General features: G+C 49.1%; 2 protein-coding genes across 2 annotated transcripts; one reads left to right on the forward strand and one right to left on the reverse strand.

The window, feature by feature from the left end:
- Positions 1-6,132: 6,132 nt before the first annotated feature.
- INSM1 (INSM transcriptional repressor 1) lies at positions 6,133-7,329 on the forward strand (the record flags this gene model as incomplete). Its single annotated transcript, XM_080716620.1, has 1 exon — positions 6,133-7,329. One exon carries the CDS (start codon positions 6,133-6,135, stop codon positions 7,327-7,329), a length of 1,197 nt encoding a protein of 398 aa, XP_080572746.1.
- A 39,535-nt stretch (positions 7,330-46,864) lies between these two features.
- On the reverse strand, positions 46,865-289,948 carry RALGAPA2 (Ral GTPase activating protein catalytic subunit alpha 2; the record flags this gene model as incomplete). The annotated part of the gene is made up of 42 exons (XM_080716443.1): positions 46,865-47,000; positions 50,592-50,816; positions 99,846-99,973; positions 110,515-110,673; positions 118,694-118,849; positions 120,146-120,269; positions 126,890-126,961; positions 127,575-128,301; positions 134,113-134,296; positions 135,887-136,021; positions 136,325-136,393; positions 137,540-137,650; positions 140,911-141,019; positions 143,814-143,872; positions 144,644-144,772; positions 147,366-147,494; positions 173,897-174,052; positions 174,290-174,388; positions 175,277-175,470; positions 185,587-185,757; positions 186,977-187,067; positions 187,659-187,901; positions 188,685-188,706; positions 189,377-189,470; positions 193,344-193,475; positions 200,389-200,526; positions 204,321-204,485; positions 207,505-207,742; positions 210,884-210,995; positions 214,293-214,441; positions 218,345-218,482; positions 219,654-219,821; positions 222,743-222,973; positions 226,294-226,493; positions 228,532-228,670; positions 231,012-231,127; positions 232,305-232,482; positions 233,658-233,701; positions 242,494-242,551; positions 263,617-263,669; positions 268,551-268,661; positions 289,843-289,948. 42 exons carry the CDS (start codon positions 289,946-289,948, stop codon positions 46,865-46,867), a joined length of 6,198 nt encoding a protein of 2,065 aa, XP_080572569.1.
- Positions 289,949-549,924: the final 259,976 nt, after the last annotated feature.

Here is a 549,924-nt window from a genome sequence, read left to right on the forward strand (position 1 = left end):
AGGTTATCCAGATGTGATTAGGAAAAGTCGGAGTTGGCACGACAGAATTAGACACACATATGTCATCCAACCCCGTGCTGCAACGCACTTACTCTGAACTACCAAGTTGTTTAATACAACTCAAGAACAAAATTGTCCCAAAACACGGGACTCTGATTTTCCTAAGGCAGGGCAAAGCAAGCAATGAATGCCACTAATTCCGTTGCATGTAAATTGTACACAAATGCATGGGTCATTTGGGGGAGGGCTGACCACTGGCCGTATGGTACAAGCTGTGTAACTTGAATGGGAAACAGTGGCTCCCGGCCCAGTCCTCAGAACTCACACCCAGCACACGTGGATTTGAGGGGCTGGGGAAGGAGGTGGTTACATACAGCAACTGCCCTTTCTCCCCTGAGAGAGTCAAACTGTGGGTCAAACTCATCAGCAAATAGAGCCAGCTTCTGTGACAGGCCCTGGGATTCTGGAATGGAGATTAACAGAACTACTTCAGAGGACCAACAGTTATGACTTCTGTGACCATGTATTACCATGATAAAGCCCTTGTCACTTAGAGTGACCCCAGATGACAACAGTCAGCCCGAATACCAAACCATGCGTAAACCTGACAAGTTTTCCTCTGCTGGTTTTAGAAGTCCTCGTGTGCTTCCAGAACAGCCTGGCCCGTTTAAAAATATCCAACACAGGTTCAGCTTATGGACACTTTGTATTTTAGTCCTGTCCCTTTCTTAGAAAGTGGCTTCCTGAATCTAAGGAATTTAGAATATATGGGAAATAATTTCTCAGACCTAAAGATTTTCGCATACATGTACAGATGTGAGAATTTTGCTACCAAAGAACAAGTCTTCTAAGAATAAGAGAAGGATCCAAGAACCTCTGGCCATCGCTTGAAAGCGGCTATTTTAAGGGCTCAATAGACCCGGTGGTAAAGATTGGTGAACCAAAGAGCTTCAAAAAGTCCAATATTTGGGCTTCTCTGGCTGTGCAGAAGACACAAATCCTGTGGAGCCTGGTGAACATTTGAAGTCTGATGTGTTCTAGCATTTGCTAGTGAGCTGGGGATATCTGGGGTGGGGGTCTCTGCCTGATCTTGGGATTCTGTATTTTCAGAAAAAAAAAAAAAGTCTCAGGAACATTCTGAAGTTTATTCTCCAAAGTCCCCGCCCGCACATGCAATAACCCTGCCTCACTGAGGCGGCTAAGGACCTCCTGACAGATGTCAGTTTTTAATAAAAAGTAAAACCACGTCCCTTCCCAAAAAGATGACTCCTTGCGGTTTTATTACACTCAAATATCACAGGAAAGCAAAGGAAAAATAAGAGATGAAGGACGGGAGGGAAGAAATACTGGATGGGAGATAAAAACCAGGCGATCAATATTTACCCTTAGATGAGGGAGGGAGGGAGGGAGAAGGGGAGACAGAGCGGGGGGGGGGGGGGGGGGGGGAGAAGGCAGCGCGCACTGGGGTGAGTGCCTTCGCCAAGAAACGAGGGGCGCGGAGTGTGTGAGGAGCTGTTGATTGTTTTCTGGTTGAGAGAAGTGATAAGGCCCGGATAAAGTGGCCCCGGCGCTCAGAGCTGGCAGCTGTATGCTAATGCTCACAGAAACCAAGCCTCCACGTCCCCATTAAAGCAGACGACCAGGAGGCCACACATCAGTGAACAAATAGCCTCTCTCTAGACAAATAAAACAGCACACGTTGGCCTGTGGGGAGGGGGAGAAGGGCTGGAGAGGCGAGAGGGGGGAGAGGGAGAAAGGAGAAGATGGGGGGCGAGAAGAGAGGACCCCAGAGAAGAGAGCTGCAGAGGAAGGGAGACGGGGAGGGAGCGAGGCAGAGAGAGACTGGAGGGGAGGAAGGCCTAGGAGGAGGGTGGGACGGAGGGAAACGGCGGGGAAGACCGGGATGGAGGGACCCGGGATGGAACGGGTGGTGCTGAGGCAGAAACACACACCCTGCCCACGGGCAGGCACCGGCCTGAAGTGCCCTGCGGGGCAGGGATTGCGTCCCCAGGGTGGGGATGGGGTGCCGCGGCCTGCCGGGTCATCTTGGTGCCCGGGAGCACCGCGGCCGCCTTGCAGGTGGACGCAGACCTCCTTAGAGGCCCACTCTCAAGCCTTCTCCTTCGGCCAAGGCCTTCCTGGGCTCTCGCTGGCCGAATTCTCCGACTGTGCCCAGCTTTTCCCAAATTGGCCGCCTCTTCAGGGCCAGCTCCGGCCCCAGGCCCGGCTGTCCCACCGAGGCAAAACAAACAGCCCTAAGGGCCCTTCGCACGCTCAGAAAAGAGGCGAGGCCGCCCGGCGCCCGGCCCAATAATGGGCGCGCAGCAGATTGCCGGGGGCACTTGAGACTCGAGGGAGGGGCACCCTTGAGGGTCCCTCTGGAGCCGCCGGGTGGACGGCAGCCCCCCGCGGCCCCCAGTCTGTCCCCTTTCATGCACGCTCCTTTTGTGTGGAATTATTTGCTCGGGAGGTTCGCTGGCAGCTTTATGCTAATGTTTAGAACAAAGGCGGCCGGGGGCGGCCGGAGGTGCCCCCGGCCGGGCCGGGCGCGCGTGTCTCTCGCGTGCCCCCGGGACCTGCACACCAGCCCTCATTCCTGCAAACACCAGGGCTCTCCGGGCCGGCGACGCGGCTCCTGCAGGTCTGGGTTCTTGGAGGCCCAGGGTGGTGTAGGATGCGCCTTCTGCGAGCCAGGAGCCAGCGGCCAGCAGCAGAGGGGGAGGCACATTAACAACTCCAGCGCCCCCGGGCCACACTGCCCACCCACCCCTCTTCTGCTCCCGAAGGCTCAGGGCTGTCTCTACTCCTCGGAGCGGATTCCTGGGGCTCGGTAGCTCTGCTTCCTAAGATTCGCACTTTCTAGAAACAGCTGTGAGTCACGGTGACCCCGGCGTGCCCCGCCCCCGCCCCCCGACGGCAGCCTGGGGGCCTCCAGATCCGCGGCTGCTGGAGCAAGAATCCGCGCCGGGGTCTGCAAAGACAAGAAGCAGAGAGGCCCTGAGTTTCCCCCCAGCCCTGGCAAGGACTCCCGCAAGGGGACAGGGTCGCCCTGGAAGCGTGGAGGGGCCCTTTGGTGCCCCGCTCTGGGTCCTTCGGTTCACCCACGAGCTACCCCAGAGGGGAAACGTCAACGTTCAGGGGTGCCCCCAACTCAACCTGGCGCCGTCCCTATTCGAAATCACCGTGATTGTAAAGGCCGGCCGGGAAGGAGAGGATGCCAGGCTGACCGGCCGTCCCCATGCCCAGACGCGAAGACCCACGCGCGCCGGGCCCGCGGCACCTGCCTGGAAGTTGCTGCGAGTGTGCGCGCGCAGCCGCATTCTTCCTCGGCTCTGGGTTAGGAAATTAGTTTCCTGCACTTAGACCTTTCAAGTTTCCATTTATTTTGACCGCCCCCGTCTGAAAGCAGTTTTCATTTCCGCCGGCGAGACTGGAAGCCACAAAAAAAAAAAAAAAAAAGAAAGAAAGAAAGAAAGAAAAAAGAAAAAAAAAGAAAAGAAAAGAAAAAGAAAAAGAAAAGAAACAGAATCGGATCTGTTGAATCTCAGCATAATAGATTTCCTTGACTACATTCACTGCCCGGTCTTAATCCCCCAGGCAGGGGGTTTGTTTTTATTTTTGTTGTTGTTAGCGGTGGTGGTAGTGATTGCCCCCCATACACACTTTCTTTACAATTACGGACGGGTGTTGTTATCTGTTAAGGATTCACTAGGTGACTAACTCTCCCGGTCATCTGCGGAAAGAAAAAAAGACCAAATGTCCCGCAGTTCGTTGGGGATGGCCGGCGAGCCCTGCCCAATTATCCCACAATCCAGATGGGATTCGTGATTAGAAAATAAAATTGGCCAAAGCTGTCTCGGAATCCCTTCCCACTTCTAATTTCATCAGCATTATTAATCAGCGCTCAAAAGAGCAAGAAAATAACATCACTCACTTGTCGTTGGAAACAATTAAAATTTTTCCATGAATTTCATTTTAGGATTTCTAACTTTTTTTTAGGATTGACATCCATCGCCGAATTTGTAAAACGAGGGCGAGACCTTTCGAAGTAATATTCTATTCTGTGTATTCTCTTTTCAACGCGAGGGTTTCAAAGATGGCAAACATTAAAACCCTCGAAAATCTTTCCCCGTGGAGAGCCCCTTGGTCAACTAATCCTAACAACCGTCCCCATCGCAACTTACTAGCCGGGCGGATTTTACTGGAAAAGAAAATAAGTTTAATTTCCATGCCAGGGTATTTTCAGAGGGAAAATCTAAAACAATTAAATACCTTCGGTGGAATTAAGCACAAGCAGAACCCATCTGGGTGCACAGAGCTTTGCAGGAAAATGTCCGTTTCCTTTTCTTTCAATAGAGTGGCATCTCCCCCACGACACCGGACATTTTCTGCGGCTTCGCCGTGTGCTCCGAGCGCTGGACGGCCGGGGCCCCTCCGCCCTGGCGGGGCTGGCCGGGCCGGGCCCGCTCTTCCGCGAGTGACCTCGGCGCGGGGCTGGGCGGGGAGGGGCCGGCGGCCCGGGCGGGGTCCGCAGGCGGCCGCGCGGGGGAGGGGTCCTTCGCCGGCCCTTTCCTGGTGGCCGGGGAAGCGCCGGTCCCCGGAGGCCGCCGCCTGCTCGGGGACAGATTGCCCCCTCCCCCCGCGGCAGCACGCGTCCCTTCGGCGTCCAGATTGGCCGCGCCCGGCGCCGCCGAGCGGGAGGTTAATTTCCTCCGCTAAGGTGAAGGGGGCACGGCTCCGGGGGGCCCGCGCCCAGACGGGCGGCCCCTTTATTCCGCAGGCAGCGCCTGGACGAGGGCTCTTGATTTAGCATCTGATGCCAACCGGCAGACAAAATGCCCGCTCCGTATGAAAATGCATGAGGGCGCGCGGGGAGGGGGGAGCCGGAGGCCCAGAGCGGTGCGTCCCGCCGGCCCCCGCGAGGCTGCGGCCCCGAGCCGCCGGAGCTCAAACCTCGGACCCGCAAAAAAGTTCAGCAACTCCGCGGGCTCGGCCCCGCCCGGCGACCCCGGTGTGCCCAGGCGGGGTCACCGGCGTGCCCAGGCGGGGTCCCCGGCGTGCCCAGCCCGGGGTCACCGGCGTGCCCAGCCCGGGGTCACCGGCGTGCCCAGCCCGGGGTCACCGGCGTGCCCAGGCGGGGTCCCCGGCGTGCCCAGGCGGGGTCCCCGGCGTGCCCAGGCGGGGTCACCGGCGTGCCCAGCCCGGGGTCACCGGCGTGCCCAGGCGGGGTCCCCGGCGTGCCCAGCCCGGCGCCCCCCGGTGTGCCCAGCCCAGGCCCCCGGTGTGCCCAGGCGGGGTCCCCGGTGTGCCCAGCCCGACGCCCCCGGTGTGCCCAGCCCGGCGCCCCCGGCGTGCCCAGCCCGGGCCCCCGGTGTGCCCAGCCCGGCGCCCCCGGCGTGCCCAGCCCGGCGCCCCCGGCGTGCCCAGGCGGGGTCCCCGGCGTGCCCAGGCGGGGTCCCCGGTGTGCCCAGGCGGGGTCCCCGGCGTGCCCAGGCGGGGTCCCCGGTGTGCCCAGCCCGGCGCCCCCGGTGTGCCCAGCCCGACGCCCCCGGCGTGCCCAGCCCGGCGCCCCCGGCGTGCCCAGCCCGGCGCCCCCGGCGTGCCCAGCCCGGGCCCCCGCCGCCCCGCGGGCTGCCCGCGCCTCCCCGGCCCGCCGCGCCCCTCCCCATGGGCGCGCGCAGCTCCCCCCGCGCGGCTCCCGGCCGGCCCCCTGACATATTTGGGCCCTTCTTCTCCTTTGTTGCTATTTTGCTCGCGACCCGCGGGTAATCCGCGCGGGGGGGGGGGGCCGGGTCGCGCTGACGGCCGGGCGCCCCCCGCCGGAGACACAAAGCCGGGCACGTGCGCCGCGCTCGGAGGCGCCGCGGAGCGTGAGCGGGGCGGGCCGGGCGCGTGCCGGCGCGGGCGGGGCCGCCCCAGGTGCATCTGCCGCGCCCCCCGCCCCCCGCCCCTCTGCCGCGCGGCGCCCCCCGCCCCTCTGCCGCGCGGAGCCGCGGCCGCGCCGATTGGCTGCGGGGGACGCGGGAGGCGAGAACAATGGCCCCCTCCCCCCGTTAAAAGGGGGCGGCGGGGCCGGGCCGGCGCGTGCGGGCGCACAGCCGGCGCTGGGCCGCGGGCGCTGACGCCGCCACCATGCCCCGCGGCTTCCTGGTCAAGCGCAGCCGGAGGCCCACGCCCGTGTCCTACCGCGTCCGCGGCGGCGAGGACGGCGCGCCCGCGCCCCCCGGCCCGCCCTGCGGGGACCCCGCGGCCGCGCACCCCGCGCCGCTCCGCAGCCCCACGCGGCCCGTGAGCCGCGAGCACGAGCGGCTCCGCTGCTTCGAGCGCGGCGGCGGCCTGGGCTCGCCCGCGTCGGCCGAGTCCTTCCCCGCGCCCGCCGCGCTGCTCTGCGCGCCCGCCGAGCTCAAGATGGGCGCCGCGGCGTTCCCGGCCGCCGCCCCGCCGCCGCCGCCCCCCGCCGCGCCGCGCCCCCCCGGCCGGCGGCCCGCGCCCCCCGCGCCCCCCGCCGCCGCCGAGCCGCCCGCCAAGGCGCCCCGGGCCGCGGGCGCCAAGAGGCCCAAGGCCATCCGCAGGCTGCACTTCGAGGACGAGGTGACCACGTCGCCCGTGCTGGGGCTGCGCATCAAGGAGGGCCCGGTGGGGGCGCCGCGGGGGCGCGGGGGCGCGCGGCCGCTGGGCGAGTTCATCTGCCAGCTCTGCCGGGAGGAGTACGCCGACCCGTTCGCGCTGGCGCAGCACCGCTGCTCGCGCATCGTGCGCGTGGAGTACCGCTGCCCCGAGTGCGCCAAGGTCTTCAGCTGCCCGGCCAACCTGGCCTCGCACCGCCGCTGGCACAAGCCGCGGCCCGCGCCCGCGCCCCCCGAGCCCCCCGCCGCCGCCGGCGACCGGGACACGCCGAGCCCGGGCGGCGCGTCCGAGTCGGGCTCCGAGGACGGGCTGCCCGAGTGCCGCCGCGGCGCCAAGAAGTGCCGCCGCCAGGCCCAGCTGCGCCAGCACCTGCCGGCGCCCCCGCCCGCGCCGCCCGGGGACCTGCTGGCCCGCTACCCGCGGCCCGACGGCCCGGCGCCCGCCCCCGACGCGCCCGGCCCGGACGCCGCCGCCGCCGCCGCCGAGTGCCACCTGTGCCCGGCGTGCGGGGAGACGTTCCCCAGCCAGGGCGCGCAGGAGCGCCACCTGCGCCTGCTGCACGCCGCGCAGGTGTTCCCCTGCAAGTACTGCCCGGCCACCTTCTACAGCTCCCCGGGCCTCACGCGGCACATCAACAAGTGCCACCCCTCGGAGAACCGACAGGTGATCCTCCTGCAGGTGCCCGTGCGCCCCGCCTGCTAGGGGCCTCGCGCGCGCCAGGACTGTGCCTTCGCCGACACCCACGGAGACCCCGCGCCGCGGCCGCCGCCAGCGCCGCCGCCGCCGCCTCCCCCTCCTCTTCCTCCTTCCCTCCTCTTCCTCCTCCTCCCCTCCTCTTCCCCCTCTTCCCCTCCTCTTCCCCCTCTTCCCCTTCTTCCTCTCCTCTTCCTCATCCTCTCCCTCCTCCTCCTCCCCCTCCTCCCCCTCCTCTTCCTCCTCCTCTCCCTCCTCTTCCTCCTCCCCTCCTCTTCCTCCTCCCCTCCTCTTCCTCCTCCTCCCCTCCCCCTCCTCTTCCTCCTCCTCCCCTCCCCCTCCTCTCCCTCCTCCCCTCCTCTCCCTCCTCCCCTCCTCTCCCTCCTCCCCTCCCCCTCCTCTTCCTCCTCCTCCTCTTCCTCCTCCCCTCCCCCTCCTCTTCCTCCTCCTCTTCCTCCTCCTCCCCTCTTCCTCATCCTCCCCCCCCCCCCGCTGACGGTAACTCGGGCCCGCTGGCTCGCTCGCTGTGACTCCTTGGGACCCCCCCTTGCGTCCTGCCCCCCACCCCATCCCCACGGCGCAGCAGGAGTCCATCTTTCCGTGCCAGGGAGGAAGGCTGTTCGTCTGGAGCTCGGAAGCCTCCCGCCGAGGGGGCGACGCTGTTTTCTTGCTAGTGTTGCTGTGTTCTTGGTCTAGACAAGGGTTTGCTCGCTCTCTCCGTCCCCCCCGCCGAATCTCTGCTCTCTGTGTGTGTAGCGTACGGGTTGTCTGGGGTCAATCTTGAGGAATAAATGCCTTTATATTCACAGGCTGTGAACTGAACTTCCCACACGATTAGCTTTATTATGGCTTGTGAACTGCTGGAGTTTGGCTTTACCTTTTTGTATGTGAACAAATCACATTGCTTAAAAAAAGAGTTTTCTTTAGCATAGCCACAAATGCCTTGAACTGTTGTCTGTTGGGGGATTGTTTTGCGGGGAGGGAAGGGCGTATAGTCACGGCCTCCATAGTTCACGTGAAGCTCCTCGGTTTGATCATCTTCGTTGGGGTAGGGCTATATGAGTTCCCTCTAAATGTATATGTTGATTTATGGGTAATTGTTATTTATTCCTTATTTATTTATATTAATTATGAAGATTATGATATTATTTGCCGATTTTTTGGTGCGCTTTCCCCTGCCAATCTTGACATTTCACTGTGCATTTTAGAAGAGAACCTTTTTTTCTAAAGGGATCTGCTCAAAGTTTTAACTTTTATACCTATCGGAGGGAATTACAGACAAGCTACCACTTTATCTGCTTGGAGCCCCCCCCTCCCCGGGGCTCCCGTACAACCGACAGCTCTTACTTTTAAATGCAATCTCTTTTCTACATACATTATTTTCTTAATTGTTAGCTATTTATAGAAAGCTTCAATAGAACTGTTTCGACTGTATAAATATTTACTATCCAAATAAAATATTTTCAAAGTCAGAGTCCGGTGGACTTATTTCTGCGTCCTACGTTTTCAAGAAACATTTAAAACAGGATTTCTGATGACTTCTTAAAAGCCATTATTACTTATTGTTATTCAGAAAAAGAAAGCCACCGCCACCATTACCGGAGTTGTGGATTTTTAGAGCCAAGCCTAGACGTTTGGATTCTGCCCTTCTGGCAACTGGAAGGTGGGGCCTCTAAAGCAGCGGAGGTCCTTAGAGTGCGGGTTAGAACCATGGCCGTGGCCACCCTTCCAAAGGAATTTAGTTAATACACTGTGAGAATCCATTCACCAGAGGGACATAGAAACACCACTTTTATTAGCAGATCCTTCAGTTCCCTGCATGCGGGGATTCAAGGGAACACCAGTTCCTCAAAGTGGGTAGTTTTTGACCCTTAAAAATCAATTAGAAGCCAGGCGTGGTGGCACACGCTTGTCATCCTGCTACTTGGGAGGCTGAGATAGGAGGGTGGCAGGTTTGTGGCCAGCCTCGGCTACTCAGTGAGGCTCTCTGCAACTTAGTGAGACCCTGTTTTTTAAAATATAAAATAAAAATAGGGCTGAGGGCATGTAGCTCAGAGGTAGAATGTCCTTGGGTTTAATCCCCAGTACTGGAAAAAAAAAATAGAAGAAAGAAGAAATTATTTTGCAGGCAGATTTCCCGAATAAGGGAAGCACACCAGTCCGTACATATATACACGGACGCAAGAGAGGGCAAGCAGGTGGGTTTGGGGCAAGGGCTCTGAAATCACTTTCCAGTCAGGTGAGCAATCTGCTGTGGGGGGAACGGAGTGCCATCTGTTTGGGGTATTAAATTTAATAACAGGTAATTACAGTGTTGTCCGTTATGTGTCAGTCTCCTCTGCAGCACAGTTCTGACCCTCACCGGTGAATATTTTTAGTTTTCCCCTCTCTGAAACGTCCCATTAAGGATCCGTGCTCAACACCGCAATTGTGATCCTTTTGCACGTTCTTGCCGATTTCTCCCAAGCCCTACTAAATCTTCTAATACTTGTCTGCTGACGATTTTGGAGATCCATACCCCCCAGAGAGTAGCTGGAAAGAGTGGGAAGGACAGGCTGGGAGGAACTTGGAAGAAAAAATTGGGAAAAGAGGTTATTTTCATATGCGGAGCCTCAAGTCCCGTGTGGGAGAGGGTTTAACAAGAGGCTCAGCTGGCGGGAAACTCGGGCTGTTCTTCCCTTTATGAAGGAGCGGTGATGGAGACGGCCCCACAGGTAAGGTGCCTTCAGAACAAATCGCCAGCTGCCTTTATTACCGATGACTGCCCGCGTTACCAGGTCTGGAACTGGGGAAGACAAAAGCCCAGCAACAAAGCAACAGCAACAATATCCCGAAAACATGGAAACAGAAAAACTCAAATTTGTAGGCTGATGGCTGTTCCCCTAGTAACAACAACACACGAGCTTTTAGATTAAGTCCACACATCAAACGATCCCCTGGACTTCAGTGTATACATGGTTTATGGCAATTAAAAGTTTTCTTAAAAACACACTAGTTTGGTCACATCAACAAGCCCAGACCTGACTACAAGTATAGTATCTAGTCATCTTGTCACCTTGGACTTGTTTCTTCTCCATAATCAAAAAGCATGAATTCATGCCAGGCATGAGTGGTGGTGCATGCTTGTAATCTCAGCCTTTGGGAGGCTGAGACAGGAGGATCAAGGTTCGAGGCCAGGCTCAGCTACTTAGGCCCTTTGCAACTCAATGAGACCCTGTTTCAAAATAAAGAATAAAAAATAGGGCTGGGCGTGTAGCTTGGAGATAGAATGCTCCTGAGTTCCATCCTGTGCAAACAAAAAAACAAAAACAAACCATGAATTCACCTAAGATCCACTTTTAGGAAATTAAATGTAATTCAGATGTTCACAAATGAGCTTCTTCCGCGTTGGAAGTTGCTTCCAGTTGCCCCAATCTACCTTTTCTCAAATACAAATTTTCATTCATGTGAGGTCTCAAGTATATATTAAAGTCTATCAAGTTGACTGAAATAGATGGACTTGTTTTTCTGTGCTCCGTGAGGTAATTCAGTGTGAGTCAGCAGAATGTCCACGGGAAGTCAGAGTCTCTTTTTTGAAGCTTCCGTGGATAATGTCTTTGCAGGGCTCCTGTTAGGGAGCAGCAGGTTGCGAGGCCTGCGCCTTCGCAGGTCCGCAAGGGCGCCGCAGCTCCCTCGGCCCAGCTCACTCCAGCCGGCTCCATGGGCGGAAGGCAGCCCAAGGGCTTGGAGCAGCAGGGCTGGGGTCAGCGAAGGAAGGAAGACGAAAGCGGGATGCCTACGGGACGGGGTTGATTTCTGCCCGGGCCACCACACTTCCCTATTTCCTCAAAAATTAAAGGATAAAAAGCAAAGGAGGAGTCCACACTCCGTTGGTTTCAAAGTGAGCCTAGGCAGCAGCAGCAGCAGCAGCAGCAGCAGCAGCAGCAGCAGCAGCAGCAGCAGCAGCAGCAGCAAGACATGCCAGTTCAGCCTTTCTCCAGGGTTGGCGTGGCCAAGACCTGTGCCCGCCACCAGCTGGCTCTGCTTCCCTGCGGCCTGGAGAAGCTGGAGCCCAGCAGCAGGGATGTGGGACCAGGTCTGGGCCAGCATACCCGGAGACCCACGCTGTGGCGGCCCCGGCCGTGAGCAGCACCCTGGACAGGGCAAGCGGCCTTCAAATGAGGTCCATCCTGGGCTGCGCCCTGAGGAGGCTGGTTGGACCCCTGCGGCGCCTGTGCGACCGCACACTTGGGCCTGTGACTTGCAGAGACCTGGGTACACACTGCGGACAGGGCCATGCAGCCGCAGGTGGGCACTGCCTGGCCTGCCTGTGTTTGCTGCTGCAGAGGAGGCTGCAGACTTGGCCTCTGGTCTCCGTTTGCTGCAGCCAGCAATGGAGCTCAGTGGCCTCTTCCTGCCTCTGGCTGACCCTTCCATCTCCCTGGACTTCATTCCACAGCCATCCTAGGAGTCTTCAAACAAAGCAGAAAAATCTCCTTGTGGACCTTAGTGAATTGTAGGAATTCTTCCCTGACCAACTGTGTTGCAAAAGAGAGAAGGGCATAAGGGCCAGCCAGGCTCCCGGCTCTTCTGAGTTACTTGGTTTCCTGTGGGTGTCTGTCTTTTCATATGTAAACCAGAGCTGGGCTCCCAGTAGATACCCAGCGGGGGGGGGGGGGTTTAGCTGTTGAGAGACATCCGAGGGGGATTCTGGAGGCTGTGACATGAAGAAAGGACCCCAGAAGGACCAGTCCTTCTAGACACAGACAGAATCTCTTTGTCAGAAGTTGCTGTCCAGCTGGGCATGTTGGTGCACACTTAAAATCCCAGTACTTGTGAAACGGGGTTTCTTGAGAAGAAACATGGCATTTCCTTAAGATGAAAAGGGGTTTCTTGAGAAGAAACTTGGCGTTTCCTTACTGGATTCTCGTCTGTGGCGAGTGAAGAATGACGCCCACAGACAGCAGGGAGTAAAAGGTTTATTGGAAGCAGTCGGTTTTCAATGGCCAGGCTCAAACAACCTGCAGTGTTGAGTTGTTAAACTTGCAAGCTGTAGGATCTAGAGACAAACAGGAGGGAAACTGAGCTGTAAAGAACAGCTCACAAGGTGGCCAGCACAGCAGTGTCAGGAACCCTGATGAACCAGTCACACAAGAGGCCTTGGCTCCGTGGATGCCAACATGGCGCCACAGCAGGATCAGAGCCTGGAGGCCTAAAGACCCCGAGGAGTCTGGTCTTCAGCGGTGGAAGTGCCTGCTAGGAGTTGGCAGCAGGGCCCAAAAGGAGCAGTCTGAAAATCTCACGTGGGTAAGGGACAGAGAGTAGCTGGAGACATCAAGTTATAGCCCATCTTGTATTTTGGCCAAAGTTGTCTTCTTCTCCTTCTCCTTCTCGTCCTCCTTCTCCTTCTCCTTCTTCCTCTTCTCCTCCTCCCTCTTTTTCTCCTCCTCCTTCATCTTTTTCTTCTGCTCTTCCTCCTCCTCCTTCCCTTCTCCCGCTCCCTCTCCTTCTTCTCCATCTCCTCCTTCTTCTTCTCCTCTGTCTCCTCTTCTCCTTCTTCATCTTTTTCTTTTCCTCTTCCTCTTCCTCCTCCTCTTTCCCTTCTATCTCTCCCTCTTCCTCTCCTCTTCCTCCTTCTCCTTCTCCTCCTTCTCCTTCCTCTTGGTGTTGAACCCAAGGGCACCCTACCTCCAAGCTATACCCACAGCCATATTTTAAATTTTTGCTTTGTGGCTTTTATTGAACCCATAAGCATGCTGCCTCTGAGCTGAGGCTAACCTGGAACCTGTAATCCTCCTGTCTCAGCCTCCCAAGTACTGAGGTTACAGGCATGCGCCACCATGCCCAGCTTTACTTTTACTTTGAGATGGCTCTTGCTAAGTTGTTGAGGCTGGCCTCAAGCCAGAAATTCTCCTGTCTCAGCCTCCCAAGTGTTGGGATTGTAGACGTGAGCCACTGCATCTGGTTTGTTGTTTCTTTATTAGCCAACTGCAGCCTGAATGCTCAGCCCTTGCAGGGGAGTCTGGGCACTCATTATCCCTGGGTTGTGATGTAGCAATAATTGTGCTATCAGAGGCACAACAGCAACACCGACCAAAGTTCAAAACGGAGCAGGTTCTGTAACTTGAGGAGACCTGGCTGCCAGGCTTACAGAGGGCCCCACCCAGTGACCCTGGGATAAAGGACCATTCGTGATCACTCTTGGGCTCCCGCATCCTGAGAATTCATGCTGCCCCTCTGGCCCTGCATTGGAAGTGTTCCCCAGCGAAGCCAGGTGCACTGAATCCACCAGAAGAGGAGGCTGGAAAAGACTCACCGCCCATGGTTTTGCTGGGCAGGAAACCTTTGCCTTTCGCCCTCTGGAGCCGCTGCCTCGCTCTGGGGTTGCTAAGAAAACTTCTCAATAGTTTTCAAGACCCCTCATCTTGGGCAAACAGGCGGCGCTCGGTCTTGCTATAATGAAGGTGATTTCCCGGACGAGGGGGTTTCCTGGAGACAAATGAGCCCCATTTTTCTAGACAACATCCCCTATGAGGAGCTGCAGGGGAGAATGTCTACAGAGCACATTAGACCTTCATGTAGAGACCTAGAGCGTAACGGAGCCCAGTGGAAGGTGTCACCATCAAGGGGCTTTCCATGAGCTTTTGGGGTGATGGAAATTTATTTCTCATAACTGGGCAATGGGAAAAATTAGCCTACAAATGTGCCATTCACAATTTTTCTTTTGTCTTTATGCATCTCAGAATCATAGAGCCTATGTGAGCATGTGATATGAAGTCAGTTAACGTATTTTCACTAACCCAACATGCACCCCTTCGTCTCTTTGGCCTTGGCCGTCATCGCTGGGCCACGGACTTCTTTTCCTGCAGCTGGAAGAGTGAAGGCTCCGGACCGCACACTTCCTCCTGTGTGCCAAGCAGCTGCGTCATAGGCCCAACACATTTGTGTTTAGTCTTGTTTGAAGATTTCTGCACTGTGCGGTCTTCCTGGTGGTATTTCCACACAAAGCTACGGGACCGATGTTTTCCTCTTGAATTCCTTACGGTGAGCCCACACTACTGGGTCAAACCATTTCGAGACCGTTCACCAAATTGAAAGGCCAGCTAGGGCGCGCTCACCGTGAGCACGCCGAGAGGCGTGTGCTGGAGAGCCAGGGCGGGAGCACGCCATGTTCACACCCGGCGGCATCACGGACCCGGTGTCTCGATGGACTCGTGGATGCACTCCACACCCGGCTCGGCGGAGCGCCTCTCCTCCGGCAGCGCCCAGGCATCCTTGCCCCTTCATTCGGTTGGAGCCAGTGCAGTAAGCATAGCCCAACAGGGAAACAATAACGCCGGAAACTTGGCCTGTAACTCATCATTCTCCTGTTTCACTCATCAAAGAAGCCCTTTGTCTGAAAGCAACATCTGCTCCATCTCTGTTGAACAGGGCCAGCGCCCGTGCGATGTCCCCTTCTCAAAGAGCCAGGTGACAGTCACACCTTATAGTGACAGCAGGGACAGAGACAGCCAGGAGGCCATTGTGCGCTGCATCTGATAGACACAGAGAAAGTGTTAGCCACGGAGGAGTGGATTTCAGAGAAGGGCTCTTTCCACCAGTGGGGAAACGTTAGGCTACAATTTCCTCCCGGCACAATCAACAGAGCAGGATGGGAGACCTGGGCTGAAAGGCACGTGCCTAGTGATGCCACTTAAAAGCTTGTGACACCAGCTGATTGCAGCCTTTTCGATCGCCCTCCTGCCAATCTATGTAAAATGAGCCGTCACCACTCCGAAATACAGCGACAAACACGTTGTTATTCGGAGATGGGCAGAGACGGATAGGGATCGCGTCCATGGAAGGGACAAGACCGAGACATGTCAGGGAGGAAGGGAGACGGGCCAGGTCACAGTAGCCGGATGCCCACATTTTTACAGAATCGTGTTAGACCTCAAACACAGATTTTACACCATAAAGGAACACATCCTTTTTTTTTTCCCCGTTGTGTCTTTGAAGATTTTTATTGCTTCTTTCGAAACAGTATTATTAACCTTGATATCTTCCAAAGGGTTTTGCATAACTATCCTGGTAAATCACCAAATACAATTTATATTTTTTATTTTTCTTTTTGTGATACTGGGGCCCAAACCCAGGGATACTCTACTGCTGAGCTATACTCTAGCCCTCGTATATTTATTTATTTTTAAATTTATTTATTCATTTATATTTGGTACTGGGGATTGAACCCAGGGGCGTTCTACCTCTGAGCTACACTCTCAGACCTCTTATTTCTTTGTTTTGAAAGAGGGTCCACTATGTTGCTGAGAATTTCCCTAAGTTGCCGAGTCTGGCTTTAAACCTGAGATTCTTCTGCCTTGGCTTTTCAGGAACTAAGAGTACAGGCGTATACCATCATGCCCAACCCTCTTTTATTTTTATTTAGAGAGAGGATCTTGCTAAGTTGCCTAGACTGGCCTCAAACTTGCAATCCTCCTGCCTGATTCCAAAGTCATTGGGCTTACAGGCATCGGCCACTATACCCAGCTACCAAATACAATTTATAAACCTAAGTCATTTTCACTACTGTAAAGTAATGAAGATTTCAGATTTGTACCATATTTTTTTGTTGTTGTTGTTAACCGCACCAGAAACCATGTTTACCCTTCTCTCTATTTTTGAAATTTGGTAATTCATAATAAAGAGGACTCAAAAAGATTAGATGCGTATGATACCTATCTGGACATATTTGTAGTGTTAAGTATGAGTGTATACATTTTAACATTATACTAGGATTCCACAAGTATTGCTATTATTGCAATATAATACTTCACCATTTCTATCATTATAACAAAAAAAAAAAAAGGCTAAACCAGAGGTTGGCCAACTGAAGAAAATTGGGCCATGAGTCTGCTTTTTATAAATAAAGTATTATTGGAACGTAGCCTTAGCATTTATGGTCACTTTTTTTTTTTGGTGGTACTGGGGTTCCTGGAAGCACTTCTACCTCCGGGCTACACTCCCAGACCTATTTTATTTTTGGAAACAGGGTCTCTTAAGCCAGCGCGGCTGGCTTCGAATCCGCGCGAGCCTCGCGATCCTCCTGTCTCAGCCTCCCAAGTGCGGGGATTACAAGCGTGCGCCACCACGCCCGGCTCAATGGTCACATTTTTAATATAACTGTAGAGGTCGGTAGTTGTGACAGAAACTATATAGCCCATAAGCCTAAAATATTTACTATTTGGCCCTTTATAGAATTTTTTTATGGTAGTGGGGATTGAACCCAGGGGCATTCTACCTCCCAGCTATTCCCCCAGCCCTATTTTATTTTTCATTTTGAAACAGGGTCTCACTAAGTTGCGGTAGGCTTCAACCAACTTGTTGAGGCTGGCTGTGAACCTGCAATTCTCCTGTCTCAGCCTCCCAGGAACTGGGATTACGAGTGTGCACCACTACGTCCGGCTAAGAAAATATTTGCTGACAGTAATATCACGCAGTAGGAAGTGAAATCGTTCAGTGATTTTTGTAGACCTCCTACCTTTCTTCTCTTGCTTAGATGAAAACTTGGTCCTTATGGAAACTGCCCAGCAGACTTAATTCTTGAAAACTGCAAGACTAAGTACCGCTATGATTACAGTGGTGGTACCATAAAGCTATATGTTTATAGATTTGTAGTATTCCTGGGGCCATATTTTTAACCTTACCATTTAAATAAGAAAGCTGAGTAGTGTTTTGAGTTGTAAACTGGCCCTGAAGCAGCCTTTTAAATACTACTCCTCTTGTCTTGCCCATCATAGTGACTCTCCTGCAAACACCCCCTAACCTGTAAGTCATCTACAGAAATCTAAGCAGATGGAAAGGTTGTCTCCTGACTGGAAGGGTTTCTTACTGGAATAATGGTTTACTTTACCCACGGAAATCAACTTTCAGGTGGAACCCCAAGAAATTGCTGCTTTTAATGAGTCAAAGTGAAGTTCCCTATCAATAATTTTGCGTGGTTCAACCTAACATTTCAAAGGACTTGGGTAACCATTAGCTTAAAAACTGAATTAGGCAGGCAACAACTGTAATTCAGGATTGATTTTTTTCAAAATGGTGTTAATTCAATAGCAACAAACACTTTCCTGACAACAGCTGGCCTCTTTTAATTGTGCAAATATTCGAGCCTTTGGGGTTTAGATCAATGTCCAGCAGTGGGGAGTCGGCTCTGATTCCAGGCTCCCAATCGTTACTTGAAACTTTCTTCTACAACATTTTCTGCTCCAGAATCACAAAGATGCCAGTCATGGCGAAGCTACTTTGTGAACATCCCCAAAGCTCATGTGTTGGAAGCACAGCACCCAATGCCTAGGGGAGGTGCTTAGGTCGCAGGGACCCTGCCTCGGCAGGACGAACACGTGTCACCGCTGGGTTTGTCTTCAACGTGAATTCGGCCTCTTGTAGCTTTCCCGCTTCCTCTTTTACCCTCTTGGTTTCTGCAGTGGGACCAGCGGGCCTGGGGATGGAACCCAGCCTCTCGGACTTGGACTTCTCAGCTTTTAGATTCATGAGCCAATACATTTCTGTTCACTATAAACCACCCAGTCTGTGGTATCCTGTTACAGCTGCACAAAACTGACTAAGATATAGCCGGGCGTGGCGGTGCACGCTCGTCATCCCGGCATTCGGGAGACTGAGACCAGAGGATCGCGGTTCACGGCCAGCCTCAGCTACTTAGTGAGGCCCTCTGCAACTCAGTGAGACCCTGTTTTGAAATAAAGAATAAAAAATAGGGCTGGGGTATAGCTAAGAGGTAGAATGCCCCTGGGTTCCATCTCCAGTACCATAAAAAAACCAAAACAACAACAACAACAAACAGACTAAGATAGGCAACACAGTGGAGAGTGTGTTGTACTTTTTTAGAGCCCTGGTATGTAAAGTTTGGACCACGGACCTGAAGAATTGGCATCACGTGGGATGATTAGAAAAGCAGAGATGAGGCGGAGACAGAAGGAATGCAAGTTCAAGGCCAGCCCCAGCAACTTAGTGAAACCCTGTTTCAAAACAAAAAATAAGCCAGGCGTGGTGGTGTGTGCCTGTAATTCCAGTTCTTAGGAGGCTGACGCAGGAGGATCACAGGTTTAAGACTAGTCTCAGCAATGTAGGGAGGCCCTCAGTAACTTAGCGAGAACTTTTTTCAAAATAAAAAAATAAAAAGGGCTGGGGATCGAAGTAGCTCGAAGGTAGAATGACCCTGGGTTCGATCCCCAGTATCAAAAATAAAATAAAATAAAATAAAATAATAATAATAATAATAATAATAATAAAGGTTAAGCCAAGCGTGGTAGCACATGGTTTTAATCCCAGCATTTGGGAGGCTGAGACAGACCCACAATAAATAAATAAATAAATAAATAAATAAATAAATAAATAAAGCTGGATGTATAGCTCAGAGATAGAATGTACCTGGACTCAGTGCTATATATATATGGGGGGGAGGGGAGAGAGCAGAATTGAAGTCAGAATCTGTATTTTTTGTGTGTGTGCGGGTCTGGGGATGGAACCCAGAGGCATTCGACCTCTGAGCTACATCCCCTGCCCTAGTTTTTATTCTTTACTTTGAAACCGGGTCTCACTGAGTTGCAGAGGGCCTCACTAAGTAGCTGAGGCTGTCCGTGAACCGCAATCCTCCGGGTCAGCCTCCCAAATACTGGGATTACAAGCGTGCGCCACCGTCACACCCCCCCCCCCCCCCCCCCCGCCAGAATCTGTATTTTTAAGATACTTTTATTAGTACATTGTAATTATGTGTCAGGTTCCACCAGCTCCTTCCAGGGCGCACCCCATGGCCCAGTCCTCACTTCAGGCCCCAGCTCAGGCTCTCACTGTCGCCATTGGCGCTGCGCTGAGGAGGCACCACGCCTGCGACACCGGCCTCGGGCAACGTTCCAGTCAAAACTGGCGCTCAGTGGTTTCCCTGGTGGGAATCTGTCTTCCAGAGACCCAAGCAGCAGTACGTTAGATATTATTGTGGCGTGTGTATGACAGGCACATTGGCTGGAAACCAATTCAGTGCCCAGGGATGAGCCAGCCGGGTAACGGAAGCACATCTGGAGTAGGAAATAATACGCAGCCACTACAGGTGAGAAATTAGAGGGCTAGGTGCCCATGGCATGCTGCAAAGCTCAAAAAGAACAGTGTAGAATAATGTGTATTCTATGGAATTACTTCTTTCTTTCTTTCTTTTCTTTTTTTTTTTTTTTTTTTTTTGTTTTGGTGGTACTGGGGTTCCTGGAAGCTCTTCTACCTCCGGGATACACTCCCACGGGCTACACTCCCAGACCTATTTTTTAACTTTTTTATTTGGAAACAGGGCCTCTTAAGCCAGCGAGGCTGGCTTCGAACCAGCGCGATCCTCCTGTCTCAGCCTCCCAAGGGTGGCTATGGAACTATTTCTGTACAAAAGAAAAGCCTGCCTCTTATATTTATTTATGCACGTATCTTTTTATTCATCCGTCACGCAGGCAGTCCTTCGTCCCTCCATTCCTCCACTCGTTTACCTAATGGCGCTGAGGACTGAGCCCAGGGGCACTCCACCTCTGAGCCGCACTCCCAGCCCTTTTTAATTTTTATTTTGCACAGGGTTTCATTAAGTTGCTGTACACTGGCTTGGAATCTGTGATCCACAGGCGTGTGCCACTGAGCCCACCATCTATGTGTGCGCGTGCGCGCACGTGCGTGTGTGCTCTCGTGAGTACTTGGCTATTCCATTACACCCTTGACAATTAGTAAATAAATCTTCCTTGATTAAGAAAAACTCTCCTGAGTTCCTTACTGGCACACTGTTTTCTTCGGGGGGGTGGTGTCAAACAGTTCCAGGGGTTCCCTCTTCCTTGCGCCCAAAAGGAAGGTCACAGCAACGCTGCTCCCTCTGGCCCATCCGCAGCCAGCCACATAGAGGAAAAACCCAACAAAACGGGTGACATTTTAAAAGGAAGGGCTTCGCTGGTGTGCTGCCCCCGCCGCCGGCTCAGTCCATTGAGATTTGCTCAGCTCCCCGGGTTCCGAGGGAGGGAGAGGCACTCTCGAGGCCCGCACTTAGCCCAGCGGCCATTTCTTGGAGGGTATTGATCAAAAGTGCTCACCTCTGTCATCCCAGGAGCGTAATGCAGTCTGTGAGTATTCATGGAAAAAAGCTTTTCTTGGCTGGGCTATTTTCTGAAGTCAAAAAGATCCTTTCAGGACCTATAATGGCGAGCCCTTCCCACTTTACACCCTCGGTGAAAGCACACTCCAGTTTCCAGACCCCTGGCCCCCACCCTAGGGAGGACGCCGGGGAGGTCTAGTCACACGCAGCCGTCCATGGCAAGCTCAACAAGCATCTGATGGGGGCGGCGCACAAACGGAAGACTCGAAATTTCACCTGGACACACAGAGGAGGACGTTGTTTCCCAGACAATTGATGCCCTTATTCTTTCTTAAAACAATGCTTTAAATAGAATTTTCAGCCGCATGCACAATGTAGTCTGATGTCGATGGCAGCGTATCTTGGTGTGAGTGGCAAAAAAAAAAAAAGCCCTGAGCAGTGTTTTTCTTGTCTGATATGGTACAAAACAGAGGGTGCTAGCCGGGGCGGTGGTGCGCACCTGAAATCCCTGTACTGGGGAGGCTGGCCCAGGAGGATCACAGGTTCAAGGCCATCATGGCCATCTAAGCAAGACCCTCGGCAAATAAGCAAGACCCTGTGTCAAAACAAAACAAAACAAAAATGGCCGGGGGTGTAGCTTGGAGGTAGAATGCCCCTGGGTTCAATTTCCAGTATCCCTCTTCTCCTACACACATACACACACCAAAAAAAAAAAAAAAAGAAAGAAAGAAAGAAAAAGAAGAAAGAAGGGAGGGGAAAAAGGAAGGGAAGGGGAGAGGGAGAAGGCTGAGACTTCCTAATTTTCCAAATTTCATTGACTTTGGTTCTACAAAAGGTAGAATATTCCAGACAAATCTACACATCTCTGTATCTGATTTTTGTGCTTTTGTGTGCAGGGCTGGGGACCGCACTCAGGGGCAGGCACTTGCTGAGCACTGAAACAAATAGCTCTTGACACAGCTTACTCAAGGTCCCTCGCCCCCTCCTCCATCCAACTGTTTACCTTAGGTTAGTGAGAGCTTTGGTATTCAAGATTTTTTTAAATTTAAACTTCTAAAATAACAACCACCACCACCCAGCAATGTCCAACGCCAGCAAGTTCTCGCTCAATACTCTCTGGGAGGAACAAGCATTCCAGAAGGCTCTACCGGCTCTGTTCTTTTCTGTACTGGAGATGAAACCCAGGGGTATTCTGCATCCCCAGCCCTTCTTATTTTATTTAGAAACAGAATCTTGCTAAGTTACTGCAGGCTGGCCTCCAGCCTGTGAACCTCCTATCTCAGCCTCCCAAGTGCCGGGGTCCCAGGTGCGTGCCACCATGCCCGGCTGCCCTGCTGGTTTGGGTACTGCTCATTCCCATCTACCTTTGGGGAGGAGAACATGCCTACTGCGAAACGCCCCCCGCCTCTCTGGGAAGTCACGGAGTCTGCTGGTCTCCGTGTTCTCTGAGGGCGACCTACGTTAGCGTGGGGAGCCTCTGACCTCGGGATTAGAAGCAAGTCTCTTTCTCTGCCGCTCAAGAGTGGGTCTTAGCCGGGCGTGGTGGCACACGCTTGTAATCCCAGCACTCGGGAGGCTGAGACCAGAGGATGGCAGTTCATGGACAGCCTCGGCTACTTAGTTAGGCCCTTTGCAACTCAGTGAGACCCTGGTTCAAAATAAAAAATTTTTTTTAAAAAGCTGGGGGTGTAGCTTGAAGGTAGAATAGCCCTGGGTTCCATCCCCAGTACTGAAAAAAAAAAAAAAAAAAAAAAGAGTGGGTCTTGTGGCATTTGAGGGTACTAATGTGTCTTTGACTTTTATCTCTGAAACTCCCGACACAAAAAACTTTTTTCAGGAGACAATACACAATTATTTTTTGGAGGGGGTGCTGTGGACTGAATTCAGGTGTGTTTTATCTCTGAGCTACATTGCTAGCCCCATCTTGTTTATTTTGTTTTTAAACAGGCCATTGCTAAGATGCTGAGGCTGGCCTGGAACCCGTGGTCCTCCTGTCTCACCTCCCAAGCACTAGGATTACAGGCCTGCACCACCGACCCTGACTACAATACTCAATTGTGATCAACTGGTAACAAGTGCTTAAACAGTGTGTCGCCTTTTGAATGGAGAGAAAATGTGTGAGCTTCCTTTCAGAGCCGCCTGGGCAGCCAAGCATCATGGGAATCTGGATTCCTGGCAGCTGAACATCATTCATGGGAATCTGGCCTGGGCTCAGGTGCCTCACCTGGAAGTCTATTTCTCAGTAAACACACGAGCAATTTATTTTGAGAAGCATTCCATCCCGTGGATGGGAGTGTGTGCGAGTGTCCTCAGAACGCCAGTCCCCCACGCTGTGCGCTCCGGGCCTGTGCCGCCCTGCTCCACGAGACAGCAGGCTCCAAGTGGCCTCAGCCTGGCTTTGGGGTCAGTGTCAAGTGGCCACAGGTACGTGAAAACTGCATTTTGCACACACAGTCCAAGCACTGGTTAATCACGGCGGCTGCTGCTAAATACGCGCCAAGCAGAAGCAGACACTAGAAACCCAGCTCCTGCCTCAGCCCTCTTTCCCAGCTGTGTGACCCTGAGCGGTGCTGCAGGCCTCAGCCTTGGAGCTGAGGGGCGCGGCTGGGATGGGAGGCCCTCCCCGCCGTGGGCCTGGGCCTTCAGCGTCCAACCGGGAAGGGATGCAGTCTCCTCTGTGGTCCGTTTCCACGACCTCCGTTTTTTTGGTTTGAAAAATGAAATGCAATTAGAAGCGGGCCCATTTGTGGGAGGAAGCACAAATGGTAATAGCTGCTTGACATAAATGGTTTAATAAATCCAAGTGGCCTCGATTTGGCCGAGACCATCCGCAGCGCCGTGGAGGACCTGCACAACTGCGCAGAGCGGTGCCGTGCGAACCCGCCTTCTCGCGGGGAGGCGCTCTGCTGCAGCAGCCATAATCACTCACGTCTTCCCGGGAATACCTAGAGTATAATACGGTCAAGGCGTACCTGGAGAATGCTCTTCCTCGAGCTGGGCTCAGTGGAGCACACCTGTCACCCCAGGTACTGCGAGGCCGAGGCAGGAGGGTGGCGAGTGCGAGGCCGCCCGGGCAAGACCCTGTCTCAAATAAAAAAGGGCTGGGGCAGCTCAGTGCCAGAGCACCCTGCGTTCAACCCCAGAGAAGACCAAGGAGAAGCAGGCGAGGAGAAAAGAGGAAGAAATAAGAACTGATGATGAAGGAAAGAGAAGAGAGGAGGGAAGGAGGAGGAGGAGGGAGAGAGGAGGAGGGAGAGAGGAAGGGAGAGGAGGAGGAGGGAGAGAGGAGGAGGGAGAGAGGAGGAGGGGCAGAGGAGGAAGAGGAGGGGAGGAGGAGGGAGAAAGGAGGGAGAGAGAAGAAGGGAGAGGAGGAGGGAGAGAGGAGGAGGGAGAGGAGAGAAGGGAGAGAGGAGGAGAGAGGAGGGGAGGAGGAAGAAAGGAGAAGGGAGAGAGGAGAAGGGGGAGAGAGGAGGAGGAAGAAAGGGAGGAGGAGGGAGGAGGAGGAGGGAGGAGGAGGAGGCTCTTTAAGTCCCGGCACCTAGCAAAACCCAAGAGCTGTGATAGCACCGCTTGACGCGGTGGTTCTTTTGGGGCCGCTGGAAGTTGGATCCTGTTGGGAATTCCTCCAAAGTTCTGACCCGATCTAGCCTGAAGTTTGAGCAGCGTTCTTGAAGGAGACCTGGTCACGTGCAGGAAGCGTGATGGACCAGACCGCCCCTCCTCATCTTTTTGCTATTCTAAGAAGTAATCCCAGTGAGACCTTCATATATTATCCTTTGCATTTTGCATGGCCCTTTTCAGATCTGACAACCCCAAGACTATCCCGAGGAAGCTCGTTAGGAATCCTGCAGAGCCGTCTGCCAGGCTGGACTGTGAGCCGGGCGGATGTACAGCAGGAGCCGGGGTGCAGGGAGCGGCCGCTGAGCCCCTCTCCACCCCGGGCACCTGTGGGGGACATGCGACCTGAGCATGGGGCGAGGGGCTCCAGCTCCCAGCCCAGCTCTACCTGCGGTCAGCAGCCCCTGGCCAGCTCTCAGGAGAGCAGGTGCCGCACAGACCCAGACCAGGCAGGGAGGGACGGGGCAGGAATCCGAATCCTGTTTAGGAAACTTCCTAAATGGAGCTGATGCCCAAGGCCACTGCTCTAAGGCCTGGATGCCAGAAAGTTCCACACAAGCTTCATTCCATGAGGAGCTGAGTAGGAAAAGCAGGCGTCCCCGTAGGCAGCCAACAGCGAAAGAGAAGCCGACTGACCCGGCCCCCCTGGCCCTACATCGGAGTGAAGGGCATTCCGGTGACCCTTCTTGAGGCCACTGGTGTGCTTGGCCAGTAACTGGGACTTAACAGTATTGCTAAATGGACAAGAGAACGGGGGACGGGGACACTCGCCTGTAATCCCAGTACTTGGGAGACTGAGGCGGGAAGTTGGCAGGTTCAAGGCCAGCCTCTGCGTCTTAGCGAGACCTTGTCTCAAAATAAAAATTAAAACAGATCGGGGGTGTAGCTCAGAGGTAGAATAACCCAGGTTCAATAAGACAGAGGACTAATTTTTACAAAGTTGCTTGTTTAATGTCCTGAGGGCGCACAGCTGCCCAGAGCAGGGAGAGGCCCGAGCCCTGGCAAAGGCCACCTGCCAGGCTCTGGCAGGATGGCTGGAGGCCTGAGGCGGGGCCCTGTGTCAGCCACACCAGCAGGGGCCATGTTCCATCTGTCTGTCACTCAATCATGGGCTCATGGGGACCAGCCCTCAGATGCCTTTCCCATCAGGACAGGACTCTACACCATCTGAAGGGGATGTCCAGGAGAGTCAGAACCACGCTGAGGCTCCCCGTGGCCCCGACACCAACCGCAGCACCTGAAGAGAGGGATGGGCTGAAGTAGTTGCCGTGGCGACGCTGGATGCAGATCCTAGCATTTGTGTGATGGACCAGGAGGACCGCTTTACACACACACGTATACGCTTCCCTGGGCTGCTTAAACAGTGCTTTGGGTTAGAGAAAAAAAATCCACTTTCAACCAGCCGAGTCCAATAACAATGCAAACCGCCTTTTTATTAGATGCCAGGATAAACTTTATTTTCCTACAAACTATGAGAATGACCCAAACATACAGCACCTAAGGGCTGTGCATCCACATCATTAAATCATCACAGTACATCAGAGCCCAAGGAGCCAGAAGGGACAGGGAGTGGGGGAGTGGAGTGGTGCTGATGGGGCGCTGGGCTTGCCCAGAGCAGCGCCTCGGTGGGCGTGGCCGCTCGGTGGGCGTGGCCTGCCACAGGTGTAAACGCCTGCAGAGGCGGCTCAACTGGAGTCTCCATCGCCCAAGAACAAACCTAGATGTGAAGCATCAGGGAAATTAAATAAGAGACAGCAAGATGCCAATCGAATGACACATTGTAACTTAATTTACCCTCGTTAGCAATTTCCCCTATGTACAAGTTCTAGACATCGCAGCCCTGAAAACCTAAGAACACACCCACTGAGTGTGCAATTGCACAGACACAGCGTGGCGGCTCCGTGTCGAGCTTCCCTTCTCATGGGACACAAAAATGCAGCTACAGATGAACACAGAGCGGGCTCAGGAGGGTCCCGCAAACTCCCATCTGAGGCGCACAGGGCAGCGGTGCCCAGGGCTGACACCTGCACTGCAGGGTGCCTTGCTTGTAAGGCAAAGTCAGTCAACCAACCCACGACGAGTCACCACCCTCGTGAAGCTGTAGAGACAGTGCTGAAGACTCTTGGATAGTAACTCACCCAGGCTATACTTAAAAAGTTCTCATCTGCCGGCATGGTGGCGCACGCTTGTAATCCCCGTGCTTGGGAGGCAGAGACAGGAGGATCCCGCAGGTTCGAAGCCAGCCTCGCTGGCTTAAGAGATCCCGTTTCCAAATAAAAATATTAAAAATAGGCCTGGGAGTGTAGCCCGGAGGTAGAAGGTTTCCAGGAACCCCAGTACCACAACAAAATAATAATAATAAATAAAAATAATAAAAAGTTCTCATCTTGTGGAAGTTATTGTGTGTGTGTGTGTGTGTGGGGGGGGAGGTTCTACCATTAAGCTACATCCCCAGCCCTATTTTATTTCCAACAGGGTCCTGCTGAGTTGCTGAAACTGGCCTTGAAGCTGTGATCCTCCTGTCCCAGACTCCTTAGTATTGGGATTATAGGCATGTGCCACCATATTACAAGTACAAGGACCTAATCGACGACAAGATACACATTACCCTCAGTCTGGATGGAAATGTGGAATTCAGCTCTCCGAGAAGTGAGGGAACTGGCCGGGCCCTTTCTGCTGCTGGCCAATCTCATCGCCTTCTGAGCCAATCACGGCCACTCGTGTTTACAGATGGCTGACCTATGAACGCTAACGTGATGAGTCAGCACGGTCACCCAGGAGGGTCCCTGCAGGATGAGTGGCCCTCAGCGCCTCTGCTAGAAAGCATTTATTACAAGAACACAATATTTACTTCTCTAACTGGACAAAAAAAAAAAAAAACCAAAAAAACACCTGATCGTTTCAATTTTCCACCCCAAATAACAAGAGCGACAGTCCACGCGCTTGCAAGCAAACATGGTTGTCAGGGTCCCTGCTCACCCGTCTACATCTTCAAACCCAAGCTGGTGCTGAGAACGGTGGACTGAAAAAAAAAAAAAAAATCCACTCTCAAAACTGCTGGCTGCCCTCTGGGGTCATGGGGTTGTTAAAATTATGGGGGATCACAGGAAGGTCGAGTTAGTTGCCCCCAACCATCCATCTCCTGCTCCGAGGTGTGGCGGGCTGGCTCTGGAGGCACAAGGAAATTGTGCAGCAGAAGTCCAGGGGAGTTCAGCATGACTTCCAGGGGCGGCAGTGCAGCTCAGTGGTCAGCGCTTGCCTAGTATGATGAGGGCCGGGGCTCTATACCCAGCACCCTTCCCTCAAAGAAAAATCCCCTGTGCTCAGAAGTCCAGCCCCTTCTGCCCTGGACTGTCCCTCCTGCCTTCCCTGCTGTGCCTGAGAAAGCAAGCATCCCTCCTTATTTTGTGTGTGGTTCTGGGATTTGTCCCAGGGGCATTCTACTTCTGAGCTACACCCCGAGGCCTAATTTTTATTCTTTACTTTGAAACAGGGTCTCACTGAGTTGCAGAGGGCCTCACTAAGTAGCTGAAGCTGTCCATGAAACACGATCCTCCTGTCTCAGCCTCTCAAGTGCTGGGATGACAAGCGTGTGCCACCACGCCCAGCTTCCCAAACTGTTTTATTTTTATTTTGAAACGAGGCCTGCTAGGTTGGTGAGAGTCTTACAACTTGCTGAGGCTGTCTTTGAACCTGAGGCCTCCTGTTTCAATCCCCTCCTGGGACCACAGGGGCGTGCCACATGCCTGCCATTCTCCTATTCGGATGATGACAGTCTTGGTCCTTCCTAGCTCGTCCCCAGGAGCGAGTATGCCCCCTGGCTCTGCCCACACTCCCAAAGAAGGAAGGTGGGTGTCAGCCCAGAGCAACTGCAGCCTCGGGGAGAACTCTGGCTCTGGGGACGTGGCGGCTCAGGGTGCTTTCCTAGGCTGTCTGTGATCAGGCTGGTAACATCCAAGTATGTGGGCAGGCCAAGCCTGAGGCCGAGGGAGGCCGGCAGGTATCCTCCAAGTGCGTGCAGAGGCAGAGGCAGAGGCAGAGGGAGGGTCAGGCATCCTCCAGCGTGCGCACGGGCGGAGGCCCAGGAAGGCGGCAGCCTCTGGTCTGCTCTGCCTGCTCTGCGCACAAGCAGAGACACACCGGGAGACGGTCACACAAGAGCAAGGGGTGGACAGCGGGCGATGCTTCCAAGGAGCTTCTAGGTCCGCCTCCAAGGTAGAGCGGGGAGCAGGGCCCTGGCTCTGAGACAGCTCCGGGTGGTCAGAGGCAAAGGCCTGCAAGTCCCAGATCTTCCCTGAGGACTGGTTTCTCTGGTGCTGGGTGGTAGAGTCCACCCAGAGGTAGCCAGCAAGGAAGCCGGGCAAACCCGGAGAGAAAGCAGGACTTCCGGCTCTCCTTCCTCCCATCCCTTCCCTTGTCATCCTCTCTTTCCTTCTCTTTCTTACTAGAGACAAAGCCAGGAGGATTCCACCACGGAACTACATCCCCAGCCATATTTTATTTTACTTTTTTATTTTGAAACAGGGTCTTGCTAAGTTACTGCGCTGGCCTTGAGCCTGTGACCCTCCTGACTCAGCCTCCCGAGTGCTGGGTCCAGGCGAGTGCCACCGTGCCCTCGCCCTCCCTTTCTTTTTTCTTACCAGTTGCAACATACTTTCTTTGGAGGCAAATTGGTAAGCAATGCCACCCAGAGCGCCTGCTCGGAATCTGTTCCCTAAAGCTCTGTGTGACAAGGAGCATCCATGGCCTGGCTTGGCACGTCCCGAGCGCGAGGCGGGAGAAGCCTGTGGGGAGATTCTGGGGCCGCAGACCCTCCTGGGCGCCCACCCGTCCTGTTCGGCGCTGCAGGGGCGCTGGCCCTCGCTGGGCGGAGCCGGGTGTGTGGACACTGCTCACCAGGCAGGGCCCTGCGTGTCAAGGCTTTTGTGTGTTCTGAGGCAGGAGCATCACTGTGGTGACCTGGGGCCTCTGGGTGGCCAGGGGGAGCTCCTCGGTCAGGGGGTCTCAGGCACCAGAAGAACAAAAAGAGGTTTAAGAGCCCTGGTGACTCCTCCCGGGCTGACGTCCCCGGGGAAAGCCAATCTCTATGATGATGAAATTTTTGAGTAAACCGTGCACCCTAACATCAGAAGAACCAGCATATCAATGTAGGAAAATCCCTCACACAACGAGACGACTGTTTTGCCAGCCCCTCCGGACTACGCCCGCATTCATAAATGAGGGGAACAAACCCGGGTACTGGCGCCATGCCCTCTGCCCCCGCCCAGGAGCAGCCAGGCCAGCACCCAGCGACACCAGGCTTGGCCCTGCTTCTTGGCAGCTCTCTCTCTTCTCCTTTGGAACCTGAGGTTGCTGAGGTTTGGGGACAAGACCACATGGTCTGGCTCAACAGCTCCCTGTGCAATGGCTTGGCGAGCTTCGTCTCTGCCTTGTGAGGTATCGTGAGGAGGCTTGTGGAGCGTGCTGCTGTGGCCACCCAGCTTGCTGGAGTCTCTGGGTCTGGGGCTCAGGGGAGGGTGGGAGTCTGGTCCATCTCCTCCACACCACGGGGCGTCTTGAGGTCCCATTCGGGCTGGGCCAAGGCCCCTGTGGAGAAAGCAGAGAATGGCGAGTCAGGGTGCTGACCCAGGCTCCAGGACCACCCACTTTTTTCTTTTTGATACTGTGGATTGAACCCAGGAGTGTTTTACCTCCAAGCTACACTTCCAGGCCTTTTCATTTTAGAACAGGGTCTTGCGCCGGGCGTGGTGGCGCACGCTTGTAATCACCGCCCCTGGGAGGCCGAGACAGGAGGATCGCACAGGTTTGAAGCCGCCTCAGCTACTTAGTGAGGCTCTCAGCAACTTAGTGAGACCCTGTTTCCAAATAAAGTATAAAATAGGTCTGGGAGTATAGCCCGGAGGTAGAAAGCCTCTGGGTTCCACCCCAAGTACCACCACCACCAAAAATAAATAAATAAAAATAAAAATAAAATAAAATAAATAAAATAAAACAGAGTCGTGCTAAGTTGCTGAGTTGGGCTTCTCTGCCACAGATTTACGGGAGGATTTGTAGTATTGAGAAGAAAGGGAAGCCAAGTGTGATGGGGCGCACCGCAATCCTAGTACTTGGGAGGCTGATAGGGGAGGATCAAAGCTTTGAGGCCAGCCTCAAAAATTAGCAAGACCTTACTTCAAAATAAAACAATAAAAGGGGCTGCAGATATAACTCAGGGGTAGAATGCCCTGGCTTCAATCCTCAGTACCCAAAAAAATACCGCCACACCACCACTGTATCCGCACTGCCACTCCACCTGCCACAGCAGCGCTCGATCCTTCACCCCAGCGCTCGAAGCGTTGGCGCTTGGTGACCTCTCACTCCCCTGGCCAGCTGGCGAGGAGATTTGCTGACCTGAATGTCTATCCTGCTAGTCTTTGCCCTGAGCTTCTAGGCAGCATAAAAGAAGCTGTGAGTCTTTCTGAAATAAACCCAGCCTCTGTAGCCAGTCTAGAAATAAAGCATGAGGAGAAGAGGTATCCGGCTGCAGCGAACGGGAGAAAGCAGGAAGAAACATCGACCAGAGGCGATGAGAAGCAAGCTGGCTTCACGGGAGGCCCGGCGGAGCCCTGCAGGTGACCCTGGAGTCTCCACGCCCTACTACGCATTGATATTTTACACAATGAGTTACTACGCAATTAGTCCCCAAAGGGCCCAAGACGAGATAGAGGTCAGGACCAAACTGCTTGTCTGAATGAGTCCAGATGAGCGCTCAGCAATGTGGCACTGGAGGAATAAAACGAAAACCTGTGGATCTGCGCCCTTCCCCTCCCCGGGGGCTTCCTGAAAAAACTCAGAGGGATACAGGAATGTCTGCTGCAATACCCCGCCACTGTTGCCCGCGGGCGGCTCCCTGGGGCCGGTCTGCGAGGGAGCGAGAGGCCCATTTCGTCACCCTTCCCCGTGGAACGTATTTTTAAACCTGTTGTATTATACCCCCAGTTTCCCCGTGTGACCTCCGCCTAGAACAAGCCTCAGAAAGCAGGGCTTCCACAGCCTCCCGACATGCCTACTTCTCTCCCAGGCTTTGGCCTTTGAGATTATTATTATTATTATTGTTATTGGCATCTGAAATCAATGCAGGCAGGCCATTTTATTCACAGACCGCACCCTTTTTCATCCTCTGACCTTGCCTTATCGTTGCTAGGGAAGGGCCCCTGAAATCCATACTTGCGTACAGCTTGGCCCCTGAGGCCACCTGCCCCCGTACATGCACGCCAAGGCTGGGGCTTACTGCCCTCCTCGCTTTCTGGGGTCAGTGGGGTCCTGGGCCCTTGCCTGCTCTTTTCCTCTTTAAAATCAGGCTGCTAGGGCTGCGGGGGAACGGATGGTACATCGCTTGCCTCAGACAAATGAGGTCTTGGGTTCCATCCCAGCTCCACAGGAACCAGAAACCAGGTTGTTCTGGACAGAGAAGGCACAGCTCGACCGCAGCCACCATAGGAACAGGATTGGTAGGGGCATCGCGCCACCTTCTTGCTGCTGGTGGTGGGCAGGAGCATGGACCGTGAGGACTTGGAGAAGTAACGGAAAGAGCTGATTCAGCTGGAAATGCCACCCAGTGCCGCCAATCAGACCACTGAATGCCACCCAGCGCCACCAATCAGACCGCTGAATGCCACCCAGCGCCACCAATCAGACCGCTGAATGCCACCCAGCGCCATCAATCAGACTGCTGAATGCCACCCAGCGCCGCCAATCAGACCGCTGAATGCCACCCAGCGCCGCCAATCAGACCGCTGAATGCCAGCCAGCGCCTCCAATCAGACCGCTGAATGCCACCCAGCGCCGCCAATCAGACCGCTGAATGCCACCCAGTGCCGCCAATCAGACCGCTGTATGCCACCCAGCGCCTCCAATCAGACCGCTGAATGCCACCCAGCGCCGCCAATCAGACCGCTGAATGCCACCCAGCGCCGCCAATCAGACCGCTGAATGCCACCCAGCGCCGCCAATCAGACCGCTGAATGCCACCCAGCGCCGCCAATCAGACCGCTGAATGCCACCCAGCGCCGCCAATCAGACCGCTGAATGTCACCCAGCGCCTCCAATCAGACCGCTGAATGCCACCCGGCGCCGCCAACCAGACCGCCGAATGCCACCCAGCGCCACTGTCATCACACCAGGCAGAACAAGGAAGCAAAGCAGAGAAGGAAGCAGCGAAAAGGCACACGAGAAATACAAAGTGGTGTTCAAAGGCCTCCCTGAAAGAGCTCATCTTTGCTAATTCTGGATGGAAGACAAAACACGTAACCCCCTCCCTCCATCCAGAGAGGCTGAGGAGGAAGGAGGGATGTCTCCTGGGCTGTGCAGAGAGCACCACCACCCCACTGAGCGCAGGGCAGCATGAAGCTCTGTAGCAAAGGCCCCGAGCATCTGGAAGCAGGGACCCCGTTGGCGGGGCAGAGGCCTGAGCGGCACCTGGAGCCAGGCCGACACAGCGCCACGGAGCCCCAAGTGTGGCTCCAGTCCCCATCTTCCCGGGCACAAGCTCCACCTACGATGGGGCCGCTGTGCATCGTGTTGGATGAGTGGGCGGGCCAAGAGGGAGCGGGGCCATCGCCTGGCCAGGAGAATTCCAGGAAAGCTGGGGACCTGGCTTTCACGGGCACCGGGACCCATGGCCTCCGTTAAGGCAGGCACAGGGGGCCCCGGGGAAACGAGGGGCCTGGGCATAGAAGCCTTTCCAGCAATTCCCCTGCTCAGAGTGCATACAGGACCCGCTCTGCCCCTTGCCCCAGCACCGCTCAGAGCTCCTGCTGCCTCTGGGGCGGAAGGAGGTGGGCACAGTTGGGGACAAGAAGAGCCAGGGCGGCTACTGGAGCTGAGCTCAGAGGGCACCAGCCTGCAGGTGGAACCGGCCTGCCTGGTCGACAAGGATGGAATTGTGGATAAACGGAGAAGCCGAGACGCTAACCTCCCACTTCCCTGTGTACAGAGATAGAAAGGAGCTCGGGTACCCCACCGTGAGCGCCACGCTGACGATGACAGTGCGGAAGTGCTTCCTCCTCTGCCTCACACTGGGGACCAAACACAGGAGCATTCTACCTCCACGCGACACCCCAGCCTAGCCTCGAAGCTGTGATCCTCCTTTCTCAGCCTCCTATCAGCGAGTGCCACCATGCCCGGCCCTCTAGATTCTCCTTGTGTGGCATCACCACAGACATCGCCGGCCCCTCTTCTCCGCGAGCCATGGCAGCCCGGGCCACACCAGAGGGTCTAGGAGGCTGTCGTCCAGTCCTTCCAAGTGCCTGGGTCGGGTGGGGCCCCAGACCTGGGGCAGAAAGGCCAGGCGTGGGGTCACACCTGCCATGGCCAGCTTCTCCTCTGGTCCTAGACTGGATCCCAGTTCCCGCCCTCTGGGCTCACCCAGCTTTTGTCTGCTCCTCCTCCTCCAGCTGTGCCTTTCAGCAGTCCCTCCACACCCTGCCCTCCCACAGGGAAGCCTCAGACTCCCATAAGGCAGCGGTCAAAGGCCAGCCCAGCATGCGCCTGGTCTTATCTGCCTATCTCAGGATCCTGCCCCTCAGGGCTTGGGCCACAAAAAGGGGGCAGCCCCTGCACCCACGGGCTTTCTGCAGAATCACACAAAGGGCAGACAGAGACATCGTCCAGTCCAGGACGGCAGGTGCTGGTGTCAGGCAGAGAGAGCAGGGACAGGACGGGGGAGGAGAGTGGCCCGAGGGCAGGGCAGGGCGCAGGAGGCAGCCAGCCCATGCAGCAGTGCCAGCCCGGAGGGAGGGGCCCTTAGTCCATTCATACCACCCTCCAGAGCAGGTGATGGGCAAACCCGGGCCAGTGCGGGTCTTACCTTGCTCAGATATGGTAACGAGATCTTTACGTGTTTTAATCTGAAGGGAAAGAACAAAACAAAACAAAAAAATCAAATACTTGATAATTAACACAGCGCCACTAATACATGGATTCCTGGGCTGCTGGAGTATTCTGGCAATCCTGTAGATAGATCATTAGGACCTGGAAATCCTACTGGCTGGGACAACACACTAGCTGACATCACGTTTACAGTGGCAAGTGGAGGAGACGCCCAGCTCCTCTGATGCCCTGGGAGGAGCCGCAGACCCGCACTTGGGCCAGCCACTTCCCGCTCCTAGTGCCCCGTCTTCCTGAGGGATTTGGCGTAAAATATGGTCAAAGATGGAGGAGTTTTTAAGAACCCCCCCTCACCAGATGTGCAAGTTTGCGTGTCACCAAGTTTCACTGTACAGGCCTCTGCGGCGTGACGGTCCCCCGAGAGGGAGCATGGGAGCATGCAGCTTGTGTGAAGAGAAGGCACGGGAGGGGCCGGCAGCCATGTACCTGGACCACAGACTTGCTGGCCGGGAAGCAGGTGCTCAGCAGCCGTGCTGAGCCGGGGAGGGTCTTCGCTCTCCCGGGTCTCCCCGGGTCTGGCCTGCCCATCACCCACCCCTCCTGACTATCTACTTCCTATGTGGGATTTCCCAGGAAACGCTCCCCCTTTCTGCGTCAGACAGTAGCCTCTCCCCAACCCCCACGGCTCTCCTGAATTCCATGTCCCCTGACCTCCATCGAATCTGGACAAAGGACATTTATCAGCGACACGGACCATTGTCTGCCCGGCCACCGTCGGGAACTGGGCCTCTCTCTGCTGACCCCATCTGCCTAGGTTGGCACGGTGACCAGGACCAGCTCCTGAGATGCGGTGCGGGATGCCAGGGGAAGGAGGGATGCCAGGGGAAGGAGGACCACGGGCCGATTCGCCTCCCCCGAAAGGCAAGTCGCTTGCGCTTATGAAGCTCAAGGCCAGGCACTGGTCCTGGGTGCTCTGTCCCGCAGCTCTGACTCCAAGCACCTTCAGGCTGGCCTCTCTACACGAGAGCGTGGAGAGTTCTGGGCTGTGTTGGCAGCGGGTACCAGACGGGCCGCCTCTGGGTAGCGCCACCTCTCCCACTTGCCCGGCTCGCTGTGCTCTGGGCCCCGCTTCCGCTGGGGAAGGTAACAGACACCGAGAGCCTGTGCTGGGTCCTCCTGGCGCGGAGCACCATGCTACCGATTCTCACCCCTTCTCTGTGAAGGCCCCTTGATCTCACTCCGCTGCGGCCCCCTCGGCCGGTTATGCGGGGCCTACGGGTCCCTGATTGGTAGGAACCAAGAAAGCAGATGGCGCGCAAACAATGGAGAGCTTGTTTGTAATTGCTGATGAGGACTGGTCCGCTCCTCTCCTGTGCGTCCCCAGACGCACTGTGCCGGGCGGGCCACAAAGAACGCCTCAGTAATGCCCACCCATGGCTGAGCTCAGGAGGTGCGAGGGGACGCAGCCGGGGCTGCCTGGGTTATCCGGGGGCTCAACGCTCACGTGGCTTTGCAGCCGGCAGCGCTCCCAGGGGCTGTCGGCTTCCTGACCCCTCCCTGGGGGTCAGCACCCACAGCCCCTGCCCTGTGCGCATGCCGACGGCACCAGAGAGCCGTGCTTGGAGGAGAGAGGCGGGGCACGTGACGCCCGCCCGAGGAGGTGAAGCAGAGACCCAGCAGCATCCTTTTTTTTTTTTTTTTGCGATACTGGGGAGGGAACCCAGGGGCATTCTACCTCCAAGCTCCACTCCTACCCCTATTTTTTTTATTCTTTATTTTGAAACAGGGTCTCACTGAGTTGCACAGGGCCTAAGTAGCTGAGGCTGGCTGCGAACCGCGATCCTCCTGTCTCAGCCTCCCAAATGCTGGGATTACAAGCGTGCCCACCACGCCCGGCTCAGCATCGTCCTTTCTTCCTGTCATTAACGGGGCACCGGACGTGTGTCCGGCACCACTCAAGCTTCTGGGCTGTAGCAGGGAGCAAAGAAGCCGAGACCCGCTCTCCTGCCTGTGAGGGCACAGCACGCGGTCCACGGGGCGACAGCACCCGCGGGCAGAACACTTTCCCTTAGATACCTAACGCACAGACCTAAGTACCATAAACAAGTGGACACACAGTGCAATTTTATTATTATTTGGCCCTGGGGATTGAACTCAGGGGCGTTCTACCTCCGAGTCAGATCCCTTTCATTGTGAAACAAGGTCTTGCTAAGTTGATGCTGGCCTTAAACTTGCGATCCTCCCGATCCAGCCTCCCAAGCACCGAGTCCAGGTCCGCGTCACTATACCTGGCGTATTTATGTCGCGTTCCGGGGCAGAGGACGAATTGGGAAATGAAAATGCCTTAGAAGACTCTGTGGGTGGGCGTCAGTGGACGGACAAGTCGGGAGGCTTTGGATTATGAGGTTAATACGTGTCCTGAAGGTGCGGTGATTCTTACACAGTAGTGGTGCTAGGAAGGCGAGTCAGCTCCACTCACATCTGGGGCAGTTGGTGAGACTCAGAGGAGAGCCCCGAGTAGTTGAACTCAGATATCAAAGGCCCTGTCCTGACCAATCTGTGGCTGGACATGAGTTTTAAACCCAGAAAATCCAGAAGTCACTTTTAAAGAGAGATGTCTTCAGTCAGGTACGATGACACATGCCTGTAATCCCAGACTCGGGAGGCTGAGACAGGAGGATTGCAGATTTGAGATCCGCTTCGGCAAATTAGGGAGGCCCTCAACTACTTAGCAAGACCCTGTTTTTCACGAAAGAAAAAAGGCCGGGGAGTAGCTCAGAAGTAGAATACCTCTGGGTTCAATCCTCAGTACAAACAAACAAGGGATGGGAAGACAGTTCTTTGGCCCGGTGTAACTTCTCTGATACGCTGGTATCAGCGACCCTCTTGTTTCAGATTCCCAAATACTGCAATTACAGGTGTGCGCCACCACACCTGGCCACAGATTTGTTAAAAACACAGGGAACAACGGCCCTGGCTGGATTTGCTGGTTCTCTCTGGCTCGGCCTAGGGAGGGTTTGCGCGAGTCGGCGGGTGTTTTCTCCAGCTGTCCTCACCGGGAGAGCAAAAGGGCGAGGGTCAGACGCGAGCTCCTTATCTCCGAGGAAAGCCTGCCATCCAAGACGGCCACCCGGGACCACGCTGAGCAGGGTCAGACAAGGAAAGTGGCTGCCTCTCCCTGGGTCCTTGTTACTGAGCAGTCAGTGTGGAAAATGATTAACTGGTTCAGGATAATTAGGAAAGAGAAGGATTTGGAATTTGGAGAACTGGCAGGCACGGGGGAGAGAAATAGAGGACCGGGCTCTCAGCTTGAGCCAGTGCTACACACTGGACCAGCAGGACGGCGCAGAGCTGGAGATCAGAGAGCCGCCCGGGCTATTCAGCCCCTGGAATGGTCTGCAGAAGAAACAGGTGCGGCCAGCGGACGGCCGGGGAAGCCTCCACATACAGCGCCGCACTGGCAGCCCGAGGCCAGTGGGACCCGGCCAGCCCAATTAGCATCTCCAAATGGCCCCAGGACGCCTTCCAGTGTCTCCAGTCCAACAGCAGAGGCTGCGTCCTGGCCCCAGCCCGGCTCTGGGCTTGGCGTCCACTGTTTGATCGTTGGTGCTACCCATCAGCTTTGATTCTGCGGCAGAGAGCTGGGACAGCTGGACCCACAGGGAGGACGGAGGAGGAGAGTGTGGACTGAGGGCACACACACCTGTGCGGGGCTCAGAGCGCAGGTGGCATTCATGAAAAACCTTTGCCTTTTTCTTTTTCCTTCCCGACTATGATGTACTTTTAGAAGCTACGCCTAGAGTAGAATGTACATTGAAAAATCAGCAGCTCAGCGTCAACTTTCTCGCTAGGTCATTACAGGGAGGTTTTCCATGAGCCTCGGGACGCCCGCAGAACTCGGATTTCACGCACATCTTTCAGCCACGGAAAGGCTGTTCACCTTCCCAGACTGAATCCAGGCGCGAGCGGCAGAGCGGCGCACACGTGCTTGAAGACGTGCCAGTCCTGACCGCCACTAGCCGCGCGGAAACAGCTCCGTGCCCAGCAACTGGTGGGGCCCGGGACATGCTTTCGGATCCCACTGATAGGACACGCCCGGAAGAGGCGGCCCAAAGGGACAGGCCGACTCTGGGGCGGCACGGGGCGGGGCGGGCAAAACGGGCACAGATGGGTTTTATTTGTGTTCAGGGAGATTTAAAACAAGGCTCAGAATTAGATTGTGATGGTAGTTGTGAGATACTAAAAATATACCTTGTGAACATGCTAAAAATATCTGATTGTATAGTCTAATAGGGTAAGTACACAGTGTGTACATTACATCTCAATTCAACTCTTTCCTTCCCTCCCTCCCTTCCTTGCAGGGTGCGGGGATCAAACCCAGGCCCCGCAGGGACGCCCCCAGCCCCTACGCCAACTCTTTTTTTTTTTTGAAACAGACCCTCACTAAGTTGCTGAGACTGGCCTCAACACACGATCCTCCTGTCTCAGCCTCCCAAAACTAGGATTACAGGAGTGCCACCAAGCTCGGCTCCAACGCCGCTCTTTAAAAGGCAGAAGGAAGCCGGGCGCGGTGGCGCACGCTCGTCATCCCCTCGCTCGGGAGGCTGAGACAGGAGGATCGCGCGGGTTCGAAGCCAGCCTCAGCTACTGAGTGAGGCTCTCAGCAACTTAGTGAGACCCTGTTTCCAAATAAAATAGAAAATAGGGCTGGGAGTATAGTCCGGAGGTAGAAAGCCTCTGGGTTCCACTCCCAGTGCCACCAAAAATAAATAAATAAATACAAAATAAATAAAAGGCAGTGGGACAGAAGGACTTCTGAGCAGCTGCTCCTCTCCTTCCAGAGGCGACAGATCCAAAATGGCGGTAAGATTCGTGGTGGGGAGGTCCCTGTGGGGTGCGGGGGGCTGGGAAGGTGGCAGCCATAAAGCCTCCTATTCGCAGTGGTGCCTCTCTGCCTGGGTCACCCTACACGACCGCCCCCAGCAGAGGTTGTCCTGCAGGCCACTGGTCGCTCTCTGGGGACTTAGTGGCCCCATCAGGGCCATGTCTGGAGGGTCCTCTAACTTGGAGTCGGCTGTCTTACAAGAACTCAGGGCTGGCCGGGGCTGTGGGGTAGGGACGATGTGATAGCCTGCAGGCACTGCTTGCTCAGGGCTATTTTAAATTTGCTAATAATCAGCAGCTGGAAGACGAAGCAGGTCTGGGAGACCTGTGGAGGATTCCATGCGGAGACACAGGAACTGTGCGGAGATGTACCTGAGGAACACGGCGTGTGCTCAGCACGCAGCGAGTCCTGGGTTCTTCTCCAGTGTCAACAAGCCTGTTATCTTTAGACATTAAGAAAGCAGTTTGGGTGCACAAGTCCTTTTTTTTTTTTTTTTTTTTTTTGATACTGGGGATTGAACCCAGGGATGTTCTATCTCTATTTTTTATTTTGAAATAGGATCTTGTTGAGGCTGTCCTTGAACCTGGGATCCTCCTGTCTCGGCCTCCCAAGCACTGGGATTATAGGCGTGTGCATCACACCAGCTTGGAGATGATTATTTTTTTTTTTGGTGGTACTGGGGTGGAACCCAGAGGCCTTCTACCTCTGGGCTATACTCCCAGACCCATTTTATATTTTTATTTGGAAACAGGGTCTCACTAAGTTGCCGAGAGCCTCACTAAGTAGCTGAGGCTGGCTTGGAACCTGCGCGATCCTCCTGTCTCAGCCTCCCAAGCGCAGGGATTACGAGCGTGCGCCTCCACGCCCGGCATTGGGGACAGTTTTTAAAGTGAAACGATGCTGAGGAACCTTGTCCTTCCATTCTGGCTCTTCTGGGCCACAAACTCATTTTGAGTCTCCTGGATAATTTTTGGTGTGCCGGGCACACACAGCTGCCCACCGGTTCTTCGTGTCAGTGCGTGTATCCGGCGGGAGCAGGGGGCCCTGGGCGAGCCTGTGAGTCTGAAGGACAGGGCAGGACTGGCAGCTCAAAGCTCTGCCAGTCGCCTGGCCTTCCCCTCCGGAGGAGGGGTCCCCACCTCCCTCCCACCCGGGCAGGCCAGGTGAGGAGCTGCAGTTGTGGGATGAGGGCTGTCACCCAGGGCCTCCGGGCCCCAGGGAATGCCCAGGGAGGACCCTCTCACACTGCCACGGGATTCACTCAGTGGTCAGAGCTCGCTCCGTGGCTGGTGTGCCGGGCGGTGAAGACAAGGTGGAGGAGGTATCAGCTAGCTTGTCCTGTCTCCACAGGTGTTCTCTGGTTGTCCATAAAAGAGTGATCCCAGCCATGCGTGGTTGCACGCCAATGTCCCAGCCCTTGGAAAGCTGTGTCAGGAGGATGCAGGTTCAAGGCCAGCCTCACCAACTTAGTGAGACCAACTTTTCTTATTTCCAAGAAAAATAAAAAGGGTTCTAGCTTAGAGGTGGAACGCCCTGGGCTCTATTTCTAGTACCCCTCCTCCGGTCTGTGCACACCCACACACAATCAGATTGTTTTTGCGGTACTGGGGAGGAACCCAGGAGTCTTCTATCTATCTCTGGTCTACAGTCTCAGACTTATTTTATATTTTGTTTGGAAACAGGGTCTTACTGAGTGGCTGAGGCTGGCTTTTGAACCTGCGCGGTCCTCCTGTCTCAGCCTCCCAGGTACTGGGATCACAAGCGTGCGCCACCCCGGCCGGCGAGCTCTGTGAATTTTGTCCTCCCATCTCTCTGCCATCTCCATGGAGAAGCAGTGGGAATCTTCCCTGCACCTGGGGCGGCTCTGAGCTGCACCCCTCACGGCTGCCAAACCACGCACCAGGAGAGCGCCTGCCGCCCACCCCTCCTCAGTGCAGTGGTCTCCCTTGCCCCACTCACAAGCGCACCCCACTCCTGGGTGGCTTTTCTCAGCACCCGAGCTTCACCCCCTCGTCTTTTCCTTCCTGGCATTCCTCAGCTCCCAACAGCCACCTCTATCATTTTCTCCCCTTGCAAGGGGCCTGGGGGGGGGGGGGGAGAGCTGCCGCCTTCTCTGCCCACCGAGTGCCTGCAGGACGGAAGGGCCCGGGGAGTGTGGCTGTAGCTCCATCCACTTTCACAGTGACAGAGGACACGCATGTCTCCAGACTTGGGCTGGCCATGGCGGCGCAGGTCACCAGCGTTGGATACATGGGACAGAAACCAGTGGGCTACTTGGGAGGCTGAGGCAGGAGGACTGAAGTCTGAGGTCAGCCTTAGTAATTTAGAGAGACCCTGTTTCAAAATCAAAATTAAAAGTGTTGGGGTGGGCTTGAAGGATGAATGCTCTGGGTCCAATTCCCAGCACTCCCTCCTCACACACATGGAGGAGGAGGAGGAGGAGGAGGAGGAGGAGGAGGAGGAGGAGAGGGTGATGACGGGGTGGGGAGGAGTAGTCATCCCATGGCCTGCAGGTTTTCTGACTTCCTTTTTTCTCTGTGGCAGGCCCTTTCTGGAGGATGCTCCCCTGACGTTCTGCTTGGTGCCACCCTGGCCAAGAGCGCCTGGCCCTGGCAGCTGCCAGCCCACATCCTAACTTTAGGGCTCTGGAGTCCAGCGTCCCTTGCCGTTTCTCCGTGCCCTGGGGATGCAGCCGGGGAGTGCGTGTGTGTTGGGTTGCGAGCGCGCTGCGGTGGCAACGCCAGGCGCGATCCTTGCTGCACTAAGTCAGGAGTGTGGGGGAGCAGAGCCCCTGGGAGAGCCCTGAGGACCCTCAGGCATCGCAGCGGTCACACTGTCCTGCTCCGGAGACATCGGATGCCGGGGGAGCGAGGTCCACAGGCAAGAGCGGAGCACTGGCGACCTTGGTGTGAAGACGCAGGTAGGCACAAGTGTCCTCTCTGCATCTGGGATTTTATCATCTCCCCTCTGGAAGCAGTCGAACACAGGGTGTTGCTTCTTTCTTGGCACTCTCTACAGTAAGGCCACGAAGCTTCTTAGGCACCCAGACATAAAATGTGGCCGTGCCGAACATAAACTCTCTCTTCCCTCTCTCGCTTCTTCCTTCCTTCTTTTCTGTCTTGCAAACTCAACCGGCGTGCTTCTCCCTTGGAAGAGACGCTTCCCTTGTCCTCTGGATGCACCGAAGGCCCTGGGTGAGGAGCGCCAGCTGTCCTTATGTCGCTCACAGGTTCCCTGGCTCCAGTCCGCTCCCGCCATGGGAAGGCTGGTAGCGGCTCCTCTCCCTCCGCCTGCCAGCAGACGGATGTAAACGCCACCGAGAGCTTCCATTTGGCCCCTGCTTCGGTGTGCTCCTTGCTAAGAAGGGATCTGAGCAAAATCACAGGGGCTCCAGGCATCCCCGGTGCGGAGGCCCGTGTACCCCGCGCCACAGGGTGGTTCGCAAGGAGCCAAGGAGCGTGACCCGGGGTGATGGCGGCCGTAGGTTCTTACCAGACCCTCAAGTTTGTTTCAAATAAGCTTTAGTTGAGACTCATTTCCAAAAACTGCCTCTAGGAAAAATCCTTTGAACCTGCTGGCCATCTCCTGGCAACTACCACAGCGTCCCCAGGGCCCTGATTAGCCGTGAGGCAGGAGGAGCCGAGTGTGAGAAGTCCTAAGGGCTGGGACACCGGGACCAGCCGGAGGGCCTCTCAGAGAAGTGGCTCTCCCAAGGAAGCGGGTGGAGAGCGGCCTGGCTCCTCCAGGGTGATCGCCATCTCCTTCCTCTGGAGCGCTGAGCGGCCCAGGGCCGGGGCTCCTGTGCCTCTGCGGGCAGACCCTCCCCCTGTGCTTCTGACCTCCGCTTCTCCCATCCTATTCTTTCGCCCAGGCGCCTGCCGTTTCTTAGGAGCTTTGGCTCATACCCAACGCTGCTTCAAAGACCAGCGTCTGTGCTGGAGCCATGCGTGGTCTCTCCCAGAGTCAGGCCCAGGGAGTCTCACCCCAAGTGACCAAGCCACTGGGTGGTGGCGTCTTTCCCACTTGTAGTTATAGTTTGCAGCTAACTAAGTAGCCATCTCGGCTGGATGCACACCTGTGATCCCAGGGTTTGGGAGGCTGTGACAGAAGGATCACAGGTTCGAGGCCAGAGTGCAGTAACTTAACAAGACCTTGCTTCAAAAATGAAAAACATTTGTCATTATATATATATATATATAATATATATATTAAATGAATATATATATTCATTTAATATATATATTAGGATTAGGGGTATACCTCAGAGGGAGACTACCCCTAGGTTCGATCTCTGATACCGCAAAAACAAATCAATAGCCATCTGCTATTGATAAATAGCATCTGCCTTTCCCCAGTAAGACTTTACTGTCTACAAGGGAAGGGAAGAGGCAGGCCTGCACGGGTCCCCAGGACCATCCGCACCCCCCTGGTGCCCACAAAGGAAAGGAAGGCAGGTTCAGAGACGGCGACATTTGACAGGTGGCAACATATAAATGCAAAATTGCTCGTCTCTGTCTTACACTGTCTGAGGACAGTAAAAAAGTTTTGAAAGGGCGAAGGGATACATAGCCGTGAAGCAAAATGGGGTGCTAACCAGGGCCACTGAGGGTTTTCTTTAAAACCTTCAGTACTGGTCACAGAACCATCTTGAATCAAGTTTTAGTCATTCAACACTGCATTATCCAGCATGGGTGAACAGCTCCTGGCTCCGGCCTCTCCCCGTCCCTGCCTGCTTTCTCCAGGAGACTGGGCAGGGAGGGGCGAGGAGAGGCGGTCACAGCTGTTTGTTCTGCCCAACACATCTGTGGGCTGGAGGCACACCTGTGCCACTTAAAGCAGCAGTCTGGATCTTACTCCCGCAGCCTGAGCCACCTGCCTGAGATGAGAGGCCTCCCTTGCTAAAGGATTGCCAGTTCATCATGGACAGAAGACGCACACGACGCAAAGACGTACAGATGCTAAGAGGACTCAAGCCGGAGGTACAGCTCCTTCTTCACTCACGGTGAAGGCCGAGACCTGTCGCAGGCCGCAAGTCTCCTTCAATGGGACGCAGTGATCTCAATTGCAGCTGGAGCTGAGCCCGGCTGGCTTTGGGCCACAGGATAATGGGAGATTACAAACTTCCTATTGGTGCTTTTTTTACCTGTTTAAAAATTTCATTTTCAAGGCGGGCGTGGTGGCGCACGCTTGTAATCCCCACACTTCGGAGGCTGAGACAGGAGGATCGCATGGGTTCGAAGCCAGCCTCAGGTACTTAGTGAGGCTCTCAGCAACTTAGTGAGACCCCGTTTCCAAATAAAATATAAAATAGGTCTGGGAGTACAGCCCGGAGGTAGAAAGCCTCTGGGTTCCACCCCCAGTACCACCACCAAAAAAAAAAAAATTAATTATCATACTTTTATTGGTGTATTCATACCTCAGGGTGATGCAGCCGGCCCCCTGTGAGTCTGTCCCCACCTCCTTCTGTCCCTCTTCCCTCTCCGTGCATGTTAGTGAGGTTAGCAGTGAGGTCTCCTATGGCCATAACCTTATCTGAACTGTTCCCTTCCGCACCCCGCCCTCCACTCTTTACTGGTCTCTCTCCATTTGGTGAAGCCCCTTCATCTCCGATTTTCTCTCTAGCTTCCATATATGGGAGAAAACTTAAGGCCCTTGGCTTTCTGAGCTGGGCTTTGTTATCTTTCTAACATACATATATGGGGATAAAGCACGAGGAGTAGGAACTGAGTGCGCTGGCCGGGAGGGGAGGCGGGCGGGGCCTGAGGGATTATGGGGGACAAATGTCTGTGGGGTGCAGTTAGCCGTGTGCGGACGCGTGGCCGCCAGCGTGCCGAGGCTGAGGGTGGCCGCGCGTTCTTGAATAGACCATGATGTACGGGAGTATGTGCTGAAGACAGGTCTGGGTACCTGAAAGCAGCGTTCTCGAATTCACTCCTGACCTTTAGTATTTGTTATTTTCTAATACTGGGGATTGAACCCAGGGGCATTCTCCCTCGAGCCTATACTCCTCCTGCCTCTGCCTCCCAAGTTCTGGAATTCCAGAACCACTGCACCCGGCCTGGTTGTGACCACGGGACGTCCGCACAGGGGGCGCAGGATGGCGCCCATGTGCAGGTCGGGGATGAGGCTGTGGGTCCCTGCTCCCATCACGCCCAAGCTCTCGGCTTGCTCATCACGGCTTGGTCTTCAGCTTAGTCCCATACTAATGTGAAAGAGTTAGACGCGCCCTTTCCCCAATCCCTCCTAGCGCCACATTCTACAGCGTTCTTTGTGGGGCTCCGCAAAGCCAGGATGAGGATAAACACCTAAGAAGCAGAAAACAGGCTGCCAGTGAAAACCTCAGCCAGACCATTATATTAGGAGGAGGCCAAGAAGGAGGAAGACCAGGGAACGACCTCTGACAGGATCACCCTTCCAATGGACGGGGAACACTGTTTGGGGACTAAGGTTAGGGTTTGTCTTGCCTGTTTCTGGGAGTTAACTTGAGTATTAACTACCCAGTGAAAGAGGGAACAAAATGTCCCTACCAGGATCTACACGCAGAGTGGCGAGCCTGCTAGGTCCAGTGTCACCAGTGTGAGGTGTGGGGGACCGAGCCAGCGGGATCCAGCACAGCCTCGCTCCTCTGGGCAGATGCTGGGCAGTCACACAGCTAGTTGGCTCAGCATTCCATCCCAGATTCACCTTTGGACCAAAGGGCGACGAGAGCTTCTGCCTGCAGCTTTATGAGGGGTGGCTATAAGCCACCAAAATGACCCAACAGAACCACGGTCGGCTGGTAAAGTGTCTGCAAACTTCCTTTAATGACTGTTGTTGAAAAGAATGACAGAAGTCTCTTCTATGAGAGGAGGAACACAGTCGATGGACATAGCAATCCTTCCCAAGACAGCGTCCTTGCAATCGTGAGAGAGATGGAAGTGTGAGGTTTGGGCGGATGGTGGCGTGGCAGCAGCAGCCTAAGACCCACCTGGACTTTTCTGGTTTGAGCCTCACAGATAAGTCACATGACAGGGGCTAAATCTGGTAGAGCAGGGTGAGGCACGGCCCTCTGTTTGTTCTCAGCCCCACAGCCTTTACAATCCCGCTGACCATGGAGGAGGAAGTACTGCTGACCACGGTGTGGAGAAATCAGTGCTGTTTATGAGGCCCACAATTAAACAGAGATCTGTGCTCCCTCTGCTGGCCCTTGACAGCAGCACTGAAGTGGGAAGGACCCTGTGCAGCGTTGGCATCTTAAACAAACCTAAGCCAATCAGGCCATACTGAAGATAGCCCTCATTTAACCTGGCTTGAGACATCCTTTGGGAAAAATCCATCTCTGCCAACCTCTGATCGAGGTACTTAAATATCTAATCAGGTTCCACATTTAAATTAGACATACCCGGAGTCCTTGACTAACCAGATTGCCAGGTAGGACTATGATAGAGATGTTGGGATTATCAAAAGACACAAGTGGATTCTTCTCAGATTTCTAGGTGCAGACACACTCTCTACAGAAGCTTTTGGGGAAAAAGAAAACTTAAGTCCTAGTAAACATTTATTTTTCTCCCTCTTATAAGAGCAGCTTCCAGAAGGTAAAGATTTATATTGTTTATATCTCTTTCGATAATGTCAAACATTAGACTGGATTCCCCGGCTCATTAGCATGCAGAAGAATGACCTCATGGTGAACAGATGCACTTGGCTGTGAGCGGGTGATTACATCAGTCCTCCCCTAGCACTCGAGGGTGCCCGTTCCAGTTAACCCTTCACAGCCTGCTCTGCGGCTCCCCCACCCGTTCTTGGTAGCATACTTGAAAACACGAACTTAGCCCCTCACCCCTTAGGTCTGTGGGTTAAAGGCATATACATTCATATGTACAAAACATACATGTTAATTGCAACCAATGTTTTAACACTGGCTGCCTTCTAGAGTCTTTATTGCTAGGGGCTAGGTAAAAAAAGCTATTCTATGATCAGTGTTATCAATACAAGTAATTGGTGGAACAGATGCACACGGTAGTGTTTAAAACTGCATTCTCTGATGTAAAAATGAGCATTTTTTAAAGCTCTCTGGCAAAAGCTGAGTATTTACCCCCCACCCCCTTAGCTTAGTTGACAGGGAGCTGCTGTGTGTAGTTAGCAGGCAACGTGGCCGGAAGCGCGTTCTTTGCCCTCCTGGCGTGGGGGGTCCACTGACGGATGAGTGACAGCCCGTGGCAGGCAGCGTAGGAGACGGGGGCATCTCTGGGCATGGGACAGCCCCACGCAGAGCACATAAAGGCCTTTCCTCTAGCAGTGATGCCAATGCCACATTCTAGACGCCGCTTCCGGTGGGGAATGAATCCAGTGTTCAGCAACTCTGCCTCCTCCTTAAGGAAAAGGCCCACCATTGCAAGGAAGTAAAGCAAACCAAGGAGCCTGACTCCGAGTGTGTGCGGAGGCCCGCGGCCCAGCTCTGAGGACACTGATGGCCATGGAGGCTCTGGTCAGGTTCGAGATGTCCTGAGAGCTTGAGTCGCTTGGGCGAGTTTCCTGGCTGGCTCACCTGAGTTCTTACTTTAAGGTGGCTGGCTCATCTGGGCTTGACTGTATTCGTCTCAAGAAAATAAAAAAAAATAAGCTGGACGTGGTGGCGTATGCTTGTGACCCAGTACTTGGGAGGCTGAGATAGGAGGATCTGGGTTCACAGTCAGCTTCAGCTATTAGTAAGGCCCTCTGCAATTTAGTGAGACCCTATTTCAAAGTAAAAAAAAAAAAAAAAAAAAAAAAAAAAGCCGGGCATGATGGCACACGCTTGTAATCCCAGCATTTGGGAGGTTAAGACCGGAGGATCACAGTTAGCTGACAGCCTCAGCTACTTAGTGAGGCCCTGTGCAAGTCAGTGAGACACTGTTTCAAAATAAAGAATGAAAGCCGGGCGTGGTGGCGCACGCTCGTAATCCCCGCGCTTGGGAGGCGGAGACAGGAGGATCGCGCAGGTTCGAGGCCAGCTGTGCTGGCTTAAGAGACCCTGTTTCAAAAATATAAAATAGGTCTGGGAGTGTAGCCTGAAGATAGAAGGGCTTCCAGGAACCCCAGTACCACCACCAAAAAAAAAAAAAAAAAAAAAAAGAATGAAAAATAGGGCTGGGGTGTAGCTCAAAAGTAGAATGCCCCTGGGTTCCATCCCCAGTACTGCAAAAAACAAAACAAAAAAACCCACTGTGAATAAATGATCAAGGTTGTCATCTCTCAAAGCATTAAGTGACGGGGATTCCTCAAAAGACACCTGTGTGTAGGTGAGGCCAGGGTGTGTTCCCTGTGCCCGCACGTGGTGCTGCACGGCCCCACCTGAGGGCCCAGCCTGCACCGCAGCTGAAGTCCAGCTCACTTCTTCCTTGCTAAGGGTAGGCATGCAAAGTGTTCAAGAGAACAGCACACTCTGACTTGACAGATACCCAAGATGTATTCAACACTGAACTCCCTAGACCTCGAGCATTATGGAGTATAAGTGATGTCAATATGAAAAGACAAAGAATCAGTATTTGTTTGATATCTCTATTTGACTTTATGTGCCTTTTTATAAAAGTTCTAATGCTCCATGTCATATGCTGTTCAAATCTTTATTCCGTTAGGTAAATTAAAAAAATATGACATTCTCAGCCGGGCGTGGTGGCGCACGCGTGTAATGCCAGCATTTGGGAGGTTGAGACCAGAGGATAGCAGTTGGGGAACAGCCTCAGCTACTTAGTGAGGCCCTTTGCAACTCAGTGAGACCCTGTTTCAAAATTAAAAAAAAAAAAAAAACGAGGGCTGGGGGTGTAGCTCGGAGGTTGAATGCCCTTGGGTTCCATCCCCAGTACCACACACACAAAAAGACATTCTCAAAGAAGCCTATTAATAATTCTCTCCAAGTAGAGGTCATAAAGACTCAAGTTATTTCTAGTCCCACTGAAAGGGTCAACTATACACCCACTTGTTTGAATTGGCTCACATAATTATGAACTTTTGAAAAAGATAAAATTAATTCATATGAAGGCAAAAACATACACAGAAAATAAAATCCACTATCTGTTTTGATAACATCTTAACCCTAAGAATATTATAGTAAAGAAATGTATTTAAATTATTATTTAAAATATTTTTAGCCGGGCGTGGTGGCGCACGCTTGTAATCCCGGCGCTTGGGAGGCGGAGACAGGAGGATCGCGCAGGTTCGAAGCCAGCCGCGCTGGCTTATGAGACCCTGTTTCCAAATAAAAATATGAAAATAGGTCTGGGAGTGTAGCCCGGAGGTAGAAGGGTTCCATCCCAAGTACCAATGAAAAAAAATTTTTTTAATAAATTAAAATTTTAAATTATTTAAAAATCTTCCCTTTAATTTTAAGAAATTAAATGCTCTATTAAGAAAGTAAAACAAGAAAACAAACAAAAATACACTAAAACTCAAATCCCAACATCTCATAGGGATGGGGGGAAAAAGGCTGAATGTAGCTTGCTACAAATCCCTTATGTTCTTTCAGAAAAAGAAAGAAGGAAAGAGACAGACAGACAGACAGACAGAAAGAAAGAAAGAAAGATAGAAAGAATTTTAAACCTCTAGGCAGCCTGGGTATGAAATCTTCATTTCCCTTGAAACCCATTTTTTTCTTGTTGTCATAGATAGAACATTGGCAGAGTGTATAAAAGAATTCAATTCACAGCTGCTGGACTTTTTTAATGTAAGAGACATTAATCAAAGCTTTAAGTTATAAGCTTTTCTCCTGTTGCTTAGTATTCCAGCTCAACAAAGATCAGTAGAGGCCAGCCCCGCTGCCCACGGCCTCCCCAGGAAGCCGAGGCGTGATTATGTAAATGGCCGCTCCCACTCCCGCCAGCTTATCTCCCCAGCCTTCTGCCCGCTCGGCTCGCTCGCTCCCAGCCAGCGCGTGTCTCTCCCTCTTATCGCCCACAAAGCTCCTAGAGGCCAGGATTGCAGCCAGCAAATGTTAAACAGTGATGCATGGCTGGTTTTATTTGTAAGTGATTTATTTCACCGAATTTAATTCTTTTTCACTTTGTGTGTAAGATATTTGTTAACAAGTCGGAAGAGGAGAAGTAAGGCGGCGTTCAGAGACAATTGCCACAGGTTAGGACTCTCTTAGGCACTCTCATGGCGTGTCAGGGCGCGAAGACTCACTACCAGCTCGAATCCCTGGCTATGCGCAGAAACTTACAAGCAGCAACGCTATTCTTTGGGGGGAGAGAACCCACAGTAACCATATCGTCAGGTTAAGTAGGAGAGCACAGAAATGGTTTTTTTTTTTTTCAAGTTGGAAAGATAAAAAGAGCAAGTGCCTAAAAACAGAGGAATCCATGGAAATGTTTGCAATTTGCCAGCGGCCTAATCCATGGGAATGGTTGTGAACCGATTTCTAAATGGTCTCCAGGCCGGCCAGGTGCTGCTCGGGCAGGCGCGCGTCCGCACGACACCCAGGACTCCAGAGAGCAGCGTGCTCTGTGCTGGGCCTGGGGACGCCTCCTTCCTGTCGCCGGCTAATCCCTGACCCTAGTATCTGGGCAGCATAATCCCCATTTAGCATTAGCGGCAACGGCTTCCACTGTGAAGAACTCTTTTTTGATAAGTAAGCACCGATTCCCCATCGCTTTTAAACAACATATTCCCGGCTCAGCAAGCATCCCGCACTCCTGAATGAATCGGAGCATATTACTAAGAAAAAGTTCATTAACCTCACTAGATTTGGGGGTTAACAGGGTAGCTGAAGAAAAGGGGCAGAGGGAACAGCTCAGACACCAAACAAATGAAAATCAATGTCACCATTCCTTTTGATATTCATTAGTTGGTTCAGAGGGAGACCGGCTCTTCTTAAATTTGCAACATTTATCTGTGCAAAACAGGTGTACATCTGCTCCTCGAATGTGTCTCAAGTGTGTGTGAGGAGAATAATGTGGCCACTCACCGGTTCCGCTGAGGGAGGAGGTGGGCGAGGGAGAAAAGACTTGCGCTGCGAAATCCTCAAATGTCATGACTTCCCGGTGGTTCTGAATTATTGCTTCCAGATACACAGCCCGCTCTTCGTAGCTGCAGAAAGCCGTTAAGGAGGCAAACACCTGTGCAGAACGCCCCGCAGCGCCGCCACCGTCCCTGCGCCCGAGAGGCCGCTGCATGACTTTTCCATTGTTAAAAAAAAAAAAAAAGGAAAAGTGTCTTTTGAGTTCTTTAGCATTTTGCCAGGAAATTAAATATTCGTCATAATTAATAAGATTCTTATTTTAAGACCTAAGTTTGTCTTAGACTCGATACTAGCATTACCAAAAGCAGGTGCACCAATAGTAACAGAATGCATCAAGGCCTCAGGAACGTCTATTATAAGACACAAGAACAAGAGACTTCGGTCTCAACGGTGTCTCTTCCACTGACAACTCGTGTGACCACCCTGGGACTTCGTTCCTTCGTGTGTGTGTGTGTGTGTGTGTGTGTGTGTGTGTGTATAGTGCGGGGGATGGAACCCAGGGGCATCTGACCCCTGAGCTACACCTTCAGCCTGCTTTCATCTTTATTTTGAAATGTGGTCTCACTAAGTGGCCAAAGCTGGCCTTGAACCTGAGACCCTCCCGTCTCAGTCTCCCACGTCTTGGGATAACAGCCCAGGTCTGGAACGTCATTTCTGTTTGGGTGGATTAAAACGTTCTCGTCCTCCTTCAGACCCACCGAGCTGACGCTTGAAGCCAGAACTGGCAATACGATGGTGCACACACTTTTGAAAAAATACAAAAATGCCAAGTTACTGAGAAGAAAGAACGATGGCCAGAGGGGTGCTCCGAAGGGACGTCAGAGCCTGCAGCCAAGGAGAGCTCTGGACCTTAGAAAATAATATGTGGAAGAATCTAGCAGAACGCACGACGCGGCAAAAAAAAAAAAATGACGACGACTACGGCCTTTTAATTAAAACTGCAGTCTGGAGCACACAGCATCCAAATGTGTAATCAAAACCCAGTCGCCAATAAAACTTACGAGCGGAGCAGGCGGAAGCAACTTTCCAGCTGTCTCAACAGGACCCCTGCGCGGCAGCCCTCCACGGGGCGGGAGCAGGTCTCCCCCTCTGTGAGCGGCTCCGAAGGTGAATCTGTTCTTCCCATAACAGGAGGAGGGCGGAGCGATCGGCCAGGGATGGAGTCGCAGCACATAACTTTATGAATTAACCCTCGGGGAAGCCGGGGGCTTCATTATCCGTACAAAGTTAAAAGCCATGTTTTGGCCATTTCAAACATGGCGCTCATTCTCCGGGAACACGGGGAACGGGGAGCTCCGTCATTTGTGGCTCTAGGAGGGGAAAGTAATTTTCGCCTTTCTCATATATGTTAAACCTACCTTTTCAAAATGGCCTCTTGGAAAATCTAAGCTGGTGACAATTATGCCCTTCCGATTAGCTTTTGATAGAGCCCATATTTTAAAAACAGTCGAACACCTATTTTCTTTTGGTAAAGTTTACGCAGATTTCTAATGTGGACTCGTCCTCTCTTACACCTTTATTTATTTTATTTATTTGTGTGTAGAACTGGGGACTGAACCCAGTGGGCTTCTACCTCTGACCTCACACTCAGCCCAGCTCTTTTTATTTTTATTTTGAAACATCTCACTATATTGCTCAAGCCTGGAACTTGTGGTTCTCCTGTCTCTGCCTCCCAGGTACTGGGATTATAGGTGTGTGCCACCATGCCCGGCTTTCCTACTCCTTGATTTTATTTTAGTGGTACTCGGGATTGAACCCAGGGGCAGTCTACCACTGAGCTACACCCCCAGACCTATTTTTTATTCTTTATTTTGAAACAGGGTCTCACTGAGTAGCAAACAGCTTCACTAAGTAGCTGAGGCTGTCCATGAACCACGATCCTCCTGTCTCAGCCTCCCAAATGCTGGGATTACAAGCATGCACCACCACACCCGGTTTATTCTTTATTTTGATTCAGGGTCTCACTAAGTTGTGGAGGGCCTAAAAAGTTGCTGAGGCTGGCTGTGAACCTGCGGTCCTCTAGTCTCAACCTTCCAAGTACTGGGATTACAAGCGTGCGCCACCACGCCCAGCTCAGGGGATCATTTCATACCTTGAAGCGACCATTGGCATTTTAGGGCTATGATGCCAAAACAGTAAGCACCAGTCCTACACGGCTATCTGAAGTTGTTTTAATTAAGTACAGTAGAAAAGTAACAATCTCCTTCCTCTGCGCATGAACTGTGTTTCAAGCTCTCAATAGCCACAGAGACCCAGGATTACAATCTGGGTTGCATGAATCAGGACGTGCCCATCACGTAAAGTGATGACGGGCAGTGACTCGTGTTAGAATTTCTCTTCAACTTGAAAGGAGAGACTATACTGGCAGTAGAGCACACACCTATAATCCCCGTGCTTGAGAGGCTGAGACAGGAGGGTTGCAGGTTCAAGGCTAGCCTAGTAGCTTAGGAAGGTCCTTAGCAACTTAGTGAGACTGTTTCAAAATAAAATAAAATAAGGTAAATAAAACAAAGGGCTGGTGGGTATAACTCAGAGATAGGACACCCCTGGGTTCAATCTCCAGTAACACACACACACACACACACACACACACACACACTCACACACGATAAAAGGAAAAAGAAGAAAATGGGTTTGAAGATTTGAGGTTTCAGGATGGCCCCTCTGATGATTTCCAGTCTTCCGTGCGGACGGTCCGGCAGCCAGGGCCTGGGCAGCCTGAGCAGTAACTGGCTCTGGGCCGCCGCTGAGCTGGCGGTGACTCCCTTAATGAACAGCCTGCCACGCTTTCTCGGGAGAGGCGCCTGCTCAGGCCCAATTCTAGAGGGACCACTAATGCCATGCACGTCTCATTATGAACACGCTTATTCCACACAGCACTTGGCTGTCACGGCGGGCCTCCGCGCACGGCCCCAGCGAGCTGTCGGTCCGGGGAACAGCAGGACGTCAGGCCTGAGTGGCCGTCTGGCGAGCAGGCACTCTGACACTGAGCTGGCACGTGCTGGCCCAGCAGGGGCCGAGCGAGGCGTGACAAATTACTCAAAGGGCTGAGCTAAACTTGGGGCTGACAACCACCTGAGCCTCTGACCGCGGCCACTGTCAGCTCCTTCACGGCTCCCCTTCAGTCAGCGGCAGTCTGCTTGCAGCCCGGGTTAGGGCAGGCTCGGCCCTCTGAGGACCTGTCACGCTCTGCCTGGGATGGGCCTGCTGTTTCCTGCAAAGCCCCACTGAGCCCAACACGCACCTGCGGCGCTCTGGACGGCGGCGAGCCAACAGACGCGTGCGTTTTCCTCCTTGGTGGAGGGCGGACGTGGACAGTGGCTCGCGATGGCAATGGAGCTCACCATCAAACCTGCGGGAGGGATGCCGGGCGGAGGCTCCGGGGACCCCGGACAGCAGCCCAGATGGGGTGACACTACCCGAGTGTCAGGAGCTCATCCTCGTCAAGGCTGAGCGACCCGGGTCCTAAGAGAAAGCCTGGCACTGTGCTCACCAGGGGCAATGATAAGTTTTGAGACCCTCTGGCTTCATGAATATTTATGATCTGGTTTTTAATCGAAGGCACTTCACAAGACAGAGAGAACCCAAAGGTCCTTGCAGAGCTGGATGTCAAAGGAGGAGGTGTTTGCCTGACAGAGGCTCCCGGCTTGGCGCTGGGGCTGGGCGTCGCGGACACGTGCTCCCCGCCGCCCAGCACAGTGTGAACAGTGCTAAACTGGGTGTTGTCATCTAGCCAAACATCCATTAGGGATTGGGGTGAGACCAAGACACATCAAGTGCCTTTCACTCAGGGCCCAAGCCAAGGAACGTAAACACGCGACAAAGAGAAAACAAATACCATCCTGCTCCGGCAGCGCCCAGAGACAGCAGCCCTGGGTCCTCACAGGGCTGGTGAGGGGAGGCACCAGCCAGAGCGATGTGGGGCTTTGTCACCGGACGCTTTCTTGTCTAATATCCTCAGGACTTCAGCTGCTTTCTACTAATGAAATGCATTTCTAACTTAAACATCATGTTACAAGTAGAAACTGACTACTGGAGAAATGACCCCTGGCGGACGGCCAGAGACCGTTGGCTGGAAGTAGGGGCCGCGGAGGCGCCTGCGTACAAACCTGATAACGGTTTCCTTGCTGATCACCACCCTTTTCTTCTCTTAGAGAGCCCGCTAATGTGTTGCTGGGCGCAGTGGCACACACTTGTAATCCCAGCACTCAGGAGGCGGGGACAGGAGAAACACAGTTGCAAGGCCAGCCTCAGGAACTCAGTGAAATACTCGGCAACTTAGCAAGACCCTGTTTCAAAATAAGAGAAATAAAAAGGGCTGGGGGCATAGCTGGCAGGTAGACCGTCCCTAGGCTCAATCCCAGTAACATACACACACACACACACACACACACACACACACACACACACGCCTATCAAATGTGAAACATTTCATTCTGTTCTCAATGATTACCTCATTAAGCCACACAGGGTCAAATACTTTTTCAAGGAGCAATTTTTCTCCTCGATTACTCAAGTCAGAGAACATTCAAATTGCTAAGCAGAAATCCGCACGCGGTGTCTGGGTACTTCTGACCTGCTCTGGTGAGTCACTGACCATTTTCACCTAAGCATTTTATTAATTATCAGTATCCCCAACGTGACTCAGGAGGTTGTCTTCACTGGATCACAAATACCCACGGCAGCCTCCGAGTCCAGCCTCCAGGACACGTCTGCTGAATCTGCGGGTGCAAGATACCGAGAGTCTAAACCTGCCCCCCCCCCAGGTTTTTCTTTTGTTTAAGCGATAGCTGTAATAGTGCGCTAGCTATAATAGTGTGCGATGAGGAAGAAGCTTGTATCCTGGTGGAAGGAGACCGAGGTTTGAATTCGGCCCTTTCTCCCAGCACTTGGAGGACCTGGGGTAATCAATCCGCTTCAACTCCCAGCCTCGGCCGGGAGTTAACTAACTGACTGCTTTCAACAAGAATCATGGCGTCAAGTCCAAGGTCTTGTGGAAGGCTGGGACTTGAACTCTGGAAGAGCACAAACCAAGACACTCGGATGTGCAGGGCTCTAAAACCTGCAGCCGGCACCAGAGGTGCGCGTGTAAGCGGCAGTGTACCCACAGGCCACGCGGACTCTGTAAAGCGCAGGGAACTTGACAAGGACTTTCAGTTTTCTTACTCAGGCTCTGTGTTGTCTGACTGTTGGTTAGCATTTATATATAAGAATAACTCTGTCTTTTACCAAAGAAAAGAAGAGTCTGGAAGCGGCTACGCTGCAGATGGCAGTGAGCTGGAAGGACTGTTTCAGAGGTGGAGCCGCGGGGTGGGCAGAGGGCGCGGGAGGTGCAGGGAGCGTGGGCTGGGCTATTCCAGTGGCTTCAGGCAAGGAGGCCACGTGCTAGGTGGACTCACACTGATGTTCTGATGGCACTGGAGGTGTGCACTGCAGAGTCTAGCGTGGCTGTGAAGGAGCCCAGGGCCCCTGGCATCTCTGGGTTCAACCAACGGGCTCGCTCCAGGGTGTCCACACCTCACCCTTAGTCTCTGCGTATTTTAGTGAGCAGATGGCACGTATATTTTGGACGCATCACACACACGTACTGGGCTGGTAGGAATGCAAAGGTTACTTGCAGATTTGAAATGGTCAGGTCATCTGAGCCTGGCCTGGAGCGTCGTTAAGAAGAGCAATGGCGTGGCGAGGCAGGGTCACGTGGGGCGATGTGTCCTGAGGCCCAGGGAGGCGGGGTGGGAGCAGATGGGCCGGGAAGCAGCCCCCTCGGGGAGCAGAGCGTACAGTGTTAGCGACTAGAGGGTGGCTGCGTCCTGACTCACGGAAACCTCGTAAGCTGAGATTCCTGGCTGCCGTGGACGCTTAGAACAGAGGAAGCAAAAGGAACTTTAGTCAAATGAAGGGAGAAAACAGGGAAAGGGGGTGGAGAGGGACACGGGGGGCGAGGACTGAGGAAGGGACGGGCACCAAGGTTAAGCATATGCCAGAAGGTTCGCCACCGATCACTACAGGCACGGGGAGGAGAGCGGCCAGATGGATGGAAGCGCACGTGTGCTCGGTCCACGCTGACTCTACCACGGCGCGTCACCACAGCGCACGACGCAAGCATGAGGACAGGAACGGCTCAAGACAACTGTGGGTCGGGGCTGCAGCGAGCGTGTAGAAGAGACCCCGGTGTATATTTAAGCCAGTGAATAGATGAGCCAGTCAGGGAGAGAACCGGAGCTCGGAGAACAAACGGCTTTAGGGACGGAGTTTTGCACAGTGATTAAAGGATAGTCTTAGAATGTCTATTGCTCTTAGGCATGACATCAAAACCACAAGTAACCAATGATAAACTAGAAATTAAACTTTATAAAATTTAAAAAAATGGGACTCAAAAAAGGGAAGCTAGCTGGGCGTGGTGGCACACACTTTGTCATCCCAGCATTTGGGAGGCTGAAACAGGGGGATCGCCATTTGTGGCCAGCCTCTGCTACTTAGGGAGGCCTTTTGCAACTCAGTGAGACCCTGTTTCTAAATAAAGAATAAAAAATAGGGCGGGGCATGTCGCTCAGAGGTAGAATGCACCTGGGTTCCACTCCCAACAGTAGAAAAAAAAAAGTGAAGTTACCCAAGGAATAGAAAAAATATTTGCAGATAACTTATCTGATAAGGATCTTATATCCCAGATATATAAATACATTTGTATTTATATCACAACACAAAAATATATTTATATCACAACTCAACAATAAAAGACAACGTAATTAAAGTGGGAGAAGGATTCAAACAGACATTTATCCAAAGAAGGTATAAAAATGGCCAATAAATCCATGGAAAGATGCTCAACACCATTAGTCATCAGGGGATGGGGATGAAGCCAAGGACCCGTGCCCAGGATGGACATAATCAGAGGATGAGGACAACTGGGGACGGGCACTGGTAATGACGGTGGAAACCCAGAATCCTCACGACTCGCTGGTGGGAATGTAAAAGGGTACTGCTGCTGTGGAAAACGTCGGGCACTGTCTCAAAAGTTACTCTACGGTCTAGCAATTTTGCCTCTAAGTAAATAACCAAGAGTATGGAAAATATAAGCTCATACAGGAACTTGTAGACAACATACGCAGCAGCGCTATTCACGATATCCAAATAGTAGAAACAACCTGAATGTCCCCAAACTGAGAGATGGGTAAACAGCATACAGGCATACAGTGGAATATTATTCAGTCATAAAAAGGAACGAAGCATTGACACCCACCAGGTCATAAAGGAACTTAGAAAACACTACGGATGGGGCATCAAATATACTTGGCCAAATAGTGGTTGCCCAGAGCTGGAAGGAGGGGAGAAGGCAGTGACGGCTAATGGGCTGGCATTTCATCTGGAGACCTGCGGCCTTCTGCGTGGCCCTGGGAGGCCTACAAGGGAGGAGGTCAGCTAGGGAAGAGCTTAAGGGAAAGGAGAGGTGCGTGCCTGGGGAAGGCGATGGCGGAGGAAGGCGCGCAACCCTAGAGTGCAGAGGGGCCGTGTGGATGCCCTGGGGCGTGGCCCTGGCCATTGGTGAGGGAGGAAAAAAAGCCAGGGCTAAAACAGAGGACCAGGCTCAGCCAATGAGGAGGGTGGGACCACGGCTCAGCCTATGAGGAGGGTGGGACCACGGCTCAGCCAATGAGGAGGATGGCGCAGATCCCAGTGTCAAGGGGCTGGGGAGGGAAGGCAGGGTCGAGCCTGGGTCAAGGGGCTGGAGAGGACTTTGGAGGAGAGAGGGGAAGAGCGTGCCCCGGGTGGTGAGGGAGCCCGGGCCTGGAGTCCAGTGCCCCTGCACCCCAGCGCCTGCCGGGCTGGAGCTCCGCGGTGGCTGGGCTGGCATTTGCATGCTCTGAGTACATGGGTGAAATTCCATAATGATCAAGACAGGAACAGAGGTAGTTCCATCCCAAAGCCATATGTTATTTCCACAAAGATTTTGTTTGTCTTACAATAAAGCGCAAATCTCAATCCCAAGACTGTTTAAGGCCCTGATAAACGCCTCGCTAGGGTAAGTGTCAGCCTGGTAACTGGATGAGGAGGACGACTTGATCACCAATGCAGCCCCATAAAGTGGACGTTTTGGAACAGGAAATTCAACACACGAAGGCGGAAGGTATAGGTCATATTTCAGCCCCTAACGATGCTCTCCTGGAGAGTAGAGTCGGGTCTTGCTTGGAAAGAGGAAAATACTCATGTAACAGGAGTTTAAGGATAATTCAAAGGAAATGATGAGAGCCGAGGGAAATGGGGACGAGCAGGTTTTCTTCAGGCGGCTACGTGACCGAGTCTTGGAGGTCTGCTCTCGCCCCCATGCCCCCCGGGCATGAGAAGGAAAGCTGGGCCTCAGGGCTGCCGCTCCGGGTGCAGGGCTCGGTCTGTCCTGCTGGAGATGCTGGAATCGGCTTCCCTGTGACTGATTGGTGACGAGCACACGCCTAATTAGAGCACTTTCCATTTCCCCTCCTCCGGTTCTCCCGGGGCGTCTCACCTGTAAATCACCAAGCGAGAAAATGCCCGGTGACCTCGTCACTCAAAGTCTCACATCGGTAAAAATATAAGTGACAAGAAAATTAGTCATTCGGCCTATTTCAAGTCTGCGGAAAGTGCCGTCAAATTGGGTGAGAAAAGATTCAACAGTCTCCTTCGCTGATGAAAACGAGAGAAAAGGAGCCGATCGATAGGCAGGACAGGCACCCGAGGGCGCCACGCTCGCCGCCGGGACTCCATTTCTGGGAGGTGGCGTCGGCGTCGCTGGATCTGTTTTACTTTTTTACACATCCTAAATATACGATATGTTAGGAGCTAAAAAATGTATCCTTGCCTTTAATTATAGAAATGACCATGCCGACACTTTGTTGGGGTCTAAGAGGCGTGACAGCTAAGCGGAAGCAGTGAGAAGCCGTCTCGAATCGTCCCAAATCTTGTCTGAGGCAGAGCATATAAAGAGTAGAGAAACGGCAATGCACACGGATTGTACACTCCGACTTTATCCTCACTGACTGTAAGAGAAATATTAAATAAAACACACTACCGGTATCATTTAGTACCACATAATTTGAATTGAAGCATCTAATATGGTCTAAATTAAAAGACTCAGAGTGATTTTCAACCATTCTGATCTTGAAGGCAAAAGGCACTCATCTGGTCTACAGATTAGTTTATGTGTAGGTTGATTTTAAGCATAAAAGAGAATCATGATGATATATAACAGACCACGAGGAAGCAAAACTGACCAGGAAGATCGTCCTCTGAATGCCAAATTACCAAATGACAAGAGGAAACGCCAAGGAAAGTTAGGGGTTTACCAAACAATGGTGACCTACAAAATGGGAAAGAGACTCCTGGGAAGGTCTCCGAGCGACCTTCCCGGCCCACTCTGACAGCCCCAGGGCTGCCCGGGAGTCGCAGCACACCTGAGTGATAAATAGCACCGCCAACCTGAGCGTGCAACTCAATACACCCCACAGGCCGGGAGCAAACCGTAATGCCACCGCACGGAAGCCCCGCTGGAAACTTGGGGGGTTCTAACAACACAAAACCCCTCCGGGACTCAAGCAGCCCAACTCTGTCGTCCCTTCATAGGGAAGCGAGAGATCTCTGGCTAGTGAAAACACGCCTCCCTTGGGCAGGAGCCGCACGGTGTGGATTGTGTGGGTCGTGGACCGTAGGGCAGAGCCCCCGCGCCGCCAGACATGGGGCGCACCCTCGGCTCTCTGCAGCACGGCCACTGGCCAGCAGACGTGGCTCCCTGGGCAGACCCCAAGGGCCTGCTGCACGTGGAGACACAGTCTCATTACTGTCCTGACTGGAAAGTGCTTTCGAGCGAAAAGTACCTCTTTGCATCTGTTCAAACGCGGGTTCGATATTAGGGGGCATAATGATGACCCAGAAGTGAGCCGGGCGTGGCGGGCACGCTTGTAATCCCAGCATTCGGGAGGCTGAGACAGGAGGATCGTGGTTCAAGGACAGCCTCAGCTACTTAGTGAGGCCCTTTGCAACTCAGTGAGACCCTGTTTCAAAATAAAGAATAAAAAATAGGGCTGGGGTGTCACATGGAGGTAGAATGCCCCTGGGTTCCATCCCCAGTACCACCCACCACACACACAGACAAATGACCCAGAAGTATGTATCAGTTACTTAAATATTGTGGCGAGTACATTTTATTTATTATTTTAATTTAGATGGAACCAAGGACTTGCACACGACAGGCAAGAAATCAAGCACTGAGCTCCATCCCCAGTCCCTGTGGTGGGAAATTCTGCAGTTCTGCTGTGGAGGTTGGAGCTGCTGGGATGATTTCTCTCCTGTGAACACGTGCTTGCAACAGGGGATGATAGAGCCCGGCAGAACACACCTGAACTCCAGTGCCTTGGAGGCCTAGACAAGATGAGTGCGGGTTTGAGGCCTCAGGAATTTAGAGAGCCCATCAGCAACATAGGAGACCCTATTTCAAAATATAAAATAAAACAGGGACGGGATTGTGGCTCAGAGGTAGAACATCCCTAGGTTCAAGCACCAGCACCAAAAAAAAAAAAAAAAAAAAAGAAAGAAAGAAAGAAAAAGAAAATGTAAGATAAAAATGATGAGTGTTCATTACTTCCTTTGTTGTTATAATCTGAGCTATTCTACTTTGCACCTTAATGGAAACTGTCTGCTTTTACATTTTATATGTAAAATTCCCTATCCAAGATCCCTTACACTTCAAAATGTTCTGTTAAAATACACAATAACAGAAATGCCCCTGAATGCTGTTAAATGTAAAATTCCCAACTCATGCAATTCTCCGGGACTTTCCACACTTAGGTCTCATACAGGCACTTGATACCATCTTCACGGCTAAAAATATAACTGTGGTATTACTTAAAATCATAATCAAATAATTCTCTTGCAAATTAAGACACTAACTCTTGGAAAAACAGCCAAATTGAATTAGGTGTGTCTTCTTGATAGATCAAAAGCAACCCCATTAAATCAGCAGTTTTTATATTAATGGCATGAGACATGGCCCAGATGAGGACAATGTCCTTTGAAGCCATTTTGTATTTTATTTTTAAAAAATGGAGATGCCCCTCAATGTTTATATGGAAAGCAGAATTATACTGCAGGTACCCAGGCCAGAAGGCCAGGAGGCCAGGCATGATCCCACTGCGATAGGCCCTACCCACCAGAGGGTCCGCCTCACCTTCCCTCCTTGGTCCTTCTCATTATTGCACCTGTCATCTACCCATCCTCCATCCTCCATCCTCCATCCATCCTCCATCCTCCATCCATCCATCCATCCATCCATCCATCCATCCATCCATCCTATATTTATTGAGTACTTCCTACATGCTCACCTTTCTTCCCTCAGATGTCAGAAAAGCATTTCTTTGTTATTCAACCCTCTTCTAAGCCTTGGATCTGACAATACCCAACTGTCATACTGAGAGAGTATTTTGGAAGATTCTAAAACACATCATGATGAGATTTTCTCATAACTTGACTTCTGTTGGGATGATATCTCGGAGTAAAAGACATAATCTTTAGGAGATAAAAACAATTTACCCCGTGTTGGCACCAGCTTCTGCCATTTCGCAGGCTGCTTTGTAGCCACGAAGCCCCTGAACCCTGCTGGAAACCTGAGACCACAGATAAAAAAGCAGAATTGGGGCAGAAACCATCCGGAGCTCATCCAGTGAGCAAAGACAGGCTCAAACTGGAGCCCAGGCTGAGCTGCAACGGACGGGCGGGTGGACTGCCATGGGCAGAGAGCGTGTGCCTCAAACCCGGGTCCCCTCAAGTGCTGGCCACTCCTGCCCCCCTCTCGGCTGTCTCAGGTTCATCTTTTACATTTCTTGGTTAAGAAGTCTGCAGTGTTCATTGCTAAGTAAATTCACAAAAACTACTGTTTGGTGCTGACAGGACAAATAGATACATGGATCCTTCTGTCTCCCTCCAGAATCAAAGTAGCACACAATAAATTGGCAATTTTTACAGCCACTCTGGCATAAATGGTGACTTCCTCGCTGAATTATTAGCTGTATGATTGACAGAAGAAGCCAGAATTTGGAGTAATAAATGATATTAATTCAATCCCACTTTTTATGCAGCAGGGTTTGGGAAATTGAAATGAGCTCATCGAAGCGAAACCTACTGTGCTTCTTTCTGGTCACATTTTGCAGACAGTGGTCCAGAATACTAAGGTCTTATTAGCTGATGACGCGGAATGGACACTGGCCATGAGGATGATTGAGCACCCTCAGCTATGGATTACTGAGTCACAACGTGTGCCAATAACAGGGCTCTTCTTGTAAGATCCATGTGGCTTTGGCATTGTAATCACTGAGCAGCAAGAGCGGGTCGTCATCCTTTCACCACTATCTTCCAAGGCTCGTAAAGCTTCTAGTAAATCCTTATTTTTAGTTATGTGCCACTTGGTGTCATTTGAAAGCACCAAAAAGGGTAACATTATCTGTGGCGACACTGAGTGAAGAGGGTTCTAGAAACCCGGACCTGATATTCCATGTGCAGAAAGCCTGGCTGACGTCAACGCCCTGACCTTGGATGCAGGAACTCGCCTTATTCTGTAAGATTCCACTCCAGCAGAACTCAGGCTAATGGTAATGCAACCTGGCCACAGCGTGCTTTGGAATCCCCCACCCGTGTACCACGATATTTAATACATGGCTGACGACGGCAGGAACCAAGACTTAGATGAGGGCAGAGGACGGGGAAGCATTTTTCTTACATTCGAGGGAAGAATTATGGATATGGAAGAGGCACTCAGTAAATATCAGATGAGTAGATGATGGACATATGGATAAATGGGTGAGTAGATGGATAGACAGATCAGATAAGTGGACAGGTCCGTAGGTGGATGGATGGATGCCTGGATGAATGGATGGATGGGTATGTGGGAGAAATGGATAGATGGATGGATTGTAAATGGTGTACGTCTGAAATTCTCAGAGTCCCATGGTACCCTGGCATGAGTATGAGAGAGAGAGAGAGAGAGAGAGAGAGAGAGGGAGAGGAAGGAAGAGAGAAGAGAGAAAAGAGAGAGACTGAGAGGAAGGAAGAGAGAAGAGAGACAGAGAGAGGAGAGAGGAGAGAGGAGAGAAGAGAGAGAGAGAGAGAGAGAGAGAGAGAGAGAGAGAGAGAGAGGGAGGGGGAGGGAGAGAGAGAGGCTGAAAATATACCTCTAGCTGCGGCAGTGCTTTCTAGAACAGGCTGTGTCTGTGTCCTGGCACTTACATGAAGATCAAGTAAAGGGCTTATGTTTAACAAATAAGACATGCCAGCTAATAGGGCGTGCACAGACTTAATAATAGAGATGAATGGGTTTTACACTCTTTAATTTATAACTAATAAACCAATGAATTTCTATCTACGTCTAATTTTTTTTTTTTTTTTTTTGCAGTGCTGCGAATCAAATCCCCAGCCTTGTACATGCCAGGGAAATCACAAATCGTGCTTTTAAACAGCGGTTGGTGAGAGAAACCCCAGGATGGTGAGACCGGAGGCTCAGCGAGCACTTCCACGGTCAGAACCCAGCAGGAGAGGGGAGCACGTTCTCCGTGCTGATGGATCCACTCCAGAACATCACACCTGGGTCAGTTTCCTGCAGAGATGGGTCCCAGGACACGACTGTCTTATTGTATCTGTCGATGAGCGGCCGCTGGGGCTCTCCTTTGACAATTATACTTAGCTGGCTGGTGTCACGAGCCAGGCGACCGCCTCGGGTTAAGTGATTGGGGGATAGGTCAGGTCTCCGGGGCCGGCACCCCAGCTTGGTGCCAGTGCTGCTGGCCTTTCTAAGGAACACCACACTGCTACTTCAGGCTCTCCCGATGAGACTGCACTGCTGGACTCTTTGGGGGACAGGTTAAAGGCACATACCTGGATTATATTTGATCACTTAGTAAGGTATCGAATGCCCCTGGGTAGCAGAAAATGAAAAATAGGAGGCCACAGCATCTCCTTAGAAAACAAGTTACATAAAGTTGACCGTTTGAGAGAGAGCGCGAGAGAGAGACAGAGACAGAGAGAGCGAGAGAGCGAGAGAGCGAGAGAGAGAGAGAGAGAGAGAGAGAGAGAGAGAGAGGAGAGTAGCTCGACTTGGGAACATAGATTCTGCCCTGTAACACGTACGTTGGGAAGCAAAGGTTTATTTATTTAGAATGATTTATTTTGAAAGAACAAATCTGAATCTTGTCAAATAGCATGGTCTCTGAATTTTTACTCGATTTTATTTTCAACTAGCCGGCCTTCTCTTTTGGCCAGGGAGTCACGATCATTGTTACATGCCTGAGTTCCTGCACTGTCCATCCTCTAGTTGCCTGTGTGGTCTGAACGTCCCGCTGGCCCCCTGCAGGCCCGGGGCAGGGCCTCGCTCCAGCTGTGCAGAGGTACACATCAGGCTTACTGATGTGCCCTGTGCCTCCGAAGTGAATTCTGACCATTCCAAAGAGCCTCGACTTGAAGAAAGACCATGAGCACAAGCATCTGTAACGTTTCCAGCCAGCCATCTGTCCACTCACAGACACATAGAATGGCTAACCCTGTATGTGCTAATCAATTATGCACTGAGATGACCCTGTATAATTCTCAGAAAATCTTACACAGAAAGTGCTGCTATTGTTATTTTACAGCTAAAGAAATGGAGACTCTGAGAGGTTAGAGATGAGCCCAAAGCAAACCAACGCTGGCAATTTCAAATGGTTCTATCTAATGATTTATTCAGAAGGAGGGAGGGAGGTGTCTGCATTCTTCCCGCAAACTACAGCACCCTCATCTGAAATGCAAGGGATGGAAGTGTTTCGGGCTTGGAGGTTTCTGAACACTGGAATACGTGCAGGGACTTTGGCCTGTTGCTATTCCTAACCCCAGAATCCCAATCTGGGAGGCATTAGAGTATCATTCAAAAAGCTTCAGATTCCAAAGCACCTAGGACTTCGACTTTTGGGTTAGGGATGCTCAACCTGGACAATGAAATGGGTGAAAAAGCAAAGCAGGAAGGGCATCTAACTCTCGTGGGGAGAAGGGCTGCACGTAGTTGGGACCATGCGCAGGAGGCCACCTCTGAGGCTGCTGGTCTGTGGGAAACGGGGGTAAGCCTTTCAGTGTAAGCAATAAATACATGCCTGATTCAAAACAGTACTTTTCTGTATGAGCTTGTACCGAAGGTTTATCACATAGAGATGAAATACTTTTAGGCACAGACTAATAATAAGAAATATTCACGAGCGAACGTACTCAGCTCGTTTGCCGCAAGCTCTCACCAAATTTCATAATTAAATTTAGTCAGCAACATGCACCCAGAGGACCAGAGAGCTGAAGTCACCTGGTAAGTGTCCGCATTGTTTTTGAGAGGGAAGACAATGTTCATGAACACCGGGGACTTAAACTTCTGCTTTACCACTTAACAGGCAAGTGCTGAAATATTTTTTAAATGTAGTAATAGAGCCAGACATGGTGGTGCGCCCTTGTAATCCCAGTACTGGGGAGGCTGAGACGGAAAGATTACAGATTTGCGGCCAGCCTCAGCTACCTACTGAGGCCCTGTGCAACTTAGCGAGACCCTGTTTTAAAATAAAGAATAAAAACAGGGCTGGGAGTGCAGCTCAGAGGTAGAATGTGTGATGCTGTGTTTCACACAGTCCCCTACTTTGAGGCGGCAGAAGCCTGAGCTGCAGGACTGCGGAGGCAGAGGCGGAGGCCTGGGTGCTGTCGGGAGCCTTCTGGCCAGGCCGGGAGGGACAGGCGTGCCCTGCAGACCCCTCCGCGGAGGCCGGGGTGAACTCTGCATGCCCGCACCCCTAGTGAACACTGCGTGTTAGGGGGGCGGGGGGGGGGCAAGAGGTGCTCTTGCCTTCCAGGGCGCAGTCTTTGGGGAGAACAAATATTAAGCAGGCACTTAATGCAGACCTACAAAGTACAGTCAAGAGTGAACTCTATTTTTGGGTACCAGGGATTGAAACCAGGGCATTTTACCTCTGAGCCACTTTCCCCCAAACACACATACAGCCCCATTTATTTATTTGTTTATTTATTTTTGAGCTAAGTTGCTGAGGGCCTCACTATGTTGCTGAGGCTGGGCTCAAACCCGCAATCCTCCCCTCAGGCAGGAGCTACGCGGCGCCGCCTGTGCAGGGGCTGCTCGGGCTTGGACTCACATGCACGAGATTCGAGACCGATTAAGTCTGCGCGCAGGATGAGTAAGAAGAGCTCTTGGCATTTGGTGCTCCAATTTCTGCACAAATGAATAAAGCCAGAAACACTGTAGCTGAAGACTTCAAGTGAATTATGTATTCAGTTGCTTTTTTTTTTTTTTTTACCTGCAAAATCAGCCATTTCCTATGGTCTAACCTAACATCGGCGAGTCGTGGATAACTCTGCAAAGCCCACTGGGCCCTGGAATTCCCCGCCTCAGTGGCCCAGCCCTGCTGGCCGGTGGCCCTTCTCTCTCAAGCCACAGGCCACAGGTGCACCAGTAAAGGAGCCCGCCCCAGTCCCCAGCGCTCCCAGACCGCAAATAAAAGCCCACCAAGGATTTCGGAAGCTCCTGAAATCCTTAACACTTCCCACCCAGTTCCAGTTACATGCCCACAACCCTCACAGATAGGTGAGTTTTTGGGAAAAGCCCCCGTCTGTTAGTAAACACCAGCCCTGACCTTGTGTCCCCTCTCAGCGCTGTCCTTTAAATGAAGAGAAAGGACCTGCGGCCAGGGAAGTATCGCTGGGCGCTGTGGCAACAGGTGTGCACACAGCCAGCGGCGGGCAGGGACTGAAGGCCAGGACAAGGGCCGGCCTCCTGCTGCGCCGGACAGCCCTCGCTTCCCTTGGGAGGCCAGCGCGCGGCGGCTCTCAGGCCCCAGTGGGTCTGCACTCTGGATTCTGCTGCCTTGAAGTGGAAGGCAGGAGAGAGTGTAAACAGAGACAGAAGAGGCCCTCGCCTCGCCTGTGCGCTGGTGGGGCTTGTCGGGGGTGGGTCAGGCCCTGGGGGAGGCGGCGACCTCCCTGCTCACCCCGTCCTCTGGGACACCCGTGTGGACCGAGACATTCACATCCTGCTACGTTCACCTTTGCTTTACACAGCAGGCCACGTCACTGACTTACTTGACTCTTTTCTGCGTTTAAGAACCTTCGGAGAGGGGCAGGAGGCCCTGAACACAGAGTAGGCTGGGGGACCCTCCTGACACAGTGAGGTCCCAGGTGGAGCCTTCACACAGCCCCCAGGTCACGAGCAGGGCCAGGCGGGGCACTGGCCGCCGTGGAGCACGCCTCCCCGGTGCTCCGTGGTGGCTGGGCCGTCCGCCTCCCGGTGCGGCACGGATCCAGAGCAGGCCACGCAGAGGCTAGGCAGCGCCTGGGGTCACGATGGGGCTGAGATCCCGAGGCAGGGCCAAGGGAGGGTTGCTTTGAGCTTTAAGTCGGAGTTTTAAACTCAGTTTTAAGATCTGGTTGTGTGTGGTGGCATGCACCTGTAATCCCAACGACTCAGGAGGCTGAGGCAGGAGGATTGCAAACTTGAGGCCAGACTTACATAGAATGGAGTCTGAGGCATAAACTCTTTAGGAAAAAAAAATAAAGACAGAAACCTGCCACACTCAGGCTTGTCACCTCTCCTGAGCAGGCGAGGGCCACCTGTCACTGGGAAAGGCCCTATGATGAGCCACCCCCTCTGAAGGCGATGTGTTCTGTGCGCCAGTGTTCACGCCCCTTTCTGCACACCTGGAAACTGAGGCGAGGAGAAACGACCCAACCTGACACCGGCCGCTTTCCCCGTCTGTCCTACGAGGCCTGGTGCCCTTCCATAAGATGCCCGGGAACGCCCGGCCCGACATGGCCCTTCTAAGCCATGCCCGTAACCTCCCATAACTAGACACCACCTGGGAGACCAAGCGCCCGGCTGAAGCTGTGTCCGCTCTGCAGCTCCAGGCTGTGGCCCGGGCAGGGGCGGACGGGCCGCCGGCGAGGCCTCGGCAGCAGCCAAGGTCCCTCCGAATCAACAGTCACACGCACCGCTTCGAAGCAGCACGTAATTTAATTTCATAACAGGACCTTTCCAGTTTGTTTAGTCCCTCCCGGCCCACTGAAATGTACACACCGCGAGGACAAAGTACAGGGCTCTCTTCAGCTGCGATTTTCCTCCTGCACATATTTAATGTGCTGCCGAGGATGAAACATTTCATGGTGCCTGTGCTTAGCAAAGGAAATGAATCAGTGTGTTAAGAGAGAGCCCTTCGCTCTTGCTGTTTGGGGACAGCGCTTACTTTTCTATTAACAGGAACTTAACGAACCATTTCACATTCAAAACCCCTTAGAAAGGTCATAATGCCTATTTCTTAATTAAGTTTCTTCAAGTCAGATAACGCGAATTTTCTTTTCTATCTCCACACGAGCAGCGGTGCTTTAAAAAAAATTACTGAGAATAAACAACACCATAGAGCGAGTCAAATATAGATGCTTGTAGGGCTTGTTAAGGGGAGACAGGGAGGAGTGACCTGGCCCAGCATTTTAAGTATAATCAAAGAAACAGGGAATTCGGGTTGCCATGGAAGTCAGGCCTAAATAAAGTTTAGCGTGTGGGGCTGGTTTGGTGCCGGGCTTCAAAACAGGAAGCATAACAAAGCCGGCCGCTTTAGGAAACACTGGTCACTGGGCGTTCAGGTTCCTTTTCTTGAATTTCTTTTAAATTTTTATGCGTCGACTTCCCAGCCTGTATGCAAAAGGCCGGGCTTTGTAGGATCACAGAAACAGGTACTCGAAGCCCACTGCTGTTTCTTCTCGGCCCAATCTCCATCCTAATTGCGGTAGACGCATCGAAGCTTTGTCAGCCCTACCTGCTCTGAATAGAAGCACTTTTGGCCCCCCTTGTCAAAGACCAGGGAAGAAAGCGCGCTCTCTCTGGGCTTGGCAGCAGTCTTGGATTCTCGCCCCCGGCCACACTGAGCAATCACGCTGTTTATTCCTCTGCAACAATCAGACAGCCGGAGCGGAGCACCTGGTGCTCCCCGGCCCGGGCCTTCCTTGGCAGCTGACCGGCAACCTCGCTGCCAGGTGGCCGCGCTTCAATTGCATTAGCCAGCCATTCGAGGGTTAACGAGGACCCACTCTCTACAGAATGCCCCGGGAAAATCAGTTATTCATAAAAGACACTATGCCTTTTGTTGACGACTGAACAATGTTGCTGAATATCCATTAAATTAAATTCTCTTTATTGGACTGAATAATGCAATAGCGATAGCCCCGGCTACAAGTTTGCATGTTTATTTACCAAATTTCTGAATAATTTATACATGGATCTCGGCCCTTTTTTCCAGCTAGTGGCCAAATGCTTCTTGGGAGTGGAGCAGTGCAGCCCTGCCTTGACCCTCCATGGCTAACGCTCACTTGCAAATAACAAACGCAGGAGTCTGCTGCGAGTGGGGAGGAAAAGAAAGTATTTGGGTTCAGAATCTACCTCCCAGTGTTCTCTTGCAGGAGAACCCGCAAATATATTGGTATGGATTTGTCAGGATACTTTCGGGGGGCTGTTTCATCTGAGCACCTTTCTTGGGTACTGGGGGTTGAACCCTGGACGCTCCATCTCTAAGCTGCACCCCCACCCTATTTCATTTTTGAGTCAGGTTGTCCTATGTTGCTGAAAGAACGAACCTGGAGCCAGTGAGCCGTCAACCTCTAAGTCAGGGAACTGTGGCCAGGGCTTAGGTGCTCGGTGGCCCTGAACAGTGAGCGAGGGGATCTGTGGGCGGCCTCCAGGGCCCCCATCCCCGTCTCTGGTCCTGGTCCCCGCAGGGACCCCAAGTACAGTAGCTCAAGACAAGACAGCCTGGCCGAGGGGCCTCCCTGGGTGGTCCTCTGCTCTTTCCCCAGGTTAGGGGAGAGGGGTCTGGGGAGAGGCACTCCCTCACTCCTGCAGGATGTTTCCGGTTTCCTGCGTTTAGAATCGCAGGTTCTCAGCCTTCGATCCACGCCGCACACTCTGAGTGTGCCGGGAACAGTACTAAGCGCAGAGGTACAGAGCTATAACAAAGTAATCTAAATACTGCTTGTCCTAGGGTTTTAGCCCTGGCTGTTTGGGAGATAATTTTATTTATTTACTTAATTGATTTTGTTTCTGCAGTGCTGTGGATCAAACCTAGGACCTCACACAGGCTAGGCAAGCGCTCCACCACGGAGCTCTACCCCCGCCTGAGAGGTAATTTTAGAAGAGGATTAAAAAGAATAATTTAGAGCCGGGCGTGGTGGCGCACGCTTGTAATCCCCGCGCTTGGGAGGCAGAGACAGGAGGATCGCGCAGGTTCGAAGCCAGCCGCGCGCGCTGGCTTAGGAGACCCTGTTTCCAAATAAAAATGTAAAAATAGGTCTGGGAGTGTAGCCCGTAGGTAGAAGGGCTTCCAGGAACCCCAGTACCACCAAAAAAAAAAAAAAAAAAAAAAAAAAAAAGAATAATTTAGAAACTGGGAACGGTGACACATACCTATAATCCGGTACTTGAGAGGCTGAGACAGGAGGACTGCAGGTTTGAGGCACTTGGTGAGGCCTTAAGAAACTTAGTGAGACTGTTTCAAATTTTTTTTTTTTAAAAAAGGGCCAGGAGCGTAGCTCAGAGGTGGGATGCCTCTGAATTCAATCCCCAGTGCCCTCCGCACTAATATTAATGTTATTATTATTATTTAGAGGTAGCATTAACCAAACCATCATATCACCCCCAAAGTTAATGATTCCTCAGTACATACTGGTTATTACACAGCACATCAGATAAACAAAGAAAAACATTCTATTGGATGTCACTTTCATTTAAGGGGGAAAAATCTTGCCCCCCCCCCCCCCCAATTGAAGAGAAGCGTCTGAATACATTTAGGAAGAAAGGCAAAAGTAGTTGCTATGCAAATTCAAAGCAGTCTGAGAGCAGCCTTAAGGCCTCAGCAGCGAGCGAGCGGAGAGCAGGCCAGCTAGGCAGTGCTCAGCTGGCCAGAGACCTTGGGCAAGTCATCTGGACATCAAGCTCGCTTCCCGGTGGTCAGGAACTACACAGAAATCATACAGCACCTGCAGCCACAGTACCCTGGAGGCTGAGGCAGGAGGAGGCGCTCTGCAACTCAGAGACTCTGTTTCAAAATAAAATAAATAAAAAGGGCAGAGGTGCAGCTCAGAGGTAGAGTGCCCCAGGGTTCCATCCCCAGGACCAACAAAACAAGTAAACAAAAACATTCAGCACACTGCTGCGTCACCAGAGCGCACTGCGTCAGGAGTTTGAAGCTGGTTAACCGATCTTTCTTTCTTTCTTCTTTCTTTCTTTCTCTCTTTCTTTCTTTCTTTCTTTCTTTCTTTCTTTCTTTCTTTTTTTTCCATACTGGGGATGAAACCCAGGGGTATTCTACCACTGAGCTGCAGCCCCAGCCCAATTTTTAAAATTTATTCTTTATTTTGAAACAGGATCTCACTGAGTTGCAAAGTAGCTGAGGCTGTCCGCGAACTGCAATCCTCCTGTCTCGGCCTCCCGAATGCTGCGATTACAAGCGTGTGGCACCACACCGGGCTGTGAGCAGATATTTTGCAGGAACATTCTTCACTCTGCTCTGTAAGGCGTCTTCTCTACACTCTCCGTCGTCTGGGCCTGATGCGGGTCAGGAGCCCCCACACAGCTATTCTGGCTCCTTTGATGTGAGCACCTCCTTGATTCCCTGTGCGTTCAATTAGCAAAGGCAAATTAGAACCCAGGGCAAGCAGGAGCGGAGAACTTTCTGTTACATTTGCCAAGGAAACCTCTGGAGCACAGATTGCAATCAGACGCACAGAAATAAATGTGTTAGTTGTTCTTGATCATTTTCGATAAACGCTCACTTTGCCTTGGCATTTATCTTCCCAAGCAGGCTGGTGTCTGGCGACAATGGACGGGTCTAGTCACATTATCTCGGCATTATGAGCTCCACCTTGAACAAGGCTCCCGCACAAAGGTATTGGAACGTGCCGATGACAAGCGGACGCTCTTCCACGGCTCAAAAACAATGGCTGACACTTCTGTGTGAATAGACTGAAGGCACATCAAAGGCAGCCTTTTGTAGGGAAAAATTGTGTGATGCCCACTTTAATCTCTCTGAAAACCTATGCACAAACTGAACCCAATTTCATTTTTCACATAAATGCTGAGGCTCGATACAAGGACATGTCTTTCTTTGCAGTTAAAAGACGAGGAGACAAAGCTCTGCTAGCATAGCCTTTGAACTTCTTAAAGCGGTATCAATGGACCAGGACACTTAACCACTGATACGGGGGCAGAGCTTTGACAGTGGCTGCATCTGAAGCCTGCTGACTAAAACCAGTCATTATTACAGATTAAAGAAAGGCATCGTGCCCACGGTTTCCTTAGAGCTGCATAGTTTTTATGCTCTTAACCCTTTGATCAGTTAACAAGGCCTAAAAAGGAAAAGACTGGGCTACCCCGAGGGTTTGTACCGCTGCAGTGGCCCTAGGGTGGGGCTTGAGGGGGTCGAAGCCATTCCTTGGGTGAGGAAGGATGCGGAAGGGGAGCCTTTTTGGGTAGGGATGGGGGAAGAGGGTCTCTCAGAACTGAGACCAACCGCAGAAGTGACTTCTAACGTTATATGACTGGGGGTGACCATGTAGTGGGGCCCCCACCTTCCTCCTCTTCTCTCTCCGGAGCCTCAGGTGCCCATCACACCAGGACAGCTTTCCTAGTTTCAGCTACCTCAGCCTTGTAGTGCCACGGACCTCCTCCTGCCTGCCGGGCTGCTGGTCCAACCAGTGGCCTTCTCACGGGTGAGTGTGCTCCGGGGTCGGGCGGCCTATGCTCCGGGACCACCGTTACTGCGATCTACCCGTGTGCGCCGGCGGAGGCCCGGCCACCTCTCTGGATTCGGTTTCCTCGAGGCCAAATGGCGCAAGCTGAGCCCTTGAGAGAGGCAGTGACTCCTGGTCACTTCTGGCTCTGGCTGGAACCATGGGGACTGGGTTCTGGGCTCCGGTTCACAAAGCTGCAGCAATCCTTTCTTCCCAGCCCATGGGCATCTGCGACTCCTTGCCAACGGGGCTGCAGGGGCCTCTCCTGGTGATTAACCAGCACGGGTGCCCCCCGCTCCACGCAGGTGAACCAGGACCTGCGCGCTGGTCCACGTCGCAATTCCTATGAGATGCTGGCTGCGTGCAGCCGCAGGCTTACCGCGACAGCGCTATTTCCCCTAAAGTCTTTTCTCTCTGCCCAGGGGCCCGGAATGGGGGGCAGGACCTTCAAGGACCCACAAGCAACACCAGATATGTCTTTATCTTAAGAGGGATGCAAGTGTATGGCTTGGACTAATTGTGTGTGTGTGTGTGTGTGTGTGTGTGTGTGTGTGTGTGTGTGGTACCGGGGATAGAACCCAGGGGCGTTCTACCTCCAAGTCACATTCCCAGCCCTAATTTTTAGTCTTTTTATTTTTATTTTATTTTATTATTATTTTTTTGGTGGTACTGGGGTTCCTGGAAACCCTTCTACCTCCGGGCTACACTCCCAGACCTATTTTATACTTTTTTTTTTTTTTTAAATTTGGAAACAGGGTCACTTAAGCCAGCACAGCTGGCTTCGAACCTGCGCGATCCTCCTGTCTCCACCTCCCCAGTGCAGGGATTACAAGTGTGCACCACCACGCCCGGCCAATTTTTTTTTTTTTTGGTACTGGGGATGAAACCCAGGGGTTTTCTACCTTCAAGCTAAACCCCCAGCCCTATTTTTTATTCTTTTTTTTGTGTGTGTGTGGTACTGGGGTTCCTGGAAGCCCTTCTACCTCCGGGCTACACTCCCAGTCCTATTTTTACATTTTTATCTGGAAACAGGGTCTCTTACGCCAGCGCGGCCGGCTTCGAACCTGCGCGATCCTCCTGTCTCCGCCTCCCGAGCGCGGGGATGACAAGCGTGCCCACCACGCCGGCGTGTAGTCTTTTTATTTTTGAAACAGGGTCTCCCTGAGTTGCTGAGGCTGCCTTCCAACCCACCATCCTCCTGTTTTCCCAAGTACTGAAATTATGAGCACATGTCACTATGTCCGACCTGACAAAAATTTAATTAGCAGACTTCACATAGTTCATTTTCTTCGTGAGAGATAAAAGTCCTCTCTTACTAGATCACCTTTCTGTTTTATAAATCCCCTCTCAGAGGACTTACAGTCAGCAACATTTAATAGTCTTCCTAGACTACACGTTCATTATAGAAATTGGAACCAGGACACCTGGATTGCGGAGTGGACTTCCACGTCTTTAGTCAGTAGGTGAATACAGTTAAAATGTTACAGTCAGGCCGGGCGTGGTACTGAATGCTCGTCATCCCAGCATTCGGGAGGCTGAGACAGGAGGATCGCGCTTCATGGCCAGCCTCAGCTATTTAGCGAGGCCCTCTGCCACTCAGTGAGACCCTGTTCCAAAATAAAGAATAAAAAATAGGGCGAGGGTGTAGCTCAGAGGCAGAGTGCCCCTGGGTTCTATCACCAGTTGCGCACGCACACACACACACACACATACACATACAAGTTACAATCATCCAACTAAAAAATTCGATATTTTTTTTCTTTCTCCATTTCTCAATCTTGAGAGTAAACAACAACAAACCCATCTAGGGAACCAGGAAGCGACTCTAAACAAATTATCACTTTGTTAAACATATATGGGGCAGTGACCGGCCTTTTAATGGGAAAGCATCACATCTCATAGTAAGGGAGGTAAACTTGCAAATTAGGTTTTGAGATAAAGAAGAAGACAGAGGAGGAAGAGAGGAAAGAGAGAAGGAGGAGGGAGACAGAAATGAGAGGGGCTGGGAACGCTAATCCCCCCGATTTGATCAGCGCATGTCGTATACATGTTTTGAAATGTCGCACTGTGCCCTATAAACGTGCAGTTATTACGTGTTGATTAAAAAGAAAATAGAAAAAGCAAGGTGGGAAGGTGCAGCAGGCCGAAGCCCCTCACAGAGCCCCAGCCCATTCCTCGGGCAGGAAACAGAGCTGTTCCTACACACTGAGTTCTTTCACAGTCCAGAGCTCCAGGGTGGACCGTATACAGTGCCTTTATTTCTGGGTCAAAAACAGTCAAATATCAGTAATTTTGTGGACTTCTACTCAACATGACACAACCTGATGCTCTCATCTTCCAAATCTGTCTCTGATTCGTCGTCACTGTAAAACTGTTTTCCGAGCACCCTTGGAGGGGAGATGGCAGTGTCTGCCACCAGACCGGGCCGCGCCCGCAGCGCCCGCGGGTACCCAGGACGGGCCTCCTTCCCCACGCAACTCTGTTCTACAAAGGCGGCACCTCTTCTGCCTCGGCTTCCAATCGGTCCTCTAACTCTTCAGCCCTACTGCATTTCTGCTCGTTGTACATGTGTATTTAGGCCAAACAACTTTAACATTGATTTTCAAAGTTATTAGCTTTATAATGGTTGAATGAAAAGACAAATATAGTTGTTCTTCTCTACCCCCGGTTCTGATGGGGCTAGGTAAAATATTTTGTGAAGCCAGGTGCACTGGCATATGTCTGTAAGTTCTCTGTTTGGGAGGTCGAGGCAGGTTAGCCTCCCAAATCCTGGGATTACAAGCGTGCGCCACCACACCAGGCTAGATGTGTTTTTTTTTTTTTTAAATAAAAGAACAAGATTAATCACCCGCACTGTTTGTCATAGATGTTTTAAATGCACAGATAGGGTATTGGGCATGGTAGTGCATGCCTGTAATCTCAGTATTGTGAGGCTGAGATATAAAAATTGCAGGTTCGAGACTAGCCTCAACAATTTAGACTCTCAGCAACTCAGGAAAACCCTGTTTCAAAAGAAAAAATAAAAAAGGATGCGGGTATAGCTTAGAGATAGAATGCTTCCAAGTTAAATCAGCAGTACAAAAATAAGTAAATAAACAAACATGTCTACTGATATTTGTCACATAATACCAAATTTATCGGATCTTTGAATTAATATTAATGGAACAGCTTTCAATTCAGACTGAATATCACAACATACTACAAACTACAAAGATATTAAAATTAAAAAGATATTTTTCTGGAGCCTTAACATTTTCCAAAAAAGATAAAATTCAGGTGCTACTTCATTACTTTTAACAGAATTTAAGCTATAAGATTTCTCAGGGAATTCCGGAGACATTTAAAGCAAAAATAATATTTGTGACATTCCATCATTTTCTACCCTTTTAACTTTAAAAGAGAAAACCCCAAAACAACAAATATATTTGTATAGTGTTAAAAATAAATGACCTTTTAAGAAACGAATCTTAGCCTGATGTGGTGGCGTACACCTGTAATTCCACTACTTGGGAGGCCGAGACTGGAGGATCGCAGGTTTGAAGCTAGTATTGGCAATTTAGTGAGTCTCTCAAAAACTTTGTGTTACTCTGTTTCCAAGAAATAAAAAATCAGGCTGAGGGTGTAGCTCAGAGGTCTGGGTTCAATCCCCGGTAACACACACACACACACACGTGCGCGCGCACGCACACACATTGAATCTTTACCCACATGTCAGAGAAGAGACAGTATCAAAACTGATCCATCTGTGACTGACTTCCTTATTAAAAAGTGATCTGACAGCCAGACATGGTGGTGCACACTTGTAATCCCAGTACTTGGGAGGCTGAGACAACAGGATCGCAGGTCTGTGGCCAGCCTCAGCCACTTAGTGAGGACTTCCACAATTAGTGAGACCCTGTTTCAAAATTAAGAATAAAAAATAAAAAATAAGACTGGGGTGTAGCTGAGAGATAGAATGCCCTTGGGTTAAATCCCCAGAACCGCCAGAAAAACAAAACAAAACAAAACAAAACAAAAAAGGGGGTCTGGCGCTGTTTATGTATAGTGATCTGGCTTTGGGCTTATGAACAAATATTAAAAGAGAAAGTGAGACCACCTTCAGGTGAAGCCTTCAGAGAAGTGTGGTGAGCTCACACGGGCGCCTACCTGATGGGGAAGGCTTTTGAGTATCTCAACATGAGAAGCCTGGACCGCAAGTCTCGCCGCACGACGAGAGCTTGCTTGGGTGGAGAGCATCACCAAGTTCATTAGCTAACAGTGCGGGCGGAGCGATGGAGGCTACCTAAGCTTGCTTGAGTGGTGCTAGACTGGGGCAGAGGTTTGCAGTCCTTAGGGAACTCCAGAAGACGAATGATTACACAGTGATTAGCAGTAAACAAATGCAGGAGAGCTGGCTTAGAGGGCACACGCCCCACAGCCCCAACAAGACCCGCTCAGCGCCAGCGTCTGACAGCACGGCCCTTGCCTGGGTGCAGGCATTCAGTCCCACCCTGCCCAGCGCGGGCGAAGTCGGCCGTCCACAGTTAGGCGGCGGGTGAGGACCAGGGCCACCGATGTGAAGGGCCCGCCACCCAAGTGAAGGGGGCCGAAACTCCGGGCACAGACGGTGCGCTCTTAGAGCGAGACGCTCCTCCTTCATCTGCAGATTGCCCGGCGCTTGGGCTTGGCAACAGCACTACTGGAAGATGTAGGCCTCAAGATTCTGTTTATTTTTCTAATTATACATTTTCTCTATCTTTTTTTGTTTTGTTTGTTTGTTTTTTGGTGGTGCTGGGGTTCCTGGAAGCCCTTCAACCTCCGGGCTACACTCCCAGACCTATTTTATACTTTTATTTGGAAACGGGGTCTCCTAAGCCAGCACGTGCGGCTGGCTTCGAACCTGCGTGATCCTCCTGTCTCCGCCTCCCAAGTGCGGGGATGACAAGCGTGCGCCACCATGCCCGGCTCATTTTGTCTATCTTTTATTAATTCTTTACTTTTTCTGCCAAGTCAAAACCTTAATCCTTTTTCTTTTTGGCTCCTAATTAGCTTTTGTTGTGATGAACATGTGTATTAAGATATCTTTTGGACTCATGGGGGCAGAACAGAAAATTACTTTGACATTAAAAATTTCCAAGCTGGGCACAGTGGCATTGCCCGTAACCCCAGTACTTGGGAGGCTGGATGGAAGACCGCAGGTTCCAGGGCAGCCTCAGCACCTTAGTGAGGCCTTCAGCACCTTAGTGAAGCCCTGCTTTAAATAAAGAACAAAACAGGGTCAGAGATGTAGCTCAGAGGTAGAACACCACTGAGTTCAATCCCTAGTACAAAAAAAAATCCCTAAGAATATTTTTCTGTTGTCTGGAGCATGACATTTTGAAATTAAGAAAGATACTTCTTCAGAATGACCTATTACATTTTCCAGCCTAAGACATAATAGAATTACACTAATAGTAACTGAAAACTGTGGAACAAGAATAGCCAGGGGACACACGGTGGCTACTCAGTACACTATTTTGCTTTAGAAATCAACAGTAGTTAAGCAGCAATCCCCCTCCTGTTACCTCGGCCACGAGTGTGGCCCCGTTATGCTCTTATTTGGCTATTTATGTCCTTGGCTTCGATTTTATCACTACACACATGCCCTCTACTGTGAAAATCTTTGTTCTCATTACCTTTTCAAATCGATTTTATTAAAGGTAGCATATAAGCAGACTCAACATGCACAAATAAATATATATATCACTTGAAAAAAACCAAACCCAGAGACACCACTATGACGGAACTCCGTGCTCAACTGTTTATCAAGGTAACAGCGCAAGAAGCCACATCACCAGCTTATTCTGGGCTACACTCTGTAGGGAGATACGGCGCCAATAATATGTAGGCCTTGGGAAGCTAAGACAGGGCCGAGGCTAGCCTCATCATCTTAGCAGAGGCCCTGTTTCAAAACAAAAAACAGGGCTGGGATATAGCTCAGATATAGAATACTCCTGAGTTCAATTCAAAAGAAAGAAAGGAAGGAAGGAAGAAAGGGAGAAAGCAAGCAAGCAAAACAGAATATATAAACTTAGTGTTCTCACTGCTTTTAAATTTGTAAGCCAAACGTATTTAGTTTTAGTTCCTAAGGATGTACAAAAGGTATCAGAATGGAAATACTTTCCATTCCAACTTACTATAGTTTTGTTGTTATCTTTCTCCTATCGAATTAGGGCTTAAAGGTGAGGATCCTTTGGTAACAGCAGAGAGAGTATTCTAAAATCAAATGGAACTGCTTTATTTTCTCAGAGCTGTTTCATTTTGATGGCCTGTCCTTCCATCAAAACCAAGGATGGAGAGAAACAGCAGGAGACCTCAGGGCCCAGCTTGCCTGGGCTCTGGAACCGCCCCGCCCGGCAAAGGCCCCAGGCCGCCCCTGTCCTCCCTCCATCTGTGGAGCGGGATGTGACCCCTCTCTGCAGGGCTGTCTGAGCGCAGAATGATGGGCTGGCAGCCCCGTCTTCTGCGCGCCTCTGATCACCTGGGCTTTGCCCATTACCACCCACGCCCCAGGTCGCCTTCTGGAGAGGGCGTTTATCCGGCACATGGAGCCCAGCGGGCGTCTCCAGGGCCGCCCTTCGGTCATCACCCCATTATTCCACTGCATTTTGTCTCACCTCATAAAAACCAGTGGAGATGGGCTGAAACGCCAGCGAAAGCACGCAGCAGCAAGAGTGGCTCTCAAACCCGAGGCGGCGAGAGCACCGCCGAAGAGCCTCATGCATGCGGAAAGAGGCTCCTGCGTGTTTAGACTCAGCAGATGCACACCGGCTCATTTCCATTGGCAAAGGGCAAGGATGTCAGAGAACACGCTGGGAAAATGGCTTTAGTTTCTGAAAGCAGACGACGACTAAAAGAAGTAACGTGCGCATTTGAATTTGTATCTGTACATAAAAGAGCAAAGTTTTTGGACTCTAAAATGGAACCCAAAGGAAATACTCTATTATTGAGAGTATGAGTCTCTTGCCGTCCTTCCTCAAAGACATCTTTTGGGAATGCAAAGAGTAATCTATTTTTTTAATTCCATATAATAATGTAGAATAATACTTGTAGATCAGATTTCCTTTAAAAATTCATTTGCCAGATTCTGACTGCAAAAGCTTTTATGTGCCAGGCTGACTAGGAAACAGTAATTAGGACCATAATTAGAAACTGTCTAATCATTTTATGTTGGCAATTTCTGACTCTGAGATGCTTAAAGAAAATGTTCAATAAAGGGTTATTTATAGAAAAGCCAATATTTTGATCACTAATTCAAAGGAAGAACTGACTGTATAAAGATAAAAATGCCTTTATTTTAGTACATAAAAATCTCATATTAAATTTAGATATCTATTTGCATAAATAATCCCATTTGAATATGAACTTTTAGAACAGCCCGTGTATTAATTTTATAGTTTGAAAAATGACCATTTGGATGTAAATTTATAATGTGAATTTGTGTTGATAGAATTTGATTACTTAAATGGGCTACCTATTTAGTTGACTAGGAGAAATTATGTGATACCAAGTTCCACAAAACAATCTGCATTCTTTCATAACTTTAAAATATTGTAATGTAGGCCTGGGATGTTCCCTAACTGAACTGCTCCACAAGCAGGCGGTAGTTTCTCTGGAACTTTTAAAAGAAAAAGTTAACTTCTTAGAAGAAGTTGTTTTACTAATGCAGTGCCTTCTGATTGATTTTCTAGTAAGAGCTCTGAAAAACTGAAGCTGCGGTTTTCTTCCAATGAGAGAAAGGAATTAAAAGTTAAGCCTAAAAATTCCTCTTCACTGAAGGGGGAAAAAATTAAGTGGACGCTTAAAATACCTTAACCCAAAGCCACGCAAAATACTTGATGTGCTTTGGACAAGTGTAACACGTTTCACAGAGGCCCAGCAATCATCTTTGTGGAGCCTTGACTCAAGACTTTTTAGCCGGAGGGGTTAAAAGTGTGGGTGTGGAAGTCGGCTTTTGTCTGAAAAAATTAGCAATGCTATGAGTCAGCTCGCATTAGCTGCAGAAGAGTTTTGCATCTTGTACAAATCCAGACACCATATGCCATGCGAAGGCCTATTACTTTATTCGGTGCCACTGCTGATAGGCAGCCACGTGGGTATCCCCAGTGGAAGGGCTGTCTCCTCCAGGCGGCAGGGACAGGAACCCAGTGAGCTGAACACGTCCGACATTGTATGGAGCAGCAGGAACAGCTGGTAAGCTAGGAGCAGCAACGGCCAGCGCGGAGCGCGATGCTAATGAGCCCGGCGACAATGCTGGCCTTCAGAGGGCCGCTCCTGCGTGTTCCCACACAGCCCGGGAGAGGAGGACAAGCCCGTCCTCATGCCTTCAGTCCCAGGAAACACCGCACTGGTATTTGTAGTTTGACAAACTCTGCTGTAAAGCACAAGTTATAAATCTCCCCAACAGATCCCACACGCTTTAGAAAGTTGCACTGAACTATACACAGGCCGGGGCTCCTCCCTTCCCGCAGGGGAGGGATTGGATGGGCAGCGAGGCACAGCGGGTTAACAGCCCGGCAGAGCAGCTGCTGCCAGGTCCAGACCCCTGCTCCCACTGTGTGGCCTCGGGCAAGGCATTCAACCTCTCTGGGCGTCTGTTCCCTCAACTGGATTTTTCAAATAAAAAATGTAACTTAATAGATTGTATTATATGACACTGTATTGTTCTTGTTTTTTTTTTTTGGTGGTGGTACTGGGGATGGAACCCAGGGGCCTTCTACCTCCGGGCTACACTCCCAGACCTATTTTATATTTTATTTGGAAACGGGGTCTCTTAAGCCAGCACGGCTGGCTTCGAACCTGCGTGATCCTCCTGTCTCCGCCTCCCGAGTGCGGGGATTACAAGCGTGCCCACCACACCCGGCTATGACACGGTATTGAATCTGTGCAGTCTAAATGTGACACAATGCCATACAATACAGTCTATCAGGCTCCATACGTAGCGCTGTGCTGTGAGCACACCTGGCATATCATTATTTAAGAGCTATCGGCTGAGTAAACCGTGTCTCTCCGGGGCCTGGAACAAAGCGCGCAGTGCTTTAACCTCCGGCCCTTTCCCTCCCATAAGGAGGTAGCAGCGCATCACGTGGGCAAGGGGCCTAAGGCGGGGGTCCTGCAGACACTGTGAGACCACACCGAGGGTGAAGGAAGGGGAGGTGGGTCTGGGTCCCTCAGCGCCGGGGCTTCTGGACCCCTCCAGCAGAGGAGCTGGGTCTCCCGGAGGCTCTGTCCTGCGGGAGGCGTTTACTGTTCCTGGAGGCCGAGGCTGCTCCCGAGGCCGCTGCTTCTGGAGACTCGGGCGGAATGCGCCGTCCCGTCCCGTGGCTCCGGGCCTGTGCTCTGTCCTAACCAAGGCCTCTCGTCGGAGCACCGGGCCCTCCGCCTGAGCACTCTGAACTAACGCCCGGCCGACAGGACGTGGCCATGAGGGGCTTTGTAGAAAGAATGATCAGCTAAGAAAACCCTGCAGCTTCGTGGCTCATTTTCAGAACTGGTTTTGGAGTGTGAAGGGCAAGGTCACAATCTGTTGATAACTGTGTTTTCCTGGTGCTGGGGATTGAATTCAAAGGCAGAGCATCTCTGAGCTATACTCCCAGCTCTTTTCATTTCTTATTTCTTATTCTTTTTTTTTCTTTTTTTGCGGTACTGGAAATGGAACCCAGGGGCATTCTAACTCCGAGCTACACCCCATCCCTGTTTTTTATTCCTAATTTTGAAACAGGGTCTCACTGAGTTGCAGGGGGCCTAAGTAGGTGAGGCTGGCCGCGAGCTGCGATCCTCCTGTCTCAGCCTCCTAAAGGCTGAGATTACAAGCGTGCACCACCAGGCCCCGCTCATTTCTTATTATGAAACAGGGTCTTGCTGAGATGCTGAGGCTGGCCTTGAGCCTGCCACCCTCCTGTCTCAGTCTCCCAAGTATTGGGATTAGAGGTGTGGTGCGCACCGCCATGCTTGGCTGCCTGCCGTGCTTTAAGAGGACGCCACGGGCGATCCCCACGCGCATGCCAGGAAGAGGCTCCTGAGTCTCCTGTGGCTATAAGGTCTTCACCTTGAGCCTGTCATGTGGTCACAGCAGCTCAGAGACGGGGCGACAGCCAGTGTCACCGTCTTCTAATGTTCAGTGGGACGGGAGACGCTAGAGCAAGAACGTTCCTCAGTCGAGGGGACTTCCAGATTAAAAAGAACCACTAAGTCTAATGTTTGAAGCTTACTCAGAAGCCGGGCGTGGAGGAAGATGCTTGTCATCCCAGCATCCGGGAGGCTGAGACAGGAGGATCGCGGTTCGCGACCAGCCTCAGCTTCTTAGTGAGGCCCTCTGCAACTCAGTGAGACCCTGTTTCAAAATAAAGAATAAAAAACTAGGGCCGGGGGGGGGGGAGGGTAGCTCAGAGGTAGAATGTCCCTGGGTTTCATCCCCAGTATCGCCAGAAAAAGAGAGAGAGAGAAAGAGAGAGAGAGAAAGAGAGAAAAGAAAAGAAAAAAAAATCCTCTGGGAGTGTAAAAATAATTGCAGTGCAAGGCTCAGCAGTAGGTAGCTGCAGCTGCCTGGGATGCTGCGACAGGAGGAGAAAACAGAGAGCTGGTAATGCATGTGTCTGGAATACACACACACACACACACACACACACACACACACACTCACGCCCCTGCATAAATACATACATGCGTGTGCACACATGCGCCCGGCAGAGTCCGTCTCCCTGAAACTAGTCAGAGGAATGGAGAATCCACGGCAGAGATGATCCAAACTATACTTGCAAATGGAATGCGGCCCCGGGAGAGAGCTGGGAATCCGAGCCACAGGCTGCCGTCCCCACGGCCGCGTAACGCCACCTAAGTGCTCGCCTCCATGACTTGCTGCAGGCCGCGCAGATTAGAGCCATCGATCGCTCGCACGAGGGGCTCCTGTGCAGAGCGAGGTAGCGGCTGACAGCTGCGAGCTGCGGATCGATGGCGCTGGCGGGGGCGGGAGGAGGATCAGCACGCCTTCACACCACCCGCCAGGCCGGCCAGAACGTGCAGGGACGCCGCACAGTCTCACGCCACCATGTCTAGTCATGGGCCTCTCGGAGAAGCCACGGTGCCCCCCCCCCCAATCTCCAGTTTTTAAAAAGCACACGGCGACGGGCAGCCTGTGCTTTTCCAAGGCAGACCCCACCACAGAACCCCGCCTGAGGCCGCGTTTGGAAACTGTCAAGATACTGTGGATACATCCTCAAGGATGTCCTTCAAGTGTCTGATGGTTCGCCGAGGCCAGAGGCAGCTCTTGTTACTGAATGTGGAAACCCCTTCCCCACTGAAAGTGCCCCCCTCTTGAGGCCAAACAGTAAAAAACTGGTCCAGCTGGACATGGTGATGCATGCCTGTAATCTCAGTGCTTGGGAGGCTGAGACAGGAGGATTGCAGGTGTGAGGCCAGCCTCAGCAACTTAGCAAGATCTTGTTTACAAAAAAAAAAAAAAAAAAAGCCATGCTTGGTGGCACACCCTTGTAATCTCAGTACTTGGGAAGCTGAGACAAGAGGATCCTGGGTTTGAGGACAGGCTCGGCAAGTAGTGAGACAGCCATCAATCAATCTAGTGAGACCCTGTTTCAAAATAAATATAAAATAAGGAAATAGGGCTGGGGATCTAGACTGTCCCTGGGTTCAATCTCCAAAAAAAGAAAACAAAAAACCAAAACAAAGCCCGAATAACATTCTCCAGAAAATAGTTTCCGAAGATTGTGTGTGTGTGTGTGTGTGTGTGTGTGTGAAACTTTCATGGGCAGAAAAATACAAATTCATATAAACAATCAAATGGCATTATGAAGAACACATCCATATCTGTGATGCTCGAAGGCCAAATAAACTCAGTAGTTAACGAGAGCAGATGCTGAGACGCCACGGAGATCAGGGTAAGAAGGAATGGCCCCTCAATGCACGTCTGCCGGGCGGAGCCCGCCGGCCGCGCTCTTCTGTGCTTAGTTTCTAGATTCAGAGTCATTATTTCTCTTGGTATCCACGTTAAGTCCTTTCCTCCTACGCACGTCATAAAGCCCTTCTAGGGTGTAATTAAATAAATGGCACTAGGCTCTTTCCTCTAATGAGAAGTTCCTTACGATGTTTTCAAATTCCTCATCTAACGGATGCAGCCTAAGTTCTCATTCTGCTGGACCGTGAGCCCGAGAGGCGAGCCTTCCAGCTTGCCGTCGGCGGAGCGCTGCCGCTGGCTGGGGCGGCCCTACGCCTCTGCGGGCCCCAGCAGTGGCCCCGGCGGCCTCTCCTCCGGCGAGGCTGCCGCTCTGGACGCTCCTCTCTGCCATTTGCATCCAGGCCGGCTCCTTGTGACTCACCTTGACTGGTAGTTCTGGTTGCCAAGGTGAGACTGAAAAACCTCCCGCTTGGCCGGGGTCCAGCTGTGCGGGCCCAGGAGCTGGACACCTGGAGGGCCCTGCGGAGCCCAGGCAGCCCACAGAGCGGCAGGCTGCCCCTCCTCCAGCTGCCTCTCTTTAAGGATCTCGGTGTAATGCCAGTACTAGGGGGGCTGAGACAGGAGGATTGCAGGTTCCAGGACAGTCTCAGCAAGCAGTGAGACTCTAACTCAACAAGATCCTGTTTCAAAATAAAAAAGTAAAAATGAAAAAAAACCCATACAGCTGGCGTGTAGCTCAGAGGTAGCATGCTGTTATCCAATCCCTAGCAATGCACACACACACACACACACACACACACACACACACACACCCCACTTGTTGTGAGGCAGGGTATGGCCATGAACATCTCGTTTATTTTTTGTATTAGAGATTGATTATAGGGCATTCTACCTCTGAATTACACCCTAGGTATTTTTTATTTTTTAATTGAAAAAAGGGTCTCACTAAGTTACCATGTGCCGGCCTCGAATCTGCACTTCTCCCCTCTCAGCCTCCCCACACTGGCATTGCAGGCCTGAGTCACCATACCGGCCTCGTGAGAGTGATCTCCACCTCGTGAACGCTCGCCCTTTGTCCTTTTGTCCCATAAGAAAGCTTTTATAAAAGCTGGACATGAAGTTTCTCTCTCTCTCTCTCTCTCTCTTTTTTTTTTTTTTTTGTGTGTGTGTGGTACTGGGGATGGAACCCAGAGGCATTCTATTTCCGAGCTACAGCCCCAGACCTATTTTTTATTTTTTATTTTGAAACAGGGTCTCACTGAGTTGCAGAGGGCTTCACTAAGTAGCCGAGGCTGGCCGCAAACTGCGATCCTCCTGTCTCAGCCTCCGGAATGTGCACCACCACGCCTGGCTTTCATTTTTCTTTTTCTTGATGGAAAGACGAATGTCTGAATTTGGGGACTTTCCTGTGGAGGCCAGAGGCTGAGTCATCCACTCCTCCAACAAGTGTGCACTGCCAAATATTTACTGTGTGGCAGGTGCTGGGTCTGCGCAGGGCTTGGTGTTCACCTGGACACATGTGCGCGGCCAGGTCTGGAGCAGTGCGCCCGGCGCCCTCCTCCTAGTCATGGCGTCTCTCCCTCACCCCGGAGGCATCCTGCCATGGGGACACAAAGACTACCATCTCCAGCTGCGGAGCAGGTCGCCACGGGTCAAAGAGCAAGGGCACAGGAGGCTAGGGCGGCCTGGGCAGCGGGCACAGAGCAGGCGCAGGCGGGCCGGGAGGCTGGGGAGCGCCTCGGAGCGCTGAGCTCAGGGACGTCTGGGGAGCGGCGGGCCCTTGCGAAGACCCCTTCATGAAACTCTTAAGCCCCATGTGCTGATCCCAGGGCAGTCACTAAAGTACTGACCTGATCGCTGGAAGCAAAGGTTTTGTTATTAGATATAAAAATACTGCAACATGCCGGGCGTGGTGGCACACGCTTGTAATCCCCGCTCTTGGGAGGCAGAGACAGGAGGATCGCACAGGTTCGAAGCTAGCCGCGCGCGCTGGCTTAGGAGACCCTGTTTCCAAATAAAAGTGTAAAAATAGGTCTGGGAGTGTAGCCCGGAAGTAGAAGGGCTTCCAGGAACCCCAGTACCACAAAAAAATAAATAAATAAATAAAAAATACTGCAACCTGTTACTTCCTCTTTCTCACAGCCTTTCCAAAGTCGTCTGAGTACATCTTATAATGTAATGAGTTACCGTTAGTAGAACATGTACATGCTTTTTTGTGTGGTACTGAGGACTCAACCCATGAGTGTTCTACCTCTGAGCTACACCCCGGCCCTATTTTATTTTTTATTTTGAAGCGAGGTCTCTCGGAGTTTCCATGCACTGGCCCTGGGCCTGCAGTCCTCCGGTCTCAGCCTCCCAAGTCCTGAGATGACAGGTGCGGCCGTCGCGCCAGCCTGCGCGCTTCCAGTGAGTCAGCACTCGCACTCTTGGACAGCAAGAGTAGGGGCCTCGGCGCCTGCGGCCGTGTCAGGAGAAGACCCCACAGGCTTCTCAGCCAGGCAGCGGGTTCAGGAGCTGTCCTGCCCGCTACCCCGAGCACGGTGGCAGTGCCACCGGAGCGACCCCTTTCCACGATGGCACACGGTTCCCCCGGAGCCTGCCGCCTGGCAAAATCGACCAATTCCTTGGCAGTCCACAGGCATTTATGTAATCAGTGGCAGTCAGCATATGCATATCCTTTTGCAAAATAAACAAAATGAACAGAGTTGTGATATTCCCAGCAGCCTGCTGAGTCATAGACGGCGCGGACATCAGAGGAACACGGTATGTTGATGTTTAGCACTGTGTCTGGGAGTCGTCTTTCCCTGTGAGCTCCCAGCCCTCTTCTTCCCTGATTCCGCTGCGCACTGGGCACTGCCTGCAGGCCGCTCAGGAGCCCGGGTTGCTTCCTGTGCTGTGCCACAGCGATGACCCCCGCTGGCCGGCAAGCGGGGGGACGCTCACCGCAGCACCCGACAGCTGTGGCTGGCGGAGGAGGCCCACGTGGGGCGGAAGCTGCGGACACAGAGCCGGGACGTGCCGAGTCCTCCCCCAGCCTCCAAGTGACCTTCCTTCCCGTGCTCCTTCGTGGGTCCTGGGTCTGCTCTGAGTGAGCCTCCTCTGCGCCTCGAGGCTGGGACGCGGCAGGGAGCCAGTCGTCCCCTCCACAGAGCCAGGCCCAGCCCTGCCCTCATCCACACTTTCTGCACAGACGATACACATTTGGCAAAGTTATAGGGCACAGTGCTATTTCTCATTTAGATTATTTAAATGATCTCTTCTGATGTATGTCATTATTCACACAGAGAGAGTGTATCCTGCTAGAGGCCTAAATTCTGTTGATCCAAATTAATGAGCAGATAATACTTCTATATTTGAAAGAGGCTCTTCTTTTTTATTTATGTTTTGCAGTACTGGGGATGGAACCCAGGGGCATTCTGCCTCTGAGCTACACCCCCGGCTCTATTTTTTATTCTTTATTTGGAAACAGGGTCTCACTGAGTTGCAGAGGGCCTCACTAAGTGGCCGAGGCTGGCTGTGAACCTCACATCGATGTCCCCCAAATGCTGGGATTACAAGCATGCGAGCGTGCACCACTACACCTGGCTAGAGGCTCTTCTTTAAAAGGGTTGAAAAGCCTATGAAAATGATCCTGAAACTTAGCGGGGGTGGGGCAGCACCCCTTCAGTACTTTCCAGGCTGAAACAGAAGGATCCCAAGTTCAAGGCCAGCGCATAGTAACTTGGTGAGATCTTGTTTTAAAAACAAAAATTAAAAAGGGCTAGGGGATTAGCTCAGTGTTCAATCCTGGGTTCAATGCCCAGTGACACACACACACACACACACACACACACACACACACACACACCTACTCCCTACAGTCAGAACTAATTTAGCATTTCCCCCGATGACCATATCAACATAGGTTTCTGTGGAATATAAATTCAGTGTAACTGGATTCAACTCATTTAACTTTAAATGTTAAAGACAACACTCCTCTTTTCCCCCCTCAGGGCCCAGCTGAGCTCTCAGCAGGAATTCATAAAGCAGCGACAGCTTCCGTCTTCTTTGGGAGAGAGTTACGGCCCTTGGGTTTGAAAGGCAGAAGACAATGGTAAGTAGCAGCCCCCCCACCTCCTCTCCATCTTCTTTAAATTCCACTGATGATGGCGGTTTGGATGGAGACCCCCAAAATCTATTCTGTCCATCTGTCTTATTATTCTTAGAACAACTGTCAAAAGTTGCCCAGGGATCAAGTTGCAAACATACTCATTTGCCTTTGAAAAGTAAGCCCTGGGGGAATTCTGGAACTCCCTTATCAATTCCCAATCCCCTGAGCCCAGCGCCTGCCCTTTGTGGAGGTATGAGCGCCTCGCAGGCCTACATCTGCCTCCAGGCGCGTGCGGTGCATGGGGCTGGACACACAGCCGCTTCATAGGCAAATGCAGCAACCAGGAGGGCCGGAGGCGGCCCTGCTGCTCCCCTCAGGGCCGCTGCGTTTTCAGGAGGCAGCCCCTTCCTGGCTCGGGGCTGGATGAAAGGCCAGACGTGGCGCAGGAGTTTACACACACGAGCGCAGCAGAGAGACGCCCCGTTCAGTGTCTGTTACGTCCCAGGCCAAACTGGAAGATGGAGACGGGCGCATCAGAGTCGAGAGCTGAACAAGGGCACAAACCGCCAGCTCCTGGACGCAGCTGCCTGCTACTGCGATCCTGAAGAATCAGCCACACACACAAAGATGACTCGGAGATGTGGGCGCAGAGCACACTGGCTCCCTTGTCTCCACCAGGGAGGAGAAGCGAGGCAGGCGTTAGCCCTGGTCTGCCCAGCGATCTTCCCCGTACCCTCGGCTCCCCGGCTCTCTTATGGAAAGCTTCCCGGGTGCAGAGCCCCAGGAATGCACCTGCTTTAGAGTTTGGTAAAATTCAGCTGTAGCAAACCAGAAAGGACACCCCTGGGGTTACACTCACCCACATGACCAAGAGTTATTCTGCCGTGATTAAACCATTTCCTTGAGTGCATCTCAAATGACTCCCGTGCAGAAGCCTGCGGGGAGTGGCCGGGGAGGCAGACGCTGCACAGAAGGGATCGCCAGTTGGACTTGCTTTGTCCTTCTTTGGCTTTGCACATTCTCTTAGTATAATAAGACAGGCATTATCCTTTCTGGGTAGCTGAACAGCAGAACGTCTCACTTTCAAAATGCTGCCTGCAGCCCCAGAGCCCACTACATGGCCCACGGATGTGCTGTTCCTGGTGATCTGTGCTGTTCAAAATGGGACTGATAATTAGTAAACAGAGATTTGATTACCGCTGGACTAAGCGGTTCTGATGTCTCGTGGCAGTGTGTTATTTCAGTCTGCGGGCGCTGGAAGAGACGGACTTGAGGCAACTTGTTTCTTCCTGTTTCCAGAACGGGGAGAGGAGTTTAAAATCCTGACTTTTTAAAAAAGAGAACCTAGCAGTTTGTAATGTATGATTCACATTTTTGTTTTGTTTTTTTTCTCCTCATTTTTTAATGTGTTTTCTCACTCTGAAGCTGGGTGAATTAACTATTTGTGATGGAACAAAATAAAAGAGAAAGATAAGTCTTTCTCCAGAAACTGCCAAGGGGGAGCCTTCCCGGTTTTGCTTTGTACCTTGAGATGGCTCAAGGGTTCTGACAGCCTCTGCTATCCCTGGTGACCAGCACAGCATTCTGAGACTATTTAGAAGTTCCCTGAAAACAGAGGACCTGGCGGCCTAAATACCAATGTTTACAATAATAGCCACTAGATAATATTTGAAGGAAAAATGTTAAATTGCTACAACTCTGTTCTCTTTTTGTGCATGTGGTACTGGGGACCAAACCCAGAGGTGCTCTTACCACTGAGAGAAGCCCTCGGCCCTTTCTATATTTTATTTGAAAACAAGGTCTTGCTAAATTGCTGATGGTCTCACCAAGTTGCTGAGGCTTGCCTCGAACCCGTGATCCTCCTCTCTGAGCTACAAGCCTTGGGATTGCAGTGTGCGTCAGCAGGCCTAGCTGCTTGGCGCTTTTTAAGGGTGAGGCTAGACGTACCACTCTTACTTTCACTTGGGCTATAAAAGGTCAGTAATAATCATACTTTCTTCCAAGCTCAGCTCCAAGGTCAGATGGCTCCATGTCCTGCCCTCACCCACCTTTGAAAATCAGTCTCATCTGCCTATGGCTGCAGAGCGGAGAAGAATCAGAAATACTGGCTCCCTTTGAGGCCGAGTCATTCCCAAAGTAGCCATCTAAAGGTTAAAGAAATATTGTCACTTATGAAATGGCCTTTTGCTCTCTGAATACTCAACATTAATAAATGTCCACTGCCTAGAAGTCTGAGCAGCACCGTGGAGAAGGCACGGAGGGTCAGCACACGCCCTCTCGCGTGCTTCTGACACGCCGACTGTTTCCACGTTTCTGACAGCTTCCTAAGAGCAAAATGTACTGGGGACAACAGTGGAATCTGTGTCGTCACCACCAAATGACTACAGTGCAAAGTCCAGATTCTCCTGGGGCCCGGCAGGCTCCCGTCCCTATGGAAACCTCAGATATTGTCCTTCTCGCTGGGCCGGAGGGTGAGTGCTGGAGGCTCTGGTGTTCAACACTATTTCTTCCCCAACCTCCCGCAGCAGACCCCAGCGCTTCCTCCTGCTCCTTTCTAATTGAGATGCAAATTAATCTCTCTGGCTGATTACACTTCCTTTACAGTGACTGACAAATGCATCTGTAACCAGAGTTTGGACTTTCCAACAAGTGACTTCAGCTGTCAGCATTTGCATGCGGCCCCGCGGGGCTCCGGGGTCTCAGAGCTGCGAGGGCTTATCCTGGGCAGCGCAGGCATTTTATTTACGTGTATAAGTTTTACATTCAATTAAAAGTCAAAAGAAAAAAAAAATAATGTAAAAACCCAACAACTCAAAAGACTGTGGCTACCCCCAGAATTTGTTTGTTTGTTTGTTTGTTTAGTGGTGCTGGGGATTGAACCCAGGGGCATTCTATTTCCCAGCTAGGCTCCCAACCCTATTTTATTTTTTATTTGGAAACAAGGGCTTGCTAGGTTGCTTAGGCTGGCTTTGAACCCACAATCCTCCTGTCTCAGCCTCTCAAGTATGAGGATTACAGGCGTGTGCCCCCATGCCCGGCTCCCGGAATTTATGTATCATCGTGGCACACTTCTTCCTGACCCTGGGTAAAGGGTCACTCCTTCCCTGGGAGGCCTTGGCTTGGACGGTGACTTTAGGTTTCTCTTCATTCTTGTCTATAAGTTTTCTGACACTAACAATGTTTAAATTCGAACTTTCTCTCAAAAGCTAACTAAAGACACTGTAGCTCTAAGAAAGTGGGATTGGGTACCGAATGGACTTAGTGTTATTTTCACTTGGTCAAGATCCTCCCGTTAATGTCCTGCACTAACTAACGTTAGGGGGTGATGATGGAAAAATTACTTATTTATTATGTGCAGTGTTGGGGACAGAACCCAGGGCCCTGAGTCTGCTAGGTCAGTGCTCTGCCACTGAGTGACATCCCCAGCCCCAGCTCACTGAGAGCACAAGCGAAAGAAATACGCAGAGGGCCAGTGGCTCCTGCCCCCCATTCCAGTGCTCGGGAGGTGGGACAGGAGGAGCACGGGTTCGAGGTCTGCTTGCGGTAACTTTGTGAAACCCTGCTTCAAAATGAAAAATAAAGCCGGGCGTGGTGGCGCACGCTTGTAATCCCCGTGCTTGGGAGGCGGAGACAGGAGGATCGCGCAGGTTCGAAGCCAGCCGTGCTGGCGTAAGAGACCCTGTTTCAAAAATATAAAATAGGTCTGGGAGTGTAGCCTGGAGGAAGAAGGGCTTCCAGGAACCCCAGTACCACCAAAAAAAAAAAAAAATAAATAAATAAATAAAAATAAAATAAAATAGGGGCTAGCTCAGAGGTAGCATGCCCCTGGGTTCAATATCCAGTTCCCCACCCCCTAAACGCATAAAGTGCCTTTTCAATAAAAAGAAAGTTACACACAAAATCTAATATTTCAGTACATTTTCTATCCATGTATTTTTGTCAATCGAGAACTCCTTATTGAGCACCTACTATGTGTCAAGTGCTGTCCTAAGTGTTCAGGATGTGGCTGTTAACTAAGCCTTCAGAATGGAAGAAGGGGCTTGCACGGTACACACACGCACGTGCACACACACGCATGTGCACACAGAGGCACACCTATTCCATACGCAGAGCTACATGTCGCCGTGGATAATTAGGGCTTTCGCCGGGCGTGGTGGCGCACGCTTGGGAGGCGGAGACAGGAGGATCGCGCAGGTTCGAAGCCAGCCGTGCTAGCGTAAGAGACCCTGTTTCAAAAATATAAAATAGGTCTGGGAGTGTAGCCCAGAGGAAGAAGGGCTTCCAGGAACCCCAGTACCACCAAAAAAAAAAAAAAAAAAAAAAAAAATTAGGGCTTTCAATTTTGAAAAAAAAAATTTTATAAAACATGACTCGTTTTTGTTTTCTAGTTATTGAGACCCAAGTACATGACACTCCATTCTGCCCTCTTCAATCTCATCTTGCTGGCTAAAAGTTCATCTGCTAAGATAAAATATCCCGATTTATCTCCAGAGAGTCAGGTGTCTGACTTTGCCTTGGTTCAAATGAACCTTCTCGTTTTTCTTGCAAATTATAGTCTGAAAAATAAGTTGTAGACCCCTGTGCAAGTTCTGATAATACTGGTGAATGGAGGAGATGGCGGGCAAAACCCAGCACAGAGGCCGTACCAGAGACACGCCCGGCCGCGGGGCTCGTGAATCCACGCAGCTCAGCTCTGCCTGCCAGGAAATCGCACAGCTCTCTTCTATTTATCTGCAAAATGATCATGATGCTTTATCTTATATTCTATTAAAATGAAGACTTATATTGTAGGGCGTGGTGGTTCACACTCGTAATCCCAGTACTTGGGAGGCTGAAATAGGAGGATCTCACGGCCAGCCTCGGCTGCTTAGTGAGGCCCTCTGCAACTTAGTGAGACCCTGTTTCAAAATAATAAAAAATAGGGCTGAGGGTGTAGGTTGGTGGTAGAAGGCTCCTGGGTTCAATCCCTGTCCCAGGGTGTGGGGGAAGATTTATATTCATAAGCTGCCTCTGAGCTCTGAAAATAATATGGTCTTATACAGCAGGAGTATTCGAGATGGCGCCGTCTTTGTGAACACATTATTTTCTGAAGGCTCCTGAGCTATTTAATAATTTAGCCTCAACGATTTATAAAGGGTCCTCCCAACACCCCCAAGTTCTTCCTTTCATCCTACTTGAAGCAAATCACTGCCCACCCTTTGCACCACCTGTGGATTGGGGTGAACGCCTCCTAAGGGGCACTCGGCATGTGTGTGGAACCTTTTCCCTGAAACTAGTCATCTGATGAGGAGAAAGAAGCCCTGCTCGGATGGCGGTTTCATGTGGGATCTTGGGTGGGCTTGGGAACTGTAAACATGACACGTGGCAGGCTTCCCGTTCACGACACCCTGGCACAGGGACGGCCCTCCCTGCCACGCGGCGGAGGGGGACAGGCGGCAGGCGAGTGGCCCTCACCACTCACGAGCGCCAGGGCACAGGACGGAAGGCCCCACGGGGCACACGTGACTGAGCCCGCTGAGGAGGCTACAGAAGAGCCGGGAGGGACAGAGGGGCCCACGAGCCACGGAGGTGGGCACCTTCCAAACACGCCCCCGTCCCCGCGCGTGTTTTCTGATCACGTAAAACAATGGTATTTTCTAGTCTTCGCTGTGTCTTTGCCACAGAGTTCCGGCTGTTTGATCAGTTAGCCAAGAAAGCCCCAAACAAGAGCCCTTTGAGATCGGCTCTCGGCTGGGTTTACGGCTCAGAAATACCCCACAGAAGCAAGTTTGCTCCGGCAGTGCCCACAGTCCTCGGCTTCATCGGAAACGTTGCGTTTTCTTTCCGACTACGGCACAAAACGGATACGATCACATGTCTACAGTTCGAGTTAAATCTTACATGGAAATGAGTCCAAACCGGCGCTATTTTAAGTCAGTTAACAGCATCCTAGCGGAGAGCCGGGCAGGGGTACGAATGACCCCTTCTCCCGTGCGTGCCCCGTTCTTCATCTGCCACCCGCCCGCGTCTGGCTACGAGGGTCAGTGAGGATGAAGAAGAAGCAAGGCGCCCTGCCGGAGGGTTTCCAGCCGGTCTGAACCGAACGGCGCATCCCTGGCTCACAGAGCAGTCATCGACACCCGGGGCATGGGAGGCGCCGAGACGCCAGGAGCAGCTTGGAATGATCTGCTTGGACAACAGGAATCTAAACGTTCAAAATGGCCCGCGCTGGCATGACCTCATGACCTGCCCGGTACCCAGCATCTCAAGGGGCAGGGAAGGGAGGTGCGCGCGGAGGATCATGGTTCAAGGACAGCCTCAGCTACTCAGTGGGGCCCTCCGCAACTCAATGAGACCCTGTTTCAAACAATAAAAAGACTAAAAAATAAGCTGGGCGTGGGGGTGCACGCTTGTAATCCCAGCATTTGGGAGGCCGAGACAGGAGGATCGCGGTTCAAAGACAGCCTCAGCTACTACTTAGTGAGGCCCTTTGCAACTCAAAGAGACCCTGTTTCAAAACAAAGAATAAAAATGATAGAGCTGAGGGTGTAGCTCGGAGGTAGAAGGCCCGTGGGTTCCATCCCCAGACCCGCCAAAAAAAAAAAAAAAAAAAAAAAAGAGAGAAAATTGTTAATTAAAAATAATGTGGTATTAGCCGGGCGTGGTGGTGCACCCTTGTAATCCCCGCGCTTGGGAGGCTGAGGCAGGAGGATCGCACAGGTTCGAAGCCAGCCTCAGCTACTTAGTGAGGCTCACAGCAACCCAGTGAGACCCTGTTTCCAAATAAAATATAAAATAGGTCTGGGAGTATAACCTGGAGGTAGAAAGCCCCTGAGTTCCACCCTCAGTAGCCACCAAAAAAAAAAAAAAATGTGGTATTGGGGGCTGAACCCAGGGCGCTCTACCACTGAGCGTGCCCCAGCCCTTTTTATTTTTATTTTGAAACAGGGTCCTGCTCAGTCACAGCGCACTGGCCTTGAGCCTGCCATCCTCCTGCCTCAGCCTCCTGAGTCCTGGGGCTACAGGTTCGCACCTCTGGACTGACCTAAATTTTGAATATTCCTTTATTTAAAATGACATTAGACTAGCAAACATGTACACACCATGACAAGTTGGGAGACGCACAAGAAGGGAGAAGCTCTTATATTCGAGTACCTTTGAAGGCACTTCTCTCTGATTTTTGAAAAGAAGCCCCACGACCCCTTCTGTGCAGGGACCTCGGCTAGGTGGCTGGCCCTGGATCCAGGGGCATCCAGGGCTCTGCTGGCCTCCTTGGCCCTCGGGCGCTTGCAGGGGTTTGGGGTGGCCCTTCTCGGGGCGGCACCCAGAGGCTGTACTGAGATGAGAACTTCCCAGGAGCAAAGAGGCAGCTCAGGGAGGCTTCCCCGAGCCTCCAGAGCTGGCCTGTGGGCCCAGCCCGAGCACCGCTGGACTCGGAGCACGCACGGAGTCCCACGGAGCGCAAGCGCACCGCCAGAACAGAGCCCTCGTCCTCTGCCTGGGACATCTGCTTGCGGCAGCTCCTCCCCACACACTCCCTGCCCTGACGTCTGTTTGCTTCTGTCTGTCTGTCTGTCTGTCTCATGTCTGTTTGGTAAGTAAAATGGGATTAGACACCCATAATTAGGGTTTGTTAGGTTGTTTGGCGTTTTTTTCAAAATCCAAGTTAAGAGTTGTGTCAACGAAGCAGCAAATCCCAGCTCTGGGCCTGTCATCATCAAAAACACAGGAGGACCTACTGCGCGCTTTGCTGACACAGCCAAGGGCCAGTTAACGGCGGTTCACCTGGGCAGGCACAGATACAGAGCGTTAAAAAGTCAGTATCTTTTAAAGAACAAGGGTACAAAGGGTCCCCTTTCCTTTTCCTATTGACCTCATTTCCCTTATTATATCCTTCATGTCTGGCCTGAATATTGGCGCCTGCAAACAGAGTACGGGGCAGTTACCTGATGGCAAAGATTTCTCCTATGTGACTGTATCTCCATAAGAAACTGTGTATAGTAACTCATTTAATGTTTTATTAGTTCAACTTTTGTTGCTGTGATTCTGGGACTTAAATCCAGAGATGCTCTACCTCTGAGAGGCAGCCCTTCTTCCCAGCCACTTGCTGCTCATTTTGTAACGTGGCCTCACTAAGTTGCTGAGGTTGGCCTCCAACCAGAAATCCTCCTGTCTCTGTCTCCCCAAGTCCTGGGATTAGAGGTGTGCATCATGTGCCTGGCTTGATTTATTGTTTTAAATAATTAAGCACCAATAAATGTTCTCAATGTATGAGAGAAAAGAAAAATAAATTTTTTTTAAATGAGCGGTTTCCTGATTTCTGCAGGCTAGCATACAATGTCAGCATCTATGAACATCTTCATTTCAATTATTATTATTAATTTTTGTGGTACTAGGGGTGTAACCCAGGGGCTTTTCTACCTACAGGCTATACTCCCAGACCTATTTTATACTTTATTTGGAAACAGGGTGTCACTAAGTTGCCGAGAGCCTCACTCAGTAGCTGAGGCTGGCTTCGAACCTGTGTGATCCTCCTGTCCCAGCCTCCCAAGCGTGGGGATTCCAAGCGTGCACCACCGCGCCCGGCTTCATTCCAATTATTAGCAGACAGTTTTCTCATTTCATTCCTTAGTTGTACTCTAGACATCTAGCTGGCTACTTTCTGGGTTACTGTGGGGTACAGCGCTTACTGGCCACACGCAGCCTCGCTGGACTCCACGTCAGTTGCCGTGGTTGCTCACGGAGTGTTTACAGTGATACTAAACACTATTCTATGAGATCTGAAAAACAGTGCTTCTCCTAAACCTGATTGCTTCAATGGTGTGCTGCGAGTTCTGGTTTGAGAGAGCTTCTGATTGGCTAGACCAGATAGCAAAGCACCTGCTTCACGGTGAGAAGGCGGCGAGTGGAGGGACACTGGCCAGAGCCACAGTGGCCTGAGCGCCAACAGGACTTGCTTGTCTGCGAACGGCCTTTGCTGCCCTGGTCCAACGCACTGGACTCCCACTGTCCCACTCAGCCCAGCTGACTCACAGACCGACAAGCCAGCCGCTGACGACGTCTGTCCCATTCCTGCCAAGAAGCACTTCTTAACAGCATGTGAAAAAAAACTCCATGCTGAAGGCGGAACCCACGTGGCCTCGGAGCCTCGCGGGCCAGGGGAGCGGCCGCGGGGGGCCTCCGCTCCAGAGCAGTCCCAGCCGCCTGGACAGGGCGCACAGGCTGTGCCCGAGGGAGGGACCAGCTGCAACCCAGGAGCAATTCCTACTACTAATTTCTATGATAATTCCAAGTTGCCACGTGGCATATGTATTTTTTTTAATCTAAGGCAGAAAGATTATCAGTCAATGAAGTGGGCAGGTTTTAATGAAAGATATTTTTCATGAACTGTGTCTATCCACAGAGGCATTTCTCATCCGCGCCCCGTCCGCTAGCAACACATCCCTCATGACTAGGTTGGGAGGAATACGCGGAGACAGCCCACACACCGAGCGTCCTCAACCTCGTCCATGCCAATCGGGAACGCTGGGACTCGACGTGGCATGAGGAGGTCGGATGTGGACTTTTGCTGCCATTTTGAGGGTACGAGTCACTTCCCCCTCCTTTTCATAGAAAGACTGCGCCTGCATTTAAGATTATAGCATGCCAACGAATGAAAGTAAAAAGGTGAAAATTCTTCTGGTTTCAGAGATGACATCAGGAATTAGGGAGGAAATATTAATGGTCTGGGAAAACCACAAAATATCTCTTGCCATTCTTACTGAGCACGAGTCCAAAGGCGACTTCCCTCAGGACCCCGGTGCCCGCCTCCCTGCAGACGCTGCCCCTCCCGTGGCCTCCAGATTGTGTCTGCAGCTCTCTGGTGGCATGCGCCACGCTCTTTATCAGTCGTCTCGGTTGCTTTGGGGAGGCGTGGCAAGAGAGAAGGGGACGTTTTACGCGGCGCTCCTTTCCATACACAATGAACTCTGACAAGCAGGAAAGATCAAGGAAGACTGAGCTTTGGGGAGAGTATCTCCAGAGCCATGAGCACCTCGCAACAGACACGTATTCTCACTCAAAATGGATGCGAGTAAGTGACAAACATAAACTTCCCGAGTTCGACGCAACAGCAATCACGTTCAGTACCACTTAACGGACGATGCAAGTCTGCTGTATTATATTCAACCTAGACTGGGAAAAATAAAAACTCACCCTCCTCTCTCCAAGTCAGCCTTCAGCACTTACCTGTGGGGAAAGACTGCCGGGGTCTGGCTCCCTGGAGGCTCAGTCAGTGACACAGTTAAGGCCAAAGGATACAAGGTCTGGTAGAGCGGGATGAGGCACTTCACCGCCCTGCTGGCATTGATGCACGTGGCGCAGATGAGGCTGGGCAGCAGCTGCCTGCTCACTATGGCTCCGTCAAACAGAGGCCCGAAGAAGGGGACCTGTGGGCCCAAACAGAAGAATGCGTCATGTTCAGAGGCAGGCGAGGTCACCTGACAAGAGATGACGGCTGTCTAAAACCTGGAATGAAGCGCCGGGCGTGGTGGCGCACGCTTGTAATCCCCAAGTTTGGGAGGCGGAGACAGGAGGATCTCAAGTTTTCAGCCAGCCTCAGCAACTTGAGAGCCCTCCACAACTTAGTGACACCCTGTTTCAAAATAAAGAATAAAAAATAGGGCTGAGGGTATAGCTCAGAGGTAGGATGCCTTTGGGTTCAGTCCCCAGTTCCACAAAAAAACAATAAAATAAATAAATAGTTCCAAAATTGAGCTATAGATTCAACACAATCCCAAATCAAAATTCTTGTGAATATTTTAGAAACTGGCGGGCATTGTGGTGCACGCTTGTAATCCCCACGCTTGGGAGGCGGAGACAGGAGGATCGCACAGGTTCAAAGCCAGCCGCGCTGGCTTAAGAGACCCTGTTTCCAAATAAAAAATATAAAAATAGGGTCTGGACGTGTAGCCCGGAGTAGAAGGGTTTCCAGGAATCCCAGTACTACCAAAAAATAAAAATAAAATAGAAACATAATCAGGTGATTTTAAATTCCTATGAAAATAAAAAGACATGAAAAGACATTTGAGCCCTGACAATAACAAGATGACTTATATTACCTGACTCCATGGCACCTTATCAAACTGATAAGAGACAAATATGTAGATGGAACAGAGTCCAAGAACAGAGCCACAAATACCTGGTGACTGATTTGCAATAAAGACACCATGCCAATTTGATGAGAAAGGGAAAGTCTGTTTCTATAAAGGTACCGGAACAACTGGAGATCATATGGAGAAGCGAACCCTGACCTCTCCTAACACACACACACACACACACACACACACACACACGCACGCACGCACACACACGCACGCGCACACACGCACACACACTGAGAGGGATTATAGTGTGAAATGTTAATGCTCAATCCACAGACCTTCCAGAAGAAAACCGAGACTTCTTCCCGAGCCCAGCTCGGTGACAAATTTGAGAAAAGCCTGTATGTAGCAATCCTGATCACACCCCGGACTCAGCTCGCATCCCTGCTGAGCACGTGTGTCTCAAACACCTAGCTTCTCCGTGACGCCACGATGCCCCATCCCACAGGACAAGTAGGTTCCCATGACTACTGACAACTAGACCTCCTCACAGGCTGCACGCGAGGAGGTGCACACGGAGCCTATCTCGGAGAAGCATGAACTGGAAACCTCTCTACTTCAGACCCGGGTCCGCACGGGGACCCGTTCACACCCAGGTTCTCTTCGCCATTGACTGTGAATACAGAGGAAGATTTTCTGCAGAGACGACCCAGCCTGCAGCTCAGGATGTGTCCAGGGTTGGAGCCAGCGAAACAGAGGATCTTCGAGACAGGGATAATGGCCTGAAATCTCTATGTGATATCTAGGAATTGATCTTTCACGGACTCAGTTGAGTCATCTTGGTGCTCCAAAGAGAGGCAATGGAAACGGTAACTCTGTTCAAACTCCTCCCACTTCCAGAAGCAGGAAATTGCCACGCCCAGGCTCACAGACAGCCAGGCTAGGAGGAAAGCCATAAAATGCAGGGGACGGGTAGGCTGGCTGACCCAGTGTGGTCAGTAACTCATCCCATTTAAAAGACTGCAGATGTTGTGTTAATAACAAAGATACAGCCATGATTTTTATGACTGGGTTTTGGCACTCACTTTACCGCAGAAGAGGTCGGGTTTAGGATTTGAATTTCTTCTGGGCCTGATGAGTGTGTCTGTGGTCTGAGCACAAGATGGGTAATAGACCCACACAGCTATAAACAGCCCCTGGTCAATAAGCGCCTGCATCTAGGTAGGAACACCGGCATCTTCTTCTTCTACAGGGAGTCCGTCTACTGGGATTCAATTCTGGGTCTGGCATGGCCAAGCTCAGCGAGGTCAGACCTTGGGCTGAGACTCTACCATGGACAAGGCGGCTCTGGAGGCCCTGACTCTGGCCTGCTTCTCCTCTTTGCTTCTCTGTAGGGTTTATTGTTACTTTTGTTTTCTTTCTTTTTACTGTGGCTTCCTTCAAGGTTTTCTCTTGTTTTTTTTTTTGGTTTTCTGCAGTTTGTAAATGATATACCCAGGTATAGATATTTTGGTATGTATCCTGCTTGTCATTGATAGTTTTTCTTGGATATATAGTTTGGTGTCTGCTGTTCATTTCAAATAGTTCTCAGCCATAATTTCAAACATTTTGTCTATTTTTTCTTCTTTTTGTATTCCCATTCTGCATAGGCTACATTTCTTTTTCTGCACAGATCTTGGGTGTCCTGTGTACATTTTCTTCTCTCTGCATTTCAGTTTCAAGGTTTCTACAGACACATCTTCAAACTCACAGTTCCTCTCCTCAGCCCTGTCGAGGTTCTTGTTGAACTATTAAATGCATTCTTCACTATTTATGTCTTTGTTTTACAGAATTTCCTTTTAGTTCTCTTAGAGTTTCCATCTCTGCATGCATTAGCTACCTCTTCTTACATGAGTCATGGTTATTTTAAATTCCTGGTCTGGTAATTCCGAAATCTCTGCCATGTCTGAATCTGGTTCCAGTGCTTGCTCAATCTCTTCAAGGTGTGTTTCGTGTCTTTCAGTATGCCTTGTAATTTTCTTTTGGGAGCTGGAGATGATACATAAGAGAAACTGAAGTAAACTGTCTTTGGTGTGAGGGCTTATGCTTATTTGGCTAGGAGTTAGCCTATGCTTATTGTTTTCTGCAGCTTTATTTATTTTTTTAATTTATATTTTATATTTTTTTTTGTGGTACTGGGGTTCCTGGAAGCCCTTCTACCTCCGGGCTACACTCCCAGACCTATTTTTTTTTATATTTTTATTTGGAAACAGGGTCTCTTAAGCCAACGAGGCTGGCTCCGAACCTGCGTGATCCTCCTGTCTCCGCCTCCCAAGCACGGGGATGACAAGCGTGCGCCACCACGCCCGGCTTTGTGCAACTTTAGATGTAGGCGTTTGAGGTTAAAATTTCCTTAGATGTCCTTGCTTTTGTGTTCGGTTATTTCTAGGTTTCCCCACAGATATTTTTCTATAATAAGATCTAAAATGTGCAGTTCTTTCAGTTCTATCCTTCTGGTATTTATCAATGTTCTGTCGACGTAGGAGTGAGACATGGGGGGCATTTTACAGTTCTAGGATTAGGTCTCAGTCTTTGGGCGAGCCTGTGTCTCCGGGGTGGGGCAGGCCGGGGGAGGCACTAGTGTTGGGCTCCCTTTCTCTTCGTCAGGCTCTGTTAAAATAGTTTCTCTTGAGGGCAGGCTTTGCCTGTAATCTATATTGTGAGAACCTGGTAGGGATCTTGGAGGGAAAATTCACAAAATCAAGAAGACTGTCCTCTGCCTCTTTCATTCTTTATCTTTCAGGGATGTTCATACTGAACCTCTAAAAACCGGTCAATTACACTTCAAATTTCCCCGCCCTGGCTCCCCCGAGTGTTCAGCTCCCGGGCTTCTGTCCTGGCAGGCTGCGATTCGCCTCCTTTCTGCATATCCCTCCATTCTGTTTTATTTTCTTGACGACAGCTCTTCCTATTGGGAAGTTTCTGGTTCGACCACTCATTTATTGGCTAACAGCCCTACTGAAGTTGAGATGCCAAGGAAGTGAGACCCCCTCGTCCTTGGCAGTGTCTGGCGAGAGGCAGCCTCAACAGAGCCATCGTGCTTGGACGGCTAAATAAAGGCTTCTGGCTCCAAGGACCTGACGACTGGACATTAACCAAAGCTTCTGTCTCCTTCCACGTTTCTAAAACAAGTCCTCTTGTGCCCGCCTGTCTCTTGTTCACGGAGACGCCTGAAGGCTGAGGTACGAGAGCAACGGAGGTGGCCCTGGGGTGCCGAGCAGGCTTCTGCTACCAGGGCGTTTCTGTTTAGTGGGTTTGAGGAAAGGGTTCCATAGTTAAAGCACAAAGAATTTTCAACGTGCCACAACTGGGCAAGGCCATTCTGATATCAGTGCGTACAGGAGAGAGGAAGCAGTTAGACCTGGGGAAACTCGGAAACGGAACAGAGGATGAGGCTGTTCATCCCACGAGTGGCCACCAGTAACGACTGCCCCGCCCTCCCTCGAGGGGCCTGAAAGGAAAGTGGGCTTGGTTCTAAAGAGGAAAGTCGAGAAGCCAGTCATGGCCTAAGACCACTTGGTGTTGATAACAACAGCAAATAAGAAACTCAAATCACGAGAACAAAGCATCCTCTTCTCCTCCTATCTCCAGTAACACCTGCACTTGAAATAGTGTATTCAAAACATGTTCTTTAAGAGCCGGGCGTGGCGGCGCACGCTTGTAATCCCAGCATCTGGGAGGCTGAGACAGGAGGATCCGGGTTTGCGGCCAGCCTCAGCTACTTAGGCCCTTTGCAACTCAATGAGACCCTGTTTCGAGATAAGCAAGGAACTCAGCAATAACAAGCTAGGAAGTTTCTTAGGTAACAAAGAAAATACACTTTGGGGGCTAAACTCTAATCCCAGGGCAGCAGGCCCTGTGTCCTTTCCCAGTGGAGCTGTGTCCCTCGACACCCTGTCTCCCTGGCCCTGCCGGACGGCCGGCGGCCTGGAGACGCTCAGGGGTCTGGAGAGCACACCCTGGGTCCCGAGCCCCAGGCCGTCCTGCTGGGAGCTCGAGCTGCTGCTCGCCATCTGGTGCGCGCTGACACGGGCTGACAGCGACGGGCGGAAGGAGAGAGTCGGATAAACCACACCAGAGGACGGTGTGCGCGTCGAACACCCAGTAAGCAATGGGAGAACATGTCAGCTTTTGAGGGAAATCAATTGAGATGGAATTTTCACAAGCCGAATTGTTGTGAAAGATAAAGCGGGAGCTGGGAGTTAATTAGTAACAGTTCCGCTATAGATTTTCTCCCATCTGTATGGAGGTTATCACAAAAATGAATGTTCTTTATTATCTTTGGCAACTGCTTGTGGGTGACTCAGTCTTTCACAATCTGGACAAAAGGGATAATATAAATCCCCCGTATCTAGGGAATTCCTCTAATTAGAAGTGGCAATGAATTAGGGAAGAAATTTTATTTTACTATAACATCTGCAAATGACAGGTGCCTTTCCACATAGTTCTCAGAACCATTCCTTTACCAAAAATAGTGCTAATAACCATAATAATAACTCACCAATACAGAACATACCACAGGAATCCAGTTTTGTTACTTAGTGAATTCTGGCTATTTGGTAGTTTCAATCATCTTTTTTTCTTTGTCTGCTGCTGCTTCTTTTTTTACTATTTTTACTAGGGATTGAACCCCCCTGGGGTTCTACTTCTGAGCTATACCCCCAGCCCTTTTTATTTTTTGTATTGAAACAGAGTCTCACTAGGTTTCTGAGATTCTCACTACACTGCTGGGACTGACTGGCCTGACCCTACAGTCCTTCTGTCTCAGCCTCCCAAGTACTAGGATTACAGGAGGTATACCACCACACTCGGCTTCAATGGTCTTTTCTTTTTTTCTTTTTAAACCGGGGATGGAACCCAGGGGAGCACTGTACCTCTGAGCTACACCCCAGCCTTTTTTTTTTTTTTTTTTTTTAAACAGGGTCTCACTGAGTTGTAAAGGGCCTCGCTAAGTACCTGAGGTTGTCTGCAAACCGCGATCCTCCGGTCTCTGCCTCCCAAATGCTGAGATTACAAGCGTGCGCCACCACGCCTGGCCCTTTAGTGGTCTTTTCTAAATAAGCATTTCTTTCTACATTCAAAAATTTACTTCCATGATTATTTCACAGAATATTTTATTTTTGTGGTACTGGGGATGGAACCCAGGGGCATTCTACCTCCAAGCTATATCCCCAGCCCTATTATTTATTCATTATTTTGAAACAGGGTTTCACTGAGTTGCAGAGGGTCTCACTACGTAGCTGAGGCTGTCCGCGAACTGCCATCCTCCTGTCTCAGCCTCCCAAGTACTGGGATTACAAGCGTGCGCCACCACGCCCGGCTTTTTCACACAATATCTTAAGGCACCTACTTTAATATCAAAAAGGTCATTTGGTTGGGATTGGGAGAAAACTGCACATCTAGAATAAAAAGAAACTTGCATAACCGTGTTGCAAAGTCGAACATGCCCTATGTAATGAGGACGGTCTATTAAGCTCAAAACGTTTCCTTTCAAACACAGGCACCGATACTGGGCTCCTGTTGACGTCATACATGCAATACCGTGTGATTTCTGGCACATCAGTTTGCCAGGATCTCTGGGCACCTACTCCAGATAAAGGTACTGGGCTAGATGGCATCCTAAAGAGAGATGGATATGTGCCCACATAGTACGCGCACGCGCACACACACACACACACACACACACTCGTTCACACACTCACTGGTGCTGCTGAAGCCGCAAGGGAGTCAGACACCACTGGGCGGGACAGGCCCCGGGTGACAGTCAGGACGATGTGGCGAGGGGTGGGCTTCTAGGACTAGAGGGTCCAGTAGCAGCACTGAGAACCCCTGAGAGGACTGCACTTTGGATTTGACAGCTGAGGAAACCAAGACCCCAAGACACCGAGACCTTTCCGGGACACCTGCCCGCTGGCGGCAGCCTTGGAGCCAGACCTTCGATTCCAGTCTCGTCTCCTGTCCCATTATCCCTTCTTCTTAGACCCAGACAACTGAATCATCACCCATTTCCCTCTCATGCCATAACTACCAGCGAGGGGAGTCTGGAGGACTTGCAGACGTTCTTCATTCGTGAGAGTGACGCGCTGGTCGAGGTGACAAAGAGCACCCTCCCAGAACGCCTTCTTGTCTTAAGGCTCCTGGCCAAGGCTGCTTCAGAATGTCTTTGTTTTGGCCAACTGGTCGCCAGCCATTCACTATAGTACTTGCAAAAAGCATGCCCTCACTCCACAAACTCATAAAGGACACACTCTCAACACCAGGGGTGTTTGCAGCCTCCCTGGGGGCTGGGGCTTAAGAATCACCCTCCTGCCAGGCTGGTAGGGATTTCACAGCCCCCTAAAGGACTTACATTCTGCCCTACACACAACTCTGTCCTGGACAGCTGACTTGGTAATAAATGGTAGAAAAAAATATATAGTTCTAACAACATATTTCTTTTCTCTGACCAAAGGACTACTGTATCAATACTCACGGACTTATTTTGAGAGTACTTTTGTAATGAAATAATGCTGTGAAGCACCCTGATTTTTTAAAATTTAATAAATAAAAGTTCAATACAATGCTCAGGAAGTGAGCCAGGCCGTCTCCGTCGTGGGGTTCAGGCTCGCTCAGGAGCACACCCACACTTTAACACACTGTTTCACAAACGCTGTGTGTTATTAGGAGGAGGCGGATTCTGCCAGGCACATAATTTGTATATTTAAGGGAGGTGTATGGAGTGAAAAGGCGAAATACGCTGAATTTCAAAGGACTTGGAAGCAATGCTGCCTGTGCGCTTGTATTACAAATAGCCCTACATTATTACATACGCTATTAATGAGGCCGCGTGAAAGAAGCAGAAGTTGAATATGCATGACTCTGCCCAATGAGCAGGACTTTTGTGTACTGATGAGTTCCCCCTCTCCTAAAAAAGGATTAAAATCATTCTTCAAGAAGTATGGCTTCCCAGAAATCAGTCAAATAAAGGCATTTAGACCACAGAGCCATATTGTACTTAGACGAAATACACAGGTGCCTCTGACTCCATCTCCGATTCCTGAGACTCACGCGCAAGCTTACGCTGTCAGTCTCCCTAAAAGAAACAGCCTTCAACTTCAAGCAGCTGCGTCATTTCCATCTCCAGGCAAAAATCATGACTTTAGTGGAGAACCGTAAAAGCAGGCAAGGTTAAATAAACCTTTTGAGCACAGAGCCTCGCTTCCCTTGTAAGCGGCACTAGTTACAAGCCCGGGGAACGGGTAAATTACTGGCCCGAATGGCTGGGAATTAATCTCTGCTCACTAGCTATAATCTAACGAGGCGGCTGTGTCCCAGGGCGCCCGCAGCACGTCCCTGGCGGTATGCGCAGTGTGTCAGCCTGCACGGCACCCTTTGTCCTCACTCACAGGCGCCCTTTCCCCTCATTGTCCATAATATCCTCGTGCATCTGGGACGCGTGGAATGCATTCACACTAACAGACTTACCATTGTTTTCTCGCAGAAGCTTTGTTGAGCAAAGACTGCATCACGGTTACTGATAATTATATTGCTTAATTAATCAAGACAAAAAAAATTTGCAAATCATTGCCCGGTTGCCAAGCAGGGAGATAAAAAATGACAACAATACAAGCTGCAGCAATATAACAAAAGTAACAGCTATCTGATCAGAAATTCTTATATAATGAAGCTATTAATGCTAAATCGTTAATGTTAACATTGCTCCAGGTGTCTCTACTTAGATGCAAACAAAAAGGCTAACATTATGGATATAAAGGCCAAATGTTGCCATGGATTCTGTAACCTGACAGAGAGGACAGCCTTTTCATTTGATTAGGGAATGCAATTTAAATACCAGGGACCGAAGCCAATCAAACAGACTTTCCCCTCCATGAGCCTGCGGCATCCACCCCGGGTCAGCGGCTGGTGAGCAAAAGGTCAGCCGCACTTGTCCTGGAAATGTCTGGATTAATCTTATTACATTGTGATGGTCTGAACTTTAAATGTAGGGATAACACTAAATTTCCAGTCGCCCATTATTCTCTTCTTCCCTTTAGGCTTTTTGAATTAAAATATCAAGAAAGCAATTTGCTCGATTCATCTTGTGGCAGAATTTATGACCGGTTTTATAAAGCCCGCATACATTTTGTAGGGGATCTTTAGAGGTGTGTTAGCGTTGGTCCCGTTCCTTTTTATACTGCTCCGCCAAAATTCACTGCTCACACTAAAGTGGCTCGAGATGCCTTTCATGCTCATACACGACAAAAATAAAAGTGGCAGTTTTAGGACATTTCCGGAAAGCCATATTGAGAATGAACTAATAACACCAGCTAAGCCACACTTGATACTAAAGAGATACATTTTCTCACTTTCAAAGCTACAAATACTAAATTCATTGATTCTCCAAGATTGAAATTTTCGGTTTCATTCTTGAAATCATGCTCTCCACGGACAAACACACATGCCGGCACTAGGCCTCTGCTTACAGCACAAAACTGAAAACTCCACATACACAGAGGCCTGACTGAATCAGAGATAAGACAAACATTTAACATGAGGCTTGGACGTTTTCATTCCATGAATAGAAAAGAGAGTTCCCTTTCTGTCGGGCTTTGCCGCAGCTACAGCTACAGCCACAGTGGGCCTTTTCTGGACTCAGGAGTTGACCTACAAGTACCTAGTCTGAGAATTAATCAAGTGTTAACCTTTCAATTCATTATCGATTTTATTTCTATGATAGCAACCAAAAATACCAAGAGCGATGATGGTGATGATGGTGGTGGTGGTGATGATGGTGATGGCGGTGGTGATGACAATGGTGGCGATGACGATGGTGGTGGTGGTGAGGATGATGGTGACGGTGACGGTGACGGTGATGGAGATGGAGATGATAGCTACTGATGAAGTAGCTTCTACCCTGGACCAGACACCATTTGAAGCACTTTTCACCTATTAACTCATCTAACCCTCACAACTTTAAAACTCCAGAGTATGTTACAAGCTCCACTTGACAATAAATCTCGGTGATCTCTTATTTAAATCTTAAAAATAGAGGGCTTTTAGAATGGTGACTTTTGAGCTCCTCTAGGAGGTCAATTTGGAATGCAAATGAAGATTATATTTATTATTATCAAACTGGAAAAAAAGAAGTCATCTTTGCTTAAAGAGTGAGCTTATTACGTTAAACATTTAAATAAAAAACTTCAAAATAATTCTAAATAATTCCACAAGAAAAACAAGCCGTACATAAAGTGCTGCTAAGATGCCACTAAAGGCATGGCAAGAGTCGAGACTGCAGCCGAGTCCGTACCCGGGGCATGGACCGGTGGGCTGCTCCCGCCCTTCCCAGGATCAATCCCAACTGACACGGCCGAATCTTCGGCTGTTAGTCCCCGTCGCGCGCGCCGTGTGGCAGGGCTACCATCTTTGCAGACATGCCTGCCATCCTTCGGGATTAACCCCCATTAGCACCAGCCAGGGGCTTGGTGAACAGTGTCCATCCTCAGACAAGGCCGGGTCTGTACCACCAGTTAGTCCCCAAAGGGCAGGGTGGTAGTGGGGTTTCTTCAACTTCTATTATTACTCGGCAATGTACCCCCAATTTAACATTATGATGCTCTTGAAACGCTACAATTTTCAAAATACCATACATTTCTTCAATAGACTCTTCGGAGACCAAGTAATACAATATAGAATTTTATGCTCAGGATGAAACATACTTTGAAAATCTCAATTCTTTTTGGATTTCTACATGGCACACATAATGTAGACACACGCGAGACATGCACCAGTTGGAAAAGCCTCCTTTAACGCAACGATATCATGGCAGTGGATCGCACAGCAAATGCTGTACGGGTCAGGGGGAGACATACCTCGGGCTTCTTTGTTATGGCGATGAAGAACATGTGATTCTTCATTGGGTAAATAATGATGGAAACATCGCCGAAGGCGGTGGGGATGATCCCCCTGCGGTAGTCCCTGGAGTGCTCAGACCAGACGATGTGGACCTCATCATTCCCTAAGTGACGGAGCTGCAACAGCAAAGTGGCTATTACTTACTTACTTACTTACTTACTTACTTACTTACTTTATTTATTTATTTATTTATTTATTTATTTATTTATTTTGCAGTACTAGGAATGGAGCCCAGGGGCATTCTACCTCCGAGTTACACCCCCTGCCTTATTTTTTATTCTTCATTTGTAAACAGGATCTCATTGAGTTGCAAAGGGCCTCACTAGCTGAGGCTGTCCTCGAACCGTGATCCTCCGGTCTCAGCCTCTGGAATGCCGGGATGACAAGCGTGCGCCACTGCGCCCGGCTTAAAATGGCTCTTTATTAATCGAGTGGATAACAGTAATTTATGAGAGGCCATGGCTTACAGACAGAATTACAAAGTGCAGAGGCAAAAGCATTTTGCTAACAAAAAAAGGCACGATATTGGTATTTTCAAAGTGTATCTTTAAAAATACAGTTCCATAAAAACACAGCTCATGCCGGGCATGGTGGCGCATGCCCGTAATCCCCGCGCTTGGGAGGCAGAGACAGGAGGATCGCGCAGGTTCGAAGCCAGCCGCGCACGCTGGCTTAGGAGACCCTGTTTCCAAATAAAAATGTAAAAATAGGTCTGGAAGTGTAGCCCGGAGGTAGAAGGGCTTCCAGGAACCCCAGTACCACCAAAAGAAAAAAAAGAAAAAGAAAAAAAAAACACAGCTCATCTTCTGAAAAGCAGTTGGCACTGAGAATCCGGCGTCCAAGCATCGAGAAGGCATAACACTGGCCGGGCCAAGGGCTTGTCAAGGACTTTCTTAATATTTTACCTCTACATCAGAGCTGTATGCTTTATATTACTGAGCATGTGTGATACTAAAGCAATCAATGACATGAGTTTTTAAACTCAACAAGACATTAGCTTAATTCAATGGTTGCTAATTAAATAAGAATATCAATAAGAGAACATAAACCATTATAACACGATCGTTAGCAAATGTGTAAGAACGTAGTCTGGTGACAAACCTTTAAGAAAGAAATGTGCAAAATTACCTCTGCTTGGGAAACCAACACATTATTGGTTCAGGTTGCCGGGTGCACTGGTGCCTAGTGCCACCCGACAGTGGGCGTGCACATCTGCTCTGGTGATTCTTCTCGCCGTGAGGCAGGTCACCATCTTTAGATCATCGTACACAGCGCAGACGCGTGCTCAGGAGGCCGCGTCTGCGTCTACACGAGGGGCAGCCATGGCGCGTGCTGGCGTGGCCTGGGAGCCGCAGGGCCAGCCCAGCGCCATTCCTGTGTGCTGTCCCACGGCTGTCTCAGCCCACAGCAAAAGCTACTTCATTGCCATAGCTCAGCACTTTAGCTCTTGTTTCATTTTAATTCTTTTTGTGAAACTAGAGAATGACCTGAGGGGGGTCCTACTGCTGAGCAATACCCACCCCTGCGTTAGTTTTTATTCTGAAGCAGAGTCTTGCTAAGTTTCTGAGGCTGGCCTCAGACCTGCTTTCTTAGCCTTCTACCTTAGCCTCCCAAGTCCTGGGATTACAGGGACGAGCTACCACACCCGGCTTATCATTTTATACACACAAAGGCTGTAAAGCTCAAGAGGAGGCCCCGGGCCCCAGGTCTCTCTGAGGACACTGAGGCATGCAGGTCCCTAGGAAGGACCCCGGGGAGCTCTGTTGGGCGCACAAACACCCTGGACAAATCTGCACGGTTCCCGGGCAATCCCAAGCTGGAGAAAGTTGCATATAAAATGAGGTGAGAAACCCAAGTGTGGCTAAGACAGGCTAGGTTAGAAAGATTAAACTGCTGGACCAAATTGAAGTTCTAAAACTACAAGGCTGTGAAGCGGAGGCCCTCGAGGCCAACAGGCGTGTCACCCATCAACGGGAACAAGACGTCATGCTTTCCGGCTCACCTGACAGGTGAGCACCAAAAGCGGCCGCACTGAGAAGCAGTTAATAACAGAGAGATGTGGTACCCAAGCTAATGTTTTGGTTTTGTCCTTGGAGATAGTCTGGAATACTGCTTTATTTATTTACTTAGCAGTACTGGGGATGGAGCCCAGGGACCTTCCACCTCTGATCTACACCCCTAGCCCTGTTTTTTATTCTTTATTTTGAAACAGGGTCTCGCAAGTTGCAGAGGGCCTAAGTCGCTGAGGCTGGCCACGGACCGCGATCCTCCTGTCTCAGCCTCCTGAATGCTGGGATTAAAAGCGTGCACCACCACGCCCGGCTGGAAAAAGTACATATTTAGAACGTGTTAGCATGAAGACTATTTTCTTTACAGACTCCTTGGGCACAAAGGGAACGTCCGAGGTGACCTCGCAGTGGCCTCTTTCCTTTTACGAGGCTACAAAGGAAGGTGCTGGCTGCGAGGTCTTATTCTTCTCTCTCACACACTTCAGGGAACGACTGTCCAAGTCAATTACTTAGAGAGAGATGTGCACCTGTCCCTTTGTACCTGTGCCGAGGGTGCACGATTCAATTGTGTCTGAGTGTGGAGGCCAGGACAGTCACAGCTGCAGGGGAGGAGCACGAGTCACGGCGATCCAGGACAATCGGGTGGAGCTGACCCCTTGCCAAACACAAAACTACCCCCTGCATCCTTTCCTTCTCCTGGCTCACAAGCTAAAAGGCTAAAGGGTGGCAGGCAAAGGGGTGGCCAACCCATCACACAAACACTTTTTTAAACTGTTTTAAAACACTGGGTTTGCAGGATAGCAGTGAACATCTTTATCTACTCCCATCTCTCTTTGTGGTCCTGGGGATGGAACCCAGGGGCATTCTATCTCTGATCTACATCCCCAGCCCTAGTTTTTATTCTTTATTTTGAAACAGGGTCTCACTGAGTTGCAGAGGGCCTCGCTCAGTAGCTGAGGCTGGCCCTGAACCGTGACCCTCCTGCCTCAGCCTCCCAGCACCCCCATCTCTTTTGTTGGCTTCGTGTTCTGAGATGGAGATGGCACCCAGGGCCTCACGTATGCCAGGCAAGTGCCAGGCAAGCTACAGCCCACCTTATAGGTTCTGTAGCCTTCCTGTTTCCCTTTCTGCATTTCACCATAACACGCAAGGACCTTCCAACACCTCCCTGCGATTCTGTCCTTCTGGAGTAAAGACATGGTAGGCAGCCCCATCAACGGTGCAAGAGAGAGATTTTAAGGGAAACGTGGATAGAATCTGACTGGAACTCTGAGAGGGACTTGGAATAACAGAAGGTAACTGAGAAGTGGGGCGGCCGCCGAGCTCAGACCTGCAGCTCTCACCCTGCAGACAGCTCGTCCCCCACTCACCTCTCAGAGGTGCCGCTCCCACCCAGAGCCAGCACCTAACACCTGCAAAAGTACCTTTCCCCACAGTGAGGGGATGCCAAGTACCAGCTCGGGATGATACAGTGAGGCCGAAATTTTGCAGGGACTCTCTCCTTCCCAAATTAGGTTACTCGGTGACAGAGCCCAAGCCACTCCTAATTCTACCTGCAGCTGTACAGTACAACTCCTTCCCAGGAGACAGTTCCCCACCACCGGACCTTCGTCCTGGCGTGGCGAGCCTGATTCAGGAGGACTGTTGCCGGGCGGCAATCACGCAGTCTTCATCCCCAGACCTGCTCTCCACGCCAGCGCCTTGGACTTCTGGACATGTTACAGTCTAATTGGCTAAGTCACGGAGCTAGGAGCTAAGGCCGTGGGACCCCTGGCTGGAGATCTGGAGCAAATAGCAAAACGCACGCTCTTCTGCCTTATGACAAGGTCACAAGTAGGGAAAGCAAATCCAGCCGGCCCAGGCGAGCCGCCCACCACGCCAGAAGGCGACGCCAAGTCCGGAACCCACGGTGGCGCTCGGTCTAGAGGGGGCTTCCACACAGAGAGCCCGCTTGAGGAGTCTGGGGCATTTAAAATGTTTATATTGGTGCATCATAATGAGGTTCAGACTGCCAGAAACACCCACGCACGAGGCTCTTGGTGCGACCCCTCCGGCCCAGCCTCCGCCCTGCCCAGAGCTGTTACTGAGGCCGGTGTTGGCAACTTCACGTGTGCACACAGCACTGCTGAGCCGCTTCCTTCAGCCAGTCCCCCCCCTTTACCCCTCCACTCTTCCAGGCCTCTCTTATTGGTCTAAAGACTCTTGTGTCTCAGTTTCTCCTTAGCGTCCACATCTGAGAGTAAACATACAGCCCTTTACTTCCCGAGACGGGCTAATGTCACTTAGCAGAATATTCTGTAGTTCTAACCCTTTTCCTGAAAATGACGTCATGTTGTTATTTATGGCTGAGTAAAATTCCACCGTGTGAAGATACCACACTTCCATAATCGATTCATCTGTTTGTTGACAGACACCTCGGCTAATTCCCCAGTTTGGCTATCGTGACTTGCGCCGCTGTAAACATGGCTACGCGTGCACCACTATAGTATTCCGGCTTTGCTTTCTTTGGAAAGATTCCCCGGAGCGGTGTAGCTGGACCATATGGCGGGTCCTTGCCCAGTCTTCTGAGGAGTCTCCACACCAATTTGATTTCCACAGTGGCCACACCAATTTGCAATTTCACAAAAGTGTATAAGGATTTCTGTTTCCCCACGTCCTCGCCCACATTGACAGTTTGGGGTCATATTGATTAGAGCCCTCCACTCAGAAGCCCATGGCCGAGTCTGTTCAGGGACACACGCGGGTCGCTGTGATATGTGTGTAATTCGGAAACCGGCTCCAGAAGACCCCAACACCCACCAGGCTTGGACCAGTGCCTGCTTCTTACATCTCAAGAAACCAGCCCCGGCTGAGTGCGGTGGTGGCGCACGCCTGAGATCCCAGTCCTTGGGAGGCCGAGACAGGAGGACTCCAGGTTCAACAACAGCCTCAGCAACATGAGACTCCCAGCAACTTAGCAAGACCCTGTTTCCAAACAGCAAATCAAAAGGGCTGCGGGTGTAGATTGGAGGTAGACTGTTCCCGGGTCCGACCTCTGGTTCTGCCGCAAGGCGCACACAAAAGGAGTCACTCGGGCCTGTCCTGCAGAGCCCCGCCGGCCCCTGTGCCTGCTGCAGGGCTGCCGCGGCCAAGGCTGGCTCCTAATAGGCTGACCTCCTTCCCGCTAACTGCATTAATCGCCAGCTGGCTCCAGAAGGAGTCGTCTGCTTGACTGAAGAATTCCTGCTTCTCAGTGGGCCCGCCTGCTACTTTTACTAAGTAACAGTCAGGCCTGACATCTGCATTGTTCAGCCGACAGTGCGCCTGTCCTAAAATCTAAGTTTTATTTGTAAATTAACCAAGAAACTTCCTGCCAGAAGAGCGCTGCCTGGAGACTGATAATGTGGGCCTTTCATCCCTTGCCTCGTTCCGTATCACTGCCAATTTGTTTTCTATGCGGCTGGCCAGCCCGAGGCTATAAAGGCCTTGTAAGACATAAGTGCAATTATAGTCCTGGAGTCAAATGAATTGGAGAAATCCAATAGCACAGCTCTGTCCCCACTCCGCAACCCCACAGCAGTTAGATTAGCTGTGAAAAATCTAATCTAGCTGGCGCTGACAAATTTCTGTGGTGAGGAATCAAGAGTTCAGAGCGGGGCTGCCGCCGGACTGCAGAATTGAAAAAGTCCCCCACGGCAGGGGCAGGGGAGGCATGAATCACTTTAGAATTCTGCCGCTCATTTTTAAGCTGTTAGGGGCAAGTTAGTTAGAATAAGACAAGGAGCTGCGGGGCTGCCGTTCCCGCGGCTGACTTGTAGTCTAGCTGCGAGACAGCCTGATAGAGAGAATTTATTGCTGATGATGCAGCTTAGAGCTGCAAAAGGCATCAGCTGAATTTTGATTATTACAGTAGGGAATCTTTCAACCGGACCAATCCTTGGAACATTATTTATGGGCTGGCATTCTGTCAAGAAAACAGCATATCTTTTCTCACAAAAACAACAACAAAAACTCTAATACTTTAAAAATATTTTTATGTGTTAATCCATCTTTTTTTTTTTTGTGGGTCTGGGGATGGAACCCAGGGGCATTCAACCTCCAGGTTATACCCCAATCCTATGTTTTTATTCTTTATTTTGAAACAGGATCTCACTGACTTGCAGAGGGCCTCACTAAGTAGCTGAGGCTGGCTGCGAACCGCGATCCTCCTGCCTCGGCCTCTCAAATGCTGGGATGACAAGTGTGTGTCACCATGCCCGGCTTGTGTTAATCTATCTTTTAACAAAATAGTTCACTGATAGGAAAATCATAGTCTACATGAGGCACTTGCCGAGTAGCAACAGTTTATAAGATACCCCAGAAAGAAAGCGTCCGGGCGCGGCACAGGCCTCAGGAGCTGCACCGCACTGGCCGGCGGGGGTGGGGGTGTCCCTCCTCAACCAGCTCTGCAGCCATAGGCAGCCATCAGCCCCGAGAGGAGGCGCAGCCCCTGTTCCGCCCGGGCCCCAGTACGGCGTGCAGCCGGCACCTCGGCTGTGTGAGGCTGGGAGCCCCATACCCTCTGGGGCTGCAGGGCATCCAAACACACAGCATCCTTCGCACATCTGAGATGCTGGACCACTAGCAAAGCTTGTGACTGGCTGCGCCCTGCATCCCAGCATCTTGCGTGCGCGCTGTAACCGTGTGCACGCTACAGATGTCTGCGGGTGGAGCAGCACAGAGGAAAGAGATGGAGATGGTGCAGTGGGGCCCGGCAGCTTTCATGCATCGCTAACAGGGCAGGAAAAAGAACCCGCTAAGCCAAAAGCCACAACCGGGCTGATGGCAGAGCGCCAGGCGCCGCGCTCAGCAGTGGCACGGGCACGTTCCTCTTCACTTTGCCAACCACCCCGTGCCATCGCTCCGCTTGGGCTCTTACTTGACAGATGAGAAACTGAGGTCCCCGGGAGCGCGGGTCCACCTGCCCGGGAGCGCGGGTCCACCTGCCCCGGGAGCGCGGGTCCACCTGCCCGGGAGCGCGGGTCCACCTGCCTCTGGAACGTGGGTCCACCTGCCCCTGGAGCGTGGGTCCACCTGCCCCGGGAGCGCGGGTCCACCTGCCCCTGGAGCGTGGGTCCACCTGCCCCGGGAGCGCGGGTCCACCTGCCCCTGGAGCGCGGGTCCACCTGCCCCGGGAGCGCGGGTCCACCTGCCTCCGGGCCTGGCTCTGACCCCATCCTTAGCCCCCAACACAGCCTGACCGGCCCCTGGTGCTGTCTGCAGCTGCTCGCACCTGTGTCTTAGGGGAAGGTGGGTGCGCTTGGAGTCTGGGCTCTGCCACCGCGAGTGGGCGGGTGCTGCAAATCACAGCACTCCTTGCATCTGGAAGCTTCCAGGAGGGGCTTCCATACCACCCTATGTTGCTCTTCTACGAAGGAGCTCCTTGGCCCTGGCGCAGGGTCACCTGAGCTGGACATCTTGCTGGTGGGTGTGCAAGGCCCAGTTCCCCTGGGCACGAGGCTGCCTTTGAATTCCAGCAAAAACGGCACCCACGGCCAAAGCTGGAGAAGAAGGGAAGGAGCAGCCACAGAAGCTGCGCCATGTGCGCCCCGCCATTCGGTGAATGTCACCAGCCTGCCCCGGCGGGCCTGTGGGGGACAGCCTTCCCGGAGCCCCACTCCATCCCTAGGTCCCTACAGACAAAGCGCAGTGGCACCCGTCTGTAATTCCAGTATTTGGGAGGCGGAGACAAGGGGATCCTAGGCTCAAGGCCAGCCTCGGCAATTTAGTGAGACCTGGTTTCAAAAGAAAAAGGGCTAAGGTTGGAGCTCAGAGGTAGAATACCCATGGGTTCAATCCCAAGTACAAATAAAACAAGATAAAATAATGAAATAAAATATTGCAACCTCCGCCAATCTGTAAGAATAAAAAATGCTATTTCCTCTCTGGTAATGTTAGTGAGAGAAAAGACCCCCAGAGAGCCACACTTAAGATGCTTTCCCTCCAGTCCTCAACCTCGGGGCTTGAGTTTGGCCAAGCCGGTCTTCCAGGTTCCCCACGGTGGCGGCGGGAGGAGGAAGAGGGTCTGGCACGCCACATGGGCCCGAGTCGGTCCCAGGAGAACCTCCCCTGCGCTCAGGGCGCCAAGGATGGCCCAACAGGCCCTCACCTTTTTGGTAAGTGAGTCGTCTGAGCCCGACGGCATCCGAGTGGAGACGTGGAAAATCACCTCCACCGTCGAGGTAGCGTAGTAGGGCGCCGTCTGCCCGGTGCTGCCGTTGCGCTGGAGGCCGCCCATGAAGCCGCAGTGCGTGGAGAGATCTACCTGAGGAAGGCCGCCGTGGAGGGGACAGCGTCAGAGCGAGCGCCCACCGCCAGGCGGGCCTGCGCTCGAGCAGACTATTCTCACCTCGAGGTCCTTCTTTACCATCGCAAACAAGTGGAGTGCAAAGCGAGACGTGCTCATATGAAGACCCCTACCCTGCTCCACGCTCCCACGACCACAGGGAAACCGTCAGGACTTCAGTGTGGGTTTCTCCACCTTCCCCACACATATACATACACATGTGCATAGGTACATGGTGTATGCTTACTCGTGAAAAGGTATGCGTACGCACATGTACATATACAGACATACATGTGTACAGGGGTGCTCCGCAGTTAGGGGGACATCTATCCCAAGATCCCCGTAAGATATCTGAAGCCAAAAATTGTACCAAACCATGCATATACTATGATAGCGCCTCTCCCTCTCCCTCCCTCTCTCTCTCTCTCTCTCTCTCTCTCTCTCCCTCTCTCACACTCACACACACACACACACACACACACACACACACACACACCACGTTGAAAAATTAATTTATAAATTAGGCACAGTAAGAGATTAACAATAACTAATAAAACTGTCATCAAAGCCATCTACCACAATAAAGGAAATATGACCGTGGTCTTTCTCCCTCAAGACATCAGCGCTTTGCCTTTGCCTTTTCACAGAAAGGAAGCATTTGACCCCTTCTTTCTGCATATCTAAACGCCAGCATCACACCACAGTGTGCGTGTGTGTGCGTGTGTGCATGCGTGTGTGTGTGTGTGTGTGTCAGAGTATCTGTTTAGTATATAAAAACCCCAACCTCAACACCGGTCCTGCTGGCGCCTGTGTCAGGACCCGGGCCGAGAGCTGGACTATCATGAACTACGTTTTATTTCAATTCACGTGGGCTCCATCCATCTCTTATTTCGTCTCTTCACCTAGCGAGCCTCTCATTTCTTCTCCAGCATCTCCATATTGTGGCCCAAACCACCGCTTCTCTGCCCACATTTGTTCCTGCGTCTCTTAACACACGCCGCCGAGGGCTGGGAGACCCTCCTGGCCATTCAGTTCTGATACAGAGCAAGTGAGAACAGACCGAGGGGAAAGTTAGGCGGAGTCAGACTTCCTGTATAAAGTCCTGGAAAGGGACCAGTAAACGATGTCACGTTCAAGACGCTCTTCAGTGCCTGAGCCCCAGCCCTGCCGGAGCTGGACGTAAACTCACGTAAGAACACACGTGCTTAGCGTCTAGTTTACACACACCCTTAAAGACTGCTGGTCTACCGACTTTGACAGAGTGAGATTAATCACCTCCCATCCAAGACCGGCAACGAAGTCTTCATACGCTTGGCTTCCTCGTTCATTGGAGAGGATTGAACATTTGTCTTCTTGGCCTTCGGCAATGTAAAACACCGCAATTTTGTGGGTCTCGCGGCTGTAAGGTTTTAAATTGAAAGGAGTTAGAATTCTTATGCATAGATTTTATTTTGCTGCTACCACCGGCACAACGCCTACTACTCAGCTCACACTTACTAAGAACTTCCATGGGTCTGTCGCTCCCCCAAGATCATCTGACACATGATCTCGTTTACTCGTGACAAAGGCTTTGAGACAAGTATCACTGTCATCACCTGCCTCACGAGGTGGCTGAAAACAAGGAGGCTCAGGAATAGAAGCAAAAAGCACACACGACCACGGGACCCAGGGCCAGAGCAAGGCAGGCGCTCCCGGAGACCCCGCCTCGGCTCCAGCGCCCTTCCACAGCGGCACGTTAGGACGCACCCTCCGGCAGGTTCTCTGCATCGCTGGTAAAGACGATCACCTTTTAAAGCGTCTTCTCAGTTGTCAGGAGGTCTGTGTGATGGTCCACGTTTCACTCTCTCCGCCTTGGAGATTCCCTGACTAGAACTGTGGCCACGCCAAGACTTCACGGGAAATAGAAACTTTCTCCAAGGAGAGAATAGGGGCTTTCTTGACACCAACCCCGTGCTCCGACTGCTCTGAGAACCCTGGCCGATGGAAGGCTGTCGGGGAGGCTCTCTGGGCTTTATCAATCCTTCAGCAGCTTGCTCTAGGACGGACTTGGGGAGATTGATTATTAAAGCAATAAGCGCGATATGCACTTTGAAGGAAAATCGTATGCCTTTTCCTCTTTTGTACATCTAATGTGGTGTTTGGTGCAGAGTAGGGGCTCACCTAAATCTCGACTAAACTGACCAGAGAGATGATGGGATATCTGAATGCTTTACAAATTGGACCATGAAGTAGAGCAGCATAATAACTGGGCCCCGTCAAGGAATCCATTGACCTGAAAATACTGTTCCTACTCAAGCAGAGCTTTAATATAGAAATCAATTATTCCACAGGGACCCCATCTGGGATTTAACGATAGTTTCTATGGTGGGAGGGGACTGGGGACGAACCCGGGGCCATTCTGCTTCTGAGCTACACTCCCAGCTCTGTTTGAAACAGGTCTAAGTTACCGTGCCACTGGCCTCAAACCTACAGTCCTCCCGTCTCAGCCTCTCAAATACTCGGATGATAATAGGTGTGTACCACCGCGCCTGGCTTGATGGTTTCTATTTTTAAAAAACCAGCCTATCACTTTCAGAGCAGTTTCGCCCTCTCCTCGCTTCTGCATTATATCCTGAAAAATCTCACAGAAAATCCTATCAAGTGCTGAAACAATGCGAAAATGTTTCTGCTGTCTGTTTACTGCTGCGGCATCGTAATCCGATTAGACAGCCAGGTTGGTAGAACCGGGCTCCATATTGTAACAAATTCCCTAATATTTCCTTCTGCATAAGTTATTTTTCTACTTCATAAGCAGGACTAATTGAAGTTCAACTGGAAGGTAATGCATAATGGAGGCGGAGAGTGCTCTCTGTCCTTTAGATAGCTATTCACCGCACCGCAGAGTTTCCATATAATAAACATACTTGGAAGAGGAATTAGAATATATAGAAGGGAAAGAGGAATAAAGAGTGTGAAAATTCAACACATAAGTACAGAACGCAGCTGTGAGCATGTTAAGATGCCCTCTTGCACACAAATATGAAATGTAAGAAGCAACTACATTCTGTTTTGAAGCTGATTTTTTTTTTTTTTTTTTTTTGGTGGTACTGGGGTTCCTGGAAGCCCTTCGGCCTCCGGGCTACACTCCCAGACCTATTTTTACATTTTTATTTTGGAAACGGGGTCTCCTAAACCAGCGCGTGCGGCTGGCTTCGAACCTGCGCGATCCTCCTGTCTCCGCCTCCCAAGCGTGGGGATTACAAGTGTGCGCCACCATGCCCAGCTTGAAGATGATTTTTACACTTTGAATACTTGTGAACACTTTTTCCCTCAGCAAGATACACTTAAAATTCTCCATTTTAAGTATTTTGGGTGTGAGCACATATTTTTTTGTGGCCCTAGGGATAGAACCCAGGAGCATTCTACCTCTGAACTACATCACCAGCCCTATTTTATTTTTATTTTGAAACAAGGTCTTGCTGGGTTGGTAAAAGTCTCACTATTTGCTGAGGCTGTCCTCTAACCTGTGACCCTCCTGCGTCAGCTTCCCAAATACCGGGATTACAAGTATGCGCCACCATGCCCAGCATCTATGAGCAGTTTTGAATCATGTCAAAATTACCAATGACTACATAGCTCTCTATTCTATTAATTAACCATGTTCCAAATCCTCCTTTAGGCTGCTGTTATTTATAAAGACATCTTCATGTTATCTTTTTTTGTGTGTGTGGTACTGGAGATAGAACCCAAGGGCATTCTACCTCCGAGCTAAACCCCCTGTCCTATTTTTTATTCTTTCTTTTGAAACCGGGTCTCACTGAGTTGCCAAGGGCCTCACTAAGTAGCTGAGGCTGTCCGCGAACCGCGATCCTCCAGTCTCAGCCTCCCAAATGCTGGGATTACAAGCATGCGCCACCATGCCCGGCTCTCCTGTTATCTTTAATGTGTCTGTAAAGATAATCTTTAAAATCTTTCCACTAGCTCTTTAACATATCCTTAAAACAACAAACCTAGAGAACTCAAATTCCTTGGTCCCTGCTCTTTCTGTTTATTTATCTGTTGTGCTGGGGTTTGTGCCCCAGGTGCTCTACCACTGAGATCCACCCAGCTCCTTTCCTTTTTGGTCTCCCCAAGTTGCTGAGGGTGGCCTCAGACCTGCAGTTCTTCCACTCAGCCCCCAGGTACCGGTGGGACTGGCGGCTCTGGCTCGGTCCGCGCCCATGGTCTTTTGACACAAACCGTCCTGCTGCCACGAGGAAGAGGGCATCCTGAGCAGGCGACAGGCAGGGCGCCGCGCCTCCTGGGACCTCTCTTGATGGACAGTGCTGCGAGGAGGGAGGACTTTTACGGCCCCAGATCCTGGGGCCAGGTGACGTCCTGGTAGAGACCTTTAGCTCCCAGGCAGCTGGAAAGCCTGAAACTGCCACACCATTTCTCACCCTGAGCGACAGGCGGGGACATCAGCAAGGGGCGCCCGGGGTCTGACTAGCTTATCCCAAGATCTATAGTAGCTTTTTGGGGGGCTCAGATGATGATAATAGATATCCTAACCTTTGACCTAAAAGACTTTCTCCAGAAAAGGAGAAAAAGCATACTCCGTTTCTCCCTGCAGTTCTACGTATATTTACCACGCTGCGATGTTTACTTTCTTCTCTCTTCTATAGACGGTGCACAGATAGAACCACCTTGGGTTTATCTCAAATCTCCCTGCCTATTCTCCTTAAAAGTCTGGGCTCTCCACTGAAGCTGCTCCGGCGTCCTGCGTCCCATCAATTCAGTGTAGGAACGCAGAGAGCTAAGCCCCAGCGATGGACTGGCTGGTGGGGTGCAAGGAAGGAGGGCCTTTATTTGTACACCTTCATCAAATGTCACATCCTTCAAAACCTTAGCACCGCCGAGAGCCTGCTGGGACAGTGTGTCTGGCCTGGGCAGAGCCAGGCTTCTGAATGGTCACTACATGGGCAGCACTTCACAGCCACAAGCTGTCCAGCCAGCCCACGGAGGGGCAGCTGAGTCAGAACACACAGAGTCAGCAATTCCCCCTCCTTATCACAATGCATTTTCTTTTGTATTGGGAAGAGACCAGAAGAGCTCACTTTTCCCATGCCATCACGTAAAGAGACAAAGAGACAAAGAAAAACACGATCCTCGCCTCCAGCTCCCCAAGCGGTGTCAAGATCATATTTAAGAGCAGAGGTCACCCATCAGCAACGCGTTCATCAGCCTGCTGCCTCGACATCTTGGCTAACCACACAGTATACTGGTTAGAGTTGCAAGACAGCCTGGCCTTTCTAAAACACATTGCAAGGAACTATGGCCTGAAGGTAGATGCAGAGGGATTTCAGAAAGAGAAACGATCTCGCTGAATGTTGAGGAGCAAGGTGTCTGCCACCTGAACTCCAGTCCTCACGGACGAAGACTCCAGGCTTAGTTACAGTTTTCTCAAAAGAGTCTTAAAAACATCCTTTACCACAAAATAAGTTGGTAGACATTTGGATGTCAAGACGACACTAAATCCTGAGCCGGGGCTTTAAGAGAAGGTTAATCGAGGGGCACAGCACTGCCAATCAGCCAACCAAAGCCGTCTCTGCTGCAACAGCACCCCAGGGAGCTAATTCAGTTGCACCTCATGCAACCAAAGTGCATTAACACTCAGCAAATTGCCACAATTACGAGATACCAATGTATTCACTTAACACAGAAGCCGGGAGCCCTGCAGTATGCTGGGAACGCCGCGATTGGGACCCGAATGACTGTTTAACACCGGGAGGACGAGCTCAAGAGGGAGGCGAGTCCCCAAGTCCTTTAGGAGAAATCCCCCACCCCACCCGGAATTCCCACAGAGATCCTGATCCCTGCTGCTCGAGAGGAAAGGAACTCCAACGCCAAGCGGGAAACTAGACTTGCTGGCTGTGGCGGGAAGGGTGGCTTCAGGCTTTGTCTCCAGTGAGTTTTTAAAAATTCTCCAAACTCACATCTTTCACTGATGAAAGATCCATCTGATGAATCAGGAAATGAAGGTCCTTAAAAGGCCGTGGAGGATGATTCCCTTCCCCAGGCCCTGCTGCAGAGGAGTCCCTGAGGCCTGAGTAGCTCACTTCTTTGAATTCTGTACATTTCTTTTTTTTTTAATTGCAGTACTGAGGATGGAGCCCAGGGGTATTCTACCTCCAAACTACACCCAGCCCTGTTTTTTGTTCCTTTTATTTTGAAACAGGGTCTCACTGAGTTGCCGAGGGCCTTACTAGATCACTGAGGCTGGCTGTGAACCTCTGATCCTCCTGTCTCAGACTCCTGGGATCCTACTGGGGTTAGAAGCGTGCGCCACCAACGCCCGGCGTGTACATTTCTCGATACTAAAATATCTCACTGTCCGGAGAATGGTCAAGCCACCTAGAGTAAAAGGTCCCAGAATGCCTTCTGCAGAGGGAACCAGGCTCGGAACAGTCAGCCTGGCCCACCGCTAAGACTCAGAAAATATACAAGCCTCCACGCACGTGGGGCTGTGAGGAGCCATAGGAAGCTGGAGACATGCAGGAAGGTATAAAAGTGAAGAACAGAGAGAAGTAAAAAAAAAACCAGGAAAGATGCCCTCTAGCCCTAGGATTCCCCGCCCGTGGTCACCCTTCGCCCCAGATGTTTCTAAGGACAGAAAGAGCACACAGCCGCGAGGGAGCGTAGCGTGCTTGGATCTGGCTGGCCCCAGGGACCTGGAAAAAAAGGACCTTTCAACCTAAGTAATCCCCCAAGTATTTCAAAGAAAGTTACGACTGGAATTGACTAGTTGCTATGTTTGTACCCAGTTTAAGAGTTCGAGCCACCGAGGCAGAGCCGCAGCTGTGGCGCGGAAGTGCCCATCTCAGGACCAGACCCAAGGGGCAGCTTGGAAATTAAATTGTCGTAGGTGGCACCTTGAGTTTTGGTCAGAGCCCTAAGTAAACAACAAAACCCCGAGAGCCACCTACACACCGTGAGGGTGAGGGTGCTGGATCTGCTTAGCAGCAGCCGCCCAGGCGTGCCAGGAGGGGCCAGTGCCTCTGTGAGGAGACCACTGTCCAGGGCCTGAGGAGAACGGCCGCTGGCCTCCCGCGCCTCCAAGCACACAGCTCCCAGCTGAGGACTGAGACGGCGTGCGGAGTGCGGTGGGGAAGAGGGAACAGCCTCGGGTTTCTACTTAAGACCTCCCAAGGGCCTTAAGAGGGGACACAGCTGGCTTTCCTTCCAGAGGTGCTTTACAAAAGCCCCAGGTTAAGGCCTCAGGACTCTCGGGTGTCGTGTGGCATCCTGGGGACTGGTCTCTGCCCTTGACGTGGATGCTTTGGGGAGCACACATTTCTCCAAATCAAAAACTTTTCAGGGTTGCGAGCTCATCTCTAGAAATGTCTTCAGGATTGCATGAAAAACAGTAGCTCCTAGGATGTGACCAGCTTTGGAGAACGCGTCATTAGTGGAGATTTCTGCATTATGACACTCTGGCTTGACCTTTCCGACATGGTAGAGCTGAGGTGAGGAACGCCAGTGCCTACAGCGTGGTGTGGACCAGGTGGTCACTGTCTCACAGGGCTCCAAATGACACGGTGAGGGTGACTTAAGCTAGCTAAACCTGCACCCCCACCAGAAAGAGAACAAAGAATGGATGGCCACTGATGCCACAGGGAAAGGTACGCCGGGCGTGGTGGCACACCCCAGTAATCCCGGTACTCGGGAGGCTGGGAAAGCAGGGTCGCAGGTTGGAGGCCAGCCTCCATAACTCAGGAAGACCCTGTTTCAAAATAAACAATCAGAAAGGGCTGGGGTGTAGCTTGGAGGTAGAGTGCCCCTGGGTTCCATCCCCAGCGCCAACCCAAAACCCAGACCCACAAAGCACAGGTAGGCGCGTTGCTAAGAGGTGCCACGGCACAGGTCTGGCCCAGGGGGTGGCAGGCACGAGCTGGCGGCCACCCTCGACGTCTCTCTGGGTGCGCCCTGCCGGCCACTGCCCTGGCTTCCAGGCACACGCAGAGGCAAACGGGGCACATGCGGGGGAGGCGTTTCACATACCACTGCCGAGAGTCCAGGTTTTTTAGCTCTCTCAATAACTTTGAGTTTTTCTTCAGTAGATGAAAATTCTTCCTATAAGCAAGAAAGAATGGAGCAGAAGGTCATGTGATCACAGATGGACTCTGCTGCTTCCTAAAACCTGCCTCCCAGCCTCCCTGGGCTGCCTCCCTCAGTAAAGACCCGGCGAGGGGCCTCCAGGGCGCCAGGCCCCCTTAGGTGGGGCAGGCAGAAACCCCCGGCCCATCATTGCGGGAATGCGGGCTGAGCACGCTGGCCTTGTTTGCCCTTTGGCCCTGCGTGTATGGGCAGTAAAACTCCACCCGCAGGGCCGGGTCAAGCCAGCGCCTGTCAGGCGAGGGCTTGCTCCTGCCCTGGCCGCGCAGATCCTCCCTCCTCCCGGCCCTCACGTACACGGCCCACCACCACCACCGGGGCCACGCCACTGATGTGCCTCTGGAGTCCACGCACACCTCGCATTGAAGTACAAGTAGCAAGGGACGGGGAAGTGATTAAGCAAAACGCAGAGGAAACGTGAGGTGCTCTCTCCATGCCTGGCAGGCCTGGGAAGGCAGCCTGTGCCAGGAGGGCGCGTCGGCTGCACTTTGGCTGCAGCTGAGCCGAGGACAGCCATCTGGAGGGCCTCCGGGCCTGTCCCTTCTCCCGGCCACCGGGCCGGGCGCCTCACCTCCTGTCCCAGGCGTTCATGCCCAGCCCGTCCAGCAGCAGGCGGCAGAAGTAGAAGGGCCCGCGGGGCGGCTCTGGCTCGGGCGGGCGCTGGCGGGCCGGCGGGGCGTCGGGCCGGGGCCCGCGCAGGTGCTCGGCCTCCCGTGCGCTCTGGCGCAGCAGCGCCTGGGCCACGGCACGCTCCTGCTCGGGGCTCAGGGCGCGGGGCGGCGGCGCGGGCTCGCAGGGCCGGCGCTGTGAGGGCGGCAGGCACTCCGGGCTGGAGCGGCTGAGGCGCTCCAGGAGGCTGTCCAGGGCGTCGTCGGCGTCCTCGGGCTGCGCACCTGGCGGCCCCGTGGGGGACTGGCCGCCGGCCTGGGGCCAGGGCTGGGCGCAGGCTGGGCGCCCCGGCTGCGGCCCGTACAGCACGCTGCCGTCCCACGAGTACTTCCCCGAGACGTCCCGCACGATGACCCGCACGTCGGGGCCGCCCGCGCCCTCGGCTGGCGTCTGCAGGCAGGACACCAGCGTGCTGTCGTTGAAGACGAAGAGCTGCAGGCCGGGGCTGCGGAAGGCCTCCGCCGACAGCTCGGCGCCCTCGGCGTGCACGTTGTCATGGTTCTCGCTGACCAGGCTGTGCAGCACGGCCGGGCCCCCGGCCAGCGGGTAGTGGCCCAGGTGGTTGACCAGGTGCGCCATCACCATGCGCGCCGTCAGGGGGATCAGCTCCACGCTCCGCCGCCGCTTCTCTGTGGCCACGGGAGAGAGAAGAGGTGGCCGGTTAAACCCGCCATGGCCGCTGTCCTCGGTTAAACCCAACATCGCCCCTGTCCAGGGTTAAACCCACCACCGCCCTGTCCAGGGTTCAAACGCGCCACGGCCGCTGTCCTGGGTTAAACCCCCCGCCGCCGCTGTCCTTGGCGCCTAGGAGGTGTGCCTGCTCTCCTCTGCCCTGCCTTTCCCCAGGTACTGGAAATTGAACCTAGTTGCCATCTACCTCAGAGCCACATCCCCAGCCCTACTTTATTTTGAAACAGATCTAAGCTGCCGGGGGCCTCACTGAATGGCTGACCTGGCCTCGAATCTTCCACCTTCCGGTCTTACAGGTGTGCACCGCCACACCTGGCTTTTTTATGGACGCCATTTCTACTCAAATTTAAAAGCGCAACTTATATAGATTGCTAAAAGAACCAAGTTCTACAAAGAGTTCATTCTGAAAGGGATATCTAAGAATCTGGAGATATCAGAAGGTGTGCTGGCCCATGCCTGTAATCTCGGTGCTTGGGAGGCTGAGACGAGGTTTGAGGCCAGCCTCAGCAATTTAGTGAGACCTGCAGCAACTAAGATCCCGTTTCAAAATAAAAAGGGGTTGGGTGTGTGGCTAGGATGTAAAATGCCCCTGGGTTCAATCCCCAGTATGAAAGAAAGAAGGAAAGAGAGAAAGGAAGGAAGGAAGGAAGGAAAAGAAAGAAAGAAAGTAAGAAAGAAAGAAGGAAAGAAAAGAAAAAAAGGAAAGGAAGGAAGGTGGGTAGGTTGGCCCTGATCCTAAACAGGTGAGCTTTGAGGGCTGGGGTGTGGCTCAGGCCCAGGGCCACTGTCCAGCATGCCGGAAGCTCTCAGATTGATTCCCAGCTCTCCCAAACAAGGGCCATAGTTCCGGGAGCTCTGGTGAGGACACAGTCCAGAGTCTCAGGCGGCGCCGGGGCCGGAGGGCGGGCAGGGACAGCCTTGCTCCTGGGAGGGGAGGACACCGTAAGGAATGAATCAAGCTTGTGACCGCTTAAATATGCTTGAAGCAATTTACTTCCTAATCATTGTGACAATTTATGTTTGGTTGCTAGGCATTTTAAATATTTAAGAGACTCTGTCATATTAATAAATCATACAGACGCTTGGAAGGCTTTAACTGAATTTGCAGTTGCTGATTAAATGCCCAAGAGGAACCAATTTATAAAATTTTTAATACTTAAAATGTAGACAGAGACTTTGACATGCATAGGGGGCCTTGGGAAACAGAGTGTACGGGATAAGCAGATGAACTAAATCCCCAAACACGCCTGAGCTGAGAACTCTGCTTAAGAGAAGTTAGGGCAATTGCAATACACCAGATTTAGAAAAGGACGCGCATTAATCCAAGAACCAATGAAAAGGAAACCTTCATTCACGTTTCACTTATTATTTATTTATGGGCACTGGGGACTGAACCCAAGGGCGCTCTACCTCTGAGCTACATCCCTAGCCCTATTTTATTTTGAAACGGGGTTTGCTGAGTTAGCACGTGCTGGCCCAGCCTACCATCCTTCTGTCGGGATAGTGGGTGTGTACCCCTGCGCCCGGCAGTGAGATCTTTAATTTTAACAAAAAAATTTAGATATTTAAAAAGGTAAAATTTATCATTTAAGCTTAAAGTTTTAGAAAGTATTTTGATTTTAAATTCACGATATAAAAAGCCAAATGTTAATTAAAACATAAATGACTATAAGTATGCTTTCTATGTTAAATACCCTCTCCTTAGACATTGAACATCCAATCGGGGTGTGTGTGTGTGTGTGTGTGTGTGTGTGTGTGTGTGTGTGTGTGTTGCTGGGAATTGAACCCAGGGATATTCTACCTCCAAGCTACACCTCGAGTCCTATTTTACATATTTTTAAAAATTTCAAAAAAGAGCCTCACTAGGTTGCTGAGAGTCTGAGTTGCTGAGGCTGGTCTCAAACCTGCAATCCTCCTGTTTCAGCCTCCCGAGTACTAGGATTAGAGGAGTGTGTCACCAAAGCCAGCTCAGCCGACTTATTTATAACATGTTGATTTTGTGATGAATCAATTCTAAAAACAAGTCCCCGAACTCAAGAAATTCCGAGTAGTGACCGAGGAGAACACGGTTATTCTAGGCTTTCTTGGATTCCTTGTTGACTTTTTCAGTGAGCAAGAAATAAGTGTTCAATAATGGAAAACAAAATTTCATAACAAAAGACTCACTTCTCAGAAGCGGAGGTCATCCGCTCCTGTCTCTGAAATTACATCCTTCTGCCTCAGCGCTACGAGTGGACATGATTTCCACATGATGAAGAAATTTAATGCCTAGGGTTCATGCTCAAGCTAAGAAATATTGACGCCCCAAAGCACAGACAGGAGGTTCAGCCAGGAGCCCCGCGCTCGCAATGCAGACCACTTCAGAAGACTGAGACGGCCACGGCGGTATACAGTTCTTTTCACAATAAAGGTCCAATCTGATGAAGGCTCAAGGCAGAAAACAATTAGAAAACCAATGTTCGCCGGGCGTGGTGGCGCACGCTTGTAATCCCTGCGCTTGGGAGGCTGAGACAGGAGGATCGCACAGGTTCGAAGCCAGCCTCAGCTACTTAGCGAGGCTCTTAGCAACTTAGTGAGACCCTGTTTCCAAATATAATATAAAATGGGTCTGGGAGTATAGCCCGGAGGTAGAAAGCCCCTGGGTTCCACACCGAGTACCACAAAAAAAAAAAAAAAAAAAAAAAGAAAGAAAGAAAGAAAGAAAGTAAACCAGCGCCAGTGTTCACTTTTACTCACATGGGCTGTGCTTCCCGTGTGAGGTAAATATAAGTGTGGATTTTATCAACATGTTTGATTTCTATAATGGGACGTTTGCCTGGACTGCTGGAATGACACCAATTGAGTCAGAATCCATGACACATGACAGCCACTAAAGACCCCAGAGAGCTCTGGTACTGAAAAGCAGGACCAGGCACTTCTCCTGGCACACTGCACCTAAGTAAGTCCACTGCCTGTGTGTTTCCTGAAAAACAGAGACAGAATGAGAAACAAGACATCACATGCCCAAGCTTACTAAAAAATACATTCCAAAGCCGGGCATGGTGGACGTGCATGTCATCCCAGCATTCGGGAGTCTGAGACCGGAGGATCGTGGTTTGAGGACAGCCTCAGCTACGTAGGCCCTCTGCAACTCACTGAGACCCTGTTTCAAAATAAAGAATAAAAGGCCAGGCGTGGTGGTGCACGCTTGTAATCCCCGCAGTTGGGAGGCAGAGACGGGAGGATGGCGCAGGTTCGAAGCCAGCCGCGCGCGCTGGCTTAGGAGACCCTGTTTCCAAATAATAATGTAAAAATAGTTCTGGGGAGTGTAGCCCGGAGGTAGAAGGGCTTCCAGGAACCCCAGTACCACCAAAATAAATAAATAAATAAATAAATAAATAAATAAATTAATTAAATAAAAATAAATAAAGAATAAAAACTAGGGCAGGGGTATAGCTCAGAGGTCGAATGCCCCTGGGTTCCATCCCCAAACCCGCCAAAAAAAAAAAAAAAAAAAAAAAAATCCAAAAATCTTTTTTTTTTTTTTTTTTGGTACTGAGGATGGAACCCAGGGGCATTTTATCTCCAAGCTATATCTCTATCCCTTAAATTTTTTTCTTTTTTAAAGATTTTGAAATAGGGTCTAGCTAAGTTGCTGAGGTTGGCTGGACTTATGATCTTCCTGTCTCAGCCTCCCAAATGCTAGGATTCTAGATGTGCAATACCATGCCTGGCTACTCCAAGTATCTTTATTTTCCTAAATTTATAGATGAAATATGAGAGCAGCGTTTCAAGTTATTCTTTAACTTTCTTCTTCTTTCTTTCCCTTTTTGTGGTATTAGAGGTTAAACCTTATGGCGAGGGTTTATGAGCTACACCCCAGGCCTTTCAAACTTTGAAACAGGGTCTTGCTAGGCCGCTAAGACTTTTACTGAGTGTCTGAGGCTGGTCTCAGACCCGCGATCCTCCTGCCTTGGCCTCTCAGGTCCTGGGGTCACAGGCTGCGCCCTGTGCCTGGCTTAACTTTCATCTTCTAACCCCTCCCCGCCCCCTTCAAGCGGCTAGGTATTAACGAGGAGCGAGCCGAGCGCGTGCCCGCCATGGGTGGCCTGGCCATGTCTGCGTGTGACTCTACTTGAAAGGAATAAATACATCATCTATGGTCTAGAAAAGACTCGTTCAAAATAACAGATAAAGGCCTAATATTGCTTACCAGCAACATCACTGACTAGAAAGAGTTCTGTAATGATTGATTATGACACTGGATGAGAAAATTGAGTGCAACTTATTTAACCTAAGAGCTATCGCCTTTGTGATCCTCTTCGCTCCTAGCAGATGTACGCACTCAGCGCGAGGTCTGTGCATTTAAGCATCCTGCTTTTTACTTAGTTAACACGGCTGAGACAAGAGGATCCGGATTGGTGGCCAGCCTCAGCTACTTAGTGAGTCGCTTTGCAACTCAGGGAGACCCTGTTTCAAATAATAGAGAATAAAAATAGGGCTAGGGGTGTAGCTCAGAGGTAGAATGTCCTCAGGTTCCGTCCTCAGTACTGCAAAAAATAAAAATAAAAAAAAGATCCCTGTGTGTTACAAGGAAGAGCACAGCGCTCTGGAGAGGCCTCACCTCGGTGGGAAGGCCTGGCGTGCCCATAGCACCGCTCCAGGTTTCCCCATCAGGAAACGGACACCGATACACTCCGCTGGTACTCGTCAACCTTCACTGGTTAACACATGTTCATTTGTGTGTGTTTGATTCCACGCAATTTTTTTTTTTGGTAGTACTGGGGTTCCCAGAAGCCCTTCTACCTCCGGGCTACACTCCCAGACCTATTTTTCTTATATATTTTTGTTTGGAAACAGGGTCTCTTAAGCCAGCATGGCTGGCTTCGAACCTGCGCGATCCTCCTGTCTCCGCCTCCCAAGCGCGGGGATCACAAGCGTGCCCACCACGCCCGGCTTAGATTCCGTGCAATTTTATCACACGTATACATGACACGGTTACCTTGTGACTCCCACTCTAAGGCTAAGAGCTCATTTTGAGCAGAGGGACAGTTAGGAGAGAAACGCCGAGGTTCCTTAGTCTTGACGCTCCCCAGACACTCTCAAAGGGACTCTGTCGGGCCTCGTGGCATGCTCCTGTAAGCCCGGTACTTGGGGGCTGAGACGTGAGGATCTTAAGTGTAAGGCCACCTTTGGCAACTTTAGTGAGACCCTATTTTAAAATAAAAAAAAAATAAAAAGGGCTGGGGCCTAGGTTGGAGGTGGAATGCTCCTGTGTTCAATCCCCAGTACAGAAGTAGAGAGAGGGAGACAGACAGACAGACAGCCCGCCCGCCCACAGGGACAAAGCAACCCCACAGGCCGGTTCCCTCTCTCCTGGGCCTCCTTGCCCATCCTGTAGAGCTCAGCGTAAGGACATCCCCCAGGGCGCCTCCAGCCCGCGGCCGAGGTGGCTGGCCCCCATCAGGGGTAAAGCCCCTTAGGGATGGAACAGGAGGCTTTTGTGAATTCTGTGGTCATAGACATACAGGTCCTCAGTAACACAGAGCCATTTGAATTAGAGAGATGGGAAGAGAGAGACCAGGGGGAGGGAAAAAAAACCCCAGAAAATAAAAAGAAGAAACAAGGCAGGCAGGACTTGCTGTCACAGAGGACGCTAGAAACTAGGCTTGTGACTCCAACAAGCCACTGAAAACAGAAACCCAGCAAGCCTAAACAGCAGGCCGTGCCCGCCCGCCCGCCCGCGGCCCGGGGTCCGCGGAGATCCGCACCCTCTTCCACAGTGAGCAGGCTCCCCAGCTCCGCTGCCGAGGGGCACTGCACGGGCTCAGTCGTCCTCACGCTCGCCAGGGGCAGGAAGGGGTCGTAGTCCGAGGAGGACAAGTCGGCCAGGCTCAGCGTGTAGTGGCTCTGCTGGGTGTACGTGCTCGAGCCACACGCGCAGCAGTGCAGGACCTGCGGGCGAGAAACGGGCCGTCCCACTGCCTCGGCCTCGGAGCAGGACTCCCGCTCGGAGACTCCCAGGCAGCCGGTCCTCCCCTTTGCAAGCACCTTCTCCTTCCCCAGTGGACTCGGCTCCTTTCTCAGCCTGACTGTAAATACGTCCTCAAGGAAAAAGAGAGGCCAACCCGAGACTGCTCTGTAGCCTCTGCGTGATCGCAACACCTAAGTCCTCCGAACACCACGGTGGCCAAGTGGATATGATGGGACCAGAAGGAGGGCGGGGAGGGGATGGACGCAGCGAGCGAAGACCACCGGCCAAGTCACAACGGGACGCGAGCTTAAATCAGAATAACTCGCTGGACATGTCTACAGTCCCAGTACTCGGGAGGCTGAGACAGGAGGATCACGGATTTAAGGCCAGCTTCAGCAACTTGGTGAGATCCTACTTCAAAATACACGATCAAATAAGGTCATGGGTAGAGCTCAAAGGTAGAACGTCCTGGGGTTCAATATCTAGGAGCGTGTGCGCGTGCTCACGTGCGCGCGCGCTCTCTCTCTCTCTCTCTCTCTCGCTCTCTCTCTCACATACACACACACACACAAAAATTAGTGTAATTCATGAGCCTATGAATTGTGTTAATCTAATATAATGGCCTTTTTTCTTTTTGTTTGGCACTGGGCAGTGAATCTAAGAGCATTGTATCCCAGAGCTATACCCTAGCCTTTTTTATTTTTATCTTTTAAAAATTTGAAGCAGGGTATTTCTAAAGCTGCTGAAGTCCTTGCTAAGTTATTGAAGTTGGCCTCAAGCCTGTGATTCTCCTGTCTCAGCCTCCCAAGTGTTGGAATATGGGGTGTTCCACTGTGCTCAGCTTAATTTTAAAAGTACAAACCGGGCATGGTAGCACATGCTGTAATCCCAGTACTCAGGAGGCTGAGACAGGACAGCCTCAGCAAGAGTAAGGCCCTCGGCAATCTAGTGAGACCCTATTTAAAAATAAAATATATAAACAGGGTGGGGGTGTAGCTCAGAGGTAGAATGCCCAAGTTCAACCCCCAGTAAACACACACACACACACACACACACACACACACACGTCATTAAAAGTAAATTTAATATAGATTGCTGGAAAATAGTAGCCTTTTTTCCCCCTCACATAGATTCTTATCAAACTAGTGCTGTGATCATTTTAATAATATATCCAGTTCATTCTTAATTCAGTAGACGTGACCCGTGTTCCATAAAAACTGGGGAATTCTGGTCAAACAAGTAGTGTGAAGACCCTTGATAACCACTGCTCCTCTAAGCTGTCTGTTCTGCTTCGCTCTAAGTTTTTCTTTTAAAGTGTGTAACCCACGCCAAGTGCTTTTCTCCCTCCACTTTCACTGGTGCACCGTAACCACGCACCATAGTGAGGCTCAGCGTGATACACACACACACACACACACACACACACACCACACGGTCGCTGTGGTTCCTTCTGCATTCCCACAAGTCCTTGCACCAGACGCCCAGGTGACTAAGTGAACGCGAGGGGCGCTGGGTAGTTTCCCGGCGTGCAGGTCCGCAGTCGGTGCCCTCGGGCCCACGCCGATACTCACCCTGTAGATGTAATCCAGCAGGGGGGCCCGGGCTGGCTGCTGCTCCTCCAGGACCGTGGACACAGGGTGCAGGAGCGTGTTCACCGGCAGGGCCATGCACCAGTCCAGCAGGCAGAGGAGCAGAGACACGATGAGCTGAAAGAGACGGGCCCATCCCACATTGCCGTCTGTCAGACCTCACCACGCCTAACAAGACGGAGGAGAATTATCCCTGCACATGCCAACTGTTGGGCGGATATTTAATAACTGATATATATTTAATATTTATTAATACGTATAATATATGTTATATATTTAAATAAGTATATTTAATAACTGTTTTTCCCCCCAGGACAAAAATGCATAAGATGCTATAAAAGAGACCTCTTTGTCTCGTGATTTCTCATTCGGACTCACATTTTGAAAGAAGCTCTGGGGAGTCAGGTCCCGTGCGCCTACCTTCTTATCTGTGTCCACTGACGAGCACTCTGCGCTTGGTAAAAGGAAAGCGATGGTGGCCACGAGGATCTGCACAGGAGGAAGCCCAGTCAGACCCAGCAGTGGTTTAGGAGGCGGCGGCGGGAGCCCGAGGGGTCCGCACCGTAGGGGGGTGACGGAGCGCGGAGGTCCAGCTGCTGCGCGTGCGTGTGACCTGCAGGCTGGTGAGCCCTGCCCAGCTCCTACGCTGCCGCGGTGGGGGCCCGGGACCCCCAGGAGGAGTCCCGCCATCACTCTCACTTCCCACCCACCGCAGTCGGAAAAAAAGTTCCAAAATCATTACGAAAATGTTCCTGCTTAACCTTCTTAGAAATTAACCCAGTCTCCTTGCTGTCCTGAGGTGGGCAGCAACCCCTTCACTCGCTAAAGTTCTCCCGTCGGCCCGTTAGACAAAACCCAGCTCGCAGCTTACAGAATTTTCTGTTCCCATGTTTCACTCTGGGTCACCTAAGGTGACAGATATATATCGCTTGTGACTTATGATAGGCTTCTGAGAGAACAAGGCGATTTCGCCAGTGAACTTTGTCTCTGGTTGAGAAGAAATAAATCAACATCCCTTGTTTTTCTCTGCAATCCCTCATGAGGACAAATCAGATCTCCGCAGCCCTCCCTGGATACCTGAAGACAACTTGTTTCCCGAGGGCGGCCATAAAGGCTGCCAGGAGTGGTGTGCTTCAACCGGGCACCTACCCGTCAGGTGCTGAGCCGAGTACCCTTGGCTCTGGCTGGCCTGGGGTGCTATGGCTGCAATGGGTCTTCTGTTCCCGCTGCCCCCATCCCACCAACACACCGCACAGCACCGGGGGAGCTCGCTGTGGCAGGGCGCGTGGTCCAGGGCGGGCTCCTGCGTGGAAGGCGCCGTGCCCGGCTGTCTACTCCTTGCTGCACCATCCAAACTGCCCTGGATGAGTGCAGCCCCGTCCACAAAAGGGCTCTGTGTGGTGGTCACGTCTGCCTCTCAACCGCCCCGCACCGCCTCTGCCCTGGAACAAGCTGGCTGCTCAGGTAGCGCCTGGAATCAGAGCCGAGGCGAACCAGACCAACTCCATCTTGCGAGGAAACCCATACCGGCTTACAGGCTGCTGCGCTGGCAATCACGTGAGAGTCTGCAAATAGGTATCAGATGCGTCTAAAGGGCAATGCGCCTGTCTCAGCATTACCGGGAAAAGGACTCACTTCCACCATTTTCCGAGGCAGAGACGTTTCCAACATCTGCAGCTTTTCCCAGTAGGAAACCAGCAACTGAAGGATGTCACAAGCCACCTGGGCCACGACCTTGTTAGGAAGCTACCAAAGGAAACAAAATCCCAAATAAGCACACAATTCAACAGGTAAGGTGTTCCCAAAGACCGAGACTAGCCGCACACCGTAAGCCCAGCACTTGGGAGGCTCAGACAGGAGGACTGCAGGTGGAGGCCAGCCTCAGCAAGTCAGCGAGATCCCCTTTCAAACAGGGTTAGGGGTGTAGCTCAGAGGCAGAATGCCCTGGGTAACACACACACACACACACACACACACACACACACACACACACCAAAAGTTGTTTCTTCTCAGTTCCATACAGATTATGTTACAAATTGATGGCAACTCTAACCCACTGACAGAGAAGTCGTACACAGTCGCACGCCATTCACACCCGCCTTGGCCCAGCCTGCGTTAATTTACACAGCGCTGCACAGACAGAAGGAGCTGTCGTGTAATGACCTCAAAGCCCTCATTCAGCTCACAGAATCACAGATCTACAACCACAGGCAGTTAAGATGGAGCGCGCTGCGGGTGTCCCCCGCGCTGACCGCTCACAGGACCGCTCCCCTCCTTGGTAAACCCTCACTGACAGCTCCGTAGGCAGGTGTGACCTTCACTTGGCACATGGAGGAAGGGGATCGATCAAATGACTTCTACCTGATGAAGAGAAACGGCCTGCTCGCACCGCTCAGTAAGCCACGTGTGGACCAGGGGATATCGCAGCTCGGGAGTCCAGCAGGATTCCAGCGTGCGCTCCTGAGCCCGCGCCCTGGGTCCCCAGCAGGGTCTCTGGCTGCCCCCACTGTGAGCCGGGGGCCGCGTGCGCGTTAGGCGTGAGGCACCCCTGCTCCTCTCCCTGGCAGACCTGCTCGCCGTGCCTCCCGATTGAGCGCGGTGACCCTAGGTCCCTGGTCTAGAAAGGCCTCACACCAGTCACAGGCGGTGGCTACCACATGGCACGCGTGCCACGTACCCAACGCGAGGCCCGTGCAAGTGTGTCCGAGGCACAGGATGGAAGGAGCCCTGGCAAAGAGGACCAATTTTAATTCTCCAGGATAAACGGTTTCTGACTTCCCTGGCTGTTAGGTGAGGGGCACCAGGGCCTGTCTTCTGTGTGCTGTGCAGGTGGGCGCGCTGGGCACACCCCGGCGTGCCTGGCCCCTCTGCAGGCAGTACTGAGGGGACGGGAGCGGAAGGAGCAGCTTGGCTTCGCTCAGCGGCTAAAGATGGTGGCGGCCGGGCCCCAGCACACAAGTGGCGGACACACGTGGTAGGTGGCATCCTTGGGCAGCACTGGCCCCGCGCCCTGCTGTGGCTGGGTGCTACTGACACCCCCTCTCTGTCCACTGTGCCCCCACAGCCCAAGTCAAACCTCAGTCACCCCGTCGGGTGTTTCTGAGGGCAGGGCCACTCGCAGGGTGGTGTGAGCACGGGCAGCATGGGGCCAGCTCTGCACGCAGCCTCCAGCAGGAAGCCAACCCAAGGAAGCCAACACCTGCGCCTCTCTCTCCACCTGCGACGCCCTGAAGCCGGTCCCAAGCGGCCCCTGGTCCCTGGCCCCGGCTGGCAACCCTCTTCCTTCTAGTTCAGCTGCTGGAGTGACTGACGTGCTGGGTCCTTGAGTAGGAAGCAGCGGGGCTGGCCCTGGGGCCGGGACTCATGTCCGCGGCCAAGGGTCTTCCTGTTACTAGTCACGGCCAGGAGAGACTTCTTGGGGCGGCCCCAGGCTTCTGATTTCTCAGCATTTCCGGTGGGAGCCGCTTCCTGCTCCTCCCCATGCCCTTTCTCTTTTATTTCTAAAATAAAGAGAGCAGCAGCCTCTGTCCTGGCGGGCGCGGCTCAGCAGGACGGTCTCACGCTGTACTGGACGCTGACTGGCAGGGAACGGCTCAAAACGCGCAGCGGCGCTTCTCTCTGGTGCTTTTTCTCATAATTACAAAAGAACGGCAGATATTGTTGAAAATCCACAGAAAGCCAAAGGAGACGCTGCCCTGCACCTGTTGTGTTACTGGTCCCTACCTCTCGCCTATACTACATAGGAGAAAATTGTGTATGTTTGTGAGTGTGTGTATGTGTGTGTGTGTATTCTAAGACACCCAAGTTATTAACTTTTTCCATACATAACAGATAGGGAGGGACATTACATCAAGTATGTCTAGATTTAAGTAAAATTAAAATTTGAAAAATTATCTTAGAATTGAGAAAATAGAGTAGTTAAAAATGAATTGGGCGGGGCACGGCGGCACAGGACTGTAATCCCAGCACTTGGGAGGGTGAGACAGGAAGATTGCAGATTTGAGGCCAACCTCAGCAATTTAGCGAGGCCCTCAGCAACTCAGTGAGACCGTTTAAAAATAAAAACTAAAAAAGACTAGGGATCATGTCGCTCAGAGGTGGACCGTCCCTGGTTCCATCCCCGTAGGAAGCTTACTTGTCTTTACTGTTACGCAGATCTACCTCTATGCCGATTCCTTCCCTGACACGTGCACGGCCTCGCCTCGGAACTATGACCCACTTTCTGTGGGCCTTGGTTTTTCTGGTATAAAACTACAATGCCCACTTGAAAAGATGTCAAAGAGGTTTTTTCAAGTCTTTAGAGTGTTGACCATTATTCTGGTCTCATGGGAGTGCTCCCCGAATAGTAGCTCTTACCGTTAATGAAAGAAAGAAGGAAAAAAGAAAGGAACGAAGGAAGGAAAAGAAATATAGATGTGTTAAAAATCTCCAAGGGTTAGCCCAATGGCGAACACTCAGGCCCTGACTAGAAGGTGTGGGGCCTCTCCTATTCCTTGGACAGGGCCCGAAGTATCACTTTCTCGTGAGCCAGCAACAGATAGCAGGTGTCCCCGTTGCCACGGAGGAACCCGTGTGGCCACTGGGCTTGGGCTGTGGACGCCAGGCTATGGATGGCAGGCTGCAGCTGCCCGTGCGGGGCACGGCCATTGGTGGCCCCCGATGCCAGAAGAGGACATTTTTTTTTTTTTTTTTTTTTGGTGGTACTGGGGTTCCTGGAAGCCCTTCTATCTCCGGGCTACACTCCCAGACCTATTTTTACATTTTTATTTGGAAACAGGGTCTCCTAAGCCAGCGCGCGCGGCTGGCTTCGAACCTGCGCGATCCTCCTGTCTCTGCCTCCCAAGCGCGGGGATGACAAGCGTGGCCACCACGCCCGGCCAGAAGAGGACATTTGAGTCACCACCTCTCTGTAACGCAGGGGCCAACCAACATGTGGCTGATTTACGCTGCAACCAGAAAACGCCTGGGGGAGCTCACATCAACTACGCGTGGCGAGCTGCAGGTACCTTCAGAGTGACGCCTAGCACGTTGAGGGCCTCCTTCACCTGCGGGTGGCCGGTGCACCGCGCAAGCTCTTCGCAGATCCAGATCCCGAGGGAGCAAATGGCGATGCATCTGTGAACAGAGGGAGAGGGAGAAGACACACGGGCCATGCCTCTCTGAGGATTCACAAGTGACTAGAGATTTCTAGTCTGTTCATCCAAAGTACTGGGAGCTATAGATATGCTGACGGTGTTTTCACGGGAGACGAGATAAGGGACTCTCAAGAGGTCATTTTCATGACCAATAGACGCTGGCACTGCTTGGCATTTAAATATTTCATGCAGCCGGGCGTGGTGGTGCGCGCTTGTCATCCCAGCATTCGGGAGGCTGAGACCGGAGGATCGCGGTTCGCGGACAGCCGCAGCTACTTAGTGAGGCCCTCTGCAACTCAGTGAGACCTGGCTTCAAAATAAAGAATAAAAAATAGGGCAGGGGGTGCAGCTCGGAGGTAGAATGTCCCTGGGTTCTATCCCCAGACCCGCAAAATAAATAAATAAATAGATAAATAAATAAAATAAAAAATAAATATTTCATGCAATAAACGGCACATTTTCTATTAATTGTCACAGCCCACATGTTGCTTATTTTTTTGGTACTAATCTTCCCTTTGCATTTTATTGTTTCAAGATATTTTTGAGGAAAAATCAAAACCAGGGATTTTTGAAAAGTGAGTTTACAATTATTTTCCTTATATGTATAATACCTACTATATATATATAAGGAAACCTCTAAATTTTAAAGTATATTTTAATGCAACTTTCACAATTAATTTTACTGTTATTTCTTTTAAACACTGCTATTCTTCAAAAAAACTGATCATACCTTATACATTTTTATACTATTCTTAACACTGCAGAAATTTGTACACTAAAGAAAAAGGAGGAAGCCGGGCGTGGTGGCACACGCTTGTCATCCCAGCATTTGGGAGGCTGAGACAGGAGGATCACAGTTCATGAACAGCCTCAGCTACTTAGTGAGTCCCTTTGCAACTCAGTGAGACCCTGTTTCAAATTAAGAATAAAAAAATAGGGCTGTGAGTGTAGCTTGGAGGTAGAATGCCCCTGGGTTCCATCCCCAGTACTGCAACAAACAAACAACAAACAAACAAACAAACAAACAACTAGGGCTGGGGATGTAGCTTGGAGGTAGAATGTCACTGGGTTCCATCTCCAGTACTGCCAATAAAAAAAAGAGAGAGATAAAGAAAAAGAAAAAAGAAAAAGAAGGAAACCGCCAAGACATGCTGATGGTTGAGTGTGGGATGTGGGGAAATGAGAATCCCACAGGTTCTGGGTTAAAAACTTGGAGAGATACCATCATTTGCTGAGATAAGATCTGAGGGTTCTTGGGCTTGGCTGGGTAAGGAGGGCAGGAGGGCACACTCGGAGACTCGGCTGTGATTGGGTTAAGGCTGGGTGTGTGGTGACATCCAAGCCAGGTGTCAGGTAGGCAGTGTGATACAGAAGCCCGGGTATATAAAGCGTTCACTGAAGAGCCAGGTAAGCTGGGAGCCATCACCAAGAACAGCATTAAGGCTGCTTAGAAGGCACCAGGAAGACTGCGCAGCACCCAGGGGGCACGGAGAAGGACCGGGCCCTGGCCCAGAGCCTGACTCAGACTAATACGCGGAGGTCAGGAAAGAAGCCAGGAAGGAGGGAGCGGCAGAGTCCAGAGACTGAGCTAAGGAGCAGGCATGGGGCGGGCAGGGGAGGAAACCCACAGGCCACGAATGGGAACGGAGCTTTCCTGGACCAAGCATCAGCCACGCTGGACCCGGCTGAGCGCTAGCCAAGCTGGGTTCAGCCCGCACTGCTCATTCAGTATTAGCAAATCAAATGAGCACTTAGCTCCTAGTAACGGAAGCCGAGGGGACTGGACTTGCCACCCACTGCCGATAACTGAAGAAGTTACTAAAACACAAGTCAGAGAAGCTGGACCTCGTCTGCGTCAGCAGGCAGTGGCGAGCGATGGTGCGGCGAGGACAGGGGAGGAGCTGGCTCTCGAGAGGCAGCAGAGGCCGGCTAGGCTTCTGGCGACCTTGGGGAGGGAAGGAGCGTGCGGGAGACAGGGGCTCTCCACCCTTCACCTTGCGAGGCGAGCAGGGGCTGCCCTCGGGTAGCTGGCCCACGGTACCTCCACAGACGCCTGGCAGAAGCAACCAAAGTGTTTCCAGCCACGCCAGATGCCTCGCGGCAAAATCACAAGCGCCAGTTACAGTCGCTGCCCTGTACCACGCTGTTTTTATGAACCGTCCCTCTCTCTTTACATTTCCCTTCTGATTGAAAACACCAGGGAACAGGAGCGTGTATCTGTAATCTCGCTTTTTCTTACGTAAAAGCACAGTATGAATAAGGGGTATCTTACTCTTCATTTACTAATGATGATTTTTCTAAATAATGACCCTTGCTCGTAATTCTTAAGACAGCATACTATGTATAATCTGCATTTTGCTAGTTCCATTTAATAATGATGACTTTCTCTTTTTTATTTTTTTTTTTGCGGTGCTGGGGATAGAACCCAGGGACGTTCTACCTCTGAGCTCCACCCCCAGGGCTATTTTTTATTCTTTCTTTTGAAACAGGGTCTCACTGAGCTGCAAAGGGCCTCACTAAGAAGCCGAGGCTGGCCGTGAACCCGGATCCTCCTGTCTCAGTCGCTGAATGCTGGGATGGCGGGCGTGCCCACCACGCCCAGCTCTCGTGATGACTTCCTAAATAACCAAGCCAAGCGACACATTTTCTTGACACATCCTTGCCGTGTACATTTCAGCGCGTGCGGGAGTGACGTGAGAGCGGTTGTTCCCAACACTGACGCGCAGACGCGAGTCTTCAGATGCTGAAGCCTTTACCTCTGGCTCGACATTTACCTTGCGTACTCATTGGGTTCTTCAGTGGCATTCTTCAGTAAAATATTTATGAGGTAATGCTAAAAACACAAAATTAAGTAAAATAAAAACTCGGCGTCAGAGCTGGTTTCCCACCGGTGCCAGCCACGTTCTGGGCAGCCAGGAGCCACAGGCGAGCGGGCAGAGGGACGCTGGGCTCCTCCAGCGACAACGGGGGGCCTGGGGCAGTCCACGGGGCAGGCGCTGCGGGGTGTGCAGCGAAGGCCTCTCGAAGCCAGGAGCCTTCCAGATAGGAAAATCCCCACCTTCTTTTACTTTAACCGAATTACACACTGTATGTTGAATTATATATTATGATCATGTTCTAGAGACTGGTAAATGCTGGGATTTTGTTTGCCTCAAAAGTCAGTTGAGGAGAAAACAAATGTTTACTCTCATTTTCTGTGAAATAATTTGGGGTTTATGTTATTAGTAATATTTAATCAGGCCCCAAATGGGATCGAATTTTGACCTTATTTCAATTATTTCCTATAAATCCATTTGATATACTAATGTAGCTTAACTAAGCTAATAAAATGATCACAAAGGATGATTCGTTCCGTAATGATGACCTAAACAGACCTAATAAAAACACTCGAGGAATAGAGCCGTCAGGTCTAACTGCAATATGCTCTGAACGCGATATATGTATAGCCCGTAAAACAGACCTCAGAAAACAACAATGGAAACATTTAAAAGATACAGCAAAATCCCGGGGATAACGAGATCAGTGTCGTACTCACTGAAGCGGTAATCGTAGAACTAGAACTACAAAACGCTGAACCGGGGACTCGGCAAAATGCATCGCGTACCTTGACGTCTTCAGTCCCCGTCACGACCTCCTGCGCTTCCGGCAGCGACCGCAGTAGAGGGATCTCCTGGTAGGTGTTGGGAAAGCAGACGAGGGAACCGAGGATAGAGAGAGCTTCTGAGCGGGGTGCCTGTGGACAAGGAGGGAGGCGTGCACGGCGCTTCACGTAAGCAAGAAATCTCAGGGAGGCAACCGCACAGTTAAGACACATACACAGTGCTTTCCATGAGCGAGAATCTCAGAGAGCGACCACGCCTTTAGCTTCTTCAGGGTTTACAGAGGGGAAATCTTGATTTTTGTTGTTGCTGTTCTGAAAATTGAAACCAGGAGCATTCTACCTCTGCGATGCCTCCCTATCTCCCTAGACCTAGCCCTTTTTAGCTGTGGTTTTTTGTTTGTTTGTTTTTACATTGAAACAGAGTCTCACTCAGTTTCTGAGAGCTTCACTAAAGTGCTAACACTGGCCTCTAACCTGGGACCCTCCTGTCTCAGTCTCCCGAGTACTAGGATCATAGGTGCGTGCCACCATGCCTGGCTAGAGAGAAAATCTTGATCTTTATAACCAGTTTCTCCTGATCAAAAATATTATGCTATGCCTGTTTCTTTTTCTGGTGAATATTTTAACTAAGTGAAAAAGCAAATTCGCAAAGAACGAAAAATATTACTAGGAATGACAAGATTTTTGTCTTCTTAAGCCTAAGTAATATTCCATTGCTAAATGACATACATTTATGCTGTTTCCTTAATAATGCTGCAAGGAACACAAGAACGCAGCTACCATCTCAAGACACCAGCTCCAAGCCAAGTGCAGGGCACGTCACACGCCTGTACTCTCGGTACTTGGGAGGCCGAGGCAGAAGGATCACATGTTCGAGGCCAGCGTCAGCAACTTAGTGAGAAACTCAGGAACTCAGCGAGACTCTGTTTCAAGATTAAGAAAATATTGGGCTGGAGTGTAGTTTGGAGGTAGAACACCCCTGAGTTCCATCCCTAGTACCCTACACACACACACACACACACACACACACACACACACACACAGCACTATTTCATGTCTTTTGTGTGTCGCATCTTCAGAATTCCCAGATCATGTGACAGTGGAATTCTCAATCGTATAAGAGTTCTCATCCTGCCTCTGGAGGAAGCTCAGTATTCTTTCCCTCAATGGCTGCAAGAGCTCACACTCCCAGGCACCCACTGTGCACTAGGCTCCCTCCCTGCGCGGCCCAACCACGCCCGTGTGCCTGGGGTTCGACAGCCTTTCTAAGGTTGTGGAATGACAGCCTTGTGGGGTTTGAGTTGACTTCCCTGGTGCCGAGAGACGCTGAGCACTTCTCATATACCCTCTAGCTAACTGTCTTGAGGGTTCCTTCAAGTAGCTCATCTAGCTAAAAATCACATTTTTGCATAGAAAGAGCATGAACTACATGTATTATGATCTTTAGGACGAGCTCCAGCATTGCAAGATTTTTAGGAGAAAACTCTCCTCGTCAAGAATAAAAATGTCAATGATCTTCCTGCTTGTAGCCCATCATTATTATTATTATTATTATTTAATTTTTTATTTATTTTGGTAGTACTGGGGTTCCTGGGATCCCTTCTACCTCCGGGCTACATTCCCAGGCCTATTTTTTTATATATTTTATTCGGAAACAGGGTCTCCTCAGCCAGCGCGGCTGGCTTCGAACCTGCGCGATCTTCCTGTGTCCGCCTCCCAAGTGCGAGGATTACAAGCGGGCGCCACCACGCCCGGCCCATTATTTTTTATATTGCTTTGAGTCATTAAAAATAAAGTAGGCCAGGCGTCGGTGGTGCACACCTGTAATCCGTACTTGGGATAAGAGGTGTGAGGAGAGCCCAGCAGGTAGTGAGTCTCTCATTAACCTAGTGAAACCCTGTATCAAAATAAAAACAAAACAGCTCAGAAGGAGAATGCCCCTTGGCTTAACTCAATGCCACAATAAGTAAATAAACTAAAAGGTCCAGCTGGGCCTGGTGGTGCACGTGGGTACTTGGGAGGCTGAGACAGGAAGATAGAAAAGGGGGCATTAAGACATCGCCTAAACAGTGGAGATGAAATATATATCTTTGGGTTGCCCTTAATGTTCATCGAACCTACTTGATTCCAATTTTTCAGGACCAGAATTCTGCCAGAACTCCTCTGGCACATTCATAAAAAAATGCATACTCATTTCCGGTAAAAATGCTAATGACGTAATATTTGAAGAGCCATTTTTCAGGGCTGCAGGTGTAGCTCAGTGGCTGAGTGCCACTGTGGCACGTGTGAGGTCCTAGGTTTGATCCCCAGCACCACAGAATGGTTTTTTTTCCCTATGAGAATTAGAAAAACAAAGAGTTACTTTAAAACAATAACGCCCATCACTGCTAATGTACTCTGAATATCCTGTGCTTCAGACATCTGTCCCATCATTCACCGGGAAACGCTAATAAGAGTCGAAGAGACAACTTCTGACTGTAAATGTGCTGGAATATTAGCGAGGAGATGATTCCTCACACCTTGGCCTCTTGATGAAACGCCTCTCCAGTGCCGGTGTGCCATCTTAGCCTACAATTTCACACATCAGCTGCCAGGGTATCTACCCCGAGAGCCCAGTTTCACATCGCACTAATGAGCCAACACCTGTTACGAGTGGCGAAATCTGAGCCTTGTTAGCGCCTGTGAAGCTCCTGGGAGCCTGGATGCAGGCCGCGAGCATACCCACCGCCAGCATGTCCGTGCTGAGGACCCTGGCCGCGGCCGAGATGAAGTCTCCCAGCAGCATGGAGAAGCCAGGCAAACCCAGGGAGAAGAAGCGGGGTGGGCAGTGCCTGATGATGGTGTTTAAGATATCCTAAAAGGGAAGAGAAGAGAACACAGCTGTTAGTTGGAAGCACAGAATGCCAAAGGACTTTGTAGGTCAGTATGACCACTGTAGAAAAATCTAAGAGAATTTGAGTGGCAAACACTTTTCAGAGATGTGGTACTAGGGTAAATGGGCTATCTGCACCCATTTTACAGGCAAGAGAATGGGGACACCACACTGAGATGAAATCCAAAATCCACCCGGGGCCGGAGACAAGACAGAGGTGAATTCCTCCCAGAGGTGAGCTCCTTGGACAAGCGTGCAGAGCTGCACATGTAAACAAAACACTCAAACACCTGTCACTGCAGCAGAGACACTATTCTATCAGCAGCTTTCAATTTTAGAGTTACTTTTTAAACGTTTTTAAAAAAATGTGAATACTGCCGGGCGTGGTGGGCACGCTTGTAATCCCCGCGCTTGGGGGGTGGAGACAGGAGGATCGCGCAGGTTCGAAGCCAGCCGCGCTGGCTTAAGAGACCCTGTTTCCAAATAAAAATATAAGAAATAGGTCTGGGAGTGTAGCCCAGAGATAGAAGGGCTTGCAGGAACCCCCGTACCACCAAAAAAAAAAAAAGTGAATACTTTTTATTGGTGCATTATAATTATCCATGATAGCGATACCGACATACATGCACACGGCTCTGATGTACCACCCCCGTCTCCCTCCCAGGCACGCCAGGGACACTGGCAGAGCTCTGTCCGTGCGCGGACACAGCATTTCTCGAGCTGTTTCCTCCCGTATCCCCCCTTTGCCCTTTCTCCCGTGCCAACCCCTCCACTATTCCGTCAGTCTCTCTCTTCATTTATCTGAAATTCCTTCTATTTTCAATCTTTCAGCTTCCGCGTAAGAGAGACAACATTCAATGCTTGACGTTCTGGGGCTGGCTGGCCGCACCCAGCACGACATCCTCTCGTCCCGTCCATGTTCCTGCCAATGATATGCTCGCGCTCTTCCTCAGGGCCGGGCGGACTCCCGCCGGGGGTACAGACCAGTTTCTTTACTCAGTCAATGGTTGATGGACACTGTTGGTCCTATAATTTGGCTACTGTGAATTGTGTCAAAAGTTAAGGCATGCTACTACATTAAAAACAACCTTAATTAGGGAAAGAGATGGGAATTTTCACATTTCAGATAATGTTGGGCACTAAGAAATGTGGGAGTATGGAGTGCTGAGGTGACAGGTAACAGTGCTGTGCCAAGGTCTGGAGCTGGTGTGGATTGAGTTCTAGTATCATGTGCAGTGCCCGCCTTGGGTGCGCCAGCCCCGGGTACCACGCTCAGCGGCCGCCCTGGGTATGCCAGGACATTCAGCCCCCTCGCATCCCAAGTCTGAAGTGGCTCCCCGGTGGCCGGCTAGACCCTGGCCCAGGCTCCATTCTGAGGCAGCCATTTCATCCTGCCTGCGGCAGGTCAGGGACCCACCCTGGACAGCACTCGGGCCATGATGGCTGGGCCACAGCTCTGAAGCTGAGTGCGTGCGTGCGAGCGTGCATGTGCGTGCATGACTGGTAAGAGAACCACAGACTTCATTTAGGTGGCGTTTGGCCAGGCACGCTAATCAAACACATGTAAGTACTACAGTTTGGTGACTTGCAGTTATAGGACCTATAGTTAGTATAAAAAAAAAATCTGGCTTCTTAGTGTTCAATATGGCTACTCGAAAAATCCTTAAAACAGTTATGCTTTAATTGTATTAAATTAGAGCAAAGCAGTAGCAACATGCCAAATTCCAATACTGGATAACTGAAATCCTTTATAACACAACCAACCTCATCTTAAGGGCCTGTCTTCTTAAAACAAAGCTTGTATATGTTCAAAAACACTTTTTCTAGCCAGATATGGTAAAGCAGGCCTATAACCCTAGAAGTTGGGAGGCAGAGACAGGAGGATCACAGGTTTAAAGCCAGCCTCAGCAATTTAGCGAGACCCTCAACAACTTAGCAAGACCCTTATCAAAAAATAAAAATAAGATAGGGCTAGAGGTCTAGATCAGAGGTAGAATGCCTCTGAGTTCAATACCCGGTACAAAAATAATTTCCTAAGATTTAAGTTTCTCATTTAATTCCTATGAACCACATCATTTGTATCATTAAAATGACTGCAAGCTGGGCACAGTGGTAATCCCAGTACTTGGGAGGCAGAGACAGGAGGACCACAGGATGGAGGCCAGCCTCAGAAACTTAGTGAGGCCTCCAGCAACTTAGTGAGATCCTGTTTCCAAAACAAAAACAAAAACAAAAACGGGGGTGGGGGGGTCTAGTGATATAGATCAAAGGTAGAGTGTCCCAGTTCAAATCCCAGTGCCAGAGTGAAATAAAATACTGCAGGACAGTGTTCAATCTATTAGAACTCACATGCAGTCAACAGTTTAGCAACTACTAATTTAAAGCTCTGGCATTTCAGCAGACTTTGCTATATTAAACATAAACGAATTGGGAAAAAAAAAAAAGACAAAAGGAAGGAAGACAGCAAGGGAAGAAAAAAAGAAAACCCTGAAGCGCCATCTTCCCAGTTAATGTTCAACGTGTGCAATCAGCCCTATGACTCACCTCAGGGCCCCTATCGGCCAAGGCAAACACTGGAAGAGCCGAGCAGATGGACGCTGCCGTTTAGAGAGAGTGTGGTAAACTCGCGCTGCAGGGCCGGGACAAAAGATCCACCTTTTCCATAGCTAAGCCTCTGATTAATGCCCTGGGCTCCTCACCACACACCTGTGATTACTCACAGAGGTACGCATTGTGCGCGCCCTGCCTCGGAATACCAGGCATCAGGCTCCCGGCAGATGGACGCGAGTTTCTGTTGACATATGCCGCAGCGAAAGGCTACAGCGGACCTGGCTCGCAGGTAGCAGAATGCCTCGCATCTGAAGATTAACAGCGCAAACAGCCGTGATGTTAACTTTGTTATGTTTGCGTTAATTCCATCTGTTGAGAGGAGGAGGAACGAAAACCCTGGAGCCTGGGGGTCTGAAAAACCTTCAGCACATACTTAGATTAAATGAGCCATCTTCACTACTGGAATCTAGAGTTTTAATTTTAAAAAAAGCTTTCCTGGGATAGGGTTATGGGAACAAACCAAATCCCTTAAGAAACTAAAGTCAGTATCTGTATGTGGAATCCATCTTGCTTCTACGAGATTCATACATGTGGAAGTAATGGTCTGTAAAATGGGGCATTCAGGAAAGAACGAATAAATTGCCACGAAGCTAAAACCAGCAGATCCGCCGGCAGCTGAAGGAAAGTCCTATGGCCTCTGGGCCCTGGACTCCGGCTAGAAAGCGGGGTCACAGTAACAGATAACCACCCGCTGTACCCCGCTGCCCGGGTGAGACGATGCCCAGAGAAGCAGAACTGGTGCGGCGGTGGCCAAAAAGCACCAGGTCTGGTCAAAGTGGGGGCTGAAGAGGAAACCAGACAACCGCCCGGCTGAACTACAGACGCCGATCTGCTTCCGTTTGCCTGTCCCTGCTGAACGGGAACAGCCCAAAGACTCGACCGTGCCAGATGCAGTGGACAAGCCTGGATCCCAGCACTTGAGAGGCTGAGGCAGGAGGATCAAGGTTTAGCTTCAGCAGCCCAGCAAAGCCTTGCTTCAAAATAAAAAGCATGAAGGGCTGGGGATGGAGCTCATTGGAGGAATACGTCTGGGTTCAATCCCCAGCGCGCGCCTCTCCCTCCCTCCCTCCCTCCCTCTCTCTCTCGCTCACAAGAGTCTACCTTTGTGCCAATGTTTTACAATTCAGAACAACCACATGGCACCAGACAAGAGAGGAGCTGGATGCTCCTGACTGGGGGGGGGGGGCACCACAAAGCTCTCCATGCATCTCTGGCTCCCGGTGGTCTCCCCGCCCCTCACCTCTGCCCCATACCTCAAGGGCACAGTAGTGACTGAATCTTGGACATAGAAAATAAGACTCTGAAACTCCCTTCCCGGCCTCCATCCTTCAGGTGTCTCCCAAGTGAACACGATTCGCCTAGAAGCCTTTTCTCAAAGTGACTCTCTTGTTTTTTTTTTTTTTTTTTTGAACTTACATAAGATGAAAACCCTTAAATCACTATGATCACAGCAAATCCATGGTACTGAGTTTTTGCTAAGATTTATCACCATTTTGGACGGAAGTTGGAGATGCCCAGAAGTGTGTCCTGTCGAGATGGTGTGCGAGGCTCTTCTTCCGACTCCAGCTGGCGCAGGGGCAGGGGCCATGTATGGAACATGCCTCGCTGGGAAGTAGAAACGCGTGAAGCACTCTGCGTGCCTGGGAGCACGCAGCCGCCCTCTTTGGAGCACCACACGGTCATTCCCACTTTGAAAATGTTATCACCAGCCGGGCGTGGTGGCGCACGCTTGTGATCCCCGCGCTTGGGAGGCTGAGACGGGAGGATCGCACAGGTTCAGAGCCAGCCTCAGCAACTTAGTGAGACCCTGTTTCCAAATAAAATATAAAATAGGTCTGGGGGTATAGCCCGGAGGTAGAAAGCCTCTGGGTTCCACCCCTAGTACCACACAATCAACCAATCAATCAATCAATCAATAAATAAAATGTTATCACCGAGAGACTCTGTGAATTATTCTATCTCAGTGTGGATAAGTAAAAGAAGCAGACGTGTAGATTTTACTTCTAAAAATTCACTCTGCCCTGGCCAAAAAAACCCTCTAGAACTGGGGCCACAAGACTTGGGTTCAAAACACTGGCGTGCCAGGCTGCGGGCAAATCATGTCAGGTCTGGAGCTTCAAGTCTCTCCTACGTAAAAGAGGATGACCCCCACCCACCCTGCTCCAGACCAGTGGCCAGCGCTTTTGTAAACTAAAAAGGGCCATACACAAGAAAATTGAGCTGAGAGAAAGGCGAAATGTTTTTCACAAAGGAAGGACTGAAGAATCGGACTGCAGAATCTATTTTAAAAATATGTAATTCAGCCGGGCGTGGTGGCGCACGCTTGTAATCCCCGCGCTTGGGAGGCAGAGACAGGAGGATCGCGCTGGCTTAGGAGACCCTGTTTCCAAATAAAAATGCAAAAATAGGTCTGGGAGTGTAGCCCGGAGGTAGAAGGGCTTCCAGGAACCCCAGTACCACCAAAAAAAAAAAAAAAAAAAATATATATATATATATATATATGTAATTCAGTACAATGCTGCCTTTCTGATCTACTTAGCGTATTTAAAAACATTTTGAAGGCGGCACACACAAAATTCTCGGATTGTGTGTTATCCCAGAAATAAAAACAACTCTACAGATTAGTGACCATAAACAACACTCTTAATAAAGTGTTGTAGCAACTAGGCACCGTGTATAGAACTTGCCAGGAGTGAGAAGGGAAGAAAATCAGGAAGATGGTCAGCCTGTATTTTCTAATCCTCATTCTTGAGGAATTCTGGGACTATCCCGAAACGCGTGAGTCTGGGAGCAAGAACTGGCTTCTTTTTTCCACATTCTGAGCAGATAAATAATAGGCTAAATAACAGGTGCAATGTAAAGGGAGTCTAAAATGGGAACTAAGGTTCTTTAAAGTTGACATGGACGCAGCACAGACAAAACTCAAGTGTTTTTTTGTTCAAAGGAAATGCCACCGCAAAACGTTGTGCGTGGCGAATGGCCGCCACGCCGGTTCTCTTCTCTCGTCTTGGTGAAGAGTCCGTGCGCGCGCTCCATAGCGAGTGGGAAAGGCTTAGATGGTAGGATGGTAATTGTGAATTTGCAGCTTATCAAAAGATTCGGGGGTAAGAGAAAGTGACTGGTGAGAACATCTGTCCCTTATCACTGATCTTGCAAAAATCAGGTCATTCAAATAGAGGCGCACGGTTTCCTCTCTCCAAAGCACAGTTCTAGAAACACAAACCGCATTCAGCCCGGCAAATGAATCGCTTTAATTGAACGCTGTGTACACAGTCACTGGAAAAACCATCAGCGATAAGAAAGCATATGGTGGTGCGACAGAAATTGGTTTATTCATTTTGCATGGTGTTGTTTCTTTAGTTGTCGTATAATTGACCTTTAGAACGATAAATGTGTAAAATAATTTTGTTTATTGTGGCTCCAAACCTTCCCAACAATTACACAAAATGAAACTTTAAAAGGAAGGATCATTCTGAAAGCATTTCCATTGTTTACACAATCGCACGGCTATAATTTAGCGTCCGTGTTGTTATGGAAAATAAAAAAGGGCCATTATGGGCCATTTCAATTCAAAATATTGCACAGTAGTGTCAAAAAGGGGGGGGGAATGTTCACTTTCGAGCAGTTTAGAATGGATTCACTGTATAAATAAAAACATTTCAATATCACGTTCTGTGAAATACAAATGCTCCTGAAGTTACCATCCTTCAAACCACATCAGAAATGTTGCAACTGTACGTTCACACCAATTACATATATATTATTCACTTAATATTTGCTCGGGCCCAGCAGATGATGGCTGTAACACAATAGCCGGCCATCTGTCTCCCTGCCCTGCCTCGCACACTCCTGTGAGAGCACAGAGCCGGCTATTCCACCTCAAGTCACACCATCCCTCCACCAGGCCAAACAGCACCATCAAGAAATAAAATCTGCGTAGGCAAAATTCATTCGGCTCCTCGCTCAGTTTTTTTACTTTAAGAAAACTATGACGATACACAGTTTCGATGACTTCATTGCTGTTTCTCAGGGAATTTGCCTGTCTTTTAGCTAGAAAATTACTTAGGAGGCTCTTGTATTTGGTAAAGTGTGTGTGAAGGGGGATGTTGGGATCAGCTCATCTAAGTAGTCTGATTAATAAGGTTATGACACGTTTCACACAAGCATAATTAACTGCAAAAATATTTGAATACGAATGAATACTTTTCCCACTAAACCTAGACATAATTTAAATTTTTTTTTTTTTTTGGCACTAGTGATTGAACCCAGGAAAATTCTACCTCTGAGCTACACCCCCGGCCTGTTTTGATTGTTTATTTTGAAATAGGGCCTTGCTAAGTTGCTGGGAGTCTCATTAAACTGCTGAGACTGGCCTCAAATCTGCCATACTCCTCTCAGCCTACCAAGCACTGGGATTATAGGTGTGCACCGCTACACCTGACTTGAAAGGTTTTTTTTTTTTTTTAATGATTAAAGGCAGCTATTTGTAACTATCAGTTATTGCCTGATGGGCAGTGCTCAGAAATGCTGAGTAAAGAGGGAGTGTTCTTTACCAGAAGGACAGAGCTAAAGAGGCCCCCAGCCCCAAGGCTGGCCCCTTCTGCTACATGGGTTTTGCAGAAACAGCCTTTGTAGGCTACAAGCTGTAACCCGGCCTCTGGTGACCAAAAAGAAAGCCCTTGTCAAAAAAGCACAGGAGAGAACACGTATAGCACCAGTATTAATTACGCTCCTGCAAAAGTGGCTGGAAATAAAAAGACAGCAGGGCAAAGCTGCAGATTACATTTGAGATCTCTGCCAAATACTATGTGCTATGTGCTACATACATTATTCACTAAATGGCCAGGCATAGGACAATCTGTTTAGGGGGGAAAATATGGAGATTTTTTATCTTTTATAAGTGCCGGACAAAATGTAACTCTTTGGGTATAGCTATGTTACCAAGGCCCGAGAAATAGTACACATATAATCACAAGGCAGAGTGATTGGGTTGTGCAGCTGAGACTCCAAGTCACCTCCAGCTCCTGACCAGGAGAACTGCACAGAGAAGACCCCAGGCTTGCGGGGCCATGTGCAAAGGAGACGAAGGCGGGGGGGGGGGGGGGCAGGCTTCTGCTGTCCACGGGAGTGGCTCCAGGGCTCTACAGTACCAGTACCAGGGCCCCGGGGAAGACAGCACACACAGGCAACAGCCCAGAGCCCCAAAGAAAAGCTCTCAACATTTTGAGGACTGCTTTACAACGAATCCCTCATCCTCAAAGAAAAACTCTGCCGGCTCTTAAACGAGGAAGACCGTCTGGCCAGCTGGGCATGGTGCTACCTGCTGTGATCCCAGGCCTTGGGAGGTTGAGACAGGAAGGTCACAGGTTCCAGGCTGGCTTCAGTATTTAATGAGACCCTTGGCAACTTAGAGAGACCTTACTTAACACCTAAATTATAATATTTTATATTTTGTTATGGAAAATAAGGATATATAGTAATAATATCTTAAAATATAAAATATTACATAAAAGAGTTTATATTGTGTGGCTCGGATGTAGAATGCCCCTGGGTTCAATCCCTAGTACCTGCTCACCCCAAAAGACTGACTATCCTGCTTCATGAAAAGGACGTGCTAGAGAGACAGGTGAGTGTGAACACTGACTGTCACACCGGGTTGATGAGTTACTAAGCTCTCTTAACTGCTGCTTCTTTTTGTGACGTGTAACAGCTTCACTGAGATATAATGCACACATAATAAAATCTACCCTTTATAATAAAATGTGCAAAATAGCTTTTAGTATAGTCACAGAATTGTGTAGCTATCACCACTATCTCATCTGAGCACGTTTTCACTGGCCCGAAAGGAACCCTGCATCCATTAGCAGCCCCGCCCCTCCGCCCAGTACCTGGCAACCGCTCACCTGTCATCTTATCTCTAGACATTTGCCTTCCCCCGCACACTTCAGAATATGGCGTCCTATGTGGGGTCTTATACCTGCTTCAGTCACTGTGCAATGTTTCCCAGGCTCGCCCACACTGCTGCATGCGGTGATACCTAATTCCTTTCTTATAACTGGATAGATGCCACTGGATTGATAGTCCAGATTTTATCTTTTCATCGGTTGGACTTTTGAATTGTTTCCAACTCGGTGATTGTGAATCATACTGCTGAAGAGTTTTGTGTACGAGTTTTCTTTTGAATATCTGTTATCACTACTTCGGGGTATATATCAAGTAGTGGAATTGCTGACTCTACAAAGTAAACATTTAAATTTTGAGGAACTGTCAAGTTTCTCCACGGCAACTCTATTTTATACTATTAATTACCAGGAGAGTAAAAGTATTCCAATTTTCCCAATTCCTCCTCCACATGTATTATTTTCACTTTAAAAATTATGACGGTCATCCTTATGAGTGTGCAGCAGTATCTTGTGGCTATGGTTTACATTTCCCTGGCTCCAAAGATGTTGAGCACCTTTTTCATATGCTTGTTAATAATTGTTATATTTTCTTTGGAGAGATTTGTCTATTTGAATGCTTCATTTTATATCTGAACTGTTCATCTTTTTGTTGTTGAGATTTATTTATATATTCTGGGCACTAGATATTTATTAGATATATCATTTTAAAATATATTTCTACTATTTTATGGACCATTTTTTCACTTGCTTTATGGTGTGATGCAAAAAATATTAAATTTAATTTTAATTTTCTCTTCCTGCTTGTGTTTTTAGTGCCATACCTAAGACTCTACTGACAAATCTAAGATTGTAAAGATTTTCTCCTTTCTTTTCTCGGAGTGTTATTTTAGCTCTTACATTCAAATCTGCAAGTCATCTTGAGTTAAATTTTGTGTATGGTGTGAGGAAGGGGTCTATTTTCATCCCCTTGCGTGTAGAGATCCAGTTCTTCTAGTGGCATTTGAAGAGACTATTCTTTTCCCCTTGAATTAAGCTGTGCACCTTCATCAATGACCAGCGGATGAGTTTATTCCTAGACTATCAATACTTATTGATCTATGAGTCAAACTTTTTGCTAATACTCTGTTTTGAGTAGCATAGCTTTGCAGTAAGTTTTCAAACAGGAAACTATCGTCTCTATTTGTTCTTTTTCAATATTATTCGAGTTATTCAGGATTTACTGAAATCCCATTTAACTTTTAGGATCAGCTTCTCTATTTCTGCAAAAAGGCTACTGGAATTTGTCATAGGGATGGTACTGGATCCATAGATCAGCTTTGGGAGTTCTATCAATCTTAAGTCTTCTAAACTAGGAATACTTTTCCATTTGTTTAGACAGTTTTAAATTCATAAAACAACATTAATGTTTATAGTGTACACATTTTGCATCTACTTGGATGCATTTATTCCTAAGTACTTTATTCTTTTTTGTTTTTATAAATTAGAATTTATTTCATTTTCAAAGTGCCTATTGCGGGTGCTCAGAAGAACAGCTAATTGTTGTATAATAAACTTTACAGAACTAATTTATTAGTTTAATAATTCACCATGTGTGTAAATGTGTTTAACATCTGTATACTCCTAAGGTCTCCCAAATTCAAGATCAAATCCTCTGTCAATACAAACCTTTCCTTTTCTAGGAAAAGTGCCTCCCTGGCCAGAATCCATCTACGCCACTCTGCAAAAAAGTGATAAGAGCAGACATTCTGTCTTGCTCCTGATCTTAGAGAAACTGTGTCAGCTTCAAGTGGAAATGCCCGGTATTTCTCTGATGGGAAGAAAGGCGGAGACCATGGCACCCGAACCCACGGCCACCTTATTCAGAATAGAACAGTTCTGAGAGTGCGAGTTTGCTCTTTCCACAGCAGTGTTCAGAGTGTCCCGAGGTCGGCGCCTCCACCCCGTGAATCAAGTCATTACCGGAGCCCCAAGTCCTCAGCCGCACGTAAAAACATAACACCCCTTTTCTCTGCCCAACACAATGGCCCGCTTACCCCGTGGGCCACGCAGGGCTTCTGTCCTGCACATACATGTGCTTCCTGTAACGGGCATTTCACAGTCCACTGGGAGGCTAACTAGAAGACAGCAAACCTATTAAGGAAATTCCGGCCCATTTATAATTCCATAAGATGAAGAAAACTGGTGGAGGGCCACGGAAAGGAAAGGTTTACCAGCTACACCAACCGCACCTCGAAGACGCCGTGGTGTGCCTCTGCCCTGCCCGTCTTAGTCGTGACCCTGGTAAGTGTCAAAATCCGCAGCCTGACAGTTTGTGTGGCAGGCTGGCTTAATGAGGCGGGTGCAGACGCTGCGAGGCGTTATTAAGCCCTCGCAAGGAGACTTGGGCAAACGAGGCCTCCACAGGTTGCCGCCGGCAAGTGACGCCAGTCGGGGAGACTTAGCTCCAGCAGACGACAGTCACTGCAGGCTGGCGCGAGGCTGACCCGACGGCCAGAGCCGAGGGGCGAGCCTACCAGAGAGGGATCTCCACACACGGTCAAGTGTCCCTGGCTGGCTCCTGCACCCCTGCCTCACAGCTTTATAACATTCTCTAGCAGACGCAGAGACAAAGGACCACTACCACCACAGAATGGCTAACAAGCCGGGCGTGGGGGCACCGAACTTGGGAACCCGAGACAGGAGGATTGCAAGTTTGAGGCCAGCCTCAGCAACCAAACAAGACCCTCAACAACTTAGCAAGGCCCTGTTTAAAAAAAGTTTTTTTTTTAAGGGCTGGGGTGTAGCTCAGAGGCAGAATGCCCCGAGTTCCATCCTCAGTATGGGGGAGGGAAGGCATCATAGTGCACAATTGTGTAAGTAATATCATTCTGGTAGGAATGGCCCAAATTGCACACACAGTGAACACAAGTACAAACGAGAAAGGCAGCTAGGCTATTCCTAGGTTATTGCCTATCCTGTCTAGGAATGTCTCAGAAACATACCCTTAGAGTATTAAAAGAAACCTTTGAATGCAACCACAGGTGAGCAGAGCCGGCGCTAGGACTCTCTGCAAGGGCACGGTGGCGTTTCCATTAGCACTGGCAACAAGGCCAGCAAAGCATCGCCTCATCGCAAGGCCGGCGTCCGCTGGGCCCGAGCCCGCCTGCTGCCCAGGCCAGAGTGTGGTCTCGTGAGCACATCCCTACGGTGTCAACAGCGAGGTATTTAATTTGCTCCCCTGAAATCACGGAAACTTAAAAGAGCCACAAGACCATCATCCGATCCTTCCGTTTTAGAGGAGGAACTCCACCAGGGCACAAATGGCAGTCGGTAAGGTGTGGACACAAACCCAAGCGTGGGCTCCTCGGTGTTAAGCCAGGGTCCCCGAGGCACCATTTGAGGCTCCCCTTGACGGGGCGTCACACGGAGCACCATGCCACTCACTCTGCGGGCGTTCCCTAGCTCTGAAGTGTCAACCGCTTTCATCTCATCTGCTTTACCGAATAAGCCCGTAAAAATTCAAACAATTTGCAAATCAGGAGGGAAGTTCTGAAGCTTCAATTCTGCCTGCTCTCAATGAGGTATAGTCAAGAGAAAACCCGGCCTCCAACCTTAGGAAATCGCCAGAGAGGAGGGGTGGGGAGGGCGTGAGCCCACACGGCACCCTAAGAGGGAGTTCAAGAGCCTATGTCAGGGAGAAGAAAATAAGAAAATTACCAGAACTGCAGCATATGCCAATGTTCCTATTTTCTCCTCCAAATGACCCCCAGAGACAAAGGCCAGGGCTGGGCACTGCGCTCCGTAACTGTGGACTGAGCTCTGCTCAGACCTGGGGCCTCGGGTGCCATGGAGACCGGTGTTCCCCGCATCTAAGCATGCTCCCTTCTTTACACGTTGGAACCAGAGGACCCAGCCCCCAGGTTTGGCTGGAAGTGGCCTCCCGGTGGCACTGGGTTCTGCCCAAGAGAGCAGCTCAAGAGGAGAAAGGACTCTGCAGGGGCTTTCTCACACCTGCTGGAGTGTCCTCACATTGGAAGAAATAAGCTTTAGAACTACTTAGCTTTTTTTCATTCCAAGATAACACAAAATGCAGGCCCTCTAGTTTGTTTTATTACAAAAGAAATCATTCTCTCTGCATCTAGAAGCCATACTAAGGCTGTCAGCATTTGGGGGTTCTGTAAAAATTCCAATTGAGGGCAGCCCCACAGTCATTGGATTGTGGGAGTCTCCTGAGCGCCCGGCGCAGCTGCGGTCTGGGAGAGCTACGTGGAGCGGGCCGAGCGCTAACACAGTCTCTGTGTGGACAGCAGATCGTCACTACTTATTGATTTAAACATTTATTGTAATTTGCATTTGGACAAAGAGCTCTCAAGAATAAATGGCTGGAAGTTGAGAGAAAGATTTAAAAGAAGCCAGCCATATCCCTCTTCTCCAGAGCACCCTCAGGCTGGACCCACTGCCAGTTCCTGAGAGCCTGCGCCCATCCGAGGAGAAGCCGACTGCACGCGTCCCGCCACGGCAGGGAGGAGTGAGGTGGCCAGCGGGCTCCGGCCGACCATGGCTCATGACTGCAGATCCCAGGAACACCTGCTTTGCCTTCTGATAAGATTCCAGCCAGGCAGTGACTCACCTGTAATCCCAGTACTTGGGAGGCTCAGACAGGAGGACCGCAGGTTCCAGACCAGGCACAGCAACTTAGGGAGGCCCTCAGTAACTTAATGAGACCCTGTTTCAAAATAAAAAATCAAATAGGGCTGGGGTGTGGCTGGGAGGCAGAGCACCTCTGAGTTCCACTTCCAGCGTGCTCTCTCACCCAGGACGTGCACTTCTCCTGAGCTGCAACCCCTGTCTATGGAACGGGTTGGAATGCAGCCCACAGTGCTCCGGCCAAGCAAGGGAGGCCGTGTCTGCGAGCACTCTGGGAATGTCAAAGCCTCATACTTTATTCCTTTTACTAAATTATATACTTATTATCATGCTATTAGAATATTAATTTTCCAAGATCACTTTAAAATTTTCATTTAAAATCCACTCATTAAGCCAGGTGTGGTGGTGTATGCCTGTAATCTCAGTACTTGGGAAGCTGCGGCAGGAGGACCTCAGATTTGAGGCCAGCCTCAGCTCTTTGGCAGGCTCTCTGCAACTTAGTGAGACCTTGTTTCAAAATAAAAAATAAAATAGGGCTGGGGGTTAGGTTAAGAGGTAGAATGCCTCTGGGTTCAATCCCCAGTAAAACACACACACACACACACACACACACACACACACACACTCCACTCATTAAAAAAAAATCTAAGCCGGGCGTGGTGGCACATGCTTGTAATCCCAGCATTCGAGAGGCTGAGACTAGAGGATCGTGGTTCACAGACAGCTTCAGCTACTTAGAGAGGCCCTCTGCAACTTAGTGAGACCCTGTTTCAAAATAAAGAATAAAAACTAGGGCAGGGGGTATAGCTTGGAGGTAGAATGGCCCTGGGTTCCATCCCCAGACCTGCTAAATAAATAAGTAAATAAATAAATAAATAAATATCTAAAGCCGGGCATGATGGCACACGCTTATAGTCCCAACAGTTGGGAGGCTGAGACAGAAGGATCACAGTTCGAAGCCAGCCTCAGCTCCTTAGCATGGTCTTCTTCAAGTTAGTGAGGCCCTGTTTCAAAATAAAAAATAAAATAGGGCTGGGGGTAAAGTTAATAAATAGAACGCCTCTGGGCTCAATTCCCAACATTGCACACACACACACACACACACACAAAACCCACTCATTAAAAAAAAACAAAAATGGAAACCACACGAATAGGCTTTAATGAGCTGAACAAGATCTCAGGTGCTAAGTGAGTTGAAGGCAGCTCTTCAGCCGCTGGCAGGGCCGGAGGCGAGAGGAATCGAGCGCTGGCCTGCCCGCAGCGGCCTCAGACCCGCCGTGCAGGCGGGCACACCAGCGTGCCGCGGGTCAGCGAGGGACACACGGGGAGCGGCACGGCACCACGCCTTACCAACTAGACCTTGCTGCACACAGGGAGCGCAGACGCCGAGATGCTGTACAGAAAAATGGTAGGTATTTCACGGTAACGTCTCTCTCTGGCCCACAAATACCTACCCAAGAATATTTTTCCACAGGAGAACAAAAGGAAAACTGGCATTTATTGTCTCTTTAGAAAACAATGTTCTCTTTAAAATATGTTCCAGTAAGCAGCATTAATAGCTGAACAATCTGCTATTACCCCACTACCACTTATTGTCATGTATTAAAAAGAATCAACAAACAAAAAGAGATTATTCCCCACGAGGAGAGCACTTTCTCACAGAAACAAAACCTGCAATTTAAAATGCTTTTCTTGACGTTATTTGCTTGTATCCAAACCTATCCTTTATGGATTACGAACCACAGTCAAGATTTAAAATCTCTTATGCTCAAAACTCTTCTAATGCGAGTTCAAAGAATCTCCCCCTCACCAACTACAACTTCGGGGCTTGCAACACCTCCAGCAGCCCTCCCCTCTGGCTCTTGGGGCCTCTTTGCCTAGAGAAAACCGGGAATTTTCTTAAAATCTTCATGGGATTATAAGTGGGAAAAGAAGATCTTGCAGGCCAGTATGCTGTATGACAAGCATCAGGGAGAAGCCTGCCAGTGAATGTAGCAGCGTCTCCAGAAAGCTCGCTCTCCTTCCCTTCCCAGGACCCGGAGGGAGCCCCTGGGGACCATTTCTCAGCTCAGGCGGCTCGAGCCAGGAGAGGCTGCATGGGCACCCACTCGAGATGTGGCCCCTTACCTGGGGGCAAAGGCCTGAGGTCTTGCAGGGCTGGGCACCTTCTGGAGACAGTAGTGGGCTGGGCAGTGCAGAGCTGGCGTGTCTTACTACACAGAACCAATCGTCCGCCATATCTGAACTGGAAACTGGGCCAAAAAGTGCCTCCTGATGGTGAGCTGGAACCCACCCACTGGCCTCTTCTCCGCCCGCCACACTCCTTAGGCGGGAGAAGGAAGGCAGCCATCTTCCTCCTCAGGACCTGGGCTTCAGGGGACCGCAGACGCTCGTGGGAGCCAGCTTCCTGACCGAATGCCCTCTGCTGTCTAATTATTCACTTGAGTGCATCACTTTTTTAGGTTGATTTTTGGATATCCATGCAGAATCTCATAAGTTTAGTCATATGAACCGCACCTCTCCTTTTGGAAGAAGATTCAAATAGTGGCAATTTCCACATGATTCAACCTAAAACACGTGCCTCTCTTAATTTCCCTGGGAAAACCCTTGCGTTCTTCAATTTCCTTCGTTAGATTAAGAGAGCTGGCCTTTTACACTTGGGATTCCCAAGCTCTGGCCTCCGACTCACGGGGCCGCAGCTCCTCTCCCGGGCGACTGTCGCAGCCCGGCGCCCTTCCTCTGCGCTGCTGACATTCTGGGTCATAAGGTCTGCGAGGGTTTCCTGCACCACGGTATGTTAAACACCTCTGGCCTCTATGGATCAGATGCCAGTGATCCCCTTTGTGATAGCCAAAAATGTCTGCAGACATTGCCAAATGCCCAGAGGGGGCAAACCCCCTCTACTGGCATCACTGCTCTGGGTAAAGAACACCGTCTGGCTCGCCCAGTAGAAACGCCTGTCTGAACCTGAGAGCTGAGGACAAGCTCCCTGGCTCCGTGGCTCTGCTCAGCCACTCTTCCCACGATGCCACGTGGACTCTGTCTTTTGTTCCCTTCCAATTTTCATCAATCAACACATTTACTGAGCACCCCCTCTATTGAAAGACAAGCCACACTCCAGTGACCTGGGGTGCGGGCAACTAGGGCCTTAGAGGCCACGGCAGGCCTCCTTCTAGAGACACTTCTGACAAAGTGGCCAGCTTGCACCCTGGGCTAAGTCAGCACGGCGTCTTTCTCCGCTTCTCCACACACTGAGGTGCTCATCTGTTGCATGTTGTGCTTGCTGGACACATGAAGTCTGGTGGCTAAACATGTGTAACTCATATCCTTCACTGACAGCATTTACTTCACGGAAGCCTGTATACCTTTAAACCCAACAAGGGAAACCGTAGTCTGTGACCTCTCAGGTAGACCGGTCCTTTCAGATCAGCCGCCTGAGCGATCAGCTTATGTCCTCTAGGGCTGGAAAGCAAGTTCGCTGCACATGTGTGAAGCCGCATCGCCAGGACCTCTGCCATCTGTTACCTTCGACATATTTCTACTTTCCTGGCTGAGGGGTGGGTGGGCTTGGTCCAGAGCTCAATGAAAACAGTGATTGGTTTTACAGCTGGAAAAGAAAAGAAAAAAACCCACCCGCTTTACTGAAAGGGCGCAGTCCTCCATCTGACATCTCCATGACCATCAACAGCCATAGAGTTATGGTAAGACTGTCTTTGACAAAGCTTGCCTAATCCATGGCTCATACGTTCCCACGAAACCTGGCAGGGAACTCAGAAGCATCTAGACGTTATCAGATGGCATTAATAGTTATTGTTGTTGTTGTTGTTGTTGTTGTTGTTGTTATTATTATTATTATTATTATTATTAATTTGTGGTACTAGGGATGGAACGCAGGGGCATTCGGCCTCCGAGCTACACCCCCAGCCCTATATTTTATTCTTTATTTTGAAAAAGGGTCTCACTAAGTTGTGAAGGGCCTCACTAAGTCGCTGAGGATGGCCTCGAACCTGTGATCCTCCTGTCTCAGCCTTTTAAGTAATGGGATTACAAGTGTGCTCTACCACGCCCGGCTGACATCAACAATACTTAAAAGATTGCCTCTATAGTTTGTCACTGCAGAGTTGGTATAATGAGCACATAACAAGAATCATTAATAACACAGCAAGAGAGGCTTGACACATACCACCTCTATCCTTATAAGTATTATTTTTTCCCATCAAATCCAAGATAAACTTTTTCTTTTTATATTTTGGAGTAAATCTTTCTATTCAATAAAATCTCAGTGACTTGCAAAAAGAAAATTTACTTATTTATTTTATTTTGGTACGAGGGATTGAACCCAGGGCTATTCTAATTCCAAGCCACACCACCAGTCCTTTTTTATTTTTTATTCTCAAACAGGGTCTCACTAAGTTGCTAAGGGTCTCGCTAAATTGATAAAGCTGGCCTCTAATCTGTGATCCTCCTGTGTCAACTCTCTCAATACTGGGATTAGAGGGGCATGCCACCATACCCAGCTACGCATAGCCCTTTTTATCATCTGGAAACAGAGTGTCACTAAGTTACTAAGGGCCTGGCTAAGTTGCTGAGGCTGGCTTTGAACCTATGATCCTCCTACCTCTGCCTCACAAGTACTGGGATTACAGGTGTGCACCACCACATCCACCTTAGCAAGTAAATTTAAGTTAATAAAATTCTATTTTTCAAAAAATAAAACCTTGTCTCTAAGTATCAAATTCCTTTAGAAAACGGTACCAGAATGGGCTAATACAAATACCAAACGGCAGAGGCCTTTAGGAGTTCTATTTTAATAACTTTAAATAAATTTACAGGCCGGGCATGGTGGCGCATGCTTGTAATTTTAGCATTCGGGAGGCTGAGACCGGAGGATCGCGGTTCACGACAGCCTCAGCTACTTAGCGAGGCCCTCTGCAACTCAGTGAGACCCTGTTTCAAAATAAATAAAAAATAGGGCAGGGGGTGTAGCTCAGAGGTCGAATGCCTCTGGGTTCCATCCCTAGACCTGTAATAAATAAATAAATGAATAATAAAAATAAAATAAATTTATAGTTTGCACACCAACTGTCTAAATTCCAGAAGGGTTAGAAAATATATTCCCTAAGAAAAGAGAAAAGGTGTCCCTGGGAATCTTTCCTAGACATTTGTAATGCCTAGTAGGAGCACCCCAAGGAGCCTTGCCTGACCCGTGGCGGCCGCCAGGGTGGCATCTCTGCTGTGCCCACCTCCGGGACCCACCTCCGTCTGTTCTCAGCTCCTCTGCCTGCTTATGTGCCCCCACGCTGGCTTGAGAGATGGTGCTGACAGCACCTGGAGGTTCTGCCTTCCCAGGACACTGTCTACTGTGCACCAGATTCCACCTGTGCAAGATATCTTACACACACACACACACACACACGCACACGCACACGCACACACACACACGCACACACACACCACTCCACCATACACAAACTGCCCGAAACATAGGCACATGTCTATAAATATCCACATACATGTCCATATGTACACACATAGAAATACATCGACAAATCCACACAAACCCATCGGTGTCCCGGGCCTTCTTGGCCCTCACTGACCTCATTAACCCGCCCGGCGATCTCCTTCCTGTCCTTGCTGTGATGTTCCCTCACGCCTGGAACCCAGCCCACATCACTGCTATGGCTTCAGCTTCCTAAAATGCTTTCTGGTCGTGTCGAGTTGGGGCTCCGAAGCCTTTAGAAGCCGCCCCTCGTCCACGGGCCAAAGACTCTGAACTGCGGTCTCTGACTGCCGGACTCTGGCGCAGATCACTGCCACGTGCATATCTGGAGCCACATCAAAACAGCTCGGCTCACGCTCCCAGCGTGGTGCCTTTGACGCGTCAGGTGCCAGCCTGCTTCTTGTCCTACCTAAATCCTGTGCTATCGCAGGAGTCCAGCCAAGTCCCGGCTCTCCAGGAGCTGCTCTCCACCCAACGAGGTCAGAAGATGCTGCCACAGCATGCCCGCCACTCGCGCTCCCTTCCACAGCGCGATGGGGAGTGCGGATATTTATGTCTCATGCCCTCAGAACCAGATGTCTTTACCATGGCTGAGAAAAATGTTTAGCATGAAAAGATGACTGAATCCTGTACCATATTTTAGGCATAATAAAATGACTACAAGTAAATCCAAGGATCCAAGAATACTCCAGGGCCTTGGAGGTCCTCTCGGCCTCATTCCTAACCACCTGAGGTCAGGTGGGACCCAAGGTGTGCCATACAAAGTCATATTATATCCTGAAGTCTGAAAAGATATATTATCCTAATCTTTGAAACCTTCAGAACAGGTTCTGAATGAGCTCTTTTTTCTCCTCACTGTACAAGCTTACAGTTTTTAAACATTATTATTATTATTATTATTATTATTATTATTATTATTTGGTACTAGGCATGGAACCCAGGAGCATTCTACCTCCGAACTATACCCCCAGACCTATTTTTTTATTCTTTTTTTTTGTGTGTGGCACTGGGGATGGATCTCAGGGGCATTCTACCTCTGAGCTATACCCCTAGCCCTATTTTTTTATTCTTTATTTTGAAACAGGGTCTTACTGGGTTGCAAAGGGCCTCACTAAGCAGCTGAGGCTGGCCGTGAATCATGATCCTCAGGTCTCAGCCTCCCAAGTGCTGGGATTACAAGCATGCTCCACCATGCCCTGCTCTAAAATTATTTTTAAATGAAGTGTTTACATAGTTAGCATGCTAAAGTTCCTCTGTGATTCACATCAAGACCTATTATTTACCAGCTGGGTGTGGTGGGCCACATCTGTGATCCCAGTACTTAAGAGGCTGAGACAGGAGGATCACAGATTTGAGGACAGCCTCAGCAGCTTAGCGAGGCCTTGTTTCAAAAATAGAAAGTAAACAGGGCTGCGGGTATAGCTCAGAGGTAGTACACTTCTGGGTTCAGTCCCCAGTAACTACATATCCACATGCGCGCATGTGCACACACCTGCAAAAGAGATTGCTATTTACCAAATACCAGTTCAATCTTTAAGTTCATAAATATGTATTTTATCCTGCTAGCACTGAATTAAAATCCAGTACGTTAAAACCTGGGTAAAATCACCTGCTGTAGAGAAATGTACTTTGGAGACCGGCAGTAAAAGATTTCCTTGAGAAGAAATAAACAAGGACTGACATTTGCCACTTTCTTTCCTGGAACATATTACTCATTTCTGTGTAGTCTTAAATAGAGCTAAGACATTGTTATGTATCTACCACAGCGTGTTCTAGCTCTGTGCCTCCAAACTGGGCGGAGAAGGGTTCTTTGTCTGGGCAAAGGTGATGCAATCATTACACACGGCTGCGGCCCAAGCTGTCTGGGTTATTAGAGGAGGCAGGTAGAGCCAATTTGCGAGCTGCACCTTGCTCGCTCCGCTGGGCGAGGCTTACGCTCGCTGAGGGCCCCTGGGGGCTTTTTACAAACGACTGTTTATTATTATATTATTCCATCACGTCCCTCATGAGAGAGGCTGCAACATCCGTTAGGAAACCCTCACGAACCACTGACTTCTGTGAGAATACTGCTCTAGCTATGGCTCCTGCAACCCTGCCTTCTTTAACGCTTGATGTAGCAAGAGGCTCGTTAAAAGGGGAGGGCAAATAAGATACGATGCTCCCAGAAGCAGCTCCATACTGTTGGCTACAAAACAAGTGGCCAAAATTAAGAAAAAAAAAAATAACTTAAATGGATGCTACAGGTGTCCTCGCAGGCGGAGCATCCAGCAGCGCGCACACGTGGCCTGTGCCAGCCCAGCGCCTGGCCGAGCGGGAGCTGGCCACTCCGGGCCCTCGCTTGCAGGCCGCAGGGTCCGGTTTCCCACAGTGTTCGAGGCTCACAGAATGTCCTAGAACTTCCTCCTCGGACAGGAGGGCGCTGCTGTCCCTACTCCCATATCTGCCTGCCTTCCAGGGCGATGTGGGCGCCCCTGCCAGAGGGCGCCAGCTGCGAGGGGCCCGGGTCGCGGGGTCCAGCCTCCCAGCTCCCCTCGCTGGGTGGAGCAAGACGCAGGTGAAGCTTGAGCCAGTGACACTCCTGGATCACAGAATGGGAAGGCAGAGCAGACACTGCTTCTGTCTGACCCACTGCACGAGGGAGCGTGGTATTCCTCCAAATGTCCTACAAGTCCACAGTGCCTGCTTAGTGCTTACTCAAATCATTATGTTCAAAAGTAAGACCACAGGTGGGTAAGGAGAAAATAAACAGATACTTTTAGACGTCAGAAAAACGAAGCACATGTGGTTACGGGAGCTGGTCCTCAGCGTTTGTGAGAGGCCTCAGGCCCGCGGAGGGTGTCAGGTCCGCATCGCAGAGGGAGCGCGCTCAGGTGTGACCGCCAAGTCTTCAAGGGCCTCGGAGGGCAGCCCAGCTGCTGTGCTCATTTTATAGTAGAGAATGGAGGCACGGCAGAGGAAAAGGCTGGGGTGAAGAGGGGTACAGCCGAGCCCGGCGCGGGCCGACCGAGGCCCACGCCTCAAGGTAACCGGATCGCACTGTCTTACACAGTATCAGAGCGCGGTGCCGTAAGAGTTCACATCTGTAACTGGACGGTCCCCTCAGGGAAGAACATGGCTTCTCCACCTGAGAGAGGCCTCGGGCTTTTCTGATGCCTTACCAAATACAGCAATACAACATCACAGACGAAAATGACAGTGATCCACATTTCCCGAAATGTCTATATGCAAATTTGTGAGAATAATTTTGTATTAATGTAAGCTTTGCATTTAAAAGAAAACGTAACTTTGATGTATAACAGACAAATTACATTAAGACATTAAATCTGTAAGTCATTGTTAAAAAATAGTTTACTTATTTTAAGCAAACTTTCCGGTCTTTGATATATGTTCTTACAAACATGAGAATAAAATTCCTTTCCTCAACTGTCCTTTTCCATTTCACACATACTGATCTCTCCATATGTTTTAAATAATCACAAAATTAATAGGAACTGTTTTCAATAAATCCAAATCAGGGCTCTTTTCATGTCTAAATACTTTGAGGAAGACTAAGGTGGAAAAGCTGCTTAAACATTCGGAAAAGCTAAGAGCAGCCCAGAGCAGCTTTAGAAGGGAAACCGAAAGTGGGCGGAGCTGCGGAGGAGAGGGAGGACGCGCTTGCAGTGGGCGCTTGGGATCAGCGGGGCTTCCGTGGCGGGCAGAAGCCAGCAGAGCCCAGGGGAGAGGAAGAGAAGCAACCTGTGAGCCGGGAATGGACGCCAAGCTGCCCAGGGCAGAGGCTGCCTGCACGAGCCTCCAACAGCCTCCTGGTGCCACAGGACCCATGGGTGCTCTGTAGTCTTCCTTATTCATACAGAGCTCACAATACGTATCTAACTGGACTGCAGAGATGGCTCTGGGGACAGTGGCTGGCAGTCCCCGGCACAGGGCTGGCACTGCGGATGCTGGGGATGGACACCTCCACCTGCTCCCCCGGCCCCGACGCAAGGCAGCTGGACGAGGGGCCACTGGAGACCCTGTCAGGGCGAGCCAGGCAGCCCAGAAGGCACCAGAGCCTGCTCCACGCAGCTGGGTCATTTTGAAAGTGTTTATGATTCTAATTACGTTCTAAACAAGAAACAGGATCAATTTTTTTTAAAAAAAAAATCTATTGTCAAGAAAAAATAAAGCCATTGAAGGCATGTTTTCAATCACACTAATAGACCACAAACCCATACTTTATACTGTGTTCACCATGGGACGCACTGCTCGATAAGGTCACTGTGTTAGCTGTCAAACTGTGAGTTTATTAGGATAGCTAAAACCAGTTAAAACAGTATAGAGATGGCTGCTTCAGAATGTACCGCATTCTGAATTGGGCCTATTATGTGACTACATTTTTCCACATGATGAATTTGTTATTGTACTGAAGCATGGCTTTACAGGATTGTGCGACAGAACACAGGACAATTTGTGAGACATCTATGTTACAAAAAGGAACGTGTGTGTGTGTGTGTGTGTGTGTGTGTGTGTGTGCACATTCTATCTCTGAGCTACACCCCTATCCCTTTTAATTTTGAAACAGGTCTCATGAAGGTGCTGGGGCAGGCCAAAAATCTGCAATCCTCCTGCCTCAGCTTACCAAGTACTAGGATTGCAGCCCTGCTCAAATAGGTTTTTATACTTAAAAAAAGCTGAGCGTGGGGGTGCACGCTTGTAATCCTAGTACTTGGGAGGCTGAGACTGGATAATCGTAGGTTCGTGGCCAGCCTCAGCAACCTGGTGAAACCCTGTGTTCAAATAAGAAATAAAACTAGTCTGGAGAAATATAGCCGGAGGTAGAATGTCTCTGGGTTCAATTCCCAGTGCAAAACACAAAAACAAAAACAAAAAAACCCTTGGTCTCCAATTACTTAAAGCACCATTATGTTCTAAAAGATTTTTATATGACAGCGCTTATTTGTAATTTAACATCTTCCTGACATAATGCTGATACTCTAGGAAGGCATTTTGTAAAAAAAGCACACCTCGCTCAGTGCTCAGCCTCCCCGCAGTGAGCCAGCAGACAAGTGTGCCACCCAGAGGTGAGCGGAGGAAGCGCACCCGGGGTTTTATTTTAAGACAAAACTGGAGTCAAATTTTTTAAAAACTGCTATTATGTATTTAAAAACACAGGAAGTTCTTTATAAGGTTCCTCCTGCACAAACTAATGCTCTTAGTTCCAGGCTGCGTGTGTGTGTGTGTGTGTGTGTGTGTGTGTGTGAGTGCATTGTGTGTGTGTGCATGTGTGTGAGTGCGTGTGTGTATGCGTGTGAGTGTGCGTGTGTGAGTGCGTGTGTGTGCGTGAGTGTGTGTGTGTGCGTGCACGCGGCTCTATGAGCACTCCCAAAGTGGGAACAGTTCTGAGGCAGCCAGCCACAGGTGCACAATTTGCCAATTTAAAAAATTGAATTTAACTGTATTCTTTGCAGTAAATGCTTTCCTTTCTTTCTATAATGAATATAACATGTGTTTCCAGAGTACATATAAGTTCTGAAACACCACCATGATCTATTTAGACTTGTGGACCCAAAGTTAAACTAATTAACCAGAGACAGCTCTTACTTAAATGAGAAAAGTTTCTTTCATTAGAAGATCTTCTGTGTAATTTTCTTTTGGCAAAAGAATAAAGTTTATTTAGAGTTAATGCTGTTTAGCAGAAAGTCAGAGTCTAATATATATATACCAAAAATTGTTAAGGTTAAAGCAGGCGGTCAGTTCTATTAAACCCACATAACTCAGGCTTTGAGTGGGCTAGACAATGGCTGATTATTGGACAGAGGCTTATGATATCCTCATCTGTCCTAGAAACACATATATTAGGATTACTGCTAGCACTGGGTCGTCATGTAAGATTTGTGTATTTTACAATAAGCTATAAAAGATCACAGAGTCTTAACTGAAAACATGATATACGTTAAGATATAAAAATTATTTTAGGCATCACATTTGAAAGCTTTTTCTACACATAAAATATTTTTGAAAATAATTCATAAAATCATACTGTTTCAAGTTCTTAAATGCCATTTTACACCCTTATTTATCTGATTTATTATTTCATTTTTATACCAAAATACTTTAAAATAGAAAGGTCATTCTAAACTGTCCCCTATATGCTGTAACTTTCCAAGTAAAATTTTTCTTGTAAAATCTTAGCAAAATGTACGTTTACGGTAAGGCGATACCCCATGCACTCTTTCCTCTTGGTCCCTGCACCGGGATCTGCTACTGTCGTGGCGTCGGTCCTTTTCCCTGTTTAGCCCTCGTCTTCCATTTTGTAATGATGCTTCAACCTGCATGACAGCTGCAGAGTATCTAAGCAGGAAGTACAGGCAATTCAGCCGCATGTCCTTATTTCTACATTTATTTAGAAAAAAAATGGGAATATGGGTCTCAGTTCAGCCTGCTCTACAGATGTCCTCTACACACTGATAAATTCAGAGCAGATAGGACACAGGTGACTCACTGGGACTGTATGGGTATGACTCAGATAAAAGCTTACTGATTAAAGCTCAGAGATGTATCAGAGAAAATGCTGGAAAATCTTTAAATAGAGTCCTGGGGCTGGGAAAGTCCGGGCCATGCTAACGCAACAACAGCAGCAGCAACAAAAAGCTAATCGGGAGAATGGCTTCTTAATGTGCCCCACAGGTACAAAAGCGTCTGCGCGTCTGCATTATACATCAAAGAATAAAGGAAATAAGAAAGAACAGAGAATAAAGGGAATCCAGAAAGGACAGCGACCTTGGATAAATGATTCAAGTTCACTGGTAAGTGTGAGCAACTAAAGGGTAAACTCTGACATATACCAAACACCTCCTGTCGGTCAGGAAGACGCGGCCCTAAAACAGAGGCTGTCACCTCCCTTCAATCCTCGTGTTGCCTTTCCAGGCTCCAACGCTGCCATCTTGGTTCTTACCAGTTTTTAAAAGTTTCCATTTGTCTAATCCCTCCTCCTAATGACTCTCTGTCTCCAGACCCCAACGCTCGCTCTGTCCTACCTCTGCCACATTCTCAAGTCCATCCTCCCCCAAGTGGAGTCCAGAACAAGCCCCGTGAAGTGCAAGTCAACGCCATCACTCTCCGCTGGGCCCCCGCACAGTCAAAAGTCCATGCGCGCCGTGTGCGTCCCCGCTCCTCCTCTCACAGGTGCCAAGGGCTTCCCCAGGGAGGAAGGCCAGGAGCTGCCCACTCTACCTCCTGAACCCTGGGTCTACACAGAGAGTGGGAGCTAGAGGGCTTTGTTTTCCGTTCCTATTCAACCAGAACTTGAATTTCTCCGGGAGAAAATAAAAGAACTTCTCATCAAAAAATGTCAAGACCCATGACTTCTACGTAAAGTTTTTCACAAAAAGAATTGAACTACTAAAACAACAGTCCCCAAAGGTTTTGAAGTGAGCAGATCACCCCCCCCCCGCAAACAACATCTAATGCAGACCCCAACCCCAAACGCTTGTGTGGGTACTCGGAGGTTGGCGATGGCACTGGAGGCCGGAGCACGCAGGAGATTCAAATTCAGCCGGTGCAGGGTGCAGCCAGCCGGGGAAGAGGCAGGGATGCGGTGAACCTGACTTACATCTTTGAAAGACCATGGTGGTCACCGTGCATGAGAGTGCTAAAGCCACCGCGACGCCAGGCATTGGGGACGCTTTCCTAGACCCCGGCCTGTAAAGCAGGACACGCAGTTGCTTATCCTTGGGCAGCCACGACAGGCGGTCACGCAGTACCTGGTCCTGGCTGGTCAGCCCCAGGTGCATCACCAGGTAGAAGTGCAGCAGGAAGTCGGCGCTGGGCAGCACGTCCTGGCGTCTGGACATCATGGCGCAGAGAAGCCGGTAGGCTTGCAGCTTGCCTTCCTTGTACTGGTTTGGCAGCATCGTCGCCTACGGAGGAGAGGAGCCCTCCAGATTAGATCAAGCCAGCTGCAGAGCACTGTGGCATTTCATTTACGCCCCACTTTTCCAGAAGAGCTGCTTGCTCATGGGGATGTGGGATGCTGGGGCTGTGGTAAGACCCAGCCTGGCTTCAAGACATGCTGTCTTGGGCAATTACATTTTTCAAACTCAATTTCAGAAAGGAAGAGGAAATTGCAATAAATGGATAAACACATATCCACTTGCCTTAAATAGCCATGATGCAAACATTCTGAGTGGTGGGATCAGGACCGGAGGAGATGGGGAAGACTGGTTGTCCGGGCTTATGGCTAGATTATCCCGTATCTAATTCACAAAGGAGAGAGTATCAGGAGAGGTAACATCAGCTACCGCAACCATGTCTCACTGCTGTCCTCCACGGCTTCTAATTAAGTTTCTAAAAGCTGACTAAGCCTCCAATATTTACAAATTTTTCTCTTCTTGTGAGATCTCCTGTCCTTTTTAATTGCACCTGACTTACTGTATGTGGTTTTTAGGTTAAATACGAAACATGGGCAAAGCGTTCGTTGAATGTTAGTTAACACCTGGAATCATGATAAGGATATGATTCAATACATTATACTATATGAACATGAATCATGTTTTTGAAAAAAAGATTTCATGGCATAGGAAAAATGTATCTTGGGTGCCAGGACCAAAATTGTATGTTCTCTAAGAGTCTACTTCTGGGAAAATGTCTTCATCCATAGAATATTATTATTATTATTATTATTATTATTATTATTATTATTAGGTACTTCCCAATATTCCCAAGTGGTACTTCCCAATTATTGGCTATATATTATTATTGGGTACTTCCATGAGATGGTGATACTAGGTTTGTTGTACCAATTTCTTTATAGTTTCTACATTTTGCAAACCTTGCAAAATTGATATCACTCTTATAAAAAATAACTAAAACTATCTAATACCCCATTTTAATGCCCGATACTAATATTCCTATTTTAACAATATACCCCACTGTTAACATCCTATACTAAAATTCTACTCTTACTAAATAAAATAACCAGCATTTATAAAATATTCAAACTCTAAAGTATTAAGATTCACCCTTTAATAATCAAATATACTAGGTCTAAATGACTCATTTGTCCCAGAATACGATCAGTAACTAACTGCCACGCTGTTTCCATCCCATGATGGGTGAAGGCAAGCTAACGGAGCAGGACACACCTTTGCAAGTTTGTACCAGAGTTCGTACAGATAGCAGAACACTCTGGCGTGGATCCTGGGTGACTGGATGTTATTCACGTCTCCAAGGATCCCTAGGACTCTTCGCCACAACACAGCAGCAGAATCTGGGCGCCAGCCTGCGAGGGTGCCCCCGGCGATGATGCTGCAGTCATCCGCCAGGCATTCGCTGCTGTCTGTGGAGGGAGAAGCTGCGCGTTCGCCTGTGGACGCCGGCTTTCGCCAGCGCAGCTTCCACTTTGATGTAAGGTATCCACCCTTCCAGTTTATATATTCCCAGTATCGAAGAAAACGAAATGCAAAATGGGTGAGAGTTTGAAAGAACAGAAGGGCAGGATCAGGGAAGTAGAGTCAAATGATTTGAGTGCGAAGATGGACACTCTGCAGGGATAGCCATGAGGCCTGGTCACCCCGACAAGGGCTTTCTGAAGCTAGGAAGGGGGCGAGGGGCCTCGAGCAAGATGGTACTGTGGAAATACGTGGTCAGGAGCCTCCGTGTGGGAGAGACATTTGCACTGGCGTTTATGGCTGCTACATGAGGCTTACTGAGGGCTGAATCTGCATACAAGAAATTTTCCTCCCGTTTAGGTTTAAGACATGTATGCAGTCATGTAACAGACACCGTAAACCACCCTACAATCAAGATACGGAACCGCCCCATTCCCTACAAAGTGCTCCTCCGTCGTCAGTCCCTCCACCTCGGCTCCTCGTGGCCTCCATTCTTTTTTCCCGCCTATCCTTTCACGATCCCAGGATGTCCTGTAAGGGAATCCTAGTGAGCAGCCTTCACGTCTGGTTCCTTTCACTTAGGAAAATATATTTGAGTTTCGCCTGTGAGGTTGAATGTACCAGTCATCTGTTCCTTCCAACTGCTGATTCATATTCCACTTTATAGCCAGATATGGTGGCACACACTTGTAATTCCAGTACTTAAGAGGCTGAGACAGGAGGATAACAGGTTCAAGACCAGCCTCAGTACCTTAGCAAGACCCTATTTCAAGATAAAAAATAAACTGGGCTGAGGGTATAGATAGGTGATAGAATGCCCCAGAGTTCAATCCTCAGGATCACACATATACCCCCCAAAAATCCATTTTATGATATATCACGGTTTCATCCCATTCCACTGAAAGACATTTAAATTGGCTCCTGTTCTCAGCGGTCCGAACCAAGCTGCCATCAACGTTCATGCTCAGGTTTTGTGGGAACACAGATTTACATTTCTCTCTGGAGGAAATATGTAGGCACAAAGCCGGGCGTGGTGGGCACGCTTGTAATCCCAGCACTCAGGAGGCTACGACTGGAGGATCGCGGTTCACGGTCAGCCTTAGCTACTTAGTGAGGCTCTCTGGAACTTAGTGAGACCCTGTTTCAAAATAAAGAATAAAAAATAGGGCAGGGGGTGTCGCTCGGAGGTCAAATGCCTCTGGGTTCTATCCCCAGACCCGCCCCCCCCCAAAAAATATATATATGTTTAGGCACATTATTCCTGAATTGTGCCCTAAGTGCTTATTTAAAACATGCTACAGCCGGGCGTGGTGGGCACGCTTGTAATCCCAGCATTCAGGAGGCTGAGACCAGAGGAACACAGTTTGCAGACAGCCTCAGCTACTTAGTGAGGCCCTTTGCAGCTTAGTGAGACCCTGTTGCAAAATAAAGAATACAAAATAGGGCAGGGGGTGTAAGCTATGAGGACGAATGCCCCTGGGTTCCACCCCCAGACCCACAAAAATAAATAAATAAAACATGCTACACTGAGAAAACGAAATCACTGTGCAGCTGCTCCAAAGTGGCTGTTCCAGTTGGCACTTCCCTGAGTGAAGTTCCAGGCTGCCAGCTCGCCAGGACTCGGTGTGCCAGCTTTGGAACTGCCACCCTGCCAAGGTGTGCGGTGTGTCTCACGGCGGTTTCCACCCATGGCCTTCCAACGAGTAAAGACCTTAAGCATGTAGTGACGTGAGTGAGACCTAGAGACGGAGCAGGTGACCTGTGTGGCTGTTTGGGCCACAGCCAAAGAGAGCCCACCCGGGTCACAATGCTCCTTCCCTATCGCCTGTGCGAGGAATGTTGTTAACCTAAGTATTTCCAAGTTATTCTATTCCTTGTTCCAGGCAAATAAAGATGAGTTGAATCCTAGGTAATTATCAATCCCCATTGAGTGTTTCTCTCTCTCTCTCTCTCTCTCTCTCTCTCTCTCTCTCTCTCTCTCTCTCTCTCTGTCTGTGTGTGTGTTATTTTTAATACTCTATGAAGGAAACTGAAGCATGCTCTCTGGCTCTGAGGAACCTAAGTAGTGCAAAAAGAACAAGAAGAAATGATACAAAAGGCAACAAGCGCAGGCCCATCAGCGACAACCCATGCTCATTAGTGACAGAAATCCCAGAACACGGAAACAAAGGTGCCGTAAAGATGGCGCACTGTGTCCCGGAAAGGCCTTCCACAGGACACAGCTCCTTCTTAGAGAAAACGCCTCTGCAGTTCCCGCCGAAGTGTCACACACTAACTGAGGACACATGACAATGTTCAGTATACCAATCACAATTTCTACAGTCCACGCCTGAAGAAGTGAAGGTATGAAGCCAAAAAAGTCGATTGTGGGCATTCTGCAGCCTCTGAATGACTTTTATTATTATTACTTTTTTGGTGGTACTGGGGTTCCTGGAAGCCCTTCTACCTCCGGGCTACACTCCCAGACCTATTTTTACATTTTTATTTGGAAACAGGGTCTCCTAAGCCAGCGCGCGCGGCTGGCTTTGAACCTGCGCGATCCTCCTGTCTCTGCCTCCCAAGCGCGGGGATGACAAGCGTGCGCCACCACGCCCGGCTCTGAATGACTTTTAAAAAGCCTCTCAAGAAAGACTCCCCTACCAAATGCTTAGTCCATAGTCAACGCAACATTTTGTTAGCCTGAGATGGTATGCCAAAGCTCTAATAAATGCTTATGCCAGTAATCCCAGTACTCATGAGGCTAAGACAGGAGGGCTGCACCCTCAAGGCCTTCCTCAGCAGCTTCATGAGACCCTGCTTCAAAATAGGAATAAAAAGAGCTGGAGGTCTAGCTCAAAGGTACAACACCCATGAGCTCAACCCCCAGTACCAAAACCACAACAATAATAATGTTCATGAATCAACATAAGACTCCACGTAATCAAGCAACATAATTTAACATTAATTTTTTTCTTTAAAAAATGTATTGATGCCAGGCGTGGTGGCGCACGCTTGTAATCCCCGCGCTTGGGAGGCGGAGACGGGAGGATCGCGCAGGTTCGAAGCCAGCCTCGCTGGCTTAAGAGACCCTGTTTCTAAATAAAAATATAAAGTAGGTCTGGGAGTGTAGCCTGGAGGTAGAAGGGTTTCCAGGAACCCCAGTATCACCCCCCCCAAAAAAAAAGTGTTGTTGTCTTTAACCCCGAGGGGGGGAAATTAAGGAGATTAGGTGACTTACAGCTTGGCTTCATCTCCTGTCACGACCTTGAAAATGCAGCTACCCAAGAGAGAGATTCTCCCAGCATTCCAATCACACTGGACTTAGCCAGAGAAACAGCCCCATCTAAGTGGACGGCAGGTTCCTCGCCACCTGCACCTTTTAGTTACCTGCCAGTCAGGAGAGCCTTGTTACGAAGGGATTTCAGGTTGAAAATCTGTTCGATACTGCTTTTTTATTCAGAAAAATCTTGCCTCAAGCCGGGCGTGGTGGCGCACGCTTGTCATCCCCGCGCTTGGGAGGCAGAGACAGGAGGATCGCGCAGGTTCGAAGCCAGCCGCGCGCACTGGCTTAGGAGACCCTGTTTCCAAATAAAAATGTAAAAATAGGTCTGGGAGTGTAGCCCGGAGGTAGAAGAGCTTCCAGGAACCCCAGCACCACCAAAAAAAAAAAAAATTATTGCCTCAAAAATAAAAATCCTAGGTGACATCCCCCATCACATTATCAAAATACGTTGAGTTCTTTGAAAGTTTTTGAAATGACTGTACATTTCTTCAATACTACTGTGAAAAAGATTTTAATGGGTTGAAATGTTTGGGCCTAATATTATCCCTCTGGTGACTAAGTAACAGAGCAGATGCTGACATTTTACAGGTAGACGGTTCCTCAGAGACAGGGCACTTAATTAAAAATTGGGATTTGAGAGATCTCAGAGAATTTCATATTTACCCCCCAAATACCAAGTATTTAGTTTATTTTCTTTTTCATTGGCAAGTTAGAATATTAGCCTCGTATCTTTTTGTTTCATTATTACTAAATTATATGGGGGCATTTAAGATTTGCTATTAAAGTGGGAACTCTTACAAAGTTGTAACATTTCTCCAAAAAACACACATAATTTTAAAGAGAAATCTAGAGTTTAAGAATTTGCAAATATGGAAAGGATTTTAACTCTGAATTAAGTCTTGGTAACTGGCAAAACAGGCCCTTTTGGTTGAGTAGCAATTTCATATGGCCAGTTTTATGCAGGCTTGCGAGCGAGGTGAGGAAATGTAGCACGGATCCTTGAGGATGCGATTCTCAATCTGAAATCTACACAAAAGACACAAGCCTAAAGGCTCTAGGGCTAGAAAAATCAGGCCTGGACTTCAATGATGGGAGTGGGGAAGCAGTAAGTTGGCTTCTGGGGTGCGCTGCAGCAGCCTCCTCTCCTCTCCTGGCCTCCACACTTCCTGTCTCCCCACTTCCTGCCTCTCCTCTCCTGGCCTCCCCACTTCCTGCCTCCACACTTCCTGTCTCCCCACTTTCTGCCTCTCCTCTTCCGGTCTCTCCTCTCCTGGCCCCCCACTTCCTCTTCTCCTTTCTAAGGAGCCCTCTATTCCCTTTAAAGGTTTTAGAAGGTGAGCTACCAGAGCCACTGTAGCTGCTAGTGTAGTTTTCCTTTCTACTACTTCATGATTTCAGAACAGCTCCCAGTGTGGTACGGTGATGGACACCGGCGCGGGCCCCTCCTAGAGCAACCCGAGTGGCAGGTGCCGGGCAGCGCTCACCTGTGCCGCCATAACTCCAGGCAGAGCAGTGTAGGACGACTCTGGGCCAACATCTGGATGCAGGGCTGCATTAAGTGCACGAATTCAAGATCTCCAAACTGACTTGCATATATATTATTTTAAAAAGGTTAAAACTTAACTGCAGTTTATAGCTAAATAAAACAATAGCCTGAACTTAAAACATACTTGTCTCGAGTTAGCTACCACGGGCTTCTTTCTGCCAGATGACACGCCTCCCTCCTGGAGCTTAAGCTCCCTTAGGGAAACTCTCCGCCCGCCCAACTAGACAACATGGCAGGGATGGTTCTTCTAAGCTTCATCCTAAAACTTATCACTGAGTTGGTGGGAACCTTGAAAGAGTATCCGAGGTGTTTTTTTATAAGTCTCTAGAGTTCTACTAAACCGTGGAATTCGTAAGATTTCTCTAAATAAAGTAATTTCAGTTTTGCTGAGGTTGACACTGATGCTTTTCTTCTGGTTAGCTTTTGTTGTTATTGGTCTCAGTTAAGAAAACCTTGCTACCTCAAGGCCATACACACTTGTGTGTGTGTGTGTGTGTGTGTGTGTGTGTGTGTGTGTGTGTGGTACTGGGGATGGAACCCAGGGACATTCTACCTCTGACCTACACTCCCAGCCCTAGGTTTTTTTTTTGCGGGTCTGGGGATGGAACCCAGGGGCATTTGACCTCCGAGCCACACCCCCTGCCCTATTTTTATTCTTTATTTTGAAACAAGGTCTCACTGAGTTGTGAAGGGCCTCACTAAGTAGCTGAGGCTGTCCGTGAACCGCGATCCTCCGGTTTCAGCCTCTCGAATGCTGGGATTACAAGCGTGCACCTCCACGCCTGGCTTCCCAGCCCTATTTTTATTCTTTATTTTGAAATAGGATCTCACTGAGTTGCAAAGGGCCTAAGTAGTGGCTGAGGCTGTCCTCGAACCACGATCCTCCAGTCCCAGCCTCCTGAATGCTGGGATTACAAGTGTGTGCCACCATGCACGGCTCAAGACCACAGACATTTTTAAAAACAATATTTTCTTCCAAAAGTCTTTAAAATGTCCTTTCATATTTAAGAATTGTATCCCACCAGAACAGGCTCCACGCATGGTAGGAGGCAGGGTCCTACTTCTTTCTCTTTTTCAACACAGCTGAGCATTCATCTCACAGGGATCTGTGACGACTTCACATTTTTTCCTTGCCATATATGGAACACCGGCGTCCCACATCATCATCCATGCCTGTGCCAGTTCTGTACTTTATATTCCCGGGATGGTAACTTTATTTGGGTAAATCTGATCGTCTCATCTCAAAGTTATTTTGTTGTTGTTGTTTTTTAAGCGGTGCTGGCAATTGAGCCCAGGGGCATTCTACCTCCAATCTACACTCCCAACTCTTTATCATTTTTTTTTTTTAATTGGGTCTCACTAGGTTGCTGAGATTTGCTGCACTGCAGAGGCTGACCCTGCACCTGCGATCCTCCTGGCTCAGCCTCCCAGGTACCGGGGCCACAGGTGCGCACCGCGGGCCCCGCATCTCACAGCGGGCATCGCACGCTTTGTGACGGTGAGGATGAGTGTCCTGTCCGCTCTGTGAGCTCTGAAGACAGCGGGGAATGTGACCCACTCATCTTTTTACTTCTCATCCCAACTAAACCAGTAGTTCTAGATCATAAATGTGTCTGCTAAGTAGGAGATAAGAGCAACAGTATCAGTTTGTAACTGTGGAGTCATAAATATGCCTTGTCCCCAAATGACTACTTCAACATAACTAACTTTACGCATGTATTAGTTGTATTTTTTAGTTTTTTTTTTTTGTGTGTGTGTGTACACACGTGTGTATGTGTGGTACAAGAGACTGAATTCAGACATATTCTACCTCTAAGCTATGCCCCAGGCTTTTTTTAGTTTTGTTTTGAAATAGGGTCTGGCTAGGTTGCTGAGCGTCTTACTAAATTATTGAGGCTGCTCTTGAACCTGCGATCCTCCTGTCTCAGCCTCCAAAGTACTGGGATTACAGGCATATATTTTCCATATTTTTAATAATCTGGTATCTGGGGCCTGCTGATCAGGGAAGGACTATCCCTTCCAGAGTTAGCTAATTCCTAGAGATAAAAACATCTCACCAGGGAGCATGTTTTCACATGCAAATGAGCCAGTACAAAGCTCATAAGCTCCGACAGCCTCCTTTATTTGGCCTGACTGTACAGCAACTCGACGCTTCTGTCCTACCCTCCCCAGAGCCAGGTCCCAGCTAGAGCTGCCCTGTGCTCCAGAGCCCACCAAGGCTGCAGGAGACGATCCTGACCCTGTCTCCCCAGGCTTGTCGGGCTATTGCCACGTTCTTTCTCCTCTGCTCTTGACCAACGCTGGAACCTCCTCGCGTGGTCCCGGTGGGTATAAATCCCTTCCTTGATGACCGCCATTTGTGTCTGTGTGTCTTACCATATCTGATTAAAACAAAACCCAGGCACATTTCAAAACAATGCCTGATATGTTTAGCCATTACTTTCAGCAAACATGAAGTCAGTAAGTAAGTGAGCAAATATAGATGCAGGCTGTTACCTGGCCAGAGATGAAGGAATTTAAAATTTTAGGAAGTGGATCACTCTAAATATTTCGTATCTGGTAGGATTATTCAAGGAGGGACAGAGATACACTCAAATTGTTCGTCTGCTCTCTTTACATGTCCTAAAGATCAGGATAACGCGAGTTTTATTTTGTTCATTTACGAAGAAATTGTTCTCTTAAGAACGGAAAGTTAAATTCAGAACTACGATAATCCTTAAACCTTCTCATGTTACAGTTTGTCCTTTTCACAGATGACAAGATGAACTCTTGAACTGAGTGTACTTGATTCTCCATATTAGTATTTCAAAGGCGAACTAAGTCTAAGGAAGAGTTCATCAAAGCACAGAGTGCACCCCACAGAATTACCTCACACATGTTTATTAAGTTGAGCTATCCAATGCATACTCTGAAATGGGATCAAAACTAATCTTTTCCAAGGACAGACAAAAGAAATAATCATCCAATTTTCTTTCCTTTCCATAAAAATAATTAAAACAGGTTCGTGTTTAAGTACAACTAACTTGTTGAAGATTCGGTGTGGGATGAGTTTCTCTTGGATAATCTGAACATGAGACCTAAAGAAGCCACTTATCCCATGAATGTATTAATAATTCTCAGGTAGTTCAAAGGGGTTTAGAGTTGTATTAACCACAGCACAGTAGAGAAGAGCAGACACAGCCCTGCACCTGGAGTCAAAAGATGTTGGAAGCCAGCTCCAACCGTGGCTCCTGTCCTCTGGTGGGATACGTGCTTCCTCCACTGCCACTTTCTCCACCTCTAAAGGAGAAATGATCAAACTGACCTGCTTACTCCAGCACCAGAGAAGGTGCCGCAAAACACTCTGTGAATTGTTAGGTCCTTATAAACTTATAGTGCTATTAGTCAAAACCATATCTGTTCTATAAAGACTTTTATACAAGCGGGGCAGAGCGGTGCATGGTGAGACCCAAGGGTGGTCAATCAGTAGGGACCCAAGGGTGGCCCAACGTTAGCATGCACACACACACAAAGGAATCTTATCTAATGCCACTTTATATGCTATTTTTATGAATGACTTAACATTATTGCATCAAGTCCTAAAAGTATCAGAGACATTGATTACATTTTCTATCACTGTGAATACTAAAGTTTGCTTGGTTAAAAAATCCATTAAGGTAAAATGTATTTATTTATTTATGTATCTACTTATTATTGTATAAATCCAAAGCCAATTTCATACTGAACGGGGAAAAACTGAAAATACGTCCTCTAACATATCTTAGCTATTATTTTTGTTACTATTATTATTTCTATTTTATTATTTTCTTATTCATTGTTGTTGTTGTTATTATTATTATTATTATTATTTCCTATAACAAGACAAAAATGCCCGCTATCACCACTCCTGTTCAATATAGGATTTGGAATTCTAGCCAAAGCAATAGGAAAGAGAAGGAAATGAAAGGGATACAAGTGAGTCGGCGGAGTGGTACACACTTGGAATCCCAGTACTTGGGAGGCTGAGACAGGAGGATCGCAGGTTTGTGGCCAGAGGTTTGTGGCCAGCTTCAGCTACTTAGTGAGGCCCTCCGCAAATTAGTGAGACCCTGTCCAAAATAAAGAATAAAAATTAGGGCTGAGGGTGGAGCTCAGAGGTAGAATGGCCCTGGGTTCAATACCCAGTACTACAAAATAACAAAATAAAAGAATACAAGTAGAGAAGAACTGAATTGATCTCTCTTTGCACATGACATGATCCTATACTTAGAAGATTCAAAAAGCAACCAGAAGTCTTCTAGTGCTGATAAGCAAATTCAGCAACATAGCCTGATACAAAATCAACTTATAAAAATTAATAGCTTTTCTATACATGAATCAACTGAAAAAGAAATCTGGAAACCAATTCCATTCTTGGTAGCCTCAAAAAAAAGAAAAAAGACTTAGGAATAAATCAAACCATGGAGATAAAAGACCTCTGCAGTGAAAATTATAGAACAAGAAACTGAACAGGACCTTAAAAGATGGAAAGAGCTGGCACGGTGGCACACGTTTGTAATCCCAGTACTTGGGAGGCTGAGACAGGAGGATCGCAGTTGGCAGCCAGCCTCAGCTACTTAGTGAGGCCCTCTGCAACTTAGTGAGATTCTATTTCAAAATAAAGAATAAATAAAAAATAGGGCTGGGTATAACATGGAGGTAGAATGCCCCTGGGTTCAATCTCCAGTACCACACGCACAAAAAGATCGAAAGAACACCCCTGTTCTTGGATAGGCAGAATCAATATTGTCCAAATAGTCATATCACAAAAGCAATCTACAGATTCAGTGCAATCCCTATGGCTCATGACCTCCGTATGTATCAAAATTTGTGTTGTATTATCCAGCACTTTATAATAAAAATTAAAATATAATCAATGAAGTAGTCAAGCTCCTTGACTTATCCTGGAGTCATCATGCATATACATTGGAAAAAAATCCCTATTCCCTATTTCCAGAGTAGAGCAAATTTGCAGACGGATGGTGAAGCGTGGCCACTAGATCCTGCCACGGTGGACAGAGGTCAGCGGCATGGCTGGCTCCCCCATAGCTGGCCACCATCTCGGAGCCGCCTCCACGTGGGGCTCCAGGAATTCACGACTGCAGTGAACAGATGCTCGGGCTGCCCCTTCGGTCTGGCCGGAGGTGGCAGGCGTGACTCTGCGCTAAGGGACACCACAACTCTGGCAACTGGTCTCCAGCTGTGTGCACTGGCGCCTCATCTCCAACACACGGTCACCTGTTAAGTTGGAAGCATCCGCGGGACTCAGCTGTAACCAGTGGCGGGCGTCAGCGTCGGCCACGGCGTCCGTGGGGGTGCTCAGCTCTGGGTCCTCCTCGCAGGCCGGCCACGGGCCCCCGGCCAGCTCCGCTTCGCTGTTACAGCCCAGCACGGTGTCGCTGCTTTCACCTGGACAAGAGGAGAGGCAGAGTCTGAGACAACAGCTAGCTGAGCACGAGAGTGCGCAGGTCCCGGCACGTGAGTGTGCGGACGCCTAACCGCGGACAGGGCAGAACTGGAATGCACTCAGAGGTGTCCATCTGGGACTCCCGGCCTCAGAGTCAGCTTCCAAACACCGGGCCTTGGTAGGCAGTACGAGCTCCGTGCCAGCGCACTCGAGGGGCGGGGCCGTGGCCAAGGTAGTCGATATATCCCAAAGATTCTACCAGGCCCTTAAGCTTTCTCCTGAGACTTAGTCACCCTCAAAGTGAGGGTAAGTAGAGGAAGAGAACAAGGACGGATCCCACCGCCCATGCACGGTCTATCTGCAGGCGGGAAACCCCAAAGACGCCGCGTACTTCAACCTCAGGATTAGGCTTGAGGGGGGGGGCATCTGGGTGACGTGTCCCATGAGACGGTTTCTACAGTAGAAATTCCTCCTTCCAAAACAAAAACGCCCGCCTCTGTCGTCACTACTCGAGGCCCTAGCACGTACAGGGCTGCTTACTCGGGCACACGAGCACAGCGGGCCGGTTCCGCTCCCTGAGGTCCCCGCCTACTGCTTTACAGTTTACCTGTCTGCGCTTCCTGCTCTGGCTGCTCGGTCCCTCGGCCTCCCTGTTCTTATCTGCTGACCTAAACCCCGGTGCAAAGAACCGAAAGCTAGGTAACCGGGAGGCGGGCCTGTTAGCTCTCCGCCTCATCTGCACAGAACTCTAAGCCAACAGGGGAGCCGGAGCCCGAGAGGACCTCGCGCGCCCACCAGGAGCCGCCACGAACACGCAGGGGCCGCGCTGCCGCTGCGAGGAGGCGGCCGGCACCTGTTACACTTTCACCTGCACGATAATCGCGCAGGATTCCCATCGGACTTTATTTAGAGCGCCCATCCCCCTGACGTCAAAGCGCTTCTAAACCCGCGGGACGTCCTGGGGAGACCAGTTTTCCTTCTGGTCTGTGCGCTCACCCGGGCCTGCAGCGCTTCTCACCTAGAGAGAGGCGCAGACACAGAAAGACAGACAGACTGTCGGGTGCAGGCAACTGACCGGAGCTGCGTTAGTATTACACTACATTGACCCTGCTTTCAGGAAGGAAAGTGTTCCATTTCATGTCTCTCCAGCGGGTACGGTGTGGCTGCAGTGACCGCGAGGAGAAACGCGAGCCCTCAACCGGCGCGGCCAGCGGCACTCACTCTGTGGCCGCTCCCGGTGTCCGCCCTGCGTCTGCGGCACGTCCTCCTTCAGGTCCACTTCGGCGGGGCTGCTGCTCCTCCGTACTAAGATCTTTGCACACAAAGAAGCATCGTGTTTACTACAGCGAGGTTAAAAGTGGTTCAAGACCACAGCCGTCCCCAGCCCACATCTCTAGAGAGAAAGAAACGATGATTCGAACAGCAACAAAGCACTGGCTGGTGCTCTCCACTGAGGGCTGCTGCTCACGGTCACTGCAGCTCAGTTACGCGTTACTCAATACTTCAACTTTATCCCTCCACTCTGTCAACGGCCACCGCTCGATGGATCTACTAAGAAGGGCCGCCCAATTGCCTGGAAGCAATTTATTTTGAAGTTCTGTTTGCTCCTCATCTACAGCGGACACGATCCTCCTGCAGGCCGCAGCTGCCCACAAATGGTGAGGCGCAGGCCAGCAAAGCGAAGGCCCCGCCCAGGCTCCAGGCCAGCCAGGCCCCTCCCGGCCCCGGGCAGCACGGATCTGAGCTGAAACGCAGAGGACTGAAAGGACAGAGGCAAGCTCCGTCTCCTGAAAACTGATCGTTTGCTTGGACACAGAAATAAACACACATCTTTAGAGATGTGGACACAGCAATACACAAAGTACACAAAATAACTACAATGCTTAAAGGCAAACGGGCAAACCGAGTCCGAAAGGTCTAGAAAACAGAGCGTCAGCCGAGCTGGCGGGCAGTTACAGGGGAGCTGCCCAAGGCACAGACACTGGGGGCTGAGGCCGGAGGCGGCCGGCCAGCTCTCAGTGCAGGAAAGCGGCCCATCGCAGCGGGCCGTGCGGGAGCCGGGCGACAAGGAGGAGCCCAGCAGCTGCGGTTCTAACGAGGCCGCTGCCGGCCGGCTCCAGCACGCCGTGGGTTCTTCTGACCAACTCTGAACAAGAACGAGCGACTCTGTGTTCAGACAACACGTGGGACTCGGACAGAGCTTAGAAGAGCCAGTTGCAATCAGAGCCATAACTAGAAAGGCCGGTCAGGTGGTATCTGCGGAGAGATGGAGTGAGAAGGAGGCTGCCTGGGAGGGTGTGGGGAGCGGGAGTGGGGTGAGGCTTCCGACGGGGTGGAAGGGCAGGGAGAAGCGCTGCGGAGTGACCGCGTAAGCTGGGGTCCGGTGGGCAGGAAAGGAAGCCAGAAAAGGCACAGAGGCAGAGGACACGGTGACACGTGGAGGCAGGGACAGATGGAGGGACGGACCAGAGAAAGTTTCCGACACTGACTTTCATGGTGTGCTGATAATGGCCTACACGTGGGCAAGGAAAACCCGGGACTAGGGAGAAAGAGCAAAAGGCCAGGAACTAAGATGTAGGGAAGGTCCTCCACTGCAGAAAAGAAGTCACGGAGAAGGGCAAGCAACCTGGGATTCCACAAGTCAGGCGAAGGCAGGGATAAGGAAAAAGCAAAAAAGGAAAAGAAAGAGAAAAGGAGGGCCAAGATGTCAATTGAAACAGAATAATTCCTAAGCTGAAAAGACGAGTCATCATAAAATACATGACAAACGTCTCGCACAGACTCACAGAAGGACGAGGACCGTATCTCATGCGGTACACAGCAATATACCTAGGACGGTTCCTTCATTGCAAAGGAGAACGTGGGCTCTCTTTGTCCCATTGTAGAACCAGATGCTATGGAAAAGCTCGAGTTGCAATTTAAGGCTCACAGGAAGCAAGCCTCCAAGATACCTACAAAGACCCCCCAAAAGCAGACAGACACCAGGACAGCGGGATGGAGCCATACAACATCGTGACTGCCAGCCGAGGAGGAACGGACACCCCAGGCTTAAAGTCGACTCTACGATTCGCAGAAGACTAAATGAAAATGCGGCCCTGTGAGCCTGCATCGATCCAGACACCTGCGTGTTCGGAAGAGTAGGATCAGCCAGGTAGGACTCACAGTCGAAGGCCACCCAAGACCAAAGGAAGCAGCTGGCAGGGCACAAGGCCCTCCAAACAGCGCACGGCAGATTCAGGCCCTCACTGGATGAAGATGAAGAACTTAAAAATCACAATTTGGGAACACTGTACAAGAATAAAAGATGGGAGACGAAAAGAATGAGCAAAGCAGCAAGATATTATCAGAAATCGTGAGATAGACTTGAGGAGAATAAACCTGAACCGTGAAGCAGATACACCTGCCGAGCGGAACCCTCAGCAGAAGCGGAAACCCGCAGACTGCCAAGCGAGGTCCGGAGCCAGCGGAGGCAGAGCTGGGGAGAGGACCCAGCATGGACCCCGGGCAAGACCTGAGGGGGAGTGTCAGAGGCAGAGGAAGAATCTCACATGTTTCTATCCAGAATCCAAAAGAAAAGAGAAGAAACAATTCAGAGGCAGCAGGATTTGAGGAAATGATCACCACGAGTGCTTCCGACACAAGGCCAGCAGGCGCCGATGCACGGACACCGCCAATACACTCAGGCACAGACGCCAGGACACTTGTACCGCGTGGACTGTGGCACAACGGAAGGACGAGTAGCAGCAGAAACAGCCGGACAGGAGGCACAGAGACTTCCCAACAGCAGCGGGGACCAGACAGTAAAAGGCAGCTAATAGGGGAGGAGGAGCGGGCGTGGGGGCGCACGCCTGGGATCCCTGCACTTGGGAGGCTGAGCTAGGAGGACCGCAGATGGGAGGACGGCCTCAGCCAGTACTGAGACTCTCATCAACCTCGTGAGACCCAGTTTCCAAATAAGAAATGAAATTGGCATGGGGGTGTAGCTCAAAGGTAGAATACCTCTGGGTTCAATCCCCAGTACCATAGAAGAATCAAGATCATGCCAAAAAGAGGGCTAACACATCCAGGAGACAGCACATGTGACGGAAAGAGGGCGTTTCAGATCAACAACGAAAATTAATCCAATAACTGAGAGCCGAGGCCGACAGCTATTGATGGGGTAGATCACACTGGGTCCCTTCCTCCACCTCCACAACCAAGAATCAGTGCCGGCTGGAAAAAAGACCTACATGTATTGAGCACAACAGAAGCACCTCTAGAATCAATACAAGGTGGCATTTTTAGCCCTGTGTGGTTGAGATTCCTTTAAAGTGTCATAAAACCCTAACCATAAAAACAATAACAAAGAATGTCAAAATAAATGAGTCGCGCTCCTCGAAAGACACCAGAGAGTAACAATGTAAGCCAAACCTGGGAAGGAGATGGCTGCTGCAAGGAGCCAACATGAGCCTAGTACCTGGACGGCATACAACATCAGTACAAACAGAAGAGAAAGAGACACCGGAAACCACACGGGACACCGGGAGGCGCGGCACAGAGAAACTCAGGCCGGTCCACGCGGCGAGGTGCCGGGCCTGGTCACAGGCTCCGAAATGCACACACGTACTACTTGCACCCACTGGACCCCAAAACATTTTAAATACAAAAACAGAGTTTGGGCAAGATTGTAGATGAATGGGAACTCTACGAGGCTGGCAAAAATATGTGTGGTACAACCTCTTTGGAAAATAGACATTGTCCTAGAAAAAAACATTCTTACATCACGTAATTCATTAGTTCCACTGCTAGATGGCCATCACAGCGAACACCTTGCCATGCAGTAAGGTTAAGATATGAGAATGTACACGGCTGCAGTTTTCACACAAACCCAAACTGGAAACAATCAAAATGCCCATTAGCAAAATAATGTAAAGATAAATGACCGTACATTCACAGTGGAGTATTATACTGCAGAGAAAAGCTGAGGAGTATCTGCTACCTGCCGCAGTGTGGATAAATCCCAGTCATGCGTAACTGAGCGCATAAGGCACTACTAGAGAGCGCTCTATGATCTTAGTAATAGAATAGAAGGTTCAGAAATAAGGGAAACTAAAGAACATATTGTTTGGAATACACAGAAAGCAAAATCACAGGACAAAGTTAGGGACTGATAAACACCACGTCAAGGAGCGCGCCCTCTGCGGGAGGCAGAGGGAAGGGACAGAGAAGGAACAGCCGCCGCTGCCTCTGGGCCGGCGAGGGGCGGCGGGTATCGGTTCCACTGAAAGCAATGCGCACACAGGTAAACTGGTGTGTGCCCTTTTAACATGGAGAGAGGAGAAGTTTGACACTGCTTATTTTCCAAACACTGCTTATTTCTGAACCTTCTATTCTATTACTAAGATCATAGAAAGAAAAGGCAGAGGCCATCCCTTTTATATTTTATGCGTATGCCATATGAGTTTTCTGCAAATATACACTACCTAAAAAACTGCCTGAGTAGAGTTATGGGCTATGATTAATTTTCTTCTTTTGTTTGTTTTTACAAAAGAAACCATAACAGGCCTTCGTGAATATGCGTTTATGTAGTCCCGATGTTAGGTGAAGGTCACCGCCTCCAGGAGGGAGGAACGAGGCCTGCAGGTTTTACAGGCTGGTGCCTCTGCTTAAGAGCATGCAGGGCCGTGTGTGGACCAGACAAATTCCACTGCATTTTAATTTTTCCCCACTTTTATAATATGACTACAATTTTACACAGAAAACAAACAGAATCTGAAGTGATTTCAAGGTCGTTTGGGCCTATAATCCATCTAAATGTGAAAAAAGACCGAGTGTCTGCCGGCACAAACTCATCGCCCTAGTCCGCTTGCTCTAATGACAAACTGGCACGCCGCTAAGCCTTACTGTGGCGCCCTCGTGCTCTCTCTTCGCGGGCCCTCTGTCCTGCGCAGGCCTGCACTCTGAAGAACCCCAACACTGTGCGTTGTCTGCTGTCTGACCTGGAAATTAGGGGGAAATCAACAGAAGGCTGATCAGGAAATCAGAAGGTGAATGAGGAAAACCACTCTCTACAGAGGTGACTAGCAAACGCTGTGTCAGAATGGAGCGCCACACATTGCCGGCAGAAATATGAGAAGCCGTGGAGAGCAGGTATCAGCTCCCGACGCCATTCTGGCACGGTGCAGTTCACTGTCTCCGCTCTGCCGAGGCCGACGACTGGGAGGCTGTGGCGCGGCCCAGGCAAGCCAGGCCCACCCCACGGCCCGCCAGTGGGAGGCAGAGCGCTGGCCCATGACTGCGCCGGCTGGAGACGCCACATGGCGGCCTCGGCAGAGCGCCGGAGCCCACGGAAGCGCGGCCATGTGGCTCGCGTGGAAACCGACGAGAGAGAGCAGGAGTCGGCTCCCCTGATAACAAGCAAGGGCCACCACAAAGCCCACAAATGCTAAAAAGGATCAGAAGACTTTATGAAGAACCTGGGCCCAATACATTTGAAAAAATACATACGGGGGAAATTTTGGGAAAAATATAACCTAAAAATCAAAACAAGGAAAATCTGAATAGACTCTAATTCTTTAACATTTTTTATCTTTTTCATTGGCACTGGGGATTGAATACAGGAGCGCTTCACTACCAACCCTTTCTATTTCTAATTCTAAATGAGGGTTTCACTAAGCTGCTGAGAGTTTCCCTGAGTTGCTGAGGCTGGCCTCAAACCTGTGATCCTCCTGTCTCAAACTCCCAGGTACTAAGATTATAGGCATGCACAACTGCACTGGGTTTACGTTTTTTTTTTTTTTTTTTTGCAGTATAGGGGATGGAACCCAGAGGCACTGTACCTCCAAGCTACACCCCCAGCCCTATTTTTTAGTCTTTTCATTTTTGAAACAGGGTCTCACTGAGTTGCAAAGGGCCTCAGTAAATAGCTGAGGCTGTCTGCAAACCACGATTCTCCTGTCTCAGCCTCCCGAATGCTGGGATTACAGGCGTGTGCCACCACGCCCGGCTTTATCTTTAATATTTTGATTAACAAAAACTTGTATATATCTATTATTTAGAGCATATTATTAATATGCATACATTATGAGATGGCTAAATTGAGCTAATTAACATATGTATTACCTCACACTTTTTCTTTGTGTAGAGAATACTTAAAAATCTACTCTCTTAGCAATTTTCAAAAAAATACATTGTTATTAAGAATTACCATTTTATTTGATAGATCTCTTAAACTTATTTCCTCCCAAGTTTGTTAAAATGTTAAAATCTGAACAGTATTTTAAGATCTTTCCCATAAGAAAACTTTAGGCAAGTGGTACAGTCTCCCAAATATTTAAGAAAGATAACGCACATGAGTGTGTGTGTGTGTGTGTGTGTGTGTGTGTGTGTGTGTGTGTTTTACTAGGAATAAAACCTGGGGCCTTGGGCATGTTGGGCAAGCACTCTACCACTGAGTTACACCCCCACCTGGTCCAAACAATAATAATCTTACACAAAACCTTTCAAAGACTAGAAAATCTTTCAGATAATACATTTTGGCGGATTTTTGCCAGAAATCCCATCCTTGCAGTCATCTGTAAAAGCAAGTTTCCTCGAAAGCCCCAGGTACCCTGAGAAGCGTCGGATCTCGGTGGCTCGGAGACGTCGGAGGTGCTGCTGCCCCGGAGGACCTGCTGCTGCCCCGCTGCCAGGGGAGCCTCCGCTCCGGGGGCGCCTTCCGCCTGCGGGCACTCCTCCACTTCTGTGGGCACAAACACAAGACACGCAGGTTGGAGCCAAGACCTTTAAAAACACCCTCAGCGCATGAAACGGCGGCTTGACAAAGCGAAGCTTCCGGTATGTTTTTTCAATGAAATTTTGCAATAAGAGAATCTGCTTCACACCACCAACTTTCCTAGCCCCGCTGACACTAATATCCCCATCCAAGAATAAATTTTCCTTTTAAGTTCTACTAAACATTTTGTTTATCAAAGTAAAATACAGGAGGGGGGCAGGCAACAAAGCCATAAATCACTGGAAATTTCAGTGGCAGAAAATAAAGAGCCAGTCATCCAGAAATGCACAGAAAGAGCAATTTACATTTGAGAAGAGTAAAGGTGAGATACATACACACACCTGAAAGATAAATAAATGAAAACATACGAGTTTCAACTGCGTTATTCCTTTTAACAGATGAGAGCAAAAGTGTCAAAAATAAAATCCAGTGCTGTGCGTGTGCGTGTGTGTTGGTGCGTGCGTGTGTGTGTGCGCGCGTGTATGTGTTGGTGTGCTGGGGTGGAACCCGGGGGCAGTCTACGTCCCACCTACATCCCCAGCTCTTCTTGCGAGGCTGCTGGGAATCCCACTACAGTGCGAGGCTGGCCTTGAACCTGCGATCCTCCTGTCTCAGCCTCCCAAGCACTGGGAGTACAGACATGCACCACCTCACCAGCCAGTAGAATGCTATTAATGGCTTTTATCACCAAGTGCTATGTTGCACTAATCACTAAAGTACAAATTTAATCTGCACTGGTATTTTTAGCAACTCAGTAAATGTATGACAGAACAGCAAAACACAGTTGAGTACTAGACACTGGGTGACCTCGGCTGGTATTACTGACCCTCTTCCCCGGGGTAGGACCTCCCTCCTTTATAAGGTGGACAATCCATGCTGATCTCTGAGGGCCACGCAAGGCGTGGGCACAGCCGGCCGCCCCTCTCGGGGCTGCAGCTTAGGGCTTCTATCATCCTTTGTCTAGGTCGCTTGTGGGTTTTGTTTGTTTGTTTGTTTGGTACTAGGGACGGAACCCAGGGGCGTTCAACCTCCAAGCTACACCCTCAGCTCTATTTTTTATTCTTTATTTTGAAACAGGGTCTCACTGAGTTACAGAGGGCCTCACTAAGTAGCTGAGGCTGTCCACGAACCTACGATCCTCCGGTCTCAGCCTCCCGAATGCTGGGATGACAAGAGTGTCACCACGCCTGGCTGTCCAGGCTGTCATAACAGCCCTTGAACTAGTCACTGCCCCCCCTTTGGGCACCCTCTATTCATTCCTTAGGTGGCTCCCAGCAACCTGCCTCTAAGCAAAGACCTGACTGCGCTCCTCTTGTTAAAGCCCCGTGAGGCCTGTATCACCAGGGGTCCACCCTGTGCTCACAGGGAAAGCACAAGCCTCCCCCTGATCTCACCCCAGACAGCCCCAGAGGGCTGGGTCCCACCCCCAGAAGAGCTGCGCTTGCAGGACCCTGGGCGATTCCTCCCCCGCGGTCCCTGCTGCTCCCCTCCTGCCGCACTCCGTACACAACCCGGGTCCTGCCCGGCACCTGCTCCGGGAGGGCGGCCACGCAGCCTGCAGCGAGCCCCACAACTCGGTTCCTCACCAAACGCCACATTCACCCCCAAAGGCAGCAGACTTCACATCCACATAAGCATGATGCCACGGTTCCCAAACCTTTTCCTGAGCTGCAGTTTCATTCACTGCCTCTAAGGAGAAGCTGATCAAAGCAAGCCTGGCTCTGCCCCGGCTCCTCACCTGAGTGGACGCTCCCTGCCCATGGGCTACCACCCTCCGTGCAGCCATCTAACCCCGTCACCAGCCAAAGCGACGGCTGGCCCAGCCAAGAAGTCGTGCACACCAGGACTCTTTAACACCTGGATTTCCACAGAGGGTGGCTCTTTTTTTCCCTATCCCAGTGAAAATTCCATTTTATAGTATTCCGATACAGGACTTCAAAACTATGAGGTTTACATGACCCTCTCCCTCCACTTACTATTCAAAGTCCTAGGCTGCGGCCGAAATGTGGATGCTGACGGGTAGCTGAGCTTGCAGCCCAAGAAATAACAGCAGAGGGCCACGAAGAGCCAACCTATGAGTGCCTCATCCTTCCCAGGTGGCTTTGCTCCTCCTCTCAATTAGCTAAGAAACCCCGAGCAGAACGTGCGAAGTTTTCATCTACCTACGCGGCCCCTTTCCCAGGTCCCCCGGTGCCTTCGGTTTTAGATGGCCAACGGGGTTACACCAATGCCAGCCCTCCAGGCTTCCTCCCTCGCTGTTTGGCAAGATGCTGAAAGCTGCTGGGGAGAGCTATTTGTTGAGGAACCCACTTGCTACTCCAACATCACTAGAGGGAGCCCAAGAGCTTCCAAACTTTCTAAAAAAATAACTGGCCAGTGCCCCTTTTTATGGCGAGTGGGAAGCGTGGGTTTTATTCTCTTAAACTCGATGCCAAAAGCTGGTCGATGTTGCTCTCTGCGCCATGAGCAGAAGCAAACAAGAGCGGATCCAAGGCTGGCAGCCTCTCTAAAGACAAAGAACACTGCCATCTGCTGGGGCGCCACGCAGCCAGGGCCCGGAGTTCCAGATCAGTCCCCGCTGGTCCTCGACGCGCAGAGGAGGGAGCGCGGCACCACCGGCTGCTCGGTCCTCCCAACAGCTGGCCCGGTGCAGCTCTGAGGCTTTGTTTTTGCAAAACTGACAGGATGGCTTCTCACATGGAGCAAATCCAAGCCGGTAGAAAGAGCCTGTCAGAGACAGGAGTGGAGGGGACCCAGCACCACGCCTGCAGCTGCCCCTATCAAATGGGGAAAAAGAAGTCTCCACCTTACCCACAATTTAATAGCAGCTTCCTGTTTTGTAAATAACAAGTTCTGGGTCTTTTTTTTTTTTCCTTTGCACTATACGTTCAGCCCGTGTTTGGTTCACAAGGACGACTGGCTAGCATTTTCTGGACACCCTTCCCTCCCTAGGCAGCTCTCGGGCTCCCCCTGCCGGTGCTCCACCTAAGAGAGCCGCTCACACTAAAGTTGGGCCCATTCCCTGGCAGCTGCTCTCCCACACAACAAATGAAAATCATCTTAACACGGATATGAAGGTTATCAAGATACAGGGCCACCTGCAGTCAAAGAAGAAACAGGACAATCTAAACTATCGAACACATCTTCTGTCTGAACACCATAGTATCTGAACCACTTCACAGAACTGAACACCGTCTCAGACTCGCCAACGCCCCCCTCTCTCCCAAGCCTACCTCAGCCAACAACCCGAACTTCTAAAGAACAAACAGGCTCGCCTCTTTGTGGTGTAAGTTACACAACAGCACTACTAAACCACTGCTTTCTCAAGCTCCATCCAAAACATCGGAAAAATGGTCAATTAAGGATTAATTTCATTTTTCCCCACTGAGGAGTCAGCATGATTAAATTAAACTAAGTGTGTAAGCTCTCCATTAATTTCTATTTCTTCCAGACATCTGAGTATTTTTCAAAGCAATTTCGCTCACTCTTTAATGCAAGACTTCCTTAATCAATCTCATTAAACAGGAGTGAGCTCATTCTTCATAACCAAAGCTCTAGGCTGCACTGGCTTAAGCACAGGGAAGAGTATACTTTCCTAATTTTTAAACCATTGTGCACGATTCCAACTTGACCTCATTAAAACCACAGAAGTTGTATGTCTACTCGAAATGAGGATTCCCACAAGGCTAAGCTTTCCAAAAGTGAGTGGGCCCGGGCTCTGACAAGGAGTACTTCCTCAGAGCCTCCGAACAAGACTCAGAGGCATCCAGGCAAGGCGTCCTGTGAGGTCCTACGCCTTTTTAAAATGAGAAAAAATACTCCGAAAAGAAAAATAAAGTCGCCCATCTGCATGGCCGGCGAGGGTGTCAGACAGATGAATGTCTCCACATAAAAGCAGCTGAGACTCACAAAACCACTGGCAGGGATCGTCCCCACGAAGAAGAGCAGGTGTCACCCAAACTGCCGGATTTACTTCTCAGGTGTGTGTGTGTTTTAATGATAGCTATTTATATTAATAGAGACAGGTGGTTGTGACTCTCCTCAAATACAAACACATCTTTCTCTCCAAAATTCTGTTGCTGCCAAATGGTCCCCAAAGTGTTAGAATGAGACATAACAGTGGCTAAAGGCCAGTCATTCTCCTTTGCTTATGTTACTTAATCAATTTTGGTGGGTTAACTAGACACACAAATTAGAGACAAAAACAAGAAATGTTACCTTCAATGAATATGAAACTAGCGGTCTCTGATATAGTAAAGAACTCGGGGCCAAAAAATAAAACCTAAGAGCCTGAGTGTTATCTAGCAAAAGATTAGCAGGAGATGCTCACACGCCCAAATTCAAACTGCAGCACAAATTCAAGGTCATGTGGCAACCAGCAGAGAGTGTGCACTGCAGCCCTGGGGGCTGATACAAGTTACGCAGCCCAGCCTCCTCAGGACAGTCACAGAGGACTCGCCGCCATCTTAAGTAGCCCAGAACAACTGGCAGCAGACTAGTAACGCTCGATCCTGGAGCTGTCCCATGAAACAGAGAACAGCAGATGGCCCCAAAGACCCTAAGCCCTAACTGCCCAGCCCTCGTGACACAAAACCAGGAAAGAGGAGGGCAAAGCCCGTGGGCACAGGCCAGGCGGGCGGCAGCTTCCCCTGGCCCTCGGTTGGGCCTCACGATGCTTGGTGGCGAGCGGGCCTATGTGGTGCAGGGTGGTCAGCAGCCTCCCTGGTTTCTACCCTCCAGATGCCAGCAGCAACCAAAAATATCTGCAGACAGTGCTCCAGACAGTGCTCCAACTGTCCCCCACTGGGTACCACGGCTCTAAATATTCCAGTTCTGTTACAACCATGTACAGGTGTACAGGAGCACAAAACATTGAGTCCAACAAAATGTAATGCTTAATGAGAACAAATGTTTCCAAAATGAAATTACTGATAGAAACAGTGTGTGTGTGTGTGTGTGTGTGTGTGTGTGTGTGTGTGTGAACATATTTCAGAAAAAAATAGTAAGAAATTAAAGTTGAAACAATATGAAAATACAGCAGATCGCAAAATAAAGCATGAAAATTCTTTATCTTTGGTGATATATTTTAAACATTTAATAAATTACTTAAACCAGTAGGATTTTTGGAAAACCAAATATTCAAGCATTTAATACTCATCAGTAACTGAGCTGATGGCTAACCATTTCCCCATATGCCATTTTCAGTGTTTTTACCTTTGGCATTTATTAGAGTTTCCTACTAAATGTTACGGTTTTCAATCTCAGTTAAACTGACTTCTCTGAAATTCCATAAATGAAATAATATGGTATTTTATATACCCATCAGAACTTTAACTTCATTTTGACAAATTGTAATATGATATAGTATTATAAAAAACCACAATTAGGTTATCTAGAATATGTAAAATTACTCATCAGCATGCCAGTTTTCTTTTGTGTGTGTGGTGCTGGGGATTGAACCCAAGGCTATTTTTACCTCCGAGCTACAACCCCAGCTCCATTTTTTGCTATTTTAATTTGAAACCAGATCTCACTAAGTTGCAGGGGACCTCACTAAGTAGCTGAGGCTGGCCTTGAACCTCCAATCTTCCTGTCTCAGCCTCTCATGGACTGGAATTACAAGCGTGACCACCACACCTGGCTAACATGCCATTTTTCTTTTCCTTTTTCTTTCTTTCTTTCTTTTTTTTTTTTTTTTTTTTTTTTTGGTGGTACTGGGGATGGAATCCAGGGGCATTCTACCTCCAAGCTATACTCCCAACCCTAGTTTTTAGTCTTTTTTATTTTATTTTAAATCGAAACAGGGCCTGAGTGGTGAAGGGCCTCGCTAAGTAGCTGAGGCTGTTGGCAAACCGCAATCCTCTGGTATAATGTTGGGATTACAAGTGTGAGCCACCACACCTGGCCCATTTTTCTGATAATAAAAAGAGCATAAAATATTTCCCTCTTTAATAAAATGATTCATCTTAGAATCACTGAAAAATATCTAGAGATAGGTGTAATTACTCATTGTAGAAAAGTAAATACTTCTGTTGTGGGGACGAGGCCCAGATCACCTTTGGTACGGCAATCTCTTTTCCAATGGGCACACCATACCGTACCTGGTTACGAGGCACAGTATGAGTTCCTGGTTCATGGGCACAGTGGGCAATGACCAAGCCCGGGCAGTTAGCATGGCTCACTGTAAACTTTTATCTGACAACGCTGAGATACACAATGTGCTGCTGTTGGCTATGTTCACCCTACTATACCAGGCGCAGCTGCATCCTAATAAATCAAAAAGACACATGGCATGTAAGCCACACATAACTAATTCCAATTCGGGTAAGGCTGAAAAGCAAAATGGTTGCTTTGGAAATTAGCATTTTTTAGTTTTCGGTTTTTTTACTCAAATCTCAATGATCAGTATGAATGCGCACGAACTTCTCATCCCTTTACGGACGAATCGGATCTGTTATCTCTAAGGAAGGCTTGCCTCTACAATTTTCTACTTTGTTCCTTTTCTGGAAGACATAGCAAACATTCTAACACTGATATGCTCAATACTTTGTTAAACTTTTCTGAAAATCCCCTTTCTTTGGGGTAGCGCTCTGTAGAAGGCCCATAAAGACAGCCACCCCATTTCCCTGCTGTGAAGATTACCAGCTAAGAATATCCTTCTGTCTTGCTTAATTGTGAAGACCAACAGGGTTGGGGAAATTTTCCTTGACTGATTTAATTCAACATTTAGCTGCATAAAAGTAAACATCACAATTCATCGACACTGGGCCCGAGGGCAAGGTCAGGCACGGGGACGGACGTGGGCAGAGTGAGGAGGAGGCCCGGGAGCGAGCGGGAGGCGCAGGGGACAGTGGCGGACACACGAGGGGTGTTACAGTACCTGACAGCCAGGGAGAGCAAGAGTAAGAGAGACCGGGGAGGAGCGCGCTCACGGCGTGGAGCAGGAGCGGCACGCTTTTAGTGGCGGGCAGAGCCTCAGGGAGGTGGGCACAGCTGCTCATAGACTGACTTCGCTTGGCTTCCGGGAGAGATCAAGCACAGTTAGGTCAGAGGCATGTCAAGAACTGGCACCACGTCACGATCACTATTTCTCTGAGCTCGCTTCACACGTTTAAAAGGAGGTCGCTGAAGTTAAAGGAAGTCAGGACAGAGGACAACGCGGCATGGTTGTCTCTAAATACAGCCAACTCTCAGTCACTCTGACGACACGGAAGAACAGGCGACCCACAACGACCCGTTGTGTGTGGAAAGCTTTGCAGAGTGAGCCCTTCCCTTGTCTCGCTGTGCTTCCCACTCACAATCGGCTGTGTGTTCGGGCAAACAGTACAACCGCTTTGCCCTTCCTAAATCCAAGACAGAGAAATCTGGCCTAAGAGAAAATTCTTCTACAAGTAATAAATCAGAAATTGGTTTGCTGAGAGCTGACTGTATTTCAAAAGCAAGTCATTGAGTTAAATACCCTAAAATCTCAAGAACGCATATTCGTTGAACATTAAAAGATTTGACATTTGAAAAAGAGGCCAGATCTCCATGAAGCCCGTCCCACGGCAGTCGTCCATGAAGCCCGTCCCACGGCAGCCTTTCGTGCTTATCAAAGCCGTAGACTTTCAGTATTAACTCCATGATAGTTCTAAGTTTTCTATAGACTGCGGGCCAAGCGAGCATTTGAGAAAACGGACAGACACAGGAAAAGAAAATGCTTCGTGTATATATAACCACGGTTAGTAAAAGGTTTTATTTTTAAAAGGAAATTTAAAGGCTTACTTGCTGTTTTATTATCTTTATTTAACTGAACTGAACATGAATGAAATAGAACTACAAATGATAGAGGCACGCTCGTGAACAGTAACACCAGCTTCTCACTTTGGGAGGAGAACTTTCGCCTCCACCCCCTCTGCCTGTTGGGCGATGCTCATTCAGCAATGAAAGGGTGCTGGGACCTGACCACAGTACAGTCCCTCTCCGTGGAGACCGCACGCCACGGGCGACCTCCCCGTATCTGTCCAACTTCCAAAGTCCTAAAACAGCGTTCACCTCTCGGTATGTTGGAGATGCTGGAGTGCTGCTTAAAAAGCTTTCTTTTTATAAATCGAGTGGTCGTGCGTTTTTGTCTAAAACTTATCGCGAGCTTCCTTGGAAATAATAACATATGGGAAGCTCTGCGTGCAAATGAAGAGTTGCCTCCAGTTGGGAGTCTGAATCCTGCCGCCATCATCCCCAGAGACAGTCTCCTAACATCCGCGCTCTCCTCGCCGGGCCGTGACGCCCGGGCCTCGGGCACTCCTCGCCCTCTCTCAGCCACTGCCCCCGCTGCCCCGCAACCGCTCAGTCTCACCGCCCTCGGGAGGCCACCAGTGATACTGTTTCCACATGACTGGAATCAGCGGGCAGATCCTTATACAATAATCCTAATTATTCCCTTAGTGGGAATTCGGAAAAGCAAAGTTACTTTCAAATGGTTCTTACGGCAAAGTCATTATTGCTAAAATAACTGCTGCCAGTTACTACTAAAAGTAAAAACCATTTTGACAACATCCTGGACCATCTTAAAATAAGAAAGGTGAGTTCTTCTACAACATAAAAATAAGGCTTATTATAACAAAAATAGATCACATTTAATGCATGTAGATTAATTTTAGAAAATATTAAGATATAATAAAGTCTTCAAAGACCATTGATTTTACAGGTAACAAATGATTAGTAATATTTAATAATTTTAAATGCAAAATAGGAAATACATATACGTATACATACATGTGTGTATAATATTTATAAAGATAGATTTGTCCGAGTACGTATCGTATCTTTCAAAGGTTATGGTTCCAAATTTTTTTAAAAGTTTAATTAATCCTATAGGGCCAAGTTTATGGTTCTAAAGTACCTATTCTCCTAATGCTTTGACGTGATTTTGGAAAAATAACTTTTTTCAATGCCGTGCTTCTCAGATACCTGAAAGCATCTAAGCACAACCTTTCCTGCCATAACTGCACAAGTGTTTTCTAAAGCATGCTGGCACCTCTACCGTATTGGTTTTGTATTGGTACCGGGGATTGAACACAGGAGCATTCTATCACTGAGATATGCCCTCAGCCCACTTAAAATTTTTACGTTATTTATCATTTTATTTATTTTGAGGTACTGGGGATGAAACCCAGGGGCATTCTACCTACGAGCTACACCCCCACCCCTATTTTTTATTCTTTATTTAGAAACAGGGTCTCATTGAGTTGCAAAGGGCCTCACTAAGTAGCTGAGGCTGTCCATGAACCAGGATCCTCCTTTCTCAGCCTCCCAAATGCTGGGATGACAAGTGTGTGCCACCACGCCCAGCCACATTTTATTTAAAAAAAAAAAAAAAAAAAAAAAACCAGGGTCTTGCTAAGTTGCCCAGACTGGCAGGACCTGTGCTCCTGCTGGCTCAGCCTCCCAAGTACTGGGATTATGGTGTGTGCCACCACACCCAACCCAGGTTGTTGATTTTAAAAACCTGCTGAAAATTAAGATGCCATCTCTTAGTTGGCTATGTTTTGATTAAGAATTATCACATGGAACATGTGCCGTAAAGTAAATTGCTACTCAGTAACAGAATAAAATTAAAAGCATTCTAGATTCGCACTTTTATTATCACGGTGACTCGGGTAGTAAGGGACAGCAGGAAGTCTGGACAGCTCAGGCAGGAGCTGAGCTCTGTCATAAACGTCCATTTCTTTCTTTGAGAGACTAGTGGGAGAAGAGAAGAGTTTTTAGGCATGAACAAGGAAGTCAGTGAATGAGCGTCCTCAGACGCTCCCTGCTGCTGGGCAAGGCAAGCACGCATGTAATCCCAGGACCCGGGAGGCTGAGACAGGAGGATCGCAGGTTTGAGGACAGCCTCAGCAAGTCCAAATAAAATAAAATTAAGCCGGGCGTGGTGGCGCACGCTTGTAATCCCCGCGCTTGGGAGGCAGAGACAGGGGGATCGCGCAGGTTCGAAGCCAGACGCGTGCGCTGGCTTAGGAGACCCTGTTTCCAAATAAAAAAAATGTAAAAATAGGTCTGGGAGTATAGCCCAGAGGTAGAAGGGCTTCCAGGAACCCCAGTACCACCAAAAACAAAAAAATAAAAAAATAAATAAATAAATAAAATAAAATAAAACAAAAATAAAATCGGGCTGAGGGTGTGGCTCAGAGGTAGAACGTCCCCAGGCTCAATCACTAGGCGCACGCGCGCACACACACACACACACACACACACACACACACACACCTACTTGTTATCAGGAACTGGGTCTTTCTTCAGGGGAGGATTATAAGAAAGGAGGGAGGCCATACTGGGAGGTAGATACAGATAAGGTGGCGATCCCCACGGTGTCTTGGTGAATGCATGAAAACGTTAGGGTTCGTGCAGAGTTCATTAAAATGCCAAGAGGACTCTAGGCACCTACACTGAGCTTCTAGTAAGCACTGCGAATATGTCACGCAAAAAATGCAGACGCCGGTCCTGAAAACTAAGCGCGCGCCTCTTTCCCTCCCTAAGCGGACTCAGGGCGAGAGCACACCGACGGCGCCTGCTGGGTCCGCTTCCCGGCCCACGCAGAGCGCCACTTCCTCCACTCTGCACAGACGTCTCACTCGATATTCACACGTCCAGGTCTTTTCAGAGAGGAGGGTGTAGGAATAACTATCCAAAACTGGTTTGAAAAGCGACCCACAGAAAGTTAAAAAGATACGGAAACATTTCATTGAATAAAAGGCCTAATATTTTGAGTGGAATTTTATAAGACTATTCCTATCAACCTATTGTAGGTAATGACCGATTGAGGCGCACACTCACCGGTTGCTTTCTGGCGGACGATACTTCTCGCCTTCTCCACCCCCGGTGCTCCGGACGTCGTGGCGCTCCTGAATCGCATGGGCTCCGTCACGTCGGGGTGGCTCCGCCAGCTGAGAGAAAAGGATCTCCCCACGCTGGTCCCTTTCTGAGGATCTAGAACACAGCCTGGGACAGGATAAGGGCAGAAAACGCAAAGGCTGGCCGCACGGACGTCCACTTCGCAGTCCGCGACGCGCAGCCAAGCGCCCGCACACGGGGACACGCGGCTAGCAGATGTCCTGTTGCAACGTAGGTAGCGCTTCCCCACACCGCGGTGCAGGACGCCACTCACGTCGGCAACAGGAACATTCCCGTGCCAGAGTAATGGTCAATAATCCAACAGTTTCATGAAAAACGTATTTTTATCGCATTTGCTTCCATATATAAAAGAATGTAGTTAGAGACCTTTCTGAGTTCAAGAACAATGTCAAATGAAGTTGGAGCACTGTTTCCAGGACACTCCCAGCACCACTGCACAGAAACCCGGCGCTCAGGGGCCGGAGTCGGCCGCTCTGCAGGCCGTGGATGCCACCCACTCCCCAGAGCCCCGAGAGCCACGCCACAGCCCTAACGAAGGCTCGGCCAATGAGCGAGACAGGGAAAACCTACACGCTAGAAAATGCTATTTTTTTTCTTTTTCAGTACTGGGGATGGAACCCAGGGGCACTGTACCTCCGAGCTACACCTCTAGCCCTGTTTTTTATTTTTAGTTTTGAAACAGAGTCTTACTGAGTTGCAAAGGACCTCGCTAAGTAGCTGAGGCTGTTGGTGAACCCACAATCCTCCGGTGTTGGGATTACAAGCATGTGCCACCACGCCCAGCTGAAAATGCTATTTTAGAAAGCTCCCAAACACTGCTGTCTTCAACTTCTTTTCTCTCCAGTTGCTCTGGCGAAGTGTTTACGTGAAAGGTCAAAGATCACAAAGAAACACAGGAGGAAAAGGATAAGGAGCCAGAGCGCGGTGCAGCGTGGGGCGCGCCGGGCTGCTCGGCCTGGGCGCGCTTTCACACCCAAGTCCCTCTGTCCGCATCTTCCTCTCATGCGTCTAACCCTTAGGAGGGAAGTTTTCCATAATGAATATTTAAATCCTATTTTAGAATAAAGCAATATAAATTAGAAATGTCTGCCATTTAAATAATTTGTTCTGTACCATTCTGAAAACTATTTTGAAGTTGTCTGCCTTCCGAACACAAGTCTATCTTTTCGTGTGTCTACATCTGCATAGCGGGACGGGAGAGAATATTTCAGAATAGCAAGTGAATGAGAGAGAGAGAGAGAGAGAGAGAGAGAGAGAGAGAGAAACTTCAGAAGAAGGCAGGGAAGTACTTAGTTCCGGAGCTTTCCTGTCTCCACTCCACCCCACCTCTTCCCTGACGGCATCCTTAGGTGGTAAATGGTCTCTTGGGCCAAGAACCACTGTCTTAGGAAGCCAGGCCGCTGGCTGGAGCACCTCCGTCCTCTCAGGCCCTGGTTCGCACAGAGGCCCGCAGACCTATGAAAGCAGATACGAAGTAAGACAGGGGCCCAAATTCTTGGCTCTCTGTCCACTTCAATTCCAAATTTCTATTCTAATAAGTCCACCCCAAATCTCTGATCTAATATTTAATATTTTAGGAAAAGGTTCTAATCAGAAGAAAAGGCTCTGTTGCTAAAAATACATTAGGAGCCAGGCGTTGGTGGCGCACGCTTGCAATCCCCGTGCTTGGGAGGCGGAGACAGGAGGATCGTGCAGGTTTGAAGCCAACCGTGCTGGCTAAGAGACCCTGTTTCCAAATAAAAAAGTATAAAAAACAATGGGTCTGGGAGTGTACCCGGAGGTAGAAGGGCTTCCAGGAATCCCCAGTACCACACACACACACACACACAAAAAAAAAAAAAAACCCATTAGGAAATCATTTTATCACACGGACTAAATCTACACGGATGCAATGGCTTCCCTGGACCACTGCGCCCTTAGGCCACGGCGTTGCGGTCTCGGCACACCACTGGCCGACTGGAGAGTTCCGAGAGGCAGCAGCGCCCGAGCCGCACACGCTGTGGCTGGAGAGGCGCTGTGCCACGCCCACCCCGGAGCCACAGCCACTCTGACTCTGAGTAAGCGCGCGGCTTATACTTTGGTAGAAATGAACAAACAGACTTGAAATGCACTTGAAAACTTGAAGTTGCCCTCTTGCTGCTCGCGAAACCTGAAGGTAATCACGCCTGAACCAGCCTGCTGGGTAATAAAACAGGTGGCCCTGTCCCCCACAGCTCCAGCTGAGCGCCAGCTACCGCCCAGGAGAGCGGCCGGCCCGTGTGACCCTCGCACGGCCTGATGAGCTGCAGCACAGGAGCGGGTCCAGCAGGGACCGAAAAAGCCCTGCCATGCCGCACACCTCTCGCACGCTTCGGCATCTAACCCTACGGCAGCTTCTCCCCGCGCATTCTGCCTCCTTCCCATTTGCACCTGACCTACTGTATATATGCACTTCAGTGAGCTGTGTCAAACCTTAACAGAATAAGATGGAATGCGGATTAATGAATCCAAGGACCATGGCACAGTCCTCAAGAGCTATAAGAAAGGAGAGATGGATGTCACACTATTATTCTCAGTAGAAACCCCCACTGTGTTCTACTCTGGAAACAGTTTCATTTGAGACCCTAGGTTTCAAAACAATTCTTACCCAGAAACACAAAACATCCCATAGGCTCCATCCGAAGCACCAGGAACCCCCACCCCCACTTCCCAGGGCAGCAGTGAAATGCATCTTGGGTGGACCCGTCTGTCTAGGATGCTGCCCCTCCCACCACTCAGCTGCGTGCCCTTGAGTGGCTCAGCCACTGTCTGGCCTCTGCCGGCCCTTTCTTTGGTCATCGGTGCAGAGATGATAATAGTAGCAATCACCCAGGGTCAGGAGTGTCAGTGAGATGGTGGTGCAGTGCGCTGGCCACTACAGTGACCATCAGGTGTCGCCACCATCCCCGCTACTGCCTTCTCGTCCTCGTCTCCCTCTACGGCCGCTTTAAAAAGTCACCATCCCTGTCCAAGGAACACACGGGTGCCACCATTGACGAGGCTCCTGTGGCCGGCTCCGTTCTATGGAATCTGACGCATGCTAACGCCCTCCGCGCCCCGCCCCGCGTCACCGGGAAGAGGGGAGTACCTTTGCCCCGCTGCTTCTTTTCCTTCTGCTCACTTAATTTATCCAGAGGTAGATTGGTCATCTCAACTCCATAGACGGTCCTGGCGAGCACGGCTGTCAGAGAGTCCATGATGTTGGCCCACTCGCTGATTAGCTCTTCCCACTCCGTGAGAGAGGACAGCACGCCAAGGAAGTCGTCCCAGAGCTCTCGAGAAATGTGCACGTAGAGGTTTGCTCGGATCCAAGCCACGATGAGCGTCTACAAGCAACCGGTGAGAGGCTCCGATTGAGAAGTCTGGGGTGCGCGCGTGCATGCATGCGTGCGTGCGTGCGTGTTACTGGGGATTGAACCCAGGGGCATTCTACCTCTGAACTATACTCCAGCCCTTTTTATTATGAAACAGGGACTAAGATGCTGAGGCTGGCCACAAATCTGTGATCCTCCTGCCTCGGCCTCCCAAGTACTGGGATTACAGGCCTGTGCCAACACGGCAAAGAGGAACTTCTTGAAAGAATAGTCCACACTGCTCTGGCTCCACGTCCTCATCTCCCGGTTACTAGCACCCCGCTCTCTCCTGCCCCGCCTCCTGCCTGGGTTCGGCCTCCGCTCCCAAGCTCCAGGCACCCTAAGGTGCCCCTGCTGGCTTCCTGTCTACCCACCTGCCGAGCAGAGCAATGGGCGCCCGAGCTCAGAGGCAGGTGCAGAGGGAGCTGTCCTCCTGGGAGGTCCCCTGGTGCCTGGGCCTGCTCCTCCCGCTCCTGGCCTCTGCGCAGGCGCTCTCCTCCCTCTGCCCTCAGCCTCCCTCTGGCGCTCCCATTGATGCCATGGCTTGGACACCGCTTCCTCCAAGAAGGTCCCTGACAAACTATCTGGAGGGTTTAAGACAAAATTTTCTTTAACACAGACACAGGAAAACTTTGAGAGAGGGAAATCAGCCTATAAAGAAGCAGGCTTATTCTGACCACTTTAAAAATGTTATTTAAAATTACAAAAAAAAAAAAACCCTATTCCTTGTGTTTTAATTCAGGTTTTCTATATTTTTGAAAAGGCTAAAAATATCAAAGTACAATTAAGATATTTAAGTACATTGAAAATAAGATTTTAAATACTCATATTTAAAATCTGATACTAACATGAATAATTTTAAAATTAAAAACAAGTGAGGTAAAATTATTAATATTTCATTAAATATATTTTATTATGACTGAAATAGCAGCTTCTAAACAGAGAAATAATGCTAAAGGAAACATTAGAAAATAATAAAGGCTCCAACTTGAAGCCTTCTGTCCCCTTTAACAGACTCCTTTTGAAATTGTAAAAGATGAGGCAGTCACAGGACAAATGAGTCATGATTTGACAGCCCGTCCCACTAGTGTGGCAGAGACGGGCCCACTTCGTCACCCCCCCCCAATCTCGCTAAGACTCGGCAGTGAACAGATGATGGTGAGTCCCAGATGAGTCTGCTCTGGTTCCCATGACAACCTGCAGGGCTAGGGTGAGACTCAGGGAGGGGCAGGGCTGCAGGCAGAGTTCGGCCCCCACACCCCAAAGCTCCGCCTCTCACCACTGTTCTGTCACCACTTCTAAATCTAAGCACCCTTCATGATTTATGCAGCTATTCCAAAAATAACAAGGCCAACAAAATCATAATAACCATGGGTCCAAAAATTATTCACCAAATATCTGACAAGATTTCGCCATTAATGGAGGGTAACCTCCCTTCAAAAAAACCCTCAAAACATGACGTGAGCTGCCCGCACAGGGTGAGCTGTGGGGCTGGTGCCGCCCCCAGACACGGGCACGGCTGAGCGCTGCAGCAGGCCCCCGGCAGAGGGAGGGCAGTCCTGGAGGCGGCCAGCAGTGCCCATCCGTCCCACAACCCCTCGTGCGTGTTCCATCGCGCTGAGATCCTTCAATCATAGTAAATTATTAACACTGACATGAATAATTGAGTGCCCTTGTGCTACATGCAACTGTCTGGCCTTAAGGAAACCATTTCTTTTTGCCACCTGTGCCCACATGACCTACCTGCACGCACATGTGCCTGTCACACAAACCTGCTAAAGCCAGCTCTGTGCCAGGCAGGGGCGTTACCTTCTCACTCGGCTATGACCTGCCTCCCTTTCTCCATCAGATGACTGGATCCAGGCCCACCCGTGGGACTAAAACCTTTCCTGATGTAGCATGCCACAGGTCTCCAGAGCCCTGTCACCCTGTCCCCTTCTGCAATGTCCCCCAGCTCTGTGCACCCACACAGGCCTGCAGTGCAGGAGCAGGCGGCCATGCCCAGGCCTGGCCACCTGCGCCCACGGCCCATCAGAAACCAGCCTGCGCCCGTCCTGACCCTTGGCGTGAGCGTGGCCTGGGCTCTCTGCCCGCCCCAGGCCCCCCAGCCCCCGCTGTGCTTGGGACCTCCTCCTGCAGCTCCCCCCACCTGGCCATCTGCACAGGCACCTGCTGCAGCCTGCGCCCCTTTCGCCCTCAGCAAGGCCCTGGAGGCTGTGGCCAGGCTTGCTATGTCCACTGCTGGCGCTTCTTTTTCTCCTCAGTCTGCTCCACAGGGCTCTCATTTCCCTAGAACACCCTCGGCCACCTGCATCTTGTCGAAGCCAGCGGCCCGAGCTGCTGTCTCTTCTCCAGGCATCTGGGGAGCACCCTGCTCCAGGGTCCCCTGCCCTCTGGCTGACCTGCTCCCACCAGTCGCGGACAGGCCCACTTCTCTACGGTACATTTTCTCTCCCTGGGTGTATCCAGTCCTCTGGGTGCTTTTTCAGGGAGAGAATTAGGGGTTAATTAGTTAATTAATAGAATTAGGGGTTAATTAGTTAATTAATTAACAGAGTATTGGGAATTGAACCCAGTGGTGCACTACCATTGAGCTATATCCCCAACCTTTTTATTTTTTATTTTGAGACAGAGTCATGCTAAATTGCCCGGGCTGGCTTTGAACCTGAGATCCTCCTGCCTCAGTTTCTGAGTAGCTGGGATTACAAAGGTGGGGCACCCCGCCCACCGGCCCTGTGGCTTTAAAGACAATTACCCGGCACACCAAAGCTCTGGGGTTTTCATCCCGCCACTGCCTTCTGTTCACCCCAAATCTACCAAACCTCCCAAAGCAACGTGGTCCTCCTTCAGGGCTCTGGACTCTCACGCCCTCCTGGCTTCTACCAACCCTGAGCAATTCAAGAGGCAGTCCGTGCCAGCGAAGTAGGAGGCCCAGAAGCCCAGCACTAATTGCAAAGAACAGATCACAACTCTAGGACACCGCTACGAAGGAATATTTCTAAAAACCTAAAGGTAATTGGATGTTACTCTTAAAATTTCTGTGATGAAAACTTAATTTCCTGTAAAGGCTGATTCATTTCTTGCATTTGCAGTGTTTTAATAAAAGAGACTTACCCTAAACAGTAACCCTGCCAAGCTCTGGGCAAACAAGTCCTTTGTTTGTTTATCCTTTGGCTTCTGCATGACAGCTTCTGTTATCCTGAGTAGTATTTGCAGCATCTGCTCCCTGGCCGCCCAAAATAAAAGCTGATATTAATAATCACATCTCCAAAGCGCTTTAGCTTACAGGTATGAGAAGTTCTCTTAGGAATTCAGCAACATCAGTAACCACGTATTACTTGAAGGTATTAAATGCTAAATGCCAATTACATATCAAATGTTTTATCAAAATAAGCTACTTGGTTATGACAGCTGTACAGATATGCCCTCCTCATCCACACCAATAGGCAATGTAAAAAACGATAACTTCCCAGCTGGATTCTTCCTCTGCAGAAAGGGAGGCAAGATGGTTTTTCTCCAACTACGCCAGCGCCTTAACCGCATTCAGGAAGCGGTCAGTTTGGATTTACACACCTCTCTTTAATTTCTCATCTATTATCTTAGTTACCTTTGAAGTTCTCCCCATCTGTGTGATAGAAAAGAAAGCTGGCTCTCTGGCTAGCCTTCCTCTGGGGACACCTGCAGCCAGCCCCGCTGCACGGTGAGCTCCGGCCCCCGTGTGGAACAGGACAGCGAGGCTGAAGAGGAGGCCGGAAGGACTGCAGAGCATGGGAGGCGGAGGGAGCCATGCCAAGGGCTGCGTGCACGACATCTGCATCGCTTTCAACCTCCCCGGGATGTATGATTACAACACACTAGTAAGGTGTGTAAAATGAATGATACTAGTGTCTCATGGAGTCCATTCTTTATCCAGATTTTTCTTTAAAGCAGGAACCCAACTGAAGCAATGGCTGGCAAAGACAATGAGTTCAGTGTGGGAACCGCTGACAGCCTGCGGCCCGGGGAGTCCCATACAGAATCTTCTGGAAGAAAAGGAGGGTGAAACGTCGTCTGCAGCTCGGAGAAATCCTTCTGAAGATGAAAGCACATAAGTGACCATGGCTGTGGGCCACGGCCGTCCCTTCTGTGCCGGGAGACTCGGATCTCAAGATGCTCCTCACAGAAGTGCTGAGAGCGGCTCCTTTCCGGGCTGGGTCGCTGGCCTCGCGCCTTCTGCCTCGCTGGCCGAGCTCTCCCTATTGCTTCAGGAGCACAACTCAGCACTTCCCCGCCACAGCCCTGGTCCGCGCCACCCTCCACCAGGCCGTGCCCGCTGCCTGCCCTCCGCCTGTGGCCAGAGAGAGGCTGCGAAGGGGAACCGCACGGTGCCGCGCCCTTGCACACGGGGCGTCGCCTGTGGCCTGCAGGCCCTGGGCAGCCTGGCCCCGGCCTGGCCCAGCCTCCTCGCCTCCTCTCCCTCTTTCTGCCCTTCCTTGAACAGTGTCTTTTCTTTACCTTTCCCCCAGGGCTTCTTTGTTTTGTGCTTGTTTGCTTTTTGGTACTCAGAATTTACCCAGGGGGATTCTATCTCCAAGCTATACCCCCAGTCCTTCTTTTCTTTCTTCTTCTTCTTCTTCTTTTTTTTTTTTTTTTTTTTTTGGTGGTACTGGGGTTCTTGGAAGCCCTTCTACCTCTGGCCTACACTCCCAGACCTATTTTTTTATATTTTTATTTGGAAACAGGGTCTCTTAAAGCCAGCACGGCTGGCTTCGAACCTGCGCGATCCTCCTGTCTCCGCCTCCCAAGCGCGGGGATTACAAGCGTGCGCCACCACGCCCGGCATTCTTTTATTTCTTATTGTTTAATATAGGGTCTTGCTAAGTCACTGAGGATCTTGTAAGTTTCTGAGGCTGGCCCTGTACCTGAAATCCTCCCATCTCAAGATTCCGGCTGGGCTTTGGAACTCCTCCTCCGGCTCCTGAGAATGTTCTTCCTCCAACCTCCCCACTGCTCCTCCTCCCCTTCACTCCGGGCTCTGCAGGAAAAGGCCTCGCCGCACCTGAGTCACGACTCCCTGTCCCCTCCCCAGCACCCCGGCTCTCGGCACTGGACACTCTGAGGGTGCACACTCACAAGGCAGGCCTTGCCTACAGGCTGGCCACCGCATCCTCAGTGAACTGCTCCACGAATGGCTGCTGTCTCCTGGGTGGAAGAAGGCAGCTGGGGAGGGAGGGAGCAGAGGACTGAAGGGGGACGGAGGGCAGAGCTCATCTGCGCCCAGGCACACGAGCGCCCTGTAGGAAGCAGCGGTACGCCCGGCTCCGCTGACCGAGTTCATGAGTGCTCTCGCCTCTCTGCGGCTTATCTTTTATATCATCATCGCCATCACCACCACCATCATCAAGAATAAGGCCCAATTGTTTAACTTCATTTTCTGGAATTTTCAACAATATAAAATTCATCAAAAATACCAAAATGCTACTGATACCATGGTCTCCAGATTCTCTAATTTCCAAAGGAAACGTACACACACACACACACACACACACACACACACACACACACACACACACTGAGCTGTGCAATGGGGGGGGGGTGTCTCTGCGGAAAGCATACCATCACTTCTCATTACCATCAACATTGCCGAGGCAGCAGGTGTCTTCGTTTAAACCCCGCTGCGCCTCCTTGTCATAATCCCAGCACCTCGGGTCTGGGGGCTGAGGTGGAAGGGTGCCATGCAGGTTTTGGCAGGCCGGGGGAGGGGGGGCAGCAGGGATGGCGGCCAAGGGACAGGAACAGGCCAGGACAGAGCCGGGGGCCCGCCTCCTGCTACAGGAGGAGGGCAGAAGGTGCCAAGGCGGGTCTGAAGCCTTCGGGTCTGTGGCTGAGAACACTGAACACGCGTCGCACAGCGGTGACGTGGGGACACTGGCAATGGGAGGGGCGCGGGGAGACGGCCAGGACCGTTGGCCTTTAGGGTACAACTTATAGAAAAACAACAGGCAAAAGCAAAGGAAAGGAAAGGCCCTGCAGGCTGCCCACCACACTGTGGTTTTTACCCACTACTTAGGCACTTTACTGATTTATCATTTACCCACTACTTAGGCACTTTACTGATTTATCATTTAAAATAATTGTTTGCCCAAAGTAAATTTAAGATATCAAGGCAAAGCAATCAGAATCAGTTTACAGCATTTTGGGGCCATTAACACACTCTTTTGGACTTACCAAGAATGATACCATCAAACACTACACTGCTTCTCCTCAAAACTGTGTTCGATAGTTGAAAATGGAAAGATGTATTGTTAAGTAATATGACCGCTTACTCTTAGCTCAAGAGCAGTTTTATAAATAATGAAATTAAATGAACTATCAAACTACTGGGTACTTACCTTCTGCATAATTCACAGACACCATTACAAAAGACTGATTATCGTGTATTACTGACTTTGTAAAGCCATTAAAGAAATGGAAATCTTAATGTTTTAATTATGATGAAAACCAGAAACATCTGTTTTGCAATATTAATTTGAAATCAACTTACCACGTCTTTTTGTCCATTGTAAGCTCCATTATCATGCGCCTAAAAATAATCAAAACTGCTTTGCAGGCATCAACGTGTTCCTTCAGGAGTATGGGGACCTCAACACATGGCTCCAGCAGGAAGACATTTGCAGCGTTTGTCAGAAAAACCTGAAAATCAGTCATTTTGCATTAGAAAAGACAACTGAACAAACTTTGCCTACAGGTAAGACGTTAATCTCCTTCTATCACAGACTCTGCTCCAGCCTGGCAAGCCGGGAGCCAGTGGCTGCTCAACAGATCTTTACTTCACCCCTTGGAGCACTCGGAAGACCTTTTCCTAGGAAAAAATTACTCGTGCACATACGCAGTGCACCTTTAGCAATGTTGTGAGTCATAAAAGATTTGAAGGCTTCTTTCTGACATCCCAGCAACACAAAGAAGAGGAGGAGCCGGGCGTGGTGGCGCACGCTTGTCATCCCCGCGCTTGGGAGGCAGAGACAGGAGGATCGCGCAGGTTCGAAGCCAGCCGCGCGTGCTGGCTTAGGAGACCCTGTTTCCAAATAAAAATGTTAGAATAGGTCTGGGAGTGTAGCCCGGAGGTAGAAGGGCTTCCAGGAACCCCAGTACCACCAAAAAAAAAAAAAAAAAAGAGGAGGAGGAGAGGACACAGTGTGTTGAGGTCCAGGGTGGAGGGGTAGGAGAGGGCCTGTGGCCACACCAGAGCTGTGGGGAGGGCAGGGCTCTTCTGGGCTCTCCCAGCACGAGGACTCCTGCTTCCAGAGCAGGAGGAGGAAGAGATGTGCCCAGAAACAGACAGGCCACATGGTCCAGATGTACATTTCCCAGGAATATGCTTTTCAAATAGGATAAATATACTATACGGTAGGATATAAAATCCCAGTGAATTCTGTAGATCAAAACCCAAGCGTAGCCGAGCGTGGTGGCGCATGCTTGTAATCCCCGTGCTTGGGAGGCGGAGATAGGAGGATCGCGCAGGTTTGAAGCCAGCCATACTGGCTTAAGAGACCCTGTTTCCAAATTTTAAAAAGTATAAAAATAGGTCTGGGAGTGTAGCCCAGAGGTAGGTAGAAGGGTGTCCAGGAACCCCAGTACCACCAAAAAAAAAAAAAAAAAAAAGCCAAATCTAGCCAGGCTTGGTGGTAGTTGCTTGTAATCCAGCACTTGGGAGGCTAAGACAGGAGGACCCAGGTTCATAGCCAGCCTCAGCTACTACTTAGTAGGGCCCTCTGCAACTCAGTGAGACCTTGTTTCAAAGCAAAGAATAAAAAAAATAGGGCTGGGGGTGTGTAGCTCAGAGGTAGAGTGCCCCTGGGTTCAATCCCCAGCACCGCACACACCCACAAGAGGACGAGTCCATGCTCTCTGCCCTAGACCACTGGGATCCGAGTCTCCTGCCGTCTCCCAGAAGGGCTATCCAGGGGTAAGCGTGAGACACTGCAGGCTCTCTCACGGCGGCAAGTTACTACGTAGGTCACCGCGGTACGGAGCAAGTTGACCAGCAGGGAGAAGAGAGGCCCGTGAGCTTCAGATGTCTGACCTGTCAATCTGGCAGTGAGGATGGGTCAGCTCCGGCTGCCTGGACCTCTTGGTCTCTCTTGTGTGCAACAGAACAACGCAAAGAGGGCACGCAGAGCTCCTCGGGCTCATGTGTGGGTGAATCTCAAAGTCGGTGCACGGCTGACCGACAGGCTGAGATCAACAGGCCCAGGAGCGGGGCAGGCGGCTGAGGTGCTGACAGCCACAGGCTACGTGCTGCAACACTGAAAACCCTTCATGCCTAAGCTCCCAGGCACTGTAATAGTGGATACCAATAGTGAAGGATGACTAGCCTTTGAGTATAAATTAAAAAAGAAGGCCGGGCGTGGTGGCGCACGCTTGTAATCCCCGCGCTTGGGAGGCAGAGACAGGAGGATCGCGCAGGTTCGAAGCCAGCCGCGCGCGCTGGCTTAGGAGACGCTGTTTCCAAATATAAAAATGTAAAAAGAGGTCTGGGAGTGTAGCCCGGAGGTAGAAGGGCTTCCAGGAACCCCAGTACCACCAAAATAATAATAATAATAATAATAAAAAATAAAAAAATAAATTAAAAAAGAAAAGCAGTACTTCTGACTAAACAACTAGAGAAACTTTAGTGTACTTCTCGTGTCTACGATTTTAAGGGGAGTATATCACTGCTGGGTGTGGTGGTGCACACTTGTCATCCCCGTACTTGAGAGGCTGAGACAGGAAGATGGCAAGTTCGCGGCCAGCCTCAGCACCTGAGTGAGACCCTCTGCAACTTAGTGAGACCTTATTTCAAAATAAAGAATTTAAAAAAAAAATAGGCGCTAGGGGTGTACCTCGGAGGTAGGATGCTCCCGGGTCCATCCCCAGCACCACAACAAAAAGGACACACGACAAATGACCATCGCAACGCAGATCTGTTTGACGCAACGTATTTGGATCCTTGAATTTGAATTCCGGCGCCCTCAGCAACAGCGTGGCCTTGTTATAAACTGCACTACCATGTTTTACAAAACAACTAAAATGCCAACTGTTTAGAGGTTTCGCGTTGCTTTACTGGTATTGGTTAAGGGAAAAGTAAACCAAGTCAGCGCATGGAATCAAACTTATCTAGAGCCACTGGAGAAGAGTGCTCTTTCCGGACCCCCATTGGGCCCCCTTTCCAAAGAACCAGGTAAGAGCGCAGGGTTTTGACTACAGGGAGAATGAAGCAAGGTCGCAGCCCACACTGAGGGCTTTGTAAACCCCGGCGCTGCAGCATGACGAGGCCCCCTCGGAGGACAGGCCACTGCGGGGCAGAGGGCAGCGTGACGCGGCCCCCTCGGAGGACAGGCCACTGTGGGGCAGAGGGCAGCGTGACGCGGCCCCCTCGGAGGACAGGCCACTGCGGGGCAGAGGGCAGCGTGACGCGGCCCCCTCGGAGGACAGGCCACTGCGGGGCAGAGGGCAGGGACTCGCCAGCATTTCTGTGATGAGGACGCACGCCGCGCTCACGAGCTGCACTGATGTCCTCTGAGGCTGCACGAGTAAAGTCATCTTGATTTTTTTTTTTTTTTTGGTGGTACTGGGGTGGAACCCAGAGGCCTTCTACCTCCGGGCTATACTCTCAGACCTATTTTATATTTTATTTGAGGGTCTCACTAAGTGGCTGAGAGCCTCACTAAGTAGCTGAGGCTGGCTTCGAACCTGCGCGATCCTCCTGTCTCAGCCTCCCAAGCGCGGGGATTACAAGCGTGCGCCACCACGCCCGGCTCCCAGATCTATTTTTATGTTAGTTTCAAATATGTGCAGGTTTCCAATGAAAACAAAAACATTCACAAGAACGACATATTAAACTAATTAGCTTGAAAACCTAAGGACACGGTTCTTATGCACCCCATCGAGGGGCAGCTGACAGAAGGGCAGCGTTACCCGCACACCGTCCCCAGTGTCCCCCACTCCAGGCCTGACCTCCGCATGGGAGGCCTAAAGGGCACGGTACAACTGGAGGAGGGCCGGAGGGTGGGGAGCCGGGGCACAAGGAATAAGAGGCACCCTGTGTTTTCACGTGTACCACGACCAGCCGTGAGCTGGATGGGACCTGCGAGCATCCTCCAATCCCCCACTTTCAAGCTAACGCCAGGGAACGAGCCACAGCTGCTCTTCCCAGTGTCCCTTCACATCTTCACTCAGAAAAACAGCTGAAAGCCACCACGTGAGCCATCGTTCTTCATAAACGTGGGCAAACGTAGGAGGAATAATACTAATAAAATCATAATCACCAGATGTGTCTTGCAAATTAGGGTCCCAGTAACGGCCCATTGGTGTTTGGAAAGCACTTTGAAGATTTAAATCCCAAACAGTCCACATTCACTGTGGACTCAAAAACCCTGCAACCAGTTCTTATGCCCCTGTGCCTTAGAATGAGAATTCAGGAGCCATTTGCTGCCGGATGGCTAAAGACATCTCCATGTTTTGCACGACAGGTGCCCTGTTAAACATCTCCATCTTTGACACGACAGGTGCCCATCAGACCCAGTGTGGGGACCCGCCGGTGCCGGCTGGCCTGACCTGCAGCGTGGCCTGGGCCCCGGCCTTCACGTTTGTATTGTCCTCCTCCGTCACGCACCCTCTGCTCACGGCACTCGTGAAAGAATATGTACGTCCCCAGCTGGACGATCGCTTATGACCGGAACTTCCGGACGAGGCCTTTGGAAAAAGCAATCCATTAACAGCAGGAAGAAGCGAGTGCTGGCACACATAATCTGTTACACTCATCACTGAAATTTAGGTCTAGGAGGGTGGATATTTTCTCTATCTGTGCACCGCTCTCCCTCCAGCACCTAAAACAGTGCTTAGCACTTAGCACGTGCAGAAGGAAAGAGTTGGGTTTGTCCAGTGCTGGGGGACTACGGAATCCAAGCCCCCAAACACACCGATTCCGTCCAGTGCTGGGGGACTACGGAATCCAAGCCCCCAAACACACCGATTCTGTTTGCTTACGTTGACTTCATGAATTAAAGCGATTTTGTCAATGTTGACACAACAAAATCAAAGAATTAATACAGATATTTAAAAGTCATACATCTCTGATATAGAATTTTAAACATTTTAAATTACTTTCAAAACAGCATGCCAGAAATACAGATATGATTTAAGTTTCTTTTGTGTTTCAGGAAGGTGTTGCACCCTCTGGTTTTATATTTTTCCAGACTGGCTTCGTCTGACACGGACTGGACAGTGGCCACCCGAGGTTAGTATTTGGTGCCGCTTTGGGGCTTACGGAGTAGCGATGTTCGCTACTTACTTGGTTAGTCCCTTAAATGTCTGGGGGATGTTTTGTGATACTGGGGATTGGACGCTAGGGCGTTCTAGCCCTCAGCTACACACTTTGCCCCTTTTAAAGTTTTGTACTTTGAAACAGGGTCTCTCACTTAGTTGCTAAAGCTGGCCTTGAACCTGTGCTCTGCCTGTCTCAGTCTTCCAAGTACTGGGATTACAGGCATGCCCCACCACTTCCAGCTCACATGCTTACTACCCAGTTGCTTCTGGTACAGTCCTCTGCGTAAGAAAGTCTGCCGATACGGTCTCAATTTACTATCTCCAGATGTTACTTGTTTAAACAAGCTGAGCAGAAGGCAGGAGCTCTTTTCGTTTCACATATAAAGGATGGTGGATTAAGCAACTCTCTTATAATGGAGCTGAGGGTTAGGTGACTGCTGCTGGTGTCTCTGGGGCAGGTCCTTACAAACTTACAGTCCCCAGAGCACCAGGCAGGTGAGCTCTGCCCGCCTGTGTCACGCTGGGTGGGACCCTTGCCGGGGCATTAACACTGCTAGAACACATACATTCCCAACTCAAAGGAAAGTGGTAAAGTTACCTCCTTGCTATCAGTCTCTGAAAAGCCTAGTTTTTCAGAATCTTCTTGGGCCACATCTTTCTTATCTGGTTCCTCCATGAACACCGGTTTGTCCTGGAGGATCCACTTTCTGTACACTTGAACTACTTTTCTTGTTACCGCTATCTCACAGGAAGGCAACAGAAATGCCTGAAAGAAAAGAGAAAACTCCCTTTAACGCCACACAAAGGTCAGACCTACAGACCCGCACAGCAGATACTGGCCCCAGTGAGTCGCCAGTTTCAGGAGCACGTGGCTTGGAAGACCGCAGGCCACGGTTCTCTGTGCGGCCCACTCACCTGAAGAAAGAAGACAGTCTCCTGAATGGGGGGAGGTGTGAGGCGGCTTAGAAGTGACTTCTGTATCCTGAATCCTTTCTCCACAAAAATATCACAATATATAGATATTGTAACTGGGACTGTTCAGTGAGGTCCTGTTGGTGGCTTGAACTAGCCACATATTTCACAGAAGTGGCAACTGTTACCAGGCTGGGCTTTGCCTCTGTGTGTGTGTGTGTGTGTGTGTGTGTGTGTGTGTGTGTGTGTGTGTGTCTTTTTGTCTTTTTCTTGGCCCTCCCTCCTTTCCTTTCTGAGTTGGCTCTCAACATGAATCAGAACACCACTAAGCACCATCACCAATATTAACAAGAGCCCAGGCCCCTTGTAGCACAGCGCATACTCACAGGGATTTTTTTAATATTAAGGAATCCCCCTACATATTTTCATAAAAGATTTAATGTAATAAGATTTCAAAAATGTGGAGCTTAAACGGGAAATGCATTCATTTGCCCTTTCCTTTTCAGGTTTAGGGACTCTCTTTGTCATGCCAGGTGGGCAGGAGGACAGGCATTCCATAATCACATCACTGCTCTGCGGTCTCAGAGCCCTGCAGAGATTTCCCCAAGGTTACAGAGTTGGTTATCCTCAAATCTAGGTCTTGATCTGCCCTGAAGGTTCACTCCAGAGGATCCAGTCGGCAGTTTTCACTTTAACAAGGGCGCTGGCAAGAGATACATTCCCAGGGGTTAAGGTTCTATCAGATAAAATTCCACAACAGAGGAGTTTGTGTTAAGATCATGACCTATCAAGGTAGAAAGTGCTCTGATGTGCAGCCCAGAGGCTCTCCTCCCTCCCTCCCTCCCCCCCTCTGTCTCACTCACACACACACATGAGCAATGTAGGAGGGTATCCTACTTGATCCTACTTGAACTCTTCCCCTGAATTTTATCACAAGAATGCTCACACATAAATACTGTTGAACAGTTTTACAGTGAATATCCACATAAATACATCTTTGACGCCGCCACTAGCAGCTGCTCTATTAGCTTTATACACATCTACCTCTCAGCCCATCCCTCTATCTATCCCCCATCCTTATTTTTGAGGAGTCTCAAAGTCAACCACAGTTCTCATTTCTGTCTTTCTGAGGCAAAACCAGGGTAATTTCTTCATCTGGTTTATTTTCTCTTCGACTACATCTCACTATTAGACGTGCACACTGAGGCCCCTTTCAGCATTCCGGTCATTACGCGTTTTCAGTGTCTGAGGTTTTACTGCTTCCCGGCCTCTCTGCTGTGGGCGCGCTTGGTGGTGGGCGCGCGGCGTGCTTTCTGTTCAGCTGTCTCGGAGTTTAGTTTGTTATGGAAATATGAAGGTACTTCACGAGCTTCCCTTCCTTATGTGGGTATTTTTCAAACAATGAAACAACAACAACAAACTAATAAAACTAAATTAAAAAACAAATATACTGTGGACCACAAAATCCGTGTCACATTAAGTGGCTCATAGCGAGCATGGTGGTGCACACTTATAATCAGAGCGCTTGGGAGGCCGAGACTGGAGATAGTGAGGCTCTCGTCAACCTAGCGAGGCCTTGTATCAAAAAGAAAAAAAATAGGGCTGGGGTTACAGCTCGGTGGTAGAATGCCCCTGGGTTCAACCCCTAGTAACATGCACCAAAAAAGTAAAATCAATAAATCAATAAATCAAGGCTTGGTTCCCCAGACTGGCACTGTTGGGAGGTGCTGGAAAATTTAAGAGGTACAGCCAAGCACGGTGGTACATTCATAGAATCCCAGGGCTTGGGACTTGGGAGGCTGAGACAGGAGGATTGCGGGTTCACAGCCAGCCCCCAGAGCTTACTGAGGCTCTCAGCAACTTAGTGGGACCATAGTTTTTGGTTGTTTTTTTTTTTTTTTGGTGGTACTGGGGTTCCTGGAAGCCCTTCTACCTCCGGGCTACACTCCCAGACCCACTTTTACACTTTTATTTGGAAACAGGGTCTCCTAAGCCAGCGCACGTGGCTGGCTTTGAACCTGTGCGATCTTCCCGTCTCTACCTCCCAAGAGCGGGGATTGCAAGCGTGCGTCACCACGCCCGTCTGGGGGCCATAGTTTTAAATAATTAAAAAAAATTAGGCATGGTGGTGCATGCTTATAACCCCAGCATTTGGGAGGATGAGACAGGAGGATCGCAGTTCACGGACAACCTAAGCTACTATTTAGTGAGCCCCTTTGCAACTTAGTGAGACCCTGTTTCTAAATAAAGAATTAAAACTAGAGCTGGGGGCGTAGCTCGGAGGTAGAATGCCCCTGGGTTTCATCCCCAGTACCTCAAATTAATTAATTAAAAAAATAGGGCTGGGGGCATACATAGGAGATAGAATGCCCCTGGGCTCAAGGATCCAATCTTTAGGATAAGATACAGTGTGTGTGTGTGCGCACGCATGCTGAGGCCTGGTGAGAGGTTTCGGACCACTGGAGGTGCGCCTTCAAGGGTGGGGAGGGGCCGTGACTCTGGCCTCTTTCTCTCTTGTCCACACCCAGCCATGAACAGGCACCCTCTACCTCATGCTCCCGGCAGGATGGGAAGCCCAAAGGGACAGGGCGTATCGGCCATGGACTGAAACCACAACTATGAGCTAAAATAGACCTTTGGTCTTTTAAAGTTGATTTATCTCAGGTACCTGCTAGAGTAATAGAGAGCTGATGAACACAAACAGGATAAAAAAAACCTGTTTATTTTCCTGAACTTGTAACACACACACACACACACACACACACACTCACAGACCTGGCGAAACACTTCATTCACAAAATTGACGTAGCCTCGTGTGGACAAGAAGACCCGCTGCACCATCTCATACACCACCCGGTGCTCCTCCTCGACGCTACAGAGGCTGGAGTTGCTGAGTCTCCGGTCGGACAAGGTGCTGCTGCTGGAATGGCTTTTGTCCTGCTCTGCGGGCCCGCTGCCGCCGTCCAGCTCCGGCCCCCTCTCCTGCACGGCGCCGCCACCAACAGTCTGGAAGAGAGTCAGCACGCTTCTCAGCCACCTGCCCCCACTCCAGAGCACCCAGCCTGGGTTTTCGTTTCTGGTACTCAAGGCCTCACGTTGCAGTACCACTGCGCTCAGCTACCCTGGTCACATGACAACAGGAACAGGGACCCAACTGGATAAAGGAAGCCCCCTTGCGTCATCTAGACCACCAGCTCCCCGCCGAAGACTGCCACCCTGGGGCCCGGTTAACCCACCCCAAACCCACGAGCTGCCCAGCCATGTCCGGCCCAACACCAGACCCGAGCCCGGGACGTGATAACAGGCTAAGAGGTCACTGTTTTAAGCTCCCGGGCTTGGAGATTATTTGTAATATGGCAATACAACTCAAATAATGTCCATAAAGAATTATGTTTGAAGGTACCAAGTCATTTAAAAAGAAGTTCTTCCAACAGAACAGAGTGGTCGCAGAAATGGATTCCCATCGTGCCAGAATACAACAGCTACTTCTCTTAATAAAAGGATGCTTTTCTCAGTTTTAGAGGGTCCAAATCCCCATGGAAGGCTACTTTCCAAATCCAGGTATCCATTTTGACTGGCGTTATAATTACAGTAGGTGATAATGCCAGAACAAACTGACTATCCAAGCTTACACATTTTCTGTCTTTTTTTCAACAAAGATTAACATTAAGAGTGTGAATAAAAACTAGTTCCAATAAGGTGAGCTGAGGGGTGGGAGGGGAGAAGAGGGAAATTCTCTAAAGCACATGATGTACATTAATAAACATATCAATGTCAATCACTTAGCCAAAATGGGCAGGAACTGTGGGAGGGCTAGTTGGGTGATGTGTGCATGTGTGCCTCCACCATCTTGTACCCCATTAAGATGTATGACTACAATGCACCAATAAAAAAAAATTTAAGAAAAAAAAAGCTAGTTCCAGTGAGAGGTCTGTTTCATATCCTCTAAGACGGAGTCAGGATTCCCGGGTTACTCAGCACTAGCGGGTTCTGATGGTCAATGACGGCTCTCACTCCTTGAGCGTGTGAAGACGACTTACTTGGCAAAACAGACCCGCCAGTGTGGACCAGGCCGGCCCTGGTGGGACTCAGGAAGTGTGCAGGGTGGGCAAGGTAGCTGTGGGCTACACACCTTCCCTTCTCCTGAGCCTTCAGAGGCGCACAGGAGGCTGAGATGCACGGGAGGGGGCATCTGCTCCATTGAGGCCAAGGCCAACCTCAAGACGCTGAGGAGCTACAGAATAAAAATAGACGGCTTGCAACTGTGAAGAGCCGCCTGAGGGGAACTGGAAGCCCTCGAGCAGTGGCTGAACCTGCATCCTTCCTCTCCCTCGCTGTCCACAGGCTCTTCTCAAGAACGAGGTCTCTGTTTGCAATGCACACAGGTGACGGGTTTCCAATCTGGGGAAGCTGCAGAGAAAGGTCACACCCTTTGCGATGGTTTTGAACAATCACATGTTATGTAAAACTTACCAGAGAATGTGTTTGAGTTTTTATGCAAAATTTCATGCAGACTTCTATCCACTAATGAGCGAATAAAGTATGCCATTCCAGTCCAGAACGCATGGCGTTTCCCTGACTGCTGATGAGATCAGGGCAGACCTCCCTCTCTGCCGGACCCCCCCTCCGTGTCTGTTTTCAGTGGGTCGTCTGTCTCAGCCTGCAGGCTCTCTGCAGACAGTAGAGATACTAATGCAATTCACAGGGTGACAGCATTCACAGCCTGTCGCTCGGCTCTGGCTTTATGCCATCTTCTGATATATAAATCTTTATTTTTAAAAATAAAGTCAAACTTCATTTCTTCTGTGGCTTCTGAGTCTTCTATGTAAGGTAGTCCGTCGCTCCCCATCTGTTCCATCCCTCTATCTAGATTTTCTGTTAAATCCTTGGTTTAAGGGATCACCGCTTGGTTCTTCTTGTAGACCTCAAGTGTGTGCGACCCGTGGCCAGGTAGGTGGTAAGAGGCGAGGTTCTGAGTAATTCTGCCCACACCATTTTTAGTTTTCTGTGGTCCTGACTGGCGTCATCCTTTGAGTGACAGGGAAGGAACAGGACCATGCTGCTCTTCCGGCTTGGGGATGCAGATTTGACGAGCTGCTCAGCATTCCCCGGGGTAAGCTCTGCTGTCTGCCTGGAGGCTGGCATTCCCTCCAGCCCCTGGACGTCAAGTATCTGTGCAGGGCGTGCCCGCCTCACTACCTTTCTCGGGACTCAAAGCCCCCTGCAGTCTCACGCATGTCTTTTTTGTCTTTTTTCTTTTTTCCTTCAGCTGAGATAGAATTTTCTCCATATGTGTTCAGTTTCTACTCCCTCTTGGCGTGTCTGTAAGGCAGGTGTGGACCTGCCCTAGGTTCTTAAAAGCCTGGGGTCTTTACAGTGTCCTTTCGGCACGCCTGCTGTGCCCCCGTCACGCGTCCCTCAGATTCTGTGCCGACCTTCCCCGGGAGCCCTCTCTGACGAGCCAGGTGCACTAGACTCCACCGAGGCTGAAGGACCCTGGGCTCCCGCACGCTGAGCTGCCTGGGATCTGTGTGTCCTCCCAGCCGAGGCCAGGCCATGCTCTGGAAACTCCAGGAAGCAGAGTCTGCAGCACGCGCTCCACGCTTTCTGTCCCTGGTCCTGGGGACACCAAGCAACACAGCACACAAAAGCACTCTGACCCGGGAGTGCTAGCTGCCCAGGGCACAGTCCCACGGCACCACGGCCGCTAAAAAGGCCCATCTGTGGCTGAGCAAGGCCCAGAGACAGCCGGCCCTGGACCCTGCACTCACCTGCTCCCCCAGCAGCATGCGTCCCCAAGTGTGCACGGGGCCACCTGCACACTTCCCAAAGGCTCCCAGGTGCTGGTGACGCTGAAGGCAGGATGGGCCACCGAGGTCACGGATGCCCAGGAAGAGGAGAACGGGGCCTGGAGAGTGCTCCACGCCTGCTGGGCCCTGACACCGCCACGCCCCGGCAATTCCCGTGGCACGCAGCTGCGTCGCCGCCTCCCAGCCCCAGCTAGACAGTGCAGGTCTGTACACCAACCCACAGGGCACATCGCATTGCCACTGCTGTGTGGCGGGTTAAGTGTGTTATCATGGAAGCACTGAAAGGTTTTTGAAAACCGGATGTAGGTGCACAAGCCTGTAACCCCAGCACCTAGAAGATGAAACAGGAGGAGAGCAGATGTGGGACCAGCCTCAGTAACTTAGAAAGACTCTGGTTTACACTAAAAAACAAAAAGGGCTGGGAGTGTAGCTGGGAGGTAGAAATGAAAGTCCCTGGGTTTAATCCCAACACTACAAAAAATATATATATATTTTTTAAAATGATGAACGGCATACCTGGATGATTTTTGGCAGTACATCAACTCCATTCTTAGTGTTCTGTGTTGCAGTAAGATACTTTTTTTCCAAAAAGAAAGTTACAATCCACTTAATAAAAATCACGCGAGCTGCCATGTATGGAATTTTTGTACTATAAATGTTTTCATTATCTCGAGTTATAGTGATATACACTGGCTTTGGTCTCAAATGGGGGATGTCTGGTAGGGGAAAAAAAACACATAAATGATTAGGTTAGTTGTTTAAATGGCAACTAAGAATGAAGACCCAGCAATGATTAAAAGTAGCATCTTTTGGTAGACTTGTTTCTGATCCTGTCTTACAATCTGACCAAGAAGAGATGGCTGTTATTGTTATTGTTTACATATGACTATAAAAATAAACAAGCTAGTGGCTCATATTAACAATTTTGAGAAATTACAAGAGGCTACAGTAGTAACAATGTTCACATATGTTATACATATGTTTAATCTCATTTATGACTGGAACAAGTGTCAAAACATATGTGAGCTTTTTAAAAGTCATAAGTATTTTAATATCTAACATTGCACTGATTAAATTTGCTGAACTTTAATTTTATAACTTTTAATTTTCTTTTAGATGCATCCAACGAAACAGATATCTATTTTATGTCTAAAAGAATTCAAAGCTGGGGGTGCTGGCGCACGCTTGTAATCCCAGCATTCGGGAGGCTGAGACAGGAGAATCGCAGTTCTCGGACAGCCTCAGCTACTTAGTGAGGCCCTCTGCAACTCAGTGAGACCCTGTTTCAAAATAAAGAATAAAAAAATAGGAGCCGGGCGTGGTGGCACACGCTTGTAATCCCAGCATTCGGGAGGCTGAGACCAGAGGATCACGATTCGTGGATAGCCTCAGCTATCTAGTGAGGCCCTCTGCAACTCAGTGAGACCCAGTTTCAAAATAAAGAATAAAATACAGGGCAGGGGTGTAGCTCGGAGGTCGAATGCCCCTGGGTTCCACCCCCAGACCTGCAAAAAAAAAAAGAATAAAAAATAGGGCAGGAGTGTAGCTCGGAGGTTGAATGCCCCTGGGTTCCATCCCCAGACCCAAAAAAACAAAGAATTCAGAATATTTCATTTTTTGAAATGTCTGATGCCACCTCTTCCAAAGAATTAACCCAAAGGTCCATTTTCTTTCAATCCGATCATCAATGGGAAATCACATGATGCTGAACTTGATATACTACTTGCTGTAAGTCCAAATCCTGATCTTACCTGATTCCTAAACTCCTGGAGGACCTGAGCGAGGCAGAAAAATCTCAGCAGGTAAATTTTAACCCAGTAATACTACCAGCAGACCATGAATATAGGCTAAGTATAAAATCAGAAACAATTTTTCTTAAAAATACTCATATATATGTATATACTGCTAAAAAAAAATCCCAGTATGCCTGAAAGTATTTCTACTCCATTCAAAATACACCCAGCTTCAGCTTCACCCCCCTGCCCGAGTGTGTGTGCACGTGTGAATGTCCACACTGTGTGCACGGTGAAGACCACTGGACCAACAGGCTGTGTCCCCGCGGAGCCGAACCCTGCCGTCTGCCTCCAGCGCTCTTCCGGGCCATGCACCACGTGAACTTTTGTCTCTTGTAAACAACGGGGCGGGGGATTTGTCACTCACTTAACCACTCTAACGGAGGCTTCTGCCCTGTAACACTTCATTTCTTAGAGAAGGAAAGCTTTGGGAGCTAAGTTAGAAATGACCTTGTGTTTCCTAGCCCTTTGGGGGATGCTATCCCTAGATGGTCAACTCACCCCAACATCTGCCCACCATACTCAAGTGTCAGTAGCACCTGCTGGATGGGGACCCAGCAGGAAAATCACACCAGGAGCCCTGGGGCTGGCCTGCCTGTCACTGAGCGAGGTCTGGGGTCTCCATACTTCACCACCCATGGGAGCAGACTTGGGGAAATGCAATGTTTTTACATTAAGAGGTGGCTAAAAGAATTATACCAAAATACGATAGATTTTAATTATTTCTGAGTAGAGGAGCCTTGGTTCCCTTTGGCTGCTGGGAAGTCGGATACATCTTAGTGAGTACACATAATTAAAATCACTTGTCAGGAAACATTAAACCTTTTATAATAATAAGGTTGCCATTCCATACAAGATAAAGTAATGATTCCACTTTGAGTAACCCTAAGGGCCACCATGAGAAGGCCGCGCAGCCTTCCCGTGGTGCCGCCTACCCGCAGCTCAGACGGCGCTTACTTACCAAGTACTGGTTTGTAGATGTTTGTTAACTTCGTAAACGAAGGAAATAAATGAGGAAGATAATACTTTCGAAACAACGTAAAAAGAAACTTAAACCCGGTGTCTTGGTTCTCCTTGTTCTTCCACTCCAAGCTTGCGGCCTTTGGGTGATACATGGAAAAGAACATATGCATGTTTACATTTCAAATGAACATATATAAAAACGAAATGCTGTTATGATTCAAATATTCCTGTTCTAAATAAAAAATACATGACAAATAACATTGACAATTATATAAAGAAATCATCCCTCCTTTTCTTGGCACTGGGGATTGAACCCAGAGGCATTCTACCTCCACGCTACACCGCCAGCTGATTTTATTTCTTATTTGAAAAGTGTCTCACTAAGTTGCTGAGGCTGACTTTGAACCTGCAATCTTCCTGTATCTTAAGAATTGGGATGACAGGAATGTGCAACCATACCCAGCTAAAATCATATCTTAACAAAGCTCAAAAGATAGGGTTGGTTTTTAATACCATATTTTCAGATTTGCTCTGTGACCCCATGCCCACACAGTTTTCCACGTGTTCTTTGAAACGACTGGATGGACATTCATTGTGCTTTAAGAGATTTAGTCAAAAATGAACACTTTTTCCCCTAAACTCAGAAAAGGCAATTTATAATAAAAGGAAATTAAAGAAACTGATTTCATCCGATGTTGTCTAAATACAAAATCTATAATGAAGGGGAAAAACTATGGAATCTAGGAAAGTAAATGCTCTTTGTTAACAAGAAATCACAGGCCAGGTGCAGTGCTACGCACAGTCATCCTAGTGCTTGGGAGGCTGAGACAGGAGGATCAAGGTTTGAGGCCAGCCTCGGCAACTTAGACCCAATTTCAAAATAAAAATAAAAACAAAAAAGTGCTGAGGTGCCGCTCAGAGGCAGAATGTCCCTGGGTTCAATCCCCAGAACCAGAAAAGACAACTCACAAGCTAAGATAAACCCAGCCTGCCAGTCCAGCTACAGGTTAAATGTAAAGCCTTAGCGTCAAAGGAACAGTCTCTCCCCTAAAAACCCCAGCACCGTGAGATACCCCAAAACAGCTCGGGAGCTGACAGCACCCACCCCGGACGCCTCAGGACCCGCTGTGACGGGCACAGTCGCCTACACTGCTGAGGGAAAGACGACGCAGAGACAGGCTGAGAGAGGACCGGTCGGTGCTTCTTAGCACCTGTTAGACAAAGCAGCGCTTTTGGCTCCTTCGTGACGAGCTTCCTGGAGACTGCCACGCCTGTGTGGCACACGCGCTGAAGGTGAGGGCGCTGGTGCCCGGGGGCGGGGCCACGTCAGGCTCGGCCTCGGCAGAGGGAAGGCGCGGGGCGCACACGCACAGAACCCTGCCACGGTTCGGAGTCCCCAGCGTGCTAGGCTCTGCCATCACCGACGCCATCCCCCTGCGGCGGGGCCTGGGGACTACGCGACTTGTCTGAGGTGGTCTGGATACACGGTGCTGATTTCCCAGGACGACCATAATGGTCAACTACTGAACGGGGCATTGGGACGCCTGGCGCGCAGGCCAGGGCTCAGGCGGAGCTCCCGGAGGAGGCAGGGTGCCCTGCAGCCTCCCAGGACGGCAAAGTCCTGCGCTTCTGGAGCAGCTGAATGACCTGGGGCGGGAGGGGGTCAGGCTGCCCAGAAGGACAACGACCGTCAGGAAGTTAAGAGAGAACAGTGGGGCAGCAGAGAGAGTGGCTTCCTTGGAAGAGGATGCCATCCAGAAGAAACCATGCGAGAAGACCCTCCCACGGAGGAGGTCACTGACCAATCACCTCAAAGAACAAGCAGAGCAGACTGAAGTGCCCCTTCTTGGGGACCACTCGGCCCGCCATGCAGAGGCGCCAAAGGAACGTCCCGAAGGCAGTGCGCGACATGGGCGAAGACACTGAGTCCAACACGTGCGCTGTGGGCACTCAGGGACAGGAGTGTGTGCCAGCAAACAGACCTGGTGCATGTCCAGAAACACGGCCGAGAGACAGGAACCGGCTATAAACATCAACTAATGCCACAGTGGATCCAAGAACGGGCGGCACAGGTGAGCTGGGTGCGGACGAGCTCGCCGCTCCTCTCCGCAGCCCTCCTGCCTGCTCCGCCCACTCCCGGCCCACCCACGGGCAGACCTGAGCAAACCCCTCCATCCTGTCCTGTTGGCAGAGAGGACGGGTAGGCAGGATTGAGAAGGAAAGAAGTCTAAACACATTCACACAACATAATACGCATGCCTGATCTTGCTGGACTACCAGTGTAAGCATTATGCTGTGTTTAGAGAAATATCACATAAAACCACCTTGAAACAGAAAGGAGATGGGGGGGGGGGGAGAGAGAAGGGAGAGAAGAGGAAAGAGAAAATATATGGACACAGAAAAATAAAAAAAGACAACGTTTTCTCAGTGCTATTATGAATAAGCTCATTATTGAAAGAGCTCCAACTTTTCTCTGACCTGAATAACCATATACTTCAACAGTATTTGAAGAAAAAAGCAGGTTTGGTCCTCAGCGATCTTCTCCCCTGATATGGCCGGCAGGAGTGGAGTGATTTCTTCCGGATATATCTTTGCTGCAGGGTGTAAATAACGAGAGTTATTATATTTTAAAGAGGGCCCAGAGCCGGGCGTGGTGGTGCACACCTGTCATCCCAGCATTCAGGAGGCTGAGACCGGAGGATCGCGGTTTGTAGACAGCCTCAGCTACTTAGTGAGGCCCTCTACAACTCAGTGAGACCCGGTTTCAAAATAAAGAATAAAAAAATTAGGGCTGGGGGTGTAGCTCAGAGGTAGAATGCCCCTGGGTTCCATCCCCAGACACACACACACACACACACACACACACACACACACACACACACAAGAGGGCCCGGGCCTTTAAGCAGGGGTCTCTGTTAAATGCGTCTACCAGCCATCAGCACTGCAGGCCAGCGTCACGGAGGCTTGGAAGCTCAGCGCAGACGCCCTCGGAGCCAACCTTCCCACTGGTCCACTCTTTCCCTTCCTGATTCTGCTTTGGTCAGCCCAGGACCAAATGCCAGTCATCAGGAAACAGAGTGACACGCACAATAACCCCACAGCCTCACAGGTAAGTTCCTTAAGATTCGCAGGGCAAGAATGGTCTGAGGAGACCCTTACTACCTTTCTATAAACCCTGTATGGAAACACCGGGCTGGCAAAATAAGTTGAGTGTCTACTTGTGCAACAACAGCAAAGAGAATGGACGGCAGTCTTGGAAAGCAGGTTTAGTTTCCTTAGCAGGCACATACACCCTCAGGGGCGCATGCGCCTTACCTCCTGCCCTTACCAACACCTGTCCCCGCCCTTCTGTTCCTGTTTCTGCCACTCAGCTAAATCTCTCCTGCATCATTTCATTTAAATAGGCTCCAAGTCCTTTTTTTTTTGAGGGTCTGGGGGTGGAACCCAGGGGCATTCTACCTCCGAGCTACACTCTCAGCCCTATTTTTATTCTTTATTTTGAAACAGGGTCTCACTGAGTTGCAAAGGGCCTAAGCAGCTGAGGCTGGCCGTGCACCTGTGATCCTCCTGTCTCAGCCTCCCGAGTGCTGGCATCACAAGTGTGCCCACCATGCCCGGCTTGGCTCCAAGTCTTTCACATCTGTTTGTAAAAGTCTACTGTGCATTACAGGGAATGATTCCTCATCAGACATCATCGGAATCCACTCCCAAGGAAATGAGAAACCGTGGAAGCCCAAGTGGGTCAGAGCATCAGCCGCGCCCCCGGCTCACCGTCAGCTACAGGAGGGCTGGGGTTGATGAGCGTCTCCAGCGTGCAGGGCCCCCTGGATGACAAGACTGCCGGGAACCCAGGCACCAGGCAAGCAAAAATCAGCACCTGCTCCTCTGCACAGTTTGTCTGAAGTGCCTGAAGCCATAAGAGAAACAGCCGGATCCCTTCACATCTTATCTGAAACAAAACAAAAAGCAATGAAAGTAAAACTCGTGTGTTTCTAGAAATGCACGGCAATGTCAGCACGCATCAGCCTGTTCTGGGGATTGAACCCAGGAGCATTCTATCGCCGAGCTACACCCTAAACCCCCTTTTTAAAATCTGTATTTTGAACAGGGTCTTCCTAAGTTGTTGAAGGTCTCGCTAAGTTGCTAAAGCTGGCTCTGAACCCGCTATTCTCTGGGTGATTCTCTCTCAAATCCCCAACTATTTGGGTTAACTGTATTTAACTAGATCTCAATGAGACTAACAATAAACAAGATATCAACGTGCTAGTTTGTAGAAGTAAGACAGGCCTTTCAAACAAGAGGCCACATATGAAATCCACAGTGACACCAAAACAGCTGGCAGCCTCCTCCTTTTTATCAGCATGTAAGACGCACTTAACATATCAAGTTTTAAGTGGCTGCAGTTGTTTCAACTGGTATAAAACCAAAAATGCATTAGCTTAATAAAGGCATGCACACATCTTAATTAGCCACGAGTGAGTCATCGCTCATTAAATATTCATCCCGGGCTGACTCCCTTCTGTCACCCTGTTTTCGGGTCATCTTACCATGGCATCAGATGGTCCGTGTCATTAAAAAGGTATATTCATTTTAAAATAAGCCAATTTTAACCTAAATTACAAGCTCAATCTGCTGCAAACAGATAAATATTCAAAAGTGAGGCATTGCTGCTCCTTCCCCCCACGATGGCTCTCAAATTAGCAAAATTAATTCAGAGAGGGCTGTAATTCTAACAAGCAGATTGCTGAGGTGCACTGAACCGGCCTGTTAGCGCTGGAGCTGGAGGAACTGCCCTTCCTTGTCCTGATGATAAAATGGGGCAGCCGCTGCCTAGCGGGGCCCTGGGCTGTGCTGAGCGGAATCATGACCAGAACGCACAGCTCCACCGAAGCCCGACCACTGTCTCCTGAGAACCCCTACGCCCTCTCACCGTAAGCTAGGACGGAAGAACAAACACCTTTCCAGTGGCACTTGGCGGAGAATCTCTCAAATAAAAATAAAAACCAAGTCAAGTGGTTTGTAAAAATTCATTTGCCTCCAAAAGGCCTAACTTTGTTCCTTTGTGGCATTAATAAATTTAAAAATAATGAAAAATATCATTACACTTTCATGTAAAATAAATACCTTAATAGAATTTCCAGTGTGTAGAAGCTTCTTTAAAGTTGAACCTGAAAGTTTAAAACAATGAATTAGAATGAGTTTATGAATATTTAAGGCCTATTTTTAAAAAATAGTTTTAGAAAGAAAAGAAATATATTTATGATCATAAGAGGTATACTTTTTCTTGTTGTTTTGTTTTTTGTTTTTTGTATGGGGTACTAAGGATTGAACCCAGCCTACCTCCAAGCTACACCTCTTACCCTTTTTATTTCTGATTTTGAATCAAGGTCTTACTTTTAAATTGCTGAGGTCTTGCCGAATCGCTAAGGCTGGCCTCAAATCTGCAATCTTCCTATCTCAGCCTCTCAAGACTAGAACTATAGCTGTACACTCCTATACCTGGCTAAAGGTACACTTTACAAAATTGACGACAAAGGTTAACCTTCAGAAGCAAAGCAATGTCACATAGGAAAAGATTCTTTTTAAGATGAAAGTACTTTGCTGGGTGTGGTGGTGGCATTTATGATCCTGGTACTTGGCAGTCTGCGACAGGAAGATCACAGGTTCAAAATCAGCCTCAGTTACTTAGTGAAGCCCTTCACAACTTAGACTTTGTTTCAAAATAAAGATTAAAAAAATAGGGCTGGGGGTATAGCTCAGAGGTAGAATGCCTCTGGGTTCAATCCCCAGTACTGGAAAAAAAAAAGATACAAATACTTTAAGTATGTGCCTCTTCAGAAAAAACTTTTAATGTTTCATAACTACTACACAATTCATTCAGGAAACAAAACCAGTGCTGTGTATGGACAGAGACGAGATGGGTCTCCCGCTGCCAGGTCAATGACTTCAGCCAGGGAGAGGGTCCCAAAGGCGAGGCTTGAGACCTGGCGCCCACACCACTGGACTCTGCTGGGCCCTTCCTTCTGGCAAAATCTCGGGCCGCAGGGTCAAAATTCACTAAACATAGCCGAAACTGACTGCTTTTTAAGTCAAAATTAACTGATAGTAAGATAACCCAAATATCCACAGTGGATTATGTACAAATATCTCTTGTCATACATAAAATGAATGACTTTAACAAAAAATGAAGGTAAAAATAGCGTAAAACTACTGCTTACAAAACATCTTTACAAGAACACCTTAAACTATCCCGGGTGGCATGATCCTCTCCTGGTAAAGACCACCCGTTTGTGGGGTTCGCTCCCTCAGCAGACCCTCCAGCGAAGCTCTATGGCCGCTGTCAGGGAGATGGATGGAGACCCGCTCAGAACTGCGCCATCACTGCCAACGCTGGTGCCAGAGGGTGCCGGAAGGACTGTGCTCCCAGGGCTGGGCCCACACTGAGTGTGCCGGGAATGTGTCCACACCCCAGGATGGGCATGGCAATGGCGACCCAGCCTAAAAACCAGAGGCAGCCTCCACACTAGGACCTAACCTTGGAAAAGTAGATGCCTTTTAAAACAGAAATATACTGGAAGTCTTAGGCAAGAGAAATTTTCACTCAATTGAGACTGTGTCTTAAAAAAATTACTTAGATTTCCTAATGAAAAGTTTTGCACAAAGCCAGGCATGGTAGTGCACACCTATACTCCCAGTACTTGGAGGGCTGAGAAAGGAGGATCTGGGTTCGAGGCCAGCCTCAGTTACTTAGTGAGGCCCTCTGCAACTGAGTGAGACCCTGTTTCAAAATAAAAAGAATAAAAAATTGGGCTGGAGGTATAGCTTGAAGGTAGAATGCCCCTGGGTTCAATCCCCAGTACCGGAAGAAAAGAACTGTGCATATTTAAAAACTAGATATCCAATCACATTTATTCCAGTAATGTATATCAAAGAAATAATCCATCATGAAATAGATCCAAAATCTCAATAGCTATGAGCCAAATCTCTGTGTATGTTACAAATGTATACTCTTTATTTATTTTACTTTGGGTACAGGGAACTGAACCCAGGGCCATTCTACTTCCAAGCTACACTCCTAGTCGTGTGTGTGTGTGTGTGTGTGTGTGTGTGTGTGTGTGTGTTACCGGGAATGGAACCCAGGGCCCTTCTACCTCCAGGCTACACTCACAGACCTATTTTATATTTTATTTGGAAACAGGGTCTCACTAAGTTGCTGAGAGCTTAAGTAGCTGAGGCTGGCTTTGAACCTTGCGATCCTCCTGTCTCAGCCTCCCAAGCACGGGGATTACAAGCGTGCGCCACCACGCCCGGCTCTTTTTTATTTTTTATTTTGAAACAGGATCTACGTTGCTGAAGCTGATCTTAAACCTGTGATTCTCTTGGACTGCGCCATTGCACCCAACAAACACATGCTGTTTACGAACTTCAGAGCCAAAACAAAACCCCTGGCAACGCGCAGGGACCTGTCACGTTTGTTGCATGCCGCTGTAACACCCGGCACTGGGGCCTCGTCTCCTGTATGGGCCTCACTAGCCCTGGTGAAGAAACGAAAGAATAAGTGAAGGAGTAAATAAAGTCTAGTTAACTAGACCAATCCTATGAAGTTTTAAATTCTACTGGCAACTCCTTTTGGTACTGGAGATTAAACCCAGGAATACTCTACCTCTGCGTCACGCCTCAGCCTTTTCTGAAACGAGGTCTCACTAAGTCACTGAGGCTGGCCCTGAACCTGCAATCCTCCTGTCTCAGCCTCCCAAGTACTGGGATTACTCTACTGGATAACTTTTACTTTATCTGAAACAAAAATATCCTTTGACTGTCTTAGTATTTTTTAAGAGGTAGCATGAATATCAAGACAGTAATGAGAAAGAGGGTTATGTACAAAATTTAAGGAGCACCAAAAAGTCAATAATCAAGAAAAAATGTCTTAATGCAATAGTTTTTATTATTTTTAGTGCACTGTAGTCATATATCTTAATGGGGTACAAGTTGGTAGAGGCACTGTGATAATTTTAAAAAATCAACATCAAAATTTCATAATAAAAATTAAATTTCTGAATAAATATTAGTAACGTACAGAGCCATATTGAAGGTCTGAAGTAAATGGGAAAATGTGTCTCCTATATACATGCTTTTATATATTTTAGTACTTAATTTTCCAGAATATTAAATTGGTTGAAGAACAGTAAAATTAAAATTAAAAATCAGATGTATTAAAACTCACAGAATCAATTTAAATATCATATTTATAGTGGACGCATTATAATTTTATTTTTCTCGCATTAATAAAAGCACACTCAATATTTTCAAAACCTCTCTCTTTGCCTCTATTAGCAATTGTGAGAACTGCCATTTCTGTCAATGTCTCCTTGACCAAATCACAAACCTTTAAAGATCTTTTAAAGATCCCGAAAGGCCGGATGTTCATGAAGACATTTCAATTTAATTTTAAATGCCATCTTCAGTTTTAATTTTGTAAAGCTCCTTCCTTTACCATGCCTAAAACTAAATACCAAGGCAGTACGCTGTCAGTGAGGGCCGAGAGCCTGGAGAGCCCTCTCTGGCTGCTGCGTGCACGGCCAGTTGGAAGCAGCAGCGGAGCGAGAACGCAGGACCTTCTGGAACCGCAAGATGCACACACGCAGCAGTCCACCGAACACGTGTACCACTGACCAACAACCAGCGCAAAATGGCCAAGGCCCTGAAAGGAGCGCTCACTACAGACGGCCAGCAGAAACACCGGAGACCTCTGTGGCTGATGGTCAAACAAGGGTTCTCTAAATAGGATACCAAAGGCATGATGCAGAAAAGTAATGAAGAATAATCTGGATTTCTTCAAAATTAAAAACTTTAAAGACACTATGATAAAATTTAAATGGCCTATGTATATTTCACACTGCAAAAAAAAAAAAATGGAGTTCAAATACATTTCCTCATTCAGTGATTCACAGCTAAGATCCAGCCATTAAACACCAAAACCAAGCCGGGAATAGTGGCGCACGCTTGTAATCCCCGCGCTTGGGAGGCGGAGATAGGAGGATCGCGCAGGTTCGAAGCCAGCCGAGTTGGCGTAAGAGACCCTGTTTCCAAATAAAAATATAAAATAGGTCTGGGAGTGTAGCCCGGAGGTAGAAAGGTTTCCAGGAACCCCAGTACTACCAAAACAAAAAAAAAAAAAAAAAAAAAAAAAAAACCAGGAGAAACTACAGACTATTTTCCATCTGAAAGTTGTTTTAAGAGAACTAGAATGTCTCTTTTTGCTAGGGACCCAACAAGGTGACACGAGCAGTGGTGGACGAACAATGCGCTAGCTGACGTCTCAAATCACGTCCTTCCTTCTCAGGATAAAACGTTTGCTGACTTGCACACGCACTGAACCAACCTCGCATCCCTGGAATCACAGCGCTGGGCTGGGTGTGCAATCTTCTTGATGTGGTTTTGAATACAAATTGCTAGGAATTGCTGCACCTCTGCTCACCAGGATGCTGGTCTGTAGTTTTCTTTCCTGGGGGATCTCCATTTGGTTTGGGTGACAAGGTGAGGCTTTGTAGGATGAGTTTGTTTGTCTTTGTATTTTATGGAGTAATTTGAGGAGCACTGGGCTTAGTTATTCTTTCAGGGTCTCGTAGAATTCAGTTGGGGATTCTTCTGGCCCTGGGCTTTTATTTGTTGGAGCTTTTAATTGCTGCTTTAATCTCTTTGCTTGTCACTCACCTGTTTAGATAAAATGTGGCTATGAGGTAGACCTGAGAGCTTTGGAGATGAGCAGACGCTAGCAGCTGCTCTTATGTTAGGGTTTTTTTTTTTGTTTTTTTTGTTTTTTTTTTTCTGGTACTGGGGATGGAACCCAGGACATTCTACCTCCAAGCTACACCACCAGCCCTATTTTTTTATTCTTTATTAAGGGACCTCACTAAGTAGCTGAGGTTAGCTGTGAAGTCCGATCCTCCTGTCTCAGCCTCCCAAATGCTGGGATTACAGGCATGCGCCACAATGCTTAGGTTTTTCTACTTAGTGAATTGTTAATGCAAGAAAATGTACCGTGTGAGTGGCATGTACCCTCAAAGGCCAAGGCTCTAACCCAACACTCCACAGGGCTTTGTCTCCTACAGTCCAGTAAGATTTAGTTAGGAACTTAGAGAGGAGTGGGTTCCCATTAGGTAAGGAGCACTAAGGTTTACAAGGTCCTACCCTCAGCCTGGAAGTTTTGCAAAAGTCAGGATGCCAATGCTGAGGTCGAGGTGTCGAGCTGGACTTCTGTGTTTCCTACAGATTTTAGTTTCTACTCAAACTCAGTCATAGCCTCAAGTGCCAGATATTAAAAATTTTCATGAATCCAAATAAACTAAAAATAATGCAAGAGGTTTAGCGAGGCATAGGAAGCAGATGTGAACAGTAAGTCTACGATGTCTCGTTGGCAATTCAGAACCCAAAAGGCTGTGAATACTTAAGCTCTCTCATATGAGTTCACCGACAAGACTCTGTGGGCCTCGTCCTCACCTCTCCATCTGCAGGACTGATAACTCACGTGGCTGGACACCGATGCCCAGATCCCTGAGCGCTATATACAGGCACCGACCCTGTGCTGACATTCCAAGTGGTGTGTTTGCTTCACGGGAGATCAGTGTATACACTGCTGGCCTAAAATTCAAAAAAGCACCCGGCAATGGTAATGCATCCTTGCAATCCCAGTACTTGAGAGGTTGAGCCAGGAGGATCACAGGTTCACCGACAGCCTTAGCTACTTAGGGAGGCCCTCTGAAACTTAGTGAGATCCTATTTCAAACTAAAGAATTACCAAAAAAAAAAAAAAAATGGGGATGGGGGTGTAGCTTGGAGATAGTACTGTAAAATAATAAATAAATAAATAAATAATCTGAAAAAGCCTCCAAAACATATCTAGCCTGAAGATTAATGTAAAAGAGATGTAGGCTTATATCAACACCAATTCCTGCCCAATTTGATTAATAACACACAAAACATACTTAATCTCAAAAAAGTCTATTTACCTCAAGCATTAAGTATATAAGCACGAATTATAAGTGAGGATGTTTTTCTATGCAAATGCTCATACTTCCACGTCCTGAACTATGACGGCGTCAGGTGGGTACCACAGGCTGCTGTCAGCGGCTGGGGAGAGTGGTGCTCTGCAAACCCAAAACAGGAGAGCCAGGACCTCTCATCACTCTGGTCAGATGCTACCAAATTAGGTAAAAAGCTCCTTCTGCCAGCGACTCTAGCCAGTTTCTATGGTATTAGACAGAATTAAAGTAATACCACATGCTGCCTACCAGATGTATGAAGTTTCACGATGCAAATGCAAATTAGTTTTCACATAGTTCTAATAAGTGTATTCATGCTGAGGAGAGTCCGCTAATCTTCAGACACTCTAAAGTGCTTTCTGAAGAAAATGAGTATGGTTTCCATACAGATGATACAAACAAAATTAAAGAAGGATTATATCTAATGCAAATAAAGGTGCTGCGTGCGGGTACTGCCTATCGCCCAGCCACTGTGCCAGCCTAAGAGTGCGGAGTGCCATAAATCCCCGTGATGTCTCCAGATTACACTTTGCATTTATATTTTTATTTTTATATTCATTTAAATACATAAGCTCAAAGCTTCAACTAAGCAGAAATGCAATGAACAACTCTCTACAATTTAAAAAAACTTTTGTGTATTTGAGATTTAAAGATGAAGGAATGTTCTTAAAGTAATGATTTATTCATTGGGTTCCAGAGATAGATTCACTATATATACTTTATTTTCTTTTTTACATTTATACCACATAACCCCAAATAACCCAATTCCTATAAGACTCAGTTTACATATATTTTCAAAAATCATCCTACGTTAAATTTAGGATTTGGGATTTGGAGTATCTACCCAGCACGCCATATTCCGCAGGATCCGTGACTGCGGCGTGACCTCCCGCCAGACAGCCCCGTCCGTGCCGAACATGGCAGTGGCCTCTCCTGAAGGCCCCTCGGTCCCCCTGAACAGAATTAGTCGACTCCCTTCTTCCTCCTGTCACACTCTTTCCCAGTAACGATCACACCGTAATTCTTTTCCTCATCTCTCCACCCACTCACTGGGCAGTGGATCAGCCGCTACAAGGGTGCAGAGATACTCTTGTCTCGGCCCTGAGCCTCGTACCACATGCACAACCTCACTCAACGAACAGCCAACAGGGCTCAGGGCCCGCTAAGGTGCGTGCTGTCCTCCAACGCGACCATCCGGTAAGGAAGGGAAACCGTAGGACACGCCAGGCTCGCGTAGGAAGAAGGACGGAGCAGACCGTCTGTGAACAGTGAGCCCGCCGCACACGCACAGCCCGTCAACAGGCAGGGAGCCCGCCGCACACGCACACAACGTTATTTGAAGCCTTCCTTCCCCCGGCCTCCTCTTCGCTCTCTTGGCCTCCCTCTCCCGACCCCTTTCCCTACTCCATTGGTCTCTCTCATTTATCTGAGGTCCCTTCTGTTTCCTCTTCTTTCTCTGGCTTCCATATATGAGGAAACACAGGACCCTGACCCTAAGCCCGGCTGGCCTCGCTCAGCACAATATCCTCTAGTTCCGTTTTCCTGCAGTTGACATAATTCTGGTTTTATTTTTTTTTTATTTTTATTTTTTTGGTGGTACTGGGGTTCCTGGAAGCCCATCTATCTCCGGGCTACACTCCCAGACCTATTTTATTTTTGGAAACGGGGTCTCCTAAACCAGCGCGGCTGGCTTCGAACCTGCGCGATCCTCCTGTCTCTGCCTCCCAAGCGCGGGGATTACAAGCGTGCGCTACCACGCCCGGCCCGGTTTTATTTATTTATTTATTTATTTATTTATTTATTTATTTATTTATTTTGGTGATACTGAGGTTCCTGGAAGCCCTTCTACCTCCGGGCTACACTCCCAGACCTATTTTTACATTTTTTTTTTTTAATTTGGAGAGAGGGTCTCCTAAGCCAGCGCGCGCGGCTGGCTTTGAACCTGCGCGATCCTCCTGTCTCTGCCTCCCAAGCGTGGGGATTACAAGCGTGCCCACCACGCCCGGCTGGTTTTCTTTATGGCTGAGAAAAACTCAAAACTCCATTGTGTGGATACACCAGCCTAACTAACTCGTATAGGAAGGGAGGAGCGGCAAGGGGGTTGGAACGTGGAGGGTAATTTGCCAGGCACTGTGTGCAAGCATGGATGAGTCTCCGAATCTGTGATGTGGAATCACAATACGCCAATAGAAGAAAGGTTTTTGAATGGTCTCAGAATAAAGAAATAAATGTTTGCAGTGCTCGATACAGTATCTTGATTTGACCGTGACACACTGCAGACACGGATCTAAACATACATATGTACTATTTGTACCCCATAAATACAGGCAATTATCATGTCAGTTAAAATTAATTAAATTGAGAGCAAAAAAGAACAGAAGGCAGAATTCACAACTGATGGCCCACAGCGGGGCTGGGCATCAAATCAGGGCTTGATGAGCTAAATGTGAAGAGCTGGACAGAAAGGGCAGCCACGGTAACTTGCTTTATTTCAAGTTCCCTCTTGAAATAATCCTAAGCGGCCAAACAGATCATTCTGAGTCAGCGAGACAGGCTTAAAGAACAAGATCGTCTTTTAAGGAAGCCATGAAATTATTTAAGAACACTCTAAATCGCTTTCCGTACACAAGAATCTCTTGGGGTCACTGTTAGAAACAGACCACTGTGTTCAGCAGGTCTGTCGGGGACCTGAGACTCTATCTCTCTGAGACTCCTGGAGCTAAGAGCAGCCTGTGACCACACTTTCAGGTGCACTTCACAGAGCTAGACATACTTCCCTCAAAGCTCATGGTGGACTTGTCTTGTGTTTTAACTGCTTTACCCTTATCAATATTCCTTGCTAGAAGCTATCTTATCCCTCATGGAAAGTCAATCAAAAGAAATACTTATCACTAAAAACTTTTAAAAACTGTTCTTACCTATACTCTGGTAATGCCATCGAAAGAAAATTCGCTCAGGTAGAAACTGCAGTATTTTCTATAAAACAAAATAATAAGACATAAAATAAGCAACACATGAAATATTTTTGTGATAGGCTTACATTACTTGCTACATATAAATTTCAAAAAAGGAAAACTGTAATCATATACATATTACACTTTATAATTACACTTTATATTATATTCCTGTGGGATAATCTCTTTCCCTTTCTTGCCCCAGGCAAGCTTCCTTTTCTTAATGTTTTAACGTCTACTGCCCCACTTTGATCCTCCTCAGTGAACCAGGGACACCTGCAAAGGCTCGTTCTACCTTGAGTAAACCACAGTCACTGCATGTATTAAGCGAGTCTTCCAGTGCTGGATGGCCAGGCTTCTTCCTTTCCGCCACCTCCTTCCCTTTCCAGTATAATCATCATTACTCTTCCAGACACAGAAGGGAGCCAGGAAGAAAGAGGGGCAAAAGAGGACGCACTCAAAACGACCCAGAGCAGAAAGGAAGTGAAGTGCTGGAAGTGATGTCACGACATTCATGGCCGAAATAGAAGCCTCGGGATTCGGGCTCTGAACGCCGCCTTGGTAGAGAGCAAATTTATGACGTGGAAGATTAGTGGCCACAAAGCAGCTCCCGACCCCATCGCATCCCCTCGAGAACCTCTAACCAGTGAGAAGAGTCTTCTCTTTCTCACTCGAGAAAACATCTTGACAAGTTATTCTAGGGCAATAAGATTCTCTGTACTTTGGCTCCAACTACCTTTTTAAAAAATGTTGAAAATCCAAGGACACCGAAATACATCTCTCAGTATTGACAATACACTAGCTTAAAATGAAAGTTGCCATTGTAGGGTTAGCTGGCTCATCTACTATTCTAACATTTCAGAAAACTAAAGTCACAAATGTATACTCAGAACTTCTGAAGAATTCCTCCTTTGCGTGTGTATATGTGGCACCGGGGATTGAAGCCAGGGGCATTCTATCTCTGAGCTATACCCCACCTCCCTGCTTTTTATTCTTTATTTTGAACCAGGTCTCTTAAATTGCAAAGGGCCTCACTAAGTAGCTGAGGCTGGCCGCAAACCCTCTATCCTCCTGTCTCAGCCTCCCAAGTACTGGGATTCTAAGCGTGCGCCACCATGCCCAGCTTTATTCTCTTTCTTGAAGGGAAAACTTCCATTTAGGACTTTCCCTATATTTTGGGTTATTTTTTCAAAATTAATTTTACTTGCTTATAATTTTGTGTTCCTAATTGACAGTAACTGTAGTGATTTATAAAACACAAAGTGACGTGGGTTTTTACTTTAATTTGCCAATACTGAGGATTGAACCCAAGGCCTCGCACACGACACGCAGGTATTCTACCAGTGAGCTACATCCCCAGCCCTCAGAGTGGTGTTTTCATATTTGCATGAAAATCCTGGAAAGATCATATCCAGAGGATTACATATCCATCACCTCACATGTCATTTTTCATAGTGAGAATATTTACAACCTATTCTTTTAGCAGTTATGACACACAAAGTACATTGTTAACTATGGTCTCCGTGCTAAAAACCTTCTTCCTGCTTGGCTGAAACCGCAGCTTTGAGCAGCAAGCCCCCCGCGCACGGAGGCTGCCCACGCCTTCGGAACAGCCCCTCTAGTCGGCGCGTCTCCAGGCTGACGTTCTCGGATGCCTACACCAAGCGAGGCCTGCAGGACTGTCCTGGGCCGGCCTCATCCCAGCTGCACCCACGTCGGAGCAAACAGGACAATGTTCCTCTCTGTAATACTGAATAGAGCCGGGGGTGGTGGGAGGCTGAGACAGGAGGCTCTCAGGTTAGAAGCCAGCCTCAGCAGCGGCGGGGTGTCAGAAACCTAGTTTTGAAAAAGGAACCCTGTTTCAAAAGACAAAATACAATAGGGCTGGGGTGCAGATCAGAGGTAGAAGGCCCTGGGTTCAAGAGCAGCACAGCAAATAAACAAGTAAATTAACAGGCTGCGTGTTCGCTGCCAGCTACAGCGTGCCTCCTCATCCGCTCCTCCGCTAGGGGGCGCCGGCCCCGTACTGTGTTCTGATGCCGTGGTTACCTAAGCCTCGGGCCTGCAGGGTCTCCCTGACAAAGTGACTTCTTTCTTCGGATCTGTACTCAGATTGGAGCTGCGGGAGGGAGACGAGGGCTCTCCGTTCTCGTGTTCCGCAGAATCTCCATGCTGCTCCTCCTAATGGCTGCGTAAGGACATCCCCAAGAGTGTGCCCGGTTCTCTTCTTCCAGGTCCCTGGCAACACTCGCTACCTTTCACCTTTTTGCTAACAGCCACCCATGGTGCGAGGTGGTCCTTCACTGTGGCTTTCAGCTACGTGTCTTGAATGAGTCAGTGACAGGGAGCATATTTTGCATAAACCTGTCGCTGGCTGGGATGTCCTCCTGGTGTTTTTGTGTTTTTGTTTTTGTTGTTTGTTTGTTTTAGTGGTCCTGGGGATGGAGCCCAGGGGCATTCCTCCTCCGAGCTACACCCTCAGCCCTATTTTTTATTCCTTATTTTGAAACAGGGTCTCACTGAGTTGCAGAGGGCCTCACTAAGGAGCTGCGGCTGGCTGTGAACCGCGATCCTCCGGTCTCAGCCTCTGGAATGCCGAGATTACAAGCGTGCGCCACCACGCCCGGCTTGAATGTCCTCTTTGAAGAAAAATCTATCCCCGGCGGTTTGCTCCCTTCAATTCTAAAACTTACCCTACAGCTTGTGTTACTTTGTGATAAAGCTAAAACACACCGGAGCACGTACCTCAAACCCCAATTGGTGGGAAACCCCTACCCACCAGACACCAGGCTTCACACTGGAAGTTTTATGTCTATAAAGCAAATATGAAAAACACGAACAAATAAAAGCCTAGTCTTTACTTCTCAGAGCCTCATGATTACAGGGCAAGAGAGATGATAAGGGAACACTGCCAGCACGCGCGGCGGCACACACTTGCAATTCCAGGTCTCGGGAGCTTGAGACAGGGGATCGCAGATTTGAGAGGCCAGTCTCAGCAACTTAGCGAGACCCTCGGCGACTCAGCCAGACCCTGTTTCAAAACAAAGTAGGGGTGTGGCTGAGATTGTGGCTCGGAGTTAGAATGCCCCTGAATTCAATCTCCAGTACCAAAGACGAAAAGAAAAAGTTACCATTCATACATGCACGCAGGCACGCGCAGGCACATGCACACACATGCACACACGCACGCACACACAGGGACTTCATAAATCTCTGTGGGATGTAACAGAGGTGAGGAGAAGGCCTCGTGTCAGCAGGGGCTTCGCAGAATGCTTCCTGGAAGAGGATACTTGAGCTGAGACCCAGAGCATGCATCGCCTCAGCCCACTGGGACAGGGACGGAGGAGGGCACAGGGGACCGCGGGGCACAGTGGGCCGAGCCTTAGAGGAGCAGTGCAGGGGGCCGCTACTGGTGGCGAGCTGGGGGGTGAGGGGCATGGAAAGGTAGCAGGCGGGTGGGGGGATCCTGTTTGCTGGGCACGCAGTCCATGAGCTGGAGGTAAGTCTGAGACGGCAGAGGTACCTACCAGTGAAGAGGCAATGGTAAGCCGGGCGTGGTGGGCACGCTTGTAATCTCAGCATTCGGGAGGCTGAGACAGGAGGATCTCGTTTCGCAGACAGCCTCAGCTACTTAGTGAGGCCCTCTGCAACTCAGTGAGACCCTTTATTTTGTTCAAAATAAAGAATAAAAAATGGGCCTGGGGGTGATACCCGGAGAAGAATGCTCTTGGGTTCCATCCCCAGGACTACAACAGCAAAAATAAAAATAAGTTTTAAAAGTAGGCAATGGTTGCATTTCAGAGAGCCAGACGGCCTGGCCACAGCAGCTGAGGAGAAGGTAGAGGAGACAAATGGCCGTGGGCAGGGGAAGGGCCTGGAGGACTCGGGACACCGTGCGGGCAGCAAACGCCCCCATCAAGACATCCAGGTTGGAACTGCAGGCTTCCAAGAGAGCAAACTGCCTGGCATCGATGTTTTTTCAAAGAGGACATCTGAGCCGGGCTGGCGGTGCTCGCTTGTAATCCCAGCGGAGGGATCTCAGGCTGGAGGCGGTCACCTTGGCAAGCCAGGCGCCGGGCACCCTGGAGTCGAGGCATGCGGGATCTCGCTGGAGCTTCTGGGGGTGGGCCGTGGGGGGGAGGCCGCTGAAGCTGGGCAAGTGGCAGCCACGCGAGAGCTTGGAAGGAGAGCACGAGGAGGCCCGAGACGGCAGCACCGAGTGGGTTTTGCTAAGAGGTAAGAGTAACACGTGACCGTGGGCTGGAAAGCCAGCTGAGCCCGCCGGCCCCACTCCTGGGCCCCGGCGCGAGCTCTTCCTGGAGGGCAGCTGAGCGCCGCTCTTGTACTTGGGCCACAGCAGTCCTCAAAGTGGTTAGACCGGCCCACCGGGAAAGGGGACGCGCAGGGAAAGGGGACGCGCAGGCCACGCGGCCCTGCCTCCGGACCACTGCCCACGTGGGCGAAGCTGGTCCCACAGAAGCTCACACCTTTCTCCCTCCGCCCCTCAGGCCCAGGGCCGAGGGCACAGCAGGACCCCATTCCCCGCCTTCTCCTGCCTTCCTTCAAGGGGGCCTGAAACCCCAGCGACACAGAAGGATCGGCTCTTTCCTGTTATCACTCAATTGGGAAATTTTGTGTAGAAAGTGCTGAGGAAATGAAAGGCCCAGGACAGGTCCTAGCTTGAACAAGACGACCCCTGACACCCCCACCGCCTTCAGACCCGGAATCTGGTAGGGAGACCAATCCAGCGTCGCTTCTTCTAAAACACACACTGGTCTCTTGACATGGTTTTGTTATTGCTGTTGTAGTTGTCAGTATGCAACGAAGAAAAACATGGTTTTAATATCAAGAAAAACAGACAAGACAGCAAGATGATATACAGACGATCGCCTGCCACGAACAGTCCCAGTGTACCTGAGGCTGGCGGGCCGCAGCACCACTTCCAGATGAAAGTTTCACTACACTCCAAGGACACTCAAAAATGACCTCAGTAAGGTCTGGGTATGAAACAGCAGGCCCAGTATCTGAGCTACCAAAAATATTCCCAAGCGAACAGAATTCTCTACAATAATACACAGGCTGAAATAATACCCATTCTGATTGCTTCTATTGTACCCAAACATTGCAAGGGCCGTTTTTATATATCAAAGTCTATGAGGCCAATACAAACAAAGCCCAACACAACTATCTATGTCTACATGCTAAGCCTGTCCCTCAGAAAGTACCAGATGAAGCCTACCTTGATGGGGGCAAATACAATCTGGCCTTTCTTCTACCGCAGCGGATATCCTAAGCTGCACTGCTGTGAATGCCACATAAGCTATTGACACCTTGTTTGTAGTTTCACTGGAGAATAAAATAAAAAAATTCAGGAAAGCCACACAGTGTGAATAAATATTACTTTTCTGAAAAACACAGGGCTCTGTTTAATGCCCAGTGCTCAGCTGCATCTATATGGTAATCCATTATAGCGCACTCGAAATCGAAATTAGGTATTACTACTGATCGGCACGTCAGGGAGTCTGTCATTCTTTTAACTGATTATCCAGAGCTCTTTTTGCTGTAGAACCTACTGCATGACCAGGAATAATGTGAAATGTAAGCTGGAGTTTATACAAGACGCCACGCTGGACGGCAAAGCGCTCGGTCTTCATTTAATTTGTGTGGCAACATTATTCTTTCCAAATTATTACCAGATGATTGCCACATATCCCAGTGGATTCACACTTGATTTCAATTCCACTGAGAAAGGCAGGGCAGTGGAGAAGGAGGAAACCATTACATACTAATTTATGTTAGGTAATCTACTACAACCATGACCAACTAAGCCTGCTCTGTCTGAAAGAAGAGAGGGTGGGCAACAACCCTGCCTCAACCTAGCGGCATGGCACAGGGGTGCTGGGGAAGGAAAACCCTGCCCTGGGAAAATGGAAGGCATGCCTTAAAAGAATAGAGATAGCCGGGCATGGCGGTACATGCCTGTAATCCCAGTACTTGGAGGCTGAAACAGGATTGGTGGCGCACACTTGTAATTCCGGTACTTGGGAGGCTGAGACAGCAGGATCACGGTTCTCAGCCAGCCTCGGCTGCTTTGTGAGGCCCTCTGCAACTCGGTGAGACCTTGTTTCAAAATAAAGAATAAAAAAAATAGGGCTGGGGGTGTAACTCAGAAGTAGAGTGCCTCCTGGGTTCCACCCTCAAAAGCAAAAAAAAAAAAAAAAAAAAACAAACAAAAAAACAACCAAATAAAGAATTTCAATGCAGCTCAATTTCTGAGATCCCATGTGACCCCACTGAGACTGACAACCATCAAGTGTACACACCAAGTCTACACCAGTGACACCGGTGAATATGCGGGGAAACAGGAACTTAGATCCGTTGTTGGTGGGAGGGCCAATCAGTACAGCGCGTGGAGGTGGGTGGAGAGTCCTCAGAAGACTGAGAGGACCAGCCATACGGGCCAGCTCTACCATTCCTGGGTGTCCTTCCACAGGGGCTGCAATCGGGGTATTACAGCAATACATGCGTTTCCACGTTAACAGCAGCACGATTCAGAATGGCCAAATTATGGAGCCAGTGTCGGCGTCCATCAAGGGACAAATGGACACAAAGTCAAGGGATATACGCACAACGGGGCTTCACTCAGCCATAAAGATGAGCAGAATTATCCTTTGCAGGAAAGTGGACAGAACCAGAGAATACTAAGCTGAGCGAGATCAGCCAGGCTCGGAAAGTCGAGGGTTCTGTTTTCTCTCACATGTAGCAAGAGAGAAAACAGGAAACATACGGACTTTGAATAACGTGGAGAGGGGGGCGAGAAAAGGGAGGAGGTAGGCAACCGCTCAGATACGACTATGGCAGCAGATGAAGGCGTCACTGCAAACCTCACGGGATGGAGACCAGGGAGGAGGGGAGCGGGCAGGATGCGGGGGAAGTCCACCACGGCCCGTGTGCACACACACTGAACCTCACTACCGTACAGAACTGCCATGTGCTAATAAAAGCAAAAGGGGAAGGAAAAGAGAGAGCACATCACACGGATTCTGTGCTACCAGTATAATCTAGTTTCAAACAGGCCCAGGTGCTTAAGAGCCGGCAGCATCACGCTTCCACTGAGACCTAAGAGAGGGCAACTTGTTCTTCTGCCATCTTGTTCTTATCCCATTTGGGGATAAAATGTGCTTTTTCTCTTGCAGCAGCAAGCCTTCTAGGGAAGTCACGTCCCTACGCACTAGCCTGCTGCTGTGACGTGCGGAAACGCAGCTCCTGGGCTACATCCTTGCTGGTCACCTCTGGGCGGACGGGCACAAAGCCCGCTTCGCCATCAGCTGGCAGGGTGCCTGAGAGAAGGGCCCTCTGCCCGCCCCCTGCCAGCCCCAGCGTCAAGGACGGCCTGGCTCACAGCACTTCCTGACGGGCACCGTGTGTGCGAACAGAGAGATGAAGGGAAATGATGGCGACAAAGGAATTCTAGTTTTAATGCACACAGGCAGGACATGTTCGGATGGAAGGAAGACCACCCTACTTAACACAGCAGAAACACAGAACCTAGTAATGGTAACAGAGCTGTGTCTCCAGACATTTCAGGAAATCTCAACACTGATTTGATCATTACTCAAAAGGCAATGCTTTCCTTGGCTAATGAGAAAACGAATAAAAACACTTCAAAAGTTAAACTTAGAATATAAGAAATGTAAATATAATCAAAAGTGTGACTCTAATACAAAGAAAGGCCTTCAGTTTCTCCCTCCCCGCTGCATTTTAAAAATCAAGCCATACTGAAGAATGGGCAACCTGGACAGGCTAGAAGGCTCAGCAAGGGCCAAGGCCACGTACGGTGCAGTACGCGAGGAGCTGGCAGGAGGCCGTGCTGCGAGGGCGCCTGGACATCCTCCCTGTGCAGGTGACTGCCTGGGACTCCCACAGCGCACAGTCCTCCCCTGAAAGAAGGAGGAGTTGCTTGCTGAAAAGTAGGGTCATTTCAGCCGGGCACAGTGGCACACACCTGTAACCCCAGGACCCGGGAGGCTGAGGAGGAGCACAGGTTTGAGGTCAATCTCAGCAGCCTAGCAAGAACTCATGTCAAAAGTAAATAAATAAAAAGGGCTGGGGTCAAGCGCAGAGGTAATAGAATGCCTCTGGGCACTAAACCCCAGTACCAAAAAGAAAAAATGTCGGTAATTTTTTGGAATTTCTGACTCATGTCCTTAAATGATTCAATAGAACTCTGAGTCCTAAGATCTAGAATAATAAAGGAAGCCCATACATAAAAAGCAACATCATGATAACACATGAGAAGCAGAAGCGTGAATCTAGACAACCTGGTGCAGATTCTGCCGCCACCCTACCCCAGGACACCGTACAGCAGATCTCCCCATCAAACACGCTCAAAGACAGAGAAACACCGTGCAAAGCGTGCGTGGGCTCGGAAACTCGGTACAGAACTCCAGGTGCTACAGGAGCCTAAGCAGAAAGTGTAGACTATTCACAACAAGCAGCAGACTCAGGCTGATCCGTCTTCAACCACTGCGGGCTCGACCCGCCCAGGGGCAGCCAAGGCTCAGACGTGGGAGGACGGCGACAGGCACCCCACACGACAGAGACATCGACAGCTCATCATGTCATGTGAGCAGCAGGGCTCAGGCTAGTGAGGGGAAGGGGATGCTGTGAAAATGACCTGCTCATTGTATAGGTTTGAAATGGAAAGAAGGGTGTTCTAGAGCTGAAAGTACATCAGCTACCTAGCGCTGCATACCGCATGGTTCATGGCCTGGCAAATAGAGAACAGCCCCCAAACAAGGGTGCGGGCGTGTAAACACCGGACAGTGAGCCGCATCTACATAACTGGGGTAAATATGGCCATAAACAGAGTAAATTATGCCGGGCGTGGTGGCGCACGCTTTAATCCCCGCGCTTGGGAGGCTGAGACAGGAGGATCACGCAGGTTCGAAGCCAGCCTCAGCTGGCTTAAGAGACCGTGTTTCCAAATAAAATACAAAATAGGTCTGGGAGTGTAGCCCGAGGTAGAAGGCCCCTGGTTTCCATCCCCAGTACCACCAAAAATAAAAAAATAAAAATAGATAAAAAATAAAAAGAGTAAATTGCCACAATGACACAAGAGAAATAACACAAAAAATACATAACATGGGTATAAACTGAAATAGCTGAGAAGTACAAGGGTACACGAGTTAAAATAAAAGTATGGAGTTACCATGAAACACTGCTTTATTCTTGATATAGGTAGAAGAAAAACAGTTCAGGTCTCGTCCTATTCATCTAAGGCTAACTGTCAGAATGACAGAAAATAAAACTCATGTCTTCCACATTGGAAAGCATAGTCCAGAAAGCAAAAATTAGCAACCTCTCACCCAAAAAACAAAGTTAAGAGCTAAAGATATTTGTTATCGAGCACAATAAAGAAATAAATATAAGTAGGGTAAATTTTTCCACTAAGCCAGATACGCTAGCGAATACCTGTAATCCCAGTACTTGGGAGGCTGAGACAAAGGATGACAGGTTCGAGGACAGCCTCAGCAAGTAGTGAGACTCTCATCAACCTAGGGAGACCCTGTTTTAAGGTAAAACTAAAAAACAGGGCTGGGAGTGTAGCTCGGAGGTAGAATGTCCTTGGGTTCAATCCCTAGTATCACCAAAAACAAAACAAAACAAAAAATCCCTACTAAAGACCAAGTCTGCTGGGCATGGTGGTGCATACTTATAACTCAGCACTTGGGAGGCTAAGACAGGATCACAGGTTCGAGGACAGCCTCAGCTACTTAGGGAAGCCCTCTGCAACTTAGTGAAATGCTATTTCAAAATAAAGAATAAAAAATAGGGCTGGAAGTGTAGCTTGGAGGTAGAATGCCCCTGGGTTCCATTCCCAGTAAATCAGAGTTGGCTTTCAAATTTTAAAAAAGACAATAAAATATAGAATATGATAAATGGGGCATGCATGCACACCCATCCATAACAAAGCAAGGAACTAAATAAGTTAATGCAGAAAATATTTGTCATAATCATCTTTCTATGGGGGGTGGGAACTGAGCATTCTACCTCCAAGCTATATTCCCAGCCCTTTTTTAATTTTTTTTATTTCGAAACAGGGTCTCGCTAGGTTGCTAGCACTGGCTTCCAACCTATGATTCTCCTGTCTCAAGCCCCCAAGTATTGGGATGACAGGCCTGGGCTCTTCTGTGCCAGTTACCGTGCCAGCGATCATAAAGAGAGGTACAGCACTGCGCCTGCTCTAAAAGCTACAGCTCCGGGAGATGAGGTGGGAACTCAGCAAAGACGCACACACAGGAAGGGAGGCCGGAAGGCACACTCCACGGCAGAGCACCTTCCGCTGAATCTTCCAGAACACCAGGGTGCGCTGCCAGAGAAGGGTATTTGGGGGAGATTAAACAGCAGCAGGAGAAGGAAAAAACCCACTGCTGGTGCTTGTCTGGCTCCTGAAGAGGTTCTCGGTGGAGCGAGGCGGAGGACACTGGCAAGTGGAGGAGGAGGCTCAGGCCGTTCAGAAGGGCTGGACCCTGCCAAGACATCCTGCTGCCTCGGCATCTATGTGTTGAAGACCCCACTCCACATAGTAAAAATCGGCAAAAAGCCCCGAGAAAGAGGTATCGTCTCTGGCAAAAAATATCCCCCACTTTAGATATCCTTCATAACTATTATTCTCTTGGTATTCTTTTAACTCTCTACACGAATTGCTCTGATGATGTGAGATCAGAAATTGAGTCCGTGGAAATAAACGTCCTTGGCTTTGCTCAATAGTAAGGAAAAAACTGGCCAGAACTCAGATGCTGTGATAAGCATTCCAGCTGCAGCAATCACAAAGGGTCTCCGACCCTCACTCCTATCACTAGGTTAAGCTATTAACTCCGGTAACAGATAGCTCAGTTTAAGGAAACTTTGTTTACCCTTGAGATCCTGCCTAGAGACAGAGAAGATAAAATTTTGTGTGTGACTTTGAAGCAATTTAGTTGATGAACAACTTAGTTGCCAAAATACAATAGAGCCAAGGAGAAAGATTGTTGACCTTCACGCCCAGTGTGAGCGTTCCCCGAAACAGGGAGAATGCCGCATGGCTAGAAATGAAAATGACAAAATAAAGGACAGATATTCTAAATATATATGTATGAAGGAAAGGAAATACCGTAAGAGTAAGAAAGCACTTTTTATGAAGAAGAGCTTATCATAAGAACGTCCCGACTGGGAAAGAAAGGAATTAGAAAGTTAGAAGCAGGTTGCAGAGGGTTTGTGATAAGGAAATGGATTATTAGAGACCAATAGGCCTTTAATAGGCTTTTTGTCTAAAAAAGAGTGTTCAGCAGTCAAGGAAATACATCTGACAACTAAATCCAAGAACTTCACAGTGTTATTTGTGGTGTCTTATTTGCCAAGCTGTGTTGTGAGTTTTTGTAAGCTTTCAGACTTCAGAAGGCAAAGCGGATGAGATCTGAGAGGCTCCCATCGCATCTCCCTGGACCGCCACAGCTCCCCATGCTTGTCATATGGATATAGATGGAAACTTCAAAAAAGAAAGCAAAAGAAGATTCCATGAGAAGGCGTACTCTCCAAGCCCTGGGCCTTGGGCGTGCCTGTATTGCCTTTGGAATTTACCTTTGGACCTGCCCTGCTGCAATATCGGAAGAAAGATCCGGAGCTTATCTCCTAAATGCTGGACTAGTCATTTACTTTGTTTATATGTAATCCACTATTGTTTTGCTGTGATTGCCCCCCTTCCCTTTTTTTTTTTCTCCTATTATTAATCTCACTGGTGAAGGGTATAAATTTTCTCTGGGTTCCTGTAATAAATTGTCATTGGCTCAAGAAGCCTTTGTCCACTTCAGATTCTTTCCCAAGCATCGTACCTAAAAACTTAGGGAATTTATAGAGGGGAAGGAATCGCTGCAGATAAGTTTCTGCAGGACATCACCTGCCTTTTGCCCCATCTTTCTGAGGATTTGACCGGGAGCTGACAATAACGACCCAACTGAGATTAGTCGGCGACAGGACCCGAGCTGTGGGCGCCAGTCTTTATCCACAGAGCAAAGGACCTAGATCACAATCCACTGAGAACGGCCAAGCGGAGCGAGGGGACAAGCGAGCAAGGTCACGGCCCGAAGACCCAGAGGACGTGTCCCCATCAAGGGAAGCGGAGCAGCCGAAGGCACCAGAGGATATGTGCGGACTCAGGCGCAAAGAAAACTTTGTTGACCGTGAATGAGACTGACACGGGCACAGGTGGGAAACTTTTTTTTTTTTTTTGGTACTGAGGATGGAAACCCTTCTACCTCCAGGCTACACTCCCTGGCCTATTTTTATACTTTTTATTTGGAAACAGGGGCTCTTAAGCCAGCGAGGCTGTCTTTGAACCTGCATGATCCTCCTGTCTCCGCCTCCCAAGCGCAGGGATTACAAGCGTGCGCCACCACGCGCGACAAGGTAGAAAACTTTTATCAGGCCCTAAAATACAATATTCAAACCTGGGGGTCCACAGGGGTTAGCCCAGGGGGGTTCTACCTCTGATCTACTCCTCCAGCCTTATTTTATTTATTTTACAGGGTCTTAGTACATTGCTGGGGGTCTCACTAAGTTATTGAGGCTGGCCTCAAACCTGTGATCCTCTGTCCAGCCTCCCAAGTTCTGATATTACAGGCAAAATATTTTTGATAGGTATTAAAAACTGTAATATTCCAAAACTTAGAAGCACAGGCGCTTGATATATCCCAGGAGGTTGTGTTTTTACTTGACTTAAGATCACGCAAAGGTCTAATCTCTTTGTAAGGAGCGTGAAATCACACTCAGCTCTTCACATTTTAATGAGCAGTGGCCTTCACAACTCCTCAGATTAGCTGCATAAAATCTCTCCCATGGCAGGCGGGTGTGTGCCCTGAAGAAAGCACCTGCCACACCAGGGCCACCCCAAGGCTACCCTAGATCCACCCTAGGGCCACCCAGGACCACCCAGAGCCACCCCCAAGGCCACCCAGGACCACCCTAGGGCCACCCTGGACCACCCAGGGCCACCCAGATCCACCCCAGGGCCACCCAGGACCACCCCAGGCCCATCCCAGAGCCAACCCAGGACCACCCCAGGGCCACCCAAAGCCACCCAGATCCACCCCAGGGCCACCCAGTACCACCCCAGGGCCACCCCAGGACCATCCCAGGTCCACCCAGGACCACCCCAGGGGTACCCAGGACTACCCCAGGGCCATCCCAGAGCCAACCCAGGGCCACCCAGAGTCACCCAGATCCACCTCAGGGCCACCCAGGACCACCCCAGGGCCACCCAGGGCCACCCCAGGACCATCCCAGGGCCAACCCAAGGCCACCCAGGGCAATCCCAGGACCATCCCAGGTCCACCCAGGACCACCCAGGGGTACCCAGGACCACCCCAGGGCCACCCCAGGACCACCCCTGGGCCACCCAGATCCACCCCAGGACCACCCAAGACCACCCAGGGCTACCCAGGGCCACCCAGAACTACCCCGGGACCACCCAGGGCCACCCAGAACTACCCCAGGTCCACCCAGATCCACCCCAGGGCCACCCAGGACCACCCAGGTCTAGGGAAGTGCTTCTCTTCACACAGCCCGTCACTGAGAGCCCCACCCCATCAGCTCCCCAAGCTTCTGCTTTCTGGTTGGAAGCTCTGCATCTTTCCTAGCTCTTTACGTCTGGAGCTAGCGCAGTGAGTTGGCGGCTCTCTGGGCCTTTTTTTTTTTTAAAAGAAAATAAAAGAAAATTCTCTTCCAGAGAGTTTCTGCGTAAATGATAAGAGAGAACTACCAAGCCCCGATGGGCTGCTGCTACTCTGGTTCCTGCCATCTTAGGAGCTCGTGCCGCCCAGCTCTGCAGGACCAGGCGCACAGGAGGCAGGCTCCAATTCCCTTCCCATGGTCCAGTGCCACGGCATACTAAACACTAGGTGTCACTCTGCAACAGCTACCTGGCCACACAGCCACACAGAAAATGAGGAACAAATCCAGACAGCAAGCATTCTTACCATCCTCTCCCAAACATGTATAAAAAAGAAGCCAACGCACCCAAATTGTATTGACACGCTAATCAATTTAAAAAGGAGTAAACGCTGCCCGTGTCTTGGCTGTTCTAACAGTAAACACAACATGCCCGAGCTTGCTGTGAACTTCCAGGTATGTGGCCTTGATGTGGTGTCTACCCTACGCCCTTCAAGGGTTCCTGGGAGCCCAAGCTACTGCTGCCTCGCAGGCCTCTTCTGGTGCCCGTCAAGCAAGTCAAGAGGCGCACCGTGTGACGGGCCAGGCCGGTGCTGCGACAGATAATCACAAGGATGGAATTTCAGACTCCCACACTCGCCTCCGGTCTGCCCTCCCCAAGGTGAGCTGGGTAATTCAGTACACCCTGTTGGGTTGTGCCAAGTTTCTCGCCTCTGAGTCTCCATGCAGAGCAAAAGCTGCAGCCTTGAATATTAAATTTGAAAGTTACATTGTCTACTGAAAACGGCTCTTTCCATGCAAGACACTTGGGGGCTAATTCAAATTATCAACATGTTGCAATGAGTTAATCAAAATTTTAACCAAGAAAATGTACTCAAAGACTCTCCAGGAGAGTCTATACATTTATATTCTGCTTCCATCCTTCAGTCTGGAGAAATCATAAACATTTGTGATCAAAAGCAGACACCAGAATAACGAGACGCAAGATAAAGCCTGTGGGTTTCAGTATTGTCCCAGACCAAGGAGCTATTACAGAACAAGACTTGCCACAGAGACACAGGCCACTGGGAGGAAGAGCACAACTGGCCACCAGGAGGGGGGCACAGCTGGACACTAGGGGGAGGGACACAGCTGGACACCAGGAGGAGGGGCACAGCTGGACGCCAGGAGGGGGGCACAGCTGGACGCCAGGAGGGGGGCACAGCTGGACGCCAGGAGGAGGGGCACAGCTGTGCACCAGGAGGGGGGCACAGCTGGACGCCAGGAGGGGGGCACAGCTGGACACCAGCCCAAGGAGTCCGCAGGGCGGAGCCCACTATGCCGTAATGATGATGCTGTCATTGGGCTGTTGTCAACGAGGATTCGCCATCAACAAAAGTCACAAGCATAGCCCACATCAGGAAGCAGGCCAGAACAACTATACACCTGGGTTCAATCTCCAGTACCAAAAAAAAAAAAGGTATTAGCCTTTTGTATAAAGAAAGAAGGAAAGTGCTACTTAATCACACAGGGCACCTGCCCTGCGCGCTTTGACTCAGGCTCTGCCCAGCATCTTTGTTGAACCTCTGCAGAAGCTTCTAATCTGCTTTCATTTTCAAAGAGGCATAAGATAGACGACTCTAATAGAAAGAGAGAAGGAGGAGAGATCAAGTATCTCCGACTTGTTTTAATCCCATTATGTCCTCCTACGTCTTCATCCGCAATTTAGTACTAACATCTAGAATGGAAGAACAAAATCAAATGTGAAAAGTTATAGCAAATTTTGCATGAGAAGTAAAAAGATTTTATTTGTATGGGAAACAAAGTCAGCACTGCACAGCGTGTGTAAAGCAAAGCAAAGGCACCAGGCTGGGTCTCACCTGCTTCTGCCCACCCCAGGCACTTGTTACTAGGATCAGGAAAGTCATTTTAAAATGCCCATTCCCCTTCCTGAAAGAACGAGAGGCTGAGCTCACTATCTACGCAGGCTCACTCGGAGCAATGACGAGCAAGGCCCCAGCGATGAATCCCATTTGGTTAGGAGATTCCGCTGCAGCCTGGATTCACCACTGACCTAACTGCGGCTCCCAAACAGAACTACACCCAGCAAGACCTCGCACAGAGAGCTGCCGCCAACCCATCGTTACGCCACCCTGCGGGGGAAGGAGGGAGTCTGCGCACAGGGACAGGCGGACCTCAGGTAAAGGAACGGCCAGAGCCAGTACCGCGGTAGCTTGCCTTCTGCGCCCGCCGGGAGAAGCCCAGAGTGCCCTGCGCTCGCCCTGAAGCCCGCCTGCTGAGCGGGGCCCCTCGCCTCTCCCTTCCCAAACCAGACCCCTCTGCCACAGAGGGGCAAGAGGGCGCGTCGTCCTGCAGGGCGCTGGACTTGGGCTTTGTTTAGTTCAGAGGCAGATGATGGAGGAAGAAAGGTGGAAGGTGGGGGGGGGGGGGGTGAAGGAATCTGATTGGCCATTTTGAAACACTGTGTGCATCTCAAAACAAGCATGAAAGCCGTAGAATGAAATTGTGCATGGTCTTCCAACTTCGTGTTTGCAGAAAGCCTCTCTGGAGACACGCTTCTACTCCGTGGAGGTTAACGCTTATTTCCTTCCACCAAGAGCACGTTGGTAATAGCAAGGAGCCTAGAGAAACCATCTCTGTAAAACTCTAGTCTCAGTTAAAGTTCCCTGCCTCTGCGCCCTGTGTACAGGATGCAGAGAAACCATCTCTGTAAAATTCTAGATGCAGATGTACAGGACGCTGAGGATTCAGCTCAGTGTGTAACACAGAGGAATGGACTTTCAGACCAAGTAAGAATTCTGCTAGAAGACGTCAGGGCTTTTTTGTCCAACACCGTGGCTATGGGCCATGTGTGGCTACTGAATTGTGAATGTAAATCAAATACGCTTACTGAACATAAAAATGAATGCTTTGCTCTTCTAGCTTCGTTTCAAGCTCTCAGCTCCCCACGAGGCCCGTGGTCACTTAAGTGGACAGTGCAGTAGGTCCTATAGCACAGCACGCTTCGGATTCAGCCCCTGAGGGTAGGGGTGCTCAAAGGCTACTCGGAGGCACCTCCATTTCAACCTTAAGACGAAAGGGAGGCACAGATGAACTTTCTAACTAAGAAGGCTTTCCCCATGAACTTGTGGTTAGACTACGACAGGGCTACAGCTGTGGGATCAAAGCTCTGTGGACGTAGCAAGGCCCCAGAGCTCTGGTCCCGCTCACTCCATTTATGTCCTACATCGATCCGGGCCACAGAGCTTGGGAGGGCCGGAGTCTGACCTACCTCGTCAGGCCTGATACCTTCTTCTGTATTTTTTTATGCAGACAGTTCTAGGTGAGAAAAGGAATGTTTTTAACACAAAAGTATCAGAGAAGTCCATGATAAGTATCAGATAAGTCCGTGGGAGAGAAGATGAGAATTTAAGAAACTCTGATCCGACAAATATCCAATGCAAATCGCTGTGGGGAATACAAAGGAGAGTAGGTCATGGTCAGTGGCCCAAGGAATTTGAAAGTCTCTAAGAAGCTACGGCCAGAGTAAGGAAGTGCTCAGGACATCCAGCTATCATTCATGGTAACATGGACAGCATGTGAGGAGTTCAACCCACACTCTAGCAGGAGTCGCCAGAGCCTGGGAGAAGAGGCCAGGTGGGGAACGGAGCATGGGGCAGTCCCTAAAGAGAGAGCTGCGTCAACCCCCGGCTCAAGGGGAACTGCATGAAGAAGGCAAAGGGGCAGGCGTGGCCTGGCAATCAGAGCCCCGACCACAGGCCGTGCCGGGCCAGGTCAGGACGGGTGTCAGAGCAGCAGGGCCCCACTCTACCCACTACAAACAGCCATGGGGTCCCTGCAAGAAAAACAAGATAATCAGGTCAATCAGGTTTTAGCTGGTGGGGACAAAATTTAGAATAATTCAAAATTTAGAAATCCACTGTCTTATTTATCCATGATTTCAAACTCTCGGATATCTGAAAAACAGCTTAATGAGTAGCATCCCAATGCCGTGTGTATGCTTTGAAATTAAACTTGTATTTTAATCTGGTATGGCACAGTAAGGAAATTTCTTACTCTCGAATTCCATTCCCCAGTGTAACAGAGGACTGAGCCAGTGCAGTAAGACAAAAAACACAGACCAACTGGTAAACTTGTCCATTTATTATTCAAATCTGATTATCTTCCAGAAAAACAAAAATAGATGAAATATAAGAAATAAATGGATTAAGCCGGGCGTGGTGGCGCATGCTTGTAATCCCCGCGCTTGGGAGGCGGAGACAGGAGGATCGCGCAGGTTGGCTTAAGAGACCCTGTTTCCAAAGATAAAATAAAATAAATAGGTCTGGGAGTGTAGCCCAGAGGTAGAAGGGCTTCCAGGAACCCCAGTACCACCAAAAGAAAGAAAGAAAGAAAGAAAGAAAGAAAGAAAATATATTCATTTAATCCAGCAGTGACAATGAATGAAATAGAGCAAATTTTTAAAATGTGAATATTAGCCAGGCGTGGTGGCGCACGCTTGTAATCCCAGTACTTGGGAGGCTGAGACAGGATGACCGCAGGTCAGCCTCAGCTACTTAGTGAGGCCTTGTTTCAAAATAAAGAATTAAAAAGAAATAGGGCTGGGATGGGGGCATAACTTAGAGGTAGAATGCCCCTGGGCTCAATCCCCAGTACTGCAAAAAAATAAAAAATTAAAAATGTGAATATTAAAAATAACATTGAGCCAGGCGTGGTGGCGCACTCTTGTAATCCCCATGGCTTGGGAGGTGGAGACAGGAGGATCGCGCAGGTTCAGAGCCAGCCTTGCTGGCTTAAGAGACCCTGTTTCCAAATAAAATATAAAATAGGTCTAGGAGTGTAGCCCGGAGGTAGAACGGTTCCATCCCCAGTACCACCAAAATAAATAAATAAATAACATTGAGAGTAAGAGGTAAGTCAGAGATAATTACCTACCACATGAAATCATTTTTGTTACATTGAGAGATAAAACTATACACTGACTTATTTAAGGATGCGGATACATGTGGCAGTACCCTGTTTGTTTGTTTGTTTGTTTGTTTGTTTGTTTGTTTGTTTGTGGTACTGAGGTTTCTGGAAGCCCTTCTATCTCCAGGCTACACTCCCAGACCTATTTTTTTTAATATATTTTTATTTGGAAACAGGGTCTCTTAAGCCAGGGGGGCTGGCTTCGAACATGTGCGATCCTCCTGGCTCCACCTCCCAAGTGCGGAGATGACAAGCGTGCGCCACCATGCCCGGAGCAACACCCTGTGTTAAGAGGCAGAGAGTGGCAGGCACCTGACAATGGCCTCCAGGTGCGCGCAGGGCAGCGGGGAGGCGCAGAGGGGAGATGGTGGGCTTGATGGAACAGCTCAAGCAAACCACGCAGCACGTTCCTGCGTGAGGGACCGACTTAACTGAGCTACCATTAAAAATAACTCCTGTGTGACAGAAAACACATGCCCCTGAGCTTCCTAAGGCTGGCTGGCCTCCGCGTAATGTTCTGCAGAGCCATCCGTTTTCTAGCAATTGACACAGTTTTGTTCTTTATGCCCAACTCCACCATGCGTAGAGGCCACACTTTCTCATGCTTTGATCTGTCGACGGCACTCGGCTGGGTTCCCTGTTTGCCGTTGTGAACTGTGCTGTTATCGACACATCTGCCTGGATCGCGCCGGTGTTCAGTTCTTTGGAAGACCCCGAGGAGCGCTCCACCTGGTCGTGCGGTGGTAAGCCACCACGCTGGCCTCCGCAGGGCTGGACGGATGCCCGATCCCGCCAGGAGTGTGTAAGAGAGAGCTCCTGCCCCACAGCCCCGCCAGCATGGTCTACTGCTGCTATCTCAAGGACCCCATCCCAACTGGAGCCAGGCGGGCTCTCAGTGTAGTTCTGACTTGCTTTTCCCTGATTGCTAATGAGGTTGAACATTTTGGCCTGTATTTGGTGGCCGTGTGCATTCCTTCTTTTGAGAAGTGTCTACTGAGTTCAATTGGCCATTTGTCAACTGGGTTACTTGTTTTTAAAATAGGAAATAAGAGGGACCTCAGGTGTGTGAGGAGGAGACTAGCAAGGGCGAACTGAGGGGGAAAGGTTCAGATGTCCTGTCCATAGAGGGCGTTGCTGCCGCTGCCGATCTCACGCCGGGGGAAGAGGCGGGAGGGGCGGGGACGCAGAGGGAAATCACTGCGTGCCCTCGCATAGTGCAAATGAAGCATCACTGCATCTGAGGTGTGACTGATACGCCTGGAAACACACAGCACGCCTGTCCACAGGCGGGGCTCACAGGAGGGCGGCCACAGGAGACAGGTGAGCTCCATCAAACACCGTGAAACGGCGCACTGCTCTGAGCAAGGAGCAGAGCGCCGGAGCACCGGGGCTGAGCGCCAGGCGAGCCAGGCCTGGGCTGTGGTCTCCTGGGGCTCGCCTGCCGCCATTCAGAGAGTCCTCCTTCCCTGCCACCTCCCGCACACCTCTGCAGCAGGCACACAGCTGGCCTTCCTTTGACAGTTAAGACGTCCATGTTCAGCTGGGCGTGGTGGTGCACACGTGCAATCCCAGGGTTTTGGAGACGGACGCGGGAGGACCCCAAGTTTGAGGTCAGGCTCAAACTTATCAAGACCCTCGGAAACTCAGAGAGACGCTCTTTCCAAATAAAAAGAGTAAAAAGGGCTGGCTGGGCTGCAGCTCAGAGGTAGAATGCCTCCCGATTCAATTCCTAGTACCAGACAAACAGATTGAGTTCATCTTCTCATACCAACCCACGCACACAGCTCTTCAAACCATTAATACATTTCTTGACAACCCACGATTAACTTTTAAAATTTGTAACTCGGTCCTGAATATACCTCTCCAGGCATCTATAATCTGGAACTTGTCCAATACATTTGGGCAAGAAAGATTTTTAAGCCTAATAAATCAAAACCACAAACACTGTTTCAGCGTTGAAGAGAATACAACACAGAGGATATATAAACACAGACAAAGATCAGGACCTTACCAGCGGTCAGAAAAATACAGATCAGAAACACTGACTTTCTGCATGTCAGATTTACACATGTTAAAAGACAAACCACCTCCGGCGTTAGGGTACAGGAGGTTTACATGAGACTCGTAAGACCATTTGGGAGAGCAACTTAGCAATATCTATAACCAACTAAATGTGTGCACTTCTTCTTCTACCTAATAGCTTCATGTCTAGGTACACATACAGAAAAAAATTCTGCCATATTTTTAAAAATCAAATCACAAGAATATTGTAGCACTGTTTGTAAAAGTATGAGGAAGAGAGAGGAGAGACACATCCATCCACAGCTATTTTGATCAGTCTTCAAATTAAGAATTTAAAACATCTTATTTCCAAAATGAACCACTAAAGTAGAAAAATTAACCAAAACTTACTTCAAAAAGAAAGAGGACGGAGTCCAGCTCCTCCCGTTGTGACTTACTATTCCCTGGAAAAGGAAAGACATAGTTACCATGACAACAGTGAAACTTTGGGATACTGGAAATCTGTTAGACAGCATCTTAGAACATTTCAGCCTGAACGGACATGATTTATTCAAGGACACCGAGAGACAGTTCAGCCCACGAGGCACGTGACAGCCACTGAGCCAGGCCGTCTGCACCCGCGCCCTCAGGGCTGCCCCGGCCCGTGGCACGCAATCTACTCATTTCTCAATCAGCTACTGACAGGCTCGAATCGTGGTAAAGCACACAGCAAAAACGAAGAGCTCTGGCTTGGTGTGCCGAACGGGCGCAGAGCGAGCCGCGTATCCACGGAGGGCTGCACCTCCTTGGACAACCGCTACTGTCCTTCTGGGTTTTGCAGAACTGGGGATGGAACCCAGGGGCATTCTACCTCTTAGCTAGACGCCCAGCCCTATATTTTATTCTTTACTTTGAAACAGGGTCTCACTAAGTTGCAGAGGACCTCACTAAGTAGCTGAGGCTGGCCAGGAACCCGGGATCGTCCTGTCTCAGCCTCCCAAGTGCGCCACCAGGCCGGGCTGCTCTGGGTAACAGTAAAAGCTGCAGCACCTCTAGCACGTCTAGCCCAGCGCCAGGCGCTGGCTAAGCGCGCGGCTCCCATCACCTGACGTAAGGGCCAGCAACCATTTTCTGTAAAGGGCCACAAAGTAAGTATTTTAGGTCTGCAGGCCTCAACTCTATCATTATAATGCAAAGCAACGGCAGCATCGCAAAGGGGAAGCACAGGTATGGCCGTGTCAGGGAAAACTTATTTATAAAAACAAGCATCAGGCCAGGCATGGTAGTGCACGCTTGTAATTCTAGTACTTGGGAGGCTGAGACCAAAGGTTCACGGCCAGCCTCAGCAAGTTGTAAGGCCCTCTGCAGCTTAGCGAGACCCTGTTTCAAAATGAAGAATAAAAAATAGGGCTGGGGGTGTGGATTGGAGGTAGAATGCCTGGGTTCAATTTCCAGTACTGCAAAAAAAAAAAAAAACCCAGCACCAAGCCACAGCTGCCCTGGTCGGCCTGCATCCCCGCCCCACGACCGGGCACCACTCCCTCCCTCCATTAGTACTCCAGGGTCCATCTCAGGGATCTTGAGGAAACAGAACATCCTGTCCTGAGGAAGATTACATTCTGGCCGGAGGCAGCCCCCTAGAAACCAGGGCCTAAGAATGAAGCAGGTGGGGCGCAGAGGGCAGGGCGCCGTTCTGACCGGGTGAGGACGTAAAGCAGCAGCTCAGCCAAGGCCTGGGCGAGGCGAGGTATGAGGTGCACGGACATCGGAGCAAGGAGCAAGGCGTGGAGACTGGAGGGCACAGAGCTGCAGGCAGAGGGCCTGCCGCTCCCCGGCACAGCCAGGGCGCAGCCTGCAGGCCCTGAGGCTGGGTGGAGGAGAGCAGGCAGGGGAGAGGGGCAAGGACAGCGGGAGGTCGAGCCTGAGGCCGCCTAGGGAAGAGCAGGCCTTGGAAGGTGCTGGAAGGCTTGACACACAAGTTGTTTTGGGGGAGGATTCACTGGGGATTGAACTCTGGGCATTCTACCTTCACGCTATACCTCCAGCTCTATTTTATTTTTTATTTTGAAACAGGGTCTTGCTAAGTTGCTAAGGGCCTCATTACGATCCTCTTGTCTCAGCCTCCCAAAGTGCTGGGGTCACAAACGTGCGCCACCACGCCCTTCAAACATGGCTCCAGCTCTTCTTTTGAGAGGAGACTTTGGGGTGGGGAGGGCACAAGTGTGGGAGACCAGGGCAGGGTACGGGATCTCTGGTGCTTCCAGTGAAAACAGCAAGAAGAGCCGAGTGGTGGTGTGGGGTGCATCTGAAGCAGTCAGGAGCGCCCAGGCTCAGCCTGAACAGCCGGAAGCTGGAGTTATCCCACCAGCACTCCCCCCTCAGAAGCTCCTGCTTGCCCTCCTCTGGAGGTGCTCAGCATGGCACCGCCCTGTGCCTGGCCCAGCCCGCGCCTGCACCTGGCCTGGGCCTCTGCACTGGAGCAAGGCCTCCCAGAGGAGCCTGGGGTTTGGGCTCCACCTCCAGGCCTGTGTCCACGGGCCTCTCTCACCCACAGGAGGTCGCCCTGCCACTCCTCTCAGGCTGCCTCGCCCGCCCCAGGCTGTCCCTCTCCTGGGACTGCCAACGGGCAGCCGCAGCCCTGATGGCCCTTCCTGGGACCAGCACAACATGCCATCTGTGCTCACAGCAAACTTTCAAATGGGTGTTCCCCCAGGTCACCTGCACTGGCTCGCCACCCGTGGCCCCACGCCCGCCTGCCCGGCAACCCAAAGTTTCCTCGCCAAGAGCTCTCGGCCATCACCGTCACCAGTGGACTCCCAGGTCCCGGCCCTGTGCCCTCCCCCTCTGGCCCAGCCAGGCATCCCAGTCTTTCATGCCCGGGGACTCTCTTCCCGGCCTCTGGGACTCCTTTCTGGCACCCTTCCTGGTACGCCGTCTCTTTCTTCTTTATCTGCCCAATAAAAGAAGGGTTGCCCCAAAGTCCCGCCATCGCTGACTTTCTCAAATGGACTTTCTCCGCAGCAACAACGTGACTTGACCTCGCTGCCTGCAGCTCAGCCCCTGGCTTCACCATGAAGTGTCCCACAGATGTCCGAGACACAGTCCACCCGGAGCTGTCCCCCTGCCCACTGCTGTGGTGGCCCCCAACATGGGAAGCATCTTCGACCTCGTCCCTCTCCCAGTAGCCAACCTCCCTGGGACACAAATTTCTATTCCCTAACTACCCCCTGGCTAGATCTAGTGTCAACAGGCTCTTGCGGGCAAGCAGCTATCACACAAAAATAGCCTCTTGAAGAGCCTCCCTGCCTCCGGTGCACACACCACCTACTTGGACTAGGGGCCAATGCTTTTAAGAGGTCTAACAATAAAGTCCAAACTCCACTGCCTGGAATTCAAGGCTCCTTGCAAGCATAATCTGATTTCCTGCAGATCTCTTACATACCCCACGTAGCAAGACAAAGAGATGCACCCAGCTTGCCCAAGGACGGCCTCACCCAAGGACGGCCTCGCCCAAGGACGCTGGTGACAGCGTGGCTCTCCTCCACCTGACCCCCCAACTAGCCGGGAGAGAGGGCCATATGACCAGCCCGCCTATTTCATGAAGCCAACACAAAATTCCAAAGAGGAGAGGCTCTGGGGCGCATCCCGGCTAATGAGTAAGACCCCGGCCCTGTGCCCGGATGGTGGCACACCCCATCCCACGGGAAGGAAGTGCCTCTGCCCCTGCGCATCTTGTCATCCTGCTCTTCATTTGTGGGCTTTATAAGAGCCTCTGTAGCCAGATGTGATGGTGCACGCCTGTAATCACAGAACAAGGAAGGCTGAGACGGGACGATCACAAGTTCGAGGACAGCCTCAGCAAGTAGTGAGACTCTCATCAACCTAGCAAGACCCTACTTCAAAATAAAAATTTAAAAATAGGGCTGGGGGTGTAGCTCAGAGGCAGCATGCCTCAGTACCAGGCAGCATGGGCTCAATCCTCAGTACCACAAAACAATAATAATGACAGCCTTTGTAAAAAGTGGGTAAACATTTTGTCACCAGTGGGTAAGCAGGTAAAGTATTTCTCTGGGTGAGCCTCTCTAGCCAGTGGCTCAAACGCAAGCAGTGGTCATGGGAACCTCGAGCGATAGCCGCTGGCCATCAGGAGCCGTGGCCAGCACGGGCTGGCGGCAGCCCGTGGCCCTGAGCCCTCTGCCCCCGGGATCTGGCACTGCCTGCCGGCAGCAGTGAACTGAACTCAGGATGCCGGCGGGGTGTGTGTGGGTGGGGCACTGGTGTCAGAGGCTGTGCCGAGTGGCGGGAGGAGCAGGAAAACGCTCCGGCTTGTTTACCCTAACTAAAACAATTCCCAAGCAGATGAAGATGGAGACGACAGCTAACCCTTCCTGACGTGCAGCCCGTGCCGAACTCTGTCCTGAACCCCGAGGTGCCCATCAACCTGTTCAATGCCGACAGGAGGAAGCCGCCCAGAGAAGGCGAGGCCTCCCTGAGAAGAAACAGGGAGCAGCGGGGCCGGGCAGCACGTGCAGGCCACATGACTGGCCGGCTTTGCAAGATGGTTTTTAGGGGAGAACCGTGAACATACGGACATGTAACACGTCCATAGCATATACGGAAGGAAGCCTCCCACGAAGCAGGGCTAGCCGCCCAGTAACAGTGTCTGCTTTCATTCCAAAGTCCTCAATGGGATCTAAGTTGGCTTTTTGTTTATTTTTGTGTTTTTTGCAGTACCAGAGATGGAACCCAGGGGCATTGTACCTCCGAGCTAAAACAATTCCCAAAAGACTATCTTTTTAGTCTTTTTAATTTTTGAAACAGGGTCTCACTGAGTTGCGAAGGGCCCAAATACTAGGATTACAGGCATGTGCCACCACTCTTATTTTTTTGTATTTTGAAACAGTTTCTCACTAATTAACTGAGGGCCTCACTAAGGTGCTGAGACTGACCTGCTAAGTAGCTGAGGCTGTCCGCGAACCGCGAGCCTCCTGTCTCTGCCACCTGAATGCTGGGATTACAAGCGTGCACCAGCACGCCCAGCGGAATCTAAATTTTTTTATTGTAAATACATTTTTTTCCTTCTTCCTTTTTAAGTGAATTATTCCTGTGGAGTTCATTTCCTCTGGAACCTCCTATGGGTTCTCCCTCCTATTTTCCCTTTAGATACTAGTTGTTCAGTTAACATCTGTGTTAGCTGAAAGGAAACAAAGACGTCAACCAAGTTCATGGTCTCACAGCATCACTGCGGCCGGCCAAGAACGCGCGCGTCGAGCGTAGCCTTGCGGCTCACAACATCTACAACTGCTAACATTTCCTGGATGTTTCCCAAATACTAAAATGCTTACCTTTTAATTTCAAACTATTTTCCAGTGTTATAAAATTTTCATAGAAGATGAAATATATCTGAGAATAGTTGGTCTCGAAAAACTGCTTCAGGTCACTTGCATCCACATTATCTGAAAAGAAAAGAAAAAGCTTCCATTTACACAGTTATCAGAATCCAGAAATGACCTTTCCGGAACTGGAGGGAATTCAAGTCAGTCTTATCAACCTTTAAAAAGCAAACACAACAAATGACTAAACCCCTTTGCTTATCCTCCACCTAAGAGAGCTCTGAATTGGTACCCGGGCGCCAACCACCAGGCAGACCCAGGCAGGAGACCACCAGGCCGGCCAGGGGCTCGGGGCAGGGCACAGCGGTCACAGGCCAGCTGGAAGGTCAGGGAGGCGGTCGGGGCTGGGGCAGGATGACCTCCTGCTAGGGGACAGAGCCTGGAGGCTCAGGAAGAGGCAGCTTTGACACCGCCCTTGAGGAGGGTGGGTTCGCGCCTCTTCTGGAAAACAGCTCTGCTGGTGAAGCCCCACGTGGACCAACCTCCTCCCTCCCTGCTGGTGACCCTCCATGGACCAACCTCCTCCCTCCCTGCTGGTGGCCCTCTGTGGACCAACCTCCTCCCTCCCTGCTGGTGGCCCTCTATGGACCAACCTCCTCCCTCCCTGCTGGTGGCCCTCTGTGGACCAACCTCCTCCCTCTCTGCTGGTGAGAACCTCCATGGACCAACCTCCTCCCTCTCCAGACCACATCTCTCTGGGCTGGCAAGGGAGACCAGCTCAAGTGAACAGGCACTCGCTCCCTACCACGACCCCCACGCCCTGGGCCTCGCCTGCTGCGCCCAAGTGCACCACCTGCCTCCAGTTCCTAGATGACCTAGCCAGCGCCTGCTCAGACGCTGCCGGGCCTGCCACACTCCTGGGGTGTCCCTGTTGTACCTGTGTGGCTACGACCAGGAGCTGCCAGGGGACAGGCAGGTGGTACCAGAGACAACTACCTCCGAGCTTAGCAGCAACGCTGCTACTAAGCAGAAGCTCATGGCTCCGGGGATCAGAGCGGCGACCACTGTCAACACACCTTTGCACTCCGTCCTCAGCTAACGAGGTGGTTTGTGCCATTACAGAGTCCTGACCAAGGAGTTAGTGCTTTGAAAGAAGACACTAGTAACCTAAGGGAAATTTAAAACGGCACCCTAAAAATTTTACAAGAATTACTCAAGAAGTGTGTCACTCTCGGTCTGTAACAGAGTGGTGTCCGCTGCTTTTGCAGTTCTAAAACTGAGTTTCTGTGAGCTCAGCATGGCTGTGTTAAACTCTATACAGACGGTAACGTACACGGAGCAAGCGTTTCCCTTGGTTCCCATGCAGGGTCCGTTCATGCCAGAGGTGCCCCAGTTCTCTGAAATCACGCACACAAGATTCTGTGAGGTCGTATGAGCTGCCGCCATCACAGTATACACGCACATCAGAATCAAAGAGCACAGCAGGAGAAATTCCCAGTAAGCAATGATGGATCTGTGCGAAAGCGGGTCCCATGGAGCCGGAGTTAGCACTCTATGTGAACTCTGCCATCCTCAAGAGTGACACACGCTGGCCAAGGAACCCTGGTGTGCTCTGCAGAGGAAGGTTTGTGCCCTTCACCTCGTGCACTGCCAGTCCACCCGCCATGACCTGTCCCCTCTACCAGAAGCCCAGGAAACCCAACCACCCCCCGCCCCGGGCAGTGGCCAGGAGACCGTGCACATTAGCTTTGCCACTATACTCAGAGGTGACCTTTGATACACTGCACCCTAACCTACCCTCCTCCCGCCCCTCCGTCCAGCTCAGCTTCTGCTGCCCAGGACTTTTCTGCACCCGGCTGAAAAGCCGGAGCCAGGCTGAGGACGGCCTGTGGAGCCGACTGTGGTGCCAGTGCGGACGCTGCGGCGCCGTGGGCATGTCAGGGAAACGGCCTCCTCAGCCGCGTCTGAAAATGGGCTCAGGTGGCTCCCACATCCCGGGGCTTCTCTGGCGATGAGATGGACGTGTGAGAAGCAGAGAACACGCTGCACCTCAGGGGCTCTGATGACTTGGCTTTGGCAAAGGCGTCTCTCTTGGGACGACAGCACCTCATCAACCTAGGAGGCCACAGCTTCAGTGACCTCGAAACTCACGGATTAGAGACCAGCCCATATTAAGTGGTGCTTGATGGTAAACACTGCCAACAAGCCAACCCCCGAAACCAGTGGATTACCCCGTTATCTCCTCCCACATATAATCCTTTTCTGTGACAACTCTACTGCTTTTTGTCAAAACACAGCCTCACAAAAGCCTGTTTCTGCAGACCAGAAAATTCCAGAGGAAGTAGAAAGGTCTTGATCACTGAGGAGCCCCAGTGCGGTGCCATCAGGTGCCGTCAGGAGGAGGAAGGCGCTCCTTCTCAGCCCCACCTCCCTGCCTCCACCACCCAGAGCCAAGCGCCACCCAGCCCTGCCTGCGCAGCAGTGCCTGCGTGGTGGCCATCGTTTACGATTTTGCTCAAACTCCCCGGATAAAGGCGCTGAGCATCAAAAACCACAGGCTCAGAGCAGGAAAAAGGGTAAGTGGAGAATTCAGGGTAAACCGAACAGGCCATAAAGGTCATTTAGAAACACACAATGCAAACGAGGCAAATAAGCCAGTCAGACACCAGAGAGAATGTCAAAAACGAGTGTTAGCAATGCTGCACCCAACTCAGAAGCTCACGCTTGACAGCCGTCTAGGTCCTTGCCTTCTTCCCTCTTGGGGTGCTTTGAAGCACCGTTGAACCGTTCCTTCCCTCCATCCACACCTTGGGACGGTGCCTGCCCACATAAATTCAGAGCCCATCTCTCGCCTGCTCTGGCCCAGAGCTACTTAGAAGTGTGGTGAGGGCAGCTGGGAGGGCCCAGCAGCTGCCGGAGCGAGGGAAGGAGGAAACTCAGGGGCAGGCAGCCCAGCCCAGCAGTCTGGGGCCAGGCAGGCGCAGGGGGAGCAGCACTGCTGAGCCAGCACAGCCCGCCCTGCCCCACACTGCCCCACACTGCCCCACACCGCCCCACACGGCCCGGCACAGCCCCGCACTGTCCCGCACAGCTCCGCACTGCCCCACACCGCCCCACACTGCCCGGCACAGCCCCGCACTGTCCCGTACTGTCCCGTACTGCCCCACACCACCCCACACTGCCCCGCACAGCCCGGGACAGCCCCGCACTGTCCCGTACTGCCCCGCTCTGCGGGGAGGGTGCAGATGCCTCTCGTCATGGCTCTGAGGCTGCTGAGGTCTGCAATGGCTTGTATGGAAAACAACTGTGGAAATGCTGGTACCAGGGAAGAAACTCAGCACAAAAACGTGTGCCCCAGTGACTGCGGTCCAGCAAGCGGTGCAGGGGTGCACCTGGGGTAACACAGAGTCACCTCCACTAAAGCAGGAAAGCTGATCCAAGTTACAGAGGCTGCCGCTGACCCAAGCTTCCCGCCCACAGGCAGAGCGAGGGCAGCGCCCCCTGACGCCTGCCACTCCATCCAGCGCCTCCTGTGCACGCAGCAGAGTGCTAAAGCCAGGTAGGCAGCAGGAGCTTAGCTGGGGCCGAAGCTACTCGTGAAGCCTTCCAGGCTCAGGAGGTGACGGGAAGACTGGCGGTCCTGGCACAACCCCGCTTCAACGGCCAGTCCACGTTTTTATATCTTTATTACTATAAAAGAGAAATTCACATTCAGAAAAATGCCTCTATGCCCAAACATTAAAACTGTCTCCTATGTTGATGACGTGCAATCATTCAGTCTCTTGGACATCAGGAATACTGTTCGCACGGCAGAAAGACGCCAGACGAAGGGCTCCAGCCCCCAAGGTCTAAAGCTGGAGACCTGACCCAGGATGTGCTGGGCATCCCGTGAGCATCCCGAGGGAGGAGCGTGGAGTGCGGGGCCATGCGGGGCAGAGTCCTTGCAGCGCCTGTGCCAAGCCTACTCGGCCCTTGCAGGGCGCCCAGCTGCCGGCCCACGGGCCCTTCCTGCTTGTCTACCTCGATCTCCCCCACGACTGCAGGCAGAGTGGCCAGGCCTCCATGCTCCCAAGGCAAAGGCATCCAATAGATGCACCCTGGATGAATCCGCCCATCAGCGACTCTAGCTGTATGGAGGGGCTTGGCAATTAATTCCTGCCTATGAACAAGAGGAAGGCATTCCTGAAGGTCACAACAACACGTTGATGCCAGCCGCTGCAGCCTCCTGCTCTCTCTCCCCTGCCTCGACAGGCTGACACAAGCTCTCTGACCCTTTGCTCTCACCCCCTGCCATGATGCCCAGGGCCCCCAGCCGGAAAGCAGGCACCTCCAGCCCACAGCAAGCAGAGCCTTCCTCCCTGAGTCCTGCACATCGAGGGCTGAAACACCACCCATCCTTCCCTGGGCATCTTCTTCATAAAACTTCCCCACAGCCTGAAGAGCCAAGACTCAAAGTCTACCCTACAGGTATACTTTCCTAACCCCATGAGGCTTCAGACGTCGGAAAGTTCTCTAAAATACAAGCTTTCTATCTAAGTCAACTTTGAGGTACACACACACATACACACACACACACACACACACTTTTTTTTCTGGTACTGAGGATGGAACCCAGGGCATTCTATCTCTGAGTTGCACCCCCAGCCACATTTTAGTCTTTTTTTTTCCCAAATAGAGTCTCATTAAGGTACTCAGGCTGTCCTCGAACCTACGATCCTTCTCTCAGCCTCCCAAATACTAGGATTACAGGCCTGTGCCCCGCTCTCCGTGACATTTCAAAGTGAGAGCAGTCTGGGAAGACTCTGTTGTTCCCGCCAGCCTCTTACACCACATGTCCCTTACTAACAGACCCTCGCTCTTCCTAGCAGAGCCTTGCTGTGGGGACAGTCCTCCAGAGACCAGACCCTCGAGGAGGTCCGCCCCCGCCCCCACCCCACCCCCACCCCAGCCCCCCAGCTCGGACTTGATGCTGCTGAGCCAACATGGTGGCGCCAAGCGTGGGCTCCAGCCCTGGCCCCATGCCACTCAGTCTGAGGGAGAGGGCCATGGTTCTTAACCCTTCAAGTCCTCAGTTTTCAGTTCTTCAAATAGTGCAACAAAATGGATATGGTGAGCCGGGCGTGGTGGCCACGCTTGTAATCCCTGCGCTTGGGAGGCGGAGACAGGAAGATCGCGCAGGTTCGAAGCCAGCCACGCTGGCTTAAGAGACCCTGTTTCCAAATAAAAAGTATAAAATAGGTCTGGGAGTGTAGCCCGGAGGTAGAAGGGCTTCCAGGAACCCCAGTACCACCAAATAAATAAATAAAATGGATATGGTGCATTAAAATAGGGTGCGAACATAATCTAGAGCATATTTATATATACATATATGTGTATGTACATACATGCATATGTATATATTTTTTTTATTTAGTATATATTATACTAAGATTTCTTAGTATGATACTATAATTATGTTATCATAGAATCATATTATATAGCTATATCATACACTATAAGTTTTTACAGGTGCTCCAGATAAGATTAAATGGGTTCTGAAGGGACAGAAGTATTGCTTCTTTCCTGCATCTGGGTATCTTTCCATCTGGGTGGCTGTGGGCATCTCGCCACCCGGAGAACACACCTTCCACACTAAGGACGACAAAGCAAAGAGGCAGAAAGAGCCTGGACTGACATCCCCCAAGTGTCAAGTTAGCTAGCTCTGGGGATGCCCTGCCTTGGGACCTCCTTTCATAGGAGGAAAAAGAATCCTCACTATTTGCTTATATTTTAGTTTTATGTTACTTGCAATCAAAAGCACCCTTGTAGCTGGCTGAAATAAAATCCGACAGCAGCAGAAGGAGACAAACGCCCACTGAAAGGTCAGATACTATACTCCTCCGGCCGCATTTCCTGGGGGCGTGGTTTGCATTTCTTCCTGTCCACTAGGTAAACCAGATGCAGAAAGCTGTTAATTCTTTGTTATCCAAGACTGTTAGCCTGTGTGTAAAAATAATTCTATAAAAAGATACTTCAAATATCTACTGTTTCAAAAGTAGGGCTATTGGGGGGAGGGGAATAAACCCAGGGATGCTTTATCCCCAAGCTACCCCCCAAGACTGATTTTATTTTATTTTTTTAATTTGGAAACAGGTTCTCATCACGTTGCTGAGAATCGTGCTGAGTTGCTAAGGCTAGCTTCAAACCTGTGATCATCCTATTCCAGCCTCCCAAGAACCATGATTACAGGTGTTAACCACCAGCCCAGCTACAGAGCTATTTTCATGTAAACGTTTTTGGCGGGGTGTGGTGGCGCACACTTGTAATCCTAACATTTGGGAGACTGAGACAGAAAGATCATGGTTCGAGGACAGTGTCAGCTACTTAGTAAGACCCTTTGCAACTCAGTGAGACCCTATTTCAAAATTTAAAAAAAAAAAATAGGGATGGGCGTATAGCTCAGAGGTAGAATGTCCCTGAGTTCCATCCCTAGTACCGCAAAAAAATAAAAAATAAAAATTTTGAAACATTTTTGAAGGAAGGATTCTAAAACTTTAACAGATATCAAATATCAGTATTCTTTTTCTTTTTTTAAAAGTACTGGGGATGGAACCCAGGGGGCATTCTACCTTCGGGCTACACCCCAGCCCTATTTTTATTTTTTATTTTGAAACAGGGTCTCACTGAGTTGCAAAGGACCTAAGTAGCTAAGGCTGTCCACAAACCGCAACCCTCCTGTCTCAGCCTCCCAATGCTAGGATTACAAGTGTGTGCCACCACGCCTGGCAAAATATCAGTATTCTAAAACATACCATATACACCAATGAAACAGGGTGTTCAAATCAAATGCATTTACATGCATTTTATATATCTATTTCTTTTACGGGAATCAAATTCAGATTTTTTAAATCAATGCACACCTGCTTTTTCCTTTTCCTGATCTCAACTGGGAGTAGGAGAAACGTCAGGCACAGGTGTAAAATGGCTAGAACAGAGCCACGTGCTCACCTCACCCTCCACTCCCAAAGACCTCGGAAGTCAAACGTGGTAAGGAGGGGGAGAGCACCATCAAACGGGCCTTGTGTCAAATAACTTTGATTGCTAATTGTAATAGCCACTTACAAAATAGCTTTTATTAATTGTAATAATCACACGATAGCTTTGCACCTGTGGCTCAGTGAACCCTCCAGCACCAGTGGGAGGTGGGCACGGTCCTCGCCGCCTGCAGGAAGAAGGGCCAGGAGGGCAGCTCCGTGCCTGGACGTGAACCCACGGCGTGCTCCCCTGCCCGGCTGACTGCCCAACACTCAGTGGAGGGAGGGCGGAGGGCGAGGCAGTGGCGCCTGGAAGCAGGCTTGGTTTTATTTTGTTTTAAAACCAAAAGAACACAGGAGAGATGTGGTCCAAGCCACAGAACTGAATGGTTATGAATCCAAAAGAAGGTCCAGAAGTTGGCCCACTCGTAAAGGAGAGCAGAGCCAGTGCACAGTGGAGTGACCTTCCTCCTGGACGGGTTAAAAGGGCAGCTTTTCTATGAAATTAACTCAGTGCAGGCTATGTGGTCTTCCCCAGTGGGCTCCGGTTATCCTGGTAAGACCCCCTGCTGTCCCCTGCCCTGCCGGCAGCCTCCAACGGCAGCCTCCAACACCGGCTCCTCCGCTGCGCCCTCCTACGAGACGCCAAAGGCCCGGGCCCAGTGGCTCCAGCCGCTCACAGGCACAAGAGTGCGGATGGCTCCGGGGGGCCCGAAACTCACGACCTGAGGAACGGGCGGCAACTCGCCGTGTGGGTGAACGGGACATGATGTGGCCTGTAAGCGTTATGCGCGTCTTCCCTCACCTACACGAGAAACCCGAAGCTGGTTAAGTCAGAAACAGTGTGAGAAAGTGGGGCGTGGTGGGCACGCTTGTAATCCTGGCATTTGGGAGGCTGAGACGGGAGGATCGTGGCTGCGGACAGCCTCAGCTACTTAGTGAGGCCCTCTGCAACTCAGTGAGACCCTGTTTCAAAATTAAAGAACAAAAAATAGGGCTGTGGTGTAGCTTGAAGGTAGAATGCCCCTGGGTTCCATCCCCAGTGCCACGCACAAAAAAATGAGATCGCGTATAATGATCGTTTATATAAAACTGTGGTGTGTGTGTGTGTGTGTGTGTGTGTGTGTGTGTGTGTGTGTAGCAGCACAGAGAGCATGTTTACCAGTGTTAATAATGGTTATCCAGAATGCAGAATTTGAAGAGCCTTTTTAAATGTAAACTATTATGTATTCATATTAGTCAATGTTTTATCATCAGCATGTCAAATATAAGCAGAAAAAGTGCTGCAGTGGGGAATAAAAGGTTCCAGGGCATTTGTTAAGCCTGACTAAGTACCGTAATTGTGTGTGTGTGTGTGTGTGTGTGTGTGTGTGTGTGTGTTTGGGGATGGAACCTAGGGGGATTCTTCCTCCAAGCTACACCCCCAGCCCTATTTTTTATTCTTTGCTTTGAGTTGTGGAGGGCCTCACTAAGTAGCTGAGGCTGTCCTTGAACCTGCGATCCTCCTGTTTTGGCCTCCGGAATGCTGGGATCACAAGCCTGCGCCACCAGGCCCGGCTCATAAACAGATTTTCAAGTAACAACTAAGTAGTCAGGACACGGGGCCACACTCTTCTCTGTGCTTCGCTTACTTTGCAACTTTAAAGAAAACTCTGGACCCAAATAATGTATAAAATAGTATCTTTACTGATTCAAAAAGCTCTAAAAGCACCAAGGAATTTAAATTTCCTCCACCCAACGTGAAAATTACTCTTGTTTACAGCATAAACATTGTGCTGAAGCCTTGTAGCAATCTAGTTACTCAGAGGACACCCACTGTCTTCACGAAAAGCTGTTTCTCTAGACATCAGTACCTGAAAAGTATAGAAAAAGAAAAGAACTGGGCAGGAAGGCGTGGTCTCTGCGTGGCCGCTCAGGAGCCTGCACTGAGTAGGAAGAGCAACCTGTGACCTGTGGGCCCTGCAGCCGTCTCTCAGGGGCCACGACGGTCTTCCTGGCAGCACGCTTCACAAGCACTGAAGAAAGAGATGGTCTCTGCACAGAGAATCACTAAGATTCTCCTCCTGTGCTAACTCCTGAGACCATCCTGTTGTGAATCACCACAGTCCGTCTCTGGATAAGACCTAAGGCGCATTTAGCAAGCCTGGTTCATTACAAACCACACGTCCCTCATCCCTCGGTTAACCCTGCATGGAGACGGCGGCAGGTCCAGGGCTTTGCGCTACAACACACACGCCGGCTCAGCATGGCCGGGGTCCTCATTTAGACGCACACCTGGAAGAGAGGCGGCGTGCTGGGCTGCTGACTTCTGCGGTCTCGGACACGGACAGTTCCCACCGTGCCCACCAATGTTTTCCCAAGCGCATCCTTTTCATCCACTTTCGCCGAGCACTTTATGATGGGTTTGCCCCTCGCCTGTTACTACAGCTGGGGTGACGGCAAGCCCGTCCCTGTACTGCCACAGTGGGTCCACCGTGCAGAGCCCCACAGGCAGGCGCGCAGCACCCCGGCCTTCCGTCTGCGGTCTGTGGGCCCCTCGGCTCCGTGGGTCCTCAGCACTGGTCCACACTGAGGAGGGACATGGGCTGTGAGCCGGCCACCGCCACTCCCGCCACCACGGCTTCTCCAGCACGGCTCCCTCCCTCTGCTCCTTACTGTCCTCAGCTCAGTCTAGAGGCAAAAGATCTCACCCCCCCCCCTGAAGTAAGCCAAAGAAAGCTTTCATTATAGAGAAAGTGGCGGCAGAAAACCTATCTCCTGTAGACTAACCAAGCCAGACTGCTCTCCATGCAGGAACCACTGTGATCCCTTTACACTTAAGGTCAGAGCTAAAAGACATCTCCCGGCTCATCCTCCTCCTAGCCCATCCGGCTCATCATCTAATCTTAGAGTGAGCCCCACCTGGCTTTACCTTTAACTCCTCTGCCCCTCCTCCCTGCCCCTCCTCTAGCCCCTGTGAGAGTCTCTTCTTTTTCTTTCTTCTCCTCTTTCTTTTTTTTTGGGGGGGGGCAGTACTGAGGATTGGACCCAGGGGCATTCTACCTCTGAACTATACCCCCAGCCCTATTTTTTATTCTTGACCTTGAAACAGGGCCTCACTAAGTAGCTTAGGCTGGCCTCGAGCCGTGGTCCTCTCATCTGTGACACGCTGTGCCACCACGCCCAGCTGGGTGAGTCTGAGCTGAAGGTCACTGGGGGCTTTTGTGCTTACCGGCCCCTCCTGGAATCCTGCTCCCAGGGTGACCACTGCACTGCGCTGCCTCCAGCGCACGAGGCAGCCCAAAGTCCTCTTCCTCAGAAAGGCCTGCCCTGACCAATATCTAAGCAAACACACACACTTATCAAACTTCACTGTTCCATCACCAATGCCTGAAATTATATAAATGCTCATTATTCATCTCCCTAATAAAACGAGAGTCTCTTGAGGAGTGTGGCTTCACTTGCAAAGAGCAGGCTTAACTATTTGTGGAACGGCTTAAAAATGAATGTCGACAGTCTAACCAGCAGATTTATACAAACGATGGCCAACCCTGCTTCTTCAAAGGGCAATCTTCACTTCCCTCAAACAGATCTAGATAATCCTCAGATATGATTTCCGTAGTCTTGGGGATGGAGAGGAGACTGAACTCAGAGGCATCTTATCTCTGAGCTATACCCCCAGCCCTTTTTATTTTTTTTTTTTTGAAATAGGGTCTCCTAGGTTACTGAGAATCTCACTAAATTTCTCTAGCTGGGCTCAAACCTACGATCCTCCTCCTTGAGCCTCCCAAATACTAGGATTACAGATTTACGCCACCACAGCTTCCACAGTCTTGGGGAGATTTGCCAAGAACGCCGTCTAAGCCAGGCGTGGTGGTGCACGCCTGTAACACCAGTACTCGGAATCGGAGACAGGAGGATCACAGGTTCAAGGCCAGCCTCAGCAAGTAGTGAGATTCTCATCAACCTAGTGAGACCATTTCAAAATAAAAAAAATTCTTAAATTACGGCTGGGAGTATTTCTCAATGATCTAGGATTATTAGCACAAAAATCAGCAGGCTTCAGTTTGTGGTAGAAACAGGCAGAGACATTCCGGCTGTTGTGTGGCGACAGGCAGAGGACTTTGTCAGGCGTGCAGGAGCCGGGGTGAGGACCGCCCCGGGAGCAGGACGAGCGGGAGCCCACAAGAACACCTGCGCCCTCACCAGTGACAAGGACGGACTGTGCTGGGGACGGGTGCGCCGGGGGAGTCTCTCTCTTCCACGCGCAGAGCTGCGGGGCGTGCCAGGCTGGCAGGGCCAGAGGCCACCTCTCTGAACCTGGAGGATGAAGAACACCAAAGCAGATGGTCTGGGAGTGGAGTGGGGGCAGGCGGGCGCCGCCGACTCCTCCCGGCGTCCATGCCAGTGGGCCTGACACTCAGCTGCGTGCGCCTCCAGCCCTCGTTGGCTTACGCTACTTTGAGCTGGGCTTCTGGCGCCTGCGAGCAAGAGTCCTGACAAACACACTCCACATGGACGACCCATCTGGTGGAGCAGAATAATAAGGCAAAATAAAGAAAGCCCAATCTGGTGGGACACAGGGACACAGGGCTTCCTGCGGGGTGGGGAGTGGGGAAGGCCTCCGGAAGCAGAGGTGGTGGCGACAGACACTGGAACCACCCAACTCTCCTTGGTCCACTTTATGGCATGTGAACTGCACTTGGACAAAAGAGCTTAAACACAAATAACACTGCTGCGGGCTTCTTAATAGTCCCTCAATGTATCAGTTATGATTTCCTACAAAAAGAAATTGGGCCAAATGATATATTTTAAAGATCATAGCTATATGCTAATAAGAAATTACTTTCCAGAAAGACTGTACCAAGTACATCAAGAGTGTATGACAGAGCGGAGTGCAGAGAGAACATGATCGTGAGGGCAAACAGCATCTTGGCTAAGAGATCAAGACGTATACCTTATTCCTTACGTTTATTATCTTAGAGGTCTTGTCACGTCTCCATCTGTGACTTACACACATTCTAAACACTGTAATTTTTCTGGTTGATAGGCAGTGTATAGTAATATTGAGGATATAACTATTTCCCCATTATAAGTTTTAAATATCTTTCCAGTTCATGACTTATTTCAGTTAAAGGTGATATGTCCATTTATTTGTTTATTTTAGAAACAGAAGGTGGAAATATGCTTTCCAAAATAGTATCTCCATGTTCTCTCTTCCCTCTCTCTCCCTCCCTTACACACACACACACACACACACACACACACACACGACAAAGGACCGTTTGCCTTCACTCGCGAGCTCAGTATAAACTCTTCGACATCATGTCCCCACGGACAGCCACATCAGAAAGAGTATGAGAAACAGAGGGGTCGACACTGTTTATACCAGAAATATGTCCACACAGAAATTACACTCACACTGGTCCTGAAAAATATAAATGTGCTGAGAGGCAACACGTTTTCGGTTCCTTCTCGTCCATGCAGTTTTGAGGAGACTATCAAGGATTGAAAAAGACTTACTCCCTAGTTCCAAAGGTTCCTTTTGAGGGGCTTGTGACTCATTTTGGCTTTTGTAAATTTAAAACTTTACAGTAAGGCCCATGTTTTGTTTCCATGACAGAATACCGAGGCTCTTCCCCCCGTGGGTCACAAGCCCGTCCGTACCAAAGCCTCTGGCACTGCCGTGTCTCCCCAAGCCTGGCTCGGCTCGCTGATGCCCACCGCCTCTGTCCTTGGCCACAAGCCTGGCTCAGCTCGCTGATGCCCACCGCCTCTGTCCTTGGCCACAGGAGAGGCCCTCTTACAGGGGCTCTCTTTGGAACCCAAAGGACTGCTGTGATCAGGAGGGGAGGGTGTCCTTCAGAGACACCGCCTTAACTCACAGGGAGTCTCTACTTGAATGCTGGGAACTTCTGACTTAAGAAAATAATCAATCGTTGCTCCAGGAAAGAATCCTTCAAAACATCCACGAGGGTGGATCATCACCTCCTTCTCAGCAGACTTAAATCCAGATATTCTGAAGTCGCGTTTCCGGTTCTTTTTTAATAATTATTTATTAAACTGTAAACTCTGGTGTCCCTAAAGCTGCAGCTGTGACCTGGCACACAGCTGGTGCTGGACAGATAACTAATAAATGAACGAGGGTTGCGAGAGCCAGCTGCCCTGCTTCCAAACCCAGGCTCTGGTGATGGAAACTAGACACGGTTCTCATCCTCCCTGTCCCTCGGTAACACGGACACGATGGCACTCTCGGTTTCGTTTGGGACATTAAATGATTTAATATGTGTAAAAATATTCTCAGCTCTGCTGTGAACACAGATGGTGCTGAGTAAATGCTAAGTGCCATTTCCAACAGGGAAGCATGTTCCCAACGGGGACGGAGATGAACTGGAAGCTGCCGTCGTTCTCCAGCGCGGCCGCGTGGCTGAGGTCAGGGGAGCACAGTGATGTCAAACGGAGCTGCAAAGCCGTGGGACTCTGAGGAAAGATGGTTTCAGGACAAGAGGACAGAGAAAGTTCACAGGACCCCTATCATGTGCTTGTGCCATGTCCAGCGGAAATGTTAGACACCAGGATGGACAACACTTTCTGGGGAAAGGAAGGCTGGATTCTCTGAGAAGCGGGCACCAGCAAGACAGCGTTGGACAGGCCAGCGGGTGACTTGGAGAGTACGTGGGAAGGACGGGAAGGGCTGGAGGAGGCCTCAGACCACATGCTCCCCTGAGAGGGAAGGAAGAGGAGAGGCGGGCCGGGGTCTGCGTTCAGGCTTCAGCACAGTTCTGAGACCTCGGCCAGGCCCAGGGGAGTCCTCAGCCCAAAGGTGCCCTTCCGAGGCACCTGGATCTCACGCACTCGCTGGCTGGGCTCGGCACACCGAGGCCGCAGAGCCGGGAAGCCCAGCTTTGGCTCCGCACTGGTGGCTGCGGGGGCAGCAGCCGGTCACCAGGGAGCCACGCTCCGCGGCGCCGCGGTGCCACAGCTCCTACCGTGGCCAGGCGAGGTCACCAGAGCCTCGCAAGTCCTTGACAGCATGGCCGAGGGCCAACGAGCACCTGCCACCGCCCAAAACCAGTGCCCAAAACCAGCATACTGCAGTGGCTCCTTAACTCCACCAAAGGGAAAACTTCTTAAACTAAGCCACAACTGTCTGGGGCAGAGCACATGTTTACTGTTATACACAACTACTTTTTAAAATAGTGTCCAATATATTCCAGATGTGGTTTCAGTTTCAAAAACAAGAAAAAGGACACAAAGGGTTATAAAATCTCTTTTTTAAAACTCTAAGCTAAAATCCCAAACTGAAGCCGGGCGTGGGGGCACACGCTTGTAATCCCAGCATTTGGGAGGCTGAGACCAGAGGATCTCTGTTCGCGGACAGCCTCAGCTACTTAGTGAGGCCCTCCGCAACTTAGTGAGACTCTGTTTCAAAATAAAGAATTAAAAAATAGGGCAGGGGGTGTAGCTTGGATGCCCCTGGGTTCCAGACCCACGGGGGGAAAAAAAATCCCAAACTGAGTACTCAGAAATAGCTCTAACAGAGCTCAAATGAAAAGCTCTCTGGTAAATCTTTTTTTTTTTTTTTTTTTTTTTTTTGCAGGTTTAGGGATAGAATCCAGGAGCATTTGATCTCCAAGCTACGCTCCCTGCCCTAATTTTATCCTTTATTTTGAAACAAGGTCTCACTAAGTTACAGAGAGCCTCACTAAGTAGCTGAGGCTGTCTGTGAACCACAATCCTCTGGTCTCAGCCTCCAGAATGCCGGGATTACAAGCGTGCGCCACCACGCCGGGCTTCATAAATCTTTTAAAAGATATAATTTCCCTAAATTCCTCCTTTTTTTTTTTTTTGGTACTGAACTCAGAGTCATTCTACCTTGGACCTACACCCTCAGCTCTTGTGTGTGTGTGTGTGTGTGTGTGTGTGTGTGTGTGTGTGTGTGGTACTGGGGATGAATCTCAGGGGCTTTCTACCTCCAGCCTATACTCCCAGACCTATTTTATATTTTATTTGGAAACAGGGTCTCATTAAGTTGCTGAGAGCCTCGCTAGGTAGCTGAGGTTGGCTTTGAACCTCCTCCTGTCTCAGCCTCCCAAGTACTGGGATTACAAGCATGTGCCACCACGCCCAGCCTTTTCTTACTTTTTGAAACAGGGTCTCACTGAGCTGCTGAGTCTCACTAAGTAGATAAGACTGTCCTCAAACCTGCCATCCTTCTGCCTGAGTACCAGGATTATAAGTGTGCGCCACCACACCCAGCTCATAAATTCCTTTCTTAAGGTCACCAATTCTCAATTGCTGGATTTGCTAATAGATTCTAGATCCTCTCTCCTGAAAAAGCCGTGTAAGTGGACTAGCCCAGGGGTCTGTAACTACGTAAGCAGACAAAATAATTTGTGTTAGGAGCTACCAAAAATACACTCACAAGCGCATCTGATGAACTGCTTTTGTGACCCATCTGAGCGGGCCGCTCACGGCAGCGCCCTGACTACGTGAGAATAAGAAAAGACATTTTGCAAAGCAGACGGTGATGGTGGGCGCGAGCCACCAAGATGGCGGGATGAAGCCGATGGGGCTGTCACTGGGAAGGCAGCCGGGGAGGCAAAGCAGCAGCTCCTTCAGGCTGAGCGCCCGACCCAGGCCATCCGCAGAGGGCGGACTCCAAGGCGGGCAGTCCTCCCTGACAGGCGGAGCGCTGGCGGGGTGCACCTGTGTGGCACAGCCAGACACCCTCCAGCCCTCCAGCAGGAGGGCGCATGTGACACACACATGTCCCAAGCTCACTTTTCATTCCAGAGGTTTCGAATATAAAACATTAGAAACTGATTAGAAATTAGTAACGGGCGCACTGTGACAAGATCCCAGCTAGGAGACCACCAGACGGGTCGGCTGGGAGACCACCCCGATGGCCAGCTAGGAGATCACCCAGATGAGTCGGCTGGGAGACCACCCGGAAGGTCAGCTAGAAGACCACCCAGACGGCCAGCTAGGAGACCATCCAGATGAGTTGGCTGCGAGACCACCCGGAAGGTCAGCTAGGAGACCACCCAGACGGCCAGCTAGGAGACCACCCAGACGGCCAGCTAGGAGACCACCCGGAAGGTCAGCTAGAAGACCACCCAGACGGTCGGCTAGAAGACCACCCAGACGGTTGGCTAGGAGACCACCCAGATGGCCGGCTAGGAGACCACCCACACGGGTCAGCTGGGAGACCACCCAGACGGCCAGCTGGGAGACCACCCAGACGGTCGGCTAGAAGACCACCCAGACGGTCGGCTAGAAGACCACCCAGACGGTCGGCTAGGAGACCACCCAGATGGCCAGCTAGGAGACCACCCACACGGGTCGGCTGGGAGACCACCCAGACGGCCAGCTGGGAGACCACCCAGACGGCCGGCTCGGAGACCATCCTAGCAGGGGTGAGGAACCTGGTGCACCTCCAGCTGCGGTATGTCACGAGGTATCAACGCCACCAAGTATCTCGCCAGGGCAGAGGCCAGTGAACACGAGGCAGAGGGAGCCTCCCGTCTTTGCCCTGCTCGAGCCAAGTATGATCTCCCCAGGAGAACCAGCAGGACCAGGAGGAGGGCTCCAGGTGGCACAGCAACATTCGGGGGACCATGCAGAAATGCTAGGGCTTTGTTTATATGTTAGCATTTGTTCTGGTGGCTAAACATATCTTCTGATGTGTAAATATCCTTTTGAATCACACAGGTAGCAGATGGCAACACTGGCTTCATGAAGGCACAGCCCTCGTGGCGCTGGGGCTGAAAGGCGAGTGCCCCCCTCCTGGGGTGGGCCCTTCATCCCAGTGGCGGGAAGCCAAGGATCCTGATGGCAGTGGGCAATGCCACACGGCTTCCCAGCCTCCCCTCGCACCCTGGGCCTTCGCTTGGATCTGACCTTTTCTCAAGCCCAAAATGAAGCCAAACAGAGCTCCCCCCATCATTAGACAGAGCCCCCCCGGCTCTGTGCAGGACGCCCGCTATTTCAAACACCCACCACCGATTATCAGATCGTAAAGCGGTGCTCACACTCATCAGACTGCAGTGAGAATGGCGGGCCCTCCCTGCGGAGGGAGCCCTGGCCTCCTCCCCGGGCTGGCCAGTGTGATTCCAGGAGACCCTGCACGCTGCCACCCCATGGCCGCCGCCTCCCATCCCGCAGGCACAGGCTGTTCTCAGGTCCTACCCTGCCTCCTCCAGCGCCATCTCCACCTGCCCCCCATCACCGCCCCATTCTCACTGCCAACACTCCCATCCTCTCTGGCTGGAATTGCCCTCCTCCTCTACTCTCCCTACTTCTGACCCTGAGCTCTCCAATGCAGAGCCGGAAGCTACCTTTGGCTACGGAGCACGAGAAAAATGGCTACTAAGAACACTACACATCTCACGCATATGGTATATACTGGGTTTCATAGGCTTTTCCATTATTATTTCAAGAAAAAGAACACAGCCGGCGTGGTGGCGCATGCTGATAATCCCAGCATTTGGGAGGCTGAGACAGGAGGATCCGGGTTCGCGGACAGCCTCAGCTATTGAAGGCCTTTGCAACTCAGTGAGACCCTGTTTCAAGATAAAGAATGAAAAATAATAGGGCAGGGGGTGTAGCTCAGAGGTAAAATGCCTCTGGGTTCCATCCCCAGTACCGTAAAAATAAATAAATAAATAAATAAATAAATTGCTAATATTGTATATTGGTTGCTTATTGATATACATTAGGTACATGAGGTTAAATAAAATACACTATTAAAATTAATTTTACTTGTTCTTTTTACTTTTTAAATGAGGTTACCAGAAATTTTTAAATCATACATGTGGGTCACATTTCTACTGAGCAGGGTTTATCTAACCATTCTTTAGGGCTTAGCAGGAACTAACTTCCTTCATAATGCCCTGACCTAGCCAGGCCTGGTGGTGCACACTCCTAATCCCACTACTTGGGAGGCTGAGATGAGAGGATCGCAGGTTCGCAACCAGCCTCAGCTACTTAGGCATTTTGCAACTCAGTGAGTGCTTATTTCAAAAGAAAGAGCAAACAATAGGACTGGGGGTGTAGCTCAGAGGTAGCATGCCCTGGGTTCAATCCCCAGAACTACTAAAAAAAAAAAGAGCTAACTTTTGTACCATTCTTAATTTTTTTTCCTCTAAAATCCTGTAATGGAGTCCATCGTATAATTAACTACCTAATTACATGAACCATCATGTGTTTGCTTTTCTCTTTTCTATCAGGGCTATTCTACACCCTGATTTGAGACTCAGAGCAGGCACTTCCCTTCCAATTAAACATGGAATCCTCACTGGAGCAATACTGTGATGTGAAGCATGGGTTTTGGTTGGGGATTTTGTTTACTCATCCACTGTACTAAAGATGATTTCCACAGTGTAAGGAGAACTAGTTAACACAATACATGTCAACTACTTAGTGCCTGGCTTGGCCCTTATAAGGCCTTCCTCGCCTCGGTTTCCCCTCTGTAGAATAAAGTTAATAACATGAGGCCAATCTGCAGTAATACACCCAGAACAAAGAATCAAGTTTGAATTAGAGTCTGTATCATGATACTAGAAAATACTCTAGTCTCCACAGCTAATTACAGATTTGTTGTTGTTGTTGTTTGTGAAACTGGGTATCAACCCAGGGGCGTCTACCTTCAAGCTACACCCTCAGCTTTTTTATCTTTTCATTCTGAGATAGAGTCTAAGTTGCTGAGGTTGACCTTGAACTTGCAATCTCCTGTCTCAACCTCCCAAGTACAGGGAGTACAGGCATGCACCACCACGCCTAGCTGCACCACCATGCCTGCTCAAGCAGATTATTTTTTATGAAAAGAGAATAATTCTATCACCATTATCAAAAATAAGAAAGAAGGGTAAGGAAGCTACTTATCAAAATGCTTGTCCTGCTAATGCTGGGAGAAACGCAGTGCCTACTCCAAACTGAGGCCATTACCACGCCAAGCTCACAGCAACCCTTTACCAGACACACTTCCCAGCCCTCCAGCAGACCAAGGACACTGAGCCCCAAGGGCAGGCCAGCCACCTGGGCGGTTAGGCAATTAGACACTGTACACCTTGGGGCCAGGTGGCAGTGGTATCATCCTTATATGTTAAAAAAAGAAATCTTTATTATCACTTCAAGATAAAATATGTGAAAACCAAGAGTGATACATATTACGTATAATATATATAATATCACATGATATTAATATTAATTACTCTTGTATTTTGTGTAATACAATATTTTGTGTAGATGCAACAGTAATATTCGTGTCTTCCGGTTTTTCTTGATCTTGGCTTAATTTTAATCTTTCAGCTAAAAAGCCTTTGTTTTCCAAGTAATCTATTTTTTAAATAGGTCACAACTAAAAATAGGGTATAGGATATGGGAGGAACCCGTGCATTTAATGTCCTCCTTTTCTTTAAAGTCTTTAAGCCACAATTGTAAAGCAAAAGTGCACATTAACTAGTATAACTAAAACTCCTCAACTGTGACAGAAATGGAATTCCTGTAAAGATGGGAGTAGCCAACAGGGGACCGTGGTCCATCACAAAGTATCAACAACAAAAACACAAACAACTAAGGAAACAACACTTTTCCTGCCACCAAACTAAGGCTACACTGAGATCAATGAAATAACAAAAGAAGGTTCCTTAAAAGACACATCTTAACAACAAAACTATTATCACAGACACTTGAAAACTATCTACTTTCTCAGAATGGTAACAAGGTATCTCTAAGAAGCCAGTGTGTTCTAGATCTAATTGACTCTGTCTTTACAAAATGTAGCCAACTTAATCTTAGAGATTTGGACTGAAAAGGTTTAAATTCTTTAGCTCAGCAAAAGTCCTAAAGTATCAAATGCTTTAAAATACTGCTCAACTCTCTTATATTAAAGAGCGTCCTTGCAACAGTGATAATCAGTCACTACCAAGAAGCAGGTACAAAGTGATCTGTGTGTGCATGGGATTTTACTACAGGATGTGGAGAGTTCAGTTTACCAAGAACACCACATTTCCCTTTCAAAAATCTTGAAAACTTAATCCCTGTTACAGTAACTAATTTACATTTTATTCCAAACTGACAAATAAACGCACTCTGGGATGGCAAATCATTTCACTTGGCAAAATCACGGATTGGGTTGGTTCGGTTTGGTTTGGTTTTGGATGCGCCCACCTCCCCTAAGAGGTAGTTCACAGACAACAAATAGAACTAGTGACTTTTACTCTCATGACCAAGATCTTTATTTAAAATCCCCACAGTTCTCTTAATGCCGTATTTTCTCAAGTGGTGCACACATTAAAACAAGGTGGTGGTGTTGTTCATTTGAACACTACAAGGCACCCAGGAAAACATAAGGTGTCTTTTCCTCAGCCCCCAAATACACAGTCTGTGTACAGAGAAAGGTGCTTCTGTCCTAAACAAAAGCTAACGCTTGAGAGGTTTGAACACACACACACACACACACACACACACACACACACACACACACACACACACCACACCCCTACGGTCACATGGAGCAGGTGACAGGAAGCCGGTGGACACTTCACCCACAGGGGTGAGCTCCACCAAAGGTCAACTCCAGGCCCCCCTGGACTCCCCAGAACCCCCACCCAGCAGGCCATCAACAGCCAGCACAGAACCTGGGCTGCCACCCGAGACAACGCAGAAGCGACCTCCCCAACCCTAGAAAGTCAGCCCTAAGCAGGCAGAGGGGCCCCCTTCGCACGAGAAACGGAAACACAGGACCCCGACGCAAAATTAAATGTAAAAGGAGGGCATGGCGAGAGAGGTGACAGCTAAATTTATGCTGGGATCACTTGGAATCCGTTTATCTGCTGTCTCCGGGTTAATAGTTGTTTTTTTTTTTTTAATACATTTAAAAGGGGAGGGGGAAGAGACGAGGCAGTTCAAGTACGTTGGGATCACTTAAAGTGTCCGTGTAACTGAGGTCTACTAAACTGTACAAAGTGGGAGGGCGCCCGACTTGGTGGAGCACGCCTGCAATCCCAGTCCTTGGGAGGCTGGGCCTGGAGGGTCGCAGGTTCGAGGGCAGCCTCAGCAACTTAGCAGAGCCCCTCCGCAGCTTGGCGAGATCCTGTTTCCAAGAAAAGAAAAAAGGACGAAATAAAGGAGGGCCGGCTGGGGGTAGGGTAGAACCTCTAGATCGGAGCCGATCCGGGCATCACGAGAGAGGAGGGTGGGCGGTGACAGGTGCGCGGGGCCGGCCGCGGGCGGTGTGGACGCCGCACCCCCGCACCCCCGCACCCCCCGCGCCCCCCGCCGCCCCCGCCGCGCTCGGCCGCGCTCACCCAGCAGCGCCCGCAGGTGCCTCAGGCGGGTCGGCGCGTCCTTCTTGGGGTCCAGCGCCTTCTGCGCGGACTTCTTCACGTCGCCGTGGCTCCTGCGGGAGAACATCCCGCCGCGCAGCGGGCGCGAGTCACCGCATAGGTCTCCGCGCGGGCGATCGCCGCCGCCGCCGCCGCCGCGGGAAGGAGGGCGGGCGGGACGCGGGCCGATCGCCCCGCCCTCGGCGCACGCGCGCGCGCGACCCGGACCCGCCCCCCGGGACGCCCGCCCCCCGCTGGACCCCGGCGGGGACGCGCGAATCACCGGGAAGCGCGCCCTGCGCCGACGCTGTACTACAAGTCCCAGAGTGCACCGCGAGACGGTGGTCCAATCAGGTCGACGTGTCTTCCGCATGTTGGAAGTCATTGGGCCGACGGTACACGCGTGGTCCCGCCCCGCGCGTGGGCCCCAAGTGCTTCTGGGAAATGTAGTTTTCCCCAAAGCTGCGCTGCTGGGACCTCTTTTCCAGAGTCCCAGAGTCTCCGGATACCAAGCGCCCGCGAGCTTCCCGGTTTTCCTCCAGTGCAAGGAGAGCCACACCAAAAAAGTTTCCAGTATGAGGAGTTGCAAGGCAGCTGGGCGTGATGGCACACACCTGCAATCCCAGTTCTTGGGCAACCCCAGCAAATAGCTCTTAGCAACAAGAAATTGTTTTCAAATACATCAAAATAAAGTTGGGATGTAGCTGCTGTAGCTCAGAGGTAGAATGCCTCTGGATTCAACTCCCAGGAAAACACACACACACACTTGCAAGGCAGAGTTTAAAATGCAAGCCAAGCCATTTTTAGGCTTAGCTACTGGATATACAGTAAGGAGCAGGAGGAAGCCCCTTGGATCCTGCCAAAATCCGAGCTCCAGTTTCACACTTAGATAAATGGCTCAGGCACCAGGAAGGGTGTGTTTAACCTCTAGTGGAGAGCGCAGCCAGTTCCCTTGGCACCTGGGAGCCGACCTGACTGCGAGGGTGGAGGTCACTCTCTCAGAGGGAGCCTCGGGGTCTTGACCTTTGCTCTGTAGGAAGTACAGGTTCTCTGTGTCCTGAAAGGTCACTTAGTGACCCAGTGGCAGAACCCAAAATAGAACCCGAGGGACCTGGCTCAGGCCAGAGGTCTGTTCCCCCGGGAACGTTGAGATGGAAAATGATCAGGAGATTTCTCACAGGAGAACTGAAGTTTTAACAACGGTTCAACTTGGTCAGTAAGTACGAAGTTGGCTGTTTACAATCATGTAGTTCCTACCCAAATAGGGACAACTCAATCGTCTTTCTCTTGTAGCTGAACTGTAGTTTGAGAAAAGAGCCAGAGATTTACAACACGCTCGCATCTCCAACACTCAGCACAGAATGTGGCCTCTGAAGGCACTCAATAAAGCTCATTAAAGAAATTGGAATAAAAAAGCTAACATCGTTTTTTAAATTTCAACGGGGCATTCCAAAAGAAGTATCTTATAGGTATTAGAGGTTCCTTCTATGCTTAGAATTGCCTAAAGAGCATGGATAGAACTGGGACATGTTCATTTAAAAGATTACTCAGCAATTAAAAAATAAAATAAAATAAAAAACAAGTAAAGAAAAAACCAACAACACGGGTGAATCTCACAGACCCAGAGGTGGAAGACTCTCTCTCAGGCGGAGATAGGGCTGGCCGGCCACCCTGAGCCCCAGGTGGCCTCGTAGGCTGAAGCCGCAAACTCTTGAAAACTGCTACAGAGAGAATGTTCTCTCTTAAGCCCCTTGTTATGTCTGCTTGGCCTGGGCCCAATTATAGGTTGTGAACCACAGTCTTCTCTGCTGCCCTGTTCTTTCGGAAGAAGTTATCGTTCCTTATACTGACTGAAAAAATAAATGTAATACACTTATTCTAGAGGATTCAATTTTTCTACCATAAAGCGAGATCTCCTTATTGTTATGGTGCCGAAACCGTTTCAGCAGCCCTGTTGGGCTCCTGAAACTGTTACAGTGAGGTGTAAAAAGGCAGCCGCGGGTTCTTGTTCTGAGCTATGTGTAGAAAAAACACTAGCCCGAACGCTTGCTGGAAGCTTAAATGAGCTTATTACTGCAAAGACGGGAAGATAGGACAGAGTTTAAGAAAGCCCTCTGCCAGGCAGTATAGAGGGGAGACCTGAAAAGAAGTCACCCGAGGTTTCTTTGGACCCGGAACATTTTATACCCAGTCTTTTGACCAGACTAGATCCGCCCTTTCTCCGGGGCAGGTCTTTTAATGTGGAGATTCCTTGTTGTAGACCTGCCCTGTCTCTGGCACAAACCCCAAATCTTTTGTTACACCCCAAAATGTGTTAGTCGATTATGGAGTCTGGGGTCGCTTGGAGGCTCCTGGCATCCTCCCACACCCTTGGGAAGTTTGTTTATCTTTAAAATGTAAAAGACCCTGGGCTTCCTCTATTCTCTTGCTATTGCCCCTTGGAGCCTGGAACGCTGCAGCCCTTTCCCTGAAGCCTCTGGCTTTCTATTACCAAAGTTATTTTCACATACACCATTTCCTAACACTGGTACATTCATACATTTTCAAGCCATTTCCCAATACTGGTACAATTATCATCAAACATTTATTGGACATCTGCAATGTATAATTCTAAGCCTTGGGGATAAAAACTGTTCAAGACGCAATCCCTGATCCCTGAAGCTTCCAGTCTACACAAATGAAGGGACAGGCGACCGTGCACAGTGAATGTGTGCACACTCAGAGCTCGGTAACACCAGAAACAGCCACTGGTGTGTGTAGATTCACTCCTATTGCTGATGAAAATGTAGAAGTCCAAGCACACTTGTGATCCCAGCACTTGGGGGGCTGAGACAGGAAGATCGCAGACTCGAGGACACCTCAGCAAATAGACTCTCCTCAGCCTAGCGAGACCCTGTTTTAAAAGAAAATAGGGCTGTGGGTATACCTCAAAGGTATAATGCACCCGAGTTCAATCTTCAGTACCAATAATAATAATAATAAATAGAAAGGAAGGAAGGAAGAAAGGAAGGAAAGAAGGAAGGAAGGAAGGAAGGAAGGAAGGAAGGAAGGAAGGAGCCAGGCATGGTGGTATGCTAGTAATCCCAGTACTGGGGAGGCTGAGACAGGAGAATTGCAGGTTGGAGAGCAGTTTCTGCAATATAGTAAGACTCTCAGAAACCTAGTGAGATTCTTTCCAAACAAAAAATAAAAAGGGCTGAGGGTGTAGCTCAGAGAAAGAATGCCCCTGGGTTCAATCCCAATACCCCCCAAAATGTGTGTGTATACATATACACATAAAGTGGGGGGCTGGGAATAGAACCGAGAGGTAATCTACCACTGAGATACACCCTCAGCCTTTATTTTTATTTTGAGATAGGATCTTACTAAGTTGGCCTTGAACTTGTGGTCCTCAGCATCTCAGCCTCCTAAGTACAGGGATTTCAGGCAGCCCTTTTTGTTTTTTGAGACAGGGTCTCACTAAATTGCCCAGGCTGGCCTCGAACTTATGATCCTTATCTCAGCCTCCCAAGTACAAGATTACAGGAAATAGAATTTGGGGGTCAAAGGGCAAATTGTTATGATCTGGACTGTTATGGTTTGGGAAACTGCCCCTGGGGACCTTTGTTAGGCTCCTGGGAACAATTCCCAAAGAGAAACTGCGGGTTCTTGTCCTGAGCTGAGGATAGATATGCAATAGCCCGGACTCTTGCTGAAGATTTAAAGGAGTTTATTAAAAAAAAATAGAAACACAAAGCCAGGCGTGGGGGCGCACGCTTGTAATCCCAGCATTCGGGAGGCTGAGACCTGGAGGATCGCGATTCATGGACAGCCTCAGCTACTTAGTGAGGCCCTCTGCAACTCAGTGAGACCTGGTTTCAAAATAAAGAATAAAAAATAGGGCAGGGGGTGTAGCTCGGAGGTCAAATGGCCCTGGGTTCCATCACCAGTACCGCAAAAAGTAAATAAATAAAAGAAAGAAGGAGAAGAAGAAGAAGAAGAAGAAGAAGAAGAAGAAGAAGAAGAAGAAGAAGAAGAAGAAGAAGAAGAAGAGGAGGAGGAGGAGGAGGAGGAGGAGGAGGAGGAGGAGGAGGAGGAGGAGGAGGAAGAGGAGGAGGAGGAGGAGGAGGAGGAGGAGGAAGGAGGAGGGAGGAGGGAGGAGGGAGGGGGAGGAGAAGGAAGAAAGAAGAGCCAGGCATGGTGGTGCATGCCTATAACCCAGTACTTGGGAGGCTGAGTCAGGAGGACCACAGGTCGGAAGACACCTTCAGCAAGTAGTGAGACTCTTACCAACCAAACAAGACCCTGTTTTCAAAACTCATGAGTTCAATCCCCAGTACAAAAAGAAAGAAGAAAAAGAAAGAGAGAGAGAAAGAGAAAGAAAGAAAAAGAAAGAAAGAAAGAAAGAAAGAAAGAAGGAAGGAAGGAAGGAAGGAAGGAAACAAAGAAAGAAAGAAAGAAAGAAAGAAAGAAAGAAAGAAAGAAAGAAAGAAAGAAAGAAGGAAAACAACCCCCCTATGGTCTAATACATTTCAGGTTTTTCTTGTATCAGCTTTCGCCCTAAAATGCGAACTTTATCTCTGTTTAACATGCATGTGGTAGCCTGAGAATCCACATCGGCCTAAAATTCCTCAGAAAGAAACAATGCCTCAGAAGCATGAAATGCAAAACTTAAAGCTGAAAGAACAAGAAACCCCAATGTCCCTGATTCTGGATGATATATATATCCGCATCCATGGAAAATATATATTAGTTTCTCCTCCAGAAATATTTCCTATTAGTTTATTTTCTAATGGAAAACTATTACTTTCTTCTTCCAAATATGTGTCAAGAAAAGAGATTTAATACTTAACTTTAAACTTGACTATAAATCATTTTATATGAGAATTTCCCTTAAGGAAAGGCTTAAAAAACATTTTGGAAATGTGCTAGCCACTCTGATATGTCTGACAGATGCCTGATAACGATGTAATGCCAAAGAGAAAGACGACCATTTTTCTAAATTTATTTAAGCAGATGTTTCCACAGCTGTGCATTTCCACCATGATGCCATCCGCACTGGATATATTTTCATTGTTTTTTTTTTACCACCTAAATAGAATTAACACTTCAGCATTGAATCATTGATATACATCACATTAGAAAAATATAGGTCTGAGAGTAGATGTTATAAGAACTTCCAAAAGTTCAAAAACCTTTGCATGATAATTTTGGTAAGACCAGGAGTCATAGAACCTGTTTAAATAATAAATAAAACCTGGGGATTCTGTGCATTGGTGGGTACTGGGGCGAGAACCCAGGGCCTTGTGCATACCGAGCATGCTCTGTACCACTGAGCTATCCTGCTAGCTCCGTAAAACTTCGAAGACAACACCAAAGATAAAAGAGAAATGAAATGACTTGAGAAGTATGCTGAAGTTTGCTCATTACCTCATATCTACCCCCAAAGACAAAATACCTCCATTTGGTTCAGAATCACATCAAGCTTACTCCTTAAACACTTAGAACCGAGTGTTGGGGGGGTGGGTGTGAGTGTGTGTGTGTGTGTGTGTGTGTGTGTGTGTGTGTGTGTGCAGATTACAAAATGTCAACAAAATATATTCAGCCAAGATGGAGAAATTCATCACACTTTTTTTTACTTGTAATTCCTATAATTTTCTAGGAAATAAAATGGATCTCTAATATTGGGAAAGAATACTTTGTGGGAAACATGATACAAGAATACAAATTCTTTTTCTACCCTACATATAAGTAGGTCCTAAGTGGAGACCACTTTACCTGACATTCCAGGCAGGATCCTCAGCTGTGAGCAACAAAACCTGACGTGCTGTGTAAACAAAAGGCGCTCATTGAAAGAATGTCAGTTCAAAACAACCAATGGAGCCGAGCGTGGTGTGCACACTTGTAATCCCCGCGCTTGGGAGGCTGAGACCGGAGGATCACAGGTTCACGGCCAGCCTCAGCGGCTTAGTGAGGCCCTCTGCAACTTAGTGAGACCCTGTTTCTAAATAAAGAATAAAAAATAGGGCTGGGGATGTAGCTTGGAGGTAGAATACCCCTGGGTTCCATCTCCAATATTGCAAATACATACATACATACATACATACATACATACATATATACATACATACATACAATGATGAGCCTGGCTGGGAAATAAATTGAAAATTAGAAACTGAGGTTGCTCCTGGAGACCTGGACAGGTCACAGCACTACGGCTTCCAATGGCTGTGCCTCAAATCCTCAAGCTCTGTGTCTTCGGAGAGGATGTCCAGCTGGCTAAGCCTTGGCCAGATGCCCAGTTTATGTGTCCATCCCCCCCTGGCTGTCCTGATAGGAAAGCAGAGGTGCTCACCCCCCGTCATGGTGGGAAATGGGCCCTACCTCCTCCTAAGATGATGGGAGACGGAGCTTCCTCCCTAAGAACAACAGAATGCTTGGCCGGAGGAAGAGATGCTAACATCTCTTCAGAATAGCTGAAATACTAACAATAATCAATCAATAGCACATCTTCCACAGGTCTATAAAGAGGATAAAATCGTTATTCATCATTTACTTGACATTAATTAATGTGTACCCTGAAATATGAAAGGTATTTACTTATAGACTTGGTTTATAATTAATATCTTGTGCTTGAGTAAGATGATTGAAAAACAGTTTATTAGATTTGATAGTATCTTCTTTTCTTTCTTTCTTTCTTTTTTTTTTTTTTTTTTGGTGGTACTGAGATTGAACCCAGGGGCATTCTACTTCCAAGCTACATCCCCAGCCCTATATTTAATTCTTTATTTTGAAACAGAGTTGCAGAGGGCCTCACTAAGTACCTGAAGCTGGCCACTAACCTGTGATCCTCCTGTCTCAGCCTCCCAAGTACTGGGATTATAAGCATACGCCACCAAGCCCTGCTTTTAAAAATTTTAACTAGGAATTTCCTCAATATTACTTACCCATAGGGAATATATAAATTATGCAATGATTAAAGTCATTATAGAAGCCAGGCATGGTGGCACACACTTGTAACGGCGCTGGAAGGGGGACAGGCGCTAAACACGCCCCACTCAAGCTGAGAAAGCAGAGACACATCGGGTCATGTGTGCACCAACAGAAGAGGATGGTTTTGTGTCATCACTACCCAGCTCTGTGCTGGTGGCAAGAGTTTTCCACTTTCGGGCTTGCAGAAGGGTGTCTGTGTTCTTGCAGCAGATGAGCAGGGCCAGCTGCTGGTCAAGGGGAAGAGATGAGTGGGTGTCATCTGCGTCTGTGAAAGGCAGGATGGCCTGGTCGCAGGTGCAAAGGCTCTGGTCCCCAGCCTCCCCTGCTATGGCTTGAAGGAGTGACCCCCAAAGGCTCATGGGTCAAGGCTTGGGCCCAGCCTACAGTGCTATTTGGAAGTGGTGGAACGTTTTTTTTTGGGGGGGTGGTACTGGGGGTGGAACCCAGAGGCTTTCTACATCTGGGCTAAACTCCCAGTCCCATTTTATATTTTATTTGGAAACAGGGTCTCACTAAGTTGCTGAGAGCCTCACTAAGTAGCTGAGGCTGGCTTTGAACCTGGGTGATCCTCCTGTCTCAGCCTCCCAATTGCGGGAATTACAAGCATGCGCCACCACGCCCGGCGGAAGTGGTGGAACTTTTAAGGGGTAGAAAGCCGGGCGTGGTGGCGCACACTTGTGATCCCAGCATCTGTGAGGCTGAGACAGGAGGATCGCTATTCACGGCCAGCCTCAGCTACTTAGTGAGGCCCTCTGAAATTCAGTGAGACCCTGTTTCAAAATAAAGGATTAAAAAACAGGGCTGGGGTGTAGCTTGGAGGTAGAATGCCCCTGGGCTCCATACCTAGTACCAAAAAAAAACCCCAAAAAAGTGTGGGCAGTCTTCCAGTCATCAGAGGTGTGGCCCTGAGTGGTATCGGGCCCCCAACCTCTTTGTTTTCTTCCTTTCTTGTGCTCCCATGAGGTGGTCGATTGGGGCCTGTTCTCCTGTCATGGTGTGCTGCCTGGCCACAGGCCCAAAGGAAATAGGCCCAACCAATCATGAGCTGGAATCTCCAAAACTGTGAATCAAAATGCATTTTTTTCTCACCTGTAATCCCAGTCCTTGGGACGATGAGACAGGAGGATCACAAGTTCGCAGCCAGCCTCAGCTACTTAGTGAGGCCCTCCCGACTTAGTGAGACCCGGTTTCAGAAATAAAAAAAATAGGGCTGGGGGTGTAGCTCAGAGGTCAGATGCCCCTGGGTTCAATCCCCAGTACCAGAAAAAAAAAAAAATTACATCTTTTCTCTTTCTAAGCTGATTATCCAAGGTATTTATTACAGTAATAGAAAGCTAACTAACACACCCCCTACTACCTGCACCATCTTAAGTGGATGATAATTCTCTAAGCCTAGGTTTTCCTCACGTTTGAAATGGAGATAAATTTGCATTAAGCTGCTCCTTCTAAGGAGTGGATGAACCTTAAAGGAACGGAGCACAAAGCTTGGTACAAACATGTTTGATAAATATTTTGTGTTTCTCTTCTCCCTTCTTCCCAGAGACTCTAAAGGAGGAAGTCTGTGTTCACTGGTATCACTTTCTTTCTACCTGTGTTGACGAGGAGGGGTTTACACAGCTGTGGTTTCCCGTGGTTTTCCGCAGCTCATGCTGGACACCTGCAGAACAGTCTGACAGGCGTCCTAGAGCCCTTTCCTCCCCACTACTGCTCCACGTGCTCCTGGCAAGGAGGGTGCTCTTCCCAGTGCTCCCATCAGACAAGGTAAAACACCAGCTGCTTTCTGGACAATACATGATGCTGGATTAAGAAAATTGGTCACCTTCAAAACAATGAAAAGACAGCCAGGTGTGGTGGCGACACTTGTAACCCCAGTACTTGGGAGGCTGAGACAGGGGGATCACAGGTTCGCAGCCAGCCTCAGATACTTAGCAAGGCCCTCTGCAACTTGGTGAGGCCCTGTTTTAAAATAAAGAATAAAAGCGCCGGGTGTGGTGGCGCACGCTTGTAATCCCCGCGCTTGAGAAGCAGAGACAGGAGGATCGCGCAGGTTCGAGGCCAGCCGCGCTGGCGTAAGAGACCCTGTTTCAAAAATATAAAATAGGTCTGGGAGTGTAGCCCGGAGGTAGAAGGGCTTCCAGGAACCCCAGTACCACCAAAAAAATAAATAAATAAATAAATAAAATAAAATAAAATAAAGAATAAAAAAAATTGGGCTAGGGGTGTAGCTCAGAGTTAGAATATCCCTATCTCTAATATCAATCAATAAATAAAATAGGCTGGGAGGGAATGTAGTTTGGAGGTAGAACACCCTTTATTCGATCACCAGGAAGCGTGAGAGCTGGGATTCGAACTCACGCAGCCTGGCGCTTTCCCTGCATTCTTGGGGCTCCTCTGCTCTACTGAGGCTCCAGGAGACTCGATAATGTGAAAACAATTACAGCAAAGGCATGGAGAGAGGAGGCTTTCGTCAGGCCATGCTCTCATGAAGCCTTGCTTGAGTTCTACTTTTATAGAAAAAAAGAAAAAAATGGAAGGCTTTTTTTTTTTTGTACTGAGGATTAAACCCAGGGGCATTCTCCCTCCCTCCAAGCTACACCCCCAGCCCAACTTTATACTTTATTTGGAAACAGCGTCTCATAAGGTTGCTGAGAGCTTGCTAAGTTGCCGAGGCTGCCCTTGAACATGAGACCCTCCCATCTCAGCCTCCCAAGTACTGCGATTACAAGCATGCGCCACCCGCCCAGCTGTGGACGTTTACATTCTTTATTCAAGACCCTTCTTCAGATTATTGGGAATTCATATAAAAATCTTCATTCTCCCGGGCTCTGCAGTGCAAGGCAAATTCCAACTGATAAACATTAGACGTGGGTTTTATACATAAGGCTCTGCCTTGAAGGAGACATAAGGGCCGTCCAAAGTGCTAGAGAGAGGAACAAAAATATGTCCATAGCTCCAGGAAAAAAAAGACGAATCCACAGCTGTCCTTGGGTGTGTGGCGCTATAAAGATCTACAGATGTGCGCCACCATGCTCAGAGTGCCGGGCAAGTTTTCATGGCTGTGATATCGCGGGTTCACACTGGGCTTCCGAGTTCTGTGCAACATGAAAAAGACCATCTTTTTATCTCCTAAACCACAAAATCCATCCATTGATCCACAAAAAAAGAAGAGTTGACTAAACAGTACCTCCAAGCTGGGCGTGATGGCGCACGCTTGTAATCTCAGAACCAGGGAGGTTGAGACAGGAGGATCTCAGGTTCAAGGACAGCCTAAGCAAGTAGTGAGACTCTCAGAAACCTAGCAAAACCCTGTTTCAAAATCTAGAATACAAAATAGGGCTGAGGGTGGAATTCGGAGGTAGAATGCCGCAGGCTTCAATCCCCAGTACCAAAAAAAAGTACCTCCAGACCACAGAAAACATGTTGCATGTAAAAAAAAAAAATAAAAAAAAATATGTATGTATGTATGTATAGATGTGTGTGTGTGTGTGCGCGTGCGTGCGTGCGTGTGTGTGTGTGTGTGTGTGTGTGTGTGTGTGTACTAGGGATGGAACTCAGGGGAATTCTGCCTCTGGGTTACACCCCCAGAGACCAGGCTACAGACCCCTATTTTATTTCTTATTTGGAAGCAGGGTCTTGCTGAGTTGCTGAGCCTCACTAAGTAGCTGAGGCTGGTTTCAAACCTGTGATCCTCCTGTCTCAGCCTCCTAAGAACTGGGATTACAAGTGTATGCTACTACACCCGGCTTCAATATATTATTTTTAAAGTCTACTCTCAATAATCCAAGTAGAAAGTCATGAGATCTACAGCTTTTGTTACTGTTGTTGTTGGACACAAAACTGGACCCAGGGCCTTCCACCTCTGAACTGCAGCCTCGGTCCTATGCATGCATGCATGTATGTATGTATGTGTATGTATGTAAAATGAGACCTTGCAGCCAGTGTGGTGATCCATGCTTGCAATCCATCCTTGGGAGGCTGAGATAGGAGGATTGCAGGTTCACAGCCAGTCTCAGCAACTTAGTGAGACCCTGTTTCAAAATTTTAAAAAAAGAAGAAGCCAGGCATGATGACGCATGCTTGCAATCCCAGTACTTGAGAGGCTAAGACAGGAGGATTGCAGGTTTGAGGACAGCCTCAGCAAGTAGCGAGACTCTCATCAACCTAGCAAGACGCCGTTTCAAAATAAAAATAAAATAGGGCTAGGGGTGTAGCTTGGAGGTAGAATACCCCTGGGCTCAATCCCCCATCCCACCAAAAAAAAAAAAAGAACAAAAGAACAAAAGAGGTAAAATGCTCCTGGGTTCTATCACCAGTACAAAAGAAAATAATCATCATCATAACTAAAATAAAATAAATGAAAGAAAGAAAAAGAAAAAGAAATGAGGGCTTGCTAAGTTGCTGAGGCTGGCCTTGAACCTATGATCCTCCTACCCTCTTGTGAGCCTCCCCAGTGCTGGGATGGCAGGTGTCCTCCTTGAGAGATGTTTTCTTGCTGAAACATCTAAAACCTGCCAGAAGCGAGCAGCAAACATCGGGCCATCCTGTCTGCTCCTTCCTCATTTACACAAATATCATTTCATTCCCGGAAGAGCAAGCGCTTTTGTATTAGACAGAGCCTGATAAAGAGGCTTCCTCCCGTCACTAACCAGGAAGTGGCCTCTGGATGCCAGCCCGCCCGCCTGCGGGGTTCCATGCACTCACAGAAAATCCCCCCACAAAGTGCCAGGCCCCTCTACTTACTCTAGACACAGGCCTTCCCATCCTCCCTGGTGCTTGCTCTTTATAAACATTGATGTTTTTGTTGTTATTGTTTTACAGTACTGGGGATGAACCCAGAGGCATTCTACTTCTGAGCTACACTCCCAGCCCTATTTTTTATAATTTATTTTGGAACAGGGTATCTCTAAGTTCAGTAGGCTGCACTAAGTAGCTGGGGCTGGCCGAGAACCAGTGATCCTCCTGTCTCAGCCTCCCAAGAACTGGGGTGACAAGTGTGCCCCATGCCTGGCTCCCAAGCTTTTCTAATTTTTTATTTTTAATCAGAGTCTCACTAAGTTACCATGCTCTGCTCTTAAACTTGGGATTCTCCTGTCTTTGTGTCCCAAATACTGAGATTAGACATGCTTCAGTACACAGTCAACTATAAACTTTGAGGCTGTGTGTGTGTGTGTGTGTGTGTGTGTGTGTGTGTGTGTGTGTATAGTACTAGGGATGGAACCCAGGGGCAGTCTACCTCTGAGCTACACCCCCAGCCCTACTTTATTTTTTACCTGAAAACAGGGCCTCAGTAAGTTTGGGGAGCCTCACCAAATTGCTTCAGACCTGCCATTGTCCTGTCTGTCTCCCAAGTATTGAAATTACAGGCGTGTACTTCCAAGCTACACCCTAGCCCTTTTTATTTTGAAATAGGGTCTTGCTAAATCGCTGAAGGTCTCACTAACTTGCAGAGGCTGGTCTCAAACCTGTGATCATCCTATCTCTGCCTCTCAAGTACTGGGATTACAGGCATGCACCACCCCACCCAGCTTAATTAATGTGGTTTTTTTTTTAACTTTTCGTCATTGAGTTGAATAATTATAAAGGAGTTACAAGCATGGTACGGAACATTTCTGATATCCTCAGTCAGCTCTCTTCAATGTGACCATCTCTGATAACCACTGACCAATAATCTACAGCAGGCAGGACAGTGACACTGATACAATACTGTTAGCCAGTTTATCGACCTTATTCAGATTGTTCCAAATGTCATACTAATGTCCTTTTTTTCTAGTCCAAGGTCCAATCAAAAACATCACCCTGCACTTGGGGACGCTGTCTCTTTGTGCCCTCCAACCTGGGATGGTTCCTCAGTTTCCTTATCTTTACGGCCACCACACCTGAGGCTTTCGGGGTGGTTCTTTTGGAGGTTGTCCATCAATTCTGGATCGTCTGGTGCCTGTCCAAGACTAAATTCAAGCCACGCACTTTGGGCAAGAATACACAGGTGTGACATGCAGTTGTCATGACTACAGAGGTGACGTGTACCTGTCAAGAATACACAGATGTGATGTGTATTCTTGCCATCGAATGCTATCGAATCCGGGGGGCGTTAGCTTTGATGATTCCGCAGAGGGAGTGCCTACGACATTTCTCCGCTGGGGAGTTACTACCTTTGCCCTTGGGAATTAATGATTATCCTGGGGGAAGATACTTTGGGACTATGAAAATAATTTGTTTTCATACGTTTCCCCCGGCATGTTCTTTTCCCTCCATGTTTCTTTTCTGGAATAATTATGGCTTAAGGGTCTACCATATGCTGATTGTTTAACTGAGACATCCCTTCTTCATTTACCTACTTGGATTCTGCTGTAACGAGAAGCTGCCTCTCTCCCCTATTTATTTGTGTCTCCAATCATTATATCAGCATGGATGTGTAGAATCCACCATCATCATCCATTTTGCCACTCAAAACATTTCAGAGCCAGGAGCTAGGTTTTTTTTTTTTTTTTTTTGTGGTACCGGGGGTAGAACCCAGGGGCTTTCTACCTCCGGGCTACACTCCCAAACCTATTTTATATTTTATTTGGAAACAGGGTCTCACTCAGTTGCTGAGAGCCTCACTAAGTAGCTGAGGCTGGCTTTGAACCCGCGCGATCCTCCTGTCTCAGCCTCCTAAGAGCGGGGATTAAAAGCGTGCGCCACCACGCCCGGCGTGGAGCTAGGTTTTTAAAGTATATTTGCCAGCCAGGTGTGATGGCACACACGCGTAATACCAGTACTTGGGAGGCTGAGACTGGAGAAGAGCAGGTTTAAGGCCAGCCTCAGCAACTTAGCAAGACCCTGCTTCAACATAAAAATAAAAAGGTCTGGGGTATAGCTCAGAGGTAGAATGCCCCTGGGTTCAATCCCCAGTACCAAAACTAAAAGTAAAAAAAAATCAATATAGTATGCTTGCCATAAAAAGCTGTGTGGCATCTAAGCTTGCAGTGTTTTCTGTAAGCAGCAAGTCCTTCGAAGGCTGGAGTCAGTGGCGGTAGGGTTGTTCAGGCAGCGTAAGTAGCAGCAGAATGGCCATGCTGTTTCAAACCCAAAAGCAGCATTGGGCAGGACTAATTTAAAAGTCACATAAGAAGCCGTATTTCTTTGCACAATTAACTCTGTGCTCCTCCTGCCTGTGAAAATGGGGCTGTGGCGCATGGTACTGGCTCAGCCCAAGTCAAGAACAGCTGTAGAAGAGGCCGAGGCCCGAGCAAATGACTGCTGCGCAGGACCTGCCTGGACAGCGCCAAATCTCAGTCACCACGGCCAGCTCTCCAAAGGGGTGGCAGGGACTCTGGCAAGCTGAGTGTGTGTGTGTGTGTGTGTGTGTGTGTGACTAAGGATTGACCCCAGGGCACTCTAGCTCTGAGCTACACCCCCAGCCCATTTTAATTTTTCTTTCAAAACAAGGAACAAGGTCCCTCTAACTCGCCGAGGGTCTTGCTAACTTGCTGGCTGCCCTTGATCTGCAGTCTTCCATCTCAGTTATCCCAAGTACTGGATCACAGGTGTGCACCACCACACCCGGCCTATTCTGAAACAAACAGGGTCTTTCACTAAGTTGCTGAGGGCCTCACTAAATTGCTGAGGCTGTCTTCAAACCTGCTATCCTCCTGTCTCAGCTTCCCAAGTCCCGGGATTAAAAGCAGGCACCACTATGCCTGGCTTTTTTCTTTTTTTTCTTTTTTTTTTTTTTTAGTACTGAAGATGGAACCCAGGGACATTCTACCTCCAAGTTGCATCCCCAGCCATATTTTTTATTCTTTATTTTGAAACAGGGTCTCACTAAGTAGCTGAGGCTGGCCTCAAACCTGCAATCCTACTGTCTCAGCCTCCCAAGTACCGGAATTACAAGCGTTTACCACCACGCTTGACTATTTATTTATTTATTTATTTTAAAATAGGTCTCACTAAGCATTGAACCTGAAACCCAGCGGCAGTGGTGCTTGACTTCCTCTCCAGGCACGCCCCTTCCTAGTCCGTGGTGCGCTCCATCACAGCCACCTTCTCAGATAGCCTCTCTTCTGTGCTGACCCTCGCCCTCCAGGCCTGGGCTGTTCCCTGGGTGCCTCAGCAGCCCCTGCAGCAGCATTGGCTCTGTGCTCGCCTCGGTCCGCGTCCTTTTATTCAACAACACGCAGTGAGAGTTGTGGTTGTTGTGAATTGTGGTGCTGGAGACTGACCCCAGGGCATTCTACCTCCCCACTATGCTCCCAGCCCTATTTTATTTCTTTTTTGTTTGGAAAGAGGGTCTCATCAGGTTGCTGAGAGTTTCTCTACGTTGCGGAGGTTAGTCTTGAACATACGATCCTCCTCCTGTCTCAGCCTGCCTTCAAGTACTGGGATTATAAGTGTGTACCACCATGCCTGGCCTTTTTTTTTTTTTTTTTTTTTTTTGGTACTTGGGATTGAAACCAGGGGCTTTCTACCTCTGAGCAGCATCTCCAGCCTTATTTAATTTTAAAAGAGTCTCTCCGGGTATGGTGGCTCATGCCTATAATCCCAGCATTTGGGAGGCTGAGATAGGAGGATCATGGCTCACGGACAGCCTCAGCTACTTAGTGAGGCCCTTTGCAACTCAGTGAGACCCTAAAGATTAAACAATAGGTCTGGGGATGTCACTCAGAGCTAGAATGCCCCTGGGTTCCATCCCCAGTACTGCAATAAATAAATAAATTAAATAAATAAATGAAACAGGGTCTCAGGTGGTTGCTGAGGGCCTTACTAAATCGCTGAGGCTGGCCTCAAACCTGCAATCCTCCTGCATCAGTCTCCCAACTACTGGGATTCCAGGTGCACTTGGGTTTTTTTTAATGCAACCTGGTACCCGCTGGAGGCAGACTGGCACTTGGCATGGGACCAGGGTTTCAGCAGGACTTTGGAAATGTTAACGGGGTGCTGTTATAGCTCCCCGCCTCACCTTGGCAGCCACTGGCTGGGGACGAGCACTGAGCGGCTGAAGAAGGAGGCTGGGGAATGACCACGGTGGCATTCTCAGCACTGCCGCTGGCACACAGGGTCGCGAAAGCTGAATGCTGAGCCCACAGTCAACAGTGTGGGGATTCCTCCCTGGCGCTCTGGGCACCGGGTTAAAAGCGACTCGTGTAGCCTGGCGCGGTAGCTCGCGGTCCTTGGGAGGCTGAGACAGGAGGATCTCAGGTTCAAAGCCAGCTTCAGCAACTTAGACCCTCAATGGCAAACCAAGACCCTATTTCAAAATAAAAACATAAAAAGGGCTGGGAGTATAGCTCAGAGGTAGAACACCCCTGGGTTCAGTCCCTAGCCATCCCTCAAAAGTAATCAGTGCAAATACAGTTGGACACGGACCAAGGAGACTTAAATGTGGCAGGGCATATTGCATGATCTGATTTATGAAGAAAAGGCCACTGGTCTGATAAAAAATTCACTTTTACAAATACCTTCAGGTCGTCGTGTCTATATTCTTGCCCTGGATATACATTTGAACCCAGGGGTATTTTGCCTCTGAGCTATATTCTTAGACCCTTCTATTGTTTTTGAAACAGATTCTTGCTAAGTTGCCGAAGGTTTTGCTAAGTTGCTGAGGTTGGCCTGGAACTTGCAATCCTTCCTTCTCACCCTCCCAAGTACTGGGATTACAAGAGTGTGCCACCATGTCCAGCTATATTTACTTATTTTTAAATGACACACCATTACAATACATATTTATGGGGTGTGGCGTGACACTTCAAGATACGCATACAACGTATAAGGTCAGACCTGGGGAACTGACATAGCCCTCACTTCAAACAATGATCATTTCTTTGTGTTGTGAATATCAGAATACTCTCTCCTAGCTGTTTGAAATGTACAATTGGTTGTTGTCAACAACAACCATCCTATTACACTACAGAACAGTAGAAGTTATTCCTTCTCTCCAAATGCACTTCTGTACCCATTAACCATTCTCTCTTTATTCTCCTTTTTTTTTCCTGCCCTTCTGATTGAAATTTTTAATTATAACACCAAAGGTTTTGAGGAATGTTAAAGAGAGAGAGATTGATTTAGATAGAAAAACCCTGGACTTAAATTTTGGCTTTCTGGCTCTTCGCTTAGCAGTTGTAGGAGTAGGACAGGGGGCAAATTCCTTCCGTCAGCCCAAGTTTCCTGAAATGTGATATGGGTGCGCTGATCAGAAAGGGTCGCTCTGGTGTAGGAAGGATGCCTACTGTGGTGTGGAGAAAGGGCTCAGTGCCTAAATCCCTACTTTTAATGTTGTCTTGGTGCTGCCATGGTTACGGCCACCCTCCCCACCCAGGCAGCCGCAGACCGGCCTCTGGCCCTCGCGTGTTTAACTCATCCTTATGAAAAGTCACCATGCTGCCAGCAAAGGAAATGGCCTGGAGCCCTCTTCTCCGACATTGTTTGGGACATCTGAACGGTATTCACTTTGTGTTTACTCAAGCGAGAGGGTTCAGACTGCTTCCTCCAGCGGTCCCAGAGAAGGGCTGAAGTTTTGTCAGCTGAGCCTTTGAGATCTGGCTGGCTGCGGATGAATAATTAAACTCCTGCCAAGGCGAAGGTGCTGTGGAAGTCCCTCAAAGTGGCCTCTATTTTCTCTACAGGGCACCCCTCCCCCCATGGCCATCCTAATAACGAGATCTGCTCTTTAGCAGAGCTGATCTGTAAGGCTGGTACCCTCGCTCTCATGGGAAGTTTCGCAATAGTAGTTGAATCTTAGCCCTGCCCTGGCTGAGATGGGCTGGAGCAGGTCCCATCCCGGCTAAGAGAGGCCAGTTCCTGTCGGAGCAACTTGCAGAAAGAGCCACTCAGGGGAATACAAGTGCCTTTTTGCATGAATACCCTCAATGGAAAGAGGGCCGCAGCCCGTGGCAGACTTGGCCTCCTTGTATGACATCCTGCTGCTGGAGGGCCAGAATTCAGGAGTGGAGAGGTACTTTAACACAAACAAAGAGCCACTCCTGAAAGCATGGGAGGGCTGAAGGGAGGCCAACTCAGACCCCACCATGTTTGGAAGGCATTTGCAATGGTTGGGATTTATTTATTTATTTATTTATTTATTTATTGCGGTACCGGGGATTGAACTCAGAAGCATTCTACCTTTGAGCTACACCCCCAGCCCTAGTTTTTATTCTTTATTTTGGAACAGGGTCTCACTGAATTGCGAAGGGCCTCTCTAAGTAGCTGAGGCTGTGGTCAAACCTCCATCCTCCCGTCTCAGCCTCCCAAATGCTGGGATTACAAGCGTGCGCCACCGTGGCGGGCCCTCAATGGCTGGGCTTTAGAGTGCCTCCCTAGTCCTACTGTTGGAAAAAGGGTAGCGATGTTGAAAGCTGGGCTTGGTTGATAAGAAGTCCCGGGGGGGGGGGGCTTGGGGATTCTGTTTGATTCTTTGCTCCCACGCTTACCCTCTGCTTTTCCTCTGTAATAGGAGAGCAGAACCAGGCTCTCCCTCTCCCCACCTCCCATCACCAGGCCCTGAGCTCTGCAGACCCAGCTCCACGTGCACTGAACCCTGAAATCTCAAAACTGAGCAAATACATCTTTCTTTTTCTATATTATGTGGTCATTTCTTTCTTTCTTTTTTTTTTTTTTTTTTTTTAGCAACACTTGGTGTGGAACTCAGGGGCATTCTACCTCCGAGATTCACCCCCGGCCCTATTTTTTTATTCTTTATTTTGAAACAGGGTCTCACTGAGTTGTGGAGGGCCTCACTAAGTTGCTGAGGCTGGCCGCGAACCGCGATCCTCCCGTCTCAGCCTCCCGAAGGCTGGGGTGGTCATTCCTTTTGGGCGATGGCAGTGAGACGACGGTTGACTGAGACGGAAATCGGTGTCAAAGGTCACTATATAGCAAAGGCAACTGCTGTTTACACGCCTGGCCATGTGCATTGTGAGTCTTTGGAACTGGTTTATGAGAGAAAGTTGGGAAGGCCAGAATGCCGACAGAAAGATAAATGGTAGAGACTGCGCCCAAGAGATTCAGCAGGCAAAGAGGACTCTATAGAAAAACGGGGGTAGAGGCCACACGTGTGACATTCTGGCAAAGAACTCATTGGCATTTCGACCATGTCCTGAAACTTTGCCCGAGCCTGCATTTAAAGATGATGGGCCGATTCGCCGACAGAGGAAATCTCAAAACAGCTAACTATCCAAATTGCAATACGAATGTTGATGTCTGCTTCAGCGAATTGCACACCGGATTTCAGGAGTGGACTGTAAAGCGGAGACTTTATGGATGTGCGCTTTGGTCAGAGAGGCACGTGTAAAATCAGAGCTCAGGGAGCTGATGCTGTGGAGGAAGATAAGCTGGGTTAAAGGAAGAGAGAGTTGGTGGCAGTGTGGAGGGGGTGCCAGCGGCATCTCAGGCGGCGGAGGGCCCCGGGTGGCTCTGAGGGAGGAGGGCCCAGCGGCGGTGGTTGAAAAGGCCCAGTTGCAGTGATTAAAGAGGGTGTGACTACGTTTCTTGCTGGTGGTCAGTCTTGGTGCTCAGATATAGCTGGCTTTTCTGGGAATAAAAAAAGGTCATGAAGTCTTCCCCCAGATTCAAAGGAAGGCCTGGAAATCTAGGCACCGCGTGGCACGGCCAGAATCCCCGCAAGCAGGCCCAGACGTGACGATCCGTGAGGCTGTGAGGGTGAGGCCAAGGAACAGTTCTGGGATTTAGAGTTGCCAGAAGCATGAAATGACCGTAAGGAGGGACTACGAGCTGTGACCCATGGAGCCAGGCTAGAAAAGCTAGGGTGCCGCCCATGGCAGTCAACCATGCCAGGGGCAGGGCAGCCAGGGCGCCAGGAGATTATATCCCACCACCATGCGCCCCAAATGCTGGAAGCAGAATTGCAGGATTAAATGCTTGCCCTGCTGGATCTTCCTTTCTTCCCTTCCTTTCTTTCTGTAGTACCGAGGATGGAACCCAGGGGCATTCTACCTCTGAGCTACACCCTCAGCCTTATTTTTTAGTTTCTTTTGAAATAGGGTTTCACTAAGCTGTGGAAGGGCCTAAGTAGGCGAGGCTGGCCTTGAACCTGCGATCCTTCTGCGTCAGCCTCCCAAGCACTGGGATTGCAAGCGTGTGCCGGCACACGTGGCTTTGTCCTGCTGGATTTCAATGCTATTTTGGTCCTATTCCTTCTTTCTCTGGCCCCGTTTCTCCCTTTTGGGATGCAAATATTTACTCTGTGCTGTTGTACATGGGGTGTATGAAACTTGCTTTTTGTCTTTACAGGGTTCACAGCTAAGAGTTTACCGTGAGTCTCAGAGGAGACTTTGGACTTTGAGACTTTTGAATAACGTGGGAACCGTTAAGACGGTGGGACCCCTTGGAGATGTACTAAGCACATTGTGCACTGTGAAGCAGCGGTGAGACCTTCGGTGCCAGGGTATAGTGCAATGGTTTTCGTCTAGATTGCCCCCTACCCCTCCCAGGGAGAAGGTAGCAATGCCGAAGGGGGGCCTGGTTGCTAAGGAGGGGTGCCTGGGAGTGAGGTCTTGGGATCATATGAGGTCTCTCCTCCCTCTGCTGTCTGTCTCTGTTTCCGGCTTCTGTGATGTGAGAGCGAAGCCCCCATTCTCCACCTCCTGCGAGCACACTCGGAGCTGTGCGGACCCAGCCTAACAAGGATGGAACCTGAAATCTCCAAAACCTGAGCAAACAAACCTTCCTTCCCCTAAGTTGCGTGGCCAGTCATTTTGAGCTACAGAAGTGGGAATGTTGACTTGTTAAGTGGCATGTTAGTTCTGCAAGACTCTTCAACCTACGCGTGACTGGCTCTAGCACAGACGCCTGCAGCTCACCCCACATCCGTCCATGTGAAATCACACATTTTACTTTTTATTATTATTGTTTTGGTGCTGAGGATTGAACCCAAGGGAATTCTACCTCTACACCACATCACCAGCCCTTTTTTACTTTTGATCTTGAAACAGATCCTCTCTAAGACCCTAAGGGTCTCACCAAGTTGCCTGGGCTGGCTTCAAACCTGTGAACCTTCTGTCTCAACTTCCCAAGTGCTGGGATTATAGGCACGCGCCACTGCACCTGGCTGGACTGTGAGGAGAAACGGGAGCTCCTTTGACTGTCCTCCCTAATCCTGAGGTCCGTCCACCTGTGAACGGGAGAACATAATTCATTTTTTATTCTTGCAACCTCAAGTTAATTATCCTATGAAGCAATGCTCAGTCTTCAGAATTTTTCTCATTTGCCTTCTTCCCAGGATTCTTTTGCAAGATGGCCACTGCGTCCCTGGAGATATCTCTAGAAGAGGGTGCCAAGGAGTTCCCAGGAATAGGAGAAACATAACTTGAGACTGGCAGTGTCCTTGACATGCATGGTAGAAAAGAATTTCAGCACATGTTTCACAGAGATTTATTTAAGAAACAAGGAAAACATATTCCAGAGAAAATATGAGCCTTTTCTAGAGTAAGAGATAGAGATACACATTAGGGTTTCTCAGCTTCACATTGTTTTACTTATTTATTTTTGTGGCACTGGGGATTAAACCCAGGGGCATTCTTTCTCTAGCCCTTTTTTACTTTTTAAAAATTTGAAACAGGCTCTTGCTAAGTTGCTGAGGCTGGCCTTGAACCTGCAATCCTCCTACTTCAGCCTCCCAAGCACTGAGATTACAGGTGTACTCTACCACACCTGGCTCTAGCCTCTTCTCTCCTCCTCCTCCTCCTCCTCCTCCTCCTCCTCCTCCTCCTCCTCCTCCTCTTCCTCCTCCTCCTCTTCCTCTTCCTCCTCCTCCTCCTCCTCCACCCCTCTCTTCCTTTCTCCCTCCCTTCCTCTCTTTCTCTCTTGTGATACTCAGGATTGAATCAAGAGTTGTTCTACCTCTGAGCTATAACCCAAGCCCTATTTTATTTTCTTATTTGAAAATGGGATCTTGATAGGTTGCTGACAGCCTCACTAAGTTGCTGCGCCTGGCTTCGAGCCAGTAATCCTCCTGTCTCAGCCTCCAGCTTTTCTTTTAGAGGAACTTGGCAAAAGGTATGTGTGGGAAGGTATGCAATGATCATATCAACCTGGTCATTCTCAGGATCTTAGGCTGACCTTGTCTCCGCTATCTCATAGGTGTAGATAATGCTAGAAAGTCCCTAAATTACAGGTTTCTTAAAATATCATATCTCTCCTTGCTTAAAGTATTTATTGGTGGGCTAATCAACAGTACACAGTACACAAGATACTTATCAAAGGTGACTGATTTTATGGTAACTCTAAGATTTACAGATTTCCCAAAAATTCAGGAGTGACAAGCCTGGGGGTGGAGGACCGGCTTGGAGAATGACAGGCCTGGGAAATTATGTAGAATTCTAACTAAAATTATATCTTCTTGTTCTTTCTTATGTATCAACTCAGTTGGATGTATAGTAGTATGCCAATGGGTTATATGGCAAAGAAGAAGATTGGGGGTGGCTGGCGATGGTGCCCTCCACCTTCTCCTGGGAATGGGCCTTTGGGCCTGGATCCTGGACAATTTGCTGCCTTTAGGGCAACAATCTATGGGGGCTGTAGACCTCATTATCTCTCTTTTCTCCTCCTCCTCCTCCTCCTCCTCCTCCTCTTCTTCTTCTTCTTCTTCTTCTTCTTCTTCTTCTTCTTCTTCTCTCTCTCTCTCTCTCTCTCTCTCTCTCTCTCCTTCTCTCTCTCTCTTTTTGGTACTTGGGGTAGAACTCACGGGTATTCTACCTCTGAGCTGTACCCCCTTATTTTGAAACAGGGTCTCACTCAATTTAAGGTTGGCCTTGAACCTGCAATCGCCCTGCCTCAGCCTCCCAGGTACTGGGAAGCAGGCGTGCACCCTCACGCCTGGCAGTGCGTCTCTTCCTCACGTGGACCGTCAGCGTTGACTGTCTTTCTCTGGCTGACCACCCTTCCAGTAGCTCCTCTTGCCATCAACCCTCAAACCCTGCCAGCGCCCCCAGCAGCCTCCTGGCCGGGGACTCCGCCTTGCCTCTGCTCTACTGTATCAGACACGGGGAGGGGGGACTTGGGAGAAGTATATCTCTGCGTCTCCGGCTCCCCAACCACAGTGGCACAGCTGAGACATTAACCAAGGGTGTGAGCGCACAGGCTTATTTAGAGGGAAAGCTGGGCAGCCCTGGCAGGGAGGGAGGAAGTGTATTAGGAATGGAGGAGCCACTTAAAACTGCATTAACATACAAATTGCCAGCTCGGGCCAGGGGAGCTTCATTGCCCAGGGGAACTCTGGGAAACCCTTGCCGCAGTTAGGAACACGGTGCTAATAGCTTGTAAAGTTAATTGTGAAGATTAAATAGAATACGCACACAAAGCCCAGCACCTAATAAAGTCTCCACAGATATAAACACAGCCCCGGTTTTCTCCAAACCCTCTCCGCTCGCCGTTCTTTCTAGGGCCACTTGGGCTCTTAGTTTTCCCGTTGTGCCGTGTACCGCGGCCTTCCGCTCCTCGTGTACTTTTAAATTTTTTACTCCCTCAACGGGAGGGAGATTCTCACGGTCCCCTCTTAAACTTTTGGGTCTTTTGGTGCTGAGCAAATTCTTCCACCTGCAAAGATAATGGGGGAGAAAAATACGCAGGGCTTTTCAAATGCTAACGATAGGGATCCCAGGCCGGGACTGGCACAATCTGTTTTAAAACTTTGAGGCCAGCCTCAGCAACTTAGAACTTTTTTCTAAAATAAAATAAAATAAAGGGCTGGAGGGTACCTTGTAAGGTAGAATGCTCCTGGGTTCAATCTCTAGTACCAATAAATAAATAATAAATAAATAAATCGTTGATATTTCAAATTGAGGTGGGATAGGAGAAATAAATTAGTAGGTAGAAAGGAGACAAACTGGGAATGAAAGAGAAAATATAGTCTTAAAATCTAGAAAGTTTGCAATCCTTAATTTCGATTTTGTAATTTCTTTCTGAGGCAAAACCCTCCATGGCATGCCCATCTGGCTTTTCCTTTTCTTAGACAAAAGTCTTCATTAGGACTGTTCGCTCAATAACCTATCTTCCCACCCAAAATTCCGGGATGCTTGGCAAACAGCGGTCCCCCCAAAAGTATGACTGTTGGTCAAGCCCGGGCATCACCCAGCACCCACCAAGGAAATGGTGGGAGACTAAAGATTCAAAAAGGGGACCGGAAGCTGGGCATGGTGGCACATGCTTGTAATTTCAGCATTTGGGAGGCTGAGACAAGAGGATCATGGCTCTCAGGCAGCCTTAGCTAGTGAGGCCCTTTGCAACGCAAAGAGGCCCTGTTTCAAAATAAAGAAGAAAAAATAGGGCTGAGAGTGTAGCTCAGAGGTAGAATGTCCCTGGGTTCCATCCCCAGTACCGCAAAAATGAAAGCAGTACTACATAAAGACTCCAAGGCTCTCTCCCTCTAGAGAGGGCCCGTGCTCTCTTGAACACGTATCTTCCACCCCCTTTCCTTTTTTCTTTTTTCTTTTGGTGGTACTGGGGTTCCTGGAAGCCCTTCTACCTCTGAGCTACACTCCCAGACCTATTTTATATTTTTATTTGAAAACAGGGTCTCTTAAACCAGCGCGGCTGGCTTCGAACCAGCTTGATCCTCCTGTCTCCACCTCCCAAGTGCGGGGATTACAAGCGCGGCCACCACACCCAGCAATCACCCCCCCCCTTTCTTAAATAAAGAATTAAATGGAGGTTTCTCTGTCTTTGTCTCTACCAGGTGCGTGCTGAAATTCTTTCTGCCATGGAAATCAAGACCCTCACCGTTCCTGAGTTCCTGAGATGAGAAATGGGCCCTTCAGCCCCTGACAGAACGTTTTAGAAAGTGTCTAGAAGCAGATGGGTGCACACTTGTAGGAAATGAAGGTATGAGGGACATGAGAATTCTGGTATGGTTTTGGTGGGAGTACAAGTTTATACAGCCATGTTAGGGGGCAACCAGCTAGTATTTATTAAACTTGAACGTTCACACCTTTACCATCCAACAGTTCTACTTTTACATGTCTACCACAGGAAACTGACATGTGTACACTCAGCGCTCTGTCTGTGCTATTGGCAAAGAATTGGGAATAATCTATAAATGTCCGTGCGTATTTATATGTTCACAAGGGAATTCACATATTGTGAGAATATAATTAGACCTCTTCTATCAGAGAAATAGGTTGACTTAGGCTCTATTTTGTAAAATCATATTCTGTAACCGTGTGTATGTGTAAGTACTAGGAGTTGAACCCAGAAGGCATTCTACCTCTGAGCTATACCCTCAGCCCAATTTTATTTCTTATTTGGAAACAGGGTGTCCCTAAGTTGCAAAGGGCCTTGCTAAGTTGCCAAGGCTGGTCTTGAACCTGTGGTCCTCCCGTCTCGGCCTACCAAGCACTGGGGTTACAAGTGCACATCACCATACTTGGCTGCGCTTCTATTTCTGTAAAGATGATAGCATTTCCTGGAAATTGTAAGTGCCAGCTCCTCCTGCAGGACCCCCTTGGGCCGATGGCGTAAAGATTGTGAGGTTATGTTCCCACCAATAGGAGCACAGCACAGAAATAAGATGCCCAGCAGTTTTCTGCCATGCTATTTCTACATGCCAGACTTACTGCTAGCAGGATCCCTTTTGCAAAATGTGAAATTCACCTTGCTGAGCTGCTTTCAAATATGTATCTTTTCTTATGACACTAAAGAAATTTATTTATTTATTTATTTTGGTTTGTTTGTGGGTGTTTTTTTTTTTCAGTACTGGGGATGGAACCCAGGGGCATTCTACCTCCGAGATACAGCCCTATTTTTAAATTCTTTTTACTTTGAAACAGGGTCTCACTGAGTTGCAGAGGGCCTAAGTAGCTGAGGCTGGCTGCGAACCTCTGATCCTCCTGTCTCAGCCTCCCGACTGCTGGGATTCCAAGCATGTACCACATGCCCAGCTTATCTATATTATATGAATGAAATCATGGTCTGTAGGCTCTTGGGTGGGGAATGTTTCATTTAGTTTAATGCGTTTGGGATTTATTCATATTGCTTTAGTGTGTGTGTGTGTGTGTGTGTGTGTGTGTGTGTGTGTGTTACTGAGGATTGAACTCCTGGGAATTCTACCTCAGAGCTACACCCTCAGCCTTACTTGACGTTTTGTTTTAGAAGTATGGTATCTCTAGGTTGCTGAGTGTCACGAAATTGCTAATGCTGGCCTTGAACCTACAATTCTCCTGTCATCCCCCTAAGTATTGGAATTGCAAGTATGAGCCACCACGACTGGTCAGTAGTTTCTTTTTATGTTCAACTGTCTTACTTAAGTGTGTGTGTGTGTGTGTGTGTGTGTGTGTGTGTGTGTGTGTGTGTCTTTGGTATTAGGGATGGAACCCAGGGGCTTTTCTACCTCCAAGCTATACTCCCAGACCTATTTTATATTTTATTTGGAAACAGGGTCTCACTAAGTAGCTAAGGCTGGCTTCGAACCTGCTCCATCCTCCTGTCTCAGCCTCCCAAGTGCTGGGATTACAAGTGTGCGCCACAGTGTCCAGCTATTTTACTTAATTTTTTATTGAGATGTTAGGTAAATAGCATGTTACATTGCTATTAAGTAGTTACATTGCTTTAAGTAGTGTATGTATGTCTGTGGGAGGGATTACTGGGGATTGAACCCATGGGTATTCAACTTCTGAGTTATACCTCCAGCTCTTTTCATGTTTTATTTTAAAATAAGATCTTGCTAATTTGCTAAGGCTGGCTTTGAACCTGTGATCCTTCTATTTCAACTTCTCAAGTACTGGGATTACAGGTGTGTACAACCATGCCCACATTTACATTGCTTTATTTTTATTTTATGTCATGTTATTTTATTTTATTTTCAGTACTGGGAATTGATCCCAGGGGCATTCTACCTCTGAGCTATACCCCCAGCCCTATTTTTAATTGTTTATTTATTTATTTTACATTACTGAGGTTGGAACCCAGGGACTTTCTACCTTCCAGCTATATTCCCAGACCTATTTTTTATATTTTATTTGGAAACAGGGTCTCACTAAGCTGCTGAGAGCCTCACTAAGTAGCTGAGGCTGGCTTTGAACCTGCACAATCCTTCCGTCTCAGCCTCCCAAGCACTGGGATTACAAGCGTGCGCCACCATGCCTGGCTTCACATTGCTTTAAATAATAAAGGTCTGTAAGAGCCCAAACTCACAAGAATGGTGAGATTTGGGAGCGTAGAGGGAGCCACGGTTGTGGGAGCAAGGGATGGTTAAAGCGTCCACTTTATTTGTAACGCTATGGTTTTTCATGAAATGGATTCTGTCTTCCACGTGTAAGTAATATTTATATTTACTAGTAGGGAAGGTGTATTTCCTAAATGCACTGGTTATGTAAGAGGATATCCCACGTGGCGGGGGGGGGGAGTGGACAAAGCTCTTATCTGTCAAAAAGGATTTCATGTGATGGAAAGCTTGAGAGTGGTGGAGGGTTTTCGATGTAGGGCGTTGACTCAGAGAAACAGAGCCGAGACATGCGAACCCCAAATTCCACTGAGCAGGAAAAGAGGGCCAAGTGGAAAGCAGAATCTAAGCTCCAAGTCAGAAAGAGAAGGACGTGGAGGCAAGGGGCTCTTCCTCCTGGAGACAGCCAAGGGCTGCGGGCAGGCTCCAAGCCCCGGGCAGGGGGACAGGACTGGCTAGTCTGTGCTGCCGGTTCAGGGGTCGGCGTCTAGAGGGCTTCCACAGGCCGTTTAAATAATAAATAATCCTAAGGGATTGTTGAGGCTTCCAATCTGCCCTGTGACGACCGGCTGGAATCTCCAGCTTCAAACTCATTTGAAGGGACACGAAGTGACCACGTTTGTCGGGAGCCTCAGGAACATAGCCATTTATTCCAGCCTAGTCCCTAGGACAGTTGGTGCTGGGCGAGGGAGGTCCGGGAGCCTTGGGGAGCCCTGGAGAACGCAGAAGAAGAAGGGCAGGCGCAGGGCCTCAGGGCTGCGCGGGGGCCTCGGGGCTCCCCGGACCGTTTCTGTTTGGTGTGCCTTTCTTTTTTTGGGTGTGTGGTACTGGGGTGAAACCCAGGGGCTCTTCTACCTCCAGATTATACTCCCAGACCTATTTTATACTTTATTTGGAAATAGGGTCTCACTAGGTTGCTGAGAGCCTCACTAAATAGCTGAGGCTGGCTTTGAACCTGCGCGATCCTCTTGTCTCAGCCTCCCAAGCGCGGGGATTACAAGCGTGCGCCACCACACCCGGCTGGTGTGCCTTGCTGATTGCCATTTTGCTCTTAACTTGGGATTTCAGAGGGCAAGCCCCAGGTGGTCCAGGTGTAGGAGACGGGCACCCGCAGCTGCTCGCACAGGATTTCAGGGTCAGGCAGGCACTTAACCTCTGATGTTGCTTTACTTCTTGTCCTGCCTAACGCCTCCTCCAGGATCGATACCCTGCCACCTTAGCCTCGCTCTGCTGCTCCTCAGCTCCCCTCCAACCCAGCTTCCCTCGCCACGACCTTTCTGTCGATGGCTCCAGTATTTGTCAACATCTGGACAACTCAACTTTACTCTGTTCTTTCTCCTTTTCTCCCTCAATGGAACTTTTTTTTTGTGTGTGGTACTGGGGGTAGAACCCAGGGGTATTCTACCTCCAAGCTACACCTCCATCCTGATTTCTTTATTCTTTATTTGGAAACCGGGTCTCACTAAGTTGCAGAGGGCTTCACTAAGAAGCTGGCCACAAACCCAGATCCTCTTGTCTCAGCCTCCCAAACACTGCGATTACCACACCCGGCTCGGAACTTTTGTTCAAGAGAATCTCTCTGCCTTGAGTTCTCCTTTCAGTCAGCCCCTGGTTGCAGCACCGGGCTCCTCCTAGATGAGGAAGTCATTGCTATTTAACAGCTCCCGCCCCGCCCCCGCCCTCTCCTGGCCCAGGGCTTTCTGTGTTCAGTCACCCAGTCCCTCCTTCCCCAGAGCCTACACAGCTCACACTCCACCTGAGTACTCTACTTCCTGGTCATCTTGGTGGGATTTCCCATCTCCAAGAAATCGCTGCCCTGGTGGTCTCCCTTTCAACGGGTCTCGTCTCCATCGTTTCCTATGCACCCTCTTCACTCTGGTACACATCACCGAGTCCAGGGGCCACTGGCCTCTTGGATTCGGCTTCTCCACTCTCCCCTACATTCCCGGCTGCACTAATCTCGCTTATACATCATTTCACCGAGCCGCACCTCAGCTCAAGCACGCACAGTGGCTCACAGCTTCCTATCACATCGACCTAGCCTTACTTGGCTGGCTACCATCGCCTGACCCCACCTGCCAGTTTCCCCACCCGCCCTCACCTCAACCAAAGCTTGCTTACTCTCTTAAAGTCTATGCAATTTTTTATTCTACCTATCCACCCCATTTCATACTCTGTCAATGCTGGGACCGGGATGTTGGGAGAAATGGGTCAAGTTTGACATGGACAGGCCGAGCCTGTCCGCAGGCTCCGCAGAGGAAATTGAACACCTAGGCTCTCAACGGAAGCTCGAGAGGGAACCCATGGTCCTAAGGCTGCCCCGTGGAGCTGGGTGTGCAGGAGATGAGGTCAAGCCTGGGAAGCGAGTCCATGGGCAGAAGGCTTTCAATCCCAGGAGAGACGCAGACGCCCTGAGCGTGGGACGCATTCACAAGTTTTATGTTCAGTTCTCACAAGAGAAGACTAGACTGGAAGAAGGTAAAGGCAGGGAACAGGCAGCAGCCAAACTATGGAACCAGCCTGGGTGTTGACCAACAGACGAACGGGATGTGAAATTGTGGTCTATACCCTGGGGGTGGTGACGCTCCTCTGTAATCCCAGTGCTTGGGAGGCTGAGGCAGGATCGCAGGCTTGAGGACAGCTTCCACAAACAGTGAGATCTCCTCAACCTAGTGACACCTTGTTTCAGAATAAAAGTAAAATAGGCCGGGCGTGGTGGCGCACGCTTGTAATCCCCGCACTTGGGAGGCTGAGACAGGAGGATCGCGCTGGTTCGGAGCCAGCCTCGCTGGCTTAAGAGACCCTGTTTCCACATAAAAAAAAAAAAAGTAAAAAATAGGTCTGGGAGTGTATCCCGTGGGAGTGTATCCCGGAGGTAGAAGGGCTTCCAGGAACCCCAGTACCACCAAAAAAAAAAAAAAAGAATAAAAGTAAAATAGGGCTGGGTATGTTGATCAGAGGTAAAATGCCCCAGGCTCTATCTCCAGTATCATACAGGCATTTGAGAGAGAAAGAGAGAGAGAGAGAGAGAGAGAGAGAGAGAGAGAGAGAGAGAGTAATCCCAGTACTTGGGAGGCTGAGATAGAAGGATCACAGGCTCACAGCCAGCCTCAGTTACTTAGTGAGGCCCTCCCACAACTTAGTGAGACCCTGTTTCAAAATTAAGAATAAAAAATAGGGCCGGGGTATAGCTCAGAGGTAGAATGCCCCTGGTTTCCACCCCCAGTACCGAAGGAAAAAAAAAAAAAAAGCAAATTGTGGTATATACACACATAATAAAATTCTACTTGGCCACAAAGAGGAAGCAAAGTATGTCATTTGTGGGAAAAATAGATGGACTAGAGACTCGTATGCTCAGTGAGATTAGCTGGTCTCAGAAAGTCAAGCTTCGAATGTTTTCTCTCCTTATGTGGAAGTTAGAGAGAAATTGAGAAATAAAAGGGACTTCAGATAAGGATAAGAACGTCCAGTGGAGCGGTGGGGAGGGCCTGGGAGAGGGGAAAGGGGCTTGGTAGAGGAAGCAGCAGATCAGATAATGTTATGTAAATAAGTGAAATTAGCAACGCCAGTCAATACTGTGTACGGGAGGGGGAGGGGCTGGATTCCTGAGGGAAACACACGTGCATGTTTGTTCCTAGCACTCTGAACCTCATTATGATATTCCAGTAGAAGTGTATTTTATTGTGAACACACACACATATATATATATATATATATATATATATATATATATATATATATATTTAAAGAGCTGGCGGCCATGGCTGTGGCAGGTCGATGGGCACAAAGTCCTGGGATTTGTTCCAGTGGCCTGTGTCTTGATGATGGCCACCTTAAATTCCTTGTCTTACCTTCCTGCACGTCCCCCGCTATAGGAAGGCGTGCTTATTTCTCCTCTCTTTGCATCTGGGTTGGCCTTGTGACTGTTTTGGCTGACCGAATATGGCAGAAAGTGGTGACCTGACTCTTCTGAGACCTTTCAGGTCTTGAACTTGAAAGGCCTCAGCTTCTGCTCCCGGCCTCTTGGGATACGGTCCCCGCATGCCGCGAGGCACCCAACGCAGGCAGAGAGGCCATGGGGGAGAAAGGACTCGCCCAGTTAATGGCCCCAGCCTGGCTCCCACGCCAGCCGCCAGCCCCGTGTGTCCTTCCCGCAAGATCCAGCTCCACTGAGCCTCCTCGTGGCTGACAAGAGTCCCGGCTGCCATCAGACGGAAGAGCACTACACAGGTGCGCCAAGAAAGCCCACACCACTGGAAAGATGAGGACACAGTTGGGCTTCTGGACATCTAAATTCTAGTGGCTCTTTTTCCTATTTCCATATGCAATTGAAATGTCTCGTCTTCTATTGAGGACTCTCCTTGGCAAACATCAATGATGCCTACTATGTTGAGAATAATAAACAACAACAAAGGTGGGCGTGGTGGTGTCCCCTTGTGATCCCGGTACTTGGGAGGCTGAGACGGGAGTGTGGCAAGTTCGAAGCCAGCCTTGACAACTTAGTGAGGCCCTCTGCAACTCAGTGAGACCCTGTTTCCAAATAAGAAATAAAACTGGGCTGCGGATATAGCTCAGAGGTAGAACGTCTCTGGGTTCAATCCCCAGGGCCACACAAAAAAAAAAAAAAACAAAAATAATAAAACAACAGCAACAACAGAAAACAGATGCCTGCCGTGTCCTCACAGGACACCAAACCCTCAACAACTCCAGGGTATACTGATAATTCTCTTTCTGATTTGGGCCGCACAGTTGATCTATCAATTGCTTATGCTCCATCCAGAACTTTATTGTAATTATTTTATAGCTCTCTATGGGCAAGTCTCATGCACTCTTAAAGAAAACTCACATCGGTATCTTTCTTTTCTGTCCCATTGCTTGTCATAAAGCAAGCATGCACACGTATGGCTGAGCACAGCTCATTTCCAAATATTCCTTCATACTTGTCGTTGTCTTATAAATATAGCTCGAGTGACCCAGAGACGGTATTCACCGTAATTCAGCCCTGTGTGTATTATCATAAGGACTTAAAGCTTCCTTTGAAGATAAAACAAAAGGCCGCAAACGTACACTCAAAGTGTTAAAAAATGTGCCACGATAATGGTGAGTGAGTCATTATGAGTCAAAACCCGGTTCAGGAAAGAAAGGAATCTGGCTTTATTCCTAAGGGCAGCACGTGCGTTGATAAAGGCATCGGCCGTGAAGGTCTCTTTGGTGTTGTGTTTTCTGTGCTCATAATGCGATTCGGGTTTGAAACGGGGCCATACGAGACAGGAATGAGGTCATCAGATTTCCCAGATGGAGCCAAGAGCATTGAACTCCCTCCCACTGCAGTCTTGTCTGGAATCCAAGAGCAGGTAGATGGATATTATACTAACAATATCAGGGTAGCATACATTTTTGGTTTGGGGAACATAATATCGAGAATGAGAACTGTAAAGACTGAGACATACAGGGCAAGGTTTAACTTAATCTAAACACACTGCACCTATTTATGAGATAAGGAATAAGCCGGTTCTGCTACAACAAAGATCAGCATACTCTTCAGCTTCTGAGTTATGAGCAAAGAGAGATGAACCTGTTTGGCCAAGACCTGAAGCCCAAACCTAACACCAGCGATCTTTCCTCATCATAAGGATTAAACCATTGTTTCTGAAAACTCTAAATTGATGGGGGGAAAAGCCAAATATTTCTGGTTCATCAGCCCTTAAGGAAATATCAGGTTAAAGAAAAATGGGATTCATGTAGTATCGAGGCTGCTTAAAAACATGGCCTACAGTGTAGTCTAGAAAAAAATGGCTAGTGTTCACAGAAAATCACGTTCCTGGGTCTTGCAGCGAGATGATTTTGTTGCTGGAATTAGGGTTGCACATAGCATAAGAGAGAATGGCCAAGGGCAGGAGGTAGCTCTGAAGGTCTTGAGTCTTTGGCTCAAGGTGGTCTATGACAGACCTCCTGAAACAGCGGTGATCTTGGCTGTATACGCCACCTACTCCTCTAAGCCTGTTTTTTTTTTTTTGAAATTTTTTTTTGTGTGTATAGGTCTGAAGATGGAACCCAGGGGCCTTCGACCTCCAAGCCATATCCCCTGCCCATTTTTTATTCTTTATTTTGAAACAGGGTCTCCCTGAGTTGCAGAGGGCCTCACTAAGTAGCTGAGGCTGTCCGGGAACCGTGATCCTCCGGTCTCAGCCTCCGGAATGCTGGGATGACAAGCGCGCGCCTCCACGCCCGGCTCCCTGAGCCTTTTTTACGTTTGTAAGAGCAGCAAGTGATGATATCTGTCCTGCCCCCCATATCAGAAAACTCCACTGAGATCACGTATGATTAACATTTCAAAGACAAAGCATGGCATTTTACAAAAAAAAGGGGAAAATTTCAGCTACGATACCAACGGGGGAAGCACAAATAAATAAAAAGGGAAGCGTGGTGGCAGTTGCGGACCAGGCGGCTGGATGAAGAATCGAGTGTGTAACGAATGTCAGTGGCGGGGGTCTGCTCACGTGGGTCATGGAAATTGATGTACGATTTCAAAAGAAACTTAATAAGCCAACCATCTCTTTAGGAGAGTTGGAAAGGCTCCTTTGGGGGTTTGGGATTTGGGAGGCTCTAAGCAAGGAAGGAGAAGAGGATGGCTGGATTGGTAGAGGGAAGGGAGGGCACAGCAGAGTAGCTGGCGCGCAGGAGATGCTGTAAGCGCTAATCCATAGATTAGGAAGGACAAGGGACAGGCTCCGGCTCCGGACGAAACGGCTCGCCGCGCCAATGGAGAGCAGCAGCGGTTTTTCATAGTGATCGCATTTAAGCCTCGCAAACCACCCTCTGAAGTAGGCGTTCTGAGACCATCTACACAGGACGGAGCTGAGCTCAGAGAGCCTTACCTGGCTCACGGCTACACATTAGTAGATAGAAACTTCAAACAAACTCGGGCCATTCCGAGGCCGTTCTGTGTCCTTTCTCCGAGGCCATGGGTCAGGATTCACAAAGCAATGGGATACCCCAGAAGTCCCAGTGGGCTTGAGCCATGGGGAGAGAAAACCCTCCACAATCTTATTTTGGTTTTGAATAATCTAATTTCCTTCAAATTATTAATATTATTGCTATTGTTTTTGTGGGGTTGGTACTAGGAATTGAACCCAAGGGTGTTCTACCTCTGAGCTGCAGCCCCAGCACTGTTTGTTTGTATGTTTGTTTGTGGTAGTGGGGATGGAACCCAGGGGCATTCTACCTCCAAGGTACACCCCCAGCCCTATTTTTTATTCTTTATTTTGAAACAGGGTCTCACTAAGTTGCTGAGGCTGGCCTTGAATCTGGGATCCTTCTGCCTTAACCTCCCAAGTACTGGGATTACAGGCATGCACCACAGTTGCAAATTATTTTAACACGCCCATGTCCTAAATTGCCAAACTTACTCATGTTTTCTTCTGTCTCTTCAGTAAAAAGAAAGAGAAGACGATTGCATTCAGGGTGACCCACCTTCCTACATACAAAAGGAACAACCTCCCGACGCCTGCTTCTCCACCCAAGCCAGCTCCTCTGGAAATAAACACATTGCCACCGCCAGAGTAGCCGCACAACCAGAAGGACAGGACAGTCAACAGTAGGAAATGATATTGCAAATACACTTGAGGGCACAATGCACACAAGAGCTTTGTCACGTTCCGTACAACACTTCCTCTTACAAATATCCTCATAACTGGGACATGACGCCATCGGCCAAAGCACCCCATCGGGGAGGCAATAGAGCCCCTGATTCTCATCTTAGTTAATTGGCCATAATAAAAACTTGAAACAATCGGGTTCTTGATAAGACGATGACGGGAGCTTCCTTTGACGCAACCTTCCCCGGGCTGCAGGAAATAGGTCAGTTAGGAAGCAGACGGTGGCCTGAAATGACCAGTTTAATTTCTCCAGCCACAGTCAACTCCTTCGGCATCCCGCTGGCGAGAACTCCACAGAGTTCTGAAGAGCACAGAGCACCTATTCTAACGTCAGGACTCGCCCTCGCAATACAAGGAAGCGCTCCCGGACTTGCTCCAGACCCGGCTTTCGGGCCTTCCTCCTTAAACAAGAGCAGCGCCGCCTAGGTTTGATTCCCAGCCTGCTCCTCCCCGCGTGCTCTCTTTGCAAGGACTTTGAGCTCTCTCAGCTGAAGGAGTCCCTTGTTCTCAGAGCGGGGCTCAAGTCCTGAGCTCTAGAAGCCCTCCGGCCCTGCGGGGAGGCCTGCAGCATCTCCGCAGTAGGAGCGGATTTCCTCACCCCCACACGCCTTCCCTTCCCTCTCAGCCCAGGTTAAATTCCCCAGACTCTCCAACCCTGCCTTTGTGCAGCCCCCACCTCCCTTCTTTCTCATTGGTTTTCTCCAGACAACACCCTAGTGCTGGTGAAGTCCACCTGCTCTGCGCCTGCTCCCGAGCCACTGGGTACGTGGGAGCACGACATCGCACTAACGCCCTCCTGGGCACCCCTGGTCAGGAGCGTCGAGTGCGCCCCGCGCGCCTGTCCACCCCGGTGATGGGCCGCCTCCCGCAGAGGTGCCCAGCTCTGCCTTCCTCTTTCTTTCCTTCTTTCCTTCTTTCTTTTTGGAGTGCTAGAGATGGAACCCAGGGACATTCTACCTCCGAGCCACACCCCAGCCCTATTTTTAGTCTTTACTTTGAAACAGGGTCACACTGAGTTGCGGGGGCCTCACTAAGTGGCTGAGGCTGGCTGCGAACCGCTATCCTCCGGCCTCAGCCTCCCAGGTACGGGGATTACAAGCGTGCCCACCGCGCCCGGCTACCTGCTTTCTTTTCTGTAATTACGAATGAGCTTCCCGAGCTCCGGCTGCCACGCTCTCTGCCTGCACCATAGCCAGACGCTTTGCCCTCTGCCCTCATGGAAGCATCTATGACCATTCTCTCCTCTTTTTATTTATTTATTTTTTGCAATGCTGGGGATGGACCCCAGGGCATTCCCTATGAGTCACACACCTCTACTCCTACAGTATTCTTTTAATTTTGAAGCAGGGTCTTGCTAAGTTGCTGGTCAATTCCTGCCCCTGTTTAGCTCTGCCCTAGTCCTTTTCACAGTTCCGGTGCCACCTTGTGAGCCTGACAGCAGCTCTGAGCCACCACCTCGCCTTGCCACAGCCGCCTGGCACAGGACACCTACCCTTCGTGAAAGGTGCTGCTCACATCTGACGTCCAGGGACCAGGGCTGCGTAACAACTTACCCCAACTTTTTTTTTTTTTTTTTTTGCAGTACTGGGGATGGACCCCCCCAGGGACAGGCTGCCTTCAAACTACACCCCCCAGCCCTATTTTTATTCTTTATTTTGAAACCGGGTCTCACTGAGCTGCAGAGGGATCACTAAGTAGTAGCTGAGGCTGTCCGCGAACCGCGATCCTCCTGTCTCAGCCTCCCAAATGCTGGGATTAAAAGTTTGCGCCACCACGCCCGACTTCTCTCTCTCTCTCTCTTTTTATTTCCTTCTTTTTCTTGATGAAAGAGACTCATAGTTTAAAGAATCACCTCTATTATTATGACTCTCAAGTTCATAGGTCCAGACTGAACCTCTCTCTTTAACTACCTTGTCGACATCTCTTCTTGGCTGTCTAGTAGGCCTCTCAAACTGATCATATCGAAAAGAGAACTCTAGCTCTTCCCCAAAGGTGCCCACCCACAGATTCTCCCTGTGGCTGTGACGCTCCGTCCTACCAGTGGATCAGGCCCAAACTCCACCACTGACTTCTCATGTCTCCCACCACCTGATAGGAAACCCTGTTGGCGTTGCCATCCACACACCTCCAAGATATAAACATTCCTTCTTTTTTTTTTTTTCAGTACTGGGATGGAACCCAGGGTCATTCTATCTCCAAGCTACGCCCCCAGCCCTATTTTTATTCTTTATTTTGAAACAGGGTCTCACTGAGTTGCAAAGGGCCTCACTAAGTAGCTGAGGCTGGCCACGAACCTTGATCCTCTCATCTCAGCCTCCCGAATGCTGGGATGACAAGCGGGCGCCACCAAGCCTGACTCATTGTTTGTGTCTTAACTCCTATAATCCTGGTCCGCCTCTTAAGTTTGCCAACTTTTGGACTCAGTGCTCGCACTCAGTTTTTGTTGCTGCTTTGCATTCCTTTTTAATCTCAACAGGCACGTTGGGGATGACCTGGAAAGCATAGCTGGATGGTGTCTGCCTTTCAGAGCGTATCCAACTGCCTTCATTTTTTATTTGCATCTTCTTTCCAATCCCTAAGCTGTCCTCGAATGGCACGTAGCAAGTAGAACAAGACACCTAGTGTTCTGAGGTTGGAAAAGGTCATATTCTGTGTGAGCAAAATTGGGACATTCTAGTGCAGGAATTTTCAACCATCTTCTAGACATAAACATATTTAAGAGTCTGGTAGAAGCCACAGACCATCAAGGGGGGGGGGAAAGGCAAATTATCCTTCCTCACACAAGGATGGAGAGTAGAGGACAAGACCATTCCTCTTGCCAGGAGCGGTGGGCATGCTTGTAATCCCAGCACTCGGGAGGCTGAGACAGGAGGATCGTGATTCGCGGACAGCCTCAGCTACTCAGCGAGGCCCTTTGCAACTCAGTGAGACCCTGTTTCAAGATAAAGAATAAAAAAATAGGGCTGGGGGTGTCGCTCAGAGGTAGAATGCCCCTGGGTTCCATCCCCAGTATCGAAAAAAAAAAAAAGAACATTCCTCTGGGTTATCAAGAACTCCCTGCTCAGGAAAAATCATTTGTGTATCTGGGTGTGGTGGCGCATGCTTGTAATCCCAGCATTTGGGAGGCTGAGACCAGAGGATTGCAGTTCGTGGCCAGCCTCAGCTACTTAGTGAGGCCCTCCTCAACTCAGTGAGACCCTGTTTCAAACTAAAGAATAAAAAATAGGGCAGGGGGTGTAGCTCGGAGGTTAAATGCCCCTGGGTCCCATCCCCAGACCCGCAAAAAAAAAAAAAAAAAAAAAAAAAATTCATTTGTGACACTGCTTAATAACTGTTTAGTTTTAATCCTTGACTTGTGAGAAAAAGGATTACACTTAGAGAAATGGGCCTTTTTTGTGTCTTACACTAGATATACGACATCTGCGATCATCTCAGACACTTAAATACTCGAGTGGTCGATTATTTTAAAATATATTTGCAAAAATAGAAGTTTAATTATTTACACTAATACTTATCTAGTTATTCCTCTCTATTATCCCAAGGAGGTTTTTGAAGTAATTACCGAAAACAAGAATTCTCATTAGTGTAAGAAATTACAAGCAAGATTTTCATATTCTCCAGGGCTTCATAAAACTCAAGCCGGTAACTAACTGATCTCCTATTTTAAGAAATGTTGTGAGTTCAGGAGCATTCCCATGAGTCAATGTCTGACTCTGGTTCTCCAAGAGAGTGGAGATATTTTTCATCTTTACACTTGCAATTATGCACATGGAATGAGAAATGGGCAAGGGCTGAGTTATTTCTTTGTGGCAGGTATCTGAAATGTATGAGTTGTGAGGATTTGCCTTATAATTCAACCCGCCACGCTGCTTCGTGGTAACTATACTTACGATCATTAATACACTGGATTTGTAAGACCTTGATTAGGAGGATTAATATTTATATCCCAGCCGGGCGTGGTGACTCATGCTTGTAATCCCCGCGATTGGGAGGCTGACACAGGAGGATCGCACAGGTTCAAAGCCAGCCTCAGATACTTAGTGAGGCTTTCAGCAACTTAGTGAGACCCTGTTTCCAAATAAAATATTAAAAAAGGTCTGGGAGTATAGCCCAGAGGTAGAAAGCCTCTGGGTTCTACCCCCAGTACCACCAAAAAAAAAAAAAAATATATATATATATATATATATTCCATACTCACCAGAGCTAAATTAGGTAGCCTGTGGTTCCAACTTTTCATGCTAAATGCTATTTTGAAGTTTTATACAATCTACCATGCAATCACACACATTTTGATGCTGTAGATGATCCTTAGGTGCTGGATATGTAAGTGGAGATAGAAGGAGTGAGAGTACTGGTTGGTGAGTTCTTGCCAGAGATGAAAGGACACGGAGAGAAGGCAGCAAAGTGAGCCGGCCACCTCCTGAACCCCGCAAGTCTGAATGATGAGGCAGGGCCTCTAAACCCCAACCTGGAGGTGAGGTTTTAGGGTCATCCATCCATCCAGGTTTCCCCCAAACAGACCCTAAGGTTGAGAACTGTGTGGAAGTGACTTATTTAAAAAGTATCTCAGCAAGACACTAAAGAAATTAGGTAGCAGAAAGAAGGAGGGAGAGAGTTAAGCCAGGAGGCGGGGTCCCCTCAGCAGGCACGGGGTGCAGGCCTGTAACACCAGCACCCGGGGAGACAGGCGGATCCGAGGTCTGAAGCCAGCATCAGCAATTCTGTTGAGAACCTCAACAGTCGGTCAAGACCTCGCTTGAAAATCAAAATCAAAAAGAGCTGGGGCTGTAGCTTAGAGGTAGAACACTTCTGGGTTCAACTTCGAGTTTCGAATCAATCAATCAATAAATAACAAAAACCAAAACAACAACAGAAGAAAGAAAGAAAGAAAGAAAGAAAGAAAGAAAGAAAGAAAGAAAGAAAGACAACAAACAAATACGGGGTGTAGCCCAGTCCTACAGAGGGAGGCTTCAGTTCAATGATGTAACAAACCCTGGGGTGGAGGTTACGCCTCAGAATCTGTTTCCAATAATGCAGTGAGCCAGACTCCAGCACCCAGCAAGTACTGGAAGAGCGTAGCTTTTAGCGCTGTGAGGTTACCTGTACTTTTTCACAAAATGTCCACAGCCACAGAGTGGCTCCAGTAACCAGCGGATCCCTGCAAACAGGAGCTGTGGGCCAGGCCGTTGGATGCAAAGTGCACCAGCGTTGGCCGGTTGGTGGTGAAGGGTGGCCTGGCTCCTAGACACAGTGAGAAAACACCCAAGAATCCCTGGGCAGAGCGCTGACAGTGCCTGCCACAGGTCACTCAACCTCTGGGGACCTGACTCATGGCTTGGGACGTGGGGACTTGTCCAGCGCCGAGCAGTGGTGTTCACCTCGAAGTGACCATAAGTCACAGGTGTTGTGATCTCTGGACAGAATAAGAACAAGCTCCTTAGATCTAGACTCAGTGATGACATTTTGTCATTCACCCCCTTGTTTGCTTATAGACCTGAGCTTTCTCTAGTGGCAGGTCTCTGGGGCAAAAGTTGAAAAAAATAAGCTGGAAACAGTCATTGGTGGAGCACGCCACTGAAAGCAAGCTCCAGACTCTCCAGGATTTTCCAGTCGTTACCAGTGTTCCCGGTTCACTGGTCATTTCAGGCCCGTGACACTTTTCCGTGGATTGTTGCAAAAGAAACTGTGGTAACTATTGCTTTAAGAGTAATTGTTATAGTTTGGATCAAAGTGGCCCCAAAAATATTGTCTTGAAAACATGGTCCCCAATGTCGCCCCAAATACTAATTATAGGCATGTGCCGCTAGTGCACTGGCTAGTTCACCGAAATTCTCAAATTGAACACAGCCTTGTAGCTGGTGCGCAGATCAAGTCCAGAGGTGGGGCTTTCTGGCAACGATTGGCTTGGACCTCATCAGTGGATTAATCCATCCATGGCCAGAGGGACCACTGGCAGGGAACTAGTTAGAGGAACTGGGCTCCTGGGGCATGCCCTGAAGGGTTTATTTTCTTCCCAGATGACTCTCCTGTCCCCGTCTCTGTCTCTGTCTCTCTCTCTCTCCTTCCTAGCCGGCCAGGAGCGGAGCAGCTTTCCTCTGCTGAGTCCTCCCGCCATGATGCTCCGGGTCAGGCCGAATCAGTAGAGCCGCTGAACAAGGACTGAGACCTCTGAAACCTTGATCCAAAATAAATCATTCCTCCTCGAAGTTGTTTGTGTCAGGTATTTTGATCACAGTGATGAAAAGCTGACAGATGTACTAACTTAAGGCCACAACGACAGGTTCATTTTTCGCAGCAAAGCTGATGTTTTGTGGAAAAACACATGGAAACTTTGAAAAAGTATTAAAAGAAAAATGTTAATCAACTCGTTCCTTTCAGGGCCAGCAACCCGAAGCAGCACATCTCAGCTGGGGCCAAGGACAAAGCTGCTCCCTCAGCGGCAGGATGCCAACGCAGCAGGAGAGGAGGAGGCAGGGCCCCACCACCCCTCCAGGGCGTGCCCCAATGGCAAAAGGCCTCTTAGAAGGCGCCTTCCCTAAGAGGCCCCGCTACCTCCAATAGTGTCAAACCCACGACCGAGTCTGCAACCCATGAGTCTTTGGGGCACGTTCCCTACCAGGCTGCAGCAGTTACCCTTGCTGGGGGTTAGTTTCTGAGCGGGACGCTGAGGAGGCTCTGGAAGACCAGGAACGTTCTGACACTTCATCTGCGTGCCAGCTACAAGGCTGTGTTCAATTTGAGAATTTCAGTGAACTAGCCAGTGCACTAGTGGCACATGCCTATAATCCTAGTATTTGGGAGGCTGAGACAGGAGGATTGCCAGTTCAAGGCCAGCTATTGCAACTTATCAAGGTCCTCAGCAACTTAGTGAGACCTTGTTTGAAAATAAAAATAGGGCTGGGGTGAAGCTCGGAGATAGAATGCCCTCGAGTTCAATCCCCAGTGCCACCACCACCAAAAAAAAACAAAAACAAAACAAAACAAAAAAACTCAACCAAATACATAGTGTTGATAAGCGTACTTTTCTGCATGTTTATTATACTTCAATAAAAGCCTCTCTTTCAACCTACGCTCCACCTACCACCTGAACCAACATAACCTGTTAGCTCTAATAAGATATTAAAAATGGAGGAAGCAGGTTGGCTGGATATTGTCACATCCTGGATGGAGCCCCATTATAGCTCTTTCAAATCTTGGAGTAGTGTTCCCACGTTTCCATTTGCAAAGGCTGGAGGGGCGGAGGAAGTGTGCTGAGGAGGGCAACCAACTGCATGTTTACCTTTTAAATAGTAAGAGAAACATTTGCTCCAAAATACTCTCGATACAACAGAGCGTAATAGGAGCACAGATACGGGCGGGGGCAGAGGAGTCTTGAGGAAGAAAACAGACCAAGTGATACCGTGTCCCCAAAAGGGATCACCCGCAACCTCAGGGCACGGATGGGGAGAAGCTGGGGCGAGCGGGATGGGCCAGGAGGGCACCGCACCAGGAGAGGTGGTATGCCGGTATCAGTGTACCGCTTTGAATTTCACTCGGACGCAGAATTACACTGCATCGAGAAAGTTCTTTTTTTTTTTTTAATTTTATTTTATTGGTGCACTGTATTCATACATCATAGTGGGATACAAACTTTTGTAGACATACATGCACACATCGCCCAGTCAGCCCCCACCCGATCCCCACCCCATTCTCTCCCCATCCCTCCTTCCCATGCTTGGCTTAGTGGTTGACATCTAGTATTATAGCAATTTATCCAAAATTAAAAATGATAATCTCACATAACAGTTTCATTTGTCTGATACCAAGCGTTTGATGATTTAAAGATAGCATTTCAATATTTCTTTTTGCTTTCTTTCTTACTAGAGCATATTTTTTTCTGTTTTTTTAGGTGAAACTATCATATATTTATATATTTATTTTTCAGAAAAAAATCTATCCTAATATGGAATATGAATTCTAGATACCCAAAACGATCTTGAAAAAGAACAAAGCTAGCAGATATATATTTTCTGATTTCAAACCATATAAAGCTACAATAATTGAAACAGTGTAGTACTGTTCTAAAGGCAGATATATAGACCATTGGAGTTAAATACAAGCCTAGAGCTAAATTCTTCCCTATATTGTCAAGTTATTTTTGACAAGGTTTCCACAAACATTTGGTGGTGGAAATAATAATCTTTTAACTAAATATTGTTGAAAAATAATAATTACATGGAAAAGAATAAAATTGGACCCTTACCTAATCCCATATACAAGTATTAACTCAAAATAGATAAAAGACCTAAATATAATTCTTAAGACTATAAACTTTTAGGAGAAAATCTGGGTCATAAAACCTCACAACATTGAAATTGGCAGTGATTTCTTGGATATGATTTCAATGGCACAGGCAACAGAAGAATATACAAACTCCCTAAAAAATAAAAAAAATATTGTATATCCAAAGACAATGTAAACAGAGTTAAAAGTTACTAATAGAATTGGATAAAATATTTCCAAATGCTATATCTGAAGGTATATTAATATTCCAACTAGAAATCCTAAAAATTAACAACAATAAAGGCAAACAATACAACTTAGAGATAGGTAAAAGACTAACATAAATAATGAATCTCCACAGATAACCAATCTTAGTTGTCTGTTGGATGGAAACTCTTGTTTCTCTGGTTCTGGTGTGTGTTACCTATTTCTTCTTTGTAGTTAATCTCTTTGAGTATTTTCTCTAGTGCTGGTTTTGAAGACATAAATTCCTTCAGTTTCTGTTTGTCATGGAAGCTTCTTATTTCTCCATCTAATTTGATAGAAAGTTTTGCTGGGTAGGAAATTTTTGGCTGGAAGTTGTTTTCTTTCAGAGTTTGGAATATGTTACTCCAAGCCCTTCTGGCTCTCATGACTTGGTTTGGGAAGTCTGGAGTGATTCTAATTGGTTTGCCTCTGAATGTCAGTTGGCCCTTTGTTTTTGTTGCCTTTAAGATTCTCTGCTTGGCTTCCACATTGGTCATTTTGACAATTATATGGCGTGGGGATCCTCTTCTCCGATCCTGTCTAAAGGGAGTTCTATAAGTTTCCTGGATCTGTGTATCAACCTCTTGCTTTATATTTGGAAAATTTTCTGCTATTACTTCCTTGAAGAGATTGTTGATCCCTTTGGTATCACTTTCTTTTCCCTCCTCTATTCCAATTATTCTTAGGTTAGCTCTCTTAAGATGGGCCCATATTTCTTCAATGTCAGATTCCTGCTGTTGGATATTTTTTTCTAGATTAGAAACTATGCATTCATTTTTGGATTGCTCATCTTCTAAGAGCGAGATTCTGTTCCCCATGTGGTCTAATCGGTTGTTTGTGCTTTGAATTGAGGCCTTTACTTCATTAATTGCATCCTTTATCTCTTTTTGGCTCTCTCTGAGTTCTTTTCGAAGCACCTCTATTATTTCTACAGTTATTTTCCTGATTTGATCTTCTAGAAATCTCTGATTTTCTGTTTTATCGGGTTCTGATGTTGTGGGGTTGTGCACATTCATTACTCCAGTGTTATTCCTCTTTCCCATGATTTCGGAGGTTTGTGCCTTCTCTGGGTTCTTCCCTTGGGTCACTATGGCTTCACTTAAGGTGCTCTGGATCTCGAGTCTGTATTATCTCAGACCCCACTACTCCTTTACTGGGTTGTATCGCAGAGTCTCCGACCCAGGGAGTCGATAGAGGCTGCTTTAAACTATGGGGGGTGCCAGGTTGCACGTTCTCCTATGGTGTGATATCTCTGCCACTACCACTCCCTCACTGGGTCAAGTCCCAGGAGGCACAATACTGCGATTTCTCCTCTGTGGCCCGCAATTTGACTCACTGTTCTTGAGTACGCAGATGTAGCTGTACTGGACTCGGTGAATTCACTGCTGCTGCCGCCGCCGGTGGCAATATGGCGCCTCTGCCACGCCTTCGGCTGTGAGGCTGGCGTTTTTTCTTCTCTGGTTTTGATTTCCACTCTGAATCCCTGCAGCGTGTGCTGAGCTCAGCCACTGGGAGCTTTAAATGCTGTCTGCGCCGAAAGATCCCGCCTGGCTGTTCCGCAGCGGCTCACCACGGCTTGCTGTAGCCGTCCGTTGAGTTCGCCGCTGCCGCCGGCAGTATGGCGCTGCTGCCGCGTCCTCTTTTTTTTTTTTTATGTAATGATTAATTCAATTTGTAATCAGGAAGGAAGGGAGGAAGGAGGATAAAAGGAAGGAATGAAGGAAAGAAAAGAGGGGAAGGAAAAGTAGCCACAAAGCTCTAGTTACTTAGGGAAGCATCTTACTAGCTACACGTTTTATATATTGAGGATATCTCTTGATGAAGAAAACAGTCCAAACTATCAATATCAATTTCACGCACATGCGTGTGTGTGTGTGTGTGTGTGTATGTGTGTGTGTGTGTGTGTGTGGTACTGGGGATGGAACCCAGGGGCACTCTACCTCTGAGCTACACCCTGAACCATTTTATTTTATTTTAAAACAGGGTTTTGCTAGGCTCACTGTTCGCTGAAGCTGTAACCCTTCTGTCTCAGCCTGGCAGGCTCTGGGATTACGAGGCTGCCTGTGCCCACAGGCCCGGCCAGCCATGCCCATTTCAATGTGATGAACGGGGAGAGGGAGTTGGGGGGCGCAGAATGAGGGGGGAAACGCACCCGGTGCCGTGTACAAGGCCCTCGATCACGCTGCGCCTTGACACGTACACCAGTAAAAGGTTACTAAAGACGCCAGTAACCTGAATCTTCCTTTTGGGGCACAGTGCCAACTTGTTTAATAGATCAAAATAAACTGGATTCATGGGATGGTCACCAACTGTCTTTGCAGTCGTTTTTTGGCTAGTAAGTGCTTAAAAAGCCTATTGGAAGGGAGAATATAGACGCTGCACAATGATATACATTCCTTCCCTAAAATATCTACACTGAACTATTTGGAAGTAAACAGCAGCCATCGCAGAGGCGCAGACGCGTGGAGAGAGGCGTCTCGGTCCTCTTGACTGAATATGAACTCAGAGTCCTTTGCAAAGTGTGCTTTGCCCCCTTTGCTGACTAAACTGAAATCTCATTTAGACCAAACTTCAGTTTCCTCCCTTGACATTTGTCTAACGAGGACCGTTCACTCTTACATTTGCAGGGACACGTCCGAGGTTGTTAGAAGGGCATTAAAACCACGTGGCAAGAAGAGACCTCAGAGTCCTGTTGACTAGAGTTCTGAGGAGGAAGGAGCGGGGAGGAGGAAAGGAGCGGGTCTCTTTGTTAGTTTAACTTTGACTCGTGCTTACTGCCAGGAAATTGTTAAATGGTGTTCCCTGGAGCCCTGAAGGGAAAGGCGGGCTCGCCGAGCCTCCCACACGGGTCCCACAGTCTTGCAACCAGACGTGGGGGAGAGGAGAAAAGGGACCCACTCAGAGCCTTCCACAGTGTCAGGCAAACAAACTCTTTATGACTGTCCATTCTTGGAAGCCAGGTTTTTTTTTTTTTTTTTTTTTTTTTTTTTTTTTTTTAAGCAAAAACAAACCAGGAAGCTGGATTTCAAAACAACTTAAAAAAAAAAAAAAACACTCTATTAGCCAGGTGTGAAGGCACACGCCTGTAATCCCAGTACTTGGAAGGCAGAGACAGGAGGACCACAAGCTGGAGGCCAGCCTCAGCAATTTAGCAAGGCCCTGAATAAATGAGTGAGACCCTGTTTAAAAAAAAAGAGAATAGGGCTGGAGATGTAGCTCAGAGGTTGAATGCCCCTGGGTTCAGTCCCCAGTACCAAAAAACAAAACTCTGTTAATGGTAACTGCAGAATGGGCTCACCACTACATTTTTATCATATTCATGTTTTTTTCCTTGCTATTTTCTTAAAGTATATGTTTGTATTCATGGCAGATGTTCAATTTTGCATTTTAAGTGTGTGTGTGTGTGTGTGTGTGTGTGTGTGTGTGTGTGTGTGTTACTAGGGATTGAATCCAGTGGCATTTTACCTCCTACCTTAAGCCTAGCCATTTTTATTTTTTCATTGTGAAACAAGGTCTTTCTAAATTGCTGAAAGTCTCCTTAAATCTGCAATCCTCCTGTCTCAGCCTCCTAACTACCAGGATTATAAGCATGTTCCACCACGCCTGGCTCCCAAAGTATTTCTTAGACTGTTGAAACATCCATCATAGCCATATATATATATATATATATACATACATACACACACACATACACATATATAGGGCTACGATGATGCCCTAATAAAATCATAAATATTGATTAATTAATTGATTGCAATTCTAGGGCTTGAACCCAGATCCTCGCGCATGCCAAGAAAGCGCTCGACTTCACCTCCCATGGTGTTTATTAATTTATTTTTTGAGACAGGCTTTTGCTAAGTTGCTCAGGTTGGCCTTGAACCCATCATCCTCCTTCCTCAGCTTCCAGAGTAACTAGGATTATAAATGTGAGCCACCATCCCAGTTTATAGCCGTATTTTATTTAACTTTATTTTTTATTGGTACTGAGGATTGAATCCAAGGGTGCTTTATCACTATAGATATACCTCCAACCTTTTTTATTTTTTATTTTAAAAAAGGAGGTCTTAGCCAGGCATGGTGGTGCACACTTTGTAATCCCAGCATTCAGGAGGCTGAGACGAGAGGATCGCGGTTCGCGGACAGCCTCAGCTACTTAGTGAGGCCCTCCACAACTTAGTGAGACCCTGTTCCAAAATAAAGAATAAAAAATAGGGCAGGGAGTGTAGCTCAGAGGTTGAATGCCCCTGGTATCATCCCAGACCCACTAAAATAAAAGAAAGAAAGAAAAAAATAGGGCTGGGGTTAAAACTCGGAGGTAGAATGCCCTGGGTCCATCCCTAGTACAGCAAAAAAAAAATTTTAAAAAAGGTCTTGCTAAATGTGGAGGCTGTTTTCAAACCTGTGATCCTCTTGTCTTGGCCTCCCAGTGGCCCTATTTTAAATGGCCCATAAAACTACCCGGGGAGGGACAAGAATGTGCTGAGTAAGTGTTCCGTGGAAGGTCGCTGCGGACGTAGTTTCCTAATCGCGTGAGTGTCCACTAGAGAACCACACGGGCGGAGCTGGCCAGGAGAAACTCGGCTCCCTGAGATACAACTCAGAGAAAAGTTCCTTTGGAACCAGCCTGGTGGGTCCCCCCACCTGTCTGGGTGAGCGCTGGGAGGGGCGGAGGGACAGGAATTGCAAAGAACCCAGCACTTAATCTCCCTCCTTATTAAAGGGGTCCAGGCAGCAGAGGAACAGCTCAGAGTGAGTGCCCAGCCCAGCCCGGGGCTCAGCCGACGCCAGTGTCCCCTGCAGGCTACTGAACAAAAACATTTCATGTGTAAACCAGCCTACCTTTCAAAGCTGGCAGCTCACTGGTAAAATCACCAAATGGCAACAAGCGTTAGTGGGAACTGTGCCCGTGGGAAGCTGCCTTCCACTGGTCTCACTCTGCTACTCTACCTGGTGTTGAAAGTTCCTTCTATTTTTACTGTCCCTAAAATGACTCCTCTTCAGCCCGGCCTGGTGGTGCAGGGTTGTAATCTCAGTACTTGGGAGGCGAAGACAGGAGGATTGCGATTTGTGGCCAGCCTCAGCTGTTTAGTGAGGCCCTTTGCAACTCAGTGAGGCTCTGTTTCAAAAAAAAAAAAAAAAAAAAGCCGGGCGTGGTGGCGCACGCTTGTAATCCCCGCGCTTGGGAGGCGGAGACAGGAGGATCGTGCAGGTTCAAAGCCAGCTGTGCTGGCGTAAGAGACCCTGTTTCAAAAAATATAAAATAGGTCTGGGAGTGTAGCCCGGAGGTAGAAGGGCTTCCAGGAACCCCAGTACCACCAAAAAAAAAAAAAAAAAAAAAAAGGCTGAAGGTGTAGCTCTGAGGTAACTACACCTTCAATCCTCAGCACCACACAAAAAAAAAAAAAAAAAAAAAGCTAAGAATAAAAAAATCTGTCTGGGGGTATAGCTCGGAGGTAGAATCCCTCTGTATTCAATCCCCAGTACCAAAAAAAAAAAAAAAATTAAAATGATCACCTTCCAATAGTCATAACAAGGATAGTGTATTGTCCACAAAAGAAATGGGAACAGTAAGACACCATGTCCCCAAATGTCCACTTCTCCACTTCTGTCCCCCAAACCTAGCCAAGTTGAGGGGCAGTGAGCTCAAGCTTGGGCTGGTCTCCAAGGCCACCGTCTTGTCTCCTGCACGCTGGGATCTAGAGCCGGCTAGTGCTGTCTGCAGAAAGCTACTCGCCTGTGTGCACCAGGACAGTGACTCCCGGGAGCTGCTCATACAAGCCAGCCCAGCCAGCTGTGGCTGGGCACACCACTGCTGCCACCACACATCGAAACCCCCTGAGGGTGGGGAGGGGAGGGTGCAGAACTGAGGCCACTGTGCCGCCACTGTTGGGCAAGGTGGCCAGGGAGAGGAGGCACTGCTTGGTGAGGCACCGCCAGGGACCTGGGCCGTGGAGGTGCCGTCCGCTCTCCCCGCTCACCTCTTCTCCTGGATGCCCTAGTTTTTTGGCATCACTTCCTTGCTCCCTGGCTGTGCTAGTCAGCTTTCTGTTACAATAACAAAACACCTGAGATAATAAAGTTAAAACAAAATAAGGTTTTTCTTAGTCCCAGTCCACGGTCAGCGGGCCCAAGCTTTGGCCTGTGAAGCAGCAGCTTTTGTGGCAGGAGTGTGGGGCAGAGCGGACCCGCTTCCCTCATGGCCAGGAAGCAGAGAGAAAGAAGAAAGGGCAGGGGTCCCATGTCGCCTTCAAGGGCATGCCCCGTACCCAAAGACCTCCCACCACACGGCCTCAGTAGCACCCTGGGCGCCGAGTCTTAACAATGGCCGGCGTCTGGGGGTGCTCGTTCAGACCGGAGCGTCTCCCCTCACTTTCCATATCAGCTCTGCACTCCGGGCCTTTCCCGGGGCCTCCCAGTTGTCAAGGGTCCCCAGGGCCTGCTCCATCACTTCTCCATACTATCTGTGACTCGCTCCTGGGTCCTCTTCCGTCTTGCTCTTCAGACACCCACATTCCTTTTCCGTCCTTCCCATTTCTTCTTCCGTGCTCTAAAACAACAGCTCACCCAGATAACCACCAACCCTGCATTGCCACTAAAAGTGATTATTTACCTGCCACTGTGCCTTGGGCCATTGGGAGGACTTCGCAAGACTGGGGCATCACCAACACATTCAGACAAGGTAAATCCTCAGCTCACTGGCCACGATGCCAGAGAAGCCTCTGGAAACTTGGCTCGGCGGCCGCTGAGACGCACGGTCAGTGCTGGGAGGGCGGGGCTGAGCCGGGCCAGGCTGCTCCCGGGGACTGAGCGCCAGCCCTTGCAGGCTGCCAAGGGGCCCAGCCAGAGCCTGCCCTCGGGCCTCGGTCCGCCGTGTCACTGTGGCCTCCAAGAAGTTAGGATTACTAAACCAGAGAGCGTCGTAGGTGTCGGACAACAAGAGGGAGGCCAGGAGCCAGCTGTACTGGACGAGAATTAAGTAACTTCAGCCCCAGGCCAAACATCGGCGGCATCATTAGTCTCACTGGACTGCACTGCGAGGAGAGGCTCTCTTTGGTGACTGGTGTTTTCTGAGACTCAGTGTTGGAAAAGACCTTAGTGGGGGACAAGAGTCCAAAGTCAAAAGTAAGAATCTGATCCTTCCCATGCTGATGACATGAATGTGTTTCCTTCCTTCCTTCCTTCCTTCCTTCCTTCTTCTTTCCTTCTCCCTTCCCTCCTTTTTTTCTATCTTATTCTGGGGATAACCTAGAGATGCTCTACCTCTTAGCTATATCCCCAGCCCTTTTTACAAATTTTTTTTGGTACTGGTGATTGAACCCAGAGGCATTCTACCTGTGAGGTACACCCCTAGTTCTTTTACTTTTTTCTTTGAAACAGGGTCTCACTAGGTTGCTGAAGCTGGTTTTGAACCTATGGGCCTCTCCAGTACTGAGATTACAGGCGTGCTCCATCATGCCTGGCCAAAAATATAAAATCACTCTTAATTAATTAATTAATTGTTTTGTGTTCCTGAGGGTTGCACCCAATGGTATTCTACCTCTGAGCTACACTCCCAGTCTGTTTTCTTTCTTATTTTTAACCAGCGTCTCACTAAGTTGTTGACGGTCTCACTAAGGTTGAGGCTGGTCTTGAACCTGCGATCCTCCTGTCTCGGCTTCCTGAGTGCTGGGATTACACGTGTGTATCACCGTGCCGGGCTAAAGTGTTTTATTTTGAAGCGGGGTCTCACTAAGTTGCTGAGGCTGGCCTCAAATCTGCGATCTTCCTGTTGCATCCTGCCAAGTATTGGGGTTATAGGCATGTGCCACCAAGCCATAATTCACGGTTTTAAAGTGTGAAAGTCAATGCTTTCAGCATACTAACCTGGCGGTGACACTATCACCACAAATTCCAGAACATTCCCATCATCCTCTAAAGAAACTCTGCATGTAGTAACAATCACCCCCCAGCAAGCACTGACCTACTTTTTCCTCTATAGATTTGCCCACTCTGCTCATTTCAGTTAAACACGTGACTTTCTGTATCTGGCTTTTTCAACTCAGCATAATGGGCTTTGGTTTGTTTTTAATATACTTTTACTGATGCTTTAGTATACTTTTACTTTTATGGTTTTATAGCGTAGTGAGGTTCAAAGTAATAGAAACCTACACGCACACAGCACTCGATGCAAGCTGAACAGCTAAGGTTCATTACACGGCAGCACCAGTTGTACTTGGCTAATGGAGGCAGCACATTTGCTGGCCAGCTCGCCATTGATGGCCATTTGCCCTGCTCCCACCTCTTGATTGTTATAGATAGAACAACTCTGACGTTCACTCGCAAGCGTTTTCATGGAGCTATCTTCTCGGTGTCTCTGGCGTATGCTCAGGAATAGAACCGCTAGGTCCTAGGATGGCACTGCATGTAACTTTCTAAAGGAACTGCCTAGCTTTCCCAGAGCGGCCGTATCATTTTACACGCCCATTCGCCTGTATGAGGTCTCTCTACATTTTCGTCGACACTTAGCTCTCTTGGTCTTTCAGGGATAGCTACCCAAGTGTGTGTTACCACTCGCTGTGGTTCCGGCTGGCTTTTCCCTAACGATTACAGACCTCGGGCACTTTTTCATGTGTTTGTTGACCATCTGTATGTGTCCTTTGGAGAAATACCTATTCAAATCCTTTACCTTTTGTTATTGTTGTTGTGCTGGGGATGGAGCACAGAGGTATTCTACACCCCCACCCCTAGTTTTTATTCTTTAATTTGAAATAGCATCTCACCAAGCTCAGAGGGCCTCGCTAAGTAGCTGAGGCTGGCCACAAACCTGTGATCCTCCTGTCTCAGCCTCCCAGGTACTGGGATTACAAGCCTGCGCCACCACACCTGGCTTCCTTCAACATTTTATTTATTTATTTATTTATTTATTTATTTATTTATTTGGTGGTACTGGGGTTCCTGGAAGCCCTTCTGCCTCCGGGCTACACTTCCAGACCTATTTTTACATTTTTATTTGGAAACAGGGTCTCCTAAACCAGCGCGCGGCTGGCTTCGAACCTGCGCGATCCTCCTGTCTCTGCCTCCCAAGCACGGGGATTACAATCATGCGCCACCACGCCCGGCTCCTTCACCATTTTTAAAATGAGTTATTTTCCTGGTTGAGTTTCAAGAGTTCCTTACGTATTACATTTTGAAGTCTTCGAATATTAAAGATACTGTTGATTGTCTAAGGCTGGGAAACTTTTCTATCTACTTAATTCTGTAAGAAACAATATTTTCCTGACATTCAGAAAATATAACTATTCCTTTCCACTCTGTCAACTTTTTTTCAAAAGGATTATGGCCCACAAGAATGGCAAGTGGAAAAGAGAATGAACACCAAGGATGGCACGGCCGAGGAGCGCTAAATATTGCCACATGTCCTTAGAAAGTTGTTTGATAAGCCAGGCATGGCGCCTGTAATCTCAGTACTCGGGAGGCTGAGACGGGAGGATTGCAGGTTTGCGCACGTGGCCAGCCTCAGTGACTTAGTATGGTACTCCACAACTTAATGAGACCCTGTTTCAAAAATAAAGAATAAAAAATTGGGCTGAGGATATAGTTTGGAGGTAAAATGCCCCTGGGTTCAATCCCAACTATCACACACTCACAAAAAAAAGCTAAGTCATTTGGTAAGATTTACTAAAACCAGTGGAGCCAACAATTTAGCTTTTAGATACACACTCAGCAGAACTCTGGACACATAGTCATAATAAAAAGCCTGTGCTCAACTGTTCCTAGCCGCAGTTTCCCTGTTAGTTCTGTCTGGGGCTCGGTCACAATGCCTAGGGAACCATCTTGTGGCTTTGTGGCTACTCTGAACTGAAGGAGCCTGGGCGGTCTCCCGCTTCCTCCTTCCAGGTAGAGGTGGAGGTAGCTGTTACCCTTGAGGATGAGCTGGCTGGGATGGAGGACTCCTCGGGTGTTAGTAAGAGTCTCTCTTGGGCACACCTGCTGTGACTGGCATGTGGCTGGTCCCCCAGCGCTCATGGGTTGAAAGTTTGGTCCCAGCGCGGCGATGTGCGGGTGCTGGGAGCTTTAAGAGGCGGGGCCGATTGGAAAATGATTAGGTCAGGGGTGCCCCTTGGAAGCACTTAGTGCCCATCTCCTGCGGGGAGTTGGTATACGGAAGGAGCCTGGCCTCTGAATCCGTCTGGCTTGCCGCCACGATGCCCTCCTCGGAGGCGGGCTCCACGGGCTGCCTGATCCTGGGCTTCCAGCCTCCCTGAGCTACGTGAGCCTTGCTGTGGGTGGGCTACGGAACGTCCCCCCGGAGAAGCTCAGGTATTGGCAACGGACCAATGTTCAGAGGCGAAACAATTCAATTAAGTCAGGGCTCCAATCCCATCAGTGAATAAATCCATTTGATGGATTAATAACTGAATGGATTTACTGACAGATGGGGCTTAGCTGGAGCAAGTGGGTCACTGAGGGCATGACTGTGGAGACTATAGCTGTCCCTGGTCCCTTCCGAAGCGTGTGCGTGCCCCCCCCCCTCCAGCTCTCCTCTGCCAGGACCTCTACCATGAGGTTTCTGCTTTGGAACTCGCTGTCCATGGACTGAATCTCTGGAACCATGAGACCAAATGAACCGCGCCTCCTCTAAGTTGTTATTGGTCACAGAGATTAAGAAGCTAACAGGAATCGCTTTTTCTTAGACAGTATTCAGACCTGGGCATTTGGGTCTGGATACTGCCATCGACAGCTCCTGGCGTGTGTATCATTTATGAGAATCCATTGAGAGCCACCCTCTTAGAATTTGGGCCCATTTCTGTATGCCTGCTAAACTTTAATGCCAGGTTATTAAAAGGGGTGTCTGGCCGGGCGTGGTGGCGCATGCTTGTAATCCCCGCACTTGGGAGGCGGAGACAGGAGGATCGCGCAGGTTCAAAGCCAGCCTTGTTGGCTTAAGAGACCCTGTTTCCAAATAAAAATATAAAAAATAGGTGCCCAGAGGTAGAAGGGTTTCCAGGAACCCCAGTACCACCAAAATTAAAAAAAAGGGGTCTCTGTTAAGCAGTTTTGGCCTCTGCTTTCTAAGCATCATCTTAAAATTCGGACTATGCTGCTAAACTCTTTGGTTATTAGCAGGATCGTGGTTCCAGCTGCCCTGTCTCTGCGTGTCCTGAAACCACAGACGTGCCCTCAGCCCCTGGGCTTGTGCTGAACATGTCCTTTAGATGGCGCAGGATTCCTCCCAGGTGATGCTGCGATGGACCTTACCTCGCTAAGTGCTCCTCCTGATGGCAGGGGAGCAAAGGCTGCACTCCCAAGTAGAAACGGCGCTTCGTGCTCATTGGGATTCTGAGATAGATAACTCAGGGCCTGCGCAAAGCAGGAATCGGAGGTGCCCGTCGCCAGCACAGCCACCACCCTGTAATCAGCGGGGACTTCCTCCTTCCACGACACACCAGGCCGGCGTTTCCCCACAGGCCAGTCGGAGTTTGCCAAGCCAAGAAGGTTGAGAAATCACACATTCAAGTCACACACTGAGCCAGGGGAGGTTTCTGAGCTGCTGCTGAGACTTGGCTCAAGCCTCTGACTACTCTGTAATATCCTAAGGGTGCGATATCCCAAGACCAAATTGATGGGAGCCCCCCATCTTAGCCTCTAAAACTGAACTAAATAAACTCACTTTTTTTTTTTTTTTTTTTTTGGTGGTACTGGGGTTCCCGGAAGCCCTTCTACCTCTGGGCTACACTCCCAGACCTATTTTTTACATTTTCATTTGGAAACAGGGTCTCCTAAGCCAGGGCGCGCGGCTGGCTTCGAACCTGCACGATCCCCCTGTCTCTGCCTCCCAAGCGCGGGGATTACAAGCGTGCGCCACCACGCCCGGCCCACTTTCTTTATGAGCTATCAAGTCTCAAGTGTTTTGCTATAGCAATGGAAAATGGAGTAATCCACCTCCTAAAAACGTCACAGCCTGAGGTTCTGGGAGTTAGGATATAACATGTAAGTGGAGGGGGGCAAAATTCAATCTGTAACACCCTAAAAAGGGGGGAGATCGGTAGAGGCCCCTTGTGAGCTGGAGTCACATGCCCCTTTGATGGAACTGAGCTCCTCGGATCCAGAACCTCTCTGGGTTCTAGGCTTAGTCCTGAAATCCGGGCCCACGAGGCCCTACCCAGCACCAGTGTCTGTGCGTTCCTAAATCCCAGGGCCGCTACCCTTGTTCCTCCTCTGGCCTTGAAGTAAACAAATCCCTGGTGCTCAAGCGAGGCCGTTGAACAACTTTTCCTGGAAGCTGAGAACACAGAGCAGGTTGAGTGGGAACACGAGCTGCCTACTTACAAGCGGCGGGGCAGGAGAAAGTTAAGGGTGAAGTCTGTAGGGCTGAGGAGGCGCTGGGCGCAGAGCGCTGGCCCAGCACGCAGGAACCCTGGCTGCCTCCTGGTGCTGCCGAAGAAAGAGGGGTCTTGGGCCACGTGGGGCTGGCGAGGTCAAGGAGCAATTTTTCCTACCAATCATAAAAACGTTGCTTTTTAATGTCTGGCAATTAAGGTGAAAATCAAACTGGGCACCTGCAGCTATTGCAAAGAGGTATTCATTACGTCCCTCTGACAGCAGTGCTTGGAAACGCCTCTTGGGCGCACAGGCAGGTAGTGCCCACCGTGCCGTTTTTATTAAAAAGCCCTCCCCGGGGCAGGCAGAAATAGCAGGCTCCTCTCCCGGGGGGTCATGGGTTTCGGGGCAGCTGATAGGGGAATTTGCTTGGCTCCTCACTTTTCTAAATATAACCTTCTGCCAAGTTTTCTCAGCAAAGTAGCCTTGCAGCCCAAGGGAGAGCCTGGGGGGGGGGTTCTTAAAGGAAAAGGAGCCACTCTTGGAGACAGGCAAGTGTTTCTCTGGGCCTCGAAGCCCTCCCTGGGGGTGAGCGTTCACGTGTCAGGAAGCACTTTCTACTAACGCCTTATACATGACACCCAGCACAAAAGGAAGTTTTGGGAAGGCGCTCTTGCAAAAGACTGGCATTTCTGTGAGGAAACCGTAGTCAAGGGTGAGGGCTTCCACTTGTTTATGTAGAGGCTGCAAGATGGCCATCTGAGGTCAGAGCTCACCCCAGGCAGGTTTGTTAGCCTGCTCTGCCCGACACTGAGCACGGAGTCGTGTATATACTGGGATCAATGCATACGCATATACTGGTATTCTACCTCTGAGCTACACCCCAGCCCTTTTTAAATTTTTTTTATTTTGAAACAGGGTCCCACTAAGTTGTTAAGGCTGGCCTCGAACCTGTGATCTTCCTGTCTCGGACTCCCACATCCCAGAATTTCAGGCAAGTGCCACCATGCCCGGCCTTAAACCTTAAACCTGTATTACCTCACAATAGCACCACAGACTTGGGACCAGTCCTTAAACACATTGGCGTTGGAGGGACCTCCCAGGTCTCAGCTGGAGCACCAGCCTGTGTGGGCAAAACTTAGTGCTCAAGTATTTAAATGATTGAACAAAACTATTTCATTGATTCAGGTATGATTTTTTTTTTTTTAAGCAGAGGCATGCCTGAGCCAAGCATGGTGGCACAGACCTGTAATCCCAGTACTTGGGAGGCTGAGACAGGATGATCTCAGGTCGAGGCCAGCTTCAGCAACTTAGAGAGGCCCTCAGCAACTTGGTAAAATATTTTATTTTCAAATAAAAAATAAAATAGGGCTTAAGGTGTAGCTTGGAGGTAGAACACTCCTGGGTTCAATTCCCAGTACCAAAGAAGGGAGGAGGAGGAGGAGGAGGAGGAGGAGGAGGAGGAGGAGGAAGAGGAGGAGGAGGAGGAGGAGAGGGAGGAGAAGGAGGAGAAGGAGGAGGAGGAGGAGAGGGAGGAGAAGGAGGAAAAGGAAGAGGAGGAAGCCAACTCCAGTCACTACATATATCAGCCATCTATGGATGGATTCTAGGCATTAACTGATAGGCAAAATCATTCCTTCATTGGGAGCCAGTGAAATTGAGCTAAAACGTCCTAGGAGATATAAACCCAGATTGTGGCAAATCCTTCCCTTCCCTTTGACCATTTCTCCCTGTTTTAAATTCATTTTGTCCAAGGCCCCATTTGTTCTACCTTCTCTTTGCCAAGGACACAACAGTCTCCATCTTCCCAGACAGCCTGATTCCAGTGCTGGACTCCACAGGCCGCCAACCCAGAGGTCCCTTGGTCCCCCAGGAATGACCGAGGGCAGCCCACCCCACCCCGCGAGAGGCCACCTCATGCTCACAGGACAGAGGTGTGGCAGAGGGACCCGGGAACACCGTGGAGGAACTGAGGCCACGGGGACCCAGGCGTCCCCAAGCCATGCTGGAACACCTTAATGGCAGCTCAGTGGTCCCGAGGGCCGAGGACAGCCTCCTGAGCGGGAAGCCCACTTGAGCTCCGTCTCGGCTGTGTGACTTTGGGAAAATGACTTTTCCTTTCCTACTCTCAGTTTTTTCCACCCATAAAATGCTCACCATTACACCAGCTATGCAGACCTCATTTAACCCGCGCAGCAACCTTTGCATTCTATGGATGAAAATGGGATATGTATAGCCACAGGTAATGGCCACAGCTGGAATCAGTGCCTGGGAGGCTGAGACAAGACCATCGCAGATCCGCAGCTGGCCTCAGCAACTTAGCTAGACCCCACTTCCAAGTAAAAAATAAACCAGGGGTGGGGGGTGCAGCTTGGAAGTAGAATGCACCTGAGTTCAACCCCCAGTCTCCTGTAGGACTTGCGGTGCTGCGTGGGCAATGTCTGCGGCGTGGGAAGTGGACTAGCAGGGATGCGAGAGTTTGGGAGGAAAGGGACCACGCAGCCAGGCCAGTCACTGTTCTAGAAGGATCCCTTGTTTGTCCTGCACTTTTCCTCCGGTGTGATTAATCTCTTAACCTAGAAAGAACGGGACTCTCTTGCCCAGGTGCGGTGGCACATATCTGCTATCCCAGTACTTGGAGGCTGAGACAGAAGGACTGCAGGTTCAAAGGCAGCCTCAGAATCTTAGACCCTCAGCAACTTAGTGAGACCCTGTTTCAAAATAAAATTGCTGGAGGCGTAGCTCAGAAGTAGAACACCCCTGGGTTCAACCCACAGCACCACACAAAGATAAAAGTAAGCCTGAGTCTGATTTCCTGACACAGGAAAGGGCCTAGAAGTTTGCTTCTTTCTTTCTTTCTCTCTTTCTTTCTTTCTTTTTCTTTTTTTGTGGTATTGCGGTTCCTGGAAACCCTTCTACCTCCTGGCTACACTCCCAGACACCTATTTTTTTATATTTTTATTTGGAAACTGAGTCTCTTAAGCCAGTGAGGCTGGCTTCGAACCTGCGCGATCCTCCTGTCTCTGCCTCCCAAGCGCGGAGATTACAAGCGTGCCCACCACGCCCAGCAAGGAGCATGCATTTCTAACAAGCTCCTGAGTGAGGCCAACATTGCTGGCTACTGACTACCGTGGATGTCAAAGTACCAATAGAAAATTCTAGAAAAGCTCTCCTGTGTCAGGGCTTAAAACCGAGGACTTTAACAATTGTTTAGAAGCAGAAAAAAAAAATACATTTCTATCACTGGAGAAAAGCAAATGGCCAGGAAGGGTGCCCTATTCCCGCCAGGCAGGCGCCAAACCTTGCTGTCCCCGGGCTGCGGGAGGTGGCAGGACCGAAGGTGCTGGAGCCGCACGAGCTTCCTCTGTCAGGGGCCGCGACTTCGGTTCCTTCTGTATTTCTGCGTGTGCAGCAGAAAGGCGAGGGCAGAGGCCGGGGGGTGGTTGCCTGGGAGCAAGGGGAGAGGCAGAGGCCCCCCAGCGTGGCGGAGCTCCCAATGGATCCAGGCACGTGAGCCGGCGCTGGTGGTGGCTGCCCCGGGAGGTGCGGGGCCGCTCGGAAGCCCCCTGTGAGCGGCCTGAGACGCTGCTGCTAATGCCAACGCTTTCCCAAAGGATTTTGCTGGGCGCTCACTGGCAGAACCGGATCGCAGCTGGGCCTCGCCACGGCCTCGGCGTGCAGTACAGCAAGGCCACTGCGCGCCGGGGCATTCATATCGAAAATAAAATATGAGCTGGGTGGTCCAGAATAATGGCGGTGTTTATGACTCGGGCTAAGCGTGTGTGTCGGCAGGATCCGCAGATTACCCTCGCGGAGTCAGGGCTCCAGGGGGTGAGGCCGCCGTATAGACACATGAAAGGGCCGGTGATCAAAGCCTCGGGACTAAAGGGCGGTTTATCGGGGGCCGGGAAACACAGTGGGCTGAGGAATTCCATTTCGTTGGAAACTGGAACTGGCTTCCAAGCGCGTCCTTAAAAACTCTGGATTTGGAGAAAACCGGCTCAGTGCAGTGCTCAGAGGGGGAATGCCACGCCAGGCGGTGTGGGGTGATTCTGAAGGGCTTGGGAGGCCTGGAGGCCGGGTGACCCAAACACAGGCCTGGAGTCGGGGAGGGACAGAGTGCCAGTTGGCCGTGACTTGGTAGGTGACCTTGACCAGCAGCACCACCACACTGGATTTCCTTATCTGCGGAGGACCAGGTGACGGGAGGCGCTAAGTCGGCGACCCCAAGTAGACGCGGTGTATCTCAAGGGGCTCAGTGTCACTGTGGTCGAGGGAACCTCAGCCCATCTGCAACCGGCTCCACCGGCTTCATCACCGCCTCTGGTTGGCTTCCGACCCCCCGGTACATCAGGGCTCCCTGAGAGACACAGCCAGGAGGTGGAGGTCAAGGTCTGTAAAAGAAGGGCTCAGAACGGGGAGCAGAGAGCAATAGAGCAGTTCTCTGCCCAAGGCTGAAGGGCTGAGATCCCAGGGGCCAGAGGCGTAGGCCCCGGAGTGTACAAGCTGGACAGCCTCACGTTCTGGTGTTCAGGGGTATTAGAACACGGGTGTATCTCAGCTCCAGAAGAGAATAAAGTCTTCTTTTTTCGTGGTGGTGGTACTGGGGATTGAATCCAGTGGCACTCTACCACTGAGCTATTCCCCAGCCCCTTTTATAATTTATGTTGAAATGAGGTCTCGTCAAATGGCTGATGCTGGCCTTGAACTTGTGATTTTCCTGCCTCTGCTTCCCTAGCACTGGGATTACAGGCATGCACTGCTGTGCCAGGTGAATTTCTCTTTTATTGTTCTGACGCCTGGTACATGCCTTCCACGCTGAGTCCACGGATTCACATGCCAGCAGATGCACCCAGAAGCCTTGCTTTGTGAGTCCTCTAGGAATCCTTTAATCCAGTGGCATCAACAACTATCCCTAAGCCTCCTGTGGGACTTCTGGCATGAGTCTGCAGTTGGAGGGCCTGGATTCCCTCTGCCGACCGGGCTTAGAGTTCACAGATCTCCAGGGATTTTTTGATCTGAGTTTTCAACTGCAGACCCTGAGGGAAACATTTGTGTATAAGCAGCTTAACAAATACCAGTGGAGTCCGGGCGTGGTGGGCACGCTGGGAATCCCAGCATTTGGGAGGCTGAGACAGGAGGATCGCAGTTTGCGGACAGCCTCAGCTACTTAGTGAGGCCCTTTGCAACTCAGTGAGACCCTGTTTTAAAAATAGAGTGAAAATAGGGCTGAGGCTATACCTCAGAGGTAGAATGCCCCCTAAGTTCCATCCCCAGTACCAAAAAGAAAAAAAAAAAAAAGAAAGAAAAAGAAAAGAAATACCAGTAGGGAGGGGGAGGGGTGCCATTTTGAGAAAGGGGGTCAACGTGTCCACGGGACACATCAGTAGAACCTTTGCTGGGACCGGGGAGGGGCGTGTGAGCCGCCTTCGTCCTCACTGAGCGCGTTCCGGGTTATCAGTCAGCACCCTCACACTGAGGCCCAAGCACCGGAGGCACAGAAGTTCCAGGAGGAAAGGTTTACTGGGCTCCCGGATTCAGAGGCCCTAGTGCACAGGGCGCCCGGAAGCAATTATAAATGGTGGCTGCAGCTGCAGGGTGCACAGGCGGCCACTGCCCTCGCACCACGGAGCCGGAAACAGAGAGGCCAAGGTGGAGGGCCAGGGCCACGTAGAGACCCCAGGTGCGCCGGCGACCTTCCTCTGCCCACCCTACCTGCCCAGGTCGCCACCCAGTGGATCCACTCAGGTGATGAATTTCTCAGTGGGTGATTTATCTATCTCTGATCAGATTAGAACCCGCGTGATTCCATTGTTTCTCTGAACATTTCTTTGCACTGCCGATACACAGCTTTCCCAGGGGCAATTGTCATCCAAGTTATAAAGTGCGACTGCTGAGGGTCCAAGGATGCAGGGGCCAACTTCTGCCTTCGCGGGCTCTGCGCATCAGCTGGGGGGGTCACTGAGGATAAGCAAGATGGACCGCCCGGCACAAGATGCCATGTTCTCTTCTTGGGCACAGGTCACCAAGCAGAGGTCTTTGAACGAAGCAGTCGCTATTTTTAGCCATTGGATAAATCTCTTGAAGCCCTTCTCGCTTTTCAAAGTCCACAGTGGACCAGGCGCGGTGGCTTACACTCGTAACCTCAGTATTTGGGAGGCTGAGACAGGAGGATCTCAGGTTCGAGGATGGCATCAGCAATTAGTGAAATTGTCATCAACCTAGGGAGACTCTGATTCAAAATAGAAGTAAAATAAAAATAGGACTGGGGATGTAGCTCAGAGACAGAATATCCCTGGGTTCCATTACACACACACACACACACACACACACACACACACACACAGAGAAAATTATAAAAATAAAGTCTATCCAGAAAAGTTTCTATTTTTCCATTACCCACCACTCTCTTTCCCTTCTCCTATAGGTGGCCATTGAGATTTCTTATCTACCCTTCCATTTACTTATTTGTTTATCTACTTTTCCTACTGATGATTGAGCCCAGGGACAGTATACCTCTAAGCCACACTCTCAGCCTTTTTACTTCTGATTTTGATACAGGGCCTGCTAAGTTGCAGAGGGCCTCGCTAAGGTGCTAAGTCTGGCCTCAAACCTGCGATCCTCTTGTCTCAGCTTCCCAGGGGCTGGGATTACAGGTGTGTATCACCACACCTGGCTTGAAGTCTTAAATACTCTGAAAGACTATTTAAGAGGTATTGTAAGGTCAAACTTGTGTTCAACATTTAGGCGAAGCAGCTGAAACTGATTAGGGATGTGTTTCCAAACTCTGCTAGGAGTGGTTCGTTACATCCAGTTCGTGTTGCATGTTACCCTTCCAAAATCACAACTGTTCAAATTCTGAAACATATCTGGCCCTGGAGTTTGCCTGGGGGACCCTGGACCTGTGATTCACATCTCAGAGGAAGGCAGCCTGGGCCTCGGGTGGTGCCAGAAAACCCTGGGGCCACTACCAGAAAGGCATCCACCCAAGGGCCACTGGAAAAAGACAGAGTACCTTAAGCACTTTATTTTTTATTTTTTAATTTAATTTGATTTTTTTTTTTGTTTGGTGGTACTGGGGTTCCTGGAAGCCCTTCTACCTCCGGGCTACACTCCCAAACCTATTTTATACTCTTTATTTGGAAACAGGGTCTCGTAAGCCAGCTCGGCTGGCTTTGAACCTGCGCGATCCTCCTAGCAGGGGTCCCCAGGGAACAATTTCCCCAAACCATATTCTCCCAATCCGTAACAGGACGCTGTCCTTGTGCATAGAATCGCCCCCAGCCATAGCCGAACATGGGTGGACCAAGAGGGAGTGGGCCGCCATGTCTTCTCTTTCACCCATGGCTGCCCTGAAGCCAGCGTGCCCCACTAGAAGCTCGGTGAGGTGGGTACGGGTCCACTCAGAGCTGTGTCCCTGGCTGAGGACAATCCCTGGGTCAGCTCAGAGTCTAATTAGAACTTCCCTGATGCACAGATGCCGCCCTCTTGTTTGGGTTTCTCCCTGCTTGGGTTCCTTACTCCCAATATTCTCCAAAGAGCACACCACAGATAGGAAGACAGTCAATTTCCTGTCGCCACTGATTACAGGGTGCGCTGGCGAGGAATTCTGCACAGTGCTGCCATATAATCAGGCTTGGTCCTCCCTCTGGAGGCTGAGGTGAGAGGCCATGACGCCCTGGCACCCACTCCTGGCAGGGAGCAGAGCTTCCTCACCTTGGCCATCATAAAGCTTTTAGGGGCTAGCTGTCTCTCTTCGGGTCTCTAAAGATGGGCAGACTGATGGCTCCCCAGATGTCTGGCAGGACCTGGTCCTCCAGCAGGTTCATCTGCCGGCTTTGTTGGGATCCAGAGAGAAGCCTCTTTCAGCTTGGGATAAACTTAATCCTCTAAGCAGACATTGATCCAAAATTTCCATACAGGCAGCGTTGAGGGGCAGCCATCTGTTGGAAGGGGATTAGGGGGCTTGTACTAGAGCCACCTTCGTAAGGCAAGCACCAGCACCGTGACATCACTCAGGCTGTGCGCTACCTTGGGACGGGTGATGGAGGGGTTGGTAAGGAATGCCTTCCCTTGGCAGCACAGGACCCTGAAGCAGCCCATAGAAGAGCCTGGCAGGAATGCCATGGGGCAGGGGCGGGACAAGGCCCGAGCAGGGCCCTCCCTCCATCCCCAGTTCTGCCCAGTTCTGCCACCTCTGCTATTTTGCTCACCAATGCTTGTTCTGCAGGTAAACCAGGGGCATCTCTGTGAGGAAGAGAGACAGTCACGCTTGGGCCAGTGCCCGGATGCCAATCTGGGGCTTTTGCTGCTGTGATTTCTGATAAACGCACTATGGCGTCCCTGTAATCCAGGCTCTTGCTGCCCCAGCTGCTTGGGGCTGAGAGAGGCCGCCATCTGTCTGGCTGAGAGACTTTTTATCACACCCTTAGCCCATCTTCAGAGGCTTCGAAATGTATGATTCTCAACACTTCACTGAATGGAAACAGGAGGTCTGTCGGAAGCTCACTGTCAGGGAGAAACATGGAATATTGGTGTTCAACAAATACAAGAGGGCCACATGGCCAGCTCAAGTTCAGATTCTTCTCCACAGAGCAAAATGCCTTCAGGTTTGAAGTCAGGAGTCGAAATCTCTCTTATTTTCAAAATATATATTTTTTTATTTTGAAGCAGAGTTTTATTAAGTTGCTGAGGGCCTCACTAAGTAGCTGAGGCTGTCTGCGAACTGTGATCCTCCCGTCTCAGCCTCCCAAGTACTGGGATTACAAGCGTGCCCACCATGCCCAGCTGAGACTATCTTAATGATACTGGCTCTATCCAAACAACCCAGTTGCTCACTGGAGATTCCGGTGGTGGAAGTGTTTGGGATTAACTTGTAGAAGCAGCACCTCCTAAGCCCCCAACTTTCTCTCAAAGGCGAGAAAAGCACACGAAACCCGCGGCTGAACTCCGAGGTGCAGGGCCGCGGGGGCCTCCGGACCCGCACACAGCTCCCAGCCCTCCTCAACCTCTTACCCCAAGGCAGCAGCCATCATTTATAAGTGACCTGCATTTTCAGGTGTGAGTTCAGGAGCAGGGCGGGGGTGTGTCCTGGAGGGGAAGCTGGGAGGGAGGAGATTGGGGAGAACCCCCACCCCACAAAGGGTGGTACTGTGGGTTTAGGAATTTTGCCTTAGGTCTGTGGCTTTGGCCTTGGCGGGCTCTTCCCTAGCGCCCTCTGCTGGCAAACATCTAGAACTGTTTATTAAAGAGTATTTTTCCATTTTGGGTCTTTTTTCACTGGGGAATTCAGGTTGCTCTTTCTAAAGCCCAGGGCCTTCCGCACATGGAATGTCAGGGGACATTCTGGAATAAAGGAAGAGAAGTATGCCGTGAGTCTGGTCTCAGGAAGAAGCCAAGAAAGACCATCTCTGGTTGTCCCGGCCGGACACACACAGAGGACCAAGGGAGGCCAGGTGTGCAGCTCTGCCTGGGGGAACTGGCTGTCTCCGGTCAGTCACTAGCGACAGAGGCGCAGCTCCTGACACTTCGCCTCTCTGTTCCGTCTTGCTTCGAGAGTACTGAAGAAATCTATTCTTCATCGAGTGTGTGTGTGTGTGTGTGTGTGTGTGTGTGTGTGTGTGTGTCACTGAGGACTGAACCCAAGTTAAGGTTCATCACCACGAGCTCATGGGACTCTACAGGCCGCCTCACCATCTTCTAGAACAGCCCTCCTGCTCAGTGTATAATTTAAGGTTCTCCGAGCAGAGGATGCCAAATGGAAGGAGAGTGCTAAGAGATTTATTGAAATAAGGAGGGAGCTGGAGGCTGAAACTCCTCCACCTGGGGCCTTGGAGGGATGGAAAGAAGGGGAAAAAATGAAGAAAGGAAAGAAGGAGGAAGGGAAGGAAGGAAGGAAAAGGAATGAAGGGAAGGGAGGAAGGAAGAGGAGGAAGAGAGGGACAAGTCCATGGGCTGTAGTTCTCAAACAGCTTTTGGAGTTTAACAAGGAATCTTTAAGCCAAGTTGCTGAGGCTGGCCTCAAACCTGCCATCCTCCATCTCAACCTCTAGAGGACTAGGGTTACAAGTGTGCACCTGGGCCTCCAGGAATGAACGGCCCTACCTTCTCGGGGCTGCTGCCCTCAGTCATTGGTTGAAGGCAGCTTGTGAGCAGCGCGGCCTCGGCACAAGGTCGGGGCAGTACCTGAAGCCCTCGGCCATCCAGGCCCCTGAAGCCGGGCACTTGATGGGCGGGTGTGCAGCCACCAGGCGGCCTGGGCCGGCAAGAGGGCAGCCAGGCGGCTCCGGCTGCCACGCTGTGCCCGTCCCCTCGGCGCCGTCTCTTGTTGGCGCGTGCAGGGCTCCTGTGCAAAGTGCCTTCTCCTGGAGTAACTTGGAGGGTACAGCGTCACGCCGATCGTCACACTTGGCTCATCACCACCAACTCAGCAACCCGTTAGATATTTATTTCCTTCCCTGGAGCAGCTCACACGCTCCAACGGCAAGACTCCTGGGTAGTGCTTGTTCCGTCTTTGAGTGGTTCATGCTTTGGTCAGGCCCGTATTATCCGTCGACGCCACCCCATCTTCTGCCCTGGAGAGCCTGTGACCGCTCTGGGTCGCTGTTCTCTCTTGCAGTTGTGGAGAGACCTTCACAGGTGATGCCTGCCGAGGTCTCAGGCACATTCGATACCCCATTCCTTGTCCTCTTTTTCCCCATCTCTGCATCCCAGCCTCTCTTCTCAGTGGCCAAATCTTGCTTTTCTCCCAACAGTGGGCTTTACTGAGGCTTGGGAATGGAGGCGGGAAGGGAAGGGGAGGGAATGTCGGAGATGACCCTGTGCTATTCACAAGGAGTTTCCTGAGGCCCAGGACTGTGCAGCAGTCATGCTGACACGCTGTTTCCGGACGAACAGGCTGGCCACGGTCATGACAGAAGCTGGTCAAGGCCGGCCCCAGGCCGGGTTTTGAAATATCACCCCCCAAGCCGGGCGTGGTGGCACACGCTTGTAATCCCAGTACTTGGCAGGCTGAGACAGGAGGATCGCGGGTTGGCAGACAGCCTCAGCTACTTAGTGAGGTCCTCTTCAACTTAGTAAGTAAGACCTTTCTTCAAAATAAAGAATAAAAAATAGGAGCTGGGTGTGGGGGCGCATGCTTGTAATCTGAGCATTTGGGAGGCTGAGACAGGAGGATCGTGGTTTGTGGACAGCTCAGCTACTTAGGGAGGCCCTCTGCAACTTAGTGAGGCCCTGTTTCAAAATAAAGTATAAAAAATAGGGCAGGGGATGTGGCTTGGAGGTCGAATGCCTCTGGGTTCCATCCCCAGACCTTCCAAAAAAAAAAAAAAAAGATTATAAAATAGGGCTAGGGGTATAGTTTGTAGGTAGAATGCCCCTGGGTTCCACCCCCAGTACCACACACAAAAAAGAAATATGAATGAATACTCCATGGATATGTACAAGTATTATGTGTTAAGCAAAAAAAAAAAAGTGCTTTAATTTTAAGGAGATGGGAGTGACCCCGGTTTGATCATTATGATCATCACACACTGCACACAGGCACCACATTACCCTCTTCCCCATAAATTTGTATAAATAAAATAATAATAAAAGAGGTCCACTGAGGAGCCTTGAGCCGCTGGAGGGAGACCTGGAACTGCTCTACATATGGGCACTTGGTCAACATCGGGGACTGAGAGGGAGCAGAGAGGGAGGCCTGGGAAAGTAAACGGAGTCACACTCCGTCAGAAGCCCAGGATGGGTGCTCAGCTCACCTGGAGGGCAGACTGGAGATTGAGGGCCCCTTGAGCGCACCCTCACCTACCGCAGCACCCTGGCTCCTCCTCCCCCTGTGCCTGGTCTCGGAACCCCTGGGGTCCAACTCCTGTTTCGAGCCATCTGTGTTTGAAGTTGACAGTTAGTAAGAGAGGCTGTCCTGAGCGTTAGCAGCATTCCTGCTTCATCATCAGCCTGGGTCTCTCTGGAAAGTCCAAGTGCCCCACCCCACTGCCCCGAACAGCTGGCAGGGACCAGGTGCCTTTCGAGAGGTGCCACAGGAAACTCTTTTAGGACCTCCAGGCACCTCAGAGTGTCAGATTTGCAAGAAGTTTGCTCATGGAGAATTTCGGGTCCTATTCTTGAATGCTCTGTGGGAAAGGCAGGAGTGACATGCAACATTGGTTTTTGGGTTTTTTTTTACAGGTAGGTGGTTCAGCCAGCTGTGGTGCATGCCTGTAATCTCAGTATGTGGGAAATTGAGAGGGGGTTGCAAAGTGAAGGCCAGTCTCAGCAACGTAGCGAGACCCCGGCTCCAAAACAAAACAGAATAAATAAGCTGGGCGTGGCAGCACACGCTAGTAATCCCAGCATCTGGGATGCTGAGACAGGAGGATCACGGTCAGTGGCCAGCCTCAGCTACTTAGTGAGGCCCTTTGCAGCTCAGTGAGACCCTGTTTCAAAATAAGAATAAAAAAAATTGGGCTGGGGGTGTACTCAGAGGTAGAATGCCCCTAGATTCCATCCCTAGTACTGCAATAAACAAACAAACAAACAAACAAACAAGGGGGGGGACTTGGAATATAGATCAGAATGCCCCTGAGTTCAATTCCCAATACAAAAAAAAAAAAAAGAATACCTCTATCTTTGAAGTTGTGATTTATGATACTAGCCCTGCTGTCAAATATAAACTGTAAGTTAGGGCCACCGGTGTGCGTGCTTAGTTAAGATGCAAAGGGCACTAAGGCAGAGGCTGCTTGCCGTCTAAGGTTTCTGGCACCCACCGAGGGGTCTTAGAGCATGTCCTCCACAAGCCAAGGAGAACTCAGGTCCACTTTTAAGAATCAATACATTTTGGACAATCCCGTATTCTACCAGCCTAGAGGCATTCTACCTCCGAGCTACGCCCCTAGTCCTATTTTGGTTTTTATTTGGAAACAGAGTCTTGCTACGTTGTTGAGAGCCTCGCTAAGTGGCTGGGCCTGGCTTTGAACCTGTGGTCCTCCTATCTCGGCCCTTCTACATCACCACACCCGGCCTGCTGCTGCTTTTCTAGCCTTTGGTGCCCTGGCCAAGGGCAGCTGGAGGGGCCCCGGCTCCACTGGCAACCATCTCACTGGGCAAAGGAAGCCGGGGCAGCTGACAGAGGACCATCGTCCTTCCTGAGACTTAACTAATGGTCATTTGAAAGCCTGCAACGCTTCACACCTCAATCCCAGCGCCCACCCACACTTTGATTGACACGTGCCATTCATTCACGACAGAACCCTGGAAGCTCTCTGCTTGTTGAAAGCATTGCCTGTGTTTCTTTTTTCTTGGAAGAACAAATGCAGGTCCTCTAAGCCACCCTGCCTGTCCCAGAATATCTCTCTGAGCGGCTTAGGGACCACAGGAGGATGTGTGTGACTGCGCAGGCCAAGCTCACCCTTGGGGCCTCCTTATGCTTTCTTCTTTTCAGTTTCTCCTCTCATCTTTCCTTATCTTCCTTCCTTTCATTTATACAAGCGAGTAACATTATGGCCACAGCTGGGTGCGGTGGCTCACTCCTGTAAACCTAGTACCTGGGAGGCAGAGACGGGAGGACCCCAGGTCGGAGGCAGCCTCAGCAATGTAGTGAGATTCTCTGCAACCTAGTGAGACCTGTTTCAAAAATGAAAAATAAAAAAGGTGTGGGGTGAGCCGGGCGTGGTGGCGCACGCTTGTAATCCCCGCGCTTGGGAGGCAGAGACAGGAGGATCGCGTAGGTTCGAAGCCAGCCGCGCACGCTGGCTTAGGAGACCCTGTTTCCAAATAAAAAAGTAAAAAATAGGTCTGGGAGTGTAGCTCGGAGGTAGAAGGGCTTCCAGGAACCCCAGTACCACCAAAAAAAAAAAAAAAAAAAAAGACATGGGGTGCAGCTTGGAGCTAGAGTGCCCGGGGTTCATCCACACACACACACACACACACACACACACACACACAGGCCACAAGGAGAGGACCCAAATGTTTGCCCTTTGAAGGACTTTGCATAATCTTCCTGAGTCTGGCAACTAGTGAACGTCCTGATTCTGGGAGCCTCTGAAATGGCTTTTCAAACCCGTGCTGACAGTTTTCTGACCACCTGTATCAACTGGTGTCCCTGAAGCAGTCCATGCTAATGATAAATTGCGGCTTCTCAGGAGCCTGCTGTCTGTCATCTGGAGACACCTCCGTGTTAGATATTTATTTGCATATATAAAACTCTGTAAGAGCCCATTAATTACCACGGAGCGCCTGAAGAACGGCCAGGGGCTATTGCATCGACAGCGCTGCTAACCCCGTCCACAAACACACACATACCCTCCAGGTTTACCTGTTAGACTTAAACGATAATTACGGGGCCATCTAGCAACAGACGAGTGTAGGCGCTAATTATCCAAATGAGACTTGGAATGTGCAGTTACCCACTTATTTTTAGCTTCGTAACTATGATTTCCACTCCACTCCAGATCCACAGTCAGTATAAATAACTAGTGTCTGATGAATTGTCTTGGCAAGTGTTTTTCTTAACGTTATTGGAAATATTTCACGCAGGAAGCAAAAGAACACTTCAAACGCGGCTTGAGCATGAACTATTAACTCTTGGAAGTCGGAAGGGCCTCGCTCAGACGCCCACGGCCAGTAGGTGGCGCTGTGGACCAGAAAATAAAAATCTCCACTTGGCTGCGACCAGGCTTTTGGTTTCTGCTCCTGAAGAGCTTTTGAGTTAACAGGCCTTGTGCTGTCCAGGCAGGAGGACTTGACGAGGGCTCACGAGTGTCACCTGTCTGCCCGGCAGGGTGGCTGGGGTCACCGGGCATTGCACGGGCAGAGACCTGGTCATCCGTGAGCTCCAGGTAACTCCTGGGGCTCCGCCACCACCTTTGGGTTTTCAGTTCTCTTGCTCCCGTCCTGGGGACCTTGCTGTGTTTTACTCTCATCCAAGGATTTACGGCAATTTCATTGCAAGCCATGGGGGGGCGCCCAAATCTTCTTAGGGCTGGCCTGCAGCTCAGTGCCAGAGAGCGTGCCTACCCTGCTTCAGCCCAGGCTCACCCAGCACACCAGCCAAGAAGAAGGATTACAATATCGTGTTTGAGACATCTGTTTCCAAATCTCAGTTTCCAGGATGGGTTAAAGAGAATAAGGACACACACACACACACACACACATACACACACACACACACACACACACTATTGAGTCCCCTGGGGAAATGTCCTTAGGAATCTCACTGAAGCGACTGTTCTGGAATAAAGGCATAAACACAAAATAATAGAAATGAAAGTGAACGGCCAAGCTGGACCTTGGACCCTCGGCCTGGTGATCTAGGTCAAACATTGTCTCCTGGAAAAGTGCACGAAAACAGAATTCGACTCACTCCCTTCTCTTCTCTCTTCCCTGTATATATTTTCTGTTTCTCCTGTTAGTGTACTGAAAAAGTGGTACTTAACTCAGCACTATAAACGTCACAGCTTCCCGCCACTGTCCCTGTGAAGGAGGACTGCGCCACTCACAGAGGATTCGGAGGATGCAAACTTGGGCTTCACGGGCTCAAGGCAGAGGTCCTCCTTATGGACGGAATGAGGGCTGGGGTCTGACACGGAGCATGGAGCTTCTGTTCTATCTGGTAAGGGACAGGGACCACTCTGGGCCGCGGAGCTTGTAAACAGCTTGCAAAAGTGGCGGCAGTTACCCTGTCCCTGCACCTACCCTTTTATTTTTTGCAGTACTGCGGATGGAACCCAGGGGCATTCTACCCCCGAGCTACGCCCTCTGCCCTATTTTTTATTCTTTATTTTGAAACAGGGTCTCACTGAGATGCACAGGGCCTAAGTAGCTGAGGCTGTCCACGAACCCAGATCCTCCTGTCTCAGCCTCCCGAATGCTGGGATGACAAGCGCGCGCCACCACGCCCGGCTCCTCCATCTTTCTTAAGACCTCCCTCGAGGGGAATAGCTGGGGGCAGCCTGCCAGAGTCGAGGAACACCTAGCCCAAGGACCCCCGTTGGTCTGGTCTCTAATCAGACAACCATCAGACGCAGGAGCTGGGTGCAGACAGATGTGCAAGTCCCCTGAGAGCGCAGGGACACCCTGTGGAGCCAAAGACCACCGCTGCCGAGAGCAGCGGCTGAAGAAAGGGCTGTTGTTTAAAGCAACCCAGGGCTGACTCCCTAAGCAACAGCAGCATGCCGGGGCTGGCCTGCCCTTCTCGCAGCAGATGTCTTTGCCTAAGGACCTAGACTGGAATGGCTCCACAGGTGGGTGGGCACACAGTCCACGCGTCTGCGTCTGAACCCACTCCCAGTCCAAGGCATTCACTTCTGCCGAAGTCCCAGCCTACACCCCAAGGGAGGCAGTGACGATCACCTGCCCTAACCGCAGTTCTGGGCTGGGGTGCATCTCAGCGGCAGAGCGCTCACCTAGCATGTGCAAGGAACTGGGCTCGGAACTGGCTTCAAGCCTCAGTGCTGCAAACAAAAACAAAAACTTGAGTCCTAAGCTGGGCGTGGTGGCACACGCTTGTAATCCCAGCATTTGGGAGGCCGAGACAGGAGGATCGCGGTTTGCGGACAGCCTCAGCTACTCAGTGAGGCCCTTTGTAACTCAGTGAGACCCTGTTTCAAAATAAAGGATAAAAAATAGGGCTGGGGGTGTAGCTCGGAGGTAGAATGGCCCTAGGTTCCATCCCCAGCAGCAGCACCACCACCACAACAACCCTGAGTCCTCTCTTTACCCACTCCCATTTTGACCCCAGCCCAAGGTACCTGGAGTAACAATTGAGTTCCTCGGTGACACACGCGGGGCCTGTGTCTCCACAACCTACGTCTGATTTCTCACTATCATTCCAGCCACTGGATGAGGCGCGTGCAGGGGCTTTGTGTCCATGTCCTTCCAGGGCTGGAGTGTGACCCTGCCCACTTCCTATCTGCCTGGACTCCTGACAGTGAACTCCAGCCTCCAGGCAGCGCCTGAATGGTGTCAACTGCCCAGGGGTGAATGTTCAAGTTACAGGATCACTTGACGTGAAAGTAGATCATAACAGGTGAAGACAACCCTGCTGCTGACGGTATAAGGAAAAGCGGGAGCTCCTGCCCCAGGTGCTGCACTGGATCTGAAACGGCCCTGCGGCTAGCCCTGGAGCACGCAGGCGCACCTCCATCCAGAGGGGCCGCATCACCTAGTCACTGGCAGGGGAGGGAGGCTGGTCCTGGATGTTTCCTGGTGGATCTGGGGCTTTAGAAGACTTTGAGAGTATGGGTACCAGAGCTTATATTTCATGCAAAACTTTGTGCCTTAAAGAAATGACTTAAACCAGGTATGGTAGCATGTGCTTGTCGTCCTAGTAACTCAGCAGGTTGAGGTAGGAGGATCTCTTGAGCCTGAGTTCAAGGCCTGAGCAACAAGACAACAAGACAGTCAAGGAAGAAGGGGGAGGGGAGGGGAGGGGGAGGGGAGGAGGAGGAGGGGAATGGAGAATGTCCCTGCAGGGTGATGGTCTTTGCTTTGTGGTGGCCCCCAGCTCTACAGGACCACTCCACAGCGTGGGAGGGGAGAGCCCCCTCTCCCTCAGTGGTCCACCTCCTCCCTCGCCCTCCTCCCTCCCCTGGTCTCTTCCTCTCTTCTCCTGATTGCTGTGTGTAGACCTGAGGACCATCCTTTGGCTTCCTCCTCTCTCCGGATCAGGCACCTCTCTTCTGACGCAGGTGTCCCTATCACTTGGGCATCTTGATACAAACCTAATCTCGTTTTCACTTAAAGGCCCAAAGGTGCTTCAAAAGAATCAGGTAGAACCTTAGTGGAACCAGCTCCACAAACAGCTCAGGCTCGCAAATACGGATCGACAAACCAAATGTCGAATGTAGGAAATTTTCTTTAAAAGTTTCTTTGTGGAGCTGGGGACGTGGCTCAGCGGTAGAGCACTTGCCTGGCCTGTGCACGGCTCCAGGACTGCCGCCAAAGCAGGTCATTTTTATCAGCTAGTTTCTACTTGGTGATGTGACATCAGTCTGTCATCGAGGGTGACTTCTTCAAGCCTTAGTGGACTGATTTAGAACATGTACTTAATGTGCCTCATCAGGAATCTGTAGTTCTTTTTCTCTTCTTAGGAATGCCCCGAGAGCCTTCTGAGGTACCCGGTTTTGTTTTTTTCTGGGAGCCTATCAGCTCTGGTGCCGCGGCATGCTGGGAAAGGAAAGCAGGTCTTTGGAAGCACACTAAGGGCAGCTCTTGTGACCCAGCCCTTGGGAGGCGACCTCATACAGCACTATTATTATGCATGGCCCAGCAGGTGATTTGAATGAATTATCCTATTTTTGCTTAACTAGGAGTTTTATCTTCTGACATAGATGGATGCAGGAATGGGGGCTGGGGTAGCCTGGGAGATGGGACTTGGTGGCCCAGGTATTGAAGGGTAGAGATAGACCCAGGAGAGCCAATGGTGGCAAGCCCATCTGGCTGGTAAAAGATGGTGCTAGGCAACTAGCGGTCACCCAGGCAACCATCAGGGTTGGGGCAAGTCCAGCAAGAGGTGACAGTGGGCGCAGATGACGGGACTGACATGTACACGGAGGCGAGCCCCAGAGAGAGGCAGCGTGCGGAGACCCGGGCAGGTGCGCGGCCTTGGACATCTGTCAGCTGCGGGAGCAGGGCACCAAACCCCGTGAAGATCAAAAGCCAGGCATTCCAGGGCCGGGAAGACAGGAGCCTGTGTAAGTCGTCAAGAAGGAGGCCGGAACTGGGTGTGATGGCGCGCACCCATCATCCCAGGACTTGGGAGTCTGAGACAGGAGGATCTCTGGTTCAAGGTCAGCCTCAGCAACTTAGTGAGACCCTCTTTCAAAATAGAAAATAAAATGGGGCTGGAGGTATAGCTCAGAGGCAGAACAACACTGGATTGTTCCATCTCCAGTAACACACACACACACACACACACACACACACACACACACACAGGAGGAGGAAGCAGGCACTGGGTAGAGGGGCGGGGCTGCAGGTGGGTGAACGAGGCTCCAGATGTGGCAGGATTAGAGAATTGGACCAACAGAGCTTGAGTCAAAGCACTGTGGAGTTGTTCGGTGTCTGCCGAGGACTTATTTCCCATCCCAGGAGGGCCTAACTATGAAAACGGCAGAAGGCTGGTATGGTGGTGCACACCCACAGTCCTGGTACAGAGGCTGAGACAGGGAATTGAAGGTTCACGGTCAGCCTTCGCAACTTAGCGAGGCTCTCAACAACTTAGTGAGTCCCTGTTTCAAATCAAAAAATAAAATAGGATTGGGGGTGTAGCCCAGACGTAGAATGCCCCTGGGTTCAATCCCCAGTGCCACAAACACCAAAGCCCAGCACTGTGGAAATGGAACCTAGACAGGCATTTTCCGGCGGGGCCCTGGGTAGACATCATAGATTTAAGGGTACGGGGGTGTGGAGGTTATCTGGTTGGGGCTGCCACTCCCCAGTCCATGTGTGTGTGTAAAGCGTGTGTGATAGAATGTGTCTGTGGGTATGCAGGCATGCATGGGTGAGCCTGTGGGTCTGGGCGGGGTTGTAAGTGTGTACAAGTGTTTAATCCTGTGTGCGGGCAGCTGAGATGTCCGTCTTCGGTGGCTGGAAGTTGGAGAACTATCTCAGAGCAGGGACGCCTTCTGTGTGCGATCCAGACACGGAGACGTGGTGGCTGGCGCTCTGGAGTTTTCAGGGCCCTTTGGTGGTGCTTCAGCTGTGGGATGGGCACGCAGACCTGTGAGCCGAGACTCAGTGATGGCCTTGTCCGTCCGTTCTGGACGCTCTGAAATGAGAGCCAAGAGCCTCCATCCTGGACGCTCCGAGAGGAGAGCTGGGGCCCTCTGCTTAGCTCTCGTGACACCAGGAGAGAGGGGTCCCCATTTTCTACTGTGTTCTAGGCTGGGAGGCAGGTGGGAACGTGGACGTCAGAGGGCTAGGGCTGGAAGCATGCCAGAACTTTGATTTTATATATGATTTTGTGGGTGTATTGTCAGTACACAACAGAGTGAGGTTCCAAGTGAATCAAAGCCCAGCAGACATGCATGTATCATTAATATATTCTGACTTTCATTCTTTGGGAAAGATATGGAGGAGTGGTCTACCTGGGCCATAGGGTGCTTCCATTCCTAGTCTTCCCCCCCCCCCCACCCCGGTACTGGGGATGGAACCTGGGGGCATTCTACCTCTGAGCTACATCCCTAGCCCTATTTTTTTTTTAATTCTTTCTTTTGAAACAGGGTCTCACTGAGTTGCAAAGGGCCTAAGTAGCTGAGGCTGTCTGCAAACCACAATCCTCCTATCTCAGCCTCCCAAATACTGGGAATACTGGCATGCACCGCCACACCCAGCTCTATTCCTGATCCTTTAGGGAACCTTCATACCAGTCTCCACAGTGGTTGTACTAGTTTGCAACCCCACAACAGGGTGTAAGAGTTCCTATTCCCCACATCCTGGCCAGCATTCATTATAGATTGCATTGTTGAGGACAAGCCAGAACTTTGAGTGGCCTCAGACTCGAGACTGGCCCTTCTCTGGCCTTGCCCCTCCCCAAGGGGATCCAAGCGCCCCTCTCCATCCTCTTGGGCTGCTCCTGCCTGCACCCACGCAGCAGAGGGAAGCAGCCTTCCACAGCCCGGGTGACACTGGAATAAATAGCTGGGTCAGGCACAAAAGTCAGCGGGTCTGTGCCCATGAATGGGGCTCTCAGTGTCTCTGCCGAAGAACTGTTCTTTTGTCTCTGTCTTTAGTTCTCTGTTATATAAACATCTGGAGGGCTGGGTATCATTTTCGCCCTAGTAAAAGAAGAATACATCGTATGTTCCTCCACAAAGAGGCAAAATGGCCCCTGGGCCACAGCAGTGTAGGAACTGCACATCTCAGTGTGGAGTGGCCTCGCCTTGGAGAAGCCGCTCATGGTCTATGAGCCTCTGTTCCTCCCTCTTCCCACATCTGTGAAGCAATGGAATACTATGTGTGGGGACTTGAGATGCCCTTCCAGATTGTCTGAGTGTATTTGTTTTACATCAGTGGCCGAACAGTTGCCAGCATCTAATAAGAATGAAATTGCTTCTGTGGGTTTCTTCAAATCTCATTTTTTCCCCTCCCTCCGTGGATTAAGCGGCCTGCCAGCCACTAAACAGCTCATTTCCGTAGTCAGAGTGTTTTCTGTTGTGGTTATCTGTTTGTGGACTTCCTGGGGTTAGGAAACACACACACACACACACACACACACACACACACACACACACAGAGCCAACAATGATTATCTGATCAGCGTTCTGTTCTTAAGATGCAAGGACGGATGTGACGATGTATGCGCAGCTGGGCTACCTACCGCCTCACTACCTCGAACCGGTCCACAGCCCAGCCGTGTGGATGCGACCTCACCCTTGGCCGGTTTCCCCACACTCTCCTGAGTTGGGGCCCGCCCTTTAACAAGGTCCTCAGGAGATTCCAGAGCACATTAAAGTTTGGAAAATCCTGATCTGAAGTCTCTTTGTGACTGGGTGGCTTTGCTTATGGCTCATGGATCTCCAAGAAAATACATTTAAAAGAGCTTGTAATTTCCCTGAATTAAGGTTTAGAAGAAGGGCTGAGATTCATTGCCACTAGGATTTGGAAGCTCTGAGCACTTTTACGCTGCTGCATTAGGTTAGAGGAGAGGCAGCCGGATGAGCTGCGCCAACAACTCAAGGCTGGCCTCTGTGCTGTGGTCCTGGGGTCACGCTGGCTGAAGCCCTCAGAACTCAGTGATGAACCGCCGTACTCTCCTTCCAAAGCTCTATGATCACAAAGATGCCCCTGGATTGGTATGCGATGTTATGTCTTCTCCTAAAACCTTGAAAAGCTAAAGCAAGTTGAGAAAACATATTTCTCTGAGTTCTAGCCACGGGCAGAGAAATTTCTGGAAGTCCAGTCCTCTCAACATTTCCCAGCCCCTGAACAGCAGGCGTCTTGGCTCCGTCACCAGGTTCTCCCAGCTCAAGCCCGGCGCCCACCATCTGCTGGCTGCCTCGTTGTTACCAACGAAGCCACGCGAGCCGGTGAGCCGCGCTCACCGATGCCCTCCAAGGGAGTTCTTCTTGTTGGTCCTAGAAGGGTTGGCTCTCCTCCCTCTTGGCTGTTCTTCTCAAGGGTGCTGGAGATATCCATGCCATCAGCTGAGTTATTTAAATATTTACCCACGCCTGGCGTGGTCGTGCATGCTTGTAGTCCCAGTACTTGGGAGGCTGAGACAGAAGGATCTAGGTTAGTGGCCAGCCTCAGTTACTTAGTAAAGCCCTCCATGACTTAGTGAGACCCTATTTCAAAATAAAGAATAAAAATAGGGCTGAGGGTGTGACTTAGAGGTAGAATGTCCCTGGGCTCAATCCCCAGAACCACACACACACACCAAAAAAAAAAAAAAAAACAACAACAACAAAAAAAGACCCCACAAAAAAAAAAAAAAACAACAAAAGATGTATCCAGTAAATAGCACTGGTCATCAGTAACCTACTCCTTCACTGAAGGAAACAAAACAGACTCATGCTATCTTTTGGGGTCAAGAAGTCAGAAATAAGACAAAACAAACCAGCTGGAGGGAGGGAGAGGCAGCTGTTATCTCAGCAGTTTTCACAGCTGTTCACGGAACCACCTGTCAGATGGAGAAAGAGCCACTGGACCGAGAGACAAGGAGAGAACTACAAGCTCTCCAAGGTTCCATCCTGTCGTGAGAGTTTTAAAAGCAATAGAAACCCTACTGCAGGAAAACCCAGGGAGAAAATGGGAGATAGGAGTTGCAAAGTCCCTGGAGACTGTCCATGCAGCACCTCAGAGAAGGCGGAGGAAATCTCAGTTCAGATTTTTAAAGATGGAAGGCATGCTGGGTATGGGGCAGGTGGATTTAATCACACCCACCCACACACGCACACACACACACACACACACACACACACCCCTCCCATGCCCAAGCATCCTGCTTAGAGCTTCCATTTTGAAAGATAAAACAGTGCTGTGGACAGGTGCTTTAGAAACAAGTGAAATTAACGTCCTGGGACAGTCATGAGAAAAAGAGCACATTTCTAGACATCTGTATTCTTGCCCTTCTGGGTGTGTCTAAGCTCTTAGAGCTTAAATAGTGGAGGACATTTTAGTCACCTATAGTCTCTTCCGTTTCCTTCTACCTAAGTACCTGTTCCTCTTCCAGCTAGTTCCTTGACAGCTGTGACCATAATCTGTGCCAGCAGGGGGCACACACGCGTAGAGTTCCCGAAGAGGAGACTGCGCGCCCTCCACCACTGGCTGCCTGCTCTTCCTCCTGCTGCAAGACAGATTCAGGAGAGAAACACCAGGGCCCTTGTATGTCATGGAGAGGCATGCAGAATCCTAAGACGCAATCTAAGTCCCTTTTATTGCTGGAATTGAAGACAATCGTGTAGCATCTCTTGTGTTACATCTTTTACTTGAAATCAACTTAAGCTTTTTCAACTCTTATTTAAAATGGACTACAGCTGTTTTTATGAGTGAGAGAGAGAGAGAGAGAGAGCGAAAAGGAGAGAAAGAAAAAAAAGAAAGAAAGCTGTTATGGCTATTAGCAGGCTCAAATACCACACATTTGGGAGAAATGGTGAAATAATTGGAAATACCGGATTCCTTTGTGAACGCTGGAAGAGGCCACAAAAGGTACGAGGCGGAAGTGATGCCCACGCAATAAACACAGCCAAGTTAATGCCGGTCTCTGCACATACTCCATTGCCATCGGCATCTGCGCACGAACCTTAATTCAAGAGGCTTAACCTGCTCTGGGGAAAATGAACGAAGAAGGATGCCGCACGGTGCTCGGAGCCCTGCGCGCTGGTGGACCGGCGAACTCCCCCCTCCCGGTGCTGCAATTGTGCGGCTTTCCTCCAAAACTATTAAGGTGCTGTCATTGGAGCCGGGGAAATTCTCAGCACCTCTAATGGCGAGCTCGATGTTACTGTGAGTGAGATAAACGATGACAAACTTGTCTGAGCAGATGCGCCTAATGGCAGAGGCGCCGGGGCGTAATGTGGCAAGAACAGAAAAGCTCAGGGGCGGGGAACGAGAACCCACAGAATCGCTATGAGCGCGTTAGCGCACGGCCACCGTGCCCACGGCGTGCGAGGACTCCTGCCCTCCAGGCCCAGCGGACCTCGTCCAGGTGGCCACCTCGGTGCAGAGCTGCCACGACAGAAAGGGAAGGCCTCTGGGGGTTCAGCCTCAGCTGTCGGAAAACCCCAAGGAGTTTCTAGTGGGAAATTAAAGAGAAAGCCCTTGAATTATAGAGCACAGCCAGGAGATGGCATCTCTAGGATCCACCCACATTCAAAGAAAACGACACGTTTCTCAATTTCAGGCTCGGTTGTGGCACGCCAGAGAAAATTCCACACAGGTGGACGTGGCTTACAGCCCTGTCCCATGTAATAAGCGGTTACCCCGGTGTCACTGATGGAATGCGTTTCCTCCTCATTCACATTTGCAATGGAACAGTCTGGAAAACTTGGCTTACTACTTTACAGAGAGCAATGGAAGAGTGGGGGGTGGAGCTAAGATAGTTTTGGGTCTATGGGATTGAAATTCAACTGGAAGGAGAGGGGGCGGCATTCAGAAGGCCCCTCTTCTGGCCTCTAGTTCTAAAAATGTTAAAGTTTGTGTGAGCCCATAGAAGCCACAGGGAGGCGTCGCTCAGCTCGAGGTCCGCCTGCCTGGTTTGCTCGGAACCCTAGAAGCCTGACTGAAGCAATCAGGATGGCTCACTCCACCTGGTGCCCACACTCGTCACCTTTTTGCAAGGTTTATTATTTTATTTTTGTGATACTGGGGATTGAACCCAGAAGCATTCTACTTCTAAGCTATATCCCCAGCCCTATTTTATTTTTTGTTTTGAAATAGGGTCTCATAAACTGGGCGTGGTGACGCACACTTGTAATCTCAGTACTTGGGAGGCTGAGACAGGAGGATCACAGGTTCATGGCCAGCCTCAGCAGCTTAGTGAGGCCCTCTGCAACTTAAAGAACCCATGTTTCTAAATTTAAAAATTATATAAAATAGGTCTGAGGGTATAGCCTGGAGATAGAAAGCCCCTGGCTTCATCTTTAGCATCCCCCAACACACAAACACACAAAAAAGAAACAGGGTCTCACTAAATTGCCGAGTCTGGCCTGTAACCTGTGATTTTTCTGTCTTGGCCTCCCTAGTACTGAGAATACAGGCATGTGCCACCACGTTCTGCTCAATTTTATTAACTTTATTAAGTTAGAGTCTTTATGAAGAAAAGGGCTGTTCTCCCCACTCCAGTGATTGGACCCACATCAGAGACTTAGAACCATATACATTTTGCAAAAGAGAAACTAAACTGGAAATATAACTCACTAAAAGATTTGTTTAAAATTATTTCAAAATTCTTAGACACCAATTATACTCCTGAGTGTGGTATAATTGACATGTCTAAAGCTATACATATTTAATGAGATTGGGGATGAGAACACACCAGTGAGACCATTACCCCAATATCAAAGCTATATACACATCCATCGTTTCCCAAAGTTTCCTCTCACCCATCACCACCATCATCATTGTCAACATCATCGTCATCATCATCATCATCATCATCCCATTAGCATCAGCATCATTATCATCATCATTACTATCGCCATCAGCATCAGCATCAGCATCACCATCATTGTCACCATACCATCAACATCAGCAGGAGCAGCAGCAGCATCACCATCACTATCACCATCAGCATCACCATACCATCATCATCATCATCGTCAGCAGCAGCAGCAGCATCCCCATCATTATCACCATCATCACCATCAGCATCATTATCATCATCATTACTATTACCATCAGCAGCAGCAGCAGCATCACCATACCATCAGCAGCAGCAGCAGCACCTCGCTATCATCATCATCACCATCATCATCAGCAGCATCATTATCATCATCACTACTATCACCATCAGCATCAACATCAGCATCACCATCATCATCACCATATCATCATCATCATCAGCAGCAGCAGCAGCATCACTATCATTATCACCATCATCAGCATCAGCATCAGCATCATTATCATCATCATTACTATTACCATCAGCATCACCATACCATCAGCAGCAGCAGCAGCAGCACCATCATTATCATCATCATCACCATCATCAGCAGCAGCAGCATCAATCCTAACACTATCACCATCATCACCATCAGCAGCAGCAGCATTATCATCATCATTACTATCACCATCAGCAGCATCATCACCATGACTATCACCATCAGCATCACCATCAGCAACATCATCACCATCAGCATCAGCATTACCATCAGCATCATCCCCATCACTATCATCATCATCATCATCATCATCATCATCATCTAGTGTGTGCGTGCGTGCATGTGCACAAGAATATTTAATAAAATAAGAGCTAAAAGGTTTTGTTAGAGACCATTGGTTCCTCCTCCTGAAGGAACTGGTGAGATCGCATTGGTGGTCTGGGCTGGATTCCTTTTCTCTTCATGTTCTTTGAGGACTCCTGCTACTCCATCCTGTGATGCCCTCACACCCATGTACAGCTGACTTCCTGCTCCACACGTAACCCTAGGAATGGCTGCCTAATATGGCAGCTCTCATTCCTACACTTTTTTGACTGGGCATGGAGCATCTGTCTGTGATCCCTTCCTGCCTCTCCAGCATTTTCTGCCACAGCTCAGTAGAGGGCTGGGCATTTCAAATTCCCTGGAGGCAGCTGGGTATGGTGGTGCACACCTATAATCCCAGTCCTTGGGAGGTAGAGACAGGAGAATTGCAGGGTTGTGGCCAGTCTCAACAAATAAGTGAGACCACAACAATTTAGCAAGACTCCATTTCAAAGTGAAAAATAAAAAGGGCTGAGTGTGCTTCAGAGGTAGAATGCCTCTGGGTTCAATCTCTAGTACAGGGGAAAAAAAAAAAGGGAATTTTTTCCCCTAGTAGCAAAGAACTTCCTCATAAGAGTTTAAGCTGAATTTTTTTTTCTCCACTGCAATCCCCAATTCTCCATTTAACACTATTAAGATTCCCTTCTGCTCAGCCTGCTGTTAGACCAGCTCTGAAGATGGATTGGGGAAGACAGTCCTGTGGGTGATTTCATGCCCAGAATTGGACAGGCCAAGACTTGCCCCAGATTGCTCCAAATGTTAGTATGTGGTCACTCTAGCACTAGACAGCTTATCAAGTTTAAAACCTGGGGGACTGTCTCTGCGCACTCTGATTCATTAGGTATGGGAGGGGTCCTGGAATTCCACCAAAGACATTTGCAGGTGATTCTAACCACCAGTAGTGTCAGAGACCGCATGAATGTTGCACCAATGTCCCCTGGATATGTAGACTGACTACAGAGCTACTGGCGATCTTCCCTCCTGGGGAGGAGACCAAGAGGCGAACTTAATTATCCCTGAAATCTGAAGGAGATGCTTTGGAACCGGCACATACCCGAGCCACCAATGCCCAGGCCCCTTGTAGCAAATGGCACAGTGTTTGCACAGAAGTTCAGCATAGCCCCCGATATGGCAGATTTCTGTCATCTCTGGACCTCTTACAACACCCGATATGAACACTCTGGGAAAAGTGGACATGCTGTATTGTTAAAAGACTCATGACAGCCAGGCGTGGTGGAGCACGCCTGTAATCCAGTACTGGGGAGTCTGAGACACAGGATCACAGGTTCACAGACAGCTTCAGAGACTTTGTGAAGCCCTCTGCAACTTAGTGATACCCTGTTTCAAAAAAATAAATGGGGCTGGGGGTGTAACTCAGTAGCAGAATGCTTCTGGGTTCAATCCACAGTGCCCATCCCTAAACACACAATAGTTACAAGAAAAAGTTTGTACGTGGTAAGTAAAGATGCATTTTTCCACCAAATAATTTCAATTTGCAATTAGTTGAATCTGCAGATGATAAACAAATAAATACACATATTATTGTGATGTTTTTAGCTAGCCTGGTTTAGTTAGGTCATAGATAGCACACGGAGACAAATGTAGCTTCTGGTAAAAGAAACCTCTTTGTGAACCCCAAGAGTCTCTCTGAGGTGTTTGCCCACTCTTGGCTGAAATTGCACTATTCTGGGGGGGGGGCATTTAAAAAAATATGGAGGTATAATAAAATGAAAACCAGAAAAGCACTGCCCTAGGAAGAGGCTGGCATAAGCAGGGTTGTTATGAAGACACCTGGTAAGAGCCATTCCCAGCTGGACCCTTGCCAAGCCCTGTGGCTCTGTGTCCTGAACTGTGGTATCTTGAGCAGCGGCCAGTTGTCCTCCAAGGCCAATGAAATGTAAACTAGTTCAAGAGAAGCACAAATTCAGTTGCTCCTAGCCACGTTTCAAGGGCTCAGAGCCACGTGTCATAGCAGGAACTGCATTGGGCACCCACGGATAAAGGATCTCTCCACCATTCGAGAAAACTCCGCTGGGCGTGCCGGGCTAGAGATGACCACTAGGAAGCGTGGGGTCTGGCCAGCCGTCTAGCCGCCACCGAGGTCAACGCTTTTTCTCTGGTGCCGTGGAGCTTACTGGGTAGAGTATTGCGATGACTCACTGCCTTCAGCTAAGTCCGACAGACCTTCGCAAGAGACAAAAAGAAAGGAGAAGGAATTGCTGGCGTTCCTCAGTTAGTGCTGGCCCAGGCTCTGCAGGGAGCACTCCATTGTTAACTTCATAACTCTCGGAGAACTCTCCCCGGTCCTTTCTAGGTGGCAGAAATATCTGGCATCGCCAGAGCGATGCGTGAAATCCTCAAATATTTTATTATCATTTTCTTTTTGCCTCCAGGGCGGTCGTTAGAGGTCTCAAGTGTGCCCTCCCTGCCATGAGGTCTGGAATGAACCGGGAAGGATGGCTGCTCTCCCTCCTCCCGCGTCGTCCAATGGCTGGGGAAGCAGGGGCCTTGGGATTTGCCTTCAGAATCAGAGCAGCCGTAGGAGGAGAGACTTGGAAGGCTGGGGTGGAAGAAAAGGATAGAGAAAATCCAGGCGCGGTTTCTCCAGGGTGTGCGGCTGGATCCCCAGTCAAACACAGCCGTGGTGCTGCGGTGAGTTTGCCATTATTTCCTGAAGGTGGGGATGTTGGAGCTTGGATGGGCTCTGTGATCATGAGCAGCCACGGCCCAGCCTTTTGATAAGTTCATTGCCTAGTAAAGACACACCAGGCCCGTGCTGGTGGCCGGATCCGGAGGTAGCAGTGGCTAGCACTTTCTTGAATAATGATAGTGGAACCAAAACCCCATTTAGAGGAGAAAAACTGGATTCCAACGTGACCACATGGACACTGCCCTGAAGGGAAAAGTTGTGAGAAACTTCTCGGCAAAATACATTTTATAAAAGCTTTGTTCCTCCTGATGTGGTGTACTAGAAAACCGCTGGTGGCTAAAATTTCCAGGGGCATCTATTTAAGTTATCTAGTCCCTTCCACCCGACTCGTGATCATGGTTCAGCCTGCTAATTAGTCTACACCCAGCAATTATTTATCTTTTGCAGTGCTAGGGATGGAACCCAGAGGGATTCTGCCTCTGAGCTTCCCACCTCGGCCCTATTTTATTTATTTAGAAACAGTTTCACTGAGTTACCAGGGCACTGTTGGCCTCAAATCTGCAATCCCCCTGCCTCCACCTCACAAGTGCCTGGGATTATAGGCGTGTGCCGCTGCGCCTGCTAGGACTTCCTACTTCAGATTCACTCTTGTGGAACAAGTACTCATGCTGGACGTCTTGCTCTTGTAGGAGCTGAAAAGTTCCATGAGAAAGAACAAACAGACTCGAAACGTCTTCTCCGCTTGTAAAAAGCAGAATCCAAGGCGCTGTGTGCTAAGGTGCATGCCAAACTAGGACCCCCTGGTTCTATTTTGCGTGTATCAGCCATTCAATTATGACTGGTGAGCCAGGCTGGTTGGTGTTAGCCAGGTATGGTGGTGCACATCTGTAAGCCCAGTACATGGGAGGCGGAGACAGAAGGACCCGAGGTTTGAGGCCAGCCTCTGCAACTTTACAGCTCCCTTAGCAGCGTAGCCAGACCCTGTTTAAAAAATATATTTTTTAAGGGCTGGGGGCGTGGTCAGAGGTAGAATGCCACTGGGTTCAATCCCCAGTACCAAATGGTAATAATTAATAATAATAAAGTAGGGTATCCCGGGTTAAAGTCGGGAAAATGTACTTGGTCTGTGACAGTGAGAGTTATACAGTGCCAGTGTTCTTCATAACAGCATTATCTGGGCAGCGCACTTTCCTCCTGCAGAGCTATTTCACCCTTATAATTTCATTTGATTTGCTGTTAAACCTTAGATAACGTTATTAGCCTGCGTGCGCTTTTCGTTTTTCACCCATGGCAAAGAAAAGCTACCCCATGGAAATACGGTTATCTTTTCATCAAGATGTGGCAGGACTTATGATTGAGTGATTCCGTGGAATATCATTAGAAGGCAGTCTGAATATACAAGAGAGAGCCATCGCTCTCGAGGCTTCACAGCCTATTTGTTATGGCCTAAATGGGCAAAGCTGTGCCAATAAATTAGTACAATTCAAATATGAGTGTCAAGTTGCCTCTGGCTGGAACTCAGCAGAAGTGAGAAATTTCGGCTGGAGCATCTTGCTGAGACGAGTCTGGAAGGCGGCGCCGTCTGACATAAGGCGCGTCTCACGGTCCGTTTATTTTCTGCCCCTGCAGACCTCTCACCACGTGTCCTCCCAGGTGAGCTGCGCAGCGGGCTTTGCGCGTGGACGTTTCATTCCCGGCCACTTAGCTGCTCGAAGGCACGGATTCAAACCCCACCCCTCCTGCTTACCAGCTGGGAGAGCTTAAGGAATTTGCTCCCCTCTCTGAATCTAAGCTTGCTAATGTCCAAAAGAGAAATTGGAGCCAGGCGTGGTGGCGCACACTTGTCATCCCAGCATTCGGGAGGCTGAGACGAGAGGATCGCGGTTCGCGGACAGCCTCAGCTACTTAGTGAGGCCCTCTGCAACTCAGTGAGACCCTGTTTCAAAATTAAGATTAAATAACAGGGCTGGGGTGTAGCTTGGAGGTAGGATGCCCCTGGGTTCCATCCCAGTACTGCAAAAACAAAAATAAATAACAGAAATAACTGTAGCTTTGTAAGCCCCCTGGATATCATGGGAACATTGTAGGGACACAGGCTCCAGGAACACCCCAGGATACCAGAATCTGGCAATACTCAGGCTCCACGTCTTAGTCAGCTTTCTAGAACTGCAATAAATACTTGAACTAATCAACTTATAATGAGAAAAAGGTTTGTTTGGGCTCATGTGTTTTTGTGTTTTGGGGGATTTAACCCAGCCCCATTTTATTTATTAACCTACTTATTGTTTTTATTTTTATTTTTGTGGTACTAGAGATGGAACCCAGGGGCATGCTACCTCTGAGCTATACCCTCAGCCCCATTTTTTCTTCTTTATTTTGAAACAGGGTCTCACTGAGTTGCAAAGGGCCTAAGTAGTAGCGGAGTCCGTCCATGAACCACGATCCTCCTGTCTCAGCCTCCCAAATGCCGGGATTATAAGTGTGCGCCACCACGCCCGGCTTATTTCATATTTTATTTTGAAACAGGAGCCTGATAAATTGCCCAGGCTGGTCTTGAACTTGTGATCCTCCTGCTTCAGCCTCAGGAGTATCTGGAATTACGGCTGTGCGCCACGGCACCTGGCTTGGCGCTCAGCTTTGGAAGGTGGAGCCCCGTTGCCTTGGGGCCTTGCCAAGAACTTTGATGTTGGTGCAGCACCTCAGAGCTGGGAAAAAACAAGAGTGAGAAAAGGAAGGGCCAGGGTCCCACTCGGCTTGCTCCTAAGGGTACGCCCGAGAGAAGGCGGGAACCTTCCATTAGCGCCACTCCTTACAGCGTCTACCGCAGCCCAGGTGCCCGACAGGGACAAAGCCTTCAACATCTGGGCGCCCCGGGGGCCACAGAGGCCCAAACCACAGACGCCCTTACATAACACGCTGCCGTATTTCCCTGTGTGTGCAGCACGCACTCCTGCGGGCAACTTCAAATACTCTCTGGATGATATAATACCCAGCACAAGTGAATACTGTATAAATAGTTACTCGACTCCCTCGTTTGGGAAATGAGGAGAGGAAAAAATTTACACGGGTCCAACAGAAGTGCAGTTTTCTGCCGGGCGTGGTGGCACACGCGTGTTAATCCCAGTACTTGGGAGGCTGAGACAAGAGGACCCGGGTTCGTGGCCAGCCTCGGCTACTTAGAGGCCCTCTGCAACTTAGTGAGACCCTGTTTCAAAGTAAAGAATAAAATATTGGGCGTGGGGGGGTATAGGTCGGAGGTAGGATGCCCCTGGGTTCAATCCCCAGCACCAGAAAAAAAAAAAAAAGGAAAAAAATGCCGTTTCCCCCATAACAATTTTCATACACGGCGGAGTGAATCACAGAGGCAGACCCCCCGACTCGCGGGGCCAATCCGACTTTTGTTTTCAAAGAAAGAATAAGAGTTAAATCAATGTCTACTTAAGAAGAGCGAGCGGCGAAGTCCCTGGCACGTAATAAATGGTCAAGAAGTAGGAACTGTGATTAAATTCTTACCAAATTTTCCTTTTCCTCCCTCCTCAGTGTTCGCGGAGACAAGGAGCCCGGAAGGTCGGAGGCCAGGACTGTGCTCTGAGCAGAAGGCTCCCAAGCGGTGCTGAAGAGCTCAGTCTTCCTTTCTCCGCCATGGGGCTAGGAAGTATTATTGTTAAAAGAAAGAGGGTGGGGCCGGGCGTGGTGGCGCAGCTTGTAATCCCCGCGCTTGGGAGGCTGAAACAGGAGGATCCCACGGGTTCGAAGCCAGCCTCAGCTACTCAGTGAGGCTTCCAGCAACTTAGTGAGACCCTGTTTCCAAATAAAATATAAAAAAGGTCTGGGAGTATAGCCCAGAGGTAAAAATAAAATAGGGCTGGGGGTGTAGCTCCGTGGTAGATCACCTCTGGGTTAAATCCCCCCCAAATGCAAAAACCTGTGAGCTAAAACAAATCTTTTCCGTATTATAAGCTGATTAGCTTAAGTATTTGTATTGTTAATGATATTAATTTACGTAAAAATTTTAAGTGAAAAATATTTGGAGGAGCTGCGTTCCCCCTGGAAACTTAGCCAAGAACACTTTTCCGTCAGAAAAGGCTCAACGGTTATTTCAGAAGGAATTGTAGATGGGAGCAAAGTTTCTTTATTCTGTTGCCACTTTCCAGAGATTTCCATGGTGAGCTAGTATGCACTGTGCAGAGCGCGCTTAACACCTGCAACCCACAGGGTGAAGGCTGGGAGGCCAGAGAGGCCCGAAGGCCTCCAGGGCCCTGTGGGCGGGGCTTGGGCTCGGGGGCGGGGCCATCTTGAACCGGCAGGCCATTAAAACAGGAACACGCCTACACGCGCTTGTAATCCCCGCGCTCGGGAGGCGGAGACAGGAGGATCGTGCAGGTTCGAAGCCAGCCTCACTGGCTTAAGAGACCCTGTTTCCAAATAAAATATAAAATAGGTCTGGGAGTGTAGCCCGGAGGTAGAAGGGTTCCATCCCCAGTACCACCCAAAGCAAACAAACAAACCAACCAGGAACACTTATAATCCCAACTGGCACACACTGGTAATCCTAGCACTTGGGAGGCTGAGACAGGAGGACCCTGGTTCGCGGACAGCCTCGGGTACTTAGCGAGCCCCTTCGCAACTCAGTGAGACCCTGTTTTGAAATAAGATTAAAAATAGGCCTGGGGGTGTAGCCTGGAGGTAGGATGCCTCTGGGTTCCATCCCTGTACCGCAAACAAAAGAAAACAAAAAACAGGACACCTTTGGTTTACAAGAGCTCTTTCTGTTCCTAAGCTGGGGTCCGGAGATTGCCAAAACGTTCATGGTTGGAATCTACAGCACCTGTAAATTTAAATGAGGAAAAATATATATCATTCTTTTCACAAACCTCTACTGAACTTTGGCATTGCCTTTCATCGGGAATGCAGACGACACACCACACTAGTATCAATAGTACCCAAGATTTTGTCCCGCTAAGAATCAGTTATCTTCATGGCCTCGGACCATCAAACCACCGTGTCTGTTGGGTTTTGGGTCTTAGACTCGCCACTGCGCCTGCGGCTTAGTGCCCTCAGGAAGAAGCGTACGCATGGCTCTATCGTGCTTTTCAAAAAAAATATTTTGATTACTGTGTTTCAAGGTGTAATTCTATGTGGTTTCCTTTATGCATTTAAAACATTATTCTGAGACTGTCCTCTACAGAAAGAGGTTAAGACCCCTACAAATAGCAAGACACACGCTGAGGATGACAACTCCCCATGCGATTGGGTGATCTCTGGAGTTCATTGAGTGCAGCTCCCTGTCTCCAAAACCTCTGCCTGTGCCCATTTTAGCTGACACCTTTAGCAAATTTCAAAACCTGTAGTCATTACATTTTTTATTAACCATTTTTGTACTGAGATGATTAAACAAGCCACTTTTTTTTTTTTACGGGTCTGGGGATGGAACCCAGGGGCATTTGACCTCCGAGCTACACCCCCTGCCCTATTTTTTATTCTTTATTTTGAAACAGGGTCTCACCGAGTTGCGGAGGGCCCCACTAAGTAGCTGAGGCTCTGTGAACCGCGATCCTCGGGTCTCAGCCTCCCGAATGCTGGGATTACAAGCGTGCGCCACCACGCCCAGCCTAAACAAGCCACATTTTGAAATCTGCTTCTGTCTTCCAGAAAAACAGCCAACCAACCCCAGGCAGGGCAGAGTCAGCCTCCCACTTCCCCAGCTGTTCTGGGCTGGGTCGGTGAGGGGCGCGTTTGAAAGGCTGGAGTCCTCCGGAGTCACAGGCTGCCTGCACTTAGGAGCCTGCTGCAAGAGCCGACAGCCTTCTTTGGTGTCTCCTAAGCCATGATGGAAATTGCTCCCTTGTCCCCAGATCTCTTCCCCCGGCCCGACCAGTGACTGAAGCCCCCTGCGCCGGCTGCCTGTGGACCAAGGTGTTGTGGAATTAGTGCCGCTGCTCTAAAAACACAGGCAGCTTTTCGCACGGTATAAAACGCTCTGTTGATCTTCTTTCTTCCTGAGTAAACTCTTTCTCCACCAAACGACACCGATTCCCGAGGAAAAGATGGGCAGACCTGGCCCCGAAGCGCAGGCATTTCAGGCATTGTTACCGTGAACGCATCGCGGAACGCACTTTCTCTTTTGCTGAAACTTGACTGTGGGCCGGCCCAGGCCAGAAGCCACCAGGTGCTGCAGCTGCTGTGGTAGCGATTCCCAGCGGCCCGTCTAGTTGTAGATTTTAATTTCTTTCATTGTGACCGTCATGCTACTGTGATAACAAAAGGTGGGTGTTGGCTTGCTTTGCTGCGGTTCCCAGCCCAGCAAAAGCCCCCTGAGCTCAAGTGCAATTTCCAGGGAGCCTGTATTCTAATGAAAAGGTTGCTCCCAAGAGGGGCAGATGCTCTGGCCATGCTGACCCTCACTGATCAGGTGACCGCACGGGTGTGTCTGGCAGCATCCCGGGCTGCCGGCATCCCCGGCGCTCTGCAGAGCCTCCCTTCTGCTCACGAAAGCATCTTAGGAGACCGATGGCACACTTGCTTTGCTTATTGGGAATAGCTGTCATGTAGGCAGGCTCATCAGGAAAGCGGAGAAACAGAAGAAATAAAAGTGATGGAAATTTCACTTATGTGTGGAGAAAAGGGCCGAGAAAGAGTTGACTTGAGTTAGGATTATTTCTTTTCTTTTTTTGCAGTACTGAGGATTGAACTCAGGGGCATTCTACTTCTGAGCTACACCTCCAGCCCTATTTTACTTTTTATTTTGAAACAGAGTTCCACTAAGTTGCTGAGGGTGGCCTTGACCTGTGATCCTCCTGTCTCAGCCTCCCAAGTACTGGGATTACAAGCATGTGCCACCACACCTGGCTGAATATTTCTACTTAGAAGACAGTGTTGAAAACACCGAGTGCCTTAGGTAGGGAACAGTGTAGACACAAGAAGGAACAAAGAAAGTGGGCGGGGACAAGCCGGGGTGGAGCAGAAAGTGGGCGGGGCCAAACAAGGGGAGGTGGGGCAGAAAGTAGGCGGGGCCAAGCCAGGGGTGGGGGGGGTGGGGGGGGAGCAGGCTGTAGGTTGAGACAGGAGGATCACAAGTCAAGGCTACCCTCAGCAACTTAGCAAGACTCTTTCAAATTAAAAAAGTAAAAAATTGAAAAATAAAAACTTCAGAGACAGCATGCCTTTGGGTTCAGCCCCCAGTAGCAGAAAATAAATAGGTAAATTAAAAGTAGAAGAGGCCAAAGTCTAATTTTGTCCCATCCAGGATTCCCAGACTGCTGGATGATCCGTGCAGACTGGGATGTGAAGACCCTCTCCAGTTGAAAATCTGATTTGAAAATCCATTGATGGTGATTTTTGAAGCCACTTTTTAACCATGGTATTTGAACCATGGGTGGGAGGGCTGGCAGAATCTTTTATACTGGGGATGGACGCCAGGGTCATCCTACCTCAGAACTATACCCCAGTCTCTATTTTATTCTTTTATTTTGAAACAAGCTCTCAGTAAGTTACGGAGGGCCTCACTAAGTTGCTGAGGCTGGCCATGAACCTCCTGTCTCGGCCTCTCATGTACTAGGATTACAATTGTGCACCACTATGCCTGACTTGGTAGGATCTTCAATTGAAAGTTTTTTTCCCCTTTCTTTCTTTCTTGCCATCAATGTCCAGTTCTGAAATTTATATCCATCACTCATGGACAGCTTGGGGTGGCCAGGGGTGTTCATTCATTCAAAAGAAATCCCAGATCAGGGATGGCCGGGGAAGATGGAGCGCCGGCCGCAGGCTCACGTAATCCACCCTCCTTACTCTGTGTCTTGGGCATCACCTCTCCCACTTACAAACAGTTATATTATTAAAGATATTTCGCAGATAGTAACCTTGGCAGTAGTTGTCAAGGCTAATGGTTTGACATTTCAGATCACCCACAACTAATCAACTGAACATGGGGACACATCTGAAAAACCCATTATATGCGGAAGGCCCTGAAGTAATATGTCAAGACGCACCAACAGCGTTATGTAAACGGGTTGGTTTTCTCTGCTGCGGTCCCACGGCTGGGGAAAGCGTGCCTTTGAAGGACACGTGCGTGGGGCCGGGGAAGGAGATTGTATTATTGAATGCCACGTATTTACGGGGAAAAGAGTCCGTCTCGCGGATGATAAAAACAGTCACCTCACACAAATGCGTCCGGGGATGTTTTCTCATCTAAACCTTCCACTCTTGGAAGGAGCGTTACAGCATCACTGTCTTCGGATTGAGGAAATGATCTTGAGGGCTGAGGATTCCAGAGCTGTGGTCCAAGATTCCCCTGAAAGATAAGAGAGAAATAAGCCAGCGGGTCGGTGTTTCAAAAACTCCCAAGTGCTGATGGGCAAAGAAATAAGGAAACTAATTGTGTTTCTGTTACTCCTACAGACCCCCAAATTGCTGAAGTTTTTAAAGAGCCTAGCTCTGTGGGTAGTTTTGGCTTTTTTTTTTTGGCAGTACTAGGGTTGGAACTCACGGGCATTCTACCTCTGAGCTATGCCCCAGCCCTATTTTTTATTCTTCATTTTAAAACAGGGTCTCACTGAGTTGCAAAGGGCCTCACTAGCTGAGGCTGGCTGCGAACCAGGATCCTCCTTTCTCAGCCTCCCAAGTACTGGGATGACAAGAGTGCGCCACCACGCCTGGCTTGGCTTTTGTTTTAATCCTCTTCTCGGCTAGTTTTATTACTTGATGCTCTTTATGATTTTTTTAAACAAAATAAGTCAGAGTCCTTAAAGATGAACTTATTCCAAAATTATATAGGCAGGTTAAAAATATAGGGCTGGCAAAAGATGGCTTTGGAAAAAACTAAGCCAGAGAAAGCTGGTAGCTGTATTCATAGCAGACAAAATAAAATTTAGAGTAAAATAGTAATAGGATAAAAGGCATCCTTCACAGAGTTTTTGAAAGGAAATATCCCTAAGTAAGAGAGCGCACTCACGAGTCTGAGGAGAGAGGGCTGAAAGAGGGAAAGGCTGATCACCGGGCACTAACACTGTAGTTGGACAGAAGTAAGCTCTGGCGTTAGACAGGGTAGCAACAGCTGGTGATGGTGCCCACGGGCTTCAGAACCAGTGGGAAGACCCGGGTGTGACGGTGAGCCCAGTAGCTGGGACGCTGGGAATCTAAGAAGGAGAATCACCCGTTCAAGGCCAGCTTCAGCAACTTGATGAGACAAGACCCTGTTTCAAAATGAAAACTAAAAAGGGGCTGCGAATGTACCCTGGAAGTGCAATGCCCCTGGTTCAATTCCCAGTACCCAAACAAACAAAACAACAACGACAATTAGAAGAAAGGATTCTGAATGTTCTTACCACAACGACACGAGAACGTTTAATAGGATGACTGTGTGTGTCAGCTTTCCGTTACCCTACCGTGTACCTCGGACCATCACCTTACAAGAAGGAAAAGGTTTGCTTGGCGCACTGTTTCAGAGTTTCCGGCACACAGTCTGGCCAACTGGCCCTGCTGTTTTGGGGCCTGTGAGAGGTAACGCGTCATGGCCAGGTATGCGTGGTAGAGACTCACTACACCTGCAAGGTGTAACCTCAGGGACTAGAGGACCCCCACTGGCCCCAGATTCTCATGTCACCCCGCCCAGTATGCCCAGTACACCATGCTGGGGAACCAGTGTTTACACGTGGGCCTTGGGAGACAGTCACAATCCAAACTGTAGCAATATGCTTACCTTGATCTGAGTATTACACATAGATGTATGTATCAAAGCATCACAGAGTAACACATACAATTATTATGTGTAAACAAATTTTTAGCCGGGCATGGTGGCACACGCTTGTATCCCAGCATTTGGGAGGCTGAGTCCAGAGAATTGTGGTTCGTGGACAGCCTCGGCTACTTAGTGAGGCCTTCTGTAACTCAGTGAGACCCTGTTTCAAAAATAAAGAATAAAAAATTGGGCAGGGGGTGTAGGTCGGAGGTCAAATGCCTCTGGGTTCTATCCCCAGACCTGCAAAAAAAAATTTTAAGTTATGAACCTAACAATTTTACCTTGAAATATATATGTTCACAGTATTAGAATATAGTTTTGAAGTATTTTAACTTTCTTTCTTTCTTTCTTTCTTTCTTTTCTTTCTTTCTCTCTCTTTCTTTCTTTCTTTCTTTCTTTCTTTCTTTCTTTCTTTCTTTTGTGGTGCTGGGAATTGAACCCAGGGGCATTCTACCTCCAAGCTACACCCTCAGCCCAATTTTTTATTCTTTATTTTGAAATGGGGTCTTTTTAATTTGCAGAAGGCCTCACTAAGCAGCTGAGGCTAGCCGTGAACCCAGATCCTCCTGTCTCAGCCTCCCAAGTACTGGGATTACAAGCATGCGCCACCACGCCCAGCTTCTTAACCCTCTTTCTAAGCCTAAATTTGGGAAGATTACAAGATCATTTAAATGTATTTTCTTGGAGATCTTTTGTCATTTAAATGTCAAATCAACCTCAGAGAGACTTTGGGTTTATCCCAAGTATGTTATGGCAGAGATAAGTACCTGGGAGTCTAAGACCGGAGGATCATAGATTTGAGGCCAGCCTCAGTAACTTAGTGAGACTCTGTTTCAAAACAAAAAATAAAAAGGACTGGGAGTGTATCTTGGAGGTACAACACCCCTGGGTTCAATCCTCAGCAACACACACACACACACACACACACACACACACACACACACACACAGCCAAGGCTGACCAAGAAGCCAGGGGTAAATACATCTGCAAACATAACGAGACATTTTGACCCAGCTCTCAAAAGTACAAAGATTAAAGGAAACTGGAGATTGGATAACACAACAAAATCGTTCAGGAAAAAAAAATCAAGAAATGAGCCGGGCGTGGTGGCACACGCTTGTAATCCCCGCGCTTGGGAGGCGGAGACAGGAGGATCGCGCAGGTTCGAAGCCAGATGCACTGGCTTAAGAGACCCTGTTTAAAAAAAAAAAAAAAGTATAAAATAGGTCCGGGAGTGTAGCCCAGAAGTAGAAGGCCTTCCAGGAACCCCAGTACCACCAAAAAATAAAAATAAAAATCAAGAAACGAGCTTGCTTCAAGGAACGTACAGAGAGAGCCCCACCCTCTGAAGGATATGTTTTCTTTTTTAAACATGAATTCAGCCGGGCGTGGTGGCGCACGCTTGTAATCCCTGCGCTTGGGAGGCGGAGACAGGAGGATCGCACTGGCTTAAGAGACCCTGTTTCCAAATTTTAAAAAATATAAAAAATAGGTCTGGGAGTGTAGCCCAGAGGTAGAAGGGCTTCCAGAAACCCCAGCACCACCAAAAATAATAAATAAATAAATAAATACATAAATTAAATATTTAAGCAAATTCTCCATAAATCTCAAAGAATTGAAGGATAAGAGACCTGGTCTCTGACTGAAATGAACCTCAGAAATCATTCATGAATGAAAAAACAGAGGAAACTTCCTCCAACTCTTTGGAGGAAAAACATCCATTTATAAATTCATGAGTTCAAGAAGAAATAATAGCCCCAAATAGCAAAATAATAATTAGACGATGACAAAAATCCTCAGGGCTAAGGTCAAACTTCTACTCTTTGAAGCAATTGTTGGAAAATCAGGGCGGTCCCAGTCCTCACCTTCAGTGGTCAGAGAACGAACAGTGAGAGAAATTCAAAGCCAGAGGCAAGAAAGGATCCCATAGAATGAGAAACTAGCAAAGCAAAGCAAAAAAAAAAGTCATTTATGTTTCTCCATGGAAATGTTGGTTCTTAGCTCCTGGTTTATGATAAACAGTTTATTAAAAGTCATAGATCAAGCCGGGCGTGGTGGCGCACGCTTGTCATCCCAGCATTAGGGAGGTTGAGACGGGAGGATCGTGGTTCAAGGACAGCCTCAGCTACTGAGTGAGGCCCTCTGCAACTCAGTGAGACCCTGTTTCAAAATAAAGAATAAAAAATAGGGCAAGGAGTGTGGCTCGGAGATCGAATGCCCCTGGGTTCCATCCCCAGACCTGCACACACACACACACACACACACACACACACACACACACACACACAGTCACACCTCCAAATCACTGTGGTGACCTTTTCAAAATGGGCAGCGTGCACGTTTGTTTGATCAGAAAGACTTTGTGCTGTGCAAGGCTTTGAACTAGATCCTGTGAGACGGTGGGAGCCACAGAAAGTCCTCTCGGCAGGGGCGAGGGATGAGAGGACGCAGCCCCTCTGACCGGGTGCACATGGAGGCTGAGCAAGGAGGATGCTCTTACCTCCGTTTGGGGGCTCGGAACCGTCGGCTCTCCGGGCAGTTGGCATCTGAAAGTTCTCTGTTGATTAGTTGACATCTTCCCTATCGGCAAGGTGCACGGCCTAGACAAGGCAACTTTTCAGTTTTCTGGACATTCAAAATACGCTTTAAACCCAAGGACTTCCCCTGGCGACCTCCTCGGTGGCGCTCAGTCCACGTCGGAAGTCCCAATCGCTCCACCCATACATTTTGCCGCTGGTTCGATGATTCTGCCCAGCACTCACGCAGAATCCCAGAGGCAGAATTTTGTGCCCAATTAAACACGGAATTAAAAGCTCAGAGAAGCACACCCATTATCAAAATCGGGTCTTTTCACACCAAACGTTCCTTCAGAAAACATTTCCGAGTGAACTAATAAACTCGGCCCTTGCCATTCCAACGGTGTGCGGGCCCGTTTGCCGCGGAAGGTCTACAAGGTGCACGGAATCCAAATGAGAGCGGGCTGCGGATTAGCTGAAAAGCAGGTGAGTCAGGACTCATTTTCTGAGTTAATAGCGTTACTCACGGCTTTGCAAATCTGCTTAATTTTAAGCCAGGTCGAAAGCGGCTCTTGGGTCAAAGGGAGGGGATGGTTTAGAACACAGAGGCGGAGCAGGGCCCGTCCCAACACCACCCCACCATAGCTTCTTTCCTGCAGTTTCCTAACCATTTAGACGCGTCCTGTTTATATAATACGTAGGACAGAGAGCAAAAGGCCTTAAACGGTCACAGTCAGATTAATAAAGGAGTAAGGCTCCAAGACAGGGGGGAAATAACAGATCAAATCAACTCCTGCTTCTGCAAACACCATAAAGTAGAGCTCACTACCGACAAGCAGGTGCGGTGAGCAGAGCCATTTTATGTGTATTTGGCTGGGCTCGGTGGCATATGCCTGGAATCCAGATACTCGGGAGGCTGAGACAGGAGGATCGTAGGTTCAAAGCCAGCTTCAGCAACTTAGTAAGACTCTGGGCAGCTTAGCCAGACCCTGTTTCAAAATAAAAATTGAAAGGGCTGAGAGGTGGAATACCTCTGGGTTCAATTTTCAGTATCAAAACAAAGAAAGAAGAAAAAATAATAAAAAAGCTGGGTGTGGTGGCGTGCACGCTTGTAATCCCGGTTCTTGGGAGGCTGAAACAGGAGGATCGCAGGTTTGAGAGCAGCTTCGGCAACTTAGTGAGGCCACCTATGACTTAGTGAGACCCTGTTTAAAAAAAATAATAAAATAAAATAAAACATAGGGCTGGAGTTGTGGCCCAGAGTTAGGATGCCCCTGGGTTGAATCCCGGAAACACACACACACACACACACACTGCTTTGGAGATAGAGACACTGAAAAAACTTGGACTCCCTCATCTTTATGCGGGAAGCTCTGATTCACTTGGGGTAAAGCGTGGGCATTTCTGACCCCTCCTTTGACCTTCCTTTACACACAAAACAGCAGATCGTGCATGTGATTTCTGTTCCGATGCTGTGCGGGAGGGTGGAGGGTGAGTGTCCCCCCTCCCCTGGCTGGTGAGGACTCGTCCCTTCCTGACCCTCAGCGAGCAGGCCAAGCTCCTCACCCTCCTGGAAAGCAGAGTTCTCCCCGTGTAACCAGAGAGCCTGAGATCTGAGGCGATTCCACGTCCTCTTCTCGCAGCCATCCCAGAGGTCGCTTGCAAGGTGGTTTATACTAGGACACAGCAAAGAACAGAACTGGAAAGGCAAGCTGTTTAGCGTCTGGCAGGGACCTCCACGGTTCCAAATGTCAGCCCCGTGAGTCACGGCCGGCCACACCACTGTTTGATGTTGGTCTCGGGACCCCTTTGGGAGGCGCTGGGTTTGAACTCTGGAGTCAGGGCCGCCGCCCGGCAGCAGTGCGGCCGTGTCTAACTGGACGCCTGTGTTCTCTGGACCCTCATCTTCTCGTGTGTAAGTTGGGGTGAGGTGGACGCCTTCCCGAAGTTCCTTTATTCTCTACAACTTGCAAATTGTTGCTCTAGGAAATTTGCTTTGCTGTGTAATTATGCTGTGGACATGTCTTAGGGTCTCTTTTGAAGTTTATGATTCATTTTGAGGGTTCAGGTTTTTTTTGGAAATACTACATGAGAGCACAGGAAAACCAAACCAAACCAAACCAACCAACCAACAAGAGAACCCAGACTCTCAGCCCGGCCAGACACAAATTTGAATTCCTACTCTACCGGCTGGCCTCAGACAAACTGCTTTTCCATTCTAAGCTTTGGAGATTTTTTTTAATTTTCAGGAAAGAGATAAGAATGCCTCCCTTACACATTATTCAAGAACAAAAATGTCTCGCCGTGTGCAGGGACCAGAGTATGTACCTGTTGTAGGCACTATGCACCAAGAGCATCACGTAACATTGTTGCCGTTTTATTGGCGATCTGGTGGTCAGAGCCCTCTTTCTGGACTTGGTGCACGAAGGGGAAGCTTCCATAGCCTTTGAACCCTTTGACATCTTTCAATTTATTTATTATAGCAGCTGGCTTTAGCTTACTATTTGTTCAGAGGGAAAAAGCCATGCTTTGAAAGTATACTATTAAATATGAAAAGAATCGGTCCTTCTTTTTATTTATCTAGATTCAGAAGGGATCTTTGCTTTTAAAGTCAATTAAATTAACATTTATCAACTGGTTCAGCTATGCCGGAGTAGGGAGGGGACCTCCAAGCGCGTGATGAGCAGGGAGGAGGCGGCAGCAGGGAAGGGCCCTTTGGTCTAAACTCCCCTCTTGCAAGGCTTTGGACTTGACCTCGTCACGCCTCACAGTGAGGTTATAAATAAAGAAGACGCTCACCATATAATATTCAAGGAATTTTGAAGCCTTGTGTTGGCATTTCCTGGCTTTTCAAAACCGAGGATGCCCTGAGCTGGAGCAGGACTAGTTCTTCCATAAACCCCCCTCCCCAGAAGCATCAGCCTGGATCACAGCTGAGTGCAAACAGTCCAGCAACGAGGGTCGCCAACAGACGCAGGAAGCGCACTGGGAGAGAAGTCGGCGGCCTGCTCACCGGGGTCTATTGGAGCGGCCTGCCCGGTGAGGTGGGGCTGAGCCAGTTGACGAGGGATGGCCGGGGTCCACGTGGGAGAGTTTAAGTGGAAGGGAGTCGGGGCCGACGTTCAGCTAAGAGTGATGCTGGCGAGCAAATGTGGCCCGTATCTTTCAGGCTTCGCGTGGGATTTGCAGTTGAGAGCGATCATTTGCACGGTGGTGTTCAGAAGAGACCGGGAGGGAGATACCCCTGTAGAGAGTGCTGTCAGAGAGCGGCCAGGGTGGTCTGGAATGCAGCTTGACAGGCCGATCCAGGATCGGGCTGCGGGGTGTCATCGGTGGGGCACAATCGGCAGTTCTGGGAGCGCCAGGTCATGGTACCCAGTTGATGTGGGGCTGAAGGGGAGACACCTGGATCACACTGACATTCAGCCTCCCTCGCTAGTTAGTCCATGATACGTGAGATGTGAGGGTCTGTACAACACTCCATATCCTGGCCTTCCCGAGGTGAAACTCGGAACTTCTCAGGTCCTCTCGCCCTTGCTCCCGCGCTAATCCAGTTTCCATCCCAGCCTGGACCTTTGATTTCTCACTGAGACCCTATTTTAGAACAGAAGCCCCTTGGTTTCTAGGAAATGGCTGCTTAGACTAAATTGCGGATCAGTCGTATCTGGGTCCTGCGTGTGTGCGCGTGTGCACGTGTGTGTTCCTGGCGGGCCTAATTGCAATAACATTTATATCACATAATATAGTGCACCGAGGTTGTAATTTTTCTATCATCTAAATAGCAGGCTGAAAATTGTGTTAAGGAAAGACCATCGAGAATGAATTACTGCGTTCAAAATGACTGCTTTGAACCCACACTGACGCTCAAATGGCTGCTGGAGACGGAAGGACATTTCGTATTTAATGTGAGTCAGCTGGATCCCGGACTTTTTAGGTGCAGCTAGCTCACACGGCCTGAATTTTAAATTTATCCCTGGCCCCTAACTCGTCTACATACAAAATAAGTGGTCCTTCTTCACATTGTGTTCCCTTCAGAACACACAGAGCAGTTGTTTCTGAAGGCATGGTCAAGAGAGCCCCCCGTCCGTTTCTTTGAGACTAGGATGTCTGGGGTTGGTTGCGATGACCCCCGAGCTCAGCTGCAAGTCAGAAGGTCCCAGCTGACTTCGCAGGTTATAAATGAACGGGTGAGAGGCAGCAGCGCCGTCAGCCCCTCAGCTCAGGGGTGCTAATCGAGCACAGAGAGCAGGAAGCGCCTTGCTGGGGGCAGGCACGGCGGTGTGGAGGTGGGCACCGGCTCACCCTGCCGGCCACTGACCCGGCAGCCCATGTGGCTTCTGCCTCTCTGACCTTGGGCCCCATCTGCAGAGTGACCATAAAAATAAAGCGAATCTCTGCGGCTAGGGAAGGGGAAGGGGCAGTGTGGGGAAACATCTGGCCGGCACGGCCCTCAGAAAGACAGATACTTTTATTGTTATTTTTCTGATTGCTTGGATGGAGGGGACGATGGGAGGGGATTCTGACCTATGGGAGAAACTCGGGCAATAGAATGAACCCAAATCATAACACTTAGGAAGCCTCTAATGTCAGAGCTTTTGAAATTTATATACCAAAGTGCGTCAGAGAGAGGGAGAGGGAGAGGGGAGGGAGGGAGGGAGAGTGAGCGTGAGCAAGTGTGGGGGCAGGCGGGCTCCAGAAAAGACCAAGAGGCTCCGGAGTTTGCAGGGAGGCGGATCCCACTGCGGGTTTCTACGTAGGCCAGAGCCCACCACAGTCCATTTACACGTGCTTTCACCCCAGAGCTGTGGTCCCCGTGATTTTCTTGACTGTTCCACTTGTATACTTAGAGCAGTGGTGGGTAGCTGGGGCCAGAAAACAAAAATAAAATGCTGCCCGGGATGAGCTGGACTCACTTGTCCTTCAGATAACTCCTCCCGCAGAGCCACAGCCCAGGCCTCCCTTCTCCGGGGTGGCTGGCCACGTGAACTTGAATCCTAGCCACTGGCTCAGGCCTGAGAAGGCAGCCTACTCTTCAGTGGGGGCAGAGTCCGCGGGCCCCAAGGACATGGTGCTGGCTACAGATGGATGTGGTTTGCTACTCAGAGGCTCTTGGGCTGGAAACTTGGTCCCTGGCCTGGCAGACTGAGGTCTGGGAGCCTTTAAGAGCCAAGTCTCCTGGGCACTCCGCCCTCCTGGGTGGACCGCGGTCTCCCTGAGGAGTCTGTTCTCAGGGCACAAGGTGAGTTCCCAGGAGCCTGGCTCATGGTGAGCTGCCCGGCGCCTCCTCTAATCCCTCTGCACATGGCTTCTGTGTCTGTGATGCCACCTGCCATGGAAGCCTCACCAGAGCCACGCAGACGTCGGCACCACGCTCTCCAATCTACAGACTGTGAGCTAAAGAAGCCTCCTTTACCATCAAGCACCCAGCCTCGGGAATCTTGTTATAGCAACAGAAAACAGGTGAAGACAACATCCCTGCTGGGCATGCCACCATTCGGGGTTCGTCGGCACAAGAGACACCAGTGAAGCGTGTAAGGCTGTCCTCCCCCCCCCTCCTCCTCCTCTTCCTCCTCCTCCTCCTCCTCCTCCTCTTCCTCCTCCTCCTCCTCCTCCTTACTGGCTTTCTTGGCTTTTTCTAGCTCCTCAACAGCCCTTTTGAAAATGGGACTTTTAATCAATGGCTCTGTGGCAATCAAGCACTTTTTGAAAAACAGAGCCATATCTCACAGCACACGCAAGTGTACTACCCAGGGAATCCCTCTAGAACCTGGCTGTCCACATGTACCCCGAATCAACGGAGATAGAGGGGAAGGTCGAGAAAGGGGACTCCACATACGGTTTTTAAGTTTGTCGGATGGAATCAGAAGACAAAGGACAAGCTGGAAGAAAGTCCTCGGGGACAAGGCCAGTGTGTCCAGCGTGTCCAGAGTGTCCAGTGGAGGGAGGCTGCGAAGTATGGGCGTGAGAAGCTGTAGAGCACCAGCGGCGGGAGGCGCGGGCACACCCCTGTCAACACGGGGACTGCTGTATGCACAAAAGCCTTGAGGAGGGGAGAGAAACTTGGAAGGACAGGTTTTTTAAAATGACCCTCCAAGCTCTTACAGCGCATGTTCTCATGGGCACCCCAGTGCAGGCGCAGTTTGAAGTGGTTTAGTTTTGTGGATAATAAACGTGAGAATACAGAGAGATGTGAATCAAAACTACCCTGAGATTCCACCTAACTCCAACTAGAATGGTAACCATTCAAAACACAAACAACAACGGATGCTGGCGAGGATGTGGAGAAGTGGGAACTCTAAGACATTGTTGGTGGGATTGCAAATTAGTGTAACCACTTTGGAAAACAGTACGGAGAATCCTCAGAAGAATGGGAACAAATCTACCATTTGATCCATCAATACCACTTCTGGGTATCTACCCAAAAGAAAGTAAATCAAACTACCAAACTAATGCATGTGTATCTATGTTCATAGCTGCACAATTCACCATAGCCAAAGAACCAGCCAAGATGTCCATCAACAGATGAATGGATTACAAAACTGTGGGATATGCACACAATGGAATTTTACTCAGCCATTAAAAAAAAACTCAATTACATCATTTTCAGGGAAATTTATGGAACTGGAGGACATTATGCTAAATGAGATTAGTCAGTCACAAAAAAATAAGAAATCAAATTCTTTCCTTAATATGTGACAGCTAAGGAGAGAGGGGTCATAGGAGGAACTCTAGATGAAAAAGGAAATCCTATAGAGGAGCAAAGAAGACAACCTAAATGAGGGGATGGGAAGGGGGGAAAGGGAAATTCTCTAAAACACACAATGTACTTAAACATATCAAAGTCAACCAGTAAGCCAAGCAAGAGAAGGAAGGATGGGGAGGGAATGGGGTGGGAATTGGGTAGGGGTTAAATCAGTGATGTGTACATGTCTGTACACACAAGACTTTTACCCCAATAGGATGTATGAATATAATGCACCAATAAAAAAATTTTTAAAAATACATAAATACAAAAAAAATAAACATGAGGATAAAGATCGTAGCAGACATTTGGTTGGTAAAGATGAGTGCTGTTATAGTACACGTGTGTATATGCATATATGTGTATAATATTTTTATGGTACTGGAGATTGAACCCAGGGTTGTTCAACCTTTGAGCTATACCCTCAGACTATTATTATTATTATTATTATTATTATTATTATTATTACAGTACTGGGATGGAATCCAGAGGCGAATACCTCCAAGCTATATACCCTCATCCCTATTTTTTATTCTTTATTTTCAAACAGAGTCTCATTGAATTGCAAGGGGCCTCACTAAGTAGCTGAGGCTGTACGCAAACTGTGATCCTCCTGACTCAGCCTCCCAAATGCTGGGATTACAAAGGCCCGGCTGACCTTTGTTATTTTGTTTTGAAACAGGGTCTTGCTAGATTGCCGAGAGTCTTGCTAAATTGCTAACGCTGGTCTTGAACATGGGATCCTCCTGTCTTAGCCTCCCAATATATATAGTACATATGTTTTTATACTGGGGATAGAAACCAAGGGCATTCTACCTTTAAGCTACACCCTCAGCCTTTTTATTTTATTTTGAAACAGGGTCTTGCTAAGTTGTTGAGGGCCTCGCTAAGTTTCTGAGGCTGGCTTCAAAACTGAGATCTTCTTTCAGCCTCTGAAGTACTGGGACTAAGACATGTGCCTCCACGCCTGGCCAATATATATCATTTTTTTTATGGTACTGGGGTTCCTGGAAACCCTTCTACCTCTGGCCTACACTCCCAGACCTATTTTTTATATTTTATTTGGAAACAGGGTCTCTTAAGCCAGCGAGGCTGGCTTGGAACCTGCGCGATCCTCCTGTCTCCGCCTCCCAAGCGCGGGGATTACAAGCGTGCCCACCACGCCCAACTATATATAACATTTTTAATGTGCAGAATTTCTGGGGTCAAATCCTGAATACTACTTGCTTGATGCCCCCATAAAATATAATCACAAAAGAGAAGCAAGAAATATCCAAATTGGCTCCAGACAAGACTATAAACGGCATGTCTTTCCCTTCCAAGTGGAGTTCTCCTGACAAGTATATATTGCGTATCAGCTGTGTGCCAGGCACCTAATTATTTTGTTTTGTTTTGCACTTCATTATGTTGTTTCCTCTTGTTCCCAGAGAATAAGGGACAAGGCTCTGGTGGAGACGGACAATGGGTGAGAAGGTGACTAAACCGTTAAGGTAAATCTGAGCTGTGGGTGTGGTGACTCGTGCTGCCTTGAGCCCGGACATGCAAGTACCTGCAATACTCTAATTTGATTGCCATTGGGAAGAGGCCCGGGAGACTCTCGATGGTCACAGGGTGGTTCCAGGGCCTGCCTTCTAGAAACCCCACTCTGGTCTCCATGGAGGCCGTAAGAGCTGGCAGTCGCAGCCACAGCACGTGATCCCATCCCCCCTCCTCATCAGCATTTACTCTTATTCGTGTTCCTGACAGTACGGACCCAGCCTAGGTGTCCTTCCACAGAAGAATGGATCGCAAAAGCTGGCATATACACGCAATGGAATTTGCTCCGCCGTAAAGAAGAACAAGACCGGGCCATTCGCAGGAAAATAGATGGCGCTTGAGACTGTCGTGCTGAGCAAGGAGAGCCCGTTTCCAAAAAACAAATACTGTGGCCGGGCGTGGTGAGCACGCTTGTGATCCCCGCGCTTGGGAGGCGGAGACAGGAGGATCGCGCAGGTTCGAAGCCAGCCGCGCTGGCTTAGGAGACCCTGTTTCCAAATAAAAATATAAAATAGGTCTGGGGGTGTAGCCCGGAGGTAGAAGGGCTTCCAGGAACCCCAGTACCACCAAACAACAACAACAACAACAACAACAACCACAACCAAATAGTGTGTGTTTTCTCTTATATGTGCAAGCTGGAGAGATATTCCGGCATAGGGGAACCGCAGCTGGAAGAGCAGAGACTCCTGAAGGCCTGAGGGGAGGAGGGGAGGGAGGAGGGGACGAGGTATTGAGTGAAATAGTGGAGTGTGAGTGTTTGAAAAGGAAGAAAGGGAAAAAGTCTCCCTACAAAGGAACAATGGGCCACCTGCAGGGACACCGGAGTCCTCCTCCGCTGCTTGAAGCCGGCTGTGGTTGAGCAGCCGGTATGCAGGTAAACCCTTCCCTGCTTCACATGCACACGTAAACACACACACGCGGGCATATATATAGTCACACACTCGTGCATACACACTGGCTCGCATAAATACACACACTCACATGCACATGCACACTCACACGTGTGTTTACAGACACATGCTTCCACACATATGCTCACATAGACACACACACATTCGTTCACTGATTCGCGCATGTGCACACTTACTCACTTGTACACACTTTTACACGTAGACATACATGCACACACCACACATGCGCACACCCCCCCACGCTAACACACACATGCACATCTGCACACTCACATGCACATGTGTTCTCTCTCACACACTCGCTGAACCGTCCTCATAGCTGCACTGGATGGAGAAGACCTTCCTCCCTCACCTCAGGCTCTGAGAGAACTGAGCGCGGCACCCGGCTGCGTGGAGGAGGCCTGGCCACTTCCCTGGTGGTCAGCGGTTGACCAACAGCGGCCCCAGAGTCCTGGCCGGTGGCCTCCTCGGCTTCACAGCTGGGGCCCGCGGCGGGTGGCCGGGGTCGCCCACACAAGCCTAGCACTGGCTCGGATCCGTGGGCTGCCCCTCCTTGCTGGCCTCTGGAGGCCGCTCCCAGGTGGCCCCAGGAGGGTCACAGTGGCCTTAGCTGGAGGGCCGCATGTCCTGAGCACCCGGGGCCCGGGCAGGGAGACACCTGGCAGGGGCATCACGCAGGAGGCTCAGAGCCGGGCTGGAGACCTTCCAGGGTCCCAGGTTTGGAGAGGGAGTTTGACGTCCCACAGGGGCCCCTGAGCCTCCAGAGGGTCAGGAGCCGGGGCTGGCATTTAGTTAGCGCTAATGATCTCGTTAGGGGTGTGAATGGGCCGCCCCCCGAGACACTGAGCCCTGCCAGCGGGCCTCCCCACCCGCTCTGCCTCTCCTGTGTGGTCTCCCGCAGGACGTGAACTCCATCAGCGTGCCCGGCGCCTCGCAGTGTGCAGAGCGGCACTAAACAGGACAAGGGGAGGCCAAGCACGCCGGGACGCTGGCCCGGAGCGGGGCCGGGTCACAGCTGGCTGCTGCGGGGTGCCGGCGTCCAGGTGGTCGGGCCGGGCTGCCACGTTAACTTGGTGAGTTTCTTTAAAAGGGAAGAGAGAGGGGGAGAGGAAAACCCTCCGGTTTCTTCAGTAGGAAAGAAAGTAAGCGGAGACGCAGGAAGATTATGGAGCAAAGAAAGTGGCGAGCAGACAATGGAGGCAGCTTCAATGGGGGAAGCCCTGACTCAAGGACGGAGATGAGGACTTTTGTTCTGGAGTTTAGATTAACTTTGTGTCGGGGGCCCCAAGGGAAAGCTGGTGGGCTGCGCCCGTCCAGGGCTCAAGCAATATTTACAAAACAACAATCCAAACGTGCCTCCGGCTTCGCCTGGGAAGACAACACTGGCTGCAGCCCGAGCGGGCAAGTTATTAAAGATGTGGACGGGAGGGATGCGCCGCCTTTCTTCTCCTCACCGCGGAGTACACCGTGAGGTCATCTCGGCCCTGGGGACGCTGCTTAACATTCAAATATCATAAAAGTTTGGGTATTTTTTAATATCATTGCATGCAGAAAGTCTGATTTTTATCGGTGTGTATTCACACTTCCATGTCTGGCGCCATTATCCACGGTCCTCTGAGAAACAGGAAGTTGGTTTTACGGGAACATCATTACGAGGGAATTTGTTTGACTCCGAAGAAACTTAATGACTTCTTCAGACCCATGGAAAGGACAAGATAAACCAAGAATCGTTATTTTTAGCTTCTCATCAGCTCTGTATTTTGGACGTGTAGAAGACCTGGCCATCCGGTTAGGCGACACTGCTTGCCGCCTGTCTACTAATTAGACAGAGTAAATATTCTGGCCCTCCCCTGTTCTGCTTCTATCACTTTCAGGTCACCACAAGAATAGCCCAGAACGCTGCTTTTAACCCAAACGGCGGCGTGGTTCGGTACGTTTCCTCCCCTGGCAAACATCTTTATCGATTTGAAAGCCGAGCTCCGCTGGCAGCTGAAACAAGGGGTGTCCAACCCCAAGAAACATTTTTTTTTGGCAGTACTGGGGATGGAACCCAGGGGCATTATAGCTCCGAGCTACACGCCCAGCCCTATTTTTTATTCTTTATTTTGAAAGGGTCTCACTGAGTTGCAAAGAGCCTCACTAAGTAGTAGCTGAGGCTGGCCGCGAACCATGATCCTCCTGTCTCAGCCTCCCAAGTGCTGAGATTGCAAGTGAGCGCCACCACGCCCGGCTCCCATGAGACAGGTAAATAACCTACAAGAATGATCGCTCCGAAATCCCCAATTCTTGCTTCTGATGAAAGAGAAAAAAGCATTTCTTTAAAAAAAAAAAAAAAAGCCCATGGGCAGCTGGCACTGAGGGTAGAGGCAGAGGCAGTGGAGGCGGGAGAGGCGGGGGCCGGGCGGTGACATTTTGCGCATGTGGCCCCTTGGGGGCCACGCTCATCGGTCAGGATGACTGACAGCCTTAGTTTGGGATTGACTTAACCGCAGGGATTTGTCTGACAGCTTGTGTACGTGTCCTGTTGTGGGACTGGCAGGCAGCAGGGAAGAGAGCCGGGGGTCCCCCGCACCTGGAGGCGCAGGCTGGGGCTGGGGCGCCATGTGTCGCTCGCTGGGTGTCTTGGCTGGAGACTCAAAGCGGCCACAGTGTCCTCTGCGGCTTCTTCTCCGTGTCACCATGTTGTCCTCAGAACAATCGAATACAGGCTGACCTGGGGGCCCTTAGCATCTCCTGTCTACCAGGAAGAAGCCAAGCACGGGGTCCTTGACTGTTGTTGGTGGGATTTTCACAAAGGAACACTTTCTGGGTGTGTGTGTGTGTGTGTGTGTGTGTGTGTGAGAGAGAGAGAGAGAGAGAGAGAGAGAGAGAGAGAGAGACAGACAGACAGACAGACAGACAGACAGACAGACAGACACTGACTGGGAATTGGACCCAGGAATATTCTACCTCTGAACCACACCCCTAGCCCTTTTTATTTTTTATTTTGAAACAAGGTCTCACTAAATTGTCCAGACTGGCCTTGAACTTGCAATCTTCCTGCCTCTGCTTCCTGGATACAAGGCATGTGCCACCGCACCTGGGACGCTTTTCTGCAAATATATGAAGCACACCCAGTCTGGCAATTCTAGAAAAATTAAGGATAGTCTCTTCAATTAAAATAATTGTAGCCGGGCGAGGTACTGCACACTGTAATCCCAGAATTTGGAAGGCTGAGACAGGAGGATCGCAGGTTCATGGCCCGCCTCAGCAACTTAGTGAGGGCCTCTGAAACTTAATGAATCCCCAGCACCAAAAAAAAAAAAAAAAAAAGAAAAGAAAAAGAAGAAAACCGACTCACTGATGTTTGTTATTGCTATTAAAATGTTTCTTTAATTTTGGGTTTCTGATACATAAAAGTTGCCCACATTTCTGGGGTGCACTGTGATAATTCACCACGTCCACTGTACAATCAGATCACCATGGCTAGCACTTCTCTCTTCTTAAACCTTTAGCATTTCTTTCCTTTTTCTTTCTTTTTTGTGGTACTGGGGGTTGAACTCAGGGGCATTCTTCCTCTGAACTACATTCCCAGACCTTTTTTGCTTTTTATTTTGAAACAAGGTCCCACTGAGTTACTGTTAAGTGATGCGTGCAACCCAAGAGACAAGAGCCCGCAGAGGCGCGTCCCTCCGTGTCGGGCAAGCTTGCTGCCGGCGAGGTTGGCTGCGGGGCTCTCTGGCAGGAGAGCAGCCACGCCAGGGCAGCAAGAGAAGTTTTGTATGAGAGAGAGCAAGGGAGGAGGAGTGCCTGATCCTGGAGCAGCCGGACTCAGTGGCTCAGGGGTGGTGAGCACCCGGCCTTGTGGTCAGGGTTGGAATATTAACCCCTCGTGGCTGTTTTCTTTTTTTGGTAATTGCCCCTTAGAGTGGGTCCGACTGCCCCGCCTTATCATGGTGCAGCTGTCTTGTGAGACCCACGTAGCTGGAGTCGTGAAACCCACCAGGCCCCAGGTACCCTCTGACCTAACAGTTACCACGTGCTGGGCTCAGTCCCGCGAGCCTCCTGTTTCAGCCTCCCACGTGCTGGCACTACAGGCGTGCGCCCAGGCACCCAGCCATTGATCATGTCTTTCCAACTGCTTTCTTCCTTGACACATCAAAACAAAATTTGCACAGGGCTTTCAGCCTTGCGTGAGGCTTCATGGACCATCAGTTGCCTGACAAGCTGATCACAGCAGGTATTTGGCTTCTTTCTTTGTCTTGTTTGGTGTTCTGTTTGTTTTTGGTGGTACTGGGGGTGGAACCCAGGGGCCTTCTACCTCCAGGTTACACTCCCAGACCTATTTTATATTTTATTTGGAAACAGGGTCTCTCTAAGTTGCTGAGTCGCACAGGCTGGCCTCGAATCTGCAATCCTCCCCTCTCAGTCTCCCAAGTACTGGGGTTTCAGGTGAGTGTCACCACAGCCACAGCCGGAAGTGGTAATATTTATGCACCAATAGAAGACAACAGCAGGGAGCCGCGCAGAACCGTGGTTCATCAACGGTGGGCCACGGAGCACCGCCCAGTGGTATCAGGGCCAGCTCCGTTCATGGCACTGCACTCCGTGATGTTCACACACGGACAAAAGTCACCTCGCCACACGTTTCCCAGAATGCATCTCGTTGCTAAGTGACACGTGACCGCAGCATTAGGAAAATTTTCCATTTGCTATAGTTCTCTTTTAAAGTATTTCTCAGCCTCGCCGGGCGTGGTGGCGCACGCTTGTCATCCCCGCGCTTGGGAGGCGGAGACAGGAGGATCGCGCAGGTTCGAAGCCAGCCGCGCTGGCTTAGGAGACCCTGTTTCAAAAATATAAAATAGGTCTGGGAGCGTAGCCCGGAGGTAGAAGGGCTTCCAGGAACCCCAGTACCACCAAAAAATAAATAAATAAATAAATAAAAAAAATAAAGTATTTCTCAGCCGGGAGTGGCGGTGCACGCTTGTAATCCCAGCATATGGGAGGCTGAGACAGGAGGTTCGTGGCCAGCCCCAGCTACTTAGTGAGACCCTTACCAACTCAGTGAGATCCTGTTTCAAAATGGAGGATGAGAAATAGTGCTGGGTGTGCTGGGTAGAATGCCCCTGGGTTCCATCCCCAGTGCTGCAAAAAAAAAAAAATTATTTTTTCTCCACTTAAAAACAATCTTAGAGATGATTTGAGTAGCTCCTTCCTAGCCCTATTAGAAGAGCTATTTGTCATTGGATCTGCTGAATTCGCTTCTAAGGAAGCATACGCCTTCCAAACCAAAGTTCAGCAGCGGCAGGACATGGTAATGGACTTGGACCGCGTTCTCATAAATAAGTAATAAAGCGACAGCAAGCGGATGCGGAAGCAATTATTTCCCTTTTCACTTTTATTGGTTGGTTTATTGGTTTGAAGATTAAATCAATGAAGACTCTTGAAGATTAAGATAATTTCCAGTGGCACTTACTTAATATACACAATTTTCTGTTATAGTTATAGCATGCAAATACATTTTCTTCTCCTATGAAAACGGCACCAGGGACTCGGAACTTTTGGCAGAGATTCAGGAGCCGGTGTCACTGGCAAGGAGCCAGACCGGCGGCTGTAACTTCTGGCCAATGAAACCCGCACAGGTGATGTCTGCCCCTGCAGAGCTGCCCCAGCGGAGCCCCGCTGGATCCCACAGTCGGCAGCAGGCAGAGAGAATTCTAAGTCCTAAGAGATGGCAGAGCCCCCCTCTGGAAGGAGACAGGTCTCAGTCACCACGGAAGCTGCCCCCCTCCCCAATTCGTGTGAGAAAGAAACGAGATGTATTAAGCTGATGAACTGGGGTTGTCTGTTTCCGCAGACAGCCTGCGTGGCTGACAGAGGGATGAGGACTTGCCTTTGGGAAACTCTTCACCCTGCAGGGGCCCACACAAGCTTGCCTTACACGGGTGATTTGATGCCGTTTGGTACAGACCTACTCGAAGGCACATCGGCCACGCGAGCTGCTGGCATCTCCAGAGCCTTGCTCAAGGGATGCGCAGCTAAATGTCCACACTGAGCGCCGGGGGAAGAAACACACGCTACCTGGACTTTGTTCTGTTAACGTGGAGACACCCTTACAGTGTCATTGCAAGCAAATAGGTGCTATGCTGAGTCTGCGTTCCTCTACTCTTGAATCTATCTTGCCCTCTGCTCTTTTTTTTTTTTTTTTTTTGGTGGTACTGGGGTTCCTGGAAGCCCTTCTACCTCCAGGCTACACTCCCAGACCTATTTTATATTTCTATTTGGAAACAGGGTCTCTTAAGCCATCACAGCTGGCTTTGAACCTGCGCAATCCTCCTGTCTCCGCCTCCCAAGCACGGGGGTCACAAGCGTGCCCACCACGCCCGGCTTGCCCTCTACTCTTGAATCTACCTTGCCCTCTCAGTTGATTCATGATTTTCCTGACTTTCAACTTTTCACTCCAAGGTCTCCATCTTTGAAATTCAACACAAAGCAAGAAAAAGAATTCCTTTACAACATAGCATGCACACGTGCGTGTGTGTGTGTGTGCGCGCACGCATGTGTTTTGGAATTGGGGATTGAATCTCCAGGGGCTTTCTACCTCTGAGCTACACCCTCAGCCCTTTTTATTTTGAAACAGGGTTTTACCAAGTTGCTGAGGATGGCCTCAAACCCATGACCCTCCTGTCTCTGCTTCCCAAGTCCCGGGGTTACAGGTATGCACCACACGCCTGGCTGCTGAGTATTTTTTCACTGTAATGAACAGGCTGCAGCAAAGCTTCCACGTGGCTTCCACAGAGTCCAGAGGTGCTGCCCTTTGCCAGTGACATGGTCCCGCAGTCGCTGTTTCAATGGGTGGAGAGTTTACTCGGCAGGATACTGAGGTCTGTGCCCACTTTTGGCTGGATGTGAGCTCAGAGATTCAGGGACTGTGAGCTTCCTTGCTCAGGCCCTAATTTGTGGCTCAGAGCCTCACATTACCCACAGTCAATCATTTCCAGCCACAGGTAAGAAGAGTTCAATACGCTGGGCGTGGTGGTGCATGCCTATAACGTCAGTGCTTGGGAGGTCGGCACAGGGGGTCGCAGGCTGGAGGCCAGTTCATGGTAACTTGGTTACCGTGTTTCCTTGGTTACCCTGTTTACAAAGAAAAAAAGGACTGAAAAGATCTGGGGTGTAGTTCAGTGGTAGAAACTCCTGGGTTCAACCTCAGTGTCACACACACACACACACACACACACACACACACACACACAGAACAATTAACAAAATAATTATTTGTCTTTTGTGGATGCCTATATACTAGTTTAGCATCCATGCGGAAATGTAGCTGTAGGCTAAGTAGATGATAATGAAGATTCAGACCGGGCATGGTAATACATGCCTATAATCCCAGTACTTGGGAGGCTGAGACCGGAGGATCGCAGGTGTGAGGCAAACCTCAGCAATGTAGAAAGATCCTGTTTCAAAAATAAGAAAGGGCTGGAAGTGTAGCTGGAGGTAGAATGCCTCTGGGTTCAGTCCACAGTACTAACAAACACACAGACAGACAGGCAGACAAATAAATAGTAACAATTCAGTTAGGCACCATTGCTCAAGTTACAGTTGTGGGCCACTGATTCACCTGAAGGACTCAGCTCAAGGAATGAGGATTGGATGTCCCAAGCCTTGCGTTAGAGCCGGCAGAAATCAACAAGCCGCCCCTGGGGGGAACTTGAGGCTCTGGAAGAAGTGGAAGCTTCCATTAAAGAGCAGGAATAATCAGCCCCAAGAGTAAGGGGAACGGGAGAAAATGTCTGGGGCCAGTTTTTCTGAAAAGTTGCGGTTGCCAGCTCGAGAATCCACATGGCAATTTCTGTGAAAGGAAAGAAAAGGATTGCAAGCAGCAGCCCAGGAAACCTGAGAACAATGCCACTTGCCCCTCTTAGAAAAGAAACCAGAAGCTGGGAGTGGTGGTGCACGCTTGTAACCCCAGCATTTGGGAGGCTGAGACAGGAGGACCGCAGTTCATGGCCTGTCTCAGCTATTTAGTGAGGCCCCTTGCAACTCACTGAGACCCTATTCTAAATAAAGGATAAAAAATAGAGCTGGGGGTGTAGCTCAGAGGTAGAATGCCCCTGGGTTCCATCCCCAGTACTAGAGAAAGAAAGAAAGAAAGAAAGAAAGAAAGAAAGAAAGGGAGGGAGGGAGGGAGGAAGGAAGGAAAGAATAAAGTAAAGAAACCAGAAACTCCTGGGCATGGCCGGGCAGGAGAATGGCGCCGTGCTCTGGGAAGTCCTCAGCCCTGCCTCTCCGCCTTGCCAGGTCCAAGGACAGCACATCCTTGGCTGAGTCTACATGCACTGAGCAAGGTCATTTCCCTTGAGCAGAACTGGAAAACAGGAGCCAGTGCGCAGCCGCTTCTTCCCCAGGGTGCTTCCTCCATCCTAGCTGGTCTGCAGGAACGCTTGGGCATTCCAAAGAGATCACGCCCTCTTTTTCTGGGAGGAGAGTACTGGGGTTTGAACACAGGAGTCTTCTACTTCTGAGCTATAACCCCCATTATTTTATTTGTTTATTTATTTATTTACTTACTTTTTGTGGGGCATTCTACCTCTGAGTTACACCCCCAGCCCTATTTTTTATTCTTTATTTTGAAACAGAGTCTCACTAAGTTTCAGAGGGCCTCATTAAGTAGTGGAGGCTGGCGGTGAATTGCGGTCCTCCTGGCTCACCCTCCCAGATGCTGGGATGACAAGCATGCGCCACCACGCGCCCGGCTCCCAATTCGTTTTACTTTGAAACAGGATCTTGCTAAATTGCTAAGAGTTTCCCTAGGTTGCCAAGGATGGCCTTGTCCTTTGATCCTCCTGCCTTAGCCTCCCAAGTCCTGGGATTACAGGCATGTGTCCGGCTGTGAAGAAATCTCAATGTTCCCCAAACCAGATGGGGCAGTTCTTTTATTTTAAGGCACTGCAGTCGAGGTGTCGCTCTATTATTCTGCTCTTGAAGAAGCTCCGTCTCCACAGAGGTTCGCTCTCGGGGCCCAACGGCGCCCCTCCCCCCACTTTGCTCTGTGATTTTTGGTGATGGCCTTGGCTCTAAATCCACATTAATTTCTCTTGAAAAATACAGCAAAAGCTGAAGTTAAAGGCATTGATGGAAAGGCAATGAGGGACAGAGAGGGGGACTTTGTACACAGAGGCGCTGCAGGCCCTAGGATTGGTTTCTCTTTTGAGCAACTGCTGTTGCTTGAGTTTTCCAAGGAGCTCCTTCTGGTTTCCCCAAATATGGACCCCTTATGATGACTTGCAATGTCTTCAAGATAGACAAGGTCAAGTGATTGCAAAGTAGAAACAAAGAAAAATAAATAAATGTCCATTTAGCATTGGAAGTCCCCAGCTTGCAAGGATCATTGATATGCAAGCAAGAGCCCGTGTCCTTGCTGGAAGAGAATGGGTAGTCATTAAGCGTTCAATGAACCTTAGTTCAACAAGCCTATTTACTTCTATTAGCTATTAATGTTTCTAAAATTCCGTGCCAGAAAACAGTATTCCCTTTTTGGTAGAAAAAACAATTTTTAATTACTGATTACAGTTTTTCTCCCTCTTGAATCTCATGAGTTAAAGATTGCCGAGCAGCGAATGACACCGCTCTGACTTCCGATAGCTTTCACATCAGGAGAGAACTAGCTACAATAGCGAATAAATTTATCACTAGGTCTCAATTTATTCACAAAAGGTCCCAGCTGCTGCCCAATGCCAAAAAAGGGTGGAGACAGTTTTGTTCACAGGAGTGGATCTCTGGCTATTGAAAGAGCGTTTATGGGCATTATTAACAAGAAGAATCAGTCCAGGGAATAATACAATTATGAGCCATGGCTCCGATATTCAAGCACAAGCATTCAGAGGGTGATGTCGCAGCTAATCTGTGAGGCGGGTTTTGAGCCTGATGACATTTAACCTGGCGTAGAATTGTTGTTGTAAAAGGCAGGAACGGCTACCATGAATAGTGAAATCCCGAGGCACAGAACGCCTGGGCCGGCCAGAGTCGTGAAACTGAACACAGCCAGCCTGACCATGCCAAGTTACCATATGGGGGGGGGGGGCTGACACATTTATTAAAAATGTTTAAGACACGTCTCTAAAGAGGAAAAATTCTAGCAGACCAACACTTCTTCTGTGGATTTCTTAGCCAGTGACTTGCCGAGTTCACAGAGAAGAACTTTAATGATGATTCAAATATGGCATGAGCCGAGCGTGGTGGCGCGCGATTGTAATCCCCGCACTTGGGAGGCGGAGACAGGAAGATCGCGCAGTATCGAAGCCAGCCATGCTGGGTTAAGAGACCCTGTTCCCAAATAAAAATATTAAGAATAGATCTGGGAGTGTAGCCCAGAGGTAGAAGGGCTTCCAAGAACCCCAGTACCACCAAAAAAAAAAAAAAAAAAGAAGAAGAAGAAGAAGAAGAAGAAGAAGAAGAAGAAGAAGGAGAAGAAGAAGAAAAGAAAAGTGGAGCGTGAAGGTCGGCAGCTAATCTGAGCAACGGCATTCCTAGTGTATTTATTTGGAGTAGCGACTGCTGAGCTGCAGTGTTCTTGGCAAGCTTGCCCTGTTTACTGGGCCGTGATAGGTATTTAAAGCCCTGTCTTTGCACAGTGCAGGCCTGCATGTGGACAGCAGGATGGCTTTTGATCCATGGCTCCTTTCTGCTCTCTCTGGTCTGCCTGCCTGCTGCAGGGTCTGAGCCTTTGTTACTGTCATGCGATGCCCGCACTCTCTGGCCGCTCCCAAGTTCAGCCCCCTCGGGCGCTCTTGTCTGATGCCCTCAGGACACCTGGGAGAAAGGCCGCTGGGAATTCATCTTCCCTGAGCAATTTAAACATCCCTCTCTTTCCTGATCCCGGATCATTTCCCATGCCTGATTAGTTGGTTCACCAACCTTAAAATGACTGCGTTTGTAATCTGTGAGTAGGATCAATGACTTCAAACATTCAAGTTTCCGGCGTAGCTGGCTGCATGACGGACGTGTTAGCGCGAAGACCCTCCAATCCTGAGGATTTCTCCAAAACTGTGTTCTTTCCTGAAGAGCATGGAAGAAATGTATCCAATCCCCATTTCTTTCAGAAAGTCTCAACTCAGCTGCAGTAGTTCCCGGCATTCTTGACGTCCAGGGCTGTCGTTAGAACCTGAAGGTTTTCGTCCACCAAAATTAAAAGGGGAATCGGTGTCGTGTGTGGGGGGCACTGAGGATTGAACCCAGGGCCTTCTACCTCTGAGCTGTCTGGGGTCTCTTCTCCAAGGGCACTGGTTCCTTTCCTGAGGCCTCTGTAAGCTAGCCCCCTCCCCAAAGCCTATCTCCTATCACAATAGTGATTAGGTTCCAATATATGCATGGGCTATTACACATTCAGACCATATATCAACTTCTGTTTTTCTTTTCTTTTTGGATTTCTGCTCCTCTCTGGAGAACACACACTGAAGCCTAGTACTGTAATCCCAGTACTGAGATAGGAGGATTGCAGGTTCAAGGCCAGCATCAGCAACTTAGCAAGACTTTCAACAACCCAATGAGACTGTTTCAAATCAAAATATTTAAAAGGGCTGAGGGGCCGGGCGTGGTGGCTCACCCTTGTCATCCCAGCATTCGGGAGGCTGAAACCGGAGGATCGCAGTTTGCGGACAGCCTCAGCTACTTAGTGAGGCCCCCTGCAACTTAGTGAGAGCCTGTTTCAAAATAAAGAATAAAAATAGGGCAGGGGGTTGGCTCAGAGGTCAAATGCCCCTGGGTTCCATCCCTAGACCTACAAAAAAAAAAAAAGGCTGAGAGTGTAGCTCAGAGGTAGAGTGCCCCTAGGTTCACTCCCCAGCACCACAGAAGAAAGAAGGAGGAGAAGGAGGAGGAGGAGGAGAAGGAGGAGTAGGAGGAGGAGAAGGAGGAAGAAAAGGAGAAGGAGGAAGAAGAAGAAAAGGAGGAGGAGGAGGAGAAGGAGAAGGAGAAGGAAAAGAAGAAGGAGAAGGAGAAGAAGAAGAAGAAGAAGAAATAGAAGAAGAAGAAGAAAGAAGAAGAAGAAGAAGAAGAAGAAGAAGAAGAAGAAGAAGAAGAAGAAGAAGAAGAAGAAAAGGAGGAGGAGGAGGAGAAGGAGGAGGAGGAGGAGAAGGAGGAGAAGGAAGAGTAGGAAGAAGAGGAGGAAGAAGAAGAAAAGGAGAAGGAGGAGAAGAAGAAGAAGGAGGAGGAGGAGGAGGAGGAGGAGGAAGAAGAAGAAGGAAGAAGTAGAAGAAGCTCTCAGCAGACGCTGAATTTCCTGGCGCCTGAGTCATGGACTGCCAATCCTCTAAGACTGTGAGGCTGTTGGTAACTCCCCCGTCCAGAGCCATATATTTAAGTGCAGCAGAAACAAACTAAGGCTGGCAGCTGCTCAGCAGCTGCGGTCAGCTCGCAGTCAGCTCATGGTCAGCTCGTGGTCAGCTTGCGGTCAGCTGGAGGCTGGTGAGGTAGTGCGGCTTCATTCTCATCACTAGTGTGGACAGATGAGTGTGGGGCAGCAGGAGGAACTGGACCTCCAACAGGCAGGCTTCCCGGCCTGCAAAACAAGCCTCCAAGAACACCACGATCATGCGCGCCCACGAGCAGGTGCACTGGAGCTTCTGCCTACTTGACTTTGCTGCTATCCCGCTGACCAAAGCAAGTCTCACGGCCAACCCAGATTGATATCAGGGTGTTGGAGAAAGCACGGGTGCCTGGTCATTTGAACTTCAGACAGGAGTATCTCTCTAGTACTAGCGTGCCTCACTGAGGTTGTGTCAGTCAGGGCTCACCGGAGAGCTAGAACCTGCAGGGCGTATACAAGAAGAGCGTTGTCGTGGGCTTGGGTCCGCATGGTTATCAAGGCTGAGACGGTCCAGGATCTGTGTCTACAAACAAGAGAAGAGGAATGCCAGTGGTGTCATTCAGTGCCATGTAGAAGGCCTGAACATCAGGGATGGTCCTGACACTGGTGTCCATTCCAGTCTGAATTTGAGAGCTTGGCAACTAGCATCTCTGCTAGCCACAATCCAGAGAAGATGGATGGTCCAGGTCAACCAGCAGAGAATTTGCCCTTCTTGGCCTAATTTTTTTTCTTTTGGACTAAGGATTGAACCCAGGGGTATTCTACCCCCAAGCTACTCCCACGCCCAAACCTTTAAAACAGGATCTCACTAAGTTGCTGAGACTGGCCTCGAACCTGTGACCCTTCTGTCTCAGCTTCCCAAGTTCTGGGACTCTAGGCAGATGCCACGGTGCCGGGCTTCATCCACCTTTTTGTTCTATGTAGACTCTGAAATTTGGGTGGGGCTCATTCACACTCCAGAGGGCCATCTGCTTTGCCCCACCCGCAATTCAAACACTGATCTCTTCCCAAAAGACTCTCCCAGGCAGACCTGGAAACCATGGCGTAGCAGCTATCTGGGCATCCCTTAGTCCAGTCAAGCTGACATAAAATTGATCATCCCAGATGTCTTCCCTGACCACCTTCCTATCCCATTTTTCTGGACCTCCCAGACAGAACACAATTCTTTTCTTCTTGGTGCTTTTTTACTACCAGTAACCAGATAGTCATGTGTTTGCTTATTAGTTTATTTTTGTCTTCTCTTCCAAAATGGTAAGCCCCAGAAGCATTTGAGCCTAATATTACAAGCAAGGCCTGGCATTCTATCAACACGTGTGGAATAAACGCATGCAGAGGCTAAGAGACAGCACCCAGTCACGACTGCACGTGTGTGGCTGGCCTGCATCACGGGCTCAGTCAGGCTCAGACTCCTCACCCGGACCTTGGTCCTCCAGGTCCTACCCATGGAAGCGTCGTGTGGCGCTATAAGTGCCCCCCAAACCCAGGTGACATCATGAATACTCCAGCCCCCTCGTGTGGTTTGTTAAAAGGCTGGCGATCCCTTCAATGCATCTAATGTGCCACGACTTACTTCTTCACTTCTTCCATATGATCATGTGAGTCCGTGGACGTGTTTTTCTATAAATTCCCACTACGCAGACGCACAGGGGCCAGTACTTCAGTTTTTAGGGGGGGCCTTCTGTGCATCGGCCGCCTCCGCGACACGCGCGTCACTCGTGGGACCTCACGGTTCTGAGGACTGAAGCAGCTGCTTTTGCCTCATAATTTATTGACCTACTGTGTGCGTCGCAAGTGGGACTTAAATATAACCATCTGGGGCGACTTTTTGACAAAATCAGATTTTTAATCTTACATTTGACAGAAGCTTCTGGCGTGTTTTTCTGGTACTTACGACTATATGTGTCTGTGTATCTACCTGCCTGCCTATTAATCTGTGTCTGGAGAGAAAAGAACACCTTCACGAGATGTTTGGATTGTTACGTTAAAAACCCACATTCCATTACCATGGTAAATGTTAATGAGAGTTTGGAGCAGCCAAGATTGTGAAACAAATCTTTCTTTTCTATATTATGGTAGCTAACATGTTAGCATTTTAAAAACTTTTTTTATTTTATTTTTTTATTGGTGCGTTGTATTTATATATCATAGTGAGGTAAAAAACTTGTGTAGACATAAATGCACCCATCACCCGGCCATCCCCCGCCCAGTCCCCACCCCACTCCCTCCCCGTCCCTCCCTCCCATGCTTGGCTTAGTGGTTGACTACGATATGAATACGTACATCATGCCTCCTCCCATCCCCACAGTTAGGTTGTCTTATTTGCTCCTCTGTAGGATTCTTTTTCACCTGGAGTTCCTCCTATGACCCCATCCACCCTAGCTTTCACATATTAGGGAAGCATCCGATTCCTTACTTTTTGTGACTGACTAATCTCGCTTAGCATAATGTCATCAATATCCATCCATTTCCCATTAAGTGCTGCAATTGAGTTTTTTTTTTTATGGCTGAGTAAAATTCCATATTAGCATTTAAATTTCTCAATATTTGAACTTAATTTTTAAAATTTTGACACGGAAATAAGAAAAATTGGAGAAATATCTAAAAGATTAATTATTAAACATGTAACTGGCATTTCATGAAAAATCAGACAGAGGATATCAATTCTTAAAAGTTATTCCCAGGAATCATGTAAAACAGGTGGAAATATTAGCCAGAAAATATTGAAAACAATAATGTATTGAATTGTTAAATTCTAAACCTGAATTTCAATAAGATTTGAAGCTTAAAAAGGAGAGAGAGAGAGAGAGAGAGAGAGAGAGAGAGAGAGAGAGAGAAGAAAGGAAGGCAGGTGGGCGAAAAATGTTATAGTTCCTATGAAGGCCCAAATGGAAGGTTAAAAAGATTAAGCCTATGAAAGGCCACTTTTACAAAAAATAAAAAGGCTGCCAAAGACTAAGGAGAGAGGGTTGTGTTGGAAAACTACCCTCAGTGCAAAGTTCTTTCTGTAACTTTAAAATAAATATTAAGTGGTTTTGGCCAAACCATTATTAACCTCAAAAGATCAGTCATTTCGGATTGGCCCAGTATTCCCCCAGGCCTTCTTTTTTACGCGCCTTTATTGGTGCGCTGTATTTCTGCAGCCTGGGAAGGTTCAAGCGTCACACCCACACATGCTCCTGTGTGCTCTCCACAGCCCAGCATGCCCCTTCCTCCCGACCCACAAGTCACGGTGACAGTGGTAGCAAGTCCTCAACGTATTACCACAGTATTATTTGAACGATTTCCTTCTTCAGTCTCTCCTCTTCCCCTCCCTAACTCCCTTGTCCAACCCCGTTTCACCATCCTACAGGACTCCCTTCTTTTCTTCCCTTCCTCCCTCTCTTTCTTTTTTCTATTTTCGCGGTACTAGAGATCGAACCCAGGGGCATTCTATCTTTGAGCTACATCCTCAGCCCTCTTTATTTTATAACTTGGAAACAGGGCCTCACTAAATTGCTGAGGCTGGCTTTGAACCTGTAATCCTCCTGTCTTAGCCTCCCAAGTACTGGGATTACAAGCATGTGCCACCACGCCTGGCTCTCTGCATTCTTGAAAAACCCTCAGGTTTCCTATTTCCTCTCCATCTTCCACATGTGATAGACAACATGTGACCCTTGGCGTTCTGAGACTGGCTGATCTTACTTAACATATTTTCTAGTTTCCTACATTTGCCTGCAAATGCCATAATTTCATTCTTCTTTATGGCTGAGTAGAATTTCATTGTGTGTATAGCATATTTTCTTTATATGTCCATCTGTTGATGGACATCTGGTTGGCCCTATAATTTGGCTATTGTGAATTGAGCCGCTATAATCATGGATATACATCACTCTAGTATGGTGTGTGTGTGTGTGTGTGTGTGTGTGTGTGTGTGTGTGTGTGTGTGTGGTGCTGGGGATTGATATCAAGGGCATTCTACCTCTGAGCTATATACACCCCCAGCCCTATTTTTTATTCTTTATTTTGAAACAGGTTCTCACTAAGTTTCAGAGGGCCTCACTAAATAGCAGAGGCTGGCCACAAAGCCCCTATCCTCCTCCTATCTCATGCTCCCAAGTACTGGGATTACAAGTGTGCGCCACCAGCCTGACTTCATCACTATAGTGTTCTGACTTTAATTCTTTTTTTTTTTTTTGTGGGTCTGGGGATGAACCCAGAGGCATTTGACCTCTGAGCTACATGCCCTGCCCAATTTTTTATTCTTTATTTTGAAACCGGGTCTCACTGAGTTGCGGAGGGCCTCACTAAGTAGCTGAGGCTGTCCGCGAACCGCGATCCTCCTGTCTCAGCCTCCCGAATGCTAAAATTACAAGCGTGCGCCACGATGCCCGGCTTATTCTTTATTTTGAAACAGGGTCTCACTGAGTTGCAGAGGGCCTCGCTAAGAAGCTGAGGCTGTCCGTGAACCGCGATCCTCAGGTCTCAGCCTCCCAAATGCTGGGATTAAAAGCGTGCCCACCACGCCCGGCTGACTTTAATTCTCTTGGAAAGGTGCTGAGGAGTGGTATAGCTGGGCCATATGGTGATTCCATCCCCAGTCTTTTAAGGAACCTCAACATTGGTTTCTCTAGTGGTTGTACTCACTTACCATCGAACCAACAGTGTATATGACTTCCTATTTCCTCACACCTTCACCAGCATATCCTGTTCCTTCACAAGCATATCCTGTTCTTGATGATTGCCATTCTGAGAAAAAAATCTTTAGCTTTGAAAAGTTTGCCTAAGCAAACTTTTGGGTTTCTTTTTAATCATGGAATAAAATTCCAAAGACTGAAGCCAGAGCATTGGTATTTCTGCTACAAGTTTAGAAATTGACAGGAAAGACTTCCGGGAAGATGGCGACGGAGGAAAGCGGCACTTACAAGTCCCGCTAACAATCCAACTCTACTACCTCAAAACCAGCGCCTTTCAGAGCCAGAAAACACCACAGCAAAGAAATAAAAACGGTAAATACAAGGGACAGAGAAAAGGGGCTGGAAAAACAAGACAACGGAAAAAAACCAGCCCAAAGTGCCGCGCCCGCGCGGCGCAGAGTGGCCGGAGCAGCCGGAGCGGCCAGAGCCGCAGCGCGGATTGGGGGGAGCCGCGGAGCGGAGCGGCCTGAGCAGCCGGAGCAGCCAGAGCCGCGGCGCGGAACGGCTGGAGCGGCCAGAGTGGCCAGACCCGCGGTACAGAGCAGCTGGAGTCGCGGTTCCGAGCAGCTGAGCAGAGCGGCCAAAGCAGCCGAGCGGAGCGGCCAGAACAGCCGGAGCAGTCAGAGCTGCAGCGCGGATTGGCTGAAGCTGCGGCGCGGAGTGGCCGGAGCCGCGGAGTGGAGCGGCCGGAGCAGCCGGAGCAGAGTGGCCAGAACAGCCGGAGCAGCCAGAGCCGTGTCACGGAACGGCCGGAGCGGCCGGAGTGGCCAGACCCACGGTGCAGAGCAGCCAGAGCCGCGGTGCAGAGCGACCGGAGCGGCCAGAACTGTGGTGCAGAGCAGCCAGAGCCGCAGCGCAGAGCGGCCGGAGCGGCGCGGCCTACATCTCCCCTAGCAACACCAGGCTCCAGAGAGGAGGGAGACTCAAAACAGAGCTCAAATCCAGAGAGGAGGTACTCTGGCCTCGCGGCCTAGGATGCAGAAGCAGCGTCTTATTGCTGGCGGCAGCGGCGAGTTCACCGGACGGCCCTAGACCAACCCACTCAACCAGCCACCAGGTGCCTGAGAGGAGGGGTGGACAGCGAGCCGAGGGGAGCAGGTGCTGAACAGCCGGGCGGCAGTCAGCAGTTTTGTTGGTGCAGGGAACATCTAAAGCTCCCAAGGGCTGGGCGCAGCACAACTGGCAAGGACTCAGAGCAGAGTTCAAAACCAGAGAAGAAATACGCCGCATCACGGCCGAGGGCGTGGCAGTGGTGCCATATTGCCAGTGGCGGCAGCAGCGAATCCACCGAGTTCACTACAGCTCCATCAGCGCACTCAACAACCGTGAGTCAAATTGCGGCCCCTAGGGGAGAAATCCCAGTACTGCACTCCCAGGGACTTGCGCAGATAGTCTCCCTGGGTCGGAGATTTTAGCAGTGCAGCCCAGTGGGGGAGTGGCAGTGGCAGAGATATCATACCATAGTCACAACTCCCCACTGGAGAACGCCCAACTTGGCACCCCCCACGGTCTAAGCAGCCTTGATTGACTCCCTGGGTCTGAGACTTTGTGATACAACACAGTAAAGGAGTAGTGGTGACTGAGATACCATAGATTAGAGATCCAGAGCATCTTAAGTAAACTCGTAGTGACTCAGGGAAGAACCCAGAGAAGGCACAAACTTCCAAAATCATGGGAAAGAGAAATAACAATGGAGCAGTGAATGCCAACAACACCACAACATCAGAATCTGAAAACACAGAAACCCAAAGATCTCTAGAAGATCAAATTAGGAAAATAACTTTAGAAATAATAGAGGACTTTCGAAAAGAATTTAGAGAGAGTCAAAAAGAGATAAAGGATGCAATTAATGAAGTAAAGGCCTCAATTCAAAGTATAAACAACAGATTAGACCACATGGAGAATAGAATCTCGCTTCTTGAAGATGATCATTGTAAAAATGAACGCATAGTTTCTAATTTAGAAAAAAAAACCCGACAGCAGGAATCTGACATTGAAGAAATATGGGCCCATTTTAAGAGAGCTAACCTAAGAATAATTGGAATAGAGGAGGGAAAAGAAGGTGAAACCAAAGGGATCAACAATCTCTTCAAGGAAGTAATAGCAGAAAATTTTCCAAACATAGAGCAAGAGGTCGATACACAGGTCCAGGAAACTTATAGAACTCCCTTTAGACAGGATCAGAGAAGAGGATCCCCATGCCACATAATTGTCAAAATGACTAATGTGGAAGCCAAGGAGAGAATCTTAAAGGCAACAAAAACAAAAGGCCATGTGACATACAGAGGCAAACCAATTAGAATCACTCCAGACTTCCCAAACCAAGTTATGAAAGCCAGAAGGGCTTGGAGTAACATATTCCAAACTCTGAAAGAAAACAACTTCCAGCCAAAAATTTCCTACCCAGCAAAACTATCCATCAAATTAGATGGGGAAATAAGAAGCTTCCATGACAAACAGCAACTGAAGGAATTTATGTCTTCAAAACCAGCGCTAGAGAAAATACTCAAGGAGATTAACTGCAAAGAGGAAATGGGTAATTCACGCCAGAACCAAAGAAACAAGAATTCCCATCCAGCAGACAACTAAGCAAAGAAGAATAAACAGTATCTCAAACAAAAATAAGATCGTAACATGTTGGGAATTAAAAATTATCTCTCTATAATCACACTGAATGTAAACGGCCTCAACTCCCCAATAAAAAGACATAAAGTGGCAAAATGGATTAAAAGCCAGAATTCATCCATCTGCTGCTTACAAGAAACACACCTCACAAGTAAAGATAGGAACAAACTCAAGGTAAAGGGCTGGAGCAAGGTAATCCATGCTAATGGTACTCGAAGACAAGCAGGAGTAGCAACTATGATATCAGACAAGTTAGACTTCAAACCCAAACTTATTAGAAGAGACAAAGAAGGTCACATTTTACTGGTAAAAGGAATAGTCCAGCAAGAGGAAATAACAATAATCAACATCTATGCCCCAAACATAGGGGCAGCTACTTTCATAAATCAAACTCTTTGTGACACGAAGCCACACATAAATCCCAACACAATAATACTGGGAGACTTCAACACACCTCTCACAATACTAGACCGATCTTCCAGACAAAGGGTCAGTAAAGATGTCTCAGAACTAAAGAACACCATTAACCAAATGGACCTTTTGGACACATATAGAATATTTCACCCAACCACAGCAGAGTTTACATTTTTCTCAGCTGCTCACGGAACCTTCTCCAAAATAGATCACATCCTGGGACACAAAATGAGCACTAGCAAATTTAAAAAATGTTACATACTTCCCTGTGTCATTTCAGACCATAATGGAATGAAACTAGAAATCAACTATAAGAAGACCCAGAGAAACAACATAAACATGTGGAGACTGAACACCACACTTCTGAATGAAGAATGGGTCATAGAAGATGTAAGAGGTGAAATCAAAAAATTTCTAGAAACAAATGAAAATAAAGAAACAACATATCAAAACCTCTGGGACACTTTGAAGGCAGTATTAAGAGGAAAATTTATAGCACTGAGTGCTCACATAAGAAAAACAGAAAATCTTCAAATAAATAGCCTTATGACACACCTCAAAGCCCTTGAAAAGCAGGAACAATTGAACCCCAAAGCCAGCAGAAGACGGGAAATTATTAAAATTAGAGCAGAAATTAACGAAATAGAGAATAAAAAAACAATACAGAAAATCAACAAAACCAAAAGCTGGTTTCTTGAAAAAATTAACAAGATTGATAAACCACTAGCCAACCTAACTAAAAAAAAGAGAGAATCAACCCAAATTATGAAGATAAGGGATGAAAAAGGAGACATTACTACTGACAGCGTAGAAATCCAGAGGATTATCAGAAACTACTTTGAAAAACTATACTCCAACAAAATGGAAAATCTGGAGGAAATCGACAACTTCCTAGATAAATACAACCTTCCTAAACTGAGTCAAGAAGATATAGAACACTTAAACCAACCAATAACAATCAAAGAGATTGAAATAGCAATAAAGAGCTTACCATCAAAGAAAAGCCCAGGACCAGATGGTTTCCCAAGTGAATTCTATAAAACCTTTATAGGAGAACTAATCCCAATACTACTCAAACTATTTCGGGAAATAGAAAAAACCAGGACTCTCCCAAATACATTCTATGAAGCCAACATCACACTAATACCCAAACTGAATAAAGACAGTTCAAGGAAGGAAAACTACAGGCCTATATCTCTGATGAACTTGGATGCAAAACTATTAAACAAAATACTAGCAACACGCATTCAAAACCACATCAAGAAAATCATTCACCATGACCAGGTAGGGTTCATCCCAGGGATGCAAGGCTGGTTCAATATACGAAAATCAATCCATGTAATTCATCATATAAACAGAATCAAAGACAAAAACCACATGATCATCTCAATAGATGCTGAAAAAGCATTTGATAAAATTCAACATCCATTTATGATAAAAACACTGCAGAGAATTGGAATAGAAGGAACATATCTCAACATTATTAAGGCAATCTACAATAAGCCCACTGCCAACATCATATTAAATGGGGAAAAACTTCAAGAATTTCCCCTAAAAACTGGAACGAGACAAGGATGTCCACTATCACCACTTCTCTTCAATATAGTACTAGAGACTCTAGCCAGAGCAATAAGGCAAGAAAGGGAAATCAAAGGAGTACAAATAGGAAAAGAAGAACTTAAGCTTTCACTATTTGCAGATGACATGATACTATATTTAGAAAACCCAACAAACTCAACCAAAAGGCTTATAGAACTGATCAACAAATTCAGCAAGGTATCTGGATACAAAATCAATCTTAAAAAATCAGAAGCTTTCCTGTACACCAACCATAAATCCACTGAAAAAGAAATTCAGAAAACACTTCCACTCAGGATCTCCCACAAAAAAATAAAATACCTAGGAATAAACTTGACCAAGGAAGTAAAAGATCTCTACAAAGAAAATTATAAAACACTGAAAAAAGAAATCGAAGAAGATCTTAGAAGATGGAAAGACCTTCCATGTTCATGGATTGGCAGAATTAATATCATTAAAATGGCCATCCTCCCAAAAGTGATCTACAGATTTAATGCAATGCCCATTAAACTACCAAGATCATTCCTCACAGACATAGAAAAATCAGTCCTTAAATTTATCTGGAATAACAAAAAGCCCAGAATAGCCAAGGTAGTTCTCAGCAACAAAAACCACGCAGGAGGAATCACAATACCTGACTTTAAACTATACTACAAAGCCATTGTAATAAAAACAGCATGGTACTGGCAAAAGAACAGATATATAGACCAATGGAGCAGAATAGAAGACCCAGAAACAAGTCCACACACTTTCAGCCAATTGATTTTTGACAAAGGGGCCAAAAACATACACTGGAAAAAAGATAGCCTCTTCAACAAATGGTGTTGGCAAAACTGGTTAACCATATGCAGAAAATTGGATGTTAATCCCACTTTTTCACCCTGTACAAAAGTCAACTCACGATGGATCAAAGACTTGGAAATTAAACCAGAGACCTTGAAGCTCCTTGAAGAGGGCATAGGTCCAACACTACAACACATAGGCACAGACAAACATTTCCTCAACAAGACCCCAAAGGCACAACAAATTAAAAGGAGAATCAATACATGGGATTGCATGAAACTGAAGAGCTTCTGTTCAGCAAAGGAAACTATCAAGAACCTCAATCGAGAGCCAACAGAATGGGAGAAGATTTTTGCCACCTACACCACTGATAGAGGACTAATATCTAGAATATACAGAGAACTCAAGAAACTCAACACTAAGAAAACAAAGCATCCAATAACAAAATGGGCAAATGAACTAAATAGACACTTCACAAAAGAAGAAATTCAAATGGCCAATAAATGCATGAAAAAATGCTCAACATCACTGGCAATCAGAGAGATGCAAATCAAAACTACCCTGAGATTTCACCTAACTCCAAGTAGAATGGCCATCATTCAAAACACAAACAACAACAGATGCTGGCGAGGATGTGGAGAAGTGGGAACTCTAAGACATTGTTGGTGGGATTGCAAATTAGTGCAACCACTTTGGAAAACAGTATGGAGAATCCTCAGAAGAATGGGAACAAATCTTCCATTTGATCCAGCAATACCACTGTTGGGTATCTACCCAAAAGAAAAGAAACCAAACTACCAAACTAATGCATGTGTATCTATGTTCATAGCTGCACAATTCACCATAGCCAAACTATGGAACCAGCCAAGATGTCCATCAACAGATGAATGGATTACAAAACTGTGGGATATGTACACAATGGAATTTTACTCAGCCATCAAAAAAAACTCAATTACATCATTTTCAGGGAAATGGATGGAACTGGAGGACATTATGTTAAGTGAGATTAGTCAGGCACAAAAAATAAGAAATCAGATGCTTTCCCTAATATGTGAGAGTTAGGGAGAAATGGGTCATAGGAGGAACTCTTGGAAGAGGATCAGTAACTTTTAACTCTGTTTACATTGTCTTTGGATATACAATTTTTTTTTATTTTTTAGGGAGTTTATTTACTCTTTTGTTGCCTGTGCCATTGAAATCATATCCAAGAAATCACTTCCAATTTCAATGTTGTGAGGTTTTATGACCCAGATTTTCTTCTAAAAGCTTATAGTATTAAGATTTATATTTAGCTCTTTTATCTATTTTGAGTTAATATTTGTATATGTGTTAGGTAAGGGTCCAATTTTATTCTTTTTCATTTATTATTACTTCTCAACAATATTTAGTTAAAAGACTAGTATTTCCTCCACCAAAAGTTCATGGAAACCTTGTCAAAAATAACTTGACAATGTATGGAAGAATTTATCTCTAGGCTTTTATTTAGCTCCAATGGTTTATATATCTGCCTTTAGAACAGTACTACACTGTTTCAATTATTGTAGCTTTATATGGTTTGAAATCAGAAAATATACATCTTCTAGCTTTGTTCTTCTTTGAGACTGTTTTGGGTATCTAGAGTCCATATTCCATATCAGGATAGATTTTTTCTGAAAAATAAATAAATAAATGTATGATAGTTTCACCTAAAAAAAAAAAGAAAAAAATATTCTCTGGTAAGAAAGAAAGCAAAAAGAAATATTGAAATGTTATCTTTAAGTCATCAAAAGTTTGGTACCAGACAAATGAAACTGTTATGTGAGATTATCAATGTTAATATTGTATAAATTGCTATAATACTAGATGTCAACCAGTAAGCCAAGCGTGGGAAGGAGGGATGGGGAGGGAATGGGGTGGGGATCGTGGTAGGGGCTAACTGGGCGAGATGTGCATGTATGTCTACAAAAGTATTTTCTTTATACCACTATGATGTATGAATACATTGCACCAATAAAAAATAAATTAAAAAAAAAAAGAAATTGACAGGAAAAAACAGTTCAACCACCCATGTCTACTGGTGAAGGAACTGCTGGCACAGTGCTGAGCAACTATGCCCAAGCTCTTCAACTAAGAGTGGGGGCAGGTGCCAGTTTACCCATCATCAGTTGAACACAGCACAAGCCACGGCATTGCCTCGCCCTCACCTCCCAGGCCGCCCAGCACCCTGGACAGTAGCAGAATTCCTCTTCGTCACTGGGAGCTACGGACCAAAGCCACTGTCCAGCGTCATGGGAGGTGACCGGACAGGATATTGCTGAGTCCAGAAAGAATCCAAATTTGAATGCATATTGCTCCCATACCACCAAACAAGTAGAAAAGCCATATACTGAACTGCTGTAGACTAGGAAACATCTACGGTCATGGGCAATAACCAGACCATATGTAAAAATAGAATTCTAGTCCAGAAAGCCAAACCGCAACCCCACAGCAATTGGCCCCAGACAGCCAAGACATGATCAGTAACTGACTGCTCCCCTAGTTTTTGCCAGCATTCAACCTAGGACCAATCAGAAAAAGCCAAGACACAAACAAAAAACCTAACTAGTCAGTCCTACAGGAAGGCGTGCACTCCCACAATGGCCTCCAATCAGGACGTATCCAAACTAAAAGCTGCCCTTTCTTTCATTAGAAAGCTTTCCAACTCTTCCGCCTGCCTCCGTGTCTCTACTAAAGGCGAGGGATGGTGACCAACTTATCCAGAGGTGACCAACCCCTTTGCTATGGGAGGTTCTGAGTAAGGAGCCTTTACTTGTCCTCTCTTGGGTACTCTATTTCCACAGAGTTCACAGAAAAAAATTAATGTGGTCAGTAAACACAGGGAAATATAAAACTCAACTGTAACAAAGTTTCAAAGAAATACAAATTAAATCAACAATAAAATATGTATATATTTTTTTTAGTTGAGCGTGGTAGTGCACACCTGTAATTCTAGTACTTGGGAGGGTGAGACAGGAAGATTGCAGGTTTGAGGCCAGCCTCAGCTACTCAATGAGGGCCTCAGCAACTTAGGAAGATCTTATTGAAAAATAAAATAGGATACGGAGGTATACCTCAGAGGTAGAAGGCCCTGGGATTAGTACCACACACAAAAAGAGAACTATGTATTATTTTGCCTGATCTGGAGGGTAGTTTGTAGGTATTTAGAAGTTAAAAATGAGCCGGGCATGGTGGTGCACGCTTGTCATCCTAGCATTTGGGAGGCTGAGACAGGAGGATCGTGGTTCGCAGACAGCCTCAACCACTTAGTGAGGCCCTTTGCAACTCAGTGAGACCCTGTTTCAAAATAAAGAATAAAAAATAGGGCCGGGGGCACCACTTGGAGGTAGAATGCCCCCAGGTTCCAACCGCAGTACCACACAAAAGAAAAGAAATTAAACACGTGCACGCCCTTACACCCCGTCATTCCAGTTCTAGCGATTCATTTGGCAGAAGGTATCTCACAAGTAAACAAGGTTAATGCATGAAGACATTTACTGTCTAATTGCTGGTATAGACTCAATACCCACAGGGAGAACGCCTAAAACATGGGCCATTGTGCTGTGGAATCCTGTGCGCCCACCCAAGAACACCTGTGGGCGAGGGAGAGGCCACTGGGGGGGCCTGGAGGAGACCCGCTGAGGACCGAGTAGCATTTTCTGCACAGCTGCGTGTGCGGGGGCGTCTCTCCAGCTGTTCCCACGGCGCCCACGGTGGCGCGTGGCGGACGTGGGGCTGGAGTCGGCGGCGTACGCCTCTCACTGTTCACGTTTTCGTGATGATCAAGTACTGCCCTGGCCATGAAAAGGCGGGATGAAAGGAATCAGTTGGAAAGAGTGGACCTGCGGATGGCCCTTCCCTCTCCCGGGTTTCTCACTTCTTAGCTGCACCTGAATATGCAGAGGAAGGCCTGGGCATGGATAATAGCCTTGGCTCCTGGAACAATAGCCGCGCTAAAGAGGAGCCCACTTCACCCACAATGCCCAGCCACGCCTCGCCGGAGGCCAGACAAAACATCCATGCAGGTGTTAGAACAATCAAGTCCCATTTATCTGCCATTGTCCACGAAGGAGCCGATCTCGGTTGCGGATTTTTCAAAATAATAGAAGCTTATTATCCCTTTAAAGTGCCAGGTTATTATTTTTTTTTTTTAGTTTAAGCATTTTTGAAGAAAATGTTTCCTCAAGAGATTGCACGGTTTCTGTCTTATTTTTTTCTTTTATACTTGAAGCATTGCAATTATACACCCACACAGTTCTAAATGCCAAGTTTTCTACCGAGAAAAAAATAGTCATGTGCACAGGGTGCACAGCCCAGGGAAGAGGATGGGAGTGTCACAGAACCACACAGAACACCTGATAAGGCTTCGGCCAGTGCTCCTAAGTCCGTGTGGTGAAGGCATGGTCTTAGGCTATCACTAGTGGTAGGTGCTTTAGGAAGCACAGCCTTATGGGAAATTCCTAGGTCATTGGTACTGTGTTCTAAACGGGATTGCAAAATCAGAGTCTCTGTCTCTTTGTTTCTTGGATCAGGAGGTGAGTGGCTTACATGGTCTGTAAACATGCTCTGACATGCTCTGTACATGCTCTGACACGTGCTGCTCTGGCCAGAGGCTCACCTCAGCAGGGCCGCCAGTTTTGGATTTGAAACTCTAGAACCATGAGCCCAAACAGTCCTCGTACTTGACAAGTAGCCTGTGCCAGAAACGTCATTATAGTAACGGGAAGCTGACAAAGCCACGTCTCCTGTTCACCTTCCAATTTACAGGAAAAAAAAAAAAGACACCTCATTAGATGGTTCCACAAAGTGGCCAGCAAAGTCCAGCTGCTGGGGAGCTCCCAGGACACGACTCCCTTCAGCAGGCCGACTGCGGCAGGAGAGAAGAGAAAGACGGAGAGTAAAACCCAGGCTCGAAAAGGGTTAAAGGAAACAGCAGCTAATTATAACGCACGACTGTCATTTAGACCCTGGTTCAAACTATGAAAATTATGCCTTTTATGAAATAACTGGGATTTGGAGCTGACTGAAGAAGGGCCGTTCTTATGTGAGGTATGGCCGTGGTATTGTGGTTGTGTTTTGAAAAGAGGCTTTATTGTCAAGAGATACGGACTGAAATATTTCCAGATGAAATGATATGAGGTCTTAGATTTTCTTCAAAATAATACACAAAGGGAGGAAGGGGAGGGGGCTCCGGATAAAGCAAGATTTCCCAGGAGTTAATCAAATGTTGATGCCGGCGGTGGGGACTTGGGGGTTCGTGGCTCTATACTGCCTACTTCCGCATGTTTGAAATCGCCCACAATAAAAAGTTTGCAGAAAGGTTGCACAAATATTACACTGGAGACTGAGGTGCGTGCTATGAAAGGCAAGTACAGGTTCTCGCTGTTCCAAGAGAAATGAAGAAGGGTGAGCCCAGTGAGGGGGAGCCGAGGGTCCCCTGAGCACAAAGGGTGTTTACTTTTCCATATTGATTCCTTTTATTAAAAACACACTGGGTGAGTCTGTATCACTTTGAATCTCACTATGATGTAAATTACAATACACCAGTAAAAGCATCAAAATATTATTTTGCTGATATGTTAAATCAACTATACTCTTTTTTGGTACTGGGGATTGAACCCAGGAGAATTCGTCATCCAAGCTATACCCCCAGCCCTGTTTTTTTTTTTCCCCTTAAACAGGGTCTCACTAGGTTGCCGAGGGTGGGTGTGAACCTGCGATCCTCCTGTCTCGGCCTGCCAAGTACTGAGGTCACAAGCTTGCACCTCACACTCGGCGAGGTGGAAGCTTTTGATAAGGGCTTCGGTGCTCATAGAATCCATAGAAGAGCTGGGGATGGGGTCGGGGGAGGCATCGAGATCTACTAGCAGGTCACTTAACTATGGCTGCCGCTGTTCTCTTCACACCTCTATTGCCCTGCAGTGAGCAACGTAAGCCCCTCTGTTAGCCGCTGCCTCTACAGAAAGATGGCGTCCACCATAAAATTTTGCATGAAAGAATCTCACTGGCAAAACCAAATCTAGAGTCCTAGCTGTAAAGGAGGTTGGAAAGGTTAGGGGGTCAAGCGTTTAGACGCCCGGTATCCATATATGATGAGAGGTGGGACACCAGGAGCAAAATCCTCGATTCTTGGAGAGTTCGTACTCTCTTGGAGGTGGGAGGAAGAACAAGATGAGTTCAGGTTTTTCATTCCGATATTTATAAATTTAAGGCCTTTTTCTAAATCTACTTTAGGAAGACTCAAACTTTCCTTTAGAGGAGGAGAAGGCTAACACAGAGCTTGAAGTGAAAACAAAGTGTGTTGTTAAAACGGTTATGCAGAACTGGGACCGAGTGGGTGTGCAGAGCTTAGAAGGCAGCCCGGGCTCCACCTGAGGGTCCAGCATTAGAGAGCGGAGGGCAGGGCTCCACCACACTCAGAGTCAGCCGCCCGTGAGTGGGACACGGTTCTCCTTGCTGCCCAGGGCAATCCCAGGGTCTGGGCAATAGTAGCCACCTTGGGACTGGTGAGAGTTAGAGGAGGTGCATAGTACTTAGAACTTTTCTTTTCTTTTTTGGGGGGTGCTAGGGATGGGGCCCAGGGGCATTCAACCTCCAAGCTATACCCCAGCCCTATATTTTTTATTCTTTATTTTGAAACAGGGTTTCACTGAGTTGCCAAGGGCCTTACTGAGTAGCTGAGGCTGGCCATGAACCTGGATCCTCTTGTCTCAGCCTCTCGAGTACCGGGATTACAAGTGTGCCCACCACGCCCGGCTAGAACTTCTTATATCGTGGTGGCCATCCCTTCTCTCTGAACCGCAATTCCCTTATCAGTAGAGTGGGGGGTATTAGAACAGAATCTTATTTTATAGGGGACACAGGTACAACTAGGGAACCAATTGCCCTTGATTATTTCTAACATCATGCCTTTTCCTTTCTAACACGAGATGAGAACTGGTCGAAGCTTCAAGATCTGAGTTTAATAAGAGGTCTGACATAAAGACTTTCTCTTTTTTTAATTGGGTGTGGTGGCACATGCCTGTAATGCCAGTACAGAGAGAATGAGACAGGAATATCACAGGTTTGAGGCCAGCTTCGGCAACTTAGTGAGACACTCAGGAACTTAGGAATACTGTTTCCATATAAAAAAAAAAAATAACAGGGCTGGGGGGTGTAGCTCGAAGGTAGAATACCTCTGGTTCTAATCCTCAGGACCAATAAGAAAATTTAAAAAAAGAATTTCCCTTTTGTCTTGTTATGGATTTCTCATCTTGTAGACTGGTAGCATCGCCATTTCATATCTCTTCTATTAACCCATGGTAATTACTCTAGAAGCGTCAGCATGTGTTGGTAGAATCTCTGCTTCAAAGATGCTGTCATGGGGCCAAGCACACATCATTACATCAACAACTTTCAACTAGGTCCACCAGGAGTGTGTCTGACACCCCAGATAATTTTCCCAAAGCTTCTCTAATCTCTGAGTAGCCTGGGACTTGTCGTAACCCTACCACCCACCTGGATGGGTCTGTGCGACCCTGCCAACCTCAGCTACTCCCTGCCGTCAGGGGGCCGCCCTTGGCTGGCCTGCGACTCGCCGTGGCGGTAAGTGGCATTGGGTCATTCACTCTCACCATCACCTCCCAAACTTCAAGCAAGAGGACTCGAGTATTATTGACTTGATGTGACAATATTGTGGCTCTTGATGAGACATCAGCGCCTCTCTATTGCTCTAAAAAGAAATAAAGCTTTTCTGGGAGGCCAGGTTCTCAATATACGATGACTATACCTAGCTGGGCTAGTACTTAGGAGGCTAGTACTGGGGCAAGAGGATCACAGGTTCAAGGCCAGCCCCAGCAACTCAGCAAGACCCTGTTGCAAAATAAAAAGACAAAACTCAGTCTTGGTTCTCTGAATTCTCTACAAACTTTAGCATGATGGTTCCTCAACATGGAAATATGGGCAAAGCAAATACAGACTCATTGAATCGCAGACTCCAATCAATGGATTGGAATTCCAATCAATGGGATGCCGGGGCTATATCAATGTCACCAGAACTGGACTCCTTCCTTGGCCTCTGAACCTTCACCTCCATATAGTGATCTCCAAACAATGGAAGAAGGTAACCACTGCTCTAATCCACCATCTTCTCAATTTCACGAGAAAGAAAAGACATTTCCCTCCAACAGCCATGAAGTGATTCCTGCAGCTCTCCTACGTAGGCCAGGTTATGTTACACAACCATTTCTTAAGCACCACAGGCAGAGGAGGGGCACTGTGGCCTGGGTCCTATGCTGTGGTCCTGGCATCAAGAGCTTGGACCACGCCTGGACCTTTGGGGATGGGCTGGTCCACAAAGGGGCCGCTGCCCAAACAGAGTGGAGGGATGGCAAAGGTGCTAGGGGCAGGTATCCTCTACTCGGGTCCTGACGTCTCATCGACCCGCTCCTGGTGTGACTTGACACCCTTCCTCCGTCCCTTGGCGTTGAGCATTCTGCCTTGCAATGGCGGTCCTCTTGAGTCTCTCCACCAGTGCCCTGGAAGAACCCTGACGTGCTCTTGTGTCTTCATCCATAATCACGCCCCACACACTGACATTACAAATTAATCAGCTACTCAACAAGTGCTTGTGCAAGAAATGAAAGAATTTCAATGACCATGTGAGCGCTTGCATATGAATGGGCACAAACACAGACGCAAGTCAACAGCTAACTAATTTGGTTTGATTTGCAATTTTTACTAAAACAGAACAGGCATAAGAAGCACACAAGTGATAGTCTGTGCACTTTCACAAATGGAGCACACTTATGTAACCAGAACCCAGACCAAGAGGCAAGGTTACCAGAAGCCAAAGCTTTCCCTGTGCTGCACCCCCGGGCCACCACTGTCCTCGCTCTAGCCCAAAGACCCAGCCCATTACTTTTTTTTGTGTGTGTGGGTCTAGGGATGGAACCCAGGGGCTTTCTACCTCCAAGCTATGCCCACAGCCCTATTTTTTATTCTTTATTTTGAAACAGGGTCTTACTGAGTTGCGGAGGGCCTCACTAAGTAGCTGAGGCTGTCTGCAAACCACAATCCTCCTGTCTCAGCCCCCCCAATGCTGGGATGACAAGCGTGTGCCACGCCTGGCCACGACTGATTACCTTTGAACTCGGCTGTTTATTCTCAGTGCTGAACCGTGTTCTACCAGGGGAAATGCCACAACTTACCTACCCAGTCTACCACCAATGGGAAGTCAGATGTTTCCATTTGGGGCCATTACAAACAGTGCTGTAACCGACGTCCTAATATGCGTCTTAGAGAGCATGTGTGCGTATTTCTGCTGAGCGTCCGCCTAGGAGTAGGATCGCCGTTGTAAGGCAGGTATCTATTCAGCTTCCTTAAGGAACCTTCGGTTTTCCAAAGCGAGGGGGCCAAATTGACAATGAGCGCTGTCCGCCAGAAGCGTAAGAATGTGATTGACTGAACATGCACCCTTCTTCACTGTCACTCATGGACACATTTTGGGGATCTTCTCAAAGATACGTTCGCCATAGTGGCTTCCTAAATACGGAGTGGATGCGACAAGGAGGACGTAAAGTGCCATGCTGAAGAGCCCCGAAGAGCCACAGAATTCGATGAAAGCAAACTTTCTCCCTCCTGGACTACAACGGGAATTAAACCAAAGACTTTGCGGGGGATTTCCTTCATAATCCTTTCAAAATGAGTCGGTCCTGCTATGTGCTAAATGGATTATGCATGAATCCCAAAACAAATCCAGCGGCAATTAATGTTTTAATAAACCGGTTGCTAGTGTATGCAATACCCACAACTCGTCAGGAGGGATTTTATTGTATTTATAAACATTAATTAGTTGTTTGTTATTGTCGAACTAAATTTAAAATAAATCCACTGCATTGCTGGCCACTTGGGTGAAAATATCTCACTGGTGACTGTAATTAGAAAGTAGATGTGAGAGAACTGCCTTAATTAGTCAGCTAATGGCGAGCCTCCCACTAATTGAAATGAGAAGCCCTGTCTTGCAGGATGATAACGTATCTTAGGTGTGAGAGTGGGTGAGAAGGCGCTCCTTTGAGCGTTAACAATAAGCCCAAATGTCCCTTAACCCTTGAGTTATGGGTTTTTGACACAAATTCACAATGCTCATTGTCAAATAAAAGTCAAAATCACAAAAGTTTAAAAAAAACAGTAAAGAGTAGGGTTTTTGTAGAACTATACTGATTCTTCTTTAAAGAGCAAGTTTTTTTGTTTATTTTTTATTTTATTTTATTTTTTGCAGAATTATACTGAGTATGTTTTTGCTAAAATGGAAAATGGCCTCCTCATCCCCAGAGGAGGTGAGTTCAATTCTGGCCCTGTCTTTCTAGAATCTTCCATGCAAATGACCCCTATTTTTTGGACCCTCCTCTTCAACTTTCTTCATTGCCTCTTCTTTCTCTCAACTCTTTCTTTTATACTTTGATTGTGCATTGGCGTTACCCATCATAGTGGGTTCAAAGTGACACAGAGGTGTGTTCACGCAGCATGGGTGCGTTTCCCTGCCGACCCGCCCCGCTCCCCCAGCCCACATGTATCAGTGAGCTTGGCAGCGGTGCCTTCCTGTACGCACAGAGCACGACTTCACAGTCTTCCTCAGCTCTCTTTTCCCTCCCAGCCTCCCTCCCCCAACCCCCTTCCACTGCTCCCCTGCTCTCTCATCTCATTTATCCAAAGTCCCTTTGGTTTCCTATTTTTCTCTCTAGCTTCCACATTTGCGAGAAATCACAGGCCCCTCAGCTTCCTGAGCCCTGCTGACCTCACTTGGCTTCACATTCTCGGGTTCCATCCATTTGCCGGCAAAGGACACAATTCCGTTCTCTCGACTCTAAGGTCGGTATTTCCCAAGAGTGCCAGCACTGCCGTCTTCGGACTTTGCATGCTCTCCCACGGCGGTCTCGTTCACTGTGGAACTGTTTCTCTCCCCCGTGTGCGAGTGTCTGGGACCCGCATCCCCAGCCCAGCCGTTCCTTGGGCTTCAGAGGCAAATTCCCCGTCATCTGCTGCCCTTTCCTGTTAGATGTTGCTCGGGGGTTTCGGGGGAAACGCTGCTTCTGTCTGCCCCAATCCTCAGCCGCCCTTGACTCTGGTTCTCCTGTGGTCCCGCTTCTACCTGGCCACACCTGTGACTCTCTTCAGCGGACAACCCTCAGGCTTCTAGAACCCCTCTGCTTTGCCGGCAGACACAGAGGAGGGGATGTGCTGGCGTTCCCTGAGCGATCGGGCCGGACTGAGCCTTACCTGCTATCCCTCCTGGGGTTCAGCATGAAGCTGCCCGTAGTGATGTGGACACTGGGCCACAGTGTTCATAGAGTGGATGCTGGTCCTAAGGAGGCAGGGAGAGGGGTCACAGCTGGGGGGAGAGAGGACAAATGGAACTCGGGTTTGAAATTCTTGGTCCCAGAAGGAGATATAATGCAGCGGTTGGTCCAACTGCATGGAGCACATGGAAACCTGGACGGGTGGCTCCTTGTCCCAGTTCGTCCAGCCCACAGTGGCCATCCAGATGTGTGCGCTGGCCACGGACACCCAGGCCTCTCTCAGCCTGACGCTCTCTCCCTCCGAGGCCCAAGTGGTCCATGAACTTCCATTACTCGGTAACGCTTCCTCCCCCAGAGCTCCATGACACACCCGCCGCAAGCTCTCAGGAAAGCACTGGTGTGCCTGAATAGAACCGTTCTTTCTCTAGGCCTGTGTTGGAATTTTAAAATTGTACTCACATCTCGCATTCTGACTTTGACAGATTTCATGAGAAATCCCTTTATCTGTGGGTCTTACAGAAAAAAAGCATTTAAAGAAAAAATATGTCCCTGGGAAAGAAAAAATAACAAATGCCGCTGTTTTAGCAGGGCCTGCAGGGCACGGGGAGGGGCGTCGCTTAGCGAGATGTAGCGGGCGAGGAAATTTCTGTGGGGGTCTCTAAATCACTTGATGGAGAAAGGAATTCCCAGATGGCCCTATCAGCGTCTACGTAAAATTGTTAGACATCTACATCAACTAATAAATTTGACTTGGCCTTGGTTTTCTGACATTTGCTCAAATCCTCAGAGAACTGTAGTTACTGTATGTCCTCGTACAGTATTTGAATTCTGAGTCGCCGTGCCTGGTTGGTGGCCCAGTGGGACAGGAAATAAAACTTCATAATAGAATGTCATCCTTTGCGAATCTGAGCGTTATTAGTTGCAGGGGCATCGCATGACAACTCTGGTTTCTTTTCTTTCTTTCTTTCTTTTTGGGGGGTGGGTTGCAACTGCTTTGTTCTCTAGTAAAACTCTTTTGCACCCTCGCCCCATATGGGGATTTGTACATCCCGGTACATGATAAAGATGCAGGAGGGAATTAGGTCACCAGGCATGCTCTTTTTTCTTTTAATAACCCCAGCCAAACTCCTCCTGCCTAATCCCATGCAGACAAAAGCAGTAGGCGCTAAACCTTCCAGGGCTGCAAGAGGAAAGGCAGGCAAGCAAATCCACCAGCACACAGCCTTTTACTCGCAGTGGATGCGCTTAATTAATCCCATGTGGACTGGCCGTATTCAAATAAAACTCCATTTTATAAACTGGGGCCTTGTTTGCGGGCCAGGCCGACGGAGGCAGCTGTGCTGTTTGAAGCGCCCAGTTAATGCAGGTCTGGACGGCTTGCTGCTAATGGCGTCATGCGGGAAAGAATCTGTATTCTGTGCAGGGGAGAAACATCCCCAGTGGGTAAGGAATTAGGAGAACATTAAAAGGGCACAAATTGGTGGCCGCAGAGGAGGGGCAGACAAGCAGGTGGGAGGCTGCTGGGTCCCAGATGAGACCCGGACCAGTGACGAAGGCGAGATGGATGCCTTCCCTATGCGGGCCCCCACGTGGGCAAGTTCTCTTGGTGGCCAGGCAGGTTCTGAGAGGGAGTGTGCCACCAGGGTCTTTCCAAGCTTCGGACTCCATCACTCATCACCACAAGCCCACATGGGTGCATCCGGGTCAAGTTGGCAGCAGGAGGACAGCATCTGAGAGCTCGCCCCGAGGGCTCACTGCAGTGCCCCTCAAGTGCTATCCTGGTGACACCAACTCCTCATCTCCAGGAAAGCTCTCTGCGGCCCCTGCTATCATCATCTCCTAGGATGGAGAGGGCATCTGTGGCCTAGGACAATGTCCATCATGACTCAGCTAGCAGATGGCACCTCCAGGGCTCAAACAGAACCAGTGCGACCAGAGTTTATGTCCATGAACTTTGCATGACTCAGTCTCCCCAGTACCCTAGGGGACCTTGATTTCACTGCAGCAAAGCTTTAACATGTAGGGTGTTCCTTTCAGAGATATATTTTTTTTGGCTGGGTGTGGTGGTACACGCTTGTAATCCCAGTATTTGGGAGCCTCAGCAAGTAGTGAGACTCTCATCAACCTAGTGAGATTCCTTTCTCCAAATAAAATTTAAAAATACGACTGGGGGTGTAGATTGAAGGTAGAATGCCCCTGAGTTCAGTCCCCAGTACCAAAAACAAAGAGAGAGAGAGAAATATATCAGATGCCCACCATTCATTATAGTGCACCATTCTTCAATCCTGCTCACTGGAAGCCACTTCACACCCCCAATAGTAGAATTGACAAACCATGGTGGAGTCACGCAAGGGCAGACGCTACCGACCGTGGCTACTCGTGGCCGTGTGGGAAAGCCATCACTGTGATGCCGAGAGGAAGACACCTGGCACAAAAGATGGCGTTCTGCACACTCCACCTCGAGGTCTGAGCCAGGTAGAAAGAGTAGCTACCCTCCACGGGTGTTGATGGCTGGGATGGGACACGGGATCTGGGAATGGCTGTGTGTGATTTCAGGACCTGGGTGTTGGTTACATGGGAGTGTTTACTTTGCACAAATTCATCAGGCTGAATACAAGGTCATATTTCTTTTCTATGTCTGTGTTTAACCCATTGAGAGCAGGGGGATCTGGAGAGAAACGCACCGAGTACTGTGTGCGTGCATGTTTGTATCCCTTTGAACCTCACTATGATGCATAATTTTAATGCACAAATAAAAGTTTAAAAAGTAAAATTTAAAAGGGCAAAGATTTTTAAAAAACATATATATTAGGCTGGGCGTGGCAGCGCACGCTTGTAATCCTCGCGCTTGGGAGGCAGAGACAGGAGGATCGCACAGGTTCGAAGCCAGCCGCGCTGGCTTACGAGACCCTGTTTCAAAAAATATGAAATAGGTCTGGGAGTGTAGCCCGGAGGTAGAAGGGCTTCCAGGAACCCCAGTACCACCAAAAAAAAAACCCATATATATTTAAATATATATATGTATATTTTTTTTCCTAAGAAAATGTCTTACAAAAACCTCAAAATTGATTCTCAAAACACCACCTGAGCCAGGCCTGGTGGTACGCACCTGTAATCCCAGGACTTGGGAGGCAGAGACAAAAGGATTGCAGGTTCAGGGCCAATCTCAGAAACTTAGTGAGATCCTGTTTCAAAATAAAAAGGGCTGGGGGTGTAGCTCAGATAAAGAATGCCCTTAGGTTCAACCCCTAGTGCCCCAAAAGAGCAAATAAACAGAGAAAAATCAACAAATAATTGATAAAGGATAAATCCCGTTCCTTACCAGGATTGAAGGCCAAGCTGTAAAGGATGGGTCGGCAGGGCCGCAGGTGTGGAAGCCTCTCTCTTTGCCTATTACGCAGAAGCCCCACTTGTCCGTGCCCTGCTGGGCTGTGGTGTCCGTTGGGTAAGGTCACCTGCATGAACATGATTTAGGTGTACTTTTACCCCGTCAAAAGTCATCACAGTAAGGAGGCACAGGTGGTTTGTTGACTCTGATTGGTCAGCTCCGTGGAGGGAGAGCTTGACCATTACACATCTGAAAGCCCGCCTTGAAGAGGGAACACCCGGAGGAGAAATACTTACTGGGCCAAGCACTGTGGTTCCTTGGGGAGGATTTTCACAATCGGCCTGCCTTGACACAGTCTCTGCTTGCTAACTGTGCCAGACAGATTGCCCATGGTGTGCCAAAACACTAGAGACTTAAAGGAGGAAAGGCTTGTTTGGGCTCACAGTCTCGGAGGTTTCAGTCTCTGCCTGTTGCTTTGGGCCTGCGGAGGCTCAGCACATCGAGGGCGTGTATGACGGAGGAGGCCACTCTTCCCCGGGGCAGCTAAGAAGCAAAGAGGGGGGCTGGCGTCCCAGGATCCCCTTGGAGGTCACGCCCCCGTGACCCAACTTCCTCCCAGCAGGCCCCGCCTCTTAAGGGCTGCACCATCTCCCGCAGCACCTCCAGCTGGCCAGCAAGCGCTCCACCCATAGAGCCCTGGGGCGACGTTAAGGGCCAGCCCGCCACACCAGCTTTGCGCGGGTGGTCTCACTTAGGCTTTCACATTTTCACTCCAGGGGCTGTATTTCACTGTTCCTACCAGTTTTCTAGAATGACACCTCTCAAGTCTCCCAAGATTTTCCAAACACATCACATGTTTTCTGGAGTGCGCATGCTTTTTCTGGATGCAGAGTACCACAGCTGGGTATGTGCCTCAGAAGCGTTTCCATCTCATATGCGTCCTGCCTTCTGGGTGCCAGATACAGCGAGGGCAGCAAAGTTTCAGAAGCCAATGGCCATAGCCAGTGTCCCTCCCAAATCTCTCTGGGGGTCAGACATCTTGGCCAACCCTTGCTTGAGGCGTAGGAGGGTCTTGGGCAGGTGTTTACTGAGATGTGATGGAGACAGAAAAACCACACTTGTTGGTCTTGAGAAATGGTGAGTTTGAGTTTTCAGGATTTGTCTATTTTTACCCTCAAAATCCTCTTCTAAGAGGTGAGAAGAAGAAGAAAAAAACAACCTCTCTTTACTTTCAAGGGAGATGACATTGCTCTGCAAATCTCCAGAATAATCTCCACCAAGTACTTAAAAAATCCAATTCGAGACTCCTCTCTGGTTCGTCTATCGAAATGTTCTTAAAAGACAAAGCTGAAGTTTCTCCCGCTGCTTCTGTTTGGAAGGGACTTTTTGAGTGGGAACAAAGATTTATAACATCACTAAGGGAAAAATAGTAACAGATGATCCTGAAAGACTTGGTTCTGAACTGGACTGGGATGTTTATTTAGTTTTGAAGACAAACATATTTCTTTTGTAATTCTGTTTTGAAAAATCTTTGAGGTTAGAATATATGGCGTTCTTTATTTTACTATTTCACAGCATGTTTAAGTAATAGAAAAGATGCCGTGTGTGTGTGTGCACGCGCGTGTGTGTTTGTGTACACGTACATGTGTGGTCACGTGTGTGTTTTTAAAAGTGGGATAAATTGCACTTTCTTTTCTTGGTGAACTGGTAACTGGTTTAACAGAGTTGGCGGAAGTGTACAAATGACAGGTTTTTAGCCCCATGAACTTCAGCAGGTGAACATCCCACACACATCTTCAGTACGTGGCGCTGACTTCCCTTCTACGCCCTGATGATGCCACCTTGCCAAGAAATGATGGTTTCCTGGAACGCCACAGAGCATGCGCTTTTCCTGTTCTGCATTTCTATAGGAATGGAGCCGTGCGTTTCCCGGCCTTCGCATCAGCCTTCGCTCAGCATCGTGCCGGGCTCCCCGGGCCGCCACGTGTCGGGAGAGTTTACTCAGGCTCAGTGTTGTGTCATATCCCACGGTGTGGGTCCGCCCTCGTCTCTGTATCCACTCCTGCTGAAGGACACAGCTGAGTTGCTTAAGTTTAGGAAAGAAACTCAAATAAAGCTGTTCTGAACTTTAAAAAAAAAAATTCTTGTGGTTCTGGCGATTGAACCAGGGGCGTTCTACCCTAGCGCGAGGTCTGGGAAGGCCAGCGGGGGATGCGCCAGAAGGTTCTAAAGAGGCTGCAGGAGGAAACGCAAGGACATCATGAGACGCGCAGAGGCTGCTAACGCGTGGGGCTCCTGAGACAGCAGGCGGCTCCTGACGGAGTGTCAGCCGCTGCGGCCCTTGCAGAACAGATTGCAGTGTCTACCGAACATAAGTACCTACCAAACAAATCTACTGAACATACATTCTATTACCCAACATTTCACTGCTAGGTGTACAGCCACGACAAACAAAAGCTTGTGTCCCCATGCATAAAAAGGTTCAGAACAAGCCCCGTGTGCTGTCACACCTGCAGTCCTACTACTGGGGAGGCTGACAGGAGGCTCGCAGGTTTGAGGACAGCCTTGAGAACTTAGTGAAACTCTCAGAAACCTAGTGAGACCCTGTTCCAAAAATAAAAGTAGGGCTAGGAGCCACCTCGCTGCAGCTCCCGGGCGAAGTGGCCGTGGCTGCTGAGGACAAGGAGCCAGCCCCCCAGCAGCCGGGGTGACTTGTGGGGTGCAAACTTCAGCCACCGCACCGGCTTTCAATAGCGGGTGTGTAGAGCGGAGGGCGCAGGCAGAGCACCCACACAGACCCCCTAAGCTGAGACGGGAGGAGGCAGCGGCCTCCCTAGGCGCACATGTGTTGCGGAAGGTCTCCGGCTGAACAAAACTCTCCACGTGGAAGACGCCATCCCTCCTTCCACTCCAGGAAACGGGCCACGTCAGACCCTTCTCTGGAGCGTGACTTCTAAGTCCCCTGCGGGGACGTGGTCCCTGCAGACTCTCTATTAGCCCAGCAGCCCTTTCTCTGGAGCGTAGCCCCCTCACTGTGGTCTTCTTTTACTGGGCCCCCACTTCCTAAATATGCCTCTTGTATTCCCTACAGGTGCTTTCTGTTTGAAGTCGTTCTCTCCGGAAGCAAGGACCGACAAGGAGAGATGGCCACCCTACAGGGTTACTCTCGGGGGAAGTCCTTACCTGGCATCGCCTCCTCCACTGCCCACGGTCTCCTGAGTTCACCCTCCTTGCAGCAGATTAGCGCTCACGCTTCCGGGCAGCGGGGCCCCCCAACCCCGTCAGCAGCCGGGTGGCCCATCCCCCATGTTTGGGGGACACTGCAGGTCCGAACCCTAGCAATGCGGTTTGCAGTCCTCGTTCCCCAACTCCTTGGCTCAACGTAGTATTTTTGAGATTTGCCCGTTTTGTTGTATTCATCGATAGTGTGTTCCTTCCGCGGTGTCCTGTGTGGACAGAGCATTTGATTTTCCATTCCCCTATTGATGGACACTTGGGTTGCTTCTACTTTGCATCTATTTTGAATAAAATTGCTATGAGCATTCACGCATATGTCTTTGAAAGGACATATATTTTTTGTTTCTTTGGGGTCAATAGGAGCTGCTCATATCTTTTTAAAATTATATTCCTACAAGGGGTACAGGAGAGTTCCAGTTATTCTACTTTTTTTGTCTGTATTTGATGTCCGTTGTGTTGTTTTGTTTTGCTTTGGTACTAGAGATTGAACCCAGGAGCATTCTATCTCTAAATTACATCCTCAGATATTTATATATTTTTATTTTGAAATAAGTCCTAAATTGCTAAGGATGTCACTAAGTTGCTGAGGCTGGCTGGCCTCACATTTGCAATCCTCCTGTCTCAGCCTCTCAAGTACTAGAGTTACAGGCATCATCACCAGGTCTGGCTTGGTGGCCTTTTTAATCTTAGCCACTCTCACTGGCGTGACTGGATTGCTTTCTAGAGAGAATATGATCGTTCGGTTATTGTTTAGACGAATCTTGTTGACTCCTCTCTGGCATGGACAGTGTACAATTCCCCACCTCGTTGACCTTGAGCTGGGCTTTGTGACTGGGCCAGCTGAAGGCAGGGCAGGAGCAAGCCCCGCCTTCCGACGTGTCTGCCAAAGTCACGAGAAGATCATGGTGTCCGGGCTCATCCGGTGGGCGGGAGTGGGGGAGCCACTCAAGAAAACACGGTTGCGTAGCTGCCTTGGACACGTCAGGAATAAAGGGTCCTTGCCGTCGGTCACTAGGTGGAGCGGCGGTTTGCAAAGTGGCCCCTCCGTGACAGGGACAGGCCGCCGGCACAGAGGCAGCGGTCCTGGTCAGACTCGTCACGCCGCTCAGAAGCCCGGCCGGCCCCTCCCAGCTGGACTGCCGGCTAAGGCGTGCACTTCGCCACAAAGCGAGTGGACGCTTTCTGACGGCCAAGGCAAGCTTCCACTCCCTCCTGCTCGACGCCCATCAAGGGCTCCACTAAAAGAGCCCATGTTTATGGAGGACGACCTGCAAGTGCCCCCTGCAGCACCGCCCGGGCCCCCAACATGTGTCTGCAGCTGTGTCCCCGGACTGAGTTGTTTCTGCTCCGCCAGAACAACTTTGGCCAGGCTGCGCCTCGCAGGACCTGTTGGTGATCTTAGAGGGGAGTGATGTGGACACTCCTCCAGAGCCGCGTCTGCGGAAGGACCTGGCCGGGATGCTCTGGGAGGTGGCAGGGGAGGGAAGGCATGGAGGGAGAGAACTCTGGACTTCTTACTATATCATAAATCATGTGGCTGGATTTTTCTCTTTGCGCCACCAGTACCAGCATAAATATATCCAGGTCTACGTAGGACCCCGTGAGTTTAGCCTTTGAGCGTCCTGAACCATCTGCCTTGTTGACTACGCCCTAATTTTCTCACCCAGATCATTTAAAATTCTGTCTAATCATGTGTGTGTGTGTGTGTGTGTGTGTGAGAGAGAGAGAGAGAGAGAGAGAGAGAGAGAGAGAGAGAGAGAGAGAGAGAGAGAGAGAGAGAGGGAGGGAGAGTGTTTTGGTGGCTACTGGCTACTGGCAGCAGGATGTGGTGGTACCATCCTGGCCTCCAGCTGCCTGGTTTCATACTGAGGTCCTCCGGCTCACTTCCGCCATCCATCTGCCACCCAAGGGCCATCACATTGTCCTCTTTAGGACAAACATACATTGAACACACATTATGTGTCAACTTCTGCCAGAATAAGCTGGGCACTGAGATAAATGCACAGATGTGACTGATTCTTGCACTCAGGGTACTTACCGAAGGGGTCAGAAAGCAGTTGGTCAGCTCCAGCGCTGTCCCCAACTGTAAACTTGGAATAATGGGAATGCCGTGGATGTGGCAGAAGGGGGATATCAGATTATAGCAACATAACTAGAGGGCCAATGTCTAGTGGGTTTTATTGTGATTGATATGATAGGTATTTTTTGTGTGGTGCTGGGGATGGAACCCAGGGGCATTCTACCTCTGAGCAACACCCCCAGCCTTCTTTTTTGTTCTTTATTTTGAAACAGGGTCTCACTGAGTGGCAAAGGGCCTCACTAAATAGCTGAGGCTGGCCTCGAACCACGATCCTCCTGTTTCAGCCTCCCAAATGCTGGGATTACAATGGCACCAAGCCCAGCAGCATTCTTATTTAGTATTTCAGCCGCCTTTTACCTATTCTTTCTGTTTACAGCTTCTCATCACAACAAACTGACCCTGAATTCTTCTGCCAGAATAAGCTTTAAAATAAAACTTTCCAGCCGGGCACGGTGGCACACGCTTGTAATCCCTGAACTTGGGAGGCTGAGACAGGAGGATCGTGCAGGTTCGAAGCCAGCCTCAGCTGCTTTTAAGAGACCCTGTTTCAAAATAAAAATATAAAATAGGTCTGGAAGTGTGGCCGGAGGTAGAAGGGCTTCCAGGAACCCCAGTACCACCAAAAAAAAAAAAAAAAAAAAAAAAAACCCACAACTCTCCTGGCTAGGGTAAAATAGCAGGGAGAAAGGGATGGGCAAAGGGCTGGTGGAAGGAAAGGTAGTTATGGTGGGACAGGAGTAGTAATTTCTAATGTTCTGTTGTGTGGTAGGGTGGACAGGATTAATGATAGAGGGTATTTTTATGTGTGTGGTCCTGGGGATTGTAATTCATACAAGTAGAAGAAAGGGCTTTAAATGTACTCACCATGATGAAACAACAAATATTCAAGGTGTGTGCTGATTCCCCTCATTTGACCATTATACAGTATACATGTGTATACATATATCAAAATTCACCCTCTACCCCATGAATGTGTATAATTATAAGTCAAGCAAAACGACAATTTAAAAAATACATAACTTTCTTATTATAAACATACATATAAACACAGATATCTTTGGAATTTTTATAACACACCGGCAAACATAGAGAAAGAAATAAAAACGATTCTCCACACTCAAGGATAAGATCTGTTTAGGAGCTTGAGTTCTGGGAGCCAGCTTGCCGGAGTGGAATTCCACCTCCGCCGTTTACCTTTAGTGAAGTGATTAATCTTCGATTCCTCGGTGCTAACGTGAGACCTCGTGAGACGTTCAAGTGTCTCTCAGCCCCGAGGACCAGGCTCTGTCACGGGAGTCGCAAGTGTGAAACTGATTTGCAGAAGGTGGTGCGAGCCTGGCTCCGTGACTCCTAATTGTTCACCCACAAAAACAAAATAAAGGAGTGGGAGGCTAGTGGAGAGGGAAGGAGAGACGTTGGAAGGCCAGCTGCTGCTCTGAGCGCGCTCCCTCCGGCGCTCACCGTGGACTCGAGTCAAGGGAGCCTTCTCCGCGAGTGGTGAAGGGTCACGCATCTCCCGTAGTCATGGAGACTCGGCGGGCTGGTCTGATGGCGGAGGCAAAGCCAGCGTGCTGCTCTTGGGACCCTTCACCTCCAAGGGCTCTGAGGACAAGGAGCAGTGGATGTTTCTCATGGGCCACGCAGGACATCATCACTGGGTCATTTTATTTTATCTATTTATTTGCCTATGGGTGCGTCATGGCCTCACGTCACAATGTAAATCGTGCCGACAATGCACACAGCAATCGATGCTGGCCCCCAGTCTCCCCATTTCCCTCCCTCCCTCCCAATACAGTCCCCAGGTTGACACTGGTATATAACCACATGTCTACACAGAGTCAATGGTAGTGTTTCCATGAATGAACCTCAGTCTTCCTCCTCCCCTACCCCTTATATCTCTTCTCTGGCTCCGCTGAGGTCTCTCCTGCATTGTCTGGAGTCTCCTGTGTCCCAGTTACTCCCTAAATACACGTATTAGAGAAAACCTAGGTCCGCTCACTCCCTGTGATTGGCTAATTTCACTTAATAATATTCTTCAGGTCCTTTCATGTTCTTGCAAATGACGCAATTTTGTTCTTTATTACTGAGTGGGATTCCACTGTGTGTATTTCCCATAATTTTGCAATCCATGCATCCGTTGATGGAGACCTAGGTTGGGTCCATAGTTGGCTATTGCGAATTGTGCTGCTCTGAACATGGGAATGCATATATTACTGTAGCTCTCTGCTTTCAGCTCCTTTGGAAAGCTACTCGGGAGTGGTACAGCCAGATCATATGGTGGATCCAGTCTCATGGGGTCATTTTAGAAGCAGCTCAGGAGCTGTCTGGAGAAGCAAAGCGATCGCAGCTTTAAGAAGGCAGAGGCAGCCCAAGGTGCCGGCCAAGGACTCGCAGGGACCATCTGGAGAGCGATGCTTCCATCAGCACTAAGGACCCAAAGAGACGGGTCTTGAAGAAGGAGGGATCACCCACAATCCACGGCCTCCAGAGGGTGGTCAGCCTTATGCACCTGTTAACACCTGGGGTAGCCCGAGGCTGGTACCGGCCAGTTCTGTGGAGTGTCCGGCAATCGAGTAACGACTTCCTCACCTCCTCTTCCCATCCAAGCCAGCTCTTCACTGCTCCCAGGATGGACAGGGCGTGACCAGGACCCTGGATGAGGTGAGCAGCGTTGGTCAGCATCCTGGGCCCAACATGAGATAACTAATTTTCATCTACCGGCAAGGGAAGAGCAAGCCCAAAGGAATAAAGTTAAAGAGCACAGGCGCAAAGCAAGCCACTCGGGGCACGTTGTTTGAGCTGTGCTTACCAGCCCCACAGGCTGCAGACAGACAGTAGTGGGACCTCCCTCCTAGGGCCGAGCGAGGAATGGCCTGTGACATCTGCTCTGAGCAGTGGCCTAACTGCATCTATGAAAAACTTCAATTTAGTGCTCACAGATTGTCACATTCCTATATATATTTTAATACACCTAGACAACAGATTAGTACTAGTTTTCTGTGGTTCCTAGAAACTCTTCTACCTCCAGGTTACACTCCCAGACCTATTTTATATATTTTTTTATTTGGAAACAGGGTCTCTTAAGCCAGCGCGGCTGGCTTCCAACCTACGCGATCCTCCTGTCTCTGCCTCCCAAGCACAGGGATCACAAGTACTATTTTAATCATTCAACCCATGTCATTAAGCATTTTTTAAAAGCAAACTTGAAGACGGGTATGGTGGCGCACACTGTAATCCCAGTACTTGGGAGGCTGAGACGGGAGGATCAGGTTTGTGCCCAGCCTCAGCTACTCAGGCCCTCTGCAACTTAGTGAGGCCCTGTTTCAAAATAAAGAATAGGAAATGGATCTGGGGTATAGCTTGGAGTTAGAATGCCCTTGGGCTCCAGTACCGCAAAAAATAAATAAATAAATAAATAAATAAATAAATAAATAAATAAATTTATTTTTTAAAAAAGGATGTTTAGCAGGCACTCCCGGCATTCTTCCAGGCTCCCTCGGGTGCCCTTTTGCTATTTTTCTGGACTGATGCACTGTAGACTCTATTGTATTTTTCCTAACCAGAGTGTACCTCTCCCACTCCTCTCCCAGAACCACAATGAGGCTACTGCAGCCCCGGTTAGGGGTCTGGAAGTCACTCTTGGTGAGTCCTGCCCGAGCCAGCCTCGCTTGATTTCGTCTTGTTCCTGTTTTGCTTCTTTCACCCCCGTGCTGATTCCCAGGAAGCATTTCCTCAATAAATTACTTGCTCACTAACCATCACTTCTGGGTCACTTTTGAAGAACCAAGCCGAAGCCAGAAAACAGTGGGCATAGGAGTGGGCGGGAGCCGGGCGTGGTGGGCACGCTCGTCGTCCCAGCATTCGGGAGGCTGAGACCGGAGGATCGCGATTTGCAGGCAGCCTCAGCTACTTAGTGAGGCCCTCTGCAACTCAGTGAGACCCTGTTTCAAAATAAAGAATAAAAAATAGGGCTGGGGGTGTAGCTCGGAGGTCGAATGCCCCTGGGTTCCGTCCCCAGACCCGCCAAAAAAAAAAAAAAAAAAAAGAAGAAGAAGAAAAAGTTGGCGGACATTGTAGCCGTGTTCTCGGGCTCTGAGCTATAAACCCTGGGCATGAAGATTTATTTGCTTGCAGGTCTGCAGACTTCAGTATACAGGTATATTTCATTTATGCCAGCTGCCAAGCAGAGCTGAGGATAGTCCTCAGGGCTTGATGGAAGGACACCAGAGGGTAGGGGAGGGGTGGGGAGCAGATAAAGTCTTCCAGGCCACGGCCCCAGGGGCCCACCTCTGAGCATGGCTGCCTCCAGACCAGGAGGCCCAGGGACATTTTACTTTCAACCCATACAGTGAGCCACGCAGTCATTGCTAAGTAATGGAAAGTGCCTACAGGGTAGAGCTCCTCCAGGTGCTATATGCCCCCAGCCCTATTTTTATTTTATTTTATTTTTTGTGTTACTGGGGGTAGAACCCAGGGGCTTTTCTACCTCTGGGCTACACTCCCAGACCTATTTTATACTTTATTTGGAAACGGTCTCACTAAGTTGCTGAGAGCCTCGCTAAGTAGCTGAGGCTGGCTTCAAACCTGTGCGATCCTCCTGTCTCAGCCTCCCAAGCAATGGGATTACAAATGTGCTCCACTACGCCTGGTATCAGCCCTACTTTTTATTCTTTGTTCTGAAACAGGGTCTCACTGAGTTGCAGAGGCCCTCACTAAGTAGCTGAGGCTGGCTGCGAGCTGTGTGATCCTCCTGTCTCAGCCTCCCAAGCGCGGGGATCACAAGCGTGCGCCCCACGCCCGGCTCTAGTGTGTGTATGGGACATGAGGCGTATGTGGAGGCCTTGCGGGGAGCGGGGTAGAGCCTGGCCCCTGGAGTGGCTTGGATGAGAGCCCAGCCTCAGCAGCATGGCCGCCGTTCTTGGCAGTTTCCACTTTCACCTCCTGGACAAGCAGGTCTATAGCACAAGCAGCGCCATCTCACTCCCTCAGATTTTGGTTTTGGTTTCTGGTGATAAAGAATCCTAGCTAGAACCACTCATATCTGTGCAGGAGAGGTTGGAAAGGGTCCAGCACCACATCTTGTTGTCGTAAAATGCCTCATTAACGGTTCTTTAAGTTGCTGCTGTTTTTTGGCTCTAACGTTTCATAACTCCACGAGTGGATGATTTACAGGCGGGTTAGGCAGGCAAGGCTCTGGGAAAATCCGGAGGCAGCATCTTTGCAAGAACATGTATAGCTGCAGGTGACTGGCTTGCCTTATGGGGCAAGGTCGGCCTGAGGGATCATAGAGTGTTTGCTGGCTTCTGCAAAAGTTTAAGAAGGAATAGGAAAAAATTGGGAATATATGGACTTGAAATCTTTTAAAATTTGCCTCTCAGTAAATTTATATGGTGCTTAAGAGGGTTTTCATTTGTCTTTGACAAAAAGATCAGTACCTAAATATCAGAAAATTATTCAACTTGACAATATAGGGAAGAAGTTAGCTCTAGGCTTGTATTTAACTCCAATGGTCTATATATCTGCCTTTAGAACAGTACTACACTGTTTCAATTATTGTAGCTTTATATGGTTTGAAATCAGAAAATATACATCTTCTAGCTTTGTTTTTGCTTCGAGATTGTTTTGGGTATCTAGAGTCCATATTCCATATCAGGATAGATTTTTTTCTGAAAAATAAATATATGATAGTTTCACCTAAAAAAAAGAAAAAAATATTCTCTGGTAAGAAAGAAAGCAAAAAGAAATATTGAAATGTTATCTTTAAGTCATCAAAAGCTTGGTATCAGACAAATGAAACTGTTATGTGAGATTATCATTTTTAATTTTGGATAAATTGCTATAATACTAGATGTCAACCACTAAGCCAAGCATGGGAAGGAGGGATGGGGAGAGAATGGGGTGGGGATCGGGTGGGGGCTGACTGGGCGATGTGTGCATGTATGTCTACAAAAGCTTGTATCCCACTATGATGTATGAATACAGTGCACCAATAAAATAAAATTTAAAAAAAAAAAGAAAATTATTCAGATCTTCACAGTAATTCCAATGATGGCGGTGTCTCAGGATCTCCCCAAGTGGTCTTTTGGGGAAAAGAACACACATTGTGTCAAGGAGTTAAGGGTGCCACCAGCACAGAGAGAAGCGCGATTACAAATTTTTAGCAAAATTCCCTTTCGTTTGGATCGGAACTAATTCTTGAATCCTATTGTGATCAGACAGAGTGAATTCAGTCTTAAACCAGCAAGTTCTCTTGGGAGAATCTTTTCCTTGGTGCAATTGTTTTATAGATTGAGGGGTGAAACACCCCACATTACCACACGACTCTCCCCAGCATCTTGTCTTTCCATTAGCAACAGGAAACATGAGTGAAACACCTGTTTATATGTGTCTCACGAAATGGCAGGCCGGACAGGGTTTAAATATCTGGTTAAGGAATATTTATACCTGTAAGTGGTTTTCAAGGCCACTGAAAGAAAGACAGTTTGGTTGCATAGGAGATTCAGATCTGGAGGACAAAGGGACACAGCCAGACTATATATGCAGAGCTGTCTCCTTGGCACTGGGCTCGGGCTGTGAGCCTGTGCTCCAGCTGGGCCTGGAGTCAGGGCGGGTCCCCAGCAGCTGTGGGCACCAGTCTTCCAAGAGTTCTCATCCTGGGGCCCCAAGGTACGTAGCTATAGTTTTTTAAGGAATTACCCTAGGCCATCTATGTCAAAGAGACACACACAACTTCTGGCCAGGGGCATGGCCTGGGTCTGCAGGGTCTAACAGTTATCATTTCTGAGTGTTCAGATATTGGCCCAGAACCTCCTCTGCTTTTTCCTGGATGCTTAGGGCTGTGGCACCTACCGTGTTCCCCAACCCAGCCCCATTCTTCTTTCTGCTGAGTGGTCCTTTGATTTACCCTGGGATCTGTGACCATGAGCAGCCTTCCGGCCCCAAGGCCTATGAGAAGGTGTGAAGGGAGCTGGCTGAGGTAGTTCCACACCTGTGATCCCAGCATTTGGGGGATGGAGGCAGGAGACCCCCAAGTTAGGAGAATTGAAAATTAACATGGGGAGAAAGCAAGCGTGCTACTTGCAAAAGAAGAGGGATGGGTGCCGGTGGCCCAAGGCACCAGGAAACGTTGACCTCGCCTACTCGAGTTCCCGGCACCCCCTTCCACTGGCTGCTTGTTCCAGAATGCTTAACTCCTCCCCCTTTCTCTTCTAGCCTCCAGTTTCCATGACCTTTTTCATTGTCCTCCTAAAACCTTTCTAGCCTGTCCACTCCACTCCACTCCCATCGCTAACGTCTTTAACTTGGTCAGACCATCCCAATCGCTTCAGTCGCAGATGGGAGACGGAAACCTCATCTGTTATTTCAACAGAGAGAATTGAATACAAGCGGTTGTTACCTTGGCAACTAAAAGATTAAATGTGAGCTCAGCAGAGCCACAGAGGCAGCAACCGCAGGACGCGGCTGTCACTTCTAAGGCCATTGACCTAGAAGAGGTTGCAACACCTGAAACTTAAAGCCCGAGAAGGGACCCCACAGAGCGGAGGTCTAGGTCGGTGTGGGGGAGCCCGCTAGCCAGGCTGGTGTGTCTAGGAGAAGCAAGGAGGCCAAGCCTGCAGGGTTACCGCCCCAGCACGGTGCTCTGGTGGGAGGAAGCTGTGGCGAGGGGCTGAGGAGATGCACTTGGGATCGGGTGATTGGGAAGAAGAAGCGGTCGGAAAGCACAGCTCCGACAAGTTCAAGTGAACGAGAAGCCAGCTGGGCGCTTGGGTTTTCCCTCACGCAGCCGTACAGCCTCCGGGTACTACCCCATATTATCAAAGTCCAGAAAGAAGCAGGGGGCCACACGCAGGGACTCTCAGCCCCAGATAACTGAGCAGAGCTCAGAGGGATGAGCTTGGAGTCCAGAGACAATTTCTTTTTTAAACTGGGGGTTGAAACCAGAGGTACTCAACCTTTGAGCTACACCCCCAGCCCTTTTAAATTTTATGTTGAAACAGGCTCTTGCTAATTGCTGAGGACCTCGCTGTGTTGCTGAAGCTGGCCTCAAACCAGGGCTCTTCCTGTTTCAGCCTCCCAAGTACTGGGATTTCAGGCATGCATCACTATCTCTGGCTGAGAGAGGAGATTTTTTTTATTTTTTAAATTTTATTTATATGTGGAACATATTGAAAATGGTATACTTAGACTGTGCTTGGTACCCTCAGAGAGATTTTAACACTGGCTTTCTGAACACTTCCTGCAGTTGGTCTCTTCTTTTCAAATCTGTCTTTCATCCCGACCACCCCAACTAATGCCCACATGCATCATAACATTGTGGCCAGACCAGCAAAGGATTGACAGTGGTTCCAGTAAGGAAAGGTGTGGGGTGGGAAGAGTCCAGATCATCCCAGCAACTCTGACAATGAAGGGGCGTGCACTCTGGTGGCCAGCGCCTTGCCCGAGCTGTGAGAATAGATCTGGATTCCCCACGACGATCCCTGACGTTAAAAGGGCCTGAGCTGGTCAAACGGTCTTAGCTCCACAGAGGTCATTTTTATAGTCGTTTTCTCTTTGATTTTGCAAAATCTTTTAATAATTGCCTAAAAGTAGTAGTCCTAGAAGTTTAGCCGGCATTTATGCCAATTTGAATACCACGCACGGGGCAGTGGAGGGGCCAGGGTGGGCTCTGCGGGCAGGGAGAAGCTCACCGAGTGCTGTGTGCGTGTACATCCTCATCATTCTGAACTGCATTGTGACAGTGATTACCGTGCCCCAGTGAGCATACACCTAAAAAAACTCGGAAAAAGTATAACAAGACTTTGCAAACTGACCAGTTATATTGTGAGCGTGTACAAGTGCTTAGCAATGAATTCCACTGTTATGTATAATTATAATACACCAAGAAAAAAAGCTGGAGGTTCTGTCATGATCTCTGGAGGAGGGAGGGAAGGCAAATCTAAACTTGTTATGATCGTTCTCATTTTTTCCAGGGAAGAAGTTGAATCTGGAGATCGTATTGATACGCTGAGATCACCCCAGTGTGTGTGTGTGTATGTGTATGTGTGTGTGTGTGTGTGTGTGTGTACGTGTAGTACACTGGAGATTGAATCCAGGAGCATTCTGCCTCTGAGCTACATCTGCAACCTTTATAATACTTTTGTTTTTATTTTGAAGCAGGATCTTGCTAAGTTACCACACTGTGGCCTCAAACCTGTGATCCTCCTGTCTTAGCCTCCCTACTCCTGGGATTACAGGTATGCGCCACCACTCCCAGCGCAATTTATTTTATTTTATTTTCAGAAAATTTATTTATTTTTTTGCACATATATATGATATATAAATCCCAGCGCAGTTTAAACAGGTGTACAGAGCCTGAACCCACCTCCTGCCTCCTGGTCTACCAGGGAACACCACTTCTGTGATGTTCAGAAATGAACAGCTCAGAAAACGAGGAGTCGAGCTGCTGCCCTGTGCCCGGCTTGACTCGGTGCAGAGCCGAATGCCTCATTTGTGCAGATCTCTGACAGCGAGGAGGCCGCCCCGAGGGAACAGCCCACCTCACCCCAGATGCTGTTCTGGTGAAAATTGGGCCGGGAGGTGTTCACAGGCCCCAGTTCATCTGGGAGACGTATAACTGGGCGGCAATCCCAGGGTTGCCATTAGCGCTTTATCTGAAAAGGACAAGCAGCCCCTGCCCTGTAAATTATATCTCATTTCTTTAAAAAATGCGTGTGGATAGAGAAGGAGCAGAGGGAGGGATGGGGAAGGAGGGCCGCCAGGAAGGGGAAATAGATAAAATAAATGGGCCTGGTGCATGCCTTTTGACCATTTTGCTGTACTCTATTGATCTGGATTTCTCCCCCTACCCCGGGAGTAATCAATTTTTCGGTGAATGGGCCAAATACAATAATTTCAAGCAAACTCTTCAAATGGGCTGTCATTAATTTGCCTTTTGCCGGTCCTTGTTCCCTGGGAGTGAGGCGTGTTTAGCTTTCTCCAAACACCCTTGGAGGGAGCCTCTGGGGATCCGCTGGGGCTGATTGGCACGGGGCAGGACTGCGGGCGGGAGGGCGGCGGCTGGCGCGGCTAACGAAGCCTGTGTCTGCTCGTCTTCACCTAGGCACTTATTACTGCTAATTGGGAGGGACAGTTCAGATCAGCACAGAGGGGCCGTTGTCACGGGGCGTGACAAGGTTTTCAAGCGGCCCTCCCCAGGCCCCAGCCCCGCCGGCTGGCCGCGCCTGGGCTTGGCTGGCTTTGTCAGGGAGCCCGTGGAAGTCGGCAGAAACCTGGGTTTGGCAAGTCGTCCCAGGGAACCTCAGACAGACACGCATCTGCCTGAGACGCTTGGAGAGTCAGCAGCTGACGGAAGGGGAGGACGCCGGGCTCTGCTGTCAATGGCCTTGGAGATGTGGTTAGAATTAATGTGCAGAACATAGTTAAGGGGGTTGTTTTCTTTAAAGGACCTAATTGATTTTAAAGAACATTCATTTGTCTGAGTGTTAAGATATTAGTAACCCAACAAGCATCTCCCGGGCTTTGCTATTTTATCTTTTTTTATTTCCTTTGTAAGAAGACACACATTTCCTCTCTGTTCTGTTAAATAGATATGAGCGGTGGCACCGTGCCCATTCCACACTATGGCCAGAACTTCCAAATTATTTGGTCACATGTGTGCCAACCCACTAGTCAATACCATCAGAAGACACCTGTAGCCGGGCGTGGTGGCACACATTGTCATCCCAGCACTCGGGAGGCTGAGACAGGAGGATCGCGGCTCGCGGACAGCCTCAGCTACTTAGTGAGGCCCTCTGCAACTCAGTGAGACCCGGTTTCAAAATAAAGAATAAAAAATAGGGCTGAGAGTGTAGCTTAGAGGTAGTATGCCCCTGGGTTCCATCCCCAGTACCACACACACACAAAAAAAAGATACGTAAGTTTCCCTGCCCTTCACTCCTTCCTGCAGAAGTGCCTTCAACGGGCCAGGAACCCCTCTGGACCCAGGGACATAGCCTTATACAAAGCCCTGAGAGTGAGCGGCAACGACCCAGGTCATTTCAGACACGGACAGTGGAGCGGGGGGCGCTCACGCCGGTGTCTCCCTTGGCTTTTTAGACTCCCGGACGAGGACCAGCTGCGTGGCCAGCATGAGGTAGACGTCATCTCCTTGAAGGTACCAAAAGCTAAGTTCAGTGCTTGGTTTTAGATAACAAAACTTTTCAAATCTGAAACATAATCCCATCATGGGGGAATATGTAAAGTATTCTGGAGATAGCAGGGCAGGGTGGCAAATGCCTGGTTAAGACCACCCTTGGCAACTTAGTGAGACTCTGGGTTGGAGATGTAGCTCGGAGATAGAAGGCCCCTGAGTTCAGCCCCAATGCCAAGAGAAAAAATAATAATATATTGTAAATTGGGAACATTTATCGTAAGTCAAGTTCCCAGTACCAAATCACAATACCTTTCCTTTGCATGACTCAAAAAATTTTTATTTATTTATTTATTTATTTATTTTTGCCATACTGGGGATGGAACCCAGGGGCATGCTACCTCTAAGCTCCACCCCCAGCCCTATTATTTTATTCTTTATTTTGAAACAGGCTTTCACTGAGTTTCAAAGAGCCTCACTAATTAGCTGAGGCTGTCTGTGAATCCCGATCCTCCTGTCTCAGTCTCCCGAATGCTGGGATTACAAGCGTGTGCCACCACGCTGGGCTACTTAGTGAGGACCCTTGCAACTCAGTGAGACTCTGTTTCAAAAATAAAGAATAAGAAAAAATTTAAAATGTCCCTAAATATACCTAAGCCGTTCTACTTAAAAGGCAAGTATAAAAATCAAGGATCCAGACTAATAGAATTCACATGAACTTTGAGGCTGTGCTGCATAAGACTGTTTATAGGAGCCTGAGATTAGGTGCAGGCCCAGGCTCAGATGGCATCTGATTTCGGCATTGCTTCATTTGGGTTAATGGCGGTCCTCGTGATTTGAACTTTGAACATGTGTCCAGGGACACATGGCACTGTCTTCGGCATCATCTTACACACGTACACAAGTGGGAAATTATAAATGGGAACACCTTGAAAGGAAAAAAGTGCTCCTTCCTCTTCTCCTGAACGCTGAAAATCACATCACCTATTTCTGACACACGAAGATGGTAAGAATCTGGGCTTTCACTTGGAAAGGATTTTCAAGGACAGACCTTCCAGGTGAAGAAAGGAGACCTAGCCAGGCGTGGTAGCACACGCTTCTAATCCCCGCGCTGGGGAGGCTGAGCCAGGAGGATCGCACAGGTTCGAAGCCAGCCTCAGCTACTTAGTGAGGCTCTCAGCAACTTAGTGAGACCCTGTTTCCAAATAAAATAGAAAATAGGTCTGGGAGTATAGCCCGGAGGTAGAAATCCTCTGGGTTCCACCCCCAGTACCACCAAATGAAAGAAAGAAAGAAAGAAAGAAAGAAAGAAAGAAAGAAAGAAAGAAAGAAAGAAAGGAAGGAAGGAGACCTAAAATAGGAATATCGGGTCATGACGGTCAGTCACATAAAGTCATTCCTGTAAATGTTGGCACTGTCTTGGAAATTTGAATTGGCCCAGAGAGCTGTTAAATCAGGCTGGTGGGTAAGCAGGCAAATGCTTTTATGGAGAAGCTAAGTCTTGGTGCTTAACAAGAAATTAGGTTTGTTTTTTTCAGCATGAAAAATTGTAAATTATTTTCTGGGTGATCCTTTTCATTTTAGGTTTCCTGTGATATATTGAGAATGAATTGAGCTGGGCACAGTGCCACAGGCTTGTAATCCCAGCATTCGGGAGGCGGAGACGGGAGGATCACGGTTCATGGCCAGCCTCAGCTACCCAGTGAGACCCTGCTTCAAAATAAAGTCTAAAAAATAGGGTCTGGGGGTGGAGCTCGGAGGTAGAAGGTCCTTGGGTTCCACCCCCAGTGCCGCGCACACACACAGAAAGAATGGATTGGTTGTTCATTGATAACTTCCAGAGACCCCAGTGAAGAACAAAGAGTGCCCCTTCACTTCTGCATCAATGTGTCCAGTTCTTTCTTCACATCTGGAAGCCATTTATTTTGCCCCAAGACATCCGCAGAGGCCACTGACATGAGTCAAAGCAGGGGGCTGGCAAGCCCGGCGTCCCGCAACGTCGATACGCGCATGCCCGGATGCATACCAGAGGCGTCCATGGCTTTAAAAGGGCTCCGTGTGATGGCTCACTGGCGAGGTGTTTGTGGGAGCACGTCACCAGGGGCACTGAGCGGGGGCACTGGGGAGGCAAAGGGCATATAAACATATAAAGGCTATTTCAGACCGGGATCAAAGGAATGTCCAAAGACCGACTGGGCTGGCTATGTAATTTTAACAAGGGCCTGCTCTGCTGAGGACCCAAGGACGGGCTTTGGAAGACCAAGGAGGAAGAACAGAGATGTGTCTTGGGAGATGTTCCCAAAAAGCTCGTATGGATGCCCTTGTGGAGCACACTCAAGGGACAAGGGCCGGGGAATGGCCCACTGGAATACCAAAGGGAACACAAAGACAGTGCTGAGGCAGAGAAATAATTTGATGGGGTCAAAGCCACAGGGGAGAATGGCGCAATCTACGGCGCCAAAGGACGGGACACTGGGTTTGGTTACATGCTAAGGAGCGTGCCTCGGGCCTCGTAGCTAAGGTGAAGTAATAGTCCACTGTGTTCATAATTGAAAGCTTTTTCTTGAAACTTGGGAGATTTTCCAACCTCTAGAGAGGCGTTGTGTCCTTCTGGATCAGAAACTAGATCTGCACACAGTTCTTTCTGGGGGACGGGGAGGGGAGGGACCGTCATCCCGGCACGTGTCGAAAGGGCTCAGAGACAGAACGTGCAGTTTCCCTACTCCAAGAGAGGACAGCGTTTGCCTTGATCTGAGCTCACAGGAGAAGGAGGGACAGGGCGGAAGAGGTTGAAAAATGGGGGGAGAGAGCCCTAGATCAGGCTGGCCTTCCGCCAGCCGTCCCGTTGAATGAATGTGTGTCATTCAACCACAAGTATTGATTCAATGTCTAGGATATGCAGCTACTGTTGGTTTAGACTTTTGTTGTTGTTGTTATCGGTTTTTTGTTTGTTTTTGGTACTGGGGATTGAACCCAGGGGCCTTCTACCTCTGAGCTACATCTCTAGCCCTTTTGTTGTTAAGATTATGATCATGAGCCGGGCGTGGTGGCGCACGTTTATAATCCCCGCACTTGAGAGGCGGAGACAGGAGGATTGCACAGGTTTGAAGCCAGCCACGCTGGTTTAAGAGACCCTGTTTCCAAAATTAAAAAAGTATAAAATAGGTCTGGGAGTGTAGCCCGGAGGTAGAAGGGCTTCCAGGAAACCCAGTACCACCAAAAAAATTTAAAAATTAAAAATAAAAAATAAAAAAATAAGATTATGATCATGAAAGCCGGGCGTGGTGGCGCACACTTGTAATCCCAGCATTTGGGAGGCTGAGACAGGAGGATGACACACGTTCAAAGCCAGCCTCAGCTACTTAGTGAGGCCCTTTGCAACTCAGTGAGATCCTGTTTCAAAATAAAGAATAAAAAATAGGACTGGGGGTGTAGCTTGGAGGTAGAATGCCCCTGGGGTTCTATCCCCAGAATTGGAAAAAAAAAAAAAGAGCGTAGGCTAGAATACTCAAAGCTCAGAGATTCTATCTTTTCTCCTTTTCTTCCTTTCTTTTTTCCTTCCTTCCTTCCCTCCTTCCTTTCTCTTTTTCTCTTCCTTCCTTTATTTCTTCCCTTTTGTGGTACTAGGGATGGGACCCAGAGGCATTCCACCTCTGAGCTGCGTAGCCCCCGCACTATTTTATTTTTTATTTTGAAAGGGGGGGTCTTGCTAAGTTGCTGAGGCCAGCCTTGAACCTGCACTCCTCCTGTCTCGGCTTCCCAAGGACTGGAATCCCAGGCGTGCACCATGGTACTTGGCTCAGAGTTGTATTTCTAAATGGGCTTCCGCTCCAGTTTTCACCTTCTGTGTTTATAGTCAGTGCCCTTCAGGGGCACTTCAGAAAGCACTGATCTCCGTCTTCTGACGCCGTGATGCCTCGCGGCGGCGGGGAGGGTGACGTTTAAGATTAGCTTAAAGGGAGCACGGCTGGTCAGCGTCACGTCAGTCCCATCCCAGTGTCACCGTCTCCACTCGGGCCCACCCGTCCCGTCGTTATAACCACACACCCCTTGGCTCTGTGGGAGCGGGGAGAGCGCGTCCAGGAGCCAGCGTCCCAGCCTCGGCCTCCCGTCTCCTGGCGTCTTGGCATCAGAGTCTTTCCCACACCTCTTACGGGCTTCCAAGTGAATTCTCCTGGCACCACATTTCTGTACCGGGGGCTTTTCCTCGCAGCCAACCCCGGCGAGTCGGATTGTCTTATAAAATCGGCTGCCGATGGGGAAGGAAAGACAAGGAACTGAGGCGGATCAGCGGAACGTACTCGGGTGCAGCCCCTGGTCGCTCGTGCGGGAATGGCTGCCGCATCCCTGGTTCTGACCAAGGTCCCCACGCGCTGTGTGTCCAGATGGGATGCCAGGACTTCCTCGTGTCTCCTTCCTCCTCTCTTCTGACCTCCATTTCCTTGAGGGGAAGCTTGGGAAGGTATCGTCTATGTCACAAAGACTGTTGTCAACAAGAACGCATGGCCCGGCCTGTGGTCAAATTTAATAAATGGCGGGTGCTGATGGCGATGATCGGTGGGCCACTTCTCAGGCTGTCACTTAATTCAATTCAATACAGACCTAGCAAGTGGCTCCCCCACACGTCTCTGGGTCCCCGTGGAAAGGCCGTGTGTGCAAATCAGGGAAACTCTGGACTGAGCCAGAAGACACGGGCCCGCCACAGCATCTATCTCCAGAGGCCTGAGCCCCACACCCTCCAAGTGTGGGGTCGGCCCTGTCTCTCTAACGCACGGCGCAGACCCTACAGGAAGGGACGAGAAAGTGCCCCGTCTGGTCTATCCTGCTCTGGATAAACCAAAGTGAAACGCAGCCTACCTCCACCTTTACTGGGGAGACATGTAGGAACTGAGCGCTCTCTGGCAACCCATGTCTGCCCCTCGCCATCTAAGTACCTGCCACGGGAAGAAGGTTTCAGAAACGGCCTCTTTCAGGCCCCTTAAGTTCAATTTCAACAAATATTTATTAAGTACCTATTGTGTGCCCAGCACTGTCAAGACCAATGCTGCCCAGTAGAATTTTCTGTGACGACGGGGACGTTCTGTGCCCGCCTGTCCAATATGGCGGCCACTAGCCCACGTGGTTACGGGGCGTTTGAAACGCAGCTACCGTGATGAAGGAACTGAATTGCACATTTTGCTTAACACGAGCTAATGTTCAGTTCAGTTTAAATAGCCTTGCGTGACTAGTCAGCACCAGGACCAGACAGAGGGTTCCGCGATGGATGGAACAGCTAAAAACCCTTTCTTTAGGCTGGGCGTGGTGGCGCACGCTTGTAGTCCCCGCGCTTGGGAGGCAGAGACAGGAGGATCGCGCAGGTTCGAAGCCAGCCACGCGCGCTGGCTTAGGAGACCCTGTTCCCAAATAAAAAATGTAAAAATAGGTCTGGGAGTGTAGCCCGGAGGTAGAAGGGCTTCCAGGAACCCCAGTACCACCAAAAAAAATAAATAAATAAATAAAAAATAAATATATAAAAAAAATAAAAACCCTTTCTTTCTTGAAGCTTGAATCCTACTACACAGGGAAGGGGCAGACCACAAGGGGAAGAAGTAAAATGCACGGGCCGGATCTGGCGGCACATGCCTGTAATTCCAGTACGTGGGAGGCTGAGACAGGAGGATTGCAGGTTTGAGACCAGCCTCGGCCACTTAGCGATATCCTCAGAACTTAGCAAGGCCCTGTTTCAAAATGAAAATAAAATAAAGCTGGGGGGCCGAGGTCAGAGGTAGAATGCCCCTGGCTTCGATCCCCAGTGCCAATAAATAGATCACTAAATAAAATCCACGGTAGTCAGATACTGCCACAGACAAAAAGCAATACAGCCAGAAGGCATTAGGGAAGGCCAGGATTCGAAACAGGAGGGATATGTTTAACTTCTTTCAGGTCCAGTGAATGTCCTATAAATGTAAACCTCTCAGGCTTTATTTTAGTGCTGCCTGAAGCCAGCTGCAGAGCCCAGCCTGCAGCGTCTTTAATACAGCTATGAATCAGGTGTCTGATTTAGATGGTGGCTTTTATTCTTCCCAACTCAACTCCGTGTTCAAAATACAGCTCTTCTCACTCGGTACAATAATCAGGAATAATGTCTGTCTTAATGGAGCTTCTCCATTAAAAGGTTTTGGAAATAATATATGAAATTAATGGTTTACAAGAATAGTTTTAGACACTTGAAAACATAGCTAACCTAAAGACCTTCAATGCGCCATGAATACATTCATTCCCTGACTAAAAATGAACCCCAAAATTGGTTTTGATTTTTATTTAAAATTCAAATGTCTGATGTCCTCAAATTGAACAAATGATATTTAAAAATATCTGTATCAGCCTCCAACATCTGCGGATCGTGATTTGCATTTCGAAATTGGCTGCTTGAAATGAACGAGGACGAGCTCCGTCATTCTTCTTTCTGCTCCCTCCGGTTATTTAATGAAATGCGAGAGGTCAACCCTTTGTCCTTAAATTAGTTCCCGTAAAAATCTTTTTGTACTTTGCAGCTTGTTATGATGTCTTGAGGCTGAATGAAACGTTGCCGTTAATTATGTCTTTGTTGAATACGGATATCTATTCAGAGTTAGTTGAACACTTTCAAACAAAATTAGCATGGAGCGACACCGGGCCAGCTTTGGGTTGGTTATCAAGAATATTTTTCTCTCCCTCCCTTTTTTTTTCTTTAAAAAAATTTTTTTAACAGCTGAGAGAACGCTCTTCGGCAAGTGTGTATTATCTAATATATTCAGCTTTTCAGTTGCTACTTTTTTCCAGATGAAGTTGAGCTTAATTGAGGTTTTCCTTTTAAGTTTGTAGAGCCCTTCAGCTTCTCCCACAAAAGCATCTAGAGGCTTTTCATTTGTCTTGAGTATGTTTCAGATGTACAAATATTATTTACTTTAAACCCCAAATCAAACGGTGCACCTGAACTGTTTTAAATAAAACGTTAGTCAGGACTGAAATACATATATAAACTCAAAGCAAGCCTCTTTTGTTGTTGTTGCTATCAAATCATTTATGCAGAGGAAGCTCGGTGGGCACATTTTAGGATCCACATTGGAGAAACTGCTTAGCAACACACTCCAAGCAAGCGGCTAATGAAGGAATTTATTCCCAGTCCTCCAAAGATAAATACTACAGATTCACCGCTGCAGCTGAGCCGAGCGGTTAGCTTCCTGTCGGGGTTGGTCCTAAATGTTTGCAGGAATACGACGGGCTAAAACTTGATTTTTAAGAAGTGATGCTCATTGGCGAAAGTCATCCAGTGTGCTCATCAAGGGGGACATTTTGGAGGGAAAAAGGAAGAAAAACACTGAGCTCTAGGTGCAGTTTGCAGGATGAGGGTCCAGAAGGCAGGGGAAGTGAGTCCAGCCCTAGGAGGAACGCCCCATCAATATGTTAGAAACGAGAGCGTACGCACTGGGACAGCGAAGGTCCTGAAAATATAGGGGAAAATTCTCTTTTTGTTTTTAATCATTAATAATAATAATAAGCTCCAAGTACAACACCAACGGCATAGATTAATTGGTTTCAGAATAAAATTCTGTCCAGCCACCCAGCAAAAGATTGTTATTTCCCGTTGTAGAAAAACCCAAATGTATGAATCTTTTTGTCTTTCTCAAGGAGAGTCTTGTTTTATATGTTCAAAATATTTCGTGGTGATTTTTTTATCTCCCATCATTTCCTCTCCAGCACCTTTTCTGAAAGCGAGCCCCGAGCAGTCCCCGTTGTTAAGCAATTCCTAGGAAGAGGCGCTAACCTTGTATCGCTTTTAAGTCTAGTATACATTTTTCATTTTAAATGGGAGCTCGTAATGACATTGTGTAGAAGGGATTCCAGGCCCCTGATTATCACCCTGTCTCCTTGAGCTGCGTCTCTGGGAAAAAAAAAAAAAAAAAAAGTGAAGAAGGTAGCCCTCTGCGGTGAATGAATTCTGTAGCCTGCCGGTAATTATTTATTAAAATAGATTAAAGAAATGGGCTAAAAAGGAACCCGCCACCCATGTTAGAGATCGCATAATAAGAGCACATAGAAAAGGAAAATTAACACCCAGGGAGGAAAGAATGTGAGGTGCGTGTGTTCAGTGACACAATAATTCAATAATACGGCCGTCCCTGCATTGTGGACTCACAGGGACGTGCTCCGGGTTTGCATTTGGCAGGGTGGGCTGTGCTAATGGAAACGTGGGTTACTAATACGGATGTGTATGTCTCTAATTAACATTAGAATCGCGTGATAAACATAACCAGGAGAGAATTCAAGAGAGAAATGGGCTCAAAGAGAAGCCAGTGCATCAGGGGGGAGGGGGAGGGGCCGGTTCCAGCGAAGAGATCGCTGGGCCCTTGTTCAGATGGGCTTAATTTTGTCACTTGACTCAAAATTGGAAACCTGTTTCCTAGTACAATTGCTCTGTGTTAGCGGGGGTCGTACTCACAGGCTCCTTTTATTACCGGAGAGTTTTATAAACTTAGCACATCACCATCAAGCCATCTTGGGGGTCAACTCTCCACTTGTGCCTTCCGCTCTCAGGAAAGTGCTTTTATAGTGGCTTCTAATATATAGGATTTATCTTCGGCTCCGAGAAGAGCTTTTAAACGTAATCCCTCGCTGGAGTACTAATTTGTTGTTTCATCCTTAAACCAGTCCCTTCGGTTAACTTTCATCAGACGTAGCGTATTTCTCTGGGAGAGCTTGGGTTTGTGTTGGTTCGGGTTTTGTTTGGCGGTTGCCGTGTAGTGGATGTTTGTGACAGCTGGCAGGGAGGGATGCGGTGGCAGGGGGAGAGGAGTTTGATTACGGATGCTGATATCATTCACTCTTTTTTTAAATTCCAAAAACATATAACAGGCGACCATAGTGACGGATAGTTGCCGGAAATATATTTCAAATCAAATAGAAAGGAGACCAGGAGGTAGAGGAAGGAGACCAGGGGGAGAGGAGCACCGAAGACAAGGAGAGGTCCCGGGGTGAGATGGATCAGTCTGTGCTCTGCGTATGTGTGAAGAGTCCCGAGCCCCACTGTTAGATATGATTCTTATGTACTAATAATTGAAAAACATTTCAAACCATATCGGGCTAAATTGAAAAAACCCTGCTACCTATTAAAAAAAAAACAGGGTATGCCGGAACTTTTATTTTTTTTTAATTCTAGCATTTTCCATGATGTTTGAGTGGACTAATGGGCGACAATGTTTACCTCCGAAAAAGAAGCCATGGGGGTCTTGCGGGGACTAAAGAATTTTTCTGGGAAAAATGAACTCTTATGTTTTTGGAAACGATTTGATCCAAGTAAAAGAATGACTCATCCAGAAAGCTGCGTTATCGGTCAAAACAATCGCATTTGCCTTCCTTCCCCATTTATACAAGCTAACGTAATGAGGGCGGCGCAGAGGCAGAAACGTCTTAGGATTCTTCCAGCCACACGAATACGTGTGAATTTTATCCAGGCTTCTATGTAACCTTTTTACTTAACCAATTTGATAAAGGGTGTGCTTCTTCTCCGTATTTAATGCTTAGCCTCAAAAACTGTGTCCAGAGAGAATTTATATTTCCGGTGATATCGGCCATTCCTCATTAATGTGTTAGGGGCAAAAAAGTACAAATATATTCCAAGAAATGCTTTGCAATTGTTTAAAAGTAATTAGATGTGTGCGTGGAGAGCAGTGGGACTGTACCCACATGTGAGCACAAAGAAGCGACACAGGAGGATTTACAGGAACGTACCAGGGGACTGTCACGCCGCGGCCTCCTCAGCGCCCGCCGCCGCCCGGTGAGCGATGTCCATTAGCTTTGCCAATATTGTATTTCTGTTTACCCGCCCATTACCGTCTTAACAAAAGTAAATCATTCTCGTTTCTCCTGACTCCCCCCTCTTCCCACCCCCCCCACCTCCAAAAAACAACATTTGTTGCCCATAAACAGGGGGGACGCTCTGTGATAAGTATAATCGCTTAAATTGAATTTCCCTGCCTGCCAATGATTTAGTGAACTCTGGAACACAGTTTTACTTTGTTGTTTAGACTCAAGAAGGCATAAAATCTCCACCATCTATTTCTCCTGGAGTTATTTTAATGTAAACATGTGTCCATTTAGATGAAGGGTTTTCGTGATTAAGCCCATTCCGATGTGCCTCGGATAGACGGCGAGAGGGGGCAGAGCTGGGCCGAGGGCCCGCGCCAGCCTCCGCGGCTTGGCGCTGTCAGCAACGTCTTCATTAGTTCTTGTCATTCACCGGTGGCAAATGTATAAATGGAATGACGATCGGGCCCGCCTTGATAACTTGTCTTATCTCATTAGTTTTCACATCAAAGTTAATCAGCAATGTGGATTGTAATTGCCAGAGGAGACAGTGTGCAGATCGCCGGTCGCTCCCCGCCCCCCCGTATGGCATCTTGAAACATCAGTAGGCTGGTTGAAGCAGATAGGCTAGGGAGGAAAATGATGTGGAACGCATAATAAGCAAGCCGCTCAGAATTAATGAGCTAACCCAATAAGAAAAGAATGGCCAATCAATGCGAGTTGGGCAAATAGAATTTAGAAATAATTACTTGATTGGTTGCCTATAGTAGACTGATTTGACCACACACGAGGATTAAGAATTAAGATGTCAAGGCAAAGAAATAATTTGGCAACTGAGGGCATGTAATTTTTTGTGTGTTTCCCTTTATGATTAAAAGAGATGGGTGTTTGATATGCTATTCACCGGAATGAAAACATTACACACCCTCTCGTTCTCTCTCTGTTCCCCTCACGATGCGGGCCCATTCTGAGCACAATTGTGACACTCCTGGACAGGACATGAAAACAGTGCGGATTGAGTGTGTGTGTGTGTGTGTGTGTGTGTGTGTGTGTGTGCACGCACGTGTGTGTGTCCATTCCCACTTACTGCGGGTATGCCTAAAGGATGAATGGGTTGGTCTACAGAGCGCTGCGTGTGTGCTGAGCAGCAGCACGGCCGGAGACGCGGCAGAGCCGTAGATGTGGGTATTTACAAAACATGTGACTGTGTGTCCCGGGTAGGCAGAGTGCTGCTCACAGCCTCCGGGATCCTAATGCAATTTTCTCCGATAGCTATTCACCAATTAGCAAAGGGCCCTCGCTATGGTCTTCTGTCTAAACTACTGGGAAGGTTCAGCCAGAAGGTAAATTTGCTTTGATCTACATTACACCTAATTGAGTCACCAGCAACGTCTCTATCCCAACATCAAGAAATGTGAAAATGTTAGATTATTTCACTGGGGATTAAACCTAATTTTCGCGTGTTCTGCATTAACCTATTAGGCTGGCTAATCTGCATTGCTAATGTGGCCGAGGCAGCTGTCACAGCTAAAGAAAAACATGATCCTGCAATCCTTGAATGAATGATTCCCGGCCTGATTAGTCTTAGTGAAGTTAGCTGAGCCCCAGTGATAAGGAAGGAAAATTCCCAGGTTGCCAATAGCTTTGAAAATTATCAGACTGTAGGCGAAAATATACCTCATGATTCACAGGCTTTGGTCCAAATGCCGAGTTGAGTGACATTATTTAAGACTGACTAAGGCTAACTCGAATTGTCCCTCGCATAAATGTTTGTGTTTATTTTAAGAGACTAATGTAATGGACGCAGATTTAAATGCTAATAGAAGCCAGCCAGACACATAAAACCCCAGGCGTTGTTGCCCCGTTGGTCTTTTATTAACACAGATTAAATTGTAATATTTTCTAGATAAATTGGCACCATCAGAAAGATGTACGGCCCCCCCAGGAAACTCCAGACCAGTGACTTTCGCAAGACTTCCTGGGCTTCTCCGAGGCATGTGAATCATGTTTACCCGCCTTCTATTCTTCATTGCCAATTTTTTCCCCCCCGAAGGGAAATTAGAGAAAAATATATTTGTAAGAATGTGCAAGGGTCTCTGCAGCTCCGGGGCCAGAACCACTTTCTTTGGAGACAGACACACCTATGCTGCGGCGTCCGGCCTGCACCTGCGCCCGCCCATTTGATTTCAACAGCAAAAGGGCCGCCATGATGGGCACCTTCCCGTGTGGAAAGCAGCGGTCAGGGCAGTTTGGTGGCTGCAAATAGAGCCGAGAGTCCATTTAATCCGCTTAGCACTTGGGTACAATGGGCCTGCCCAACCCATTGTGGACAGAAGCCTTTACTTTATTTGTTTCTATTAGCCGAGCAATCAGTTATCAGTAAAAGTGGAATTTTACCCCATCAGATTGCCCAATCGAGAGAAAATAAAAGAGGAAATAGTCTAATGTGTCAATATTTATCCTCTGGCCCTAATTGTCCACAAAGAGGACTTGTTGAGTGTGCAAAGTTGGCAGCCCTGGCTCATCCGTGTGCTCGGGGTCATCTTATCGTGTAGGTGCCAGCGGCGGCAACTTGCGGGGTAATGCTATCTCGGAGGCCGAGCGCCCTGGCTGCAGAACAAAGGCATTTCAAAGATCTAAGAACAATACATCAGAAGGCCAAGAAAAACCCGGCGGGCTGGGAGAAGACAGAGAGCAGCGAACCACAGAAGGGCATTTGGGACTGGGTCTCAGACGCCGGTGAAATGTACAGCAAAAGAGAAGCAGGAGCCCGCCCTGCCTGGGGCCCAGGTGGCCTCACCCATGTTTTCTTGGACAGTCAGCAGTTACAAAGGCTTGTAGCCCACTGACCAACTCTTGTTTGTTTGTTTGTTTGTTTGACGCTGGGGATTGAACCCAGGGCATTCTGCCTCCAACCTACACCCCCAGTCCATGTTTTAATTTTTGAACCAGAGTCTCTCTAAATTGCTGGAGCTGGCCTCGAACCAGTGATTCTCTGATCTCAGCTTCCCAAGTGCTGGGATTACAGTGTATACCACCGCGCCCAGTCCAGCTCTGAAGTTTTGGCCTTCTGTTTGCCAAGATTTTGTCTTTGTTGCCTTGTGTAGGCTGCAAAACTTCCATGTCTAAATTACCCTTAAATTGCCCTTCATGATAATAACTAATAAAAGTAACCGAAAGTGACAATATCAGAGCCCTTACTGCATGTCAGACGCTAATCTGAGTTCAGCTGCGGCCCCCTAGGCCTCGTGAGTTGCCGGCTACTCTTTGCCCATTTCACTGAGGCCCAGAGAATTGATTTGCCTGAATTCTCTGGGCCAGTGTCATGGGCCTTGAACCCGGGCAGTCCAACAGGCACCCAATGACCACCAGAGCGTAGAGTCCAGGGCCAGGCCTCGGAGCCAGTGTCTCCTTACCCTTGGCACACTAAGCCCTCCCTTGCCTCGCACCCCCAGTACTCCTCCCCGGAGACCTACCCCTTGCCCCTGACTCTTCTCTCTGGTCTCTGTTTTTCTCTCACCTACATAAAAAGCCCAAGTTCACCGCAATGGCAGAAGGAGCCCATAGCTCATGGACCCAGTGTTTCAGTGACGCCAGCCCGCTCAGTTCTCCTGGTATCTTTCCACAGACGCCAGGACAGAAATTTCGATCTTCCAAGCCACCTTGGACTCTTGAGAGACACTTGAGTTCCGAGTCAGCAAAGATCACTCCCTAGCACTCACGCCTGGGCGACTTATCTGAACTGCGGACAATGGCTGCCAGCTGACCCCTTCCCCGGGGCAGCTGAAGGAGGCCTTCCCTCTCGTTCCCTTCGAAGAGCTATGGCTCTCTATTCATGCCCAGAAGATAGGGACTGGATCTAATCACAGAGCGCAGCACGGCCTGCTGGACGGCGACACGGAGCCACCATCTCTGCCTCAGATTCTCCCCGTACTCCGGCCCGTTGAGCAGAGTTGATGGGTCTTCTCTTTCCCTGGGATCTGATAGCCCTTCCGTGGGCTTTATGTGGATGAGATCACAGGATAGCCACACCTGTGCGGGAATGTTCATGACCTGTGGTTATGAAACCCTGATGTTACCTCCCAGTAAATTAAATCCGCCTTCCCTATGAAGAGCAGAGTTAGGAAACTAGGACACAATCTTTTTTTAAAAAAAATATTTCTAACCCATGCGTGGGGGCGCACGCTTGTCATCCCAGCGCTTGGGAGGCTGAGACAGGAAGCTCATGGTTCACAGACAGCCTAAGCTACTTAGTGAGGCCCTCTGCAACAGTGAGACCCTGTCTTAAAATAAAGAGTAAAAAATAGGGCTGGGGGTGTAGCTCAGAGGTAGAATGCCCCTGGGCTTCATCTCCAGTACCACCAAAAAAAAAAAAAAATTCTTTGAGTTCCTTATTACATACACACAGATTTTCTCTTTCTAGCAACCATGGGGCTCATTCCCTCTTTAACGATGGCCTGTGTCATCGTAATACCAAACATGTTTTTGACCTCCAATAACAGCTTCTCAGAGGGTCGGTACCCTAGCACTGTTCTCCGTGCCAGTGGAGCGCCCAGGAGCCAAGCGGCGTGTCTGATTCCTGGTGGCGCCGCACAGTGCCCTGGGAATTCTCACCCCACCGCCGCCCTTCCTCCTTCCCACAAACTCCGTGACTTAAAGCAATGCGGAGCTACTTTCCTACGGTTCTAGAGGTCAAAAGTCCAACGGGTCTTGACCGAGACCAAGGGACCTGCTGGCTGGTTCTCTCCGGAGGCTCCGGCGAGAGTGTCCCCTTGCTTCTCTTGGTTTGTCGAGGCTGTGGGCATTCCTTGGCTCATGGTCACATCTCTCCAATCTCAGCTTCAATCCCTAGGTCTGCCCCTCGGACATTGCATTTCCTCCATAGAGGACCCTTCTAGGGAATCCAGGAGAATCTCCCATTTTAAGACCCTTAACCTGATATCATAGGAAAAGTCCCTTTTGCCCTACAGGGGAGCATTCTCAGGGCCAGTGTATTAGGACATGATTGTGTGGGTGTGTCCAGTGGGTTCTGGGAAGAGACCTAGGTGCTTGTCAATCATCATTCCCGTATCCGGCTGTATGTGTTGGTTTGTGGACACATCCTTGGCCCTGGGGCTGCAGAGAGGAGCAGGACAGGAGGGTCTTCACATTGCGGGCATCAGATCTAAGCGTGCACGACAGAGAGAGGAGATGGGAGCCATCGCAGCTGGGGGTGGGCACTGGGGTCCATGAAATGCCATCGCAGCTGAAACCCGAGATAAGGGTAGGATTTCACTGGAGAAAGACAGACAAGGCAAAATGGCCATCTAAGCTTTCTATGCGTCAATGCTGGGATTCTTGTCCTAAGTGAGCACAGATACTCCTGTTATTTCCAAAACGGGGGAGGGACGGGGGCCCCAGGGCACAGTGGGAGGGAGGGGAAGGCAGGCTGGCCCGGTGTGTCTTCCTTGGCAAAGCCAGCAGAGACTTCTTCCATCTCGTACTCCCTGAGCTCAGCTGACCTCGTCTGAGAAGATGGGGCCTTCCGGCAGGTCTGCTCCATCCGCAGGATTCAAGTCCGTGGAAAGCAGCTGGGCCTGCTTCCCATGAGGGCGAGAGTTCATGGCTTACCACCTTCCCTTGCTCTCACTGGACTCGTGAGTTGAAGCCATTCCATGACCAAAAGGACCCGCCGGCAGGTGTTCCCAGCCTCGGGATGGCGTTCTTCAAAGCACTGATGAGTCACAGAGGAAAACGTAGTCAGTTCCAGGTGAAGGAGCCTGGGATCACTACCCAGGTGCTCAGAGCCAACGTGACCAGTCACGGGGAAGCTCGACACCATGTGCCTCTTCAGAGCTCACTGAGAGCTGGGCAAAGTGGTGCGCACTTGTAATCCCAGGCCTGGGGAGGCGGAGACAGGAGGATCGCAGGTTCACAGCCAGCCCCAGCAACTTAGTGAGCCTTCGGACACTTAGTGAGTCCCTGTTTCAAATAAATAGATAGATAGATAAACAAATAAACAAACAAACAAACAAACAAGGCTGTCGATGTAGCTCAGAGGTAGAAAGCCCCTAGGTTCAATCTGCAGTACCCCTACCCACATAAAAATAGTTCTCTGAGCATAATTTGCCAACCCTCCAGGGTCTCACTGCCCCAACTGCATCTCCTTGACATAGTCATGAAGAAACATTAAACAAACCCAAACTGAGGAACATTCTACAGAATAACTGACCTGTACTCTTCGAAACTGTCAATACCACAAAAGACAAATCTTTTTTTCTATAGATTTTCTTATTCTGCATATTTTATGTATGGGATGGTGCAATATGAATGTACTCTTTTGTGGCTGGCTTCTTCCATACAGCATGTTTTTTTTGTTTTAAGATTTCTAGCACATATCAGTATTTCACTCATTTTTATTGCTGTATAATATTCCGTCGAATGGATGTTCAACACTTTTTTTTAACCCTTGACAATTGATAGACATTTGATTTGTTTGAGGCTATAATGAATTAATTATTCTGCTGAAAATATTCATCCACAAACGTTCACATGGGCACACATTTCAATTTCCCTGAGTATATACCTAGAAGGGGAATTGTTGCATCCTGGGTCACTCTACCTATTAACGTGGGAGGAAGTGTCAGGTCATTTCCCAAAATGGCCACACCACTGACTGAACATCCGGCCAGCAGTGTGCGAGCGCGCCCATACTTCCACACCCTTACCAATGCTCGTTATTTTCTGCCGTCTTTGTTCTAGCTATTCCAGAGAGCACAAAGTGGAATCTCGTTGTGGTTTGAGTCTTTGTACTACCTAATATAGCTTTCTCCAAAGTGTGAAAACGAGAAACATGTTCTGTTCTGGATTCCTCTGCAATAAAGAGTCCTGTTTTTCTCTTACAGTGAGCTGATGAGCCAGTATGTAGATCCTGAGGGCAAGAACAGAGCTAGTGGCCGAGGTTCTAGAAATTTGAATACTTCCTGGGTTTGGTGTTTTCATTCATTCACTCATTTAAAAATCATTTGTCAAGCCTCAGTTATAACAAAAGAAATGAAGCTCAATCCCAGAGAGAAGTTCTCAAGACATCTTGTGGGAGAAAAAGATTTGCATAAATACGCTTATAAAACCACTCCCCAGTTTTCCACAGCCCTCGCTGCTCTCTACAGCTGGGCACCAGTTTAGCTCACTAGTGACTCCTTGCCGGACCCCGAAGTGCTCACGTTTACAAATATGACAGCGGGAGCAGCTGACCTCTTGATGGCAGTGGCCAGATGCTAGGCAATGTTAGAATGAATTCCAGGCATGCTCTGTACAGAATCCCCCAGTTTGCCCTAATTAAATCCTACAAAAGAGAAAATCATATTTGCCAAGATGCTTGCACATCTAAGCAGATTTTTGATAGCTATAGTTCCTTACTTTGCATAAATCATCATTGGTCAAAATTTGACATTAATACTCATTGTCTACAGTTACATTAGCCTCATAATTTGCAATCCCAACTCTACAATGCTTCGATGGAGAAGCTATTAAAAAAATCATAAAGTAGGTTGTTTTTGTTGACAAAAGGTAATTTTATCTACATTAAACCTAGATTTAAGGGAAAATTAAAGCATGGTAGACAGCCCAGGAACCACAACTCTGGCCCCTGGAGAAGCCAGCCAGGCAGACCTCAGCCTAGGCGCTGCAGCGCGGTGGGACAGGAAGCTTCCTGTGTCCTCCGAGCCAGACCGCCTGCGCGGAGGGGCCTTCCACCAATCGCCCAGTGCCTAGCTGGGACAGAGGTAGATCCAGTCCCTCCCTGGCCTGGTGCAGTGTACCCCAGGGGGGATTTTCGATCCCGCCTCTCTTTGCGGGATTCCTGTTAAGGGCCTGCTCAAAGCGCTGCGCAGTGAGCTGCTTACAGCGCCCTGCCCTCACCACCAGCCGCCCCAGGCGCCATCTTTGGCTGGCACTGTGCCGCCATCTTGGCACCCCATGCCTACCACACCGGTGGTCATCTTAGACCTGCCATCTTGCCTTACGCTCCCCTCCCCCCACAAAATTCTCTTGCCTCTTTAAGCTCATGGTAATTTTTTCTGATAAATTGACCAGGTTTTGCATGCTTACTTAAGTCTGATTTTTGTTTTGTCTAACTCGAGGCTTTGGGGGGGATTCTTCTTTTTTTTTTTTTTTTCTCTCTTGCTACCCATACTGAGCAGCTATTCAAAGGTTACCTCTCAGTTTTACTCTGGATTCGAAGAGGCCATCCATTTTGGGAATCTCAGAGGGGGTAAAAATGGGGGTATTTGGTGAGGCTCTGCCTCCCATACTAGACAAGGTGGCCACTTAAATCAATTGACTTACTCACGACCGACCAGGTCTGCCCCAAGCACCCCCAGCTGCACGGTTTTCCTCATGTCTGCGCATGCAATAAAATCTGTCACAGGATATGCTTTGGCTTCTGGAAGCTCTGAGTCTGGCAGGCGCTCTCTGCAGAGAGGAGTACACCTGGTACTACCTCATCTCCTACCGGTGGGGACTCAATACCTGGTAAATAAAAGCTATTTTGCTTTCTGTTTATTTTTACATATGCTTGCGTATAGGAGCATTGCTTATTTTATTTTGCATGTCATGTACAGGATACTTAGTTGGCTTATATATAAATGAGCACTTAAAATTTTAAAAATCATAAACCAAAATGCCTTGATTCATGTAATTTAAATCCTTGACAAATAAGTGGCCTTAAATTTGTTCACAAGACAAAGGTCAAGATGTCTTTAAAATTATTAACGTATACATTTCCTCTTCCTAGGTGCCTAGCTAATCACGGTTATATTTGCCTCTGGAAAATATTTTAAACTAAAATGTCCATTGCATTTCTCTGATAAGAAAAATTACTTAGATGTTGACGTTGCTCATCTGGTATCTTGGTTTTCAGAGGTAATCTATAAATAACTGTTTAAAGGAAGTAAATCAAATAAGATAAATGCTTTGGGGGGAAATTAAAAGATTCAACAAATTTATGCCTCCTTTCATGGCACAAGGACCGGGCAGGCAGGTTTGGGGATCTGGCAAAGCTGGTCATTACACTGGGTTCCGGATTTATCTCTGGCTACAAAAGGTTTATATACTTGAGAAAAGGAGAGGACACCCACTCTCTCAAGGCCCTGTGTCTTCTCCTTGGAACACAGGCTCTCTGAATTGTCCTCCAGGATGTAGTCCAGAAAAAGAGGTTCAGGTGCTGGGCGTGGCGGCGCACACTGGAGGCATCCAGGAGGCGGAGACCGGAGGATGACGGTTCACGGACAGCCTCGGCTACTTAGCAATACCCTTCGCAACTCAGTGAGACCCTGTTTTGAAAAGAAAAAGAAAAAAAATAGGACTGGGGGCGTAGCTCAGAGATATAATGCCCCTGGGTTCTGTCCTCAGTACCAAAAAAAAAAAAAAAAAAGAAAGAAAGAAAGAAAAAAGAAAAAAGAGGATCAGGTTCTCTTGTGATGCCGATTGACCCCGATACCAATTAAATGATCACGAAACATGGCCCTTGAGTAGAAGCCTTGACTCTAACACTGGACCTTTAACACTGCTAGCTCTTTTCTGGCATGATCAAAAAAATATGAACGTTGGTTCCATACATCCAGGCCTTATGACCCTAAGGGGCAACCTCAACTCTTGCAAAACTTATGAATTCGATTCATTATGGCAGCGTTAAACCTCCCCGCTCCCCTTCTGGGCTCCAACACAGAGGGTAAGACAAGCCCCCTAAGGGAACTCCACCAAGACCCATCCTCTAGCACGCAGATTCCCGGCCCAGGAAGCCGCAGCTGAAGTCTCCCACGTTCCTCTTCCCTCTGTAGGCTCAGCCTCCTCTAGCTCTGTTTCAGCTATATCCTCTAGAGTTGGCGGGAGGCCCGAGGGGCCAAACTGTGAGAGAAAAAACTCCCTTTTCTTTGCAGGATCTTAAGTAAAATAGGATCTATTAACATTCTCAGATGACCCTAAGTGTATAGTAAAGAATCTAAAAGTTTGACTACTCAGTTTCTCCACCTGATCCCCACTGAAATTCCCCTGAAGGAATTGAAGCAGGAAACCACCTGGTTTGTATTGAGAGCCCTGGCACAGCCTGTAAGCCTGTAAATCGTAACAAACTGGCTCCATAGACTAGGGCTTAGTGAAAATTCCACAGCCTTCAGAGAGGTCTCAACTGGCTCTTGCTAAATACACCACGGGAAGACCTACCTCCCCTAAGGGGCATTAGTTATAAATAATAAATTCCTCACCCAATTTGCCTCGGCCGGGGAAACAGCCTCCTTGGGCTTTGTAACCAAGACCAGGATGTCGAGGAAAAGAATGAAAGAGGAAAAACAGGCCCAACAATTGGCCGCTCTCTCAGCCTGACAGCCAACTCCAGGTTGACCCCGGAGAGCCTCCCCCGGGAAGCTGCCAGCCCCCTGGGAAGCCTGGGCACTGGGGAAGCAAAGGTCTGGAGGAGACCAAGCTGGCGGCACCCTGTCCTCTATGCAAAGGCCAGAGTCCTGCGGGAGAGACTGACCCAAGGGCCGAAGGGACCAAGGGCCAGACTCCCCACCGCTGGCCCTGGACGAAGAGCGCCTCCATGCTCCACATGGCTCCCGCATCTGAGGTCACCATCAAAGGGTCAAACTTAGGGCAACCTTGGGCCCGGCAGGCAGGACCCATAATGTCCGTGAAGTTCAGGACCTGCTGGTTCTGTGCTAACCTCCTGTTCTGGAGTCTCTTCCTCCCTATGTCCAGCCAAGCAAGATGGGCAAACGGTCATTTATACCTTCTTGTACTAGTCATGGGAAAACTTCCTCTTCACCCACTAATTTTTACTTATATCAAAGGGTCCCAGCCCCCTCCTGCGAGGGGATCTGCCTCAACTACTGGGAGCTCATTTGATCTCCCTCCAGCCACAGGGAGGAGACTGTTCAGTGGTAAGGGACCCTTCAAAAATTATTGAGTTTACCAGACATGCCATCTTTGTGCACCCAAGTCTACACTCCTCCCGGAGTCTCCAAATCCTCAGGCAAAGTAAACACAGCCAAGCAGACCTTAAACTGCACCTCAGAAACAGCCGTACCGTAGAAAAGGGATTTCCTCTAGCCCTTTGTACACCACCAACTCCACTTCCCTCTTCTGTCCACTCTTCCAGCCATCGAGGGACCCATGCCAGCTGGACCCACTGCTCCTAAGTCAAGCTGTGGCCTACACCGGATGAAGCCGTTTATCCCCCGAATTACTCACAAATAGCTATACCTGCACACCCATAGAAAGCCTCCGGTTCCTTTTCAAAAATACAGACAGATAAGTAGATCTCCTTTAGCGTAACACCCTCGATTCTGCTTATAATCCCTATCTTCCTCTAACACAAGCAGCGGAGAGGCTACTACAAGCTGATAACTCCTCCCATGCCCTTTGGCGCTGTTTAAGTGACAAGTGTCTTGGACACGATTACAGAGACCAGAGGAGGAGTGTGCCTTATACTTCAGAAAAATCCTGCTTTCACATCACTACATCAGGTCAGACATGGGAAAGCATCTGACACTTAGCAAAGAGGGCGTCCAGCCTGAGGGAGCGAGCTCCCAGGCAAGGAAGGAGACGCGGTCTGGGTTTCGCGGCCCTTGTCCCTGCTGGGCCCTTTACCCAAACTCCCCTCTTACTCTTTGGCCCTTGTCTCCTAAACCTGTTAAGGATGTGTGTTTCTTCCCAGCTCCAGGCCATCAAACTGCAGATGGAGCTCGAGCAGGACTGCCAACCCCTCTCTACAGTGGACGCTGGCTACTACCGGGACCCCTGGACCAACAGGAAGGCGCTTATCCTGGCCCAACAGGCCCTGCCCTGACAGACATCGAAAGCAAGAGGCCCCCAAATGTCTACGTCCCTGTCTAGTTGAAAGAAACTGCAGAAGACGGACCAGGGCCCGCGTTGCTCAACGATTTCAGGGCCTCTAGCCCTTGAGGGGGGTGTTTTAGGTAGCTAGTCAGAAATGAGCAGGGCAGGAGGAGTCTTTCTGAGAAGAGATATGGAGGGTGCCCCACCAGCTGCGGGCAGAGGCTTCCAGCCTACCACACTGCAGCCGTGGATACCCATGCCACCAGGCATGCGCAGTCGCACGAAGCTACGGTGTGAAACCCACAGGTAATCGCCCTCAATTACTGTGCATGAGGAGGGGTGGGTTTCTCTTTCTTTTTTTTTTTTTTGTGGTATTGGGGGTGGAACCCAGAGGCTTTCTACCTCCGGGCTATACTCCCAGACCTTTTTTATATTTTATTTGGAAACAGGGTCTCACTAAGTTGCTGAGAGCCTCACTAAGTAGCTGAGGCTGGCTTCGAACCCGTGTGATCCTCCTGTCTCAGCCTCCCAAGCGTGGGGATCACAAGCGTGCGCCACCACGCCCGGCAGAGGGGTGGGTTTCTAGACAGCTTGGCAGACTCATTCTCTTCTGCTCTGGGACCAGCCAGCTGTGTGATTCTCCTGCTGAACTCCCCCAGTAAGACCCACTATGCCCACCCTATCTGTGTTCCCTGAATGAAATCTTTCTTTTGAGGAAAATAACTGAGGAATACTCTCAGCCCCGTAACTCCAATAGTTCCAAAGAGCCTTAGAATCTAAGCCAGGCGGGGCGGCGTATGCCTGCAAGCCCAGGACTTGGGAGGCTGAGACAAGAGGATCGCAGGTTTGAGGACAGCCTCAGTGACTAATCAAGACCTTTGGTGACTTAGCAAGGCCGTTTCAAAATAAAAGAGGGTGGGGTGTAGCGCCCCTGGGTCCAACCCTTACTATAAATAAAGAGTCGTAGAATGGAGGGTCTTTATCCTCTCTACTCCTCTCCTGCGCTCTCACTCCACACTCAGTAAATTATGTTAACTTCTCCCATCTTTATGTCTCAGCTGGAGCCTCCCATGGTCTTCTGGGCTTTCATTCTTGACCGCTGTAGCCTAGTATTTATATGATATCAGATTGATCCTCCAAATGTTGTCAGATCATATCACTCCTTGTTCAGAAGGGTCCATCGTTGTCTAGTGCAATGGACTCCCAAGCCTCGCCAAGGCTTTGCCTGGTCTGGCTCTTACTGCAGCCCTCCTTCCTGTCATTAGTCACGGATCCTATGCCAGCTGAGGGCCTTTGTTCTTCTCGTTCTTTCTGCCCAGATAATTTTCCAGACACACTGTTCTTTGAGCTCACTCACTGCATTCAGGTCTCCATTCAGAGGCCTTCAGGATTTCCTCCACACTCTTTCCAAGACAGTGAGGCTCTCTCCAGCCCTGTCTCTCTCCCCACTTCAGCCTTCTTCGCTGCACTTAGTAACACCTTACACACGGTGCACTTATTATGTTAATTAACGTATTATCTGCTGTCTCCCCCTCCACTGGAATATAAGAGAAAGGACATACTTTTGTTCTGTTCACTGTTGAATTTTTAGTCTGATAATGCTCGGGCAATAGATATTTACCCACTGAATAAAGAAGGCTCCGGAGTTTTCCTTCAAACAATGACTGTGGCAATGGGACTCAAATACAGTGACTGGTGAGGCCAGGTCATAACTTGATATACACAGTAGGGCTGGTGGGATAAAGAATCAGCACCTAAACCTCATAGTATAAGAAAGGGCGGGTCTGCCTTCTGGCTTCGCCAAGAAAGCAGAACCTGAAATAAGCTTGATGTGGATAGTTCATGTTGGGAAGTGCTTCTAGGGGTTGGGGTAGGGGCTAGGAATAGCAAAAGGGGACAGCAGCACAGCCTCAACAGAGCCTCTGTCCTACTGGGCTCTTTGCGAAGTGGCTTTGACTGCATCTCAGAATTATCCACCTGATGGACAAGAGAGGGAAGCATCTTCCCATGGACTTCCATTGCCCACTGGTCAGTGTTTTCTCTTGAAGTACTATGGCCTGGCCCTTCCAGGCTTTCCCAGGCTTGCTAAGAAGGTTTCACAGATGTCATGTGTCCCCAGCAGAAAGCTAGAGGGAAGCAGAACAGAGGTACAATGGAGACAGGGCGCTTTGAGGCCACTCTTGCGTGGAGATGTTGGCCACATTGCTGGCACAGCCCAAGTCTTCCTAATAATTAGGGCCACTAGGATCAATTACCCAAACCAGAATGGCAATTCTGGTGTTTGCCTGCAGGTCTGCCAGCACAAAGAGCCCCAAACAACCAGGCTCACAGCACCCTACACTGGCTACGCTACACTATACCCTACACTGCATCACTACCTGATTCCACAGGACACACCCGAGTTCAGCTATGATGGCTGAGCGATCCTGCCCATTAAATAGAAGCTTGGGAGGCTGAGACAGAAGGATCATGGTTCGCAGACAGCCTCGGCTAGTGAGGCCCTTTGCAACTCAGTGAGACGCTGTTTCAAAACCCTGTTTCAAAATAAAAAATAAAAAAAATAGGGCTGGGATGTAGCTCAGAGGTAGAATGTCTCTGGGTTCCATTAACAGACCCGCAAAAGAAGAAAAAAAAAAGAGTACTTTCAATTTTCTACTCAACAGATCCTGATGATAGAAGTTCCCTCGGCTTATATGGTGACAGAGAGCTGGGAAAATAACATATCTCAGGAAGAAGGCATACTGCCGACCTTCCCATGTCCAGGTGGACCTCTCTGATGCTCCTTCCTGGTGGGACTGAAAAGCACGCACTCACAAGCACAGTGGACGCGCGGCAGTAAGGCCACGTTCAGCTTGCAACTGTGATTCGTTATTGTTTGGTTCCGTTTGTGGTGGCTTATTTTCATCTATCTTGTGTCTGTAGGCGGTCACACAGGGAAATTGGATGAGAATATGATAAAGAACACTGCCATATAATAAGGACTTTCCCTTTCACTCTCAAAGTCTCTGAAAGTGACGCAGGCAATCCTGGGATGTGTCCTTCTGGTTTACCGCCTCAGGCAGGACAGGGGGAACAGATTCAGGGCTTCTCTTGGCCCTTCCTCCCATAATACTTGTTTTGAGCATGCTGCGAGCTACTGAGGATTGCCATCCCAGTTTGCTTACAAGTGCTGGGGAAATAATCGTAGACAGGTGTGGAGACTCATTGGACACACCGTGAGCGGGGAGTCAGCCAGAATTCCCCTGGCTTCTTGGTCTCCACAAACCCCACTCTAATAGGGTCCTCAGTACTGTTTTGGATTTGAGCATCAATGTCTGCTCAGATATCTATGAAATCAACCAACCCCCCTCTCTCTGTCTCTCTTTCTCTCTCTGTCTTTCTCCCTCCCTCTCTCTCTCTGTCTCTCTTTCGCTCTCTGTCTCTCTCTTTCTTTCTCTTTCTCTCTCTGTCTCTCTGTCTTTCTCTCTGTCTTCCTCTCTCTGTGTCTCTCTCTGTCTCTGTCTCTGTCTCTCTGTTTCTCTGTCTTTCTCCCTCCCACTCTCTCTGTCTCTCTTTTGCTCTCTGTCTCTGTCTCTCTCTGTCTCTGTCTCTCTCTCTCTGTCTCTCTCTCTCTGTCTCTCTCTCCCTGCATATCATAAAGAGCATGCTTGTGGGGCCACTGGATTTTGCCAAAAGGCAGAAGCTGGGTCTGCAATGATACGGTGGTGAAGACAAGAGCTTGCTTTGCCCTCTGTCTGAGCTTGGAGCCACAACGGCAGAGACTTGGTTAAGGACTGTGGGTGCTGGTCATTGATTTTGGAGAAGATTCCAGGAAAGGAAGGAGAAAGATGTTATAGAAGAAAAAACCCAGTAAAAGACTGTCATCCTTCAGTGTCCATGGAAGACAGGTCCCAGGATCCACCATGGCTCCCAAACCTGCAGCCGCTCGAGTTCCTTATATGAAACGGCTCAGGGCTTCCCCAGCCTATGCGGTCTTCCTACGTACTTTAAATCACCTCTAGATGAATGACGATGCCCTGTACAATATAAACATTACATAAGTAGTTATAATATCTGAGGAATAATGACAAGAAAGAGATCCGTGCATGTTCAGCACAGATGCATATATATTTATTTATTTTGGTGGTACTGGGGGTGGAACCCAGGGGCTTTCTACCTCCAGACTATACTCCCAGACCTATTTTATATTTTATTTGGAAACAGGGTCTCACTAAGTTGCTGAGAGCCTCACTAAGTAGCTGAGGCTGGCTTCGAACCTGTGCGATCCTCCTGTCTCAGCCTCCCGAGCGCTGGGATGACAAGTGTGCGCCACCATGCCCTGCTTAAGTACTGATGCATTTCCCCCAGATAGTTTCTCTCCGTGACTGGTTGGATCAGTAGATCCACAACCCACTTTTTACAGAGGCCACTGTGTGTGTTAAGCTTAGCACTGCTGTGGGAGGCTGAGGCTCAGCCTTGGGGGCAGATCGTGTACAACGCGGTTCACTGCTGTCTCTTTCAGAGGGAAACACACCAAATGCTGTGTCTACATAGGTGTGCACCCTCTGAACCGCACTATGATGTATAATTGCACTGCACCCATTAAAGCACATATTTTTCTGTTTTGTATTTTGGGTGGCAATACCAGGGGCATTCTACCTCCAAGCCATACTCCCAGCCTATTTTTTATTCTTTATTTTGAAACAGGGTCTCGCTGAGTTGCAGAGGGCCTCACTAAGTACCTGAGGCTGGCCATGAACTGTGGTCCTCCTGCCTCAGCCTCCCGAGTGCTGGGATTACAAGCGTGCACCACCACGCCCAACTTCATTAAAGTATATTTAGAGAAATGCGCAGAGGTTGGTAAATTCATCTTTCCCCCTCTGCCAGCCATTTCTTGAGGGTGACCCCCAGAGGCATTGTCTAGCCTACCTGGGGTACCCGTCCTGAGGCTGACCGCCACGGCTCTCCTAACGAAGCAAGCAGATTTGAGTAGTGGGTCCCTGAAGTAAGACACCAGAACATTCTTAGAAGATGTCTACTGTGGTCAAAAGCAGAGGGGCCCAAGGGCCTGCTGTATAGACACAGAAGAGGCTTCTACGTACCCTCTGGTGTCTGAGATTCCATTACTCCTCGGCAGAGGCCCTGAGTGTTTCCTTAGGAGTTAACTTCAGTGTACTGTCTGCAGCAGTTTTGAGGAAGGCGTTAGGGTTTTGCATTATCATCCTGGCTTTCTGGCATTTGTTCCCAGGACTCCTAACAGAGCAAGGGGCGGCTTGGGCATCTTTAAACATAACGGGTAGTCATTTTGCATCAGGCAGGAAGCAGAGAGCACAGGGAATAGGCCCAGCGAGGACAGCTGAGGCGCAGCCTAGCACACGGACTTGAAAGCGTGTCTAAAGGACGTGGGCCCTATAAACAGAGTGGCTTTGGCAGCTTGGAAACACTGTAATTCCATGACCGTAGATTTCATTTGACTTTAAGAAGAGCTGTGCCTATTTTCCTTTTGCTGATAAGAAGTCTCCTTGCATTGTGAATAAGACACCAAAGCGTGTATGAAAATGCATTTGGCTCCGCCTCAGAGAGTCCCCGGTTTCCCCTTCAGGCCGTGAACAATAGAAATGGCTTTTCTTTTCAATGACTCTGGAGGGAATTAAACTCGGTCTCTGGCCGGGCCTTGCAGCTTCAGGAGGTGGAAGAGGTGCTGTGGTGCTGGGTTTCTGGCGTCCTGGTGGCCCCACAAGAGGCTTCAATGCCAGGGGGTGGGCGCTTCCTCAGAACCTGGGCCTGCGAGGCGACAGGGGGAGGAGGTGACAGAAGCCGCCAGGAGTCTCTACTGAGGCAGCGGGTTTCTCCACAAGGACCAGCCCTGCCCCGCAGAAGAGACAGGAAGGGAGCGAGGGAGGGAAGGAGAGAAGAGAAATGGAATTTCTCTCAATGAGATGTTTCCCATAAAGTCCTTCTGAATATGCACCATATTGATAGATACTTCCATAATCTAGCAGGTTCTCTCTGTCCTCAGGACAGACCATACATCCAATGTCCTGCATCAAAATAGATCTCTTCTTTTTGTAATTCTTCTTCTTATTATTTTTTGCAGTACTAGGGAGAGAACTGAGAGGCATTCTACCTCTGAGCTACACCCCCAGCCCTATTTTTTATTCTTTATTTTGAAATAGGGTCTCACTGAGTTGCAAAGGGCCTCACTAAGTAGCTGAGCCTGGTCGCGAACCGCGATCCTCCGGTCTCCGCCTCCCAAATGCTGGGATGACAAGTGTGCGTCCCCCGCCTGGCTAGATTTCTCTTCTCCAGAGTCACTTCCCTCTAAAGTCTGGAGCCTACTGGTGGGGACATTTCTATCACAGATGTAAGAAACCCCACTGAAACTGGCTTAGGCACACAGGGGCCAGACTATCAAGGGCTGGGCTACTTCACAGGACCAAGGGCAGGACCTCAGGCTGTTGGAGACCTGCACCTGACTTCTGCAACAGCTAGATCCAGGGACACACTCGGTCCCCAGGTAGACTCCTGCCCCATCTCTCAGATATGTGCCCTCTGTCCATCAGCATTGTTCTTCCTCTCTATTATGGATTTATTTCTTCCGTCTCCCTATCCCATAAGGCAAATTATATATATATATATATATATATATATATATATATATATATATATATATATCTCAGGATAAATTCCAAGATTTATGTTAAAGACTAGCCTTTAGAGGTGTCTATAAGATTTGTCCACAAAACAAGTGTTTCAACACTGATGTTTCCAAGGACTAATTGGGTCACCTTGAGCCAGTCATCCATGGCCAGGATTGCGGTGGTGGGACACCGCAGTGGAGTCCTCGGGGTGAGGGTGGGAAGAAGCCCCCTGAAGGGGGAAGATGGTAGGTGGCCAAACCCTAATTCTTTTAAGAAGGCGTGGGCCCACCGACTGACTGCTAGGGCTACTTCCAGCTTCAGCAGCCCGCCCTGCATTCTGTGCTCAACTTGGGCTGACGCAGGCCAAGGAAGCTGGTGTCGATGTATTTCCCAAACGCCGTGGAAATCTGTTCTAAGGACTGAGTCGGCCACAGTTTAACCCGAGGCATCCCAGTTGCCAACGCTGCCAGGGACCATCTATCCAGGGGTTTTATTCAAGGAGCCATTACTCATTTAAACTTACAGATAACTCCCCTGGACACACCGTAATACCCAGCTGAAAATCCTGCAGCTGAAGTTGCCTTTGTTCTGAGTCAGAAATCATTGCCCCCACGACGGGATCATGAGGATCGAGAGTATTTAAAATTCCAAGTCAGGACTGTGTGGGGAGCCATTAAGGTTTTCCCTTAAAAGAATCCTTCTGACTGTCCTTTGCCCGGAGTCAATAAGGTTTGGGGTCATGGAAAGTTTAAGGTCTGAGAGAAGCTCAAGTGGGATTGATTGACCTGACCATTACGCACACAGGTCACAAGGCATTGATGGCACGCGTGACTGATTGACCTGGATCTGTATAAATAGGACGAGAGGGATAAACCCGGGATGGGTCAGTAGAGATATCGACCCCGGAGTGGACTGGCAATCCTTCCATGCTAGAATTAAATATTCTTTGAATCAAATTCTTAGAATTGAATTCTTTCATCCTCACGCCTCTCTTCGGAACCCATACTTTGCTGGCTGGCTCCGGCAGGACTGTGGAGTGATGAATCTCTTTGCCCTTTGCTTTATATATAATCAATAAATAGCCGGGCGTGGGTGGCACGCGCTTGTAATCCCAGGACCTGGGAGGCTGAGACAGAAGTATCTCAGGTTATTGGCCAGCCTCAGCTACTTACTGAGGCCCTCTGCAACTTAGTGAGACCTTGTTTCAAAAATAAAGAATAAAAATTAGGGCTGGGGGAGTAGCTTGGAGGTAGAATGCCCCTGGGTTCAATCCCCAGAACCACATACAAAAATAAATTAATTAATCTAATTAAGTCAATAATCTCTAGCCATATGGGAGCCATCTACTCATTTAGTCTACAAGGCTTCATTTACTCATTCATTCTACATTTATTAGTATGTATTCACTTGCTCATTTTACAAGCTTACTATGCCCTACTATGGGCAAATGCCACCTAGAGTCCAGAGGTATAAAGTAAATGCCAGGTCATCTCTGATTCATGAGACTCCGTGCTCTGTTTTGGCAAGAGAGATGCAAGTGGGTAGACCACATAAAAGATGTGAGAACAGACTTAAGAGGCGCGACGGGGGAATTATCTGCTGTGCCTTCTTAAGGGAAGGGTAGATGGCTCGGAGAAGAATGCGCAGGGGGCATGTTTAAAATAATTCAGTAGAGACGAGAAGGAGTCTCCCAGGGCAACAGAGAAGAAAAACATTCCAAACAGAACACAGGAGAGGGATGTTATAAAAACCAGAGACAAAGCCGGGCGTGGGGGCGCACGCTTGTAATCCCAGCATTGGGAGGCTGATACAAGAGGATCCGGGTTCGAGGACAGCCTCAGCTACTACTTAGTGAGGCCCTTTGCAACTCAGTGAGATGCTGTTTCAAAAATAAAGAATTAAAAAAAAAAAAAAAGAATAGGGCTGAGGGTGTAGCTTGGAGGTGGAATGCCCCGGGTTCCATCCTAGTACCGCAACACAACAAAAAGAAGATAAAAACCAAAGGCATTATAGTCAGGGCAACGTTAGACCAGCAGGCCAGTGTCACAAGAAATTATTAAAGTAAGGTCAAATGTCCTTACTTTGTTAGTTAGGATAAACTAAGCTATTATAATAAACACACCTTGAAAATGCATCACGGGTAAAATGCAATAGAGAATTATTTCTCATTCACCTCACAGTTGACTGACACTTCCACCCCATCCCACAATTTAGGGCTCTGGATCCCCTCCTTCAGTGACCCCATCAGCTCCTAAATCCTAAAACTGGTCCACTTCTGGTTTTATTCTGTTGATATCGGGAGGGAAAAAAAGGTGCACCCCATCTCTTAGTCTTAGTGTAGAAATGTCATGCACCAATCAGAGGAAGAAGCTCGGTGGAAGAGCACTTGCCTAGCATGCACAAAGCCCCGAGTCCATCCCCAGTGCTGCGGGAGGGGGAGGAGGGAGAGGAGGAAGGGGAGGAGGAGGGGGAGGAGGGGGAGGAGGAGGAGGAGGGGGAGGGGGAGGGGGGAGGAGGGAGGAGGGGGAGGAGGAGGAACATCCTTCCTGTTAACATTTCACTGATGAGTCTAGTTTTCTGTGCACATTTCTTTCTGCATGGAAAGATGGAAATGTCATCGTTTCCTGGAGAGCCACTTCTCAACTAGAACAAAATCTTTTTGGACAGGAATTACTGATTTGGGTCAATGGCTACCTACCTCCACAACACCTATAAATGTGCATATACATTTCTCTTAAACCACTGACACACAAATTGAATTTCTGTGTTTTAAATATGAGTTTTAAACATAGGAGGAAAAAAGAACCACTCAAACTTTTAACTTCTTGCTTTAAAATACCTGAAATGGAAATTTTATCTACCTTCAAATACACATTTTAAGAGAATTTTTAAAATAATAGTTGGCTATTTAAAAGTAATCTTAGATGACATTTTTTTTTTTTGGTGGTACTGGGGTTCCTGGAAGCCCTTCTACCTCCAGGATACACTCCCACGGGCTACACTCCCAGACCTATTTTTTAACTTTTTTTTTTTTTATGTGGAAACAGGGTCTCTTAAGCCAGCAAGGATGACTCTGAACCAGCGCGATCCTCCTGTCTCTGCCTCCCAAGTGCGGGGATTACAAGCGTGCGCCGCCACGCCCGGCTTTGATGACATATTTTGAATGTTTCTGTCTCTCTTCTGAATTTAATTGTGGCATGAAAAGTTCAATGTAGTCTTAAAACAAGCAAAACAAAAACATCAACTTGTTTTTTAAAGTAACATAAAACATACAATTTTATTCTAAGCATTCCAATAGCTACCCTATAAGTAACAGTGTAGTATATAAGAGATATTTAGAAAGATCAAAACTATTCTGGTCTCATAACTTATGCCTCTAATCCCAGTGCTTGAGAGGCTGAGATGGGAGGGTCTCAAGTTTCAGGCCAGCCTCAGCAATTCAGAAAGACCCTCAGAAACTTAGAGAGATTCTGTTTCAAAATTTAAAAAAAAAAAATGTCTTTAATGGGCTGGGAGTATAGCTTGGAAGTAGAATGTCCCTGGTTCAATGCCTAGTATAATAATAATAATAATAATAATAATAATAATAATAATAATAATAATAAACAATAATATTGATTATATTGATTATATTGATGATGATAATATTAGATAAAAATATAAAACATATTTTTCTTCACTGAACTACTTTTGTAGTTCTCCTTTCTTTAGTTCAAATAAAGGTTTGCCTATTTTGGGGTTGCTTTTTATTAAAAAAATAATAAACACCTTTTAGTTGCATTGATCTTCCGTATTGGCTTTCCAGTCTCTACTTCGCCTGTTTCTGTTGTGATGTTCCCGTTCCCGTCTTTCTGGTGACTTTGGCGGGGCTCGCCCTTCTTTGCTTCTCTGCTCCCTGAGGTGTAAAACGAGGCTGTCTCCTTGTGATTCTTGTTCCTGGTTGGGTGTGGCATTAATGCTGCAAACCTTCTTCTTGGAACTCTCTTTGTCGTATCCCATATCCTCAGTGGGAAAAACTCAAAGTTTCTTCATGAGATACACACAGCCACTCACCACTTCTTTTAACATAATACTGGAAGCTCTTGCAAAAAATAATTAGGCAAGAGAAAAAAAAATAAAAGGTATCCAAAGAGGAAAGGAAGAGAAGTTGTCGCTGCTGACAACATGGTTTTAAATGTAGGAAACTATAAAGACCCCACCCCCCAAAAAAAAACCTGTTAGAACTAATAAATACAGCAAAATTACAAGATAAAAAATCAACACAAATAAATCAGTAATATTTCCATATAGTAACAAAATATCTGGAAAAGGAAAACAAGGGAATAATACTATTTACAATAACTGCCAAAATTAAAATACGTGGAAATAAAAATTTTTTTTGGTGGCACTGGGGTTCCTGGAAGCCCTTCTACCTCCGGGATACACTCCCACGGGCTACACTCCCAGACCTATTTTTTAACTTTTTTTTATGTGGAAACAGGGTCTCTTAAGCCAGCGAGCTGGCTCCCAACCAGCTCGATCCTCCTGTCTCCGCCTCCCAAGCACGGGGATTACAAGCGTGCGCCACCACGCCCGGCGTGGGACCACATTTAATCACGAAGTTGAAAGACTTAGACAGGAAAACCAGAAAACATTAATGAAAGAATCTGAAGATGACCAAAGTAAATGGAAAGATCTCTGCATTCATGGACTGGAAGAACGAATATTGCCGAAATGCCCACACTACAAAGGAGGGTGCAGATTCAGTGGGGTTAGGCTTGACAGAGAACTCGGGGTCCACATCGAGTGCAATCAGCTCGCTGGGCTCATCCCGGGAAGCGTGAGTAGGGAGGGGCCGGAGCCCTTAGACAGGAGAAGGAAAGAGCCAATTTGGGGTGTACCAGAAATCACCAGCTGATGCCCCTGGGGGCCCCTGCAACTTCTTCCAAAGAGGCCCCTTTGGACTGAGTCACCTGTGCTTTACACATCGGGGCTACTTCGTCTGGGTCAGGCGCGCTGTTATGCAGCCTCAGGAACTCGAGCGGGGCTCGGTGGCACCTCAACTCCCCTCCTACCCGAGGGGGCGATCATGGCTTTGGGAAAGCCCAGCGTGGTGCAGTGGGCAGCGCATCCTTCAGTGTGGCCCCTGCATCCAGGGCAGTGCCACACTGTGTGCACAGGAGACCTGGTACTCCCCCAGGACACGGACCCGAAAGTTCAAGCGGTATCCAGAAGCCGAGCATGGTGGCACATGTCTGTAGCCCCAGTGCTTGGGAGGCTAAGATGGGAGGGTCGCAGGGTCAAGGCCAGTCTCAGCATTAATGAGACCCCTATTTCAAGAATAAAAATTAAAAAAGACTGGGGGTATTGCTCAGGGGTATAATGGCCCTGGGTTCGATACCTAGTACTAAGGTACGTGTGTGTGTGTGTGTGTGTGTGCACGTGCATGTGTGTTTGCATGTGTGTGCATGTGTGTACATGTGTGTCCACACACACGTGTGTGTGTCTTCCTTTTCTAAGTTGTCCCTCCTCCTACACAAGATAGAGATGGGCACGGGGCCACACCCACGCAGCCATTCCTGTTGGCTTCCTTGGTGAATCGGGCCACTGGGTCCCGAGATGCTGTAGGCTGGCTCGTGTGGGTGGTGCCTGCCTTATCAGGATGACTTCCCAGCTTCTCTGCAATACAAAATCAAAGACTCAACTTAGCCGGGCGTGGTGGCGCACGCTTATAATCCCAGCATTCGGGAGGCTGAGACAGGAGGATTGGGGTTCGCAGACAGACTCCGCTACTTAGGCCCTTTACAACTCAGTGAGACCTGTTTCAAAATAAAGAATAAAAAATAGGGCTGGGGCTGTAGCACAGAGATAGAATGCCCCTGGGTTCCATTTCCAGTACCGGGGAGGTGGGGAGACTCGACTTAGACGGGGCTCTACACAAGGGGGACCCTTAAAGGTGCTCATTGGCAGGTGTGGCTTTCTGAATCAACTATTATATTTAATCTTCAGTGCTGAGAGAGAAGGAGACTGAGAGAGGGAGGGAGGGATGGAGAGAGAGGCCAATTTGAGGCCTTTTTATGAAGGGGAGGGGGGAACAGACTTTAAAATTTATTAACATCTAATCCCGCTAAGATTTTCCCTGCCATATGCCAGCACATCAGCACATTCGGAACGTGTGCTAATTACCCTGCTGTATCCTGTGTGTACGCTTTATGCACAGCCCCTGACCTTTTTGTTAATAACTCTGCGTTGTGTTCATTGACCTGAAACAAATTGAATTCAGTGGCACTCGCTCAAGAATTGAATTACATAGTCTTCTTAATTGGCCTCCTATTTAAATGTGAGAAAGTAACAGCTTGCCACCTGTAATGTTTCCAACAAAACAGAATCAGCTTTCCAATGCATTCTCCCCAGGCTAGGTGATTGATTTTTCTTTCTTTTTTTTTTTTTTTTCAGGTTTGGCCAGGAAAATATTATTCTGGTGCTACGCCCAAAAAGGATCTCTGTTGGTTTGTAGCCTGAAGAATGCCCATCTGGAGACAGAGGCACGAGGGGATTCCTGCAGGTCCGGCGGGCTGGGAGGCTTTCCCGGGAAGAGGCCGTCAGAGCAGGAGACGCTCATCACCAACAGCCCTGCCGCACGGCCCTCCCCGGCTCTGTGGAGTCTGCATTTTGTGATTTAATATACCTCTAGCTGACAAACTGAGAAGCATCGAGACAGGAACACGTCGCGCGTGCAAAGATGTTTTCCGCTGCGTGTGTTAGTTTTAAGTCCTTGAGCCGCATTGTCTGTTGGCTGGAGGGGGCAGAAATCTAATTTCAGGAGTTTAGTGGTTCCGCTATCGACAGTGGCACAGGCAACAGATACCGCCGGCGACATTGTTCTCCAAACCGCTCACTCGTCTCTTCCCTTAGAGGGTTCTCGCCCGCGATCAAAGAGATAGGAGCCGCTGGAAATTTGGGGCTTTGCTTTCTAATTCCAGTGTGAAATTAATTGTCCCGACCGCCAAGAACGACTTACTCCTTTACTTCCTATATTTAACTTAAAAATGCAAATGTTATTAGTGGACTGATCGCTGATAAGGGTACCTTTGTGCCCGGCTTTAACCTCTATTAGTGAGGATTACGAGCACGCAGGCACAGTGGCATTTTCTAAGTATCCCTGTGACAGCACTTGCTACACAAATGCCTAGCTGTCACCGTGAGTTTTATCACTCGGTTTTTCCCTCCGAATGTAGACTAATAAGCCCAGAAATTACAATTGCCTCCCTGCCGAATCTGTGATAGGCGGAAATAATGATATCAGTGCTCTGCTAATCTTCTCACCTCTGCGCTTGGCACTGTACTATTGAGTCACCTGTCACACTCCGCTTTGATGAGGCGAATTCAATCTCCCTGCTGTAATGACAATGGGCCATTTTAATGTTTGGAAGTGATTATGTGGGAGCCTTGCCTGCTCGGCGCCGCGCGCCAGGAGAGTGGGCTCTGGCTCGCCCAGGCAGTGGAGAAGCCGGGTTATTAGGAGCTAGACGTGAAGCCGGCTTCATCACGAGCCTTCTGTGGTGCTGCAGCACGGGAGGGAGGCGGTGGGATCGCTGGTACAGCAGCACGGCCATTGGCTGATCGCCCATTTCCCTACACATCCGCCCCTGAAGGGTTTCCCAGCACATCCGTGTGGCTGGGGCTCGGAGTTGCAGGGACATTAGCAACTCCATTTGCCGGGGCGACTGGCATGACATTGGTATTTGGTCCACGAGGAGGTCCTTGCAAAGACATTAGCCAAATCAAATTACTCCCACCCCCAGCCTACTCTTGTTTTGTTTCTTGAGACTAATACTGCTACAAACCCCAAATATATATATATATATATATATATATATATATATATATATATATACTTGGAAAGTAAATAGCAGGTGCTGATGAGCACCTGGGGCAACCAGAACCCACTGCTGGTTGACGTCTAAAGTCACTTCGGAAAGCCAGCAATCTCCCTTAAAGCTGGACACGCACAGGCCCGGCCATTTTGCTTCTATTTAAATACCGGACAGATGCCGGGCATGGTGGCGCACGCTTGTAATCCCCGGGATTGGGAGGTGGAGACAGGAGGATCACGCAGGTTCAAAGCCAGTCGTGCTGGCTTAAGAGACCCTGTTTCCAAATTTTAAAAATATATAAAAAATAGGTCTGGGTGTGTAGCCCGGAGGTAGAAGGGCTTCCCGGAAGCCCAATACCACAAAAATAAATAAATAAATAAATAAATAAATGCCGGACAGAGGTGCGAGTCTGGATTTTCACAACTGGAATGAACCAGGACGCTCATAGCAGCATCCTTCATGAGAACGCCAAACTGAAGGTCCTCGATGCCCACGCCCAGGAGCGTAGGTAAGCGGATCAGGAATGGTTTGCAGTGGAGTTCTATGAGCCCACCACCCCAGCATGAACGCGTACACCCACCTGGGTGAATCTCACGAGCATGGTGAACAGAAGAGGCAAACGTGAGCGTGTCTGTAGGAGGAATTCCATGGTAAAAACTCAGAGGCAGACAAAGCTCTGTGGAGGGGAAAGTTGGGATCACGCTTCTTGCTGGAGGTCAGGATTGGAAGAAGATACCAGATGGAGCTTGCTGGGGCTAGGGACAGCACTGTATTCAGTTTCAGAAAATCCTTGATTTGTGTACTTGTCTGTGTATGCATTGTACTTTAATAAAGGGTTGCAAGCTATATTTGGTCAAATGCTTTATTTTTTTGGTGGTACTGGGGTTTCTGGAAGCCCTTCTACCTCCGGGCTACACTCCCAGACCTATTTTATATTTTTTATTTGGACACAGGGTCTCCTAAGCCAGCACGCGCGGCTGGCTTTGAACCTGCGCGATCCTCCTGTCTCCGCCTCCCAAGCGCAGGGATTACAAGCGTGCACCACCATGCCCGGCATGGTTAAACACTTTTAAGGTAATGTGTGAGGCATCTGAGTACTCTCCCTGCCTCAGTAGCAAAGGGGGTGCAAAGGACAGAAAAGCCACTTTGCAGCTGGACCTCACCCACTGCCCGCTCTGCTTACAGGGATGCGAGGGGAGGGGGCTATTGAGAAGCAAGCTCAGTCACTGAGGGGCTGGGGCTGTGGCTCAGTGGTTAAGCACTTGGTTAGCATGTGTGAGGTCCTGGGTTCAATCCTCAGCACCAAAAAAAAAAATAGAAGATTGTTTGCTGAAAACTGAGTGTGGGAGGAGTCCTGAGCCATCGGAGCCTCCATTGTTTACAGCACCTTGCCAACGTGGTCCCCTGCTTATCTGAGGGAGAGAACCGCTGGCTGACATGCTCCCTGGTTTGCGCCCGTCCTTGGGAGGTACACAGGTGCAGCAGGAGCCATGGGGTGAAGAGCCCAGCGCCCCAGGGCTGCTTCCCAACCCCACCAGCCCCCTGCCCCGCTTCACATCACAGCTTGTCTGTCGGATCCGCCAAACCAAGGCAGGTGATTGGACGACCCCTCTTCGCGTGCACAGCTACGGCGTATCGCTCCCCTTTTTGGACAATAAAGCTCCAAGGAAGCATTTTCATCTCTGGTAATCACATCCCAGAGGGGTAGCAGCCCAGGGAACACGGGACCCACAGCCTCTGATCCTTCTAGAAGGGCGGCTCCCAGCTCCCTGGTAACATGAAGAGGGGTGCAGGACCAGAGCCCCCACTGCGCAGCCAAGGTCGCCAGGGGCCCATCCTGTCATGTAAGGGTTTGGCTTGTTTCCAGAGCAAAAACAAACAAACAAACAAACAAACAAAAAACAGAGAGGCCCCTGCCGCAGGCTGGGCCAGTGCAACAGTGTTCAGACTCATGCTCCACACTCCTGGCAGCAGACCGTTTTGTTCATCTTGTCCGTGCACACGCGGGCTCATTTCAGCCGGTGTTCGCTGGCCTAGAGGTGCGCTGAGTCAGCGGCATCAGCTTACCCTTTTTCTGATGACTCTTCAGACTCTCAGTCTTTCTCAGCATGAAGCCAGAGCAATGTTTTGGTGTTTGTTTTTAATAATTCCAATAGCAAAGAATCCACCCAATTCTAAATTATGTTTGAAGAAACGGGGTTTCCTCCCTTCCCTGCTAGCAGGAAAAGCCTGAAAAAGCGCCGAGGCCTCTCAGCTTCCAATTCCTCATCTTTACAGTAGGGATAAGAAAAGGAGCATTCCCAGAGAGTAACAACCAGGAGGACGTAATGCAGTAATACACATAAAGTGCTCCGATGGTGCTTAGACATTGGACACACTCAGTAAGTGGTGTCTCTGAGGACAGACAGTCATAATGATGTCTCCTTGAGCCAAACTCACCAATGGGCTTCTACTGCCTGGGAAGAAAACACCTAGCCAGGCATGGGGGCACATGCTTATCAGCCCAGTGCGTGGGAGGCCGAGACAGGAGAATTGCAGATTCTCAGCCAGCCAGCCTCAGTAACTCAGTGAGACCCTGTTTTAAAATAAAAAAATAAAATAGGGCTGGGAGTACAGCTCAAAGGTAGGATGCCCCTTTGTTCCATCCCTAGCACAAAAGAAAAAGGAAGGAAGGAAGGAAGAAAGGAAGGAAGGAAGGAAAGATTAGGGTAGGAAAAATCACATGCCTGACCATGGCATATAAAGCCATTCATGCCTGAGCCCAGCCGGCTGCACAGCCCTGCCATCTCTAACAGGCCCCCTCTCCAGTCCCAAACCTCCTCTGTCCTTCTCTCTTTCTCTCCCATTCTCCATTAGCACCCGTGATAAAATGTCCTCTCTCCCATCCATCCACTGTTGCATTTAGAGCCTACTGTTTCTTCAAGGCACAATCTAGACGCTCTCTTCTTCCTTAGCCCTTTGCTCCCTCGGGGGTCCCCAGAGGCAGGCACAGCAGGGCTACATGAGTCTTCAACAGTCACGACTCCGCCAGGACCCATGCAACGGCCTGTGTTTCCAAGCCTCTCTTGTTTTGACCAGCAAATGTGAACAAAGCCATGAAGACCTGTCTAGGATGTGGTGGTGAAGAGATCTCACTTAGTTCTGCATCCCTCCCTCCACCTGCCACAACAACCCCAGAAACCACGCGGTCCAAGCAGACAGCATGTCCGTCAGCTCGGGCCCCTGAGTGGAGAACGGCCCCAGCTCACCTGGACTGGACATCCAGGCGCTCACCATGAGACCCAGGGAAATGTGGGGGCAGGCTCGGTACACCTTCCTCCTCTGCCATTCAGAGGTCTCAGAATCTGGGCCCTAACTGTACTGCGCTGAGTGTTGGCGCCTTTTCTCCTAATGAGGCCATAATGCTCCTAATCTCGGGATCAAATTGGCTCCATCTTTCCCTCTCCCATGGCCCCATCAAGTGCTGGGACTGAGTCCAGAAATATTTGTTGAATAGATTGCCTTCATTCAAAACCAAAAGGAAGTACAGAGTCCAATTAGGCAAGGGTGCGGCACTAAGTGAGGTTCTTTTCTCTTGTATATGTAGGTTATTGTGTAGCTTGAGGGATGCCCAGAGCACTAGTTGTGTGTACAACATCGCCGAGGAGCCGTGTGCAGCCAGTATCCCCACAAGGTGCCAGGGCTTCTCCTCTTCATCTGTAGAGACTATTCCCAGCCTCACCAAGAACAATGAGTCCTAGGAACTTTATGAATTTGAATAAAACAATGGAGGTGGTTGGGGGTATTTTTTGTTTTAGTTTTGGTTTGGGAATTTTTCTAAGCAACATTCCCTGGAGTGTGTGTGTGTGTGTGTGTGTGTGTGTGTGTGTGTGTGTGTGAATGTATGCAGCTGTGTGTAGTGTAGTGTTTAGCTCCTTTTGCTAGTGAGTTAGCATGTGTCATGGTTAAATGGATGCAGATGACGGGATTTCTTTTGGGGGGGGCAGGGGTGGTACTGGGGGCGGAACCCAGAGGCTTTCTACCTCCAGGCTACACTCCCAGACCTATTTTATATTTTATTTGGAAACAGGGCCTCACTCTCAGTTGCCGAGAGCCTCACTAAGTAGCTGAGGCTGGCTTCGAACCTGTGCAATCCTCCTGTCTCCGCCTCCCCAGCGTGGGGATGACAAGCGTGCGCCGCCACGCCCGGCTGCAGATGCTGGATTTGTAACATAGCTAAGCGGGCGGCTCGTGGGGGCTCTGATGTGCAGACTGTGGCACAGGAAGAAAAAACCCCACCATGTAGGGGACGCGTGTGGGCTTCTGGTTTATTTATTTATTTATTTATTTATTTATTTATTTATATTTTGGTGGTACTGGGGTTCCCAGAAGCCCTTCTACCTCCGGGCTACACTCCCAGACCTATTTTTACATTTTCTTTTATTTGGAAACAGGGTCTCCTAAGCCAGTGCGCGCGGCTGGCTTCGAACCTGCGCGATCCTCCTGTCTCTGCCTCCCAAGCACAGGGATGACAAGCGTGTGCCACCACGCCCGGCCTTCTGGTTTATTTAAATCGGTCCTTTGCTGCGTGTAACCACTAGTCTCTTTATACATAGCACAGTCACTGATAGTGATGGACAGGCTTTCATTTACAGTTCAGAAAAAATCCAAGGAGGATGTTCCAGGTTCTTTAGATAAACCCATCACAGTTGATTATTGTGTCTGGCTTGACAAAAAATATTTAAAACCTGAAAAGAAAGGGCCCTAGTTTGATTAAATCGACTGTGGATGCGTTTACTTGGTGAGCAAGGGCCCCAGATCCAACCACATCTTGGTCTAAGAGATCCCTGAAGGAAACAAAACACCAAATATGGCCAACTTCAAAGAGCTGTGAGCCGGGCGAGGTGGTGCACACCTGTGACCCCGGTCCTTGGGAAGCTGAGACAGGAGGATCGCAGGTTCGAAGCCAGCCTCGACAACTTAGTGAGGCCCTCTGCAATTTAGGAAGACCCTGTTTCCAAATAAGAAATAAAATTGGGCTGAGGGTTAGGTCAGAAGTAGAATGCCTATGGGTTCAATCCCCGGTGTCACACACACACACACACACACACACACGCACACAACTTTGATTTAAACAAGACACGAAGAAAAACTTTTACATTTGTTACAGTGTGGATGTAGAAAATTGCCCAGAAAGGCTTTTGTGCTGGCAATGCAATATTATTCGGAGATGAAATCACTGAATGGGGGTCTAATCTCATCAGTGGATTGATCCACTGAAGGGTTAATGATCTCAGTGCACGTCCTGGGTGATAGCTTAGGCAGGTGAGTCGTGGCTGGAGTGCAGGACCTAGGTCACTGGGGTGTGGCCTTGGGAATATATATGTCTCGGTGGTTATCTCTCTCTCCCTCTCTCTCCCTCCTTCCCTCTCTCCCTGTCTCCCTCTCTCTCTCCCTGTCTCCCTCTTCCTCTCCCTCCCTCCCTCCTCCCTCCTCCCCCTTCTCTCTCTCTCTCTCTCTCTCTCTCTCTCTCTCCCTCCCTTCCTCCCTCCCTCCCTCCTCTCTCTCCCTCTGCTTTTAGCCTTCATTGACTTTGGTTCATTGAGTCTGGCTCATTCTGAAGGTGTTTTTATTCAACTGCCTGGCACCTGGGCCAAGAAAACTCAAAGCTGGGAAGAGAGATATCACTTGTATCTCTGTCTGTCTGTCTGTCTGTCTGTCTGTCTTCCTGTCTGTGGGCCTCGGGGGAATCAAGTCCAGTCTCTTATGTGATAGCTGAAGGCCTCCAGACATGGCCCAAGAAACGGCGAGCCCTGTCCTAACCCAGCCTCACTTTCAAAACATTCTGTTCATGGTGTGGACACCAAGGTGGGCCTTTACTTCATTCAGGTGGAGGGGAGGTAGACCTTACCTCTTCACGGGAGGAGTCCAAGCCTCCCAAAGCAAGTGACCCGGTACAACTGGGTGCTGAGAACTCTGGATAAATGCGGCATCGCTGCTCATCTTTCTGTGGGCCGGCAGCTCCCCTCATCCTCTTTGGGAAAGCTGGTTTTCTCTTCAGAAGCCTTCAGAACTCTTCCACTCCCGCGAATACTCCTTGGAAGCCCTAAGCGGTCCCCAGGCCTCTGGTGACTCATTCCAGTTAGCAGCTGGGCTTCTCCAACAGCGACCTTGGACGACTAAGCTACCTCTTAACACAAAGAATGATCGGAAAGGGAGACTACCGAGGTAACTAAGGGCTCGTAGCTGGTTCATGAGGAGGGAAGTTTGTGCTCTTCTTAACCTTACTTGCCAAGAAGGTAAGAGCATACTGAAGGCCTCTGGCAGTGACTGTTGTAACTTGGGACCCCCTCCCCATACGGCCCCACCCAGCAGAGACCCAGGAACTGGATATAAGCGGCTTATGAGTGAAGTGATCCCAGGAAACGCCCTGAGAGACCCTAACACACCGCAGGGGGCAGGAACAGGTCAGCCCCTGAGAGCTGGGGATTCTTCCAAGGGGCTGAACGGCCATGTCGGGCCCTGCTTCAGGTCGGGGAAGCCAGGGTCTGCCCAGCATTTCTTGTCTCATATCCTGTTGGGGAAACTTCACTTCCTAGCACCTCGGGGCTGCCACCCCTAGGGAGAGACCCAGGAACCCATCGCACGTACAGGTACTGACTGAGGCACAGGTGACTGTGCTGTGGTCCACAAAGCCACGGCGGGCGCCCGGACTCCCCAGATCCAGCTGCTGGTACAAATGTCTCTTTCCCGTCTCTACCACAGCCGAAGTGCCACTGCCTCAAATTCTTTTTCAGAAGTAGGCAGGGTGCACATTATTTTTCAAAAGCAAGATTCGTTCATTAGAGTTGGGCACATATTACTTTGGAGTGTATCTAAGAAGGAAGTCTTGGATTTGTATAACGGGGGAGCCACGGTGTGTCTGAGCTGCTTCGGATTCAAGCTGATCAAAAGGCCACAGGAGAGAAAAGTGCTCACCTCTAGGAGCCCCTGGTGCTAGCAGACTCATTAACTGATCCACGACGCGGACCTCTCGCTCCTCCACGCGCCAGGAGCTCCCCTCGCCTCCGTTTCAGTGCTCATTAGCACCGTGGCAAAGAAGCAATGGTAATATCAGAACCACGGGAGTCCTCTCTTTAAACCCGATTCAGAGCGTAGCCCGGAGGTAGAAGGGTTTCCAGGAACCCCGGTACCACCAAAATAAATAAATAAGTAAACCTGATTCAGGCCAGAACCGAGCTGAAACTCATAATATAGTTTATTTTCTGGATTGCAATAAAGTGTACCTAGCATGTCTGTTGTGGTTTCTGCCATTCTGAAGTGTGTACCGGCGCGACACCATCGCCACCACCATCTCCAGAACACTCTCGGCGGCTGTGGAATTGTGTTACCTGGGGCCTTTGGTTTCCAATTATGCTCCTATTCCCTGTTGACTCAGAAAAGGAGAGTTGGCTGATCCAATGAAATGTCACATCTGAGGAGCTACAGAAATTTTAGCATTTTGATATCAAATAGTAAAAATAATAATGCTGTATTGTTTTGATATTGCTATATAATAAATCACTACAAAATGTAATGTTTTAAAACAACGGCCAATGTTTAGTCCCTATCCTAAGGAATGGCCCTTTGGGCTGGCCGGGATGCGGGTCCTGCCTGTGTGGCCCAGGCACAGTTGATCCTGGCCGTGTCTGGTGTGTGTACGCTGCAGGGCAGGGGACACTGGCTGGAGTATGTGGCTCGCCTCACTCCGTGTAGCCGCAGCCCCAGCAGACTTCCACGCAGGGCAGCCCGGCAGGATCCCAACCGCAGCAAGAGAGCCCGGCCCAGCTGCTGCCTCCCTCCAAGTAGCCGCACCCCCAGCTGCTTTGTGTGTGAAGCCCTGTGCAACTCAGTGAGACCCTGTTTCAAAATAAAGAATAAAGCCAGGTGTGGTGGCTCACCCTTGTAATCCCCGCGCTTGGGAGGCTGAGCCAGGAGGATCGCACAGGCTCGAAGCCAGCCTTGCTGGCTTAAAGAGACCCCATTTCCAAATAAAAAATATATATATATAATAGGTCTGGGAGTGTAGCCCAGAGGGAGAAGGGTTCCATCCCCAGTACCACAAAATAAACAAATAAAAAATAAAGAAAGAATAAAAATAGGGCTGGGGGTGTAGCTCGAGGTTAGAATGCCCCTGAGTTCCATCCCCAGTACCGCAAATAAATAAATAAGAAAATAAAAATAAAAACTAGTGTGTGCTCTTCAGTTGGCTGGATCTGCAGATGTGGAACACAGAGGCTTAAGGGTCAGCTCTACTTTTATTTTGCAGCAGTAAAACTTCCGGCAATAAATTCCCTGTCCTTACCTAGACCTCCAGATTCCAGCACCAGGATCAGACTTGGCCCTGCGTGGAAGGCAAACCAGCAATTTTGAAACCAGCCATCTCTGCACGAAGACGCTGTGCATGCGCACACCGGGGCCCGTCTAATGAGGTTTTCCACTGTCTCGCACACTCTCCTCTCTGTCATAACAAGCTCTGTGGTCCCCAGTGCCTGGGCCAAGCACCATTAATTTTTGTGCTTCTTGAGACTGACAGGTGTCCGGGTGATTTGCAGGCATGAGCAGGCGCCCTTAGTGGATGAGGAAGTAAGATACATTTCTCAAGGAATCGCAGCTGTCAGCCTCGCTGTCACAGGAAAGAGGAAGAGAGTTGGTGCAGGAAACATCCAGATCTCACAAGGGAGCTCTGGGAACTCTCCCTCCTCCAGCCAGAAGCAACCCTCTGGTGTGAGGTGTGAGGCAGGAGCCACTCCAGTGGCAGGATTCGTGTCCCAGGTCTTCCGAGTTGCTTTCCTGCCACTCAGTGCCAGTTCCTGCCCCCAATGTCCCTCTCCCTCTCCCTCTCATCAGCTTCTTTCCAATGCATAAGACCTAGGTGAAGTGGTCTTAGTCATTACCCACGTGCGATTCCTTTGTCCACATTGCCTGTAAAATGCCACATCTACATTGCTTTGGGGTTTTGTCCCAAGTCCTCACAGTGGAAATGAGCGAAGCCCAGGTTTATTCACAGCAAAGCAGCAATGACAAGGCGGGACCCGCAGGGTGGGGTCGGGATGCGCCAACTTCCAGTGGGCTGGATTTCCTGTGACGCGTCAACGCTGTTATGCTTTTACTGGTGCATTGTGGTTATACATCGATAAGGTTCGAGGCGATGCCAACACGCATGCACACAGGCTTGGTGTGTTTCGCTCCACCCGCCTGCTCCCGCCCCTTCTCCCTGTCCGTGTCGGCGAGTTTGGCCGTGATGACCTCATGAGTGGACAGACCCTCACTTGAACTGCTCCTTTCCACAAATCTCCCTCCGCATGACCTTCCCAACGCCCTTCCACTATCCTACTGCTCTCTCTCTTCTTTTGTGTCTTTCCCATTTTCCCATTTTTTATTTTCATGTGGGTAATATTGATTGCTCTCTTGTTTTGACTGAAGTCTTTATTTTTTGTTTCCTATTTTCCTCCCAACTTTCACATACGAGAGAAAGGATATAACCCGTGACTTTCTAAAATTGTCTCATCTCACTTGGCATGATATTCTACCGTTCTGTTCATCTTCCTGCAAACGATATAATTTGGTTCTTTATGGCTGAGTAAAACTTCATTGTGTTTCTCTGCCACGGGTTCATTATCTTTCTCAAAACCACAGGGGCGGGGTCAAGACCTGCTCATGCTGACTGGCTGGATTTCCAGCATAAACATCACATAGGGCTACACTTTTACAACAGGGCAGGTTGGGGTAACCATCATTCAGTGAATTGATGATGCTAAGGTATCTATCCTTTAGTACTATGTTTAGCAGCTTTAAATATCTGGCAATGTCCAGTTCGGTGGAGTCCACTGGCCACACACAGTGACCTTCCCTGTGCATACACTCGGGGTATGGTTCTGCAAACTGTACTCATGTAAGCCAAGGAGCTAGGAGCAGGGTCAGAGCCCGAGACAGTGTGAACCATGGTCTGTTGAGGTCTTTGCTTAGGTAAGGATGATACTTGGTTACCTAATGTGATTTTCAAACATGTTTGCAAATGGTTTTTTTTTTTTTTTGGTGCTAAAATAAAAATTATTATTTTTAAAAATTTTTTTATTGGTGCACTGTATTCATACATCATAGTGGGATACAAACTTTTGTAGACATACATGCACACATCGCCCAGTCAGCCCCCACCCGATCCCCACCCCATTCTCTCCCCATCCCTCCCTCCCATGCTTGGCTTAGTGGTTGACATCTAGTATTATAGCAATTTATCCAAACTTAAAAATGATAATCTCACATAACAGTTTCATTTGTCTGATACCAAGCTTTGATGACTTACAGATAACATTTCAATATTTCTTTTTTCTTTCTTACCAGAGAATATTTTTTTCTATTTTTTTTTTTTGGTGAAACTATCATATATTTATATATTTATTTTTCAGAAAAAAAATCTATCCTAATATGGAATATGGACTCTAGATACCCACAACGATCTTGAAAAAGAACAAAGCTAGAGCCGGGCGTGGTGGCGCACGCTTGTAATCTCCGCGCTTGGGAGGCAGAGACAGGAGGATCGCGCAGGTTCGAAGCTAGCCCCGCGCGCTGGCTTAGGAGACCCTGTTTCCAAATAAAAATGCAAAAATAGGTCTGGGAGTGTAGCCCGGAGGTAGAAGGGCTTCCAGGAACCCCAGTACCACCAAAAAAAAAAGAAAAAGAACAAAGCTAGAAGATATATATCTTCTGATTTCAAACCATATATAGCTACAATAATTGAAACAGTGTGGTACTGTTCTAAAGGCAGATATATAAACCATTGGAGTTAAATACAAGCCTAGAGCTAAACTCTTCCCTATATTGTCAAGTTATTTTTGACAAGGTTTCCACGAACATTTGGTGGTGGAAATAATAATCTTTTAACTAAATATTGTTGAAAAATAATAATTACATGGAAAAGAATAAAATTGGACCCTTACCTAATCCCATATACAAATATTAACTCAAAATAGATAAAAGACCTAAATATAAATCTTAAGACTATAAACTTTTAGGAGAAAATCTGGGTCAGAAAACCTCACAACATTGAAATTGGCAATGATTTCTTGGATATGATTTCAATGGCACAGGCAACAGAAGAGTATACAAACTCCCTAAAAAATAAAAAAATATATTGTATATCCAAAGACAATGTAAACAGAGTTAAAAGTTACCAATAGAATGGGATAAAATATTTCCAAATGCTATATCTGAAGGTATATTAATATTCCAACTAGAAATCCTAAAAATTAACAACAATAAAGGCAAACAATACCATTTAGAGGTAAAAGACTAACATAAGTAATGAATCTCCACAGATAACCAATCTTAGTTGTCTGTTGGATGGAAAATCTTATTTCTCGGGTTCTGGTGTGTGTTACCTATTTCTTCTTTGTAGTTAATCTCTTTGAGTATTTTCTCTAGCGCTGGTTTTGAAGACATAAATTCCTTCAGTTTCTGTTTGTCATGGAAGCTTCTTATTTCTCCATCTAATTTGATAGAAAGTTTTGCTGGGTAGGAAATTTTTGGCTGGAAGTTGTTTTCTTTCAGAGTTTGGAATATGTTACTCCAAGCCCTTCTGGCTAATTCATGACTTGGTTTGGGAAGTCTGGAGTGATTCTAATTGGTTTGCCTCTGAATGTCACTTGGCCCTTTGTTTTTGTTGCCTTTAAGATTCTCTGCTTGGCTTCCACATTGGTCATTTTGACAATTATGTGGTGTGGGGATCCTCTTCTCCAATCCTGTCTAAAGGGAGTTCTATAAGTTTCCTGGACCTGTGTATCAACCTCTTGCTCTATGTTTGGAAAATTTTCTGCTATTACTTCCTTGAAGAGATTGTTGATTCCTTTGGTTTCACTTTCTTTTCCCTCCTCTATTCCAATTATTCTTAGGTTAGCTCTCTTAAAATGGGCCCATATTTCTTCAATGTCAGATTCCTGCTGTCGGAAATTTTTTTCTAGATTAGAAACTATGCGTTCATTTTTGGAATGATCATCTTCTAAGAGCGAGATTCTGTTCTCCATGTGTTCTAATCGGTTGTTTGTGCTTTGAATTGAGGCCTTTACTTCATTAATTGCATCCTTTATCTCTTTTTGGCTCTCTCTGAGTTCTTTTCAAAGCACCTCTAATATTTCTACAGTTATTTTCCTGATTTGATCTTCTAGAAATCTCTGATTTTCTGTTTTATCGGGTTCTGATGTTGTGGGGTTGTGGGCATTCATTGCTCTAGTATTATTCCTCTTTCCCATGATTTCGGAAGTTTGTGCCTTCTCTGGGTTCTTCCCTTGGGTCACTATGACTTCCCTTAAGGTGTTCTGGATCTCGAGTCAGTAGTATCTCAGACCCTACTACTCCTTTACTGGGTTGTATCACAGAGTCTCCGACCCAGAGAGTCGATTGAGGCTGCTTTAGACTGTGGGGGGTGCCAGGTTGGGCGTTCTCCTATGGTGTGATATCTCTGCCACCACCACTCCACCACTGGGTCAAGTCCCAGGGAGTACAGTACTGGGATTTCTCCTCTGTGGCCTGCAATTTGACTCACTGTTCTTGAGTACGCAGATGTAGCCGTACTGGACTTGGTGAATTCGCTGCTGCTGCCGCCGGTGGCAATATGGCGCTGCTGCCATGCCCTCGGCCGTGAGGCTGGCGTATTTCTTCTTGGTTTTGATTTCCACTCTGAATTCCTGCAGCGTGTGCTGAGCTCAGCCACTGGGAGCTTTAGATGTTCCTTCGCCGAGAAATCCCGCCTGGCTGTTCCGCAACGGCTCACCTTGGCTTGCTGTAGCCGTCCGGTGAAATCGCCGTTGCTGCCGGCAGTATGGCACTGCTGCTGCGTCCTCGGGCGTGAGGCCGGTGTATCTCCTCTGTGGCTCTGAGCTCTGTTCTCAGTCCGCTTTCTCTCTGGAGCCTGGTGATTGTTTTGTTTCTCTGGTGATGGTGTTTTCTGGCTATGAAAGGCGCTGATTTTGTGGTAATGGAGATTGGCTGTTAGCGGGGCTCTTAAGCCCCGCTTTTCTCGGTCGCCATCTTCCCGGAAGTCTCAAATGTTTTGATTCTCATCCCATCAAAAGATAGCAATTCTAATCCCTTCCTATTATTAACTAGCCCCTTGATTCACCTCTTTTTTTTAATATGCTATTACTGGTACATCATAACCACATATCATATTATGGTTTAGTGTGATAGAGACATACGTGTACATAGTACTTTGTGTATTTCCCTCCAGCTTTTGAGTAATTTCCTCCCCTCCCCATTCATAACATTAAAATTGGTATTAATAGATTCACAGTAAGCTGGGCGTGGTGGCGCACACTTGTAATCCCAGCATTTGGGAAGCTGAGACAGGAGGATCGCGGTTCACGGACAGCCTCATCTATTTAGTGAGGCCCTTTGCAACTCACCAAGACCCAGTTTCAGAATAAAGAATAAAAAATAGGGCAGGGGGTGTAGCTTGGATGTTGAATGCCCCTGGGTTCCATCCCCAGGACTGCACACAAATAAAAATAGCTTCACCGTTTACACAGGATTGTTTGAACAGATCCGTCCATCAAGTCCCCTCCCTCCTAACCCCATCTTCCTCCCCAAACCCGTCCACTATTCTGCTGGTCTCTCTCCTCGTTTATTTGAAGTCTCTTGTCTCTCAGTTTCTTTCTAGCTTGCATATATGAGAGGAAACATGTGACCCTTCATCTGAGACCAGCTCAGATTCACGTCTAAGGAAGAAAGTTCCGCAGAAGCATCTGAGCCAGCTCATAAGGGAGCACCTTCCCCTCGCCCTCTACGCCCCGAGCTCAGCCGCCATGTTGTGAGGAAGCCCAGGCATATGGAAAGATCAAATTGAGGTACTCCTGCCAGCATCCAGCATCAACCAGAAGACAAGTAAGTGTCTTGAAATGTGTTCAGCCCCCAAGCTTCGGGCCGACCCAGGTGATGCACCAGAGAGGGTGGACAAGCTTCCTCTGCCGCGGTAGCTGTCAGGGCTGCTGTGCCAAGGCCCACAAAGAGGTGGCTTAAACGTCATCCACTTTCTCACACATCTCCAGGATAGAACTCCAAAAGACAAGATGGTGCTGAGTTGGTTTCTTGGAAGGGAGTGGAGGCAGGATATGTTCTGGATCCCTCTCTGTGGCTTGAAATGGCCATCTCCTCCTTGCGTCTCTTCATGACGTGCGTGTCTGCGTCCAAATGTCCTGTTCTTACAAAGACATCAGTATTACTGGCTTAGAACTGACCCTCACAAAGACCCTGACTCTAAACAGTCATATTTTGAGGAACTATAGTAGGACATCAACATGAATTTATTTGGGGGACACAAGTCACCCCATAACACCTACCAAGTCCCACTCAAATTGCTGGCTTATGAGCAAAATCAATGTGTCGTTGTTTTGAGCCACTAAAATTCAGGGTGATTTGTTACAGAGCCAAAGAAAATTGGCACGCCTACGGTAAAACTAGTGGCTCAGTTCCTGGCGCTCATTGCCCAATTTATTTAGCAAATGTGCTCTGACATGAGGACCATACCATTTGGGCAGTTCCCAATGGCACGAGATAAGGCCAGAGGCCAAACGCTTGGAAAAGAGTTGCAGAGAGCGTGTGCTTAATGATGGCTGGGTCTTTTCATTTGACTTTTAGTTTTTAAAAATTATTTTATTAGTGCCAGCCATGGTGGTGCACATCTGTTATCATATCTTGGGAGGTTAAGACAGGAGGATTTCAGGGTTTGAGGCCAGCCTCGGGAAATTAGCAAGACCCTCTGCAACTTAGTGAGGCCCTGTTTCAAAATAAAAATTAAAAAAATTAAAAGGCAGCCAGGCATGGTGGCGCACGCTTGTAATCCCAGCATTCGGGAGGCTGAGACCGGAGGATCGCAGTTCGCGGACAACCTCAGCTACTTAGTGAGGCCCTCTGCAAGTCAGTGAGACCCGGTTTCAAAATAAAGAATAAAAAATAGGGCAGGGGGTATAGCTCGGAGGTCAAATACCCCTGGGTTCCATCCCCAGACCCGCAAAAAAAAAAAAAAAAAAAAGTAAAAGTTCAGGCAGGAGTGTAGCTCAAGGTAGAATGGCCCTGGGTTCAAATTAATACCCAAATTAAAAAAAATAGTTCATTGCAATTATACGTCACTTACATGTTCAAAGTGATGAAACATCGTGCACACAGCACTGTGTCTCCCTCCACATCCTGCCCACTCCTCCTCTCTCCCCACACGCTAGTGAAATCGGCAGTGATACCTTCACGTATTGCCATCATATTATTTACAACACTTCCTTCTCTAACCCTTTGTCCTCCCTCTTTCCCTCCTCCAATTCCTTCCCCTACCCTTTGGGTCCCTCTTCCATTCACTTTAGTCCTTTCTATCCCGATTTTCTAATTGGCTCTTGTGAGAAAATATACCACCCCTGACTCTGAGCCCGGCTGGTCTCACGTAGCGCAATATCCTCCCGTACCATCCATTTCCTGCAAATTACGTACTCTTGTTCTTTACAGCTGAGTAAAATCCCGTTCTGTATATAGACTGGGTTTCCTTTGTCCATTCACCTGCTGCCTCTGTTTTCAATGCTGTTCCTTAGTCGCAGAGAACGGGACCCACTGAGGCCATTGCAGGTGTAGGAAGTGGGAGGACAAAGTCATCACAGGGAGGAGCCCAGGGCATAGAGAGACGCCGGGAAGTAGAGACCGAAGACCGTACCAGGTGGGCTCGGGGCAGCTGACCTTGAGATCTGTCCCAGATACGAGAAGACCCGGGGCTCTTACCAAGGATGAAACAGAACTAGGCCGGGTCCTTCAAGAATTACAGAATCCCTTCCAAAGGGTGCACCCCAACTCTCTTCCATGAGGCCCTGCCTCTTGACATTGCTGAATTAGAATAGAGGAAATAAGGAGAGAAAGGAGAACAGGGAAAGGAAAAGAAACTGTCACTTATTTATTTTGGTGCTGGGGCTTGAATCCAAGGGTGCTCTATCTCTGTTCTACACCCCTAGCCCTTTTTTGTTTGTTTGTTTTGAAGCAGGGTCTCTCTGAGTTCTGAGTATACTGCGAGGTTGCTGCAATCCTTCTGTCTCGGCCTCCCGAGTACTGGATTATAGACACTTCCCCCCACACCAAGCTAGACGCTGCGGCTCTGAATGAACACCCTCACCCCCACTCCCTAACTCTGCGTTCCTCCAGGTCTACATTCCTAAAAAGCCCTTGAATCTTGGAGCACTCTGAGGCCAGATGTCTAATGTCGACATACGTTGCTGGTTTACACAGCGCACTTTGTCTAGGCTAAGTAAAGCCTGTTGGAGGCCTGTGAGTCCACACACGGCCTCAGAGTAGAACCGGATGCCACACCTGTCTGCTTCACCCAGGGGATGGAACTCAGCCTCCACGCCCTTGCTCTGCTCACCGCTTATGAAACCCCCCTCAAAACAGAGGAACCGGAGACCCCGAAGGGGAGTCTCACCTGGAGCCCTGCACCCCTTCTCCCTTCGAGTGTGTGTCTGGCTCTATTACCGTGTTCCTAAGTAAACCTCTTTACCTTCCTAAAAACGCCTTCCTCTGTGCCTCTTTGACCTGCCCTTTCTGTGGTGTAAGCCCTGCACAGCTGAGGTCACTTTCTCTCTTCCGAGGGGCCTTCTCAGACCCGTTATCCACATTTCAAAACGTACCGGGGTCCATTTCTTGCATTAATTATGACCTGTGGCTCAGTTCACAAGAGGCTTGTTTTAAACCTAACATCCTTCTGTAAGCTCCTCTTTCTCCTCCTGTTAAAAAGTTGCTTCTAGCCAGGCGTGGTGGCGCACGCTTGTAATCCCCGCGCTGGGGAGGCTGAGACAGGAAGATCGCACGGGTTCAAAGCCAGCCTCAGCTACTTAGTGAGGCTCTCAACAACTAGTGAGACCCTGTTTCCAAATAAAATACAAAATAGGTCTGGGAGTATAGCCTGGAGGTAGAAAGCCTCTGGGTTCCACCCCCAGTACCACCAAAAAAGAAAAAAAAAAAGTTGCTTCTAACAAGTTCCTGACACGTTCTCATCAGTTTACTGACCACAGGAATGAGGAGCTGGGGCCGGCCAGTCCAGGGAACTTATCTGAAAGCCATGTCCATGGAACATTTTTTCATTTGCTGACAAGTCAATTTCTTCTTCCCCAAAACTTGTCCCAGTTATTTGATTTGGCAAACAGGGCACTTAGCAAAGTATTGTTTGCACTGCTACACTGGGGACCAAGGTTCTAGCAGATGAACCCATAGGGATGTACTGAAACCATATTTAAATTACAGCACCGTGGCCAGGCGTGGTGACGCACGCTTATAATCCCAGCATTCGGGAGACTGAGACAGGAGGATCGCGCTTCATGGACAGCCTCAGCTATTTAGTTGCAAAGGGCCCTTTGCAACTCAGTGAGACCCTGTTTCAAAATAAAGAATAAAAAATAGGGCAGGGGTATAGCCCGGAGGTAGGATGCCCCTAGGTTCCACCCCCAGTACCGCGCAAAAAAAAAAAAAAAATATATATATATATATATATAGATATATATAGATATAGATATAGATATAGATATATACATACATACATATATATATTATAGCGCCTGAGAGACAGACAAATACAGAGCCTGAGTGTTGTTCTCACTCAAACCATCAGGCCCAAGGGCAGTTTACCAGCCTGGAGCTGCAGAGCAAAGCGGGCCGCCCTGGCTGCTGTGGTGCTGGGAAGCTGCCACGGGGTGCGATTTGTCAAGGGGGCACCTGGATGACGATCCTCTCAATGCTTCCCTCTCACATTTTAATGTCACTCATTATTGAATAATTAATCGCAATTTATATGACATTGACTTTTTTTCCTCCAGGAATCTTGACTAACTCTTTGACAAGAGAATCATAAAGAGTGGGACTTGAGATGTCAAGTTCTGACGAGCCAGTGTCCAAGGCCGTCTCCAGATGGGCATCTTGGCTGCGTTCACCGCGCTCTCCAGAGACTGAAAAGCGATTGTTTAGCAGGCGAGAGAGAGAGAGAGAGCGCCGCGCCGGATTCAATTGACCTGCGCAATACAGAAAGTAGCTCTGAGCGCATTTAACTAAGGGGGTCTTTGAAAGAAATCTATTTTATTGTAGCTGAGTGCTGAAATTATTTTAAGGAAATGATTATCAGCCTAATAATTTAAAATGCATGAACGATGACGGCGTGTACAATTTAAAAGGCAGACGGGGGAACAACACGCTTGGTCTTAAACAAAAAGCTGAAGGAAGCGTCCTTTCTTTTCCTGTTTTTTTTTTTCTTTTCAAATCGTGAATCGGACTGCTTTCAAAAGGCAATTTTCTAACTATGTCCTGAAAAGAGAGAAATTTCCACGTATAGTACAACATCAGCAGTCTCACGTAATCCAAACGCGCATACACCTGAAAACACTTTGTTTCAGATATAATTATCACTCTGCAGAACAGTCAGGTGCGGTTCTTTGGATTTGGTGGAGTTTTAAGCTTGTGTTTAATTTCTAATAACTTTATTAGAACCCCGAGAGGCGAAAGTGGACACAGGAGGGAAACTAGCCATTACCATGAGAAAACCCAGCCGCGCAGGAATTCCTCCATCGCGGGCTTCTGGCTGGAGTTCGTTCGGAGCTCAGATGCGGAGTCCGAGTTTTCACATCACTTCGGGAAGCCAGTGAGCAGGTGGCTTTCAAAACCGTCTCCAGCCTGCAAGCCCTGTCCCAGGTGCTCGGACGACACTGGGGCGCTGTGGCCAGCGTCCGCACAGCCGCACCTCGCTGTGGAAAGGCTTCCAGCACAGGCCACTGCTGTGGTCAGTGTTCGCTGGGGAAAACAGCCGTTTTTTCTCCTCTTCAAAAGGAAAGTTATGTCCTAACCCATTCCCACCCACTGTGCATGCAAATTGTTCATCAGTGATACAGCCTCTGTGCAGGACTTTGATCCATCTCTTCCCTGGGTACCAAGGAGCATGATAAAGCGGGCGGGCGGGTTGGCTGAGCGCCTCTGATCTCCTCCCCACAAATGGCGTTTTGTGGGGGAACATCTGAGCCCCCTCTGCAGAGACAGGGTGATGGGTGGAGAGGGAGCAGAGCTGGGGATGCCCAAGGTCCCTCTCAGCATCAGACAGTCTCCAAGACAACACAGAGAGGGACAGAAACGGGCACGCTTGTCCTCAGCACGGGAACCCGCTCGCATGCAATGATTAACGGGCACGCGAGCCAGCGGCGCGGCGCTTCAAAGGTCAAATTCTCACCCAGAATTTGTTTCCTGGGAATTATACAATCAAGGCCTCGTGCCCTGGCATTTCGGAATAAATAAGTTATTGGGGGAAGGGGACAATGGATTGCTCCAAAATCGTTCTCTCCTCACTCACCAGGTAAAAAAAGGAACTGTTTCTTGTAAAATGCAGAACAGAGAGAAAGAAAAAAGGGAAGGAAGGAAGGAAGGTCTGCCTTTCTCCTGGCTCTGAAATGGTCCCTCCCCGCAGTTTGTCACCGAACTATTAGTAGCTGCTGATTACGCCTGGCACTGAATCTTCAGGGTGCTCACGTCTGAGAGGCCAAGGACGGTGGGCTCTCCTTCATAATGGCAGTGTAAACCACTTTGCATTAAGTAGGAATAATAACCTTTGTCAAAAGAACGTGTCAAAATAATTACATTTCTTGGTGCGTCCCTTTTTTGCACACCACAGGAGCAGGCACGTCGGCCTCACTTGAATGGATGAAAAGAGGGCTTCTTTACAGCGAGGGCCTAAGAGGGGCTCATGCCAACGGCCAGGAACCCTCCAAACTGCCATGGCTGGCTAGAGCCCAGGCCCTGGCCAGCCCACCCTACTCACCGTTTGGGGTGCACTTGGGGTGCACGTGTGCCTCCCTCCCGCGGTCAGGATTAATCATTCACCCTACAAACGCCCTCCGTGATGTCCCAAGCACCCCAGTGGATGTCCCCTCCCTCCATCTCCACTCACTCCTACAGTTTTCTTTTTTCTTCTACCTGCTAACAGCGAAACACGAATTCTTTAACATAGACACCAAACTTTAAAAAGGGATTTAGCAGTAGCAGCTCCAACGGGGCTTCACCATTTTGTGGAGAATTCTGTGCCAATGCATTTGCAATCCATTCTCAGAACCTCACAATAAAGCCCATGGATGTTTTTCAACGGCGCATTAAAAACCCAGCAGCTTTGTCCCCGGCGCGCCCGTTTCAATGCAGGTTACCTGGTTGGCTTAGTTTAAAATTGATATCATGAGTGTCTTGAAGTGCATTCCGTGGAATGTTTATACCTAATGAGATATAGAGGGGACGAGTCTTTTTTATATATATCTTCAATGCCCTGATGTACAAATCGCCTCATCTCCATAAAGCAGGGAATCGTTTTAATTTGGTGAAGAGGGAACAGGTGACTGCGATCTTTTTCGCATTTTCTACTAGTATGTCAGAAATAAATAGCCTTCCTGTCTCAGAAATCAGATATCCCTGAGCGAGGAGAGAAGCCCCTTTCTCGCCTACACACGCTTGCATACTCTCCCACACACACTGGCACACTGGCCGCTGCGGCTCGCTCCTTCCTGTGTCCCTGCGGGAAGGAGGGAGAGTGGTCCCTGAGGGTGAACAGAGCGATGGTGGTGAGGCCAGCACCCCTCCTTTCTCCCCTGGTCACTGTGGTCCTGGAGTGTGCAGGGCCCACTGGATCCCTCTCTCAGATCTCACCCGCGGTCACGATCTCCTCTGCGTTAGCAGGGCGTGGTGATGCAGGCAGGCGAGCCCAGTACATGGGAGGCAGAGAAGGGAGGGCGTCAAATTAGAGGACAGGCAGACCTTGTTTCAAAATAAAAATGGCTGGGGGCGTGGTTCAGACGTAGAATCCTCTGGGTTCCATCCCCAGGATCCGCAGGGCCTCCTGTTGCAAATGTTTAGCACACAAACACCTGCTTCCGAATCCTGGGTGATGCCTCCCAGCTGCGAGCTGTGCCCAGCCCTGCCCGCTACCGTTGCCCTGCTGCCCCGGGGCTCCGCCAGGTGTTTCCAGCTGCTGGAAAGCCCTTACTACAGGGGTGGGCAATTGAGACCTTGGTTCCTAAGGTGCTAAGTGACTGTGTGGGATGCTGAATTCGGGGTAGCAGAAGGAAGGCTTAAAGAAAAAGATCACAGCTATGGCACACCACGTGCCCGTCCACGGCTCAGTACTCACACTGGGGAGGCTGAGAGAGGCGGACGGAGCCCAGCCGGCCGTAGCCATTTGGCAAGACTCTGTTTCAAAACTCAAAAACAAAAATTGCGTAATAGGGCTGGGGGCATAGTTCAGGGGTAGGGTGCCTTGGGTTCAATTCCCAGTGACACACACACACAAAAGCCATAGTCACCACAATCCCCACCACCAACAACCACCTCCTATTCCCAGTGCCTTCCGCAGCCAGCTTCCACAAGGTGCCGCCCCAGTCTTCCTCCCTATTGTCCTGAGGAGGAAAAAGAAAGCGGGTTCTGCTGCTGTTCTGGCCCCCTAGACCCGCCGGGATGGCAGGCAGAGCCGCCTTGGAGGTACGGGCGCCCGTGGTGCGCTCAGCGGGCTGGCTTTGTGTTCCTGCCTCCCGGGACGCTGCTGCAAAACTCCAGACCCAGCAGCCCGCCAGCCAGGGCCCTCTGCGCGCCACGTCTCCTAATTAAGCCAGCCCGCCTAATTACGGAGTGTTCCATCAAATATTTCTCCAGATGCTGCCGATGCGCCTGTGGGCACTGGTCAAGCCTGGAGGCTTCTGATGAGGGGAGCTGGGCCCAGCGCAGAGCCCGCCTCGCGCGTCTCCAAGTACCGCGCAAGGCGGCCTCCATCATTTGCTCTGGTAGCCAGCAGAAAGCACAGAGCGTAATTACCAAAGTTAAGAAAACATCTCTGTAATTAGCCAGGCAACTCCAAGCACAAGAAATGGAAATTAGTCACAGTATCACAAATTAGTTTGTGCATACATTACATTGGAGGTTGGCCCTCGGGGCTTCGTGTTTGCAGCCTGGCGGGCAGCCCCCTGTATCTCAATAAAGCATGCCTTCCCCGGGTGTGCGCGTGGCAGGAAAGGGGGTTTCGCTTGAATTACAATTTCCTTTAATTCTTTTGTCGTTGGCAACCAGAATAAAATCTAATGTGTGGGCTGGGGAAGGGAGACAAGTAAACGATGATTTTCCTGTTGATTTTATTTTGCCACATGTACAGCTGTTAACCTCGGGGCCGCCAAGGTAGCCCCAGGCGGAGGGCTTATCAATGGTGCTGTTTGACTCATTAGGAGCAGTAGTTATAAACTCTTTAAATAACCCTGATTTTCAGCTCCTTTCCCGGTCCCTCCTCTTGCCTGGAAAAGTCAGGAAATTGGACTCAGGCACACACAACATAACATTTGCATCAAAATAATACAGCAGGCAAAAGCAAGCCACAGACCGTCACTCAGGAGGAAGGAAGAGAATACAAATTAAAGGAAGAATGTAAATTTTTCGCCATTAAGCTTCAATGACCATTTGAAACGGCGGAGGCACAAAGGTTCCTGATGAGCGTCATCTAGTTTGATTATTCATACTTGTGTTTCTGCTTGAATTAAAGCAGGAGTGCTACAGCCTGTTAAGGGAAAATATTTGAATTGATAGTGAACTCTCACCTTGCCGTGCATCCATTTACTTTTCAAATGAATACTAGATAAGTTGGTGCATTTTCTAATCGGCCTGTTTTCCAGTGAGTGCTGTCATTACATACCAATTTCTTTTAGAAGTGCTCGCTAAGAAACATTAACTACTTACAAATAAGGAGCTGTCTATCACAGGCTGCCATCACCAGCCGCTGCCTCATTCCTGCTAGGCTAGTTGAGGGCCGGGTCTCCACTTCAGCCCTTTGCCTATTTCCCAACCACGAGTCCTTCTCTGCTTACAGCCCAAGCCAGCTCACCATGCGAAGGTAGCTGGGGTCCACTCCTCCCTCTGATCCCAAGCGCTGAGGCCGAGCCTCCACTATCAGGCCTGACCCAGATTCCCAATTTGAAGCTGACTAAGGCTTCTGAAGCTGACTAACCCCAGCCCTTATGTGGTACTGGGGTTCCTGGAAGCCCTTCTGCCTCCGGGCTACACTCCCAGACCTATTTTATGCTTTTTTATTTTTGGGAACAGGGTCTCCTAAGCCAGCGAGGCTGGCTTCGAACTTTCACGATCCTCCTGTCTCCACCACCCAAGCGCGGGGATGACAAGCGTGCGCCCCCACGCCCAGCTATATGAGAGGGAGATTTTGAGGGTCAAAGAGGAGGTCTCAAATTAAGAAATACATGCTCGAGTGTTAGATGAGGGTACACATGTCAGTCAGCGTTCTTTACTGCTGTGATCCAAAAATCTGATGACCACAACATGGAGGAAGGAGATTTATTTGACCACAGCATAGAGGAAGGAGATTTATTTGCTCACAGTTCTGGAGATTTCAGCTTCAGTCTATGTAAAGCCAGGGTATAGCATACATAGAGCTCAGAGGACAGGGTGGGGAGAGAGAGAGAGAGAGAGAGAGAGGAAGAAGAAGAAGAAGAAGAAGAAGAAGAAGAAGAAGAAGAAGAAGAAGAAGAAGAAGAAGAAGAAGAAGGAGAGAAAGAGAAGAGAGAGAGGAGAGGGGGGAACAAGGGTTCTGCTCTCACATCATGGGGGTAGGGAGCAAAAGAGCTGGCCAGCCAGGGGATTTCAGGACACATGCACAGACTTTAAGGCCACACCCCAGGGACCCAGCCACAACCCACCTGCCCAGGTTACCAGCCAGTAAATCCACTTATCCATCGATGAGACCGGAATCCTCGTGATTTAATCCTTTCACATCTGAGCATCAATATATGAGCTCTTTAGGGGATACTCTATATCCAAACCACAAGTGCACAGAAGCAGAAAATTCAAGAATCGAGGGAGGGAAGCGCCAGAACATTGTTCCACCCCTAAAGAGACTTAAAGAATAATTATGTGTGCTTAATCAGGGGGAAATGACCATTATCCCTCTGGGCTCCCATTTGGTATCACAAAGAGATTCTTTGAGTTTCTCTTCTTGAATGCCGCTGACCACACACTTGCTGAAGTGAGCCAGTTATTGTTATGTGGGAGGGGGTGCTGGGGTTTGAACCCAAGGCCTGAACCATGTCCAGTTACTTCTTTTTCACAACTTTCTTAGGAGTAACTTGAGGAGAAACCCAGGCTGGCCCCAACAGAGTGTCTTTGCTTTCCAAAGGCTTTATTGCGCCCACGCGGTTCCTTGGTAGACAAGAAGCACCTGCCCGTGAGTTCTTCACAACCTTCAGCCAAGGTAAAGAGGGAAAAAGAAATTAGCCAGACGAAGTGGCATGCACCTGTAATTCCAGTATTTGGGAGGCTGAGACAAAGAATGAAAGTCCCAAGCCAACCTCAGCAACATTCTAAGCCACACAGTAACCCATCAGCTACCCCTCTCCTCCCTTCTGATATGTGCTAGGTAGGTTGTTAGCTATACCTTCATATACGAACATATCTATTTTGAAAATAAGAGTTGAGTTTGGATCCCAACCAGATATTTTCTTCTCTGGAGTTATAGCCACCTTCCTTCTCTCAGGAGGGAGTTTGTTTTGTTTTTTGTTAGTTTGTTTTTGTGTTTGGTGGTACTGGGGATGGAACCCTTCTAACTCCGGAATATACTCCCAGACCTATTTTATATTTTTATCTGGAAACAGGGTCTCTTAAACCTGCGTGGTCCTCTTGAGGAAGGAGTTTTTGAGGTTCTCTTTCTCTCTCTGCATTCTTCCTTCAAGCTACACCCCAGCCCTCTTTTAGTTTCGAAACTGGGTCTTGCTGGGTTGCGGAGACGCTCCTTTATATAGCCAAGGCTATCCTCAGAGCTGTGATCCTGCAGCTGCAGCCCCCCAAGCACCAGATTACAGGCAACTACCCCCAGCTGGACTGGAATTATTTAATAAGAATCACAAGCCACCAACCTCCCACTTGCAACAAAGAAGAAATAACCGTCACTAGATGCTCTGAGGTGTTGTTCTAAACTATATCACAGCCGAGCACGGTGGCACACACTTGTAATCCCAGTACTTGGGAAGCTGAGACGGGAGGATCACAGTCTCAGCAATTTAGCAAGACTCTTGTTTCAAAATAAAAAATAAAATCAGACTTGGGATTGTAGCTCAGAGGTAGAATATCCCCAAGTTCAATCCCCAGTATAAACAAACACACAGGGAAAAAAAAGAGGAGGAGGAAGAAGAGGAAGAAAGAGGGGAAGGGGAAGAGGAAGAGAAGAAGAAAAGGAAGAAAGGGAGGAGGGAGAGAGGGAGGGAGAGAAGGAAGAAAGAAGAAAAGAAATCCTGGTTTTCCACTTGTCCAACAAGTAGCTCAACACTTGTGATTTTAGGAAGGCACAGCAAGCAATTTGTGTGTTTCTGCACAGATGCTCTGGCCAAGCCACACGTGCCAAGAAGCGTCCGTGCCAGCGCTGCAAGCCTGGGCCATTTCCTCAGGCCGCTGCAGAGGGGGAGCCACCAAATGCACTTGCTCCAGTGCACAATGAACTTGAACGGGACATGTGGACTTGCAGCGGTGATTAAGTAATCAAAATTACTAGATCTGAAAATCCTCACTCAACTATCTGTCCTCTTCCGGTCCTGATTTTTTTTTTTTTTTTTTTTTTTTTGGTGGTGGTACTGGGGATGGAACCCTTCTACATCTGAGCTATACTCCCACACCTATTTTATATTTTATTTGGAAACAGGGTTTCACAAGCCAGAGATGCTGGCTTCAAACCTGCGCGATCCTCCTGTCTCTGCCTCCCAAGTGTGGGGATCACAAGCGCGCGCCACCACGTCCCGCCTGATTATCCTTTTAATTTGCAAAAATTTTCCCCCCTCAGAGCCAGCTATTAGTGCCAGCTTCCCAGGGTTGTGTAACAAATAAATATGACTGGTCGTAGGGTGTGGCTCTAACCTTCACTTCTGAAACAAAAACAACAAAATATGACTGGTCGTAGGGTGTGGCTCTAACTTGGGTTTGAGGAAGGTCCACGAGCAGTGTATAAACTCCTTTATCGCAGTCCAAAATTCCCCAAAGAATCGTCCTCTAGCTGGGCGTGGTGGCGCGCTCCTGAAATGCCACTGGGGTCAAGACAAGAGGATTGCAGGTTCGAGACCAGCCTCAGCAACTTAGTCAGTGTCTTTCCTTTGTTCTTTTCTTTTTCTTTACTCTTTCTTTCTTTCTTTCTTTCTTTCTTTCTTTCTTTTTTGTGGTACTGAGGACGGAACCCAGGGGCATTCTACCTTCGAGCTACACCCCCAGCCCTACTTTTTTATTCTTTATTTTTTTAAACAGGGTCTCACTGAGTTGCAGAGGGCCTCACTAAGTAGCTGAAGCTATCTGAGAACTGTGATCCCCCGGTCTCAGCCTCCCGAATGCTGGGATTACACGTGTGCGCCACCAGGCCCGGCAACCTCTCTCCGTACTCGGAGGTAGAAAGCCCCTGGGCTCAATTCCCAGTACTACATACACACAAAGATTCGCCCTCTCTCGTCCCGTCCCGGCTCCGTCTCATTCAATCTTTGGGGACAGCGATGGGATGATATGAAAACTGGCCCATTACGCTCTCAAGACCCCACAGTTGAAATCAAACGGGCCCGTTGCCCCTAATCTGCTTCCTCTTCTGCGTTCCGTCCCCACGGGCACCTCTCCATAACTGAACTCTCTCTGCCTGGGTGTCCAGGTCCCGAGTGGGAGTGGAGTGGAGCTGCGGCTTCACCAGGCTTTGTGCTCTCCTCCACACTGTGACCCAAAGGTTGGATTAATGATCCTGCTGCTAAACTGGAGGTCGGCCTCCAGGCCCCTCTCCCCGGTGGTCTCTATTGTTCAGCCCGGGCCCAGGGAGATTACCAAGCCCTCCCTGGCAGCCAATTGTGCATCTGCCCCGGTGCGGAGCTTGTGGGCTGCAGTAGGCTGAGGGAGAGAAGCCCAAACCTGCACAGAGAGAGGGGCTGCCAGGGCTTGGGGACCTCCAAGCAGCCGGAGCCTTGGGGACAGCAGCTCTGTGAAGCACACTCAGGCTAGGCGGGCCTCAGAAAGCTCCTTGGGGGCTGCACAGGACGTCCTCTACCCGCTTACTCTGTGGGGCCAACAACAACCACAGACGCACAGCTAAGATTTCCTGCTGGCCGGAGGAACAGATGGACCGATGAGGCCGGAGGGGGGTGTTGACAGGGCCTCTCTCCCTTACTCTTCCCAGGGTTGGCTTCTTCCGGCAATGTGGGCGTTCTCCAGAGGGGTACCGGGGGCCTGAGCAAATCGCGGGCTCTTGGGAGGAGGACCTCCAGGTCGATGAGCTGCTGTAGCTCACCAGCTGTGTTCATTCACCCACGTGCTCAGAGTCCCGTGCTCTAGGGCCTTCCCTCCTGGCTTGCAGATGAAGAAATCAAAGTCCAGACAGTCCAAATGGCTTGTCTGGCACCCCACGGCTTATCTGGGGTAGACCTGGGTCTGGCTCGCAGATCTCCTGCTCTGAGCTGCTGCCGCTGCCTCCTCCGCCGCCTCTTCCTCTTCCTTCATCTCCTCCTCCTCTTCCTAGCTTCCCAGTCCTCTGTAAGAAGAGAAGAGAAAACAGCAGCCCGCATTCTACCAGGGGAGGTGGGCTGCAGTGCGGAGGCCCTTGCAGGACGCCATTGCCCCGGGATTCTGACCCTGTCCACGGCGCGGGGCTTGCTCCCACCCCTCAGTCAAGTGCGCCACAGCAGATATCGAGCGTGAAGAGGGCAAAGGGATGACCAACGCCCTCTACACCCAAGGGCATCAGAACAGCAGGAAGGCTCATCTCTGCTCCCGGCCATGGTGGAGGAGCGAGTTCTAGACTAGCCCTCCCACGGCCAGCCACTACGAACCCGGCAAAGCCGTGGAGACAGCGAATGCAGTGTCAGATGAGGCAGCCATGCTGGGGTCTGGCCTTGGGGGGTCTATTTGTGTTTACAGCCTCCGAGACATGAGAGCAGAGTGCTTGCTCTCTCCTCTGTCCCCCCCAGGCCATGCTCTGAGCTCCACAGACTTCACCCGACCTAACGTGGGCTAAGAGCTGGGAGGGGTGGCACACACTTGTAATCCCAGGACTTGGAAGACTGAGACAGGAAGATCACAGGTTCAAGGCCAGCCTCAGCTACTTAGTGAGTTCCTCTGCAACTCAATGAAACCCTGTTTCAAAATGAAGAATAAAAGTACAGCTGGGGGGATGGCGAGGAGGTAGAATGCCCCTAGGTTCAATCTTCAGTAGCCCCATGGAGCATATATATACACAATGGATTTTTACTCAACCATAAAAAACAAAATTACACCGTTTGCAGAAAAATGAATAGAACTAAAGCACATTACACCAGGGGAGATCGGCCAGTCTCAGAAAGTCAAGAGTTGTGTGTTTTCTCTCCTAGGTGGAAGCTAGACAGGTAACAGAAAACAAAGGGACTTTAGATAAATCAAGGGACTACTCGGAGCGGAGGAGATGAGGTGGGGGAGGAAAAGGAGGACCCCAAATGTTATGACGTCACTCAATGGGTTAGCAGGGGCGGGCCGGGCGGGTGCAGAGGGAAGCGCCCCCCCCCCGCGGTGCACACGCGCTTGGGCCTGGAACCTCCCCATCATGCGCAGTCACCATGCACCAAAAAGAGTGTGAAAAAAGAAAAGTGCTCACGCTTCACAAGCTGTCATCCAATAAAGAGACAAAATTTAAAAACAGAAGGAGGAGGAGGAGCAGCAGCACCCCGATTCCACCGTGAAAGTCTGATTTAATTGGTCTCAGGTGCAACCTGGACAGTGGGAGTTTTAAAAGCGTCCGGGGTATTTCTAATGTGCAGGCTAAGAACCAGTGTCTTAAAGTTTTTATGGAGACCAGCAGGTCCCCCCAGACATCAGCCCCCAACTTCACCTTGAAGCAAAGAGTCTCTCTTGAGAACTATTCAAAAGGTAGAGAAAGCATTGTGCTGCCCTGTATTTAACACTCTGGTGAGTACTAAATAACCACATGAGCACAGTAGGATACGTGTTGGGTGTTGGTTTTTAACATACAGCCTTACTATACAGATGCATAAAGAACGGGGTTAGAGCCAAATACATCAATATTTTAAACTGATTATATCAAACTCAAGGATCTCCTGGCACTGCTAACTCAGAAACCCCACAGGTTGGTCACAGCCAGGCACATTTTTTAAACACTGATACACAACAAAAGGAGAAATGATAACCTGGCTTTCTCCTCCTCCCTCCTCTTCCTCCTCCTTCTTGATTCTAGGGAATTGAACCCAGGAGCGTTCTGGGCTCTACCTCTGAGCTACGCCTGGCTTCATTTTATTTTGTTTTGAAAACAGGGTCTCGTTAAGTTGCCGAGGCTCACTTCAAGCCTGAGATTTTCCAGACTCGGCCTCCCATGTACTGCGTGTATAGGAATGTGCCACCATACCTGGCCATTTTTTTCTTTTTTACAAATTACTTCCCAAAATAAATATCATAGGAGTCCCTCTCAATCCGTTCCCTCACTCAGGCACAACCTCCCGGGATACACCCAGGACACAAGGGTATCCCGAATGCCAGTACTAGGTGCCTTCAGCCCTTCCCCGGCATGAGAGTCAGGGTCGTTCCATCTGCCAAGTCTCCTGGCTCCCCACAAGCCATCCTCCCCGCGGGGGCCTGGTCTGACCCGGCTCCCCACTCCGCCCTCCACTCCAGCCTCTTGGGATGGATTTCTGCCCGCATCTTGGGTGCCCCAAGAGAGAGTGCTAGTGACTGGGCAGTAGGCAGCGCTCCCCGCCACGTGACTCGAAAGCCCCCCACCCCAGACAAGGGGAGCACATTCCCACCGTCCTCCCTGTGTGCTGCTAGGGGACCAGGTGACCCCTCCTGGTGAGCAGCCGTGCGCTGTCACGCGGGCTGGTTAGTACCTGGGCCATCAGGGGAGCTGCTCCCGGGGCTCTGGGCGAGTGCCTGGAGTTAGCTTGAGCCTGGCCCTCAGGGAGGGGCCCAAAGCCCAGGTCCATGTCTGGAAGTAGAGGAGTGTCATAGGCTGAACTGGGTCTCCCCATAATTCCTCTGTGGAAGACCCAGCCCCAGCGTGATGGCATTTGGAAGCCGGCTTTGGGGTTTATGGAGCATAAGGCGTAGAGTCCCATGATAGGCTTCCTGTCCTTGGACAGTAAGAAGATGAAGAGGCCAGAGCCCCCTCCTCGCCCTCATCTCCTCTCCCCTTTCTCTTCCTCCTTCTCCCTGCTTCCCCCTCCTCCTCCTTTTCCTTTCTCCTGTACCTCCTCCTCCCTCTCTTCCTCCTCCTCCTTTTTCCCCCTCCTTGTGAGGACCCAGCCCACCTCCTTTTTCCCCCTCCTTGTGAGGCTCCAGCCCACCTGGAGCCCAGAACAGACCCCTCGTCCGCTGGGTCCGCTGCAGCCATGAGCTTGCAGCCCCAGGCTGCAGAGCTGTAAGAAACAAGTTCTTACTGCTGGAGCCGCCCAGGGATGCGATGTCGCGGCAGCCCAAGGTAACTCGCCCAAGCTGCCAGCCAAGCCAATCACTGAAGCAAATCCCAGATATGTGTAAACCAGCCCAGCCCAACCAGCAGAGCTGGCCAGCTGAGACCAGCCCACCTCCAGCCGCCCCACAAACAGCTGAGCTAGACCAGCTTACTCTACCGCACACCCTAAAGTCCTGTGGCCATGGGCCAGGCGGCATGTATGGGAATCACTAATTGACATACACTAAATTCCACGAAGGCAGAGACTCTGTCTTAACTCTATATCCAGCACTTGGCATAATGTCTACCAAGTAATAATACTGAACGGAGGGTTGTTGAGTGACTAAATGATCAGATGAACGAATTCACGACAAAACACTGAGGAAACGCCAAGCCTTTTTCCCCCAGTCAGTGCTGGGGGTTGAGCCCAAAGCCTCGAGCTCACGAGGCAGCACTCTACCTCTGACCTACACCCCCAGTCCTTTTTTGTTTTCTCTTTTTGTGGTCTTGGGGATGGAACCCAGGGTCATTCTACCTCCGAGCTACACCCCCAGCCCTCTTTTTTGTTCTTCATTTTGAAACAGGGTCTCTCTGACTTGCAAAGGGCCTCACTAAGTAGCTGAGGCTGGCTGTGAACCAGGATCCTCCGGTCTCAGCCTCCCGAATGCTGGGATGACAAGCGTGCGCCACCATGCTTGGCCCCTGACCTTTTTATTATTTTTGAGACAGGGTCTCCCCGAATTGCCCCGGCTGACCTTGAACTTGTGACCCTCTTGCTTCACCGTGACCAGCGCTCAACGCCTATTGTGTGATGTGGATTATATTAGTCAGGAGTCTCCAGGAAAACAGACCAATAGGATGGGATAGATAGACAGATAGACAGGACATGTGTGATGAATGTATCTGCATGATAACTATATAGTCCTGCCGGAGCCAGCCGGCAAAAATACAGGTTCCGAAGAGAGGCGTGAGGATGAAAGAATTCAATTCTAAGAAATTTAATTAAAATTCAAAGAATTTTAATTCAAACACAGAAGGATCGCCAGCCCACTCCCGGGTCGATCTCTCTACTGGCCGATCCCAGGTTTATTTCTCTTGTCGTATTTATAGTTTCAGGTCAATCAATCCCTCGTGCCATCACCACCTGAGCTTCTCTTGGACCTTGATGACTTTGAACCTTCCATGACCCCAAACCTTGTTGACTCTGGGCAAAGGACAGTCAGCTGAGTCTGAAATATTCTTTTAGGGGAAAACCTTAATGGCTCCCCACATAGACCCAAAGAGGTTTATTATAAAACACTGCTGCACATGATTATGGTTACTGGTAAGTCTCTGGGTCCAGAGGGAACCCAGGCCCTGGAGATCCAGGGGGGCTGATGTTCAGCTGCGGGCCCAGTCTGAAGACCCGGGAGAGCAGGGGCCCAGCTCCAGTCCTAAGCCAGCGCAGCACACTCGGGAAGAGCCGAGCTCTTCAGTTGAAGTCCAGCGGCAGGCAGAACTACGGCTCCAGTCCAAAGAGCCTCAGACCGGGAGAATTTTCTCTTATTTGGGGAAGGACAGCTTTTTTTGTAATTCTGTTCAGGCCTCTGACTGATTGGATGAGGCTCACCCACTGACTGTTCAGGCCTCTGACTGATTGGATGAGGCTCACCCACTGACTGTTCAGGCCCCTGACTGATTGGATGGGTGATCTATACTTGGTCCACAGCTATAAATGCTAATTACATCCAAAAACACCCTTCCAGAAGCACCCAGGATGGTGTTTGACCAAGTCCAGTCCAGGTGACACAAAATGGACGGTCACACTGGTTTTATGGGCACCCACATGCTCCAAGTGTGCCCTCCCTGGGCCACGAGCCCCCGGGAACAGGCGGCTTACCACCATCCAGCCTTGGGGTTTTCTAGAGTGTGGCGTGGCTGGGTGCTGCTGTCCGACGGGCCGTGTGGTCAGCACAAAATGAGGACGGGCAGGTGGCCTGCGGGGCAGAGGTTGTGCTGCGCAGTCCCTGCTCTGAACTCCAGAAGCGCGGTGCGCACGTGGGATTTTGTTCAAGGTTGGCTTCTCCATAATGCGTTTCGACAGGTTTGAAATTGGCCCGATGGAGGCAACAATAAGGGGTGAGGCGCGCTTACAGAGCAGAAAATCTATACTCTCCAGACACCTGCTTACGGCAGGAGAATCCCCGGTATTGACCTTCAATTCAGCTAGCTGTGAGCCGAAGCGGAGATAAGGAGAGCTAATCTGTCCACCCTCCAGGCACTTCCGGGCCAGCTCCAGGCAGGGCTACTTCAGGGCCGCAGAGCGGTAGCCTCTAAACCGGCCTTTATTGACTCAAGACAGGGCAACACTTGCAGAGCCAGTGGAAGTTTCTGTGGTCTCCTCACATCTGCTCAGAGATGCCTGCAGTTCCTTGAACAGAGGCTTAAAATGCAAACGACCTTGGGAGAGGGAATTGTTGGATTTAAACTGACATTTTAGTCCTCTAGAAAGGGGGTTTCTCATATGACTACATCTTGGCTTTAAATTTCTTCCTCCTCTCCCAGAAAGGAGGGGCTGTCCAAAGAAACAGAACCAATTGGAGATGACAGATGGATGGATGGACGGATGGAATGAATACATAGATAAATACACAGATGATAGGTAAGGTAGGTAGATGGGTAGATGGATGAAATGGAAAGGTAGATAGGTGGTAGATGGATAGATGTCGATAAGATAGAGGAAAAGGTAGAATGGAAGGATATGTGGATGGATAAATGATAGACAGACAGGAAGTTGCTCACACAATCATGGAGGCCAGCAAGTCCCACAGTCTGTCATCTGCAAGCCAGACCCAGAGCCAGTGCAGTAGTTCAAAAGCTCAGAGCTAGAGAGCTGGTGGCGGAGGTCCCCATCCGAGTCCAAAAGACTTCTTTCGCCCCCAGGGCAAAAGAAGACTCCTGTCTCGCTCACGCAGTCAGGCAGGGGAATTCGGCTCTCCTCCGCCCTTGCAGGTTGAACAAGGCCATCTTCTGACTGATGTCAAAGGACCATAGCCGTGAGCTTGGCGGGGAAGGATGCGAACGCTGAGCAAGACAGGAGGGGGCTGGCAGTGAGCTGGGCGGGGCGTGGAGGGGGCTCCCCAGACAGCCCAGCTTCCGCCCTGTCTGGTTGCTCATCTGGACCATGGTAAAATCAGCGCAATAAATTCTCCACCCAAAGACAGTATGTTACTCCCTTGTTCTTAGGAACAAGTGTCAGATGGGAGTATTATTTGGAGAAAGAAGAGGGGAAAGGCCTGTAGTTTTAAAAGATTTTTAGGTGAAAATACCTTTCAAACGGGTAATCTTGCTAAATCACGCTGCCTCAAATTGCAAATACGATTAGAAATGTTCCAGAGGGTTCGGTTGCAAATATGAAATTTGAAGAGATTGTCAAATGAAACGCTCTCCTTCTCAGGAGAGCTAAGTCCTGCAGAAGCTGAGCTCCAGAATTTGGGTATTTTATGACATAAAAACAAGAACCCATTGGCAACAAAATTTTGGTTTGGAATATTATTATGGCAAATATTTTGATGGCATTTCTTTAAGATTTAAAAGCAAAAGATGAACTGGATATGGTGGCACATGCCTGTCATTTCAACACTTGGGAGGCTGAGACAGGAGGGTCAAGGGTTCAAGGACAACCTCAGCAAGTAGTGAGCCTTTTAGCAATCTAGTGAGACCCTGTTTCAAAACTACAACAACAACAAAAATTGGGACAGGGGAAAGGTGTGGCTCAGAGGTAGAATAGCACTGGGTTCAATCCTCAGCACCCCCACATGCATACCAAAGCAAAAGATGACCTTCTTTATGTACCATGTTATGTCTAACTGTTAGTGTGGAGGTGTGCCTGTGCACCTGATCTGCTAATATAGACTCAAAAATATAAATTCAAAAAGAACAAGAACACAGACCTGAAATATGGTCACAGAGTGATCCTACTAAAGACATTGCAAGCTAAATTTGTATTTGAAGTAAACCTGATTTTTTTTCCTCCCATTTTGACAAAAATAAAAGCTTTTTAACAAGTCTTTGAAGGAATTCTCTAGAAAGAATATAGAGAAAACCCAAAAATAATTTTTTACTTTTCATTTCAAATTCTAAATTGGCTGCTCAATTACAAAGATATTATGTGAATGCCAACTCACCCAAGTTTGAAGGGAAGGTGATCTTTCAAAGATTGGGGGGGTAGCTCCTCCTGGAGCACTTGGTCTCGATAAGGCTGATTTCTGCCTTCTGAGACCATGATTTCAAATATGACTTTTCTGAACTTTATAGCCTTATTTTGAAGAAAAGTATTTTAAGAGCCAGGGATAAAATTCAATTAACTAAGATGACAGAAAGTCATCTACTAAGCGAGTCTATCAGGCAATTGGAAGCTTTCATACCTTTCAAAAAGCAAATAACCTATTTCTTGCCATGTTATCTGTTGAGACAGGAGTTTATTTCTCTTGAAACCATTACAGATCTACCTAATGAGGCCTAAACACGGTTGCTAAGCAATTAGTTTTTATTGTGTCACCGATTTTCTTCATTTCCGGAGCTGCCGATAATCATTAGCCAATGCCGTCTCATCTAAGAACACATAAGCATTCATGTGCGAGTGTGTGTGTGCGCGTGTGCGTGTGCATGCCCACACATCAACTCCTAGCCAGCTGAAAAAAATAAAGCAGGCCCACTGACAGCAGCTGTGGGTGGACAGCTTGCAACATCACCAAACTGGCCCATTTCTGCAGATCTTATTAGTCCAGTCATTTGTGCCGCCCCGTGCTCATTTGCTATTCCGCGGACGCTGTTTATTTCCTAGGTATTGAAAGATGGCAGAATTGGCCGGTACACACATGCACAGATGCACACAGCAGGTCGTATTTTCCAAAGGTAGTCACTTCACTACTTCAGAACCGTACCATTCGTTCCTCTGTCCACAAATGGAGTCTGATTCAACTGCCCTTGACTTTCGACCGTCTTATGATCCACCCACACCCAACGAGAGTCCCACAGAAAGTGACCTTCAAGCCAAGGTCATACAAAGTAATGCTATGGGCATGGTGGCACATGCCTGTAATTCAAGTACTTGGGAGGCTGAGACGGGAGGATCCCGGGTTCAAGACCAGCCCCAGCAATTCAGCAATCTAGGGAGACCTTGTTTCAAAACAAAACAGCAAGAAAAAGAGATAGAATGCCCCTGGGTTCCATCCCCAACACACACACACACACACACACACACACACACACCTCCTATCTTGGAAGCTTCAATGCCTTATAGAGTTTCAATCCCAGTGGCCCAGAGGCTACCGCGTTTTTTGGAAGCCCAAAGGGGCCAGAGTAGTGCTATCGCCTGTCTTACTGCTTCTGGGGAGTCTCCATGGGTGGCGGACAAGGACGCTGCCGACCAAGCTCTTGGGAACTCGAGTTATTTGCCTGGTACCCACAGAAGATTACCCTCTCATAGTGACTGCCAATCCTAGGCGCTTCCCCTGCGTGGGACAGTGTCCAAGGGCTGTTTATATGCAAGGTGGTAGCGCTGTATGCAAAGGGTGTTATTCCTGAAGAAATTGCATAATGGAAACCCTGCATAATTTAACCTTAATCCCAAGGAAGGAGGTATTTCTGATTACCAGCCATGTGGTAACAGAATAAACAAGTACACAATTTCCCTGACCGGTCAGCTTGGAAACGATACCGTTCTAGTTTAATTTTATGAGGACTGGCATTATTTCATCTATGAGGCAAAAATGTATGACAACTAATGTTTTATATTATCCCGATTAAACTCTGCTAAAAATCTCTCAGCCTTTTCGTGTTTTCATCCTAATAGTTAGGAGCTAAGACTTATTAGCAACGATAGTTAAAGTAATCTAACTCTCTGGTCACTAATAAAAAGCGCCATATTGCTTTCCCACTTTAGCGGCGGGATGCCCGAGACTCGGGGGAGCTGGCTCCCAGCCTCCTGCTTGCCCGAGCACCTGCATGGAGGTAGGAGTGGCCTGGCACTCGCCCACTGACCTCGGCAAACCAAACACATTTAATTGCATGTGAATATAAGAAAATAAGAGAGAAGAGAGACCATTTTTGAGCATGAACCAAGGCAAGCGGGAGACTGACTGCAAGGACTCCATCCGCCCTCCCTGCTGAGGCTTGAAAACCTCCTCACAAGCCCCAACTCGTGTGTGTGTGCACGCGCGCGTGCGTGCGCGCGGTACTGGGTATGGAACCCAGGGGCATTCTACTTCCAAGCTACACCCCGGCCCTCTTTTTTATTCTGAAACAGGGTCACACTGAGTTGCAGAGGGCCTAAGTAGCCGAGGCTGTCCGTGAACTGTGATCTTCCTGCCTCAGCCTCCCGAATGCTGAGATTATAAAAGTGAGCCACCTCCCCACTGACCATTAAGTTTCGACACAGGGATTTGAGGGGACATGCAGACCACAGCCAGAGAGGGGCATTTTGTCCATTAGACCCGGCCCCATGGAGTGTGCACCTCCAGCTGAGCGCCTGACGCAGAGGTGGCAGGCGCCCCACCCACAGTGGGGGGGTCCTGGGCCAAGAGGTAAGCGGCTGGCCTGCACCCCGGCAGCCAGGGCCACAACTGGAGTAAACTGGCCGAGGTGCTGAGAGGAGGCTCAGAAGGCGTGCCGGCCACGTGGAGAAGTGTCAGGAAGGATCTGCACCAGGCGGTCCGTGGTGGTCACCCTGGAAGCAAAACGCTTTATTCCCTTGCTATATTTTCCTCTTCTGTTTCTTTCTTTTATACCGAGTTTGCAGTTTTCTTTGCAAAACAAAACCATAAGGCTATCTCAAAAGAAGAAAGCATCGTGTTTGAGTCCTTGCTTTACAGGTGAGCAGATGGGACTTAGAGCAGTGCTCATGGGCTGGGTTGGGACTGGGAGGCTGCCTGGCCTGGCACTGTAGCTTGCCCAGCCCAAGGATGTAAAGGGATTGCCTACCCAGCTGCCGCCCAGCCGGTGATGCACAGCGTGGCCGGTGCGGCTCACGAAGGGCTGAGACAAAGGGCGTAGCACCTGGACCCAGACAGTCCCCACTCGCCACTGCCCTCTGTCCCAGGCAGCCGGACACTTCGCTTTGCTTAGCCTTGAACCTCCTTGTTGCAGGTCAGTCTTTCCGGAAAGCCATGGAGAGTGTGTGCAGGAAACTGTTGATGTCTGTTTGTTTTCTGGTACTAGAAATGGAACCCAGGAGCATTCTATCTCTGAGCTATTTTTTATTTTTCTTTCTAATTTTTATTTTAAAACAGGGTCTTGCTATGTTGCTGAGGCTGGCTTCAAACCTGTGATTCTTGGGCCGGGCGTGGTGGCGCACGCTTGTAATCCCCGCGCTTGGGAGGCGGAGACAGGAGGATCGCGCAGGTTCGAAGCCAGCCGTGCTGGCGTAAGAGACCCTGTTTCAAAAATATAAAATAGGTCTGGGAGTGTAGCCCCGAGGTAGAAGGGCTTCTAGGAACCCCAGTACCACCAAAAAAAAAAAAAAAAAAAAAAAAAAAACCTGTGATTCTAAGCTGGACGTGGTGGCACACGCCTGTAATCCCAGTCCTTGGGAGGCTGAGACAGGAGGATCACAGGTTCGCAGCCAGCAGCTAGTCTCAGGTACTTATTGAGACCCTCTGCAACTTAATGAGACCCTGTTTCCAAAAAAAAAAAAAAAGGACTGGAGATGTAGCTCGGAGGTAGAATGCCCCTGGATTCAATCCCCAGCACCACAAAACCCAAACCAAACAAAACTGTGATCCTCCTGTCTCAGCCTCCCACAGACTGGGATTACAGGCCTGCACGGCCATGCCTGGCTCCATGCAGGATGTTTTTAAGGAAGTACTCTGTATCAACACCTGTGAGGGGATGAAAGGAGGAGGAGGAGCTAAGTAGGATGAGGTCACCAGGCCTTGGGGGATCCGTCCTACAGGGACCTCAGAGCTGGGATGGCTGGGGGTCCATGCTGGAGCAATGAGGCAAGCTGTGTACCCCACCCCAACCTTGCTGCCTGGGCAAGGTGGCTCTTCTCAACAAGGCCGACAGCAGAGAAGGCAGACTCAGCCCGTCAGCCAGCTCTGAGCACTCTGGGGCCCGCGGCAATGGGTGCTTCCATCCTGGGGAGCAGGACCTGGGTGGTTCCAGAATTCCTAGGATAGTCATATAAAAGATTCTTACAGTGTGCACGCCTTGGCATGCGGCTTGCTTCTAACAGAATACCCAGTAAAAGTGTCCATAACATGGCCGGCAACCATGGTGCATTTCTTCTTATGGTTAAGCAGGATTCAGTTGAATTATAATGATATGAGATGCTATATAAATATGATACTTACGACACTGCCCAGAGTGGCTTGGTGTGTTTCTCATTTGTAGCTGTTACAAAGGAAGTGCTATGCATAGTCTCTTTGCTAAGAGCTTTATTGAGATTTTTGTTAACATGCAATGCACACATTTAAATTTTTGGTATATTCATAGATATGTCCACTCATTACCACAGTCGATCTTAGAACATTTTCATCCTCAAAAAGATAACGTGAGCCGCGCGTGGTGGCGCACGCTTGTAATCCCCGCGCTTGGGAGGCGGAGACAGGAGGGTCGCACAGGTTTGAAGCCAGCCTCACTGTTTTAAGAGACCCTGTTTCCAAATTTTAAAAAAAGTATAAAATAGGTCTGGGAGTATAGCCCGGAGGTAGAAGGGCTTCTAGGAACCCCAGTACCACCAAAAAGAAAAAAGAAAAAAAGAAAAAATACACAGGGCGCGTGCTCTGCTCTGCGATCCACTGAGGCTCAGGCTGAGGACTGTGAGCTCCACCCGCTCCTGGGAAACAGCAAGAACTCATCTGAAAAAGAAAAAGAAAGGATTCCTGCGCCCTTAGCTCTCCCCCTCATGTACACCCCTGTCTCATCAACGACACAGCGACTTTTTGTCTCTCGATTTGCCTACTCTGGACATTTATATATGTGGAATCATATATATGGTCTTTTGTGCCTGGTTTCTTTTACTTAGTTCAATGTTTCTTTTTTTTTTCTTTTCCTTTTTTTTATTTTGTGTGTGAGTGTGTGTGTGTGTGTGTGTGTGTGTGTGTGTGTGTGTGTACCCAGGGGCATTCTGTCTCTAAGACATATCCCCAGCCCTATTTTTATTTATTTATTATGTATTTATTATGTATTTATTTATGTATTTATGTATTTATTTATTTATTTTGTGGGTCTGGGGATAGAACCCAGGGACATTCTACCTCTGAGCTACACCCCCAGCCCTATTATTTTATTCTTTATTTTTGAAACAGGGTCTCACTAAGTTTCAGAGGGCCTCACTAAGTAGCTGAGGCTGGTCACAAATCTGCAATCCTTCAGTCTCAGCCTCTTGAATGCTGGGAGGATTACAAGCATAAGCCACCACGCCCGGCTTTATTTTATTTTTTTATTTGAAACAGGGTATCACTAAGTTGCTGAGGGCCTCACTATGTTCCTGAGGCTAGCTTTGAACCTATATCCTCCTGTCTCAGTCTCCCAAGTACTGGGATTCCAGGTGTGTGCCACCATGCCCAGCTAGTCTCACATGTTCAAGGTTCATCCAGGTTGTGTATCAGGTTTTTTTTATTATTATTTGGTGGTACTTGGGTTCCTGGAAACCCTTCTACCTCCGGGCTACACTCCCAGACCTATTTTATGTTTTTATTTGAAAACAGGGTCTCTTAACCCAGCAAGGCTGGCTCCAAACCAGCGCGATCCTCCTGTCTCCACCTCCCAAGCGCGGGAATTACAAGCGTGCGCCACCACGCCCGGCTTGAATCAGGTTTTTTTATGGCCAGCTAATATTCCATTGTGTGGACAGACTGCATTTGGGTTAGCCATTTATTAGGTGATAAACTCTTGGGTTGTTCTTGCATTTTGACTATTGTGAGTAATGCTGCTATGACCACATGTATACTGCGCAAGCTTAGATGCGGGCACATGCTTTCATAAAATTGCTCATCATATGGTAATTCTGTGTTAACTTATTCAGAAACTGCCAGACTATATCCCAAAGTGTGATCTTGGTGTCATATATAAATAAATATTGCAAAGTCTGAGGCCATGAATCTGTTACCCTTAAGAATTCTAGAGTTTTAGTACTTACATTTGGGTCTTTTGTTTGTTTGTTTGTTTGTTTGTTTATTGTGGTACTGAGGTTGAAACCAGGGCCTTTTACCTCTGGGCTATACTCCCAGACCTATTTTATACTTTATTTGGAAACAGGGTCTCACTGAGTAGCTGAGGCTGGCTTCGAACCTGTGCGATCCTCCTGTCTCTGTCTCCCAAGCGCAGGGATTACAAGCGTGCGCCACTGCGCCCGGCCCAACTTCGGTCTTCTGAGTGTGGCTAGTCAATTGTCCCTGAATTTGTTAAAAGGCTAACCTTCGCCCTGAATGGTCTTGGCCCTTGGTAAAGTCGGTTGACAACAGACATAGGGCTCCACCTCTGGGCTCTCAACTCTGGCTCATTGGTCTATACGTCTGTCTTCATGTCACACCACACTGATTTGATGACTGTCACTTCGTGGTGTATTTTACAAAGGAGAAATATGAGTCTTGACTGTCTTCTTGTAGCCATATGCAAATACTCCTCTTGAGTCTATGCACTGCAGCGCGTGGGTGATTACATATACTCAGTTGTAGTAGAAACTGCACAATAGATTACACGTTATTTACCTTGCAATAACATATGCTTATTAGTTATACAAGTCAATGTCCTCAAACTCAAAGCCACCTGTACTGTCCCGCAGCTTCTCTGTGAGAGTGAGAGGTGGCCTTGCTCCTCCAGGGCTTTTACGTGTCCTTTGGTCAAGGTGGCTGGTATGCATTGATAGAGTTTGTGTCACCAAGGCTTCGTGCGTTGGCATTCGGTCCCCACTTTGCAGTATTAAGGAAATAGAAGCTTAATCTGACAGTGATGTTTACAGGTGGGCCTTGGGAGAGCGACTAAATTTAGAGAGAGGCTCCTTACGGTGGAGGCCCACCCGTGAGCTTGAGCCCTGGTCCAGGCCAGAACCCTGAGGACCGGTCCAGTCGCTGCCTGAAGCCCCGCCGCTGAGTCCTGATGTTTGGGTCCCTGCTTTGGGGACCACTCCAATCCAAGGCCCAACACTGAGAGGAGTGTGTGCAGGCCGCCTCTGGGGCAGGCCAAGGGCACGTGGGCAGGGTGCCCCGTACCAGGCTCCTCTCCCACCTTCCCTAATGCAGAATGAAGATCATCCCCGGCTCATGACAGGCCCACCAGCAGAACCAGTCAGACTGAGACAGAGCAGCCACTGGGACCGTGGCTGGAATTTCTGTCCCTTCCTCTGAGGCCCAGAGGGTGGGGGAGAGATGGAGGCAGTGGGAAATGCAAAAGACCACCGCCAACCAGACGAACCGGGGGTGAATGAACTGCTTGTTCTCAAACAGAGGGGGAACTGTATGGGCACAGTTAATCCTCACGTGTCGAGACAGCCCAGAGATCACCCCGAGAGGATTAGTTATTGGCCCGGAGGGTTGGCAGCACGAGGAAATCTCCGTGTACCTCGTTTCCCTTTTAACACCAGGACCTATGTCCGGGCTGGGCAGAGATATTTGAAAGCAAATTGTGAGCTCCGACTGCCAGCTGGGGGCATTCTGAGACAAAGGAAAGACAGTGGCTGGTGTTGGCGAGCTTGCAGGCCGGAGACCCTTAATCCAGTCGGATCGTTTTAACACGTTCGCTCCCACGTTACGCGAACGTTCCTTCATCCTCGGAGACGCTACGCCGAAAGACCTGGGCTGCTTGTCATCAGCTCGCGCCCAGTTTGTATTTAGCTAAAAGTCATCTGCTCTGTAGTGGTCCGTCAGTATCTATGGGGGTGGCTCCAGGACCCCCTCGGATAACCAAAGCCATGCACGCCTAATCTTTTATCTAAAATGGAGTAGTATTTGCATACAATATGTGCCCGTCTTCCTGCACACTTTCAATCACTTCCGGATGACTTATAATTCCCAGACAGTGTGAACGCTATGCAAATAGCTGTCGTACTGTATTTAGGGAATAATGACAAAGAAAAAGTTTGTCCATATTCGATATAGGTGCCCTGTAGTTTTTAATCTGTCACTGATAGACACAAAGGAAAGACCACATCAGTCTAAGCCAGAGGGGAATTCTCCTTGGGGACCCAGGGACATCCAGACAAACAGGTACAATGCTACAAGGACTTGTGGGCTAGAGTCTGGGGCCCCAGGGGTGGTTCCACACAGAATCTCTTCCAGAAAGCAAGTGTGTGTGCGTGTGTGTGTGTGTGTGTGTGTGCACACGCATGTGTGTGTGCATGTGTATGCGCGCGCCACAATGTAATCTTTAGAGTCTCAGCTGGTTTTGAAAGGAACCTCTTGGTGTGGTACTAGGGGTTGAACTCAGCCACATTTTACCCTTGAGCTATACCCCCTCAGCCCTATTTTACCTTTTATTTTGAAACAGCATCTCACTAAATTACTGTACACTGGCCTCGAACCTGTGACCCTCCTGTCTCAGCCTCCCAAGTACTGAGATTACAGGTTCAGAGGTGTGCACCACCACACCCAGATAAGGCTGATTAAGTTGTTTCCAATTGAAGCTAATCTTGCAGATTTACCTTTCAGGGGATTTTTATTTATTTTTAATATTTATTTGTTTTGTGGTACTATGGATGGAACTCAGGGGCATTCTTCCTCCAAGTGACATCCCAAGCCCTATGTTTTATTCTTTATTTTGAAGCAGGGTCTCACCGAGTTGCAAGGGGCCTCACTAAGGAGCTGAGGCTGGCCACCAAGTGTGATCCTCCTGTCTCAGCCTCCCGAATGCTGGGATGACAAGCGTGCGCCACCTCGCCCAGCTCTCAGGAAACTTTTTCTATGCTCTGTCCTAGGCTGTTTCTCTAGAAATAGTTTCTGAGATGAGGGCTCGTGTCAGTACAGCTTACCAGGACTCAAGGCCAGAAAAAGACTGGCCACAGCCAGGCACGGTGGCGCACGCCTGTAACCTCAGTGCGTGGGAGACCGAGACAGGAGGATCTCAGGTCCAAGTCAGCCTCAGCACTTTAGTGAGACCCTGCTTCAAAATAAATTATAAGAGGCCGGGCGTGGTGGGCACGCTTGTAATCCCTGCGTTGGGGAGGCAGACACAGGAGGATCGCGCAGGTTCGAAGCCAGCCGTGGTGGCTTAAGAGACCCTGTTTCCAAAATTAAAATAGGTCTGGGAGTGTAGCCCGGAGGTAGAAGGGCTTCCAGGAACCCCAGTACCACAAAAAAAAAAAAAAAAAAAAGTAGAATGTCCCTGCGTTCAGTCCTCAGTACAGCAAAGAGAGAAAGAGAGAGAGAGAGAGAGAGAGAGAGAGAGAGAGAGAGAGACTGAGAGACAGAGAAAGAAAGACAGAGACAGAGTGACAGAGACAGAGAATTGTCCCACCCAGGGGTGCGGAGATGAGGACTCTATTCACAGACTCCCACTCCCACCCCTTCGGCAGAGGCTCACCTCTGAGGTGTTAAAGCCTTGGCATTTGCAGGCTGCTCGACTTGGGTATTGGTCAAGGTCACGGGGTCTATGGAGGAAAACGGAGAAGGACAGCAGAAAGATGAAGGTGCTTTAGGTGGAAGGTTTACAAGATCTCTGAGAACTGTGCCCTGCAGCTGCAGGTGAGCTCGGTGGCCGCAGAGGGACAAAGCGAGCCATCCCAGCATCCGCTGCAAATGTGAAAATCTAGCCAGAAGTGGTAGTGCACACCTGTAAACCCAGTGCTGGGGAAGCTGAGACAGGAGGATAGTAAGGTTGAGACCCTCAGAAACTTAGCAAGACCCTGTTTCAAAATAAAAAAATAAAGGACTAGAGGTGTGACTTGAAGGTAGAATGTCCAAAGGAAGGAAGGAGAGAAGAAAAAGAAAGAAGAAGGAAGGAAGGAAAAGGAAAGAAAGAAAGAATGAAAGAAATGAAAGAAGGAAAAAAGGAAGGAAGGAAAAGGGAAGGAAGGAAGGAAGGAAGGAGAAGAGAAGGAAGAGAGAAGGAAGGAAGGAGAAGGGAAGGGGAAGGAGGGCAGGCAGGTAGGCAGTTTATTCCGACTCAGGATGTGATAAATGTGGTCATGTGAATCTACTTTAGAACCAACTTTTATTTGTTACAGGAAGCCGAAGGCCTTACATAGGTGGAGCGTCCTTAATCCGAAATATCCCAGAATTCTAGACTCTTTGAGCGCTGGCATGACACCACAAGTGGAAGCGACCCCCTGGCCTCCTGGGACAGGTCACAGTCAACACGCAGAGCATCGGGACCGTTTCAAATGACCTTGAAGCTGTCGTAGGGCGCACACGTGGAATCCCAGCACTCGGGAGGCTGAGCAGAAGGATCGCAGGTGCGAAGTCAGCCTCAGCAACTCAGTGGGGCCCTCAGCAACCTAGCAAGACCCTGTTTCAAAACAAAAATTAAAAAAGGGCTAAGGGTGAGGCTCAGAGGTAGGATGTTCCTGGGTTTAATCCCCAGGATCACACACAGAAAAATTACCTTGAGTGTATGTGTACCCAGTGTATTTAAACATAAATGACTTAAGAATTTAGATCTGGGTCCCATCCCTAAGATACGATATATAGATAGATGATAGATAGATAGATAGATAGATAGATAGATAGATAGATAGATAGATACCCGCCCGCTTGTAACCCAGCATTCGGGAGGCTGAGACCAGAGGATCGTGGTTCGTGGACAGCCTCAGATATTTAGTGAGGCCCTCTACAACTCAGTGAGACCCAGTTTCAAAATAAAGAATAAAAAACAGGGCAGGGGGTGTAGCTCAGAGATCAAATGCCCCTGGGTTCCATCCCCAGACCTGCAAAAAAAAAAAAAAGATATATAGATGTAGATATTTTAAAATATAGAAAAAATATAAAAATCCCAAACACTCTGGTTCCAAGCAATTTAGATGAACAATATTCAATTAATAGCACTATTTCTTCTAAAATTTATTCCATAAAATAAACCTCGAAAACTCTGCTCTAACAGAGCTTTGGACAATTATATTAGAACACTTGGTTGTTGTTGTTGTTGTTGTTGTTTTTCTGTACTGGGGATGGAACCCAGGGGCTCTCTACCTCTGAGCTCCACCCCCAGCCCTCTTTCTTATTCTTTATTTTTGAAACAGGATCTCACTAGGTTGATGAGGCTGGCTGAAAACCCGAGATTCTCCTGTCTTAGCCTCCCAAGTACTGGGGTTATAAGTGTGCACACCATTCCCAGCTAACAGAGAACTATTTCTTTTCCCTTTTTTTTTTTTTATTGTTTTAATAGTGCTGGGGCTAGAGTCCAATGCCTCACATGCTAAGCACATGCCCTCCCCCTGGGCTCCCCCCCTCTCAGCCCAAGAACTATTTCTTAATCCAGTTTTCCTTAGCCACACGAAAAAAAAAAAAAAAATGATTGTGTGTGTGTGTGTGTGTGTGTGTGCGCGTGCGCGCGCTACTAGGGACGCAACCCAGGGACATTCTACCTCAGAACTACACCCTTGGCTCCATTTTATTTTTATTCTTTTCTTAGAAACAGGGCCTCACTAAGTTGCAGAGGGCCTCACAAGTAACTGAGGCTGGCCGCAAACCTGCGATCCTCCTGTCTCAGCCTCCCAAGGACTGGGATTCCAAGCGTGCGCCACCACAGCCTGGCTCTATCATCACTTTTAACCTTTAATACACCCTGAGTTGGTAGTCAAATGTTTTATAAATTAATGCCAGCACCAATACAACATTTTGATCACCGTATCTGTTACAGAAAACTCTAAATGGGTTAAAGCCATGCAGTAACTCTGGCCTAAGGTTTTCCAGGCCGTTTAATTATGAAATTCCTCTTTCGAAAGGGATCCTTATTGTGTGCAATTCAGACTGTGGCGGATGGCAGAGGGTTTTTCTGAGGTCACCAGAGCTTTCAGCCACCTCCTAAGTGCGTCCCGTGCTGATTAACATACCTCGGATTAACTAGGTTTTGCAGGCAGCAATCACTCCCCATTCAGCAGGGCCCGGCGCTGGTGAATCACGGGCATTAATGACAATTGCAAGAACTCAGATATTATATAATCACTAATTACATTCTGCGCAATTAGCAGTGGCTCATCAGTGTGCGTGGCTAATGGCTGACCACCCTGTTCTCTCTGGGAGGAGAGAGACGGCCTGCATAATTTTCTGATTGTATTAGCATAGACACAAACGTTATTAACAAACTTTGGCAGTCACAGGGAGGCTGGGTATCTGTGACGGACGAAGGCAAGAGGCTCCACCTGAGAGGGACAGGTGCTTCATTTTGCACCTTAAGTCTGTGTTTTTGTGGGCTCGTGGCATGACTCATTCACTGTCCGCCTTCTAAGTAGAAAAGACACACACCCTCCCGGATAGCCAGCCAAAAAAGAACTTGTACCCAAGGCCAGGTCAAATAAGACAAAACACCCATTGGACTTGTATTTTCCTTAAGTTGGTTTTCCAAAAAGCAAACATTTAGGACCTGTGGGATGTTAAAACAGGAAACCAGAGGAGGAATACCTCTTAAGTGGCACAGAGCTTACCCGAGTTTTGTTTACCCCTCTACATATTGCATCACTGTATTAGTTCGCTAGTGCGGTTATAACAAAATAGCACAGCCAACACAGGCAGCTTAACCAGAGGAAGTGAGTTTCTCGGAATCTGGAGGCTTTTGGTCAGAGATGGAGGCTGAGCAGGCCTGGTTTCTCTTGAGGCCTCTCCTCTCTTCTCACCTTGCGGATGGCTTCCTTTGTGGCCTTTGCTCTAGGCAGGAGCATCTCTGGGGTGACCTCCGTGTGTCCAAATTTCCTCTTCTCATAAGGACATTGGTCAGGTTGGGTTAGGGCCTGCCGCTGTGGCCTCGTCTGACCTTAATCACCTTTAAGTCTCCCTTTCTGAGCTACAGTGGGCTAGAGCTTCAGCATGAATTTGAGAAGGACACTGGGTCCCACCATGGCTGGGATGCTCACAACCTAACGGTTTGATGATAGGTCAGACTAACCAGCTGGTGGTCTCTAACCCTTTCTTGTGTTTGGTTTGGTGTTTGGGTTTTTGTTTGTAGTGATAAGAACTGAATCCTGGGCTTCCCGAGGTAGAGTGAATGCTTACCCCCACTAAAGCTGCTTAGCCCACCAATGCTGTAAAGATCCACACCCAGCTGCCCGGCGTGGTGGCGCACGCTTGTCATCCCCACGCTTGGGAGGTGGAGACAGGAGGATCGCACAGGTTTGAAGTCAGCCTTGCTGGCTTAAGAGACCCTGTTTCCAAATAAAAATTAAAAATATTTTTAAAAAATAGGTCTGGGAGTGTAGCCCAGAGATAGAATGGTTTCCAGTAACCCCAGTACCACACACACACAAAAATCCACACCCAGCAGACAGAACGTTGGACCTTAACCCCATGATGAAGTTTCTTCTTACCCCACCTGCCAATCTCTCGGAAAGCTCCAGCTCTTATCCCAGTACCAAGGGGGGATGTCTACAATTCCCTAACATCCCTGGGATTGGTCCAATATTGTGTCCTCCCTCCACAACACAGGACGAGGGGCCAATCAAAGACAAGGGCTTTTGCCTTCTCTCTTTGTTCTTCCTGGCATCAATCAGTCTTTGGAAATAATGGAATCAATGCAAACACTGTCAGAAGGCTGTCTTCTTTGAAGATCATTTGCTACCTAACTATCTGGGGCACTTACCTGGAATCCAGGAAGGATTTCAGAGCCTCTCAAGCTTGTCATTGTAATAACAGGAAGACTCGGGTGTTGAGTTCAGCTTTGTGCACTTGTGTGTATGTGTAGGTGTACATGGACATGTGTGTGGTTTAATATTTGATGAGGCTTCCTTCTCCTACACACAAGGATTCTCATGTAGGTTTTAGTTTTCTGTCCCTTTACAGTTTTTGAGGGGAAGGATACTGTGGATTGAACCCAGGGGTGTTCTAACTCTGAGCTACATCTCCATCCCCCTTTATTTCTTAGAAACAGTCTCACTAAGTTGCTTTGAGTTTCACTAAATTGACAAAGATGGTCTCAAACCTGCGATCCTCCTGTCTCAGCCTCCAAAGCACTGGAATTATAAGTGTGCACAACCGTGCCCAGCTTTTTATTTCCTTTCATTGAATGTGGATTAAGTGATGCAGATTGGCTCAAAGATGGGGAAATATGTTTACATCCAAACAGGAAATAATATCTACATCCAGGAAAGTGACATGTCAGTGTCTGGCCTCATAACATAAAGCATTTTTTTTACTTGTAGTAGCAGCAATACATGCAGAATGGCTTATATTAGGAAAAGTTTAAAAGAGGCAGCCAGCAAGAAAATACAAAACATCTACCTATGAAAACATAGGCGGGGACGAGGTGGAAAGGGCGTACATGAACCAAGTCCTCATTCAATATAACAAATTTGGTAGAAAATATGAACAGAAAAAAATTAAGAACTGGCAAGAGATCACATTAAATAGCACTTTGGAAGTTGGATATGGTGGTGCATGGTTATAACCTCAGTACTGGGGGGCCTGAGTCAGGAGGATCACGGGTTCACAGCCAGGCACTACAACTTTAGCGAGACCTTCCGCAACTTAGTGAGACCCCATTTCAAAATAAAAAATAAAATAGGGCTGCAAGTGTAGCTCAGAGGTAGAATGCCCCTGAGTTCAATCCCCAGTGGAGGTAACTACTACAAAACAGAAAATCCAAACGTATTTCAAGATGCTGAAGATTCTTAGCCTGTGGTGCATGCCTTCCCAGATCATCAGCTCTGCAATTACAACCCCCATCTATCTGTCCATCTATCTATCTTTCTGCCTGCCTGTATCTATGTGTGGATACATTACACATGCGTGTACACTATGTTTGCACGCGCGCATGCTCACACACACACACACACACACACACACACACACACACACGAGAGAGAGACAGTTGGTTCTCACTCAGCGGGGTCCCGTCGTTTCTTTGCTTTCTTTCCCCGCCCCTTCATGCCGCGAATCTTCCCTTTCTGGATCTGCTCCACAGTGCCGGGCATCGATGCAGTGTGGCCAAACCTTTCCTTTTGGGAAGTGTTCTGGTCGCCTGCCCTGCCCGCCTCCCATTACACACAGCGCTTCAGGGCCGCTGTCAGGCAGGGCCCTTTGTAAATGTGCTTAAATACTTGCCTAGAATGGATTCCGCGAAGGACTGCTGCCATATTGCCCTCCAAAAACATGGTCCAGGCTCCACCTCGCCGGGTAATTTGTGAGCGTGCCCGTGGCCTCCAGGTGGGCCAGCATCACATGTCATTGTTCACTTCAATGCCGTCGATTGGATAAAGAGAACCATGACTTCATTGATATCCTCTCGGTGTTTTAGTTTTTTCCAGATTCTGGTAAGACTAAGTATGTTTTTATAGTCAGCTTTTATTGCCATATTTTAGCATTTCTAGGCCAGGAACGGCACGCAGTGGGCACTTTGCGTGGGCCATGTTACTGTATCTTCACACCCACGTCAGTCTTCTTCCCACTGGGGTCACACACATCTGAGATCATGAGCTTGTGAATTAGAAGAAAGGCTTGCCCAGCGCGGTGACACACGCTCGTGACCACAGCACTCGGGAGGCTGAGACGGGAGGATCGCAGGTTCACAGCCGGCCTTAGCAACTTAGCAAGACCCTGTTTCAAAACAGAAAGTAAAATAGGGTTGGGGGTGTAGCTTGGAGGTAGACGCCCTGGGTTCAAACTCAGTAACACAAAGAAGATGAAGAAGAGGAGGAGGAGGAAGAGGAAGAGGAGGAGGAAGAGGAAGGAGAGGAAGAAGAGGAGGAGGAGGAAAGGCAGGCTTCTTTGAGGTCACAGTTTGGGAGGTTTCTGCCCATGACCAGTGGGCCCCACTGTTCTGGGCCTGTGTCGAGGCATCACATCATGGCGGGAACTTGAGGAGGCGGCCGCCCCGCAAGAGCAAGGGGAAGGGAACAGACCTACGCCCTCCCCCTTCCTGTCGCCTTCAAGGGCACACCCTCAAGCAGCGCAGGCCTCCCCTGGGTTCCAGCTCCTCCCAAGAGCAGCAGGGCTGGGGACCAAGCATTCAACACATGGGCCTTTGATGGACGGTTTAGGTCCAGCAAAGCCCAGCCCACCCTGCTATGGAAGTGAGGAATGGCCCTTCTTGTTTTCCGCGTAACAAGTTAATGAACTAAGACATAGGTAATTAGTTAAATCCACACACTTAGAGTTTGTGGCAGCAGCCTCTTCCTAGAGAGTGATTTCACAAAATCTGTTCTGCTCTTCTTCAGTAAAAACGCTGTCTGAGGGTTAGCTCAGGGGTAGAGTGCTTGCCTACTGTGCACGAAGCCCTGGGTTTAATTCCCAGTCCAAGAAAACAAAAAGCCCATATTGTGTGGGAGCAACAAACATGTCCAGCCTCAAAGCCACAGTCCCCGTGGTTAGGCTCTCACCAAGCCGCTCCTCACCAAGCTCCAGGAAGGGCTGCTGACTCCCCTGGCTCTTCTGCCTTCCCATCCCTCCTTCTTCCTCCTTCCTGTGAGATGACTGGAGCCACTGCAGTCAGGATAACACCATGAGACAACTTAGAGATGGCGCTGAGGTTCTGAGGGAGGTGGGTAGAGAAAATCACCGCCCACAGGAACCCAGGGCCCTGCGGGTACCAGAAAGCCTGTTCTCTTCCACCCTATACCAACTCCTTCTGGAACTCTGGTGACGTGGAACTCTGCTTTTCTTTTGTTTCTGGTGTTGGCACAGCCAGGCTTCAACCCAAAGTCTAGCCAGTGCCCTGACTCTAGAATTAGATGGAGTTATTCCATCTTCCCCAGGCAACAGTTGCCACTCAGAAGGGATTGCATCACTCCCAAAGTCCCCATCTGTGGCCAATAAAACTGGAAAATCCTTGCTCTGGCAATTCTTATTTAGAATAGTGGGGGTTCTAAGTAAGGACAATTTCAACCTCCTAACAGTAACCCAAAAGGCAGTGCTCAAAAAAGAAGAAAGTAAAACTTACCTAGCTCGCCGGGCGTGATAGGCACGCTTGTCATCCCAGCGTTCGGGAGGCTGAGACTGGAGGATCATGGTTTGCGGCCAGCCTCAGCTACTTAGTGAGGCCCTCTGCAACTCAGTGAGACCCTGTTTCAAAATAAAGAATAAAAAAAGGGCTGAGAATGTAGCTCAGAAATAGAATACCCCTGGGTTCCATCCCCAATACCACAAAAAATAAAATAAAAATCACCTAGCATTGTGTAACTTCCTTCTTTGAAAGCATCGACACACACAAGTGTGGATTTATAAAAAGGAGAAGGGGAAAGAGAAGGAGAGGAAGAGGAGGAGGAGGAGGAAGAGGAAGAAGAAGAAGGAGGAGGAAGAGGAGGAAGAGGAGGAAGAAGAAGGAGGAGGAGGAGGAAGAAGAAGGAGGAGGAGGAAGAGGAGGAGGAGGAGGAAGAAGAAGGAGGAGGAGGAGGAGGAAGAAGAAGAAGAAGAAGAAGAAGAAGAAGAAGAAGAAGAAGAAGAAGAAGGAGAAGAAGAAGAAGAAGGTGGTGATGAAGGGGGGCCAGGCATGGTGGCACACACATGTAATCCCAATACTTAGGAGGCTGAGACAGGATGATCATAGGTTTCTGGTCAACCTCAGCTATTTAGTGAGACCCTGTTTCAAAAAAAAAAAAAAATCGGGTTGAGGGTGTAGCTTGGAGGTAGAATGCCCCTGAGTTCAATCTCCAGTACCACATACACAAAAAAGAACCATATGACCAGTGTTTAAACACAAAATGCTCAATCCTGGCTCCACCGGGATCATCCCTGGAGTATCCATTGAACTTTGTGTTGGTCTTATTTTTATTTTATTTATTTATTACTTACTGATGGAACCCAGGGGCATTCTACTTCCAAGCTTCACCCCCTGCCCTATTTTTTATTCTTTATTTAGAAACAGGGTCTCACTGAGTTGCAAAGGGCCTCAAGAAGTAGCTGAGGCTGGCTGCAAACCGCGATCCTCCTGTCTCAGCCTCCCAAATGCTGGGATGACAAGCGTGCCCACCACGCGCGGCTTGTGTTGGTCTTATTTTTAAAATCACATCATTTCTGTCTCCCCTTTCTTACCTGGAGATAATGTCGATGTTTGGGCCACAGGTTTATGTTAGGTGTGCCATGACCAAGACACACAAAATGGCGTCGATGCTGCTCTGAACCTGAAGGAATCACTGGATCAATATTGACCTCCTAGTGTATGTGTCTCCATGCTCAGGGAGAGCCTGCAGTTATCATCAGATTTTAGTGACCCCAGTCTTCTCCCTCTTTTTCAGCCATTATGTGGTGGGAGATCTCATGAGACATAGAAATAAAGTCAGGATGGAGCTGCATTGTCACAGAGGGGGGCAGGCACGCCTCCGTGCGTGCCCGTGTGTGTGCGCGCGTGTGCCTGTACCCGCGTGCGTTGAGATTTAACCTATTTTACATTGAGCTTCATACACTTCATGCAAAGAATGACTGAATATTCATTGATCTACCTAGTATCCACAAGTACGTTATTAGAAATGCATTACTTATCTATATTTTTGAAACGGTGAAATAATTCAGTGTTGATCCTTCGCGAGATAGGCTCGCTCCCTTTAAACCAAAGTGACAATAACACCCGAGCCCGGCTTCGGCTTCTCTCAAGTTGGGCTCCTTCCCTTGATGTCGCTAACAAACCAGAGGCGGCCTGTGAGAATCCTGGGTGTCATCATTAAATTGAAAAAGGCCTGAAATATCAAAACCTCACTTCTGCGAGGGAAGAGAAGCGTGGAAAGAGCAAACGGATGGTTATTCATGAATCACTCCCAGCCTACCGTGATGAGTAGCAGCGGCCTCCTGCTCCTCTCCGCCGGGCTCATAACGTCCTCCTGACAGTGTTCCACCTGCACAGAAAGAACAGGGCTGGAGGGATGTCTAGTAAAAATGATTTTAAGGCCTCTTAAAAGGCAAACGCCTGTGTTTCGGTGACGGGGGCCTTCTTTTTGCATAAGCTGTTTCCAATTAATCGCAGGAAACCAGGGAGACAGGACTAAAACAGCCTGCCATGTGTGGCCTGGGGTTTCGTGACAATCTGGTATTGTTAAGAGAAAAGCAAATCATCAATTCTAAGCGAAGGGGTCCAGATTTGAGATTCGTTAAACATGAGGGGTCACTGTCCACCCATCATTTCTGCATCTGGGGGGAGAAGACTGGTGTCATTTCCACATTTTGAAAAAAGGCGGTGTGATATTGGGAGCGGACGCCGCGGTGCAGTAGTGGCCAGCCAGAGCCGGGCTGTCCGCAGGCTTCTGAACGCCCTTCCATTGTCTCCACAGAGCGGCCGCTCCTGCTGGCGCTGACAGCCAGAGAGATGTCACATGTTGTCCCACAATTTCACTGTTTTCCTCTCTCTCCTTCCGGACGATATTTATAGACTCCGGATTGCATTTGGCCCCGCTTTCCCACACATCCTTTCTTGGGCGGGGATTAAATGCAGATCTGGGTGTTGAAAGACATTTCCATAAGTGCTGTTTGGAGGCCAGTTGTCTATTATCGCCAGAACATTTAAATCTTAATGACTGGCATTGTTGTCTAAAAGACGGTGTTTTTCCCGCTGAGAAACTGCATTAGATTCAAGAAACGGACCTCATTTCCATTCTCTCAGCAGTCTCTCTAGAAATGACATGCAGTGCTTGAAACTGTTTATTTCCAAATTCAGGCCTCCCTCGCATCAGTCATCAGCTTCAATTACCAGTTTTCCGGAGCCGAGCCATCAGGCAGTCTGACACCGGGGTCCGGCCTAATTCCCACCTTCTCCAGAGTCAAGAGCATAATGTGCGGATGAAAAGGTGCAAAACAGCCTGGGTTTCATTAGCATGCAGGGCCTGGCGGTTCATTTGCTGGCTGCGAATGGAAGTTCTGACGCCCCGAGCTGGCTGCGAAATGAGAAAAGTCCTCTTCAGGGGAGATGAGGTCCTCCGTGGTGAGGAAGGTCATCAAAAAAGACAGCCGCTGCCCTCGCTCCCTGCTCTCCATGGCTGCTTATTGATTCCAGGAACACCTCATTACACGCCGGATCAACATATTATTGCCATGTTCGGGGACTGAATTGTTTACAAGTGTCTTTATCGCAGGCAAAGGCCTGCCCGGAGATGCGTGACTACACTCATTTGGCTGTGACCCGCCAATTATGTGTTATCCGATATGCTACTGGGTATCTTGATCTTTGCCCGGTCTTCTCCTGGCATCAACACAGTCCCATTTGCTACTTCTTTCTAACCACTCTTTGGGAAAGTAGCCATTAGCCTGTCAGTGTCTAAATGTGTGTGTGTGTGTGTGTGTGTGTGTGTGTGTGTGTGTGATTCTGTTACAGGAAATCTGAGCATCCTTGCTCTATTACTTGTTATGCATGAGGTTTATAATCATTTGGGAGAAAGAAATCCTCTCTCTCTCTCTCTCTCTCTCTCTCTCTCTCTCTCTCACATACACACACCTACTTTTTTATGGCACCCACAATAAGCCACACAATTTGCAATCAGGATGCACGGCGCGAGCCTGAAGCATCCCCTTCCCGGCGCCTCCGCTCACTCACGGGCCCTACAGGAGAGCCGTCATATTTTATGCGAGCAGAGCCACTGCAAACCACCGCTCAGGACCATTTTCATCTTTCATCAAGACACTTCTATGGCTCCATAAAAGGAAGAGTGGAATAGCAACTCGATTAAAAACTCAGTAAAGACATGGTGCAAGCCCTCCACCCCCAAAAAGCGAAGATAAAGCCAGAGTTTGCAACTGAGTGCGGTCGGCAAGCAGGCCTGATTTACGTCTCCCTCCGCGGCCACCCCCGACATCACTTTGGCAATGCTGAGAACTGACAGCTTTCGCTTCTGGTTATGAATACCGGCTGGGGAAGGTTTGATGACTCTGCCAAACATGTGTGTCATCCTAACTGAAGACGAAAAGAGGGGCCGATCCACTTACCTCTCCAAGTGCCATCAAAAAAGTGGCTCCTGTATCTATATTCCTTTCCAGCAAGTCCCCAGATTTGTGTGGTATGTTCCTCTTTCTTTCCGTGAATTTTCTGCAGGATTGCCTTTTCCTTTTTCAGTTTTCAGAGAAAAGTTTTCTAAAGATACTGAGTGAGTTTTTATTCTTTTAGAAATCCCTCCATCTTGGCTTTCTGACTAAAAAGAGCAAAGAAAGGCCTCCCATCGGGCGCTTCAGCTAAATTGGAGTCAGTGGAGAGATGTTTTCTCCACCGAGTGCTTAAGGGCGCCGCAAACCGTGTAGTATCACCAGCCAACAAATAGCCTGCGGAAGAGAGAACGGTGCTTAAAAGGATTACTCGCGATTTATTTCTGGAGATCTGATTGCTCGTGGAGAAGTTTGGTCAAGGGATAAAGAGGGAACAAGAGGGGCTGTTTACAAAGGTTCCCATCTGAGGAGCAAAACTCAGTGTGATTGGGACTCAGAGAATAACAGAAAGGATGGCTCCTGATAACTCAGAGTTGCCCAAAAGGGAACGACGTAAGCCTTGACAGACTTAGAAGACTGTACCGACGTAGCGGTGGGAATCCAGTCCATAGGCAACTGTGGGTAGAAGGCTCTGGGCAGAAAAGACAGCTCCATCTAGAAGCTTCTGCCAATTTTTATAACCAGTTCATATGCTATTTTAACCATAAAAGAGAATTCCCTTCTCTGTTAGGGCTTTAACACATCATCTTTTTCATGGATTCTCCAAACTGGCACCAAAAGATTCTCCTCCATTAATTCGATGGCAAATAAGCCTAGACTTCTGGACTCTTCCTTATCTTTAAAAGTCTCAGGGGCCAAGTTATATTTTCTCACAGTTAATGGTAAACACATACATATAGTCTATAAGCATGGAGATGTGGTAAAAATGTTTAGATGATAACTTACTAACAAAGGACTTTACTTTAAAAGTCATTTATTAGAAACAACTCTGTACCAGGAAACTTTCTAGAAACTTAGCAAACATTTACTTATCAAATACAACTTTGTGCCAGGGAACTTTCGAGAAACGTTAGCATACATTTGCTTATTTATTACTTCTATGACTTAGGTATTGCTATTTCCCTCTTACAGACCAGGAAACTTTTCACAAACTAACAAAAGTTTTCAATGTGCCCATGGTCACATGGCTAACGCCAGAGGAAAAATTTAACCAGGATGTGGCCACGGCACCCGTACCCTCTCTCTGCCTCCCCTAGACCAAAGCATCAGTCACGGACTTCCAAGAGCCCAGAAAGGTGCACTTTCTGCATGGCAGCCATCAGTGTACACACAGCTGCTAGCTGTGATAATAAACATCAAATCCATTACCTTTGACACAGCTAATACCCTCCGCCACAAAGCGGTCTGAAGCGAGCCTTCTTTGGTTGATGTAATAAAGAAAATTTTGATCCAGAAGGGTAAATCAAGCCACTTAATACAAAAATGGGATGGGGGATCGCAGGGAGAAGACATTCAGGTAGGTCTAGAAAAGGCCCGCGGTGAGCAGGAGCAAGGCTTGTGAGATGGTGGCTCTTCTGCTCGCCCAGCTGTCTGCCCATGTTCTCTTAGTGGTTCTGCTGAAAAGCAACAAACTGAACGACGCACTTCCCCACAGGCCTTTGGAAACCCAATGACTCAGAGTCCAGTCACTATACAGGAGACTGGATTCCAAAGACTCTAGGAAGGGACAGCTATCCAATGACTGAAAACCCACACAGATAGGTTCTGGAATCTTCTTCCTTTGCCTCACGTTCCAGTTTGTCCCTGCTATCCATGAAAACGGTACCCACTTTCTAAGGCCCAGGCTGATGCATCTTTCAGTACCCTGGACCACTGGCCTGAAATGAGGAGCGATGCCTGGCCCATAGAGATGCCCCTTCCTCTCTCTCCAGCATCAGTGACTTCTCATCTTCCAGCACATTCTCCCTGACCCCGTTTCTTCTGTGAGAAAAACCAAGACTCTCGTCAGTTAATCTGCACTAAGACACAGGTTCAAATTTACACCCTCTGAGCTGGGTGCCTTAGAGCACATCTGTAATCCCAGTACTTGGGAAGCTAAGACGGGAGGATCGCAGGTTTACCCCCAGCCTCAGCAACTTGAAGAGGCTGCTTCAAATAAAAAATAGAAAGGGCTGGAGGCTGTAACTTGGAGGTAGAATGTCCCTGGGTTCAATCCTCACTACTACTACTACTACTACTACTACTACTACTACTAATACTACTACTACTAATAATAATGTCTCTGCTTCCCAATTACATCACCAATAGTTAGTGCTTGCATTTTCAGAGAAGGCAATTCTTGACACATGTAGTGGGGACAAGGGTGGTACCTGGAAGGGGAAGCCTTCCAGATGGTTCCATCCGTTCGCATGCATGGACACACCTGCATGGAGATATATGTGTCACCTGAGTCTCACTTCTGCTGGGAGGATTTCAGAAATATCTGGTTTTCAGAATATGTAGTTGAGGTGTCTAGAGAATCGTACTAGAAGTGAGCTCTCCTCGCCTGGGCCTTAACGCCAGGGCACACGCACGCTGGCCACCCTGTCCCCAGCACTTTCTTCTATGTCCTTTATCTTTGCATGGATCGGCATTAGGTGTCCACCACGTGCTCCTAGCCGTTGGAAACGTCCTGAAGCTCTCTAACCTGCCTTCCCCGTCCTCCAAGAGCCAAGGAGAAGCAACAAAGAGGGTCGCAAGAGCCGGTAAATGGGCGAGGACAAAATGGCAAGTGTGTGAGCTAAGAGGTGACCCGGGAGTTGGGGTGGACAGCTCAGCAGAAGGCTCCTTGGGGCCCGCGTGGGGGGAGAGGCTTCCTACATGAAGATGGAGATGTGTGTTGGGGTTTGAATAAGTGGAAAGACAGGTGAGTAGGCGTGCTACAACATGCCGGTGTGGCCACTCTCAGCCCCTCCCAGGCCATGAAACACCTCCTACCAAGATGGAACCCATTTCCCCTCCCCCTTGAGCTTGGTCCAACCTTATGATTTGCTCTGGCCAATCGGATGAGACCAGGTGACTCTGTGGATTTGGGGCTGCACGGGCCTTCAAAGGACTAGCAGTTCCCACTCTCTCCCTCTCGGAGCCGCGCCACGAGAAGCGTAAGCTAGGTCATGGAATAATTAAAAGCCACATGCGTTCAGGCCCCGGGAGATGAACGGCCATCCCAGAATTTCCACTTGAATAAGGCCAGCTAACCCTCCACGGAGAAGTGCCCGGCAAGTCCTGACTGAATCCTCGGCCCGCAGAGTTGTGGTAAAGCACATTGTGCTCTAAGCCACTAAGTCGTGGGCAGGTGACCAGGCAGCAGAAGGTGAGTGATACAGTAAGAATCAAGGACAGCGCAGGAGAGAGGGGAGCGTAAATCCAATGAGTCGATGTGTATGGCATTAGGAGAGTCCTACGCTGAGTAAACCATCTGGCTGGCACAGCCATTTCACATTAACAAGCACAAGAATACATGGACACGTTGGGCCCACATAGAAAGGAGAGCTCCAACTATTACCCTGTGTCCTCTGCAGTAGGTGCTGTCGGTGGCCTGTCCCTGGCTCCTTGTATACCAGCATGTTCCAGTTCAATGTGCAACCATAAGCACCAGCGTTTCATTGCCTGGGGGATTTCTGGGTTTGGGGCCCTGGAAGCTCACTCTGCCCATGCGACAGTGCTGGGGAAGTCATGCTTGCCTGCAAAAGATAACTCTCGGCTAATGACGGAGGGGAGTTGGCATGTAAACATCCCCACTCAGAGCTGGCATGCTGGTGCTCGCCTGCAATCCCAGACTGAGACAGGATGATTGCAGGAACCAGGCCAGCCTCAGCAACTTAGTGCCACCCTGTTTCAAAATTAAAAATAAAAAAGGCTAGGGGTGTAGCTCAGAGGCAGAATGCCCCCCACACCAGCTCAGATGGACTCACTGTAAGGCGGGTGTTCTGCGCTATTTCTCAGAGCTCGCCCCATAGAATTGAATTCCAGTGGCCTCCAGCGGTGGTCTGCTTTATACTGCACACCAACAGCCTCCTTTCCTTCTGTGTTCTCAACCCTATTAGTGCTTCCTCGGATTACCTTCCAGAAGAATTGCTTGCTCTTAGAGAAACTCAAACTAAGATCCCTTTATGTTACCGTTAAGAAAAATAAAGCTAGCAGCCAGGTGCAGTGACCCGTGCCTGTAATCCCAGAACTTGGGAGACTGAGACAGGAGGATTGCATATTCAAGGCCAGCCTCAGCAATTTAGCGAGACCCTGTTTCAAAAAATAAAAAATAAAAAAGGGCTGTGGATGTAACTCAGAGGTAGAATGCCCCCGGGTTCAATCCCCAGTACCACAAAAGAGGGAGGAAGGAAGGAAGAGAGGGAAGAAGGAAGGAACGGAGGATGAGAGAGAGGGAGGAAGGGAGGGAGGGAGGGAGGAAAGGAGGGAGGGAGGGAGGGAGGGGAAGTAGATTCCTCTGACTGGGTGCTGTAAGCATCAAAGTGGAACTGTACTCGTCTCCGTTGAACAATCCAGAGTGGGAGGGCAGCCTCTGCCCCAGGAACTCATCCTCAATAGACAATTTCCATTGGCATCATTCCCAAACCGCAAGACGGAAGAAAGAGCTCGCATATATGATGATAAGTCTGCACGTCCTCCTGCTGCGTGCCATGGGGGCTCAGTCACATGGACACAGTACAGAGCAGAGGAGGTAGGAAAACGCCCCAAAAGAGGAAAATAAACTCGTGAGAAGTGGAAGACGGGAGCCTTAACACAGAGAAATGAGGCAAGTGCCCCCGCACCTGCAATGTTTCTGCTCACTGTTTGTTCTTCCTTCTTTCCTTTGACTTCAACCAGACCACAGCGGGTCTCGAGCGTCATGGTGAAGCCTCTGGGGTTCTGTAGGGTCTACCTTTTCTCACTGCAGCGGCAGCAAAGTGGAATATGCCCCTGGGGCTCCTCTCAGGTTGGGTCAATGGAATTAGACTTTCTGACCAAAGCAAAGTAGCACGGGAGGGCCACAGTCCCTGTTACCCCAAACCTTTCCTTTTAAGTAGAGCAGCCGCCTCCCTCCTGGCCCAAGTTATTCCTTGGTACAGATTTTTTTTTTTTTTTTTTTTTTTTTTGTAGTGAGGGTTGAACTCAAGGCATTCTATCTCCAAGCCATACCTCCAGCCCTTCTGATTTTTATTTGGAAACAAAATTTCATTAAGTTGCTGAGGTCCTTGCTAAATGGCTGTTGCTGGCTTTGAACCCATGGTCCTTTTGTGTCCGCCTCCCATGTAGTGGGACTGCAGGCATGTGCTACCATGGTTGCCTGCTCAGCATCTGGGTACAGATGTTTAAATGGCACCTGTTCACCAAGGAACTCTACTGCCTCATACAGAATGATGGCTTGCAAACCTTACAAATCTGCACTGAGTATGGCGTGTGAGGCTCAGCCTGCCTGGCTGTGATCTTGCCAAGGAGAGGGAGTGAAGGACCAAGGACCCACAGCTCCCTGACACCCACGAGGATCAGAGACTTTTTTTTTTTTTTTTTTTTTTTGCAGTACCAGGGATTGAACTCAGGGGCTTTCTACCTCCTAGCTACAACCCCAGCCCTATATTTTATTGTTTATTTTTAAACAGGGTCTCACTAAGTTGTGAACGGCCTCGCTAAGTAGCTGAGGCTGTCCGCGAACCGCGATCCTCCCGTCTCAGCCTCCCGAATGCTGGGATCACAAGCATGCCCACCACACCCGGCGAAATTGTACTTTTTTTTTTTTTTTTTTGGTGGTACTGGGGTTCCTGGAAGCCCTCCTTCCTCCGGGCTACACTCCCAGACCTATTTTATATTTTTGAAACAGGGTGTCTTACGCCAGCATGGCTGGCTTCGAACCTGCGCGATCCTCCTGTCTCCGCCTCCCAAGCGCGGGGATTACAAGCGTGTGCCACCACGCCCGGCGAAATTGTACTTTTTAATGGCAATGAAAATAAACAAATTGGAAGAATGTGTTAAAAAGAATTTGTTTAATGGATCTGAGCTGCTTGTACCTCTTAAATTCTAGGGCTGAGAATATAGCTCAGTGGTAGAGTATTCATGCATAAAGCCCCAGTACTTTTTAAAAATTACCCTTATCCTTACAGAGATTGCTCTGCGTCTTTAAAACATTACTCTTTCCCGTGGGCATTCTTTAATCTTCACCAAGATAAAAAGTATGTGTCAGCCAGGCGAGGTGGCACATGCTTGTAATTCCATTACTCGGGAGGCTGAGACAGGAGGATTGCAAATTCACAGCCAGCTGCAGCTACTTAGTGAGGCCCTCTACAACTTAGTAAGACTCTGTTTCAAAATAAAGAATAAAAAATAGTACTGGGGGGTGTAGCTAGAAGGTAGGATGTCCCTCGGTTCAATCCCCAGTATTGCAAAAAATAAATATGTATCTCTTACAGATAAGCTGGAACTTGCCAAGGTTTGTGTGATTTTTGAAGGCCTCTTACTATATTCCCAATATTTCTAGTCCATGTGAGTCTAAGGGGCAGTTTCCTCAGATTTGAGCCCTACACAGGAAGATGGCACTTTGCATTTTACTCCTACTCACCCACCCTTCAACAATTTCTTGTTATGCTCAACAAACTTCCCCTGACATGTAGACCTCAGTCTCCATAGACTGTTAAAAATATGTGTCTAATCACCAAAAATAAAAACCAGCATTTATCAAGATAATCCTTCCAAACTCATCAACTTTAATGGTATCCAGACGGCCTCTGGAGAGGGTTCATTAGCAGGAAAAAAAAAATTTCTCAGAATGTTCATATTCTGTGGTTTTAGTTACAGTCAAAAAATATAATCAGAGTCCCTTGCCTTCTTGTTTAATAGCCATTTCCTGCCCATATACTGCTTTGAAAAATAGTCAAACAAATGTAAAGAAGATAAATATGGAGCATAAATGAGGTAGCGCCAAAGGGGGCAGGTCGTGTGCATAAAAATGAGTTAACGCCAGAGCTGCGGATTAAGAAACTGAATGTGGGGTGTTTGAATTGGAATGGCTCCCCAAAGAACTGGTAACGTTCCATTTAAGAATAGAAATGTTTTCAGATCCCTCTCTAGACTAGAGAAGTCTGAATCAAAGTCAGAAATTAATAAAAGGATACAGACAGAGACCCCCCCCATCATAAATAAATAACAGAGATGATTTGTATGCATATAAAAGCCTGCAAAGCCCTGCAGTGGCTATAGTTCTACAGGGGGGTGTAATGAAATGCAAGAAGAAAATGTTACATATAGAAATGGGTGTGCCTGGTAGACATACCATTGTCCTGTTTGTGGGATACAATGACTTCTTTTCTGAAAAAGTAATTCTTCAACTGAGCCCAGGCTCACATTGTGTTCATTGTAAAGTTGTGTGCTTAGGCCTGTATCCTGAGGGCTGCCTGTCCTTACGGCTCAGTGCTACCGGGCTCATTAGAGTACAAGGACGAAACTCAGTCCTATTACTGCTGTGACACTACTTGGAACTTCTGGGTAGTGTTCAGGGGCTTCAAGTGCTTAGATTGTGAGCAGTCTAGGAAACAGAAAGCAGGATATTGAATGTGTGAGACGTACACATGAAACATGTGGGAATGTGTAGAGATAAAGAGCATCCTGCTCTATTGAAGCTGCTGCTCAACAATTCCAGCGCAAATACCGATTTGTCGCAGACAGAGCTACGGCGCAGGCTGCACGAATTAGAGAGGCCCGAGTCTCATTCAAGATCAAACGGTCCCTTCCCAGACTTTCTACCAGGAACAGGCTCTGCCGGGGTGGCAGAAAGATGAAAGGGCATAATCAGAGTCAGAGAATCTTTAGTATTAGAGATGGCAATCGCAAGGTGTCTCAACCTGGGCCCGTTTCGATGCACGATGGCACGGTGGTCCTACGCGTGCCCTCTCCACATGCCTCCCTCCTACCTGTGCCTATGGGGAGCTGCTTTCAGGATGAGGGCACTGGGGGGGGGCAGTATAATCAAAGAGGAGGACCAGGTCAAGTCCGTGAAGGACTACTGCCAGCCAAAATAACTCACCCCTGTGTTCTGGCCGCTGAGCTGGTTTTCGGGTTTATTTGGGGCTAAGGAATAGCTCATGTCAGGGAGAACGCAAAAGGTCCAGGAAGCAATGGGGTAGAGAGTTGGTCTCCCTCTAGCCCGCTACCTGGGTGCCTTTCCGGAAGCAATCCCCAAGACCCCCCTTCCTTGCAGGCTTTTCTGTGCACACATCCAGCCGTTCAGTGTCAAGAGTTAAAGAGAAATAGCCCCTACCAAAGCCAGTTGCTCCCGACAGCCAGGCTGTCCCTTCTGCAGCCTGTTAAGCCCAGCCCCACACCCCAGCCTGCACACCCCCAGGTCTCTAACCCAGGGCCTGCCACACCCTGAGGGCCCAGGTTGTGTTGTTGTTGTTGTTGTTTTAAGGGTTAAGGTTATTAATGATAATGGCTTATTTTACACATCGTCATCTGCTGATGTTTACAAGATAAGAAGACATTTGTCAGAGCCCCGGTGGCCCAAGGCCCTCAGAGGACTCCGGAGGCCCTGCCAAACCGTTTCCAAACTGAATAGACATTGGGCTGTCTTCAGATAATTCAGAAACTATTTGTATGAGCTGTTTATCAAATTATTAACCGCACAGATGTTGGTTGGCTGAAGAGCAGCTGAATCCCCTCTCTGGCAGCCGCAGAGACAAAGGTCTTCAGGAATAATTGGAGATGTGCACGGAATATTAAATTAATTTACTGCTCTTAATTCTTATGCAAATTCTGACCTCTGGTGGCGCCTATCAATTACCCCGCGCGCAGTGAAAGCGAAGACACGGTTTGTTTTCTTCCCTTCGCCTTTCTTTTTAAGAACTCGAAAAAGGAAATATTTGCAATAAGCAGGCAGTAGGAGCGCCGGCGTAACTGGAATTATTTAATTGAATCTCCGAGTTTTCT

This window comes from Muscardinus avellanarius (genome assembly GCF_963383645.1).
Source record: "Muscardinus avellanarius genome assembly, chromosome: 19".
NCBI classification, from domain to species: Eukaryota; Metazoa; Chordata; class Mammalia; order Rodentia; family Gliridae; genus Muscardinus; species Muscardinus avellanarius.